This window comes from Mustelus asterias, chromosome 15 (genome assembly GCF_964213995.1).
Source record: "Mustelus asterias chromosome 15, sMusAst1.hap1.1, whole genome shotgun sequence".
In the NCBI taxonomy this organism is placed as follows: domain Eukaryota; kingdom Metazoa; phylum Chordata; class Chondrichthyes; order Carcharhiniformes; family Triakidae; genus Mustelus; species Mustelus asterias.
Genome location: NC_135815.1, coordinates 33944386 through 34493037, shown reverse-complemented (window position 1 = coordinate 34493037; position 548652 = coordinate 33944386). Strand labels below are relative to the sequence as shown.

Below are 548652 nucleotides of genomic sequence, written 5' to 3'. Positions count from 1 at the left end.
GATATACACAATGAACAGTATGTCCCTAGGGAGTATTGAGGAACAAAGGGACCTTTGTTCAAAACAAGTCCATAGATCCCTGAAGGTGGCGACACAGGTAGATAGGGTGGTGGAGAAGGCACACGGAGTTGCATTAATTAGCAGGGGCACAGAGCATAGGAGCAGGGAGGTCTTGGTACTATTTTATGAAACTTTGATTAGGCTACAGATGGAATGTTGCGTGCAGTTCTTGTCACCACACTATCGGAGGGACGTGAGTGCACTGGAGAGGGTGCAGAGGAGAATCACCAGGATGTTGCCTGGGATGGAAAGTTTCAGTTGTGAGGAGAGATTGGACAGGCTGGGTTTGTTTTGGATTAAGGATTTAGAAGGGATCCGAGGAAAAACATTTTCACCCAGAGTGTGGTGGAAATATAGAACGTGCTGACTGAGAGGGTGGTGGAGGCAGGTATTCTCACAACATTTAAGAAGCATCTGAATGAGCACTTAAATCACCAAGGCATAGTAGGCAATAGTCCAAGTGCTGATAAATGGGATTAATATAAATTGGTATGTGATGGTTGGCATAGACATAGTGGGCTGAAGGGTCTGTTACTGTGCTTTATGACTATGACCTCGGCATTATAGTGAAATGTAGCTATTTAATACCGATACTGCTAAAAGCTTCTCAGTTCAACAATTTATGGCATCATTGCAGGGGCCAGACTGACTCCAATACACAATACAACAGGGAGAATTGACAACATTCTTACAGCTGATTGTGCCTGAATAGATGAGAAAATTGCATTAACCATTAAGAATTACATGCAATAAATTGAAAAATAAGTTGTGATGGAAGGGGGAAACTTACCAATCTGTGACAAAGCAAACTGGCTGATTGGATTCTTTGATTTATATGTGTAATATGCTGTCACAGAACGACAAAAGGTCCTCCGTCTTGGATAATATGCTTTCTTTAATCATTAACTAAAGAAGAGTTTTTACCGATGGCATATAAGCATGCTTCCTCAATGGCAGGGAAGACATCAATGTACACCAGCATTGCAGAACTAGGCAAATAAATATGAACATCAGAACCACTGCACCTCTGAATTCAGTGATCACAAATGTTTCCGCTTTTTGGAGGTAAAGCAGATGTGTATGGCCCTTATTACATTTGGTAATTTCATGAAATCATACCAACATAGGTCCCTAATGTAATCTGTCTTTCATTCCTGTAGCATTGTTCACCCATAATAAATAGGCGTTTCAGACTTCCACATTGTTTGCTCTGGAACTTAGATGTTCTGTCAACCAATAATTGTCGGAAAGTGAAAGGATAATGACAGTTGCCAGGACATCTCAGACTCATCTGGTTCATTGTTGAACTTTTACTGCAATTCTTGCCTTAGTTTTGTTGCATTAACCTTCTTCTGCTTTTGCTCCGACATTTTTGCATGACATGATTATTTTTTCTACAGACTTGTGACCGCAACATTGTTACTGCCAACCCTTAGCTATAACCACATTGCTTAAGTGGGCATCCCATTGAGCTTTCAGATGGCTGTTATGGATTTGGAAGAAGAAAATGAGTGCCTGCAAAAGGTAAAGCATATCAGAGGCACCTCACACATCTGGTGACCACTGCCTAGATCCACATTCAAATCTAAGCACATCTACTTGGCTATGCCTAAGGGAGCCTGATATAACTGGATATGCTTCACAAGGATAGCAGTCACATGCTGTCTATTGGAGCTTGATCTACAGTCAAGATCTAGCTCAGAGAAAGCCTGAAAGTTATTACAACATTGAATATTCAGACCAGATCCTTTTAAGCCCACATTGTAGACATTTATCACAATTGTCATATTTTGTTCCACTGATACATCGAGCAGTGGAAACGTTTTTGCCTATTTCCCATGGAACATAATCAATGCCATAAAAGGATGCAGTAGGTTTAATAACTGGCTTTCCTAAACGCAGGGTCTCATTGATGTCACAAATATAGCCATCAATGCCCCTAACAATAACCTTATGACAGCAGGAAACACTTTAATTCCATCAACAGACATGGACTAGAATCTTCTGCTTTCCTGGAAGTAGGCTAGGAAGGGGAGTAAAATTGAGTGGGATGACGGGGTACTGTGCCCATCACTTTCCTGTCTCCACTGGTATTTTCAGTAGACTGCTTCCTGGCATGAAGGGATTGCCCTAAAAGGAAAGATTGAGTAAACAGGAACTGTATTCCCTTGAAGAATGAGAGTGACCTCATTGAAACATTTAAATTTCTTAAAGGGCTTAATAGAGCAGATGCTGGAAGGATATTTCTCCTGGCTGGAACGTGTTGAACTAGGGGTCTGATGCGCGTTATCACACACGAGGTTTGAGATGCTCAGGAAATAAAGGCTTTTATTTACTGTTACAACGAAGCTACTAAGTATATACACGATCCCAGACTGAGGGGTCCCAGACAGAGCAGTGACCTTTATACCCCTCCCAGGAGGTGGAGCCCGACTGGGATGTACCATAATAACTATAATACAAGGTGTAACAGCCCAACCCTAACCCCAACAGCAACAAGTAGAACAACCCATCCCTAACCCCAACAGCAACATATATACATACTTGTAGTACTGGCCAGACCCTGGCTCAGTACTATCTAGTGGGAACCAACGATGGTTCACCACATTCACCCCTCCTTTGAGTCCATAAGTTCAGACGGTCAGGGGGACCGCACCGTCGTTGTGACCTCCTCAACACCGGCGATGACACCGGAGTAGGCACTCCCGGTGGCGTTCTCCCCAAGGCGATGTCCAACGGTTCCTCCACAGTCTCACGGGCCGGTTGACCCCGAGGTGATGATAATCCGTTGAGTTCCGAAAAGCCCTGAAGTGGCGACCATCCTCTGGACTCAGGCAAGCTGTACACGGGAGTAAAAGGGTTAAGTAATGGTCCCGATGCTGCCCGCGCCGTGTCCGGAGGGGAAACAATAGTTGAGGGGTTTCTAACAGGGGGTATGGGAGCGACAGGGGTTTCTACGTCCCCTGCTGGAGCCAGGTCTCGGATCGAGACCGTGTCCTCTCGCCCGTCAGGGTATGCCACATAGGCATACTGAGCGTTGGCGTGGAGGAGATGGACCTGTTCGACCAACGGGTCGGACTTGCGGGCCCTTACATGTCGCCGCAGGAGGACAGGTCCTGAGTACATCAACCAAGACGCTAATGAGGTCCCAGAGGAAGACTTCTGAGGGAATGAAAACAGCCTCTCATGGGGAGTAGCGTTGGTTGCCGTACACAGGAGTGAGCGTATGGAATGGAGCGCATCAGGGAGCACCTCTTGCCAACGGGAGACTGGAAGGCTTTTTGACTTCAACGCCAGTAAGACAGCCTTCCAGACTGTAGCATTCTCACGTTCCACCTGTCCGTTACCCCTAGGGTATGCCACATAGGCATACTGAGCGTTGGCGTGGAGGAGATGGACCTGTTCGACCAACGGGTCGGACTTGCGGGCCCTTACATGTCGCCGCAGTTATTGAACCCGTGGTTCTACTAGAGGCAATCCCGTATGAGAGCAGGTATTGCCTCAAGTCATCGCTCATGAACGACGAGCCCCTGTCGCTGTGAATGTAGCTGGGGTACCCGAACAGGGTGAAAAGATCACGGAATGCCTTGATAACTGTGGCAGCGGATGTATCAGAGCAGGGGATAACAAAAGGGAATCTCGAGTACTCATCAATGATGTTGAGGAAGTACACATTCCGATCTGTTGAGGGAAGGGGGCCCTTAAAGTCGACACTCAGTCTTTCGAAGGGACGAGTGGCCTTGACTAATTGTGCCCGGTCAGGTCGGTAAAAGTGCGGTTTGCATTCCGCGCATACCCGACAGCTTCTCGTTATGGACCTGACATCCTCCACCGAGTAGGGCAGATTGCGGGCTTTTACAAAGTGGTAGAGCCGAGTGACCCCAGGATGGCATAGGTCATTATGGAGAGCCTGCAAACGGTCTTCCTGCATACTGGCGCATGTTCCACGCGACAGGGCATCCGAGGGCTCATTGAGTTTCCCTGGACGATACATGATGTCGTAATTATAGGTGGAGACTTCAATTCTCCACCTCAAGATCTTGTCGTTCTTGATCTTGCCCCGCAGCGTGTTATTGAACATGAACACCACGGACCGCTGGTCCGTGATCAGGGTGACCCATTTCCCCGCCAAGTAATGGCGCCAATGCCTGACGGCCTCCACAATGGCCTGGGCCTCCTTTTCCACCGCTGAATGCCGAATTTTGGGGCCTTGGAGGGTGCGGGAAAAAAAGGCGACGGGCCTGCCCGCCTGGTTAAGTGTGGCGGCCAGGGCGAAATCAGATGCATCGCTCTCCACCTGAAAGTGGATGGACTCATCCACAGCGTGCATCGTGGCTTTCGCGATGTCGGCTTTTAGTTTATCAAAGGCCAATCGAGCCTCTGGTGTTAGGGGAAAACAAGTGGACTTGATGAGCGGATGGGCTTTGTCCGCGTAATTGGGAACCCACTGTGCATAATAAGAGAAGAAGCCTAAGCATCTTCTCAGTGCTTTTGCGCTAGTGGGCAAGGGAAGTTCAAAGAAGGGACGCATGCGGTCTGGATCAGGGCCAATGACCCCGTTTTCCACCACGTATCCGAGGATGGCTAAACGGCGCGTACGAAATACACACTTCTCCCTGTTGTAGGTCAGATTCAGGAGAGATGCAGTGCGTATGAACTTCAGGAGATTTGTGTCGTGGTCCTGCTGGTCATGGCCGCAGATGGTGACGTTATCCAGGTACGGGAAGGTAGCCCGCAGCCCGTTCTGGTCCACCGTTCGGTCTATAGCACGCTGGAAGACCGAGACCCCATTGGTGACACCAAAGGGAACCCTGAGAAAGTGATACAAGCGACCATCCACCTCAAAAGCCGTGTATTGTCGGTCCTCTGGGCGAATGGGGAGCTGGTGGTAGGCAGACTTGAGGTCTATGGTGGAGAACACCCGGTACTGCGCAATCTGATTGACCATGTCAGATATGCGCGGGAGGGGATATGCATCCAGCTGCGTGTATCTATTAATGGTCTGACTATAGTCAATGACCATCCGGTGTTTGTTCCCACTCTTGACCACCACGACCTGCGCTCTCCATGGACTAGCGCTAGGTTGTATGATCCCTTCCTTGAGGAGCCGCTGAACTTCAGATCGAATGAAGATCCGATCCTCAGCGCTGTAACACCTACTCTTAGTCGCAATGGGCTTGCAGCCTGGCACAAGATTCTGGAACAGGGAGGGTGTGGTAATCTTCAGCATCGTGAGGCTACAGGCGGGGCGCGTTGGGCAATTTGGAAGCTGCTGTTCTCCCACTGAAAGCGGAGGGAGTGGCCCGCCGTACTGTAGGGTTACACTCTTCAAGTGGACCATGAAATTTAGTCCGAGGAGTATTGGCGCGCAAAGGTGCGGCAACACCAGGAGCTTGAAGCGCTCGTAAACCGTGCCTTGCACCGTTAAAGTTACCACGCAATTCCCTAGCACGGTGACAGACTGGGACCTTGATGCCATAGAAATTGTCTGTTTGACAGGTTGGATCTGGAGACCACACCGCTTCACAGCGTCTGGGTGAATAAAACTCTCAGTGCTCCCGCTGTCAAACAGACAATAAATCAAGTGTTTGTTTACCTGAATGTCCATCATAGACTTGTCGAGTCTATGAGGCTTGGCCTGGTCCAGGATGATCAACGCCACCGTAGGTTCGTGAGCGCCACTGCAGGCAGCTGAGATTGACGAAGATGACCCCTGCTGGTCGTTCGCGGTCGGTGCTGACCAACATGGCCGCTCCCATAGGTCGCACGTGGGTGATGGCGCCAAAATCAGTGACCCCTGGTGGTCACGCATCTCCGACTCCGTCAACTGTAATGGCGTCGTCCTGGCCTCGCACGTGGACGAAACCCTCGACGATGCCGACGACGAAGAACCGGGCTCCGGGGAGTCGCAGGCCGCACTGCTGTTCCTAGAAGTAGGTTTAGATCGGCATACTTTCGAATAGTGCCCCTTCTTACCGCAGGCGGAGCACAACACAGCTTTAGCGGGACACCGTTGCCGAGTATGCTTCGCTCCCCCACAGAAGTAACACCGCGGGCCGCCCAGAGCTGCTGCCGACGTCAGGCCCGAGTGTGGGCACGCCATCACGCAGCTTTTCGAACCCGAGGGACGAGGAGGGATCAGCGACTGCTCCTGCCACGTTGTCTCCACGTGGTCTTCGGGATACAATACTAGGCTTTTGGAGGCCGTCTCCAACGTATCCGCTAGTTCTATTGCCTGGGTGAGGTCAAGATTACCTTGCTCCAGTAGTCTGAGTCGGATATAAGATGATCCGATTCCCGCCACAAACGCATCTCGAGCGAGGTCGTTCATATTCTGGTCTGCCGACACTGCTTTGCAGTTACAGCCCCTGGCTAGCTGTAGGAGCTCGTTCGCATATTCTTCCGTCGTTTCGCCGGGCTGCCGTCGTCGAGTGGCTAAGAGGTATCGAGCATGCATTTCATTTGGCGGTTTAATGTAACACTTCTTAAGAAGCTCGAGGGCCTTTGTGTAGTCGGTGGTCACACGGATCGCGAGGGATACGGTGTCGCTTACCCTCGCATGGAGGACCCGGAGTCTGTCATCGTCTGTGGTGACCGCTGCGGAGGCTGCCAGGTAGTCCTGAAAACATTTCAACCAGTGGTCGAAGGTGTTAGAGGCGCCCGCCGCACGTGGATCCAGTGTAAGACGTTCAGGTTTCAACATCTGCTCCATACTCTTTGTATCGTTTTTTTTTTACGACGAGAGTTTACTTAATAGCAAATAAAATTGATGCGCGTTACCACACACGAGGCTTGAGATGCTCAGGAAATAAAGGCTTTTATTTGCTGTTACAACGAAGCTACTAAGTATATACACGATCCCAGACTGAGGGGTCCCAGACAGAGCAGTGACCTTTATACCTCTCCGAGGAGGCGGAGCCCGACTGGGATGTACCATAATAACTATAATACAAGGTGTAACAGCCCAACCCTAACCCCAACAGCAACAAGTAGAACAACCCATCCCTAACCCCAACAGCAACATATATACATACTTGTAGTACTGGCCAGACCCTGGCTCAGTACTATCTAGTGGGAACCAACGATGGTTCACCACAGAGTCATAGTCTCAAAATAAGTGATTGGTCATTTAGGACTGAGATGAGGAGGAACTTCTTCACTCAAAGCTTTGTGAATCTCTGTAATTCTACATCCCAAAGATTTTGTGTGAATGCTCGGTGGTAGGGTATGTTTAAATCCGAGATTGGTGGATTTCCGGAAAGATTTTTGTAATTAATGAATATGGGGATAGCCTGAGAAGGTGTAGCTGAGGTGGCATGGTGGCACAGTGGTTAGCACTGCTACCTCACAGCTCCAGGGACTCAGTTCAATTCTTGCCTTGGGTGACTGGAGTTTTCACTTTCTCTGCGTGGGTTTCCTCCAGATGCTCCGGTTTCCTCCCACAGTCCAAGAATGTGCAGGTTAGGTGGATTGGCCATGGCAAATTGCCCCTTAGTGTCAGGGAGATTAGCAGGGTAAATACTTGGGGTCACAAGGATAGGGCCTGGGTGGGATTGTTGTCGATGAAGGCTTGATGGGCCAAATGGTCTCCTTCTGCACTGTAGGGATTCTATGGATTCTAGAAGACCAGTCATGATCCTATTGACTGGTAGAAAAGGCTCAACGGACCAAATGGCTCACTCCTATTTCTTACGTTCAGCTTACACTTGTCTGAAGTGATAGGGGGACTATTATTTTGGATGTAAAGTTACACTGATTGCAGAAACAGTATAATTCCAAGAACTTTTCATAGCCTTGTAGCAATGCAAAAGATTCTACAGGGGCTTTGATTTGCACCATTAAAATGATTGAGAAAAGCTTGTGCTTATGACAATAACAGTGTAAATCTGTTAAAATGTAAGTCGTCTCAATATCTTCAGCCCAATTTGTGCATAACTATGGCTAAAGACAGTGATGAAATTCAGGATCCACCTTTTCTACCTTTGATTCTCACATATGCTATTTCAACCATCTATTGATCAATCAGAATAATACACCTTGTGGCAAGTATTCCTTGACTTAGTAACAGGAACTTTAACCCGCTTGTGGTAATTATTTGCTGGATTTAGCAAATAACATAGAGTTACTTAATATTGGATGTTATTTGGGAAAAGGGTGTCTCAAGAGTTCAAATAAACATTGATAGTATTGGGGACCAAGGGGTAGTTTCACGAAAAATTATCGTGTGTATAGCCTTCAATATCATTAAGTATCGTACAGTATTATAGTCTTTCTTGTCATGTATGTTTTTGGTTTTGTTTTAAGTTGATAAATATTCTTTATTAATTGTTCACACAACGGCTGGACTGTTTCCTCACTGAGTTGAACATCATTCCTCACATGACACCAAAAAAAACACATACACCACTACAAAGTAGTGTTCCAAGTTACCCTTTACCCTTCTGGGTTTTGGAATACCTTTGTATTTGACATCAGTGTGGTTCGTAACAGTATCACTGATGATTAAGAAGTTCTGCTATGCATGCCAAGTAGGGTATATTGGTCCTGCGATTGATACACATCTGTCGCTAGTTTTCCTTTTGTTGCAGCTTCTCTACTACCATCTCTTCCTCAGTTGCACCGAGTTTTCATCAGCCAATAGGTTCTGATCTTCTCCTTCAGACACTTTTAAGGTAAATATGTGGGAGCTTGTGTTTGTGAGGTCAGGAGAGCTTGACAGGTTCTTGTGTGATGTGGCAGCTCCTGCGTATTCTGTTGGCAAGGACCTGTTAGGACACGTAAGGAAAAAAGGAATATGTGTTCGCATGAGGTATGCAAAAAATGGTTCTGTGCATAGTGAAACTAATTCCATGCCAACTATGGATCAGTTGGTTGCACTCTTGCCTCTGGATAGTTATGGGTTCAAATCCCACTGCAAGACTTGAGGACAAAAATCAAAGCAGACTTTATTGGGGGGTGGAGGAGGGGGGGGGGGAGGGTTGGGTGGTGGTTGCTTAAGATAGTTGATCTTTGCTGGGAGTTTGATTTTCTTGCTCTTTTTACTCTTACCCCTAAGTAGTTTCCTGAAAACAACCTTTATTGGGGTTTTCACATTTCCCTGTATTTTAATTTAGATTTAGTACTGAGGGAGCGCTGTATTGTCAAATACGCCATATTTCAGATGAGACATCAATCTGATTGCTCTCCCAGATGAATGTAAATGACCCAAGACCCAATTTTGAAGAGCAGTAGGATTATCCCCAGTGTCATGGCCAATATTCATCCTTCAATGAACATCAAATAATGTAGATTATCTGGTCATTTTCACCTTGCTGTTTATAGAAGTTTGTTGTACACAAATTGACTGCACCAGCTACATTGTACTTTGTGAATTGGGATGACTACACAGATAGCTTGAGGTGCCATTGGGAATTTGCAGTGAAAGATGTATTTAGTTATTTGAGATCTGTTTTCAGCTGTAGTTATGCAACTTTGGGTAAACTTGAGGGATGGGGATAGAACCAATGCTTTCAGGGTTGTAATGATGATGGCGCACCATGATGTTAGCTCAGTGCTTGGTGTATCTATATATGGTACAGCTATTAATGTCAACTAAGATGGAAAACTATCAACAATATTAACTTGACACATTTCCTCAGTTGAGAACTTCTTCATATACTCCGATGATATATAGGCATGGAGACTGAATTCACTGTGAACTTTCTGCATGCTTGCCATGTATTGACTTAGAATGCAGAGGTCCCCTCTGTCCCAAAAATGGAGTCCTTTTCCCTAACTGCACCTCCTCCACTAACACATCCAACTTCTGCTCATAAATGGGGGCAAATTCATGCTTTGATTACACTCCATTTTATCTGCAGCACTCAAGCAGAACCATGAGCTAAATTAGCAAGGAGCAATTCCCTGCAAATGTGAACAATATGTATAAATAAATCAGCTGACCTCATTGAATCAAGCAAGGCTAGTTCTCTACTTCACCATCACAAGAAATTGTGGGATCATTTGTTCACAGGATTGCAGAATTAACAATTCACACAGCTAATGGATGAATGCATCCTTAACTGAATACCGTTCTTAAATTTTAGAATTGTTATCTAATACTATTCACTCATTCTGGAATATCATGTGGTAGCGCAGAAAGGGTAACAACAAACTGGTAGCCCAATCTAAATTTCACCCAATTTCCTTTCCTATTGTCCTCTTTGGAAAAGAAAATTAGACAATGAAAATTGGCCAATTAATTAACACCCATTTTGTGCTCCTGTTCCAAGCAAATTTATTCCCTCATGCTCTCTGCTGTAACATTGTTTACCAATAAAAATATATGACATTGAAAACTTAAATGCTAAACATTTGTTTGCTATTATAATTATCCTTGATGTCCTGTCAATTTAATCTATTTTGACTTCCTGTTTTGCCTCTTTAAGATCCAGACCCTACCCTGACTTTTTCCATTGATTTATAGTGAATCATACTATTTATTGGGTGATGACAACTGAAGTTATTTGTGGCTTGTTCCAATAATGCCTTATGTTTCTATTGTTGATAAAAAATTGTGATTCTGCTTAAAATACTTGTTTGGTGACTGATAATTTGAACATTAGAAAAACCATACTCAGAAATCCAAAAATTTAATCTCACTGGGTCTCTGTAGATCATTTCGGAATAAATAGACGCCTCTCCACCTTTGTATATATAGAGGAAACACATAGAGATTTAGTTTTATATCACCAGAGACCTGTTGCAGATATTGTAGTTTTATTTGCCTTTAGGCACCCACCAAGGCTATGAGTTGTGTAAACGCCTATTAAATTATCAGAGATTGGGTTCTTTTCCCTATTCAATCTATGAGCTCACCAGAGGAAATAGACACATCAGACAAGTAAGTATCAGATATACATTTTCCAAAGTATTACTGTAGAAAACTGACAAATGCTTATCAATAAGCTGCAAACTGATGTGAATCAGACTCTAGAAATCTAAGTTAAGTTTAAGTTTATTTATTAGCATCACAAATAGGCTTACACTGCAATGAAGCCACTGTGAAAATCCCCTCGTCGCCACACTCCAGCGCCTGTTCGGGTACACGGAGGGAGAATTTAGCATAGCCAATGCACATTTTTTGGACTATGGGAGGAAACCGGAGCACCTGGAGGAAACCCACACAGATACGGGAAGAACGTGCAAACTCCACACAGATAAATCTGACGCCTCCTTTAGACTGCCAGCTGCTATATAAAATATTTTTAGTATTTAAGTTTTCCTCCAATACCCCCCTCCTATCCTTCCTCCCATGAAAGCAATGATTTATGTTGCAATACCAATCCCACAGGTAAGCAATCCTGTAATACCTTTCCTAACAAGCCATTCTTCACCAGGAAAGCTGAATAGTAAACAGTAAGGAGTAGAAATTAGTTTGGGTTTATTTTGGGACCTAGATGTGGGCCGCAATTCTCCCAAAAAAATTCTAAGTATCGAATTTGCATGAAAATTAGAGTAATTCATGCTGGTTTTTTCAGTGGGAGTTCAGAGAAGAATCTCCCACACTCTGTGCACTGCAGAGGCCACCAGCGTGAATATTATTAATAACTAGGAGGCGGGCATATCCCCGCTGAAGAGGCTGAAATCAGCGGGCTGAGCAGGCCACTGCACTGCACAGCTCGATCACTGGCCAGCCCCGAGACCCCCGCAATGTCTGCTCTCCGCACCCCCCCCGGCCCGATCACAGGCCCCCCAACCATTCCTGGGCTCAGCCCTGATAACTACCCCCAGCCTGCCCCAATCACCAGCCCCCCTCAACCCCTGACAATTATCCTCCCAACAGTTACCCCCCCGCACAGTCCCGACCCCCCTCCCCACCCCACAGTGCCAGCTCCCCCAGCAAGCTAACCCGCCCCCCGCAACCGGCTAACCCCCCCACCCCACCCCCAGTCCCCAACCACCCCAATCACTGGATTCCCTCCCTTCCACACCGATTCCGGCTGCAGAGTGGCAGCGGGATCCCCCACCCCCACCGATTGCTGCTAGGCACTGCCCCTATCAGGCCCCGCCCCAAGCCCCACCCCCACATGCCCCACCCCCTTGGCACTGCCCCATGCCTGATGAGCAGTGCCAAGGTGCCCCTGGGCATTGGCACTTTGCCCCTTGGGCAGTGACTGGGAACACAGGCTGGCACTGTCAGGGGCACCCTCCCCAGTGCCCAGCCCTCTGGGGGCCCCCGATTGCCCCCCCTTCACTCCAGTGGAGTTGGGCTGTTAGTTCCCCGAAAGTGGGGAGATACTGTAATCCCCATAAGAGTGAAATACTCCTGGGGGGGAGGGGGGCGGTGTGTGTGTGGGTGGGGGGGGGGGGGGGGGGGGAGAGGGTGGTGGTGGGGGGGGGGAGAGGGTGGTGGTGGGGGAGATGCTAGCGGGCCTGGAGACTTCAGTCCCAGGCCCATTAATTGCATTTAAATCAGAAGCAAAATAATGTTAAAATTACTTCCACGCCTCCCTGCCAATTTCCGGTACAGAGCAGTCGCCGCCTGAAATCCGGCGCTGGGAGACATTATTGCGGTGGGAACCCAAAGATTAGCGCTGCGGGATGTGAGAATCGCAGCTGTGATGCTGCATGAGTAACATCCACATGGATAGAGAGGCCCGCAACCATCCTGAAATTGGACTTTGCCCCTATCTAGTTCTTCCAGGCAAGCGGCCGATGTCAGTCATGCCTCCAGTGACAGTTCACGCAATGTGAAAGGTAAGTTTAGGGCTTCTCCAAGTAGCCCTCAGGTAACAGTTCAATCAGACACCAGGTCAGGATTTGGTGGGTGCGGTGGGGGTGGATCTTAGCTAGTGACATTGTAGGGCGCACTATCCTTGGAGGGGCAGTGATTAGTGGGGTATCGCAGGGATCTGTGCTAGAACCTCAACTGTTCACATTATATGTTAATCATTTAGATGACGAAACTAAATGCATTATTACCAAATTTACAGATGATACAAAGTTGGATGGGAAATTGAGCTGTGAGGAGGATGCAGAGATGCTTCAGCATGATTTGGACAGGCTATGTGATGCGCGATATAACTCACGAGGCTAGAGATGCTCGAGGAAATAAAGGCTTTTATTAACTATTACAATAGAGCTACCATATATAATACACGATCCCAGACTGAGGGGTCCCAGACAGAGCAGTGACCTTTATACCTCTCCCAGGAGGCGGAGCCCGACTGGGATGTACCATAATAACTATAATACAGGTAGAACAGCCCAACCCTAACCCCAACAGTAACAAGTAGAACAACCCAACCCTAACCCCAACAGCAACATATATACAGACTCATAGTACTGGCCAGACCCTGGCTCAGTACTATCTAGTGGGAACCAACGATGGTTCACCACATTCACCCCTCCTTTGAAGACAAAGGCCGGCGGGGTACAAAACAAAACACAGAATAATTGGTCATCAGTCTATAAGTTCAGATGGTCAGGGGGACCGCACCGTCGTTGTGACCTCCTCAACACCGGCGATGACACAGGAGTAGGCACTCACGGTGGCGTTCTCCCCAAGGCGGTGTCCAACGGCTCCTCCAATGTCTCACGGGCCGGTTGACCCCGAGGTGATGACAATCCGTTGAGTTCGGACACGCCTTGAAGTGGCGACCATCTCCTGGACTCAGGCAAGCTGTACACGGGAGTAAAAGGGTTAAGTGATGGTCCCGATGCTGCCCGCGCCGTGTCAGGAGGGGAAACAATAGTTGGAGGGTCTCTAACAGGAGGTATGGGAGCGACAGGGGTTTCTACGTCCCCTGCTGGAGCCAGGTCTCGAATCGAGACCGTGTCCTCTCGCCCGTCAGGGTATGCCACATAGGCTAACTGAGGGTTGGCGTGGAGGAGATGGACCTGTTCAACCAAAGGGTCGGACTTGCGGGCCCTAACATGTCGCCGCAGGAGGACAGGTCCTGAGTACGTCAACCAAGACGGTAATGAGGTCCCAGAGGAAGACTTCCGAGGGAATGAAAACAGCCTCTCATGGGGAGTAGCATTGGTTGCCGTACACAGGAGTGAGCGTATGGAGTGGAGCGCATCAGGGAGCACCTCTTGCCAACGGGAGACTGGAAGGCTTTTTGACTTCAACGCCAGTAAGACAGCCTTCCAGACTGTAGCATTCTCACATTCCACCTGTCCATTACCCCTAGGGTTGTAGCTCGTGGTTCTACTAGAGGCAATCCCGTATGAGAGCAGGTATTGCCTCAAGTCATCGCTCATGAACGACGAGCCCCTATCGCTGTGGATGTAGCAGGGGTACCCGAACAGGGTGAAAAGATCACAAAATGCCTTGATAACCGTGGCAGCGGTTGTATCAGAGCAGGGAATGACAAAAGGGAATCTAGAGTACTCATCAATGATGTTGAGGAAGTACACATTCCGATCTGTTGAGGGAAGGGGGCCCTTAAAGTCGACACTCAGTCTTTCGAAGGGACGAGTGGCCTTAACGAGTTGTGCCCTGTCAGGTCGGTAAAAGTGCGGTTTGCATTCCGCGCATACCCGGCAGCTTCTAGTTATGGACCTGACATCCTCCACCGAGTAGGGTAGATTCCGGGCTTTTACGAAGTGGTAGAGCCGAGTGACCCCTGGATGGCAGAGGTCATTGTGGAGAGCCTGCAAATGGTCCTCCTGCATACTGGCGCATGTTCCACGCGACAGGGCATCCGATGGCTCGTTGAGTTTCCCTGGACGATACATGATGTCGTAATTATAGGTGGAGAGTTCGATTCTCCACCTCAAGGTCTTATCGTTCTTGATCTTGCCCCGTAACGTGTTATTGAACATGAACGCCACGGACCGCTGGTCCGTGATCAGGGTGAACCGTTTTCCCGCCAAGTAATGGCGCCAATGCTGGACGGCCTCCACAATGGCCTGGGCCTCCTTTTCCACAGCTGAATGTCGAATTTCGGGGCCTTGGAGGGTGCGAGAAAAAAAGGCGATGGGCCTGCCCGCCTGGTTAAGTGTGGCGGCCAGGGCAAAATCAGATGCATCGCTCTCCACCTGAAAGGGGATGGACTCATCCACAGCGTGCATCGTGACTTTCGCGATGTCGGCTTTTAGTTTTTCAAAGGCCAAACGAGCCTCTGGTGCTAGGGGAAAAGAGGTAGACTTGATGAGCGGACGGCCTTTGTCCGCGTAATTGGGAACCCACTGTGCATAGTAAGAGAAGAAGCCTAAGCATCTTCTCATTGCTTTTGCGCTAGTGGGCAGGGGAAGTTCGAGGAGGGGACGCATACGGTCTGGATCAGGGCCAATGACCCCGTTTTCCACCACGTATCCGAGGATAGCTAGGCGGCGCGTGCGAAATACACACTTCTCCCTGTTGTAGGTCAGATTCAGGCGAGATGCAGTGCGTAGGAATCTAAGGAGGTTGGTATCGTGGTCCTGCTGGTCATGGCCGCAGATGGTGACGTTATCCAGGTATGGGAAGGTAGCCCGCAGTCCGTTATGGTCCACCATTCGGTCCATAGCACGCTGGAAGACCGAGACCCCATTGGTGACACCAAAAGGAACCCTTAGAAAATGGTACAAGCGACCATCCGCCTCAAAAGCCGTGTATTGTCGGTCCTCTGGGCAAATGGGGAGCTGGTGGTAGGCAGACTTTAGGTCGATGGTGGAGAACACCCGGTACTGCGCAATCTGATTGACCATGTCAGATATGCGCGGGAGGGGATACGCATCCAGCTGCGTGTATCTATTAATGGTCTGACTATAGTCAATGACCATCCGGGGTTTGTTCCCACTCTTGACCACCACGACCTGCGCTCTCCAAGGACTAGCGCTAGATTGTATGATCCCTTCCTTGAGGAGCCGCTGAACCTCAGATCGAATGAAGAACCGATCCTCAGCGCTGTAACGTCTACTCTTAGTCGCGATGGGCTTGCAGCCTGGCACAAGATTCTGGAATAGGGAGGGTGTGGTAATCTTAAGCGTCGAGAGGCTACAGGTGGAGCGCGTTGGGCAATTTGGAGGCTGCAGTTCTCCCACTGAAAGCGGAGGGAGTGGCCCACCGTACTGTAGGGTTACACTCTTCAAGTGGACCATGAAATTTAGTCCGAGGAGTATTGGCGCGCAAAGGTGCGGTAACACCAGGAGCTTGAAGCTCTCGTAAACCGTGCCCTGCACCGTTAAATTTACCACGCAACTCCCTAGCACGGTGACAGACCGGGACCTTGATGCCATCGAAATTGTCTGCTTGACAGGTTGGATCTGGAGGCCACACCGCTTCACGGCGTCTGGGTGAATAAAGCTCTCCGTGCTCCCACTGTCAAACAGACAATAAATCAAGTGTTTCTTTACCTCTATGTCCATCATGGACTTGTCGAGTCTGTGAGGCTTTGCCTGGTCCAGGATGATCGACGCCACCGTTGGTTCGTGAGCGCCACTGCAGGCAGCTGAGATGGATGATGACGACCCCTGCTGGTCATTCGCGGTCGGTGCCGACCAAAATGGCTGCTCCCATAGGTCGCACATGGGCGATGGCGCCAAAATCAGCGACCCCTGGTGGTCGCGCGTCTCTTGCGACTCCGTCATTTGTAATGGCGACGTCCTGGCCTCGCACGTGGAAGAAACCCTTGACGATGCCGACGATGAGGAACCCGGCTCCGGGGAGTCGCAGGCCGCACTGCTGTTCCTGGAAGTAAGTTTGGATCGACATACCTTCGAATAATGCCCCTTCTTGCCGCAGGCGGAGCACAACACCGCTTTAGCGGGACATCACTGCCGAGCGTGCTTCACTCCCCCACAGAAGTAACACCGAGGGCCGCCTGGAGCTGCTGCCGTCGTCAAGCCCGAGTGTGGGCACGCCATCACGCAGCTTTTCGGACCCGCGGGACGAGGTGGGATCTGCGACTGCTCCTGCCACGCTGTCTCCACGTGGTCTTCGGGATACATCACTGGGCTTTTGGAGGCCGTTTCTAGCGTATCCGCTAGCTCTATAGACTTAGTGAGATTGAGATTACCTTGCTCCAACAGTCGGAGTCGGATATAAGACGATCCGATTCCTGCCACAAACGCATCTCGAGCGAGGTCATTCATGTTCTGGTCTGCCGACACTGCTTTGCAGTTACAGCCCCTGGCTAGCTGTAGGAGCTCGCACGCATACTGTTCCGTCGTTTCGCCGGGCTGCCGTCGTCGAGTGGCTAAAAGATATCGAGCATGCATCTCGTTTGGCGGTTTAATGTAACGCTTCTTAAGAAGCTCGAGGGCCCCTTTGTAGTCGGTGGCCGCACGGATCGCTAAATATACAGCATCGCTTACCCTCGCGTGGAGGACCCGGAGTCTGTCGTCGTCCGTGGTGACCGCTGCGGAGGCTGCGAGGTAGTCCTGAAAACATTTCAACCAGTGGTTGAAGGTGTTGGAGGTGCCCGCCGCACGTGGGTCCAGCGTAAGACGTTCGGGTTTTAACATTTGCTCCATACTCTCTGTATCGTTTTCCTTTTTTTTTAACAATGAGAGTTCAATTAGTAGTTAATAAAATTGATGCGCGATATAACTCACGAGGCTAGAGATGCTCGAGGAAATAAAGGCTTTTATTAACTACTACAATAGAGCTACCATATATAATACACGATCCCAGACTGAGGGGTCCCAGACAGAGCAGTGACCTTTATACCTCTCCCAGGAGGCGGAGCCCGACTGGAATGTACCATAATAACTATAATACAGGTAGAACAGCCCAACCCTAACCCCAACAGTAACAAGTAGAACAACCCAACCCTAACCCCAACAGCAACATATATACAGACTCATAGTACTGGCCAGACCCTGGCTCAGTACTACCTGGTGGGAACCAATGATGGTTCACCACACTATGTGAGTGGGCATATGCAGTGTTTGGCAATATAATGTGGATAAATGCAAGGTTATTCACTTCAGTAGCAAAATAAGAAGGCAGATTATTATTTGAATGGGTGTAAATTGAGAGAGGTGGATACTCAGCGAGACTTTGATGTCCTTGTGCATCAGTCACTAAAAGTAAACATGCAGGTACAGCAGATAGTAAAGAAGGCCAATAATTTGTTGTCTTCATAACGAGAGGTTTTGAATATAGGAATATGAATGTTTTACTGCAATTGTATTACAACATTGGTGAAGCCACTCCTGGAGTATTGTGTACAGTTTTGGTGTCCTTATCTGAGGAATGATGTCCTTGCTATAGAAGGAATACAGCAAAGGTTTACCAGGCTGATTCCTGGGATGGCAGGTCTGTCATATGAAGAGAGACTAAGTCAATTAGGATTATATTGATTGGAGTTTAGAAGAGTGAGAGGGGATCTCAGAGAAATGTATATATTTTAACAGTACTAGACAGGGTAGATTCAGAAACAATGTTCCTGATGGTGGGGGATTCCAGAACTAGGAGTCATAGTTTGAGGATAAGGGGTAAATCTTTTAGGATTGAAGCGAGGAGAAATTTCTTCACCCAGAGAATGGTGAGTCTGTGGAATTCACTACCACAGAAAGTAGTTGAAGCCAAAACGTTGTGTGATTTCAAGAAGAAATTAGATATAGTTCTTGGGGCTAAATGGATCAAAGGATGTGGGGGTGGGGCGGGCAGAGGCAGGATCAGGGTATTGAATTTGATGATCAACCATGATCATAATGAATGACGGAGCAGGCTCGAAGGGCAGGATGTCCTATTCCTGCTTCTATTTTCTATGCATGTTTCTATGTATCTCCATGGAGATGAATAACATTTTAAAAGAAATTTGAACTTCCAGTTGATAGCTGAAAGAGTCACATGTCAAAATTTCAGTTTTTAATACTTTCACTGTCGCCAATTACTAAAAGCACTATTGAGTAAATACTATTTAACTGATCCCAGCTTCAATGGTTTCCCGTATCCCTGTTTCACTGAATAGAGACTTTGAGTGACCGCCTCCAAAAGCTTTCCTCAGTTTTCAGAGAGTTCCTTAAATCCACCACCAGCAGAACCAAGACCACCCCAACTTTTGTCATTGAGCTGCAGTGTGCAGATGATGGCTGTGTGTGCACACATTCAGAGGCCGAGCTACAAACCATAGTCAATACATTCACTGAGTCATATGAGAGAACAGACTAAACATCCGGAAATCAAAGGTTCTCTATCAGCCCGCTCCTGCCACACAAAATTGCTTCCCAACCATCAAGATTCACAGAGAGCCCCTGGACAATGTGGATCATTTCCCATATTTCGGGAGCCTCCTTTCGGCACGAGCAAACATTGATGATTAAATCTAGCATCAACTCCAATACGCCAGTGCAGTCTTTGGATGCCTGAGGAACAGTGTGTTTGAAGCCTGAGACCTCAAATCCAGCACCAAGCTTATGTTCTATAGAGCAGCCGCAGTTCCTGCCCTTCTGTATCCATCAGAAACATAGGCAATGTACAGTAGACACCTCATATCCCAGGAGAGATAACAACAACATTACCTCCGCAAAATACTGCAAATCCACTGGCAGGGTGAGTGTACCAATGTGAGCGTCCTCTCTTAGACCAATATCCCCAGTATCGAGGCCCTGGTCACACTCGACCACCTGCGATGGGTGGGCCACATTGTCCACATGCCCGACACAAGACTCCCAAAACAAGTGCTCTACTCCGAGCTCCGCAATGGCAAGTGATCACTAGGAGGGCAGAAGAAATGCTACAAGGACACTCTGAAAGCCTCCCTAAATAAATGCAACATCCCCATCAACATGTGGGAATTGCTTGCCTTAGAATGCACAAACTGGAGAAGAAACATCCGTGAAGGCACCAATCATCTCAAGCATCACCAGCTGGAGCATGCAGAGGCCTGTGGAAACAGTGGAAAGAGAGCACAGAATCCAGAGCGTCCCACCCACCTCATCAAACACCACTTGCCAAACCTGTGACAGAGTCTGCGGCTCCAGGATTGGGCTACTCAGCCACTGCTGAACCCACCTCCGTGGAGGCAAGTCACCCTTGACCATGACAGACTGCCAAAGAAGAAGAATATGATATTTCCAAATTTGGTGGGGAGGGTGGAGGTTAGGCAAGCCTCTCAGAAAGAAGATCGCAACTTAAGGAAGAACAACAGAGTCTTCCAAGACAAGGATTTAGTCATGGTCAGAAATTTTGCAGCTGGACCAGCATGGATGGCTGGTAAGATTGTGGAAAGGACAGGGCTGGTCTCTTGTGTTGTAGAGATGCAAGAATGTTGCATCAAGGAGCATGTGGATCACCTGAGGAGGAAAGTAATACCTGATACAAGGGATCAACAGGTGACTTCAGCAGTACATGTAGATCCGCCTGGATTGGGAGTGGGGATCCCAGTCATAGATGTGGAACTAGAACACCCAGTTGTTGCAGTAACCGAGAATACAGCAACTACCGAGGATGATCTAGACCCTGGGTTGCTGAGTCTGCCATTCACCTCGGTCCAACCTGAATTTTCATCTCCAGATAAACCAAGTTCAGAGTTGAGACGTTATACAAGAAATAAAAATCATAGAAACCCTACAGTGCAGAAGGAGGCCATTCGGCCCATCGAGTCTGCACCGACCACAATCCCACCCAGGCCCTACCTGTAAGAGTTTATTTCTAACTAAGAGTTTGGAAGTCGCCAGATTGACTAAACGTATGACAAGTTGTCATGGGGATTTTCCCTGATTTTTTTTTGTAATTTCTTTGTATGTGTTAATTGCGCCTTTTTTATTAGATTACTTGAGGAGTGGGGCGGGGGTGTGGGTGGGGAAAGGACTGTGTTAGCATGGCCCCTTTAAGGGCTACATGTTTGGGCCAGACCCTATGGAGTGTTGAGGCAGGAAGCTCAACCAATCAAGTGCTAAGCTCATACCCCATGGTCAGGAAGGATCAGCATTTGGAGCCAAGGAGGAGTCGTGTACAGTTGCGTAGTTATTCTGTCAGACCCTACCCTATTTGTATATATAGTTAATGGTTGCTTTAGCAATACAACCTTTTGTTCTGGAGCCTCATTGAGTTGCCCTTCATTTATTACAATACCCTCACTAGAGCCTCAATATTCTTTTTATTGTGCAGAGCCCAATATTGCACACACAACTCTAACTGGTGTCATATTCAGGGTTTAAATAATCATATTTAGCCACACCCTGGGAGATGTGCAGGCATTGAGGCACTCTGGGTTGGAGCAGCTTTGAGGGAATTCAGAGTCTTGATCCTTCAAGTGACAAGTTCGGAGTCCCTCGTGTGGGAGACAGAGTTTCAACAAGATTGGTTAATTCACAGTGATGACTGGGTGGGTTGTAGAGAAATCCATGGAACCTGTTTTGGTTGCATCTCCCACATATTGTGATGTATCAACCACAGTTTGTCTGTTAATTTACATGTATCCCATATTAATCCTGAATGTTAGAATATAAAATAGATGTTGTAAATTGTTTTATCTTTCTGACATTGTATAACAAAGTTTATTTTTATTTGCTCAAGTGCTGTGGAATCTTTATTTTCTTATGGCAAGTATCTTGAATCTCAAACCCTGTGCACTTTAAGCAAAACAATATTGGTCCATAACTGAATTGTACCAAAGCCTTTGGGGTCTGTCCAAGGATCATAACAATTCCATCTGCCAGTTTGTAGCCCAGTCCCCCAATTTGTCAATATTCTTTAATAATTTTCATTGGTCTGCTAAAACTATGTTCTACATTAATCACTTGCTACATGTCACTAATTGGAAATCTGGATATGTCTGATTTAACTTCTGATTTGTAACTAAGAAGTGGTTAATAGATACCATTGCTAGGTCTATGATCTCAATATTCATATTTGCATGGCGCATATTTGTATACTTTAATGTTTTTTGTGGGTTTGTTGCTAAAATGATAGGATGAAAAGGCAAGTGTGTGAATCTTTTGTAATTGTGTGTGCTTTATTTTCTTTGTTATTCCTATTAGTTATCTGCTAAAATGGTTTATGCTATGCCTGAAAGCACCAAACATCAGCACTATGGAAACACCAGCAACATTGTGTAGAGAGCAGAGCTTTGAATAAGGCCAGTTCAAACAATTGGACCAATTGCTCCAGGCCAGCAGAAAAAAAGGGAACCCACACAACACATAGAAGCACCAACTGGGCATATCATGGCAAGGGGCAAGCACCAACCCCCACATAATAAACAGAACAGGGGCTGGTGCATCTCATTGTGTGAGCCATTCTCAACTACCACTTTGATAAGTCAAGGCAAAAACATAGAAGCTGCGTTAAGATACACTGGGGCCTATTTTTCCTGGATATTTTAGGCACGAAAGAGTCCCTGAGGTAATCAAGTTGGAATCTCAATCAATTGCAGCACAATATGGCATCTTAGTAAAGGAGTTGGAAGGAGTTCGGAACAAAGACCCCAATGATCATTAAGGCTCTCATTTCCAATTAAATTGGCTCATAATGTTCATGACATTTTTTTTGGCTAGCACTGCAGTTAGTGACTTCTAATACTGACCAAGTGAAGAAGTCCTTGATGAGAATGGTGAGTACTAATTGAAGCCATGCTCAGATTTCACTGGACATTGCTTGCTGAGTTTTGTTACTCATTAGACAACTTTCAAGGACATCTTATCAGGCTACATCGAAACTTTATCAACATTTATTCTGGAAATTGTCTGAGGACCTTATCTAAGGAGAATGATTGCTGCGTTATTATACCTTACTGGAGACTTCATTGGAGTCATCAGGGAGTGGTTGGTCAAGGGTTGCTAGATTTTTCCTTGGTCTGGAAGAGGAGATTAGGTCAGGCAGAGTGCCACCAGTTACATAAGTATAGAGGGACAGAAGGGCTCAAGATTCATAGTGATTTGCCTCAAGCTTTCCAATCAGAAGAGTTCATCCGTTACCATCTGCAATTGTGCCAGAGGGTAAATTCAAGAGCTACAAGAGGAGGAGGTTGAGGAGGAGGATGAAGACCAGGGAAATGGGGGGACAACAGAGAGCTCATGCCTAGGAAGGACACACCACCATCTAATTGATGTTCTTCTCCATCAGACTTTAGAGCACTGTTACCACTTGCCTTTCCTTCTATGATGGAGGATTCATCATGATGTTCACCGTCTGCACTTAATCCTTTGAACCAATTTCCCATGAAGAACACCATAGAAAAAAACACCAAAGGCTATTCTATATATGTTCGTGTCTACTCTGGTGCTTCTACAAAATGAACCCCAATTGGCAGTGACATGCGATCTATCCTTACGGTGCTCATGAGAGGCTGTAGGTCATGATGACTCAGCCTCAGATACATCATTTTAGCATAGGCTTGAACAGTCTTCCTGGCTTGGCTGAAAAGCATGTGCAAGGAGAAGGCAATGGAGGCAGGAATGCTGCAATCTGGAGAGAGGTCACTAGGTTCCTGCTCCACGATTTCTACGCCACAACCTCAGGGTATATCTTTAGCCAGTCGAGTGGCCCACCAAAGGACTCTGCAAGCCTCTTTCCTCTGAAGGGCCCAAAGCCACCACGGCAGCCAGCTGAGCTTCCATTGCAACACTTTGCTATTCCAAGGAAAAGCCAACTAGTGCATTGGAAGCAATTTTGGATTCCACTGCAGCACTTTGTTGTTCTATTCAAGATGTTTGTCATGCCATAGAACTTGTTTGATGTTCCATGGAAGCTATTATGACTGCAGTGGAAGATATGACCAGACTTTCAAATGATGTTAGACTCTACTGGTCACTGGATGAAATTGGTTAACCTCTCCATGCTGAAGATGATGGGGTGGCACGGTGGCACAGTGGTTAGCACTGCGGCCTTACAGCACCAGGGACCTGGGTTCGATTCCTGGCTTGGGTCACTGTCTGCGTGGAGTTTGCACATTCTCCCCCGTGTCTGCGTGGGTTTCCTTCGGGTGCTCTGGTTTCCTCCCACAGTCCAAAGATGTGTGGGTTAGTTGGATTGGCCATGTTAAATTGTCCCTTAGTGTCAGGGGGACTAGCTAAGGTAAATGCATGGGATCATGGGGATAGAGTCTGGGTGGGATTGTGATCGGTATATATTCGATGGGCCGAATGGCCTCCTTCTGCACTGTAGGATTCTATGACCCAGGCATGGTGCCACTCCCTTAGCCACACTCTCTGAGCTTTCACGTGAAACAATTATAAGCAAATAAGATTTTCCTATTTGAACCAAGCTAGAAAAGAAAACATTTTATCCTGTATGTTGAAATACTTTATGTTGCTAAATTTCTATATTGAGTAAGTGCAATAATTTAAAGTAAAGTACATTTAAAAAATCAAAGAAATTTGCTAACACTTGCTACTCACCGCCTGCTTACCACTTATTCTTAAAATTCTTTCATGGATGTGGGCGTCGCTGGCGTGGGCAGCATTTATTGCCCATCTCTAATTGTCTGAGATGGAGCTGGTGAGCTGCCTTATTGGACTGCTGCAGTCCATGTGCTGTAGGTGCAGTTAGGAAGGGAGTTCCAGGAGTTTGACCAAGTGACAGTGAAGGAACATCAATATAGTTTCAAGTCAGATGAGATGTGACTTGGAGGGGAACTTTTAGTTGGTGGTGTTCCCAGGTATCTGCTGCCATTGTCTTTCTAGGAGGCAGAGGTCATAGGTTTGGAAGGTGCTATAGAAGGAGCCTTGGTGTGTTGCTGCAATGCATCTTGTAGATGGTACACACTGCTGCCAGTGTCTGTCAGTGGTGGAGGGAGTGAACGTTTCAGGTGGCGGATGGGGTGCCAATCAAGTGGTTGCTTTGTCCTGGATGGTGCTGAACTTCCTGAGTGTTATTGGAGCTGCACTCATCCAGGCAAATGGGGCTTATTCCAACACACTCTTTACTTGATTCCTGTAGTTGATTTTCAGGCTTTGTGGTATCAGGAGGTAAGTTACTCACCGCAGAATTCCTCGCCTCTGACCTGCTCTTGTATCATTAATATGGCTGGTCTAGTTAAGTTTCTTGTCAATGGTAATCCCCAAAATGTTGATAGTAGGGAATTCAGTGATGGCAATGCCATCGAATGTCAAGGCAAGATGGTTGGATCCTTTCTTGTTGGATATGGTCATTGTCTGGCACTTGTGTGGTACGAATGTTACTCGCCACATATCAGCCAAAGCCTAAATGTTATCACAGTCTTGTTGCATATAGGCATGGACTTCTTCAGTGTCTGAGGATTTGTGAATGGTGCTGAACATTGTGGAACATCCCCACTTCTGACCTTATGATGGAGGGAAAGTCATTAATGAGACAGCTGAAGATGGTTGGGCCTAGACACTACCCTAAGGAATTCCTGCAATTATGTCCCGGAACTGAGATGTGTTAAGATCCTAGTTGATGTTATAACTGGACAGGAAGATCCCAGAATGGGATCCTGGCACAAAAGACAGTAACATTTCTTCATAGAAAATGTGGAGAAACGGAGTAACAGGGCCGATAATAGTTTTAACAACAAGAAAATAAACACAAAAGGTTAGATTATGCTATAATACTCCTTTACACCCCTCTTATCTTAATAAATACACAGATTTTAAGATTAACACGGATTACAAAGTGCGATGCTATCCTGGCGACCCAACAGCGGTTTAACATCTTGGTCGACCATATGAAACTGGAAGTTACCCTGCATGCAATAGAATGTGACCACACCCTCTATACATATGGTTGGTTCACTTTGGTGATGGAATCTGGTGCAACACACGAGTAAATTTCCCACAGCAAGTGCTTGGGTAAGACTTTGCATTTCCCTCCAGTGTTAATCTTGACATTAAGTTTCGCGTTGCTGCAAGTAATGTTTAACATACTGAAGGTTTCACCTTTCCCCTTGATGGAGTTGACACTCTTGCAATAGAGTGTTTTGAGAGGCTCAGTGCTTTGGTTGCACTAATTGAGCACCAGCTCATTCACCTAGTTCATGTTCTGAACTCTGGGGGAGTAACCAGCTGCACTATAGCTAGTAGCAGAAACAGGTTGCTGTGACTTGGTCCTGCAGTATTATAGCAAAGTGGTTCCACTGCCCACAGTTGTTACATTTACTAGTTGCAAAGCATGCATTTCTGTTCTGTGAATTATAGCTGCTACAATTGGAGCGGGGCACGTTTTGCACTGTGAAAACTGCTTTTGCGCATCTTTCTGATTGCTCATGTAACATGCAGATGCTGATGGCAGATTCTAGTGTCAGATTTTTCTGTTGAAGCAACTGTTCATGCATGACATCGCTATGGATTTCACAGACAATGCAGTCTCTCATGTTCGTCAGTGAGGGTGCTGAACATGCACTTTTTGGCAAGGATTTTTAATGTTGTGGTATGAGACTGTATAGACTCAGAGGGCCCGATTTTACCATCAAGTTGCGCCTGTTTTTGGGTGCGAAAACTTGGTAAAGTCGGGCATGAGGCGAGTAGCGTGATCCACGTCCACCTCCGCGCTGGTTCCCCCTTTACCAAGAGCCAAAAATGGCCACCGTCGGGATCGCGCCCAAAATGGGCATGACGTCAATTTAAATGCATTTGCATGCATTTAAATTGACTTAATGGGCTGCACGCCCAAACCTACCAGCACTTCCCCCTTTACCACCACGTTCACCCATCTGGAATCACCACAAAACAGACATGGTCCGTAAAGGTCCGATACAGGTGCTCCAGCTTCTGAGGTGGTAAGTTCCGAGCATCCGGTGTCTCTCTGACTCAGATCGGTGGGGGAAGTGGGGAGGGAGGTGGGTCAGATGGCTCCATAGATCGGTGGGGGGGAGGGGGGTCTGCTGCCACTCTGCCTCTGCTCAGTGAGGGGGAGGGGTGTTCCACTGCTACTCTGCGTGTGATTGGTGGGGAGGGGAAGGGGGGCAGGGGGCAGCGATCGGTCTAGGTAGCGGAGGCGTGGTGGGATAAGGGGGTCATTAATGTTGTGGGGTTGTGGGGCAATGTCTGCGGGGGCCAGGGGGAGGCATTATCCGGCCCAGGAGCGATGTGGTAGGGGGGCGTTCTATCTTTTTCTTTTACTGTGCATGCACAGTTGGAGGTGCCAATTAAAGCTGCAGCGTTTCGGGTGCATTAAGCCCCACCCACAGACTTCTGCAGCGCAATTCAGGATCGCTGATATTTCTTCAGGCAGAGCGCGTATGAATGAGAATGGGTTTGAAAGTCGGATCTGAAATATTCCCAGTTTCAAATCCGCCCAGCACTTAGAATGAAAATGGTAAAATAGGGCCCAGAGTTTTTGTTTCCTAGTGTTAAAATCATGTCTGTCCAATATATTTTTCACTGGCATGCCATATCTGTTTGAATTTCTTTAACAATATCTCCAGGTCCTCTTTCTCTTCCTCCCCTTGGAAGGCAAAGGACTTAAATTTTTTGACGGCCTCAGGATCCACTAAATTTAACAGTGTTTATGCTTGTACCTTTTAAAGTTTATCAGAGAGGCCGTCACCAAGATAGATGCACCAGCCTTTTTCAAACTTAATCTAGCTGTCCATGATGTTTTCATTGAAGGCGAGTGTTTCGACGCAGCAAAGTCCCTGTGCCGACTCGGCCAGCTCCTGACACCATGTAGAAGTTGCTGGGTTTTTTAGACTGAGAATAAGGGACTAACAAGCCGAACTGATTGAGCATTAGCTCATTCACCCTGTTCGTGTTCTGAATCCTGGAGGAGTAACCAGCTGCACTATAGCTAGTGGCAGAAACAGGTTGCTGTGACTTGGTCCTGCTGTATTATAGCAAAGTGGCTCCACTTGCCATAGTTGTTACAACGTTTATTAGTTGCAAAGCATGCATTTCTGTTCTGTGAATTTTCGCTGCCACAGTTAGAGCAGGGTTATTCAACAATCTTAGCAGCTCTTACATGCTGTGTGTCTGCCCATGCTGGGGGAGTACACCCGCGCTACCTACATGTCACTTCCTGTGTCCATGTCATCCTGTTGTACACGTGACCACCCAGTCTGCAATACTTTCAAGTGCAAGAGGCCGGGCTCTATCTTGTTTGGATTTAGCATGTTTGAGATTCGATTGAGAAAGCTACAAATAGTGTTTCATCAATCTCATGCTGCCTAATGATCTGCTCCCACTTATAACTTTACCCATGCTGAAGAAGTACTTAGCTGGCCTGCATTGTGTAAGGGAGACATGAGGATAAAATGGGGAGCAAATAGCTAACCAGAAAAACATTTTTGTAACCAAACTTTTTCTTCAGCACCTGTTACTAATGAACACCATTAGGTTTTGATTTTAACCCTTTGGGAACCATCATTAACAGTGCTCCTTATTGTCGAGTAACTTCCGCTTGTTGTGTTTCCAGTTTCAGAATTAATTATTGACTTCCATGACTATTCCCACAGGTTGCTATTAATTTTCAGTTTTTCGCATCGATGTTTGTGTAATAAATTGAGGGCGACTCGATGAGGCTAAAGCACAAAAGGCTTTCTTGCCAACAAACAAATAATTATATTTACAATAGGGTCTGACAGAATAACTATGCGACGATCCACTGCTCCTTCCTGGCCCCAATTGCAGATCCTCCCCTGGCCCCGGGGTACACACTTGCGTTCAATTGGCTCAGCTTCCTGCCTTGACTCTATAGGGTCCAGTCCGACCACATGGCCCTTAGGGAATGCCTTCTTAAAGAGGTCACACTACCACACTCTGGAAACCTAGCATTGGCTTCTCCAGGTAACAGGGAAAGGTAACAAACCACTTCCAAGATTTTAGCATTGCCAAATACTAGCTTGATGCAGAATGGAGAATCATGGCTACAAACACACATCTGCTGCTCTATGGGATGATGCAGTGAAGTTCAATTTTTATTCTAAGTTTAAAAATATTGTAAAATTGCGTGAGTTTATACAATCGATTTTCAGCTGTTTTATATTGAACTGCTTGGAAGTCATAGAATCCTTACAGTACAGAAGGAGACCATTCAGTCCATCGAGTCTGCACCAACCACAATCCCACCCAGACCCTATTCCTGTAACCCCACACATTTACCCTGCTAATCCCCCTGACACTAGGATCAATCTAGCATGGCCAATCCACCTAACCCACACATCTTTGGACTGTTCGAGGAAACCAGAGCACCCAGAGGAAACCCACGCAGACAGGGGGAGAAAGTGCAAACTCCACACAGATGGTGACCCAAGCTGGGAATTGAACCCAGGTCCCTGGTGATGTGAGGCAGCAGTGCTAACCACTGTGCCACCTTGCCGTATTGTGACATCAACATGAGAGTCAGTTTTCATAAGGCCAGATTCCACAAATGCATCTTAAACGGCAGAATTTTACGATCCTGTTGTGGTGAGGGCAGGGCTGGAAAATGCAGCGAGGCTTTTCAAAAGTCCATTGGCTTTAGTAGGACTGGAAAATCCCACCAGCAGGAGGGGCTGTAAAATTCCACCAGAAGATGTTGCTGTTTTGGCCAGCTACAACTTGTTGAGACATCACATAAAGACAACTTGAGACAAGGATTTCTAAGCCTCATAGACATCCAAAGTTTTGTTCTGAAACATACCAATCACCACATTGAGACAATACCCAAAAGATATGACATGCTTGTGCGGCCTGCTGCCAGTCCGGCATGTCCACTAGGTGAATCAGGCAGTTTGGGAGTGGCAAACAACTGCTGGCTTTTATGAAAGAAAGGGAACTGAAAGCCAACTGGATTTGTATTGATGAGCAAATGGCAAACTTGTTTCCACATTCCAGCAGATTAGGTTATTCATGCTGAAAGGAATAGACGGTGTTCATTATTTCCAGCTGTGTTTTCCTTTTAGAAATGCAGTAATGCTTTATCTTGATTATTGTTTTAATAGCTTTTTTAAAAACTTCATCCTTAAAGTTGCAAAGCCAATGCACAGAGTGGATCGGGCAAACCCAAATCCATTCCTTGCTTGCTCCAAAAACCAAAGGAAAAATCCAATTGAATCCAATTCCTGGTCCCACAAGAGAGACAAACAAGATCCAAGCTGACATGTTAAGGCATTGCACCCCACCCTGGCCTTGATCTTAGTCAAAAGGCCAAGAAGCCTTTTAAAATTAGTTAGCCAGTTAGACCACCTAGCGTGGTCATTGTGAGAATGTATTAATGCACCTGCCATCCTTTAATTAGGTGCGAATCGTGGCATCTTTTAGTAATAGCTGATGCACTATTGAAAAACAGTTATTGTATTGCAGATTGCATATAATACACTGATATATAAAGATTTACATGAATAGGCTTTATAAGTGTCTGTTGTTGGAAAATCAGACGACTCATCACTGATTGCTCTCAAACACCATCTAGTGATTTCTCATAGACATCATGGGCAGATGTCTGAAGGGAGGTCATCTGCTTGCTCTGTCAGGTATTGTGTGCAGGATGGGGAACCTTGAAAAAACAGAGGAAGGTAGAATTTAATGTGGTAGAATTTAATGGTCATGCCCTGACAGGGAGGAAGCCCCTAAAAAAAAATACCCAGGTAGTCTTCCCACCAGCCTGCCACCTGCCCCCAACCTATCCACAATTTTATGTGGAGCAGGCAAGGGCCAGTGGGGCCCAGCCACCCAACCAGAACTGAAGTCCTTAATGGCCACCTAAAAGCTATTTTCCATCAGGCTTCAATTTTGAGGCTCATGGAAGGAGTGAGGGCCAGTGGGGGGGGGGGGGGGGGGGAGGGGGGCGTGCGGCAGGCCACTCTGCATGGGTAGGCAGGGTGCTGGGCAATGTGGGAGGGGGCCACCTCAGTTGAAGGCTCCCTTTTCACATCAGGCACCTCCAGTGAGGAAGAGGAGGAGCAGGGAAGGAGGGAACTACAGCCACAGTCTATGGGAGGTCAGCAACCTGCAGGACTAGCCGCAGGGTGAGGAGGCAGGCAAGTGGCACAGAAAGGCACATGTGCAGCCTTCTGTGCATAGAAGAAACTACCAAGTCAAGAAAGTATATCATCAGAGGCTCAGCTACCTTCAAATGGCTGAACAGCAGTGTCGTAGAAGACTGAAACTCTCTAGGGAGACCATCCGAGAGCTGTGTGCCATGATGGAGGACAAGCTAGGCCCAATGGGATGTGATAGCCACCCAATGCCAGTGGGGCTGAAGGTCACTGCGGTGGCTAAGATCAAGCATCAGATCAAGCCCAGGGTGGGGTGCAATGCCTTATCATGTCAGCTTGGATCTTGTTTGTCTCTCTTGTGCGACCAGGAATTGGATTCAATTGGATTTTTAATTTGGTTTTTGGAGCAAGCAAGGAATGGATTTGGGTTTGCCCGATCCATTCTGAGCATTGGCTTTGCAACTTTAAGGATGGAGTAAAAAAAAATTAAAAGCTATTAAAACAATAATCAAGATATAGCATTACTGTTATTTCTAAAAAGAAAACACAGCTGGAATAATGGGCACAATCTCTTTCTTTCAGTATGAATAACCTAACCTGCTGGAATGTGGAAACAATAATCATAGAATCATAGAATCCTACAGTGCAGAAGGTGGCCATTCGGCCTATCAAGTCTGCACTGAACTCAATCCCACTCAGGCCCTAACCCCATAACCTCATGCATTTACCCTAGCTAATCTCCCTGACACTAAGGGGCAATTTAGCATGGCCAATCCACCTAATCCACACATCTGTGGACTGTCGGAGGGAACCGGAGCACCTGGAGGAAACCCACACAGACACGGGGAGAATGTGCAAACTCCTGGTCCCTGGTGCTGTGAGGCAGCAGTGCTAACCACTGTGCCACTGTGCCAAATTTGCTATTTGCTCATCAATACAAATCCAGCTGGCTTTCAGTTTTTGGTTCTTTCCAGGAACCCACTGGAGATATATATGGGATCTCACAATCTGTGGCTTATCAGTGCATCAGGTGGTAAACAATGAGTGACCTGTTGAAGAGAGCCAGTGAGTAAGTGCACTTCCACACCAATCCAGATGGTCAAGCTGAGACAGGCATTGGATTCAGGACCATCTCTGGATTTCCCAGGTACAGGGTGTAATCAACTGAATGGAACTTTTAGGCTTCGACATACCAGTCAACGACCTTCATCACAGGAAGAAGTTCCATACTATCAATGTTCAACTGGTTGGCAAGCACCACAGACAGATCCTTCAGGTTTGCGCACAGTGCTAGGATGCAGTCCCAGGTGTCAAGGCTTTTCTAGCCCCTCCTGCACATCCTTAGGGATGGATACTGGCGACAAAGGCTATCCACTGAGGGCATGCCTATCCACATCTGTGACAAACCAAAAAAGGGATACAGAGAGACACCTGCCACAGGCAACCTGAATAACAATGAAGCAGACCAAAGGTCTCCTGAAGATGCAATTCAAGTGCTTTGATTGGTTCAGTGGAGCACTTCAATTTGCCCCAGTGAGAGTCTTGCATCTCATGGGTGGCCTGCTGTGGATATTGAATTAAAGAGATTAGAAGAACTGGATATTATCCAGTCAGTTCAGTTCGCAGAATGGACAATACCTCCAGTCCCCGTGTTGAAGCCAGACAGACCATCTGCATTTGTGGAGACTACAAGTTCAATAAATATCCAATACCAAAGATTGAAGACCTGGCCAGAGATCAATCTTATACAAAGCTGGATATGAGTCACACATCTCAGCAACTTGAACCAGACAATGCTTCCCGAAGTTATGTCCCAATAAACACAAACAAAGGTTTGTTCCAGTATACATGCCTGCCGTTTGGTGTGTCTTCAACATGTGCTATTTCCAGAGAACAATGGAAAGTATGTCGCAAGGGCTGCTTATAGTATACCTTGATGATGTTCTTATAACTGGATTGATAGAAATTGAACACCTAGCTAACTTAAAGGAGGTGCTAAAGACATTTCAAGAGGCTGGAGTTTGCTAATGAAGGAAAAATGTACTTTTCAAGCCACCGAGGTAGCCCACGTATGGTAGATGCACAAGGATTTATACCCTATGGTAGATAAGGCCAGAGCCATAAAGGAGGCAGTGGCTCCCAAAAACACATTTGAGCTTGTCATTTTTAGGAATGGTGAATTACTATGGATGTTTTTTTACTGCATTTGTCAAAGTTATTGGCCCTCCTTGCATATGCTGCCAAAGAAGCACCAGTGTTAGTCTGGAAAACAACGCTAAAAAAATCTTTTAACTGAGTAAAACAATTGTTGCATTCTTTGAACTTAATAGCATATTTAAATTCATCTAAGAAATTGGTGTTAACCTGTAATACGTCTCCATACGGCATTGGTGTGATTTTGTCCCCTGAGATGGATGACAGATTTGAAAGGCCAATAGGGAATGTCTCAGGAACCCTCTCAGAAGCTGAAAAAGGCTACCCTTAAATTGAAAAAGAAGGATTATCAACAGTTTTTGGTGTCAAGAAATCAGTATTTGTGTGGTAGGGACTTTACCATTGTTTCTGATCACAAACTGCTTTTGAGTCTGCTTAAAGACAAGGCTATTCTGCCAATCGCATTGGCAAGAATTCAGTTTTGGGCATTAATCCTCGTCGTTAATGAACATGCCTTCAAGCACCGACCTGGAACACACACAGCAAATACGGATGCATTTAGTCACGTATCATTGCAAGACAGTGTTGCACCTCCCCTAGTACTGCAGGGAATTGTCATGGCATTGAATTTCTTGGACACTTTGCCAGTCTCAGTGAAACAGATCAAATACTGGATCAGTCAGGATCCACTGCTGTCCAAACTGAAGCATAGGATACTGATAGATTGGGCTAATGAGCAAGTTTCTGAGATGAAAGCATATTTTATGTAAAAAGATGAGTTGATTTGCCAAGATGGCATCATGATTTGGGGAGCAAGAGTAATTGTCCCTGTACCAGGAATCCATGATGATTATGTTGGTCCATTCATGGGCACAATGTTTTTTGCTCCTTGGCAATGCACATTCAAAGTGGATGACAGTGTTTGAGGTGATGTCTCCAACATCACACACTACAGTTGATAAATTACGCCAATGTTTTTCCATCCACGGAATATTTGACTTCATAGTGTCTGATAATGGAACAACCTTCACGAATGCTGAGTTTCAAAACTTTACTCCCCTCAATGGTATTAAGCACATTAGGACTGCGCCTAACAACCCAGCATCCAACGGACTAACTGAATGAGCCATCTAAACCTTTAAGATTGACCTAAAAAAAACTGTCAGGAGGCCAGAATCTCGAGGCCTTCGTGGCTACCGGACCACTCCATATGCAACTCGCCAGCAGAGTTGTCAATGAACCATCATCTCAGAACCAAATTAAGCATCTGTTTCCAAATTTGCCAGGGAGGATAGAGGCCAGCCAAAGCAGTCAGAAGACAAATGATGATTCATGTAAGTCAACATAGACATTTTCAGTGGATGAAGCCGTTATGTGAGGAATTTTGATAGTGGGTTGAGTTGGATCCCTAAAGTCATCGTATCTAAAACTAGACCCCTGTTTTATCAGGTGAATGTAGAAGGAAGGAAACACACAGATCATTTGAGAGAACAAGAGTTGCCCCAGCAGCCAGTACTGCCATCAGGAGCTATATTGCAATCTGGGAATGCTGCCGACTATCTGGTCAGCTATCTGGCACTGAAGTACCTGGTTGTCCTGTGGCAGGCACAACCTGCGTCGCCATGGAAACAGAACTGTCTATGCTTGAAGAGGCATCTGTCATTGTGGTTTCAGCTAACAGCAATCCTGTGAAAGTGTCCCAGACAGAGTATTTACGCTGCTCCACAAGGATTCAGAAATCCCCTGAAAGACTTAATTTATAATGGACTAAATTCTTGTACTAAATGTTTGATTATTTTGAACTGTGCAAATTGAGTATTGACATTTGTATAAAAGGACTGAGAGGAGGAGGGGTGTGGTGATGGTCCCTTTGAGGATCCATTTGCAGAATAAGGGTCACATGACCCAGGGAACCAACTGGGGAGCAGGATGGGGAATCACGCTGCTGAGCTCGAGTTTCTGTTCCAGAACTTCCTCGGAAGCTGACTGGTAGCCATGAGACTACAAGCCTCTATTATAGTTACTGTAGACTATAGTTATGTAAATAAGCATTGCAGTTATTATTTACCCAACTGGTGAACAGGAATTACTACACCCACATAAAATTGTGGACAGGGTTGGGGGCAGGTGGCAGGATGGGAGGGAAGATCACCTGGGGTATTTTATGGGCCTCCCTCCCTGCCAGGGGATGGCCATAATGTCTAGAAGTCTGAAATAAAGAGCAGATGACCTCCTTTCAGATAATTGCCCACGATGTCTTCAAGAAACCACTAGATGGTGTCTGAGAGCAATTGATGATGATTCAACCTCTGATTTTCCCCCCATCTTATTCAAAGGATTGTACATCCTATTGATGGCACGGGACATTTAGAATTCAAATTCAGGATTCAATAAGTAGAATCAAGATTTATATTAGTACTCTGGACTATTCACCTCACTTTCTAAATACCAACTAAAGCAGCAGAATATGGACATGAGGTACGGTTTAATGAGCAGAACGATTTTTATTGCCAATTTCCAGCAGCTAATCAGTAACTATTGCTAGAATAGGATCATCATATGAATGATCTAATGCACAACAAGATGCTTATGGTACATGTAAGAGAAGCCTGTTTACTGTTATGCTGCTTGTTTTTTTATGACAAATTGTGACTTGAAGCTAGTGCGTGATGATTCAAACTGTGGAGTTGGGGTAGTCATGTTAGGGGTGGTGGTCAAGAGAAACCCACAGCATTCACATTGTGTACTGTTATTAAAAATGAACACAACCATGTGCAGATAGAAAAGGACTTGCTTAGAATTATTATCAGAATATTAAAATTTCACCAGTTTTTGTTGGACAGAAACTTCATGTTAGTAACGATCATAAACTTCTTTGAGCTATTTCAGGACCAGTACTGATGCTGGCTGTGTCAAGGATGCAAAGATGGGTTATACTTCTCTCACAGTAAGACTACAGCATGAGCAAGAGAATAACTAGAGAAAGAGTAGTGCTGGTTAGGGACCATATAGGTGTGGACCCAGAAGACACGGGTACGGTCCTCAATTAGTACTTTGCGTTGGTCTTCACAATGAAAGGGATGACACAGGTGTAGGCATCAGGGTGAAGGACTGTGAAATATGAGAGGAAATCAATGAAGAGAGAGAGGAGGTACCAGCAGGTTTAGCTTTAAATGTGGATAAATCCATAGACCCAGATGAGATGTTGCTCAGGCTTTTGAGGGAGAGAAAGGAGAAGATATCAAAAGGACTGGCAGTAATTTTCAAATCCTCTCTTGCCACTGGTGAGGTACCAGAGGACTGGAGGACTGATGACATTGTCCCATTATTAAAAAAGGGAGTTAGGGATAAACTAGGAAATTATCGACCACTCTGTCTAACTTCGGTGGTAGGTAAGTCACTGGAAGGAATTTTGAGGGACAGAATATATCTGCACTTGGATAGACACAGATTAATCAGGGATAGTCAGCATGGATTTGTTAAGAGAAGGTTCTGTTTGACTAATTTAATCAAATTATTTGAGGAGGTAATCAGGAGTGTTGATGAGGGTAATGCATTTGATGTGGTCTATCTGAACTTTGGCAAGCATTTGATAAGGTTCTTCTTGGCAGACTGGTCAAGGAAGTAAGGGCCCATGGAATCCAAGGCAAAATGGCACATTGGATCCTAAATTGGCTGAGAGGTAGGAAGCAGAGGTATGGTAGAGGGATGTTTCTGTGACTGGAAGTCTGTTTTCAGTGGGGTTCTGCAGGTCTTGGTTCTGGGGTCCTTGCTATTTGTGTTGTACATTAATGATTTGGACTTAAATGTAGGAGGTATGATCAAGAAGTTCGGGGATGACACAAAAATTGGTAGGGTGGTAAAGAGTGAGGAGGATAGCCATAGACTGGTCAGGTGGGCAGAGCAGAGGCAAATGGAATTCAACCCGGAAAAGTGTGTGGTAATGCACTTGGGGAGGCCTAACAAGGCAAAGGATTATACTATGAATGGTAGGACCCTGGAAAGTACTGAAGATCAGAAAGACCTTGGAGCGCATATCCACAAATCCCTGAAGGTGGTAGGGCAGGAGGTAAGGTGGTTAAGAAGGCATATGTTTAGCTGTTTTCCTTGGAGCATTGAAGGTTGAGAGGTGACCTAATAGAGGTGTATAAGATTATGAAGGGCACAAATATGGTGGATAGGAAGGCACTTTTTCCATTAGTAAAGAAGTCAATAACCAGGAGCGTAGTTTTAAGGAAAGAGGTAGAAGGCTAAGAGGGGAGTTGAGAAGAAACATTTTCATCAAGAGAGTGGTGGGAGTCTGGAACTCATTGCCTAAAAGAATGGTTGAGTCAGAAAGTCTTGTAACATTTAAGAAGTATTTATATATTCACTTGTGCTGCCATAACCTCCAGTGCTATGGGCCAAGCGCTGGAAAATGGGATTAGTGCAGTGGTACAATTAACCCTCCCCTTTATCTTATGTCCGTGACAAATTTGTCATATCTCTTTTGCCCCAACCTATCCCTGATCTTCTATTCTGTCTCACCTCCTCTACCATATAATTCTTTACATTTCTACATTTCTTCAGGTCTGTAGAAGGTTAATTTAGATTTCTCCACAGATGTTGCCTGACCTGCTGAGTTAATCCAGCATTTTCTGTTTTTATTTCTTATTTTATTTCTAGCATTTGCGGTATTTTGCTTTTATTTTAGTGTAGTCAGATCTTTGTTGACCAGCATGGACATGATGGGCCGAATGGCCTCCTTCTGTGCTGTAAACGTCAATGAATCTATGAATCTACAATACTGAATATCATAGTTCAAATGAGTTTGAAAGAGAATGTTGTCATTGAAGTACTGTTGTAGTTGCCACATGAGGACTTGGATGTATAGGCTGTGAAGATGTAATCTTCACAATATGGGTAGTGGGTGATGTCTTCCCAATCACAGCATCTCAACTTACAGCTGGAACACAGAAAGATTCAGTATAAAGAAAAGTCCACAAACAGACATTGAATTGTTGGACTGAGTTTGACCAATGTACAGAAGAGGAACTGAAATTTTCCCACATTGTCATATTGAGTTGTTATATGAGCAGCGCTGCATCAAGTGGGGTCATAGAGTAGCGAGATAAAGTTCTTTGAAAGGTACGATTCTGACAGAAATCCATAAGAACACACGGGAATAGCCTGTATAAAATCCATAGCAAAATCATATGTTTATTGGCCTGGCCTAGACAGGAATCTAGAATCAATGGTAAGTAAATGTACTATCTGCAAAACTGTAGAAATAAGCTGCCAAAAACTGCATTATAACCATGGTCGACTCGTCCATTTCAAAGAGTTCATGTATTATTTTGCGAAAAAGAAAATGACAATTTCGTTGGCACTCACTGATAGCCACTCAAAGTGGATCGAAGTAAAGCACATAGGTCAGAACACCAATTCTGATTGGACAGTAGACGAGTTATGGTCTATTTTTACTAGTCATGGATTACCTGAGGAGATTGTCTCAGATAACACCCCATAAGTTAGTTCCAAAATTTGTATGAAGCAAAACAATATCAAACATACTCTCACTCCTCATTATTGTCCAGTCTTATGACTCTCCTGTCTTTGGGGGCCCCCAGCCTCAATACAATCCTTGGAAATAGCCTCTAGAATGCCAATTTTCTTACTTGCAAACTAACAAGACATAGGGTGGGATTTTCCGGCCCTTTCTGCCAAAGGTGACCCCTGTGGTGGGTTCCCCGGCAGTGAGGCAGGCAAATGATGCAAAACGCCATAGACTTCAGCAGAACTGGAAAATCCCACTGGCGGCCAAAATTCCAAGACACATTGATTGGGTTTGATAGATCACCAAGTGTATGGCATTGAGTGGCACAGCTGTTTAGATCATAGGGTGGGATTTTCTGGACTTGCTTGCCCTGAAACTGGAAAATCCCGTCTGTGGTCAATGGTCCTTTCCATAGTCTGTACTTCGCCCGCTCCGATTCCCGTGGTGGGCTGAATGGGAAAATCTGCCCCATGGTATGTGCTTCCTCCTCGCCAATAGAAATTGCACTTTGAACATTGAACCTGAGTGTTGCTTTAATATTGACTCTCGGTTATATTAAAAGGAAAATATATTTTTTTAAAAAGAAGTTCGACATGTTCTGGGTAAGTGAGCAGTGGGAATGGTGTCTCTTTCAAACAAGCTGCACTTTGAATTCTCCTGGCCACCCAATCAGTAGCGTGAAGTAACAAATGACGTATTTCTTAATTGCAAAATATCATTTTTTGACTTGTGTCTCCGTGATGTGCTATTTGTTCTGGATTCATAATATTTACTGTCTTGCATTCAAAGAGGAAAGCCTTTCAACAAGGCAATCATTCAAAGTGGCATGTTTTTATAAGTGAAGAAGCACTAATCAATTTTCTTGGCTTTCCCCTGAGAGGCCCCAAAAATGAAGCTGAGTACAGGGCCCCACTAACTGTAAATCCACTACTGGCTAAAAAATCTGTTAGAACAGTTAACGTAACCTCAAGCAACAAGTGCTGCATGGGTGTTCAAATTTCAATATGAAACAAGTAGCGTGTTGGCTAATTTCTTGCTCAAGTATAGAACAATGCCACATTCCACTATAGGGTATGAACCAGTTTTTGATGAGGATACGGTTAAGGACACATTGGAGTCTAGTTCTATCAAACTTGACTGTTAAAGTTGCATGTAAACAGTTCAATCAAAAACGTCAGTATGACATAAACAGGAGAGAATGTTGTTTCATGTGAAATAAACATTTATGTGTTCTGAGCTTCCCTCACAAGTTGCACATGTGGGAATGTGGGAAACATTTATGGAAGTAAAAGATACTTGGTTAAGATTGACAGAAAGGTGAAAAATATCCATGCAGATTACAGAATCCCAGCAAAGGATGAACATAAGCATGAACCAGTTCAAACTCTAATATCTGAAGTACCAATTTCTGAGAAAGAAACAGGATCTTCTGTGAGTACTGAACCATGGCCAAATAGTCCAAAACCTGCCACTACAGCAAAACCTGTAAGAAAATCAGGAAGGCTTCATAAACAGGTACTAAACTTGGTTTGTAGATTGTTACAATTTAGTTAGGGACCAGTGACTTTATGGTTTTAAACAAACACAAATAAACTTTACTGTTCAAAGTCATAAAAGTAAAACAATCTACAATGTCTGTCTTATACTCTTACCATTCAGAATTTAAAAAGGTGAATATGAATTAACCAGCAAACTGTGGTCAAACAAACCACCAGCACATTAATTGGTAGATGCAACAAAGACTGACCCCATGGATTTTTCAGCAACTCACCCAGATGTCAGTGCAAATCACAAAATCACATTAAAACTCAATCTCCCTCATGAGGGATTTCAACTTTTCACTTTTGAAGATCTAGCCTCTGAATTCCCTCAGACACCACTCTGATTCACACTCCCTCAATCCTGCTAACCTCCTGATGGTTCAGTCTCTCCTCCTGAGACTATGTTCCACAGGATTCACAAGGCTGCGCTCCCATCTCTAATTACCGGAAAATTGCCGACTCTTTTGTAGACTGCTGGCTTTACTAAGCTTGCACTGCCCTTGGGTTTCTCCAAACTTCAGACTCCGGCTGCACTGAGCTTCTTTGTCAGCTGCAAACCACAGGACCCCCCAAACTACAACCCTCAGTTGCACCTAATAGCTCCCATGGCTTCTCTGAGCCTTAACGGAACCTGCTTATAGCAGCACCTCTTTGGTATGGAGCCTCTTTCCAAGTAAGAAGTTTAACAACACCAGGTTAAAGTCCAACAGGTTTATTTGGTAGCAAAAGCCACACAAGCTTTCGAGGCTCTAAGCCCCTTCTTCAGGTGAGTGGGAATTCTGTTCACAAACAGAACTTATAAAGACACAGACTCAATTTACATGAATAATGGTTGGAATGCGAATACTTACAACTAATCCAGTCTTTAAGAAACAAAACAATGGGAGTGGAGAGAGCATCAAGACAGGCTAAAAAGATGTGTATTGTCTCCAGACAAGACAGCCAGTGAAACTCTGCAGGTCCACGCAACTGTGGGGGTTACAGATAGTGTGACATGAACCCAATATCCCGGTTGAGGCCGTCCTTGTGTGTGCGGAACTTGGCTATCAGTTTCTGCTCAGCGACTCTGCGCTGTCGTGTGTCGCGAAGGCCGCCTTGGAGAACGCTTACCCGAATATCAGAGGCCGAATGCCCGTGACCGCTGAAGTGTTCCCCAACAGGAAGAGAACAGTCTTGCCTGGTGATTGTCGAGCGGTGTTCATTCATCCGTTGTCGCAGCGTCTGCATAGTTTCCCCAATGTACCATGCCTCGGGACATCCTTTCTTGCAGCGTATCAGGTAGACAACATTGGCCGAGTTGCAAGAGTATGTACCGTGTACCTGGTGGATGGTGTTCTCACGTGAGATGATGGCATCTGTGTCGATGATCCGGCACGTCTTGCAGAGGTTGCTGTGGCAGGGTTGTGTGGTGTCTTGGTCACTGTTCTCCTGAAGGCTGGGTAGTTTGCTGCGGACAATGGTCTGTTTGAGGTTGTGCGGTTGTTTGAAGGCAAGAAGTGGGGGTGTGGGGATGGCCTTGGCGAGATGTTCGTCTTCATCAATGACATGTTGAAGGCTCCGGAGGAGATGCCGTAGCTTCTCCGCTCCGGGGAAGTACTGGACAACGAAGGGTACTCTGTCCACTGTGTCCCGTGTTTGTCTTCTGAGGAGGTCGGTGCGGTTTATCGCTGTGGCGCATTGGAACTGTTGATCAATGAGTCTAGCGCCATATCCTGTTCTTATGAGGGCATCTTTCAGCGTCTGGAGGTGTCTGTTGCGATCCTCCTCATCTGAGCAGATCCTGTGTATACGGAGGGCTTGTCCGTAGGGGATGGCTTCTTTAACGTGTTTAGGGTGGAAGCTGGAGAAGTGGAGCATCGTGAGGTTATCCGTGGGCTTGCGGTACAGTGAGGTGCTGAGGTGACCGTCCTTAATGGAGATGCGCGTGTCCAAGAATGCAACCGATTCCGGAGAGTAGTCTATGGTGAGCCTGATGGTGGGATGGAACTTGTTGATGTCATCATGGAGTTGTTTCAGTGATTGTTCACCATGAGTCCAAAGGAAGAAAATGTAATCGATGTATCTAGTGTATAGCATCGGTTGAAGGTCCCGTGCGGTGAAGAAGTCTTCTTCGAACCTGTGCATGAAGATGTTGGCATATTGAGGTGCGAATTTGGTTCCCATGGCTGTTCCGTGTGTCTGGATGAAGAACTGGTTGTTGAAGGTGAAGATATTGTGGTCCAGGATGAAGCGGATGAGTTGTAAAATTGCATCTGGAAACTGGCAGTTGTTGGCGCTGAGCACTGAGGCCGTTGCAGCAATGCCATCATCGTGGGGGATGCTGGTGTAGAGTGCCGAGACATCCATTGTGACGAGGAGCGCTCCTGGTTCAACTGCTCCATGTGTGCCGAGTTTCTGTAGGAAGTCCGTCGTGTCGCGACAAAAGCTGGGGGTTCTTTGTACAATGGGTTTCAGGATGCCCTCGACATAGCCGGAGAGGTTCTCGCACAGGGTCCCATTGCCCGATACGATGGGACGGCCGGGTGTGTTTGCCTTGTGTATCTTCGGGAGGCAGTAGAGATCTCCAACGCGGGGAGTACGTGGGATGAGAGCACGGAGGGTGTTCTGAAGGTCCGGATCAAAGGTCTTGATCAGAGTGTTGAGTTGACGGGTGTGTTCTTTGGTCGGATCTGCAGGTAACTGTCTGTAGTGTTCCTCGTTGTTGAGTTGTCGGTACACTTCTTTGCAGTAATCCGTTCTGTTCAGTATGACGATGGCCCCTCCTTTGTCTGCTGGTTTGATGACAATGTTGCGGTTGGTCTTGAGAGCGTGGATGGCGTTGCGTTGTGCTTGGGTGATGTTCGGGGCTGTCTTGTGAGTGCGGCTGATGAATTTGGTGTTGACGCACCTCCTGACGGCTTGGGCATACATGTCAAGTCGAGGGCAGCGGCCTTCCGGAGGAGTCCAATTCGACTCTTTCCTCTTCGGATGCACTGCGGATCTCTCTGTCGGCTGTTCCGGTTCATTGGCTGTCTCATTGTGTTCGTTGTTGGCCTCTTGGGGTTTGTGGAAGAACTCCCGCAGCCTCATTCGCCTGATGAATTCCTCTGTGTCTGCTGCGAGACTGATGGGGTCTATTTTGGTGGTGGGGCAAAAATTAAGCCCTCGGCTGAGAACTTCGATTTCAGCTGGTTGAAGTGTGTAGTCGGACAAGTTGACAATGGACTTCCCTGCAGTGGTACTGTTTTCTACTGTGGTACCGGGGGAGGCTTGGTTGCTGCTGGTGGTGATGCCGAGTTTCTCAAGTTTCCTGTTCTTGGTGTGCATGTAGATGGTGAAGTTCCTTTGTCTCGTCTGCTTGGCAGAGTTTCGCAGCTGGTCTGCGTCCTGAGCGCAAGTTGAGAATATGGATTCGATCTTGGTTTCCAGGCTGCTTGGTTTCCAGGCTGCTTGGTTTCCAGGCTGTGTCGATGATCCGGCACGTCTGCAAGACGTGCCGGATCATCGACACAGATGCCATCATCTCACGTGAGAACACCATCCACCAGGTACACGGTACATACTCTTGCAACTCGGCCAACGTTGTCTACCTGATACGCTGCAAGAAAGGATGTCCCGAGGCATGGTACATTGGGGAAACTATGCAGACGCTGCGACAACGGATGAATGAACACCGCTCGACAATCACCAGGCAAGACTGTTCTCTTCCTGTTGGGGAACACTTCAGCGGTCACGGGCATTCGGCCTCTGATATTCGGGTAAGCGTTCTCCAAGGCGGCCTTCGCGACACACGACAGCGCAGAGTCGCTGAGCAGAAACTGATAGCCAAGTTCCGCACACACAAGGACGGCCTCAACCGGGATATTGGGTTCATGTCACACTATCTGTAACCCCCACAGTTGCGTGGACCTGCAGAGTTTCACTGGCTGTCTTGTCTGGAGACAATACACATCTTTTTAGCCTGTCTTGATGCTCTCTCCACTCCCATTGTTTTGTTTCTTAAAGACTGGATTAGTTGTAAGTATTCGCATTCCAACCATTATTCATGTAAATTGAGTCTGTGTCTTTATAAGTTCTGTTTGTGAACAGAATTCCCACTCACCTGAAGAAGGGGCTTAGAGCCTCGAAAGCTTGTGTGGCTTTTGCTACCAAATAAACCTGTTGGACTTTAACCTGGTGTTGTTAAACTTCTTACTGTGTTTACCCCAGTCCAACGCCGGCATCTCCACATCATGCCTCTTTCCAATGCAGAACACTCAGATAAATTGAAAGCAGAGCACCTTCTTAAGCTCCACCTGTCTCCATGATGACATACTTTTCAAGGTTCACTGAATGCTTTTAAACTAATTTGGCTCTAACTTCCAAAACAAAACATCTCTCTGAACTGCACTCCTTTACAAGCAGTGTACTCAGTGTCTCCAGCTAAGTAGGTTCACCTGCTGTTTTATGGCTCCATCCTGTCTATTCTGACTCTATTAAACAAACATGGGTAACCTTCTGAACTGCCATTTTCTTTTAGTGTTCTGGCAATCCTTAATGTTCAGCATTTTAGTCATCTTACCTTAGCAACAACAATCTTCCCAGAACTAATCATTTTTATCTTTTTTAAATAATAAAATGCACCATGAACAAGATATTTGTAACAAAATGTAGTTCAAAAATGACAGTCGTAATCCTGGCAAGTGTGCATATTCACAAACATTTGTTTATTTGCTTTTCGTTGTTGAAGATGTATAGTTAATGAGAAATAGCAGTGTATTGCATTCATATGTTATGGTGTTATGATCCCAGTTGACGTTACTACTGGACAGGAAGGTCTCAGAATGGAACCCTGGCTCAAAAGGCCATAACTGATGCACTTTCACAGACTTCATTAAAGAACACAAAATATATTTATGAATAAAAATTGTAGAGCAGCCTCATGGCTGTACACAGCTCCCAAAATATCTCTTTGCTTAAGAAACCTTTCTCATCATGGGGTGATTCCAAACTCTCAGTCCCAATTGGTTGCACAGGCCATGTGATCTTTACTCTGCTGTGTTGCCTTTAAAGGGACAATCACCACAGTAACTTTTACCTTTTTTTAGAAAATGTGAATGAACAGAGTCACAGGACTGCCAATTGGCTTTTACCAACAGAAAGAAACATTTCGTAAACATGAAAGATTTGACTATATTTCAGTACTCATTCATCCCATCTATATCTTCACAATGTACACAGATTTTAAGGATAACACATGTTACAAAGTATATCTTGTGTCATACTGTTCTCAGTAAATACCCAGTCCCTGTAGATCAATAGGCCAGCTGTGGCCAGACAACACCCCACTCTGAAACTAAGTGGCAGAGGCCACCCAGTCGAACTTCTGTGGATTTCTCCTCAAATCCTTCCAGATGATTATTACATGAATACATGAAACTCCACTTTTAAAAAAACCTGCCTTAGAATCGTATTCAAAATGATGCTTTCCAAAAGTAAAGTTTATTTATTAGTCACAAGTAGGCTTACATTCACACTGCAATGAAGTTACTTTGAAAATCCCCGAGTCACCAGTCTCCTGTGCCTGTTCAGGTACAGTGAGGGAGAATTTAACATGGCCAATGCACCTAGCCCGCACATCTTTGGACTGTGGGAGGAAACTGGAGCACCCGGAGGAAACCCATGCAGACACAGGGAGAATGTGCAAACTCCACACACACAGTGACCCAAGCTGGAAATCGAACCCAGATCCCTGGCGCTGTGAGGCAGCAGTGCTAACCACTGTACCACTGTGCTGCCCCAGCTGTTTTCGGCAAGGATCCACTTACAAGATTTCCAACTCTCCTTTCAGTATTCCTCTGCCTTGAATTGCCACACACATTCAAACTTCCACGCAATTTCTCAGATATTAAGCCATGCCAATAGAAGTACAGCTTCACAGGCTGTATTAAGATGTCACCAAACTTTTGATTTATCTTTAATGTCTGTATCCTCACTTTAAATCTGGTTACTGCAGCTGTCTCTTTAACGTAGAGCATTTTACCTGCTTTTTACTTGAACTCAGTACCTTGAACAGTACCTTGTTCGAATCCCAGTTCCTTTTGTACCTTTGACTTCAATCTTCCTGGAACTTCTCTTTTCATTCCCTGTTTTCTAGAACTATCTGTTCTTAAGTTTCTGGTTCTTACTTTCTTCACAATACTCCATTGTAATGCATGTAACTGATTTTGTGCCTTACTGGCAAGTATGTCTTGGTTGGTTAGGTGTCTTCTTTCATTCTGCATTTAGATTTATGACTGGTGTCCCTTTTCAAACTCATCTGTACTCCCTGATTAACTGGCCCTCATTGCACATAAGGTGCCAAGGGATGTGGTGGTGCAGTGATATTGTCACTGGATTTGTAATCAGGATAATGCTCTGGGGATCCAGGTTTGATACCACCGCAGCAGATTGAATTCAATAAAAATCTGATATTAATTCAATGATGACCTTCGGGGTGATTTTGTACCCGTGTTTGCCACAAGTACAAATGGTGACGTGGGCGCAAATTCCCACAAGAGTTATGAAACAGGATTCTCACCGGCGAGATCTCAGTTCCCGATTTTCTTTCCAATTATGTAATAAGGTTCCCATTCACAAAGGGCATGGACCAAATTTACACACATTTTAATGTATTAGAATATTATTAACTGGCCTCCCTGCCACACGATCTCATGTCAACGAGGTTTACAATAGCTTCAGGGCAATGGGAATTGATCAAAGGGATCCTGCCGGGGTGCCAAAGGAAGTATAGTCTCCGGTGGGGGAGAGGGACACGCCTTGTCACTACCCCTGGTATGGGTTTACTGTGCCAACCTGGGGAATCCCATTGGGGGGAATTCCTGTTTTGTGCAGTGGTGCACCGTGATCTCTATGGAGCCGGCCTTGCCATCTATCAGGCCCCGGCTCGCCAGAGTGATGCCATAAACATGTCCCCAGTTTTTTTTGTCAAAGTGACTGAATATCTGGCCTGAAAACTCAGCAGTTCACCTGGAGAGATACACGCTGGTTTTCAGTCAGAGCCTGACTCTGACCAATTATGGGAAAATTCCACCCCTTGAAACCATTGTCAATTGTTGCAAAAATTCATCTGGATCACTCATGTCCTTTAGGGAAGGAAATCTGCTATCCTTACCCAGTCTGGCCTATGGGTGATTCCAGACCCGCTGCAACGTGGTTGACTCTTAACTGCCCTCTGAAATGGCCGCGCAAGCTGCTCAGTTCAGTTCAAGGGCAATTAGAGATGGACAACAAATGCCAGCCCTTTCAATGGTGCCCACATCCCATGAATGAGTTAAAAAAAAAGCACCACTGGCTTCTGTTAATTTATTGAACCTTTCTAGGGAAAACACCTGCCTATTTGTAAAGCTTATTATATTTTACTGTCTATTATAATCTGTGCTCACATGACTTGATCAAATTGGCCACTCCTAGAATGAGCACAGTTTGTGGCTGCCAGTGACTGGAGCGCGGTACAACTAAAGCTGAAAGTAACTAATTTTATTACTGTGGTGAACCAGCGTTGGTTCCCACTAGATAGTACTGAGCCAGGGTCTGGCCAGTACTACGAGTATGTATATATGTTGCTGTTGGGGTTAGGGATGGGCTGTTCTACTTGTTGCTGTTGGGGTTAGGGTTGGGCTGTTACACCTGTATTATAGTTATTATGGTACATCCCAGTCGGGCTCCGCCTCCTGGGAGAGGTATAAAGGTCACTGCTCTGTCTGGGACCCCTCAGTCTGGGATCGTGTACTATACATGGTAGCTTCGTTGTAACAGTAAATAAAAGCCTTTATTTCCTGAGCATCTCAAGCCTCGTGTGTGATAACGCGCATCAATTTTATTTACTGTTAATTAAACTCTCGTCGTTAAAAAAAAAGAAAACAATAGAGAGTATGGAGCAAATGTTAAAACCCGAACATCTTACACTGGATCCACGTGCGGCGGGCGCCTCTAACACCTTCGACCACTGGTTGAAATGTTTTGAGGACTACCTTGCAGCCTCCGCAGCGGTCACCACAGACGACGACAGACTCCGGGTCCTCCACGCGAGGGTAAGCGACGCCGTATATCTCGCGATCCGTGCGGCCACCGACTACACAAGGGCCCCCGAGCTTCTTAAGAAGTGTTACATTAAACCGCCAAACGAGATGCATGCTCGATACCTCTTAGCCACTCGACGACGGCAGCCCGGCGAAACGACGGAAGAATACGCGAACGAGCTCCTACAGCTAGCCAGGGGCTGTAACTGCAAAGCAGTGTCGGCAGACCAGAATATGAACGACCTCACTCGAGATGCGTTTGTGGCGGGAATCGGATCATCTTATATCCGACTCAGACTACTGGAGCAAGGTAATCTTGATCTCACTAAGTCGATAGAACTAGTGGATACGTTGGAGACGGCCTCCAAAAGCCTAGTATTGTATCCCGAAGATCACGTGGAGACAACGTGGCAGGAGCAGTCGCTGATCCCTCCTCGTCCCTCGGGTTCGAAAAGCTGCATGATGGCGTGCCCACACTCGGGCCTGACGACGGCAGCAGCTCCGGGCGGCCCGCGGTGTTACTTCTGTGGGGGAGTGAAGCACACTCAGCAGCGATGTCCCGCTAAAGCTGTGTTGTGCTCCGCCTGCGGTAAGAAGGGGCACTATTCGAAGGTATGTCGATCCAAACTTACTTCCAGGAACAGCAGTGCGGCCTGCGACTCCCCGGAGCCCGGGGTTCTTCATCGTCGGCATCGTCGAGGATTTTGTCCACGTGCGAGGCCAGGACGCCGCCATTACAGTCGACGGAGTCGCGAGAGATGCGCGACCACCAGGGGTCGCTGATCTTGGCGCCATCACCCACGTGCGACCTATGGGAGCAGCCATGTTGGTCGGCACCGACCGCGAACGACCAGCAGGGGTCATCTTCATCTATCTCAGCTGCCTGCAGTGGCGCTCACGAACCAACGGTGGCGTCGATCATCCTGGACCAGGCCAAGCCTCACAGACTCGGCAAGTCTATGATGGACATTCAGGTAAACAAACACTTGATTTATTGTCTGTTTGACAGCGGGAGCACTGAGAGTTTTATTCACCCAGACACTGTGAAGCGGTGTGGCCTCCAGATCCAACCTGTCAAACAGACGATTTCGATGGCATCAAGGTCCCGGTCTGTCACCGTGCTAGGGAGTTGCGTGGTAAATTTAACGGTGCAGGACACGGTTTACGAGCACTTCAAGCTCCTGGTGTTACCGCACCTTTGCGTGCCAATACTCCTCGGACTAAATTTCATGGTCCACTTGAAGAGTGTAACCCTACAGTACGGTGGGCCACTCCCTCCGCTTTCAGTGGGAGAACAGCAGCTTCCAAAGTGCCCAACGCGCCCCGCCTGTTGCCTCTCGACACTGAAGATTACCACACCCTCCCTGTTCCAGAATCTTGTGCCAGGCTGCAAGCCCATTGCGACTAAGAGTAGGCGTTACAGCGCTGAGGATCGGATCTTCATTCGATCTGAAGTTCAGCGGCTCCTCAAGGAAAGGATCATACAACCTAGCGCTAGTCCATGGAGAGCCCAGGTCGTGGTGGTCAAGAGTGGGAACAAACCCCGGATGGTCATTGACTATAGTCAGACCATTAATAGATATACGCAGCTGGACGTGTATCCCCTCCCGCGCATATCTGATATGGTCAATCAGATTGCGCAGTACCGGGTGTTCTCCACCATAGACCTCAAGTCTGCCTACCACCAACTCCCCATTCGCCCAGAGGACCGACAATACACGGCTTTTGAGGCGGATGGTCGCTTGTATCACTTTCTCAGGGTTCCCTTTGGTGTCACCAATGGGGTCTCGGTTTTCCAGCGTGCTATGAACCGAATGGTGGACCAGAACGGGCTGCGGGCTACCTTCCCGTACCTGGATAATGTCACCATCTGCGGCCATGACCAGCAGGACCACGACACAAATCTCCTGAAGTTCCTACGCACTGCATCTCGCCTGAATCTGACCTACAACAGGGAGAAGTGTGTATTTCGTACGCGCCGTTTAGCCATCCTCGGATACATGGTGAAAAACGGGGTCATTGGCCCTGATCCAGACCGTATGCGTCCCCTCTTTGAACTTCCCCTGCCCACTAGTGCAAAAGCACTGAGAAGATGCTTAGGCTTCTTCCCTTACTATGCACAGTGGGTTCCCAATTACGCGGACAAAGCCCGTCTGCTCATCAAGTCCACCTCTTTTCCCCTAACACCAGAGGCTCGATTGGCCTTTGATAAACTAAAAGCCGACATCGCGAAAGCCACGATGCACGCTGTTGATGAGTCCATCCCCTTTCAGGTGGAGAGCGATGCATCTGATTTCGCCCTGGCCGCCACACTTAACCAGGCGGGCAGGCCCGTCGCCTTTTATTCCCGCACCCTCCAAGGCCCCGAAATCCGACATTCAGCGGTGGAAAAGGAGGCCCAGGCCATTGTGGAGGCCGTCAGGCATTGGCGCCATTACTTGGCGGGAAAACGGTTCACCCTGATCACGGACCAGCGGTCCGTGGTGTTCATGTTCAATAACACGCTGCGGGGCAAGATCAAGAACGACAAGACCTTGAGGTGGAGAATCGAACTCTCCACCTATAATTACGACATCATGTATCGTCCAGGGAAACTCAACGAGCCCTCGGATGCCCTGTCGCGTGGAACATGCGCCAGTATACAGGAGGACCGTTTGCAGGCTCTCCATAATGACCTCTGCCATCCTGGGGTCACTCGGCTCTACCACTTTGTAAAAGCCCGCAATCTGCCCTACTCGGTGGAGGATGTCAGGTCCATAACGAGAAGCTGTCGGGTATGCGCGGAATGCAAACTGCACTTTTACCGACCTGACCGGGCACAATTAGTCAAGGCCACTCGTCCCTTCAAAAGACTGAGTGTCGACTTTAAGGGCCCCCTTCCCTCGACAGATCGGAATGTGTACTTCCTCAACATCATTGACGAGTACTCGAGATTCCCTTTTGTTATTCCCTGCTCTGATACATCCGCTGCCACGGTTATCAAGGCATTCCGTGATCTTTTCACCCTGTTCGGGTACCCCTGCTACATTCACAGCGATAGGAGCTCATCGTTCATGAGCGATGACTTGAGGCAATACCTGCTCTCATACGGGATTGCCTCTAGTAGAACCACGAGCTACAACCCTAGGGGTAACGGACAGGTGGAACGTGAGAATGTTACAGTCTGGAAGGCTGTCTTACTGGCGTTGAAGTCAAAAAGCCTTCCAGTCTCCTGTTGGTAAGAGGTGCTCCCTGATGCGCTCCATTCCATACGCTCACTCCTGTGTACGGCAACCAACGCTACTCCCCATGAGAGGCTGTTTTCATTCCCTCGGAAGTCTTCCTCAGGGACCTCATTACCGTCTTGGTTGACGTACTCAGGACCTGTCCTCCTGCGGCGACATGTAAGGGCCCGCAAGTCCGACCCCTTGGTCGAACAGGTCCATCTTCTCCACGCCAACCCTCAGTATGCCTATGTGGCATACCCTGACGGGCGAGAGGACACGGTCTCGATTCGAGACCTGGCGCCAGCAGGGGACGTAGAAACCCCTGTCGCTCCCATACCTCCTGTTAGAGACCCCCCAACTATTTTTTCCCTCCTGACACGGTGCGGGCAGCATCGGGATCATTACTTAACCCTTTTACTCCCGTGTACAGCTTGCCTGAGTCCAGGAGATGGTCACCACTTCAGGGCGTGTCGGAACTCAACGGATTATCATCACCTCGGGGTCAACCGGCCCATGAGACTGTGGAGGAACCGTTGGACATCGCCTTGGGGAGAACGCCACCGCGAGTGCCTACTCCGGTGTCATCACCGGTGTTGAGGAGGTCACAACGACGGTGCGGTCCCCCTGACCGTCTGAACTTATAGACTGATGACAAATTATTCTGTTTTTGTACCCCGCCGGCCTTTGTCTTCAAAGGAGGGGTGAATGTGGTGAACCATCGTTGGTTCCCACTAGGTAGTACTGAGCCAGGGTCTGGCCAGTACTACGAGTATGTATATATGTTGCTGTTGGGGTTAGGGATGGGCTGTTCTACTTGTTGCTGTTGGGGTTAGGATTGGGCTGTTACACCTGTATTATAGTTATTATGGTACATCCCAGTCGGGCTCCGCCTCCTGGGAGAGGTATAAAGGTCACTGCTCTGTCTGGGACCCCTCAGTCTGGGATCGTGTACTATACATGGTAGCTTCGTTGTAACAGTAAATAAAAGCCTTTATTTCCTTGAGCATCTCAAGCCTCGTGTGTGATAAACGCGCATCAATTACCATGGATGCCTTTTGCCCAAGGGCTAGTGAACTGTTGACTTATACTTGCTAAACTGTCAATTCTCTCTCATTGCTAATTTGTATTTCGTTGATTTTAGTATTTAACTGAATTGTATTGTTTCGCAATTTTTGTTGCTGCAGCATTAGCCTCTTGGCCAGATCGATATTGTAATTGAGAATTGGTTCTCAATTGGTTCACCTGGCTAAATAAAGGTTAAATATGATAAATAATCAGATGCACATTGAGTGCAATCTTACTTACAATCAGCTAGATGGCAATATTTTTAATGTTCCTGACATCTTTGCCCTCTTGCTATCATTTTAAGCAACCAGCAGATGGCGTACCAGCACTAAGAATCTTGATGAAATATGGCAAAAATGACTAAGGTTAGAATTGTAGCTTCCAATAATGGGCATCAATTACGATTTTGCATAAAGTAACAAACAAGTAAGTTCAGAAACAAAAGTGGTAAAAAACATGGTCTCGGTGTGTGCAAACTGGCTGCCCCCGGTAGACTGGCTATGGAGCACTTTAAGATTTCGTAAGGTCTTGAAAAATGTAGGTTCTATCTTTTTCTGTCATTCTATAATGATTTCTAATAAATAATGTGAAAGTTACCACCTAGCTGCTGAACCATATAACTTGATAAACTTAAAGTGGCTTTTATGATTCATAGATGAAGCTGAATGGCCAATTGGCCATAATATAGGACATCAGAAAATTCCAACAAGATCGGTCAAGTAGGAGTTATTTGCTGCCGTGATTGGACTTTAACCTGGTGTTGTTAAAACTCTTACTGTGTTCACCCCAGTCCAACGCCGGCATCTCCACATCGTGATTGGGTTTCACAGCCTTTAGTTCCATCGCAAAAATAGAAAATTAACCAAGTCATGTGGTTTGAGGTGCCATGGGAAAACATGTTGGAGTAGAAACAATCAATATGATGTAACCATGATATAGGAGGGTGAGCATGTGAGTTTAAAATTTGAAGCTTAGAAGAAGGCCATCAGGGCTTCAAATTGGGTTGAATGATGGGTGGAATTATCTCATGGTCCTGTCGATCGGTTCAGTGGCAGTGATATTCGACAGGAGTCCAAGAATCATTTCTACACTGATGTAAATTTCCTGCAGGATCTTTCACTGGTAGCCATCATGGGGGATCAGGAAATCCGTTGAAGGCTGGTGTGAAACTGATTTGCATACCACTAATAAGATGTAGATGAAAGTCCAACCAGAATCTTCCACCATATCTTCCAACTCTGGGTGGAATTTTCCCATCCCGTCCGCCACAGGAATCGTAGTGGACCACGCCGTTGGCCTTGCGTACGATTTTCCTGTCTTGGGGCAAGTGTGGCTGGAAAATCCCACTCTCTGTATCTCGAGCAGGAAAGCACTCTAATCCAGAACATGTCTGGAACAATGGGACAGACAGAAGTCGGGACTTACCTGGGACTGCCTTTGGAAGTCAGGATGGAGGCCCTCCAGTAACCGTGGTGAAGGAAGGATCTTCAGCTGGATCTTCCAGATTCAGTGTCATTGAGGAGGTCCATCTCTCTGCCGCAGAGTATTCCTGGAGATCCATCTTTATCTTCAGCAAGTCCATCTTTCAGCTTCAGATTGTCCCTGGAGATCCATCTTCATTTTCAAGAGGTCCATCTTCTTTCTCCAGTGGTGGGTCAGTGACGTGGGCGGGGGGGGGGGGGTGCTTTTCAATATGGCACCCAGTTATGATGGTGATGTGTGTGCCATCATATCCACCCTACATGGAATATGGCACTAAACCCCTGGGTATATAATTAATGCGGTCGGGGCAAGAAAATATGGCATGGTTTCCTGCTGGCATCGGCAGCAGGAAATATTCCATGTTCCCACCCACCCAAAGGATTTAGTTCAAGTGGGAGAATTGCACACATAGAATGAGAAAGAAACTGGGAGCCAATTACAAGAAATGAAAATAAAAATTGGATAGGGTGTATGACAGATGGCTGATGTGATCACACCCATCATATACCCCCAACCAAAGTTGAAAACACCTCCCATTGTTTCTTTGAAATTGTTACCGCAAACAATATCCTCAGAGAGCAATTAGTATATTGTTTAAGCTATCAGACACTCGTGAAAAAGCTACAGTTGCATTTATCAACCACTTGAATGTCACACCATTGATTTCTGGATTATAGCTGAATTTGTAATGGCAGCTTTTAATTTGCTTCAAACTGTCAAATCTCTGTGACCTACTGTAATGACTTCAATCAGGCCATTGAGGTTGACCAATTGGAGTATGAACTCTCTGATTAAGGATCCACTTGATGGGCCAATCAGGAAATTTTTGCCTTGTACTTAACAGTTCCTCTGACACTCCTGGAGGTAGACTGCTAACTGCTAGCACTCTGTGTACTGCTGTTAGGGTTGTAAATAAAGGGATTTTGGTAAAGGGATTTCTGCCTCCGCAGACTTATTACACCTACTTCATAAAAAATTGAAGATGAACCAAATATTTTGTAAATTTAAAATGGTCTTTAGTTGATTGCCTTTTTAAAAATCCTTTTTTATTTGTGTGATTCAAGTTATTTTCCAAAATGTGTTTTAGTATGCCCATTCAAATATTTATATAATTCCATTTTAAAAGCTTCAACCACTGTTTCTGGTAGGCAATCCAACTCGCAACTAATTCAGCATGAAAGGAATTTCTCTCAACCTCTCTGTTTTTTGGAGAGTTTAACTTTTTCCTCTCTATTTTCTGACTCGCCAACCAGTGGAAATAGTTTTTTTCCCCTATTAACCTTATCAAGCCCATCATAACTTTGAACTTGCTTATTAGATCTGCTCCTCTAGGCTCAGTGAATGCAATTTTAAATGTAAATATATCATCTTTCTTATTACTAAGAGTTTAAGCTCCAGATTGCATTTCACAAATCAATAGAAATTAATAATCAATCAAGCAGAATTTAAACCAAAAATTTGGGTGCATTAAATCCCCCAAAACCTTTGCTCTTTATCTCATTTCTTCACACTTTCATCTCTCTCACGTGCTCTCTCTCTCACAACTCTAAGTAAAATAAGTGAAAGAATATGATAATTGGTAGACTGAACCATGTTACATTCTGTAAATAGTATGTTTAGTTCTCCACTCAAATAGATATAAACCTGCTGTGTCAGACAACAAATTGTTACTTCCAAACAAAACCGAAAACCCAACCCAGTCACGTTCAATATTTTCTATAAAGAGCACAAGCTGCAGGCATCAATATTTGGAAAGTACATTGACTGTCATTTACTTCAGGTTGTGAATGCCTTACTGCTATGTTGGGAGGTTCTTCAAATTTCCCCAAATCACATCCTTGGCATGGTTCTGCAAGAAAAAAGGTATGCCAGAGGGGTGACAAAGATCGCGCCAACCAAATTTTTCAGGCCTTCTAACATCTACCTGGGAATAATGTATCTGAATTTGTGAAATAAGAGCTATCGTTTTACAAGAAATTTCTTATATCTGTTCCTGCTGCTCAAATTCAATATGCATTTGCAATATGAACACATGAAAATGTCAGAGGGGAAACACCAGCTAGTCCATCTAGTTTGCCCCATTCGGTTGTCATGCCTTAAGCGTCAGATCAAGAGAATCCTCAACAGGTAGTGCATTAGGACAGGTGAAATGTCTGGTCAAAGGGCAAAAAATGGAGCAAAAACAGCAAATGGAACACCCTGGCAGCTCTTTACTAACTCTGCCATTGCATCTCACCCTTGCAGACAACACAGTGATACTCATTTCAGTCCAACAAAAATATAAACAAGCTATTGAACAATTCCAAAATATGCTGAATACAGTGGTTTAGTTGGAGAAGTATACTACCTGCCGCAATGGCACCATATATATATATCTATATAAAATAACTGCCATTTATAAAGCAACTTTAACATAGTAAAACGTCTCATAGTGTTCCACAGCAGTGTTATCAAACAAAATTTCACACTGAGCCGCATAAGGAAACACTGAAAAGAAGACCTTATGCTTGGTCACAGAGATTGGGTTTAAGGAGAAAGGAAGAAAGAGATGTAGAGAGATGGAGAACTTTACAGAGGGACTTCCACCGCTTAGATCCTTGGCAGGTGAAGGCCTGGCCACCAATGATGGAGCAGGGAAAATTGGCTAGAGGCTAAAAATGGAAGAGCACAGATATCTCAGAGGATATGGAGGAGGTTCAGAGATAGTAGACGGAATCTTCCTGTCACACCGACAGTGGGAGGCTTGGTGAACAGGGGGACTTGATTTGACGGGAGGTCAGTGGGATGAACCCTTCCCAATGTTGGGTCCCTTGATCAGGCATTGAGTGCTTTTGAATGAGAGACACCCCCTGGGAGCTCAAAAGCAAACATGCCAGGCTTTGCTTGTTGTGCATGCCACATAATGAGCCCCTCCTTTGCCATTGGGCTAATATTAGCAGCGGTGGCATGAGGCTCTTAATTGAGCCCCCACCATCCTGAAAATCCTGGCCATGGAGTTGTGATTTGGAAGATGATAGCACGTTCAAAAACTTTGGAAAAAGAAGGGAAGCTGGACGATGATCGGCAGCTTGTAAAGACAGAGGGCAAGGGTTGGTTGTTTTGAGAGAAGTGATGCCAGCAGATTTGAAGGGGAGGGAAACAGTACATGAGGAGAGAGAGCCATTAACAGTATCAGCTGACTTTGGGGCCTGGAAGAAATGTTGGGTGGTCAGCAATTTGGTGGGAATATATTTGAGGGAGCAGAAAGTGTGTCCCATGGACATGATACACTTGAAGAGATTATGAGGGGAAATAGGAGAGAGGGAGAGGGAGAGAGAGAGAGAAAGAGAGAGATGTAAGTTCAAGGCTCAGGCAGCAGGGAAACTTAGAGGACGTTTGTTCCAGTGGGCTTGGGACAAGGAGAAAAATGGAAGAGGCAGCTGATCAAATGGTCTTAATTTTGGTGGCATAGAAATCCATGAACTCCTCTCACTTGTTGGCTGTGAAGTAGCACAATCATGAAATCAATCTTGGAGCATATGGAAACAGAATGATCTGATGCACTTTTCCAATGGTGTAATCAGGAGAGTGCAACAACACCCACACATCTTTCCAGTGTTAATTTGAGAAATTCATAATTTCCTCCATTGTGCATCTCGGCCTTCAGTCAACTGAGAAAAAGAGCATTTGAGGACCAAGATCTCACATCTGAAACTAAGGTCACAGTTTACCAGGCAGCAGTGATCACTAGCTACTATATACTTTGGAGATTTGGGTGACCTACAGCAGACACTTCAAAGCATTCAAAAAGCAGCTCAAATTTTATGCCTCAGGATCATTTTGGGGTTCTTTGGAGATACTGTGGATTTTCCCACTCAGTGGCCCTTCAGTAGAACACTTCATAGAACACCTACAGTGCAGAAGGAGGCCATTCAGCCCATCAAGTCTGCACTGACAACGATCCCACCTAGGCCCTATCCCCATAACCTCACATATTTACCCCACTAATCCCTCTAATTTACACATCCCAGGACACTAAGGGGCAATTTAGCCTGGCCAATGCACCTAATCTGCACATCCTTGTACTGTGGGAGGAAACCAGAGCAAGCGAAGGAAACCCACGCAGAGACGGGGAGAACTCACACAGACAGTGACCCAAGCCGGGAATTGAACCCAGGTCCCTGGAGTTGTGAGGCAGCAGTGCTAACCACTGTGCCACCATGCCGCCACCTGGTTGCAGATGTTTTGTATCAGTACATATGCTTTACCACAGATGAAACCAGTCAGATCGAGAAGGTTGTTGGATTCGGAGCCATTGCTAGATTACTCCAGTTTGCATGGAATAATCAACTGCCTGAATGTGGCCATCAAGGATCCCGCAGAGCAGCCAGGAGCCTTTATCAACATGAAGGGTTTACACTTGAATTTAGAACTAATATGCGACCACTGCAAAAGGATCCTGCCAGTATGAGCAAGGTTCCTGAGAAGTTGTCACAACTCATTCGTCCAGAGACAGTCTCACTTTTCAGGCCACTCATGTGCCTTTATAGATCATAGAATCCCTACATTGAAGGAGGCCATTCAGGCCATCGAGTCTGCACTGACTCCCCGACAGAGTATCTTCCCCAGGCCCTCTCCTCCACTTTATCCCTATAACCCCACACATTTACCATGGCTAATCCAACTAACCTACACATCTTGGGACAATAATGGGCAATTTAGCATGGTCAGTTCACCTAACCTGCATACCTTTGGACTGTGGGAGGAAACTGGAGCACCCGGAGGAAACCCACGCAGACATGGGGAGAACGTGCAAGCTCTACACAGACAGTCACTTAAGGCCGGAATTCAACCCAGGTCCCTGGTTAGATTGATACTGGGTGAAAAGGACTACACCAGAGGCAAAGCGTGGCCCATGGGCCAGATTTGGCCTATATATATTACTTCTGTCTGGCTTGCCATGACTCCCTGACCAGACAAAAACCAGAAGAAACAGATTGTTACATTTTGATCAAAATTGACTTTATCAGTGAACATTGTATAGCAGCAATGCAATGTCCGTTTCCAGGGTATGGGCCTATGGTTGGTTGCTATGATCACACTACTAATCATACAGCCAACGGGAGCCAAGTGGAAATTAGTTATATGGTTTTCAGTTTTGCAGGAATTTGCATTTGCCGAGCTTCAGTGGAGGGATACAATACAAACATGAGGTTGTTGAAGAAGGGAAAAGTAGCTGAATGCCGAGTGTTTAGTAAACTGTACACTTACAAATACTTCTTTACGGATGTAAATCCGAGGTTTAACGCATCTCTCCATGAACAGCACTTTCCAAAAATCAGGCTCATGCCCAAAAAAATACTTGCACTGTTTGGGTCAACTTACATCTGTGAACAAATATTTTCTGTAATGAAAATTCAACAAATCAAAGAACAGATCCACCATCAGTGATGATCACATTGCAGCAGGAAAACTATTGCCCATCCCTGGGTTACACACTGAAGAAATTGTTCCTTATGTCTGTTCAGAATCCGAAAACAGAGGCAGAAGACACCTATAACTACTGCCATGCAACTATCAGGATAACCATTTACAGATACACAATTACTGAAAATGAGGTTCAGATGTCTGGATAGATCTGGTGGAGCCCTGCCAATCAAGGATTTCACACATGATTGTGATACCTATGCTCTCCATGAACTGCTGCTCCTGAGGAAAGTAGCATTGCAGAAGAAGACCTCCTCGAGCATTATGCCTCCTCCTCCAAGACAAAAGATTTGGAGGGGGCTTGCAAACCAGGCAAACATTGGCAATGACAATGAGGGCATTGTCAATGGGCAATGATGTGTGCAAGGGAGACATGCAAATCACTCTTAATGATGTGTTCCTCCTTTAATCCCCATGTAACTGATCCAATCTTCTCCCTCATTTAGCTTTGATGGCCTTTTCTTGAATGTTCTACAATCTCGGTGGCCTGTCATGACATTAAGCCAATAACCATAGTCCTCATGCAGTGCAAACCTTTCAACCACCTCCTTCTCAAGAACTCACTAGGTGGTGCTAGTCCTATATTGCAGAAGTGAACATTCGAAACATTATCTGAAGATTGACATTTTGTTTCACACATTCAACAATAAATTATCACCCATGGAGACCCAAGTGCAATCAGATGCATGTACACAAATGCTTGTGAGTGTTGTGTTTTCCTGTTGCATGCAGCTGATGTGGGGGCAAGCTGCTTGCCTTTCTACTCCTGCATCTAAGATGACCACAGTACATGTTCACTGGAAATCTCTGCACATCCACACGGATGTCTACTGTGAGCCTGAAACCTAAAGGGTCTCAGTGCAGGAGACGGGGTGTGTGTGTGTGTGTGTATGTGTACAGGGGTGGGAGGGGGGACTTGGTGACAGAGTAGCCACCTGCATCGGTGCAGGAGCTGCCTTTCATTGCAGCTTCATGAAGCATTAATGTCAAAGGGACAAAGGAACAGTTGTCTAGGCAGGAGGGTTTTGTGGCGGCACGGTAGCACAGTGGTTAGCACTGCTGCTTCACAGCTCCAGGGTCCCGGGTTCGATTCACGGCTCGGGTCACTGTCTGTGTGGAGTTTGCACATTCTCCTCGTGTCTGCGTGGGTTTCCTCCGGGTGCTCCGGTTTCCTCCCACAGTCCAAAGATGTGCGGGTTAGGTTGATTGGCCAGGTTAAAAAAAAATTGCCCCTTAGAGTCCTGGGATGTGTAGGTTAGAGGGATTAGCGGGTAAAATATGTGGGGGTAGGGCCTGGGTGGGATTGTGGTCGGTGCAGACTCGATGGGCCGAATGGCCTCCTTCTGCACTGTAGGGTTTCTATGGTTAGAAGAACCCACAGGGCACTCCTCTAAGATCTACTTGTCCTTCCTGTCTCATCTGAACTTCTTGAGCACCTGACAAGGAGGGGTTCAGGCATCTCAGGGCTAATTTGCCCATCCATCACTCCACAGAGCTCATGGGTTAAGACAATGACCTGCAGGCCAGTGCAGACCTGCTGCATCATAGAATAGAATAGAATAGAAACCCTACAGTGCAGAAGGAGGCCATTCGGCCCATCGAGTCTGCACCGACCACAATCCCACCCAGGCCCGACCCCCACATATTTTACCCGCTAATCCCAGGACTCTAAGGGGCAATTTTTTTTTAACCTGGCCAATCAACCTAACCCGCACATCTTTGGACTGTGGGAGGAAACCGGAGCACCCGGAGGAAACCCACGCAGACACGAGGAGAATGTGCAAACTCCACACAGACAGTGACCCGAGCCGGGAATCGAACCCGGGATCCTGGAGCTGTGAAGCAGCAGTGCTAACCACTGAGCTACCGTGCCGCCATCCATTGGTGGTTTGCTGCATGTGAGTGCCACTCTCTCAATGGATAACACCACTCACGGCAAGGATCGACTCTTCTCTCATCTGTCCATGGATGTGAACAGCCTCTGGAAATCTGACAAGTATCCACACATTTCGCTTTGCTGCTCCAGCACTTGCCAATTTGCTGATGACACTCATCTGTGTGAAACTGAGCATTGCTGGGTCCTTCCTCAGTCCTCCAATGGGGAATGGTTGCCGCTGTCACAGCCTCTGTTAACTGCTCATTTGTGTCCGTGCCATGCTCAACAACTTGTGCTGCCCTTCCTTACTGCAAACCAATACCCACCAACATGGAATATCTGCACTGGTGGAAGATGCGCGAGAATGATATGATGCTGCCTCCTCAGAAGGCCTCATGTGGCAAGCCGACGTCATTAGTACTTCATTGTGACCTGTGGGAGAGCTGTTCTTTCCACCACATCCTTCTGCTTGTCCTTCAATGATAGTTACCAGTGTTCATCAATGGCTACAGGTGCCCCATAGTTATTGCTTGTCAAAAGGTTTCTTGGCTGCTTCCATGAAGTTACTCACTCTCCATGGGCTCCACACCTACTTCACCATCAGTAACAAGCCACCCTGCTACAATCCCTAGCTGCGTTGCTTCATCCTCCATCACTGCCAATACAGAAGCAATGGCAATCTGCCTCCATTTTGCCTCCACTCGCTGGTATTATCTGCTTGTTTCTTCTACAATCACAGACACACACAGTCTTTCATAGCCCAGCTACACTCATCATTTTGTAACAGTTTCACTGTCAATATTATGCCACTTGGGGACCTAATGCTAGTGGTCAGTCAGGATTGGTGACACCGCAGTCAAATCTGACTGACCAAGGCCTCTGCTGTGAGGACACTGTGTTTCACTGTGAACACTGGTACCGGATAATGCCTGATCCTGGTGGTGACCTATTTTTACATTTAGTGCCTTTCACTACAAACAGGGCTGTGAGCTTGGCATTTTGATTGCCACTCAACTTTCCAGACTGCATCAGATGATTGAATCACTTGAGGGGCTGCATTCATTTTCATACAATCCCCCCCCCCCCCCAACCCCCCTCCTCCTACAGCTGCTATTTTCCCCTGTGACCTCCAGCCATGCCTTTTTGACTTCCTGTTCTCTTCAGCTGGCAAGAGCATTTCTCAACATGCACTTGTTGCCTGGAGAGCATCTCCAGGGAGGCCTCATTGAACCTGGGAATGATCCTTCCTCTAAATGCAACCATTCCTTGAATGTCTCTCTTGTTTAGCCTTCCTTCTAGTTGCCTCAATCTGTGACGCTTTTGACCTGACTGCTATCTTCCCTTTAAATATGGTTCCTTCATTTTGTGAATGAAGCCCAGTCCATCATGCAAACCAGCCTCTCATCCATTGACTCTGTCTAGACTTCCCGCTGCCTTGGAAAAACAGCCAGCATAATTAAAGACCTCACAAACCCCGGACATAAGACCATAGACCATAAGACCATAAGACACAGGGGCAGAATTAGGCCACTCGGCCCATTGAGTCAGCTCCGCCATTCAATCATGGCTGATATTTTTCTCATCCCCATTCTCCTGCCTTTTCCCCATAACCCCTGATCCCCTTATTAAAATCAAGAACTTATCTATCACTGTCTTAAAGACACTCAATGACCTGGCCTCCACAGCCTTCTGTGGCAAAGAGTTCCACAGATTCACCACTCTCTGGCTGAAGAAATTCCTCCTCATCTCTGTTTTAAAGGATCGTCCTTTTAGCCTGAGATTGTGCCCTCTGGTTCTAGTTTTTCCTACTAGTGGAAATATCCTCTCCACATCCACTCTATCCAGGCCTCGCAGTATCCTGTAAGTTTCAATAAGATCCCCCCTCATCCTTCTAAACTCCAATGAGTACAGGCCCAGAGTCCTCAACCGTTCCTCATACGACAAGCTCTTCATTCCAGTGACCATTCTCATGAACCTCAACTGGACCCTTTCCAAGCCAGCACATCCTTCCTTAGATACTGGGCCCAAAACTGCTCACAATTCTCCAAATGGAGTCTGACCAGAGCCTCCATTCCTCCTTACAACATGCATAACCTCACACTTTTCCACATTGTGTTCCATCTGCCACTTCTTTGCCCACTCTCCTAACCTGTCCAAGTCCTTCGTCAGCTCCCCTGCTTCCTCCATACTATCTGTCCCTCTACATATCTTTGTATCATCTGCAAACTTAGCAACAGTGACTTCAGTTCCTTCTTCCAAATCGTTAATGTATATTGTGAAAAGTTGTGGTCTCAGCACCGACCCCTGAGGCACACCACTAGTCACCAGCTGCCATCCTGAAAAAGACCCCTTTATCCCCACTCTCTCCTACTGCCAGTCAGCCAATCCTCTCTCCATGCCAGAACCTTACCCTTAACACCATGGGCTCTTAACTTATTTAACAGTCTCCTATGCAGCACCTTGTCAAAGGCCCTTTGGAAATCTAAATAAATCACGTCCACTGGCTCTCCTTTACCTAACTTCCTTGTTACCTTCTCAGAAAATCTCTTAGATTTGTCAGACATGACCTCCCCTTGACGAAGCCATGCTGACTCAATCTTATTTTATCATGCACTTCCAAGTACTCCGCGATTTCATCTTTAATAATGGACTCTAAAACCTTGCCAATGACCGGAGTCAGGCTAACCAGCCTATAAGTTCCTGTCTGCTGTCTCCCTCCCTTCTTAAATAGCGGTGTTACATTAGCATACTCTCTTCCACCTTCTTCCGTCGGGAAAAAGATACAAAAGTCTGATGTCACATACCAACTGACTCAAGAGCAGCTTCTTCCCTGTTCCATCAGACTTTTGAATGGACTTACCTCGCACTAAGTTGATCTTTCTCTACACCCTAGCTATGACTGTAACACTACATTCTGCACGCTCTCCTTTCCTTCTCTATGAAGGAAAGGAGAGCGTGTATGGGCTGCAGAGGAATTTGGAGTGGGAGGTTGAAAATCCAGTTTTCGTGGTCCATGTAGGTGCCAATGACATAGACAAAACAGGAACTAAGGATCTGCAGAGGGAGTACGAAGAGCTAGGGAACAAATTAAAAAGCAGAACCAACAAGGCGGTAATCTCTGGATTACTACCTGAGTCATGCGCGAATTGGCGCAGGGTTAATAGGATTAAGGAGATGAATGCGTGGCTCAAGGATTGGTGTGGGAGGAATGGGTTCGAATTCATGGGGCATTGGCACCAGTATTTGGGCAGATGGGACCTGTATAGATGGGATGGTCTCTGTTTGAACTGTGCTGGGACCAGAGTCCTAGCGAATCGTATCACTCGGGCAGTAGATAGGGCTTTAAACTAATTTATGGGGGGGAGGGTGCAGAGGTAAGAGGAATTACGAAATCAATGGTAGAGGAGAGGGAGCGAGTGCAAGTGAATGAGGGTATTCAAGTAGTTAAAGGAGTAGAGGGCGAGGGAGAGGTTGATAGCGTTTCATCAAATCGGGTCCAGATAAAAGCTGGAATAAAGACACTTTGCCTGAATGCACGAAGCATTCGGAACAAAGTTAATGAGTTGATGGTGCAAATCAGCACAAATGGGTATGATCTAGTGGCCATTACAGAAACATGGCTGCAGGGAGACCAGGACTGGGAGATGAATATCCAGGGGTATCAGGCATTTAGGAAGAATAGACAGGAAGGAAAAGGTGGTGGGATGGCTCTGTTAATAAAAGATAATATCAGGGTAGTAGTGAGAGATGACATAGGCTCTAAGGAACAAAACGTGGAATCGTTATGGGTAGAGATAAGGAATAGTAGGGGGAGAAAGACACTAGTAGGCGTGGTCTACAGGCCCCCAAATAATAATGTTGAGGTGGGGAGGGCTATAAACAAGCAAATAATGGATGCATGCAAAAACGGAACGGCAATAATCATGGGGGACTTCAATCTGCATGTTGATTGGCTGACTCAAGTTGGAAGGGGTGGGATGGAGGAAGAGTTCTTAGAATGCTGTCGGGATAGTTACCTTGAACAGTATGTTACAGAACCAACGAGGGAACGAGTTATCTTAGATCTGGTAATGTGTAACGAGGTAGGTAGAATTAAGGATGTTCTTGTGAAGGACCCTCTTGGGTCAAGTGATCACAATATGGTCGAATTTCTGATACAAATGGAAGAGGAGAAAGTAGGGTCCCATACCGGTGTCCTCTGTTTGAACAGAGGGAAGTACGATAGGATGAGGGCTGAATTGGCTAAGGTGGACTGGGAGAGCAGACTGGTAGGTAGGATAGCTGAGGAACAGTGGAGGATTTTTAAGGAGATCCTTTTCAGTACTCAGCAACAATATATTCCGGTGATAAAGAAGGACTGTAAGAAAAGGGATAACCAGCTGTGGATAACGAAGGAAATTAAGGAGAGTATTAAATTAAAGACCGATGCGTACAGAGTGGCCAAAAATAGTGGAGAATCGGAAGATTGGGAAAACTTTAAGAAACAACAAAGAACGACTAAGAAAGCGATAAAGAAAGGAAAGATAGGTTATGAAGCTAGGCTAGCTCTAAATATAAAAAATGATAGTAAAAGCTTTTACAAATATATAAAAAGGAATAGAGTGGCAAGAGTGAATGTTGGAACTTGGAGGACGAGAAGGGGGATTTAATAGTGGGAAATGAGGAAATGGCTGAAACTTTAAGTAAGTTTTTTGTGTCGGTCTTCACGGTGGAAGACACAAATAGTTTACCGAATATTAACGATAGAGGGTTGGTAGGAGGAGAGGTACTCAATACAATTAATGTTACCAGGGAGGCAGTGCTTGGTAGACTAACGGGACTGAAGGTGGACAAGTCCCCGGGCCCGGATGGAATGCATCCCAGGGTACTGAAAGAAATGTCAGAGGTAAAGCAGATGCGTTAGTGGTTATTTATCAAAATTCGTTGGATTCTGGGGTAGTGCTGGCGGATTGGAAAACGGCTAATGTTACGCCGCTGTTTAAAAAAGGAAATAGACAAAAGGCGGGTAACTACAGGCCGGTTAGCTTAACGTGTGAGTTGGGAAAATGCTGGAATCCATAAGAAGAAATAGCAGACCATCTAGATAAGAATGGTTCGATTAAGCAGACGCAGCATGGATTCATGAGGGGAAAGTCGTGCTTGACGAACTTGTTGGATTTTTATGAAGATGTGACTAATGCGGTTGACGGAGGGGAACCGGTGGATGCGGTGTTTTTGGATTTCCAAAAGGCGTTTGATAAGGTGCCTCACAAAAGGTTGCTGAAGAAGATTGGGTCACACAGAGTTGGGGGTAGAGTGTTAGCGTGGATTGGGGATTGGCTATTTGACAGGAAGCAGAGAGTCGGAATAAATGGGTGCTTTTCTGGTTGGCGGTTGGTAACTAGTGGCGTGCCGCAGGGATCAGTACTGGGGCCTCAACTATTTACCATTTATATAGACGATCTGGAGGAGGGGACTGAGTGTAGGGTAACAAAGTTTGCAGACGACACAAAGATAAGTGGAAAAGTGAATCGTGTGGAGGGCGTAGAAGGTCAGCAGAGAGATTTGGACAGGCTGAGTGAGTGGACGAGGATCTGGCAGATGGAGTATAATGTTGACAAATGTGAGGTTATTCACTTTGGAGGAAATAATAGCAAATTGGATTATTATCTAAATGGAAATAAATTACAACATGCTACTGTGCAAAGGGACCTGGGGGCAAAAACCCAGTCTGCAGGTGCAACAGGTGATCAAGAAGGCAAATGGGATGTTGGCCTGTATCGCAAGGGGGATAGAATATAAAAGCAGAGATGTCTTGCTGCATCTGTACAGGGCATTGGTGAGGCCGCAGCTGGAATACTGTGTGCAGTATTGGTCCCCTTATTTGAGGAAGGATATATTGGCCTTGGAGGGAGTGCAGAGAAGGTTCACCAGGTTGATACCAGAGATGAGGGGTGTTGATTATGAGGAGAGACTGAGCAGATTGGCTTTGTACTCGTTGGAATTTAGAAGGCTATAAGATAATGAAGGGGCTGGATAGGGTAGAGGTGGAGAGATTCTTTCCTCTTAGAAAGGAAGCTAGAACTAGAGGGCACAGCCTCAAAATAAAGGGGGGTCAGTTTAGGACAGAGTTGAAGAGGAACTTCTTCTCTCAGAGGGTGGTGAATCTCTGGAATTCTCTGCCCACTGAAGTGGTGGAGGCTACCTCGTTGAATATGTTTAAATCACGGATAGATGGATTCCTAATCAGTAAGGGAATTAGGGGTTATGGGGATCAGGCGGGTAAGTGGAACTGATCCATTTCAGATCAGCCATGATCTTATTGAATGGCGGGGCAGGCTCGAGGGGCTAGATGGCCTACTCCTGCTCCTATTTCTTATGTTCTTATGTTCTTATGAATGGTATGCTTTGTCTGTATAGTGTGCAAGATACAATGCTTTTCACTGTATACTAATTCATGTGACAATAATAAGTCAAATTAAATCAAATGCTTCTGCTCCCATGCCTCCTGGCTGTTAATTGAACGCTGATGGTAAAATTAGATTTATTTTCCTGCTGCCCACCCATGCGGCCTCACAACCCCATTTGGACTGCAATATCAGCCTTCTATTAAAATTTAGCCCATTAACTCAGTTCCTCTCTCCACAGATGCTGCTTGACCTATAGCGGATTTCCAGTATTTTCTGTTCTTATGCCAGATTTCTCACCCTGCCCCAATTAACTAGTTGTCTGTTAACATTCATTTGAGTACTAGCTAGGGACCAATCATGAAAATGGTTCCAACTTCTCACTGCTGCCTTCAGGCAAGTGGTGCGATAACTTGGTTCCATCATCTACTCAATATTCAGCCAAGCCAAAAATTGGCTCAGTTGTATCAGTTATTAAATACTAGGGTAGGTTACTGAGCTTGCACTTGAAGTTGAAAACTAAACTCTAAGAGCACAAGCTGGAAAATCTGGGCCCAGAGTTGTATCTCTGGTATCTCTACCTATGTTTCATAATAAGCACATCACTAGGAACATGGGATTAATGAATTTACTGAACTCAGGTTCATTCAGTTATGCACTGGTTGACAATAATAAGAAATATTAGCATTGTACAGTGATAATCAATTTGGATTAGGTGGGGAAGATGGAATCTGTGGGTGTTTTCAATTAGGTAATTTTGTAGGTCACCATTGTTCAAATTCATGTGCAAGATACATTAATTAGTTACTTCAGCCTAGCTCTCGTAATATGCATTGCTATTATTAACTGTTTTCTAAGACTAGCAAATCTCCTGTGGCATTGCACACAATGCAAGTTCATGTGGTTGGTGATGCTGGGCTGTGGAATTGAAGGAAAGGGTGAAAGAATTTAGAATCATAAAAGATTTGTCTAGAATGGATTAAGATTCTCTTCATACTTCCTAGGAAAAACAATTGGCCCTGAATTTACTTGAGAGTTCAGCTGGATTCCCATGGTGACTCTGTGCGTAACCCAGCACTTAACAGAGAGGTTATTTGAAATTTTGGGCACTATATAGCCAACAGGGGATTGTCACAGTAATTTCATTGTGTCACAGCCTACTTGTGACACAAATAAATACATAAATAGTCAGAAGGAAATCCAGGAATCAGGAAATTCTGTGTGTAAAATCCATTCCTGACCTCATCTTCTCCAACACAAGCGCCATGTTTGAGATCTGAAATAGACCCTTTCAGAAATTCATAGTGGAAGTTGGGACCTGGCATGCCTGGGTTTCAGCTGTACTCCAGCCACCTGTGCTGGACTCCCTGCAGATTTACACCTAATTGTTACTGGAGCTTTAATTATGATACTTGCAACTGCACTGCAAACATATAATTATCACTCACAATTGTAATCTTGGTCCACTTTCAATTTAAAAAATGCATGCAAAGCTAGTTTAAGGGGTCAGAGATGAAGAGTTTGTCAGAAAAGTTATGAGTGGCACCCCTGAATACATTCTACTTAACCAATCCTCAACCATGTCATTTTTTGGATCCACTCACAGCAACATATTGGTTGGTATACTGCACTGCTTACAGCATCACCAGGGATATTTCGCCCCATGCTTTATTTAAGAAGTAGTGCTTGGGCTTGAGTCAAATAACATGTGGCATTGAGAATATACTTAGAGATTCACATACCCGTGGAAGCAGTGAAAAACCCACCAGCGATAAACTGTCTGATTCGGTTTGAAGGAAAACAGAAAGAAAAGATGCAACACACCTCTCCATATAAAACAACTCAGGTGTTTATTTTGCTCACATTTACATCTAAAGAAGGCTACTCAAGTGAAAACAGCAGGGGGTGCTTAAGTACAGTGTCGCTGGAGCTCTACAGTATTAGCATTGACACCTGAACCAGCAGTTCAGGAGTAGCATCCACTGACTGCTCATGGCTAACACAGACAGTGAATGCTACCCTTTATAGGGTTGCATCTGAGGTACATGCTTAAAATTTAGAGAGAAGAGGTTGACAACCCAAGCCATTTGAGATAACATGTTTATCTTACACTTCTACAAAATAGAAGTGGTGAGATTCCAGCTAGTAAGTTAGCATTCACTTCATTGTTTGCTTAACGGCGGAATAACCTTCTTAAATGCACTGCTAACTTAATTTGTCCATTATGACTGATATCCATTCTAACTGGAAGGGACCTTCAGTGAATATAAAATAAATCAAACAATGCAGCTTTTGTGCATAGCATGTAACAGATGTTATGGTCCTCTAAAGCAGCATGGGTTGGCAACTTTCCCTACAACAAGCTTTTCTTTCTTGTTTAATGTCATATTGCAGCAGCAAAATACAGACAGCATTATTTTGTATTTTCTGACCCTGTGGAAGGTATGATTTTAAATTCAGAATTCCACATCTAATGCAGCTATAAAACAGTCCTATTCAGTTTAAAAATGCTACTGGATCAGAGCTGTCTGGAATTTGTGATTTCCAGAGTCTGCATCTATTTGTCTAGACAAGATGATATTTCTTCCCATTAGAACCCAGAAAACATGCCTAATTTCATTGCATAGTTTGAAAAATAAAGTTTTCTCTAGTTTGCCCAACTATATGTATAAGCTGCAACAACTTTAAGTGAATTGCATCATTACTACTATTTCTGAAATGTTTTTTCAATTTTATTCATTTTAGTAGGTTAATACATATCAGAATCTTTATTGCACTTAAATTGAAATATTATTGTGTTGTTCTATTGTAGATAGTCTAAATGAAAGTTCAGATTGAAAGAAGAAGAGATTAAAACCTCAATGATGGAAGTCCATGATCTAAACTAATAATAGGAATACACAGCAAAATAGAATTTGTTTTAGAAATAAGTTCCTACTCTAATCATAATCAGGAGCTCAGTCATAATCTAAACATCCAGTAAGCATGTAATCGAGCCAAGGAAAAATGAAAGCTTTACCAACATTAAAACGCTTGTCGAGAGGTGAAACAAAATTCTCAACATTAAATGGTGGCACTTATGAGGTGTGGGTTTTAGAATTAGTGCAATAAGAGAATATATGGTTTATATTACACCAAATGTGCGTCTGGAAAACTAAATGTCACCAAAGCACATAGGGCAAGTGCTATTAGTAGAATATGCACACACCATGTTTCAGGAAGCAGTTGGTTGGGTTACAGCCAGTACTTAGTGTACTGTACTTTGATGACATGTTAGTGGAAGTCACTGTGACTCATTACCATTTTATTAACCACTATTATAATATTTAATTTAAACTTATTTTGTGCAGGAGCACTGTAGGGTGACCTAAAAGTTTTCTGGCAGATTATGACCCCTTACAGACTTTGCTAGAAATTACCCCTGCCATTTGTTGGCTTCTAATTGCTGTTCAGTGCCAATGGGACTAATATCATTCACTGTAAAATAGAGACTAGATTCTCTTCAACTGCTGCATCAGATCTGTCCCAATGCTGCCCCATTTACCTTAGTTGTGGGTCATTTTTAGTACACTGCAGCTTCAAATGGGAATCCTGTCACTAGAAGTGAACTCGCCAGTGTCCAGCTACAAAACTACAGCGGTGTTGCAGCAACTAGGTATTTAAAGGTGCAAAGCTCTCTAAGGATTGATAATTGGCAGTGTTGGAAGATGGAAGGCAAGTGCGTGCTGGATCTCTCCTTCAATTGGACTGTTACCGCTGCTTTGCCATGGTCATCCCAGGAAGCAGTATTAACTGTGCAGGGTTTCAGAAAAATCAATTGCAAACCAGGGCTTTACAGCTTTGCCACAATTTGCATACAGTGAGGATGGGAGGAGCAGTCAGTGATGGTCTAGATTTGGGACGAGTGAAAGAGATCAAGGTGAGGGCAGTGAGTTGATGATAAGTCTTATTGCTGGAATATTCCACAATTCTCTGTACGTTCCTACCTCTTTTCAGTGGAATGTGGTGCAAAATTCAGGCCCCATGTCTCTTCATCCATAATTCCTGAGGATTATGGGTGGAAATCTTTATGTGCTTTGTTATAAAAGCCTATATGCATAAAACACGATGAGGGCAAATCTAACTATGTCTTAGCTGTGAAGACTGCTTACAATTTTTGCTAAAGCAGAAAGCTGATGTTCAATAGAAGATTTGAAATTGGAGTTTGATGACATATATCTGTGTGGGAGAACAAAATGCCAAGGCAGGAATTATTCAAAGGGATTCAGAGCGGTTTGACATATCAGCTAACGATTGAAAAATTACACTTACTGTAGATAAATTCAAGGGGAGGATGTGGATAAAGTGTAAGCACATATTAAATAATATTCTGCAGTAGGTAAGAGATACTTGTTTGAAGGTAAGACTTGGGAAAAGCTTCTTAATTGTTATGACATTTATAAAGTTAGCTATCAATTGACTTGGTTTTCAAAGTTATGGTTTGGAATTGCATCATTTATTTGAATGTTAATCAATGCTAGTAAGTATGATATGAAATATGATGATATAACATGATATAAATTAGGATTTCCATAAATTGTAGCGAACAGTAGCTATTTGGGAAAATGCTCAAAATGCATTATTATGCAACCTAAAGTCAGCCTGAAAATGTGTACACAATTATATCAACTATCTAAAATACCTTTAAATTTTAGATGAAATGAATACACGTCCTTTAACAACAAAACATGTTCCACTTTTTAAAGTGTTATATTCATACTTTATATAATCAGAATGAACAGGATGTGGTTTGACATATAGGAATTCAATGTCTGTACCAGAAATAAACTTAAGCTTCATAGATGCCTTCAAAGAAGGTAAGCAAAAAGTAAAATGAGCTTGTCATTCATGCATAGAACTAAAGCAAATATCTTTGCTGTGACCAGCAGGACAGCAGCGGCATGCAGTGCCACTTCCCTTTCAAAGAAGATAATGTAAGTGCTGGTGGTTTGAATGCTGTCAGTAAAGTATTGCTGCTGTACAGTTACGCATTGATCATTCTCATCACTGAGACAAGCAGTTCTAGCCGAGTGATTCAAATTGAAGACTGGAATGGAGAGCTATTTCACACGTTGCAAACAATGGCGAGGAACTCAGAGATTTATCAAAGTACATTGGCAATAGTATATATAAACTACTTCACCTAGCTTGGCTGATGGTTTGCTGAGTTTATTGAATAGGTAGTTCATCATACATATAAGAAAAATGTTAGATTTGGCTTCAGTTCTGTTCTAGGGTAGACACTCTGATGCACCTTTTAACTTGTATCCCAAAAGTTAAAAGAGTGACACTAAAAACAGGTTCTGTGCACTGCTGTCCTGTATTTATATTGTCATTAGATGCCCCTTCTGCTTCAGACTGAGTTTGAAAAGAGAGCCTGTTTTTGTGCATTTGTGTATCAAGATGCTACAATGCACTAAAGTTACAATTTGTTTCTTTGCAAATATGAGGTAAATACATTGCGCGGAGGGGTGAGCTTGGAAAATTGCACCAAAGTAGGGGCAGGTCTGGGATTTGACACAGAGCTAATTGGTATACGTTAATGTACTTGTATCATGATGTTATCTAGTATCACAACACAAAATATGTCCACTACGTTTAGCAGGCCAAAGAGTAGGTGGTAATCCATCAAAAGTTTCTAACATTCCACAGTCCAAAGATGTGCAGGTTAGGTGGATTGGCCATGCAAATTTCCCCAAGATATGTAGGTTAGGGGGATCAGCGGGGTAAATACGTGGGGTTATTGGATAGGGACTGGATGAGATTCTCTGTCAGAGAGTCGGTGCACACTTGATGGGCTGAATGGCCTCCTTTTGCACTGTAGGGATTCTATGTTTCTATGTTTTCATTCACAAATACTCTGTTGTTTTTGTGACTGTAGACTGTGTATGTTCAGGAATTTATCTTATTGTGGCTGGAAAGCACATCAACAGTCAATGGCACTCCATCAAGCAAAAGAGGAATAGGCAGAGTGGAAGTAGGGTGTTTCAATTGGTGTCAGCACCTCAGGGTAGGTAAGGTAGGTTTAATATATTATGATTACCACTTTTGAATGCTATTCAGTAATTCTCACTGGACGTGTACCTCTATGGACATCAGATGATGATAATGTTGATCTCCATTGGCCTTGATATCCTCATCAGCCGAACTGTCAACCAACCATGGCCACTTGCTTATGGTACTTGGGGGCGCCCAATGTCTAGGAATTATAAATCACCATGGAATCAATAACATTGGGAGAGGAATGGAGGGAAGAACTTTGGCAAAAAAAGTATTTATTCTTTTCTTGTGGGTCATTAAATTTCAAAAATCTAATTAAATCTAATTTGAACAATTTATTTGGTCTTTGTGCTCCTATGAGCTTCTATGTATTGAATGCATCATATGTTAAGTGTGGTTATACAAATTTATATAGGGTCAGTGCTGGGAAGCAGCACCCCCCCCCCCCCACCGCCCCGACACATGTGCAAAAATGCTCCTCAATTTTTCCTTTTAGAAATATTTTTTGTTCAAAGTGTTAAGTCTGAAAGGAAAAAAATAAGGGTTTGGCAAATTGTTAGTGGCAAAATCATAGTGAGGATTCCATCATTTATAATCTGCTAATAACATTTTGTTCCTTTAAAAGATCCCTTGAAAAATTCACATGAATAAAACAAACAGCCTAATAATGCAGTATGAAGGCAGGTATTACCATAAAATGTATTAAGAGGAAATGGCTGCACTCATTGTCCATTAGAATAGGCTGCTAATACACATGTTATTGGACTCTTTTCCAGAGTTAATGTCCATGTTGAGTTAAATAAGACCAACATGATGCTGATGCAGATGTTGGTAGTTGGTGTTGGGATATACATTCAGACTCTGCTTGTTTCTCAAGGAGGACAGTGCTGCTGTTTGAGTGTGTTAGTCATTGGTTAGTCTCTGTCACCTCCAGAGTTTAGTGTCTGTAAATTGCACTGCAGCTGGTCGTCCATTCTCGCATTAAAAGCAGTGTCCGCAGATTTGGATTTTAATAAATGTGTTCCAATTGCAAGCGTCGCAGACACCCCAAGGTTGGTGACTCTTTGGCTGGGCATACACTGATAATGTTGACTCATAAGGCGCTGTGCACATTAAATGTAAGTTACAGAAGAATATGGAATCGGAAAGGTGCATTTGCCCATAAAAGTCTTCTTTCCAATGGACTGTATACAGTTGCCCAAATATGAATTTTACCGAAGCCCCCTTCCCTCAGGACCCCCGGAGATAATGGAACAAAACTCCAGAAGATCACTCTGGAACCTATCTTCTCAACCCTGGCCCATTTTGTTGTCCATAAGGAACATTCTCAGGGTCCAGTCCGCATGCTTTGGACAACCTGATTCAGAGTTGCAGTAGGTCACCACGGTACACGTTTTGCACTTGTTTGGACGTATTTGTGAGGGAGAAAATTGACAGCACCAAGGAAATGCAGGAGCTAAGTTTTCAATCATCTGAGCAACTGGTGCAACTAGTGGAATGATGTGGAGATGCCAGTGTTGGACTGGAGGTGGGCACAGTAAGAAGTCTCACAACATCAGGTTAAGGTCCAACAGGTTTATTTGGAATCACAAGCTTTCCGAGCGCTGCCCTTTCACGATTCGATGTGGAGATGCCAGCGTTGGATTGGGGTGAACACAGTAAGAAGTCTCACAACACCAGGTTAAAGTCCAACAGGTTTATTTGGTAGCAAATACCATAAGCTTTCGGAGCACTGCACGATTCACCTGAGGAAGGAGTAGCACTTTGAAAGCTCGTGATTCCAAATAAACCTGTTTGACTTTAACCTGGTGATGTGAGACTTCTATCCAGTGGGATATAATGAAAGGTGGTTAGATTTGGGACCAAGTGAGAAGAGACTCGACACATTTGTAGGAGATGCTGATGCCTGAAGTGCTTTTGTGGTGGGCGCGGAGCACACACTGGAAGGGATAGGTGGGGGGAAATGAAATCCGGACCAATCCACTCCGTGCTGCATTTATTGGGATCTGGGGCGGGGAGAGACGGCGGGGACGCGCATCCCTCCCCGTGCTCGCCCCCCCCCCCCCCGTGCGGAGCGGCGCGCGTGTCCGCGCGGCGTGTGAGAGGTGGGCGGTCAGAGCGGCGGAATGAGGAGGAGAGGAGAGCTTTGGCTGAGCTGGGAGCTGCACGCACTGCCTGCGCCGTTACCATGAGCAGGGAAGCTCGAGAGCTGCAGCCTGCGTCCCGCTCTCCCCAGCACTGCAGCACTGCCACCAAAGCCACCGAGCAGACAGGATGGCGGGGGGAAGGAAAGGACTTGTTGCCCCTCAGAACACTTTTTTGGAAAATATTGTCAGGCGCTCCAACGGTAAGTGGGAAGAGGCTCCCAATCGGTGCTCTTAAAAGTTAGTCATTATTTTTTTTTAAAAAAAGAAGCAGGGTTGGAAAGTGCAATTTTGTTTTTTTATTCTCAGTAATGACAATGCTGCTAACTGTGGGTCTCTCACCCTATGTGAACTGATGAACAAGTGCCCCAGAGAAGTCTCATCACTGCTGCTCCTAGTTACTGGAAAAATGAAATGTTGATAATGATGATTTCTATTCCAGTGTGAGTACACCCTCGGTTGTACAGGAGGGTTGCTGCCCATCTTATGCTGGGATGGCAGACAGTGCAAGTGCAGCAACTGGATTGAAATGCCTTGACCTGAATTGTTTATCTCTCTCTCTTCCCCCACCCCGCAAACATCTCCAATCTTTGTCACTCCCACCCTGCCTCCTCCATCTGAAGATCGACAGCCCTGTAGCAGAAACGCTTTTAAAAAACCTCGAATGGATTGCATGTGCATCCCGCAGTGTTGATGATCGGTGAACATTCAATGCAGCAGCCAGTCTCTGCAAACGCTGCAAGTTTTTTTTTGCAGCCGAAAGATGTAAACTCTCTCCGGGATGGAGGAAGGAATGCTGTGAATGTTGGATGTTCGAAATATTAAAAGAAAAAAATAGATTGAAACATCTCTCTGTTTTCTATATGCGACAAAATAACATGGGTCTGATTTGGTCACCTCCCGAAAAGCGGGATAAATATTTTTTGTATCATCTCCACATCATAAATATTTTTTGGCAGATCCCATGCTCCAAGTCGCTGTAATTTGGACATCATAAGGTTGATTTTCCCTCTTATTTAATCCGCTCTAAAGCCCACTTGGAGAAAAAGCCCCCCTTATATCATCAAAGTCAGCACATTTGATAATTGAGGAAATCGAGCGGAGACAGGGACATCTTTGAGCCGATCTTTTATAATGTTTGTGTAGTGAGAGTATGTGCCGTAGGAAAGCGAATACTATAGAAACACGTTCAGTAGACAGCGACACTACACCATCAAACGGAAGCACTGTTATTAGGTGCGAGTCATTTCGGTTTCAGTGCGTTGATTTTTCGTTCGAGGTTTTCTGTGTGCCATGGAAGGAATTATCAGATAGTTTTGAAAGAGAAAAAAGAAACATTGCTGCGAGATCGGATAATTCTAGAAATATTCATGCGATATAGTTTCAACTTCGAGTTGTTTGCAAATGAAAATAGTTGTTTAAGGTGAGCTAATTCAAGGGATCATAATACTATTTAGAGTCTGCAGTTCTACAATCCTTTTGTATTTTGTTATGCTGACTCTTGATGAAACTTCACAGCCACATCTCAATAGTACGTTTTTAAAGGCTTTTTTAAAACACAAACTATCTCTCAAAGGCACGAGCTTTCTGTACAGTTTGGGGCTATATTTTACAAACTTCATCTCACAAGGATATCACGCAAATTATGTAGTCTTAAAAGCATATAGATTATCTCTGACCCACGTTCAAAAATTTAAGAATATTTACAGATGATTGGGAAACCCTTTTGATGATGCTCATGAGGACTCATCAGCTTTGATTCTGTTTTCTTTGCCTCATTGTTAGTCAGCACTGAGATTCTGTGATCCAGACGAAATCTAAGATCAATGGGGCACTTGAGTCCATTGAAAGATCAGATACAAATTTACCGTAGCTAATAATTCTGGAAGAGTTTGCCGAGGAAATATAAGTGATGCTTTTGTCCCATGTTTTTACGCACTGCTCCTCAGTGATATTGAGTTTGTTTGCAATGTGGCTACAGGTATACGTATTGAAGTTTGTTGTGAAGGGTTTTATGAGTAGATGTTTTGTATTATTGTGCAAATTGTTTGATATGTTACTGAATCATTATTGCTGGCTTCATCCTGAGAATGGAAGCAAGAGCTGAGAACTGGACTGAACTTTTTGTTGGCGTACCAATTCAGGCATAGAATTTGCTGGGCAATTCTCTGTAGCTATAAGTCAACTAATTCAGATTTCACCACTTCCATATTATTTTAGGCAAACAAATTTGTCCCACTATTTGTGTGATGGTAATTAATGTTGAACGTTTGAAGTTTTAGGGATGACTCTTAAGTTCTGGTTTTGTTTCTAAATTGGGAAGCAAAATCATTACTTTTTCGCCCCATTAACCTGCGTCAGGAATTAGTAGGCTGATTATTATATAGAAGTGATCTAATTGACAGAAGAGAATCAATCAATGATAAGGTCACATTCCTGGCAAACCAGAAACAATACAATGTAAGTTCTTAAACAAGATCCCGGAGGTTCTGTTTGCTTTTGTCTTGCTGACTAATAGCTGTAGTGTGAATGCCAGCATGTTTGATACTAGACTGGAGCATTGAGCTGATTGAAGGATTTGGTTGAACCCCATGCTTTATTCAGCTCTTCTTCTCCTAATCCACAGTATAGTGGAATGTCTGTCACATCCTAAACTGCTAACATGCCAATCTAAATTATGGTTTACTCAGTCAGGCTTTGTTTAGGTTTGCACAAGCATTTTTAAATTCAAAAACTAAAATTAGCATTTTGCTACCTCGTCTTTTTATAGAAAGAAGTGATAAACCAATGGCAATTTGTATAACTGGTCTATGTTTGAAAAAGACAAATTCTCTAAAGGTTTTTCCTTCGTGGAACACAGTCAAAGTTATTGACTTTTTAAAGTAAATAAATCTACAAAACTCATATTAATATCATTTCAGGTAATTGCGTATTGATTTACTGTTTGTTAATGGGCTGTCTTTATAAGTTATGATTGCCTCATTCTGGTAGAAAAAAGTAATGTGTTCAAGAGTAGACAGAAATAAGTTGGTGATTTTCAAACATTCAGCATGTTATCATTCATTGAATCATTCATTGATCCTCTTTTGTCAGTTGGATCACTTCTATATAATAATCAGACGATATTGAAAGAGCGAGGCGTGGTGACAGAAGGTGGAACAATAAACAGGAATTAAACCATGGCATACATTCTGTGAAGACTAAAGTAGCAATTTTCTGTTGAACACTGATAAAGACCAATTGTACAGACTGTCTGGATGTGATGAGTTCTCGCATTTTCTTGTTTCTCTGGACTAATAATTTATGCCGTTGTATTGTTTAGCTCAGTGATTCTAAGGGTTTATCAGTTAGGTAAAGAACTGCTGACACAATTAGTTAAAGCAACTGTTTTTATAACCTTTCTGTGGGCATCTGCAAATATCAATCCAGTATAATATTTGAATGCAAGTATCTACGTTTTGCTGTGATACTTCCTGATACTCCATATTCAATCAGGGAAGACCAAAATGCCAGAGCCTATGTCCTAATCTGCAAAAGGTTTCACATTATTGTCAATCTCTGTTTCACTAGCTCCATACCTGGGCAAATTGGCCTTGCCTCATCTTATTTCCATCAGTCTCCTCTAGTATACACTGCTATACCTATTCTTTATTCAGCACTCTATGTAGTAGCCTACTCCTTCAGGTAATACGAAGGTGAACTTTGACCTAGTTGTATCTTTTACATGGGCAGAAAATTGGGCAAAGAGGTCCAACCTTTCGAAGAGCATCAGAAACATATTCCCCTTGATATATTGTTTCTGCTGATCTAACGATGCTTTTAGGTTCAGTCCAGAAGCAGCTATTAGGCTCCTTGAATGAGTGCATATGCTTCCTAACACCCACTTCAGAACCCCTTTCCAAAATTGGTCAAAAACCAGCAGATCTTGCACTGTGGAAGTATGGTTCCATAGAGGTCTAGTCAGTGAATCTTTAAGAGAACTTTGGAGATTGTTGAAGACCAGGTAAGTTTGTTTCTAGTAAATTTTTAAAACCAAACCTTAATGTGGATTCAGGAAGAGCCCCTTTCCAAGTGTCCCTCTCACTCCCTTAGAACCCATCAGAGGCTATTTTCAACATCACAATGGCCTGACATTTACCTTTGCTTTACTGAAGTGCTGCCCAGGAGTGTGCAGTTGGTGTCCACAGCTCTTTGGACTTAGTAAGATGAGGCCAAAGGCCCCGTTTGATCTGGTCTTGGACCATTCTCTTGCAGGAATCATTCCCCGCACCAAGTTCACAGTAACTTAGCGAGCATGAATTATTTTCTACTATTATGTTTCTGCCCAGTGATTACACCTGAATATTTCCCTCACTGCCATTAAAATACTCTTTAAAGTTCATCTCTTTAATGGTGTCTTTGTCCTTACCAGTTTTTTTTTCACCCTTTTTTTCCTCCCCGATTGGGATCTTCTTTGATCCACCACCCTCTCTATGTATGGGGAATATAGTAGAAGTTGTTTTTCCCTCTGATGTTTGTTTTGTCAAGAGTTATATTTACATAGGGCAATCCTGTGTACTTTTGTTTTAGTAAGATAAATGAAGTAGGACGACATATTCCCTATCAGGTCAGTCACTCAACAATGGGCATGAGAGGATTGGATTGAAAACAAAGTGTTAACCTTCCAATCTCAAACTGTAATGTTTGTATTTCTTGTTCTGTAGTTGATCACATAGAGCAATTGTTTCCACAAACTGGATAGCTTAGAAGTTTCACTTTGGTCATGATTTCAAATGAAATCTGGAACATCAGTCACTTATCAGGCCTTCATAGGGGTGGAGGAGGTGAAATTACTATTCCCAGCCTTGGAATGAAACACTTTGACTATCGGAGGGAATATGCTACCCTGCAGCAGTGTCTTTGCTGTTGAAATTATGTCAGGCACAATGGAACTCTGAGTTCATGCACTTGGATGTATTTACAGATCGCTACTGCCCTTCTGACAATTTTTTGATGTTTGTAGGGAGTGGTTGAGAGTGTCTGCTTTCTCCAACATTAAAAACATGAAAATAAAGCTTCTCTGATGCTCAACAGATTGCCAAACAGTTCCATGAAGTCACGGAAATACAAATCAGAGAGGTATTAAAATCAGAGAGCGTTGCTGACATACTATCACACAAAATCAAAATTACCCACTTTCCCCAACTCCTATTCACCGTTCAACACAACACCAATCCTCCTGCCATTGTTCACAATATAAAAATTTAACAAGGTTCAACTGAAGGTAAAGCAATGTTTTCTTACGAAATCAGTAGTCTAGATTTTGCTGTTAAAATACGTCGCCGTACTTGTCATGCCATTACACGATTAGTTTTGCAAATTCAGCATTTTCTGACTGCTTCACCAATGAAATATATTACATATTGTTAAGTTGCTGTTTTTACATGATAGATACAAACTAAACCCACTACAAATTTTTAAGGCTAGTAATTAATTACAAGTATAATTACCCCTTTAACAATGTGGTAAGTGTTAATGATGGCCAAACAACCTTTCTGGAACTGGAAATGAACCATAATAAGTCTGGTATTTCATTCTTTCAGATTGTAAATTATTTTATAAATAAATTCTTTAAAAATGTCTATTTCTCCCTGTCTAATCTATCTTTCCCTTATTTCTCCTCTTGCAACTGACTTTACATTGAATTAACTCTCTTTAATTCACCTCCTTCTCACTCTTTCTGTTGACATCCTAGGTCAAAGAAAGATTTGTATTTCTATAATGCTTTTCATAGGCACATGATGCCCCGAAGTGCTCTACAGTCAATGAAGCACTTGTGAAGTGTAATCACGATTTAGTGTAGGAATCCTTAAGACTCATTGGTTGAGGAGATGTCCTGTTTACTGAAATCCCATATCCCCTATTTCTCTTGCTGCCCTGTTATCAGCTCGCACCTTGGGGGGCAATATAGTGGGTAAAAATGTTTTCAGCTGAAGTGTGCCAGGGCAAATCTAACTTACAGTTTATGCTGCTAGATGACTGCTACAGTGAAAGCTGGTTCCATATAATTCAGCCATCTTACTAGACAACACTAAGGATGGTCCCAAGTTCTGATTTATGAGAGTCAGATAAATATTACTTTCTGTCTGTAACCAATATCATAATTGTCATGTTGCTTGTGTATGTTTATGAGGCTATTTAACAATATCTCCTGCAGGCTTCAGATAGTCATGTACTGCTTTGGAACAGCATTCATAACACAAGAATAGCTCAATGTCAATACCTGTGGTTCATGATCTCATTTATTGATTTTAACTGTGATTAGTTTCAGGTTTGCTGGGCTTGGGCGGAAGATGCCTCTGTTGCGTGCTTTTAATAAATAGGCCAATTTATCAAAAAGATTTGCCAGTCAATGAATTTTGTTTAGTCTCTCAATTCTGTCACAGTGTTTTTCAATGTCTTCGCGACTCACCATATGTGACTAATTTGGAATTTAGATGTAGCTAATTGCAGTTCTGTTAGTAAATAGAAAGTGAGTAATGGACACTATTAGGTATGTGATATCAATACTTCTTCATGTACTTTAACATTATTAATTTAGTAAAATAGTAAACAAAGAAAAAAGTATGTGAGCATGTTTTCATTGTCGTCTGGATGTGCTTTACGTTTCTTGGTTGCTACTTTCGTTATCTGCCGAAAGTGGAGTGCAACATGGATGGAACTGTTCCACTTCAGGATCATGGTAACACCAGCAATACAGTATGGAGAGGGGGGGAATGGAACTGTTGGATTTCAGGACCATGTAAACATCAGTAATACAGTATAGAGAGGGGAGCTATGAGTATCAATCAACCAGAGCAACTGCTTGAGACCAGTGGAAGAGAGCAAGCCCAATAATAATTACTCCAACAGGGCACATCATAGCAAAGGGCAAATGCCAACCAACTACATTATGCATTGAGAACAGAGGTGGTTGTGGCACATCTTGTGCATGTCAACAGTTTCAGCAATATCTTGATCAAAGTCAAAATACTGCTTGCAACTGTTGGACAAAACCTTGAAGTTGAACAGACATGTAGAATGATTGATAAATCCATGCCAGAATTATAAACTTTGTTCAAAGAGGGTGCAAAGTTTTGTACTGAATGGTGGTAGATATTTAAGTAAATACATAAATGGAGTACATCTACTTGTATTGTGGTTGAAGAGTTCTTGAAATTTAGTGCACGTGGCTAATGATGTTACAGTAGTTGTACCTGTGGCTAGTTATTGATTTATATTGTACAACAACATTCTATGGGATGTAAAAGGAGTCTTTAGACTAACTTTTGAATAAGAGAATTCCCATGTGAAGTGCTATGAAATTCTAAAAACTTTAAATATTTCTTACAGCTGTCACATTTGATGTTTAGTATATAGAATTATATGGAATACACAGCACAGAAGCAGATCATTTGGCATAAATAGTCTGTGCTGTTGTTCATATTCCACATGTGCCTGCTCCCATTCTATTTACATATTTTCAGAATATCTTTCTATTTCTTCTTCTCTTGTACTTCGCTAGTTTCCTTTTGAAAGCATCTAAGTAATTTGCCACAAACACTTCTTATGGTAGCAAGATGCAGTGGCATAATGGTATTTTTGCTGGACTAGTAATCCAGGGACCTGGGGTTCAAATCCCACTGTGGCAGATAGTAAAATTTGAATTTAATAAAAATCTGGAATTAAATGTCTAAAGATGACCGTAAAACTATTGTTGTAAAAACCCATTTGGTTCACTAATGTCCTTTAGGGAAGGAAACCTGTCATCCTTACCTGATCTGTGACTCCAGACCCACGTTCTTAATTGCCCATAGGAATGGGCAGTAAATGCTGGCCCAAGCAACAATGCCTACAGCCCACGAACAAATAAAAAAAGCACAGGGCAATTCTCCCATCCCGCTACGCTGATTTTTTTATTAGTGCAGCAGGCTGGGAGATTTAAGTAGTGCTCGATTAACGTGATCCACACTGGGCGCCCTGGCCTGAGCGTGTATCCCCAGCATCGGATTTCCAGTGACATCAGCTCTGCACCCGAAATAGCCACAGAGCTGTATTATATATGCAGGACCAATTTTAAATATAATTAGCGGGCCTGGAACTGAAATCTCCAGTATTCAGGCCCTGGATGGGGAGGGTGGGTGGGGTGTAGGGTTGGTGAGAGGTGCGGCATTGCGTTGTGATCGAGCTGGTCAGTGATCGGGAGGCCGGCGGACAGGGCCACTGTACATGTGCCAATCTCCGCTCTGACAGATCGGTGCATGCACAGTGGCCCGCTCAGCGCTATATTGTCAGCCTCCTGAGTGGGAATAGGCTCTGCCCACACATGTTGAGAGTGATTTATGATTGTGACTGCTGAATGCACTGAGTGTGGGAGATTCATTTTTAAACTCCCACTGAAAAGAAGTGTGATTTACTCCAGTTTGCACGTGAATTTGACACTTAGAATATTTTTGGGAGAAATGCCTCCCACGTTCTAACAACTTTGACTAAATAAATTTTTCCTTAAGTTCTATTGGATTTATTAGTAGCCTATGTTATATGTATGACAAAATTCTGGATTTTCCAGCAAGTGGAAACGTTCTCTCCACTTCTACCCTAACTCATTCATACTTTTATAGATCTCATCTCATATTGTTTCGTTAAAAACACAGAGATAGAAATATTTTTCTGTGAGCCACATTTGAGCCGTGGTTTGGCTACTCCTGATATATGCCATGCTGCTTCCGCTGTTTAGTAGACAATGTATAATAAAGATCACAAATTACAAACTTACTTGAATATGACTACAACATCCTGTCTTCTCTAAAGAAAAATAGCTCACCATCCGAATATCCTGGACTTTGGCTGTCTCTGTCCCTATACTTTGTATTCTTCAGTCAGCAAGCTGACTTCACAAGTTTAGACATTGGTTGCAGTGACGCTGATTTAAAATTTAAAAAAATGCTCCTCCACAGAAAGCTGTCTCTGGTGTAAAGGACTACAATTCTTTATGTCTTTCTAATGTTCAAGATTACAGCACCCAGGAACCATATTAAAACCAGGCTCCAGTTCATTTTCAAAAGGAAGCTAAATTTGCTAGTCACCGCTTTAACTCTGCAATTGATTCCAGCACCTGCCACCGGCTCCTTCAGTTGTATCTCTGTCTTCTTTATGGTGGATGTCAACAGCCAGAACGAGAGAGCTATGGATTTTGCGGCAGTGGCCAGCTTTTCTCCTCTCCAGAGCATAATATACTGCACTCATGAGACCAAAAAGACATTAGAAGATGAGCTAGCAGTTTATATGACCAGTAAGGGTTTCCACTCCATTAATGTGATCACCGCTGAAGGATAATGCAAGTTTGTAGCAATTTTGTTGGCATCTGCCACAACATTTGTGACTTACATTGACCCTTCATTGAACATCAGAGAGTGGCTGACGTAAGTTAAAGGGATATTTCCTTGATACTTTGCTGACATCTCTTGCTCTCGTCACCATGCATGCACCGCAGAACTACAATCAAAGCCACTGAACCATCAGGAACATGTACATTTAGTGAGTTGTTCCAGCCTGTTTCTGAAAAGTGTTAAAACTCTTAGCATTAACAGTCCTTGCTGTTCCCTTGGGCTTTCAATAGAACTGTTGTTGGTCATGTGAAGACTCGTGCCTGCTGCCATCTGGAAGCTTGAGCCAGCTTTATGGCATCACAGATGGTATTGGTTAAGGGACCAAACCCGCTGACATTTTGAGGGAGGATAACTTGTGTTGCTTCCATTGTTGCTCTGGCACCCCCTTCAGTTTTGGGGCTGATCACTTTCACTGATCTCCGAAAGAGCAATTTGCAGAAGATGAATGATACCTTGGAAGCACCTCTCGATTTGTTCCACCAATTTCTCTGAGGTAGATGCCTTCAACTCCAATACGGAATACAGAGTCCAAAGCCTGCATGACAGCCATTTAATCTTCCATCAAAGCTGCAAAATAATGGGACCATTGAATGGTGCTGTGAGGGCTCAGCTGCACCATCCTTGAGATGGTTAGAATCTAAGATACTGATGCCACGAATGATGACATGACAGGCTCTAAGTAGACTGCTCTATACTTTCAGCTGTAGTGGTGAAAATTCTTTGTAGATGTTACAATATCTGATAACTAGCAGTTTTATTCCCGTTGCTTGGTCTTTGAAGTCCACATCTCAGTTTTCCTCAGTAATGCTCACCGGAAACATATCTCGCTGCAGGATTTCCCACTCGACCAGCTGACACTATGGGAAATGGAATTTCAGGCAGCTCAATCAGATTGCGCGTCTTAAAGTAAGATTGTATTCCCTTCAACCAGATATTGCTTTGGTATGATGGAGGAAGTAATTACTTCAAAATATCTCGCTTGCAAATCCAATGCCCTATTGGATCTCCCTGGAGCTCGTAAATAATGGCAATTCCAGTAACATCACTCCCAGGTCTTAGACCCTAAGTAGGTAGCACCAATTAAATCAGAAGTGCAGCCAGGCTAAGTACAGGTCTTCATTTATCCATCTCTCTCAAGACATACCAGTCCATTCTCCACTCCCCATGACTCATGACTATCCTCTCATCTCCGCCACATCACTCTCCATCAAGTAAAGAGCACTGTAAATCACCTCACATTTCTAACACACTCATCTCTCCTTTGCTCATTTCATGGTTGAAACTACGAGCAGTATTTTGTTTTTGCTGCATCACTAACTTCTCGAACTGCACTTTCTCACTTCAAATTCCACATTAATTTTCTTTTTTGCCAATGTCCTTCTGAACAGCTGTTGCTCAACTGTGTGCATGTGTTGTGTGCATCATCACCAGCTGATCCCTCTATCTTATTTTATAACCCAGCTGAGGTGCCAGTCACTGTGTTGTTGCTTGGGAGTGATGAAACCTGTGACGATGCCCCCTCTGAATGCCGCTTTGAGGTATTTCATCCTCTGTGTGCTGTGGCTGTTCAGAAGGACATCGGCGAAAAAGAAAATTAATCTGGAATTTGAAGTGAGAAAGTGCAGTTGGAGGAGTTAGTGATACAGCACAAAAAATACTGCTCGTGGTTTCAATGAAATGAGTAAGGGAGAGGTGAGTGTGTTAGAAATGCGAAAGAGAGGTGATTTACAGTGCTCTTTACTTGATGGTGAATGATGGGACGGAGATGAGAGGATAGTCAAGAGTCATGGGGTGTGGAGAATGGACTGGTATGTGTTGAGAGAGATGGAGAAATGAAGACCTGTACTCAGCCTTGCTGCTCTTCTGACTTAATAGGTGCTACTTACTTAGGCTCTAAGACCTGGGAGTGATGTTACTGGAATTGCCATTATTTAAGAGCTCCAGGGAGACCCATTGGGGGGGGAGGGGGGAGGGCAGTGGATTTGCAAGCGAGATATTTTGAAGTAATTACTTCCTCCATAATTTCAAAGCAATATCTGGCTAAAGGGAATACAACCTCACTTTAAGAGGCGCAATCTGATTGACCTGCCTGAAATTGCATTTCCCATAGTGTCAGCTGGTCGAGTGGGAAATCCTGCTGCAAGATATGTTTCTGGTGAGCTAAAAAACCCTTTCCCTGTTTTGTAGTGTCGTGGGTGAGTTTCTAATTCACCCTGCTGCCCATCCACCAACAATTTTAAAATTAAAAGTGTGATCTGGATGTTGGTTATGTTTCTGTGATCTTGTTACATGAGAAATAATCAGAACCTTCTATTATGCTCTGGGCATTTTTTCCTTGGTTACAGTTGAAGTAACACATTTTTCTATAAATCATATTAACCTTTTTATGGTTTTTATGCTTGAAAATATTTTTTGCCTGACTCAGAATTTTTTGAGAAATTCTTTTCCTTTCATCATTTCAATTATTCACCTTTTCAGATAGCACTTTGCGGTATATAATGTACTTAAGTTTTAAATTTTAGTTGTTACTACTGATTCACCTCATAAACTATATAGAGGTCAAGTAATAGAAGATTAAAGTACAATGGCCACAAAACTGAGCTCCATAGTGCCCGTAGTTTTAGTACAATGCGTGCTTCTTTTGTACCAAAGTGGCATTTGTGCCCCATGTTCACTTATTGCATGGCTGACTCCAAGCACCATCTTGGTGCGGACATTAGAATATGCTAGAATTGTGTTGAGTAGGCAAATCATGATGTTGACCAGCATGTAGCAGTGATTTGACACCAACACTGCTATTTTGTACCTGGCTGATCTAACTAAGGTCCTCTCAATCTTGCAGTTAACACGTTCAGCAGCAAGAGGATCAGTCACCAGTGCGACTTAAATGGATCATAAATAACTAGTTCTTGTTAGTCGTTGATTAGATTCTGCTGACTGCGTTTGTGAAGGTGCTGGGTGTTTTAAGCAGTTGGTTGTAGTTGATATATTCTGTAGGGGGTGGTGCTGCCCATGGGAAAGCTGTTGTTGTGACTGCAAGGGATCCCAGTCATGGGTCTATATTTACAATCTCCTTTGGGCTGCTGCATGAGAGGGAGATAAAGCAGAGGCAGCAAATAAAGAAGCCAAGCTGCTCACATGGTGAGGAGGAGGTCAGGCAGAAGAGCTCGACATGAAGCCATGCCCGCCTTGGAGCTTCCAGGAACACTTCTCTCTACCTAAGGCAGGTGCATCGTCTGTGTTTTCTGAAGGAGGTGCTCACTGAACTCTACCACTTCTTCAGACGTGACCTCCAGAGTACCATCTAAAACCCTTGGTGTCCAATCTCTCCCGTCCCTGAGTCCTTTAGCATTTACCTTTGGGAACCAGCAGCTCAGGCCTTCCCCTGGTTTCCTGTTAAATTTAAAGCTCATGCTGATGCTATCATAAATTGGAATGCTGATTTGGCCCCCTGCATGGACTGATTTCAGTCTTGAAATTCAGAAGGGCAGCAATGGGGCCAGGTTGCTCCATCATTAGATTTTAACCATTCACCTCCCAAGCTCTTTCCTGCTCTTAGGAAAGTAGTACAATTGAGACTGATGATTTAAAAATTTCATTTTACCATGACTATCAACTTTATCCAATTGCAATTATACTGACATAGTAGGTAATATTCTATGGAACTATATAGTGCTGTTAATTGTTTGCTATACTCAGACATAGTTTTGTAACGAATCATTGTAATAGACTAATGTCAGAGATTTTAAAATGTAGCTTTGGCTCTAATATACTATTAGAATCATTAGGTGGAAATTTTAGAAGCAACAACCATCTACTGAAATACAGTCACATAACTTTCCAAGGAATAAATTTTATCGTTAGTGTACATAGCCTGAGATTAGTCTTTAAAAATGATTCCAAAGTGTATCAGGTTCAGTTCTGTTCACACTTAGTGCAAATAAATTGGCACAACACTGTAAGGTTTTGTATGGTTCTTCTTGATGTGGCTTTCCTCTTCCAAATATTTATAATTTTGGGGGGGATATTTATATGAAGGCAGTGTACATCCTTTGAAGCTTTTGTCAAAGTATGAGCCAAATGTGTTAAGGAAACATAGATACATGGTACGACAGAAATGGGCTGTAGATAATTCATCATACAACTTCAGAGAAAAGAAAGGTTCATGTAAGCCAAATCAACATATATTGGCCCAGAAGTTCCTGTCAAAATAGAGGTGAAACATTGTTATTTATATGAAGATTGCACTGTAACTTCAGGCAAGGAGCAGATGCACAGTTAAACAAGAAAGTCCAGGTACTGATGTCCAAAATGCCTTGGGTTGCAGTTTGCTTTGCGAAAATGATACTTTGCCAACTGGCTAATCATGTATTGAACATAGTGAAGTTCTTGAACTTGCATGGTAGTTATGAACTTTACTCAGCACAGAAAGTTAGGAGTTGTTCATTTCGGTCTAAGTACACTTTTGTTGTCTCATGAGGAAATGTTGGACAGACAGGGCTTTTTTCCACTGGAGTTTCGAAGAATGAGGGGTGACTTGAGTGACGTATATAAGATCCTGAATGGTCTTGACAAGGTGAATGTGGAAAGGATGTTTTCTCTTGTGAATGAGCCCGAACCAGGCTCCAGTTTTTAAAAAAATTTAGGAGTTGCCCTTTTAGGAGAGAACTGAGAAGAAATCTTCTCCCTCAGAAAGTTGTGCGACTTTGGAATTCTGTGCCTCAGAAGGTGGCGGAGGCGGGGGCCATTGAATATTTTTAAGTGGAGATAGATTCTTGTTAAGCAGGGGAATCAGTGATTATCGGGGGATAGAGGAGTGATTATCGGGGGGTAGATTGGAATGTAGAATTCGAAACACATACAGATCAGCTATGATCTAATTGAATGGCGGAGTAGGCTCTAGGGGCCTACTTCTGCTCCTCTTTTGTATGTTCATATGTAATAGACTGATAAGTGTTAATTTCTGCCAATTTCTATTCCTTTTCATTGTTTTAGGGATTTAAAAGAACGGTTAGCACAGTGGTTAGCACTGCTGCTTCACAGCTCCAGGGACCTGGGTTCGATTCCCAGCTTGGGTCACTGACTGTGTGGAGTTTGCACATTCTCCTCGTGTCTGCGTGGGTTTTCTCCGGATGCTCCGGTTTCCTCCCACAGTCCAAAGATGTGTGGGTTAGGTCGATTGGCCATGCTAAAATTGCCCTTAGCGTCCTGAGATGTGTAGGTTAGAAGGATTAGTGGGTAAATATGTAGGAATATGGGGGTAGGGCCTGGGTCGGTGCAGACTCGATGGGCCGAATGGCCTCTTTCTGTACTGTAGGGATTCTATGATTCTATGATTTTTTTCTATCTCCTAATCCAGTCTTTCATTTCTCCTCATTATTTCATTTTCTCTATCTGATGTGACAGTGAATTCTAATTTACACTCTCTGGTTTACACACTGTACCAGGCATTTCACAATACTTCAATCTGATTGGTTCAGGAGATAGATAGTTGTTTTTTCCTGTTTACACTGATCCCAAATGACCTGAAGAGGGTGCCGTATTATTTACTTCTTCCACTTAACAGCAACTTCCAGTTCAAAGCTTATTGAAACTAAACAGGCAGAGGCAAGTCTTATTAATTGGGTGGGGGACAGGTGTCATATAGTGATAAGCTGGGCAAGACCTTGCAAATAACCAGGCTAGCCAGGGTCAGCTGCATTCATGTACAAATTAAATAGATTTGAAATAACAAAGAAGCTGAAGTATGTATTTATAAAGAGGAATTTGATTTTGCAGTATTCATTTAAAATGGATAAAGCACATGCACCAATACATTGCAAGTGTCTTGTTAAGGGCTTGATCGTTTTCTGTTTATCAGGATTGTCAATGATTGCCACTTTGGAAAGTAAGCCAGAACTCCTTCACTGTTACCATGATACAGTATCTATTAGTGCATAGTGGATTCCTTCCATCTCTGACCACGCAACACAAAAAAAAACATTCAACCTTAAGTAACAATAAAACCAGTTCCCTCCCATAAAATATAGATTTGCTGCTTCATGGAAAGAAACAAAATCAGATATTTAAAATGGTTTGAGAGTAACTTGTACTATAGTTTTGTGGAAATTTTGATTGTGTTGCCAGCATAAGAATTGTGGAAGTAAATTGCTAATGACTAACCATTGTGACAAGATAATTTCTGCAGGTAAACCGCAATGACTAGGGTACTCTTAATGATGTTTTGAAAACATTCATTTTTTTAAATTCTTTCATGGGATGTGGGGGTCATTGACTGTGCCAGCCTTTTTATCATCCATCCCCAATTTCCCTCCAGAAAGTGGTGGTGAGCTGTCTTCTTGAACTGCTGCTGTCCATGTGGTGTAGGTACACCCACGGTGCTGATAGGGAGATAGTTCCAGGGTTTTGATCCAGCAGCAGTGAAGGAATATAAGCGATATAGTTCCAAGTTAGGATGATGTGTGGCTTAGAAGGGAACTTGCAGGTGGTTAGTGTTCCCAACCATCGTCTGCTTTTGTCCTTCTAGATGAGAGATTGTGCGTTTAGAATGTGTCGTCGAAGGAGCCTTGGTGAGTTGCTGCAGCGCATCTTGCAGATGGTAGACACCACTGCTACTGTGTGCCAGTGCTGGAACAAGTGACTGTTAAAGGTGATACATGGGGCGTTAATCAAGGGGGCTGCTTTGTCCTGGATGGTGTTAAGCTTCCTGAGTGTTGTGGAGCTGTGCTCATCTAGGCAAGGGGAGAGTATTGCATCATACCTCTTGGATAGCCTTTGGGGAGCTAGACGGTGAGTTATTCTCTGCAGAATACCTAGCCACTGACCTATTCTTGTAGCCACAGTATTTATATCTTGTTCAGTTTCTGCTCAATGGTAACACTCAGGATATTGAGTGTGGGGGATTCAGCATGGTAACGCCAATGAATGTCAAGGGGAGATGGTTGGATTTTCTCGTGTTAGAGATAGTCATTGCCCCACATTGATGTGGCATGAATATTACTTCATGGGATATTTATCTGAATACATGTTTAGAATACTATTATTTGGAATCTCTGACTTTGGATTCACTTATTGTCTTTGGATCAGAAGGCTCTGGCTTCAAGCCCTCTCTAGAACTTCAATATATCATCAGGGCTTCAGCAGAGTATTGCGAGTAAATACCACATAGCTGGTGGTGGCATCTTTTAGCTGATATATTAAACCACAGTCTGAATGTCTGGCTAGCTGAGTGTACAAGATTTGAAGCAAAGTAGAGAGTTCTCCAGTTGCCCTGATAAGTATTCCTTCCTCAACCAACATCATCAAAAACAGATTTATTGGTAATCTTACTCTGTGTAAATTGTTTCCCTGTACGATAGTAACTACACTTCAAAAGTAATACATCAAGCAGGAAGTGCTTTGAGACACCCTGAGAAAGTGCTAAGACATGTGAATGTAGATTCCTTTGTACACACCTTATATAATTCACATTTTTAATACATCTGCAATTTTTTCTTCAATATTTTTTGTCTTTATTTTCTATTGATCAATGAGCCCAAAAATGGGTAAAACATGGAAAGTTGCATCACCTCGATCCATCTCCACCTTCTTGACAAACCTAGAGCAGAATCTTTTCCATTTAGTCCTTGCTAGAATGGTGAGACCGTTTATGGATCAGGATCCCAGCCAATTAAATTGCACACTTTTCCATTGTAATTAGTTCCCTGACCAATCGGGGAGAATGAGTGAGGTGGTATGCCGAAGCAAGCAATGAAGGATCTCTATTTAAATAGTCCCAGGCAGATTGTAAATGGCAGCAGTGGTTGAAACGTGCCACCCAGGTGAAGGAACAAGGAACTACAGTATAGATGGAAAATGTGGAAAGGCTGCTCCCTGGTTCACAGACTCAGGAGGTGATGATTGATACAGTGAGGGTACTGAGAGAACATATGAACATAGGAATTAGGAGCGGGAGATACAGTGAGGGCATTGAGAGAATGTACGAACATAGGAATTAGGAGCAGGAGTAGGCAATTCAGCTCTTCGAGCCTGCTCTGCAATTTAACATGATTATGGCTGATCTTATCCCAGTCTCAGCAACACTTTCCTGCCTGTTCTCCATAGCCCTTTATCCTATTTTTCATCAGAAACATATCTATTTCTTTCTTGAATCTGTTCATTGATTCTGCCTCCACTGCACTCTGAAGCAGTGAGTTCCACAGATTCACAAGCTTCTGAGAGAGATAGTTTCCCCTCATCTCAGTTTTGAAGTTCTCTTTGTGGATGGCAGGAGGAGGTCAACCAGCTTCACCAAGCGGGCATGATTGCAAGTTGTGGAATCTGTTAGCAGGTCGAATGTGGTGCCGAAGACCTGGGTCCAGTGCAGGAAAACGTTTAATGACTTCACCAGGTCTGTTAGTGGGTGTACTGCAACTCTCAGCTGGCAGCCATCACTCTGCCACTTTCCTAGCATTCTCCTGAGTAGCACTCTTCTGACCGAAACACCGTGCAGTTACATACATTCCTTTCTCCCTAGCCTCCTCAAATCTCCATCAGTCATGCTTACCCTGAACCTATTATTCTTCTACTCCAATTCCCCTTAAATATTTACCCTCCATCCTTTGTAACCAGTTCACTTCTCACTCGCAGAATTCGCTGGCTTTTCTCATTGCTGGGGAAAAGAGCCCATACCTTCAAGGAGATGCAGAGAAACAGGATGGAGCTGCAGCCATGGCCACCCTGACCATTATGGAGGAGGAAGCCCTGGAAATTGGTAGACGGGCAGCAGTACAGGCTATTGATGATGGAGGGAGAGGGATTGTCCGGAGACCTGGGGTTGGTTTTTTATTATGGAGATGGTAGTTGGGAATTTTCCCAGTGTCATGATCCCACCTCTCTCCTGGTAGTGCCTGCTGCCGGAATTTTCATCTGATGGAGGTGGGAACAGTCTGGAGTTAGGCCTATTGAAGTGGAAATAGAGGTGGGCCAATGTTGAGGTGGCCAGGTTAAAAGGTCTGCCTTTGTTCACTGAGCTCAGTTATGTTCATTATGAATCCCCCTTTCCACATCAACCTCTTTCCACCTCCTTTTCACCTCAAACTACCTTGGACAGCTGTGTAAAGAAACTGTAGTTCAAAATCCCTTAGTGCCTTTGAAGACAGCCAAATAGATGGCTGAGCTGTTCTTTAAAGAATGGGTGAAACCTCAGACGTCTATTAGAGCTTTGAAACAGTCAGATAGACAGCAGAGATGGTCTTTAAAAATGAATGCAAGCTGTGGGAAAAGTTTAACCAATTAGCTATTGATCTCACACATGGTTATGCTTTCAATGCAGAATAGTACTTTATCTAGTGGACGATCTATTCTAATGCATCTGAAAATTTTCTCCCTTTCCAATGGTGTTCATTATCTTGATCGTTTGTCAGAAGTAACAACCTGGCAACCAACTTATTTAATGGTCACTATTCTTCTCCAATCACAACACTGTCATAACTCACTTTAGTAAACGCAGATATAACTCAGGCTACTGCATTGCATAATGAATTGTTACTCATTTTTAGATAGTTCCCATCTCTAATCCGTGGTTCATATGAATATATGAAGCAGGAACAAAGGCAGGCCATTCAGTCCCTCAAGCTTACTCTCCCATTCAATAAGGTCATGGTTGATCTGTCTGTATTTCGAATTCCACATTCCCATCTACCCCCGAAAAGCTGTGATTCCATTGCCTAGCAAGAATCTACCTACCTCCACCTTAAAAACTTTCAGTGACCGCAGCTGCCTTGTTGGAAATTGCAGAAGTTCGGAAATACCCACTTTCAGCATGGTACCGGCAATTTCTAAACAGCAGTGTGCTGTTTTCCAAACCTGTTCCTTTTCCACACTGCTGAATATAGCTGGAGGTGGAACTGGGACGGATTTCTGGATCCACACTCTGATTTCCATTTTTCTCTCACCCAACTTCATATGCTTTCGAATTGGGACCTTGTTCGGCCTCCGGTGACAGCATTAGATATCATGCTGCCACATTATTTAACTGTTACTCATGTTAAATTGATGTTACCAATAAATGTAATATCATGATCTGTACTATGCTAAATAGGAACTCATTTTCAGCGGTCATGATGTGAAGCCTTCAATGCTGAAAGCGTGCTTCTAAAGCGAAGGGCGTTGTCTTCTATAAAAGAGAAGACTTCCTCCTGGACTTCTCTGGCAGGCTGGTCTGTGCCTGCTGGTGCCAGTGGCACACCAGGATGCTCCTGTTCCTCCTCCTCTTTCAAGGATGCCAGATGCTCCCCACCTTCCTCTGGTGTCACCTGTAATCATCTCTGCAGCACCATGTTGTACAGGGCACAGCAGACTACTATAACTTTGAAGAACCTTGCTGAGTGCATTGAAGGGTGCTCCAGGTTAGTCAAGGTAGCAGAATTCAATTTTGAGAAAGCCAATGAGTTTCTCTGCAGTTGCTCTGATGGTGCCATAGCTCCTGTTGTCTTTCACCTTGCCTCTATTAGGGAATCCTCAGTGGAGTCATCAGTCAAATCTTGAGTTGGTGTTCCTTCTCCTCAGGAGCCAACTGCTGAGGATACTTCACGGAGAAAAGACCTACAGAACTTAAAGCTGCTGAAATATGAAAGTCACAGCAGCTACCCCAATACTCACTTTACCCTCTTGTGGTGGTCATATGCAAGCTGCAAATTCTGATTGTTCTGATTATTTGTAATTTGGAAAGGCTTCCACCCCCTTAATTTGCAGATTGGCGGATCCTACAGAAGATCTCTAGGGGACCACTGTAGCGAAGGCAATTAAGAACTTTGGTTACCTTGACAGCCAAGGGCAATGGGTGGTCATCTACTCCTCTTGGGTAGAGGTCTTCTTGCAAGAGTCTGCATGTGTCTATGACTCCCTGCTGCAAAAGTCTAAACTTTCTGAGGCACCGTTATTGAGAGGGATTGAGGAAGCTTACTGTTAGTCAATAGACCCGGTGTTGAAGATATCACCTCCTTTGAAGTACAGCACTGTGTCCATTCCATCAATTCTGTGCAGTTGCACACGGCTGTGGAGAAGGCAGCTACTGCTGCTGCTGCCCCTGTTGCTGCCATTAATGAGCTGGAGCATGTACTATCCTTTCTTTAGAAGTTTAAGCAATTGCAGAATACGTAGATCCCATGTTACAGGGAAGTCTCACGATCAATAAGGTAATATTCCTCTCAGTGGAATCCATGATGTGGAGATATTGGGGGGGGCATAGTAAGAAGTCTCACAACACCAGGTTAAAGTTCAACGGGTTTATTTGGAATCACAAGCTTTCGGAGCGCTGCTCCTTCACTCACCTGATGAAGGAGCAGTGCTCCTCAGTGGAATCCAGCACTAGATTGAAGTTGCCCCAACAGACTGAAAGAACTTTCCCGGTCAGCGTAAGCCTTTCACCTGAGGCTAACCGCAGGCCTGTTTCACTCTTAAGGCCAGGATTTTCTGGCACTGTCGGGGGGCGGGGGTCCAGAAAATCTGGTGGTCCAGCCAGAAGTCTATTGACTTTCCTCAGGACTGGACAATGCTGGCTGTGGGCGGGGCCCCAAAATCCCACCCTAAGTGTAAGCATCATTTCCAGAAGTAAGAGTCAATCAACCTATCTGGCACTGAACACTGTCCTAACTGTGGAGTTTCATTCATTCAGGTTGTGAATTATTTTAGCAAATTAAATATGTTATTTTAATTGTAATGTTTCTTAAATAAAGTTTCTTTTTCTTTCTCTTTCACATTCCTTTCCTCTTTATTTCTCTTTCTATACTTGATTTTATATTGAATTCACCCCCTTCAATTCACGCTGCTTTTCAGTACTTCCACTGGTTACTTCCAATCCTTAAATTTCATTGGTTAAGAAGATGTCCTGTTTCCCTCATTGCACTTATTAGCTCACACTTTCAGGAACTTTGTGGAATTTTTTTTTGGAAGGTTTATTTATTACTTATTAATGTCTCAAATAGGCTTACATTTACACTGCAATGAAATTACTGTGAAAATCTCCTAGTTGTCACACTCCAGTGTCTGTTTGGGTACACTGAGGGAGAATTTAGCATGGCCAATGCACCTAACTAAGCGTCTTTCGGACTGTGGGAAGAAATCGGAACACCCGGAGGAAACCCATGCAGACACACGGAGAACTGTGCAGAATCCACACAGACAGTGACCCAAGCCAGGAATTCAACCCAGATCCCTGGCGCTGTGAGGAGGCAGTGCTAACCACTGTGTTAAGAATGAGTCTAAATGATGGCCACTAACTGTCCTGCCGCAATAAAATCTGGCTCCTTACCTTTTGTTTTCGTATTTGCACATCGCTAGGATTTAATTTTTTGACAGCTTATATTGATTCTATTCTTGCTCTCTAGATCTCTCTGCTCCTCTACCTTTTATTAAAAAAAATACATTTTGTATATGTTTCCTCTCCTTATTCCTTTTCTGAAAATCCATTTCCTTAAACTTCATCAACTACCTATCTGTTCAATCTCCTGTCTATATTTTTCTGAAGTCATTTAGTTATTTTCAAAGTTACCCAGGCTTCATATTTTATACTGCCTGTGTATTTTGATATTGTACACTGTAAACTCATTCAGATTATTTATATTTATTGAAGAATAGCACAACCGCCTCTTGAATGTGACTGTTTACATTAACCCAGTCTGATAAACATTGCCCAGGAAATTTCTCAGAATTTATCCCTCTCTGCTGCCATTACTTCACCGGAAGTGAAGCAGCAAACTCCATTAATTCACCGTACATTCAGCGAAGCGAAATGGGAGAATTTCCAAGAAATGTCCTGTCATGAACTGTCCAAAACTTGTTTTTCTAACTAATGTAACTTTACTGTTGCCACATTTTCTTTAATACCATAGATCTTTTGAAAATAAGTATACAACATTTACTGTATTTACTTTATTAATGCACCCCTGTTTCCTCCAAGTATTCTTAAAGTTAAAGGTTATTTATTAGTCACAAGTAGGCTTACATTCACACTGTAATGAAGTTACTGTGAAAATCCCCGAGTTGCCACACTCTGGCGCCTGTTCGGGTAACACTGAGGGAGAATTTAGCACGGCCAAATTACCTTTGGACTGTGGGAAGAAACCGGAACACCTGGAGGAAACCCACGCAGACACAGGAAGCTCATGCAAACTCCACACAGACAGTGACCCAAGTTGGGAATCGAACCTGGGTCCCAGGCGCTGTGAGGCAGCAGTGCTAACCACTGTGCACCGTGCCGCCTGCACCGTACTTGCTTTTACCAATACATGCTGGCTGTCTTTACTAAAAATTTCTAAGTAATAATCATTTCTTTGAGGTGTTATAAGATGCAACCCCGATTTGTATTTTAAAAGATGTGAGGCTTACACTGCACAGTAAAGGTTACCTGCCAAGCATGTACAGAAATTTTCATTTTGACAATTTGGCTAGATTGAAATGTCAGACCCAGAGCTAAAAGAAAAGGGGTTAATTTTGACTTTGGATGACTGCATGAAACAGATGATATTGATTCAGCTTCCCATTATACATTTCTCTTGATTTTCATTTCCATTTGCATTAATTGAAGTCAAAATTACCCCTTAGCATTCTAAACCTAATCCATTTGCTCAGTCCTTCTAGTTACTGATTAAAGAATAATCTATTTTAAAGCGAATTGTACTGGAAAATTAAAGGTGAACTTGTTGATTGAAGTGCTTGACTGCTAAAGACAAACAAATACGTAGATTGTTGTGTCATTTTCACAGAAACTCCGAGACCACAGATCATGTCGCTTGTGACCATAACAATCTGAATGGCTCTGTTGTTTGTTGTTTGTTTCTGTGACCATGAAGAGCCAAATGAAAAATCCATCCTGTCGTTTATTGAAGAACCAAAACCTTGGGGAAACACAATGGTTTGTCAAAATGAGATGTTTTAAAATCCATTTTCTTTTTCTACAGACACAAATTTTGTGCTTGGGAATGCTCAGATAGTGGACTGGCCTATTGTATACAGCAACGATGGATTCTGCAAACTGTCCGGATATCATCGAGCAGAAGTTATGCAAAAGAGCAGCGCTTGCAGGTATTAAAAGATGCAACAGCATTTTATTTTCACCTGGATAAGAAAATGTGTTCTAGGACATCATATCATTCTGCATGTTTTTAAAGGTTACAAATGTAAAGATTAATCTGATGAACTCGAACACATTTTGCATCAGTATTCAGTGGCAATTCATGGGTAACCAATGGCTTGTTTGAATATTAGCAAGACGTTCTCCACTTGTCAGGTTCTAGAAAGTTTATTTATTAGTCACAAGTAAGGCTTACATTAACACTGCAATGAAGTTATTGTGAAATTCCCCTAGTCGCCACACTCCGGCGCCTGTTCGGGTCAATGGACCTAACCAGCACGTCTTTCAGACTGTGGGAGGAAACTGGAGCACCCAGAGGAAACCCATGCAGACGCAGGGAGAACATGCAAACTCCACACAGACAGTGACCCAAGCTGGGAATCGAACCCAGGTCCCTGGCACTGTGAGGCAGCAGTGCTAACCACTGTGCCACCATGATGCCCTAGTAGCAATTATCAGTGACTTTTAAAGTTCGAAATTATCACCTCACAAGATATCTTTAAAATAATTTTGTGTGTGGTTGGGTAAGTAAATTTTAAAATAATTTTATCTTGTTGTATTTAGCAGTGAATGATTCATGTTACATTTTCAGGTAAACTGCATAAAAGATATCCAAGTCTAATTAACTTAAACATTGTGTTAACTGCATGGCTTTCAAAAGCTTTAAATGATTCAAGCATAGCTATTTGATTATTATGACATAATTACATTTATAGATAACTCATTTCTTTGTGCCGAGCACTGAGTTCAGTCATCACCTGAAGTTATTTTTGAAAATTTATGAATACATTTGTTATTTCTGTTAAGTATCTTTTTATGATTTTATAAAAAGCATTTTAAATAGTGAGTGCTGTAACATCGGTAGCAGAATGGATGTATACATGCTTCAAAGGTGCAAGCCTATATTTTTCATTGAGGAAATGCTTGAATGAGAGATGTGCTGATCCTGCCACAGTTCCCAGCGCGACTAAATATACACAATGTGAATGAGCACCTGACATCCGAACGAGCACTCACTGGGGTTTGCCATGGAGGGAGCAGAAAATTGCAAATTGCTGCAGGATTTAAAGTTCAGAGGTATCGCAAGCTGATGTACTTTGTCCAGAACAGTCACACCAGAGGACATGGCCAGCACTTTAAGGGGGTAAATTCAAAATTAATCTGTGGAAACATTGACCAGAATTTTACGCTCCTCCCCCACTTTAACAGGTTCTGCAGTGTGGTTGGGGGAGGGAGTAGCGTTAAATAAGATGAAAGGGCTTCCTTCCAGTCGGAGTGTCTTGGACTGGAAGGCCGTCCATGCTCCAATTAAAGCCTTTATATGGCCACTTAAGGGCCTTTTGCTGCCCAGCCTCAATTTGTAGGCTGGTGGACGGCCAATGAATGGAGGTTGGGAGAAAGAAAATGTTCTCACCCTCGATCTTGGGCATGAAGGCTGAGTCAGCGGTGGGGAGGGGTTGTACGTTAAGAGTACCCTCACCTCATGGATCAGAGACCTTTGGCCCGCTACACTTCCCTCGATCTCCCCACCCTCCCCCAACAGCGAGAAGGACTTAGTCTCAGGCAAGGCATTGCAGTGCCTCCTCTGGCCACTGCAGTGCTGTGCCTGGTTGGGCTGGGGAGTTTTCAACATAACTGATTGGCTGAGAGATCTCCAAGGTGAGACTTTTGTTAAGGCGGAACTTCCTTCCAAGTGTGGATGGAAATCTTGCCTGCTGCCAATCAACGTTCATTAGAGTCTGAAAAGGCAATGGGCCTCAGTTGACCATCGAGCTTGGCACTTCAGTGCAATTCTGAGGAAGTGCTGCACTTTCGGAGGTGCTGACTTTTGTCGCAGTCACTGGGGACTGCGACAAAAGTCGCAGTTCCCCACTGACTGTCTGGATGATGGGTGCTGTGCGCTCAGTATCCTGAAAATTCAGGCCATATTTCAATGAGCGAGTGAAATAGGTTCTTTAGAGAAGATGGATAGGATTAATTTATTGAAATACAGTTTAGATACCTTTGTTTCAAAAATTAATATGGCTGATATATGAGTAACTTGAGGCACAACACATGTTAATTGTAGCATGCGTGAATAAAACAGGTATAAATGATTTATATTAGATTTGGTCTGTAACATTCAAAAGGAAGCCTTGTTTTAACATGTATATGTTTGTTACCTCTGCAGCATGTACCCATGCAGCATGTTTCGTGGCAGCAGAGGCAGCCCACCATTGGCCAGAGGCGGGATCTCCCAGTCCCACCACTGTCAACAGGGTATCCTGTTGTTTGCTTGCATCTCCGCTGCTGGAGAACGCTTGCCAGGTGTTTACCTTCATCTGGCGTGAATGACTGGAAAATTCCGATCAGTGGTTATTCCAATAGCATAGCCAGTTGAAGACAAATACAATCCATTAACAAGGTTTTGAAGTGATAGATCTAGAATGGTCTTCCTACCACTTGAGGTTGTCTAGGTTAGCACCAAGTTCTAATAACTGTGTTCCAAGTCTAGACTTACATGAAAATGCACCCTTTTTCCTTATCTGAGAACACGCACACTTTCTGAGCACCCAATCATCCCTACACTATCCCTTACAGCTGAAAATAAAAAAATTGCCTCCTTTACTTGCAGTATTCTAAGAACATGCTTGACTAGGCAACATTTCAATCTCTAGGTGCCTAACTAAACCACATTGTTTATACAGAAAGCCTTATTCTAAAATAGAAGGCTGAAAAAAATACTTAGCTTACATGTCACTCATTCTGAAAATGGAGAATTTTCCATCTACTCACATGTTAGTCCTGAACTTATCCATGGCTACTGACCTATATTGTAAACTATATCCCGCCATGCATGATTCCCAAAGATAGATGTCTCCTTTATAATGTCAGAATTATGCTGTTTCACATGCAGGTCAATCTTTCAATATAACAGTTTTCAAACTACAGAAATAAACCAAGAAAATGGTTTCCTTTACTTTGTCTCAGTCCCTATCTCAAATAGCCCCTGATAGATAGTTCTCCCAGATAGCCTAACCTTAGGTTCTCATCTTTTTACTATCATATACCTTTCTCAAACCACTTGCTTTGGTGTATCAGCTGTGGCTCAGTTGACCATACTCTTTTTTGCCTCTTGGGTTAGAAGATTGTGGGTTCAAGTCCCACTCCAGAACCTGAGCACAAAAATCGAGCTTGGCACTTCAGTGCAATTCTGAGGAAGTGCTGCACTTTCAGAGGTGCTGACTTTTGGATGAAACCATAATGTGAAGCCTCATCTGTTCTCTCTGGTGAACTATTCTGCAGAAGAGCAGGTGAATTACCCATGATGTACTGGCCAATATTAATCCCTCAATCAATATCAGAAAAACAGATTATCTGGTCAGTATCACATTGCTGTTTGTGGGAGCTTGATGTGCGTAAATTTGCTGCTGTGTTTCCTACATTACAACAGTGACGACACCTCAAAAAAATCTTCACTGGTTTGCAAAGTTCAGTGGTATTGAAAGGCACTATAGACTTTCTCTTTTTATTCTAAGTTTCATTTGGCTAAATCTGTACATTGTAATGCAGACAAAGAAAGCTACAGTGTACCAATTTGTTCAACCTTTTTTTATGTTTAACCATCTAGTGGGTAACACCATAAGACATAGGAGCAGAAGTAGGCTATTCAGCCCATCGTGTCTGCTCTGCCTTTCAATGAGACCATGGACTTATCTGATGTGATAATCCTCAACTGCACTTTCCCGTCTTATCCCCACACCCTTGATTCCATTACTGATTAGAAATCTGTCTATCTCAGGCTTGAACATACTTCATGACTCAGTCTCTACAAGCTTCTGCTGTAAATAATTCCACAGATTCACTACCCTCTGAGAGAAGAATTTTTTCATCTCTGTTTTAAATGGGCAACCCTGAGATTATGTCCTCTGGTCCTATACACTTCCACAAGGGGAAACAATCTCTCAGCATGTACCCTGTCAAACCCCCCCCCCGAGAATCCTAAATGTCTCAATAAGGTTTGTTAAGGCCAAGGTCAGAAATTTCAAGAAGTTTTGTGAAGTTAGCCTAGACTTTAGATTTTACATTTGATTTTGGCATTGGTGAGCATAAGGTGTTTCACCCCAGCTATGATTCAATTCAGGTGACCCACTAGGAATCTTTTATCAAACAAAGTTTATTTAAGAACACAGTTAGAATATAACAAGAAGAATTAGCAAACTATTACCAATTACAAGACTTAAGCATGACACAATACAATTCTTAACAGCCAGCTATCTCTGTTGTTCCAATTTAAAAACAATATCCCATAGACATACACCCTTCTTCAGAATTAGTTAGCACTAAGACGCGTATGCTCATGTGATACTAGATTTGCAGCTTTTTAACACTCTGGACAAAAATCCAAGACCAGGTTCCAGAGAAGAATATATCCTTAAGGCAGCAAAACGGAGAAATAATCCTCATCTCTAGCAGTTTCTAGTCTTCAGACCTCAGAGATAGGAAAGGATACCCCTCTCTCTGCAGCTTCCAAAACAGCAACACTCAGATAGCAGAATCTTCAACTCCAGAGAGGGGAAAAAAGAGACATTTTCTCTCTCTCTCGCTCTCTCAATTCCAAGCAGTATCTGAAAGCAACTACACTGGAAGTCTTTGTGAAAACCTAGCTGCTTCCAGTCATATGACCTGGCCTGTCTGTCATCTCAATCAAGCTCTACTTTGCAATCCCAGGGGAGCACTGAAACAACAGAACACTACATTAGTTCAGATTAAAACAGGCATGATGTCAATTATACAGCTTCAGTAACAATAGAGAATACTGGCTGCACACCAAATGGGTCTGACAAAACGCCAGGGACTGCTCAAAACATCCTATAGAGAAACCTGATTAAAATACATTTCTTAAAGACACAGTATCGTCACAGGTCACCCCTCATTCTTCTAAATTCCAATGAGTACAGGCCCAACCTCTCCTCAGAAGAAAATCCCTCTATACCTGGGATCAATTTAGTGAATCTTCTCTGGACTGCCTCCAATGCGAAAATATCTTTCCTTAGATAAGAGATCAAAACTGTTCACAGTATTCCAGGTTGATTATGGCTGATCTTCAGCCTCAACTCCATTTTCCTTTGTAATTACCCTTATTTAAGTTTAGCGCAATTGTTTCTGGCTCATGTTTCTCACTCTCAAACTAAATGCTAAATTCTACCATGTTATGGTCGTTGTTTCCTGAGGATCTTTCTTGCTAAGTATTATTTTTTCCTTAGCTCTAAATTCCCACAACTGGATTTTTTACTCAAAGGAAGCCAGCACTTAATTTTAGAAATCCAGATTCTGCCTCTTTACAAGTGAATCCCTTTGATAGATACCACTGGGATGATCCTGAACCCATGCTCGCTGTCTGCGGGAAAGGCGGTGGGTCTCAAGATTTGGTGAAACCCCAGAACTTGTGAATCTCGCTGGCGACGTAATCAGGTTCATGCCAACATCAAGTGTGAACTTGATTTAAATATGTTTTAATAGCTTTAAATATAATTAACACGCCTCCCTAGCTGTATATTCAAACCGCACCAACGTGATGTCACATTGGTGCCATTTACAACAGGTTCACCCAGGCGTGAACTGGTGGGGATCCCCCCAGGGTAGTAAAGGTAATTATAGCCCCTGGAGGAGAGGGTCATGGCCAGGCAGCGACCTGGCAATGCCCCCTGGTATCCCCCAACACAGATTGGTACCATGCCAATTGGCAGTGTCAACCTGGGGCAGTGGCAGGGCGGACCCCAGTGAGAGCGTCATGGAGGAGGGTTTCACTTGTATGTGGTGGTGGCTGGGAGTGACGTGGGAGCTGCAGATGCTGGAAATGGCTGAATGGGTGTAAGAGAAGAGGGTAAGTGGTTGGATGTTTCGTGGAGGGAGGGGACTGACTGTTGGCGTGGGGTAAAGGGGCTCGATGGGAGAAAAAGTTCCAGCTCCGATTGTGGGGGGGAGAGAGGGGGTGGTGGGAGGATGGTGATGAATGCTGACTTTGAATTGGGGGGGAACACCCGAGACCTCCATGATGGACTAGGGAGGAGGTTTATTGATCTTCTGATGGGGGCACCCTTTAAACATGGCACTCCGATCTCAGTGCAGCTAGCTTTGCCAGTGTGTTGAGTCGCTGCCCCCCTACATGACAGCATGAAACATGCGCAGCTATATTTTTGAGACAAAGTGTGTGGTAAGATCTGGAGAGAAAACCAACACTCTGCCATTTCTTGGTAAGATTTTGCCCATTGTGTTTAACTAATCTGAACATTCCATTAATTAGTCGGTTTTTCAGTATGGAACATGTGGCAGTGCCTAGATTTAAATGTTCTCTCACATTCCTCTGTCACATGTTCTGCTACTATCAAATAGGTGGGCATATCAGTTACGAATGTTCCCTTAAGATTTGGCTGCTGTGTTTGTCTCATTTTCTTTCATGTGTAGTTCCTTTAATTTTTTTAATGTTGCTGTGTATGAGTACACATGTTATTTATCCCAGAACAAGGCCTGAGTGGTACCTTTAAGGCTGCTGTGTGGCTGAAACATCATCAGTGACCCTTTCATCCATGCCACCATGCCCCATTGGAGCATTGCTGGTTCAGTGTTAGAGCTTCTGCCTGCTGCACGGGAGACCTGGGGACAATCCTCATTTGATGCATTAAATCATTTCAAATAACTTTTTGCAAAAGATATTGGCCACAATGAATTCTAAGTGCTATCGCCAGGGTAAAATTTCCCACTGGCACTGGCAACACTGCTGAGATGAGATTCACTCACTTAACAATTTTTTTAAAAATGCCCCCATGTGAAATGTGCTGGGCGAAACGTGCCAGGTATGAGAGGTTCCCAAATTGGCACTCAGCTGTTCAGTTGACATTCAAGAATACGTCCCGCTTTTCCTCCTTTCAGAGTAAGTGAAGGAAGAATGATCCAGTCTCACATTAATGCAGGAAACATTTCATGTTAAATCTGTTATGAGGCAAATCTTTTTTATTTATAACCGTGGCTTTGCCTCTGGCAGTCTCTGCTGAAGCAAGAACCCAGAAAAAAAATCACTGAGGTATGTAACTGAACTGCTCCCCAAAAATGTAGTTCTTTACAAGACTAATTCAATCTTCCACGCAATGTCCATTTAAAATATGTAATATAATTGAATCAAACCTGTAGTTTTCCCCATGACAGATGCATCTCATTGGTTCTATCTTTTACATACACCCATGATAATAGAATGACATGTAGTTCTGAAATTGCACCTAGTGCAGGAGCATCAGAGTGGCACAGAACACTAGGGTTCTGAGCTTGTTTACAATAAAGCAGAGAGATCTAGATTAGCAGATATAAAGCCTCAGGAGTCTCCAGTCTCATCTAATCATTGGAAGGAAACACTCCCCACACAGGCAGGGAGAGCTACCCCAATACCTTGCATATGTCCCAATAACCAGCTGTCCACCATCTCACTTGTAGATGATGAAAACGATTTAAAAAATCATAAAAAGACTTGCAACCTTGCATAGCACCTTATGATGTCCCAGGGTGACAATGAATTACAATGAAATATTGGGCTGGATCTTGAGTCCGCACTCTCCGACCTCGAGATTGCCAGCAGGGGCTCAAGATCTGGCACAAGCGGAAATCATGAATCTTGCCGGTGAGATTGCGACCTCCGATTTTTGCCGCTCTTCGCTGGCGACGTAATGAGGTTCATGCCCATAATGGACGAGAACCTGATTACAACACCTTCAAATAAAATTACAACAGGTTCACTCAGACATGAACCTCTCAAGGAGATCCCCCAGGGACACAAAGATCAGTATAACCCCAGGGGAGAGGAACATGGCCAGACAGTGCCCTGGCAGTGCCTCCTGGCACTCACTGCAGCAAACATTGCGGGGGAGGGTGGGTTTTATTGGGGGTGGGGAGGGGGGGCAGTGCTGGGTATAATTGGCCAGGGGGGAGAGGGGATGCTGAGGATGATCGGCAGGGGGTGGGAGGTGATTGAAGTGGGGTGGAGGGCACTTAGTTCCTCAAAAAAATTCAATTAGATTAATTGGACACGACCTATTCTTTACAAATCTATCTTGGCTCTCAAAAATACTCGTATTTCTCTAAATGTGCTCAGTTACTGTGGCCTTAATGATAGATTTCAATAAATTCCCCCAAACACACGTAAAGCTAACAGATCCATGTTTTCCTGGTTTCCTTTTCTGCATCTTCTGGCAGAAGTGAAGTGGGAAAATTGGGTAGCACACATTAGAAATTGCTGCATACAAGGTAGCTACAGAGTGCAGATTATTCTACGTGGAAGATTGGTTTTTTGGACGATTGGTACTCTTAGTTATCCATAGGTGTTAAATGAATAATCAGTAACTCAGCCAATAACTAAGCTTCAAAGCCAAGTTACTAGTTCACATGAATTGTTTGGAACGTTTGCTCTTTGCAGCAGAACTGCTGAGACACAAACCTGACATACTTTTTGATATATTTGCAAGTGTGGTCATTTTAGAAGTTAATAGACTATATTAATAATCGCTATGTTGTGATCACAGAGAAAATAATTTCTTGCTGCCTTTATGCAATAGAGGGAATGGAGGCACGGGCTTTGATCATGCTGTGAATGCTTATTGGAAGTTTTTGAGTGCCAGCATTGACAAAAAGAACAAGAGCAAGAGTAAGCTAGTCCCATTGGTCAAAAATGGAGAGTGCAGTATTCATTGCCAGAACACCACTGGAAATGGTACTGTGGAGGCCTGGCGCTGTTTGGCCTGGGTAGGAGGAGACACTTCCAATTGCTTTCTGCGTGGCTCATGACATTCTATCAGGAAAAGGCTACATATGTGGGCATGTCCAACATGTAGCAAAAGGATTGTGAATGCAAGCTAACCTGATGTCAAATAGCTCCACTGGCCAGTGGGGCTATTAATACTTAATTTGATCCAGGCAGAGAATTAAGAACAAAGAACAGCACAGGAACAGGACCTTCGGCACATCAAATCTGTGCTGACACAGATGCCTTTCGAATCTAATATTTTCTTGCCTCTACGTGGTACCTTTCCCTCTATTCCCTGCCTATTCATGTATCTATCCAGATGCCTCTTGAACATTGTTATAAAATCTGCTTCCACCATCACCTCCAGCAGCGCATTCCAGACATTCACCTCCCTTTGTGTGAAAAACTTGCCCCTTACATCTCGTTTAAACTTTCCCCCTCTCATTTTCAACCTTTGCCCTCGAGTAATTGATCCTTCGACCCTGAGAAAAAGACTCTGACTATCCACTCAATCCAACTCTGTCATAATCTTGTAAACCTCTATCAGGCCCCCCTCATCCTCTGACGCTGCAATGAAAACAGTCCTCTGATCCTTTGATCAACCTCTCTTTATAGTCTATATCTTCCAAACCAGGCAACATCCTGGTAAACCTCTTCTGCACCCTTTCCAATGTATCAACATCCTTCTGGTAGTGTGGCGACCAGAATTATACACAGAACCCCAAATGCGGCCTAACCAAAGTCTTATACAGCTGCAACATGATTTTCCAATTCCTATAATCAACGCCCCAACCGATGAAGGCCAGTATGCCATTCGCCTACTTGTCTACCTTGCCCACTTGAGTTGCCACCTTCGGGGAACTGTGGATCTGCACGCCTAGATCCCTCTGTATGTTAGTATTTCTAAGGGCTCTACCATTTACTTATACTTTGCTTCTGCAGTAGACCTTTCAAATCGCATCACTTCACATTTGTCCGGGTTAAATTCCATCTGCCATCTTTCGGCCCAGGTCTCCAGCCAATTTATATCCTGCTGTATCCTCAGATAATCCTCCTCACTATCTGCTACTCCCCCAATTTTTGCATCATTTTCAAATTTACTAATCAGACCACCTACATTTTCCTCCCAATCATTTATATATATATTACAAACAACAGAGGCCGCAGCGTTGATCCTAGTGGAACACCACTTGTCACAGACCTCCAGTTGGAAAAGTACCCTTCCACTGCTACTCTCTGCTTTCTATGCCCAAGCCAGTTTTGTATCAATCTTACCAGCTCACCTCGGATCCCATATGACTTCACCTTCTGTATCAGCCTGCCATGAGGAACCTTATCAAAGGCTTTACTAAAGTCCGTGTATACAACATCCACTGCCCTGCCCTGGTCAAATTTCTTTGTCACTTCCTCACAAAACTCAATCAAGTTTGTGAGACATGACCTCCCTTTCACAAAACCATGCTGCCTGGGCAGTCACCCCAAAAACATCATGTGTGAAGCTGCTAGATGGACCCTGCATGTGATCCTTTTAGATCCAGGAACCAAATTGCAGCTACGGTAATTTGTAAGAACTTCTGCAATGGCAAAGTGTCTGGAAATACTCTGGAGTGTTTTTGGTGATGTTGTGGTGAGTTCCTGCATTTGATGCCACATCCTCATAGGGATAGAACAATACGTGATCTATCAACACAAAGGTTACAACAAGTACATGAGCTGCACAAACAATGCTGTTGGGTCTACAGAATGACAGGAAGAGGTTCAGAGACTGTGGAGAATACATAATACCCTCTGCTATGTTGAGGCTGGACTCCTCCATGTTCCTTGACAGTGACAGGAGGCTCTCTGACAGGCCAGCTAATGACTCCAGCATCTCAGTGTGTAAGCTCATCCACACTTTACTGTACACAACCTCATCAATATCTTAGCCGAGTCCTCTGTAGCAAAATTCTGTCTCTGGTGACCTAGCAAGCCATCCCTTCCACCCCCTGGCCTGGCCTCAGGCCAGTTGTTCCCTGATGATTCGTCACATTCTAATAACTCCATTCTTCCCTCCAGACCATGGCAGTGACTATTCCTGAGCTGGTAGCTGTAAGTTTCAGATCAAATGACAGAGTCTCTTCATTAGCGCTGTACTCTCTCTCCCACTCTTTGGCTACTGTTATTGGGCAGGTGACAGTTTTTAGTTGTCTGAAAGCAGAAAATCAGAAGAGGAGGGTTGGGGTGAGGGAAGAGAGGTGAGTGAAGGGGGAAGCATGCAGCTTGTACCATGCCAGATAGCATGATGAGGGTGAGCTAGGAATTGAGAAAGGGCACAAGACAGCATTATAGTATCATCCTCAATGTTAATGATGCCGGATGGCACGGGCTCTATTGCAGCCAGTCTCATGATGCTGAGAGCCATCTCCTCACCAAGATTCAGAAGATGCAAGCATCCTTGCCCCCCATCGGTTCAGTTCTGCTTCCTTCTGTTATGTGCCATTTTGTCCTGCAAGAGAGGAACCAGAATGTGTTTGTGATGTTCCTGCCATAGCCAAACAGCTGGAGATATGTGGAGGCTGCATGTTGACCACCTGTGTGAGGGTATTAGATATCCTATGACACTGCTGCCATGTCCTTGAACCCAGACACTGGGAATTAATTCCCTAACCATCTGCGCCCACTCTCTTTCCAGGGTGATCCTTCAGGATTTCCCGATCCCCTGTGGAATAATTGTCTCTTTTGCCTACCTACATCATTAATACCTCCAACACCACATCAATCACCTTGGAACCCTTTTTGTTTCTTGGTGTTGAATTTTCTATTCTTTAAATTATTTTTCAGAACTCTTGCAAATGAACTATTAAAATTAGGATAACCTTTTTCTTTGTTCCTTCCCTTCTGATTGATTTTTTTGATCAGTATTGATGAATTCCTCAGAGCATTGACATTGCACAGCTGATGGCATGAGTGAACTGAATTAATATTATTAGTACTATGCTGCCATCAAAATTACAATTTTCGTGTATTGGCTTGAAAGGCTGAGCAACTGAAAATGTGATTACTGCTGAAGCATTACAAATGGGAGGCGATCCTGAACCCACACTCAACGTCCATGTAAATGCTGGAGGGGGCTCAAGATCCGGAAGTCACAGTTCTCGCTGGCAAGATCGCGATCTCACATCTTCCCTGCCCCTCGCTAATGATGCCATCAGGCTCCCGCCCATAAAAGGCATGAACCCGCTTTACATGCATTTCAATAAATTTTAATATCATTAACCCATCCCCTCACCAGATATTGACCCTCCGCCATATTGACACTGCGCTGACGGGATGTCATGTGGGCGCAGTTTACAACAGGTTCAATTAGATGTGAACCTGTCATGGAGGTCCCCTAAGGATGTAAATGTAGGCATAGCTCCCAGGGAGATGGACATGGCCAGGCATGGGCCCCAGGCACTGTCCGTTGGCACAGTTGGCACTGCCGGGGGGCAGATGGAGATGCCGGTGATGACTGCTGAGGGGATGGAGATGGGGACGATGATTGGTGGGAAAGAGCTGATGATCGGGAAGAAGGGGGGAAGGGCTGATGATTGGGTGTGGGATAAGGGAGACCCCCCCCCCTGTTATTGTTTCCTACATGCGATGTTCTGTCTTTAAAGGAATGGTTTCTGTGAATTTTGGAGCAAATTGCTTGTAGTTTGGAATTTTCATTTGGAGGCTGGAGCAACTATTTCATTAAATAGAAGAATGATAGAATAGGGATCACTATTTTTTATTCTGCTCATCTTTCTGGAAGGAGGTAAGTTCAGTTGGGTATCACTAGTCCAGCAATAATCATTCTTTATATATGAGGTTAGACAGCAAATGTCTGTAGGTTCTTAACCCTGCAGACATCAGGTGTTGAGCCTGACTCTGTCCTCACCCAACATGTGCAGGAGTACTTTCCAGTGACCTTTATTCAGCAGCCATTAGGAGAGGAAATCCTGCAGATCTTTTCTTCCTGGATTAGCCACTGCTCAGTGCTGAGTTCCCATAGCATCTACCAAGAGATAGCAGAATCAGCGCAGAACAGTAGTTCAACTTAGATTTTCCTGTTCTGTGCAGCTCATTGTTACACTGTACAGTGTGCTTAGCATTGGCATTGGAGAAGGTTAACTAGAAGTTTTAAATTAAGCTGCAAAATTACAATGTTGAATATAAAATCCAGTTTACAGCGATTTGAAACAAAAAAGAAAATTTTATACCAATAAATGTAATTTTTAATTTGATTTATATTCACAGTTTCATGTTTGGGGAGTTAACAGACAAAGAAACAATTGAAAAAGTACAACAGACATTTGAAAACTACGAAATAAACTCATTTGAAATCCTAATGTACAAAAAGAACAGTAAGTAAAAACCTTTTGTTCAGAATTTATTTTTGTGACACCAAAAGATTGTTATGTAGATTTAGCTGCAGTGGAGCTGTAGACAATGAGTGAGGGTATGATTTTAAAAATGGCTATTTTGTTTGGTTTTATGTTGAATATTCATTTCTTTTATTTACATGTACTTTGCAAGATGCCTTGCATTATATTTAGTTACCAAAGTGTAACAGGGCAGCATTTACTGATATTTCAGTAGCATAGTTTTAGTAAATGAGTAACCAAGTAGTAACCAAACAGTTTTGCATCAATGCAAAGCAATTCCAGATATGCATTAGTGTAAAAGTGAGAATAACTTGGTAACGGTTGCCCATCTGATTCTTGAACAAACTGAAGCCAAGCTGGATATTTTGGGATGAGATCCAAATTAAATGGGAAGAAAACTTGGATGGGATATGTATAGGTGGCTACTCCAGCTCTGTCTTGTGCTCTTACCGAAGTTGAATTTTACCCTCTTTATTAGCTTGGGTTTAAGCCTTTTGAGATATTGGGAGGAATTATCCCATCCAGCCTGCCACGGGAAGCATAGCGGGCGGGACCTGGACCGTGCAAAGCTGACCTCAGGCAGGATTTTCTGGCTTTGGGGCGAGTGCGGCCAGAAAATCCCGCTTGTTGACTCTGCCAACCAAGTTCTCCTAACATTCGAAAATAGCTGCCAGAGGAGCTCATGTTTGTGTGTGAGTCACAGCGTGAAGTAAATTCAGTCTTCAGTTTGAACTCTGGATAGCTGCTGTTTTCAGATCAATTGTGTTAATATTAATGTAGCATTCTGTTGCTCTTATTGCTAGTTGATGTGTGACCTTTCAACATACCTTAGAAAGGATGGGGTTTGTCACAAGAAGACACATGGAGGAATACCAGAATTTTAGGTGGAATATGCAGTATGAGAATGCCAACAGCACAAGGTTCAAACCCCATCTGGCTGAAGCAGATTTTGGCTTGCCTCTATGTCCTATCCATAATAAAAATCATGGCACTTTGCCATGGTTTGACGAATAATCACCAAGGACCTCCCTACAGGCAGAGAACTCAAGACATAGTGGGAGGTTACTAAACTTTGTTTATTGTATTAGAATCCTCAATTTTAAGGTTACTTTTGTACAGCATTGTCAATTGTCTCACTTGTGATCCCTTTTCTCTCAGTCATGCAGACACCACAAACGTTACAAACACCAATGTAATAGCAATTGTGGTCCTGTTCATGTATGGGAGATCAACTATGAACATTAAACAATAAATAAAATGTTTATATTGCAAAAAGTTAAATGAGGATTATTTCAGCAAGGATTTAAAATTAAATGATATATGTGGTATAGGGCAATCTTAATTCAATTCATACTGTTGGCCAGAATGATTAATAACAGGTTAGTACCAAGATAATTACATTCATAAAAATGATTCAATTTTGTTGGTTTTCCACTTAACTATGATGGAAAACTTAAAGAAAATGTTTCAGTGACCTACCTTTATTTCGCAGTAAGTGATTTTAGATTTTCTGACCAAGAAGCAAATGGGTGAATCTTGATACTGAGAATGTCCAACTTGTACCTATAAACGGATAAATTTCAAAGAACAAAGGAAAGTACAGCACAGGAACAGGTCCTTCGGCCCTCCAAGCCTGCACCGACCATGATGCCTTAAATTAAAAAAAACCTCTGCCCTTACTTGGTCCGTATCCCTCTCTTTCATCCCTATTCATGTACCCATCCAGATGCCTCTTAAATGTTGCTAATGTCTCTGCTTCCACCATCTCCTCTGGTAGCACGTTCCAGGCACCCACCACTCTCTGTATGAAAAACATCCCCTGCACATCTCCCTTAAGCTTTCCCCCTCTCACCTTGAACCTGTGCGCCTTTGTACCTGACACTTCCACCCTTGGAAAAAGTCTCTGACTATCCACCCTGTCTTTGCCTCTCATTATTTTGCAGGCCTCTTCCCTGATGGCTACCAAGATCCTGATTTAATAAAAGCTATTTGGTAGGGTGGAGGAATAATTTTCATTTTATGGGGTGGCACGGTAGCACAGTGGTTAGCACTGCTGCTTCACAGCTCCAGGGACCTGGGTTCGATTCCCGGCTTGGGTCACTGTCTGTGTGGAGTTTGCACATTCTCCTCGTGTCTGCGTGGGTTTCCTCCGGGTGCTCCGGTTTCCTCCCACAGTCCAAAGATGTGCGGGTTAGGTTGATTGGCTATGGTAAAATTGCCCCTTAGTGTCCTGGGATGCGTAGATTAGCGGGATTAGCGGGTAAAATATGTAGGGATATGGGGGTAGGGCCTGGGTGGGATTGTGGTCGGTGCAGACTCGATGGGCCGAATGGCCTCTTTCTGTACTGTAGGATTTCTATGATTTTCCATCCCACTTGTGCTCAAAAATGTCTTCCTCCAGTTCACTTGTAGCTGGCCAGATGTTCAATAGGACATTAATCTGGGTGAGAAAAGCCCCTATTTAAAATAGACAGGAGCCTCATGAATAAATTCTATTCAGGATTAAATAACATCATTACTAGACTGCCACTGTTTTGTAACCTAAAAGCAAATTACTGCGGATGCTGGAATCTGAAACAAAAACAGAAAATGCTGGAAAATCTCAGCAGGTCTGACAGCATCTGTGAAGAGAGATTAGAGCCAATGTTTTGAGTCTGGATGGCCGTTCGTCAGAGCCCATGGTCCCTGTGGAATGCTGACAGGGGGAGTGAGGGGAAGATGTATTCAGTGGTGGAATCATGCTAGATTTGGAAGAAATGGCAGAGGGTGATCCTTTGAATGCGAAGGCTGGTGGGGTGAAGAGTGAGGACAAGGGGGACCCTATGCTGGTTCTGTGAGGGAGGGGAGGGGGTGAGAGCAGTGGCGTGGGAGATGGGTCAGACACAGTTGAGAGCCCTGTCAACCACAGTGGGTGGGAAATCATGATTAAGAAAGAGCGAAGATATATCGACAGCGCTATTTTGCAAAGTGGCATCATCAGAACAGATGCGACAGAGGTTAAGGAACTGAAAGAATGTATGATGTCCTTACAGGATGTAGGATGTGAAGAGCTGCAGTTATTTGAAGTAGCTATGGGAGTCAGTGGGCTTGTAATGGATACTAGTGGACAGTCTATCGCCAGAAATGGAGACAGGGAGGTCAAGGAAGGGAAGTGTCAGAGATGGACTATGTTAAGGTGATAGAGGGGTGGAAATTTGAAGTGCAAATTGATTAATTTTTCTAGATCCAGACAAGAGCATGAAGCAGGATCGAAATAGTCATCAATTCACCGGTAAAAGAGTTGTGACAGGGGGCCAGAGCGGGACTAGAACAAGGAATGTTCCACATATCCCATAAAGAAACGGGCATAACTAGGACCCATGCGGGTACCCACAGCCACACCTTTTATTTGGAGGAAGTGAGACAAGTTAAAGGAGAAATATTTCAGTGAGAGAACAAGTTCAGTCAGACGGAAGTGAATGGTGATTGGTCAGGCCTCTGTTCGAGGAAGAAGCAGAGAGCTCTCATCCTGGTGGAGAATGGAGGTGTAGAGGGATTGGACGTCCATGGTAAAGAGGAGGCAGTTTGGACCAGGGAACTGGAAGTTGCTGATATGACGTAGAGCATCAGAAGAATTGTGGATGTAGGTGGGAAGCGTCTGGACAAGAGGAGAGAGGATGGAGTCAAGATAGGAAGGCTCTGATGAAGGGTCATCCAGAGTGGAAGTGTTAGTTCTGTGTTCTCTCCACAGATGCTGTCAGACCTGTTGAGATTTTCCAGCAATTTATGTTTTTGTTTCTATTTTCTAACCTCATTGTTTGACTAACACTACTTCTTGCTCCTGCCTACTAAACACAAGCAATGCCAGAACTTGCATTTGTATGGTATCATGAACATAGAAAAATGACCCAAGATGTTTCACAGCCTGTAATCAGGCAAAATTAACACCAAGAAAATGGAGGTAATAGAGTAAGTGATCAAAACATTGTTCAAAGTGGGTGGTTTTAGAGAAGGTGTTAAAGGAGAAAGAGGAAGGAAGATTCAGGAATTTGGGGTGGAGATTCCAGAGAATGGTCTTAAATGGCTGATGGCAAGGTCACCGATTGTTGGGGTCCAAGAGCCAAAGTAGGTCTGTGAACAAAGTATGATAAAGGCCACACCATTAGTGTGACAGTTTTGGCAGGGCAGTTGCTGGAAAGTATACCATGGCGAGGAGGCATCGGGAGTGGGCTAAGTATTGGAATCTGTGAGCCAAGGTTCAGTCAAAACAGGATGTAAATGTAGTCAACTTTAATAAGGCCATGGATGCTAAGGCACTTCTTCTGCAGGGAATGCAGACAGCGTTGATTTGTTGGGTTAGTCCAAGGGTGCAGTGGCGTGAAGTGAGTGAATATTCTCTTTCTGCACTGGCTTAGAGGTGTTGACATTCTCAACAGTTGAAATGAAAGAGAGGGATAAGGGAAAGCTTGTAGTGTGAGGGACAGCATAGAGGAACCATTAAATGTTGAAAACATCTGCAGCTTAACATGCAGATTTGGTGGGGTGCAGAAGAAGCTGAAAGAGATCTAGAAAATCAGATGAATAAATCCTGTGCTTCATCTCCATTAGCATTGCCACTTACCACAGCCTTCACTCAGCCCCTTATCGCGATGGCAAGTGTGTTCCCTCCAGCGGGGGGGAGAGGGTCTGTAGGTGGGGGATACTTCCTCATCCAGGGACAGTATTGTTAGGTGTTCTGTGTGACATCTCCTTGTAAGAAATAGGGTGTCTGTTGATGACAGTGCTGTGAGGCATTTGGAAAGTGTGGCTGCCATCTGTGTGAGAGATGTGCATTGTGGCTAAGTGAAGATTATAATAACAGTGAGTCTGACAGCATGAATAGAAAGAGGTTTAGTGAAGTATGGTGCAGTGATTGTAAGGTATTGGGGAAAATGAAGTCTTGTACATACTATCAATGTTGGTAATTAATGAGGCTTTAAGTGGTGCACTTCTCTGTGAAGAGGAAAGCTCTATAATCAGATTATTACAGTGTTTCAGGTATTGTTGCACACAACAATGTCTTCCTACTGCCTACCTAGAAGATACCTGGAAAGAGGATGTCTCTCTCTTCTCCACTGCCTGCACCAGGACCTTCACTGTAGCATCAGAGAAATGTGTGCTTTCTCACTTCCACCTTGAATTGATTGTTCATCAGCTTCTTCCTGAGTTTTTGCTCAGATTGCCCTTTTAAGAGCTGCTTGCTGCCTTTAAGTAGAGTAATCATTGCTAATAGCTGCCCTCAATTGATGTACAGCCAGTGGGTAGCACAATAAAGCTGGCTGCATCTCTGGACCATTATAATCAGCAGGCACCATGGACTTTGTATACTGCTTGCCTGCATGTTAACTGGTTCGGGCAGGGCACACTTTGGCACACTATTTTTGTACTGACTTCTTCTCATTATAGATTAATGGCCAAAAGATTTGTTTTGCACCAAAGATAACACAAACAGAGCAAAGTATAGGCTTTATATGCTGGCCTATACCAATTTGAAGTCCAAATCAAAATTGTCATCAGGCTTGATTTGATCTGCTATTAGCAAGCTGTGGTTGAATCTGTTCAATGTATTCCTGCTGCCTGCATGATTCTCTTTACCAACATAGTGGTTGGCATACATCTGGCTGAAAATATGCCTATGCTTCCTGCCTGCCACCTTCGGGGCCTAGCACTGAGACCAGTTAGTGTCCTGGAAATAGCCTGTGTGTCTAAAATTGTGCATCAGTAACTTCCAAATTATGGTTCCGTCACTACAACTTTTTCTTTTAGTAACTTTATCATGACAGGTTTGCACCTTTAAAGTCCTCTCCAGTGTCCACAACACCTAGAATTAACTCTGTACCGGTGGCGTTGATTCTTTAATAGCTGTTGCGATAGCAGGTTTTCAAAATATTTTAATACCATTTAAAGCATGAATTGATGTTTGATTTCAACAGGTTATTTTATTACTGAATATCACTCTCCTGCTTCTTAAAAATATAAGACTAGATTTTAGATATAGTGCTAATTGGTTGTATGAACAAAGCACGTGAATAACCTATTTTATGAGAGACAGTAATTCCATAGTAATCTTAGTTCAATGCAATTTTGTAGTAACTATTTTGTAGCATTATTTTTCCTCAACAGATTAATATTGTGTTCCCAGGAAGTTTGTTTGGTTTAAAATAAAATGCTGCAAAATTGAATAAAAACAGAAAATGCAAAAAAAAACTCATCCAAAGCAGACAGGTTATCATTTCACCGGAATCGTTCATCAAAACTTGTTTCCTTTTAGTTACTTGACTTGTGTTTCCTATTAGAACATAGAAAAACTACAGCACAATACAGGCCCTTCAGCCCACAAAGTTGTGCCGAATATGTCCCTACCTTAGCAATTACTAGGCTTACCTATAACCCTCTATCTTACTAAGTTCCATGTACTTATCTAAAAGTCTCTTAAAAGACCTTATCGAATCCGCCTCCACCACCGTTGCTGGCAGCCCATTCCATGCACCCACCACCCTCTGAGTGAAAAACTTACCCCTGACATCTCCTCTGTACCTATTCCCTATTAATAACTTTACTTTCCTCAAACCTACTTTTGTTTTCTTTGCGCTCAAAATAAATAAGCCTTATTATACTTTATCAAGCTGGTTTTCTTTTGTTCAAAATGAAACCTGTTAATATAGATTAGAACTCTAAGGTTGTGCTTGGGTCTACATGCCATCTGTGGTAATTAATTTCCTTTGACACCGTTGTTAGCACAATTAAAATAAATTAGTTAATGACTACATCAAGTAGCACAGAGAGGAATTTAACAGGAAAATCAGTCTGCTAAAAAAAATGTACATGGAAGAAATTAAATTTTATGTCCAGGAGTATATGTATCCTTGTTTGTACCAATCTACTTCCATTAAGATACCTTAATTTAAGAGTTTTTTTTAAAACTTTAATCTGTTTACGTTTTGGATATGGTCTAACTGATGTTATTAGAATTAATTCTTACTAAAGATTGCAGCCATTTCAAATTGTGTAATACCATTTAGCACAAATGAAGCATATACTTGACATCTTAAAATAAATACTTTTTTCTTGTGAAAGGGACGCCAGTGTGGTTCTTTGTGAAAATTGCTCCAATTCGAAATGAACAAGATAAGGTGGTATTATTTCTTTGCACCTTCAGCGATATCACAGCTTTCAAGCAACCCATTGAAGATGAGTCATCCAAAGGTACTGTTCTGGCCCTTTTCACTTTTGTAATAATCTTAATTCAGTTTAACATCACATCAGAGTGTACTCTGAAAATAAATAAATAAATGAATAACTGCATGTTCCAGCATTTATATTGTTAGGCAAAACAAATGGAGATTGTAGCAATCTATTCGAGTAAGTAAATTTCTTTTAATGTACTTGATGAAAAGCTTTATTTTAATATACTAGCCTAACATAGCTATAATGGCAGAAAAAAGGAAAATGCTTTCAATTGATAGAAAGTTTAGACATGGTTAAATTGATAAGACATGAGGACATTTGCATCTCCCATGCAACTAGCTGAAAATTGAGTTTACTGTGTAGTAGCCCTGATTTGTGTTTCTTTTGGCCAATTATCATTAAAATGGATGAAATCTAATGAAATTTGTTGGTGTGGAATCACATTTTGGGTGGTGATGCAAAACAGGCATTAGCAAATCAGCAGCTTGTTTTACAGTAAGCCAGGTAAAACTAACAACAGTGAATCTGCAGCCTGATCTACAACATGCTGGGTTACACGGGTTGCTGCTTCATTATCCCTCAATTTTACACTTCTGTCCAAAAGAAACTTTTATCACTATACTTCTGAACTATAGAAAGAAAGTCTTGCATTTTCTATATAGTGCCTCTCACTACCACCGAACATTTCAAAGCACTTTACAGCCAGTGATGTACTTTAGTAACCTAACTACTGTATTATAAAATAGGAAAGGAGACAGCCATTGGTGAATGGCAAGTTCCCACAAACAGAAATGTAACAATGCTCAGATAATCTGTTTTTGTAATGTTGATTGAAGGATTAAATATTGGTCAGGACAGTGGAATAACTGTTCTTCTATTCTTCAAAATTGTGTCATAGGATCAACTGACATTAACATGTCATCCGATAGATGGCACTTCTGCCAGTGCAGCACTCCTTCAGTACTGCATTGGCGTGTTACCCTTCATTTTTGTGCTAAATTCCTGGGCCTGGACTATACACTGAGAGTGGATTTCTGCACCCCAGTGTAAATTCTGAGGGGGAGCCTGCCGCCACTTGACCAGGAAGAGTGGACATGGGGAGGCAATACTGTGGGGAGGGCCTCCAATTGGCACAGGGGCTCGGGAAGGAATCACCCCCTCTTACCCCAATGTCTTCACTGACCAGCAGCCTACATGCACACAAGTACATGTTTGACATAGGCCTCTCCCACAGCCTGGTGGTGGAATGGGGCCCTCAATTGGGCATTAAATGCCCAGTTGAGGACCTCAGTTGGGCCATGGGCAGACATGAGACATGCCCGCCACCTGTAAAATGTGGTGGGTGGAGTGAGAGTCCGGTGGGTCAGTAGCAGGAGTGCTGCTGATGCCGTGACTCCCTAATTCAGACCTTGGAATGGGATTTGAATCTGCAACCTTCTGAATCAGTAATAAGAGTGCTACCAAATGAGCCACAGCTGACACCAAGTTCCAGCTACCTGAAAGTAATTTTAATATAAATATAAATCTTTGTTTATTAAAATAATAATATCCCCCCCCCCCCCCCGGGGGGAGGTGGCAGGATGCTCTGCCTCCAAGAACTGCCGGCGAATCAGAGGGCTGGCAGTCCTCAGTCCCAGCAGCACCACTGGAAGGCAGTCAGTCGTGGACCAGGAGTAGCGATGGAGATCGGGGAAGCAGGTAAGTAGAGTGGCGATCAGAAGGCCTGAGTGAATAAACAAGCAGAGATGGCGCTTTCTGTTGGGGTTGGTCTTGGTGGGGCACAGGGTACTTGAAACAGGAAGACCCTCCCCTGAGCCTGCTGTCAGCTTGCCAGGGTACACCTATTGGCCTTACTAGATACTCAGTGTGGTGGCAGGAAGGAGCCATTAATTGGCCACTTAAGGGCCTCAATTGGCCCCAGAAGAGTTGGGCAACAGCAGAGGTGTGTAGGTGAAGGATACGGAACCACATTGCCATCACACCTGGTTTTACACACCCCAGCAAATCCTGTGCCACACACCTGCCAGCCCATTCCTGTAGGGTTGAAACATTCCAGCTTTTGGCAAAATTCAATATCTTTCTCCCATGGCAGGTTTGCTGTCGGGGGCATTTAATCAAGTGGGAGGGTGGGTCCCCGCCTTACTGTCTCCACTCTGATTAAGTCCATGGCAAGAAGGTCAGTGGAAAACCTTCCTGCCTCGTTGCCTGTTAAGGCCATTAAGTGGGCATTTTATGGCCACACCAGGCATTCATCCCACTGCTGCTGCTATGAATCCAATGGCAGGCGGGGGCTTGCCATGCGGGGAGCATCACAGGTGAACCCATGTGAGGTTGCTTGTGGATTTCTGGGGGTGAGGGAGGAATCATGGGACTCAGCATTGGGAAAGGGGATTCCTGCTGAGTGCCACTCACTGCCATTGCTGCCGATTCCTCCTCAACACTCCCTCCCCTGTAACTTGCCCTCCAGCCATCACTCACCTGTAGCCTCCCCGGTGGCCCTGCTATTCAGTAGAGCTGCTAATCTCAGATTGGGTGTCAGCTCTTGGTGGACAGGCTTCCACCCTCCTTGATCCACTGCTGTTCAGTTAAGACAGTAAGGAGTCTAACAACACCAGGTTAAAGTCCAACAGGTTTATTTGGTAGCAAACGCCACTAGCTTTCGGAGCGCTGCTCCTTCGTCAGATGGAGTGGAAATCTGTTCAGTTAAGAGCCTGTGATGAACTTAAGTGGGAGAGACTTTCCTAAAAGAGGTGATGTTGTCTTCTTGCTGCAGCTTCAACCAGCAAACAAGATCTCTAATGCTTTTATTATTGACTCTAAAATAGTGGGCCAGGTTACATAAACTTGCCCTCTAGTTCCTTGAGATATTTAAAATGACAAGTAATAGGGGGGATATAGAGAGACTTTCTTCTAGTGGTGGTGTCTAGAGCAAGATGGCATTGTCTTAAAGGTAAAGTGATGTCACTTAGAATCATAGATCATAGAATCATAGAAACCCTACAGTGCAGAAAGAGGCCATTCGGCCCATCGAGTCTGTACCGACCACAATCCCACCCAGGCCCTACCCCCATATCCCTACATATTTTACTCACTAATCCCTCAAACCTACACATCTCAGGACACTAAGGGACAATTTTAGCATGGCCAATCAACCTAACCCGCACATCTTTGGACATCTTAGCAATAAAATTACAAAACATTTCTTGACACAAAAGATATTAGAAGATTAGAACTCTCTCCATCCAAATACTGTGAATGCTGGGTTAGTTACAATATTCAAGACAAAGACTGTGAGCAAGAGTCTTGAAGGATATGGGTCAAAAGTAGGTAACCTCCACAATTAGCCATGATCTAATTGAATACTGAAACAAGCTCAACAGCCGACTCCTGCACCTATGTTCTTCATTGCTGGGAGATGCATTTAAAAAATTGTAAAATGCTGCACGTACAATTAAAAACGAACTACCAGTGACCATTAACACCTAGGCACATTTGTAAAGAATGATTTGCTTTATATGGTGCTTTTGACTGCCACAGAATGTCCCAAACTACTTTAATATCTGTACACAGCAATCAAAATCTCCAACTATTGCGGAGCATCAGTCAACACAGCAAAATAAATCAAAAGCTATATGCCAATACAATTGAGCATAAGTTAAAGTCAGGTCAGTGCATTCAGCAGAATTTGCAACCATTAATTTAAAAAATCTTGGGTGGCGCTGTCCTTTGTGGCAGAATTCCCACTGAAACTCCAGCATATGAAATCCACATGGAATAAAACTATTCTCACTAAAGCCAGGTTTTAACTCTCTGATCTCAGTAGTTCCTTTTTTTTGGAAATCCAGAATCCCAGGTATTTATTAAAAGAATTAATAATAAAAGAATTAAGCCGCAGGGTTCATGGTTTAAAACAATAGAATTTTAGTACACAAACATTAAATAGCTTGAATACTGATAATGACACAGTGTTACCTAGTCAGTTATGTTAAAGATATTAAAAGTATAATGAACACAGTTACTTGCACTCTAAACTGAATTTTTTAACTTAGATTTTCTTCTAAATCCATTTGATTTACACCCACCGAAACCTAAGCCAGAACTTCTCAGAAATTGGAAGATTAACCACTTGGTATCTGAAGACTGTTTCAAAGATTCATAAGAAGTCTCATAACACCAGGTTAAAATCCAACAGGTTTATTTGGAATCACGAACTCATGAATCCAAATAAACCTATTGGACTTTAACCTGGTGTTGTGAGACTTCTTACTGTGCCCATCCCAGTCCAACGCTGGCATCTCCACATCAAATATTCGTATAAGCGATGCCTTCAACTTACTTTCAGCAAAGTTGCCCCTTCAAATCTCGTCCAGCCATCTCATTGTTGTAGTGTCCCATTGCAACACAAGCATCGTTATCATCTTAAGCATGGCTACCTCTGGTCAGAACTTTCCTGGTTCTAATATCCTTCAACTCAGAAGTCTTACATCTATAAACTCTTTATTTCTCTCTTCCAGATTGGGCTATCCCAGGAATCCAACTCACTGTTAGTAGAGTCCGTCAGTTAACAAAGTTTTTAATCCCTTTTAACTAGCACACAGCATTTCAACTGAATCTAGCCTGAAACAGTTGCTCCCTGCATCTAATTCTAAATTAAAAACCAAAATCAAACTAATTGAAAAAAGAGAGTCACATACAATCTACACCCCTTATAATTAACTTCCTGTTGACACTTGTTTTCTTACTGTTTATCTCCCAGGCAGCCTGGTCGCATCATCAGTTATTGGAGCAAACCTTTTTTTTACAAGAAATCAACTTCCAAAAACAACCTAGTTCCTAAAGGGACCATCACCCTCACATAAAATATACGTTTTTCTTTTCCAAAAGCACATGGGCCATCACAAGCTCATCATAAAAACAGATTATCTGGTCGATATCGCATTATTGTTTGTGGGAATTTGCTGTTCGCAAATTGGCTGCCACGTTTCCTCCCAACGATGACCGCACTTCAAAACTACTTCTTTAGATGTAAACTGCTTTGGGATGCCGTGAGGTCATGAAAGGCATTCTAGAAATGCAAATCAATATTTCACTATGCAATCCAGTTTCATGTCGTCTTGTTGAAAAAATAGTGGAACAACGCCAGGACACAAATAGTAATTTCCCAATCATTTTTGTCTAATTCCATCATTTATTGTTCTCTATACAACCATTCAAGTAGAACAAAAAAGATGCTTTCTATTTCTGATTTCCAGGGATAATAGAAATAGTTGACTTATTTGTGATAAATGCCACAGATTTGCTCTGATTTGAACCTGGTTGGCAAATACAACTGAATGTACTGATACTTGAATTGTAAAGGAGTGTAACAGTTTGCTTGTGTTTTGTTGTGGATGGTACACTTTTTAAACTGCTTGATGTATTTGTAGGCTGGGGTAAATTTGCCCGTCTGACAAGAGCACTCACAAGCAGCAGAGGTGTTCTACAGCAACTTGCTCCAACTGTGCATAAAGGAGAAAGTGTCCATAAACACTCACGGCTGGCTGAGGTGAGAATACAACATTAAAATGCTTGTAAAATTAGGTCAAACAAGTCAGGGATTTCACAAATGCATACATGCATGTATCCATCTCACAATTACAATAAAAAGACAAAGTATTTATGCAATGTGTTTCATGATGTCCCAGAGCACTGTACATCCAATCTTGAAGCAAGCCACTCTTGTAATAGAGAAAACAGGGCATCCAATTTCTACAGTCCAAAGATGTGCAGGTTAACTTGATTGGCCATGTTAAATTGTGCCTTAGTATCCCAAGATGTGTAGGTCAGGAGGATAGAGCCTGGGTAAGACACCCTGTCGGAGGATCTGTGCAGACCTGATGGGCTGAATGGCCTCCCTCTGCACTACAGGGTTTCTATGATTCTATACACATCAAGGTCCCACAAATAGCAATGTGGTGTGACCAGATAATTGTTCTTAGTAATGTTGGTTGAGGGATTAATATTGACTAGGAAACTGGATAGAAGGGAAAAACAGTTTAACTAGAATGGCTGAAATAGTTGCCAACCACAAATTGGAGCCAGTTGGAAACAGTTGAACCTGATTGCCGGGGAGCTGTATCAGCATCCTCCAGTTCCCTCTTTGCTTTCATCAGATCCACCATCAGGAGAAATAGTCACCGCTGCTTTGTGCCAGGACAATGGCGTTGATAAACCTCGCCACCCTCGATTCTGATGCTGCTACCCAACCTTTGATCTACTGACAGGTCCCTAGAGGGCAAAACATTGGGAAATTAAATTCAGGGCATCCCATTTCCAGGTAAATGCTTTCAGTATAAGAACAAATGCTGAGATTTTAAAAAATTGCAGGGAAGAATCTCATCTTTAAGATTGTGTAAAATAGAGGACAGTTGGACTGCCTGGCTGGAGGCATGGGAAAGAGTTTGTACAATGTCATAACACAGAATTATCTGGCAAAATACATGGGAAAGGGTATACAAACTCAGGGTGGAATTTTTTTGTTTTTTGTCTGAGCATGAACTCAGGCCAGAATAGCAGTGTGTAGCCCACCGGCACTGCCAGCTTTTCCTGCCATATTTTTAAATATTTACACAAAATACAGTGAGGGGGCAGGTCCCATGACCTGCCCCGTCAGCAACCTCAGCTCCTGACAGATTGGAAGGGCGCTCCAATGTAAAGAAGATAAAAATAGCAAAAGCCCTCCCCCACCATGGAATTTCTCCGACAGATATGGAAATCCGACACCTCCTCCACAGATCTCCCCCCTGCCACTGTCTCCAGCACTGCCAGGGGGCACTACCAAGGGGACACCCCATGACCCTCTCCCACTGGATGCTAAACTTATCTGCGCGCTCCCAGTGGATTCTGGCCACCAGTTGCTGTTTTTAAAAACCCTTGTGTAAATACCGTTGACTTTGATGTCATGTTGCGGGGGGGTGGTGGTGGTTGGGGGGGGGGGTGGTGGTGGGGGGGGGGGGCAGAATCATAGACTCTGTAATCTAGTGAGATGTTACAGTGGGAGGCATGCTAATTATATGAAATATATAAAAAGTTGCATTGCAGGAACCCTGTTAGATCATGGTCGGGTGCAGGGAACCATCAAGTGGGGAAATCCCGCCGGCATAAAAGCCGTTTTGGAACTCCTCCTCAATTCTCTGCGCCCTCCACCATTCCTGTCCACCAAAAATAGGGTCAGAAAGTCCAATCCCTTCAGTCTAATTACATGCAAGAATGGGGAAGACTACTGTTATATTAAACGTATGTGACAAACAGCATGCAGGGAATCATATAAGAACATAAGAACTAGGAGCAGGAGTAGGCCATCTGGCTCCTCGAGCCTGCTCCACTATTCAATAAGATCATGGCTGATCTTTTCGTGGACTTGGCTCCACTTACCTGCCCGATCACCATAACCTTTACTGTTCAAAAATGTATCTATCCTTGCCTCAAAAACATTTAATGAGATAGCCTCAACTGCTTCACTGGGCAGGGAATTCCACAGATTCACAACCCTTTGTGTGAATCTGTGGAATTCTTCCTCAGCTCAGTCCTAAATCTGCTCCCCTTATTTTGAGGCCATGCCCCCTAGTTCTAGTTTCACCTGCCAGTGGAAACAACTTCCCTGCTTCTATTTTATCTTTTCCCTTCATAATCTTGTATGTTTCTGTAAGATCTCCCCTCATTCTTCTGAATTCCAATGAGTATAGCCCCAGTTTACTCAGTCTCTCCTCATAAGCCAACCCTCTCAACTCCGAAATCAACCTAGTGAATCTCCTCTGCACCCCCTCCAGTGCCAGTATATCCTTTCTCAAGTAAGAAGACCAAAACTGTACACAGTACTCCAGGCGTGGCCTCACCAGCACCTTATACAGCTGCAACATAACCTCACTGTTTTTAAACTCCATCCCTCTAGCAATGAAGGTCAAAATTCCATTTGCCTTCTTAATTACCTGTTGCACCTGCAAACCAACTCCTTGAGATTCCTGCACTAGGACACCCAGGTCCCTCTGCACAGCAGCGTGCTGCAATTTTTTACCATTTAAATAATAGTCCATTTTGCTGTTATTCCTACCAAAATGAATGACCTCACATTTACCAACATTGTACTCCATCTGCCAGACCTTTGCCCACTCACTTAGACTATCTTTATCCCTTTGCAGATTTTTAACGTCCTCTGCACACTTTGCTCTGCCACTCATCTTAGTGCCATCTGAGAATTTTGACACACGACACTTGGTCCCCAACTTCAAATCATCTATGTAAATCGTAAACAATTGCGGTCCCAACACTGATCCCTGAGGCACATCACTAGTCACTGATCGCCAACCAGAAAAACGCCCATTTACCCCCACTCTTTGCTTTCTGTTAGTTAACCAATCCTCTATCCATGCTAATACATTACATATGGAGAATAAGAGTGTCTAAACTCCAGCCGGTCATTTCCCTGTTAAGTCAACTGTTCACAATAAATCACAAATGTCCACAATCATTATTGACTGGCAAAAAATGAGCACCAACTGATATCCTATTGGATTTCCCAATTATTCTAGTTGTTTCCAGTGCATGCCGGTTATTCCAGTTAAAAGACTGTTAGATACAGGATGGAATTGTCTGGCTCGTCTGGCTGGTGATGCCAACGAGGATATAATTGGATTGCCTCATCCACCATGAAGAACCCCGCCACAGTGGGGCCAGGACATCTCAGACGCAGTTGCAGTTTCAACCAGTTTCAACTGACTTTTCCTACTGTTCAAATCAGTGCCATGAGATCTTTTATATAGACTAAAACAGCAGATGGAGCCTCGGTTTAATGTCTCTTTGAAATATGGCACTTCTATTAATGCTGCCCTCCCTCAGTGCTGTCCTGTGATGTCCATCTAAGAATTTGTGCACAATTTTCCCATGGGGCTCGACCCTACGACTCGGGGCATGTGCTGCAACTGAGTTAATACTAAAAGTAATAAGTGCAATCCGGTGAAATGGATATGTGGCAATCCTATAAACAGACCTGGAAAGCTAGCCAGCTGTTTATTTGCTCAATGCTTGAAGTATTCATCAAATTATTCAATTTGTTATTCAAATTGTTAAATCTGTGGCCTTGTCAATATTTTTTTCTCTGCTGGTGAAATCTGAGGGCCATTTTTCAGCAGTGAGCTATTGAAATACAATCAGGAGCAAATTGACTTCATTTATTGCATTGTTTGTTCTTGTATGCAAAAATGGCTGATATATTTGCTGACATAATGGTCACTGGTTTTCAGAAGCAAATCATTACACGTGAAGTTCTTTCTATTTTGTACTTAAGACACTCAGGAAATGTTAAATGTTAAAATTGTAAAGCAGATTATGTATTCCTCAATTTTGGTATGCTGCAAAATCCTTGTGATCGATATCAAATTCGCCTTTACTAAATAGCAAATGTCATACAAGATTGGTGCTATCCTAAATGAATTCTGCAATGAAGACTGGAAGAGAACTGCAATGACAGCCTTCCATCCACACACAGAGAAACAGAATAATACAAATTTTATCGGGCATTAATCACAGAACACTTAATACTGTACGTAATGCACATTTTTCTCAGCGTACTATTTAATTGAAAGGAAATAATGTCACAAGAAATAGAAAGAAGGAATGGGTATTTGACATTGGATGTTATTAAATGCTTATCAAGTGCTGTTTGGTCCTTTTGACTAACTGATATGATTCTTCGGTAATGCTTGTAATTGGTTTCCATGGTAAAAATCCTGCTAAGACTTGACAACTGCCATCCTCTTCAAAAGCTGAGTGCTTTGAAGTCTTGGTTGTGATGCTGGGGTTAGCAATTACCAGCTATCTGAACTGAATAAGCACGTACCTTTGTCATCAAGATGAGTTGTTACAATGCGGACTATGCTGCCACTGAAAGGAATTTTTCTCTTTTAAATTTCTAATTTGAAGTGCTCTACTGTCATGAATTATTAAAGACTTAATGCCCCCAGCATCCTTTATATGCCTGTATTGTATTAACTTAAAGCATTTGTATCTTCTCAATGAGAAAGGAGATGTCCTGGTAGCAGTAGCTACAAGCAGGGTAGGGCAGGGATGAGAAATATAGTTAATGTTTGTTTGTCACGTGTTTCTGATATGTGTGTCTTTTGATGCTGATAATTTCTCAAAAAGAGTTAAAAAAATTAAATGTTCCCTTGGAAATGTGGTCAGCACTACAGCTGTGGAATCTCAGATATACCCGCCACTGAAGTTTGCTGTCTTCAGTTTGATGAATTCTGGGCCAAACTGTTCAGCTGAGGTTTTTTTGTGTAGGGGAGAATGGGAGGAGTTGCCGTCAGTGCCAACAAAGCCATCTGAGGACATGATTGTGGAATGATTTTATTGATCGTTATGGAACAGTTTCTCACCTGAATGCCATCAGCATAGCAAATCATCTGTGGTGGATAAAGGTTTTGTTAGTAAACATTGACATCTTTATAACTCACAGAGTAGAGTCTATACAATAAAAATCCTGTGGAACTAGTTGTAGAGATCTCCAATTTCTGCACCAGTGAAATGCTTTACGTTAAGAGATAATAAAAGGAAATAAAGGGAATTTACAAAATCTTAATTTTTTTGTTAGCTGTGAAAGCTAAACATGGGAGCCAAATCTCACTTTTTAGCAAGGGAGAAAGAGGAGTAAATCTCTAATCGTGATCATGAATATGATATGAGATGGCTCTTGCTTAAAGTATATCCATTAGGCAGTTCAGTACAATATTGGGCCAGAATTTTCCAGATGTTCAAGTTGGCATCTGCCAGCCTGAACATCCCATTGACAACAGCAGGACCATTGGTGAACAGCACGCTGCCTCCCGCTGTGAGAAACATGCCGTGAAGAGGCCAGAAAATCCCCTCGCAAGGACTCTTTTTGATATGTTTTATTCAAGTACAACATAAAGTTGGCTTACATAGCTTAGTATGTATTTCCTTATGAACCTGAATGTTTACCTGAGCTTGCACAATGGCCAGATTGACAGTATGGACAACATGAAACTGTCAGTGTTTACTATCACTAGCCCTCTCAAACTGCCAGCAATTTCTGGAGACTGCACACACCTAGTCAAATGCGGAAACTCAGACGTTGCTGTCAGTGATTCTACAGTGCCCTGTAGGGTGCACTGTTGAATGCCCCCAGTCTGCAATCAAATAGAAATCACTAAAACTGATATCATTAGTTTCACTGTAAGAACCTTGAAAAAGTCACACCTTATTGAATGTTATGTAACTGGGGATTTTGATGATGCACTGTGTTCATAGTGACTGCTGAACAGCTTCGCTGTCCCTAGAAAGATTTTATATTTGTAAAATGTCAGGTTCTCCCTTATGATTAGAAGCATAGCATTTTTATCTTTTTAAAATCCTCTTAATGCTGTGTGTATGTCCCAACCATTTACTTCATGCTCTAAAGATTTAATCAAAAGGGTAAAGCTATGTGTATTTGACTTGTTGGTTTGCTGTCTGAGAATATTTTACTTCAGTGTGATTATCTGCTTATGGCATCACTGTTGCCGGATACCTTGAGATCCCTTGACTTGGCGCAGATTCAAATTAACATCAGGAAAGGGGAAATCAGTTAGTTTGTGACTGCTGGAAGGTGATCTATATCCTGGGAATTGCTAGGATTCAGTCATTCTGTGGCAGTTGCATCTTTCCATTTTCCATAACCTCAACAGCGGACTCCAGAGAGTTGAGGGCTACCCTCTGAAAATCTGGCTGCTGATTCCTAAATTGAATCCTACCAGTGGACCAGAGGAGAGCTACATGGGCAATAAAAGAGCAAGTCATTAGGATGCTTTCAAAAGTGTGTTAACCAGGGTTCAGGGTAAACACATTCCTCTTAGAGTGAAGGGCAAGGCTGGCAGAAGTCGGGAACCCTGGATGACTCGGGATATTGAGGCCCTGGTCAAGAAGAAGAAGGAGGCGCATGACGCGCATAGGCAGCTGGGATCAAGTGAATCCCTTGAAGAGTATAGGGGATGTAGAAGTAGAGTTAAGAGAGAAATCAGGAGGGCAAAAAGGGGACACAAAATTGTTTTGGCAGATAAGGCAATGGAGAATCCAAAGAGTTCTACAAATACATAAAGGGCAAAAGAGTAACAAGGGAGAGAGTAGGGCCTCTTAAGGATCAACAAGGTAATCTATATGCGGATCCACAAGAGATGGGTGAGATCCTAAATGAATATTTCTCATCAGTATTTACTGTTGAGAAAAGCATGGATGTTAGAGTACTTGGGAAATTAAATATTGATGTCTTGAGGAGTGTACATATTAAAGAGAAGGAGGTGCTGGAAGTCTTAAAGCGCATCAAGGTAGATAAATCTGCAGGACCTGATGAGGTATATCCCAGGACGTTGTGGGAGGCTAGGGAGGAAATTGCGGGTCCCCTAGCCGAGATATTTGAATCATCGATAGTCACGGGCGAGATGCCTGAAGATTGGAGAGTGGCAAATGTTGTGCCTTTGATTAAAAAGGACTGCAGGGAAAAGCCTGGGAACTACAGGCCAGTGAGCCTCACATCTGTGGTGGGTAAATTGTTGGAAGGTACTTTGAGAAACAGGATCTACAGGCATTTAGAAATGCAAGGACTGATTAGGGACAGTCAGCATGGCTTTGTGAGTGGAAAATCATGTCTCACAAATTTGATTGAGTTTTTTGAAGGGGTAACCAAGAAGGTAGATAAGGGCAGTGCAGTTGATATTGTCTACAAGGCCTGTGACAAGGTACCGCATGGTAGGTTGTTGCATAAAGTTAAATCTCATGGGTTCCAGGGTGAGGTATCTAAATGGATACAAAATTGGCTTCTTAACAGAAGCCAGAGGGTGGTTGTAAAGAGTTGTTTTTCAAACTGGATGCCTGTGACCAGCGGTGTGCCTCAGGGATCAGTGCTGGGCCCACTGTTATTTGTCATTTATATTAATGATTTGGAAGAGAATATAGGGAGCATGGTTAGTAAGTTTGCAGATGACACCAAGATTGGTGGCATGGTGGATAGTGAGGAAGGTTATCTCCAATTGCAGCGGGATCTTGATCAATTGGGCCAGTGGGCTGACGAATGGCAGATGGAGTTTAATTTAGACAAACGCGAGGTAATGCATTTTGATAGATTGAACCAGGGCAGGAGTTACTCAGTCAATGGTAGGGCGTTGGGGAGAGTTACAGAACAAAGCGATCTAGGGGTACATGTTCATAGCTCCTTGAAAGTGGAGTCATAGGTGGACAGAGTGGTGAAGAAGGCATTCGGCATGCTTGGTTTAATCGGTCAGAACATTGAATACAGGAGTTGGGACGTCTTGTTGAAGTTGTACAAGACATTGGTAAGGCCACACTTGGAATACAGTGTGCAATTCTGGTCACCCTATTATAGAAAGGATATTATTAAACTAGAAAGAGTGCAGAAAAGATTTACTAGGATGCTACCGGGACTTGTTGGATTGAGTTATAAGGAGAGGCTGAATATGACTGGGACTTTTTTCTCTGGCGCGTAGGGTGACCTTATAGAGGTCTATAAAATAATGAGGGGCATAGACAAGGTAGATAGTCAATATCTTTTCCCAAAGGTAGGGGAATCTAAAATGAGAGGGCATAGGTTTAAGGTGAGAGGGGAGAGATACAAAAGTGTCCAGAGGGGCAATGTTTTCACACAGAGGGTGGTGAGTGTCTGGAACAAGCTGCCAGAGGTAGTAGTAGAGGCAGGTACAATTTTATCTTTTAAAAAGCATTTAGATAGTTACATGGGTACGATGGGTATAGAGGGATATGGGCCAAACACGGGCAATTTGGATTAGCTTAGGGGTTTAAAAAAAAAAAGGGCGGCATGGACAAGTTGGGCCGAAGGGCCTGTTTCCATGCTGTAAACCTCTATGACTCTATGCTCAAGATTTGCTTCAGGTACCTGGACAGATCAAGGGTCTCCAGAATGGTTGTGGTCTGCTGTGTCCTTCACGACATTGCATTGCAGTGAGGAGTGGAGCTGCAGGAAGAGGCAGGTGCGGAAGCACCAACATCCAAGGAAGTAGAGGAGGCAGATTTGGCTATTACTCCTGCAGCTACATACCTGGATGCCAAAATTCCCCACAACTAACTCATGCAAGCCAACTTTACTTATCTGTGTGCATGAGGCCATCAAACAGTGCTATCAGAAACCCTGTGCTTTCCCTCACACTCCCTCAACATACGCATAGTTCATCATAGCAATCAACAAGGCAACCATCACATTCACACATTTTCCACCCCAGGAAAGCTGAACATAACTTTCACCTGAAGGTTACCATCCAAATGGGGGCTATAACAAAGAGGACAAGTAGCCAGGAGAAGAAAAACTTTTGTTCATTGAAATGAACATCAGCATAATACCATTAACATACCTATAAACACCCAAGTGAATCCTCTTGTGCAAATATTAAAGCTTTCTTACCCACTTTCTCTTACCCCTCTACATGGTACAACTCCTGTGGCTTTAGCAGCGTGGAGGCAGATTTCTCCTCCCCTGATGTCACATATGAGACACTTGTGATGGACATCCTATGAATTTTGAAGCATGTGAGGTCATGTCAAAGACTGAACATCTACACCAGTGTAGGATCAGAAAATGTCCCTATTGCCATATGCCCTTCCTCCTTCTTCCCCCTCATGGTCCACTTAGACAGTCCACAAGAGCTGGAGAGCACTTGACTGCAATGGAATGAGGCACTGAGCCACCAAAGTGAGGCTTTGCTCCATCCTGTGTAAAGTAGCAGTCAGAGTGCAGACTATTGGTCAGGGCCAACATATACTTGGTGACTTGCTGTGTTGGATTCTCCAAGCAAGTGGCCATTATTTCGGACAAGGTGGACCTTGATTCAAATGCCTGAGGCATTATGGCACTCAAGCTAGTGACAGACTGTTCTAATCTCTCAAAGCATGTACTGCTTCTGGAAACACAGTCAGAAGCATACCCATTTCCTTTTGGTGCCCCACAAGTTCCTCTTTTGTTAATGGCTCCTGTGTCAAGGTGGAGGTTTACAGAGGTGTTTGAAGAGAAAGGAATGGCTGGAATTGCAGGATGGCAGGTTGGAGGAACACTGTGCAGAAGAATGCTCGAGATCAGAGGATAATAAATGTCACGTGAATGTGGTATGACACTCATCTTTCCTGATGTAATGAGAGTATTAAACCTTTTCTGGTACTGAATCTGGACCTGGGCACCATCCCCCTCCTGCTCACAGCCTCTGCTATTTTCAGCTACACCTGCTTTCTTTAGATGGCTGACCTGTTCCTTCTGTCCACAGGGGAGAGGACTTCCCTTCTGGCTCTCTCCGTCTTCAGCATGACTTCCAGGGAAGAGCCAGAGAACCGAGGGGGAGTTTTCCTTTATCTTCCTTCCATCTTCTTACCTTCAGTTTCCATCAGAAACAAACTTAGCTGCATCCCATCTGAGCCCTACTGGTGTCCCTTTAAATAGAATACATTCATATAGCGCTTTCATCAACAGAGCACCCACAATCTGTGATTGTCTCGGAAACACAGAAGCTAAAGAGCAATGACAAAGCCAGCTTCAATTATAAATGTAGCCAGGCCACTGCTGGCCTTCTCGGTGCGTGTGGGTTCATTTGATGAAGATTCTGCCTATTAAGTTTATACGCTGAGCTCTGGGTGTGATTCTCATCAGCAAGAAGCAGCCCATCATGCAAAGAGAGAAACTGCAAAGTTCCAACAATAGCTAATGATCTAGTGAAGGGCCTCACAGGGGTATGCGGAGCCTGCAATCTCTGCTCCTGGGACCTTACACTCATTTGGGGGGAGTTTTAACCCCCTTTGCCCAACTGTAACCGGGGTTCAAACCACTTAGTGCTCTTTTACAACCCAGAGGCTCTTGTGACTCCACTTTTTTTCCCCCCAATGTCTTCCTTCTATCATGGTGGCACAGTGGTTAGCACTGCTGCTTCACAGCGTCAGAGACCCAGGTTCGATTCCCGGCTTGGGTCATTGTCTGTGTGGAGTGTACATGTTTTCCCTTTGTCCGTGTGGGTTTTCTCTGGGTGCACTGGTTTTCTCCCAGTCTGAAAGATGTGCTGGTTTGGTGCATTGGCCATGCTAAATTCTCCCTCCGTGTACCCGAACAGGCACCAGTGTGGTGACAAATGGATTTTCACTGTAACTTCATTGCAGTGTTAATGTAAGCCTCCTTATGACATTAATGAATAAACTTAACTTTTTTCTTGGACAATGGAAGCCTCAAGAATACATGCAAATTGTGGTCTTATGGTATTTGCAGGGCCCCAACGATATTTTATGCCCTGACGGATGAAGTTTTCATCCTAAACATTACACTGTGCAAAGACTGATGGGCAATAAGTGGAGATCTTTACAGTCATGTGGAAGAGTTAGTTTTCTAGGGCCACATGAAGCAGGAGAGCTCTACTGGGCTACACATACAAAGTTTAGGCTGCTGTCACTCTGAGCTCTACATTTTCAAAACACTCTTGAACCCTCCATCTGATGACTTACCCGAGTGCTGGTCATGCAGTCTGCAGGCTAAAGTTAGGGAGCTGGCTCTAGGTGTCTGTTTTAGATGTGTAGCTGGCCACATCTAGGTTAATGGAATCCTGATATTTATCCCACCCTCAGCCCTTAATAATTGCAATGATCTGAAGTGGCACATTTCGCGCTGCTTAATGGAAAATACAGCTTTTATAGGCAAGCAAGTGCTTCCTACAAAACAGAAACTTGACCCTGACCATATAGAATAGCAGGCGTTGGGACAAACAGTAATATTGTTGGGGAATGCACTTGAATTGCGAAACATTGAATGGTGCCATGAGAAATCAAAAATCACATTAATGTCCCTGCCCCTCCACCTCCGCCACCTTGTATTGCTGAGCAGTAGGAAGTAACCAATCACAAGACGGGCTTCTGACATTGAACACTTTGGCTGCATCCACGTAAATAAGTCCGAGGTTTCCTGGAGTGGTGGCAATGGAGGCAGGTGTGGGTTTAGTGACTGGTGGCAACCTGGTCACCAAAGGCTCAGCATTTTCATCACAGATTTTCATATTTATATGTTGTATTATATGTAGATCTATAATAGCTGAATGTTTATACTTATATACTAAAAGTTGTGTTCTTTATTGCTATTTTGTTTTTGTTGACAATTTGGATTGTGTTATTATTCAAATGGTAAAATGGGGTTGTACTGAAAAATAGTTTGGAAAGTGCTTCACTAGAAATATTATAAGATGCCATTCCATACTCCTGATCTCACTGACTGATGCAATTCAAATATGCCAACAAAGGATCAATGCCAATAAAGCAAGAATTTCCTCGAGCTCTGTTGATCGACTGCTGTGCTTTGATGAAAGATTTGCAGAATCCCCAATTAGGTAATGTATCCGAAGTCTCTATGGATCTTCTCCCCTCAGATCTTCCCAGTACTAATTAGGGATAAAAATAACTAATTTGGCTGAATTAAGAACTTGCAAACATTATAATACCTGTAAAGTAACACAATACATATAATAATTCCGCCAGACCGTGAGTCATTTCAAAGGTACATGGATTGAATTGGGCATTTCATGACCCATGAAATGAAATGTAGTGTGAAACTTTTTGGGAGGAAGAATGAGAGGAAAGATGTAGCAAAACCTTTTTTTTAAAGCAAAGAAGCAGAGAAAGATAGGGAATTCAAATGCACAAGCTTTACTGTGAGAAAGCCAAGCTTATAAGAATTTTAATTTAAACCGGATTCCCGGTTTTTATGGACAGTGGTACAGGGTATGAAAATAAAGGAATAATGATAAGTCTGTAGAAAACCTAGATATGTTGCAGTTAGAATTCAATGAAGACTAAGGTGAGGGCAGAAGAGATTTGCTAAGATGATATCAACGATGAAAGCCTTCAGTTATGAGGCAAAGGTAGAGAAACTGGGGGTCTTTGCAATAGAACTAAGAAAATTAAGAGATCTAATCGAGGTATTGAAATTTATGAGGTGTTTGACAAAGGAAATTGCGGAGGAGAAATCTATTTCTATTAGTGAGCGGATAATTAGAGGGCACAAATTTAAGATTATCACCAAACAAATAAAGGAAGAAGTTAGGACGATATATTGGATTATTAGGACATAAGATGCTTCACTAGAAACAGTGTGGGAACAAAATCCACTACAGCATTTAAAAGGGAAGGGATCTTCATGGCAAATACAAGACTATTATGGACATTATCGAAACTATATCCCATATCATTGAAATATGCCCACTAACTGAGATAACTGGTGATCTGTGTGTTACATGCTGGTCGCCAAGTCTATACATGGTAAATAATGAATGGAAGTGGATAAATACTTGGCAAGGAAAATTTTCAAAGAATATGGAAAAAGATAAGTAAAAAGGATAAACTGAGCACGTCTTTGAAAGCGCTGGTATAAATTTGTATACTGAGATCAACTTACCGAATACTTTCTAGATTCTGCTTAGTCCTCTGTAGCATAAATCAAAGAGAGTTTTTTAAAGCAAAATCATAGCTTAGATGTCATAGAATTCCTTCTCGTTTCTATGCTTTGGGTCATGCTGTCAAGGCCCTTGACAGGCAGTTTGCTAACACCCCTAAAGTAAACTACTGAGATCTACTATTAATTTCAATGTTTTAATCATAATTTGTCTTTATTGTGCAGGTATTACAGCTTGGGTCGGAGATCCTTCCACAGTACAAGCAAGAGGCACCAAAGACTCCACCACATATCATCTTGCATTACTGTACATTCAAAACTTCCTGGGATTGGATAATCCTGATTCTGACTTTCTACACTGCAATCATGGTTCCATACAATGTCTCCTTCAAGACCAAACAAAACAATGTGACTTGGTTGGTGGTTGATAGTATAGTTGATGTAATCTTCTTAGTAGACATTGTCCTCAATTTTCATACCACTTTTGTCGGGCCAGCGGGAGAAGTAATTTCAGATCCAAAGCTCATCCGTATGAATTATTTGAAGACTTGGTTTGTTATAGACCTCCTTTCCTGTTTGCCGTATGATGTCATCAACGCATTTGAAAATGTGGATGAGGTTGGTATCTAATGAATTTGCCCTGTACTCTATGGATAGTATAATAACCTCTGTGAAGTAACTTCTCCCTGCTCCACACGAGTAAGGGGAAAAATAAATTTCTCATTGCATATTATCCTGCTAAAGCTGCTAGAAAGTGCTTCTATGTGGATGTCAGATGAGACTTGACTGTTATATCTGTTAGGTTAATGCTCTGGTAAATTCAGAACAATACCGCATGTCTTCAGGAGGGAAGTAAATTGAAGATTCACTGTAACCTTACAGTGTATGAATGAATTGGTGTGATAGATTTTCATTTTAATTGTGTGGTAATCTGGTGGAGTGGAGCAGCCTTATTTTCAAGAAATCAATGAAATGTAAATTAAGCAGATCTGGTAAAGGGTGGATGATTTACTCTGCCAGATTACTAACTGCTCATTGTGAAAGATAAAAATCTACTTCAGTATTCATTAAGTTTCTTAAATTAATTTGGAGGATTCTTTAACATGTTTAAATATGTGAAATTAACAGGATGGACCTTAAAATACATTTCTTTTCAATTAGAAAACAAACCAGTAAAAAATCAGGTTGTAATTTGCTAGCCAGTAGTCAATATTTCCCAGTGATGACATTTAAATAACATTTTGCCGAGCAAATTTCCCATTACCAGTATTGGAATCGTGAAGTGGGGAAAATGATGCAGTGATGCATTGATTTTCTTAACACTTGGGTGGTGTTTCAGTTGCCCACCCTTTGCCCCGTCACATTTAAATGATGTTGAGGGAATGGGGCTTGGGAAATTGGTCAATATGTCACCTTACTGCCCTACTGCAACCAGTACATCACGATCAGGTGGTGGATGACCGGGTGTTGAATTCAGTGGCATGGGGGCTAATCAAACAAACAGTTCTGTCCTGGATAATTTAGAGTTTCTTGTGTATTGCAGCTGTGCTCGTCCAGGTCAGTGGTGAATATTCCATTACATTCGTATCTTCGGCCTTGTAGAAGATGGAGAACTTTTGAGGGGTCAGGAAATGAACCACTCTTATAGAACCCAGCTTCTCATTTGATATGACTGGTCTAGTTAATCAATGGTGATTTCCACAAGGGATGGCATTGTGGCACAGTGGTTAGCACTGTTGCCTCACAGTGCCATGGACGCGGGTTCATTTCTGGCCTTGGGTGACTGTGTGGCGTTTGCACATTCTCCCCATGTCTGCGTGGGTTTCCTCCGGGTGCTCTGGTTTCCTCCCACAGTGCAAAGATGTGCAGGTTAGGTGGATTGGCCATGCTATATTGTCCCTTAGTGTTTAAAGATGTATAGGTTAGGAGAATTTAGCAGGGTAAATATGTGGGGTTATGGGGATAAGGCCTGGATACAGTGCTCTGTCTGGGGGGGCAGTGTAGACTCGATAGGCCGAATTGACTCCTTCTGCATTTTGGGATTCTATGATACTGATGTGGGACACAGTGATGATGGTGCCAATTGAAATTGAGAGGGAAATGGTTGGGCTTTCTCTTCTTTGAGACGGTCATTACTTAACATTTATGAAGGTCCGAAATGTTATTAGTAATCCATTAATACAATTATTAATTCTTACCCAACATAATAACACTATGGAGAAAAATATGATTTATACAGCAGCATAATTTGAAATTATGCACTGTTGGAACAGTATTCATTTGTTTACATTTCTGTGCCACTGCTGTCAAGATGATAACATGTTGAGGAGGATTCCTGAACAAGTTCTTCAATACTGTATTGTTCATCCACGGTGCAAGGGCAAAAATGGCATTTTGGCCCTTTACTCAGTTGTGCTCAATGATCCTGATGGTGTGGTTGCTTTATTTAAACTTCCCGTGGGAGTCACATCATTGCTATTCATTCACTAAATTGAACTTATCCATGTTGCTAAACATGTTCTCCTGTTAAAACATATATAATTGGCAATGGGTAGTTTGCTGAATTATGAAGAATTCCATGTTCATACTCTGTTTGCTTGCATGCAAAGTGCTTGATCACAGGGAATAGTGCTGATGGAAGGTTTGGAATGCTGTTTCAATTGGGTACATCAAATAGCATTTACATGCTACATTGTGGTAGAGTTTCTTGGATATATGCAGAATACAAAACAATGTTGCAACTAATTGTGTGTTTTTCTTTTTGTATTGATCTTTTAATGTGTAAAAGGTAATGCACTGTATTTTATTTACAATGGTTTGCGACATTTGCACCAGCATTAACTCATTTTTTATGCTTTATTTTCTTCTTGCTTTCTACTTTTTCCATTTGCATGCTTCTTTATTTCTGTGGCTTGATCCTCTTTTGGGGTTTGAAGAACTGGAATCATCGTGCTGTAACTAAAGTAGGCTTTCTATTTCATAAGCTATGTTTAATGTGCCTTCTCTAAAATGCTTGAAAGTAATAATGGGTCACAATTTTTAAAATAATGCTCGCCTTGTGTTGATTGACATTTGTATAATTGTTTTATTTGTGCTCCATTAACTTAGTGCAGCTAAATATTGCCAAGAAATTTGGAGAAAGAATGCCATTGAATCTATGTACAAAAGTGTGTCTAGCTAGCTTCACAGAATCACAGAAGGAGGCAATTAGGTCGGTCACGTCTATCATGCCTGTGCCAGTGTTTATACAAGTTTGGCATAACCTCCTTTTTCTTGTGCACTGTGCCCCGATTAATAAAGCCTAGGATACTGTATGTTTTATTAACCGTGCTCTCAACTTGCCCTGCCATCTTCAATGACTTATACACACATACACCTGGGTCCTGCTGCTCCTGCAACCCCTTTAGAATTGTACCCTTCATTTTATATTGTCTCTCCGTGTTCTTCCTACTGAAATGAAGCACCCACTTCACACTTGGCTGCATTGAACATCATCTGCCACTTGTCCGCCCATTCCACCAACTTGTCTATGTCCTATATCCACTATGTCCACTATCCTCCCACAGTTCACAATACTTCCAAATTTCGTATCATCCATAAATGTGAAAATTGTGCCCTGTATACCAATGTCTAGGTCATTAATATGCGCAGTTTAATTATTTGCAATTGGAATGAATCATTTAGTTACAACCAATATAAAAATGTATAAAGGTTGTTTCTAGTATATCCATTGTGTCATGTTATGATGCATTGTATAATTTTTATGGCTTTCTTCACCACTTTCTTTCCTATGCACACGTAGTGAGCAGCTGAAGACAACATTAAATGTTGCAATACATTTTTTAACTGAGTTGCATAAGGAACACCCATATAATCTTGATTAATTCTATTAATATGATTGGATAAATATCATTTGCTATATTAATGAAATATCAGATATCTATCTGATCTTCATGCATTGTATTAATGCAACTGGATAAATGCCATTTGCTATATTAATTAATATATAACAGGTGTGAAAATTGGAAATGCTAATTCACATGTGAAATGAAACAACATAAAATGTTTCTGAATCTCCTTAAATATGTGCTGAAGGATGCTTGAGTAAGATGAATTTCAATCAATGGGCAACATTGAGTTCTAGCTTTTATTTTCGTAAGTGGCATGGGCTATTCTGACTTATTCTTGGTTGCTGTTCCACATTAGTGACAGGACATTCATAATTCACTGTTAGTCAGATATTGCCTTTTTTCTTTGTTCTTTTTGTAATTTCTTGTTTTACATCCCTTAATAGCTGAATCTGTTAATAAAGAGTCAAATTAGCCTGTAACAGTATTCTAATTTGCATATCCAACCAGACAACTCGTTTTTCACACATCTGATAACCCATTAGGCTGTTGAATGGTAACTGATGGTTTTTCATACAAAGCATGCAAAGGCTGTGATTTCAATCTTAATACCCACCCCCATTGCCAGTAAAGCATGGGGACATTGGGAATGCATCCCCAATCTGCTATGTACATTGTTGTTTCTTGCAACGGCAAGTTTGGAAGCTTGCGGGACCCTTCATGACCATATTTATTTCAGACTTGCACAGAGTAATTGGGAGTTTGGTTTAAATTTAATAGTTGCCGGGTGGGTTTTCCAGGGTTCAGAAAACACACAACAAAAGAGAAACAGGAGCCAAGAAGGTTAATTTACAGTGCTCCTTTGGGGCCAAGAGGAACGGGATTGCTGAATCTGGGCTCCAACGCTGCTGATTGCAACCATCCTCTCCAACTAAATCTGATGTCTGTCCCTGTCCCTTCTGAATTGGCATCTCTTCCCTCCTGCTTTGTCTTGATTGTTCCCTTCCTCATTTCCTCAGTGGTCTCACCACACTCCCCCATTCTCTGCAAGCTCGATATATCTCTCTTACTCACTCTCATGATGACCTTACCCCCAGTCAACAATTTCTTGCTATTAAAAGAGTCTATTTAATGTAGAACATAGGACTAAAAAAAATCTGATGTATAGCTTTGGAAATGGTTGAAATGTTCTATTATTAATTTTATTTTTCATGTTCATGTATATTTACTGATATAATGTCATTTTTGCAGGGCATCAGCAGTCTCTTCAGCTCCCTGAAAGTTGTTAGGCTTCTTCGTTTAGGCCGAGTAGCACGGAAGTTGGATCATTACATTGAATACGGAGCAGCTGTCTTAGTACTACTGGTGTGTGTTTTTGGGCTTGCAGCTCACTGGCTGGCTTGCATCTGGTACAGCATTGGGGATTATGAAGTGATCGATGAAGAATTAAACAAAATCAGAACAGACAGCTGGCTCTATCAATTAGGAGAAACTGTTGGAATGCCGTATCATTTCAATACAAGTGGAACGGCAAAATGGGAAGGTGGACCGAGTAAAGACTCTGTGTACATTGCCTCACTCTACTTTACAATGACCAGCCTTACCAGCATTGGATTTGGTAACATTGCTCCAACAACAGATGGTGAGAAGATTTTTGCTGTGGCTATGATGATGATTGGCTGTAAGTACATCCAAAGACTTTATTTTCTATATATACAATAGCATTGTTTTTCCACTTTTATAATCAGCTTTTGGGTGTTAATTAGTTGATATGAATAAGAATCATTTAGATGTAGTGCATTCTGAATCCTCATAAATCACTGCATAGAAAAACAGAAATTTTCATCTTCTGTAGAATCGATGTGAAAAATTAGCACTAAGTTTCATGAGAATTCATTTACAAGTAGAAACAAAACAGAAAACAAATGAACAAAAATAATCAGATAATCAGACGGAATAATGATAATAACATAAAGTTATGCAACTGTGTCTTTTAATTTGCTGATAGCTGTTCCCAAAGAAATTTGGCCATCCATTTTAAACGGGCATCCTATAGAATGCCATCTTGCATGTTCAACTGGTATGAAATGGTGGAAATGATGCTGGTACCTCCCAAGTGCTTCTGTCATTTAACCACCCATTAAGGTAAGGTGGGCATCTCCAATATCATTGTCCACACCCATTCCAGAGGTTTTGCTGAGGCATAGAGTTGGCGGAGCTCAGTAGTTATTGAACTCCCAAATATTTTCCACACTCGATTACCTACTTAACACTGAACACCTGGCAGTGGATATCCAGGCTGTTTTGTATCAGGTGCCTCAGGTGGAGGCTTTGGATGAGGAAGCTTAATGCATTGCTCTCCTGACTGTTGTATCTGGTTTAAAGATATTATTTGCCATTTTTAATTTTCACTTTGGGTACGTAAAAGTTTCTAATTAATTCCTCACTCGGCTTTTCGCTCCACTTTTTCATTCAATTCAAGGATTAAAATAAAGGAATCATGACATCTGCCTGAGAGGCGACACTGCCTTGATTTGATGGCTGCTGATCACCTGTATATTGATGCAGTAGATGTATTTGTAATTCTTAAATCCATTACATTCTGTTAAGAGGCCCAGGTGGCTTCTTGGTACCATTAATGATGCCCTTCACCTTCGGGATCCTGTGAGGTGGAAAATGTGCAAGACAATCTTGCTTTGCTGTAGTATTTCTCTGGGTAAAGTGCTGAAGATGTTTGCTGAATTGCTGGATGCAATTCTGTCCCCTAAATTCATGAATGTTGTTACTGTTCCCTGTAGTTTGAAAGGATCTGGAGACGCAAAGCAAGGTTTTGCTGATGTCTGCAGGTCTGATTCCAGTGGACAATTCTCAGCCACTGAGAAACAGAGGCTGGGAATGGAGTTGTCCTATGTCGAGTAGGTGTGTGCATGAGTTTATACACATGGTTTCATGGCAGCAGAGGTTCCAGTACTCTCTGCATCCTTTCATTTACTTCTTTAACCTCCAAAATACTCAAACAACAGGAGTGTCTATAGTAATACCTGTATTCAAAATTTAGATTTTAACAACCAAAAAAAACCTTGAAACACTCACTTCCTGAAAGGCTTGTTGTTACTGGTCATTATTGCCCAGAAACACCCATTTTGAACAGTCTTTCTGAGCACAGGTTAATTTTCTACAGAAACTAGAATGATTTAGGCTGGAATCAACTATCAGCAGGAAACTACCACACTGCAGTTCAAGAGTGGCACGGTGACAGTGGTTAGCACCGCTGCCACAGAGGGACCCAGATTCAATTCTGGCCTTGGATGACTGTGTGGAGTTTGCACATTCTCCCCATGTCTGCGTGGGTTTCCTCCGGATGCTCTGGTTTCTTCCCACAGTCCAAAGATGTGCAGGTTAGGTGGATTGGACATGTTAAATTGCCCCTTAAGTGTCCCAAGATGTGTAGGTTAAGGGGATTAGCAGGGTAAATATGCAGGGTTACAGGATAGGGCTTGGGTCAAATACTTTGTTGGAAAGACACGATGGGTCGAATGGTCTCCTTCTGCACTGTAGGGATTCTAAGAAATTCAATGAAGTTGAGGCTCAGCAAAATGGCTCAATTGCCTGCCTCTTGTATGACTGATTCGTGCCACTGGAACAGATTCTGTTAGGCAGAAAGTCTGCCTTATGATTTAAACCCTATAATTTACTTACTTATGAAAGAGTGCATCCTGTAAATTGTGCACAATGGTTTGCCAACAATTAGGCAGCCTTCCACCTGATGAGAATTAATGACTCAATCAGTTCAGGTTCAGAAGCCAAACAGAACAATCTGTTTTCTTGCCATTTCAGGAAATGTAGTTTAATGGGGTGGCTTTAAGCATTCTAGGGCTGGAAAGATGGGAGAAATGATTCAGAAGAATGTATCCTGGTAAAAATGCTTACAGGTCACAGACAAATGATCTTGGTTATTCTAAAGTGGAGCATGTGAGGAGATTTGCATTAAACAGCCAGGTTACTGGAGAGACATATTGACTACTTAAACCGTGGGAAATATTTCACTTAAATTGTATTTTTGTAAATATTTCTATAAATTTTGATTTGATTTATTATTGTCCCATGTATTGGTATACAGTGAAAAGTACTGTTTCTTGCGGCTATAGAGACAAGGCATACCGTTCATAGGGAAGGAAAGGAGAGAGTGCAGAATGTAGTGTTACTGTCATAGCGAGGGTGTAGAGAAAGATCAACTTAATGTGAGGTCGGTCCATTCAAAAGTCTGATGGCAGCAGGGAAGAAGCTGGTGTTAAGTCGGTTGGTATGTATCCTCAGATTTTTGTATTTAATTGTAATTAATTAATTACAATAATTACAATTAATTAATTAAACCTGATATCGTTTTAAGAGTGTGAGTTTGGAGTGAGTAGAAGTTTCATGTACCCTGCGGAGTGCATCAGATCATTTATTCATTTCCTGCATCACGGGGCAGTTCTTTTTTGAGGCATAGGTGCTGACTTTCTTGGTGCCTTCTCCCAGGCTGGTGTGCTCAGGTGGGAGACCCCCTTAATAAATTAACTCATTAATTTTTCTCCCACTCTTGAGGAAATGAAACCATGCTAATCTGATTTTTATTTTGATGTTTTTGGATCGTGTTTTTTTTTTAACAGCTTAGGAATCTCACACTGCTAATGTGCAAAAACAGACAGAAGAGGCTGTCAAATTGTAATGGCACATTCTTTGACACTTCGTACATTCGTCAAGGCAATAGATCTTCTATGTACTAGATGCATTTCCAAAAGTTCAGGCTATAATCAACTGTTTACACATTGAGATACGGGTACTTATAATTCCATTACCATGCATACAGCATCAGTACTCTGTTTACAGCTGCGATCCTTGGGACTATGAATGTTTTTTTCCACAGTTATTCATCTGTGCCAGCATTATCTGAATGGAGAGGTCAACTACAAGTATGAGTTTGAAAGAGTGGAAGTAAAATTGTACTTTAAAACTGTGGTTACCATAACTAGATAACAGAGGGATTCCAACATGCGCCTAACTATCTGTGATTGAGTCATTCCTTTGGACAGTCGAAATAAAGATGAAGATGTACTAATGGTGACTATTTGCAATATAACTGAATAATACATTTGCAGTTTATTGCATTCTATATAGTTTAGCATTAGAGAGTGGTCAGTGGTTTTTAAACAGTTGATTATAGCCGGAAAAGAAAAAGAGAGAGGAAAAGGTAACTCTACCCTAACGAGGAAGTTGTTGAACTAACACTCTAAACACTGAGTTTGATGGAGTTTAATGAAGTTAACAAATTTAATGACTTGCAACCAACATCATAAGGAAGCACAAACTTGTTCAGTAATATAAATGGTCATCTCAATAAGACAATGAAATGATCCCAGTAAAGGGAAGGAACGTGTAGATAGCTAAATGCATGGCAAAGGCATTTGATCTGAATAGAAAATAAAGCAGGGATTCTCTTTTGCGTTCCCACCTGAAGTTGTAAGGGATTGGGGTGAAGAGTGAAATACAATTCAAGGGACATGGCTGTAAATATAAGGGCACATAATAAGCTTTTAAAATATGTATCCACAGACTAATACGCATTTTGCAATGGTTATACAAGACTGGGACTGGAACAGTAGAATTATTTCATTAACCATCCATTAGAGATCAAAAAATAAAGCAGCGATATAAGTCAATGGGTGGAATTTCCCATTCTGGAGATTTATGCTGGTTTTATGCAGGCGGGGGGTCGTGTGAAAGTCAGCATTCCTGCTGGGCATCAGTGTGGATTTTTACACCCAGATTGCCACTTTTCAGCTCATTAATTATTCATCAATGAAGAACTCAGTGAATCTTGTGACAGGGTTTGTAGTAATTTGCCTGCCCTGCCATTACCACACGGGGCCATAGGTCCAAACACCATATTTAAACAGCACCCGCATGGACATTTGCTCACTGCAGGCCAGGTGTAGGCTGAACATCTGCATTAACATGATGACCTAATGCAACAAACTCTTGGCTGCACAGTTCAGTGAGGGATTCTACTCCAGGGAAGGCAAAAGGTCCTCTTTCTGAAGGTTGGGAGCAGGAGGTCTCCCACCTGAGCACACCAGCCTGGGTGAAGGCACCAAGCAGGTCAGCACCTATGCCTCATAAAGAACTGCCCCATGGTGCAGGAAGTGAATGAATGGTCTGATACACTCTGCAGGGTACATGAAACTTCTACACATTCCAAACTCACACTCTTATAACGGTATCAGGCAGTTTGAAGCTTAGAGTCCACTGGGATGCCTCATATTTCCAGCAGTTGGGACATCGGCACTGCATGTCTGCCAGCCTCTTTAAGATCACCATGTCATGTAATATCCTACACAAATGGCATCTTAATTCCTTACTAAGTAGGACACGACATACATAATCGACAAGCAAGCTTCTGAAATGCTTATTCATCCATAGTGCTTGCATCCAGTAATGCAGGACAAGATCGTCCACAAAAGTGGGAGAGAGCCAAGACAGGATCTCCAGAACTCAGGAAACTCCCCTGCCACAAGGAACAAACAGCAGAGATGGCTTGGGAGGACAGAGATCGCTCCTGAGCAGAGGCGAGATCGGCGCCCCCCCAACTAATCAGTGAGGGTCCATCTGGTGTACCTTGGCCATATGTGGATAATGACTATGCACAACCTGTAATGCAGGAGCCTTCCTAGTCAGCCACTAACTATCTCTTCTTTATATTCCAGTCACCAGTCTGAAAAGGCAGAGGACGAGTTACAGCAAGTGCCAGCCCAAAGAGCTCTTCAGATGAGCAGGCAGAGGAAGCATATATTGGAAGACCCATTGCTGTGTTCACCTGCACCCTCTACAAGTGCAGATACATGGACCTTGGTGGATCCTAGTTATAGAGTAGGGTTGGCGATCACAATCTGGTGATCATCTCACAGGCATATGGTCACAGGAGGCAGTGACAACCAATGTCTGACTATCAGATGGGGACTGCTGGAGACCAGTCCCCTGCAGAGTCAGAGGCTGATGATGAACCCCTGCAGTTGGCCCTGAGAGAAATGTTGGAGATACAATGACAAGCAGGGGGAAACCAGACAGTCAGAGGTTGTTACCAGACAGGAACGAAGAATGGAGGACTCCATCCGCATTCTGTCTGATGTCATGACTGCAGCATCCAAGTGTATTAAAGTCTCTATTGGAAGGGTGACAGCTGACTAGATGTCCCAGGTCTAGAAGTTTCTGCTGCATTTGTGTTTAGGCCTGCTCACCATTGCCCTATCCATGGATGTGTTCCAGCAGTGGTTAGTCGAGAGAGAGAGAGAGAGACAGGGCATTTCTACCTCCCTCCAGGTGCTCCTTCTCCTCAAGGAGTCAGGGAGAGCCCTCAGGCACCCAAAGGGAGGAAGAGTGTCAGCCAGACACCCTGGGGACAGCCACCCAAGACATTCCAAATGCCCTCTGCTTGTGCCTCCACCAACCCCAGCAGGTCAGGCTGAAGAAGATGTACCTGCCCCAGAGCAACCAATTGCAGACCAGGTTCTCCGGGTTGCGGGTCTCCAGAGGACACTAAAGTCATCTCTGACAACAGAGTATATCTGTCTGCAGGTTGTCTCCACCCCTGTGGATATCAGGGATGCACCTAAACATAGTGGCAGAGTTAGGAAAATTAAGCAGTTTTGAATGCATGGTATTGGCATGGGTGTTGGCTCACTGTACATAATCTGCACCGTTGTAAAGATATTTCAGATTTATCCCTCTCCGAGTCTCAGGTATTGAATGGATAATCAATATGATGCAAGGTCATGCATTCATTTATGGGTGTGACATGAACCAATTATCTCCCATCTTGTCCCTCATTTTCATTGAGTATAACCTAATCTCATCAGTGAATTTATTTCCACATCAGTGACATGACAAAGACATTTCCTATACGGAAATGAAGGCTGGATAAGGCGCATGTAAGCCTTGCGTCTTAGGCAGACATTATGTGACCTCATGAGAATTGTTCATCAAGGTCAGTGATTATCCTGATAGTGTTGCACTGAAGTCTGCAGTATGTGGATGTTATAAATATTTGTCGCAATCAATGTTGCAGTCTTTTTACCCAAATTCACTTTGCTATTGAGTTTATTTTGTGACTGAGGTTTTGGTTAAAGTAGAATTCATCATCAAACACCAGTCTTTCATGCCTGCCTGCGGTGTAATTTTGCCTCCACATTTAAGGCCAAACAGAATTCCTTTCTTAATTCCTACAATTCCCATTCATAATGCTGAATGTTGGAAGTTGCTTCCACTTGGTGATATTTGAAATGTCTGCTAGAGGAGCCTGAGTTTGTGCTGTCAGAGGTGTGTGCTCATCCTGATGAACCCATCCACTTACCTGTTCGAATCACAGTTTGTAGCTGAACGGCTGCCTAGTGGTGCTTCACTCAATCCTTCTGAGGTCACAGACCACAAATCAATATGTGATTAATAGCGTGACTGTGCACATATTGACTTAGGGCTCCTGGAAGTGATTGGCCTTTGTGAGATGGATAATGTCGAGGGCTATAATGGTGTGAAAGCAATGCTCCGGCACATCTCCAGATCACTCAGCAGTATCGATGAAGGGAATAAGTTATCATTGACTGCTGTGTCAAAACTGACTGGGCCACATCGCTCCCAAATACCAAGGGAATGCAAGACACGAACTGGGCAGGCTTCCAATAAATGCAGAGTCACGAGTGTTTGTCAGTCATCACACGATAATCCTACTGATCCATTTCCTGTGAGGACAACGCTAACTTAACTCCCACCTTTGGCTGCATGCTGTGGTGTTACAGATCACTGTGTCCTGATGTCCAACGGCATCTTGGGACGCAGTATCAAGATACAGCCTCTGCATCAATTATGCATGAGAGCTTGTATTTGGAGAGATGATGCTGTCTGGATGCAGCTGCCTCTTGAGATTGTTAAATGACAACCATTGACAAATGTTTTTTGTCTTAGAGCCACCTTGCTAAGCTGCTGTCATACTGGCATGAGCATATCTATGTGTGCAATAGCGTTTCCGCCTCTTGTCGATGCCATGGCTTGTTGGTGCCATGATTGAAAGGACTGCATTCTGAGTAGTTGCTCTAGGATGTGCACTTGTGGTGTGCTAAGCACATTTCACATGGCCCCTAGGCTACTGCACCTTTCAAGGATTAGCCTGTCATTAGGGTTGAAAGTGGATTCCACTTTCTCAGTGATCATTGGGGGATTGTTGATCTTTTGTGACATGTTGAAGATTACATTAAAGGTGTTGTGATGTCCCTTGCATTAAACCGTGGAGAGACTTGTGCTCGTAACAACTTGTCTTCGCCTCACTCCTTCTGGAATCTTGTAAATATGAGGTTGTCACAGGTACATCTTCGCCGTACAATGGCCTCCTCATGTTGCTCGTTTGAATCCTTGCCCTGTTCAGTTTGGTCCCCTTCAGCGACCACCTTGTCCAAGATGCCTAGCTCCTCCATAAACAATCCTCCCTTTACAGTGTTAGATTCTGGAAGGCACAGTAAACAGTAATTATGTGGGTTAGCCCTGCCTGGGCAGTCCGAACATCTGAAATGCACCTATAAGAGGCCAGTAGTCTGCTCTATTAAGGATGTTGAGGCTGAATGTGCAGCATTGTATCTCTCCTCAGATGCACTCTGTGGATGGTGAATGGTTGTCATTAGCCATGTCTTCAGGGAGTAACCCATATCAAGGAGCCAGCCCTTTAGGACCAGAGCTCCCTCAAATATCTCTGGCACTTGGGAGTGACTCAAAATGTACAAGTCATGTGAGCTCCCTTCGTATCTCGCACAAACATACTGGATCTGTTTTCTGTGATCACAAATTAGCTGGACTTGCAAAGAGTGAAATGCTTTTCTATTAAGGAATCTCACAGGCTGCTGGCAGGGTGTTCCCAAAGTCACATGTGTGCAGTTGATATCGCACTTGTGGGAAGCCTGAGATCACAGCGATTTGCACCGCTCTGGCAGCCTGGCTTACTTCATCCATGCGGAATTGCACATAATGGTGAGCTGTATTCACAAGGGCATCTTTCACCTTCCTTATGCATTTATGTGTTGTCAATTGTGAGATTCCGCAAAGATCCGGTGGAGCCCTGTAAGGATCTGCAGGCAAAAAAACTATGGCAATAACCTTCAGAGTAACCTGCCTTGGATGCCCTCTAAGTTGGTTTCCCATGAAGAATGTGACAAATATGAGCTACCACATCCATAGACAAGCGAAGGCCTCATTTGCTTATCTCCATGTGTCTTCCGTTGACCCTTGATCGTGGCTCCTCCTCATTGGCATCTGGCTCTTCCTGGTGCCCTGCTGGCTCTTGTTTCTCAGGGCAACCATCTTCTCTGAGCTGTGCCAATCGGTGATGAATCCTTCTTCTCATCATTCTAATCAAAGCTATAAAAAAGCCAGCATTGCCTGCAGCCTGCATTCTCCAATTTTCCTTGTATCTGTGAATGGATTCAATAGAGCAATCAATAGTCCTGCTGAATGGTCTTCCTCCATATACAAGGCAGGCACACAGACTCCAGCCTTTGACTTTCCCTTAGTCTGCACATTGCATTCCAAGGCTACCCTCTGCAGGATGATATCACCCTGGATGATAGCACATGGCTGAACTTCTTCCTCAGATGTGACTGCATATTCACAACAAGGGATTTAATTCAGGTCAAAAGACCAAGTTACGGGAGCCACAGTCAGCTTTGTGTTGGTTGTCCTCCAGTGGCCTTGACAATAACTATGAATGCCCAACCCTTGCACTTATGACTGCAAGCATGGTGCCTTGAATGCCATGACCAGTGCACTGGGAACATGGAGGCTTGTAGGGTCTCTGATGCCTCTGTGCAGTGGATTGATGTTTGGACTCTACATTCATTCTGAAATGTCTCAGTAAGGATAAGAAGCAAATTAACACCATAGGCACCACGGCAATCAAACATAATGGATTGTTGTATGAATGTGCACCAAACTCATTCATTGTGCATTAGATGCTCAAGTCCTGCACGCAGCTGAGCCGTACTCTCCATGGTTTGAGCAGGATAGTTATAGGGAATCTTGCAATCAGCCCAGTTTGCTGTCTTGAACTCCTCCACGTGAGACCCCTTCCCGACTGATTTTCTTTTTAGCTTGTTTTCCAAATGGCATCATTGCAAGGTGTGATGGGAAATGGTGCTGCTGACCATCATCTTGGTGACTAGTTTCCAACCTCCCCTATTACCCACCAAGCACCTCTCATCCTCCTCCATCCACCTCCTAATTCCTTTTATCACTACCTAACCTTCTCCAGTTACCCTTAAACCCATCACTATCCATTTAGATATTCCTGTTCTCCTCCCTGAACCTTTAATGTTGATATTCCCAGGCCCTTTGTCAACCTGACCTTCTCCTTCTCGAGGTCTCATGCAACCTGACTTTCTGGGATTATACCCCCATGAGACCATCCTAAACCCCTCTCAGCTACTGACTTACACGATACAGATGACTACCCTAACCATGACTGTGCCATCTGCCTCACAGTACCATAACCCTAACTGCAGGACCAAAATTCTTAGGTGACTGACCACACCCTGTACATCAAACTATACATGACTGTCACTGCAGGGAGAGGCAATGCCCCCTACACAAGACCAGGACCAAAACATGCGTGCCATGCAGAGCCTTCTAACATGGCCCTCACAGCCCTAGGACAGTCTCTAAAATCTGCCTAACAGCATGGTCTCAGCCCCAGGGCAGGCTCTTCAATCTGACCCTGACAGTGTGGCCTCAGCCCCAGTACAGTCTCGGGCTGGGACTTGCCATTCCCATCTGCATCGGGTGGGTTTGGCAACAGGAGTGGAGAATATTGCAAGAAGTGCAAAGTCACCTCTTAGGCGTGGAAGCATGACAGTTGTTTACTCCTCCATCAGCGTTTCCTGACAATGTCAGGAACATCATTATAATAAATTAACATATTAAACCTATACCTTCCAGGGGAGCTCAATGATTGCAGCATTGGTGGGGAGAAGGTCATGCCCAGGTAGTGTCTGGGCCCCCCTGGCACTGCTAGGCTTCAAGCTGGCACTACCCAGGCACCACCCAGGTAGTGGCCTGAAAGTGCCAGATTGATGCCTGGGTAATGCGCAGACATGTCAAGAGGGTGCCCAGATAGTGCTGGTGATTAGCTGGGGGGGGGGGGGCGTATCTGGGTGTACTGGTTTGCTCACTGTGTGCTGGCGTGGCCTTTAATAATGGCAGCCCAGATCAGTGTCTATGTTGCTGGTGGGGCAGACAAATTAGAGGCCTCCCTGCCAGCCATACATCGTGGAATCCACGAATTGAACTTTCTTAAAGTGCTGCGCTCTATAGCGGAGAAAACCACTGTCAGCGGCTTACATTACACTTTTCCTGCCTGGCATCAGCCTTTGTCGATATTGGGGAAAATCCCAGCCTCAGACTCTTGCTCGGACAGTCTTTCAGTACACTGTTCTGTTCCTTGACCACACCCTAGACTTGGCTCCATCTCCCCCCTACTCTCCCATGTTCAACAACCCCTCTCCCAGTTCTGCTGCTGTTTCCCCCTCCCTGCCTGTATTCCACACCAAACCCCTGGTTCGACTCCTATCTTCTTCCTTCCCTCCTGTGTTCCACAAATGCCTCCCCCTCGTCCTGCACGTCACCCCCTCCCTACTTGCATTGTCACCCATGTCCAGCATCAATGCAGCTTGTAATCCAGGCAACCAGGATCTCACAGGAACACTCTTAAAGGTGACGAAAGTAAAGTCTACGTAACTCAAAGTCATTTGTTAAGCGAAGGTTGCCAGGTGTGTGCATGCCACTTTATATACAGTTAGGAAACAGACTGTTCTAATTATCTGCTGGCAGGGTATTTAATTTCAAAGGGGAATGCAATTCTGGTGAGTTGGCCTTTTAATGAGCATTCATGGATGCAAATGAATGCAAATGTGGTTCCCAACATTGCACAGCAGAAAATCCGACCTACCTTTAACCCACCATCAACATCTGGAGAACAAAACTGCCAACTAATTTCCTCTTGGTGGGAAACTGACTTTTTCCATCACGCCCAATTTAGTGCCCCACCACCATGATTCACGCCACTGGCATGAACGGAAAATTGTGTCCAATGGAAATGGATTGAAGGGAAATAATATAGTATGCGTAGGCTTGTTTTGTGAATGTATAAAGGAGAGATACAAGTTCGCCTATTTGACCTCGCAAAATACACCTCTGTAAACTTAATTTAATTCAACGTTCTGCTGTTCATAACTTACACCAAGTCCCATTTACCCATAGCCCAATGCTTGCTGACCTGCAGTGGCTCTTTGTCTGGCAATCTTCTCAACCTTATTTTCAAATTTCTCCATGGCTTCAGCGCTCCCTATCTCTGTACCCACCAGTCCTACAACTTATGAGACTTCTGTGCTGCTCCCATTCGGGCTTCTTGCACATCTCTGATTTTCGTTGCTCCAGCATTGATATCTGTGCCTGTAGCTGCCTAGGCCTTAAGCCCTCGAACTCCCTTCCCTTGCTGCCTCTTCATTTTACCTATTTTCAGGTGAGGAAGAGGTCAGGATGCCAGACATATTTATAGCAGAGGAATCAAGGACAGAAAATCACTAAAATTAACATAAGAAAAATAAGAGTAATGAAGAAAATGATGGCACTGAAGAGTGATCAAAGAGAGTCAGCATAGATTTGTAAGACGTAGGTCAAGCCTGAAAAACCTGATTAAAGAGGTGACTAATGTAATGTGAAGGGAAGATTCTATGGATGTTATTTATGTACTTCAGAGGCACTTGAATTTTTTTTTAATAGAAGACGGTTAGTTAAAGTTGAAGCTCATGAAACTGAAAGGAAATGATTGACCTGGTTAGGAAATTTGCAGAGCGACACTAGACAGAGAGTTGGGCTAATGGAGATGTACTCTAATTAGCAGGCTGTGACTAGTGGCATCCTGTGCTGGGGCTTCCAACTATTCACTATTTAGATATTGACTTTCAAGACTGCAGGATCTCCCAAAGTGTATTATCACCAATGGGGCACTTCTAAGTGTAGTCGTTGTTTTACTGTAGAAAATGCAGGAGCCAGTTTGCACTCAGCAAGCTCTCACAAACAGCAATGTGGTAATGATCAGATAATCTGTTTTTGTGATGTTGATTGTGGGATAAATATTGGACAAGGCACTGAGTATTCTCCCTTGCTCTACTTCAAAATAGTGCCATGGGATCTATTATTTTCACTTGAGAGGGCAGACAGAGCCAGATTGTTAATGGGTTTATGCTGGATATGAAACAAGATTAGGATAATCCTTTAACACGCCAGAGGGAAAATTGCTCTCTGCAGCATGTGTAATAAAATAATATGCCTCTTTAGGACGAATACCTTTATAATTTTGTTGCACATTGTACACAAATGTGATAGCACATTGAAGGTACTTACACAATAGGATTTGAATGGTATTAGTAGTAGAGACTCACTCAGATATTTTATTATACAGAGATACAGCAATTTATACGACACTAGAAAAATATTTTGAGTTGTCTTTTCTCAGTTCAAAATCTATTGCTATCCACTTGTGGCAATTAAGACTGGTCTGTAAATTATTCTAACTCCTGTTGTCGACAGAACAAGAATGTGAAGAAATTATTTTCTCTATTTGTACAAACTCTTAGACAAAATGTTCCCTTTTTTCTTCCAAGTGCAGGCTCTGGTGGGGCGGCACGGTAGCACAGTGGTTAGCACTGCTGCCTCACAGCGCCAAGGACCCTGGTTCGATTCCCGGCTTGGGTCACTGTCTGTGTGGAGTTTGCACATTCTCCCCGTGTCTGTATGGGTTTGATGCACTATCAATTACGACACGAAGACTTCTGAGAGTGAGAGAAAACTAATAGGCTTTTATTCACTGAGAACAGGAGCACACCCTTGTAGCTGAGCTGGTCTGAACTGAGGCAAGGAGGAGGGACCATCACCTTTATACCCCACTCTGGGTGGAAAGGGAGGGGTCCCAGGTGGAAAGGGAGGAGTCTCAGGCCAGGTGCAGCATGGGTGTGTCCAGGTACATACTTGTAGTAACAGTGATTCACCACAGGGTTTCCACTGGGTGCTCCGGTTTCCTCCCACAGTACAAAGATGTGCAGGTTAGGTGGATTGGCCATGTTAAATTGCCCCTTAGTGTCAGGGGGACTAGCTCGGGTAAATGCATGGGTTGTGGGGGTGGGGCCTGGGTGGGATTGTGGTCGGTGCAGAACCGATGGGCCGAATGGCCTCCTTCTGCACTGTAGGATTCTATGATTCTATGCTGAGGAAAGTGGTACACAGCTCGCTGGCTACACAGCCAGCTTTTCTCGCTGCATTGTGCACTTCAAAGAAAAGAAATCTGGAGGCAAGGCCCATGCCATCACGCTGGCGGGCAGGACCGGAAGAAGCCAGCAATGTCGGCATTCCTGAGATCGAGGTGCATTTTTAAAGGGTGCCCCAACCTCAGACTTTAAAAGAAGATGAAGCCACCCCCCACATGCACATGGAGATGTCCCCACATGTCCCCACATGCACACCGACAACCCCCTACCTCCCATGGGTCACCCTCCCCCATGGTCATGGGAACCTATATGGTTGCGGGAAACCCTCCCTCCATTGATTTCCCCAAAGGGAGCCTCCCAGCACTGTCCCTTGGCACTGCCCTCTGGCATCATGGCACGGCCCCATAGGGAAATTCCCTATGTAAGGGGATGATACAGTGACGAGGCCCACTAAGTGGATGCTAATGTATGGTAATAGGGCTCCCAACCTTTCATGGTGGGAAATCCATTATGTCATTGTCGGGAGGTTGGGGACAAGCTCAAAAGGAAATCCCACCCAAAGAGAGGTCACGAAAAATATTGGCACGTGAAATTGTGAAATCCCCACAGATATTTTAAATAAATAAAGAACAAGAGGACAACAAAGGAAAGTGTAGGGTCAATTATAAACCAGAAAGATAGATTGTTTGTGTAGGCAAAGATGCGTTTTTAATGGATACTTTTGCAGGAGAAGGAGAGGGATGAAGCAGATAGTTAAGGAGAAGGAGTTTGAAATGTTGGATGGGACAAACACAGTGAAGGAGAAAATATTAAGGTATTCAGCCTCCTTCAAAATGGATTAATCACCAAGCCTGGATAAAATAAGGCAAGCGAGGGAAGAAATAGCAGAAGCTCTGACCGTCATTTTCCAATCCTTTCTGGCTACAGGCATGTTATTGAAGAGCTGCTAATGTTGTACCGTTGTTTAAAGAGGGAGGAAAAGATAGTCAAGTAATTACCCGGCTGGTCAGCTTAATCTTGGTGATGGGTAAATTACTGGGAACGGTTTAAGTAATCAACTAAAGATGACTTATTAATGTTGGACAGCCAGCATGGATTTGCTAAGGGAAGGTCATGACTTGATTGAATTTATTGAGGAGGCAACAAGGATTGATGAGAGTCCTGCATTTGTTGTGGTCTAATTGGACTTTAGTAAAGCTTTTGACAAGATCCCAGATAACACTGCTCAGAAAATTAAAAGCTCATGGGACCCAAGGGAAAGTGATAAGTTAGATTCAAACTTGGCTCAGTGGCAGGAAACAAAGGGTTTCTAGCCAATGGGTTCTGACTGCTAGGCAGTTTCCAGTCAGAGTCTGCATTACTCATTGCTGGGTCCTTTGCTGTTTGCTGCATATTTCAATGAGTTGGATTTAAAGGGCATGATTAAGAAGTTTGCAAGTGAAATAATTGCTGTGTGGTTGATAGTGAGGAAGAAAGCTGTAGACTGCAGAAAAATATCAATGAACTAGTCAGCCGGGCAGAAAAGTACCAAATAGAAATCAATGCAGAAAAGTGTGAAGTAATAGATTTGAAGAGGGCAAGCAAGGCTAAGGAAATGGACAAAAAATTGTAAGATACTGAGATATGTAGGTGAACTGAGAGACCTTGGGATGTATAACCACAGATCCCTGAAGATAACAGGACTGGTAAAGAAGGTGGTGAAGAAGGCATAGAGGATACTTTCCTTTATTGGTCAAGGCCTGGGGTATAAGATCAATAAGGGAATGCTAGAACTGTGTAAAATACTAATCAGACTGCAGCTAGAGTACTCTGTTCAGTGCTGGCCACCACGTTACAGAAAAGGCATGATTGTACTCCAGGAGTGGAACATTTTAGCCATGTGGAAAGATTGGGTGAGTTATTGTTGTTTTCTTTGGAATGGAGGATGACAGGATATTTAATTGAAGTGTATAAAAATGAGGTACCTAGATAGTGTGGATAGGAATGAATTTGTTTCCACTTGATTGGATTTAAAAACTAGGGGACGTAGATTAAAGGGATTGGTAGAATGATTAGAGAGGAGCTGAAGAGTAATCTTTACACTGAAAACGCACTGCTGAAAGGCTGGTAGAGGATGAAAGAAACCCTAATCATTAAAAAGAACTCACCTGATGAAGGAGTAGCGCTCTGAAAGCTCATGATTTCAAATAAACCTGTTGGACTTTAACCTGGTGTTGTGAGACTTCTTACTGTGCCCATTAAAAAGAACATTCGAGATGTGCTTGCCTACAGGTCTACAAACCAAGGTGGTATAAGATGGAATAGCTCTTTTCTTCCCTTAAAATGGTCACCATGGCCTGCATTTGTGAGATGGCAAGGCACAAACCCAATAGGCCTGCTGCCATTTAATGCTGAAATGAGCATTGATTGGCAACAGGCGAGAGAGACTTCCATCCGCACTTGGAAGGAAATCCTGCCTTGGAGTGCTGTCAGCCAATCAGATTGGCCAACAGTTCTCCAGCCCATCCTAGCACATTGCTGTAGTGGCTGGAAGAGGCACTGCAGCACCATGCCTGGGATTAATTGCAGGGAGCCGTGGAGTGGAGGGGAGGGGATGTGCTGGGGGTGGGGGGAGAAATTGCAAGAAGGGGACAACAAAGAACAGTACAGCACAGGAAACAGGCCCTTCGGCCCTCCAAGCCTGTGCCGCTCCTTGGTCCAACTAGACCAATCGTTTGTATCCCTCCATTCCCAGGCTGCTCATGTGACTATCCAGGTAAGTCTTAAACGATGTCAGCGTGCCTGCCTCCACCACCCTACTTGGCAGCGCATTCCAGGCCCCCACCACCCTCTGTGTAAAAAACATCCCTCTAATATCTGAGTTATACTTCGTCCCTCTCACCTTGAGCCCGTGACCCCTCGATAAATGGATTATCGGGGGATGCTGGTGGGTTGGGGGATGAAGGGAGGTCGGGTGGTATCTGGTTCATGAGGCGAGGGTGTCCTCCCAGTCGTAAGGGGTTTCTGATGGAGATGCCTCCCCAACTTGCCGCCCCAAGATCGAGGTTCTTAACTTTTCCATTTTCCCAGCCTGCCTGAGATATCCAGCCTAAAAATTGTGCTGTGTGGGACAATGCCCTTAAGTGGTCATTAGGAATGAGGCTGGCTTCCCGCCCGAGGTCCTGCAAAATTGTGTCCGGATCAGGGAGGCCAGGTTGCTGTCTATGCAATTCCATGCTCCCCTCCCCATGGGTAGAATGGCCTCTTCTTGTACCATTTATCTTTCTATGTTTCTATGATTACTGATTACAGTTTTGTTTGACTGTTCGCACTGATGAAGGAGAGAAAATTGGCAATTTAACAGCGGCAGATTTTTTCTGTTTTTTATTTATCTGCTTCTGCATACATTATCACTAAAACTTGAGATGTATGCAGATGCACTCTTGAGTGTGAAAATTACTTTTTGTAAAGGATAGAGATGGCTTAATTCAATCCCAAAGCAAATGGTGAAATTCCTCCAAAAATGAATTATTGCCCCATGGTTGGGAAAATGTTCACTGGGATCTACTGCTAGATATTTGGCGGCACGGTAGCACAGTGGTTAGCATTGCTGCTTCACAGCTCCAGGGTCCCAGGTTCGATTCCCGACTCGGGTCACTGTCTGTGTGGAGTTTGCACATTCTCCTCGTGTCTGCGTGGGTTTCCTCCGGGTGCTCTGGTTTCCTCCCACAGTCCAAAGATGTGTGGGTTAGGTTGATTGGCCAGGTCAAAAATTGCCCCTTAGAGTCCTGGGATGCGTAGGTTAGAGGGATTAGTGGGTAAATATGTGGGGGTAGGGCCTGGGTGGGATTGTGGTCGGTGCAGACTCGATGGGCCGAATGGCCTCCTTCTGCACTGTAGGGTTTCTATGATTTCTATGAACCCCATTAGGAATCAGGGTCCTGTGATATCGGGACACCCCAATTGTAATTTTTGCATCTTATGATCTGCACCAACCATTGTTCTCAGTCCTCTACAAATTCCACTTCTGAGCTACTGAAGCTGAGTTTGCACTTTCTCTCCCTTTCTGCGTGGATTTCCTTCAGGTGCTCTGGTTTCCTCCCACAGTCTAAACATATGCAGGTTAGGTGGATTGACCCTGGTGTCAGGGGGATTAGCAGGGTAAATGTGTGGGGTTGCGGGAATAGGGCCTGGGTGCGATTGTGTTTGGTACAGACTCGCTGGGCTGAATGGCCTCTTTCTGTACTGTAGGGATTTTATGAATTCTCTCTCTCGCTGGCAAGTGTGTGAGGCTGAACCTGTCTGTTAGCGATCATGGTGTCATATTTGATCCTGACCATATCGCCACACCATCAGTAAGACTGTCTGTTTCCACCTCAGTAACCTCACCCGACTCCATGCTACCCTTGTTCCATTGGCTGCTGAACTCTCATCCATGCCTTTGACTATCCTAATGCACTCCTGACTGGACTCCCTCATTCTACCCCCTGTAAAGTTGACATCACGCAGAACTCGGCTGTTAGTGTCCCACTCTTTCCAAATCCTGTTTCCCCTGTACTGACCTACAGAGATTCCTGGCCAGTCTCGACCTTAAAAGTTCTCATCCTTGTTTTCACATTTCTCCGTGGTCCTACCCCATCTCCAGATCATTGTAATCTCCTCCAGTCTACAACCCTCCAAAATACCTCCACTCATCTGCCTCCTGAGAGACTTCAACTGCTTCATCATTGGTAACCATGTCTTCAGTTGCTTAGATCTTAAGCTCTGGCACCAGGAGTCTGCACACGCACAATAGCTCCCTCTGCAGCTAGAGTAAGCTGACTTGTGCTTTAAGCCCTGCCCACTGCCTCTAGTGGCTGGATCTGGTCAAACCCATATTTTCATTGTCTAAGTGCATAAAATTCGGAGTAAAGGCTCCCCAAAAAACGGATCTGAAACTCACGTGTTCACGCTAGCTGGACATTACGAATTTTTCTCGTAAAATTGCCCCCACTATATGTGTGTGTGTGTGTATATATTATATAAAAGTTGTTGCTGTTATGTACATGTGACAGAAATGGTATTGCTGAGAGTCAATACTTAAACAGAAGTATAAAATATGTATGTTGGACACAGTGATTTCTCTGGTAAATGTCACATTTCTGTGGTAAGTGGATTGGTTAACTCAGTTGGCTAGACAGTTGTGTGTGGTTCAGAATAATGCCAACAGCACGATGTTTTATACCTGTTGTGGCTGAAGTAGACCTGGGGCTTGCCTCCTTACCCTGCCCTGTCCCCTGGTAAAAATCACAACATTAGCCCAAGGTTTGGCAACCCTTGAATAATCCGGGGTGTTACGTGGAAAAGAAGATGATTTGTGGTGGATGCGGAGATGTGAAGCAACCAAATAGTTTGGACCATTGTAAATGACAACAGTTTTTATAGATGAGTTTCTTGTTTGGCTTACTGTGACTCCTCTGCCAAATACCTTAGGGAAAGTCCTTTTTTGGATGAAGGAATATCACACTTTACATTCACAGCAGAAAGCTGTCTCATATGACAGGCTTAAGGTTCAAAGAGATTTCCTAGTGACAGCCAGTTCAGTCAGAACCTTTTATATGGCAGATGTTATACAAAAATATACTGGAAATCTTACCAAAGGATGTTGCTTGAAGTACATAGAAATTTTGCAGTTGTGTTAATTAGCAGGACTATCACTAAATAATGATGAAAAACTAACAGTGGAAGTTCAAACAATATAAAATCTAAGCCGATCAAAGCATTTAATTTTAGATACGTTATTTCTCCATTGTTAATACAAACTTCCAAGAACCTACAGTGGTAGAACATCTATTATGTACACTCTAGCCAGAATCTTCTGTTCTGGAGTCTAAGTTCAATGAGAGTGATTTCTGCACTGGGCAGTATCATGACTGACCACGCACAACCTTGTGTTGTTTAGCTCATTAAATATACATCCATGAGGATCTTGCCAATTCACATTGCGGGCAGGCACGAAGTCACCGCCATTAGCTCATGTGGTTGAAGATCCAGGAGCAGTATTTAAAGAGCACATGGACAACCTGCACTTTCCATTCCGCCTTTTCCAGGCCACTGCTCCATCCTTTCCCACCAACACTTCCTCCCTTCCTTGGTCATCCTCCATGCAACTTGCACTGTCACCACCCAGTCTCAATCATAGGTTGGCATTTAGAGACATTCCCCAAAGAGGACATTGTAACCGGGAATCGAAGGGTTGGGGGGGAAGTTGAAGAGTGGGGGGATGTTGGAGGGTCAGGGCAGGAGCTGGACACTCAAGGAACTAAAGGGGGTCAGAGGGTCATGGAGAGAGTTGGCTGGGGGTTTAGTGGGGAGTCTGGGTGCGGGGGAGGTCAGTTGTGCAGTTAGCCAGGAGTTAGGCATGGTTATTCTCTATCTATTATTTCCTCGGTAACTATCTTGATAATGAGTTGGGACCCTTCGAAGCCTCCAACTCTAACTCAAAGTTGGAGACTTTTTTGGAGAGTTCTGGGTGCGGAGGAACTCTCCATCAGATGTTGAAATTTTCAAGGCAATCCCTGTGGATCCTTCACGTTGGGATGTTGGGAAGGGTCCCCCAGCACATCTTCCAGGTTACCTTCACAGTTCAACCATCTGGAGAGTGGAAGATCTGGGTCACTGGGGGGGATTCTCTGCCCTTGTTTGTGGCGAGCAGGAATGGAGGCAGGGATGGAGAATCCAATGGGAGTCCCCAGATGGCTTTTACACTTGGGATTTCCGATTGTCCCCACCATCCGCTAGTGTAATGGGGGTTTCCACTATGAAACTTCCCTGGCAAAGGGAGGGATATTGGTGGTGGTGGGTGTGTTCCCATGTCAGTGGAGGGGAACCTTTCTCTTATTTATTTTAAGATCGGAGCACCCTTTAAAAAGAGTGCTCCAATCACTTGAAGGCTGACTTTGCTGTTTATTCAGAGTCCACCCCACAAGTGTAACATCCTGGGACCCACCTCCATCCAGAGTTTGTTTTGACCAAGTGTCAAAAAATATGGCGGGAAAAACCGGCATTGGTGCCGGCAAGCTACACGCACTGCTTTTCCTGTCTGAGTTGATACTTAGTCATAAGAATAGAAACTTTCGCTCACTGTTTCATGCACGGTCTGAAAGTACCAACTCATTAGTCCTATCTCAAATAATTCAACTTCACAGGCCAAGGAAGAGTGAATTTGATATTCACAATTTATAGTATGCTCACCTTTATTCTCATGCTAGATTACTGCTGTAGCTTTTTAAATAATAAATGCATGCAATTCTGGACAATTTCCAGTATTCTTCAGGTGGATAATGAAAGTTCCACAGTATTTTGCGGGGTCCATCTATCTCTGGAAATCAGTTGTTTCAGAAGGAAAGTAATCTTAACTAATATGTTCTCCATTAGATTTCTAATACACTACTGTGGAGAAAATAATTTTAATAGACTAGTAGAAATCATATTATAGAGCACATAATGTTACTTATATAATTGAAAATCTTGTAAATTTTACAGTGGCAGCTAAAGCTGTATTCTAGAAATATATTTGATTTCTCTATTAGTAAAGAAACCACAAACAATTAATTTAAATTCAAACTATAAAGTTTGTTAGATGTGTTAAAAGGAGATGCAAATCTTTTAATACAGGCTATATTAGATCATAGAATGATGCAGTGTAGAATAGTGTGGCTACAAGAGCAGGTCAAAGGCTGAGAATTCTCACTTCCTGCCTCCCAAGTCTGTCCACCATCTACAAAGCACGAAGCAGGAGTGTAATGGAAAATGCTCCACTTGCCCAGACGAATGAAGCTCCAATAACATGAAGCTTGACATCATCCAGGACAAAGCAGCCTGTTCATTTGGTACCCTGTCCACTACCTGTAACATTCACCACCTCCACTACTGATGCACGGTGGCAGCAGTGTGTACCATCTACAAGCTGCACTGCACCAACTCACCAAGGTTCCTTCGACAACACCATTCAAATCCACAACTTCTACCACCTAGAAGGCCAAGACAGCAGCTACATGGGAAAATCACCACCTGCTAGTTCCCTCCAAGCCACACATCATCCTGACTTGGAACTATATTGCTGTTCCTTCACTGTCAGTGGGTCAAAATCCTGGAACTCCTTCTCGAATAGCACTGTGGGTGAACCTACACCAGATGGATTGCAGCGGTTCAAGAAGGTGGCTCACCACTTCCTTCTCAAAGGATTAAGGATGAGCAACAAATGTTGGCCCAGCCATTAATGCCCACATTCTGTTAAGGAGAAAGAAGAAAGCCATGAGGCTCATCAGTGTTCCATAAAGATTTGCGGGTTAGGTTGTGCGGGTTAGGTTGATTGGCCATGCTAAAATTGCCCTTAGTGTCCTGGGATGCGTAGGTTAGAGGGGTTAGTGGGGTAAATATGTAGGGATATGGGGATAGGGCCTGGGTGGGATTGTGGTCGGTGCAGACTCGATGGGCCGAATGGCCTCTCTCTGTGCTGTAGGGATTCTAACATTTGACTTAACTTTCTTGCACCATTTCTCTATGAATAATGCCAAGGTTCCTATGTGCTGTTTTTCTGACGTCACGCAAAATTCCAATGCGGTCTTAGAATGAAATAATATAATAATGCAGATCTTTAGATTGTTTTGATTGGCCATTAACTTAGATTACTAAAATTATCTAAAGGGCTTCTAGGACATCCCCCAGCTGGAAGAGTGCTGCGTACACTAGGACCCTGCAGCATCCCTAGGACCCGAGGTCACTGCTGAGACCCAAGTCCGTGCTGCAAATCAGACATCGGACACCGTGCTGAGCAACAGCCCCCCATACCACCCCCCCCCGCCCCCATACACTCGCAGAGCCCCTCCTCCCCGACCCAAAACATAACATGACCGCCATGAAAGGACCCCCTGTAAGCAGCACGGGTCCGACAGTAGGCACTTACCTCCTCGCTTACCCTCACTGATGGAGCACCAGAATCAGACTTTTACCAAGCATGTCTGTTCCAGACTGATTCCGGATTGGGCGAGCGCAGTGGTAAAGGCAGACATGCTGGTAAAGTGGGGCGTGCAGCATGTTAAGTGGATTAAAATACATGCAGAATTATTTAAATTGATGTCATGCCCGTTTTGGGTGGGTTCCCGATCGTGCTGATTTTTTGGCTTTGGTAAAGTGCGAACTGGCACGGAAATGGGCACAGATCCCGCTACTCACCTCACGCCCAACTTTACCAAATTTTTGCACCCAAAAACAGGCGCAATGCGATGGTAAAATACCGCCTACTAGTCTTCTCCCTCTTGGTTACTGACAGTTTGGTGAAGAAGGGTGGGCTGGAGAGAGTGATATGAACTGGTCTGGTATTTAAATATGGCGTCAGGACCTTTGAATCCGCCAGCTGATAACAGGCAGGTGTATCAAGTGCTGGCCCACCAGGTGACTCAGAGTGGAACATGCCTATACATAATTAATGAGGTTCCAAGTGCATAATCTGGCGTGGGAACCTGGCCAGTAGGAAAGATGTCGCTGGAACCACCTATCACTGCACTTATTTTCAAAATGGTTGAATTCCACCCATTGTTAGATTAAGCAAATGGGCAAAATTATGGCAGATAGAGTTTGATGCAGCGAAATGAAGGACCATTCATTTTGGACCTAAGAAAGAAAGATCAGAATATTTCTCAAACGATAGGAGATAGGAATAGTGGAGATATAAGGATCCATGCAGGGGAATCACTGAAACCTAGGGCATAGGAAATAATTAAAAAGCTGAATGGAATTTTAGCCTTTATCAAAGGGAAGGAAGTTACGCTACATTTGTATTGATATCTGGATAGACTGTATCTGGAACTGCGTTCAGTTCTGAGCCATGCAAGTCTGAAAGGATTTACTGGCCTCGGAGTGGTTGTAACTCAGATTGGCCAGAATGATACTGGATTTAAAGGTCTAAATTATGAGGACAGGTTTCATAAACTAACCTTTGAACATGGAAGATTAAGGGCTACCTAACTGATGTGTTCAGGTTGACTGAAAGATTTGATAGGATAGAAAGAGAGAAGATATTTCATCTGGCAGGGAAGTTTCAGGACAAGAGGATGTAACCGTAAAATTACAGCTCAGCTATTCAGGAGTGATGTCGGGAAGTGGAAATCTCTAACTGGCTCCCTCAAAAGGTTATTGAGGCGAGGTCAATTGAAAAACTTACAACAAAGATAGATTTTGATATCAAGCATTTAGTAGTTCTATACCAATGCTGCGCACAGCAATTTTTAGGTTATACTTTCAGAATAATATTCAAGTAGTAATATAATGACAAGCTAAAGCAATTTGCCAGGAGCATTAGTGTGTTTTTCTTTGCAGTATTTTGTTTGATTGTATTGATGTACAATAAATTAATCAGAAAATATTTTTGGATATAATGTACAACTAATTTAAGACACATGTGGATAGGTATAGCACACATGGGAGGAACAGGTAACTTTGGACTTGTGAGCTAGAATTTTACAGCCCCTCCCACTGACGGTATTTTCCAGTCCCGCTGAAGTCAATGGACCTTTAACAGCTTGGTGTATTTTATGGCTCCACCCCCGCTACAACAGGGCCATAAAATTCTGCTCATTGTTCCAATAACTTTTCGTCAGTGGGGTTTTCCTCACCTTATGTTTGGGTCTGTTGTAAACTATTTGATACAAATCGATTCCAACCATCTGTTACCAACACTGTTGTTATTGTTATATCACAAGGCTGCCAGATAAGTAGAGAGTAAACAAGATGGTTCTTGGTTTACTTATTGCCTGGTAATTCCTATTTTCCTGTACTTTTCTTTTGGCTTTCTTACTGGATTTTACTTATTTGTATCCGATCAAACTTTCCCCCACCCCTCCAAATGGCATCTTTTCTACATCTTTGGTGAGCTGTTCTGCATTGCCGGATTTATTCAGACCTGTTCGCCTTCTGATCTTAATATGCACTATGAAATGTTAATTTAGAGAGTAGCCATTAGAAATCTAAGTTCCCCATTCTGAATAGTTTGTTCTTTCTTCAACACTGCCTTTACGTTCACTTTGTAGCTGTTTACTTGCCGATAAACTCTGATCTGTTCTTTTGTTTGCAGCCCTCCTGTATGCAACCATCTTTGGTAACGTGACAACGATCTTCCAGCAAATGTATGCCAATAGCAACAGGTACCATGAGATGCTGAACTGCGTCCGAGACTTTTTGAAGCTTTATCAGGTGCCCAAGGGCCTGAGTGAGCGAGTCATGGACTACATTGTTTCCACTTGGTCAATGTCTAAAGGAATTGATACAGAAAAGGTATAGAAATAAAAAAGAAAATGTGCACATCTTTTCTAATCGGCAATATATTTTGGTATAATAGTGTCATCTTCACTTAGTAGTAATCTCACCTTTAGAACTTGGTCATCGGTTTAAACTCCATTCTAGGACTTGAGCACATAATTTATGTTGCCGTTGCACTGTTGTACAAACTGCATTGTTTAGAGTGCTGTATTTTATGTGAGAGGTTTAACAAAGGCTGCTCACCTGTTAATGTAGACGTAGGAGATCCTATAGACCTATTTGAAAGCAAGTGGGGAAGAATCTTGAGCATCATTTTTCACTCAAACACAAAGCGATTAATTTGTGATTTATTTCATTTGCTGTTTGGGATCTTCTTATGACTTACCATCAGGTAAAAAGTACAAATTATAAACATGAAATCTTAAATAATTAGCAAAAATTAAAATTGATCATAAAATTACACATCCTGTACCAATAGGCTTTGCACAAAGAGTCACCCTGCTTGAGGTCTGGGCTGAAGCTGACCTTTGTGATGTCCCACACCCTTTGTGTTTAGATGTACTTCATACTCTATCAGGTATCAAGTCTTGCCCAACATTCTCCCAAGCCTCAACCTCTTCCTTTCACCTTGTTTTTGCATCTTTATTACCTCCCAAACTGAACCCCCAGCCCATACTTCATGCCTCAATTTTGTGTGTTCCTCTTTTTCAGTCTGATCCTCGTACATAATTTGAATCTGTTAAATTTGGCCCAGCCTGTTGAGTTTTACAAAGAGATACAACTTTGGATACATTGATAAAGAAACATGTGAAAGCCTCACAGAGGAGTAGATTTTGACTTTGTACAGTAGTGTAAAGTTTTGGGGCACGATCTTACTGCCCGCTCATGCCATGTTCCGCTGCAGTAAAAACTGAGATTTTGGCGACAAGCTAAATCCCCGTTCGCTGCAGCAGGATGGGAAATTCCACAGGCGTGAACGGTTAGAAAATTCCAGCCCTGAAGCCCAATTCGCTATCACACATTATACATTTATTCCACACCGTCATAATCTACCCCACATTGTGCAACAAATAAATCATTGGTTGGTGCAAAAGAACAAGAGACAGCTGAAGGGAGGAATGTTTTTGTTTTAATTTTCTCCATGAGTAACATCTTCAGAGAACAAAAGGGAAATTCACTGATACCGAGGTCAATTGAAGTGGGCATGGGCCAGAAAATATGGAACCCCAATGTAAGCATGGGATTGATAGATATACTGAAAGGTGTGTCATATGATAACACTTTTTGCGTTACCAGAGAAACTGTACCTGTTGCAAGATAGCTTATTGCCTGCCATCCTGTGAGCAGTGCTGTTGTTGGGAGATCTGATTGTTGTTTCGATAATGTTTTATCTGTCTTGTCGAATTAAATAACTCAGAAATATCTGACACTGGCATGACGAATATTCCATTTAAAATTCCATTTTGAAAATTTATTCCAGAAGCACTAACTAAGCAATACAAATTTTACGCTGCTTACACAGATTACTCAAAATGGATTGCACAACATGCCATGAAAACTAATTGAATGATACATTTTAACGCTCTAGTTGGATGATGGCTAAACGTGAAAGAGAATAATATATCATGTTGGTTTCCTTTCCAATCTTGACTGGTTTGTAATAATTCATGGTGGATTCTTTGAGAGCTGATTTTGATTCACTTTGGCGGTTTTTGGCTTCCAGATTGCAGTGTAACTGCGTAACGGAACAGCTGTTTCTTTGTGGTTGCTTAATAAAGATTTGAATACTATGGAGATTCCCTTCCAAGTGCAAAGTTGAATTGTGAATATTGCCTCTTCAGATTCCTGCTGTATTCTCATTAACTGTCAGGATGTGGAAAATAAATGTCGCAGTTCAGTAATTAAAATTCTCATTGAGTCTGAGTCACCAGAATTACATTGCGCAGTAATTTTCTTCTTTTAATATCCTCCTTTTAATTTTCTTTACTTTTAAACGAATGTTTCAATTATGGCCGTGATTCCTCCGAAATGGGACTAAGTGCCCATGCAGCGTTGGCAGCGTCTATCAGGTGAGAATCCCACCTGATGGACGCTCATTTATTCATATCGGGTCACCACTGTTCTCAACCACATTGGCTCTATGTGGATAGGAAATTATCCATGCCAATGTGGGGTTGCTCACAGAAAAATCTTAATTTTAATCATTTTCCCCTGGAGGTGGACTTCGACCCAAAAGCAAAGGGAGTGGCACAGTGGTGAGCACTGCTGTCTCACGGCGCCAGGGACCAGCCTCGGGTCCCTGGCGCCGTGATTCCAGCCTCAAGTCACTGGCTGTGCAGAGTTTGCACATTCTCCCCGTGTCTGCGTGGGTTTCCTCCGGGCGTTCCGGTTTCCTCCCACAGTCCAAAGATGTGTGGGTTAGGTTGATTGGCCATGTTAAATTTACCTAGTGTCAGGGGGATTAGCAGGGTAAATGTGTGGGGTGACGGGAATAGGGCCTGAGTGGGATTGTGGTCGGTGCAGACTTGATGGGCTGAATGGTCTCCTTCTGCACTGTCGGGATTCTATGATTCTAACAGACCCAGCTTCTGTTTCCCACCTCTGTGGTGAAACTTCAGTCCCATGAAACAGTCTGATGAAGGTCTATCGAGTCAGCTATCACTGCCTACTAGTGCTCAGCAGTCCAAATGTCCTATCCTTCTTTTCTCCCAGCAGAGCTTTGAGAGATCTATGGCAGATCACATTAAGAAGTTTAACAACACCAGGTTAAAGTCCAACAGGTTTATTTGGTAGCAAAAGCCACACTATCACATTATCATATTAGTGCTGCTTCAAGTCTGCCCATGCTAAGCAGTAACCCCTCTGCCCGTCTACCTGTGTGGGAGGGAGGTCGCTCAGTCCAACTAACTATTGTGTATTGCAAAAAAGCATCCATGTCTTCTGGAGTCCAGGCCATTTGCCTTATGGAGGCGAGTATCCTCAAGAACTGGTGTATTTCTGCCCATTTATAACGCCTAAGGATCCATAATTACTGGATTAAAGAATCTCTGCTCCTGTCTCTGCCCTTTTGCAATTATTTATATCCAGATGTGCAGGTAGGGATTCATTTCCTTACAAGGCAAGGAGGAAACATATGGACATTAAGCACAAATTTTGACTTATAGCATTCTACAAGTAAATATAATTTAATATAAGAGCTACCATTTAATTGAAACTTACTTGAATCTCAAACTGAAGGTGCTATTGTATATACTGTTGCAAGCTATGCACTTGAAGTGTGGTTCCAGGATTGCACAGGTTTCACTTGTCTGCAACTATTGATTGTTTTAGTTGCAACTTGCTTCTAGAATATACATCATGAATAAATCATTATAGCATCTCCTTGTCTTGCACCTAAGTTGCAGGCTATCTCTAGGAATGCGTTAAGCAAAGATTAACAGAAAGCTGCACTTTATTTTTCATTTTAACATTAGTGTCCCATTCCATTTTGTGTTTGAAGTACTAAAGCAACATTGAGCTTTGTTTTTTTGCAGTGTTTTATCTTTTTGGCAAGCATGTTTTATTATTTTCATACACGAACAGAGATTGCTGAGGAAAAGAAAATCAACAGGTCTGGCAGCATCTGTAGGGAGGAAACAGAATGAATGTTTAGAGTCTGGATGTCTTCTTCAAAGCTGAAGAGAAGGAGAAATGTGTTGGATTATATATTGTAGAAGAGGGGGTGCAGCAGCTGGAACAGAGAAGAAGGCCAGTGATTAGTGGTAACCAGGAGAGATTGCAACAAAACTTAAGAACAAGTGACAGGTGGCCCGGAGGGAGAGAGAGGGTTTTTTGCACTGAGACAAAAAATGTTTGCGATATTAAGAAAAGGGGTTAAGATGGAGCAGAAAGGTCACAGTCTACAGTTGTTGAACTCAATAGGCGAGGGGAAGATGCATTACATGGCAGCATCATGCTAAAGTTGGTGGCAACCTCCTCCATGGTTGACAGGGCGCTCAACCAGGTTTGACCAAGTTCCTGCACCTCTGCTCTCACCCCTTCCCTTCACCCCCAGAGTCATGATAGGGTCCTCATTTTCCAATCTCTCTTATACAGTAAATAATCAGCTTTGAAGAAAAGTCATGCCGACTGTTTCTCTCCCTACAGATGCTGCCAGGCCTGCTGACTTTGTCCAGTACGCTCTGTTTTTATTTCAGATTCCAGCATCAGCAGTATTTTGCTTTTACTTTTTTTTTCATAGTCTTGCAGTCAGAATATGGTTTAATACTGTACTGCTCAAGGATGCTGTGACATAGTCAGAATGTATATCATTAAGACAACCTCATTTCTAAAACAGTCACCGGAGAGCTCAAATAAATGGCAAATAACTTAAGTTGCATGTTGAAGCTGATTTTCTCTACATGTCAAGGAAAATAAATATATATTAATCTTGAGTAACAGAGTGTTCAATTACATTTCTGTATCACTGAAACACCCTTAAAGAACAATAATTTATCGTAACTTGTATTTAATATATATAGCATCGCTCAACAATTGCATCATTGTCATGTGATTCTTACAACTTTCTTGATTCTTTGAATTGTGTGGTAATAACAAATGTCCTATTCTTTTCTATTATATAGTGAAAACATGAAAGAATTGTTGAGGTTTTGCTAATTTATTCAAAGATTAAGCGGGCTCGAATAAAACAAAAATACATGGATTGTTCTGTGCAGATATAATTACTGCAGAAGCATATGTTCCATCTAGCTCATATGCAAGATGCTTTCTGTATTGTGTCTGACAACTACAAAATGATATAAAATGCTTTTAATAAATTATGGAGCAAATATTGATTCTGTTTGTGTATTTCTCTATAGGTTCTAGAAATTTGTCCAAAGGATATGCGAGCAGACATTTGTGTCCACTTAAACCGCAAAGTCTTCAAAGAACACCCAGCATTTAGACTTGCAAGTGATGGCTGTCTCCGAGCTCTGGCAATAGAGTTTCAAACCATACACAGTGCTCCCGGAGATTTAATTTACCATGCAGGCGAAAGTGTGGACAACCTTTGCTTTGTGGTTTCTGGGTCCTTGGAAGTAATACAAGATGACGAAGTTGTTGCTATCCTAGGTAAAACTTGAAAACATGCTGTATTGATTCAGGTTACTTTTGTAGATGGTAGACTGACATTTAGGCTACTTAGAGGTCAGACAGCTGGTAACTCATATGCTTTCAAGCATTCATGATACTATGCATTATGGAAACTATAAGCGTCTAAAAATACCGAAAAGTATAATTGTTGGTTGGTTTGATTGTCAGTATGACAGCATACTATATAACGTACCAATTGAGTTTGCATTGAACTGAGCTATTTGCTAATGATATCAAAGCACATCATTGGCATTTTCAAAACAAAATGTTTAAGAATTTAAATGCTATTGATCTAAAAACATATTATGCAGGTCATACAATAGATGATTATAGGAAATAAGAGTGACCTTAATTGAATAAGTTTGAAAGGTAAGAACCATGTAATAGTAGGAAAAAACAGCTTTTATATGATGCTTTTCGCAAACTCAAGATGTCCTAACTTGTTTTACGGTCAATTAAGTACTTTTGAAGTGTAGACACTCGCAATTTAGGAAAAATGCCAGCCAATTTGTGCATTGTAAGCTTCCAGAAACAGAAATGAAATACTCATTAGTTATCTGTTTTAGCTATTGGTTGATCAATAAATATTGATCAGGAAAATGGGAGGACTCCACTGCTCTTCCTTGAAAAGTGTCATGGGCTCTTTTTAGTCCATCTAAAAGGGCCACAGTTTAACATCTTATTAGTTAGATTCTTAGATTCTGCTTTAAGACTTGAATATCAATATTGAAAGTCCCTTCTATGTGAGCTTGCAAGTTCTACGTAAAATGAAAAGTTGGATTTCCTCTAGTTTATAAAAATGTAGACATTTTTCAAGATTGTACCAATATTTCTAATCTTAGCAATCATGACAAACTAGACAAATGGTTAGTAATGTGTCCGTGTATGTATTTAATTTAATCATGACAAATAGTCGATTTTCAGATAGAAGTTATGCAGAATGATGTGAATGTGTGAAGCCCAGAATGGGTTATGTTTAACCTATACATGTGTAACAACTGAAAGCTACCTGAAAGTTGATGTGCTACAAAACGTAGAAAGATAATAGGAATGGTAACATTTCTTGGTACTTTAGGATATATGGCAAAATTCAAATGCTTCTTTCAGGCACAGGGTTTGATGATCCAACCATCTCATTTGAACTGAACCAACAGCCCACCAAATGTAACATACTGATACTCAAACTACAAGTGTCTGTCATGTGCAGATAGCTAAAGAGATATTCAGACAATTGGATGCTTTGAGGATTGTGGGAACATTCTGCTTCAGTTATTTTTGTTAACTGAAAACTTTGCAAAACAAATGAATTTAAGTAATTTACCATAAATTGGTGGTCCTTACAATATGTATGCTATATAGCAAAATACAGCTTATCATCTTTCTTATTATGAGAAATACAAGTATTATTCTATATTATTAGGATTTTATTCAGCTATATGATTTACGGCAATTTGTTAGCTTTAAAATTATGATCATTAAATCATAGCTGGCACTTTCCCATAGTTCCTGATTACACTTTATCCAAATTCTGAAAAGAAAAGTTTCAAGTAATACCTGCAATGATAAGATTCAAAGGCTAATTGACTCCAGAATGAATGAGGAATTTACTGTTTTTGCAATAAAGTACATTTGGGATGCTGCATCCTCTCATTCGAGAGCCCACCCACATAATTCTTGGGGGCAACATTTGAGAGGGAAGCTACAGCAATGTTATTTAAAGGAACCCTCAACTGCATTTGGATAAGATTCTGGTTATTTGTTTTTGACGTTGTGACCAATTTCTATTTGTTCTGGCAACAGGAAAGCTTTCCACTAACTTGACTATCAGTTGGTGTATGTCAATAGACAATGTATTGTGCAGATCTGTGGTGTGTTTCCTGACAATTGTCATGATGCCTTTATCTTTCTGCAGTCTTTAATACTCTGCTTTCTACTATCCTGATCATTGGATATCAGACTAGCTGTTTGGAGACCAGGGGCATCCACTGAGCATGTGGTTCATGACACTTATTGGCCGGAATTTTCTGGCCGTTCATGCCGGTGGGATTCTCTGGACCCGCAGTGAACGAAGATTTGGCTGAGTGCCAAATTCTCCATCCTTGCTTGCAGGAAGCCAAGTACAGACATAGATGATAGAATCATAGAATGGTTGCTGCACAATACTGCAATTATAGCCAAATATCTCCCAAAGAGCTGTTTAAGCAAATCATCAGCACCCTGAAACAGATGTTTCGCTATTTGGATAGGCATGGAGGTCTCCTGTATTATAGCCCTGAGAGAATCTCCAGATTCATTACATTTTGCTGCATGCTCTGTAAATTTGCTCTACAGAGATGGCAGCCCTTGTCGCCACCTAAGCAGAAAGAAATGGAGGTGCAGCAGCCGTAAGAACAGCTGGATAATGAGGATTCAAAGCAAGTACTGCCACCTGCTAGAGCTTTATGGCAATAAATCAGTGAATTATTCATTCTCCAGGCCCAATACCAGCAATCCCTCTTACAATCGGATAGTCATTACACCCTTCAGAATAATGTCTTCAACTTGAACACCATTTCATCAGGGCTGGACAAACTCCAATCCAAACAAATTCTGCACTCTAGTTCCAAATTCGTCATAATTGAAAAGTTAACTAACAAGTTAAAATTGCAAACCTTAATACCTGTCTTAAGTGTTTGTTTGCCTTAAGTGCTTGTTTGCCTAATCTGGTGCTCCTACTGAGTGCTACCACAGTGAGACTGATATACTGAAGACATTTGAGATGCTGTGGTGGGTGACTTCTAGGATTTATGTCCTCAGAAGGCCAAGCTGTCATGCAGTCTCTTGGCCAACAGAGCAGTCTAGCTCTATTGGTTGTCTGGCATCTGCATAACTTTGGTACAAGTACTTGCAGGCAGCAGACATAATGTTATCCTGTGGGAGGACTGCAGGAGCTTTGAACTCAACGGGGGTGATCTTACCAAAAACATTCTAAGTTCGGAATGGGCGGGAAAACAGGAGAGTTTCAATTCCGTTTTTTTGGCGAGGCCACCAACTCTTATGCACTCTGTGCAAAATAATTCCCTAAATCTGATTTCTGCCTGAAAGGGGAGTGGGCAGGGCCTAGTTCACCTGAAAACCAGCTGATAGCAGAAGAGTGCGCCATTGCACATATGCAGGTCTCTGCTGTGAGAGCAGCAGAGATCTATCACTGCCTCTGCAGCTTTCAGGCTGGCCTCCTTGGCCTAAACTCAGCACATCCCTGTCCCAGCTGATTCCACAACCCTTCTCTGACCGGAACGATTGCCACCTGCTGTGCAGAGTGGCAGTGATCCCCCCTCTCCCCCAGTCTGGCCCCATTCCAGTAGGCCCTGCCCTTCAGGCCCTGCCCCTTGGCACTGCCTGATGCCTGGTGGGCAGTGCCAAGGTTCCAGACTGACAGTTTCAGGGTGCCAGGCTGGCATTGCCCAAGGGACACCCACCCTTGCCCCCGACCTCCTGGGGTGCCTCAATGCCCTCTGGTTCTATTGGTGAGGCCATCACATCTGGGTTGCTGTTGTTGGAGGACCACATGTGATCCTTGCCGGAGCGAACCTACCCCTGCAAGGCCACATAGGCAAGTGAGCCCGGACAGTTCTGTCCCAGGCTCGCTACTTCCATGTAAGTTAGATTTAAATTCAATTTAAATAACTTATTCAGCCTCACGCCGGAAATGGACGTGAGGCTGAATGCGTCGGATATCCAGTGCCAGTAAGATTGCGTGAGGCGAGAAATCGGGTGCAAACCTGATTTCTTGGCTCTCTCGTGATCTTCCCGGCTCATCCCGCCCATCGTCCCTCATGGCGCAATGGTAAGATCGCCCCCAATACATGTATCCTGTGCAGTGGGGCTAAGATGTGGGTTCCCCTGGAAAGTTGATTCCTGGGCCAAAGCCCCCTGTCCTTGATCCTGCAAACTTGTACTCAATGCATCTCCCAGTGAAAAACCCTCTAACTCACTTTCTAAACTATCTGGAGTGCCAGTTTCTGAGTTGGTGTCTGCAATGGTAAAGGGGAATGGCATCTCTTCAGCCAGCCTCTCCTCCTCTATCCTCTGCTGCAAATGGAGCCGTTGCTTGTGGTGGACCTGGAGAGGGAATTGAGGGCAAGAATGGGCAGTTAGTTACAAGGGTTAGCAGAGAGAGGTGAGTAAAGCAGCATCACTCAGCAGCGAGATCAATGGAAAGAGAAAAAGAGGGCAGGATGGTTAAAATGACTGTGGAGTATATCGTTCAGCTTGGCAGTTGAGATACTCCTGATTCATCTTCTGCCCTTGAGTTCTAGTGCAGCCTCTTCTCATGAGTACAGGACTTGTAGGGTAGGTGGCTCTCTTCCTGTCATTGTGTGCTCTCGAGTATTGCTTGTCCTACAAGGAGAAAGGGAATGTTTTACTTTGTGGCCTGTTAAAAGGCTCTGAAGATTTGCATCTTGATAGAATAGTGCAGCGGGTGCAGGAAAGATGCGAGAGGAATGGGGACATAGGGAGAGTAATTTTGAGAACAGTTGTATATCATAGAATCCCACAGTACAAAAGGAGGCCATTCAGCCATCGAGTCTGTATTGACCACAATTCCATGCAGACCCTATCCCCATAACCCCATGCATTTACACTGCTAGTTCCCCCTGACACTAAGGGGCAATTTGGCATGGCCAATCCACCTAACCCGCACATCTTTGGACTGTGAGAGGAAACCGGAGCACCCAGAGGAAACCCACGCAGACATGGGGAGAAGGTGCAAACTCCGCACCGACAGTGACCCAAGCCGGGAATTGAACCTGGGTCCCTGGCGCTGTGAGGCAGCAGTGCTAACCATTGTGCCACCGTGTCGCCCTAAGTAGCTGTAGAAGGGGGTTCAACAAAGTATACTTTTGTGATTGGAAAAGAAGGCTTTTGTCTCATGGGGCTACAGATGGAGTACTATTAAGCATTTTAACAAGGATGTAAGGAGTCTTAGCTTAGCAATCATGGTGAGACCATTGTATTTCTTTAGGCTTTGCAGCCAGCCCCTAAGCTCACTCCTCCTTAAAATGAGATTTTAAGCTGCTGTGTCACCTTTGACCACTGCTGCTAAGTTGTTTATCTTTGCACAATTCTGTTGTAATGGAAAATAACAATTCCAGAAAGAGCAATGTCTGAGAGTTGGGCATCTTTGTAAAAATTCTAATTGCTATCATCACTTTTCAGCAATGATTCAAAGCAGCTGAAGAGCACCTCACCTTTAAGAGCTGCCAATTACCTTAAAATGGCACCAACAGCACCCAGTTTCCCACTACGCCATTCAGTGAGCTGCCAATAAGTTCGCTGATCACAATCAAATGGAGCACAAAGAACTATTTGGCCTCTGTCTCCCCCTGACACAACTGGGGAGTCAGTTGGCTCCTACACCCATCTTAAACCTGTATTTAGAACTACTTGAATATTTTCATTTTTAAAAAATCTTAGTGTGAAATTTTTCTAACTTATATTTTCTAACAGACGAGATTGAAATGTTGCAACCTGTAATAGGAGAGTTTAAAAATTAATTTAAAGGTCATGTTTTTGGCATACTTGTATTCATAAGGTTGCTCATAACATTAACTCCGTGTCATTTTAACACATAAGTTGATTTAATTGTGAGAATCTGATGCTTTCAAAAATATATTGTTAAATAGATTATAATACAAAGGAAAATGATATAGATTGCCCATTAATTGATATACTTTGTGTGTAAAAATGAGCAGATTATTATGGCAGTTAAACAGCCAGCCTCCAGTAGTTATGTGGATTCCTCCCAATTTAAAAGCTGTTAGTTTTTTGCTTGAGTAATATTTTGCAAAATCTATTTTTTTATTGAGTCTCATAATCTAGTTTAGAACCATTCAAGGAAGTATCCAGGAATCTTTATAAATAGTTTGTTGATTCAAAAGAAAGGGATCCAGCTTGGGCGGCACTGCTGCCTCATAGCACCAGGGACCCGGGTTCAATTCCAGCCTCGGATCACTACCTGTGTGGAGTTTGCACGTTTTCCCCGTGTCTGTGTAGGTTTCCTCCGGATGCTCTGGTTTCCTCCCACATGCCAAAGATGTGCAGGTTAAGTTGATTGGCCATGCTAAATTGCCCCTTAGTGTCAGGGGAACTAGGAGGGTAAATAGTGGGGTTATGGGGATAGGGCCTGGGTGGGATTGTTGTTGGTGCAGACTCAATGGGCCAATTGGCCACCTTCTGCACTGTAGGATTCTTTATGAAATCTAGCCTTTATTCTCCAAAACCTTCAATATTTGGAGAATTGGAAGTTTATAGTACAGAAGGAGGCCATTGGTCATACATATGTCAGCCTGTTCTTTGATATCTCCAGTTCGAATTGCTCCATCATTAGTGACTGGGCCTTCAGCTGCCTAGGCCCTGAACACTGAAATTCCCTCCCTAAACTTCTCCCATTTATCAATTTCTCTCTCTCCTCTTTTAAGATGTGCCTTAAAATGACAAGCAATCCCAAGCTGATTGCAGTATCCGCCCCTCACTACACATTTTCATATTTTCACATCTCATGCCACACACCTCCCCACACACATCCTCACAGCAGGTGAGTACCTTCAACAAAATTGTTCTTCTACGAATTTGTGTCCATTTCTAGTGCTTGTAGACATCCTTCTGGAGATACGAGGCAGATTTTGGATATTAAAAATTGCCTTACTGTCTAGACAGCTACTCATATTCAAGTTCAGTATCGTAAGATTGCATGATGGTTCTGGTGGTAATGCAATTAGGCAAGGAAAGTTATTGTTGTGCCCAAATAAAAATGTTTCATGCAGTTTTTCCACACTGGAGGTGTGACTACAAAAGGAGAATGTCGGTCTGCCCCATCATCTGGATTAAATTCTACCCCGACCTCAAAAAAAATCACCTTGCCCATCTCTCCCCATTGTCAATGCAGAGACATCAGTGTCATGGATAGGCTTTGTTCTGATTTTGCAGTCCTTGCAATATCAGATCTTACTACGAGTATTAGAAAAAAAACCCAATCAATTTCTCTCAAGAGTGTAAATGTCTACCAGACATTGCATTGATATTATTGACACAGCTGCTGCCGCAATAATTACAGAGCATCCCTCTGGGGTTTTGCTGCCATTATCTATTGATTACAGTCAAGGAGCTGATAACTAATGTGGCCAGACCAGGATATTTTAAGTCCTATACACTTGATCTGCCAGTTGCAACTAACCAACCAATCAATTCAAAATATGGAAAGAGGATTGATGATCAAGCAAAGCTTATGTGAGAATTTTGGTGAAAGGTAGACTACCCAGATGTAAACAGTGTTTAAAGATGTGATTAGAAGGACAAATTTTAATCAAGAACGCTTTTATTTCTTAGTACTTAATATATCATGCATTAGTTTCTATTCCGATGAGTAAATAGATACAGGACTGGACAAATGATGATTTGATTAGTGCTTGGGCAGTTAATATAGACTTATAGAATTGTAGTATCATCAAAATAAACAGCATGATTAGAAAATTTGAGTTGCTTGTATGCAGGAGACAAATAATTCTACTACATGCCAAATGTTTCTTCCGGCTTTGAAAACACAATTTTTATTATAAAACCTTAAAGCTATTTTCACTTTCTGTAGGTGCACAAATACCATTGCAGTTCTTGTAGAGTTAAAGGATGATCAGCAAAGCATAAATGTAGTTTTCAGGCTGCAAAATGTATTTATACGCAATGTACATTCAATGAAAAGACATTATTTGTGCTTGAATGGAACTATAATCATTATTGATTTTTGAGATGTAATTAAACTAATGAAATATGATGGTTTTGTCAGTGTCATCAGTAGGAAATTACTTGTTGGAATTATATTGTTGTATATTGATGTACCCATGTGGATAGTAGAAAGAAACACTGATAATCAGAGGGGTGTTCTGTATCTGGTGTAAATAGGATACACATTGGTTATTGTTAGTGAACTATCAGAGTGGTTCTGTGTTCAATAGGAGGCAAGAGAAGAGATTTATAAAGAAAGTATGTCTCAGCACAGGTCTTAGAGCTAACCTGATTCAAGGATTTTAATATTGTTTTGTTACAGATGGCAAACAAATGTTTAGGATTGTGGTAATATTTTTGCCACCCTGCAGAAGTTGGGAGTTAAAAAACTGTGGCTTCTTTGGGTGGTAAATATTTTATGTGAGCCACAAATTGAGTCACTTATTGCGGGCTGCTTGGGTAGATCCAATTAAGTCTAACTGCATATTCTGAACATAGTATACTTGTACTGTCAGTGAGATCCAGATTAGACCAAAGTACTGGTGCAGCAAGATTGACATGATTCAAGTCACATTTTTAACATTTGATGGAATTTGGTAAATAAATTCCAATGCATATCGCATTGATGTTTAGTAGCATCATGCATTATGACAACTATTTTTCTCTGTACTTTTATGTGATTGTAACAAAATCAATGTTCAAAATTAATGCGTGATGTAAAAGGTCTTGTGGAACATATTGAAAATGGATGCAAGAACGTTATTTGCATGAAGAAAATAATTTCTCTTACATTAGAGTAAGTCACCTTGTCCTCTGTATGAATGTGTTGATGACGGCAGCGCTGACATGAATAAAGGAACGTCACATGTGGCTGATGTTCCAGAGATAGTATCAGATGCACTTAAGGGTACAGGGGAAAGTGAAAACTTTGATAGAATGGGACAAGGAAAAGTAGATGCTGATTTCAAGGGACCAATAAATAATGCAGGTACAGAAATATTTCACATGTACTTTAAAACCATACACATGTCAATACAGTTACTTTCACTGTAATCTTGTGAATTGTATTTATCCACAAATACACTTCATTGTTTCTGTGCAGTGACATAGCCTCTCAGTACTGCACTGGAATGTCCAAGTCTCTGGAATGGGACTTGAACCCACAGTCTTTATGGCACAGAGGCAAGTACCAACTGAGTGAAAGCTAACATCATTATTATAGCCTGTAATTTTGAAATCTTGGTCAAAAGAGGGTTGATTTTTTATATTTGTTGTAGCTGTGCTGCACATATTAGGGCTAAGATTTCCTGGGTTCTCCACCAGTCATTTTTGCCTTCCCCATGGGATTTTACTGGTCTTCTGTTGGCCAAAGTTATGTGGAGACTGACAAAAGCCCAACACATTTTAGGTGCATTGCACAAAGGGGTACAATGCACCAACATTTTTTCTGCATTTGCGGCATCAGTGAAAATGTACGGTCCCAGTTGAATAAGCTTAAATGCTTAAGTTACCTTTTATTGGTTTTGCCTACTGAGTTTTTGTTTTGCATTCCCTAGCTCAGCATGAATTTGACTAGATCATTTTCTGGAAACAGATTATTTCTTGTTGTTTCTGGCATTGCTAATTAGCTTCTCAAAGGGTGAAAGCAAGGATACAACAGGCTGTTTTCTCAGTGGTGAAACAGTGGAGGTCCAAAGATACTTGGGGATCAAGGTACATACATTAAAATATCATGAACAGGTACAGAAAATAATCAAAATGTCTAATGGAATTCTGACCTTTATATCCAGAGGACGAGGATACAAGGGGGTAAAAGTCACGTGCCAGCCAAACAAAGCTTTGATTAGACCATGCCTGGAGCACGGTGAGCAGGTCTGGACACCCCACCTTAGGAAGGTTATATTAGCCTCAGAGAGGGTATGGTATGGATTTACCAGGATGACTCATGGGCCCTAATGGTTAAATTATGAGGAGAGATTACACAAATCAGGGTTACATTCCCTGGCATATAGATGGTTAAGAGATGGTCTGACTGAATTTTTCAAAATACCAAGGGGGAAAGATAGAGCAGATAGAAATTATTTTTGTTAACTGGGGAGTCTAGAACTGGAAGGTATAGTCTAAAGATTAGAGCCAGACCTTTAAGGAGTGAAATGAGGAAAAGCTCTGTGCACAAAGGTTCAGGACTCCCTTCTGCAGATGGTAACTGATCTAGGTCTTTAGTTAAATTTAAATCTGATGTTGATAGATATTTGTTAACCAAAAGTATTAAGGAATATGGAGAAAAGATGGGTTAAATGGAGTTACGTTGCAAATCTGCCATGAGCTCATAAAATGATGGAGCAGACGTGAGGGTCTAAATGGCCTATTCCTGTTCTTATGTTTCAATGATTGGCACGATCATGAACTGGTGTAATTGGGTTAGTCAATGCTTTTACCACACAATCTAGTGCTGGATATGTCAACATGGATATCTAAACTCTCTAATATATTCAAATCAGTGCAGAAATGCTTGAAGTAACATCCCTGGTCAATTTTAGTTCTCAGCGATATTGTGATACTTAATGCAGAACAGCAGAATTTGGCTTTAAAACATTTTTCTCCATTTTAATTCTGTAGAAAAATGGATCTTGCTGATCCCCACTGCTCTTGGAAAGGAAAATAAATTCCTTCAAATCTTTTAATTCTTCAACCAATTTCTTTAAATTTATGCCCCCCTAGTTATTGACATCGCTGCTAACTGATATAGGTCCTTCCTGTCCACTCTATCTCGGCCTCACATAATTTTATACACTCCAATGAAATCTCCCCTCAGTCTCTGTTATAAAGAAAACAACCCCAGTCTAACAATCTTCTTGTAGATAAAATTTTCCAGTCCTGGCAGCATCCTCTTGAATCTCCTTTGTACCGTTTCTACATAATCTCCTTCCTGTAATGCAGTGACTAGAATTGTACACAGTACTCCAGCTGTGTGTTAACTGGTGTTTTATATAGTTCCAGCTAATTAAGGAAAGTGTCCATATGCCACCTTACCCATTTTACCAACCTGTCCTGCTACCTTCAAGGGATGTGGACGTAAACTCCAAGATCACTTTGCTCCTCTATGCGTTTCTAACCATTTATTGTGTCTTTTCTTGCCATGTTTGCTCTCCCCCATTGCATTACCCCACATTTCTCTGGATTGAAGTCCATTGTCTCTCTTCTCAGCCACATGATAAGTCCATTGATATCTTCCCACAGTCTAATTCTTTCTTCCTCACTATCAACAATATGACCATTTTTTGTATCAATTTACAAACATCCTAATTATGCTCCCTTCATTTAAGTCTAAATCAATGATATATAGCTCAAAAAGCAAGGAACCTGGTATTGAACCTTGTTCCCTATTTGGGAGGAGTTTTGTCATCCTGCATTATTTTTTTGTAAGCCAAAGATTTGATTAAACTAATTATTAATGCAAGAGACCACGGACTAATTTATTATCGTCACTGCATGTGCAGTAATCTGGTGGAGCCAATTACTTTTCCATTACAGACCATGCCCAAGTTTCGTTCCAGTGATTTCAATGGGATGAATTTTTTATAAGAATTTACAGATGTAATTCCTGTAATTTGTTTATTTTTAACAAAGGCATTTATCAGCACGTGTACTTTGATTTTCTATCCAATTGTATTTCAAAGTCACTTTCGCTACTGAACGAGAAGTGAAGGCTTGCTCCCAGGCCAGTGACCTGCTACTCTGCAAGTCCTGAGGACAGTACTACCATCTGATTATCGCTGCCTCTGCAGGGCAATGCAGTGACTTCTGTCTGATATCCCCTTTGCAGTGCCACACATTAATAGCTTTACGGACTGCAAAATTATGGCTCTGCCCTCCCACTGTTTTCTGCTTTGTACTGATCATCTGAAATGAAACACTGCCCTTTGCAAATATGAATAATACATTGACCAGGTTTGCATTTTGATTAACCATATTGCTGTGTTTTAATGTTAATCCTTATCTAAAATGAATGGACGAATTATCAAAGAGCTCAGGGTGCTATGGGGTAGATTACATTAGATTCATACAGTTGTACAAAAAGTGATTATTAGATCGGTTTACATGAATTGACACATATCAGTATTATATCTGACATTCTGACTTATGGGACTGAATTTTAGCACGGGTTTCAGGATCCTGCCATCAGGACCAAATGGGAGTCCTGAGCTTGCAGTTACTGGAAGCCAGACCAAGGGAGCTCTTTTCCCAGAGACCACCTCCAAATTGTTTGCCTCCAAGTTCACCATCCAATTTAAAATGGTAGGTGGCTGCCGATGTTGTCAGCCGAAACAAAAGGCTAGCAGTTCAGAAGATTTGGCAGCCCCACTGGGAGAGGCTGAGACAGGTCAAGAGTCAACAGGGCGTCTGAACACTGAGGAGCCCTGTGAGAGTTGTTAAAAATAAACAATCAGAGGGACCAAACAGACTGTTGATTGGGGGGAAACTCCACTGGTGGCCCACTAGGGCTGAAGGGACACTCTTCCTTGTCCACAGAGCCCTCACTGGGGGATAGAGTTTCTGGCTCTGATAGTTTCACAGAGGCAGCCCAGTGGGTTATCAGCCTCCAAATGAGATGGGGGGGGGGCTGCTCTGCGATTGGCAAAATACCAATGAGCACAAAACAATTGCCCCTAATTGGGGCCTTAACTACTTAAATCAGTTGCCCACTTCTGTTGAGTGGACAACCGATACACATGCCACCCAATCCACGGGGACTTCCCCGACAGCAGGAATTCTGAAGAAAAGGGTACATGATTAATTATGATGAGCAACATAAATATGATACAGATCGATGTCTGAGATATATGATTAATGATATAAGTGTAACCAACTTAGATGTGTACAAATAAATTATACATAATGTACAGAAACAATTGCACAAACCATTAATGAGTAGCTGAAGTTACCCTTCTGCCAAGAGGGTCTGCTGTCATATTAAAAAGTACCTGTTGCAAACTGTGCCACTTATATTCTGTCACTTGATTCCATTCTCAATGCATTTCCAGTATGCCCATTATTCAGTTACAGCTTTTTACTGTTACGTGTTCATCACTCTTTCCGACCCAAGCATTTAGTTCTAATGTTCCAGCTGTATGAAGCATTCATTTTCCTTCATTCAGTGGTGCCATTTAGTTTGTTTTTCTAACTGAGCTTCTCCGAACAATTACAGTCTGCATGTCCCTTCAGTTGTTTGTATTAGGCAGAGTACTGGCTGCACTCAACCAGCCCATGCTTGCAAAACCCAAAACTTAACATCTGCTGTTAGACATGATTCTGTGATTGGGCAGCACCTGCTGAAGAATTCTGAGTGTGCTGATTCCTACACTAAAAAACAATTTAAGATAATCAGTCAAGCTGATAGCCTGGATCATTTACACTTGCGAGAAGTGACATATGTTCATATACAAGGACCCCCTCTCTACAAATAAAAGGGGTATGTTCAATCCTGTGCCTTTTTTGAGTTACCTGGGATCTTGGGGAGATGGAGGAGGGGCTATATTTCCCTGCTGCTTTCTCCATGGCAACACCTCTGCCAATCAGAGTTGACTTGCTATCCAATTGGCACCTTTTTCTCTTGTAGTATAAACTATTATGATCATTTGAAATTTGGCTTTCTTGCATTTGTCCTGATGAATGCAAAATGGAAAGCTTCAGCAACATGTCTCTCTTTTAATCAATATTCAAGTTCTGATTCACCAAGTGACGGTCTATTAATAAGCATTTGTGAATAACTTTTGTCCCAGGATTGATAATTGCGCTGTCGTTTTCCTAGTGAAAAACAGAAGCTGGTTTACAAAGAAATCACTGAGAAAGTTCAGTAGTTACTTAAAGAAAATTGTAATGTGGTGAACTGGGATCACTTTTTTATTTGTTTGTCTGAATATGGGTGTTACAGCTTAGGCCAGCATTTATTCCCCATCCCTAATTGCCCTTGAGAAGGTGGTCGTGAGCCACTTACTTGAACGGCTGCAGTCCACATGGTGTATGTACAAGGGAATCATGCGTTATGGGAGCCAGACAGGAAAGTGCAGTTGAGATGATGATCAGTTCAACCATGATCTTATTAAATGGCAGAGGCCTACTCCTGATCCTGAGTCCTATGTTTCACCCACTGCGCTGTTAGGAAGGGAATTTCAGGATTTTGACTCAGTAAAAATGAAGGAATGGCGATATAGTTCCAAGTCAGGATGGTGTGTAGCTTGGAGGGAAATTTACTGATGGTGCCATTCCCATCTGCTTCCCTTGTCCTTCCAGGTGGTAGAAGTCATGCGTTCGAAAGGTGCTGCTGAAGGAGCCTTGCTCATTTGCTCCAGTGCATCTTTTAGATGGTACAAACTGCTGCCGTTCTGCATTGGTGTTGGAGTGAGTGAATGTTTAAGCTGATGGATGGGGTGCCAATCAAGTAGGTTGCTTTGCCCTGGATGATGTTGAGCTTCTAAAGTGTTGTTGAAGTTGCACTGATCCAGGCAAGTGGAGGCTATTCCTTCAGATTTCTGAATTATGCCTTGAAGATGGTGGACAGGCTTTGGGGAGTCAAGAGATGAATTATTCACCACAGAATTTCCAGTTTCTCGCCTGCTCACGTAGTTACTGTGTTTATATGTTGGTCCAGGTCAGTTTCTGGTCAGTAGTAACCCTTCAGAGTGTTGATAGTGAGGGATTCAGTGATGGTAAGCCATTGAATGTCATGGGGAGATGATTAAATTTTCTCTTGTTGGTCGTTGCCACTTATCAACCCAAGCCTGAATATTGTCCATGTCTTGCTGCACATGGGCACGGGCTGCTTCACTATCTGAGGAGTCACAACTGATGCTGAACATTGTGCAATCATTACCACTTTTAATCTTATGATGGAGAGAAGGTCATTGATGAAGCAGCTGAGGTTGCGATGTAGGATAATCTAGGTCATGTTCAATGTATTCAATATTCATACATGTTGATTATGAAATGGAACTGCCCTAATTCTCAGTGAAAAAGCTGCACATAGAGCAGTTTAACCATTACATCCATTGATTTTACATGTCAACACGGAAAACAATTTTAAATCAGTATTGTGAATGCAATTGGACAACTTCTGACAATTGACAGCACTTGTGATGTACCAGAGGAGAGGATAGGGAGTAGAAAAGAAATGCGGGTGTTTTTCACAGTTTCCTCAGTCAGATTGTACTGGTTATTGAATTGGTGCTGGCATGTACTTAACTCCTGAGGTTGGTTGACTAAACATCATTTTCAAATTGGAACCATGTGGAATTAATGAAAAGTGAACAGTGGGAAATCAGAAAAGCCCCATGGCGAAATGTTGTTCATGACTGTTTAAGTTGTTTCTCTAGGGGAGTTACTAATCTCCTGCTGAGGTTATGGCAGAAGATGGAGACAGCCCCCTATCTGGACCATAGATTGTGTACTGGTGTTTTTTTATTAGTCTTTGCAATTGTCCAGAATGACATACAACTAACTCAGTCATTTTCGCACTATGAGAATTGCTGGGCTGATGTATTTACGATGTTGGAGGGGTATAACAAAACTGTAAGCATGCTCCTCATTAGAACACATTCACTATAGACAGTGACCAAAGTAATTCTTCAATGGATTAAGAAATCGGGAGAGATGTAAAGCAGACCGGTGGTTTGCCATCACACATTGCATTGTCATAATTACTCCCAACATTTCTTACATATTAATGCAAACAACACAAAATCTTTCCTCCTTTCTCTTCCTTTGCTAGTCTCCCGGGTACCTCCTACTTCCTCCAAACCACTTGCTTATGAGATTCAATCAGGTGTACATTTTCCAAGTTATTGTTTGCTGCAGTTGAATGATTCTAAATGTCTTTTATCATGTTTTTTTCTAGGTATGTTTTTTCTCTTTATTATTTATTTTTGATGTATTTTTATTTGTCTTTGTCCACTTGTCATGACACCTGGCAAAGGGCAGAAATATTGCCTCATTCCAGACCACTGGCTAATTTTCCCCACATAACCAGCCTCTCTGGGAGACGTGGAGAACTGCTCACCGGTGACTCTCACCCTTCAATTATTTCTCTTTGCTGCAAGGTACTGCCTGCTCAACATGACTCAATTTGAAATCAGCTAATTAAATTGCAGACTTCAGTTTATCTGTATTTGCTGGCCACCTTACAACCCATTTTGCCATTACTTTTAATCCATATTTGTTTTTGTATTGCTGCATTCAAAGCACAATCTAAGCCATGTAATCCTCCTGAATCTAATAAATCGTTTAATAGGTCCAGTTAGATTGATCTAACAGATAAAAACATGCATTATTATTTAAAATCAACACTGGTGATGTGTGTTTGTGCAATTCTGGCTGCCCCTTTCCTTTAATTACCACAGGGTCATATTATTTCCTAAACAAGAGAGCACTTTACTGAAACTTGTAAGATCCCTTTTTAATTTCGGCTTACCCTTCCATCTTGGCTTTGCTTTATAAATCAGAAATTATTTTGTTTTATTGCTAGACATTTTTATCGACAACACCAAAAATGGGGGCTGATTTTTGTCAGTTATTTGGGGATGGACTGGGAGGTGGGAAGGCTGGCCATTCGCACAGGAAGGTGGTGGGTGGTTTGTCCATCGTCCTCTTGTTGCCTTACCATTTTTCCAACAGTGCCGTAGCAGATGGCCCACCCTCATGGAGCCCAATTGTGTCACTTAGTGACCAATTAAGGGTTGCTTCCCACAATCCACTGGCATTTTACCAGCGGCTTGGAGGCCCTGTGCCATGTGGGGGTGCCACCGAGTGAACCCCAATCATTCTGGGGTTGGGGTGATGGCTGTAATATTAAAAGCATATCATTTATATGTGGGCAGCACGGTGGCACAGTGGTTGGCACTGCTGCCTCAGGAACTGGGTTCGATTCCGGCCTTGGATGACTGCGGAGTTTGCACATTCTCCCCGTGTTTGTGTGGATTTCCTCCACGTGCTCTGATTTCCTCCCACAGTCCAAAGATGTGCAGGTTAGGTGGATTGGCCATGGTAAATCGCTCCTTAGTGTCCCAAGATGTATACGTTAGGAGGTAAATTTGTGGGGGGTGGGCCTGGGCAAGATGCTCAGTCGGAGAGTTGGTGCAGACTTGATGGGCTGAATGCCCTCCTTCTGCACTGTAGGGATTCTATGATCTTTATTGTGAGGTTAAAAATATAATAGTTTCTTTCTTAAAATACATTTTCAGCAATTATGTGCAAACATACTTTATGAAACAGCTGTTAGCAAATCCCCCTTTTATTGAACCAAATATAATTTATGTATATTTGATTGGAATTTGGCGAAGGATGTTGCATAATATGTTGACTAGAATGTTGTATACTATTTCTAATGATCAGACCACTTGGTCACTGTACAAAGTATTTTTTCTGTGAGAAGATCATTTGAAAACATTATTTTAGTAATTACTTTTTGCCCCCTATGATGGTACTTTGTCTTCTTCATAATATCATGTAATAGGTATGTTCTGAGGAGGTGTTGTAATAATTAGCTAACAAAATGTTTTAAAACTTCAAATATCTTGAGCTGGTAATTTAGGTACATGTAAAATTGAAACATATGTTGATTAATTTATATGTGAGGGATTAAAACATTTTGGCATCCACAATAGCTCCAAGCACTAAAATCTTATATAGAATACATCAAAGCTAATATGAAGCTGTCTTTATTCTGTTCCAACAATGTGCCTTAATTTTTAATCATACAAGAGCACCTCCCTCCTGCTTCAGTGTGACATTATTTCCTTACTGTGATCTCTGAATTGTGATCACGATTTGTATGGAGCTTGTATGTTCTCCCTGTGCCTGTGTGGGTATCCTCTGGGTGCCCCGCTTTCCTCCCACAGTCCAAAGATGTGCAGGTTAGGTGGATTGGCCATGGTAAGTGCACGGGGTTCCAGGGATAGGGCGGAGGAGAGGGACTGGCTGGGATGCTCTTTCGGAGAGTCGGTGCAGATTTGATGGGCCAGACGGCCTCTTTCTGCACTGTCGGAATTCTATGGTTCTATGGTGAATGTTAATTTTGTACCAATTAGCACTAAATGATAGAAAGTTTACTTTTACTGTAAATGTGTAGCTATTGACTGCAGTGTGGGACGATCCAATCTAATCTCACTTAGCTGGTGTAAGCTAACAGTTGTAAATGGAGAGCAAACCTTTACCCTACCAGTCTGGTTAGATTCAAACCTCAATATATGATGATGTGCAAATCCAATAACCCATCCCAGCCTCACATTTCAGAAAATGGTATATTTCTTTAAAAGGACCTTTGAATGTAGTGCTTGGAATGAAATTAGCAGCACCCTGCATAATAATGATGCAATATTTTCACTGAACATAAGAACGTAAGAACTAGGAGCAGGAGTAGGCCAGCTGGCCCCTCGAGCCTGCTCCCCCATTCAATAAGATCATGGCTGATCTTTTTGTGGACTCAGCTCCACTTACCCGCCTGCTCCCCGTAACCCTATAAGAACATACCAAAATGAATATAAAGATCTGATCACAAAATAAGTGAATATAATAGAGGCCATTTGGTTCAGACTGATGCAGGCAGTATGCAATTCATGCATGATTGCAGACTGTAGCCCAGAGTGAAATGCGTTGGTGATTTGTTGTATGCTGAACTGGGTAGTACAAGTTGCAGTTCGCCTGCTCTTCTTAAAGGCAGTAAGGAGTCTACCAACAATTTGGTAGCAAACCAAATAAACCTGTTGGACTTTAACCTGGTGTTGTAAGACTCCTTACTGTGTTTACCCAAGTCCAACGCCAGCATTTCCACATCATTCTTAAAGGCAACCAGCACCTTCAGAAAGGGGAAGTGCATTCTGGCTGTAGCCACTGGTAGAACTGTTCAGAGTAGGAATGAGAGTTCCACAGAAGCAGTAGGTCAGAGAGAGGGCTCTCACATTCTCTGTAGCATTGCAGGCCTTAATCAAGGAGGTGGATTTGGTGGCAGGGTAGGGTGGGTGGTGTTATTAGCAATGGCGCTGTGGATAGGAACCTACTGTCATTTCTTATGAAGACAGTATTCATGCTTCTACCACAGCTACTACACCAGTGTTGATGCTCATGTCAGCCAGCCCGTACTTCTGCCAGCCATCCCCATGTGGTGCACTCTGAAGCTGGACGCTCAAGGCCCAGGGTGCTCAGAGCGGGTCTGGAAGACTATTTGCAATCTTCTTCCAAAGAAAATCACCAATCTTCCACCTGCTATGTTGCAGAAACAAGATAGGAGCACTTGGATAGGTAAAGGCATCGGTGATATGGGTACTATTGCAATGCCCAAAAGTGAATATTTCAATTTTGTATGTATTATTTGGAGCTTCATTGGATAAAGTTGCTACAGAACGGTGATTTTGGGCTGTCTTTTATTTCAGGATTTTGGCCAATGAACCACAGTAGAGAGAGTACCCCCTGTCACCATGCACTCACCCTCTGGCTTTTTGCTTGAATATTGTGGGAAAGGCTGACTGGCACTGGGTAAAGGTGAAAGTTGGCATTCACTGACATGATGCTCCGTGCATTGACGTACGTAACGCAGGGGAGTGCTTCAGTACATCTCCCCATTGAGATGCAGTCTCCCGTGCCAAATCTGTATGTTTAATGGCACACTGCAGCACTGGGAATCCCTCTAACTTGGCAAAGTTGTGTGCTCATTTCCCCTGCTTCTCAGTGGTTGGAGAGAAGACAGTAACACCCCCCCCTGCCACCCTATCCCTTCACCTTTGTGCAACTCTGTTACCTCTTGATGCAATGTTGTGTGGAGAATGATAAAATGTTGGCAGGGTTGTAGGTTCCATCCTGGAATGATCCTGAGGGGTAAAAATTGAGGCACTGTGATCTTGATGGCCACACAGTGCTGAGCTCAGTCTGCTCTGTGGCTGCAGGTCCAACTGGAGAAGGTGACAGTTTAGTAACCACCTTGGTGAATTGCAGCAGCCTCAGGCGTTATTGGCTGAGTGGAGGAAGGAGAAGTGCTATCTGGATAGTTTAGATGGTTATGTACTTTTGTTGGTAGCCATCTTCCTTTCCCACACTGTGTACAGGTTCCCCTCTTTGCTGTCTTAGCTCCATCTCCCTGTCATGCTCTGCCCAACAGGGACAGGAACCACAATCCCCATGACTGATCACAGGCTTTCTACTACCTGTCCACTGAAGTCCTTGGAAAAGTCCTTAGAGAAGCCCAATCCCACTCCCCTCTGACTCACTTTTCAGAGCTCTTGCAACAACATAACACACAGAACTTCCACTAACTCCAGCAGGAAAAGGAAGTTAAAAGTACTTCACTTGAAAGTCCTATACGGATACCTTTGAATAACACTAGTGGGGGATTTCTCCTGATAATGAATGCATGGTCAGCTGAGCATGCTAAAGAGAGAGCATCGACAAGACCTGCAAGGCCCAAAATGTCATTTTGGGTACCAAATCAGCGTTAAATGTTGAGAGATGTCACAGTGTGCTCACTCTGCATCCATCTGCGCATACATGGTGCACCCATTCCAGTGCCCTTCCGACACAACACACCTTGTAGGCTGTACTGGAAATGGGTGGAAGTGGATCAGTTGCCGTTTTTGAGATTCCAGGCTCCTGTAGCACTGACACCAATGGAGCTATGGAGTCTAAATTTGCAGCCTCGATGTCATGAAGCTCTTACTGACATCCACCCTGGATGAGCTCTATGTCACTTCTAATCTGTGCTCCATGTTCTAGTGTTTTGGTTCACATTGAAGGCACGTTCCAGGGCTACACTGTACCTTTTATATGGTCATCTTATAGCTGCCTCCTTTAAAACAATCCACTATTATCCAATCTTTATTCAGAACTCCGTCCTTTGACACCAAGATTTGGGTCTTGACATCTCTGCATCAACTCTATGGTCTAGATTAGGTTAGATGCATTGGTTAGGGGCATTGACCTGAACAGGCGCCGGAATGTGGCGACTCGGAGAATTTCACAGTAACTTAATTGCAGTGTTAATGTAAGCCTTACTTGTGACTAATAAATAAACTTTACTTTAACTTTACTTTAGATATTGTCCTTGAATCTTATTGACTAAACTGCTCACAGTCCTTAAACCGTGCAATTACTTGTGCAGTGCAGTTTGACCCTAGTACTATTCAATTCATATTTTACTGATTTGGTCATCTGTTTGTTTGATTATGTTGTTTTACAGCAATCTGACATGCTAAGTATTGAATCTAATATTAATCCCAAATCCTTTTCATTCATAATATATAGGTGAAATCCATTCTGTTGATTTATATAGATTTCACGTAATTTCTTTGGTAGGTCCCTGGCTATTTTCTCAGACTCAGTTGCCCACTCCAGTTCAATACAATTTGTTAATTTAATTGATTTGCATTGATCTTCTGAGTCCTTGGGAGAAATTTTTATGTTAATTATTTATAACAAAATCAAAAATACATGTTATTAAGAATACGCTTGCAGTTTTTCTTTAAATAATAAATAACAGTAATGTCCCTTCCCTCCCACCCCTTTACATGGTTGGTGTCGATTAGAGGCTACAGCACTGATCCCTGTTGTGCTTCCCTTGGTACTTAACCACCTTGACATCGCTCCCTGACTACTAATGCTTCCTTTCTTTTCATCAGTTTCTGATCCACTTTGAGGGTTATGGCTTGAACTCCCAATGCTCGCAGCTTCTGAATCAGTCTTCAGTGAGAAATCTTATCAAAAGCTTTCCTGAAATTAAGTGGCAGTAGCTTAAAGAAAAACATATTTAAACATTAAACCTTTTAAAAATTAACTCCACAATAGATAGATTTTCTATTTCATAATATTCTTAATTAAGAAGTCAATCATCTTCCCCTGATTTCCCAAGTCATCCTGGTTTTCACAGAATATGCAAGTTATACAGCCGAGACAGTCGGAGCCTAAAAATTTGCAATGTGGCAAATCCCAGTTTATCTCCTGCGGTGTATTTTTTTGGGAATTTCTGTCCTGATCCCTGTGGGCTTTAGGGCCATTGAGAAGTTTCCTCCTTAAGCCTATCCAGGCATCTGCATCAAAAGGGACATGACTAGCGGCCAAATCTTGTTTGGCTAGGTGGTGGGTCCCCATTATAATTGCTTGGCTTTATAATATATATTTATAAGTTGTTAGTAAGTATGCAGATTGTTGGTACCCGCAAAACCCCTACTCAGAGTGTCCCCACTCAATTTGGAACAATGGTTTGAGACATTGATCAGATCTAAATGCTCACATGGAGTTCAAGGCAGGGAACTTATATATTTCGTCCTGATCTAGATTCTGGACCTTTTGATGGCTTTATGCTGAAGTTGCAGCTGCTATTCACTCATAGAGCAGACAGGCCCTAACTAATTAATTTTCAACTGGTCCCCAAACAGAATTGGCAATTGTTCCAACCAGGCTAGTCAAGCTGTTTTTCCCTTCTGGTCTTTTCCTTCATGTGACCAAAAGCTTGACCAAAGAGGTAGGTCTTAAGGGGCATTTAAAGCTGGAGAAAAAAAGATGGAGAAGGCGAGAAGCTTGGAGAAGAAATTTTGGAGTTTAGGGCCCAGGCAGCTGAAGGCATGGTCTCCAGTGGTAAATTGAGATTTCCTGAGAGGCCAGAATTGAAGGACCACCAAAACCTTGGAGGGTTGTAAGCCTGGAGGAAGTTACAGATCTAGGGCAGGATTTTCCAAGCCCCTCCCACCACAGCATGTATTTTGTGGTGGCGGAGGTGGCCCGCCATTGGTTAGCGGCGGAATCTTCTGGTCCTGCCATTGTTAACGATTTTTCCCATTGAATGCATCCTTGCTGCTGGGAAACCCACGGTGGGGGTTGAGCTTTTGGCAGGACCAGAAGATCCCGCCGTTGTGAACGGCCGGAAAATTCCATTTTGAAGGCCATACATACCTTTCAGTATTCCAAAGGGACGGTTTCCTCTGAAACACCATGATGCACTTTATAATAACCCCCACACCTCCTCTCCTTCCCACGGCATCTTCCTGTGCAAGCACAGGAAACCAATTGCCTAATCTGTTACCTCCTCCCTTATCATCATCCCTAACTACAAACACTCCTTCCAGGTGAACCAGCAAATTACTTGCATTTCTTTTAATTTTCCATTCTGGATTCGCTGAATATAATGCACTGATGGGTGATCACTTTACGGAATGCCTTTATTCAGTGCATGAGTGTGGTTCCAAGCTTCTGGCTGCCTATCATTTTAATCCTCAACCCCACTCCCACTCTGACCTCCCTGTTCACGTACAATTGAGGATCAGTATCTTCTTTCAGTTAGGCACACAATTGAGTTCAGCAATTTCAGATCATAGCTGACTTGCCCCCATTTTTCAGACATAATGATTCTGCTATTCCCATTCTATCTCCTCTGGACCTATCTCTCCTTTCTTTACCCATTTCATTATTGAACCCTTTTGCCTTGCTCCATCATTCCTTTTTCAGCTTGGTTTCTCCAACCTTCCAATTTATCGCAGGCTTTCCTTTAAGTTTTGTTTCCTTCAACAAATGGAGTTATTTTAAAATGTGCATTTAAGAAAATGTAGCATTGAAATTGGAAGTGTCATCTGCAATTTCCATTTTCATTGACCTTGAAAACAGGTTGTTAAAACTTGTAAATTGTTAAAATTTGTACATTGTTAAAACTTGTAAATTGAGCATTCTTGAAAAGCAATTATGGAAGATTCACAATTCTAAAAGGGTTTTTGATCTGATTTTTACAAATGCTGGCAATAATAGGCTTCTCATTTTGAGTCATTGTGCACCTTTTTATTGTGTTGAATGTCCTGCAGCATGGAGGATCTCAATGACATTAGCTTTCTTGTTTGAAGTGTTACATAAAAGCCCAAAGAAAATGCTGACAAACAGATCAGTGCGCTAGCTGAGAGGTACTGTTGTTACGCTGAATCCTACACATAGCTTCAAGCTGCCTGAATATGATGTTGTAATGTTACTCAGATGTCACAGTCACTGGCAATGGCACTGGTTGTTGTAAATTAATCTAGACATCACTTAGGTCATCGAAAGTGGCAAGCCAGATTAAGCGCTGTCACCTTTATGTTCATGGCTTCATTTGCAAAACCATTTTACTTGTAAAGTTTTATTTTATGGGTACCATTCAGAGGAAAACCTCCTCCTCAAGACAATCCATTTATTTATTGTTTTTCACTTGTCAAAATTATTCAGTTTAGTTTCCTCGTCCCATCATTTCTCACCAATTTTCTTGATCTTGTCTCCTTATCTTCTGCTGGAGATGTTGTCCCTCTGCAGGAATCCATTGGAAAGACATTGGATTAACTCTGGAGTGCTAACTAAATTGTCATCCTTTGTGTGGTCATGGACAAGAAGGGCTGTGAAACTGTGGGGGCATCACCTGATCTTGCGGTCATCCCAATATCCACATGCCTCGCATTCATAAATAGCAACTGTATAATATTTATTCCTTTTATTAAAAAAATGTTTAGCTCCATTTACAAATTAAATATTTTATCATATTCAGCTTCTTGCTGTGTGCCAGTCCCTTGTCTCATTATGAAGGTAGAATGTTGACCCTCACAGTGGATTTTCTATGCAACAGCTCATTCCGATGAGGACTGACAACAAATGAAATGTTGACATCCTGGATAACCTCATCATAATCCTTCAATAATGGACAAAAATGATATTCAAAGCAAAATGACTTTAAGAAAAGATTAAACCCGATTTCTCCTAGATTTGTGATAATCCGTCACATAATGCTATGATCCTGGCACGATATGTACTTTATCCAGCAATGTAAACGGAATTACATAAAAAATGACTGATGACACCATTGCATTAGTGATTGTATGCCCCACTTAAAGTGCTTTGACTGATTGAAGGCTTGCCTATTGTTTGGGGAAGTAAACAGGTATAATGATGTGATTGCAAAACAGAAGTTAGTATGTACAGATATTTTTAAAAAGGCCATGGTATTATCTGAGAAGGGAATCCATAGATTAAAATAGATGGCCATTGTAGCTACCTATATCATCAGCAGTGGTATCAGTAATTAGTGATGTCAGTTTATCTCAATGCCTTTGAGTTAGAAGGTCATGATTTGAAGCTCACACCAGAGTATATATTATAGATAATTTAGTGCAGTGCTGGGGGCGTACTTCATTGTTTGAGATGAAGTTCTTTCATTAGCACATAGATTTTCCTGAAATTAGGACTTTGCGATTAATTTTGGTATCTTTAATGCTTATTGTCGCATTACTGACTGTCCCTTGTAACACAATGTATTTTGTAGCCAATAGTAACGATAAGGACTTAACAAACATCCTGTTAGAAGCCTTTGAAACAATCAGGACAAGAAACCTGATGGTGCAACATCATTTAAAGCATAAAATGGGTTCCTAAGCCTTTACTAAAGCAGGCAGGTGTTAGGCTGCCTAATTGCATTTGCCCTAATACATGTTTCCCGCATGTGCCCTGGATTCCCATACAAGGGTATTTTCCATCATGATGGATGGTGCATTTCTTCTGCCACTTTGAAAGCCTAGGCATCTACTTAATACCTGTGAATTGTTGGGACACAATATTAGAGGATCAGATAATTCTGGAGTACCAGGGTTAGATTTTGGGGCTGCTTGGAATAGGATGGGAGAAATAAAAATGATGTTTGGAGCACAGATCTGGAAGTTTAGCCCCATTTGCATCTCTGGCTATTTTCAGCAGTGCAGGAAAGAGGGAGGGTCGAGGATCCTGTACAATGCTGTCTAGAAGTTACTGGCCCCATTCGAGAAGTGGGCATTTCTGAACTTCTGCAATTTTCAGCAAGACAGCCATGTTTTGAAAGTCTTTCTGGTGTATGGAGATGCGTACCATGGATTGGAGGTGGAAAGAATCTAAATTGTAAGTAAAAATGGTGTTGGACCCTTTACAGTTCGTATATCTATGTTTACTAAAGTGAGTTATGACAGTGCTGTGACAGGAAAAGGTAAATGACCATTAAATAATGTGTTTGCCAGGTTGTTATTTCTGACAAGTGACAAGCTGTTAAGTGAAAATACAGCGTTGTAAAAATGGAAAAGTCTTCACATGCATTAAAATAGATTATCCACTGGATAATGTGCTATTTTGCATTTTAAGTTATTGAAAGTGTAGTCCAGTATGAGATACAGAACTAATTGTTTAAACTTTTCCCACGGCTTTCCTTTATTTTTCACAGAGCAACTCAGCCTTTTTTTGATTGTTTGAAGCTTTGACAGATGTATGTGCTTTAATTTGGTCTTTGCAGAGTAGCTGAGCCTTTTTTGGCTGTTTGAAAGCTTTGACAGTGCAAAATCCATTGTACAGATTTGTTGACACAGGTATTTGAGGTGAATGTGATCTTGTTTATTTTGAAACACTTCTGAACCTTTTGAAGAGGACAATAGTTTTTAAGTTGTTTGCAAGTAATGTTTGTTTATTTTGACAGATTTATGAACTTATCGAAAACTTCCAAATGTTATTGCATAGCTTGTGAATTCTGTTTATAATGAATACTTGGCAAGTTGTTTTATGATGGGGGAAGGGGTGTGGGGGGGTTGTCGTGTTTGTGTGGATTGCTGAGGAAGTAATAGAGGATGGAGGATAGGTAAGGGGAACTAAGGTGGCGGAGTCAAGATGTAAGCTGGATAGGGGTTGAGGGCATTTCATTCTGATCTGCAGAGCTAGGCTGATGTCTCTGAGAATGGAGACAGATCTTTGACCCAGGCTGCCTTGGCATTGGCTACTCTGATAGCAGGCCTGTCTTCAGGCTGTGCCCGCTTTCCTGGATGAAAGTCTGCTAACTGCCACTGCTGGGAAATTTCTCAGCTCCCAAATCCTACCCCATGTCTTCTACACTATAGCTGTGATATTTACGGGGCCTGTAGCTTTTGCTGTACCCAGTGCTCTGAACTGTTTCTTGATATCAAGTGGAGTGAATCAAATTGCTGGAAGACTTGTTTTGGTTATGCTAGGGACATGCATAATCCAGTTGACACCTCTGATTGAAGATGGTTGCAAATGCTCCAGCCCTGTCTTCTTTTAAATTCTTTCATGGGTCGTGGGCATTGCTGCCTTGGCCAGCATTTTATTGCCCATCCCATTTGCCCTTGAGAAGGTGGTGATGAACCGCCTTCCGAAACTGCTGAAATTCATGTGATATAGGTACACCCACAGTGCTGTTAGGAAAGGAGTTCCAGGATTTTGCCCCAGCCACAGTAAAGGAACAGCAATACAGTTCCAAGTCAGGATGGTGTGTGGCTTGGAGAGAACTTGCAGGTGGTGGTGTTACCATGCATCTGCTGCCTTTGTCCTTCTAGGTCCAGTTTGGAAGGCGCTGTGAAAGGAGCCTTGATGAGTTGCTGCAATGCATCATGTAGATGGTACACACTGCTGCTCCGTGGTGGAGGGAGTGGATATTGAAGGTGGTGGATGGGGTGCCAATCAAGTGGGCTGTTTTGTCCTGGATGATGTCAAGCTTGTTGGAGCTGCACTCATTCAAGCAAATGGACCCTTCACATTCTTGACTTGTGCCTTGCAGATTGTGGATTGGGGAGTCAGGAGGTGAATTACTCTCCACAGAGTTCCCAGCCGTTAGCCCACTCATGTATCCACAGTATTTATATGGCTAGTTCAGCTCAGTTTCTCAGTTGTTGATAGTGGTATATTCAGTGAGGGTCATATTATTGAATGTCAAGGGGAAAAAGTTAAATTCTGCCTCATTATCGGTTGGGGTTGGCAGGTGGAAGAGGGTGGTGGGGTTGCAGTACCTGGTAATCAGCAGGAGGTTTCCTTGCCCCTGTTTGACCTGGTGCCATGAAACTTCATGGGGTGCAGTGTCGATGTTGAGAACTCCCAGGGCAACTCTGTACACCACTGTGCTGCCACTTCTGGTGGAGGGGATGATGATGGTAGCATCTGGGACATTGTAAGTTATGACTCTGTGAGCATGACTGAGTCAGGCTGTTGTTTGACTACTGTGTGTGACAGTTCTCCCAACTTTGGCAGAATCCCCGAGATGTTCGTATGGATGTATTTGCAGGCTCGAAAGGGCTTAATTTGCCATTGTCATTTTCTGGTGCCTTGGTCAATACCAGGTAATAAATCCAGTTTCATTCCTTTTTGTAGTGGTTTTTGTAGTGGTTTGTTGCGGCTGATTTCTTACGAGCCATTTCAGAGGCCATTTAAGAGTCAGCCACATTTTACTGTGGACGGCGAATTTTGCCGTTCTGCTCGCCAAGGGAATCGAAGCGGACGAGGGGTAGACCATGGAAAGATCCGTTGATCTCTGGTGGGATTTTCTGGTTTCGGGGCGAGCACGGCCGGAAAATCCCACCCTGGGTCCGGAGATATGTATGCCAGGATTACTATTACTGAATCTAGTTTTTTTAAAGATTTATTAATTGAACTTAAATTCACCAGCTGCTGGAACATTTACTTGGGCCTCTGGAATACTAGTCTGGTGACAGTACCATTATATCATTGCTGACCCCTTTTGCACTCATATGCTGGGCTTCACCATCATTGAGCTTGGGGATGTTGTTATGATCCTGGACTAAACCGCTAGGATTTTGATACAATCCAGATCGGGACTAGTAATGTTTTGTTAAAAGTAGACAGTGTTTGAGATTCAAGAAACTTGCTTAGAGAATAAAGCCACAAGATTCCACAGGTTTTGGAAAAACAAAAATGAACTGTACAATACAAGGTCGGAAAGGTAAAACAATTTACAGTATCTATCTTAAAATCTAACATTCAGGATTAATATGAGGTACATATGAATTAACATAGAACATAGAACATTACAGCGCAGTACAGGCCCTTCGGCCCTCGATGTTGCGCCGACCAGTGGTACCAACCTAAAGCCCCTCTAATCTACACTATTCCAATATCATCCATATGTTTATCCAATAACCATTTGAATGCTCTTAATGTTGACGAGTCCACTACTGCTGCAGGCAGGGCGTTCCACGCCCTTACTACTCTCTGAGTAAAGAACCTACCTCTAACATCTGTCCTATATCCCTCACCCCTCAATTTAAAGCTATGTCCCCTCGTGCTAGCCAACACCATCAGAGGAAAAAGGCTCTCACTATCCACCCTATCTAATCCTCTGATCATCTTGTATGCCTAACAGGCAAACTGTGGTTGAACACAGAACACTGCACAATAAATGGCAGATACAACCAAGACAGATTGTGTGGATTTCTCACACAACCTACCTAGATGTCAGCAAACCCTGTGAGTCAACCAATCATGAGGGATTCTGGTCTTCATCTTTGATCTTGTTTTGGAATTCTCTCCAAAAGTCGCTGAATCTCTGATGGCCTCAATGAACAGCTCACCTCCAGAGTTACAATTTTGTTTTCCAAGACTCCATTCCCCTTGGATTCCTGAATCTGCACTCCATCACCAATTTACAAGCATAATTTCAACTCTTCAGCTGACCGGATTCATTACCTTCACCCCAAGACCAAACCTTCCACTGCCTTCTTAGATATTCAGGGCCTTTCCTGGGCTCCCATTACTTAAAGTCCGCCAACCACAGCCCTTTTTCTGCTTCATGCCTCTTTCTCCGCTCTTCTCTCTTTCTTCCTACCTGGGACCTCTCTCTATCCCCTTCTCCCTGTCCCCTGTCTGGGACTCTTCTTTGTGTACCACTCCCTATTTCTTGTCTAAGACTCTTTGGTAACCTCTCCATAGTCTCACTCCCCAACCCCTGTTCGGGACTCTTCTCGATTATGGCGCTCTGCTCCTGGTTACATGATCGGGGTCATGGTGCTGTTTCATTTTTTCTCGGGGCACACTGGGGCTTGTCCTTGTCCCGAAGAAGTACAAAACATCAAATTTCCCACACACCGCCTGCTCCCGGATCTGCACATGTGCAAAGCTCCCGAGGCCTGTGGGGTCTTGGAGTTCACGACCTCCCGCTAGATTTTAAAGTAAATTTGGATCTCATAATAATGCTTACAGCACTTTTCCCTGCTGTTAGTTGTTTAATTGTCCACCATCATGCAAAACTGGATATGGCAGGAATTCAGAACTTTATCTGATCCATTGGCTGTGGGATCAGTTAGCTCTATCTATAGCCTGCTGCTTCTGCTGTTTAGTATATATGCAGTCCTGTGTTGTAACTTCAATTGGCACCTCATTTTTAGCTACGCCTGGTGCAAACCCTGAGACACTTTTACACTTATTTGGACCTGTGCTGTCTAATTACTAACTGTCCTGCCAGTAGAAACATTTTCCCTTAATTGCTCTATCAAAACTTATAATAAAAAACTCATCATAAAAAACTCATCATAATTCTGAAATAGTGTTGCCCCTAAACTGTTTGTTTTCATTCTGATGCTGCGATGACAAAGACAAAATTATTTTGGGAAATAGCCATGTTTTGCGTCAGTTGCTAAATATCTGTTTACTGCAAAGGATGGTTAAATTGGAACCAAAGGATGATAACTTCTTGTGTTTGCCTTGGAACAAAGCCTTCAAGCATAATCACATAAAAGGCATTGTCCCAGGAGCCAATGAAAATGCAGGGCAACCAATGTCAACCTGTCCTTTGATGAAAAATAATAACTCATGACCAGTCAGATAAATGGCTGGAACACTTTGACCATTCGTTTAATGTGGAATCCACAGAGCTTCTGCTGTGCTGTGTGATCACACTAGCTGTTTTGCAATTGATCAGTCAAGCACCTAGACAAAACTGGACCAATGTTACGTAAATTATTCATTGGCTGAACGGAAGAAAAGTCCCAGCTGTTGCAGTATTACCCAGAAATTTACAATGTTCAAACTTCAGTTGGGAGTGAAGGTGAATCCAGTATATTAATTCAGTGCATCGCAGAGGGCTGAACAAATTCGGTCTGATTGACAATAAGCAATTACCTTTTCAATGTAGAAGCCCACTTCAGTTGTCTTTATATTAGGTAGGAGAGGTACTGGTGTATTGGTACTGATACTGAACCAGAGATCCAGTATCATGCTCTTGGTGGGGGGTGGTAGGGGGAGGCAAGGGTTCAAATCCCACCATGGCAACTAGTGGAATTTAAAGTCATTTGTATAAATCTAATCTCAATCATGGAGACCATGACAGCTATCATTGATCATTGTCAGCACCCAGCTGGTTCACTAATGTCCTTTAGGGACAGAGATCTGTCATCCTTAACCAGTTTGGCCTACATGTGACTCCAGAATCCATAGCTATGTGATTGACTCTTAACAGTCCTCTGGCCACTCATTTCAAGCAATAAATGCTAATCTTGCCAAAAATGCCCAGATCCCATGATAGAATAAAGAGTAAAAGGTCATGGCCAGCAGTAATATCCTATACTTCTGGTCCTTGCAGGGTCAATACAGTATTAGATTTAAAGAAAGTGTTGCTAAAGAGTAGCAAATCTGATTGGGAGGATTTTAAAATTTAACAAGACATGACCACAAAATTGATAAACTGGTCTGTAGTTCCCTGTTCTCTCTCCCACCTTTCTTGAATAGCAATGTTATATTTGCTGTCTTTCAATACACGGGAACCATTATGGAAATTTAGGGAATCTTGGAAAACAAATGCTGCTTCTGCTGGCTTATAGCTACCCAGGAAATCTGCTGTCATGGTATGTCATGTCGACCCTGTGTCATCTTCACACATCCACTACAGCTCCTCTGCAAACATTCTGTAATGTCCATCATCAAACCATACCCAGATTGAGTCTTTGTTCTGCTGCTCTCCATTTTGCCCTTTAGAAGAGATCTCTGTAGCTTTTCAAGTCTGATAAAATGGCTGAAATACTGACATTTTCTTCTCCAGATGTCCCTTTTTAGAATTCTCTGTTCTTGCAATTCCAAGCGCCATTTCATTGGTCTTATTGTCTATATATGGAACTTTAAGCACATGTCTTGGCATCCCCATTTCAAAGACGTCTATTTTCTTCCATAGATCTTTATTTATTGTCCAGGTTTCTGAGGCATATGGGAAAGTAAATAAATTATAGCATCTTATGTGTTTTTTTAACTTTATTACAAGCTTAAGTGTTCTTGTTGTTAACACATCCTTCATCTTCACAAAGTTACTTTTGGCTATCGCCATCCTTCTAATTTTGGTATCACATCTACCATCTGCTCTTGTCATTTGTCCTAACTAGACAAATGTATCTACATGTACCAGTGTGAAATTATCCACTTCAATTTTCACTCTGGTGTTTTCCGATGTATTCCTTCTAATGGCCATATTCTCAATTTCTAGACTTGATCTACAATATTTTGTAGGGCTTCTTTTGATTCTTCAAGTAGCACTGTGTGTCATCAACAAGTTTGTTATGTTCTTGCCCTCAATTTGACCCCTGGAAGAACATCTAATTCTCTGTCTATGTACAGGTTGAATCATTTTGCTGACAATACACAGCTTTGTTGCACTTGAAACATTTATGATTTTCGATCTTCTAGCTTGAGTGTTGCTATTCGGTCCCAATTTAAGCTCTGGATAAATTTCACATCTTTACTGTCAATGTCACCAATAGAAAACCACAATACATTCACTTAATCTGAACCCAGCTCTTCCTTGGATGTAAGTCACTCGTTCCACAAAATTTTGCCACTTAGTTGCATTGATTTCTCCAGTACTATTTCTTTTAATATATGGCTTATGGAGAAAATGGAATAGGAGAGACACATAAGCGCAGTTTGTAAAAGCTCCGATAAGTATGCAAAAGGAAGAGATTATCAAAATTGCTATTGAAAGTCAGGGAAGTAAGGATGCCAGCCCTCAAGGAGTGGCCTGGAGTCTCCAGGAATTGAAGATCAGGACAACCTTGGAGAAAAGTCATTGGATCATCAAAAAACGATTTTTTGTTTTCATTCTCTTTTCCAAGTATTGGTATATGGGGGATATTGAATGGGGGAAGGGACAGGTGATTTGGCTGACAGTTAAGTATCATCAAATTGGTTATTGAGTCTTTTGCTTTCCAATTGGCATATGAAGGTGGTACTTCACAAGGATGGATATTTTGGCTGAATAATGTTTGGGGTGTTGGTGGGGGACAAGTGAAGAAACCCCCAACAATACTTTTAATAGTGGACAATGCTACAGGGAAGTATGTACATGTTAACAGCCTTGGTTTTGACTTCAAGGGTCCTGGTCAGACCATTGCTCCCAGTCATGGATGCTGCAGTTATCATCCCCTTGCCCTACTGGCCTAAAAAGGGAGAATGAGCAGAGGCAATACTAAAGAGGAGGAGCTGATTGTAAAAGAAGGAGGAAAGGAAGAAGGGTTCTTAGCAAAGACCTGAAGGAAAGGGGAGTTTTATCTTCAGGGGCTATCCTTTGTGGATCAGGGGTCGTCCCCCTGGAGAGAACACCCCCCTCCCCCCCCTACCATCCTACCCGTGTGGTGCCTTAAAACTACACCCTGCTCCTCCCTAACCTGTTCAAACCCTCCCTACCCAAGAATCCAGACTTACCTGTTTCTGGAGATCCATGGGCCATCTTCTTGTTCCTGGTTGCAGTCTCAGCAGTGCCCACTAATGCGCTGTTGGAGCTGCTGGGATTGATGGAGCTGCTGACCAATCTGATGATGTGGAGATGCCGGCGTTGGACTGGGGTGAACACAGTAAGAGTTTTAACAATACCAGGTTAAAGTCCAACAGGTTTATTTGGTAGCAAATACCATAAGCTTTCGGAGCGCTGCTCCTTCGTCAGATGGAGTGGAAATGTGCTCTCAAACAGTGCACAGAGACACAAAATCAAGTTACAGAATACTGATTAGAATGCGAATCCCTACAGCCAGCCAGGTCTTAAAGATACAGACAATATGGGTGGAGGGAGCATTAAGCACAGGTTAAAGAGATGTGTATTGTCTCCAGACAGGACAGCCTGCAAGTCCAGGAGGCAAGCTGTGGGGGTTACTGATAATGTGACATAAATCCAACATCCCGGTTTAGGCCATCCTCATGTGTGCGAAACTTGGCTATCAGTTTCTGCTCAGTGACTCTGCGCTGTCGTGTGTCGTGAAGGCCGCCTTGGAGAACGCTTACCTGAAGATCCGAGGCTGAATGCCTATGACTGCTGAAGTGCTCCCCAACAGGAAGAGAACAGTCTTGCCTGGTGATTGTCGAGCGGTGTTCATTCATCCGTTGTCGTAGCCTCTGCATGGTTTCCCCCATGTACCATGCCTCGGGACATCCTTTCCTGCAGCGTATCAGGTAGACAACGTTGGCCGAGTTGCAAGAGTAGGTACCGTGTACCTGGTAGATGGTGTTCTCACGTGAGATGATGGCATCTGTGTCGATGATCCGGCACGTCTTGCAGAGGTTGCTGTGGCAGGGTTGTGTGATGTCGTGGTCACTGTTCTCCTGAAGACTGGGTAGTTTGCTGCGGACAATGGTCTGTTTGAGGTTGTGCGGTTGTTTGAAGGCAAGAAGTTGGGGTGTGGGGATGGCCTTGGCGAGATGTTCGTCTTCATCAATGACATATTGAAGGCTCCGGAAGAGATGCCGTAGCTTCTCCGCTCCAGGGAAGTACTGGACGACGAAGGGTACTCTGTCCACCGTGTCCCGTGTTTGTCTTCTGAGGAGGTCAGTGCGGTTTTTCACTGTGGCCCGTCGGAACTGTTGATCGATGAGTCGAGCGCCATATCCTGTTCTTATGAGGGCATCTTTCAGCGTCTGGAGGTGTCTGTTGCGATCCTCCTCATCCGAGCAGATCCTGTGTATTCGGAGGGCTTGTCCGTAGGGGATGGCTTCTTTAACGTGTTTAGGATGGAAGCTGGAGAAGTGGAGCATCATGAGGTTATCCGTGGGCTTGCGGTACAGAGGTGCTGAGGTGACCGTCCTTAATTGAGATGCGTGTGTCCAAGAATGCAACCGATTCCAGAGAGTAATCCATGGTGAGTCTGATGGTGGGATGGAACTTGTTGATGTCATCATATAGTTGTTTCAGTGATTGATCACCATGACTCCAAAGGAAGAAAATATCATCGATGTATCTAGTGTATAGCATCGGTTGAAGGTCCTGTGCAGTGAAGAAGTCTTGTTCGAACCTGTGCATGAAGATGTTGGCATATTGAGGTGCGAATTTGGTCCCCATGGCTGTTCCATGTATCTGGATGAAGAACTGGTTGTTGAAGGTGAAGACATTGTGGTCCAGGATGAAGCGGATGAGTTGTAAAATTGCATCTGGAAACTGGCAGTTAATGGCATTGAGTACTGAGGCCGTTGCAGCAATGCCATCATCGTGGGGGATGCTGGTGTAGAGTGCCGAGACATCCATTGTGACGAGGAGTGCTCCTGGTTCAACTGCTCCATGTGCGTTGAGTTTCTGTAGGAAGTCCGTAGTGTCGCGACAAAAGCTGGGGGTTCTTTGTACAATCCATCCATCTGACGAAGGAGCAGCGCTCCGAAAGCTTATGGTATTTGCTACCAAATAAACCTGTTGGACTTTAACCTGGTGTTGTTAAAACTCTTACTGTGACCAATCTGATTGGCAGATAGCTACCAAGGGCAGGACTTGCTCCCGGTGAGGGGCGGAAGTCCCACATTGGCCCTGTTTAGCCCATCCACAGCGTTGCAGGATGGGCTGACATAAGCGATATGACTCCATTCTAACTTTGCTTCACCCGTAATATTCATTCCTTTAACTTTCCTCTGTTACTGAGCATCATAGTGTCAGCTTGGCCACAATACTGAAATAAAAGCGTCACAAAACGATATTCAAAACTAACTTTTACCAAACCATTTGCATACCAAAGTTAACTAATAATCCTTGTGCAATCCCTTAGTGCCTATCTTATGGAGGATTTGCCTGGAGTAATGGTCAAATACAGTATTACGCTAGCTGTGGCCAGGGCCCAGCAGAGGGGATACACAAAGTGCACGGTCTCTGCTACAGGCATGAGCATGGGCTCAGTCTTATTTGGCTCTTTGTTGTAATGGAGATCTTGTAGTTCTTCAGACCAAGCAGCGAGATCAGGGTGATTGGGTCACCCAGCATCTCTCCTCCTTCTGTCACTGAGTAATGTGACCCTGCAACAACCAATCACAGCGGATTCAGCCGGCGGAGGTTAAAAGATGAGCCATCTCATTGGCCTTTCCTATTCGGGGAGGGAGGAGGGAACTTCAGGCAGCGGCAAGTGAATGGGGCCATCCCTTCTCCTCCCATTCTTCACCCCTCGCTGCCTCCCTTCTATAGATTTCCAACAGTGAATTGGTGCTGGCTGCTGACTGCAGATAGTCTTTCTTTTCTATACAGAACCGGCAGCAAAATATATAAAACAAAACCTGAAAGGTTTTCTTGAAATCTGGGTTGCAAGTGTGGAATCTCTTCCCCCAAATATGAATTTAGTGTCACCGTGTACGTATGGTTCAATGGAAAGAACACATGAATGAGGCAGTGACGGAAATCAATGTTACAATCTGCATAATGTTATAAATCGCTCATGGGATATTTTTCTGTCACATTAACAATATTGCACAATACCGTCGAGATAAAATTTGTACACTCTGATTTGTTTAACAGCCATGGTGGGATTACAGAGTGCACAAGCTCACACCGCATTATATTGTTGCTGCTCTTCATATTAATGGCCCATGCCCAGGGGATACCAACAATGGGCATTATCATTTTATGAGGACCTTTCTGTGATTGTTCGATGAATTGATTGGTGAATCTTGAAAGGGGGGAACATAACATGCTTGATTGAGGCGAAGATTAAAGAGGTGGGGGGAAGGAGTGGGGAGTAAGGGATTCAGAAACAGGAGAAGCACCAAGGGTCCTGATTTCCCTCCCAAGCTCTTGCTGCAGCATGGCTGGTGCAAGACAATTGACCTTCAGTAGGGGAGACAGCAGCTAGCTTTGCAGGACAGCTGCAAACAGCTCTAGGCCTAGAGGCCCAGTTGTGGATCCTCAACCAATGAGTTTATTCAAGACAAATCGACATATTTTTGGCTGCAAGGGGATGGGGATAATGCAGGAAGGCACAGTTAAGGTAGAAGATCAGTTATGATCTTTTTGAATGGTAGTGCAAACTTGAGGGGCCGAATGGCCTATTTCTGCTTCTATTTCTAACGTTCTGACAACGTTACTTTGTATTGTGCTGTTCAACAATTGGCCAGATTGTTTAGTCAAATTCTGAACAGAAAAATGACTCCAGTGGATAATTTTAAGTATCCTTGCTGATCCAAAAAAAACTTTGATCCTGTCACCTGTGAGGCTTTATGACAATGTTACTGACTTCATTTTGCCAACAAAGAATCATAAAGACTGCAGTAGTGGTCAAGATATTTTGCTTGTTTCAACTCACCCAATCATTATTACTGGAACTAAATTTCAATTCTAGATTTTATTAAGCAAATTTAAATTATACCAGTTACCACGATGGGATTTGAACCCAGACCTCAGATCATTTTCCTGGGCTTCTCAATTACTAATCAAATTGCCGTCTCTCTCAATATGCAGTACCTAACATTCAATTCCATTAATTGGAATATAACTGAATATCAAGTACTGTGTAGAATTGTAGCCAATTCAATACTATTCAAGACAAGTTTTTTAATCCTACAGTTCCTTTATCGGCCTGAAAAGTCTGGTCAACACCAAACCTCTTGCTTTTGATTACTTTACCCTTATCAAATTTTGTGCAAGTAATCTGTTCTATAATGTATTGGACATTATAGAACTGTGTATGGTAGCTTTTCTGGCTGAATACATTCTATGCAGCACAAAAACTATGTAGCTAAGTCCCAGATTGAGTTTAGTATGATAAATTGGGGTTTTGCATTTGGTGTTGACAGAGCTCTGACATATCACTAGGCTATAGGTTTGCAAGTAGGTAGAAGGTTATGCAAATGTACAGTTCATCAGGTCCTTTTGCTCTGAATAGATTATATATGAATTCTATACAAGAATAGTTATGTTTTGTACATTTTCTCAGAATGTGAATAAAAGTGAACAACTTGCATCAATATAGCCTCATTTGCATCTTGTAAAGTCACAAAGTGCTAAGCAGATTGTGGGAGAGTGCTTAGAGAATGGACTCTCAGCATAATAAGGTTATGTTTCAATAGACTATCGAAATAGAAGTGACATGATAACAAGAATTGTGTTGGGGGGGGGGGGGGGGCGGGGGGAGGGAATGTTCCAGATTTCTGAAGTGTGTAGCTAAAAGGGCAGGGCTGCTATTAATGGTGGACTTCAGAAAGCGGTGGGAATGGGGGAGGTAACATATGATAGATGAGTGGCGTTGAAATATATGACTGAATGTGGAAATGGGTTGAGCATTTGTCTTCTGGATATTTGCCAAATTGGTGTATGATGACAGAAATGTATGCCGCAGATATTCTGTCTCAAGTATTGAATATGTCCTATATGAATAAATTGGTTAAACTCTCTAATGTTTACAAAACTGTAAGCAACTGGTTTGGAATGGGATAGTATGTTCAAAATAATGGCCGTATGCCAAAAATGCAGTAAATGTCATTCATTCAGGTGCTTTCTTTACAATTGTAGATTAGCTTTAAAATTCTTGTAACATCATAGTGTGTCTGCCTAACTCCTTAGGCTTCAGAAGCCAGCAATTGCAAGCATTTTATTGTAGCAGTTGGCTCTGGTTCCTTACCATGGGAAGAAAGACCTCTACTTTGCATTCTCTAATATCAGTAGCAGTAATAATTTTATAGATGGCTTTCAGCTTTTTGGAAGATAGAATCAGAAGAGAGTATCTGGGAAGTCCTAAAGTTCAAAGCTGCCATATGCTAATAACATTCACAGATCCTTCAGTCTTTCTCTCTGTCAAATAAGTTTCCAATTCCCTATTGGATTTCCCAATATAGTCTCTCCATAACCTTGCCAGACACCGTCACAATTAATCACCCTTTCAAATGCACAATTATAATTACTAGATGATCTCCCATGGTATTGCACACGGGAGGCGACACAACTTCCAATATTTCGGAAAAGGAACATGCATGGGAATTAGGAGCACAAGTAGGTCTTTCGACCTCTCAAGCCCGCTCTCCATTTGATAAGATCATGACTGATCTGATTATGACTTCAACTCTACTTTTCTGTCTACTCCCTATAATGTTTGACTCCCTTGTCAATGAAGAATCTATTTAACTTGGCCTTATAAATATTCTATGACCCAGCTTCCACTGCATTCTCACAAAGCGAATTCCACAGACTAACCACCCTCTAAGAGAAAACATTTCTCCTCGTCTTTATCTTAAATGGGAGACCCATTATTTTTAAATGGTGTCCATATTTTCAGACTCCCCCACGAGGGGCAACATCCTCTCAGTATCCACTCTGTGAAGTCCCCTCAATCTTATATGTTTCAATAATAATACCTCTCATTCTTCTTAACTCCAATGGCCATAGGTCCAACCTTTCCCCCGTAGGACAACCCCTTAATTGCAGGAATCAGTCGAGTGAATCTTCTCTTAACTATTTCTAAAACAAGTAGGGGAAAGGCAGATGAAATTGGGAGAGGTGAGAGAAAGGTGGTGAAGAGGGAAGTGATGAGAAGAGAAAGCACGCCAGAGGATAACAAAAGGGGTGAATGACACTGGCCTGTGTTCTATCTTATCGGTAGGCAGAATGGGGAGAAGGGAAGTGGATGATGATAGGGGAGAGGAGGAGGAGTGGGGAAGGATTGGGTGCCACTAGAACAGGGTCATTTTCCTTTCATTGAGGCAACAGAATCAGACCCTAATTCCATTTCGCTGGCACATTCGGTGCAGAGAGAGTTGCTGGAAGGGAGAGAGATTTATTGGCTTCCCATATTTAGGGAAATTTTGCAGAGGGTAGATTTTCAGCTGCATCAGGATAATGAGTTGGAAGAGACTCAAGTTATTTTTCAGTGACTGGGAAGGAAATTTATTTTTCATTGGGGAATGGTGGTGAGTTGCTGTTTTTATGAGCCTGAATCTGGTCTACGTGGAATGAGAGGGATAAACAGTGTCTCAGAGTGCAATAAAGGAATTTGTTTTTGGTGAGGACCAAGCCTGCTGTTATTATCTGACATCTCTGTTTGGTTCAGTTAATGGGTTCATGCCAGATGGTTTTGACACGTGAAGCCCAAGTGTAGATCGGCTCTGACCTGAGGTTCCCAGCTCAGATTTATGTTTTGTACAGAATCTTGAGTCCAAATCAGAGTCCGATGAGATACGACGAAAGATGGGGCCTACTAAAAACAGCTTTGGAAATTGAATAGACTCTGTTCACAATTGTCCACAATCTTTCATTCCACCTTAGTTATGGGAGTGGTGCCAGAAGACTGGAGGGTCACATATGTCCAAAGATGCGTTGGTTAGGTTGTTTGGCCATGCTAAATTACCCCTTAGTGTCAGGGGGATAAGCAGGGTAAATACATGGGGTTATGGGGTTAGGGCCTGGGTGGGATTGTTGCTGGTGTAGGCTCGATGGGCCAAATGGCCTCCTTCTGCACTGTAGGAATTATATTCTATTATATTTCCTAAGTTTGAATTTTTTCAAAAAGACATGGTGGTCATAGAACTGTTCAAAGAAATCATGCACTGAAATATGATAAAGATGATCACTAGTTGGACATCTTTATGTCAGGTCTCTGCTATACTGTTATTTGATCACAGCCATCTAGCCAAAGGAACTGTCAAATTTAGAATGAGAGTGAGGATCAGTTGGTATAAGATGCAACGCATGTGTTCAATTGACAGCTTCCATCATTTGTTTCTCTAAAGGTCAGAAACAACATTAATCATGTTGACCGTTTCATCTATCTTAGTAGAAACATCCACTCTATAATCAACATTACATGACAAATTAATCAAAGAATTGGACTTGCCACATCCATCATGCCCAACCTTTAATAGTGATGGTGGTACAATTTAGCCTGTAGCTGAAATTTCAAACATTTCATTCTACTTTATTACCACATTGCTGTTCAGTCCCAAAACTTGGACTGTGATTGGAGCCTAATTCCTCGTGGAAATCTAGAAATATTAATTCTGAAACAGGTATGAGGAGAGCGATGATCATCTGCTCTTGAATATTATGGTATCAACACCACCTATTCAGCCTCAGCAAATAGCCATTTATCGCAAATGTCTCTTTACTCACTGGATAATGCAAATTGATTTTGGCTTTTTCCACCCAGTGGAAACTGGGCTGGGGGGTTATTAAACTGAGCAGATGTCCCAGTCAGATTTCAGTCCTCTCCGATGTTACTCTGTAGGTCTTTGCAGTAAGCCTCATGAAGTTATGCAAATTGAGGTCCTATTATTTTGATAGGATCCCAGAGCCATCTGCGGCTTTTCCACCAGGCAGAACCAAGTGTGCAGGTACCTCAAGGCAGAAGGTGTCATTTGGTAGATCTCAAATCTTTCTTGGTGGAGAACCACTAGCCAAATGTTCCCAAAACTTCTACTCTGCATCTTATCTAGAAGCTAACGAGTGACTAAGGGCAGTCCAATCTTCCCCTGTTGGCATACGCTAACCAAGTGTACTTCTCATAGAATCCCTACAGTGCAGAAGGAGGCCATTTGGCCCATCACGCCTGCACCAACAACAATCCCACTCTATCCCTATAACCCTATGTATTTACCCTGGTAGTCCCTTTGAGACTAAGGCAAAATTTAGCATGGCCATGCAACCTAACCCACACATCTTTGGAGTGTGGGAGGAAACTGATGCACCCGGAGGAAACCCACACTGTTTTGGGCAGAACGTGCAAACTCCAGACAGACAGTAACCCGAGGCCTGAATTGAACCCGGGTCCCTGCCGCTGTGAGGCAGCAGTGCTAACCACCGTGCCGCCATGTCGCCCATAAAGGTACAGAAATTAAATGCACCTCAGGAATTAAAATTGTCTTGATTTCCTGCTGCCTCCATCAAGCAGAAAAATCAACTTGCTGGAGCAATTTCCAGCTGGGTTCCCACTCTTGAGTTGAAATCTGCCTCATTGCCCACAACACTGGCCAACAAATCATTCTATTAATTTACCATCCATGTAATCACAGATAAACTGGATATTCTGTGTTAACCTTTTGATCACTGGAACAGAAGCACCAAGAAGGATGACCACATGAATGTTGCCCTGGTCGCCGGTTAGACTGACAAAAGTATCTTTTGCAAACCACCTGGCATCAGAGAGTGCCAGAGGATTTTGTTTCCTCATCCTTTCAGGCCATATGAATATTGATTCTTAAAATAATAAATAGTGATTCATTTAATCTTATGATTATGAATAGTGCATCCTAATTACAAATATCTTGCTCTATTCGTTGATAAATTGATTATTCTAGGTGAAATTAAATTTTAAATCTATGCAATTTTGCATTCCATTCAAAATGTACCCATTCACCATTCATAAGAAGGTGGAAGGTAATTGAATAAAAGTAAATCTGGTTTATATAGATCATTTAGATCTGCATGTTAATTCAAGAATCATTCATCATGTTGCAGTACAACAGCAAACACTTCAGCAATTTTTTTTACTTTGGCTATTAATTCTTTATCCAAAGGATCCTGCTTACTAGAATTACTTTGAAAATATTAAAAAGAAACCAGTGATAACACTTCAAAAGCACTTAATTGGCGGCAGAAGGCTTTGGAAAGTCCTGAAATTATGAAAAGTGCTTTATAAATACAAGACTGTCTTTCAATTGTGTGGAATGCTACATTGAAATGGAATTCAGATTTTTATCTGTAATTGAACATCTCAAATGGATTAAAATGTTGTATAGAGAGCATGTTAATTTTGGTTTAATATGATAAATTAAGGCAGAATAATAAGTAATTATTCTGACTACTGTTTAGAGAGAACACAATGATCTCTGAGAGTAATTCCATCACCTGCAGAGCTGATTGAATTTTTAATTAGATATTAAAATAGCACAAAATCTCCCAGTTATGTGATAGAAGTGATCAAAGCATTTTATGGATCATAGTATTGTTCTTTCTGAATGCATTGCATTAACCTCAGAAACTGATCTAGGGTTGCTGCACAAGATGACGGAATATTTAGCGCAGATGAACCTTGTATTCAAAGCAATAGAAAGAGATTAAGACTATTTTTAACTGGAGTAGGCTATGTTCTCTCTTATATGTTGATGATGCACTTGCTGGTAAGGACTTTCAGTGACTGCATTTCAAGTTTCCGAACATTTAATAAAATTGCACAGAGGAAACAGTCAGCATAGCCTGGCCAAGTGGTTGACGTTTCAGTAGGGGAGAAGTTTGGGAACAGTGATCACAATTCAGTAAGCTTTAAGGTACTGATGGATAAAGATAAGTGTAGTCCTCAGGTGAAGGTGCTAAATTGGGGGAAGGCTAATTACAGCAATATTAGGCAGGAACTAAAGAATGTAGATTGGGGGCAGATGTTTGAGGGCAAATCAACATCTGGCATGTGGGAGGCTTTCAAGTGTAAGTTGATAGGAATTCAGGACCGCATGTTCCGGTAAGGATGGAGGATATGTATGGCAAGTTTCAGGAACCTTGGATAACGAGAGATATTGCGAGCCTAGTCAAAAAGAAAAAGGAAGCATATGTCAAGGCTAGGAGGCTGGCAAGATACGAAGCAAGTGAGGAATACAAGGAAAGTAGAAAGAAACTTAAGGAGTAAGGAGGGCTAAAAGGGGTCACAAAAAATCATTGGCCAGCAGAATTAAGGAAAATCCCAAGGCTTTTTATACGTATATAAAGAGTAAGAGAGTAGCCAGGGAGAGGGTTAGCCCACTCAAGGACAGGGGAGGGAATCTATGCGTGGAGCCAGAGGAAATGGGCGAGGTATTAAATGAGTACTTTGCGTCAATATTCACCAAAGAGAAGGACTTGGTGGATGATCAGTCAAGTCCCCAGGGCCTGATGGGATATACCCCAGAATACTGAGAGAGGCAAAGGGAGGACATTACTGGGGCCTTGAGAGAAATCTTTGTATCCTCAGTGGCTACAGGGAGGTCCCAGAGGATTGGAGAATAACCAATGTTGTTTCTTTGTTTAGGGCAGCACGGTAGCACAATGGTTAGCACTGCTGCTTCACAGCTCCAGTGACCTGGGTTCGAATCCCGACTCGGGTCACTGTCTGTGTGGAGTTTGCACATTCTTTCTGTGTCTGCGTGGGTTTCCTCCGGGTGCTCCGGTTTCCTCCCACAGTCCAAAGATGTGCGGGCTAGGTTGATTGGCCATTCTAAATTGCCCCTTAGCGTCCCGGGGTGCATAGGTTAGAGGGATTAGTGGGTAAATATATGAGAATAGGGCCTGGGTGGGATTGTGGTTGGTGCAGACTCGATGGGCAGAATGGCCTCTTTCTGCACTGTAGGATTCTAAGAAGGGTAACAAGGATAATCTAGGTAATTATAGGCCAGTGAGCCTTACGTCAGTGGTAGGGAAATTATTGGAGAGGATTCTTCGAGACAGGATTTACTCCCACTTGGAAATAAGTGGACGTGTTAGCGAGAGGCATCATGGTTTTGTGAAGGCGAGGTCGTGTCTCACTAACTTGATTGAGTTTTTCGAGGAAGGAACGAAGATGGTTGATGATGGTAGGGCAGTTGATGTTGTCTACATGGGCTTCAGTAAGGCCTTTGACAAGATCCCTCATGGCAGACTGGTACAGAAAGTGAAGTTGCACAGGAATATAGTGTTTAATTCTGGTCGCCACACTACCAGTAGAATGTGGAAAGGGTACAGAAAAGATTTACCAGGATGTTGCCTGGTATGGAGGGCATTAGCTATGAGGAGAGGTTGGAGAAACTTGGTTTGTTCTCACTGGAACGACGGAGATTGAGGGGCGATCTGATAGAAGTCTACAAGATTATGAGTGGCATGGGCAGAGTGGATAGTCAGAAGCTTTTTCCTGGGGTGGAAGAGTCAATTACCAGGGGGCATAGGTTTAACATGTGAGGGGCAAGGTTTAAAGGAGATGTACGAGGCAACTTTTTTTACACAGAGGGTGGTGGGTGCCTGGAACTCGCTGCCGGGGGAGGTAGTGGAAATAAATACGATAGTGACTTTTAAGGGCACGTGAGCCTTGACAAATACATGAATAGGATGGGAATAGAGGGATACGGTCCCCGGAAGGGTAAGGGGTTTTGGTTCAGTTGGGCAGCATGGTCAGTGCTGGCTTGGAGGGCCGAAGGGCCTGTTCCTGTGCTGTAATTTTCTTTGTTCTTATATATTGCAAAGTCTCGGTTCTGATGTTTTGCTGTACGGGACGTGCCAGTTGTTCTCATGTAATCAGTTTGACAGATAAAATTAAAATATACTGAAAATGCACAGAAGGTCGGTTAACATTTAAAAGATAAACAGATTAATGCTCTGGTCACGATTCTTCATAAAATGTTAAATAGCACAAATGTATGCATTGTTTACTCCAGTGTGATGCATTATATTTGGGTACAATTATTATCCTATTATATAAATAAAATCACCTGTGAAATAAAGTGTTGTGGGACTATCCTGGGAAGAACACATATTGCCGCCTGCTGCTGCTGCATTTTAAACTTCAGCAGATAGTGTGGGCTTCCACTCATGACTGGTTTTGTGGCATAACCTCAATGCTCATCGCCCTTTTAGATCCAATGATAATGAAGTTTAAGCAATTGAAGTTCCTACACTGCATATTTTTAGTGTGGCATAGCTTGGCAAGGTATTGAGCAGTACAAGTTTTAGGATTTCACAATTATAGCATTATGGAAGTTTTTAATGAACTATTAAACAAATGCCCTGTCTATGCTCTCAGGCGGATGTAAAAGATTCCATGTTACTTTTTCGAAGAAGAGCAAGTGAGTTATGCACAGTGTTCTGGCCAGTACTTAGCCCTAAATCAGTTCCACTAAAATAGATTATCTAATCATTGCCACATTACTGTCAGTGGGGGCTTGCTTTGTGCAAATTGGCTGCAGGTTTACATTACAATAGCGACCACATTTCAAAAAGTACTTAATTGGCCGTAAAATGCTTTTGTGACATCCTGAGGTCATAAATGGCTCTTAAAAAAGGAGCAGTAAATATTTCTTTCTACGTTAATTACTTTTTCTAGACTTTTTTTTACATTCCAGCTGCATTTGGCATCAGTTTTGTTTTTCTAAATTTGCTAAGTGATTTTTTTCTTGGCTGAAGAAGTTTTGGTTACCTTTGATATAATATCAATTGAGCTTCCATGTCATTGCCGAGTGTAATTTTTAGGCAAAGTCAAATTAGACGTGATACTTTGATGGAGATTCACCACATCTGGGGTATAGAATTTCAAAGACTCACATACCTCTGATTGAAGGAATTTCTCCTCATTTCAGTCCCAAATGTATGACCCCTTGACTGGAGTAAGAAGTCTCACAACACCAGGTTAAAGTCCAACAGGTTTATTTGGCAGCACAAGCTTTCGGAGCACTGCCCCTTTATCAGGTCCTGATGAACCTGATGAAGGAGCAGTGAAAGCTTGTACTGCCAAATAAACCTGTTGGACTTTAACCTGGTATTGTGAGACTTCTTACTGTGCTTACCCCAGTCCAACGCTGGCATCTCCACCCCTTGACTGGAGACAGGCCCTCTAGTTCTAAACCCTCCAGACAGGAGAAAATGCCTCTCAGTTTTTACCCCGTCAAAAATTCTCTGAACCTTTGATGTTTCAATGAGATCACTTTTCATTCGTCTAAACTCCAAAGAATATAAGCCAGTTCTACTCAATTTCTTCCCTCAGGATAATCCTCTTATCCCAGGAAAGGAGAATCCTCTCACTCCAGGAATCAATCTAGTGAACCATTGTTGCACTACATCTGAGGCACATGTATCCTTCTTTAGGTACAGAGAGCAAAACTATACATACCATTTGCCTTCCTAATTCCTTGCTGGACCTGGAAGTTGCCTTTGGCCTGAATTTTTGATCCTTAACTGGGAGCACAGAGTTGGCCAATTCCTAGCTCCACAAACCAGACTGGGAAAAAGTGCACTGAAATTTCAGATTTCATTCCATGGCGGGGTATTGGATCGGGAGGCAGAGTGGTGTGAAATGGGAGCAGTGGCAGTGGAAACAGTGCCCAGAAACAGTGTGGAGGCAGCACAGGTTCTGCCAGGTGCCAGGCGCAGAGGCAGGCGGTGTAGAAAGGCCCATCTCAGTGCTCCACACTTTATTCCAGCTGTGGAACAAAGAATGAGACCAAAAAGAGCCTCCCCAGCACTCAACCCCTCATACTCCCTCTCCCCCACACACTCCCCAAGCATCATCCATGCCAATCTGTGTCACATCAAGCCCTCCACTCACCTCCATGACACTTCACATCCTCTATGCCAGTGTATGCATCTCCACCCACCATCCCCATGGCTCTTCACAGCCCCAATGCCAAGTTCGTATCAACTCATGCCAACACATTCCTCCCATCCACCACCCTTTGCCCTTACAACCGCCATGCCAACTGACCCAGTTTCCACCATGGGCAGATATCAAAACCCATGATGAAATTAAATAAAGTTCTTAAATGCTTATTAAATAATTCACTTTTTAAAAAAAAATTGATAAAAACCTATTCACTACATTTAACTTCCTTCAAATAGTTTAATCTATTATAACAACAAACATTTCTATTCATAGACCCATTTCAAGAACATTACAAGCACTTGGAGCTGTCAATCAAACTGTAAACTGACAGGCACCCACTGTGATAATGGTAGGTTGTGAAATCAGTCATGGAGCACTATTCCTTTTATGCTAACCCTCAGTATCAACAGAGGGCAGAATCTTACCAAAAAATGGCAAAAATGTCAGGATCTAACTGAAAACTGGCATGTTCCTCTCCAAAGAAACAGGCAGGTTTTCTCTCCAGATTTCATGGCACATTGTCAAAACAGAAGTGTTTCACGCTGTCATTTTGCGGGGTGGGGTGTAAACACACCGGTAAAGATGGCTGCACTGAGATTGAGATCAGACTGAGAAATGACTTCCCTCCCACCCAACCACAGAGATCTCAGGGGCTCTCCTCCCCCCGCCACCCCCGCCCTCCACCTCGATCATCACTGGCATCTCTCTTACCATCTCCCCCACCTCCCCCCCCCTTCCCCGCTGCCACCACCCCCACCCCCCCGCAATCAAAGCCAGTATCTCCCACTTCTTCCCCCCCCACTGGAAGCCGGCATCAACCTCTCTCCCCACCAGTACACACACATGCCGGCGAGCGGTGGGGAAAACTGCGGAATGTGACTGCGCCAGAGTGAATCTTGTTTGCTGATTCCCTCCAGAATTTCAGCCTGCTTCGCTGTTTTCTCTGATGGTGATGGTGGAGGAGGGTTGAAAATTGCCCCCAGGATATAATAAAAGCACTGATTTTTTTTTTAAACTGCAGTTTTTTTCCCCAAACATTTAAAGGGCAGGAAATCCCTTGACAGCTTGACAGATCTCTTTGACAGTTCCATCTGACAGTTCCAAAGATTTTATCCATTTTTTACACTTATTCACATCTACTTTTAACAATCCAAAAGGGCATCTTACTTCTCCCAAAGGGCAACTGATCTCTCCCAAAGGTGTCCCAAAGCTATATCCAAAAATGTACCCTACCTCTCCAGTGAATTCAGTCAGCTATAGCTATATTCCTAACAAGTCTAAAATGCACACATCATGTTTTGGAGATTCCCCTGGCCAAAATCAGATCTGACTAATGCAACTGCACTTTAACATGCGCAGTTGCCTCTGTGAGCCACGGATGTGCAACTTAGAGCCCACCCCCATTCCTCGGCCTTGCTGGGTAGAGGGATATGACTTCTGGATTCATGCCTCTGTTATCATTTTCACTAAGACGGAGGCCGGAATTCACCCAAAAAAATTCTAAGACGAATTCACGTGAAAACTGGAATAATTCATGCTGGTTTTTCAGTGGAAGTTCAGAGAAGAATCTCCCACGCTCTGTGCATTGCTGAGTGAATATCATTATAATTCAGGGGGCGGGGCCTATTTCCTCTGGCGAGGCCAGCAACAGGGCCACTGCTGAGATTGGTGCATGTGCACTGGCCCCGCACTGCCAGCCTCCTCAATCGCTGGCCAGCTCCACGATCCCCGCAATACTGGCCCTGCACCATCCCACGGCCTGATCGCTGGTCTCCCAATCACTCCTGCCCCCACCCCCCAGTTTGCCTCAATCTCCAGCCACCCCCCCCCCCCCCAGACAGTTACCCTGCCCCCCGAACCCCCAGCAGGCTGACCATCCCCAACCTGCCCCGATCACTGGCCTCCCTCCTTCCCCCACCGATCCTGTCAGCAGAGTGCCCTGGAGAGAAACTTAAATGTTGGCATTCATTTGAAAAATCCTTTTTTCTATTTTTCTTACCAAAGTGAATAATCTCACTCTTTGCCACTTATAATGCACCTGCCTTTTTATTGTCTACTTAGTCAACTTGTCTATCTTCTCTTGCAGACCATTCAGGGAAATTTTAACATGGGGAGCAGATGGGGATGGGTTTGGAAGCTGGCTTTCACCCACCAACTTCCAGCTTTTGCTCAGGTGGGACGGGGCACACAGCCAATTTGCTCTGAAAAGTGTCCAATTTAGCCTGCTTTTCAGCTTTAACTGTGGTTTCCCAGGCCTGGCCTACATGTGACTCCACATCCATAGCAAAGTGGTTGATTATTAAATCCCTTCTGAAGTGGCCTAACAAACCCACTCAGGGCAATTATGTATGTGCAACAAATGCTGCATTCCAAGAAAGAATAAAGAAGACATTGAGAGATCCCTCCCCAGTGCTCCAAAATCCCAGGATATCTTCCCCAGTGATCTCAAATCCTAAGACTTGCTCTGGTGTTCCTAAAGCTTTTCTCTCCAGTGTCCCCTGATCCTCGGATCAACTCCCAACTCTGACATGACCCTACACCTTGGCATTGGCTCTTGATCTCAGTGTCCCACTCATATAACCCGTGACTCCAGGAGATTGATTATGACACAGAGAAGTTGTGCATCTGTCAGGTGACATCTGCAGTGCAGAATGCAATCCTTTGTTTTCATATTATGCTTTTATGCTCCTGTGTTTATGGTACGAGTTCTTTTAGGTTTGTTGAGTCATTAGATCAGAGAAGGCAGCTGCTGCCTAGACTTAATGTTGCAGTGGAAAATATTGAGGAGAATTTTCCTAGTCTTTTGGAAGCAGGTTTGGAGGGAAAGGGCCCAGAAAATCTCAGAAGAAATACGTTGGGCTGGTTTGCCAATGTGTTGCTGCCTATGGCTGCTTTCCTCATGGGTGGCTGGGACCAGTCATTGATTCCGTGGTGGGAGGCCATTTAATGTTGTTGAAGGTGAAATTATCAGCAATTTTCACACCAGAAGTCAATTTGTAAGGTTGACTTAAGGCCCCCCACTATGTTAGCACCCTGCCAACTCAGAGAAGGAATCTGCACAGCGGGAGTTTGGCATTGCTAAAGACCTCCAGGATATTTAATGTTTACAGGCAGAAAATAGCAAGGCTAATGTGTTGCCGTGTCAGGCTTGCCATTCAGTGAGGATTTCCCAGAGACTGATTCCTCGATAGTGCTGGGATTGATGTGGTGACAGTTTCTCCTCTGTTAATGATAGCAGTTACACGGCATCCCTGCCGTTCCCACTGCTAGCCCCTCTCAGCAGTGCTCTCACTTGTGACCCAGTCAGGGCTGCCAGCCGCTTTTCCATTGGGCCACGTTTCACCTCCAGAACCCACTTGCCGTCCTTAATTGGATGGTGAATGGGGAGGCAGCTAATTGACAGGTCGACTCCGATAAAATTAACCCAGGAGGTGCACTGCAGCAGCGAGCAGAAAATGCTCTCTAGATTTCTAGTCCAGTAACATAATGACCACCCGATGATAATTTATAAATGCTAGCGATGCATAGCTGTTTTCACGTTGAATAGAAAAAGATAACTGTGAGACTGTAGCAGAAAATAATTGCTTGATACCTTATCACATCTTTCAGAAGTGCTTCCAAGTGCTTTACGTGAAGAACACAGTCAGTTATATTGAGGGTAGAACAAGATTCTGATTGGTTTCAAGGTGTTGTGAAGTTGTCAACATAATTAAATGAGTAAAGATTCCCCAGCACATTGCTACTTTGACTATTATCAAGCTGCTGGGACCAGTGTTTAACTAATTCTTGGCCTTTGGCCAAGAGTTCTACATGGAATTTTTCAATAGTGTTATGATCTGTTCTACATACAGAACATGTGTTTTTTCATACATTAGTACAATGCATAGCTTATGTCATTTATTGCAGGTTTGATTCCAGTTTCAAACTTCGCTACACAAAGCCATTCACCGAGTTTGAGTACGAGTTAACAAATTATTATAATGTTAGTGAGAATATGATGAGTAACATATTTCCATTGTTCAGCTGTCCCTGTTAAGGAAATACTGTACAGTGTACTGTATGGGAAAAGATGCTTCTTTCTTACAATGAATTTGATTGACATATAGCATGCACAAGATCAAAGTTTTACTCATAGCATCATGAAATCTGATTGTTTATCTCCTACTCAAATGTAAACTTATTTAACACATTATGGTCATCTGTTCAGTTTTTAAATGTTTGAGTATGTCTGCTTAACGTATTTGTGTGAAGTTCATTGTGTGGTCTTTTAATTGGAGTATTCACATGTATAAAGTAAACAGGTTAATGATAAAATGTAGAAGACACTGTTTCATTTGATCATTTTAACACTTGACACAATCTTAGGCAAAATATCTGTTGCAGAATGTCAATCTAGCAAGTAAATGAACTTAAAATTTCTCATAAAGCAAAAATGTCACAGCTCTGTAGCTCATTTGTTTTTGTTTTATTTGCCCAGGGAAAGGAGATGTCTTTGGAGATGTTTTCTGGAAGGAAAATACCCTCGCTCAATCATGCGTTAATGTCAGAGCTCTGACATATTGTGACCTTCATGTTATCAAAAGAGATGCCTTGCAGAAAGTACTCGAATTCTATACAGCCTTTGCAAACTCATTTTCAAGAAACCTTATTCTAACGTATAATCTTAGAAAAAGGGTAAGTCTTCCTTTTTTTATGAACAAACTTTTTTTTCTCAATAAAGATTTGATTGTGTTCTCTTAAATAACAGTTACAGTACGTATACCTAGAAATTATGGCATCTTTCTTTCCCATCTTCATAAACACCTTTGAGTGGGTTGATATGTCCTTCATCTTTATGGTTCAACAGCTTTTGATGCACACATTATTGGGGTCCAATTGTATTTCATCCATGATTTCAGATTTCCTGTGATATTAATATATGCTGCAAAGTATATAGGGATATAATTCAATTGTGAATCCTGTGATAAGTGTTTAGTTTTATCGTTTTGCTCTGGATAAGATGAATTGAAAAAAAACAAATGTATTTCAGTGGTGCAGTGCATCGTTATACAGTGAATTACATTGTAAATTGATAATTTAATTTTGATCTGGTATCCAGTTTGTTCATCAAGAAAGGATTAAGAGGGCACATAACTCGCTGGTTTTAAGCATGTTTGCATAATGCAATATAATTACAGATGCAACTTACATTTGCTTTTATTGAATTTACCTGTTTTGTGATGAAACTTGTAAATGTTCAAAATCTGAAAGAACAACAGAAATGCTGGATATGTGTAGGTGAACATTAATACCTGACAAAAGACAGGCTTTAATATTTCAAAGAGCAAGTCTTCCTCAGACCTGTAGACATAGCACTGATCATGTACAACTGATTAAGGGTCTCTACCTGAAACATTAAATAATCTGTTCAGAATTTGATATGATATAAGAAGTGAGCAGGAGGATGGATTAGATTAGGTGGCTCATATGAAGAAACATACAGAAAGAGTTGATCTATTTCTGTTCCTTAAATAACAGAATATCAATTATTCTTTCAGTAGCCCTGTTGTTAATTGCCACTCTTTTAACATAGAACAGTACAGCACAGAACAGGCCCTTCGGCCCACGATGTGGTGCCGAGCTTTCTCTGAAACCAAGGTCAAGCTATCCCATTCCCTATCATCCTGGTGTGCTCCATGTGCCTATCCAATAACCGCTTAAATGTTCCTAAAGTGTCTGACTCCACTATCACTGCAGGCAGTCCATTCCACACCCCAACCACTCTCTGAGTAAAGAACCTCCCTCCGACATCCTTCCTATATCTCCCACCATGAACCCTATAGTTATGCCCCCTTGTAATAGCTCCATCCACCCGAGGAAATAGTCTTTGAATGTTCACTCTATCTATCCCCTTCATCATTTTATAAACCTCTATTAAGTCTCCCCTCAACCTCCTCCGCTCCAGGGAGAACAGCCCTAGCTCCCTCAGGTTTTGTTTTGTTCTGGTTTTGTTACCCGTTTGGAAGATTATTTACATACATTGGGGTAGAAAATCCAGTTAAGACACTATGTACAAACCCTTACTCCAGCCATACTACTTTCCTGTAAGTGCTATGTTTGCACAGGCAGCAGCTCATTTCAAATAAATAATATAGGGAATACCGGAATTTCATTTGAGCACATTAAGCCAATTGGATTTTGTACCTTACAGGATAAACAGCTACAAATTGCATAGAAAAATACATCGTTAATTTACTGTTTCATAAGTTCAGTGTAAAAGCAGAAGAGCCTAAAAATATTCTGAAGTGTCGTATAGCAATACTGATTGTAAATCCTTCCAAGGTCGGCCATCCCTATTGTAGGACCCTCTACATCACTGAAACCCAAGCATGAAATTGTGAATGTTGTAAATTTTCAGCTATTGTCATAAACATTATTTAATAACAGCCATGAAATCTCAAGCTGATGTCTGATATTTTCTCAACTAAAATATTCTTATTTTGCATGGAGATTTTTAGTTAGTGTTCGATCTGTTTCATCTTGACAATACCGAGATCAGGTGTTGGCTTATTTCATGCATTTGGTTGCAAGAGCAGAATAATCATTATACCATCAATACTGCATATTATTAGACAAAGACCTTCAGTTCACTATCTTAAAAATGCTAGAACTGACATATATGTTAATACAAAATTAAAATTGATTGAAGTAAATCACATTATTATTGGTTGTGACATTGGATGTGTTATACAAAGGTAGATCCAGCTTTCCAGAAGGTGATCAACATTTGAAGTACAAACATATGAATTTACATTTAGCCTTTTGCTTTTGAGGATGACCACAGAAAATGATGTTGATTGAGAATGTTTATTCAGCATTTACTAGAATCAGTGACAATTTCTAAGAATGAATGCACAGGACATGTTTCTGAAAACTGAACCAATTGGGAATCTTGGGACCTCAGGCCAGCACAAACTGCACTAAAGAAAGAATCAAGTGACAATGGATGTTTAAGCTAAACTTCCATTCCTATCAACAATTCAGTTCACACTAAGATGGCTGGCAGGTCAAAGAAATTTCTCTCTACCCAGATGACTGCCTTTCCTTCCCCTTATTGTTGCTTAGAAACATTAGATTTAACATCATTTTTTCTCTTCTGCTGATTCCTACCTTTTAATTTCAAGGTGGGATCAAATGAGAATAAAATGGGCTTTTATTGACCAAATCAAATTAGAATCAAAGCACGTCCTTTACAGATTGGAATGGTAAATCAGGGGTGCATCAAAATCTAAAGAGAGCTGTTTAATCACTAAATTGAGCAGACCATGCACGATAACAGAAGACCAGCTCATTTAAATATCAATGTGGTCGGAGAGATCTTGACAGATCAAGTAAACGGAAAAGAAACTGTGGCAAATGAATTTCATTTCATGAATTCAGACAAGTGTGAGATTTGGACCTCTTTGGCCTTAAAAGGGATAGAACGTGCTACTTCATGGCAGCTGGCCTTTGAGCCCCAAACTGGCCACCCCCAAAATGGTTCAGGGGCAAGATGGTGCCAGCAAACCAACAGACTGGTCAAAGAAATTACAAAATTTAGGGCCCTATTTTACCATTTTAATTCTCAGTGCTGGGCGGACTTGAAACTGGGAGTGTTTCAGATCTGACTTTTAGACCCGTTCTGAAGCGTCCCCATATACACTCTGCCTGAAAAAATATCAGCGATTCCGAATCACGCTGCACAAGCCTGTGGGTGGGGCTTAATGCGCCCGAAACCTTGCAGCTCCGATTGGCGCCTCCAAATGCGCATGCGCAGAAAAACAAACTGATAGAATGCAGCTCCTGTCACATCCCTACCGAGCTGGATAATGCCTCCCCTAGGTCCCCAGAGACACTACCCCACCCCACAACATTACTGACCCCTTATCCCCCCCCCATCCCCCGCCACCCAGACTGATTGTGGGCTCCTCCCCTCCCACCGATCTCAGGCAGAGTGGCAGCGGACCCCCTCCCCTTCCCCTCCACAGGTCTCAGGCAGAGTGGCAGGGGACCCACCTTCCACCCACACCCGTCCCGCTCCCTCCACTCCCCCTATGATCTCAAGCAGAGAGCAGTCGGACGCTAGGCACCTACCTCCTCACTAACTGGAGCACCCGAATCGGACTTATATGGAGCATATCTGTTTTGCGTCGATTCTGGATCGGCAAACGTGGTGGCAAAGGGGGAAATGCTGGTAAAGTTGGGCATGTAGCCCATTAAGTCAATTTAAATGCATGCCTGTTTCAGGCGCGGTCCCGATCGCAGTCATTTTCGGGCCTTGATAAAGGGGGAATGGGCGTGGATCGCGCTACTCGCCTCATGCACAACTTTACTAAGTTTTTGCGCCCGAAAATGGGCACAACATAATGGTAAAATCGGGCCCCTAGAGTTGTATTCCCTGGAATTTAGAAGGTCATGAACGAATCTTTCAACATCTTTAGGGGAACCGATAGGGTCGATGAAAACTATTATTGCGAGTTGGGGAGAAAATAGACCCAGTCTTTTAGAAATGAAATTAAAGAAACACTTTTACACATTAGAGTCATAGAGGTTTACAGCATGGAAACAGGCCCTTCGGGCCAGCTTGTCCATGCCGCCCTTTTTTTTTAAACCCCAAAGCTAGTCCCAATTGCCCGCATTTGGCTCATATCCCTCTATACCCATCTTACACATAGAACCATAGAAACTTACAGCTCAGAAACAGGCCTTTTGGCCCTTCTTGTCTGTGCCGAACCATTTTATGCCTAGTCCCACTGACCTGCACTTGGACCATATCCCTCCACACCCCTCTCATCCATGAACCCGTCCAAGTTTTTCTTAAATGTTAAAAGTGACCCCGCATTTACCACTTTATCCGGCAGCTCATTCCACACTCCCACCACTCTCTGCGTGAATATAATTGTAATTGTCTTAATGCTTTTTAAAAGACAAAATTGTACCCACCTCTACTACTACCTCTGGCAGTTTGTTCCAGACACTCACTACCCTCTGTGAAAAAATTGCCCCTCTGGATCCTTTTGTATCTCTCCCCTCTCACCTTAAGCCTATTTTGGCAGGTCGAATAGGATGAAAGAATATAATATTAAGGGTAAGACGCTTGGCAGTGTGGAAGATCAGAAGGATCTTGGGGTCCGGGTTCATAGGACGCTCAAAGCAGCGTCGCAGGTAGAGGCTGTGGTTAAGAAGGCGTATGGAATACTGGCCTTCATCAATAGAGGAATTGAGTTTGGAAATCGGGAGATAATGCTGCAGCTGTATAGGACCCTGGTCAGACCCCACCTGGAGTACTGTGCCCAGTTCTGGCCGCCTCATTACAGAAAGGATGTGGAAGCCATAGAAAGGGTGCAGAGGAGATTTACAAGGATGTTGCTTGGATTAGGTGGCATGCCTTATGAGGATAGGTTGAGAGAGCTAGGTCTTTTCTCCTTGGAGAGGCGAAGGATGAGAGGTGACCTGATAGAGGTGTATAAGATATTGAGGGGTATTGATAGAGTGGATTCTCAGAGGCTTTTACCCAGGGCTGAAATGGTTGCCACAAGAGGTCACAGGTTTAGCGTGCTGGGGAGTAGGTACAGAGGAGATGTTAGGGGTAAGTTTTTCACTCAGAGGGTGGTGGGTGCGTGGAATCAGCTGCCGGTAGTGGTGATGGAGGCGGATTCTTTTTAAGAGACTTTTGGATAAGTTCATGGAAGTTAGTAAGATAGAGGGTTATAGGTAAGCCTAGTAGGTAGGGACATGTTCGGCGCAACTTGTGGGCCAAAGGGCCTGTTTGTGCTGTAGATGTTCTATGTTCTATGCCCTCTAGTTTTAGACTCCCCTACCTTTGGGAAAAGATATTGACTATCTAGCTCAGTGGTTCCCAAAGGGTGCGGCGCGCCACACTGGTGCGGCGAGAGAGGATGGCAAGTGTGGCGGAAGATTCAAGGACAATCAAAGAAACATTTAAACGTGGTTTAAACAAGCATTGTTTTATACTTTCTGGATGTCCCATGATATTATAAAGTAGTTGTGTTCTATGTTATGGATCAAGCACTGCTAGGAGTTGTTTTTTTTTTGTTTTTGAATGTATTTCTTATCAATAAAAAATTCGGTGTGGCGCGAGCAAATTTTTATTCCGAAAGTGCGTCCCAGAGAAAAAAGGTTTGGGAACCACTGATCTAGCTGATCTATGCCCCTCATTATTTTATAGACCTCTATAATATCACCCCTCAGCCTTCTATGCTCCAGAGAAAACAGTCCTAGTTTATCCAGCCTCTCCTTATAACTCAAACCATCAAGTCCCGGTGGCATCCTAGTAAATCTTTTCTGCACTCTTTCTAGTTTAATAATATTCTTTCCATAATAGGGTGACCAGCACTGTACACAGTATTCCAAGTGTGGCCTTACCAATGTCTTGTAGAAACTTCAACAAGACGTCCCAACAATGTTCTGACCAATGAAACTAAGCATGCTGAATGCCTTCTTCATCACTCTGTCCACCTGTGACTCCACTTTCAATGAGCTATGAACATGTACCCCTAGATCTCTTTGTTCTGTAACTCTCCCCAACGCCCGACCATTAACTGAGTAAGTTCTGTCCTGGTTCAATCTACCAAAATGCATCACCTCGCATTTATCTAAATTAAACTCCATCTGTCATTCGTCAGCCCACTGGCCCAATTGATCAAAATCCCATTGCAATCCGAGATAACCTTCTTCACTGTCCACTATGCCACCAATCTTGGTGTCATCTGCAAACTTACTAACCATGCCTCCTAAATTCTCATCCAAATCATTAACATAAATGACAAATAACAGTGGACCCAGCACTGATCCCTGAGGTACACCGCTGGTCACAGGCTCCAGTTTGAAAAACAACCCTCTACAACCAACTTCTGGCTTCTGTCATCAAGTCAATTTTGCATCCATTTAGCTACCTCACCCTGGATCCCGTGAGATTTAACCTTATGCAATAACCTACCATGCGGTACCTTGTCAAAGGCCTTGCTAAAGTCCATGTAGACAACATCAACTGCACTGCCTTCATCTACCTTCTTGGTTATCCCTTCAAAAAACTCAATCAAATTCGTGAGACATGATTTTCCACTCACAAAGCCATGCTCACTGTCTCTAATCATCCTTGCATCTCTAAACCCCTGTAGATCCTGTCTCTCAAAATCCCTTCCAACAACTTACCCAACACAGATGTGAGGCTCATTGGCCTGTAGTTCCCAGGCTTTTCCCTGCAGCCTTTTTTAAATAAAGGCACATTTGCCACCCTCCAATTTTCAGGCACCTCACCCACGACTATTGATGATTCAGATATCTCGGCTAGGGGACCCGCAATTTCCTCCCTAGCCTCCCACAATGCCCTGGGCTACACTTCATCAGGTCCCGGGGATTTATCTATCTTGGCGCGCTTTAAGACTTCCAGCACTTCCTTCTCTGTAATATGTACACTCTTCAAGACATCACTATTTATTTCCCCAAGTTCCCTAACATCCATGTTTTTCTCAACAGTAAATATTGATGAGAAATATTCATTTAGGATCTCACCCATCTCTTGTGGATCCACACATAGATGACCTTGTTGATCCTTAACAGGCCCTATTCTCTCTCACGTTACTCTTTTGGCCTTTATGTATTTGTAGAAGCTCTTTGGATTCTCTTTTGCCTTATCTGCCAAAACAATCTCGTGTCCCCTTTTTGCCCTCCTGATTTCTCTCTTAACTTTACCCCTACACTCGCCCTGTCCTCTTCAAGGGATTCACTTGATCCCAGCTGCCTATGCATGTAATGTGCCTCCTCCTCCTTCTTGACCAGGCCTCAATATCCCGAGTCATCCAGGGTTCCCTACTTCTACCAGCCTTGCCCTTCACTCTAAGAGGAATGTACTTACCCTGAACCCTGGTTAACACACTTTTGAAAGTTTGATAAAGTTTGATAGCAGTTTGGAACTCTCTTATGCGAAAGGCAATTACTGCAAGATTGATTGTTAATTTTAAGTCTGAGATTGATAAGTTCTTGTTAGCCAAATATTGTCAAATATATGGTCCAGAAGTGGTTGTATGGCAGAGCAGGTATGACCTCTTTGAATATTGGAATTAAAGGATAAATAGCTTCCTCCTGTTCCTATCTTCCTATGTTGCTATAACATACTCATTATCATATGTAGGAACATGAGACATTGGGGTCAGTAGCTTTCAAATAGCTGCTGCTCTCCCTTATATTGGTGTTGCAATGGAGAAATGATACTATTATATTCCACCCAATGTAATGGAGGAAAAGAACCAAGGAATAGAAATCAAGCTTTCTCACACCACACAGTCAGTGTAAGTTAAATTTGGGGTCATTGATTCTAACCTTGTTCTGATAATTCTTATGGTGTGAGACAGATTAAGGTTTGGTGTAAAATACTGTTTTCCTAGGTTTTGATATAAGGCTTTGGTCAATAAGACAAAATCAAATTTTGTTCATGGGTGTAGCGGGAACTTTCTCTTTACTCCACTTACAGGCCGGTATTTGGGGGTCTGCCGATAGCTGCGAGTGTCTCTCTCTTACAGGCCTTGAAATTTCAAAGGCCGGGGAATGCTGCACTGGGGCAACTCCGCAGGAGAGAGCGCTGAACCAGTTTATACCTGACCGGTAACCTGATACTTATATCACACAGCCATCCCAAAACCGCCACCAAGGCCTGAGTGATTCTCTCCCTTGTCGGTGGGACAACGGCCACCCTGCACCCACTCCACTCGAGTAGGTCTCCAAGAGAGAGAACAGAGAGACTCTGTCCTTTTTATCTCCTGACCAGCAGTCTCCCTTGAGTGAGCGGGTTCGAATCGCTCAGATCACCCTCGGTTCTAGACTCCGGATTTATGGTAAGGGATATTGAAACTGTGACCTCGTCAGAGTGCGCTGATGAGAGAACAGGAGGCAAGACGGACTCCAAACGAGTTTCAGAACTTACAGTGATTTATTTAACAATAAAATCAACCTCTCCAATCCCCCACCACACATGAATAAAACTTATACTTTAAACTATCATTATGGGAGAAATGCTAATGGGTACAATGTAAAATCTTACTTTACACAGTTCAAAACAAGATTACTGAACTTTAAAATTACAATACACCACCCCTCCCCTTGCCTCAACCTCTATCCTATCCTCGGGAGCTTCACAAGGTTGGCTGGGATACTCACAATTCTAAAAGGGGTTCCTTTGTGGTGGGCTCAAATGCCTTAGTGCAGGGTCGAAACTGGGCTGCTGTTGGTCTTCATCTCTGGACATCAGCTTGCGATTCTGGAAGAGAGCTCGGTCTTGCTTATCTGCCTCTCAGCTTGCAATTCTGGAAGAAGAGCTCGGTCCTGCTTGTCTGTCTCTGATCTTAACTTTAGCCCAATTTAACAACCAACTTCCCTGCCCCCGTAGGTGATTTTCAAGGACAATGGGCTTCCGATCACCGACAGTCTCGGTTTTAATTGAGTCAAGTCCAAACACAAAAGGCTGGAACTGCCTTGACCCCCGTGGGTCGTGATTTTAATGTCTTCTCAATGCTCCTCCGGAGCTTCCTGAACGGTATCCCATTAGTGGGATGGGTCTTCTTGTCTTCTGTGGATGGGCTGATTTCTGTGGCCATTGACTCCCTGCTGGTCTGTTTACTGTCCGTCTGCTGGCCTCCATCTCCCTTTGTCCTTCTGATGATTAGATCACTGGTGTGTCTGCCTTTCTGACCACTTGCATATTCAGGGGGCTCACACCTTTTTCTTAGCACAGTCCACAGGCAGGTTATGTTTGTCCTGCCGAGCCTTCTGGGAGGTTTTTATCAGCCAGCAGCCAGAGTTGGCCACTTTTAAACTGTCAGGTTTCTCCTGAGTCCTTTTAAAATATGGAGGATTGCCCTGAAATTTACATGGGCAGATGCACAACTCTTTGTTATACTTTGCCTATTCCTGTTTCTGAATTGCAACTGGTTTAGTTTTAGAGTTTGCCATAATAATCCTGCTGATTAGACAATTGGTTAGTCAGGGTTGTCTTGTACCACTGTTTTTTAAGTTTATTTATTCGTGTCATAAGTAGGCATACATTAACACTGCAATGAAGTTACTGTGAAAGTCCCCTTGTCGCCACACTCCGGTGCCTGTTCAGGTACACTGAGGGACAATTTAGCATGGCCAATGCACCTAACCTGCACATCTTTCAGATGTTGCTTGTGTTTTTCCGGTCTCTTCATGGGAAGATAGTTTGCGGGTCAAAGTTATGTAAGATTTAGCAGACAACAATCATTGACAGATACTGTAATATTCTTTGATTGGCCTAATATTTGAACTTTTATTTAAGATGCTGCTGGTCTGCAGAAAGCTGATGGGATACAATTTTTTTAAAATTTCAGGAATTTAGGATGAGATTCTACATTTTTCTGTCTAAATGAGGTAGCACGTGGTTCTGGTGGCTGGCCAGAGAGACATGAACTTTTGCCCCAACGCCATGCTTGGAGGCTCATTAATTAAGCACAAGCCAGTATCTCTCCAAATCACCCTGCAGTCAGAAGTGGTTCCATTCACCACCCCCCGGTCAGCTAGTGGGTTTGAAGGTCAGGGCACCGTATGTAATCTTCAGTCCAGCACGCTCATATCTCTTTCTCCAGTCCACTTCTCTTCACGAGACCTTGCAGGATGTGCAGAATCGAGAGGCAAAAGGCGAGCAACTTAATGAATAAGTCTGCAACCTGATTTAACCACTATGCCCGAAAACAGAAATACAGTGAATGATTGCTTGCAGTAATTGATATTAACTGATAATATTTAAATCCCTATTTAAATATTATTAGTGAGTTGGACGTAATCATCTGGGCTTACTTGCCTTAACAGCCTCGCCAGTGGAGGTCATGACTAGCGAGGATTACATATAGTCCCCCACCAACGAGGAGCAGACGTGATGGCCTTGCCATTGGGACTGGAGGCCATGGAGGCCTCCGGGTGGTCATATTCAGAGAGGAAGTGTCCCTTAGGCAGTGCCAGCCTGGCACTCTGACAGTGCCCCACCGTGCACCGGGAAGTGCCATGGGGCAGGGTCTAAGGGGAGGTTCCAGTAGCTATGGTGAGGGGCAGGGCCTGAAGTGGGAGCTACAATTGCAATTGGGAGATTGCTGGGGTGGCGATCGGCCAGGGGGATGGTGGTGAACAACGGTGACAATTAGACAGTGGGGGATGAGCGGGGCCTGCAATTGGGGGATGGGGGGAGTGATATCCAGGGGAGTGGGATGGTGACAATATCCCAGTGCACTATGTACTCCGATACATAGTGCAGTGGGAGATCATGGCGCATGTGCAATAGTGCCCTCCAACAGTCAGCAGCCAGCTTCCCGGTGTGAATAGTTTCTATCCACTCCCTCTATTGGCGAGAATCTTTTTGCCTCTTTTTTTTCTAAGTGTGATAAGATTTGATTTTTTTCGTCACCAAGAAAATGGGCACGATTCTCTCCTGTTTCCACGCTTGTTCGGCACTGCTGTGTTTTTCCAGCATTTTCGGTTTTTCTATCAGATTCCAGCATCCGCAGTATTTTGGGTTTATCCCCAAAATTGTAACCTTTTAAGAACAAAGACCTGATATGAATCACAAAAACCCACATGCATTACTTGTTCTGTGTGGATGTCTGGAGCACTGTTCACATACTCTGAATGTCTTACGGGGATTAGCTGTCTGCATTTTTCTGCAGGCAGTTGATGTGCCAAGGGCATTGTAGATGCCACATAGGCTGGTTAGATTATTGCATACAGTACTCAAAGGAGCTGAACAGGCCTCCTGCTTCTGCACCCCATTATATTCGGAGACATTCCCTGATATGTGGCAGCGCTATGGGTGTCACCACCATATTATCAACTCCTTTATGAAATCTCTTATTGAATATTATCCAACAGTTTATCAAAAGCCATTATTGTATCTGTATGCAATTGTTGGAGAGAGAATCACTGGATCATTTGTGAAAATGATTAGCTATATTTGTTATTTACAGTGATTCGGTTATGCTGCTGTAATACATGTATTTAATTTTAATGTTTACAGTGTGTTAAAAATTCACACATTGCACAAAAGACAACTATACTTGTGGTGGTGAAGCCAATGTTGCATTCACCTGGAAATAATTGCCAATATGGAAGGTGTCCAGGAAAATAATTCCCGAATTGTACTACAATCTAATGTACATTGTCAATGGCTCTTAATACAGAAATTGTGAAAAGTGTTCTATGTTTAACATAGAAACATAGAAAATAGGAGCAGGAGGAGGTCATTCAGCCCTTCGAGCCTGCTTTGACATTCATTAGAATCATGGCTGATCATTTAACTCAGAAACCTGTTCCCACTTTCCCCCCTTCAGTCCCAAGACTGTATCTAACTCCTTCTTGAAAATATACAATATTTTGGCCTCAACTGGCTTCTGTGGTAGATAATTCTACAAGCTCACCACTCTCTGGGTGACAAGAATTATCCTCATCTTGATCCTAAAGTCCCCTGCCATTCTAGTTCTTCCTGCATCTACCCTGTCTAGTCCTGTTAGAATTTTATAGGTTTTATGAGGTCTCTCCCTCATTCTTCTAAACTCCAGCGAATATAATCCTAACTGACTAATCTCTCCTCATACGCCTATCCTTCCATCCCACGAATCAGTCTGGTAAACCTTTGCTGCATTCCCTCCATAGCATGAACATCCTTCTTCAGATAAGGAGACCAAAACTGCACACAATATTCCAGGTGTGGTCTCACAGCAAGGTTTAATTCCAGCAAGACATCCCTGCTCCTGTACTCGTCCTCTCGCTGTGCAGGCCTACATACCATTTGCCTTCTTCGCCGCTTGCTGCACCTGTGTGCTTACTTTCAGCGATTGGTGTACAAGGACACCCAGATCCCGTTGCACATTCCTGTCTCTCAATCTATATTCATTCAGATAATAATGTACCTTCCTGTTTTTGCTACAAAAGTGGATAACTTCACATATATCCACATTATGCTTCATCTGCCATGCATTTGTGCACTCATTCAACCTGTCCAAATCACACTGAAGCATCTCTGCATTGTCCTCGCAGCTCATCCTCCTAGCTAGGTTTGTGTCATCTGCAATTTAGTTCCCCCACCTAAACCATTAATATACATTGTGAATAGCTGGGCTCCTAGCACTGACCCTTAAATGTTAACTATAGAGAAGTGTTACAGTAAAATATATTTATATTTAAACCTTCTCTCCTTGTTACAAGTTCAGTTATTCCTTGCTCAGTTTAAAAAAAGAAATAACATCATCTCTGCAAGCAACAAATACCAAGGGATGCATTTAGTTGCCATCTAATAAAATGTGAACAGTGGATGCAATCCTAGAACTGTGAGACTGTGATTGCATTTACTACTGATGTGGTTCCTACTCAATAAATCTTTCTTCTCTCCTGCAGTGCAGTGGTGTGGATTATTGAATCTTTAACAATGGCAGTTTTCATTTGAACAAGAGCCTGTACTGACAAAAGAATTGCAGTTTTTTCCCCTCTCTGTTTTTCAGAGATACTCTCTACCCATTGACATCCTTAGCCCCAGTTTAAACATATTCACTTCAATATCCCCCCCACTCCCCCATCATCCAAATCACAAAGATAGTCTCCCTTCTTGGTGATACTTTCACTGCCAGTTCTGGCTGTAACTCTGAGCTGTTGATACTGCTTTGGTCTGGGGGCTGTGAGGAGATTTTTGGTCTCACAATAAATCAACACAATTGGCAGTGGGAATATCGTTAAGGGGCTAAGCAGCAACAGTTTTCTAACCATCTCTTCAGGCAACCAATCACCCATTGTTTTGGGAAACCAAAAAGACTGCCGAGATTTGAACAAAGCATATACTCTGTACCCTGTTTATGCTGCAGAGACTTACTGTATAATATCAGGAATTTCTCTTCACCCTACGTTCCAGTTTCTAATGGCTTGTCTCTGGTGAATCTTCATAGCAAAGCAATTGTTTCCCACCAGATTAAGTTTCTGTGATTTTTTTTTTTAAAGCCACAATTTCCAAATTTACTTTTTCTATTTCCATCAGTTGTGAAGCTTTGTTTATATATTACTGATGATATGTTACCAGCGAGGGATTGAGCAGGGCCCAAGTGAAAGCTCTGAGTCATTGTATAGACTCATCATGCTCGCCCACTGGTCTCAACATTGATCAGTCTTCTTGTTCCAAGTCTGATACCAACTGGCTTCTCTCCCCCACTCAGTTCTGCTGCGACAGTCATCGGAAAGGACAGAAACTGTATCTGTGTGTGCCTGCCCACAGCACTGCACCCATTCAGCATAGTAATAGAAGAGATCATGGTGACAATTTGAGCTAATTAGCCACCCTCCTAATGACTAAGTTGAGCTTTCTCCTGTGCCCAATTTACGCCTCATTGCATAACTCTATTTTATTTTAATCAGTATAAAGTGATAGTTCTTAAAGGGTAAGGGAAGTCCAGCGAGAATACTTTTTATTTAGACTACTCTTTTAATGGCTATGTTGAAAAATAATTTAAAAACATGATTCACAGCGACGATAATGTGGGTGTTATGCAGTCCAACCAATGAAAGTGCTATTGAGGTACTCCACACAACTGTGTACAAATGAAAGAGCTGGTCTTGTTGATGGCATGAGATCTACTCATTAAAGGACTGCTGGCTGCCTGCCGCACTCACCTGATGATATGTTACCAGCGAGGGATTGAGCAGGGCCCAAGTGAAAGCTCTGAGTCATTGTATAGACTCATCATGCTCGCCCACTGGTCTCAACATTGATCAGTCTTCTTGTTCCAAGTCTGATACCAACTGGCTTCTCTCCCCCACTCAGTTCTGCTGCACTCACCTGAAGAAGGGGCTTGGAGCTCCGAAAGCTTGTGTGGCTTTTGCTACCAAATAAACCTGTTGGACTTTAACCTGGTGTTGTTAAACTTCTTACTGTGTTTACCCCAGTCCAACGCCGGCATCTCCACATCATGCCTGCCGCATACCAGCTGCTCTTTTAGCATAGAGAAGGTGAACCCTGGGCATAGGGCAAGAGATTGCAGATAGTGCACAAGGCAACAGTGGTGCCAGGGCAAACAGCCTGAATCTTTTTAATTTAAAGGAACTACGCGGCTGAAGCGCCGCTCAGCCATTCCAGTGGCATGATGGAGTGGGCATTCATTTAAATGGAGATCTCTCATTCTGAGCATACATCTTATGTATTGGCTGCATGTTCCCTTTGATTTCACTGCCCACACTGGGACAATGCTGAGAGCAGAGGTACATTCTAGGCTTAGGCTGTCACACCTGATTTTCGGTGGAGTTGGATGTTTTTCAGTGCTCAGCCCGTAAGTTTCAAACTGCGACCTGTTGTTTTCCTTTCCTTTAAAACTGCTCTGGGCTCTCCAAACAAAATGTTATCATGTAGAACATAAACACTTTGCACCCGTAGAAAGCTCAGAGGAAAAAGGGTGACGACACATAATACTTGAGGGCTGGATTTTCACTACCGAGGTGGGTAGCTCTGTTCAGTTGGAGGGGCCAGGGATGGCGGGTTTGGGGGTGGATGTTGCGAGTGTGGGACAGAGTTGGGCCTAACGCCCTCGAAAGCAGATTGGAGACATCCACACGGATGACTGAGTGCTAAGACCAGCTGGCCAACCTCCGTTCTCTGGGATTTTGTCTCAGTTGTTTTGCTAAATTTTAGGCACTCAGGCTCTCATGCATAGCAGTCCATCACCACCCCACCCATGCCCCATGCCACACCCCAGTGGTTCCTCATACCCTCCATGCTAATCCATGCCCACATCCTTCCTAAAGTGTGGTGCCCAGAACTGGAAGGAATACCTCCGCGGAGGCTGAACTAATGTCCTATCTAATTTCAACATAACCTCCTTGCTCTTGTATTCTTTGCCCCTGTCATTAAAGCCTAGGATACTATGTGCTTAACCTATCCTGCCTGTCTTCAATGATCTATGCACATATACCCCAGGTCCCACTGCTCTTGCACCTCCTTTAGAATTGTGTCCTTTATTTTGTATTGGCTTTCCTTGTTCTTCCTACTCAAATGAATCACTTCATATTTTCTGAGTTGAACTTCATCTTTTAGCTGTCTGTCCGTTCCACCAACTTGTTTATGTCCCTTTGAAGTTCTACACTATCCTCCCCACAGTTCACAGTACTTCCAAGTTTTGTATCATCTGCAAATTTTGAAATTGTGCTCTATACACCAAAGTGTATAGATTATTAATATATCAGCAAAAGCAAGAGTCCCAACACTGACTCCTAGGGATCTCCATTACACACTTTCCTCCAGCCCAAACAACATTCATCAACCATTAGTCTTTGTTTCCTGTCACTTAGCCAATTCCATGTCCATGTTGCTATTGTCCCATTTATTCCGTGAGCTATCAGTTTGCTCACAGGCCTGTTGTGTGTATCAAACTTCTTTTGGATGTCCATGTACATCACATAAACTGCATTGCTCGCTCTTACTCTTCAAAACATCCAACAAGTTAGTTAAGCACAATTTTTCCTTAATAAATCCATACTGCCTTTATTTAATTATCCCATATATGTCCGCAAGACTATGAATTTTGTCCCAAATCATTGTTTCTCGAGGTTTTCTCACACCGAAGTTAAACTGACTAGTCTGTAATTGTTGGGTTTACCTTTACATCTTGTTTTTGAACAAGAATGTAACATTCTCTGGTCTTCTGGTACCACCACCTGAGTGAAAAATTATGGCCATTGCCTCCGCAATTTCCACTCTCATTTCCGTCAGTATCTTTGGATATATCTCATCAGTTCCTGGTGCCTTATCCTTGCCCAAGCGCAGACAGCCCAAGCAATTCCCCCTCCTTATCAAGTTTAAACTCTCCAAGTATCTGAATAACCCACTCTTACACCATGGTCTGTGTAGCATCAAATTCTTTGGTAAAGACAAGTGCAAAGTATTCATGGGATCCTCCAGCTACATCCTCTGCCTCCATGAGAAAATTCCCTTTTTGATCCCTAATCAGCCTACTCTTTCTTGTACCACCCTTTTACTAGTTAAATGCTTATAGAAAACTTTGGAATTCCATTTTATGTCAAATATGAATAGCATTACAGGATTCTTTACGTTTACTGAGAGAGCATGTGGAGCCTTGTTTGACTGAAAGACAGCACTGCTGACAGTATTGTACTGAAGCCACAGCCTGGATTATATGCTTACAACCTGACTAAGACGTGACAGTGCCACCATTGAGCTACTGCCTTTTTAGCATCACTTAGTTTGTTTTATATCTATGTCCCCATCAGAACAACTGTTTTCAAAAGAAACTGTACATCCTTTTCTACCTATTTTATTGTATTTGCTAAAATTGTTGCTAAAAATACAGTATTAGTGATGTCATGTAAAGGGTTGATGGATCACTAAGCCTTTTAGCAGGAGAGATGTTCATTAATATCCATGGCTGCTTGCTAACCTAGAGTGTGACAGTGATTGTGTTACCTCAGTTGTTTATGCTCAGTCTCCTGACACTTCCACCTTCAGGCATAGTAACTTCTCATTCAGTCATTGGCGTTTCTGCTTAAACATGATTCTTACCTCATAAATAAATAATCTGCAAAATAGATCTGAACAAAGCTGAACATTACAGCCTGTTACAAATAGATCTAGAAATCAACTTATCCGGCAGGTTTGGCAAAAATAATGAAGTTAGCAATTTGCAACATCTTACACAGCTAACTAATGATGCTGACTAAGCTTTCTATTAATTGTAAAGATATTAATGAATGGGTTACTTGATTATAGATCATTCAGTGAAACGTATAAAATAGATTTAATTAAGACTTATGTGGTGAAATGTATCTTATCTTGGATGTTTGACATAAAAATATACAGGTTCAGTAGACTTAGAGATCATCCTTTGTGAAAAAGGACAGTCACTGCAAATTGCAGTGAGCAGGGAACAACGAAAAAATATAAAAAAAGTATTATCTGAATGGTCACCAAAACCAACTATTATATGGGAAGATCCCTATATATATATATATATTTACAAATTCTTCTCATTCTTTATTTCTGTGTATGTTGCCGAGAGGGAGCTTTTGAGCAGTTAATCAGTTGGACTCCCTCATCAGAGACAAATTTCATAAATTAATCTCTTTCTTAAAAGTAACTTTAAAGCATAAAGCACAATAGCATGAGCTGAACATGTTAAAGGTGGGATTTTCCGGCCACTCCCACCGGCGGGATCGTCCGGTCCCGCTGACGGCGACCTCCCGTCACGGGTTCTCCGGCGGCAGAGAGTGAGAATAACAGAGAACTCTGTTGACAGCGGTGGGACTGGAAGACCCACTACTGGCCAGTAGTGGTCCGTCTCCACCGCCCAAAACACAACACATGGAGTGTGGAAAATTCCATTGTATGGTTTTATGGGCAAACAATTTGGCTCTTTGACATTGCTGGGGCCAATCAACTGAATTTGGACTCTGCAGGTCCACTGAACATACTCACTTGTCAATCAAAGACAAGCACGTATTCAGCTGCTGGAGGGAACCTTCATTGGTGCCTGAGAATAACACCCAGTTCAAGTGTTATGGGGGAAGCAATGACATAGGGCCTGATTTTACCATCGTGTTGCGCCTGTTTTCGGGCACGAAAACTTGGTAAAGTCAGGTGTGAGGTGGATAGCACAATCCGCCCTGGTTCCCCCATCACCAAAGCCCGAAAATGGCCGCAATTGCGACCGTGCCTGAGATGGGCGTGACGGCCATTTAAATGCATTTGCAAGGGAGCAGCATTCTATCATTTATCTTCTGCGCATGCGCAGTTGCAGGCATCGATTGGAGCTGCAAATTGCAGTGTTTTGGGCGCGTTAAGCCCCGCCCACAGGATTGTGCAGCGCGATTCGGACTCTGATATTTTTTCAGGCAGAGTATGTATGGGGGTGCCGGAGAACGGGTCGAAAAGTTGGATCTGAAACGCTCCCAGTTTCAAGTCTGCCCAGCACTTAGAATCAAAATGGTAAAATAGGGCCCATATAGTTGGACCTTAAACACCAGCAACAAAAAGCATGGGCCAACACCAAATTATACATTGCACAAATGGCACCCACACCTGCTCCACCACCCTTAACCCCATACCAGATAACTGCTGGAGGGCTGTCGCCTAAAGAGAACTTGCTACACATGTTCTGAACATGTTATTTGTTTCTATTTCCCATCATCAGTGGTTAGCACTGCTGCCTCATTGACCGGGTTCAATTCCGGCCTTGGGTGACTGTCTGTGTGGAGTTTGCACGTTCTCCCCATGTCTGCGTGGGTTTCCTCCAGGTGCTCCGGTTTCCTCCCACAATCCAAAGATGTGCGGGTTAGGTTGATTGGCCATGCTAAATTGTCCCTTAGTGTCGGGAGGTTGGCAAGGTAAATATGTGGAGTTACGGGGATAGGACCTAGGTGGGATCATTGTCGGTGCAGGCTTGATGGGCCAAATGTTCTCCTTCTGCACTGTAGGGATTCTGGGATCATTTGGAAATCTCTATTTAGGACATTCCTAGACTTGGTGATCGCTAGGAACAATCCTTTGTGTTTAATGTAATTTACATTGTATTAGAACAGGAGAAACCAGTTTACTATTCTAATGACATATATAATTTCTTTTGGCAGCAGCGCAAAATTGAAAAAAAAGGTTTCATTTTTCTACTATAATAGCAGTTATTCCTTTTGTTTTTTTCCTTCACTTCTGTCCCATCCTGTCACAAAAATAATGGTGTAGAAATTGGAGTAGTGCTGAAAATCAATACTGAAAATTGTGTCTCAGGCCTTATCTGCATAAAACCATAGGAACAGGAACAGGCTGTTTATCTATTCATGCTTATTCCTTCATTCAATGAGATCATGGCTGTTTTGTGACCTAACTCTATATAACCGCCTTTGCCCCATATAAGACGTTGAATGAACAAATATCTATCAATCATATTTAAAATTAATGATTGATTTAGCAATAATTGCCATTTGAGAAAATTAGTTCCAAGCTTCTACCATCCATTCTCTGCCGATGTGTTTTCTAATTACACTCCTGAAAGGTTGTGGCTCTAATTTCTAGATTATATTCCCTTTTCCGAGACTCCCCAACCATGGGAAGTAACCTACACTATCTCTGCACTTTAATATTTTGAAAATTTTAATCAAATCACCCCTTCAGGGTGATTTGATTCTAAATTCTAAATTCCAGGGATACCAATTGTAAATTTGTGTGATTTGTCATTCCACAGGGTTTTAGATACTCTGCCATTCAGGTATTATTCTAGTAAATCTAAGATGCATTTTCTCCAAGGCCAGTTTAACCTTCCTACAGTGTGGCACAGTGCCCCAAACTGCTCAGAATACTATATGTGTGGTCTAACCAGAGCTGTGTTTAGCTGAAGGATGACTACTACTGTCTTGTGTTCTGTCCTCGAGATACATGCCGTTATATCTTGAATTATTTTCTGTACCTGGTCATGATATATTTTTGATCTCTGACTCCCAAGTCCTATGGACCTCTGTTGTTTCTAGCTTTTCACCATTTAGATAGTACCCTATTCTATCCCTTTTAGGTCCAAAGTGGATGACCTCATTTTTGCCTATATTGAAATTAATTTGCCAAAGTTTTACCCGTTCACTTAATCAATCAATATCTCTTTGTAATGCTGTGCTACCATCTATGTTATTTAAAACACTGCTTGTCTTTGGATTTGTGGCTTTCTATTCTAGCGCTAACTCATCTTGTGGGAAACCACCAGTCTTATCCTGCCAATTAGAATACCAACCAATGATTCCCACTCTGTTTCTTGTCACTCCGCCAATTTTCCAACTAGGTCAGTAATTTTCCTTTTGATTTTATGGGTTTCACTTTGATTTGATAGTCACTTATGAGGAACTTTATCAAATGTTTCTAAGTCCATATAAAAAACATCAGTGGACGTTCCCCTGTTCACTACTTTGGTTACTTCATCAGGCGTGAACTACAGATCAATGCTAGTGTTCTCTATATCTCTGTGTCTCTCTTTCTCTCGTGGTGAGCTGTAGACCCTAAAGGGGCAGCCCTTCTCCTCTTGCCTCCTTGGAAACGAAACTATGAAAGTCTTCACTTTTTGAGTGCAGAGGTCTTATTCAGGACTGCTGGTTGTGCCCGCTGAAAGCCCAGATCATCTTGGTGGAGCATGCATGGACTCAGTTCCAGCACGTTGAAGAAAGATTTCAATTGGGAGTCATTAAATCTAGGATTAGGATCTCGGTTTGTGCACTCAAGGTGTCTCATGTTGGCCTTAGGCTGCCAGACAAGCTCAACAGTTGGACGAAAACAAAATACTGCAGATGCTGGAAAACTGAAATGAAAACAAAAGAAAACTGTTGGAAACACTCAGTAAATCAGGCAGCATCTGTGGAGAGAGATAGAGTTAGCATTTCATGTTGATGAGCTTTCAATGGAAATCAATACCTGGAAGTCATTGATTGCCAATTTGGTAGTTGGCACACTTATGGGATGATTGAGTACAAGAGGTCATGAACCAAAATTTATCCCTGCAATACACCTTATGCCTAAAATAATTACTGCACCATGGCATAACTTCTCTCCCATTAACTCTCAGGCACCTAGGACGCCACTGATGCTGGCAGTACCATAGTACTTCACCCAGGTGTCATTTTGCATGTTTGAGCTCACATCCATAGAATCCCTACAGTGCAGAATAGCCAATGTTGCCAGACTGGAGAATGGCCAGTGTTGTTCCTTTGTTTAAGAACGGTAGCAAGAATAATCCAAATAATTACAGGCCGGTGAGTCTTACGTCAATGTTAGGGAAATTATTGGAAAGGATTCTTCGAGACAGGATTTACTCCCTCTTGGAAATAAGTGGACGTATTAGCGAGAGGCAATATAATTTTGTGAGGAAGTGATGAGGAAGATTGATGAGGGTAGGGGCAGTGGATGTTATTTACATGGACTTCAGTAAGGCCTTTGACAAGATGGTAGACTGGTGCAGAAAGTGAAGTCGCATGGGATCAGAGGTGAGCTGGCAAGGTGGATACAGAATTGGCTCGGTCATAGAAGACAGAGGGTAGCAGTGGAAGGGTGCATTTCTGAATGGAAGGCTGTGACAAGTGGTGTTCCTCAGGAATCAGTGCTGGGATCTTTGCTGTTTGTAATACATATAAGTGATTTGGAGGAAAATGTAACTGGTTTGATTAATAAGTTTGCGGATGACACAAAGGTTGGTGGATTTGCGGATAGCGATGAGGACCATCAGAGGATACAGCAGGATATTGATTGGTTGGCGACTTGGGCGGAGAGATGGCAGAAGGAGTTTAATCCGGACAAATGTGAGGTAATGCATTTTGGAAGGTTTAATACAGATCGCAAATATACAGTAAATGGAGAACACTTAAGAGTATTGATAGGCAAAGGGATCTGGGTGTACAGGTACACAGGTCACTGAAAGTGGCAACGCAGGTGGAGAAGGCAGTCAAGAAGGCATATAGCATGCTTGCCTTCATCAGCCGGGGCATTGAGTTAAAAAATTGGCAAGTCATATTGCAGCTTTATTGAACCTTAGTTAGGCTGCAATTGGAATATAGTGTTCAATTCTGGTCGTCACACTACCAGAAGGATGTGGAGGAGGCTTTGGAGAGGGTCCAGAAAAGATTTACCAGGACGTTGCCTGGTATGTGTGGCATTAGATATGAGGAGAGGTTGGAGAAACTTGGTTTGTTCTCATTGGAACAACGGAGATTGAGGGGCGACCTGATAGAAGTCTACAAGATTATGAGTGGCATGACAGAGTGGATAGTCAGAAGCTTTTTCCTGGAGTGGAAGACCCAATTACTAGGGAGCATAGGTTTAAGGTGTGAGGGGCAAGGTTTAAAGGAGATGTATAAGACAAGTTTTTTACACAGTGGGTGGTGGGTGCCTGGAATTCGCCGCCGGGGGAGTTAGTGGAAGCAGATATGATAGTGACTTTTAAGGGGCGTCTTGACAAATACATGAATAGGATGGGAATGGAGAGATACGGTCCCCGTAGGGGTAGGGGGTTTTAGTTCAGTCGGGCAGCATGGTCGGTGCAGGCTTGGAGGGTCGAAGGGCCTGTTCCTGTGCTGTAATTTTCTTTGTTCAGAAGGAGCCTATTCGGCCCATCAAGTCTGCACCAACTCTCCAAAAGAGCAGCACCGCCCCCCCCCCCCCCCCCCCCCCCCCCCCAATCCCTGTAACCACACGCATTTACTATGGCTAATCCACATTACCTATACATCTTTGGACACATGGCCAATCTACCTAACGTGGCAGGCAGGTTGATGTCAGGGTCTCATATCTGAGCACCCATAACAGCAGGAATGACTGAATTGAAACCTTTTTTTTTAGCTTCTCTAATATACAAAACATTGAAGCTAATTGAAGCTAATCCACTACCAAAGGCCAGCTAGCTCAGCATAAAAACCCCCTTCATTTCATCTGTTACTCTTCACTGCCCTTGTACAGACTCTGCAGATTGGAAAGATATCCGGCTGTTCTCAATTTGCAGAGTATGACTCTCACTTCACTTATTATTGCATTTACCGAGATGAAATTTTTCTTGAAGCTTTTACCTTTCTTGCTGGATTATACAATGAAATCAGGTGTGAATCATTGCAGTGACAATACACCTTGACTGCTGTTTGTGCAGTTGCATCGCCTGGTTTTTGTAGATAATGTGTGACTGTTGTTTGCTTGATTTATTTTCACTCGCTGCTTTGTGGTTTACATGAACAATGTGGTTCCAAGCAATAGCCAGCACCTATTTAATGATGTTGGAACCTTTTTGATTTTGAAATTGTGTAAAATATTGTTGAAGCAGCTGAAGAAAAAAATCTAACAGATCAGATCTTTTATAGAGGGCTGTGTGATGTAATGCGATTCCACAAGAAAAATGATTGAGTGTCCCATGAGTAAAAATAAGTATAAATCCTATGATTTGACTGTCATTCTATGTTTCTAAAGTGTGTTATTTTCGTCCCAATTATACTGTAAATGCTTTTGATGGAAAAAACTGGAGTTTAGCCAATAACAAACATGACATTGACTTATCATAACTTTATTAATATGGAAATAGTTTTATAGGAATGAGTTTGATATTATGCAAGTGTCTAATACTTTCACACTACATATTTAATGCATTTATGTACTTTTGTGTTTAATGAGTTTCAAAGATAAGAAAGAACTTGCATTAATATAATGCCTTTCATGACTTCAGAACATTTTAAAGTGCTTTACAACCACTGAAGGTGTAGTCAGGGTCTGCAGCAGCCAAATTTACACAAAGCAAACTCAACATAAACAGCAATGAGGCAAATGACCAGATAACCTTTTTGATATTGGTTGAAATAAATATTACCTAGAATTCCAGGAGAACTTCCCTCCTTTGAATGGTGCCATGGGATATTTTACACTCACCTGAGAAGGTAAACAGCGCCTTGGGTTGATATCTGATCAGAAAGGTGGCATCCCCGAAAACTCTGAATTGAAGTGTCAATCTAAAGGATGTACTTAAGATTTTAGAATCTGGGTCAGAGTTTGACGCTCCTCCCAAGGTAGGTTCTGAGACAGGGGAGGACCGTAAAATTCAATGGATGGGATTCCACCCATGATCCCGTCCACCCAAACCCAAATGCAGTTTCATGGTTGGGTGGGTAGAGTCTTGCTGGGAAAATCACCCTCTCACCTGTTAAGTCCCTTAAGTGGCCACCCAACAGCTACTTAAGGGCTTTTGCCACACAACCTCAATATTTAGGCTGGCAAGAATGAACGCAGATATGGTGGGAAACAGAGAAATAAACTTTTCTCGATCTCAGGCGGGAAGGAGAGGGCAGTCCCCTCTGGAACCTTGGAGTTCTGGCCCTCCCTCCTCTCCTGGCCTACACCACAATCACACCCCCTCCCACAACCCCCCAGGGCATCCCTTACCCACCGGCGCCAGCAACCGACAGGATTTACCTTGAGGATTGTTCCATGACTTATTTCCAACCAGAGTGCTGCAGTACCTCATCTGGCCACTGCAGCGCGCGTGCCTTGGATGGGTTGGAGAGGTGTCGGCCAATCTGATTGGCTGATAGTTCTCACGGGTGGCCTTACACCCAATGCCAATCAACGCTCAAGTGAGCGTTAAATGGCAGTGGGCTTCTGCGTGTTGGCGGCAGCGTGTTATGCGTTGAACCTCAGGATTGTGAGAGCCAATTACTCATCATCCTTATAATCCAAGCCATGACTCCAAGCCATGACCTTCTCTCACTGGCAGGAGAATGCCACCCCCAAGCTGATGCATTCTGATGGAAAACAAGATAAGTTCCCCAGTAAATATGACCCCTTCATAGTATTTGGCAAGTCACCTTATATATAACAGAAATATATAACAAAGCTCCATGAATGCATATTATTTCACAAATACAGATTTAAATGTTCATGTTGGGCTACTGCAATAATTTCCCCTTTGGGGAGTTTGTGGTAGGCTGGATTCCTGTACCTACTGAAATATATTTCAGCGCTGATAAAATACTGGAGATATTCAACAGAACAGTCGGCATCTGTGGAAAAAAAACAGGTGAATTGAATATTTGTCAGAATGCATTGGATCTGCTTTACTGGTTCCTGAATAACATCTGCTGCTGTATTGCAATTTAGTTTGCAAGGCTGGTGTTGTACAAAATAAAATTGACATTAGCTGGAAAACTTAGTTGTGATACTAAATGATGCTGAATGAATCTCCTATAGTAAAATAGCATAACCTTTGAGTCACCTTGACCAATATCATGCATAATGATAAAATGAATGACACAGGACGTTGTTCACAGTGAGTCAGAGAGTCTGCTGCTTTACAGTAGTAGAGTTAGATGACAAAACATGCAATTGATATTACTCTAAGGTTCTAAATATTCATTCCGTCTATAAAAGCTTATTGCCGGATGTCATGTTTCTGTCCCATTTTTGTGTAAACTTATTCTAATTTGAATTCCTCTGTCCATATTTTTTAATATAAGCTGCCAATGTTCCTCTTACTGTAATTATACTTTTCTGATAACGGCTTTGTAGCAACACCTCAGTTTAACATATCCCAGTTCCTGAGGCTGTGCTTCGGATAAGCTTCTATGCTCCAAACAACTGTCTTCCAAATTGCTCCAATTATACCCCAGTCTCTAGCTCACTCCACCTAAAGGTAATATTTTGTTTTTGTTTCTGGTGCACAATGTTACAGGACGTAATACAGTGCATGATCACAGGAAGCAGCTAACAACAATCAACCATACTCATACTTGTTATTGTACAAGGAAATTTTCTGCTAAATGTAGTTAATAATCAACAGCCTAGTTCTGCGTGGTTCCTTAAATCATCAATTGTACAAGGGACTTTCAACAAATGGGAAATTTATTATCTAAATATACAAACTCTCACTAACACACCTACTCTGCCCGAGGTTCCGGGTGATTTTGCCAAGCTCCACCCCCGTGACAGTCCACATGACTACGTCATCACATAGTGACGTGACGACCTGGTCGACATCCTCCCAATTTAGTTTGGGCCCCCGGTGTTGTGAGATGTAACAGTGGACACATATAACTATGTACAACTAAGTATGTGCAAACAGAATATCACATTTACAGAAGTGTACGCCAGTCTGGACAAACAACAAAACACCAGTTTGTCTCTTACAGTTGGTGCATAGTTTGTTGTGTGTCCACTGTGTGTATCTGAACAAAAGAACTCCAACTTGGATCTTGCAACTAGTGCAAAGGCCATTGTGTGTCCATTGTGTGCATTCCTCCCCCTTCTTTCAGGATAAGTAGCGGAATGGCAAACGTAAAATGGGTAGAATGACTTTGATCAGCCCAGACAACTTAAGACATGACAAAGTCCCAATAACGTGTGACGGGCCTGCTCAAGCAGCCGGAATGTGTATAGACACCAACAAAGACTGTCCTATTGGCAGTGTGCGTTGTGGTGGACATGCAAGGCACATCTTTTGTGTGGTGTGAAGGTCTTGAGCAAGATGGATGGCAGGTAAAAAGTCATCCCAGTTGGAATTTGTAACTGAAGTGGAATGGAAGTTTAGTGGATCCATGCTTTGGCCTAAAGTCTGATCTTTCTGCCTCCCCAGCCCCACTCACATCCCCACCTCAGAAGTAAGAACTTTAAAACATACAAGTTGTAAGATTAGGCTCCTTAGCATCTGGTTTCTCACTGCAGTGAGTAATGTTTTGGCTTCAAAATGGTATCTACAGTGAGCATTCATACTTCAGGTGCAAACTGTGGTGGATGCCATTTTGTTGAGTCATTAGATCTTTTGTGGGGAAAGTTTGTTGAAAAAATGCAAAACAGACAGATTGTGATATCAGTCAATGACTAATGCTGATTTGAAATCCATTTTAGAGCTCAACACTGCAGCTAATGCTGACGCACACAGCTGAACACACATCCCAGTAGTACTATTTAAAGGGATCAGCAATTACTTTACACACTAGTTACTGATTGATTTCTAGTGGCTCTTGCTGCAATTATAGAGGTGTTTGGTGGTTTCTAGAGTTCTTTAAAGTCTGCAAGGAGTGCTATGGCTCATCATGAAGGACTTTGACTTGGCTTCAAGGGTTTTACATACTTTGCTCACACGCATGGGGCAGCAGTAGGTGTTCTCCTCGTATTATACCCTGACAGTGAGAATGAGCAGAGGCATTACAGAGCAGGGCAAGCTGCTGGAAGAGGGAGGTGGAGGCTGGGAAGAAGGCTTTTCAGGAGGAGGCCATAACTGTCCAGGCTGATCAGGGAACAATTTATCCTACCTGAACCTGCATGGAACAGTGTGTCAGATATCTCCACTTCAGGAAGGACGTTCTGTCTGAAATGTACCACTTATTGCAGGTACAAATGCAGCCTAGAGTAAAGACTACATTACCAGTGACTGTGAAGGTGACCATGCCCAAGAACTTTTATGCATTTCATTCCTTCCAGGTTCGGGCAGATGATAATTGCCACATCGTCCCAGTTTGCCATTCACTGTTACATAAGGGATGTCACTGAGGCAGTGTATGCAAAGAGAACTGAAGACATTTCATTGTCTCTCTCCAGATACTAGTAGGTAGAGTGAGCATACAACTTTGTGAGGCTTACAGGCGTTCCATTACTGTATGTACATTGCTTTGCAGGCACTGAAATGATCAGCATTCATGACTTCCGATCAATGCAAATAGTGTTTGCGCCACTGTCAGTGGGAAGAGCAACCTGTCATTGGGAGAATTACAACAGGTTTTTATGTCATTAGGTTTCCAACCTTTTGGCTCCCATCAGCTTCACCATGCCTGCCCGCCACTCACCAAACCTACCGCGGGCTGTTCGGGAAAACTCCGCCCATTATGACTGTCTCCATGCTTTTGTCTAAAGTTCAATGAATGTAATTTAAGTTCCAAAAATGATTTTTGACAAGCATCGATCAAAATTAAATTACTTATTTGGCAGACATGTAGAAATCTGAACAATTTAGATTTAATGGTTCGATAAACCAAATGGAATTAACAACAGTCTTAAAAAGTGACTCAAATAATGAAATCGATTGTTAGGAATAAGTCTGAAAACAGTTAATTTGTGTACACAATAACATTGTAAACAGTATACAACAAGAGTCAAAAGTAAAAGATAGTGGGGCAATTTTCCCACCTTGCCGCGCCTGGTACAGATCGTGCCGATCTGGGAAAATCGCATGCGGGCCACAAATCAGTTTTGTGCCTGGTGCAAAAAGGTTTGCAGTCATCCTGGTCCCTTTCTAAAGGCACGAATCATATCTCGCCCAGAAAGGGCATTAGGCCGATTAACATGAGATTGACCTGATTTCAATCTCATTAGCGAGTCCAGCACACAATCGTCCCCCTCCCAGAATGTTCCCACCTCTCTGGCAGGAGGTCACACTGGCGAGGATCACTACCGGTCTCTACTAGCAGAGACCTGGTGCGATGGTCACACCAGGAGGCTCCGAGCTAATGAAGCCCCTGGATGGCCGGGGGCATGGCTGAGCAGTGCCCATCAGGCAGGGCCCACCTGGCAGTGCCCCTGGCACATTGACAGTGCCCACTAGACACCCCAACTGTGGCCACAAGGCACCACAGTGCCAGTTGGGCAGTGTCGAGGGGGATGAGGCCTGAGTGGGGGCCATGACGGGGTGGCTATGCGGGGAGGCGTTCTGACAGAGAGGCTATGCTGGGCGGAATCGTGCAGGGGTAAATCATGAAGTGGCATGTAGTGGCTCATGATGGGGAGGCATATCAGGGGTCAGGCATGGGGACCCATTGGGAGGGCCCCGATGCCAGTGACCTGTGTCGGGGGTGGGGGAACATGCCATCACTGAGCGGGGCACTCTCGTGAAATGGCGCCCAAGTGCTCTGAAGCTAGACAGACTGGTCTGCCCTCCTCCACCAGTACCGGCACAGAACTCTCCAAAAAAGTGACTGAGTGTGAGACGATTGTGATATGGAGCGCGCCTGAGAGACTGGCACAGATCACTCCATTATTCTCACTGTTCTAATATTTGGGAAAATTCTGCCCCATGTTTCACCAAATTCTTGATGGGGAAATGACATTCCAACTTCAAAGCAAGAAGAAATAATGGGCAGAATTTAATGCTTGTGGCAATGGACCCCACCACAGCGTTCCACAAACCCCTCCCCCACCTCGATTTAGTACTACTCAGGAGGAATTTCTTACCTCCAAGAACTGCCAGCCAACCTAAGGCAGCAGGTCTCCAGTGTGAGAGTGGTAGTTACTGCCTGAAATGCAGAGGAATCTGGGTATCCTAGTGCATGAATCACAATAGGTTAACATGCAGGTGCAGCAAGTAACTCGCAAAGCTAATAGAATGTTACCGTTTTTTGTGAGGGAAATTGAATACAAGAGTAGGAAGATTACGCTTCAGTCATACAGGACATTGGTGTAACAATACCTGGAATACTGTGTACAGTATTCGTCAAGATGTAAATGCATTGGAAGCCGTTCAGGGAAGGTTTACTAGATTAATACCTGGGAAAAGCAGGTTGTCTTATACGGAAAGGATGGGCAGGCTAGGCTTGTATCCACTGGCATTTAGAACACTAAGGCACAACTTGATTGAAACATATAAGACCCTGACGGGATTTGACAGGATGGATGTGGAAAGGATGTTTCTTCTTGTGGGAGAATCTGGAAAAAGGGGCCACTGTTTAGCAGCACGGTAGCGGCACGGTAGCACAGTGGTTAGCACTGCTGCCTCACAGCGCCAGGGGCATGGGTTTGATTCCTTGGCTCACTGTCTGTGTGGAGTTTGCACATTCTCCCTGTGCCTGCATGGGTTTCCTCCGGGTGTTCCAGTTTCCTCCCACTTTCTGAAAGACAAGCTAGCTGCATTGACCTGAACAGGTGCCGGACTGTGGTGACTAGGGGAATTTCACAGTATCTTCATTGCAGTGTTAATGTAAGCCTTACTTGTGACTAATAAATAAACTTTTTACTTTTAAATAAAGGGTCAGCCATTTAAGACGGAGATGATGAGATGTTTTTCTCTTCGAGGATTGTGAGACTTTGGATTTCACTTATAGAACATAGAACATAGAAAGCCACAGCACAAACAGGCCCTTCGGCCCACAAGTTGCGCCGATCACATCCCCACCTCTAGGCCTATCTATAGCCCTCAATCCCATTAAATCCCATGTACTCATCCAGAAGTCTCTTAAAAGACCCCAACGAGTTTGCCTCCACCACCACCGACGTCAGCCGATTCCACTCACCCACCACCCTCTGAGTGAAAAACTTACCCCTGACATCTCCTCTGTACCTACCCCCCAGCACCTTAAACCTGTGTCCTCTCGTAGCAACCATTTCAGCCCTTGGAAATAGCCTCTGGGAGTCTACCCTATCCAGACCTCTCAACATCTTGTAAACCTCTATCAGGTCACCTCTCATCCTTCGTCTCTCCAGGGAGAAGAGACCAAGCTCCCTCAACCTATCCTCATAAGGCATGCCCCCCAATCCAGGCAACATCCTTGTAAATCTCCTCTGCACCCTTTCAATGGCTTCAACATCTTTCCTGTAATGAGGTGACCAGAACTGCGCGCAGTACTCCAAGTGGGGTCTAACCAGGGTCCTATAAAGCTGCAGCATTATCTCCCGACTCCTAAACTCAATCCCTCGATTAATGAAGGCCAGTACACCGTACGCCTTCTTGACCGCATCCTCCACTTGCGAGGCCGATTTAAGAGTCCTATGGACCCGGACCCCAAGGTCCTTCTGATCCTCTACACTGCTAAGAATGGTACCCTTCATATTATACTGCTGCTTCATCCCATTGGATCTGCCAAAATGGATCACCACACACTTATCCGGGTTGAAGTCCATCTGCCACTTCTCCGCCCAGTCTTGCATTCTATCTATGTCTCGCTGCAACTTCTGACATCCCTCCAAACTATCCACAACACCACCTACCTTGGTGTCGTCAGCAAACTTACCAACCCATCCCTCCACTTCCTCATCCAGGTCATTTATGAAAATGACAAACAGCAAGGGTCCCAGAACAGATCCCTGGGGCACTCCACTGGTCACTGACCTCCATGCAGAGAAAGACCCCTCCACAGCCACTCTCTGCCTTCTGCAGGCAAGCCAGTTCTGGATCCACAAGGCAACAGCCCCTTGGATCCCATGCCCTCTTACTTTCTCAAGAAGTCTTGCATGGGGGACCTTATCGAACGCCTTGCTGAAGTCCATATAGACCACATCCACCGCTCTTCCTTCGTCAATGTGTTTGGTCACATTTTCAAAGAACTCAACCAGGCTCGTAAGGCACGACCTGCCCTTGACAAAGCCGTGCTGACTACTTTTGATCATACTAAACTTCTCTAGATGATCATAAATCCTGTCTCTCAGGATCCTCTCCATCAACTTACCAACCACTGAGGTTAGACTCACCGGTCGGTAATTTCCCGGGCTGTCCCTGTTCCCTTTCTTGAATATAGGGACCACATCTGCAATCCTCCAATCCTCCGGAACCTCTCCCGTCTCCATCGACGATGCAAAGATCATCGCCAAAGGCTCCGCAATCTCCTCCCTCGCCTCCCACAGTAACCTGGGGTACATCCCATCCGGTCCCGGCGACTTACCAACCTTGATGCCATTCAATAGTTCCAACACATCCTCTTTCTTTATGTCCACATGCTCGATCCTTTCTGTCCACCGCAAACCAGCAGTACAACCACCCAGATCCCTTTCCACCGTGAATACCGAGGTAAAGTATTCATTAAGCAGCTCCGCCATTTCTAACGGTTCCGCACAAACTTTTCCCCCTTCACCTTTTAAGGGTCCTATGCCTTCACATCTCATCCTTTTACTCTTGACATATTTGTAGAAAGCCTTGGGATTCTCCTTAATCTTACCCGCCAAGGTCTTCTCATGACCCCTTCTCGCTCTCCTAATTTCCTTCTTAAGCTCCTTCCTACATCCCGTATACTCCTCTAAATCCTTAACACCTCCTAGCTCTCTGAACCTTCTGTACGCCTCTCTTTTCTTATTCACCAGGTTCATCACAACCTTCGTGCACCACGGTTCCCGTACCCTACCAACACCCCCCTGTCTCATCGGAACGTTGTCATGCAGAGCTCCAGACAAACATTCCTTGAAAATCCTCCACTTTCCTTCGGTACTTTTCCCCAAGAATGCCTCCTTCCAATTTACTTCTTCAAAGAATGGTTGAGGCAGAATCCTTGAATATCTTTAAGGCTGAAGTAGATAGGTCTTGGTGAGCAAGGGGGTGAAAGGTTATCTGGGGTAGGGAGAAATGAGAAGTTGAGACTAAAATTAGATCAGCCATGATCTTACTGAATGGTGAAGCAGGTTTGAGGAGCACAGTGGCTTACCCCTGCTCCAAATCCGTATGCTCATATGTTTGTTTGTATGCTGATATAGTGCAGGAGGCCCAGGCTACAGGATTGCCGCGGGGATCTGCTGTAACAGTAAATGAGGCGAGTATGCCAGTGTCACTTAGGGTGGTCCCAGCGAGTGCTGTTGTGCTCCCAGGAAGATCAAACTTTTGAATTCTGTGTGGAGTTCTGCACAGTGAGATGCAACAGCATTCAAGCCCTGAAGCCAGTTCAAAGAAGAACCACAATGTCAGAATCAAAGTACTAAATTACAAGTGAAAAATGGATAAACTTGAACTTCATAACATTGAGCCAAGATGGTTCTGGCTTTGGAGAACTACATTAAACGCTACATGTATAGCAAGGGTAAATTTAGAAACCCACTTCAAATTAAACCATTCAAGTAGGACAAGGGGAAGCGAGTAAAAGGAAAATTGGATTGTTGTCAGGAAAACTAATGATAAAATACAGCAACCATCTGTGTAGTGCAGTAAAAATGCAGAAGTAATCTTTTTCAGTTGGGAATGTAAATGACCAGGTAGAATACTCACTGCCTGACTAATGAATTCTGAAACCATGATAGGGAGAAATTAGCCGAATAAATGACCGTGAGAAAAAACATCACTCAGTTTTTGACATCTCACCCCATTTTTTCAAATTCTATCCTGACTTCAGTATCCCTCTATTGCAAAAATGTCAAAAACCCTGATGGGTTAGAACTAATTTCATGGAAACTTACATTCAGTGTCATTACTCTATTTTTTTGCACCCTGTTTGTGGTTGTACCAACATATATTTGCCATGAAGTCATTGCTCTGGAACAATTCAATCTCACTCTATTTAATTGCATTACATTTACCAAAACCCACTCAAGTTTTGGGAAAAGAGTAGCTTTCCGGAACCAAGATATAACCTTATTTATGCGCACAATACTTTGTATCTCCTGTTTGCAACCGTACTACATCTTTATCATGTTGAAATTTGAAGAGATCTGGGCATCTAATGTATCTGGCAGAGCTAAATAAGCTGTGACAAACCTTAATGATCTGTTGTTTAAACTCTTGAACAATTTTGAAGCAGATTAATTTTGTTTGACAGCCTAAGAACATAGACACAAAGGCCAGCTTCTCTTTCTCATTTCCTGCCTCCCCTTCACTCAAGTAGAATGAGAGGTCAACATTTCACACTTGCCTAATTTGGCCTTGCTCTACTTGACTATTTTGTCTGGACTCGTGGAAGAATTGAGATGACTATGTTGTAGTCCTACCTCCAGGCTGCACTCCCTTCAAAGTTGGATCTCTGTTGGAAGCAACCAGCTCACTGATTTTATCCTGCAGAGCAAGGATAATAAGTTCATCTTTTCTGTTGTATTCATGCACTAAAAATAGCCACTAGGCGAGGTGAGACTAGGTTGCTGACAAGTGTGTGAATACATCTTAAGAGGAGGCATTGCCTTCCTGAGAGGAGAAAACAGGGGTGAAAAGAATGTTAACTGTTTACTCTGGAGTGGCATAGTGTTACTACTGCTGCCTCACAGCGCCAGGGACCCAGTTTCGAAACCGGCTTTGGGTCACTGTCTGTGTGGAGTTTGCACATTCTCCCCGTGTCTGTGTGGGTTTCCTCCGGGTGCTCCATTTTCCTCCCAGAGCCCAAAGATGCACATGTTGGGTGAATTGGACATGATCGATGTGCAGAGTTGCGGGGGTGTGGGCCTAGTAGAGTGCTCTTTCAGAGGATCAGTGCAGACATGATGAGGAAAATGGCCTCCTTCTGCACTGTAGAGATTCTATGAGCAGGTTTCCCAATCATTGGAAGGTGATGATCCGACTAGGGTAAAAGCAGGAGATTGGCCACCATGGTTGGTGACAGCCTTGTTTGTTTTAGAAGCCACTACCTTTATTTTTGGTATCACTTTCCCACAATATTATCACACAAAAGTGAAGGTGGTGATTCGGTTCTATATTTCTATTGTTTTAAATTGACCATAGAAGTGACATTTTGAATACAACAAAGTCACCACATTTCTACAACAACTGAACATTGGGAATGTGCTATACTTGCCTCAGTTGTGTTATTATTGGGAAATGCACCTCCATTGTACTTTTACTTCAAAGCTGAGGCTAATCGTTAAAGCCCAACGTGGAGGATACTGAAAAGCTTAAATAGTTAAGGTAGTGAAGCAAAAAGTAATGATTGGGTGACACCTAGCTTGGCTTTCAAAAGCCTGAAGGTTGTAAAAAGGTACTGATTTTTACAATTCCAAGAGTCTAGGAAAGAACAGGAATTGAAAATTAAAGAGCTATATTAGAATCTCAAAACAGTAGCCTGACAATGCAGTAAGAACACTTTCTCAAGGTTGGAATTAGGTTAATTGTCAGAATCTGTGGAAACAGTCTGCGTGTGGTTTATCTTTAGTCAGACTAATGGCATTTGTAATGACTTGGTAAGATTATTTTTTTCTTTTTGATTTTGAATTGGAACAACGCAATTTTTATATTACATTTCTTAGATCGTAACTCAAGAATAAGCCTGGTTTTAGAGTTGGATTACTTTTTGATATAATATCTGTACAGCCTTAATGAAAACAGCTACTGTAATCCTTATCCTCCACAAAAATTTACATATAGCAGTGCCTCAAATACCCATGTTGTCTGCATTTAATTATGCGCTTACATTATTGAAATTCATTTTTGCTCATGCACCAGTGTTGTATTAATTTGTTGATAATGTCTGGCAAGCAAATTCCACAAGGATTGTTTCACGGAAATAAATTTACTATAAATGAAGAAATGAGATTTTGCTTATGACCCTGTATTGCAATATTAAGTTACAGTTAATATTTTGCAAACATGCCACGATTTGAAACCATGGATATTTCCATGCTTTTTTGTTTCTCCCATTATGTCCCTTCCCTTTTTATGTTTATTTTTTCAGCCATGTTTTCAGATTCCAGTCTAAACCAATTGAGGTACCCAGACGACCTCCCATCCTGGCTCTGTTTATGGTACTGTGTGACAGGCCACTGGGAGTAATGTGAGAGCAATTAGGCTCACTCATCATTTATTTTTCCCTCCTCTTTATCTGGAAGCTGTCGGTTCGTCGCCCTGATGGCCAAACTAAAATGTCACATTTGCTTTGTTCATGATGTAGAATGTTGGTACACTAATGCGCTGGATTATTGGGATTAAGTTTCTGGTCATGGTAAACACCCCAGGATACTGAGACGAAATCCTTCAGCTGTTCCCGCTGTTGGGATCTTCCAACCCTGTCAAAGTTGACCCCCGCCATGGGTTCGCCACAGAACATGTAAGGAATGTAATCACCATCGACTACGGGAAGGACTGGAAGATCCCGCCGGTAGTTGACAGGAAGCCACTTCTGCCGCGGTAAAATCCTCCACTGGGAACATAAGAACTTAAGAACTAGGAGCAGGAGTAGGCCATCTGGCCCCTCAAGCCTGCTCCGCCATTCAATAAGATCATGGCTGATCTTTTCGTGGACTCAGCTCCACTTACCTGCCCGCTCACCATAACCCTTAATTCCTTTACTGTTCAAAAATTTATCAATCCTTGCCTTAAAAACATTCAATGTGATAGCCTCAACTGCTTCACTGGGCAGGGAATTCCTCAGATTCACAACCCTTTGTGTGAAGAAGTTCCTCCTCAGCTCAGTCCTAAATCTGCTCCCCTTATTTTGAGGCTATGCCCCCTAGTTCTAGTTTCACCCGCCAGTGGAAACAACTTCCCTGCTTCTATCTTATCTATTCCCTTCATAATCTTATATGTTTCTATAAGATCTCCCCTCATTCTTCTGAATTCCAATGAGTATAGCCCCAGTCTACTCGGTCTCTCCTCATAAGCCAAACCTCTCAACTCTGGAATCAACCTAGTGAATCTCCTCTGCACCCTCTCCAGTGCCAGTATATCGTTTCTCAAGTAGGGAGACCAAAACTGTACACAGTACTCTGGGTGTGGCCTCACCAGCACCTTATACAGCTGCAACATAATCTTGCTGTTTTTAAACTCCATCCCTCTAGCAATGAAGGTCAAAATTTCATTTGCCTTCTTAATTACCTGCTGCACTTGCAAACCAACTCCTAGAGATTCCTGCACAAGGACACCCAAGTCCCTCTGCACAGCAGCATGCTGCAATTTTTTACCATTTAAATAATAGTCCATTTTGCTGTTATTCCTACCAAAATGGATGACCTCACATTTACCAACATTGTACTCCATCTGCCAGACCCTTGCCCTCTCACCTAGATTATCTATATCCCTTTGCAGACTTTCAGCGTCCTCTGCACATTTTGCTCTGCCACTCATCTTAGTGTCATCTGCGAATTTTGACACACTACATTTGGTCCCCAACTCCAAATCATCTATGTAAATCGTAAACAATTGCGGTCCTAGCACTGATCCCTGAGGAAGTGGGGGAGGTACTGGAGGATGCCGCCCGTGATGTTGGGGGATTCAGCAATAGTAATACCATTGAATGTCGTAAGAAAGTAGTTAGATTCTCTGCTGTTAGAGATAGTCATTGTCTGGCACTTGTGTAGTGTTAAAGTAACTTGCAGTTTATCAGCCCAAGCTTGTATGCTGTCAAGATCTTGCTGCATATGGACAAAGATGGCTTCAATATCTGAGGAATCATGAATGATACTGAACATTATGCAATTATCAGAAACTTTCCCATTTCTGAACTTATGTTAGAGGGGAGGTCATTGATGAAGCAACTGATAGTGGTTAGGTCTGGGATACTACCTTGAGAAACTCATAGAGCAATATTCCAGGATTTAGATAATTGACCTCTAGTAACCACACCATCATGCTTTGTGCTAGGTATGAGTCCAACTAGATTCACATTTCACCGGGGGTCCTTGATGCCACACACGGTCAGATGTTGCTGAGGGCAGTCAAACCCTCCTCACTTCTCGATTCAGCTCTTTTGTCCATGTTTGGACCAATGAAGGCAAAGGTTGAGTGACCATAGTGAAATGCAAACTAAGCATCAGTAAGCAGGTTATTGTGTGTAGGTACTGCTTGATAGCACTGTTGATGTCAACTTCCATCACTTTGCTGATGATTGAGAGTAGGCTGATGGAGTGGATTGAACATACCTGGGCAATTTTCTACATTGCCAGATGGCTGCCCATGTTGTAGCTGAACTGGAACAGCTTGGCTAGAGGGCAGCTAGTTCTGGAGCACAAGTCTTCAGCACTGCAGCTGGGATGTTGTCAAGACCCAGAGCCGTATATTCTTTTAGCTGATTTATATTTAATCTGTGAAAAAGAATGTATTTCATTGTGCTCATTCTTTTTTTCGAACCATACAGGATGGATAAGATTATGTTGGGGCTTTCGTTTCAAATGCTACTTAATAAGCATCAGAGGTGCTAAAGTTAAAACCTGTACTGAATTAACATTTCTTTGACAACCTCACAGCTCCCCAGAAATGTTAAACACTGGGAGCTAAAATAACTGATATTAATCCAAAGCAGTCACTACAGTTTACATTTCACTTGCTTCTTAATGTCACAACATCACCTCACGTTGATTATATAAATCTTACCAGTGAGCCTGCCATATTTACTTTCATGCTTATTGACTGATTCGAAGATATAAAGAAAGCACTCCTTGTTTATAATCATTATAATAATTTGTAAGCACACAGTATATATGATATTTGTTTAACAATACAACACAACGGAATGATGTACAAGTGTGGTCCTTATTCAGCTGAGTCAACCAGTTAAGCGCCAAATCCAGTAAATATGCAACATTTATGGTACTTTTCAGAAGTGTACATGGAGAAAGATGGATGCTGAGAACAAGGGGCGGAATTTTCTTTTTTTTTCAGTGTCAAGTTGGGCGGGGAAAGCGGTGTGTAGCCCGCTGGCTGCACTGTCGACTTTTGCTGCTGAATTGTTAAACACTGAAAAAATAAAGCCTGGCGGCAGGTCCCATGACATCATGTCGGCACCAACCTCGGCTCCTGAAACCCTCGGAGACAGAAACACCTCCTCACCTTGAACTTCCCCAACAGAAGCCCCCCCACCCCCCCTTACACTACCCCTGCCTCTGCTCCTTGGCACTGCCCCGAGAAGTGCCAGGGTACTGCCCAGGCATAATCCTCTCCCCCCAGGGGGGCTCTACTTGTGCATCCCAGTGGGTTCTGTTCTCCAATTCACCATTTGTACAAACCTGTGGGGGATTTCTCAATGGGGAGGCTCGCTAATCACATTTAAATGTATTATGATGGGGTTCCCATCATTGCACGGTGGGAACCCCATTTTGGAACTCCACTCGATTCTCCGCCCCTCTGTCTTTCGTACCCGTGGAAAATTCTCCTTGAACTTGTAGGAGCAATTGGGACCATACCAGGGGGATCAACAAAGATGATTGTGAGTAACAGATTTCTGTGGACAAGGGCACTGAAGGTGAAAGAATGCTTTAGCAGCTTGTAGAAGGATTATGGAAAACAGAGGGCTAGATGGTAGATCAGGGTTCAGCAACTTTTCCTCTACCTTTTTTTAAATTGTCTAAATTAAAAAAGACAAAAAAATCAGCATTTCTAAAGAAAATATTTTGCAAATTACTTGGTGTCTCTCATGGAATGTGTAGCTTGCACATATCATAAATAACAGATACTGAACTTAAGTACCAGTAGAAAAGAATTGAAATTAAAATAGACTTAACTCTGAATGATCATGTTTTCCATTTATTTAACCATTAGTTTTGTCAATAATCATCTTTAAAACAAACTTTAACTTAAGGTGCATAGAATTAAGACAGTTTTTCCAACCAATGATTCTTACATTAAAACACTTCTAATAGCACATTCTGAATAATTTATCATCTCAGCTATATTAAAAACAATAATGGTCACAACCATAAAATCTGTTCCTTGAATCAAAGGCATTATCAAAGGCATTATGGGGCAGCACGGTGGCACAGTGGTTAGCACTGGTGCCTCACAGTGCAGAGACCCGGGTTCGATTCCCGGCTTGGGTCACTGTCTGTGTGGAGTCTGCACGTTCTCCCTGTATCTGCGTGGGTTTCCTCCGGGTGCTCCGTTTTCCTCCCACAGTCCAAAAGATGTGCTGGTTAGGTGCATTGGCCATGCTAAATTCTCCCTCAGTGTACCCAAACAAGCGCCGGAGTTTGGCGACTAGGGGATTTTCACAGTAACTTCATTGCAGTGTTAATGTAAGCCTACTTGTGACTAATGAATGAACTTTATTATCTATAACCATATTGTAGTTATATCACTCAAACCCGTTTAGAGCATGCTTTTCATTAAATTAGTAATTTGAAACAGTTAAATGCAGCAAAGTGATCAGCTGTCCTACAGTAAAATATGGCTCTTACTTTTCTCGACTTAATTCACTTAGGCTTTGTTCATCCAGCTGGTAAAGATTGGGAACCGCAAGTGAGATGTTAAAGAGTAACACATAGAAACATAGAAAATAGGAGAAGGAGGAGGCTATTCGGCTCTGCTCCACCATTCATTATGATCATGGCCTATCGTCCAACTCAATAGCCTTATCCTGCCTTCACTCCATATCCTTTGACCTCCTTCACCTCAAGTGCTATATCTAACTGCTTCTTGAAAACATTCAATGTTTTGGCTTCAACCACTTTCTGAGGTAGCAAATTCCAGAGGCTAACCACTTTGGGTGAAGAAATTTCTCCTCATCTCTGTCCTAAATGGTCTACCCTGTATCCTTAGATTATGATCCCTGGTTCTATATACCCCCACCATCAGGAATGTCCTCCTTTCTTATAGGTTTCTATGAGATTCCCACCCATTCTTCTGAACTCCAGTGAATACAATCCTAACCGACTCAATCTCTCTCTCATGTCAGCCCTGCCATTCCAGGAATCAGTCTGGTAAACCTTGCATCAGGTTGCAGATGCCTGGACTAGGCAGTTGAGATTTGGGTTAGGGACACCTCCCTGGGCCTTGCATTCATAGGCATAAAAGTCAAAATGTTCATCCTGGAAATTATTTCTTGGTGAGGAACTGAAATTTTGGGTGCTGTGGAAAAAAATTGCGAAACTGGCCTTTGCAATTACTTGCTTAAGGTTTTTGCAGGTGGAGGACCCTCTCTCTAGTGGTGATAATCTGGACCTTTGAGTTTGGGTGCACTTCAGGTAGGCAGTGCAGGAAGAGTGGCCTGGTGGCCTCCTTGCCATGAAGTGTGAACCATTTTGATGGCCCAGAACCTTGGCAGCTTGCTGGCTGGGAGGAGCAGGAATTCTCGTGCCTCCAACATATAAAGCAGAGCCAGAAGGATTATTTGCAATTTACAGCTTTCTAACAGCCCTACAGTAGTTGTTATAAGGATCACAGGTTAGTCCACCTAACGCCCGGCACCAATGAGCAGAACATGCAGAGTGTACGCTGCATGTATTGTGATCTCAAAATTACATTGTGGGGGACATGTGCTTCATTGAACCCCAATTAGTGTATTATTGGTAGGCTCCCATCTCAAATAGGCTGCCTGGGCTGCAAAGGGAAAGCTACAAACATAAGTAAGAGTGCGCAGAAATGAATGGGAATTGGGCAATAAGTATATCACTCTGATTTTCAGGGCATGAACACCCCATATCCTCCCAGGAACAGCCCTGCAAAAATAGGTTCCCATGCCCTTCCACATTCCTTGCAGGAAGTATGGTTGGTACATTGGGACAGATTTAGCTGTGAAATTTGCACAGTTCGCCATCAAGGAATATGTGAATAATTCCCACTGAACTCTCACCAAGAAGGGGTAACTATCTTCAGGACAGTAGGGAATAGGGGAGACGAACCTGCTTCTCAAACTTTCTTCCTCAGTGCCTCAAAAGTATATTTAATCCTCTGGCACTGGTGCTCACGACACATTATGAATATTTAGGGTTCTTTATACTATACTTTTAAATTGTATACACAATTTATTCTATTTCTGTTACCCGCTCAGATAAATGTCAGTGAGCACATGAGGTATATGGTGCTTGCATTAAAAGTAAACGCTGCTTGGCTTTCTGGCACATTTGAAGTGCTTTCAGGAAACTGAATGTGTTGTGGAACCTGATCATATGAGTAGTGGGAAAGATACCAGTGCCAAGATCATCCATTGCTCAAGTTAATGTGGATGTACACAATGTTCGGATGTAAGCACAGACCATCTTGGGAGTTGTGAGATCTTCTAATTTTCTCCAGATATTTTGCTAACGTTTTGTTCCTGCAATGTATAGTGGTGGTGGGGTGTTGGTGGTGGAGGGGGGAGATTCTAAATACAAAAGTCAAAGGTTTAAAATGCAGTCAGCTTACTGTTAAGTGGATCAAAAGGCTGACGACTGATGCTATGTTGTAGAGATTCTGCTGTCCCCTTCCTGCAGCCTTGAACAAATACAGATACGGGATCAAATGGGTGAATGCTTGAATGCGAATATTGTAATTTATTCCTGTTTTCATACATGGGTCATGACCTTCACGCCAAGTTGGATGTTTTTGCACTAAACTTTATGATAAATATGTTACATTTACTACTGTTTTTATCTGTACTCTTGTACAATTTTTGTTATGACTGCTAAAAACTGGGATCCATTTTGTATATAGTGGTTATCAGTGTTTAGTGTTGAAAAGAATGATATGGACTTAATTACTTGGTTTGCGTGCTAATGACACTAGTGTTTAATGTTCTTTTGATGTCTGACCATGGTTCTAATCAGGTTTAATAATTGCTGAACGTAGTTCTTTTGTTGCCTGAAATTCTTCCAGTGTCCCTTTCAGTTTCCCCCCATGCTCCAAGTGCCCTTTTCAATAAAACTGGTCTGTTTTGTTCCAAATTAAATTTTAAAAGCAATATATCTGCTTATTGCTTTCTAACCTATTATAAACCAGTGCTTCCATAGAACTCTGTATCACCAGTTAAACAATGCTGTTGGCTTTGAAGGAGAGAATAGCCATTCTTATCAATCTTCCTATCCATCAGTATATTTCTTTGCAGCACAGCAGGGGCACTCTATCTGACTGTCTGACAGACCCATTAACATTTTCCCTTAAAGGTTAAACAAGTTAAAATATACAATCATGACTTTACTCAGGCAAGTTGATCAGGAATCCATCATTTTATCACTGAAGTTATTGCACCACAAGATTATGAGATTTCTAAAGAGAAGGAACGTCACTATTTGGCACATCTTAATTCACCCATCCGGAAGAACGCTCACCTCCCCACCCCTATTCGTGCATGATAAATGATAATTTCTTAAATGATATCAGGGGACTTTGTCTCCCATCATATTGGGTGAGATTCCATTCCGATTATTGGTTGCTGTCTATGTGAAGAAGCACCTCCAGATATCAGCCCTAAAATCATCTTGAGCTATTTTGAAACAGTGCCCCCCTTATCATAGCCACACTGCTTAATTTAAAGTAATATTCTGGATCAACTTTTTTTAATGCTATTTACTATCTTATATACTTCTCTAAGGTCACCTCCTAGATGGTTCCTTTCCAAATCTCTGCAAATCTTTCTCATTAATTAGACTCCTCCTGACAATAGAAATCAGCCTCTCGGCTGTTCTGTGCTCTGCCTTCAACGATTGAATGACTCCTTTTTTTCTTGGCAACCAGGAACAGACAGAGTACTTAAAATGCAGTTTGTCTAGAGTATTGTACAGATTGATCACAATTTCCTCTGATTTATATTCTACTGTATTGGTTGTGTAGTTCAACATTGTGTTATCTTTGTTAATTGCAGCTTTGTATTAGACGTGTTGAGCGTTAAGTCTGCTGAGTACCTAGGTCTCGTTAGATCTAATCTTCTCTGTAGGCTAGTGACACATGAACACATGCTTATGTCTGTTTTCTTAACTCGTTTTTCCTGGAACAGGTTGCTAGCCTGATGCGACAGGTTATAGCTTGAGGGGTATCACTCCATATGAAGCATGTCTGTCTAGAAGACTCTCCCACTCTTAACCACCTGCCATAACTGGAAGGATTAACTTGTTGATATTCAATCTGTTTGGCTATATTATGAATGAATATTCAGTGACCATCGAGTCCTGGAATAGGACTCGAACCCGGAGCTTTGGGCTTAGAGGAAGGGATGCTATCCATTGCCCCACAACACCTACTCTTAGACCTAATCTGTAGATACTCCACTTAATTCATGGAGTATGTTTCCATTTTTCTTCTCATGTATTATTTTACTCTTTTTCACATTAATTTCAGTCCTGTGCAGATCTTACACCTCCATAAAGTCTCATCACAAAACCTGCCTGCTTCCATCTTTATAACATTATCCACCAAACTGCTGTTGAATCCATTGTCACCTTCAGACTTGACCACCCATCCACCACAAGCCCTAAATTTCAGTTCATTCAAAACTCTGCTGTCCATTTCTTATCCTTTACCAGGCCCTGCTTGTTAGCATTCAGCTACCTTCCTTCTCCACAACTACATGTCACAAGTAAGCATGATACTTGACGATGGAGTAATTGGAACAGAATTTATTGATGTGCAGTTTGAGTAATCAGCTCAACTAAACACAGAGAGCAGCTTTTCAATTTCTATATCATTCAAGCTCTCTGAAACCTACTGAAAACCATGCTGCTTTTGCCTACGTCAAAGCTACAAGTCATAGATAAGAAATCATGCTGTATGTGTTGTAAAATCCTTTTGAAGACAAACCCATTTGTGTAAAAGTTGTAGTTGTTTACTTCAAAACTACTTCGCTCAAACAAGTCTTCCTGACCAAATTGCTTTTAACTGCTTTGAAGAACAGGCCGTTATCTTTGTAAACCAAGATTAATGGATCCCACTATCTGTGCTTACCGTTTCTGTGAAAGTTACAACTTAATAAGTCATGGCTGACATCATTGCTCTCACTTATCCCTTTGCACAAGCTTTTCTTATACATAATACCTGGACATCAAAAGCGTGAGACAAGCCAGGTTTCCCTCTTATAAAACTTCAAAACCATTCTGTTTATCCTGGAGAGTCAGTTGCTCCATGATAAAAAGTTTGACTGTTAACTCTTCCCTCCCTAAGATGCCCATCATACAATTCTCCAGGATTTCCAATACAGCTCACCAGCCGTCATTGTCTATTTTGTTTGAACGTAAAATGTGGCCTCGGGTTTCCTCCAAAGCTACAAAATAACTGTAAATTTCTGACAAGTACTCTCACTACAAGGAGGGCTATCACTGTTATAGCTACAAACCCTACACTGCCCTCCTTCCCCATTCCCCAACATAATTTAAAATTCTCATCCTAATGTTTAAATTGCTTCCTGCATTACCCTGACCATTGATGCATCACCCTCTTCCCTCAATCAACCACTGGCTTTTACATATATCTTGGCTGCATGGTCTGTGGTCCCTTCTCCAAACCGATCTGCCACTCCATCCCCCTGTTTTATATATAACAGCAGGCTCCTTTCCGTGTCTGTTTCTGTGACAGGCTTTTTTGAACTGCCTCCAGATGTCATTTCATGGCACAGTCACTGGCTTGTATGTTAAATCCAGATTATATTATAAACAAAGTAACATTCTTTGTTTCCATTAATAGGAAAGATTAGGATCCGAGAGCACAGCCTCAGAGTAAAGGGATGACCGTTTAGAACCGAGATGAGGAGGAATTTCTCAGCCAGAAGGTGGTAAATCCATGGAACTCACTGCCACAGAAGACTGTGGAGACCACGTCATTGAATGTATTTAAGACAGAAACAGATAGGTTCTTGATTGGTAAGGGGGTCAAAGGTTATGGGGAAAAGGCAAGAGAATGGGGTTGAGAAACTTAGCCATGAATGAATGGAGGAGCAGAGTCAATGGGCCGAATGGCCTAATTCTGCTCCTATACGTTATGGTCTTATGGCCTTATGGACTAGGGAAAGCCAGAGATATCAAACAGACTGGTTACATTTCAAAACTCAACATCCCCTTTTCATCTCAAACAAAAGATACAAAAATCCCTTTTCCTAGCAAACAAAAGACACGCTTGTGTACATGATCCTGTGTGACTGTGAGTTACCCAAGGTTTCCACTATATCCCCACAGTCCTCATGCATTAGCACTGTTTTTTCTCCTAGTCAGTCACTACACGTGCATTGCACACATAATCACACAGGTCTCTGAATGGAACGTGTGAGAGTTGACATTGGTTGTTCGCCTGGGTGATGTTCCTTGTCTGTAGAATGTTGTTCCAGTGGCCCTTGTGGCCTTGGTGACTTGTTGTTACATTGAAGTTGTTGGGGGCTCGTGAATCTCTGGGACTGATGGTAGTTCTGTACTCAGTAAAGCTGGTGAGATACCTTCCCCCTGACTGCCCGATTGCTTTGAAGAAACGGTTTCACTAGAGGTTCGGATATGCCTGCGTTTGCATCCGTACATTTGGTCATTCACTTCCACTGTGAGATTGAGATGACAATTTCTCTATACATGTGCCACGTTTCCACATGGGCAGACTCCTGTTGAGAGCAGTCAACGTTTGCAGCGTGACTGACTCTCCAATGCTCTGCTCTAGTAATGATTTGGCAGTCTTATCAAACTGAAATTTGGCTTTCTGTCATTTCACCTTGATCTTTTCACTCATATCTGTTAATGCATCTGGTGTCAGTAGCTTTTTGCTATTGGAAGAGTAGCTTTCATATGGCGTGACGTTAATCTTTGGACAGGACTACTTTCCATGCCTTCAGTCAGTGCGTTAATCCACTCGGGGATTGCCTTGAATACATCTATGATAGATTGCTCGATTTCTTCATGAGTCCTTTGGGATTTCTACTGCCACCTCAGCCTTTCCATCCAGATGGTGTGAAGATAATATTAGGGTGGAATTTCCCAATTCTTTGTGAATTGACTGAATTTTTCACTTGTGAACTGAGGGCCATTGTTACTCATCACAACATCTGCAATGCCATTCCAACTGAAGTGTGCTTTCAGGCATTCTACTATTTCTCCTATCTTTGTTGCAGTCAGCTGGTCTAACTCTCAGTAGTCAGAATACTAAGCTCCAGTGACCAGATAATCAGCTCCTGCCAAAGTGAAAAGTTCTATTCCCAGCTTCATCCATGGTCTGTTTGGGGTGTGATGTGTCATCAATGGCTATTTAGTTTGTTTAGCTTTGTACTCGTTACATGCTCTACACTGAACAATGTGGTCTTTAATTTGATTGTTCATGTTTGACCACTAAAGCACATGACTTAACTTTCTCAGAACTGATTCAATTCCTTGATAACTTTTTACAAGTTGCCATCTTGGGCAGTCAATTCATCTCAGTATGCCCAATATGCTCTAGTGACCACACAGGTATGTCCTTGATGCTCTCAGGCCATCCTTCCTTTACTACGTGTAGCACTTATAAAGTTGCATTTTGTTAGCTTGATTTGAGCAAAGTGCTTGTCTGTCTGATTCAATGTTTCTGCTGGTTTGATGGCTTCCACATCACGTCTCACTGTTGCTTCACATTGTATCTGGAAGATTTCACATTCTGGTGCAGAATCCTCAACTTTCTTCATGGGGACCACTGCTCTCGACAGCATGTCTGTGATGCACAACTGTTTTTCTTGCTTGTATGCTACAACTGTGCATTCCACCTCTGTACTCGAGGATCCCCCTAAGAACAGATGCCATTGATGCTGCCAGCTGCTCGATGACCGTGTACAGAGTTGAAAGCCTTTGCTGTAAAACAACAACAAACTGTGTACCGATTGTTTGCATTATTCTCCATGAGGAGCCAAGTGATTTTGTTACCCTCGTCTGCTCTTGAAGTATCGTGTTTCGTGGTTGCCCCGTGAGGTTGCATGATGGAACGACTCAGCAGGATTTAAACCTTTCTCAGCAGAAGTCAGAGCAATGTGGGTTTGTAAAGGGCATACTGTGCCTTTTTTGTGCCTAATTCAATCACACTCTTGGAGGAACTTAATGAGCATTTAGACCAAAGAAATGCATGGGTGTGATATATTTAAACTATAAAAATGCTTCTAGACAGTGCACCTTAGAGACCAGTTATGAAGATAATGCCAATGGCCATTATCAGCAGTATTATCAGCATGAATGAGGAGGATGGCTGACATGTAGAAAACAGATACGAGTTTCTCAAATTGGCAACACATAGCTAGTGATGCAACCAGGGATTTGTGTATTGCACTTTTATTTTCAATTCATAGAAGCAACTTGGATACAGAAGGCCAAGTATCAAATTTTACTGATGTTGCAAAATTAGAGGACATGGCAGGTTGTAGGAATGAATGCAGAAGACTGAATGAGGAAATAGATTAAAAGAGGAAACCGATATACAGCAAATGTAATTCAAAACTAAGGGCGATGTCATACATTTGGGAAAAAGAATGGAAAAAGAACCTAAATGGGAAAACTCAGTTAACCAAGATTTTACAATCATGGAAGCAATAGCAATCTCTGTTGTGCAGACTTCTCTTTTTCTGGTGGCAGTTTGAACCTGATGCCAAGTCCAGGGCCAGGTTTACAGCAGCCAATGATGTCAGCAAGAAGAGTAAGCAGCCAATCCCATTGAAGTACTGTCCCAGACAGCAAATCAAGAAGTTTGAGATAGCAAAATAAATGATTATGATTGGAAGAGGCTGAAATGCCCATCTAAATAATCTTAAAATCTATTTTAGCATAGGTGTAATTTTCTTTATCATAACAGCAAAATTATAAAATATAAATATAACATTTTTTCAGGGCCAGTAATTATGAAGTTGGTGTGCCATTAAAAACTATGATGTACCTCAATCAACAAAGTGTAACTAGCATTTCACAGCAAAAATAAGAGTGTAAAGATTTCCCATTGATTGCAGTCTGGACAGGATCTCAATGGCACACCCTCTCAAGGAGCATAGAAGCAACTTATGGATTTCTGCATTATTCACATGTACAGACGTATAAAGTTGCTGTCACTTTCAACTGCATAACGATGGGCAAATGCTGACACTGTCACCATTACTACCACTGCAAAATCCAGGCCAATGATTGGAGGAACAAAACAATAGAGGGCTGCTTTTGCAGTTCTTTAAACTCAGGATTGTAGGTTTTATATAAAGTGGGGCCTTGAATACAAGATCTAAGAGATAGTGATCACTGTGGCAAATAGCTTATTACAATGGATTACCGCTAAACAGCTGATCACCCAGCTCCCATTCCTGGCCCCCCACATGATAATCGTTTCAAACGTCCCTTCTTTGGGTCTGTTCCTGCTGGTAGGGCACACTCAAATGAGCTACTAAATTAAATCAGTATTCTATGAGTATCAGTGTCTTGATTTATTGCTAACAAAGACTGATTCACTGGAAGAACAATGTAATTTACAATGTTTTTAAAATTTATATTTTGAAGATTTAATAAAAAGGCTCAACTCAATTTTCATTGTCGAAGAAGAGAATCATCGTAATTGAAGAGCCAGATGCTGCTTGCTGAGGGATTGCAGTGTACCTTTTTGACAACTACATTTGTCAAATCGGAAAGATTGTCCTAATTGCTTGGCATCAGATATTATGCACAATACCAACTGAGGACCAACTCCATACGATAATTTAGTCTACTCAAATGTATGTTAATCTTGATTTTGTCATTGTGTTTGTTGCAATGAAAGAAAATGATGCAATGGCATAGCAATTTGTCTTATCAGATAGAATTGAAAGGTGTTCAGTTCTCCACGACAAACATCCGTACCAAATGAACACAACAAACAAGAATTTGTTAATTAAGTAGCACAGTCCTGCTAAGTTATCATCAATTAAATTCCCCAAATTCATTAACATGACCTATTACAGTGCAGTTGGATCTAAACATCCCCCGGGCAAGATTTCCTGCCCATTTACTGAAAGTAGTGGCAGAGGTGGAATGAGGCACTTAACAGGCCAGCTAATGGCCACTTATGGGCCTCAATAGGCCTAAAGGTGAGTGGGCTACCTGTTGCTTTCCCCATTCATTGTAATATGGAAGACAGGTCGGGGGTGAGTGGGAATGCCACCTGCTTTATTTTATGAACCCTCATCTTCAAATTCACTGGCAGAGGACCCTAAAATCAAGTCTATTGTATGATATAGCACAGTAGGAGACCATTCAGCCCGTCCCCAGACTGTTACAGCTATTGGGAAAAGCAACTCAGCTAGCCTCATTGCTCTGACCTTCCCCCAAAGCTCTGCAAATAGTTTCTCTTCAGCTGCCTTTTAAATTCTCTTTTGAAAACCGTGATTGAATCTATTATTATCTCAGTGGCCAATGGAAACAAGCGTCACTATTTACCTTATAATGATGTTTCATAATTACCAGATCACTCCCTAACCCATCTTAGCTCTAGTGAGAAAAGCTTTTGTTTCTCAAGTCTGACGTCATAACTGTAACCCTCCATGCCTGGCAACATCCTGCAGCATTTGTATTACAGCTTTACACCTTTTGTCATTGCTTTTCCTAAAATTATGTGTCCCAAATCATACACAATACTTGTAGCTGGATCTTGAAACAATACAATAACATATCTTATGACAACAACCAGTGCAGGCAAACCGTGGACTAATGATGTCAGGTCCACAGGCCCTTAGCCAAGGTGTCACCATGGACCTATAGCTGGAGTATTAGGTCCAATTATGAGCACCACACTTCAGGAAATATATCAAGGTCTTAATGAAGAGATTTATTAGAAAGGTACTGAGGATGAGGGACTTAGTCATGCGCAGGGAATGGTTTGGTTTGTTCTCCTTTGAGCAGGGAAGGGGAAGAGAAGATCTGATTGAGATGTTCAAATTCATGAAAGGTTATAATAGAGTAATTAAAGAGTAACTGTTTGCAGTGGCAGAAGGGTTAGTAACCAGAGGACACAGGCGAAAGGTAATTGGAAAAAGAACCAGAGGGAACATGAGGACTTTTTTTTTTACATGTGGCGAGTTATGATGATCTGGAATGCATTGCCTGAAAGGGTGGCGAAGGCAGATTCAATTGTAACGATGTAATTGGAAAAATATCTGAAGGGAAAGAATTCTACGGGACTTTGGGAGGAAAGACAGGGGAGTGGGACAAAATTAGATTGCTCTTTCAAAGAACCAGCACAGGCGTGATGGCCTGAAAGGCCTTTTCTTTGCTAAAGCGGAACTGTAATGAACTACATGTACGCAGTAAGATACAGACCAGAAATTCTGTTTGAAATTCATACTCGGCTGAATCACAGCGAAGGAGAAGAGCAGCTGGTTTACTAACGTATTGTTCCATGGGTCATTGTACACAATCACAGTCGGGTTTCCACTGGGGAAGCTGCAATTTGATGGCTGTCTTACTGTGCATCTGCAGGGTGCTCATGCTTAATCCCTCATCCTGTAAAGCCTCAGTAATTCCTGAAATTATTTCATAAGAAGAAAATATGGAAAATCTACAGGGATGTTATCTTTTTTAGCTCCGAGTATTCCCCAAAAGGATCTGCATTAACACTTGAATTCTATTTCTAAAACCCATATGCATTTGAATGATAAAGGATTTTGAGGGGAAAATTATCCCAAGACTGAAGGATATAAATGATATTTATTCAGGAAAATAAACTGTTATTGCCAGGGCTAAATACAAAAATTGTCTTGGATTCATTTTTTTTTACCAACAAGACCACAAGGAAAGGATAGAACCATTCCAATCTGTCAAGCTCAGCCATTGCAAAATTTCAAAAAGACACGCACCATGTTATTGAAAATACGTTTTAGTTGTGTACTAAGATGAGTTAAATCATTAGATTTGTTAAAATAGTGATTTTTTTTAAATGTCCTGGAATTCTGGCCCCATCAGGATCTATTCATTCATCAAAAGTTTGTTTGTAACCACTGTAAATTATTCTTAATCAACTGCAAATGCTACAAGTTTAAGGAAGGTGTAACAAGAGTGAGACTTGGGGTTCACATGCATAATTTCCTGGTGGTGGCAGGACAAACTAATAAAGCTGTTCGGTGAGATTTATTAATAGAGGCACAGAGTACAAAATCAAGGAAATTATGCTGCACCATCAGGAATCATTGGAGAGGTTTCAACTGTGGTATTGTGCTTAGGTCTAGTCACCACATTTTAGAAAAGGTAACAAGTTTTTGGAGAGACTCCAGAGGAGATTTAATAAATTTCAACCAGGATGAGGAAGTTCGGTTAAACGTGGAAATGTTAAAGAAGCTGGGAGTGTACTCCTTAGAGCGGAGGAGATTAAAAGTAAATTTAACAGATGTCTTTGAAATCATAGAAATCATAGAAACCCTACAGTGCAGAAAGAGGCCATTGGGCCCATCGAGTCTGCGCCGACCATAATCCCACCCAGGCCCTACCCCCATATCCCTACATATTTACGGACTAATCCCTCTAATCTACGCATCCCAGGACATTAAGGGGCAATTTTTGCATAGCCAATTGACCTAACCCGCACATCCTTTGGACTGTGGGAGGAAACCGGAGCACCCGGAGGAAACCCATGCAGACACGAGGAGAATGTGCAAACTCCACACAGACAGTGACCCAAGCCGGGAATCGAACCCAGGTCCCTGGAGCTGTGAAGCAGCAGTGCTAACCACTGTGCTACCGTGCCGCCCGATATTAGGGGCTTTGAGAGTGAATAGGAAGGAACTGTTTCCAGAAGGTGCTGGAGGGACGGTTGGTACCCAGATGACAGTGCCCAGTACTTCCTTATTACACAAATTAATTAAAGGAAAGTCACTCTCAGAATTTAACCCTTCCTCTTTTCCCTCCTTCATTGTAACCAAGACTTATCCTCATTTCTTCTATCCTAATATCTCTTAAGCATGTTGATGTGACATACTCTGTGAGATTTACATCAATCTGGTGTGCCTACCAGACAATTTACTTCACTCAGTTTTCTTTCAATTTGTTATGGTCCACTAAATTTAGCTTTCAATGATTCACCCGACACAGGGAATAACACTAGTAGTTTCTCCCCTGCTACAAAACGATGAGTTTGTGCTCTCCTTTCAACCATTGCTTTCATTCACTGCTGCGCTATCTTTAAATGCTCATTGCCACCTCGCAAGCCCCATTCAGTCATTCTGTGAAATTTGATATGTAATCCATTTCTTTCTTACTTACTGATTTCTTACTTAATTACTTTTCTTGGATTAATTTTAGTGGTTCTCTAACTTCATGCCTGTTAACCAATTCAAAAGGGCTGAATCTTGTTGAATCATAAGTGCATCCATAATGGAAAATAATAAAAATGGAATCCCTTTGGTCCAAGCATGAGGGTAACCTTGACTATAAGTTCTCATCATTGTTTTCAAAGTTTGATGCCGCCCCTCTAATGCTCCCTTTGATTCTGAATGATATACTGATGATTTATATTGTTTTATTTTCAAGCTATTCATGACTTCTTTAAATAATCTGACATGAAATTTGTCTCTTGGTCCGTTTGTATCTCTTTCTGTAAGCCATAGCCAGTAACGAACTTGGTTAATTCCTTTACACTGCCTTAGCTGCAATGTTTCTTAATGGTATGGCTTCAGGAGATCTAGTGGATATCTCCATAATAATTAATAAGTATTGATTTCCAATTTGTTTTAATTTTTTTAAAGTTTATTTATTAGTGTCACAAGTAGGCTTACATTAACACTGCAATGAAGTTACAGGCAGTCCCCAGGTTACGAACACCCGACTTACGAACGCCCGTACTTAGGTACCGACCTCCGTAAAGCCTATTATTTAAAAAAATCGAGTTACATACAATGGTTCGTACTAACGAACGGACGGACTACATTGTGCGACGCTCAAAACACTGCGCGTTTTCAGCGGTTCGTCGGCCCGAGGGAGAACAACGCCACGCCGTCGTCACCATTTTAAGTCGGATCGCATACACACTGTTGTGTGCATTGTGTTTTGACTTAAATTTTTCGTGTGTTTACCCTCGTAATCATGGCTCCAAATCGTAAATCTGATGCAAGTGATGGTGATGCATTGAAGAAAAGGAAAACGATCACGATTGAAACGAAAGTGGAAATAATAAAGTGATCGGAGAGGTGAAACGCCAACAAACATTGGAAAAGCGTTAGGCTACAGTCGGTCAACGACCGGGACAATTATAAAGGACAAGGGGAGAGTAATGGAGCATGTAAAAGGCTCTGTCCCAATGAAAGCGACAATTATCACTAAGCAACGCAGTGGTTTAATTATCGAAATGGAAAGGCTATTGGTAATTTGGTTAGAGGATAAAAATCAGCGTAACATCCCTATTAGCCTTGGCTTAGTGCAAGAAAAGGCTCGAAGCCTTTTCAGTGATTTAAAAGCTGCACGTGCAGCAAGTGAAGATGCTTGTGATGAAGAATTTGTTGCGAGTAGGGGTTGGTTCAAGCGTTTCAGAGGGAGGGTAAATTTACACAATGTTAAAGCGCAAGGTGAAGCAGCGAGTGCCGATGTCAGTGCTGTGAGAGAGTTTCCTGAAATGTTGGAAAAAATTATTGAGGAGGGAGGTTATGTGCCTGAGCAAGTATTTAATGTAAACGAGACTGGCTTATTTTTGGAAAACAATGCCTGAAAGGACATACATTTCAAAAGAGGAAAAAACTGCTCCAGGGCATAAGGCATCTAAGGATAGGCTAACGTTATTACTTGGTGGTAACGCATCCGGGGATTGCAAGCTTAAGCCTATGCTTGTGTATCATTCCCTAAATCTGAGGGCACTTAGCCGATTCATCAAGGCATCTCTTCCCGTTATTTGGAAGTCAAACACAAAGGCTTGGGTAACAAAAGCTCTCTTCGAAGATTGGTTCCAGAACTATTTTATTCCTGCTGCTGAATGTTATTGCTTGGCCAAGAAGATTCCTTTCAAAATTCTCCTTGTGCTTGACAATGCCCCCGGACATCCAAGCACTTTAGATGACCCTCACCTCAATGTAAAGGTCGTCTTTTTACCACCCAACACCACATCACTACTTCAGCCAATGGATCAGGGGGTCATAGCCTCCTTTAAGGCTTACTATTTACGCCAGACCTTCTCACAAGCAGTCAGGGCTACCCAAGATCATGCAATGACCTTAAAGGAGTTCTGGAGGAATTACAACATCTATGATGGCATCAAAAACATTGCAGATTCTTGGGAGGAAGTGAAGACAACCAACATGAAAGGAGTGTGGAACAAATTGTGCCCCCAATTCGCACATGGTTTTAAGGGGTTTACAGCTGAGGACATCGCCGAAGCCAGGCAAGCTGTGGTTGATATTGGTAACAATCAACTACAGTTAGACATCAATGAAGACAATGTCTTAGACTTGCTTGAATCCCATGCCGAAGAACTGACCAATGAGGACCTTATGGAGCTGGAGCAGCAGATGATAGCATTTGAGGAAGAAGGCCGGGACCTAGAAACCCCAGAACCCAAGAAGTTTTTGACAAAGGAGTTAGCTGAAGCCTTTCGTCTCATTGAAGCAGGGATGGCAAAGTTAGAGGAGCAAGATCCTAATGCAGAGAGGTTCACCAAAGTTTACCGGATAGTTACCGACGGCCTCAGCTGCTACAAGGGCATTTATAATGAGAAAAAGAAAAGCTCTGTTCAAGCCTCCCTTGATGTTTACTTTAAGAAATTACTTTAATGTTTTTTATACCTACACACACACATATATATAAATATAAAAATAATCCAAGTTTTGTGTCATTTCCATTTATTATTACTATATTATTATATTTAAGATGTTTTAGGTAAAATATATACTATATACTAAGACAAACATTTGACTAATTGACGCTAGATGTGAACCGTACGTAACTGTTCCGACTTGCATACAAATTCGACTTACAGACAGACTTAAAAACGGAACTCGTCGTAACCCGGGGACTGCCTGTGCTGTGAAAATCCCCCTTGTCGCCACACTCCGGTGCCTGTTCGGGTACACTGAGGGAGAATTTAGCGTGGCCAATGCACCTAACCAACATGTCTTTTGGACTGCGGGAGGAAACTGGAGCACCAGAGGAAACCCACGCGGACACGAGGGGAGAACGTGCAGACTCAGCACAGACTGTGACCCAAGCCTGGAATTGAACCCAGGCCTCTGGCATTGTGAGGCAGCAGTGCTAACCACTGTGCCACCATGCTACCCTGTGTTTGCCAAATTCCTAGAAATGATAAAGGTGGCAGATGGGCTGTCCACCACAAGCCACACTGAGCTAATTAAGTGCTCCCCACACTCCCTGCCCTTAATGGCAGTAATGATGTGGAGATGCTGGCGTTGGACTGAGATAAGCACAGTAAGAAGGCTCACGACACCAGGTTAAAGTCCAACAGGTTTATTTGGTAGCACAGGCTTTCGGAGTATCGCTCCTTCTTCAGGTGAGTGAAGAAGGAACAACACTCTGAAAGCTTGTGCTACCAAATAAACCTGTTGGACTTTAACCTGGTGTTGTGAGCCTTCTTACTGTGCTTAATAGCAGTAGCCACCTCCACTGCAATAGCATCACCTGCCCTCAGTGACTCCATGAAAGGAGTATATATCAGAACAGTACATTAACAAATAGTCATTTCAATGATGCATTCTCTAATGTTAGTTATATACCCCCATGAACTCACAGTTAAAATAAGGCCAGTTAATTATTTCTTTCCATTTTCTTATTTGTTAAGTATGTGGCCATGATAATTAGGTGTGCTATATTTGGGTTGTGCTGTGAGTGATTAGGCCTGAGGCATACCTGATAAAATTCCAATTTGCATGTTTCTGTTCATCATGTGATACTTGACTTGCAAATGTTTGGTGTGTAAAACAAATCCTCTTTTGGGTGTTTCAAGTGAATGTGCTAATCCATTAAAAATTAATGCATTATCACTTCTGCTAATATAGCAGAACATGGATTTTTGGACGAACGTATTAAGTTTTCATACAAATCTAGTACCATGCAACATTACTTAGAACAATGCTGTAGGTTAGGATCTTATTAAATCCTGTGGAAACAGATTTTACTGGGAATTTTTTAATTGCTGCAGGTAAATTCCCAACGTAATTGCTCCTTCAAATTGTCTGGTGTTAGATTTCACAACAAAATTGCCTAGATTCAGTTTCCTCTGGGAATCAATTCCCTAATTATAATATTATCCAACCATTAGTGCCACATCGAAAAGAAATGCTCATTAGTCAGCTATATATATAATAAGGTAAATGCAAATGAGGTAGGCCATTTGGTACATCATAGTTCACCCATCCAGAATTGCCCTATGCTTCTCCTACTGCAGCATCCAGCTGGCTCTTAATTGATTCTAGGTACCTTGTCTCCACCATGCAACCTAGATGTTCATTCCTCATGGGAGAAATTAGTCCATGCAGAACCCCTTGAGGTGATTCTCTGGGGACAGGCAGTGCCAAGAGCCGCCGCCTGCTCAGCCCATACAGCATTTCTCATTGACATCAATGGGCGGCACGGTAGCACAGTGGTTAGCACTGCTGCTTCACAGCTCTAGGGTCCCGGGTTCGATTCCCGGCTCGGGTCACTGTCTGTGTTGAGTTTGCACATTCTCCTCGTGTCTGCGTGGGTTTCCTCTGGGTGCTCCGGTTTCCTCCCACAGTCCAAAGATGTGCAGTTTAGGTTGATTGGCCAGGTTAAAAAAAATTGCCCCTTAGAGTCCTGGGATGCGTAGGTTAGCGGGATTAGCGGGTAAATATGTGGGGGTAGGGCCTGGGTGGGATTGTGGTCGGTGCAGACTCGATGGGCCGAATGGCCTCCTTCTGCACTGTAGGGTTTCTATGATTCTATGATCAATGGAAAGTTACATGCGGTTAGTGGGCCACAGCGCTCTCTGCATCTGAGGAATCAACTGAGTCTGCAAAATGGTGGCAAGTTAACAACTTCCCCTTCCCTCACCAACCTCCCCAGCTGTTGACCATTCTTTATGTCAATAAGAACTTCCTGACATGGGTCCTAAGTTTGCCTTTTACTATTTCTAACCTGCGGTTCCTTCTCCTGATCTTGTGATTTACTTTAAAATAATTGTCCAAATTTACTTTTTCCGCATCATTTGCCATGTTATATTATTCCATAAAATCACTGTTCAGCTCCCACTATACAAGGTTGCAAAACCCAACATTAGAATATTCCTGACCCTGGCCTCGAGGCAGGAGGAGTCTAGTAAAATAATGGGGAGGCATGTCTGGATGGCTCCCTGAATAGACTGTTTAATATCACTTAGTAGATTGCCACACCACCAGGAGTTTTCAAACAACTACTAAGATGTAACTTGGCTCATAGTGAGAAGGCCCTCACCATCAGATCTTTTTTGCAAGCCTGGAGCTTGTCAGCCTTGACAGGCTGCACTGGAAGCAGCTGTGTTGTCCAGTCAATCATTGGCCACCTCCTTCTGGAACGTACCTTCTTTTGCAAAACAAATGGTTTTTATCTAGGTTCATAGCAAGCAGTTTGGCTATGCTGGACTGGATCTGTGCTCTATGGGAAGCACACTAAGATAAACATCAACTATTGCTGAATGACCATCAAATCTCCGAAGGACGCTTTTTGATTTGCCTGAAACTTGGGGCCGCATGGTAGCACAGTGGTTATCACTATCCCTCACAGCGCCAGGGACCCAGGTTCAATTCCTGGCTTAGGTCACTGTCTGTATGGAGCTTGCACGTTCTTCCTGTATCTATGTGGGTTTCCTCCAGATGCTCCAGTTTCCTCCCACAGTCCGAAAGATGTGCTAATTAAGTGCTTCGGCCATGCTAAATTCTCCCTCAGTGTACCTGAACAGGCACCGGAGTGTGGTGACTAGGGGATTTTCACAGTAACTTCATTACGGTGTTAATGTAAGCCTACTTGTGACATGAATAAATAAACTTTAAACTTTTAAAACTTGCTGGTCTTCCAGTGCACAGAATTGTCCCCAGCACATTCCAAGGTCCAGGACTACATGCTGAGGATGCACTGCAGCTCAGAGTAGCTGCCATAAACGTGCAGTGGGGAAAGGCCACTGGACCTTCCCACTGTAGTACACTGAGGAATTGGAAATTGTGTAAAATTCCTTGAGTTGTCTGTTGGAAAAAGAATGAATATTGTAAAAATAAGCTATAATTGTAGCGAGGCAGCTCAGAATCCCACACTACTGACTGCATTGAAAAACACTGATCTCGTTTGCACTCCGTATAAGGTCAACTTTGAACTGTTATATAATGTAACATCATAAATTTTATGACTAAAGTACATTTTTGGGAAGAAAAGATTGGGCTCCTCTGTAATTTTAGTTCAAACATACCCCTGGAGGTCCCTTCCCACTTTCTGACTGGCCTTAGCAGTACTCACCTGCTGAAGCGCTCTAACTGCTGGCACTCTGATTGGACCAGCAGCATCAGGAGCTCACCTGTCATCTTGAATTGGATGGCGATCTCGGAGGTGGCCAATTAGGTGGCTGCCTGCAGGAACTGGTCTCATTGCTAGCAGACATGTTCTGGCGTTGGGGTTCCAGAGCCTGTGGGAAACTCTGCCCCAATTCTCGCTAGTCTTTCCATTTTACAGAGATAGTTAATGCTGAAAATCAATCAAAAATGAGTATCTCCAGAATGAATTGCATTACCACATCAGGTTTAGTGAGTTCATTATTTAAGTTCTGTGCTACTGATCGTGTGCAAGGTACAATGTACCTGTGAAATAAAGGTCACATTCTTAAGACTAAGATAATACGCTTCAGTACTTTGTAATTGCAATGTTCTAGTAAACTCAGACTTAAGTGATACACTAATTATTGTAGGTGCTCCTTCTTCTCCCACTTACATTTGATTTGCACTACAGAAATTCCATTACCTAAAGCAGCAGAATAGGGTTGTAAATAAAGATTGGCGTATTTAATGATGAGTGAAGACGCCTGACCGAAATCTGTATTAGCCTATGAGCCATGACATTGATTCCCAAGTGCTGGGGAAGGTGACAGTTTAATCCATTAGCCTCTGGCAAGCAGCCATTTCCAACGTTAATTTTTGGGTACGCGGTGTGATCATCTGATTCTACTCTGATGAACTGAATCAAGGTTCTTTTATGATAGGGTTACTCATTGTACAAGCCATGCAATAACTGTGGCCTTTTGAGCTTGTTGCTGCCTTCTGCATTTCCAACTCTTTCCATTACCAGCTTCACCTGATAGTGACCAACTATCCAAGCTAGATAGTTGAGTTTTATAGATGCCACCTTAATGATTTTTAGATGCCCAGTTTCTGAATATCTGCTTAATAAAATATCAGATCTGTTTGTGAGTGAGTATTCAGTCCTCCATCCATTGCTCGGTAGGAACACAACAGAGGCCACCTGTAACATTTAGGTAACATTAAAACTGACAAATCCCCAGGGCCTGATGGCATCTATCCTAGACTGCTCAGGTAGACAAGAGATGTAATTGCTGGGCCTCTGACGGAAATCTTTGTCTCTTCATTGGACACAGGTGAGGTCCCTGAGGATTGGAGGATAGCGAATGTGGTACCGTTATTTAAGAAGGGTAGCAGGGATAACCCGGGTAATTATAGGCCAGTGAGCTTGACGTCCGTGGTAGGGAAGTTGTTGGAGAGGATTCTTAGAGACAGGATGTATGTGCATTTAGAACGGAACAATCTCATTAGTGACAGACAGCATGGTTTTGTAAGAGGGAGGTCGTGCCTGACAAATTTGGTGGAGTTTTTTGAGGAAGTGACAAAAACGGTTGACGAAGGAAGGGCCGTGGATGTCGTCTATATGGATTTCAGTAAGGCATTTGACAAAGTCCCTCATGGCAGGTTGGTTAAGAAGGTTAAGGCTCATGGGATACAAGGAGAGGTGGCTCGATGGGTTGAAAACTGGCTTGGCCACAGGAGACAGAGGGTAGCAGTTGAAGGGTCTTTTTCCGGCTGGAGTCTGTGACCAGTGGTGTTCCACAGGGCTCTGCACAGGGACCTCGGCTATTTGTGATATATATAAATGATTTGGAAGAAGGTGTAACTGGTGTTATCAGCAAGTTTGTGGATGACACGAAGATGGCTGGACTTGCAGATAGCGATGAACATTGTCGGACAATACAGCAGGATATAGATAGGCTGGAAAATTGGGCAGAGAAATGGCAGATGGAATTTAATCCAGATAAATGCGAAGTGATGCATTTTGGAAGAATTAATGTAGGGGGGAGTTATACAATAAATGGCAGAGCCATCAAGAGTATAGAAACACAGAGGGACCTAGGTGTGCAAGTCCACAAATCCTTGAAGGTGGCAGCACAGGTGGAGAAGGTGGTGAAGAAGGCATATGGTATGCTTGCCTTTATAGAATGGGGTATAGAGTATAAAAGCTGGAGTCTGATGTTGCAGCTGTCTAGAACGCTGGTTAGGCCACATTTGGAGTACTGCGTCCAGTTCTGGTCGCCGCACTACCAGAAGGACGTGGAGGCTTTAGAGAGAGTGCAGAGAAGGTTTACCAGGATGTTGCCTGGTATGGAGGGTCTTAGCTATGAGGAGAGATTGGGTAAACTGGGCTTGTTCTCCCTGGAAAGACGGAGAATGAGGGGAGATCTAATGGAGGTGTACAAAAATATGAAGGGTATAGATAGTGTGAACAGTGGGAAGCTTTTTCCCAGGTCGGAGGTGACGATCACAAGGGGTCACGGGCTCAAGGTGAGAGGGGTGAGATATAACTCAGATATCAGAGGGACGTTTTTTACACAGAGAGTGGTGGGGGCCTGGAATGCGCTGCCAAGTAGGGTGGTGGAGGCAGACACGCTGGCATCGTTTAAGACTTACCTGGATAGTCACATGAGCAGTCTGGGAATGGAGGGATACAAACGAATGGTCTAGTTGGACCAATGAGTGGCACAGGCTTGGAGGGCCGAAGGGCCTGTTTCCTGTGCTGTACTGTTCTTTGTTCTTTGAACAATCCCAAGCTGAAAATGAGAGTTGCTGAATGGGTTACCCCATGTGGACAGGCATGTTTAATGCATGAGAGGTACATTTGTGAGCAAATATTACCAAAAAAGAAAGGAAGTCAGGAAGGAAAGTAACTACCCGTAAGAAATAAGTACAGGTATTAATATAAACACTTAGGAATGACAAGTGTTCTTTGGTTCACCAGATTGACTGCAGAGATGAAGGGGTTGACATATGAGGAGAGACTAAACAGTTTGGGCTTATACTCACTGGAGCTTAGAAGGATGAGAGGGGATCTGATCGAGGTATATAAAGTTTTAAAAGGGATTGATAAAGTAAATGTCGACCAAATGTTTCCTCCAATGAGGAAATCTAGAACAAGAAATCACAGGTATAGGTTGCGAGGTGGTAGATTTAAAAATGAATTGAGGAGGAACTACTTCTCGCAGAGGGTGGTGAATTTGTGGAACTTGCTGCCCCATAGTGCGGTGGAGTTTGAATTGTTGAATGGTTTCAAGAGAGAGATAGGTATATTTCTAATTTTTTAAAAAAGGAAAAGAGGTATATGGGGATTTGAGACCAGGGAGAGATCAGCCATGATCTGATTGAATGGTGGAGCAGGTTCGTAGGGCTGAAGTCGCCTACTTCTGCTCCTAATTTCTATGCTTGTCTCAGAAAAGAATACAACTTTGTCGATCTAATTGATGCTAAAATAGGTGATGCAGATAAATTTGCATTTATATAAATGGCTATTTATATGAGACTTACTGTTTAACCTGGAACTATTCCTTGATGTGGATGCATTTTTGCCATTGTGAAATTAGCAAAAGCACTTTTCCTGAGCTACACAACTCCAGGTCCTGATTTTGATCCACTTACAAATGATCTGCTTTCACTTTATTATTCGCAAGTTGTTCATAAATAATACTCAGCTGGAAGTGATCTTTGCACCACTTTGTCTTGACATTTCTGCAGTGGAAATTCCACAGTGTGGCTTTTTGCTAACAAGGTTTTGATAATGAAATCACTTTTCCAAACACACTCAGTGGAGAACCTTTTCCACATTATTTGCAAGTGTGCACTTACAATTTTCTGTCTGTCTTTCTAATGACACAAAATTATAGAAGCTCGCACGCAATTTTTTTATATACGCACGTGAAAGGCAGACAGGTGTTCAAAAAAATCAGCCCTGATACATCAACTCTAAACCTTAGCTCTAAAGCTCTGAAATACATTGAGTTAAAATTATGTTTGTAATCTTCTCTTATTCAGTGAAAGCCTTCAAACATTCCAATTCCATCAAGCCAGGCTGGCACATAATCTACTAATTTCAAGTGAAAATTATATTTTTTGGCGCTGCGCTGTAAGAACAAAAATAGCTATGCTATAATTGGAATTTAGAGTTATTTTGTTGCTTTATCAACTGAGAATTGATGAGCTGTCTAAAATCAAGGACAACAATTGGAAATTGAGTATTCTTCATCTACTGAAAATAATTTTGATATTCAAAGAAGACAGAGGGATAATTTTGATCCAGTCCACCAGCCATGGGAAACGGGCAGGATCATCTGGCTGCCTAGTTTACTCATGATCCCATTTTGCTCTTTGATGTCAATAGTGAGTAAGGTCCGACAGCCATTCTGATCGCATTGGGATTGATTTTATACTTTGTATGACCAACTAGTAGAATGCACTGGATGGCCACCTTTTGTAGCAGATCACTCAATTTTGAGGTGCCGGTTTCACGTAATTTATCAAGTTTCAAGATTGGGCCAGGATGGCTAGCAGCAAGTTATGTTTGTGGGAGGTGGGTGGCAGTGATCGGTTGTTATCATTGAGGATGGTGGTGGGGAGGGGAGGTGATGGTGTCTCAGGACGACCATAAGTTAGATCCAGTGAAGCCCACAAAAGTAATTTGACACATCCTTTCATAGACTTTTTTGCCTTTGGAACTGATTGGAGCTTCAACAGCCTTCAACCTGTCGTGACCACAAATGAGAAGCTATTAACATCATAGTACCTCTGTTCCCATATTAAATTGGAGCTATCACCTGAAACAGGCAGGTTTTGAACACCGTGCATCAAAATGGGGCAAGCGTTTCACTGTTATGGACCCATTGATATCAGATAAAGACAATGAAAGCCAACCGCCAACAAGTTTTTCACCTTGTGGGTTAGGTTAACATTATCCCCGAAATCCCCTTTTTAATACCTAACTTGAATACTTAAATATTTGGTTCAAATTTTTTATTCAAGGCGGTTAAATGATGACCTTATTACATCTTTCTGTTGAATTAGGTCTTCAGAAATACAGCTGTTCTCCCCATTGAACTGATGCAAATGTCCTACAGTTTCTAAGATTTTATTTCAAGTACTTTCCTTGCATCTCTGTTGGGGTGTTGATTTATTTGAGCAAATTGCTTGGTTGATTGACATGGGCAGAATGCAGGAATGCTTGAGAGATTATTTGCTATTTGTCAAAGGAAAACAAATTTCTATTTCATGTGGCTTGATCTTAATAGATCTCAGTATGTTTCTTACCAGCAAAGCCAGAAGAGAATACACAGTGGAATGTAAAACTTTCCTACCCCTGTTGAGTGATAATCATTTTCATTCTGTTTTTGACATCCACCAATGGAAGCAAATAAAATCCTCTGGCGTCTGTGCTTTTCTTATCCTCCTTCATCTCACATACATTCAGAAGAGTTCACACAAAAACAATTTTCATGTAGAGGATAGTAGCGTCCAGGTTACAAACACTGGAGAGCATGGGGAAAGAAACAAACAAAAATACAGCTTCTACAGGCCATGATCAAATTTCAGAATTAATGACAGCTTGCGTGACTGGATTGTATATTAATTTTCATGAATAGAATATTGTGCAGGAGCATGCTAGCCTTATCACCCAAGTTCCCAATTATGCTTTAACGGTCCAGTTCTCCAGGAGAATAGGGTTGGACTTAATGTCCAAAAAGCCAGTGGCAACCCTGCCCCAGCTATTTTCGGAAGCCCTGACAGAATTAAATGTCAATTAGGCAGTTAACATCCTGTGAAGAGGCCGCCTCTAAGAGCTCCCAGCGAATCAGAGAGCTGGCAGCTCTTGAGTGCCAGGTGTGCCTCTAGGAGAGTGGCCATTGCTGGTACTGCAGCAGCCTTGCAACAGCAGCCATGGCGAAGGCACCAGAGTACAGGTGAATGGAGTGGGTTTGGTGGGGCCAGTCAGACAGGCCCTGGCAGCCCGCCATCGTGGGGGACTTTTTCCATTGGGGTAGTCCTTGCCCGAGAGGGCCTCCATGGCCCATCGGGTATCTGATCAGTAGGGCCTGTCTCCACTCCCCTAGCCCAGAGGGAGCCTACCAACTTTACTGGTGGTTGTCAACATGGCAAACAGTCCCCTATTGCTGCCCTCCACAGGTGGGATGAGGCTCTTTAGTCATCCTTAATTGGCCACTTAAAGGTTCAATTGACTTTAGTGTCAGAAGGTGGTCCTCACCTTCCCCCTCCGTGACTCTTCCTCCCCTTCCCCCTCAAGGGGGGAGTTGGAAAGGCAATGGGCACTCTGCCAGCTGTAGCCCTTCCTGATTCTATGGCCCACACTAGCAGTCTCTCCACCCGCTCCTGTCAATGGGGCGGAGGGAGTTAAATTCCTCTCCAAGGGCGGCACGGTAGCACAGTGGTTAGCACTGCTGCTTCACAGCTCCAGGGTCCCGGGTTCGATTCCCGGCTCGGGTCACTGTCTGTGTGGAGTTTGCACATTCTCCTCGTGTCTGCGTGGGTTTCCTCCGGGTACTCCGGTTTCCTCCCACAGTCCAAAGATGTGCGGGTTAGGTTGATTGGCCAGGTTAAAAATTGCCCCTTAGAGTCCTGGGATGTGTAGGTTAGAGGGATTAGCGGGTAAATATGTGGGGGTAGGGCCTGGGTGGGATTGTGGTCGGTGCAGACTCGATGGGCCGAATGGCCTCCTTCTGCACTGTAGGGTGTCTATGTGTCTAATTAACACAAAGAGAGATGAGTGAATGAGGAGATCCTGTGATTCACAGCTCTTCTATTACCACTGAGCTGAAGTGATTGCTTCCATTTTGCATCAGCTCCATTAAGATCTCAGATTTGATCTAGAAAGAATTATAGAATTTTCAGTGGTATTTCTCTAGATGTGGTTTTTAATTTTCTTGTGCTTTTATCTGAAATTGGCGTAAGGGAAGAACCATGTACTACATGCTTGGGCCAGTTTGTTTTACTTAAGTTAAGCTTGTTTCTAAAACTTCACCTTATACAGTACTTTGTGGCTGAGGTGATGCAAGTTGGAAAAATAGGCCTGATACAAAATGAGTGCGAGAGCTGGCCCATTTAATGCATTCTGATGCCAGCTATGTTGAGAGTCTGTGTCTAAGCTGCTTTTAACAGCTGTTGGCTTAAGTTGTGTAAAATGTTATCCTTTTTAAGTTTCTATTATGTTAGTGGATCAGTGAATTCTCGCAGTTGCTGCTATCAGTGGATCTGCAAGATTAATTTGATGTCTTGGATTTGTTATGTCAGCCTGCCTGACTGACGCCTCACAGATTCTTCGGTCCCTTACAGGAGACTGAGGTCAACTGGATGTCACAACTCAGACATTTTCAGCACAAATGGATGTCCAAATACTCAATCATATAGCAAAAAGCCAGCAATCGAACCAACCAGTTCCCACATCTCAAACTCACTCCAGCCGCCTTTGGATTTAAAGTGGCAAATAATGAGTTCATTAGAGAAGCTGCCTGTGGGAATAAGCTGAACTTCTGGATGTGAAGCATCTACCTTGTTAGATTGGCTTCCTCTGAGGGCTGCTTTTTCTGAAACCCCCGATACAAGTCATGAATAAATGTATGCCTCCCGTGGCATGACTCACTCTGCTAAATAGCTAGAATGACGGCTATCCATGCTGGTTCGTTATCTTGATTCTGTAAGTTTTCTGAACTAAATCCCTCATGACGAGCATTCATTGCTCCAAGAATATCCTGTCTTAAAAATAGTAGTGCAACACTCAGCTATACAGCCCAAAAAATGTGTGCTGAGTTAGCTGGTCTGAGCGGAGACAGCTGTGATGGCGCTACGTGTGAGACGGAAACCAAAACTTAACCGGGTTCTGATCTACCTTGGAACATGGCAACTAATATCGCACTCATCAATAACCAAGGATGGAATCTGAAGCTGGCTTCTGGTGCTCCAACTTACCAGAACAACTTCTCACCATGAAGGAAAAGTGTTTGATATTTAAGTGCCTCGTGTCCTGCATAGAACCATAGAATCCCTACAGCGCAAAAAGAGGCCATTCAGCTCTTTTATTCTGCACCGACCCTGTGAAAGAGCATCCCACCCAGCAGCCTCTCCTATCTTTGTAACCCTGCACATTTACCGTGGCTTCCAATCCACCTAACCTACATATCTTTGGACTGGTGGGAGAAATCCGGAGCACCCAGAGGAAACCCACGCAAACATGGGGAGAAGGTGCAAACTCCACACAGTCAGACGCAGGCCCCTGGTGCTGTGAGGCGGCAGTGCTAACCATTGTGTCACCGTGCATATTAAGGAGATGAATTATTTTTGTCCCGTGTCACAACTTAGTGGCCCTTGCTGTACGCGTGCATATATACACATGGCCTGGGTCACGACAAGCCCAAACTCAGTTGTAGAAAATACTGTTGACTCTCGCTATTTGGACTCGTACATAAACAAAGCTTAATTAGGTCGGGTACCATTAATGCCCGAGGAGGGTAAAATGAAATAGAAATCAAAAGCAAATTATAAATTGGGTCAATTAAATATTAATCTTTTGTAGCTTTGGTTTTAAAGGAATACTGATGGAAACCCTCATTTGTATTAATACTGCATCTGAGATATCAGAAATTAATTTAAAGTCAAAATATCACTCACATGAATATAGGAGCAGTAGGAGGCCATTCAGCCCATCGAGCCTGCTCCGCCCTTCACTATGATCATGGCTGATTATCCACTTCAATAGCTTTTGCCCACATTATCCTTAAATCCTTTTACACCATTGGCATTTAGAAATCTGTCAATTTCTACTTTAAATATACTTAATGATTGAGCTTCCATAGCCTTTGGAGTTAGAAAATTCCAAAGATTCACAAACCTCTGAGGAATTTTTTTTTTCCCTATCTTTGTCCTAAGTGGCTTGAAATTGTATTCCCTGGTTCTCTCTAACAGGGCAAACATCTTACCTGCATCTGCATTGTCTAGCCCTTTTAAGTATTTTGTAGGTTTTGATGAGATCACCGCTCATTCTTTGGAACTCTAGAGAATACAGGCTCTAAAAATCACAAAATAAAATTATTTTTATATTATCTTTCATTATCCAATGTTGATCAATTATTCAGTCCTTTTAAGTATATTTTATATCTTCCTAAAATTTACTCTGTCTCTTTTAACTAACTTACCTCATTAAAAACCCTTTATTTAATTGGTTGAAACACTTGTTTTTCTGAACTCTGTTCCTATTTCCAACTAACTGGAGGGCAGATTGCTAAAATTTGGTCAACTCTTGACTTGGTTTTAATTGATTCTGTCAATTTCAAGAAATGTAAAGAACCCAATAAGATCACTTGGTTCCAAGTCAGATGGAGGCAGTAAAATGTGCTATCTCAATAGTGACACCCTGAAAGGGTGAGGGTGCTCATAGCTTGGGGGTGGGGGGGGGGGGCTCGTTATTTCATTCCTACCGCTTTTTCCACTTAGGGTTCAGCTGATGTGACCAATTTCCCAGGTGAAGAGAGTTCTGCTGTCAGAGTTCTCTCTCTGCCCCTATATATTGATATCCCCACCAGCTGATGCATGAGAGAAGCCCCTGGGTGCTCACCTACATGTTATTAAAGATTTCCATGGCCCACGGTCAGCACTTAGTCAAATGGAAGAAAGCTTTTCAGTCCACCGACCTATACGCAGCCATTATATATAGAAGCAGAATGGAAAGTTTGGAACAATTCCAAATATTTCAGACATGCATTAAGTTTTTGTAACCTGTTTTAACTGAGCTATATTCTACTGAAGGCAATTTGAAGATTACATCTGTATTTCTAATACAGTCAATTCAACTAACTTTAAGTCAGTTTTCAATCCCGCAATTGCCTCAAGGGAGTTCAGAGTTATCTAATGGTTAATTGACAATTGAAATACACTTGTATCTTTGTTGCAAAATGTCCAGTTTTTATTCTTAGGATTCACATTTCACATTGGGTTGTAACAAAAATTGAAATTTTGTGCTGAAATAATAAAAAAATTCTTCTATTTTCTAATCCTGAAAAGCGATGACATAAGGGATTCATAACGATTGTTATCAGGTGTAGTTTTGACCATCAGAGTGATTGTAAAACGTGATAAAAATTGTTTTCATACAGTGTTGTATGGAACTGACCACGTGACCAGAATCTGATTTGTTTACTGCATAGTAATTGGGGGATTGTGTTGACTTTTTAAAAATTATCCATGGTTTGTAAGTCTATTCCATGTGACCCATTCTGCTCAAACCCAATCTCTGACCTTGGCGATGCATTCTATCATAGCCCAGCATTTCTTTTCTGCTAGTTGGTGACTTAATTTTTGTTTCCATTCCTCTATTTATTGGAAAGTTTGATCTGATTTATTATTGTGAACAGTATTGTTTCTTCCACGCTATACAGAAAAAGCATACCATTCATAGAGTACATAGGGGAGAAAGAAAGGAGAGGACGCAGAAGATAGTGTTACAGTCATAGCGAGAGTGTAAAGAAAGATCAACTTAATGTATGGCAGGTCCATTCAGAAATCTGATGGCAGCGGGGACGAAGTTGTTCTTGAGTCAGTTGGTACGTGATCTCAGACTTCTGTATCTTTTGTCCGATGAAAGAAGGTGGAAGAGAGTATGTCCAGGGTTCGTGGTGTCCTTGATTATGCTGGCTGCTTTTCCGAGGCTGCGGGAAGTGTAGATGGAGTCAATGGATGAGAGGCTGGTTTGTGTGATGAACTACGTTCACAACCCTTTGTAGTTTTTTGTGGTCTTGGTCAGAGCAGGCTGTGATACATTCGGAAAGGATGCTTTCAATGGTGCATCTGTAAAAATTGGGGAGAGTCATAGTGGACATGTTGAATTTCCTCAGCCTCCTGAGAAATTAGAAGCATTGGTGGGCTTTCTTAACTATAGCGTCAGCATGGGGGTACCAGGACAGGTTGTTGGTGGTCTGGACACCTAGAAACTTAAGCTGTTGACCATTTCAACGTCATCACCGTTGATGTAGACAGGATGGTGGACAGGCTGGAGACTTTTGGGAATCTGCTCATGCAAAGCAGTTCCATTCACAGAGCAGCTTATCTGATTCATGGGGCTGAATTTTACACCTACAGGCTGGAAAAGGATGGGTGGACCCGTAAGTTTGGCCACATGCCATCAGTGGGGCCAATCCACCCCGTCTCGATTTTGTGGAGATGGGGAGGCGTGAATGGGTTCTCCTCCCAATGCCAAATTTAAGTCCTTAAGTGAGCAACCAACAGACAATTTAGTGGCCAGTGGAAGAAGCCTGGGAACAGGCAACTGTATAGCCTGGCAGGTTTAATGGGCATCTAACCTCATGATAATTAGAGAGCTGTCTCCCAGAAAAATTAAAGCAGGACAAGCCAGCCATGCAAAGGGAGTTCACTCAAAAAAAATTTACACTGGGGTGCAAGGAGCCTGTCCTCAACATATAATCCAGCCCATTTGTTGTCAACTGTTGGATGTTAATAATTTGTTTCTTGTGGATAAGTTGTCCTAGCCTGTGAATGTTGTATTAGGCACAGGATCTGTCTGTGGTCAATGTACTTGGAAGTTTCCTATTGTGTCAGATTGGAGAGAGTACTTACTATCCCTATGGTAATTTCTGGGAAACTAGTAGGTTGTTGTTTCGCTGGAGATTGTTCTTGCGAACAAATTCCAAATATGAGCCTGTATGCAGAAAAGTTTGAACTTACCAAACAGAAAAACCCATTTATAGACTTCATTAGTAAGTGTGTAGAAGACTGTGTGCCAAAGAAGCAAATCCACGTGTTTCCCAACCGGAAACCATGGATGAACAAGGATATTCACTGCTTGCTGAAGTCTAGGTCTGAGGTGTTCAAGTCAGACGACACTGACCTATACAAGAAAGCCAGATGTGATCTAAGGAGATCCATCAAGGATGCCAAAAGACAGTACCAGACCAAGCTAGAGTCCCAGGCTAGCCACACGGACCCCGCTGACTATAGCACGGTCTGCAAGACATAATAGGCTACAAGATGAAGGCATGTAAAATCGCCTGCTCCAATGCACCCCTCCCTGATGAGCTCAATGCATTCTACGCCCATTTTGAGCAAGAGGTCAGCGAGATCACCCCCTCCACCCTGGAAGCCTCAAATGAACCTATATCTGAGGTCAGCATTGTAGATGTCAGAGCAGCTTTCTCGAAGGTCAACCCATGGAAAGCAACTGGCATGGATGGGGTACTCGGACGAGCACTCAGATCCTGTGCGGATCAGCTGGCAGGGGTATTTGCAAGCATCTTCAACCTCCCTTTACAACAATCTGAGGTCCCTATCTGCTTCAAGAAGATGACCATCATCCCAGTACCAAAGAAAAGCCAAGCAGTGTGCCTTAATGACTATCGTCCGGTGGCTCTGACATCTATCATTATGAAGTTCTTCGAAAGGTTATTCATGGCACGAATCAATTCCCGCATCCCGGGATGCCTGGATCCACTACAGTTCGCCTACTGCCGCAACAAGTCCACAGCAGACATCATCTCCCTGGCCCTGCACTCAACCCTGGAACACCTAGATAACAAAGACTCCTATTTATTGACTACAGCTCAGCCTTCAACACTATTATTCCTACGAAACACATCTCCAAACTCCATGGCCTGGGCCTGGGCTCCTCCCTCTGCGACTAAATCCTGAACTTCCGAACCCACAGGCCGCAATCAGTAAGGATAGGCAACAACACCTCATCCACGATCATCCTCAACACTGGTGCCCCACAAGGCTGTGTTCTCAGCCCCCTACTATACTCCTTATACACCTATGACCGTGTGGCCAAATTCCCCATCAATTCGATTTTCAAGTTTGCTGACGACATCACCGTTGTGGGTCGGACCTCAAACAATGAGGAGACAGAGTACAGGAATGAGATAGAGAATCTGGTGAACTGCTGCGGCAACAATAATCTCTCCATCAGTGTCAACAAAATGAAGGAGATTGTCATCGACTTCAGGAAGCGTAGAGGAGAACATGCCCCTGTCTACATCAACAGGGACGAAGTAGAAAGGATCGAGGCTTCACGTTTTTAGGTGTCCAGATCACCAACAACCTGTCCTGGTCCCCCCATGCCGACACTATAGTTAAGAAAGCCCACCAACACCTTTAGTTTCTCAGAAGACTAAGGAAATTTGGCATGTCAGCTATAACTCTCACCAGCTTTTACAGATGAACCATAGAAAGCATTCTTTCTGGCTGTATCACAGCTTGGTATGGCTCCTGCTCTGCCCAAGAGCGCAAGAAGCTACAAAAGGTCGTGAATGTAGCCCAATCCATCATGCAAACCAGCCTCCCGTCCATTGACTGTCTACACTTCCTGCTGCCTCAGCAAAACAGCCAGCATAATTAAGGAACCCATGCACCCCAGACATTCTCTCTTCCACCTTCTTACGTCGGGAAAAAGATTCAAAAGTCTGAGGTCACATATCAACCGACTCAAGACAGCTTCTGGATGGGCCTACCATGCATTAAGTTGAACTTTGTCTACACCCTAGCTATGACTGTAACACTACATTCTGCACTCTCTCCTTTCCCTCTCTATGTATGGTATGCTTTGTCTGTATAGCGCACAAGAAACAATACTTTTCATTGTATACTAATACATGTGACAATAATAAATCAAATCAAAGTGAATCTTATCTGTTGATAGCAGAAGGTTTAATAACAAGGTAAACCAAGCTGACCTACCATAAGATATCATTGACACAATAAAATATCCAGAGGCGATTTTATAGAATTGTTACAATGTGTGGATCTTCGTCATATCTTATGTCATGAGTAATTGAACTAAGGTGTAAAACTAGTATACTTGTTGTACAGTGATGCACGCCCCAAACCTATGGACGTACTAAGCCAAGTATAATCTTAGAAAGAAATCTTAGAAACCCTACAGCACAGAAAGAGGCCATTCGGCCCATCGAGTCTGCACCGACCACAATCCCACCCAGGCCCTACCCCCATATCCCTACATATTTACCCATTAATCCCTCTAACGTACGCATTCCAGGACACTAAGGGCAATTTTAGCATGGCCAATCAACCTAACCCGCACATCTTTGGACTGTGGGAGGAAACCGGAGCACCCGGAGGAAACCCATGCAGACACAAGGAGAATGTGCAAACTCCACACAGACAGTGACCCAAGCCGGGAATCGAATCCAGGTCCCTGGAGCTGTGACGCAGCAGTGCTAACCACTGTGCTACTATGCCGCCCTGTAATGTAGTTGTAGTTCATGACTTTTCAATGAACAACAAGCAAAAATGTGCTATAATCATCATGTGATAACTAAAGGGCTTGTCAGATTTTAAAAACATAATCAATTAGTTGAGTCACTGTGCGAATTGTTGTTCTTTTTCTGTTTGCAGTTTTTATTTACCAGCTAAATAATTGTAGTGCATGCAAATGGAATACTGGGTAGAATTTTATCTTCCTTTTTCAAAATGTCAAGGGGTGATCTTACCAAAAAAATTCTCAGTGCTGAAAGAGTGTGAAAACGGGGAGAGAATCACACCCAGTCATAATCGTATGGCATTTAGTTGAAAAAAAGAGCCCAGATATGATTCTTGCCAGCAGGGGGAGGGATGGATCCTATTCTCGCCGGAACGCCGGCTGCTGAGCTTTAGGGACGCCATTGTGCAGGTGTCCCAATCTCCCAATCTGTGTACAACCAGGGTTGTTTATTTTGCTAATAAAACCAGTTTGCTAGTGTTCAATGCTTCACTTCCCACTTTAAAAACATCAAATAGCAATTTTGCTGCCATGTTATTATAGTGTCATGCCCGGTACAGGAGGTATGTCACATAATGAACTTTCAGTCAATACCTTTAAAAAGTGGATACAGACAAGCTCAAGTCATATGACTTCTGGCATTTGGATTACAGACTGTATCAAGTCTTTGTCTAATATCTAATTAAAAATGGACATATGTGAGGGTACCTCACAGGCGTTTGTGAAATTTACAAACCACATTATTTATTGATGGGCCAATACCTAGAGACAATAGCCAGGATTTTGTGCCCGCAATAGCTGCGGGTGCAAATCGCAACATGGGCACAGAATCTCGCAAGAGGCCAAAAATGAGAGTCTTGCCAGTGGGAACTTGAGACATGTTCATCCAGCGTCAGTGATGTAATGAGGTTCACACAAAGGAACATGCCTCCTGCATTTTTTTAATAAAAGTGCTCGAAGACATGGCGAGAAAAAAATGGAAAATTCCACTCTATGGGTTTTCTAGATTGGACAAAAGATAAGATTGAAACTCATTGATGAAGGAAGGGCCGTGGATGTAGTCTATATGGATTTTAGTAAAGCGTTTGACAAGGTCCCTCATGGCAGGCTGGTGCAAAAGGTTAAATCTCATGGGATAAAAGGTGAGCTAGCTAGATGGGTGGAGAACTGGCTTAGCCATAGAAGACAGAGGGTAGGAGTGGAGGGGTCTTTTTCCGGTTGGAGGTCTGTGACTAGTGTGTTCCGCAGGGCTCTGTACTGGGACCTCTGCTGTTTGTGATATATATAAATGATTTGGAGGAAGATGTAGCTGGTGTGATCAGTAAGTTTGCAGACGACACGAAGATTGCTGGAGTTGCGGATAGTGATGAACATTGTCAGAGAATACAGCAGGATATTGATAGGCTGGAACATTGGGCGGAGAAATGGCAGATGGAATTTAATCCAGATAAATGCGAAGTGATGCATTTCGGTAGATCTAATGTAAGGGGGAGCTATACAATAAATGGCAGAACCCATCAGGAGTATAGACACACAGAGGGACCTGGGTGTACAAGTCCACAGATCCTTAAAGATGGCAGCACAGGTGGAGAGGGTGGTGAAGAAGGCATATGGCATGCTTGCCTTTACTGGACGGGGCATAGAATATAAAAATTGGCATATGATGTTGCAGCTGTATAGAATGTTGGTTAGGCCACATTTGGAATACTGCATCCAGTTCTGGTTGCCACACTACCAGAAGGACGTGGAGGCTTTGGAGAGAGTACAGAGAAGGTTTACCAGGATGCTGCCTGGTATGGAGGGTCTTAGCTATGAGGAGAGATTAGGTAAATTGGGGTTGTTCTCCCTGGAAAGACGGAGGATGAGGGGCAACCTAATAGAGGTGTATAAAATTATGAAGGGCATAGATAGAGTGAACAGTGGGAAGCTCTTTCCCAGGTCAGAGATGACGAACACAAGGGGTCACGGGTTCAAGGTGAGGGGGGCAAGGTTCAACACAGATGTCAGGGGGACGTATTTTACTCAGAGGGTGGTGGGGACCTGGAATGCACTGCCTAGCAAGGTGATTGAGGCGGACATGCTGGGATCATTTAAGACTTATCTAGATAACCACATGAACAGACTGGGAATAGAGGGATACAAAAGAATGGTCTAGTGGGCACATGAGCGGCGCAGGCTTGGAGGGCCGAAGGGCCTGTTCCTGTGCTGTATTGTTCTTTGTTCATTGGCCAATATCAATTTTCTATTGTATCACTGTGGTGAACTACTGTTACTACATGTATGTACCTGGACACACCCATGCTGCACCTGGCCCGAGACTCCTCCCTTTCCACCTGGGACCCCTCCCTTTCCACCCAGAGTGGGGTATAAAGGTGATGGTCCCTCCTCCTTGCCTCAGTTCAGACCAGGTCAGCTACAAGGGTGTGCTCCTGTGTTCTCAGTGAATAAAAGCCTATTAGTTTTCCCTCACTCTCAGAAGTCTCCGGGTTGTAATTGATAGTGCATCAATCACAATGGTCGCCCCCATCCAAATTAGACTGGATGGGCCTCAAAAGTGTTAACCCAGCAGTCATGTGACTGAAACTGGCTTTAGAAACTGCATCCTTATTACCCCAGGCCCCAGCAGAACCAGACACTGATATTAGCTGCAAGTCATCAAGTTGCAAATTACTTAACCTGCTCCAGTTTCAATGTTCACCTGAGAACCAACCTCCTGGACATCCGACTTCAAGAAGCCTCACAATCTGCTGTACACACTTCGCTCTACAAGACCCTTATTTAAACTTTAAAACATGGAATCCATTCAAGAAATCAAAGGCGTGCCAGGTGGGAGACTGGAAATCATAAATCAGAAACAAAATTAACTGTAATCTGTAAAAGGGTTTTAAAAAATCTTTATCTTTATTCAATATTTGTCTGTCTGTGCGTGTATGAGATTGAATGTGTGATGTTGCATTAATTTGGGATAAGAGTGTGAGAATAAGTAACCTTCTTTAAACACATGAAAATGTGCTGCTGAATTATTTAATTAGGATACACACTTCAAGGGTAAGAAAAGGCATACCTCATTCCATATAAAACATAATGATTATGGACAGTAAGACAGCAAATACATTCTGTCTGTGACCATAGCATGGAAAGAAGATATTTAGTTAATGCCTTTGAATGTAAAACAATAATCTAGATTGACTCTTCAGTGCAGTACTGAGGAAATGCTGTACTGTTAGAGGTGTGTCCATTGAATGAGGTGTTATACCAAAGCCATATTTATCTAATGAGGTATGTTGCTGCGCCTACCACTCAGTCTGTTTTAACCCTTATACGGTGGACAAAGAATTGCGAATAGACTTCTTGTTAGTGTAATAATATTTATTTACACACCATTATTAATCACCCACCCAATCAGCAATAAGTTATCTTACAGGATACTAAAGTTCAAGTCCAATACTAGACCTTGACTTAATGTTTGCGTGACTGGCAAGTACCCAGACAGATATTAGCCTTTATCCGTAGTCCTCTGCGTCGTCGGGTTCTTCAGTCTGCTCTGATACTGTGGCCCTGGTCTTCCTTCTTTCTTGGGTGTGGTGATTCTCCTCGTGCTGGTCATTGCTGGTGATGGTCACCGTTGTTCCATTCGTTTGTTGGGAGAGAGAGAGATTCTCCTGTTGCGCAGCACCCTTTATGCCTCGTTGGTTTTTGGTCAATACCAATCAATTGATCAAGGACTTGATCACCCTGATCGATAAGGTCCAATCAGGTGCTGCCACACCAATCTCTGGGTGCGTACCCAACGGCCATGCCTTTAGGTGCTGGAGGCACGTAGTTCACATACCTCCCTCCCAAATAAGGGGTTAAGGCTATGTCTGGTAAACAATCCAGTTTGACCAGAAAGTGTCCTTTGTCCTGGAGATGGCCTATATCCTGTGTATTCCAGCTCTTGCAACTGCAGCCTGTTTAACTCTGTCCAGTTTCTTTTGAGGCTGCAGCCTGTCTGTTTTTGTGCTTGTCCAATTATCCCATCATGCTCTTGCAAACCACTATCTTAGGTGGCCCGTTTGGCCACAGGTGTAAATGTACAAAGACTTCATGGCACTACATTTATTTGCTAGCCAGCATCGCTGAAAACAGATTACTTGATAATCATTGCATTGTTGTTGTGGGGTCTTTCTGTGTCTTTATGTTATGGACAGCTGCAAAATGGCTGACCTTTCACTTTGGCCAACCACCTCACTTCAACACCCCCAGCTTTCACTGGTCAGGGATCTGACAGCCTCGATCCCTGCTCACCACTTCCTAAATCCCAAAAGGTGCATTTAATTGTGTTCAGTAGCATACAAATGTGTCTTTTTAACAATCCTAATTGGATTCCCACAGGGTTCATGCAGGTTCACCTCCCTGCTGCCTTCCCACTTGCTGTTTATTTCTGTCATCAGTTACTGTCATTGGGATTCTAACTTATCTGCTCCTACACAATTCTATGGCCCCTCCAGCCCACTTCAATGGGCACCATAATATTCCACTCAATTTTTTAATGCACGTATTGGCAATTATATTGCTCTCAGTTACCCCTTAGCAGGGTAAAATGTTATATTTTGTGTTTAGTGTCACTCACACAATGCTCCACGTGCCAGGAATTTTAAGTTCTGTGTCAGGATGCCAAGGATGAATATGTACCCAGGTTTCTCCAGTCTTTCCACTTCTCTGAACTCCATTCAGCACTTGAATGAGTGGACTTTAACCATGAGGGATCCAAACACCAAGATGAAATCTAGTGGCAATTCCAATGACCTGATCTCCAGGAGACCCAACGGAATAAAGTGCCTAATTGGCAGACGGAACCCTGCCAGGGTGCCAGGCTCTAAAAGGGACATCAATTCGCAGAACCATCTAGTGTGGGATGGATATCCTACCTCCTAGTGTTGCTTGCCAGACAGAGGCTGACAGATGTCCAATACTGACAGTGCCACTTCAAGCAGTGGCCACAGCAGTGTTGCATTGTGGGCCAATTCAGAGGACCACTGACGGATGCTCTGGGGCCTGGCAATTGGGGTGGGACAGGAGCCCCAAGGAGGCAAGTTACCGGCAAGCATGGGAAAGATAGGGAGCAGCTGACAGCAAAGTGGAGATGGTGTGTGGCTTCTTGTGGGTTTCCCATTTGTGATTCAGGATCCCTAGATTTAATTTGAATATCTCTCCTTTTCTTTGATGCCTGGAACAAAGAAGACAGTACAAATGACCAAAACTGGATACAGTCTTCAAGAAGATCTAACCAAAATACTACATGACAGTCTAGTTTACCAAATACTTTAGAACTTTTTTGTTCTTCTTGAATGTTGTTTGTAATTATAAAAATGTGAGAAATAACCATCCTTTAGAATGTAACAATTTCTTATTTATTCTATCTGTTAAAATCTCATAATACAGTGTGTTTGCAGTGCACCCTTCCCTTGCCTCGACGTAGGCAATGTTTGCTTTCTCCATTGGTCATCCTCACAATTCAGAAACCTTTGTCTGATAAATTCATTCCTGTTGTGACCTTTGAAAATAGTTTTGATTACATAAGATTAGAATCATGACTGAAACTACGGTGAGTTTGTTTTCTTGTATTATAGCTTATTAGGAAATGGTGTAAAACATCAGCCACACACACTGCCACATCAATTGTCTGATTTAAAACCAAATGAGGATAGCATTATTTGGAAAGCGTTTTGTAAGTGCATAACACAGTGCTGTCTGTTACTTAGCACAGTCATATTGTCTTAAATAAACAAATGCTTTGGACCCCTGTGTTTTGTTCATGTAATAGGAAGAGGCCAGGGACTAGTAAAGTTTGTTGTAAAGGAGACAAAATTTCAAACCCCTGTTACTTACTAAAAGAATAAAGCCACAAGATTCCATTGTTTTAAGCAACCAGATCTTTAAAAATTATACAAGAGTCAATCTTGTCTATCTTATTCTGATACATCCAGAATTAACATGAGGTAATCATGAGGCAAATAAGAGGCAAACTGTGATCGAACAGAAACCACAAACTACACAACAATGGCCGACATAACCAAGACAGAACCCACAAATTTCTCAGAAACCCACCCAGATGTCAGTGAGCAAGCGAGCAAGATGCCCCACCTCCTCTTGCTGAGATGGAACTGAGTATAGACACCATAGTGCAACCTGGCAAATAATGTGAGTCACACGAAAATAAACTTAGAACTCTGTCTTTCTCATGAGGAATTTCAGCTCCTCTCCTTCGAGTATTTGGCCTCTGATTTCCCTCAACAACAGTGCTTACACAGCTTGGATGCCCTGTTGCCTGCAATGAGTTGTCAGGCAACCTGACTCCAGCTAAAGCTACCCCAACAGTTGCTCACCCACAAGCCGCTCAATCGCTTCATCCACGAATGCGTCTCACAGTATTTGCCAGGTTGCACTATGGAGTCTATACTCAGTTCCATCTCAGCAAGAGGAGGTGGGGCATCTTGCTCTCTTGCTAACTGTCCCTTCTCCTTACGGAATTAGCCCTATGGGCACCCATAGGGAGATGGGCCAAAATCTGAGCAAATCCCAGCGCTCTTGCTTTCTGGCTCATTTGATCTTAGAATCATAGGCTCTACTGTGCAGAAGGAGGCCATTCAACCCATCGAGTCTGCACCGACTCACCGACAGAATATCCCACCCAGGCCCTATCCCTGTAATCCCACGTAATTACCCCGCTAATCCCGTGAACCTACACATCTTGAGACACTAAGGGACAATTTAGCATGGCCAATCCACGTAACCTGCACAGTTTGGACTATGTTGAGGAAACCGGAGCACCCAGAGGAAATCCACACAGTCATCCAAGGCTGGTATTGAACCCGGGTCCCTGGCATTGTGAAGCAGCAGTGCTAACCACTGTGCCACCATGCCACCCGTGGTCTCGGTCAAAATTGACAAAGTTGTGTGCCTAGGCAAAAATGGCATCCATGACGTCCTGGATGCATTCCTGGGTGGAGGCTTTGTGAGATCTCACAAAGGTTCCCAATGGAGCCCTTCTGTAGAAGGCAGCACTGCCGTAGAATTATTTTCACTGCCACTGGCAAAGAATACCCTCCAAGTCCGTATAGCACTAAATCCTGTAGAAGGTGGGATATGAGATTGGCCAGTTCCTTTGAAATGTGCAGGCGGCAGTGACACTTGGTTCTTGCTGATCTGCAGGTAGCACATGGGCTGTCTGTAGATTCAGTCAACGCAAATGGAGAATGGCGTCATTTGCATCTGCTTTTAAAAGACATGCAGCTGGTGACCTGAGCTTCGAGAGGAGCTTGGAATTGCGTTCACACTCAGCATAGCACTCACGAGGTTCCCCGATAGGAATGCAAAGAAGCAACATGGTGGATTCAGCAGGGGAGCAGTTGGCAAGAGAGCAAGATGTCCCACCTCCTCTTGCTGAGATGGAACTGAGGCTTCTGCTCCTCCGTTTGCTGAGCCAGGCACCACTGCTGCATTCTTCTCTTTCTTCCCATCTGCCTATAAGCAATAAGATTATCAGGTTCTATCTTCCTGATGGCTCCTCATTACCATATCAAAGGCAGAGACATGAGGGTCAGCATTTGTCTCCTAAGAACCACTTTTCGCCAAGTCATCATCTGCAGCTGCATCTCTAGGCCTCTTTACACATGCTGGAGAGTCCTAAATGGTTGCCCAGTGTTTAGTGCACAAGAAGGTCCAACTCTATCCACCTACGCCGCCACATAGCTGAGTGACAACAGCTCCGGCCACATGACTGCGTCCTGAGCTCTCCTCAGATGCCACGCAGTTTTGTTGGACTATGAGTGAATATTCAGTGCCTACACAACAATAACGCTCGGGGTTCGGAATGCGACCCTCTATGAGTGTTCCATGCCTGTGTCTCCCAAGGGGCTCCACAGGCTTGCCCAGTCACCCAATGGTTCTGCTGCTCCATAACAGGCAGTTGATTTTGAAGTCTGTGCCTGGAGGGTTAAAACTAGAGGAGCAATCATTGGCACACTCAGGAATATGTGTTGATTTGAATAGGCATAATTGCTTCACTGGCCTGACTCCAAGAATGTCCATTGAGCTGGTGCTAAGCAGTCTCAGCTGTGGCAAAATCTGCACTTTTGAACTGTTTCTCCATTTAAGTGGTCACTTTGCCCCCCACCCCCTGCGCCACAAACTGGCTCTATTGCTCCGAAGTTCCCTTCCTTCAGTGTGTGCTGCCTCCTCCTCCCCCGTCGCACTGGAGGCCTCGCTCTGGCACCACACTAAAATCCAGCCACTAAGAAGCCGCTGTGGAAACTTGCCTATGGCCCCCCTGCTGAATCCACCATGTTGCTTCCTTGCAAACTATTGGAGAACCTCGTGAGTGCTATGCTGAGTGTGAACGCAATTCCGAGCTCCTCTCGAAGCTCAGGTCACCAGTTGCATGCCTTTTAAAATGACGCCATTCTCCATTTGCATTTAAATTGGACATGGGGGATGGGGGCTGATTCCAGCATGAAGAGATGACTTTCCTGACACTCGTGGAAGGAAATACAACTTGCCATTGATGGGGGGTAGGGTGCAATAACATCTTGGTTTTACGTCATCGGGATAGGCGCCAAAGGCCTTCTCACAAGAGCCTTCTCGTGGAGAATAGTGGCCTTTGTCTCCATTTTCTTTCACATTTGTAAAAAGGACAGTTCTGTCAGAATTTTGGAACAACTTGCACTAGAAATTACTCCATGGTCACATTTTTGTGCTATAGCAACTTGGGGGTTCAGATGAAGAAAATTGTCACAAGAGTGCAAGGCCGGAATTTGCCAGCCATTCTCCAGTCCAGTACGACAGCGTACCTCCGAAAGCGGGTTTCACGCCGGCATGGGGTGACGTCAATGGGAATTCCCATTAACAGCGGCGGGACCAGAGAATCCCGCCATTAGCAAACAACATGCCATCTTCCGCTGATGGGAAATATGCGGCTGGGAGGCCAGAGAATCTCGCTCTAAATGTCCATTAAGTGGTTGAATTTGGTAAATTCGCCAAAGTTCCTCCTTGTTATCTGGAATAATAATGATGTAGGTGACTGCAACACAATCGGTTAAATCCCTGAAAAGGGATGGAATATACCTTATGTAAAATTCTCATCCCCAAGTTGTATTGTTTTGTACAGTCCTTGCACATTACTGAAACTGGATAATATCTGTCGTACAGAATTGACATTGCTGAACTAATTTTCCAACTTGTACATTTTTCGGATACAAGGCCGGCACGGTAGCACAGTTGTTAGCACTGCTGCTTCACAGCTCCAGGGTCCCGGGTTCGATTCCCGGCTCGGGTCACTGTCTGTGTGGAGTTTGCACATTCTCCTCGTGTCTGCGTGGGTTTCCTCCGGGTGCTCCGGTTTCCTCCCACAGTCCAAAGATGTGCGGGTTAGGTTGATTGGCCAGGTTAAAAATTGCCCCTGAGATGCGTAGGTTAGAGGGATTAACGGGTAAATATGTGGGGGTAGGGCCTGGGTGGGATTGTGGTCGGTGCAGACTCGATGGGCCGAATGGCCTCCTTCTGCACTGTAGGGTTTCTATGATGATTCCTATGAAGGTTCAAGGAAAAGAAATGTTGACCTGGGTCCTGGGTCTCTGCCTTTTGAATCCTGTCCTTGGTTTAGAGGGCTTTTCTGGACTCCTGTCCTGCTGAAATAGATACAGATCAAACAAAATTACTGTAATCATACAAAGTGGAAGGGGAGACTGTTGGCTTCCTACCTGTTCTGATGATGCAACATTAGTCCAGGGCTCTCGGTCACCCAGGATGGATAACATTGTTGATGTGCACCTGGACCCCAATGGCTAGAGTGTTTGCAGTGATCCTAAAGACAGGCTGCCAAATTCAGAAAAAGCATCACTTATATTTTCAGCTTCCACTCCTCCAGGAGTTTCAATTTCATTGATTTCCATCACAAGGTGTCATCTTGAAATCTTGATCATCAAGATACTATTCCATTTCCAGGCCCTACCATCTGTGCTTTGCCGCTTTAGGGAGGTAGGTCTATGCCTTGACTGCCTCTGATTCATTTAATGGCCCAAAACAGCTCACTAGTCCTTGCACTTGATCTGCACCCCTTAGGCTAGCTGCTGCATTTCCCAGAATGTTCTGGGAACCTGCTTTGTGGTGTTGAGAAAACAGAATAACCTACTAAACATTTTGAAACATTGAAACCAAGTTCCTGGATCATACCTAGTAATAGCTAGCAGTAAGGTTATAACAGGAGCGGAAGCCTGACTGGCATTTCTGGGACTGAACCGGCACAGCGTATAACATGTTTAAACAGACACAACTGAAGAACTTGCATTTGACTAATTTTTTATCACACCCTAAAGCACTTTACAAAGAGTAGCCACAGCTGTTTTGTGAGAAAATGAGGCAGTCAATTTAGGTATAGCAAGATCCCACAAACAGCAAATAAATGACTGATCAGGTACTACTAGTGTTCATTGAAAGAAGAGCATTGAAGGGCACTGGGAGAATTCCCTACTTGTTTCCAAATTACAGTAGCGCAATTCCACCTGAACTTGCGCACAGTTTAATGTCTCTTCCGGTAGATGATATCTGTCAGTACAGCATGTGGTCAGCTCTGCACTAGAGTGGCAGTCCAGACCAAATACTCAGCATTACAGTGGGCATTGAACATGTAGCCTTTTGGCACAAAGACAAAGGTATTACCAGAAACAAGGAGGGGTGAAATTTGTCTGCAGCAGTGGCGTAAAGCAGGCAATAATAAATTGGCATTTCCTTTTATTCCTTTTCCATTGATCAGTTTTACTGTGATTCAAGGCTCCTAGCTCAATATTGTGACCGATGGCCTGATATATTATATGTTATATAGTATAAAATAGCGTGTCCTTTTATCTCTGTGAGCAACACTAAAGGAGGTATGGATTGTGAAAGTTAATAGAATTTATTTTTGGCATCCTCTCAGTTGCTGAATGCCTTTGATATAAGTCACAGATTTCAGTGGCAGCATGGAGATTAATAATTAATTGAGTCAGGACATGCAACATCCTTTTAAGCTAAGTGTGTGATATTTTTAATGTTCAGTGTCCTATGATTAAAAATACATTGGATGCACACTACTGTTCTTCAAGGGGAAAAAAATGTATATTTAATGTAATCCACTAAAGAAGGTGCTCTTCAAAAAGTGTGATTCAGGCTACTTGCACATAGCACATAAGACAGATAATTGAGGAAATGCTGACGGCACAACAGAATACAATTCTTTTGTCATTATCATAGGGTGTAGGCAACCCAGACACATCTTCAATAAGATGTGCCTAGAGCAAAACACTACAGCTGTAGAGTTCATGTAGTTAGTGACCTAAGATTGTCATTCGTAGAAAAACAGATGTAACACATTTCATATTTCATACCCATGTCTTTTAAAGAATTATTTTCTATTAGATAATAGAAATGAATATCAGTCACCACACGGGAAAGGGTTTAGATATATATACATATTTATACACCCACGTCAAATCACATCTTGAAAATTGCTTTCCAATGGAACGATCAATTACCTGATTTTTGAACAACAGTAATTTGAAAGGAGGAGACACAACATCTGTTTGTAAATGTAATCTAATAAGAGAGGTTTCCATCCACAATCTGAAGTAGCCTAGCACGGTTAAAATGTTGTCTGGTGAGCATTTGATTTTATTGTGAACCCTGTATTTCTTATTTCATGATAGTCGTGCAACTAATCATCGCAGCTTTTGTTTTCTAATTGATAAAATTAGATTCCAAGATGATTTAATTGATCTAAGGCAAATTTACTTGTATTTACTACCGATAGCAAAATAGTTGGAATGTGTTCAAAAGTTGTATTATAGAACATAGAACATAGAAAGCCACAGCACAAACAGGCCCTTCGGCCCACAAGTTGCGCCGATCACATCCCCACCTCTAGGCCTATCTATAGCCCTCAATCCCATTAAATCCCATGTACTCATCCAGAAGTCTCTTAAAAGACCCCAACGAGTTTGCCTCCACCACCACCGACGTCAGCCGATTCCACTCACCCACCACCCTCTGAGTGAAAAACTTACCCCTGACATCCCCCCTGTACCTACCCCCCAGCACCTTAAACCTGTGTCCTCTCGTAGCAACCATTTCAGCCCTTGGAAATAGCCTCTGAGAGTCCACCCTATCCAGACCCCTCAACATCTTGTAAACCTCTATCAGGTCACCTCTCATCCTTCGTCTCTCCAGGGAGAAGAGACCAAGCTCCCTCAACCTATCCTCATAAGGCATGCCCCCCAATCCAGGCAACATCCTTGTAAATCTCCTCTGCACCCTTTCAATGGCTTCAACATCTTTCCTGTAATGAGGTGACCAGAACTGCGCGCAGTACTCCAAGTGGGGTCTAACCAGGGTCCTATAAAGCTGCAGCATTATCTCCCGACTCCTAAACTCAATCCCTCGATTAATGAAGGCCAGTACGCCATACGCCTTCTTGACCGCATCCTCCACCTGCGAGGCCGATTTAAGAGTCCTATGGACCCGGACCCCAAGGTCCTTCTGATCCTCTACACTGCTAAGAATGGTACCCTTCATTTTATACTGCTGCTTCATCCCATTGGATCTGCCAAAATGGATCACTACACACTTATCCGGGTTGAAGTCCATCTGCCACTTCTCCGCCCAGTCTTGCATTCTATCTATGTCTCGCTGCAACTTCTGACATCCCTCCAAACTATCCACAACACCACCTACCTTGGTGTCGTCAGCAAACTTACCAACCCATCCCTCCACTTCCTCATCCAGGTCATTTATGAAAATGACAAACAGCAAGGGTCCCAGAACAGATCCCTGGGGCACTCCACTGGTCACTGACCTCCATGCAGAGAAAGACCCCTCCACAGCCACTCTCTGCCTTCTGCAGGCAAGCCAGTTCTGGATCCACAAGGCAACAGCCCCTTGGATCCCATGCCCTCTCACTTTCTCAAGAAGTCTTGCATGGGGGACCTTATCGAACGCTTTGCTGAAGTCCATATAGACCACATCCACCGCTCTTCCTTCGTCAATGTGCTTGGTCACATTTTCAAAGAACTCAACCAGGCTCGTAAGGCACGACCTGCCCCTGACAAAGCCGTGCTGACTACTTTTGATCATACTAAACTTCCCTAGATGATCATAAATCCTGTCTCTCAGGATCCTCTCCATCAACTTACCAACCACTGAGGTTAGACTCACCGGTCGGTAATTTCCCGGGCTGTCCCTGTTCCCTTTCTTGAATATAGGGACCACATCCGCAATCCTCCAATCCTCCGGAACCTCTCCCGTCTCCATCGACGATGCAAAGATCATCGCCAAAGGCTCCGCAATCTCCTCCCTCGCCTCCCACAGTAACCTGGGGTACATCCCATCCGGTCCCGGCGACTTACCAACCTTGATGCCATTCAATAGTTCCAACACATCCTCTTTCTTTATGTCCACATGCTCGATCCTTTCTGTCCTCCGCAATCCAGCAGTACAACCACCCAGATCCCTTTCCACCGTGAATACCGAGGTAAAGTATTCATTAAGCAGCTCCGCCATTTCTAACGGTTCCGCACAAACTTTTCCCCCTTCACCTTTTAAGGGTCCTATGCCTTCACATCTCATCCTTTTACTCTTGACATATTTGTAGAAAGCCTTGGGATTCTCCTTAATCTTACCCGCCAAGGTCTTCTCATGACCCCTTCTCGCTCTCCTAATTTCCTTCTTAAGCTCCTTCCTACATCGCGTATACTCCTCTAAATCCTTAACACCTCCTAGCTCTCTGAACCTTCTGTACGCCTCTCTTTTCTTATTCACCAGGTTCATCACAACCTTCGTGCACCACGGTTCCCGTACCCTACCAACACCCCCCTGTCTCATCGGAACGTTGTCATGCAGAGCTCCAGACAAACATTCCTTGAAAATCCTCCACTTTCCTTCGGTACTTTTCCCCAAGAATGCCTCCTTCCAATTTACCCGTCTAATTTCCTCCCTGATGACACTGTATTTCCCTTTACTCCAGAGAAACACTTTCCTAGCCTGCCTGACCCTATCTCTTTCCAATGCTATCGTGAAGGAGATAGAATTATGATCGCTATCCCCAAGATGCTCACCCACCGAGAGATCCTCCACCTGTCCAGGTTCATTAGCCAGCACCAGATCAAGAACAGCCTCTCCTCTAGTAGGCTTATCCACATACTGTGTCAGGAAACTCTCCTGGACACACCTAACAAACTCCTCTCCATCCAAACCCCTAGCCCTAGGGATATTCCAATCTATGTTTGGGAAATTAAAATCTCCCATCACGACAACTCTGTTATTCCTACATCTCTCCAGGATCTGTTTCCCCATCTGCTCCTCAACATCTCTGTTACTATTGGGCGGCCTATAGAAAACACCCAGCAAAGTTACCGACCCCTTCCTGTTCCTAACCTCCACCCACAGAGATTCCGTAGTCAGTCCCTCCACGGCGTCCACCTTCTCTACAGCCGTGACACTATCCCTGATCAACAGTGCCACTCCCCCCCCTCTCTTGCCTCCCTCCCTGTCCTTCCTGAAACATCTAAAACCCGGCACCTGAAGCACCCAGTCCTGTCCCTGAGACATCCAAGTCTCCGTAATGGCCACCACATCACAATTCGAAGCAGCAATCCACGCTCCAAGCTCATCCACTTTATTCACTACACTCCTGGCATTAAAATAGACACATCTCAGACCTTCAGCCTGAGCACTTCCCTTCTCCCTCACTCGTCTAACCTCCCTCTTACCCTGTCTACATTCCTTATCTATTTGCGAGCTAACCTCCTCGCTCTCAGTCCCCTCATTTCGATTCCCTCCCCCCAACCTTTCTAGTTTAAAGTCTCACCAGTAGCCTTAGCCAACCTTCCCGCCAGGATATTGGTCCCCCTGGGATTCAAGTGCCACCCGTCTTTTTTAAACAGGTCACACCTGCCCCTAAAGAGGTCCCAATGATCCAAGTACCCAAATCCTTGTCCCTTGCTCCAGTCCCTCAGCCACGCATTAATTCTCCACCGATTCCTGTTCTCACTCTCCCGCGGCACAGGCAGCAATCCCGAGATTACTACCTTTGCATTCCTCTTTCTCAGCTGTCTACCCAACTCCCTATATTCTCTTTTCATGACCCCTTCCCTCTTCCTACCTATGTCAGCAGTACCTATATGCATCACGACCTTGGGCTCCTCTCCCTCCCCCTTCAGGATTTCTGGGACTCGACCAGAGACATCCCGGACCCCTGCACCAGGGAGGCAAACCACCATCCGAGAGTCCCGTCTGTGTCCGCAAAAACGCCTATCTGACCCTCTCACCGTAGAGTCCCCAATTAGCACTACCCTCCTTTCCTTACCCCTTTGCACTACTGGGCCAGGCTCAGCTCCAGAGACACTGCCACCGCTGCTTCCCCCAGGTGGGCTGTCCACCCCAGTAGTACTCAGACAGGAGTACTTATTATTAAGGGGCACATCCACCGGGGTGCTCACCATCACCCGAGCTTTCTCCTTCCTCACTGTTACCCAGTTACCCTCCTCCCGTGGTCCCGGTGTGACCACCTGCCGATAGCTCCTGTCAATGACCTCCTCACTATCCCTAACCCGGCGAAGGTCCTCGAGCTGCAATTCCAGTTCCCTAACATGGTCCCTTAGGAACCGCAGCTCAACACACCCAGCACAGATATGGTCGTCTGGGAGGCTAGGAGCCTCCAGGACCTCCCACATCCTACATTGGGAACAACATACTGGCCTGACAGTCATACTTGCCCTTTTAAACACAGGGAAAAAAGTGAATGAAGATTATTCCTCTCTGTTCCAAATTATTTCTACCAAGGTACCCGGAGAAAAGTAACTTATAAATAAAATTTTTTAAAAATAAGAACCCCTGCTCGCCCTTTCTGCCTAAGCCCGATGAGCCAAAGCCCCTCAGTTCTCACTCAGCTCCGTCTCACTCCGCTGCCCGCTCCCAACGCTGCCCGCTAGATAGTGGGACCTGCCTTTTAAACCTCCTGTGCACTAAAAAAAAAACTCAAGAGACCCTTTCCAGTAAACCCCGCGGCCACTGCCGGTTGCGCGCCAAAATTTAACACTAAATTAAATAAATAAATAACACCCGCGGAAAAGTACTTAAAACTAATTCTTACCCCAAAAATCCTGTCACCAGTCACAGCTCTGCCTTTCTCCACAGCAACAAGAGCTATTATGCCAATAGAAAGAACTTGGGCGGAATTTTCCAGCCGCACTCGCCCCAAGATCGGAAAACCCGCCCAAGGTCAACACACACGGTCCGTGTCCCACCTGCTACGATTCCTGTGATGGGCGGGACGGGAAAATTCCGATGTTTGTACCTGTTTAGCACTGTGTTGAGGATTCTTCTCCATTCAGAAGAGCAACTGCAAATCTTTCTGAAAAGCTCAAGTAAAAAGGAGAGGAATTTTTAAAGTTCATAATGAGGAATTTGTTTAGCATATCTCATTTACAGACTCCAATGAAAAAAAGGTACATTGCACTCTGGGTCAGACTGCAAGTAGATTATTGAGTGAGAAGGTTTTAAATTATCACCACAGAAATGACAAAATATTTGCATCATGTTATTATACGAACATAGGAGCCAGAGTAGGCCATTTGGCCCCTTGATCCTACTCCGCCATTTAACTAGATCATAGCTGATCTTCTACCACAATGCTATTTTTCCACATTATCCTTATATCCCTTTGTGTCAGAAATCTATTGACCTCTGCTTTGAATATACTCAATAACTGAGCCTCTATAGCCCTCTGGGGTAGGGAATTGAAAAGATTCAGCACATTCTGACTGAGAAACTCCATCTCGGTCCTAAATGGCCTGCCCCTTATACTGAGACTGAGCCTCCTATTCTAAATCTCACCCTCTCCCTGCCAATACCTGAGAACATCTTTCCTGCACCTACCCTGTCAAGTCTGTAAAAATTTTATACACTTCAATGGGATCACCTCTTCAAAACTCCAGAGAATACAGGCCCCGTCTCTGCAATCTTTCCTCATAGGAACAATAGGACAATTCCACCCTTTCCCTGATTAGTCTGGTGAACCTTATTTGATGGGTGTGGGGAGAGGAGTGAAGCATTTATTAAATTACGAACAGTTTCAATTAGAAAGACAAACTGCTAAGTTTTACTGATTATATTGACAGTGAGCTGCAAGTCTCACTAATTTAATTGAGTTTTTTGAGGAGGTGGCAAAAATGATTGACGAGGGAAGGGCTGTGGATGTTGTCTACGTGTACTTTAGTAAAGCATTTGACAAGGTCCCTCATGGCAGGCTGGTGCAAAAGATTAAATCTCACGGGATCAGGGGTGAATTAGCTAGATGGATTCAGAACTGGCTTGGCTATAGACGACAGAGGGTAGTGGTGGAAGGGTGTTTTTCTGAATGGAGATCAGTATAGAGTGGTGTTCCGCAGGGAACAGTGCTGGGACCCCTGCTGTTTGTAATATATATAAATGACTCGGAAGAAAACATAGCTGGTCTGATTAGCAAGTTTGCGGATGATACTAAGATTGGCGGAGTTGCGGATAGTGATGAAGATTGTCAGAGAATACAGCAGGATATAGATAGGCGGGTAAATTAGGTGGAGAAATGGCAGATGGAATTTAATCCGGACAAATGCGAGGTGATGCATTTTGGTAGATCCAAATCAGGTAGGAGCTATAAAATAAATGGCAGAACCAACAGGAGCATAGACGCACAGAAAGATCTGGGAGCACAGGTCCACAGATCCTTAAATGTGGCAGCACAGGTGGAAAAGGTGATGAAGAAAGCATATGGCATGTTTGCCTTCATCAGACAGGGCATCGAATATAAAAGTTAGCAAATTATGTTACAGTTGTATAAAACATTGGTTAGGCCACATTTGGAATACTGTGTCCAATTCTGGTCACCACACTACCAGAAGGACATGGAGGTTTTGGACCTTGTACAGAAAAGGTTTACCAGGTGTTGCCTGGTATTAGCTATGAGGAGAGATTGAATAAACTGGAATTGTTCTCCCTGAAAGACAGAGGCTGAGGGGTGACCTGATAAAAGTTTATAAAATTATGAGAGGTATAGATAGGGTGAACAGTTGGAAGCTTTTTCCCAGAGCAGAAATGACAATTACAAGGAGGCACAAGTTCAGGATAAGGGGGGAAAGGTTCAAGTGAAGATGTGCGGGGGAAGTTTTTTACACAGAGGATGGTGGGGGCCTGGAATGCACTGCCAAGTGAGATGGTTAAGGCAGTTGCGTTAGCCACATTTAAGACTTATCTTGATAGACTTATGAACAAACGGGGAATAGAGGGATATAAGCAGTTGGTCCAGATTGGTAAACGTGATCGGCACAGGTTTGGAGGGCCGAAGGGCCTGTTCCTGTGCTGTACTGTTCTTTGTATTCCAGTGTAACATCATTATTAGCTTCTTCAGTACTTGCTACTGTTGCAAAATTCATTTTAGAAATCTGAAAAGAATTCTGTGAAACATACTCTTCTATGAAAAGGTTCCAAACTTCAATGAATTTGTCATCAGTTGCGAAATACATTTAATTATGACAATATAAATAGCGCACACTGAATTCAAATGTGTTTGATTATTAGTTACTTTCAAGATACCTTTGAGATATTTTACCTGCAATGCATGAGCAAAGAATAAATCCAACACTTGGAGTTTTCAGAGCTTTGAAATCTTCTAGTCTTCCTTTTAATTAGATCTAAAGAATAATAAGTGAATTTTATTATTAATGTACCCTGATTATGTGCCAGAAATGCTCTACACCAAAGCACTTTCTGTGAGCAAATGTTGGGAAATATGTCATATAATTAATTCCTCTCATTCCACATCATTTAATATGCTCATCATTATTTATGCCTCTGATGCATCCATTGGTCTGCTTTTCCCCGTTACATCTTTCACCTTTAAATGAGCGGTCTGGGAATAGATGGTAAAATAGTTTGGTATCATCCGCGCTAAAAATGTCTCTTGGCGCGCTCTCATGCATTTTGGAGCTAGTCATCTGTCATTGCTAAAATGACTGCTGCATCCTCACTGTTTACTATGTAGAGATGATGGCATACCTTGTCTTGAATTGGTCCTGCCATCTATCACTGCCAGGGCGACTTTCCTTCCCTGCAGATTGATCTGAATATGAGAACATTCCCTGCTCAGGGTGCCTTGAACCATGTTAGCAAAGCTGCTTCAGCATTGGGATATGCAGCCAATCTCATCCTATTCCTTGCTGGAGAGAATCCTGTTTGTCGAACAGGATTGTGTTTTGTCATGGTGGGACAAACTGGATGGTGGAATCTCTCATTCCTTTGCAGTGTTCACTTTACGCCACTGTTTTTCACTTGCTGTATCAGCTTCGCCTTCTCTCTGATCAACAGCACATTTAACTTTCTCATAGGTTTAGCCATATTCGCAGGCTTTGCATGTTCTTTCAGAGGGAGACCTTGATGTCAAATGATGGCTTTACCAGAGCTCCATGATTATGTGCACTTGTGTGGTCTATCGCCACTCTGATAGGTAAGCACGGTCATATAACAAGCTTAGACAGGTTTGGCTAATCCGAGCACTGTTCTATGGGATTTACTATTCTGCCACAGGAATGATTGACAACTACAACAGAATTTGTAACCAGATTTCATGTCATCTGAGTTTGACTCATCACTATTTCACGGTAGTAAATTTGCAATGCAATTTTGTTTGTTTGACAAGCACTTGTTCATTGTTCACTGCATATGTAGCAAAGGTGCCCCCTTGCCTTCCTGTAAAACATAATGAGAATAAAATATAGAGGTGATCCTCTGGTAATTCAAAAATATCTGTAAATACATGAGGTACAGTGCACGAAATCTGTACAGATTGGATAAACTGAAATGTTTCACATTTATGTGGCACAGGTTCTCATACTTAGGGGAGCTAGATATGGCGTTCTGCTTGTCAATGTATCATAAGGTTTGTTGAGTCTCAGCACAGCACTGGTTGGGAGGAAAAGAAAATCCACAACCATGGAAATGCACATCCGTGTCCACTTGAACATGTCGTAAGTGTTATATGATTAGGGAGTAGCATCTGGAGTGTCATCCTGTTCACGCTTCCAGTTCAACACTTTTGGAAATAAAAGTAACAGATTACATAACAGAATGGGAGATATAAAAGGAGATGAACTGGGATAAATGTATTTAAAATACAATGTTAAATAATCCAAGGGAGGAAATTTCATTCTGCCAGAATTTTGAATGTAGCAAGTCTACAGCCCATTAAATTCATATTGGAACAGAGCAACTCTTCTGCCTGATTCCTCCCTGATACTGAATTGAGGGTGTGCTTAGGTGGGCTTTCCCAGATTACTTTTGGGAATTCACCAGATACACCTCTTATAAATTCAGTGGTCTTTTCATCTGTTGAGAGCATATACATCGTAGCCCTTAATCTTTGGTTCGACCAACCTGCTGCTGTCTCTCTCAGAGTGACAGTACTATTCTGCAAGCATATTAGGCACGCTAGGTAAGCAACTCTGTTGCATCACTATAGATGTTAATGCTTCTCCTCATTCAAATGACTATGGGCAGGATTTTTCCTACCATTGTGGTAGCTTGACTGAGGAAGTTTCCCATCTTGGCTGATCTGCCTCAGTTTAAAGGGCCCCATTAAACTCAACTTTCCGTGCGTGAAGGCAGGAGGGGGATAGGGTTGAACCCACTGACCCAGAGCACATTTTAGGCAGCCATGGGGGCAGGCAAGTGCTGAGGTGGGCTGGTTATAAGGCCCGTCTTAATTCTCTGGGACTTTGCTCCATTTCTTTAAAAGCCGGCTCTCCAGCACTCACCTCTCACACCTTCTCACCTCCTACCCACATCTCATGGTCCCTCAATGCCAACTCATGTCCCCCATAAAGTCCCAAAGCCACCATATGCCCCCATATAGCCTTATGCCACCTCCATAGTCACTCATCCAGTATCCACCATGGACACACCTCAAGAGCCATGTGGGAGATGAAAAACAAACTTCTAACAGTCTAATACAGATCTCAATCTTACACACTTGATACTGAAAAAAATTTCCATTCACGAAACCATTCAAACATTTTCATGCCCATAAAAACAAACTTATATACACTAACAACTTCAAAGATAGCTAATCCTTCAATAGCTTCTTTAAAATGTAAATCAAAATGTGAACTCTGAGACCCCCGCTGAGATAGGTGCTTTTGTAACTTTTGAAATTCAGCCATAAACAATAGACTATTTCAGTAGAAATATACAATAGACTCTTTGTGTTCTTCTGGAAAACCCCGAATCCGCCAACAATGAATTCCACATGAGTGGTGCTAATAAACTGAAAGCAAATACCTGTAAATAGGTTAATGTTTTAGCTGACACTGAAAACATTGGTATGCATCCAAAATATTAATCTATCCATCTCTTTCAAATATCAATTTATCCGTTACAGAGTTCTAGAAATGTCTGTTCTTATTGCAGATTTCAAATATTTATTTTTCCGTAACCAATGTTAAGGATTTAAAAAAGAACAAATGTTATCTGATGTTTTTCACCAGTGACAGTATTTAAGCAAGATAATTTGTCTGTCCCAATTGGAAAAGAACATTGAAAGCGTTGCATTTATCCAAGAGCTTGGTATTCATAAAGCACATGGGACCTTACAAAATGCAGCATTTTCTACATTGTTTTGTTTTCGTTCTATTCAGTTACAAAATGCCACGAGCTCCCTTGACACTTGATATCTGCAGCCACAGTTTCCGTTACATATTGTTTCCCTAAAGGTGAGGAGTGTCCTGCCTCTTGTTGATTGATAGGATTAAGAATATCAGAGAAATACTGTGGCAGTAGATCTCGTAACATTAGCATTGAAGCCTTGTAGGCGTTTGGACAGATTTGATAACAAGCAACATTAGGACAATCACTCTATGATGCCTCAGCAAGAATTGATCCAGGCAAAAAGGTTTTGCACAGCAAGGTTGTTGCCCAGTTTGTGTTGCCTTTGCAGTAACATTATTTGTACAAGTGGAAGGATTTCATTGATGATTTTAAAACTTACAACCTTCAATGGTGTATGTTAATTATAAAGAAAATGGATTATCTCTTCCAGCTGAAACTAAGATTTATTATAATGAAATTTGTAGAGTATAATTATGATGCTAAAAGGTAAAGTGTAAATTAATTACAAATTTGCACATTATGTTAATTAGCAGTAATGTTTTCGTTATTTGAGAAGCATGAGATCTACCTGGGTGACAGATAGAAAGCATCATTATTGTGTTATTAGGAGTTCCATTAATAATGCCTTTGAACATAGTTTAAATAATGAAAATTAGGCTGCTTCAACAATACAGACAATACAGGGAAAATAGGATACTACTGCTGTGCTTTATTTGGGCTGGTATAAAAGAATCGCTACAATGATTCAGCTGATATGCTAAATCTTTCTCATTTTTTGCTAATTATCTGCCCTTTCCCTCTCTCTTAAAGTAATTGACTCCTTAGATAAATGTGTACGGTCTGCAAGACAATTTACTTGATGGTTCGGTAAGTGCCAGTGGTCCTCCAGTACTTTGACATTATTTCACCATCAGCCATGCAGGCCACTAAATGGCAGGAGGCTGTTCACCTTGGGAGGCATCACATCTCAGTCAATCCTGTCTTCAGCCAAAGTCTACACTTGTCCGCATCCAGAAGGGTTAATGGAAAACAATCAACGTAGGAACGCAGGCCATTTAATTCCTTTAAACCCAGAGCTGTTGTGATCAGTGCAGACCAGGACAAATTGTGACTTTCTGATCTCAGTGGATCAACTCTTCTTAGCAAATCATCGAGGATTAAATGTGTATCTTTCTGAATCAGTATGCTATCCCTACCACTGAAGAGTATTTATTTGGATTATAAAGTCTTCCTTTTAACAGACAAGTATGTCAGAGATCTAACATTGTTCACAATATTGGGTTAATATCAACTGCAGATTCATAAACAGCAATGTAATGTTTTCAATTATTTACTCCAACTAAAACACAAAGGGTTACGGCCTTTTTTAAAATTACATTTACGGGATGTGGGTGTCACTGGCTAGACCAGCATGTATTGCCCATCCCTAGTTCCTTGAGAAGCTGGTGGTGAGCTGCCTTCTTGAACTCCTGCTATCCCTGAGGTGTAGGTACATTCACAATGGTGTTAGGGAGGGATTTCCAGGATTTTGACCCATCAACAAAGAAGGAACAACAATATTTTTCCAAGTCAGGATGGTGAGTGACTTGGAGGTAATATTGTTCCCAGGTATCTGCTGTCCTTGTCCTTTTGCATGAGTCATGGGTTTAGAAAGTGCTGCCTATGGAGCCTTGGTAAGTTCCTACAGTGTATCTTGTAGATTGAATAGATTGCTGCTACTGTTAGTTGGTGGTGGAGGAGATGAATGTTTGTGGAAGGGGTAGCAATCAAGCGGGCTGCTTTGTCCTGGATGATGTCTCTGGAGTGTAGGAGGCTTAGGGATGATCTTATAGAAGTCTATAAAGTAATGAGGGGCATAGATCAGCTAGATGGTCAATATCTTTCCCCAAAGATAGGGGAGTCTAAAACTAGAGGGCATAGGTTTAAGGTGAGAGGGGAGAGATACAAAAGGGTCCAGAGGGGCAATCTTTTCACACAGAGGGTGGTGAGTGTCTGGAACAAGCTGCAGTAGTAGAGGCAGGTACAATTTTGTCTTTTAAAAAGCATTTAGACAGTTACATGGGTAAAATGGGTATGGAGGAATATAGGCCAAATGCGGGCAATTGGGATTAGCTTAGGGATTAAAAAAAGGGGCGGCATGGACAAGTTGGGCTGAAGGGCCTATTTCCATGCTGTAAACCTCTATGACTCTATGTCAAGCTTGTTGTTGGAGCTGCACTCATCCAGGCAAGTGGAGAGTATTCCATCACAGTCCTAATTTGTACCTTGTAGATGCTGGACAGGCTTTGGGGAGTCAGGAGGTCAGTTATTAGCCATGAACTCCCAGTCCCTGACCTGTTTGGGCACACTGAGGGAAAATTTAGCATGGCCAATGCACCTAACTTGCATGTCTTTTGGACTGCAGGAGGAAACCGGAGTGCCTGGAGGAAACCCACGCAGACACAGGGAGAATGTGCGTTCTCCGCACAGTGACCCAAGCCGGGAATCGAACCCGGGTCCCTGGTGCTGTGAGGCAGCAGTGGTAGCAACTGTGCTACTGTGCCACTGACATCTTGTGAGACAAGGCATACCAGGTTGCTGAATAGTGAAAGTAAGCCCACCTGGGAGACGAGGTCAGGATGGTCACTTGATTCCCAAAGAGGATTGTGAATTAAAACAAACATTTATACAGACAGATGGGCCCACCATTGCAATGTCCAACATCACTCTGTGAACCCTGGCACAGTTACTTACAAGGACTGAGGTAGCCACATTCTCCAAGCAGCACTTACAACTCGATTTTTGGACCAAGAAAATTACCGTTGTCTGAAAATTGATTGCTCTTTCATCTCCGCCTTCTAACTTCCTTTCATGGCTTCTCCATTTTTTGAGATAATCACCTCTCAGAACTTTCTCATGATATTCCTGCCATGCTCCACATGGACCATCTTACTTACTCTTCTACCTCCGCACATGCCATTGAGTCTCCTGCTTGAATTCTTTCCTGCAACCACACTGTGGTACTCAGTACTGCACAATTTTGTCTTCTGTAATCACCATATTTTAAAAACATAAACTTGGCATCATCTAATCACTACTTCCTGATTTCATTGTTTATTTCTCATTCACTAAGAGCCAACCATCAGTTTGGTTTTCAATAATGCTGTTAAATAAATCCCATAATAAACAAATAGTAATCCACGAATAATCAAAATGAAGCTGCATTGTTTCTATTGTAAGCTTGTTACAGGATCACAGGTCACATCGACTGTGTCGTAATCTCAATATTTTCTGAACGAACTTGTAAGCTTATAACTAGTATTGAAAACTAAACTGACAGCTGATCAATTCAGCACTTTGAGACACCCTGAGGTCATGAAACACAATATTATAAATGCAAGTTTTATCTTAGATATTAAATTATTCAGACCACCTCACCTTAAAGAAAAACGGTGAAACATCCCCTTCTGGAATAGTTACGGACATTTTGAAAAGCACCGTAATGTAACTAATTGTTCATATATTGAAATCTTGACATTATTTGTGTGTTTTCTGCAGTTACATGCATACTGGTATTGCCAGAAACCCCTCTTGGCAACTTGATGAATAAGCATATTCTTGTCCAGAATCTGACCACCAACTTATAAGAAAGATTGGAAATAAGTAACTAAATACTGATAGAGAGGGGACCCTGGGGCATCTCTGTGATATCAGAGATAACAATAAATGCAGACATTAAAATTAATTAGATAAAAACCTCATTTGCAGTAGCAAATACAGTAGGAGCCAAATTAATACATAATTCAGAACCCATTTGTTTTCGGAAGCAGCACAGTTTTAAAAAACTCTTATTTAAATTATACTTTGTCTTGTAATTTTCCTAAAATTGATCTATCTATTCTAAACATCAATCTACTATATAAGATAACTAAAATATAGCTGGAAAATTGTTAAAATTACTCATACTCTTTTGTGAGAGGTGAGGGATAATCACAAGCATTCATTCCTTTGAGAAGAATCTACCCGTTTTCTATTTGTGCACATATTGTTTGTGAATTACAGAACTCTGACAATAATGTTAGAGCTATTTCTTGGAAGGAATTGACATTAATTTCCGACTGGATGCAGCCCCGGAGGGTATAATAACACTCTCCTCCCTTCACCTCCTGGAGACCATATCTTTATGGACTGAAACGAAACACCTCTGTAAAACTGATAAAATATTTACAAGTAGTCATTATAAATGAGTTCACTCCTGTTCATTCAGTATCAGACAAGTGTTATTTGGTGTGAATTGAGCACACTTAGTGAAACCATTTGATTCATTCTAATCTTTAATCTTCAGAAACGAAACTGCCCTGGCTCCCTATGAAATCACAGTTTGCACCTGCTTAGGAACAGTTGCAAGCACAACGAACTGTTTTGGATTTTTGCTTATACATACTGTGCAGCTGGCAAACAAGCAAACAACATTGAGGCCGATAGTAGATAAGTTTGTTTAACATACATTTTAGGAATGGGGATAAATGACAATCAAGTTGTTTATAATTTAAATAAACTGGAGCCTGTTGTAAACTTGGTATGTCTCTCTAATTCGGACAGTATTTTAACTGCATGTTGGTAAAGCGATTTATGTTCTGCTATCTAAACATATTTGTATATTTTTATATCAATATTCGCTCTTATTCTGGCAGATATTTGGTAGTTTGCTAGTTCATACTAATCCTTTAACAGACTTGGAAATGACAAAGGTCAGCAGTGCCAATGAAGAGGCACACATATAATAGCAGAAATAGTACAAGGGTCTCCTGCTTTTAACAAGCAGAACACCTCACTATAATATTGAAATCAGGCTCCCACAATGTAGCTACAATACTGACTTTATCACCGGCTGGCTGTCTATTCCAAGACTTGGGGAACCTGGCAACTAAGTGCTGATAGGAGCAGACAGAGCAAAGCTTTTTATATCGCTCCTTGTAGACCAGAATCCAGCCTCTCAAGCAAATCATCTGCCAAAACCGGTCAACTGCCACTCCACATGTTGCCATTAAGGACTGTTTCTGGTTCCCTTGTTTTGTCCCAACACAACCCCATCCCTCTCTCCATGGCCACCTGTCCCTTGTTGTTCAGTTTTACTCCCACTGAGCACTGACCTTTGTTCTGTTACTAACACATTTTGCTATTTTACATTTTGCCGCTATTAGCACTCTTCAGTCCTTAATGGCACCATTAACAACCCCCTTATGTCCATGATACATTTGTCAATCTCTCCTTTGCTCCAACCCTACCCTGTGCTTCTATTCTGCCCCACCTCCCTCTCGAACTATATAATTCATTATACTTCTATCTCACTTCAGTTCTGTGGAAGGGTCATATGGACTCAAAATGTTAACTCTGTTTCTCTCTCAACAGATGCTGAGTTTATCCAGCATTTTTTGTTTTATTACAGGGCTTTGAAAAGTGGTCACCTGATTTACATTTGGTTTTGTCAGTGTTGAGGACATCAGTATTATAAGCAGTTGGAAACTGTTTACTGGGTTAGAGGTAGTACACCTGAATGGCTGTTTCACATGGAATGAATCTTTGGGGCCCTAAGTAATGGTGGGGGAGAAAACCATTGGAACAGATGTTGCATTTGCTGAAGCTGCAGCCTAACAGCTGGGGAAAAGGGAAGTGTAAAACTGGTGGAAGAATGAAAAGATGTATCCTGGAAGGAAAGCAGAGAAGGAATGGGAGGAGAAGATGAATATATTACAATGCATCATTGTAAGTGGCAGCAGATCAAGCGAATGCAATGGCTAGTGAGGTAGAAAATGAAGAAAAGAGTAACCCTGTCATCACGATAGGGAATGATGGCAGAGGCACGGGTAATGGTGCGGTCACAGTTAGGTGGCTATCCCAGCAGTGTGACGTGAAAACATTCTGACAAAAGAAATTGAAGACTTTTCGGATGTTCTGATTGGAGAATTGAGTTATTAAAATAGATGCAATGGAGGCAGAGAAACTAACTATGCGTAAGCATGGGGCTTTAACAGGAAATAAAGAAGGATCAGAATCTGGATATGCTGTAGTATGTGGGGCTATGATTTAGGGATTTTGTCTGCGAACTGGATTTTTAAATTTAGAACATGCCTATAATGTTAAGTTACATATTTTGTTTGTAGTGAGTTAGCAGGCAGATCAATTCTTGTGTCAATTAGCAAAGAAAGCTAGTGTCATTGTCTATAAATTTAGGCCATTGTGAGTGCAATGCTGTGAAGCCAAAGGTACTAGGTCCAATTTTGCTCCATTTTACCATATAGATCTTTCGCCTACCTTTTTCTCTTCCTTCCTCCCTGACTCTGTCCTTCCCTCTCCCCACCCCTCTTCCCCCTCCCCATCTATCCACCAGCAAGGACTGGCCTGTATTTTAGAAAAAGTCTCTGCCAGAATGGTTGCAACACCTTCATTAGAAAATTAAGTTAATGCTTCGAGAGTTAGTAAGTTGTATTATTATTATTTTGCCATCGTTGTGGGGTATATCAGATTGATTGTTCTCAAGCTACGTGCTGTTCATTAGTACATTGCATGTAAAATGTGCTAGTGATTGACTTGTAGCTGTTCCTGTCTTGATAGAGAGCATTTCAGTTCAACTTTCAGTAAGGAAAAGAGAATTCATCTGATGGCACAACTGACTAGCAAAATACCAACAAGGCTGCAAAATCCTGCAGCCTACCCTGAGCAAGTTTCCCAATGGCAGGAATGCATCAGAAAGCCACCAGCCCTCCCTTGCTTCCCAAGTCCATCATCACGGGGCCAGGAAAATTCAGCCCAATGTTTCAGCTCAAAGACATTTTGTCAGAACTTGAATGAAAAAAAGTGATTTTTCAACAATAATCTCAAGGCTACTTTTTCTAATCAGCACACAGAATTGAAGAGACCTTGAAAATGTTGCAAAGAGTGCCTTTGGTACATTGATTGGCCTTTATAAATCGAAGTATCGAGTATAAAAGTTGGAGTGTTATGGTAAGGTTATATAAGGCATTGGTGAGGCCGAATTTAGAGTATTGTGTACAGTTTTGGTCAACTAGTTACAGGAAGGATGTAAATAAGGTTGAAAGAGTGCAGAGAAGGTTCACAAGGATGTTGCCGGGACTTGAGAAGCTGAGTTACAGAGAGAGATTGAATAGGTTGGGACTTTATTCCCTGGAGCGTTGAAGAATGAGGTGTATAAGATTTTGATGGGTATAGATAGAGTGAATGCAAGCAGGCTTTTTCCACTGAGGCTAGGGGAGAAAAAAACCAGAGGACATGGGTTAAGGGTGAAGGGAGAAAGGTTTAATGGGAATATTAGGGGGGGCTTCTTCACGCAGAGAGTGGTGGGAGTGTGGAACGAGCTGCCGGATAAAGTGGTAAATGCGGGGTCACTTTTAACATTTAAGAAAAACTTGGACGGGTTCATGGATGAGAGGGGTGTGGAGGGATATGGTCCAAGTGCAGGTCAGTGCGACTGGGCAAAAAATGGTTCGGCACAGACAAGAAGGGCCTAAAGGCCTGTTTCTGAGCTGTAATTTTCTATGGTTCTATGGTTCTATTTGATGCTGTTTACGTGGCGGGGTTCTGGACTGCTTTGTTCCACTCTGTTTATTTGTGCAGAAATAGATTTAAGAATAGTTTGAGTGTTTATCAGATTGGTGGATCCGCCAGGAACATATTTTCTTCCAACACCTTGAAAAATATTATGCTTTATGGCTACACATGCACGGATTCTGTTACTGACACTGTGAAAGTTAATGGATCTAGTAATTATGTTCTGCTGACATTTACAAATATCAGATGTAACAGCTAGTGCTCTTTATGTGAGTTTTATTTATTTTTGATTAATCGTGTTTATATTTATGTGGCAAGTATGTATGAAAAAAGTTTAGGAAAAAGCAATTTTTGTTTTGCATAGATGCTTATTTTGCAACGCAAACTTTTATTGACTGTTGAGAATGAACTTTATATTATTTTGCAATGAAATAATTAGTTAAGAACTATTCCATTTGGAATAAAATTGGATGCATTTTGATTGGGACGTAGTGAGAGAAATTAATTTTGTATTTATGATGCCCTTCAAATGATTAATGCTTAAATCCAAATGGCAAAATTTCAAGTAATCAAGCTCATACAGCCAAGCCCCCATCATTAACTTCAACTTGATAATACCTACACTATCATTCATCATATACAGACAGCATTGCTATTTCTAATGTTGCATTCGGAAGGCTGATTGATGTGCCAGTGGCTTGAATCTGCTTCCTCCATCTAATCCAACAGTGCAACATATTTGTTCCTGTATTCCATTATAGTTCTAAATACTTCTGCAGTGCAAATGGTTGATAACGAGAATCAAGGTTTATATTTTAAACAGTTGTCGGGGTGTCATGTGATGTGAGCCTGGGAACAGCTGTGTTTCCGTGAGCTCGACCGCTAGTGGTACGGTGGTTAGCACTGCTGCCTCACAGCACCAGGGACCCGGGTTCAATTCCGGCCTCGGGTCACTGTCTGTGTGGAGCTTGCACATTCTCCCCATGTCTGCGTGGGTTTCCTCCCACAGTCCAAAGATGTGTGGGTTAGGTTATTGGCCATGCTAAATTGACCCTAGTGTTAGGGGATTAGCAGGGTAAATATGTGGGGTTATGGGGATAGGGCCTGGATGGGATTGTGGTTGGTGCAATCTCAATGGGCCGAATGGCCTCCTTCTGCACTGAGGGATTCTATGATTCTACCATTACTCATCTTTTAATCCTTTCATTTATCCTGATGCACAACCCATAAGTACCTAATCCTGAAGCAAAAACTCCCTCTTATACCCCTGGAAGATTTCTGGTTAGGTTTTGAGACAAAATGCTGAGTACCGTCATGAAAATTCTCGATGGAATGAAGCAGTTGGAGGAAGCCGGGGTGAAGTTGAGCCCTCGATATGGTGATTCAGTCAGTGAGCGAGCTCTTGACCCGGCAATGTTGAAGATGTTGTAGGTGATGACTGCCAATATGATTAAGGTGATAGATGACAGACTTGGCTTTTTGGCACAGAATTTCAGTGCTCATATTGCTGAGCTGCAGAGTCCCGATAAGAGGCTTGATGAAGCAGAGGAAAGAATCCTTGTTGTCGCTTCCTCAGTTGAGGCCCCCTTTCAATCCTTGGAATATCGGCTAAATGGAATGTGAGATATTCTGATTGATCTGGGGAGCCGGGCTGGAGGAGGAATGTCCATGTGACTGGCTTTCCAGAAGGAGCTGAGGATATATTAATCCAATGGTTGGGCCGGTAATCATGCATTTTCATAGCTTTGGTCGCAGATGTTTGAATGAAGCTGGAAAGTGTCTGAAAGCTATCTGTGCAGGTTATCCTGCTACCCTGAGGGTGACATCCGACGGATCCTTAAGGCTGTTCGACAATCCTACTAAGGCTTTGGCCTTTCTAAACTTCATGGATGACAATAATTTAGAATCATAATCTGCAGTTCATCGCTAATCCTGGATTTTTTCCTTTGTCCTTACATTCCTTATTTGATTTTTAATGTTATTTATTATGTTGATAGGGGTGATCGACTATATGAGAACTGAGGTGAATCTCGCCTGTTATCCTTTGAAAACTAGGGATATCCATTTGTTGAAATGCATCCCTCAATGTGTTCTTTTAATTACCCCAAGCTTAAGAGCCAGATTTGCTCTGCATATATATGCTCATTATGCCCAGGGGTGCAAGATGGCAAGGGGGACTGCCTGAATTGTTCTGGTCCTGTGTCAAAATTGAATCCAAGTGGTTTCATATCCTAAAGAGCTTGAGAGCGTTGGGGAGCATGCTGGGTAGGTTGTATGGCACTAAGGTTGTGAGATACTTTTCTGTTTTTCTTATAATCCTTGCACTTATAATGGTGGTATATCCATATGGCATCCTTTACTCTTGTCATGGCTAATATGAGTAACACTACTGTGGGGAGGTGGGGGGGTGGTTTAGTGTAGGAGTTGCGGGTATAGCTCAATGAGTCCTCACAGCTGGTGAGGAAATCCTCCTTACAACTATTGGTGTCACATGTTTGTTTCTGTATTGTTATTTTGGCGTTAAAGAATTTCTGACAGACTCCTATAAAGATGCAGACTGAGCACATATCCTGTTTTATGTCAATGGAGCCCCTAGTATAGCTGGAGATGGGGGAAGTGTGCTTTGGTGCTGCGCTATGTGTGGCGTGAAAATCTTTGGCCGTCCAGCCTTTTCTATAGCTATGTCAGTATCCTACATTCTCCTTGGCTGAATATGTAATGGCAGTAGCTACTTTGAAAATCCTGGAGGTTACGTGGCTCTATCTCTGGTATCCTGTGAGTGAGGGCATGCACCGTTATGCCATGTACTCGTGGCTTTATTTTATTATCCTGTTTTCCCCGAATCTCTGAAATGTCAGGCGGGATTTTACGGCCGTGCTCATCCCAAAACCGTAAAATGCCACCCGAGGTCAAGAGACCTTCCCATTGTCCGCCCTTCGCCCGCTCTGATTCCCGTGGCGGGCGCGGTGGTAAAATTTCAGCTATCATTTTAATGTTTGTATCTTTGGAGGGGCCTTTTGTAATGAATAATCCAAACAAACTACATTGGTGCTGTCTTATTTCTTTCTGTGTGTACATGCAGAAAAATAATTATGTTGTATTGTACCGATCCTTGAGGCTTTGTTGCGTTGTTTATAAAATGGGGAAAAATCTTCAATAAAAATATATATATTAAAAATGTTTCACTTTTACATGGTACTTTAATTATCAGAGTACCACAGGAAGAGAAGTAGGGTTGCATGGGTCAAACTCTCTCATTCCCTATTAGTCATAGAAAGCTTGTAGGAGTGGGATATGTTTAGATATATACCTTGCCAATGTCTGCTGTCAGATCTAGGCATTGGAAAAGTTTAATTGCAGCTCAAACTACAGTTTAGTCATACAAAATTATGCCTGATGCTTATCAAAATGAATGGTTCCTGCCAGATGTTCTAAGGAAGTAGATAACTGATTTGAAGGTGTTGGTTCTTTATTAACTGGGCATTTTGCGTATGATCATGTGAATGAAAGAGAGCAGATGATGATCTAATAACAGAAGCCAATAGAAGTTTTCCGTTAACTGAACACTGCAATTTCAATTCTTTGAAATGTGTATCTTAGAATCATAGAATGATACAACAGATAAGGAAGTCATTTGGTCCATCATGCCTATTCTAACTCTTTGAAAGAACTATCCAATTAGTTTCACTCCCCTGCAATTTTATCCTTCTTTAAATTTTTATTTAATTCCCTTTTGAAAGTTACTCATAACTGCTTTCACTAACCTTTCAGGTAATACCACTCATAACTCACTACGTGAAACAAATTTCCCACTTCTGGTTTAATTGCCAATTACATTCAATGGATATCCTCTGGTTACCGACCCTCCTGTAACTGAAAACAGTGTCTCCTTATCTATTCTTGTCAGAATCCTGAATAATTTTGAATACCTCTTTTAACTGTTCCTCTAATCTTCTCTGATATTAGGAGAATAATGTGGAGATGCCGGCGTTGGACTGGGGTAAACACAGTAAGAGTTTCAACAACACCAGGTTAAAGTCCAACAGGTTTATTTGGTAGCAAATGCCATTAGCTTTCGGAGCGCTGCTCCTTCGTCAGATGGAGTGGATATCTGCAGATATGTCTTCCGGCAGTAGACAGGGGGAGTGGGGTTGGGTTGGAGACAGTGTTTGATCCAGTGGAGTAGCTGCGGCCTTTTACATTAAAAATCTTCTACCCACTGTCCAGAGTTCTTCTCCAGTTTGAGGTGGTCTCTCGCTCTCTCACATACATTGGCAGCTTCCACCTCAAACAGTGGGGTTGCCGATGTATCACTGCTGGAAGACATTGGGGGGTGGGGGGTGGTGATTTTCAGGATCCGCTCTCTTTCACTCTCCCGAGATGGCCATGATGAGCACGGCCCCCCCAGCAATGTATCAGGTTCATGCACCCATGTAAATGACTACATTTTAATATAATTAAACAGCTTAACGGCGTTGCGTCCGTGAGTGTTGAATGCATCCACCATGTCATGCCGGCAGGAATCACTACTGCTCTCCAGCACTCAATGACCACCCCGGGGGGCATGGAAGCCAGTGTAGCCTCTCCGCCCCCCCCCCCTCCCCCCTCAGGTGTTCAGGGACATGGCTGGGTAGTGCCCTGGTACTGTCCCCTGGCACCCTGGCAATGCTAGGTTGGCAATGTCAAGGGGCAGGTCCTAGGGGTGAGCCTCCCATTTTCTGTTCCTGCATCCTATTTAGGCTTGTACCATTAAGTTTATAAGTTACTAAGAAAATATATGCAGTGATTAGAAACTAACTTTTGATAGATCAGTAGATTCATGTGAGGACAGAATTCCAGAGCCTTAAATAAAATTACTGCTAAATTATTTAACTGGTCTTAGTGTACAATTAAAATCTCTCAATATCATGATTTTTTTTTAGTGTGTGTGTGAAATCAAAGGCGCTATTTATTCTTCAATGAACTATCATAGCATGCTCTGGAGCAATTCTAAAGAATTATTATCCAGACTGTGATGTAATCATTTGAAAATAGATTTTGACGTTTTAACACTTCAGTCAATAGCTTTGTGTAGCACTGAATCGTAGTTCAACACATTTGATTGCATGTGTATTACAATGTAACCTTTTAACATTTTCTCCTTTAAAGCAGCATTTAATTTGCAAACAGTTGAGAGTCCCATTAGTTTTAGATCAACACTCACGCAAGAAATCAATAATACTCTAAACCAAGGTGATGACTAACTTTTTAAAAATTCAATGCTGTTTTGTAGCTGCAGCAGCAAGAGTTATGGGTCACAATCGCATCACACTATAGTGCCATTATATTGCTATGACATTATATCAATGTGTTTTATGTAAGCCAACAGAAGTAAAATAACTTTTTTTATAATTGTTTGGCTGCAGTGATGCACCTTTAACCATTGACAATGTGATGGAAGAGATGTGCGCATGTAACACATTAGAACTGGTCTATTAATCTCTGATTTTTCACCCTTTCATTCATGTAGATTGTGTTCAGGAAGATCAGTGATGTGAAGCGTGAAGAAGAGGAAAGAATGAGGAGAAAGAATGAGGCGCCATTAAACCTGCCCGCTGACCATCCTGTACGCAGACTTTTTCAAAGGTTTAGGCAGCAGAAGGAGGCTCGTATAGCGGCAGAAAGACTGAAGGATGCTGATGATATGGAGAAAGGCACTGCACAGCTAGATGGCCATGTAATAGATGCTGCAGCAACAACCAGTGTAGTTACAGTAACTGAAAGTCCTGCAACTCCAGTCCCTTCACAAGTGATTAGAGCCTCAACATCAGAGACATCTGACCAGGCTAAACTGCAGGCTCCAACATCTGAGCAATTTGCAGCTGCAAGACAATCTGGAGAGTCCAGCAAGCGAAAGGGCTGGTCAAAATTTAAAGATTCTGCTTCTAAAGCAGAAGACTGGAATAAAGTGTCCAAGGCAGAATCCATGGAAACTTTACCAGAAAGAACTAAAACACATGAGGAGATGTCTTTGAGAAAAACAGATTCATGTGACAGTGGTATCACAAAGAGTGATCTGCGATTAGATAACGCAGGAGAAGCACGGAGCCCTCAGGACCGAAGCCCCGTGCAGACAGAGGCGAAGCACACTTTTTATCCAATTCCTGAACAAACCCTTCAAGCAACCATACTGGAAGTAAAAAATGAGCTGAAACAAGACATAAAATCCCTGAATAACAAGATCACCAATATTGAAAACCAACTTTCAGAAATATTGAGAATATTAAATGCAAGATCCACAAATTCGCCACAGGAAATATTTGAAATATCAAGGCCAACAACCCCAGAATCTGATAAGGAAGACCAGCAGTTCTAGCTGTGAACCAGCCCTTAAGGTGACAAAAATCTATAATGGTAAAATTCAGGTGTCTTTTATTAAACATCATCTAATTTGAAGATGAGCTGTCCAGAGTGCTGAAATGATGGGGATTAATCATGCTTATTTTAACATTCTAGAAGGCATGCCCAGATGTATATATATATGCCTCACTCATGGAATGAAGACTAAAAAACACTATTTGTTTCTACTGATTTACTGTGTTACGTATTTTGATCAAACGGTTTAAAGGAAATGGAATTAACACCCAGTCAATCTACAAATAACTGCACGCTGTCTTATGTCATTTCATGGAGACAAATGCCTCACTTCTGCTGGAAACTAATTTGAAAAATGCAGAATTCCTTATTTTGAACATAATGTCTGCATAGCTTCTCTATTTCTCTGATGTAACCAAAGGAAATCTTAGGAATTTTTACAGATCTGTACTGTACTTCTTTAAATTCACCATTTACTAGTTATGTTTATTTTGCTTTATTTTTTAGATTATATACAGAACATAATGCCTCTTCATGCTCCTTGTAACTCATGTTTTGTTTACAGAGGAGATGTAAGTTTGATTTTTTTTCTAATTTCAGGAAAATATCAGTTGAAGACAAACATTAATAGTTCTCCTTTGCAACTTTTAACAGAATGTGGATCTTCCTATTGCTTCTTGCATCTGCCAGACTTTGCTCTGTCCAAGCATCACAAATCAAGCAGTTGTTTTTAAAGCTTTTTGAACTGAAATTTCAAAGGTGAAAATTTATTGCAGTTTTAGAACATAAAATGACCGTAAGTTATGTTCACTGTCCTGATGTTTCTGCCTGCAGTCTTCTCGTACCTCAGCTGATTTAAAAAAAAAATTGCTCCATCCCTTCCTGAAACCACTAAATTATGCTGTGCCATGGTTCCATACGTGCTGGATATTCTCCAGATCATGTCCCAGGTGATTGTTCTTCATGTATGATTCCAGTCAGTATCAACAATCTTTTAAACATGGGAGCATCAAAACTCAGTCCAGTTTGTCTTCACTTGAGTGCCACACACACATTCTGTGCAGCAGTCACTGAATAATGGTCAGGAGTGGAACTCATGGATGATTTCTTCCTCCCTAATAGATGTTCTACAATTACTTGGAACACAAACTATTTTCATACTGAACTCTGGAAGTCTAGCATTTGTAGGCCAACCTTTTAGGTTAATGTTGGTAAATCAGACTCCCTTCTTCTATTGACAAGACTCTTACATCCAGTTTTTTTCTGTTGGTCTACAAACCTATTGTTGAGCTAAAAGAGACAGATTTCAATTTTCAGTTTATTCTTGGGAATTGGATATCACTGACAAGACTGGCATTTATTCAATAGTGCAAATGCCAGTAGCCAAGTCATGGATGCAGTTCTCCCAGAATCAAAGCTCAAACAGTATACAGTAATAAAAGTGGCTTAAAAATGGCTGCAGATATATCCTTAAAAAAAAGTCATAGGATTTAAGTATTCTCTTTACAGCATCCTGTACGATTTCACTGGTCATATAAGACAAGAATGAAATTGGATAACATTGGTTAAGTATCTTCTTCCACCATAAATGTGAATGTAAACAGCAGCTGCTTCAAGAGCTAAAGTGTTAAAAGACCAGCTTTGGAGAAACCATTCAGTGGCAGCATAAGACAGACTTTTCTAATCCAAAGGATCTAGTGCAACATACTAAGTGCCGATTTGATATGTACAGGCAGAAGAGACTCTTTAACAGTTCAAGACGAACAGAGCATCTACTGATTTAAGAGAGTTGGTGCAGGCTCAATGGGCCAAATGGCCTCCTTCTGCAAAGGGAAAATTTTAATAAGTCCGTTGTAACCTACTTCCATTCAAAGCAAATTTGCTTTAAAGAGAATGGGATGAAGAGAATTTGTAACTGTCAGCTTTTCTGATTTTCTTATTGTTATAAGTAACACTATAAATTCCAGTTTCAGTTGGGGCTTTCACTATATTTTGAATGGTTTGATGATGTAAAAGTTTCTACCATTGTCCAAAGCTGTTTGCCCAAAATGTAATTCTTTCCAGGGCATCCACAGTTGACAATTATTGTGAATGAGTCAAATACTGAAAGTCTATACCAGACAGGATCCAAGAATTCAGTCTTTAACAGGGAATGATGTTTACATTGCTCAGTTAAAATGAGTGGTTTAATCCATTGACATTAGCTAGTAAACTAAATAATTCTAAAGACTTTGTTAAACATTTACAATTATTTCCATGTAATTTTTCTACAGTAGCCTTTGTTCATCAATTTGGATGAATTGGCCGATGGTACCACGCAATGAATGTGGTCTGTGTAAGAGGTACATAGAAAAGATGCTTTAATTTTTTTAATAAGTTTTAAATAATTACTAATGTGTATTTTTTACAGTTCGGTTCAAATTACTTCAGAAAGCTGAAATCACACATCATAACTGATTTCTAGAGAAACATAAATAGACACATTTTCTTAAAACTAGTCAGTGAAATGAATTGACAAGACTTTTCTAACTGTGTATTGATCTTACTACTGCACTCCATTAGGAATGATGATACAGTAGCTGAGCAGTATGCTGTACAAGTTTGAATTAGCAACACAGGATGGCTGCTACACTTAAAGGAATTTGATCTAAAAGGTGTTTGGATTAAAGTCACAGAGGCAGGTTAATATTGTGTACAGTCTTTTATCTTAAAGAGCCAAACCTTCCGAACTTTGGAGAAAATATCAATTTAAAGACCAAACCAGGTTCTTACCATTGTTAAAAGTGACTGGAGAAAATTCTGATATAAAAGAAATACCTGTTCTGAATGAGTTAATTTTAGAGGCTTTTTGCATGAACCTGCAAACTGCATTAAGATTAGGGCACAGTAGGTATGTGCTTCATTTATTTTCTTCTCAAATCAAAGAAGCACCAGATAACCTACACTATTGGTTCCAGTCTACCACTTTACTTTTATCACTAATGTAATTATGCACATACTCTTGTGAGCATGGCAAAAGTAATGAACAATTTAGGAACTATTTTTATGGTCAGCAGAAAAAGCTGCCAGTAGTGGCATATGTACCAGTTTTGCAACATTTACTGAAAATCAATTAAATATAATTTATGCACATCATATATATTAATATATTCCTGTAACAAAAAGAAACATGAAGCACAAATTATTTGATTTGTAAAGATATGTAAACTTTATTTATAACAATAAAGAATATTTTATACATATTTAAGCTTATAGTGTTCGTGTATAAATCAATGAAGTATTGATTGTCTGCTTATTAAATGCTCCACTTGTCACATTCTTCCCTCCAGATTTGAAACAATGTGCTATATGATATCACCCTCATGTTATTTATTACATCAGAGCAAAATATAAAGAATATATCTTGGGAACGTTTCTTGGATTCAGCCAAAACGAATTACGATAAAAACATATCGTTCTGAAGCAGTTAAAAGCCTTATAACAGCAAGCTTTGTTTGACAGTCAGTTTTTGGGTAGTTGCAAGGACACAGCACGAAACTACTGAACATTCAGCACTAATGCGCTTGTCTAACTGAGAAAGATCATAATAAAATCCTGTGTGGGAAATTAAAAAGTTGCATTATAATTATAATGAGTGAGATTGCATTTTCTCAGGGTTGAGGTAAGATACCGTATAGGTAATATGCAAATTAAAACTAATAGTGCAGAATGATTGCACAAATTTAATGAGACTAAAAACATTCTATTCTTTAACAAAAAAGGCACCAATGATACAAAAAGTTACACAAATAGAAAGTAAGAGAAATTAGTAAGAGTAATCAGAAAAATAATCTTCAGAGAACAATTTAAAGCTATAATTATCCATTGGTTAAAGTAAACTAGCAATCATTTCTCTTCGAATGACATTTACTCAGTGCAAACAGAGAGGATTATCACTTTCTCAAGTGTCCCATATAGGAGAAATTGTTCAAACTGTCTATAAATAGGTTCCAATCTAATGCTGGATGTGCAAACATTTCTGAACAGCCAACAAAGGGGCAGATTCACCGTGGTCTGTTTGGCGAAATTAGAAACACAATGTGCATTCACAATTTTGATTCTCGGAGGAAATCAATTTCAAAAGTAAGTAGGAAGTGGAGAGGACGAGATGAAATATACATGCAGACGGAACCTGATTTGGAGAAATAAGGTTTGTCAGTCATTTTTTAATGTTTCTTTTATAACAAGATGTTTATCAATGACCTTTCCTGTTCTACTGTCTTTTCGCTATGGTCCCACAGCCATTCCCCTTTTGTCACTTCTCCCTCCCTTCTGGCGAACTGCCCTCATGATTATCATTTTGCGAATTTCTTCACTCCATTCCCAGCTTGCCTCTCTTCCTTAATTCCTCTCAGTATCTGCTTGCAAATTCAACAACAGCAGTTTGTTTACATTTCATATTGTACTTTTATTGAAGGACGCTCCCATGTAAAGATTTGGACTTGATAAGAATTTTACATTTGAGGTACCGTGGGCAATGGATGAGTGAGATTTGATGTGGAATATATCACAAACAGAAGGATATTGGATGTGCTCAGGTTTACAGAGTGTGGAAGTAGAACATTGGCCAGCATGGCATTGAGGATCAAGTTGTGAGGTGAAAAGGCAGAGATAAAGGTTTCCGTAACAAATGGGTTGAGGCAGGTGCAGAATTCCCCAGGTGGCCTTCCTGCTATCCTCCCGCCCACCTCCAATCTATCCACAATGTAAGAAAATGCTGGAATATCTCAGCAGGTCTGACAGCATTTATGGAGAGAAAATAGAGCCAATGTTTCAAGTCTGGATGATCCTTTGTATTCGAAACGTTAGATCTATTCTCTCTCCACAGATGCTGTCAGGCCTGCTGAGATTTTCCAGCATTTTCTGTTTTTGTTCCAGATTCCAGCATCTACAGTATTTTGCTTTTGTCTACAATTTAATGTGGGGTGATCGAGGCTTAGGGTAGAGGCCCTAAGGTACTCCCCACCGAGCCTTGAAATTGAGGCTGTCAGTTGGTGTTCAGAGGTGGGGTGGGGGGGGTGAAGCCTAGAAAATCACCCTACTTAGGCGGGAAGGAAGTGCAGGGGTGACACCTCCAAATGGGCCCTCTCCACATTGCAATCCTCACAGGCCTACCACCACACAGGTTCTCCCTTCACCCGGCCTTTCCATGAAGACCCTTATACCGCTCTCCTCACTAGGCCTCACTTCCCTTCCTTGACATTAGACCACCCACATTGACCTGGTTCTGGACTCTGGGACCTTGAATTTGGGGACTGCTTGTCGTCCCTGTTTTAGCCACTGCAGTTACTGATGCTACTAGAATTACAGAGCTGTACACCAATCAGATTTATTAACAGTTCCCAACCCAATAGCAGAATTTTACAGTCCCTCCTGCCAGTCGGATCATCTGTTCCCACCACAGTCAATGGAGTTTTAAATGGCTCCCTGCATTTTATGGCCCTGTCCCTCACCCACCACGATAGGGCTGTAAAATTACACCCAATGTCTTCAACCTTTGCAATATTTGGTTGGAGGACATTGTACTTTATCCAACACTGACAGCCGAACAAGCAGTCTGACAATCTAGGAACTGTGGAAGGGTTGCAGAGGTCGGACTGGGTGTTACCACTAAACATACGGAAGATGACTCCTGGGATAAATCCTTGAGGACATGAAACGTAATGGTGTGAGGACAGAAAAATATTTAATTGCTGACAAGTCTTTGGCTAAGTTCAAACATGGTAAACCCCCTCTAATGGACAATGGAAGAAAAAGTGAAGGGTGATGGGGTGGTCAACCAAGATAAGGATTGCAGAAGGTCAAGGAGGGGGAATGTGTGCTTACTATTTGATCATGGAGGGATTACATATAGATATCTTCAGTGAATGTGGAGAAATGGGCAGAGAATATAAAGGGAAACGTTTACTGAGATGAGGAAGATGAAATAACTATTGGGATCAACTGTTCTTGTTGATGTTAATTTATCATGTTAACTGGAATTAATCTTGAGGAATCAATTGTTGTAGAACAACTTGCCCTGAATGAGTTAAATTTGGTTCAAAAACGTGATTTTTCCATTCCATTGTAAGCACAGTTGTAAAGATAAACTGTTGGTGAATATCTAGCTATTGTACTCCCTGACCTATTATCATTGATGATGTAATGTTTCAGCTTCGCATCACATTCTGGTTCAGGTTAATTACAATAGACGGTATTGTTTCCTTTAATTTGACCTCTGGAATCTTCTCTGGGATTAAGTAACCAGATACTGCTTCTCTGATTTAATTGATCAATTAACCTGCATTAATCTCCAGTTCTGTAAAACAGACACCTAATCCCAATTGAGTTTTGTAAAGTAGCCTATTGCATGTAGCAAATAGAAAAATTTGCTCAGTCATTTTTTTGAAAGATATATTTATAATAATATGAACAGTTTGCATTGTAGTCTTTGAGCCGATGAATCTAACGGTTTTACAATCCTTTTATGTTGAAATATTAGAATCATAGAATCCCAACAGTGCAGAAGGAGGCCATTCAGCCCGCTGAGTCTGCACCGAATCTCCACCGTATCTCCGAAAAAGCATCTTACCCTAGCCCACCCTCCTGCCCTATCCCTGTAACCCCACGTATTAACTATGATTAATCCACCTAACCTACGCGTCTTTGGACATGAAGGGGCAATTTAGTGTGGGAGAAAACCGGAACACCCGGAGGAAACCCACACAGACATGGGAAGAATATGCAAACTCCATACAGACAGTCATCCAAAACTGGAATTGTACCTGGGTCCCTGTAAAAGTTTATTCAGACGGTATAGAAAATTGAGAGGTGAGAATACAGTCAAATCATATCCAAATTAACATTGATCCAAAGAGAGTATTTTAACACAGGCTAGTATTAGGACTAATATTTTATAAGGAAACATAGCACAATTAACAAAAGATTTAATTTTTGATTCGGTCATATTCAATTCCTACTTGGGCGTAACAATAGAAATATGCCAGAACTGCTATGGGTATCCATGGCCAACCTGCAAAACAAAAATAGCAGTCATTTAGACAGTCATTTGGTAGTACTGAACTTGATTACTTCTGGAAAAAGACATTTTGTCAAAGCTTTTCACCCTGCAATCAATTGGACAATCACGAGGATACCAAAGTCAGGGGAAACAACAACTTTATACTGCTTCAAAAAAACTTCAACAAAATGTATTTTTTCAGCAATAGCAATCAGCAAGCATCACGCACAGGAATCCTCTACTTAGGTATTGCTCATATTGGTATCAATATACATTTTATTTTACATTATTATATTCTGTACTGAATTCTGTCACCAATAGTATTATGACTCTGATACCAGTCTTGTTTCTGAGTCAGCAGGTTACGGCTTCATGTTCTACTCTAGACACTTAAGCACATAAATGCAGATACTCAATATTGTGCCGTGCTGTTGGAGAGGCTGATTTTCAGATGAGACAGTCTCCACGCGGCTGGATGTAAAGCTGCCATGCACTGTTTTGAATAAGAGCATTAGAACATTAGGAAAGACATTTTTATTTTGGTGAAGATAGCTCTAAGCATGAACATGACATTTTCAAATTGTTGAACATACAGGGACGGAGGGTTGAATGTTGCCACGTGGTGGTGGGCCTGCAAGCCAGGGGCAACACAGCCTCAGTCAGTTCAGGGAGCCCCGACCAGATTCTGTGAGAATCAGGCAGCTAATGAGCTGCCTTTGGGGCAGAAATATCTGACCTCCAAGAAATGCTGGCCAATCAAAGAGCCAGCAGCTCATCAGTCTCAGCAGCTCCACCAGGATTGCTGGCCACTGTTAGAACTGAACCCTGCCCAGAGAAGCAGTGCTGGACGCCACACTGGACCAAGGTAAGTGGGCTTAGGTTTGCCAGGGTTTACCAGGTGCTCTCCGCACTTGACAGAGGGCCCCCCGCCACTGGTAAAATGTTAGTGACAGCAAAAAGAGGTCCTTAAGTTGCCTTTAAATGGCCACTTAAGAGCTTCAATTGGCCCTTCGAAAGGAGGCAATTCTTCACCTTCTCTGTCACTGATTAAATTCCATGACGTTGGGAAGGTGACAGGTACTCCTTCCTTAGCCTTCCCTCCCAATTCTCCAGCCCTTACCCACTGCCTCCAAACCTGTTCTCGAGGGCACGATTAAATTCTGCCCAGAATGTTCAACAACATTTTCTATAACCCAACACAGGCTTCATTGTGAGGACTGATAGTTGGTGCTTCTGTAGAAACAACAACTAAGACATTAGTTAGGCATTAGATTTCTGCAAGGAGGCAGGGTTAGCCTCTAGAGATTTTCAGGCTGGGGCGAGAATAGTGAAGTTTGCAGTGGGCATCTGGTAAAACATAAAAATTATTGGAAATACACCAGAAAGTTGTCACTACTTTTTACTCTTTACCTTTGCTGCATCAAATCAATCACAAGACCGATGAGAGGGTGGGAGAAGATCACAGAACTGATTGGAGACAGCAGCAGAGGATTAGAGAGAGGGAGAGTGAGGACCTGGTTGGAGGCAGCAAAAGAGGATTAGAGAGAGATAGTGAGGACCTGTTTGGGAGACAGCAGCAGAGGATTAGAGAGAGTGAGGATCTGTTTGGGAGACAGCAGCAGAGGATTAGACGGAGGGAGAATGTGGACCTGGTTGGAAAGAGCAGCAGAGGATTAGAGAGGGAGAGTGTGGACCTGGTTGGAGGCAGCATCAGAGGATTAGACAGAGGGAGAGTGTGAGGACCTGGTTTAACACAGCAGCAGAGGATTAGAGAGGGAGTGTGAGGACCTGGTTTAACACAGCAGCAGAGGATTAGAGAGGGAGAGTGTGGACCTGGTTGGAGGCAGCATCAGAGGATTAGACAGAGGGAGAGTGTGGACCTGGTTTAACACAGCAGCAGAGGATTAGAGAGGGAGAGTGAGGACCTGGTTGGAGGCAGCAGCTGCCTGGGCGGGGGGTTGGGATTTGTAGAAGTGTGGGGAGAAAAAAATCCAATTGTGACACCGTAGGTAGGCCATGAGTTGATTGGCTGGTGAGTAATGTAGCTTTGATCCTTTTTTGTGTTACATTAAATTTACACAAAACTAGTTAAACTCCACAACATAACCATGGATAATACTGGAATAGATTTGAAGGATTACTGTACTGAATAAAAATACAATTGTTATTTGATATGATTTTTTAAATTCTTAGCAATACCCAGAATTTGAGAAGCAGTGTTCTTAAATTTACTTTATAAAATTAAACAAATAGCAAAAAGCATCATCATTTATGCCTGACAGGGTTTATTTACTGCTAGCTAGAAATAATAAATCTACATTACATTATTTCCCAATATTAAGTGTATATTTGCACCATACATCTACTATTATCCATACAGCTAAAATGTGGAATGCTGAAAAACAGGGAAGAAAAATGCCTGGTCCAGCAGCAAAGGCCAAACAAAAGCAGAAATGAGACTGAATCTCTCACTTCCAAATTTCTAGTTTGTAAGACTGAAGATCCAGTGCACTAAAAACATGATTTCTGTCACTTCCAGGTGAATATTGTTCATCTTAAATTTCAATGCATTAATGAAGGTCTGAATAAAACACACTTTTAACAATTTGAAAGAAATGATTTTAAAATTTTAATTACAAATTTTTGAAATTTAGAAATTTCAGTTGCTGATCAGATAAACCCTGTGGACTTTTTTTCAAAAAGCTTTTTTAAATGGCCGATTGGATCATTAACCTTGAAGTGGGAAAGTGAAAACTTGACTCCAGGCTTTGGGCTTCTTTTTACAAATTTTTATATTGGGTTTTTTCCACTTTCCAATGGTGACATCTTGACACAGGGGTTTTCCACAATGTCATGTTAACTTATGGGCTTTCACACTGTAAAACTGTGACAAGTTAAGTAAAGTTAATGTGTTGATAAAGGGTGCATCATACACAGAATTTGTAATAATTGGACCTTATTTTGGCTTTGTGAACTGTTCAACTAATCCATGCAATATTGTTGAAATAGCCAAGGGGATTCTAATTCTCCAACCTGGCTAGCTACAAATTATAATGTAACTGTAACAGCCAAAACGTCAATAAATTGTGCATCAGAAAGCTGAAAACTTTCTAGAAAGGGCAAAAATCTAGCAATAAAAACATGCAAGATGTTCAACACACAAGTGAAGAAAGCATCATGACAGAAAAGCACTAGTCTTCAATGAAACAACAGCAATCTTGCTTTAAAAGACACTGCAAAGCCGGTCAGACCTGTTTCTCCAGAATATTAATATTTTACATTAGTACAAGTGTCTCTCAAGATTGGACTTTGAAGATTTATATAAAACATGCTGTGCATTGCCTCAGATGATTTTCTACTCCGATTGTCCACTAGAAAGTGCATAAGTGCAGTTCTGAATTCCCTTCTAAGTTTATCTTTCTTCCTGTGGAGAACATCCAAATCATCTGTGCAACCCTGGGCATTACTGAAATCAATAACTCACTGTGTGTGAAATCAATAACTCTGTGTGAATTCTGGGCATGAGCTTATGCCCCACCATTGCGTGGCACACACACACATGCACATATATGGAACACCGTACTTCTAACTGTACTCAAGGACTTAAGCGTTCAGTCGCTAATGTAAAATTCCAAAATTCAATTAAAATACAAATCTTCCCGTGAGGCCATCTTGGTGATCCCAGGCTGTGACTGTTAGCTTGTCTGCCACTTGAATAAAGATATTATCCATATGACTGCTGATGCTGATTTGAAAAATGTACATATTGAAAATTTATCAAATTGCTTAAATGTGAAAAACATACGCTATTAATGGGAATCAGAGAAAAATCTCTCCACTGGTTGGGATCATACCTAGCACAAAGAAAGATGGTTGTGTGTGCTGGAGGCCAGTTATCTCATCCCCGAGACATCACTGCAGGAGTTGCTCAGGGTAGTGCCCTAGGCACAAACATCTTCAGCTGCTTCTTCAATGACATTCCCTCGATCATAAGGTCAGAAGTGGGGATGATCACTGGTGTTTGCACAATGTTCAGCAACATTCATGACTTGTCAGATACTGAAGTTGTATCCAAATGCAGCAAGACCTGGACAATATCCAGTTTTGGGGTGGCAAGTAACATTCACGCCACACAAGAGCCAGGCAATGACCATGTCCAACAAGAGAGATTTGAACCATCTCCCGTGACATTCAACGGCATTACCATCGCATATCACCATCAACATATTGGTGGTCACCATTGACCGGAAACTGAACAGGACCAGCCTTATAAATACCGTGGTTACAGGCAGTAGAAGATTCTGCAGCGAGTAACTCACCATCTGACTCCCCAAAACCTGTTTTACAAGGCACAAGTCAGAAGTGTCATGGAATTCTCTCCACTTGCCTAGATGAGTGCAACTCCAACAACACGCAAGAAGCTTGACACAATCCAGGAAAAAGTAGCCCACTTGATTCGCATCCAATTACCACTTTAAATATTCACTCTACACCATTTGAGGCACTGTTGCAGCAGCATTTAAAAGCTATACTGCAGCAATTCACCAAGCCTCCTCCCAAATACACAATCTCTACCACCTAGAAGAACATGGGGAGCAGATGCATGGAAATGCACGTTCCCCTCCAGCCCACACACCATCTTGACTTGGAACTACATCATCATTCCTTTACTGTTGCTGGGTCAAGATCCACAAACTCCCTTCCAAACAACACTATGGGGTGTACATCTATACTAGATGACTGCTAACCACCCCCTCTCACAGGCAATAAAGGCTGAGTAACAAATCCTGGTCTTGCCAGTGGCACTCACATCCCATGATAGAGTAATAAAAAAATAAACATACAAGCTTATGAAAACACTTCTATAAATAGAGATATGTATGGTTCTTTGGGGAAGAAATAATTTTCTAAAATGCAAACTGTTAAGACCAGAGAGAAACTTTAGGCTGAATTATACATTTTTCATGTATGTAGGAAGCCAAATCCGTCGACTCCCAACCCACTTTTTATATATGCCGAATGAAACATGTTACAGCCAATTAACAGCTGCCCAGTGGCAATCCAGCCAATTATAACTGCATATTAAACTTGCTTCGAAACCACAAATCTTTCTCCTTGCTCACAGTTAATATCGGAGCCAATTCCTCGTGCCTGCTTTCAAATGCCACAACGTAGTAAGCTCTTGAGACTTGACTTAACATGATAAATAACAGAGAATTGAATTTATTTTGCAGTTACATTGACACTGTAATATGAGTCACATATTGATGTGTAGGCTTTGAGCAATAAGTGCTGGCCCAGCCAGCGACGCCCACATTCCATAACAGAATTCTTAACAGACTGCTAGCCAATACATCTTGCAGTAGAGGCACTTGCTGTTACTGTACCGAGGATCTACACACAGCTTGATGCAGCCGCACACAAAGGTGGCCATCAGGATGAGGGTGGCGTTGGGAACGTTTTTCCCTCTGTTCTCTGGAGATTTGTGCATCGCCTCCCTCCGGACACGATCCATCTTTGATCTCCAGATAAATTTGAAGATGGTCTGGGTCACTGCTGCTGCGCAGGATTTGGGGATAGGCCAGACCTGCGCCGCGTACAACAACACGGACAGTACCGGATGACCAGGTTTTTTCCGGTGATAGAGAGGGAGCATTGCTCCCACAAGCCCAATTTTTGCCTGGTGTTGGCGATGCGCTCTTCCCAGTTTTTGGCGCATGCCCCTGCCGCTCCAAACCATATCTCCAGCACCTTAAAGGTAGTCTTCCCTGACGGTGAAGGGGACAAAGGATGTGTCAGCCCAATTCCCAAAGAACATGGCCTCGCTCTTACCCCAGTTGACTTTGGCTCCCGAGGCCAGCTCGAACTGCTCACAGACTTGGAGGAGCCTGCGAACAGACGAGGGGTCTGAGCAGAAGACAGCCACGTCATCCATGTACAGGGAGGCTTTGTAACCCCTTTGATGCCTGGGTCGCTTCTGAGGGCCTCGGCAAAGGGTTCAATGCAACACACAAAAAGGACGGAGGAGAGACGGCAGCCCTGCCTGACTCCAGACCTGATCTGAAACCTATCTGATTCCCACCCGTTGATTGAAACTGCGCTACTGATGTCTGTGTAGAGCAGTTGGATCCAATTGCGGATTCCCTCCCCAAAGCCCATTTTGGAGAGCACATCCATCATGTAGCTGTGCGATATTCTGTCAAACGCCTTCTCCTGGTCTAGGCTGTTGGAGAACAGAGACCACTCCATCTGACGAAGGAGCAGCAAGCTCCGAAAGCTTATGGTATTTGCTACCAAATAAACCTGTTGGACTTTAACCTGGTGTTGTGAGACTTCTTACTGTGCTTACCCCAGTCCAACGCCGGCATCTCCACATCTAGGCTGATGAGGCAGGTATCCACCTGCCTGTCCTGCACGTAGGCGATCGTATCCCTGAGTAGCGCGAAGCTATCAGAGACCTTCCTGCCGGGTACAGCACAGGTTTGATCAGGATGGATCACTGACCCCAAAGCCGACTTGATCCGGTTGGCGATGACCTTGGCCAGAATTTTATAATCCACGTTCAATAGTGAAATGGGTCGCCAATTTCTAATTTCCTCCCTTTCTCCCTTCTGCTTGTAGATGAGGGTGATGATGCCTTTCCTCATGGATTCTGACATGCTGCCTTCCAGAAGCATACTCTCGTATACTTCCAGGAGGTCCAGGCCCGTCAAGTCCCACAACGCCGAGTAAAACTCAGCCGGTAAGCCGTCGCTTCCGGGAGTTTTACCCTTCTGAAAGGACTCGACGGCCTTTGTCAGCTCATCCAGAGATACCGGTCTGTCCAGGCTCTCCCGCTCGCTGTCGTCTAAGACCTGCGTGATAGATGACAGGGAAGACTGGGAGGCCGTAGACGTTTTGAGGTTCCACCTGTCCCAAGTGTTGTGGAGGATGGGTCTGGCCACACTGCCGCGGAACGCTCCAAGTAGTTGGACCGTACTGCAGCACCTGTCCTTCGTGGAGAAATCTTTCCGGAAACACACCTTTGACCACATGGCGATCAAGCAGTGGTCAGCACGTAATGTCCTCAAGGCCCTGAGAGAAAAGGAGATGGCGGATCCTGTCGGATGGTTCCCTGAGTGGACTGTCAGTGTCATCTGGCAGAATGCCTCATCACCAGAACTCACAAACAAGCACCAAGACCTGGCTTGGCTGGTGGTGAGAAGGGCACTCCCCGTCAGATCCTTTATGCACGCTCGAGGTCTCAACATCACTGCACGCTGCCCTCAAAGCGGCTGCGGGGGTGATGAGACGGTCGCACACCTCCTTGTGGAATGTGCCTTTGCAAAGAAGGTCTGGAACAAGATGCAGTGGTATTTGTCACGGTTCATCCCGAGCAGCTCGGTGACGCAGGACTCTGTGCTCTACGGGCTGTTTCCAGGGACGCACACAGAGACAAATATCAACTGCTGCTGGAGGGTCATCAACTCGGTGAAGGGCGCACTTTGGTCCACCCGAAGCTTGCTGATCTTCCAGCTGAAAGAATTGTCCTCGACCGAGTGTTGCAGACTGGCACATTCCAAGGTCCAGGACTACGTGCTCAGGGACGCGCTCAAGCTTGGGGCAGCCGCCGCAAAGGCACAATGGGGAAAGGCCACCGTGTAAAGCCTTTCAACCGAGGCAGACCGAGGGCCGGGTAACTGCAGAATAACCTCGGCCTGCGTAACTGTGTGCCAATCTGAAAAATAACAGCACACAGTAAACTCTGATGTATGTATATAGTTTCAAGTAATGAAATGTAATGAATGTAATGTCATGTATATAAGCATAGTATTGTAGTGTAAAAATGATTCTTCTTTTTGCACTGTTTGTAATTTTTGGATCTATCGTTTTGCAATTGTTTATTTGAGGGTTTTTTTAATGAATAAAGTATATTTTTGAAATAAAAAAAAATACATCTTGCAGTAGAGGGATGAACTGGGGAATTGTAGAGGCCCCCTGTTCTCAGAATCAGTCTTTGTTAATCATTTTGGAGGGCGCTAACAAGATTTTAAAAAGTAATTAAACAGGTTATTGCCACCTTCCCCAGCAAAATCTGCTGGCACATTCGGTCATGGTCCCAGCGGCAAGTCTCGTCTGCCTCATTTTAACTGGCATAAAAGACCCCCAATCATTTTTAGAACCAATGCCTGAAACATCCAGTAGGTAACGTAAAACATTCACAGAAAAGCATTTTACTCATTTCTGTATACACCAGGTTGGGAGCATTTACTTAACTTCATACCTGGATCTGAAAGGCATATAGAAACATAAAAACTAGAAGCAGCAGTAGGTCATTCAGCTCTTCGAGTCTGCTCTCCCATTCATTATGATCATGGCTGATCATTAAATTCAATATCCTGATCCCCCCCTTCCCTCCATATCCCTTGATCCCTTTTAGCCCCATGAGCTATATCTAATTTCTTCTGGAAGAAATCTTATTATGATATATTATAGAGCTGCTACTAAAGTGAAAAAAATCATACTGCTTGATGGGTTGTATTCAGAAAATAAATTAATCAATTCTAATTTAAACCCTTCACACTTATTAAGTTGTGTTAATGGAGGTGATCAACCATAAGTGACAAAAATTCACAATTTTTTCTTCAATTACGAGATTATTCCGTTTAAATTACTCTTTTACATGACGGAGCAAGACTGCATTTAACATAGCCATTAATCTGGAATTATCAAACCATTTAAAATCTGCTCTAACCAATCTGTTTTCTCAGAAGTTCACTAACTGTTTCTTTAAGGCAGAAAATAAAAGATGCAGATATGGAAACTGTAGTCATATTGTTTGAACACATGAGATTTTGAAGGACCTTAATTATTAAGAACAATGATTTGCAAGCCCAAACCTTACATGCTATATGAACTGAAGGAACAGGCCCAAGATTAGGCCATCTATTCTACCTCCATAACCTTGAATTAGAAATCTCACAGCATAACTCACTGTGAAATGCTAATCTGAGGTTTAGCCCTGTTGGATGTTATTTAAGTGCTAGTTCCATCACAGTTCCCAGCAGCTTACTAGTGTGGATGCCGCTTATGGGGAATTGGGTGTTTCAAGCCTGTTCCACAATTCAATAAGATCAGGGCTGCTCTATCTCGACCTCACGATTCCCAAATCCCTTAATATTCAAAAATATATTGACCTTTGTTTTGAATATATTCAATGATTGAGCATCTACAGCTCTGACATAGAGAATTTCAAAGATTCACAACCCTTTCAGTGAAGAAATTCCTCATCATCTCAGTCCTATATGGCAGACCTGTTTTGAAACTGTGGCTCTTAGATTGCCAGCCAGGCGTATCATCCCTCCAGCATCCACCCTGTCAATCTACTTAAGAATTCTATACATTTCAATGAGATCAGATTATCACTCAGTTTTCTAAATTCTAGGAAGTAGACCTACTTTACTTGACTTTTTTTCATTGGGCAATCCTCTCATTCCAGGAGTCAGTTTAACTAAAATCCCTTTGTTAATTTATGATCTCTCTCCCCCCCCCCCCCCCCCCCCCCCACCTCAGCCCACTTATTGCCTTGCAACACACCACAGAACAACAGTAATGCAGTAATTCTACATTTTGACCAGTTGTTGTTAGTTTGTATTCACCAGTTTGATCAGCAGAAACAAATTCTCTCGTATTTCGTAATGATAAATAATACCCTGCTCGAACAACTAATTATGTTGCAGTGAAAAAGTCAGTTTTTCCATTCCAGTTATTTCAATCAGAATAATACAGCAGTCATGTCACCTGTAAATTATTATTAGCAAGAATTTATACAGCAGAGTTAATTTGATGAAAAGAAGGCTATATTAATCACCAGAAAATTTTCATCTGCTGTACCATGATCACCCTTAATGTCAGCTTTCAGGTCAACTTCAGAAAGTTAAAATACCCAATGAGTGAAGCGTCTATAATTGGACTGATAGTAGGAGTAGGATCGCAGCAGTAATCGCAGTGATATACAGTATGGCAGATACGTGGTTATCTAAGAGCAAAATGGAATTGAGGAGCTCAGCTGACATTATAAACTGTGAGAGAGGAGACCAATCGCTCCCAACCATCATCAGGGCTCAGAACTAAACTATTGCTTTGAAATCATTCCCTGCTATCTGCTATTGTTTATAATAAACAAGGCTTCACTTTTTTTCCACTCTTTAATCAGGCTTTGTAATGGCAGCACCTGCCAGTGTGGCTGACGACTGTCACCGTTTGTTCCCTGTACTTGATATATGACAAAATTCCACTCTTCAATTGAGTTTTGCTTTCAATTCTCTGGCAGATATATGGCTAATGAACAGTCCATCTGATCCTCAATGGTGCATATAACACTTATATTTTTCATTCCACCAATTACACCAGTTGTGGAGAGCTCTTTGGATTGCATTCACTTTCTTAGCCTCACATGCACGAGTTCTTTTATATCCAAACACATTTATTTTACTGCAGAACTGACTTAGGTCAGGTTACTCAGAGGTGAATGAATGGACACCCTTGTTAAAAATGCTGATTGTTACTGATAAACCCATTTTAAGCTGTGCTAATAAAAATGCAGCAAGTACTTTTGTCCTCTCAAATGAACACCTTTAATGGGGGAAAAAAGGAACAATTATGTTCTAATGCACTGCCTTGTGTGCTGGTTCATGGAAGATTTTACGTTTATGCTGATGCAATTTTTTTTAGACAAAAACGCAAAGCTCAGCATAACCAGCGCAATTTTAAGCACATTTTCGGCACAATTTTCAACTAGCACAGATATTCACTGAACCTTCCGGAGTAAATTCCCCTGAATCCAGAGAGGGCTATTGACTTTCTTTTGTACATATTCTGATCTTGATCATTCTATGGCTGATACAATGGTTGATTTTGGTACAGGTGCTACAGACATTAGACATATCAAAGATGAAAGTGGGATCTTCTGACTGGAATCCAGAGAAGCTCTTGAAGCCTCATGGGCATATTTTCCTCTGATACCTAAAGTGACCAAGGAAGTCAATCCAATACAACACGATAGAAGCACCATTTTTCTCCCCAACACCTAGAGCATCATAATCTGGGATCTTCCTCTTATGTTTGCGTTGGCAGGGTTCGTAGACAGGAGCATAAAGTATCACTGGAACCCATTACATTTCACAATGAAATAAAAGGAGGAAGCCACTGTGGCCTCCTCCCATCAGTGATGGATCATGTTTCCTGACATTCAATATCACGAACTTCATTGTGGGTGGCACAGTGGCACAGTCGTTAGCACTGCTGCCTCACAGCACCTGGGACCCGGGTTCGATTCCTGGCCTGGGTCACTGTCTGTGTAGAGTTTGCACTTTCTCCCCGTGTCTGCGTGGGTTTCCTCTGGATGCTCTGCTTTCCTCCCACAGCCCAAAGATGCGCAAGTTAGGTTGATTGGCCATGCTAAATTGCCACTTAATGTCAGGGGAACTAACAAGGTAAATACGTGGGCTATGGGGATAGGGGCTGGATTGGATGTGGTCGGTGCAGACTCGATGGGCCAAATGGCTCCCTTCTGCACTGTAGGGATTCTATGATTGTATGAATAAATCAACATATAATTATCAGACCCACTTGCCGGAATCACACACCTCCCCCACCGACCCCGGCTCCAACCACATCATAAAATCCATCCACAGCAGCATAACGTCAGATTGGCATGAAACATGACTGTTCTCAGAAGCTGTGCACCTGCTCAGCAGCATTCCCAGGGGAGCTCGGAGGTAAATGCAGTGCTTGGGGGAAGAAGATAATGTCAGTGTGATGTTAGGGATCCCAGGGGGTGCAACTGGGTGAAGATTGTTTCCTGGTTTGCTAGCTATGCACTGGGGCGGTCTTTAAAATAGCGTCCAGATCATCAAGTGTCTGATCTGATGGGGAGGCTGGGCAGGCGAATCGGGGCCTCCACCAGTGAAACATCACTGCCACTGTCACTGCAATTTTTCAAGTCCCAGACTATATGATGGAAAAAAACGCCATTCCTGCCCACCATCGGCCTTTGCTGATATTGGAGAAAATCTCAACCAAAAAAGCACATTATTCGGATGCTTTGGACCTTTGCACATGTGCCAAATGTTTGCTAGAGCAATCCAATATTAATCACTCTGCCCTGCTCTCTGTTCATAGCCCTGGACGCTTCAAATATTCATTACATTTACATTTAAAATATGCAATGTTCTCTGCCTGAACCTGTGGCAACGCATTCCATGCTTCAACAACCCCACCTGCAAAGAAATTTCTCCTAACCTCTTTCTTCACTCAAATGTGATCATCTTAAATAAACGACCCTTCACTACTGACACTAACCTTGGGCAACAGTAGGTGGATTTTAATGCACCCACCCCCAGATGTGAGTTCCAGGCTGGGTGCTGGGGGAGGAGTTTGATCAGGGGAGGGTGCAGGATGGGGACCTCTCTGTCTCCCCCAGATTAAGTCCAAGGTGGAAGGGCTTGCTGTCAGAATGGCAATTGAAGAATTTTAGAATGAAATTAATGCTCATTTAATGGCCTCATCCCACCATTGCTGATATCCAACCAACAGCCAGGCAGGGGGCTCTCCATGATCATCTACCTCAACTCCTCTAACCCATACTATCCCCATATCCCTTAAGTTCCCTTAATATCGAAAAGTCTTTTGAGATTTGTCTTGAATATACTCAGTGAATGAATATCTACAACACTGTGTCAGGTTTGCTTGTGGTGGAGGGATCCCTTGTTCAAAAGACTCTGAGTGCCTGATCAAGGGACCCAGGCATCAGAAAGGAGAGCACCGCGCCCCCCCCCCTCAACCTCCGCTTACCCCATCCCACTCTTTCCTCTGACCATCCTTCCCGGCCCTTGCTGGTACGATCCTCACCCTCCTCTTTCTCCAGGGATTCCTGGATGGATCCTGGTGATGGTCTAAGTCCATCACCGGGAGCAACTACTGCTCCAGGTGGCAGTGCCTGTAATGGAGAGATGCCTGCCTCTGACTGATCGGCAGGTCTGAGAGACGGGATTTCCACCCTACTGGGGGAAGTCTTGAAATTAAATGTCTCCCTTGGAGCTGATGGCAGGGTTTCTGCTGCCAATAAGGAACTTAGTTCCCTCAGGGCTCCTGTAAATTGGGTTGGTTTTGGTGGCGGATCATAGACTGCTCTCATTAAATTTTGCTCTGTATTCACACATAAAGACCTTCTAACTTTAAAATCCTTTATTAAATTTCCTCTTAAGCTAGTCTTCTCCAGTAGAAATAGTCCCCATGTCTCAAACAGCTTCTCATGTTAGTGTTTTGATCCCTGACATCACCCTGAAGAATTAACAGTTTTTGTCTGTAGCTTCACAGCCTTTTCTGTAATGGAGCAGCTGGAATCTTCTTCTCTCAGAAAATTCTTCGGCATTGAGACTAGGAAAGTCTCCAACCCCAATGGGGTCTGAGTCTCGCTCACATATGCAATCTTCCCCGAAGCAGCCAATAAACTACACCTGCTCATCTACACACCTAGTCACCTCCTCAAAAAGTTTAATCAAATTTGTTAGACATGACCTACCCCTGACAAAGCCATGTTTATGCCATGGGCCCTTAACTCATAATAATTAGTTACTCCCCTTACTAGGCAGGTAACCTGTGCTGGGTAGACCCTGTCTCCAGCAAGATCATTGGGAGGCAGGATCTTGTCAGGATGTCACCTCAACGTGTGAGTTCATTACTTTCCTGCCAGTCCTGCCTCTAAGACCATCTCTGTGGGACTGGGAAGATTCCGCATGGTAGTTTCATTGGTAAACCTAATTTTTCAATATTCAATATTCCATTACTCTTGTACTCTATGTCCTAGTTCATTAAATCCAAAATACTTTTGGCCTTTTTTCTACTTTTCTACTTAAATTTTCAAAGAATTATGATCACAAAACAAAGTGAAACGATCAAAGGAAACTTTTGTATTACAACATTAACAAGTCAGGCAATCTATGGGGGTACCCCGGTCTCCTGCTGTACTCCACTGGCAGTCTGGAAGAAATCTCTGGAAAATGACTAACAACCAAGATGCCTCATATCGAGTGGAACTTCTGTACACCAATTACAAGGAAAGTATTATCAGAAAGCGGAATTAGGATAAGGAGGGAAAGTTCCTACACCAGGACTTCCTGCTATGTTGGCTCAGTCAGGAGCCAGGCAGATAAGAAAATTGCTTTGAGGTGCACTCTTTTCCAGATGGGCAGACAAAACATGCCTCACTGGTGGGGTCAAGTGATAGGATCTTTGAATAAAGGACAATGTTCTTTTTTCTAAATCTTTGTGAATGGAATCGAGGATTAGCGAGCCCTGGGTATGTTCCCACGTCCCGCAGTGGTGGACGGTTGACATGCTGATCACATGGGACAGGTGAAATGCATTACCTGCCACTTGTAGATGCCTTCAAATGACCCAGTAAACCCTGGTGGAATCAAAAGGAAGGATCCTGTTGTAACTAATGGCAAGTTTGCCTCAATTACGATTTCAGAACAAAAATTAAACTTGTCCCAAAACCATTTCCCTAAATGACAGTATTGACCTTTAATTAATAAAACCCAAGACAAGAGCACATACATTTGATGAGAATTTTAACAATGGATTAGACCTATAAGAGTTCTCATGAAATTCAGCTGTATTTAGGGACAAACACAAACTCTGAGAAACAGAGCTGCAACAGGACAATTCCCATCACACTGTTAGTTTTGGAATTTGACAGCTTTATTTCAATCATTGCAAGACAAAGGATGATCTACAACAGTTCCTGTGCGAGTGATGTTTGCAATTGAGCTAATCTGGCTGCAGCAAACTGTTTGCAAAACATAACTCAGAACTGAGTTTACGATGAGGAGATGAATGCAGTCTATGCATCAAAGGGCTTCCTCCAGTTGTGAGGGAGATATTGTGAGTGCATTTATTTTCCATTTTAGGCATTGCCTTTTTTTTGCTGAAAAATGTGAAGGCGCGGGATTGATTTTCCATTTAGGCATGAGGCTGTGCTGAAATGGGGCAGAATCCAAATTATACCTAATTGACCCACAGTCATAACGTCTTAATATTATGTTCCAACCTGTGCAAATTTCCAGGGCAGCCTAATTTCCATAATACAAATGAGCTCCAAACACGTGGGCAGGAAATCAAGTACTGCTGCAGGATTTAAAGTCCTGAGGCAATTGAAGAGGACTCGTCTCTCTTCATATCAGATCCCAAGCTTTAAGCTTTGGTGAAGAGCATCACAAACCCTCAAGCTCAGTTCAGGAGAATGGGAGGACGTCACCACAAGCGAAACATGCCTCCTCCATAATTGCATACAGCAGGAAGCATTGCAAGAACAATTTCAATGATCCAACCAGGTTAACCAAAGTGGGAGAACTGAACATAACCTTCCATTAATACAGTGTCCTATCCATGTATGACATTTGCAATTTCCTCTCCTCGTCCAATCTTAAAGCACTTTCAAATCTTATCCTGTGAATTACACTTTACAGCATCATTACTGACCTGGAATTGTTTTTTTTCTTACATTTTTCAATGCATTCAGCCAAAATGAATCCTGACATGAATGTAATACAAATGTTTCTCATCATCACACCTACTGTGGGCTCTTTGCTACTACTGACTGTGTCAACATTTTATTTACCTTTTAACCACCTAACTGTTTCTTTATTTCTTTTATATTAATAAGTGTAGACCAGTTGTGGTGCAACCCTGTTTGCAGAGTCTGTCTCATGGTGGTAACATGGAATACCAAGGCAAAAGGAGAACTCAAATCGACGATATCTAAAGAACAATACTTGTGCTTGAAGACACAACGTAGGATGGTTAAATTAGTTATGACAAAACCTTGCTAGAATTAGCAAATTCTGCAAAATGAATTAAACTGAAGGCGTGCTTGTACCAGCGAACAGAGAAACACTGTCCCTCATTAAGGGACTTGTTTTTAAATGGACGATGCTTTCTGAGCATCAATGTTGGTGCAGTCATTGAGCTCCATGCTGTGAGACGTAATGTTGACAACAGTTCAGTTAAAGAAGTTCTGTTAACCATAAGATTCAGATTCTTAAGGCAATTTGCAACAATGGACTCCATGATGGCACATGCAACTCCAGAGACATCTGCAGAGATATCCCCGCTGCCATAATTGGGTGTGAGTTTCTCCCATAGGTGCTCAGTTTATTTCATTCAGACACCTATGTTAGAGTGGAATTGGCTTTCCCCCACCTTCAAGATGTTTAGGGATTGGTTAATCAAAATCATAGGGAGGGGCTTCATTACAATATGCTGCATTTATATAGCATCTTTAACATAGCAAAACATCCCAAGGCACTTCATCAGATTTTACCCTTGTCCCCTTGTATGCCAACATTTCCCAATCCATCACCATTTAAATAATACTCTGCCATTCTTTTTCTCTGTCCGAAGTGGATAACTTCACATGTATCCATGCTATACTGATTCTGCCATGTATTTGCCCACTCACTTTACTTGTCTAAATCACCTAGATGCCTCTTAATATTCTCCTCATTACTCAGATTTCCAACAAATTTCATGTCATCTGCCATATTTCATTTGGTTCCCTTCTCCAAATCATTGAGGTATATTGTGAATAGCTGGGGCCCAAGCATCGATCCCTGCAGTACCTCATTAGTCACTGCCTGCCACTCCAAAATGGCACATTTTCTCTTGCTCTCTACTTCCTGTCCACTAACCAATTCTCAATCCATGCCAAGGTATTTCCCCTAATCCCATGTAATTTAATTTTGCACACCAGCTTCTTATGTGGGACTTTATTAGAAGCTTTCTGAAAACCCAAATACACCACATCCAATGGTTCTCCCTTATTTATTCTACTAGCTACATCCTCAAAAACCTCCAGTAGGTTTCTCAAACATGATTTCCCTTTCATAAACTATTGAAGTAGTTGTTTAATAGCTCTGTTTTGGACCTTAAGGGACGTACATTTGTTTTCACTAATTCTTTTCTTTACATACTTATATAAGCATTTACAGTGCGCTTTTATGTTCCTTGCAGGTTTACTCTGTTTTTCTCCTCTTAATAAGTCTCATGGTCCTCCTTTGCCAAATTCTAAACTGCTCCCAATCCTCAGGCTTGTTAATTTTTCTAGCAACTTTATAGGATTCCTTTTTGGATGTAATACTATCGCTAATTTATATTGCTAGCCATGGTGGACCACTTTTCCTGTTGTGTTTTTGTCTCAGAAAGGAATGTATAACTGTTGCAATGTATATGTTCATTCCTTCAATATTAGCCATTACCTACCCACTGTCATACCTTTTAATTAAGTCCCTTGAACTATCTTAGCCAATTTACATTTCTTACCTTTGTAGTATCCCATGTTTAGATCAGATTACTTAACTTCCCATCCTAATGAAGAATACTATCATGTTATGGTCACTATTCCCTAAAGGACTCTGCACAACAAGATTACTTGATTTGATTTATTATTGTCACATGTATTGGTACATAGTGAAAAGTTTTGTTTCTTGCATGCTATACAGACAAAGCATACCGTTCATAGAATACATACGGGAGAAGGAAAGGAGAGGGTGCAGAATATGGTGTTACAGTCATAGCTGGGGTGTAGGGAAAGATCAACTTAATATAAGGTAGGTCCATTCAAAAGTCTGATGGCAGCAGGGAAGAAGCTGTTTTTGAGTTGGTTGGTACCTGATCTCAGACTTTTGTATCTTTTCACTGATGGAAGAAGGTGGAAGAGTGTATGTCTGGGGTGCGTGTGGTCCTTGATTATGCTGGCTGCTTTTCCGAGGCAGCGGGAAGTGTAGATGGAGTCAATGGATGGGAGGCTAATTTGTTTGATGGATTGGGCTACATTCACAACCTTCTATAGTTTCTTGCAATCTCAGTCAGAGCAGGAGCCCTACCAAGCTGTGATAGATCCAGAAAGGATGCTTTCTATGGTGCATCTGTAAAAATTGGTGAGAGTCGCAGCAGACATGCCAAATTTCCTTAGCCTCCTGAGAAAATAGAGGTGTTAGTGGGCTTTCTTAACTGTAGCGTCAGTGTGGAGGGACCAGGACAGGTTGTTTGTGATCTGGTCACCTAGAAACTTGAAGCTCTCAACCATTTCGACTTCATCCCTTTTGATGTAGACTGGGGCATGTCCTCCACGCTTCCTTAAATCGATGACTATCTCCTTTGTTTTACTGACATTGAGGGAGAAATTATTGTCAGTGCACCAGTTCACTAGATTCTCTATCTTTTTACTGCACTACATCTCATCATTGTTTGAGATCCGACCCACTACAGTGGTGTCATCAGCAAACTTGAAAATCGAGTTGGAGAGGAGTGGAGTTTGGCCACACAATCATAAGTGTATAAGGATTATAGTAAGGGGCTGAGGACACAGCCTTAAGTATTAATTAACCCCTTCTTATTGCACCATTCCAAATCTAGGATAGTATGGGATTGGTCTAAAAGAAAATCTTGTACGGACTCTAGGAATTCATCTACCACAGTATTATTGCTAATTTGGTTTGCCCAAACTATATGCAGATTAAGGTCACCCATGATTACTGTAGCACCCTTGTTACATGTATCTTCAATTTCCTGTTTAATGCCAACTTCTATCTTACCACTACTGTAAGGCTAGTAAGGAGAAAAAATAGCATGATTGGCATTCCACTTCCCACACATATCCTGAAATGGCTTACCAATAAATTGTAGACTGTTATTCGTAATGATCTCTCTAGACACAACAAATAAACTGAAAATAGCATTTAGAATATATGTGACAGTTGTGCTTAACATATTGTGCAATTGTCAGATAATAAGGTACCTGGTAAAGCGGTTGATGATGACAATGAAGTTAATGCCATGAACAAGGATGGGTAGGAATTTAATGATTTTTTGTGCTGACTTAGCATATCCTCTTGACATGCCTCTCAATTCTTGATGACAGCTTCAATGCCATTTCTCATATCCAGCCATGAGACTGTTTTTCTTGTGAGTCTTCTCATCTGATCTATGCCCATGTGTGAGTGATGAAATTGTTGAATATCAGGTCACAAAGATTTCCATATGATGACCTGTCTGCCTTTAAAAATAGTTCCTGGGAGATGCCTATCACATCCCTGAAGGCCAAAATTGTCTCTCATGTTCGTAGTCATGCTGCACTGAATCAGGTCATCAAGATTGGCTTTCCACAGTTTCTGTAGTGTAGAATCTTTCACCATTTCTTCTTTTAGCTGCTGGCATTTGCATTGCGCTAAATGTACCATATCCATTGACAGACTTGCATTCTCCTGCAAGTGTACTGTTGCAACTCCCTTTAAACCGTCAATTTTGTCAAAACATTCTGGACCTTTTGATGTTATGTTGTGAATTGAGGTCATAGGTGTAGCTACTGAGGTTAAACCGCCATGTGATGTCTGACTAATTCCATGGATCATTACTACTGTGAGATTACAGCTTGCCGGTAGACCCATGATCGCCGAGCCTTTAATCTCCATGATGTAAAATGTCTGTAACATCCAGGAGGATTGATTGTACTTGCATTCCAGGACAATGGATCCTGCACATGCGACTGGTTGCCTGTAAAAGTTGCACAGTAGCATGACCTTCCACATATGTGGATACATGTCTTTTAGAATTCACAGGCACTTCTCCTTGTGTTAATCTTGGCCAACAATGAATAAATACCAACTTTCTTAGAGCACATAACTTGAATTTTGGTAAACAACTTGGATGACGTGACAGCATGCATGTTTTCCATAAGACTGATGGTATGAAACATGTTCTTCGTCTCATTGTGCACATCATTGTCATTTTCTGGTTTGTCAAACCACATATGTATGTCTCTGATGGTATACCATGTAGGGTCATTCTTATTGCTTGAAGGTACCTGTTGTACCTGTTACGATCATTCACGGTTTTTTGTAGCTGCAGCAGCCTTTGCTGCAGTGCATTCTAGCTGCCAATGGCTCACATGACACCATGACACACTTCCCTTCTAGTGACGTTATGCTGCTATCACTTAAAGGCATAGGAAGGTGGTTGTGTTGTCAGTTTGTAGAGTGTGGAATGTGTTCAAATAAGGACAACGGGATTTGAAATAGGTGAGTGAATATTTTTGAGTCATATATCAATGAGGACACTTTGTTAGCTGTTAGCTAGCACTGTGTTTTTCAACCAGTCCATCTTGTATTAATATTTACACTATCAAATGTCTATGAGGATATGTATATGATCCTGAATGAATGTTACCCGTTACATGATCAAAGAAAACAATTAGACCATGAAATTTGAGCTGCAAGAACATCACAGAGTGAACTACAAACAGGTTTAAACCAGGCACTTGCACAATGGGATTTTCACTAGATTGGAAATTCAGTGACAAAGTCTTCACTGGCACTTTCTCCTGAGGCAAGTGGGCCAAACCAGAAAATTTGCCGACTCAAAGATGGAAATCCAGCCCATTAACTCTCTCCACCAGTGCTGCCAGACCCAGGAGCAGGGATGTGTTATACAAGATCTTGCTGAGGCCCCATGTAGAATATGTGCACTTTTGGTCTCTCTATCTGAGGAAGGATGTTCTTGCTATAGAGGGAGTGCAACAAAGGTTTTCACAGACTGATTCCTGAGATGGCGGAACTGACATATGAGGAAAGATTGAGTCGGTTAGGATTATATTCATTGGAGTTTAGAAGAATGGGAGGTGGGTGGGGGATCTCATAGAAACCTATAAAATCTAACACGACTGGACAAGATAGATGCAGGAAGGTTGTTCCCGATGGGGGAGTCCAGAATCACGGGTCATGGTCTAAGGATAGGGGTAAACCTTTTAGGACTGAGATGAGAAATTTCTTCACCCAGAGAGTGGTAAACCTGTGGAATTCACTACCGCAGAAAATTGTTGAGGCCAAAACATTGCGGCCGGAATTTTACCAGCTCGTCCGCCACGGGAATCGGAACGGGCGAGGAGCGGATCATGGAAAGGTCTGTTCACCTTGGGTGGGATTTTACGGTTTCGGGAAGAGCGTGGCTGTTAAGTCCCGCCCTGCATGGATTCAAGAGGTGAGATATAGCTCTTGGGCCAAAGGGGATCAAAGAGGACATGGGCAGAAGGTGGGATCAAGCTATTGAGTTGGATGATCAGCCATGATCATAATGAATGGAGGAGCAGGATTGAAGGGCCAAATGGCCTATTCCTGCTCCTATTTTCTACATTTAATTAATTTGCTGTTTGTTGGACTGTGTTCTCAGCAAACTGCCTGGCAAGTTTGTTGACATAAAAGTAACAGCACTTCAAAATTACCTTACTGATTGTGAAGTGCTGTGGAATATAAAATGCTTTTTAATTCAGATTCTTTCTTTGTCATCTTCTATTCGGCTAACTGCTTCTCTCACCAGGAAAGCACAATCATCAAAAGGCACCAATAGAGAACAATGCCAGCACTTTTTTATTCATTGTTACTCTAACATGTGCAAAGATGAATAATTTTGTAGCTATTGGCTTAATGTAGTGTACAAAAGTGCTGTCTAAATCTGAAGAAATTAATTTAATACAATAAAAATAGGTGTCTCACCCTCTCTCTTTAGGTTCTCTTGATATTTTCATCAAGCTGTTATCCAGTCGAGGACATGATTCAGGAACATATGCTTCTGCAGGTATTCCTAATAAGGAGTCATGTGCAGTATCTACAACAAGCGGTCTGGATGGAGGTAAGAAGATGTTCATACAAGAGATAGGCAAGGGGATGGGGGTTGGAATGGAAGAGGCTCAGTGCATACCTCGTACCTTGGTAATTGAATGGGAATATGTAATTGAACAAGTGATTGGCATAAAGTATCCACCAACCAATCAACTGAGGAGGAAAAGATCATGTTGGATAGGTGAAAAACTCCCTTGGGAAGGAACAATGCTTAACATCTTGGTCAGTTTTAATGATCAAGGCGAGTGGCTGCTAGCTTTGGGTTAACACCTCCATCCAGCTCAGGAGGGAACCAAAGGAGAAAAGGTAGTTACTGCAAGCTACAGAGATGAAATCATGATTGCCCTATGATGAGAGGTTAAGTAAATTGGGCCCATTTTCTTTGAGGTTTAGAAGAATGATAGATGATCTCATTCAAAGATTCTGAAGAGGCTTGACAGGGTAATCACAGAGAAACTGTTTCTCTAGCTGGAGAATCTAGATTACTGGACACAGTCTCAAGATAAGGGACTGATATCATTTAGGACTGAGGTGAGGAGAAATTTCTTCACTCTAAGCGATGCGAATCTTTGCAATTCCCTAACCCTGAGAGTTTGGTTGTTCCATCATTGAATATATGTAAGGATGAGATAGACATGTTTTGGTACCTCAGGGAATTAAAGGATAGGGAGAGCAGGAGGGAATATAGATGTTGAGTTCAGGCATGATCATATTAAATGGTGAAGCAGGATTGAGCTGCCATATGATCTAGTCCTATTCTTATTTTTTATGTTCTTATCTGAGCCTCATCTGTTAGTCCAATCTGGGACTGGTAAATCGTCCTCACCTGTTACAGCTTGTATATGTCTACTTGTTCTGATTATATGTTGTATTTGAACGATAGCTTCATTTCTCAATAAGCCACTTTTAACTCCTCGACTAATCTATAAATCAAATCTTACAGAAGGTACTGGAACTGAACCAATAAACAATAACATCAACTATGAATGTAAAAGCTTGCACACACATTCTCAATTTGAATCTATGCAACAGTGGGCCTGTGAATCATCATTCAAGAAATAAAGATGTCACTTGAAGACCAGCAAATAAATATTAAGAAGCTATTAATGTGAGCTCTATGATGAAGCTCCTTCATTATTCTGAAATAGGTTATCTATCAGCTGGAAATCATACATGAACCACTGCGTTCAAAGAAAGAATTTGCTTTTGAAGTAGGTTCCATGGCTGTATTCAATTTACTGCTCAGTTTAATTTAACCGTAAGGGCAGGATTTTTGGGCCATGCCAAGATTGGGAATGGAGGCAGAGTGGTCTCGAAAGTACCATAACTGACTGGAATGCTATTTTCCCAATTCCATCCCCAATGTTGGCTACTTTGACTATAGTGGTTTTGGAGTTCCCCTGATCCCCCAGAATGAATGACTGGATCCCCCACAATGAATGACTGAATCCCACACAATGAGCGATTGGATCCCCCACAATGAGCGACTGGATCCCCCACAATGAGCAACTTGATCCCCCACAATGAGCAACTTGATCCCCAACAATGAGCAACTGGATCCCCCACAATGAGCGACTGGATCCCCCACAATGAGCGACTGGATCCCACACAATGAGCGACTGGATCCCCCACAATGAGCGACTGGATCCCCCACAATGAGCGACTGGATCCCCCACAATGAGCAACTGCTTCCCCCACAATGAGCCCCTGGTTGGATCCCCCACAATGAGCGCCTGGCTCCCCCCTCCTCCCCTCCCCCCGGAAATATAAATAAGTAAAACATACAATTTTGTTACAGAATATGTTACCAGATGGAATTCAAAACTTCAAACAGCTTGGGAACTGAATCTATAATCGATGGACGCACTCATCCAGAACACGTGACTTGCTAATGAGCTGCCAATTTTACAACAAGTAAATTCCTAAATAGTTTCAAAAATTTAATCTAGACTTTTCCCTCCAAAATTTATTCAGAAACATTATTTTTACAATGATAGTCGCAGCAGATGGTCATTTACTTAGGATAATATTTAAACTGGCGCATTTTTCAAGAATTAATTCAATTTATGGAACTAGAAGCCAGATTTCCATCAACAACGATCCTTTAAAGAATAGAAGTACTCTTATGAATTTACAAGAGAAATTACCAGAAAGATGGATCGGTTCTAAATTAAATAGTCCAAATGAGAATAAGTGTATTGTGCTTCACAACTGTGAACCACATGCTTCATATACTTGGTGCACTTATAACATCGAGTCGCTCATTAACTATTAATTAAATCACAGGCTAGAATAATATAACAAAGTGGAAAATTACCTTCAAACCCTTATCATCAAAGGATTTTGTTCACAGCGTAAAAACCGTAAGCTGATTGAACCTAGTTTTACCAATGTAAGTGCAAGCCACACTTCAGCTTTGCATGTTCGTCCACTGGGCTATTTTAAGTTTCGCAAATGAATCCAAGGACAAGTCTATATTATCTCAGTAATTTCCATTACACAATAGCTGCATTTGAAATTTACAATTTAAACGACTACCAATGTATTTCTCCACATAGCTGACACCTTTGCTACAGCAGTGTTCATGTCATTCTCTGAGAATTTGCCACTATTGAACAGTTAAAATAATTCCTTAGTCATATTCTGGTTCATCACTTCTTTATCACTCATAGGCACTACTGTATGATGGTTTTATGACATTTCTATGTACTTGAATACTGCTTAGATTAGCTTGTTAGTGTTACCTTAACACTTTAGTCTTCTATATATTCGTTGAAAGAAATAGCAGATATGCATGATAGCAAATTTAGTTAATTGTACTTTAGTTGTATCACAACAAGAGATGTAATGTTGAAAAATATTTATGAACTTGGAATTAATTTTAGGCAACAGGGATTGCAATTGTTGCTGACTAAATAGAAGATTTCTCTTTGAGCTTCATGATCTCGGTAGTTACCAGTAACATTTTTAAAAATAAGTAGATAAAGTAGATAAAATTTACTAAAGTTATTTACTAAAAGAATAAAGGCACTAGGTTCCATGATTTAAAACAGAAGATTTTTTTTTACTCCACAAGTATCAGCAAAGCCAGCAGTAAATACTACCTATCTTATACTCTAGATAACACACAGTGCTGCCACTGTGTGTTGACAGTGGAGAGAGTGAATGCCCAAGGTGGTGGATGGAGTGCCAATCAAGTGGGCTACTTTGACCAGGATGGTGTCGAGCCTCTTGAGTGTTGCTGGAGCTGCAGCCATCCAGGCAAGTGGAGAGCACTTCATCACACTCTCGACGCATATCAACCACATGCAGACGGAGTACAGGCCCTGGGGAGCCAGGAGGCGAGCCACTCTCCGCAGGACATCAGGCCCCCTAACCCGCTCCCTCAGCCACAGTATCGAAGATCACTAGTGCCTGGATACGGCCCATGTTTACCTATGGATTTTAGGGAGCACTTTCATAATGCCAAGTAAACGGGTTTATTTAAAAGAAAATAGACACCTGTACAGATCCATGCTTTTTTAATCACTGTAAGTGCTCCATCACCGCAAACCTTTATCGCTATAAATCTCCCCATGCTGTTTTTTAAAACCTTAAGCTGATTCAACTAAGCTTTATCCATAAATTCAGGTGTAATCTCAATTGATATTAAACATAATTTCACAATTTCAACTTGAAAATAATCACCTCACACTTTACTTTGATGATAAAATGGTGCAGCAGTGCCAACAGGCCAGAATATGTGAATCGTTACTGAGGAAAGAAGTCTGCATTGTCTGTACACTTCAGAACAATCCTGGACTAATAGGGGGATTTGGATGTGGAGGAGGATCCAGACATTGCTTAAGTTGAGCCAGTCAGATCTTCTGACAGCTCTCAGGCAAGTCATGCGTTTAAGTGTACAGTACTCAGATCTAAATTACAGAGTTGGAAATTGTACTGGAGAAGTGGTGGGATGGGATGATAAGGCATTGAAAGTAGAGACAAGTAAGCACCTCAATGGCATCTGTGTATTCTGGCATATGTGAGGTGAAGAAATTGAGAGTTTGAAATGGTGTTGAGAGGCAACAGTGATGAATGTTTGGGAGATGGCAGGATGGGGAGGGGGGTGGTTTGGAGATCAAGGGTTGATTCTGAAGGGAGATGTGAATATTGAAGGACACGAGGAAATGATTTGTGATGGCCTTTCATGGACAGAAACTTTTAGGAGGCAAGGTCTAACAAGATGGTGAATGGGTGGCCATGAGTGGTGGGGGTGTTGACGTGCAGGGTAAGATTGAGATGAGGAAAAGAAGAGGGAAATTTAGGTGAAGATTAAATTAAGAAAGCATCAAGATTTGCTTGGAGCAGAGGCTAAGCAAGGTGAGATGGGAAGATATTTTGGCGAGAAACAGGCCAAGAGACTTGTGTGCAACAGCAGATGATAAAGGATTGGAAGAAAATAAGGGAGGCGTGATGGAGGCTGAGGTGTTCAAAACTGGGGTTTAAATGTAACCCATCCATCTTCACCATGTTCCTTGCAGTCCTGGTAGTGCCCATTACCGAGCTCTAATGCTGTCTGGACTGACTGGCCAACAACTTCCGAAAATAGAGCTTCTTCCCATTGACGGGTAGAAGTTCCACTCTCAACCACATTAGCCTGTCTTCTGCGTGCTATGGCGTTATAGCTGATGGTGGACAGGGGCGGAGGAGGGGGTGTTGGGAGTGTGCTTTTCCCCTGCGCTTCAGCTTCCAGTTGACTTTCCTTCCTTAGGCCGGGCAGTCCACTCCGCCATTAAATGCAGCCCATTGTTTCTTCCGCAATAAAGGAAATGTCCTTAACTCCTCTGTAACCATTAATGTGTGCCAACTATGAGGTGTGTCAGTCCATTTAGCTCTCTGACTCAGCTGGTCTCAACAAATAACCACGATGTACACATGAATAAAGTGAAACTGATGTAATATGAAATATGTGCAACTGAAATTTAATTTTGCAAAACACCTCACTGCTCTCAATAAGTCTCATCTTGATGGCAACGTGTTGGGAAGGAAAGTTGTAGCTTTCGATGCAGGGTCTGTCTGTATGACCAGGAGGGTCTTTAACAGCCAACTGTAGATGCAGCGTAATAAGCTGATGGTGGGTTTCATCAATGAAAAGCTTCCCCCGCTTCTAAATTGAATGTGTTTTGCAAGCATAACGCTGGCATTTAGAGTTTAAATCATAATTGTGTGAAAGAACGCAAAAAGAGAAAAAGTGGAAGTGGTGCACAGTTCCAGTTCCAACAGGGTCGGGAATGGCATAGAACATAGAACAGTACAGCACAGAACAGGCCCTTCGGCCCACGATGTTGTGCCGAGCTTTATCTGAAACCAAGATCAAGCTATCCCACTCCCTCTCATCCTGGTGTGCTCCATGTGCCTATCCAATAACCGCTTAAATGTTCCTAAAGTGTCTGACTCCACTATCACTGCAGGCAGTCCATTCCACACCCCAACCACTCTCTGCGTAAAGAACCTACCTCTCATATCCTTCCTATATCTCCTACCATGAACCCTAAATGCTGTTAACAAAACGTTTACAATAGTTGGCTATCAACCCATCATCTCATTACTGAAGTTACTGAAGATAAATAATTTAAAATTTTAAGCAATACCTGAAAGTGATATTGGCCAACAATAATGCAGTGTGTTCTGCTGTTAATTTATTAGGAAGGTGAAGATAGCGAAATTGGTTATGCCTCATTTGAAGTGTGCATATGAACCGAGAAACGTGACGCTTATCGGAAATCTGGATAAATGAGGCTTCTGTCCTGTCACCAACAGGAGATTGGGCTATCCTTATTACGCATCCCACCAAAATGGTGTTGATCTGAATATCAGCGGAAATGGGGCTATAAGCTTTTTAACGAGATATGAGAGATAGAAATTGGCCCTGAAAACTCTTCAGCGAGAGAAAGGCAGCTTGGTTTTTACTTGGAGTCCTAGAGGTATAGCACAGAAAAAGGTCCTTTAGTCTATCGCTTCTCCGCCGGTCAAAGACAAACCACCTAACTATTCTAATCCCATTTTCCAGCACTTGGCCCATAGCCTTGTATACCTGAGCATCGCAAGTGCACATCTAAGTACTTCTCAAATGTTATGAAGGTCTCTGCCTCCACCACCCTTTCAGGCAGTGAGTTCCAGACTACCACCACCCTTTGGGTGAAAAAGTTTTTCCTCACATTCCCTCCAAACCTCCTGTCCCTTACCTTAAAACTATGCTCCCTAATCATTCATCCCTCCACCAAGGGGAAACGTTTCTTCCTGTCTACTTGTTGGCCCTCTTCTCTGAAGTCCAGAACATTAGCACCTGTTCATAATTCTACATAGAAAACATCGAAAGATAGAAAATAGGTGCAGGAGTAGGCCATTTGGCCCTTCGAGACTGCACCATCATTCAATATGATAATGGCTGATCATGCACTCTCAGTATCGCACTCCCGCTTTCTCTCCATACCCCTTGATCCCTTTAGCCACAAGGGCCACGTCCAGCTCCCACTTGAACATATCTAACGAACTGGCCCCAACAGCTTTCTGTGGTCGAGAATTCCACAGGTTCACAACTCTGAGTGAAGAAGTCCTTCCTCATCTCAGTCCTAATGGCTTGTCCCTTATTCTTAGACTGTGACCTCTAGTTCTGGGCTTCCCCAACATCAGGAACATTCTTCCCGCATCTAGCCTACCTAGTCCCATCAGGATTCTATTTGCTTCTATGAGATCCCCTTTCATTCTTCCTAATTCCAGTGAGTACAAGCCCAGTCAATCCAGTCTCTCTTCATGTGTCAGTCCTGCCATTCTGGGAATCAGTCTGGCGAACCTTTGTTGGACTCCCTCAATAACAAGGATGTCCTTCGTCAAACTAGGAGACCAAAACTGCACACAATACTCAAGGTGTGGCCTCACCAAGTCCCTGTATAACTGCAGCAAGACATCCATACTCCTATAGTCAAATCCTCCTGCTTTGAAGGCCAGCATGCCATTAGCTTTCCTCACCGCCTGCTGTACCTGCATGCCAACCTTCAGCGACTGTTCCACCATGACACCTAGGTCTTGTTGCACTTCCCCTTTTCCTAAACTGCCACCATTAAGATAATAATCTTCCCTCCTGTTTTTGCCACCAAAGTGGATAACCTCACACTTATCCACATTATATTGCATTTGCCAAGTATTTGCCCACTCATCCAGCCTGTCCAAGTCACTCTGCAGCCTCTTATCATCCTCCTCACACACACACTGCCACCCAGCTTAGTGTTGTCTGCAAATTTGGAGATATTGCATTCAATTCCTTCATCCAAATCATTAATGTATATTGTGAATAGCTAAGGTCCCAGTACTGAACCCTGCAGTACCATACTAGTCACTGCCTGACACTCTGAAAAGGACTCGTTTATTCCCACTCTCTGCTTCCTGTTTGCCAACCAATTCTCTATCCACATCAATACATTACCCCCAAACCATGAGCTTTAATTTTGCTCACTTATCTCTTGTGTGGGACCTTATCAAAAGCCCTTTGAAAGTCCAGATATACAACATCCACTGATTCCACCCTTGCCCACTCTGTTGGTCACATCCTCAAAAAATGCCAGAAGATTTGTCAAGCACAATTTCCCTTTAGTGAATCCACGCTGAATTGGACCAATCCTGTCACCGCTTTCCAAATGCTCAGTTATTACATCCTTAATAATTGACTCCAGCATTTTCCCCACCACTGATGTCAAGCTAACTGGTCTATAATTCCCTGTTTTCTCTCTCCCTCCTTTTTTAAAAAGTGGGGCTACATTAGCTACCCTCCAATCCATTGGAACTCTTCCAGAGTGTACAGAATGCTGGCAAATGATCAACCGTGCATCCACTAGTTCTAGGGCTACTTCCTTAAGTACTCTGGGATGCACAGCATCAGGCCCTGGGGACTTGTCGGGTTTTAATCCCAGCAATTTCCCCAATACAATTTCCTGACTAATAAGAATTTCCTTCAGTTCCTCCTTCATGCTATACCCTCTGTTCCCTAGTACTTCTGGAAGGTTATTTGTGTCCTCCTTAGTGAAGACAGATCCAAAGTATTTGTTCACCTGGTCTGCTATCACTTTGTTGCCCATTATGAATTCACTTGATTCTAACTGATCTAAATGTAACATTTGTCTTCACCAGTCTTTTTCTCTTCACATATCTATAGAAACTTTTGCAGTCAGTTTTTATGTTTTCTGCAAGCTTACTCTCGTATTCTATTTTCCCCTTCCAAATTAAACCCTTTGTCCTCCTCTGTTGGATTTTAAATTTCTCCCAGTCCTCAGATTTGCTGCTTTTTCTGTCCAATTTATATGCCTCCTCTTTGGCTTTAACACTATTCCTGAGTTCCCTTGTTAGCCATGATTGAGCCACCTTCTACATTCTACTCTTACACCATTCAGGGATGTACAGTTGTTGAAATTCATCCATGTGTTCTTTCAATGTCTACCATTGCCTATCCACTGTCAATCCCTTAAGTATGCTTTGCCAGCTTATTCTAGCTAATGTACATCTCAGACCATCAAACTTAGCTTTCCTTAAGTTCAGGAAATTCTAGTTCATACATAAATAGGGTAGGCTCTTAGTTAATATGCTTTAGTTCAAAACTGTACATGCCCATGCACATTACGATTGAGCAAACAAATCATTCGTATTGAAGGAAGTTTAATTTGGTTGAATTGTTTGAAGAGGAAGAGCAGACAGATGGCTGGCTCCTTGGGAGGTTAAATGCACACATTTCATCCATGGCAGTTGACAGCTCTGGTTCAACTTTTCAATCCAATCCAGAAGAGCAATAGTGATACTGATACCTAAATAAAGGTATCAGAATGAACTTAAAATAATGCTTTCCATTGATGGAAGCATCCAAATGCATCTTCTCTTGGCATTTATCTTAGAATCCTTTAAGTACTGTTTTTCAATACGTTTACCTATTGTGTTTAAGATGTATCAGTGAACAAAAAAATTCTAATTATACAGTGCCTTTCATGTCATCCAGATGTCCCATAGAATATCTGAGCCAATTAATTAATTTTGAAGAGTATTCACTACTATGTAGAGGAACATGGCAGCCAGTCTGCGCACAGCACAGTTCCATAAACAGCAATGTGATAAATTACTTTAGTTAGTGCTCGGCAAAGGATAAATGGATATAGTGGTAGTGATGGCCATGGTCCATGCATTTGCTTAGGAGAGGCAGAAATGTCTTGTTCGAAATTCATGATTCCTTCCAACCACAGAGTAGACTACCCTGATGCTTCTTTATTAGCGCTTACAACTCCTGAATTTAAATGGTCATCCTTTCAAAGCCAATTCTGGACTTTACTTGCACAGATACTGGCATAGATTTCAACACTGACAGCTGTCAAATGACTGCTGCTGAGCTTTTATCTCCTCAGCAAGCCCATCTTGGATACCCAAAACAAACCAACTTCAATGGATGGATGAAACTTGCTTCATGAGCACCATGCTGCGGTGATCATGGAAGTTGTGAACAGTTTTGGTGGCTCCAGCAGAATCTATACCAGCAAACCATCCCTCCATCCAAATAGTTCAACTTCTTCATTATTTTGGTGGATACTCTGAAGTTGTGCAACTTCAGGTTTTCCCTAAAATCTCCAGAACTTTAAGGTTTCTCAACATTGTTATATTCACCAATCAGTCAATATTGAACTTTGTCCGTGAACAGGTGGTGGCTATCTTTTGGAAAAGAGACCGGACTCTTCGCCACATCCCATGAGGTGGACGTAAAAGATGCCATGATACTATTCAAAGAATTACAGGGGAGTTCTCCCACTGCCTGGCACCTGACCATAACCATTCAGACAGACTGTCTGGTCATTTGGTTCATTGATATTTGTGAGGCTTTGCTGCACATTATTGACTACTGCTGTCATTGTGAAGTGCTTAGGGGAAGTCCTGAAGTTGTAAACAATTGCATGTCAATACATTTTTCTTCTTTCTTAAAAAGAATCTTGGAAAATTGTAGTGTCACAGATTCAGAGCTGTTACCACATAGAAGGAAGCCATTTAGCTGATCAGGTTCATTCTGGCCCTCTGTAGAACAATCCAGTCAGCCCCATTACCCTGTAGGCCTGCTAGCTATTTCCCTCAAATGCACATCCAATTTCTATCAGAAATCATTAGTCTCCACTTCCACCATCTTCATGGGCGGGGAGTTTCATGTCATTACCACTCGCCAAATAAAATAAATTCTTCCTCACGTCCTGCATCTCTTGTCCAAAATCTTAAAGCTGTGTTTCCTGCCTTGTACTATCAGCTAATGGGAACAGATTTTCTTTGCCAATCTAATATAAACCTGTTATAATCTTGTACAGCTCTAACAAGTCTCCCATCAATGTCCTTTGGTGAGGTCTCCCCAATTTGATTTGATTCTGGACAAGATACCCCCAATTTGCTATGACTCTTGTGAGGTACTAGCTCCCCTTCTTTATTTAACTCCATTGGTTGGTCACAACAAGTTTATCTCTCATGGATAACTTTTCCCAATCCAAATATATTTCTGTTTTTAAAATAAGTCAATTTACCGAGGCGGACACACTGGGAACGTTTAAGACTTATCTAGACAGCTATATGAACGGAGTGGGAATGGAGGGATACAAAAGAGTGATCTAGTTTGGACCAGGGAGCGGCGCGGGCTAATTGTTCCTGGTTTCTCGTTTCAAGGCTTCATTCTACGATCATCTTGCTGGTGCCAGTACAGAGTGAGACTGCGGATAGTTGGGAACCTGTCTCGGGGGCAGGGGATTCATATGGTGTTCGTGGAAGTGGAAATGACTAGGGTTGGGAAGCATTTTCCGATCGGGGCCATTGTGATCTCCTGGACTCGTTTCGATCGCCTCAGGGGGTCGGAGAGGAATTTCCCAGATTTTTTTTTCCCCATATTGGCCCTGGGGTTTTTCACTCTGGGTTTTCGCCTCTCCCTGGAGATCACATGGTCTGGAATGGGGGGGTGGGGGTAAGTTAATAGGTTGTAATGAACAAAGCATCGTAGCTGTGAGGGACAGCTCGGTGGATAGGATATTGGTATGTAGATAGGCTGGAAAATTGGGCGGGGATCCTGGATTCAGGATTCAATCCTGGACCGGGGAGCGGCGCGGGCTTGGAGGGCCGAAGGGCCTGTTCCTGTGCTGTATTGTTCTTTGTTCTTTCTTGAGTTAAAGGAAGAATAAGTTTATTTGTTACTAAAATGCAATAAGAAAATAATAAAAGGCAACACACATAAACACATTACAAATGAGATGCAAGTCCAAAAACAAGTTAAAAAAAAATACGAATCAGTCTTTGGCTTGTCCACGTGGTGTAGAGGGTGAAAAGTTGCAGCGATGAAGTTAGGTGATTCTGGTAGCACCGACTGTGGCAGTTGATTTGGAGATTCTTGATTCTGCAGGTTATCTGAAACAGGAGTTGTCCTGTTTCCTTTTTGGCTGAAGCTTTGCTGACTTGCAACTTGCTTGCGGCAATCAGAGAGAAAGAGGCATTTTTTACCTGCAAGTGCAGGGATGTCAGGTGGATGCTCAGCTGTGACAGACCATAAGACATGGGAGCAGAATTAGGCCACTCGGCCCATCGAGTATGTTCCGCCATTCAATCATGGCTGATATTTTTCTCGTCCCCATTCTCCTGCCTTTTCCCCATAACCCCTGATCCCCTTATTAATCAAGAACCTATCTATCTCTAGTCTTAAAGACACTCAATGACATGGCCTCCACCGCCTTCCGCGGCAAAGAGTTCCACAGATTCACCACTCTCTGGCCGAAGAAATTCTTCCTCACCTCTGTTTTGAAGGATCGTCTCTTCAGTTTGAGGTTGTGCCCTCTGGTTCTAGTGCTGTTCACAGCACACACTAGCACAGTCGAACTAGAACATCAGACTAAGCACACCGAGATCAGGGTTGCAATGGTTTTTAATCCTTTTCTCGTGTATTCGTGGGAGATGGAAAACACAAATATGTCTTTTGCCCAGAACTACTTTCTTTCAACTTACATCATGTCCACAGTCCAGGATATAACTTACAGGAGATGGCTTCTTCTGAAATGGTAATTAGCCTCCATTATCTCTACAGGAGATTATAGTTCAATTTTTGCATTGCATCTTTCCCTTTGAAGTATCTTTATTTGAAAAAGGTGTGATATTCTGTTCTCTCTGGACAAGTTGGTCAAGTGTAATCCATGCAGGTATTCCAGCAAGTGGTTACATTCTGCTAGCCCATTTATATTTTGGTATTATCCTCACTGTCTGCCACACCTCGGAGTTTGCTGTCATTGGAAAATTTTGAAATTTTGCTCTGCAGTCCAAAATCTAATAATTTATATGTATCAAAAAAGCAGTGGTCCCCAATCTGAACCTTGGGGAACATTGCTACCTATCATCCTCCAGTCTGAAAAACAACCATTTACCATCACTGTTACATGTCCTTCAGCCATTTGTTTTAATCTAAGCTGACAGTGACCCTCGTATTTGATGAGCCTCAATTATTTTAACCAGTATTTTATGTGGTAATCTGTTAACAGGTTTTTTTGAATCTGTATAGAAAACATCCATTGCATATTGTTCATCAACCTTCTCTGTTGTCATTAAAAAATTTAATTAGTCAAAACTGCGAGCAGAGATTTCAATGACTCACTGGCAAAATTATTATGCCATTTTAGAGTATGGCCTTACTTTAGCATCTCTGCCAAAAGAGGGCACTTCTTACAGTGCAGCCCCCACCTCGACCTGCATTGAACCATCAGCCTAGATTAATCACTCAGGTCTCTGGAGTGGGGCTAAATCCACAATCCTTGATTCCGAGCTGATAGTGCTAACGTGAGTTAAGGCTGACACTTCCAAGGTATTGGAGATGTTCTATTGTAAGTTAGTATCTGCTCAGGCACAAATTGGAGTAGCTGTCTGATCTTTAGGGAGTGATTGGCTATGGTCACCTGGAACTCAACTGGATGGAATCACTTTGGGAATTAACTATAAACACAATCAGATAACCTTATAAAGAGAACTAATTTCACAAAGAAATGCACGGATGCTCACAGCATAGGGATGTCATAATATTTCAGGCATAGAACAAGGGAGCAAGGTAAATATCATAGTGTTCCTTGTTAGAGAAACTTAAAGTGCACGTGAACATAAAGTGCAAGGCTTCCAAAGATCAAGAAAATTGTTCTTTATTTGTTTCTCTTGATATTCAATAATGGCTTATTTGCCAAGGTGCTTAACCCAGAAATTATGTATGCTGTAGAAGTTAAAAGACAATTTTCAATTTTCTTTTTAAATTAATAAGCAAAAAATATAAAATTCTTTAAAATAAAGCCACGTTCAATCTGGTACTGAGTTGGCTGCATTGAGTAGGAATAAATAGCAACCATGTAACATGAAGGGCACCTAGCTGACTTTGATTTACTTTGCAAATCCCAAATAAAGTATTATTTTGAGAAAATGTATAGACAAAATAGCAAGAAATGTTCAAACACTAATTTGCAACATTCCTACAATCCCGCAGCGTTGGGCAACAAAAAAACAAATTGCAACCAAACAAAAGCCATAAGAATTACATTGAACACTCTGATGTTTTTATTGCAATTCCAACTGGAACAAATCATGAACTGGACAGCGACAAGTTTCGTGACACAATCTATGATGGATTTTGCTGGCCCTGTTTAAACAAGGTTGGAGGTGGGCTCTGGTAAAATGGGGAGAGCTGCGTCATGATGACTCCCCAATATATTCCTGCCTCCAGGACACTGTCCCAAAGCCAGGCTGAGAACCAGATTGGCTAACTGTTCCATAGAGACCGGCAGCCTATTAGTACGATTAAAGCCCTACTTAGGATCATTCTGAGCTGGTGCCAATATTTTACTGACATTCGAGTGGTCTCCTGCTGTACCCTGATGTGACGGTGATGGGTCAAGGGACCAATGGCTCCATGCCCCAACGACAAGGCCAAAGGGATGAAAAACTGCTGCCTTGTCAGTGAATAGGCCGGTGGAGTTCTTTCCCCTCCATCCCAAAGTTCCGACTGCTTATCAGATTCTTCAGTGCAGCCTGCGGTGTCTCCAGGTTAACACATCCTTGTGGCCCGTAACCTGCCTCAGCAGCGCTCACCTTTCCAGGACAAAGATTGAGGAGATGGCCAATTAAGAGGCCGTCTGCAGTAAGATTGTGCTGCTGGTCTCTGCCTGCAAACGTGGGCTTCAAAACCCATTGAGAACTAAAGTCCACTATAGGATCCAGCTGTTTGTTACTGACTATTATCTGTTTGTACACTTTTTCCCCAGTCAACATCTATCTCTCAACCAACATCACACAATAGTTATTATCTGCTCATTGTCTGATTGCAGTTTATAGGACTGTGGTGAACCATCGTTGGTTACCACTGTGGGGTTATTCCAATGTTACTGTTGGGTTAGGGTGTTGCCACTGTGGGGGTTGTTATAATGTTGTTGTTGGGTTAGGGTGTTTACACTGTGGGATTAATATACCTGTGGTGGATGCTGTTATGGCACATCCCGGTCGGGCCCCGCCTCCTGGGGAGAGGTATAAGACCCTCTGCTCAGGCGGGACCCCTCCAGTCTGGATTGGTGTACTCGTGTTAGATAGTTCCATTGTTTGTCAATAAAAGCCTTCAATCGCTGAAGCCTTGTACCTCGTGCTTGATTGTCGCGCATCAATTTTATTGACAAACACAAAACTCTCGACAGTAAAAAGAGAGTATGGAGCAAATGCTGAAACCAGAGCGTCTGACGCTGGACCCACGTGCGGTCGGTGCCTCTAACACCTTTGACCACTGGCTGAAGTGTTTCGAGGACTACCTGGCGGCCTCTGCAGCAGTTACTACGGACGACGACAAACTCCAGGTCCTCCACGCGAGGGTAAGCGACACGGTCTATCTTGCGATTCGTGCGGCCACCACTTACCCGAGGGCCATCGAGCTCTTGAAGAAACGATACACGAGACCACCCAACGAGATTCACGCTCGTTACCTCCTCGCTACACGACGTCGGCAGTCGGGCGAAACCATGGAGGACTACGCCAATGAGCTCTTGCAGCTTGCCAGGGGCTGCGACTGCAAAGCTGTGTCGGCTGAGCAGTACATGTACGACCTCGCCCGAGATGCGTTTGTAGCAGGGGTAGGGTCCTCGTACATCCGGCTTAAGCTACTGGAGAAAGGGAACCTCAACCTGACCCAAGCGATGGAGATGGCTGAGATGCTGGAGGCAGCGTCGAAAAGCTTGGCTCTGTACCCCGAAGACCACGTGGAGACAACGTGGCAGGAGCAAGCACAAATCCCTCCTCGCCCCACGGGTTCGCGCTCCCATATCGACCCGACAACGGCGGCAGCTCCAGGCGGCCAGCGGTGCTATTTTTGCGGAGGGGCCAAGCATCCACGGCAACAGTGTCCAGCTAAAACAGTGATCTGCAGTCAGTGCGGCAAAAAGGGGCACTACGCGAAAGTCTGCAGATCGAAGCCCAAGAACGGCAGTGCAGCCTGTGACCCTCCAGAGCGGAGACAATCTCCTTCGGCGTCGCAGTATCCACGAGGTCCGACCACGTGCGAATCCAGGACGACGCCATCGTGGCTGGCGGAGGAGGAAGATGACCACCAGGAGTCGCTACGCTTGGCGCCCTCACCCACGTGCGATTCATGGGGGCGGCCATCGTGGTCGACGACGACCAGGAGCGACCAGCAGGGGTCCTCAGTATCAACCTCGGCTGCCTGCAGTGACATCCAAGGGCCAACGGTGGCGTCGATCTCTCTGGACCAGACAAAGCATCACAGGCTTGACTGTTCGATGATGAACATCAAGGTAAATGGTCGTACTGTGTATTGTCTGTTTGACAGTGGGAGCACCGAGAGTTTTATTCACCCTGACACTGCAAAGAGGTGTGGACTCCGGGTTCTACCTGCCAAACAGACAATTTCTATGGCATCACGGTCCCGGTCTGTACCGATCCAAGGACGTTGTATGGTAACCCTGGAGGTGCAGGGCACAATTTCCGAGCGATACAGGCACCTTGTGTTACCGCACCTTTGCGCGCCAATTCTCCTCGGACTAAACTTTATGGTCCACATGAAGAGTGTGATCCTACAGTACGGTGGGCCACTCCCTTCGCTGGCAGTAGGGAATCAGCCGCAGCCTCCAAATTGTCCAAAGCGCCCCGCATGCAATCTTTCCACACTAAAGATCACCACACCCTCCTTATTTAAGAATCTGGTACCAGGCTGCAAGCCCATCGCTACTAAAAGTAGGCGTTACAGCGCTGAAGACCGGATCTTCATTAGATCTGAGGTTCAGCGGCTCCTCAAAGAAGGGATCATACAGCCCAGTGCTAGTCCGTGGAGAGCGCAGGTCGTGGTGGTTAAAAGCGGGAACAAACCCCGGATGGTCATCGACTACAGTCAGACCATTAATCGTTATACGCAGCTGGATGCGTATCCTCTCCCGCGCATATCTGATATGGTCAATCAGATTGCGCAGTACCGGGTGTTCTCCACCATAGACCTTAAGTCCGCCTACCACCAACTCCCCATCCGCCCAGAGGACCGACAATATACGGCTTTTGAGGCGGATGGTCGTCTGTATCAGTTTCTTAGGGTTCCATTTGGTGTCACCAATGGGGTCTCGGTCTTCCAGCGTGCTATGGACCGAATGGTGGACCAGAACGGGTTGCGGGCTACCTTCCCGTACCTGGATAACGTCACCATCTGCGGCCATGACCAGCAGGACCATGACACAAACCTCCAGAACTTTCTGCGCACTGCGTCTCGCCTGAATCTGACCTATAACAGGGAGAAGTGTGTATTCCGTACACGCAGGTTAGCTATCCTGGGATACGTGGTGGAAAACGAGGTCATCGGCCCTGATCCAGACCGTATGCGCCCCCTTACCGAACTTCCCTTGCCCGCTAGCGCAAAAGCACTGAGGAGATGCCTCGGCTTTTTTTCTTATTATGCGCAGTGGGTCCCCAACTACGCGGACAAAGCCCGTCCGCTCATCAAGTCCACGACTTTCCCACTCACGCCGGAGGCCCAATTGGCCTTCAAGGCTTTGAAAAGTGACATTGCGAAAGCCACGATGCACGCAGTGGATGAATCCATCCCTTTTCAGGTGGAAAGTGATGCATTGGATTTCGCCCTGGCCGCCACACTGAACCAGGCCCGTCGCGTTTTTTTCCCGCACCCTTCAAGGTCCCGAAATTCGGCATTCAGCGGTGGAGAAGGAGGCTCAGGCTATTGTGGAGGCCATCAGACACTGGCGCCATTACCTGGCGGGGAAGCGGTTCACCCTGATCACGGATCAACGATCCGTGGCGTTTATGTTCAGTAATACGCAGAGGGGCAAGATCAAGAATGATAAGATCTTGCGGTGGAGAATTGAGCTCTCCACCTATAATTACGATATTATGTATCGTCCAGGGAAACTCAATCAGCCCTCGGATGCCCTCTCGCGCGGAACATGCGCTATCATGCAGGAGGACCGCTTGAACGCCCTCCATAATGACCTGTGCCATCCTGGGGTCACTCGGCTCTACCACTTCATAAAAGCCCGTAACCTGCCCTACTCGGTGGAGGATGTCAGGTCTGTAACGAGAAGCTGTCGGATTTGCGCGGAATGCAAACCGCACTTTTATCGACATGACCGGGCACAATTGGTCAAGGCCACTCGCCCCTTCGAGAGGCTGAGTGTGGATTTTAAGGGCCCCCTTCCCTCAACGGACCGGAATGTGTATTTTCTCAATATCATAGATGAATGCTCCCGGTTCCCGTTTGTTGTCCCCTGTGCGGACACGTCGACTGTCACAGTGATTAAGGCATTCAGTGATCTTTTTACCCTGTTCGGGTACCCCTGCTACATACATAGCGACAGGGGCTCGTCGTTCATGAGTAACGACTTGAGGCAATTCCTGCTCTCATACGGGATTGCCTCTAGTAGAACCACGAGCTACAACCCTAGGGGTAACGGACAGGTGGAGAGAGAGAATGCTACAGTCTGGAAGGCTGTCCTATTGGCGCTGAAGTCCAGGGGCCTTCCAGTCTCCCGGTGGCAGGAGGTCCTTCCAAATGCGCTTCATTCCATTCGCTCCCTCCTGTGTACGGCAACCAATGCTACTCCCCACGAGAGGATGTTCTCATTCCCTCGGAAGTCGTCCTCGGGGATCTCCTTACCAGCCTGGTTGACGTACCCAGGACCCGTCCTTCTGCGGCGACATGTGAGGGCCCGCAAGTCCGACCCCTTGGTCGAACCGGTCCAACTCCTCCACGCCAACCCTCAGTATGCCTATGTGGCATATCCTGACGGGCGAGAGGACACAGTCTCGATTCGAGACCTGGCGCCCGCAGGGGACGTAGCAACTCCTGTCGCTCCTATACCCCCTGTCACGAACCCCCTTTCACTTCTTTCTTCCCCAGACGTGGCGCGGTCAGCACCGGGACCAGTGCATAACAGTTATACTCCCATGTACAGCTTGCCTGAGACTCGGAGATCGGCGCCACCACAGAAGGTACCAGGATCCCCTGCACCACCGCTTCACCAGGGTCAACCGGCCCGTGAGTCCTCGAGGGGACAGCCGGACGCTGTTTTGGAGAGAACGCCACCGCAAGCACCTGCTCCGGTGTCGCAATCGGTGTTGAGGAGATCACAGCGACGGTGCGGTCCTCCAGACCGTCTGGACTTGTAAATTTTGTATATATGTAATCTGTTTTCGCACCCCGCCGGCCTTTGTTTTTAAAGGAGGGGTGAATGTGGTGAACCATCGTTGGTTACCACTGTGGGGTTATTCCAATGTTACTGTTGGGTTAGGGTGTTGCCACTGTGGGGGTTGTTATAATGTTGTTGTTGGGTTAGGGTGTTTACACTGTGGGATTAATATACCTGTGGTGGATGCTGTTATGGCACATCCCGGTCGGGCCCCGCCTCCTGGGGAGAGGTATAAGACCCTCTGCTCAGGCGGGACCCCTCCAGTCTGGATTGGTGTACTCGTGTTAGATAGTTCCATTGTTTGTCAATAAAAGCCTTCAATCGCTGAAGCCTTGTACCTCGTGCTTGATTGTCGCGCATCAAGGACCTTGTGTGTAAAATGGCTGTCACATTACCCTATAATACAACAGTGGCACACTTCGAAACTACATAATTGGCTGTGAAGCGTTTTGGGACACAGAGGTCATAAAAGGTGCTATATAATGTAAATTCTTTCTTTTTTCCATTCCACCCTGGCCACTTGATCCTTATTCCTGATGTCGCAGTTCTCCTTTTCACCACGTTTCTCATTTGTTTTTCAACAACTTGCATTTGTATAGAACCCTTAATATAGAAAACACATCTCAAGCTGTTATATATTTGTATTTGATTACTGTACAAATTATGTAACGGAAGTATTAGGACAGGTGACCTGGTCAAACAGGTAGTTTTGAGGATCTTGAAAGACAAGGCTGTTGAGAGCAAAGAGGGAACTCTGAAGTGTAGGGTTTAGTTGACTGAAGGTACAGTCAATAGTAGATGAAAGGAAATGGCCTAAAGCACAAGAGACCATATTTGGAGGAATGCGGAGTTTGTTCTGGAGAGGCAAGGTGATTGAAAGGCTGAAGGAGATTACAAAAACATAGGGTGGGATTCTCCTGCGCTCGTCCCAAAACTGGAGAATCACGCCTGAGGTCATCGGAAATTTGCATGGTCCGCCCCCTGCCGGCTACGATTCCCATGGTGGGCAGGATGGGAGAATTCTCCGCATGGGGCAAGGCCACGAAGGATCTTATGAGAATTTTATACAGGAGACATTAGGGATTTTGGGCCCACTCTAGTGGTGATAGCTCAGCAGATGTAGAATTGAATGTCAGCAGAATTTTGGATGAGCACAATTTTACAAAGAGTGGAGGATGGGCAGCCAGCCACAAAAACATTGGAATCGTGTATAACCAGCAACCAAATTATATTGCCCATTTTAGATTACCAAAAGTTAAAATTGTCCTCCCCCCTCCCCTTTGAGTCTGGAAATTACAAAAATATAAATGGAGTAAAGGGGATACTTCATACAGTGTCATGAAGTTGGAAGTAGTCAGTCTTTATGACAGACAGTATGTAAGGTTGGAAGGTCAGTATTGAAGAGGTTAAATTTGTGAAAGACTGAACTAACCTAAGGACTGTGTCCTCCTCACTTAGCCTGTGTCCTTGTCCTATTCTAATTTCCATTTCCTCATTCTCCTTACTATCTTACAGTTCCTCTTTGTTTATTGTCCCCACTCTCTTCCTTCTGCTACAACACCAAATGCACAATATGCATTTTAGCTGCACGATAAAACAGAGAAAGTGGATGTAAGCTGAAAGGGTTAATTACATCTCCAAAAATGCACAATTTGATGCCATCCATATTGGCAGCAACAAGCATTTATTAATCTGGTTTCCAGTCTGGTCACGCTGCTTGCATACTTGGATCTTCAATACTTTTGACAGCATTTCATATTAAAACTGGCTGATTTAATTTGTAGACCTGTCAGAACAAGTTACTGGATGCAACATTAACTGATACAGAATCACAGCTTTATTACAGTGCAGAAGGAGACCATTTGGCCCATTGTGTCTGCACTGGCTCTCAAATGAGCATTAATGACTGAGTGTCATTCCCCTGCCTTTTCCCCGTATTGTTTCTATTCAAGTAATCATCTAATGCCCTCTTGAATGCCTCGATTGAACCCGACTCCACCACACTTCCAAGCAGTGCATTCCAGACCCTAAACACTTATGTGAAGAAGTTTTTTCTCACATCACATTTGCTTCTTTTGCAAATCCCTTTATGAGTGGGAACAGTTTCTCCTTATTTACTGTGTCCAGCCCCATCATGATTTTGAACATCTCGATCAAATCTCCTCCTCGCCTTCTTCTCTCCTCGGAGAGCAATCACAACCTCTCCAATCTATCCTCATAACTGAAGTTTCTCATTCCTGGAACCATTCGTGTAAACCTCTTCTGCACTTTCTCCAATGTGTTCAGATCCTTCCAAAAGTGTACACCCAGAACTGTACACAATACTCCAGCTGAGGTCAAAATAGTGTCTTGTATAAGTTTAGCATAACCTCCTTGCGCTTGTACTCTGTGCCCCGATTAATAAAGCCCAGAACACTATATACTTTATCAATTGCTCTCTCCACCTTCAATCATCACTTTCAAGCACATATGCATCCAGGTCCCTCTGCTCCTGCACCCATTAAGAATTTTTCCCCTTATTTTATTCCATGTTCTTCCTACCAAAATGAATTGCCTCACACTTCTCCACATTGAACTTCACCTGCCATCTATCTGCCCACTCCACCAACTTGTCTATCTGTCCTTTTTAAGTTCAATATTGTCTTCTTCACAGTTTACAATACTTCCAAGTTTTGTGTCATCCACAAACTTTGAAATTGTACATCTGCACACCAAGATCTAGGTCATTTATATCAGGAGAAGCAAGGATCCCAGTACAGACCCCTGGGGAACACCATTACAAACTTTCCTCCAGCCTGAATAATATCCAGGAACCATTTCTTTCTGTTTCCTATTATTCAGCCACTTTTGTATCCACGTTGCTGCTGTCCCTTTTATTCCAAAGTTATTTACGACCTTTTCACAGATCTGTTGTGTGGCACTTACAGAATGCCTTCTGAAAGTCCACGTACACATCAGCAGCAGTACCTTCATCAACCCTTTCTGTTAGCACCTCAAAAACCTCCAGCAAGTTAGTTAAATATGATTTTCCCTTTCAAAATCCATGCTGGCTCTTTGTAATCAACCCACGTTTTTGCATGTGACTGCTAATTCTATTCCGAATAACTGTTTCTAGAAGCTTGCCCACCACTGATGTGAAACTACTATAATTGCTGGGGCTATCCTTACAGCCTTTCTTGAACAAGGATGTAACATTTGCAATTCTCCAGTCTTCTGGCACCTCCCCTAAGTCCAGAGAAGACTGGAAGATTATGACTACTGACCCTACAATTTCCATTCTCACTTCTTTCAATATCCTTAGATGTATCTCATCTGATCCTTGCCTTGTCAACTTTCATTACAGTCTATTCAACATATCCTCCTTATCAATTTTGAACCCTTCTAGGGACAGAGTTTCCTCTGTCACCATGTCCTGGGTAGCATCTACCTCCTTGGTAAAGACAGATTGTTTAAGAAGGGGAACAGAGACTTCCCCGGGAATTATAGACCGGTGAGTCTCACTTCTGTTGTCGGCAAGATGTTGGAAAAAATTATAAGGGATAGGATTTATAGTTATTTGGAGAGTAATGAATTGATAGGTGATAGTCAGCATGGTTTTGTGGCAGGTAGGTCGTGCCTTACTAACCTTATTGAGTTTTTTGAGAAAGTGACCAAGGAGGTGGATGGGGGCAAGGCAGTGGACGTGGTATATATGGATTTTAGTAAGGCGTTTGATAAGGTTCACCATGGTAGGCTTCTGCAGAAAATGCAGATGTGTGGGATTGGGGGTGATCTAGGAAATTGGATCAGGAATTGGCTAGCGGATAGGAAACAGAGGGTGGTGGTTGATAGTAAATATTCATCATGGAGTGCGGTTACAAGTGGTGTACCTCAGGGATCTGTTTTGGGGCCACTGCTGTTTGTAATATTTATTAATGATCTGGATGAGGGTATAGTTGGGTGGATTAGCAAATTTGCTGATGACACCAAAGTCGGTGGTGTGGTAGACAGTGAGGAAGGGTGTCGTAGTCTGCAGGAAGACTTAGACAGGTTGCAAAGTTGGGCCGAGAGGTGGCGGATGGAGTTTAATGCGGAGAAGTGTGAGGTAATTCACTTTGGTAGGAATAACAGATGTGTTGAGTATAGGGCTAACGGGAGGACTTTGAATAGTGTGGAGGAGCAGAGGGATCTAGGTGTATGTGTGCATAGATCCCTGAAAGTTGGGAATCAAGTAGATAAGGTTGTTAAGAAGGCATATGGTGTCTTGGCGTTTATTGGTAGGGGGATTGAATTTAGGAGTCGTAGCGTTATGTTGCAACTGTACACAACTCTGGTGCGGCCGCACTTGGAGTACTGTGTGCAGTTCTGGTCCCCACATTACAGGAAGGATGTGGAGGCTTTGGAGAGGGTGCAGAGGAGGTTTACCAGGATGTTGCCTGGTATGGAGGGGAGATCCTATGAGGAGAGGCTGAGGGATTTGGGATTGTTTTCGCTGGAAAGGCGGCGGCTAAGAGGGGATCTTATTGAAACATATAAGATGATTAGAGGTTTAGATAGGGTGGATAGTGATAGCCTTTTTCCTCTGATGGAGAAATCCAGCACGAGGGGGCATGGCTTTAAATTGAGGGGGGGTAGTTATAGAACCGATGTCAGGGGTAGGTTCTTTACCCAGAGGGTGGTGAGGGATTGGAATGCCCTGCCAGCATCAGTAGTAAATGCGCCTAGTTTGGGGGCGTTTAAGAGATCCGTAGATAGGTTCATGGACGAAAAGAAATTGGTTTAGGTTGGAGGGTCACAGTTTTTTTTTAACTGGTCGGTGCAACATCGTGGGCCGAAGGGCCTGTTCTGCGCTGTAATGTTCTATGTTCTATGATACAAAGTACTCATTTAATACCTCAGCTATGTTCCTAGCCTCCATGTGCAAATTTCCCTTTAGCTCCTTAATCAGTCCTATTCCTCCCTTTACCACATTCTATTTCACATTCCCCTCTGAGCCAGCCTTTTCTCATAATCCCTCTTCACCTCCTCTCTGAACCTTCTGTATTTCTCTTGGTTTCCAACTGTTTTTTCCACCTCACACCTGTCAGAAACATAGGCCGCGATTCTCCCATCGCGACCCGCAACTTTTGTGTCAGGTCGCGGTGAGAGATGCGCATTGTCGGCCTTGAACCTGGATTTGCGCGTGCACCGGGAACGCATGCACATCTCCCAGAGCCAGCGAACAGTCGCCAGTCAGACCGCACTGGAAATCGGCGGGAAGGCAGGTAAATAATTTAAATCTTTTTTTTAATATGTTTTAAATATGTTTAAATATGTTTATTATTCATTATCGGGACCTTTTTGAATCTCCCATCCCACTAGGAGTACTTCATTCCAGTGGGGTTCAGACTAGCTCCCCATGTTCGGGGAACTAGGAGGAGACCCCGCCGGAATGAAGGGGGGCTGGTGCCCCCTGAGCATGGGCACCCTGGCAGTACCAGCCTGTGTCTCTGGCACTGCTCAAGGGGCAAAGTGCGCATGCCCATCGGCAGTGCCAAGGGGGCAGGGCCTATTGTGGGTGAGGCCTGGCAGCGATCGGTGGGGGTGGGGGGGTCCCACTGCCACTCTGCAGACAGGATTGGTCTGGGATGGAGGGAGGGCAGTGATTGGGGCGGGCTGGGGGGATCTCCAATGCTGTGGGGGGTGGGCTGTGCATCGGGGAGCTCCGGGGCAGCGGGGGGTCAGGGCTGGCCCGGGAGTTGCTGTGGGGGCCACGATTGGGCTGTGGGGGGGGGCTGGAGGGGCAACACTGTGGGGGTCCCGGGCTGGCCAGCGACCGGGCTGGCCAGCAAACGGGGAGTCTGACAGATCGGGACCACTGCTCATGCACAGAGTTCCAGAACTGTCAGACTCTGGTGGGAATAGGCCCCGCCCCCTGGGTTTTTAATGAGATTCACGACTGGAATTCTGCAGTGCACAGAGTGCGGAGATTCAGGTGAGAAGCTGAACTGACAAAACAGTTGGGACTTAGAGCAGTTTTCCTGCCATTTCAGCACTTTTGGGAGAATCGCCCCCATACTTTTTCTTCCTTTTCTTAATTTCTATCTCCTTTTCCATCCAGGGACCTTTCCTTTTTAAGGGACTCGATCTTGATTATGTCCAGACCATTTCCATTTTGAAGGTTACCCATTGTTCAGCTACAGTTTTCCCACCAACCTTTCATTCCAGTCTAACCAGCCCAGCTCTGTTCTTGCCCCGTTGAAGTCGGCTATCCCCCAATTAATTATTTGTACTCTGGATTGCCCATTTCCCTTTTCTATCATCACCCTAAACCTTACAATACAATGATCACTGTCTCCTTAGGTGTTCCTCCACTGACACTTGATCTACTTGGCCACCTTATTTCCAAGAACTTTAACATATCTTCTATGGATGCGGCAAACATCAATAGCATGAATGAACTATAGGCAGTTATGATAAAATCCATTTTACTCAGTAGCTTTTTTTTGCCCAATGACATCCTCTACCACATAGTTACATCCCTCCATTATTCTTTGCCTCATACAGGAACCCCAAGTATTGAGCAGCAAAAATCTCAGTAATTTCTGATTCCAGACTGTTCTGTGGTTCAGATTAGAGAAGACAGATTTACAATAGAGGTAAGGCAGATGGTGTATCTCCATTTTGCCAGATACAAATCTCACCTCATCATACAGCTAGGAATGGGAAAACTAATTTTTCATGCTCGTACTTACAAAACTCAAAACATAATATCGAACATTAGATGTGATTCCACAATTGGATAACATTTGCCAACACACAATCCCGATTGCGCTAAGAATTACACTGAAAAACAATTTAAGGTTATCAGTCAGACTTGCAGTGTGGCTCACTCCCGCATGCTAGAAGCTACATATATTTACACACAGGGCCTTGTCTTTTGCAGACAGAAGGAGTATGTCCACGCATTGCACATTTTTCACGTAAACAAATGCTTGGGGGACAGCCATTCCTTGGTTCATTCTCCATGATAATGCGGCACGGTGGCGCAGTGGTTAGCACTGCTGCCTCACAGCTCCAGGGACCTGGGTTCGATTCCCGGCTTGGGTCACTGTCTGTGTGGAGTTTGCACGTTCTCCCTGTGCCTGCGTGGGTTTCCTCCGGGTGCTCTGGCTTCCTCCCACAGTCTGAAAGATATGCAGATTAGGTGAATTGGCCATGCTAAATTCTCCCTCAATGTACCCGAACAAGCGCCGTAGTGTGGCAACTAGGGGATTTTCACAGTAACTTCATTTCAGTGTGAACGTAAGCCTACTTGTGACTAATAAATAAACTTTAAACTTTAATGCCTTGACCACTCAGAGTCGACCTGCCTAGTTTGTATTTGAACAAAAGCTTGGCAGTTAACTGTTCCCTGGTGAATTCTCCTTGACAATGCCTCTACCAGAGTCCACTTGCCAACCAATCAGCACTCACTTCTCATGCAGTACAAATTATTGTTCCCTTTACTACTGCATTCTTGCAATCTATCACAATGAGTGCAAGATGAAAAGCTTTGGCAGTGTGGTTTTTTTTCAGCAATATTCATACAGTTAGTCATCAGTTACAACACAATCTAATAAAAATAGCTAAATCATCAAACATTTAAAATCGACTACTAATCTCAGTAGGCAGGGAAATGGTTGGCTTGCATATACAAACTCACTTTGTTTTGTTGGCTTTAGGGTGGCTTTAATAAAGTTAATTGTGCAGTGAGATCATTATAGTCAACAAGATGTGAAATTTCTACTTGTTGCCCCAGGAAACATTCAGGTCCCTGATGCAATGAGGGAGAATTGAAAGTGCTGACCTATAACATCAGGTCTCTGCCCATTCAATGTTAGTAAGAAGTCTCACAACATCAGGTTAAAGTCCAACAGGTTTATTTGGTAGCACAAGCCACTAGCTGCTCCTTCATCGGGTGAGTGGGATTTCAGTTCACAAACAGGGCATATAAAGACACAAACTCAATTTACAAAATAATGGATGGAATGCGAGTCTTTACAGGTAATCAAGTCTTAAAAGTACAGTCAATGTGAGTGGAGAGAGGGTTAAGCACAGGTTAAAGAGTTGTGACAATCACCAGGCAGGAGTATTCTCTTCCTGTTGGGGAGCACTTCAGTGGTCACGGGCATTCGGCCTCTGATCTTCGGGTAAGCGTTCTCCAAGGCAGCCTTCATGACACATGACAACGCAGAGTCGCTGAGCAGAGACTGATAGCCAAGTTCCACACACATGAGGACGACCTTAACTGGGATCTTGGGTTCATGTCACACTATCTGTAACCCCCACGACTTGTCTGGGCTTGCAAAATCTCACTAACTGTCCTGGCTGGAGACAATACACATCTCTTTAACCTGTGCTTAACCCTCTCTCCACTCACATTGTCTGTACCTTTAAGACTTGATTACCTGTAAAGACTCACATTCCATCCATTATTTTGTAAATTGAGTTTGTGTCTTTATATGCCCTGTTTGTAAACTGAAATCCCACTCACCTGATGAAGGAGCAGCGCTCCGAAAGCTAGTGGCTTTTGCTACCAAATAAACCTGTTGGACTTTAACCTGATGTTGTGAGACTTCGTACTGTGTTTACCCCAGTCCAATGCCGACATCTCCACATCATTCAATGTTACCCTAGGATATTTGAACTTTCCTAAAGAAGAGGAGGAATTGGATCAAAATCTTACAATGATATGGAAAAGATTGTTCCCACTTTCCCCACATTTTGCCTATGATGTTGCATCCCTAAAAACTTGCAGCAGAAGAGCAAATAGATCTGGTGCATTTGGGGGAAGCATGATCATGGGATGGGAGGTTGCAAAAAATGTAATCATGGGGGTGGGGAAGGGTATGTAAGGGGATGAGGGGGTGAAGGTGATAGCTGGGAAGGAGAGATCAGGGGAATACACTGTGATTGCAGCGGGGTGATTGCAGAGAATGGGGGAAATTTGAGGGGACAGAAATCATGGATGCAGCAAATGGGTTAACAGATGGTGGGGGTTTATAGGATAGCTTCTAGGGTGATAGCGAGGGAAAGGCACTCCTGGCCATTCGAGCTGGGTGCAGATCAGTCTTAGTGGTCACTTAAGTACCCCTCCAGAATCCTAGTAAACCCCCCAGATGAGGAACCCGGCTATCTTTACCTTAAGGACGAACAAGGCTGAGCCACAACTAGTGCTGTAAGGTTACCTGCCTTGTTGTCACAAATGCAAGGTTTTGGAAGATGATTATGTTTTGAACTGCACTTTAATTGAAGGTAAAGTGGAGTAATAAAGAGGGAGTTGTATGATCTGCTATGAGTTTGGCCCAAAAACAAGCCTGTGTGGCTTGTTTACAATGGAGGCAGGAGGCCAAGGTTGTATGCTATTGCAATGCACATGCCTATTTTAACACCTGAAAACAAAGGCCAAAGCAGATGTTCTTGTTGTTACCGATTTTCTGATTGACTTTGAACAGTAACAGAGAGAGAGAGAAAGAAAGCATCAGAAAGAGAGAGACAGATCAGCAATTACTGCAGAGGGAAAAGGTTGTTTTCACCATATTGAGGAAAGCAAGCATCTGCAGAGATATAAGAATAATAGGAGATTTGCTCTCATGAATCCAGAGGAAGAAATCAGCAGAATGGGCTTTACTGCTGCAAGTTGTGTTCTGGGAATTCTCAGTGAACTCTGCAGAATGAGAAGTGAATCAGACTTTTGTGGACCTTGCTTGAGAAGAAGGAAATTATATTTTGTAGATAGTATAGGGCTATGAAGATTGAGCGAGACTTTGAAAGCCTTCGAGAAGTAATGCTAATGGAAGAATGTAAAAATAGAGTCCCTTTAGGATTAAGGTCCAACCTGGAAGACCATAATGTTTCACGGATGAGAGCATCTTCAATAACGGCTGGTGCCTACAAATTGTTTTATAGCACATGACTAGTAGCAGGCTATTGTTTGCAAATCCACAGATAAACTGGAGAGATAAGAGATCTGATAATCAACATAATACCAGTTACAGTAACGAAGATAGCAGAAATAAAAAGACAGAAACTCTTTAGTAAAAAAGACAGAATGGGAGATAAATATGATTCAAGGGGACCGATGTGTTATTTTTGTTATAAGAGAGGACATCTGAAAGCGAATAGTTGGAGATTAAAAGTCAAAACTGTGGTATTTGTGGCCTTCCATCGTTCATTAAATATTAGCCATTGCCTATCCAGCATCATGCCTTTTAATGAAGATTCCCAATCGATCTTACCCAACTCATGCTCATACCTTCTTAATTTCCTTTGTTTAGAATTGGGACCCAAGTTTCAGATTGGACTTCTTCACTTTCCATCCTAATGAAAAATTCTATCATATATAGTCACTGATCCCTAAAGGACCCCGTACAACAAGATTATTAATTAACCCCTTCTCATTGCATAATACCAAATCAAGGGTAGCAAGTTTACTCATTTGTTCCTCAACATACTGGTCTGTACACACTCCAGGGTTTCATCTGTCACCAGTATTGTTACTAATTTGTTTTGCCCAATCTTTATGTCGATTAAGGCTACCCATGATTATTGTAGCACCCTTGGTACATGCATCTCGAATTTCCTGTCTAATGCCATCCCCTTACCACTACTGTTTGGGGGCCTGTAGACATCTTCAACTAATGTTGCTTCTTAGCTCCTCCCAGTCTGATTCTACATCTAGATCTTCTGACCCAGTATTCCCTCTCATTATTGCACTGATTTCACTCTTAACTAACAATATCACCCCCACCTCCTTTTGCTTTTTGCTTAACCTTTTAAACAAATCTAGGGCAACGATTGACATTCAATTTTTGTGCAGTTTTTTCTAAAATAAGCGTCAACAAGCTGAGAGACAGAAAAGAAATGCTATTGAGGAAAACAATAGAGATTATAGAGGACCAGTGAGAAGCACTATGGGGGCGATCTTCCCGGCTCATCCCACCAATTAACCGGCTGGTATCTTGCCTCTCGCGATATTACCGGCTCCATTCTGCCGGCACAATTGTTTAAATATTTATTAGATCATTTCAATATTATCAGTGAGCCCAGGACGCAATCGTCCAGGCTCACTTGCCTTAACGATCTCGCCAGTGGAGGTCCTCACTGGCGAGGATCACGTATGGTCCCCACCAATGGGGACCTGATATGATGGCCTCACCGGTAAGACCGGAGGTCAATGTGGCCTCCCAGGTGGTCAGGGCAGAGGTGGGCAGTGCCCCTTGGACAGTGTCAGCCTGGCACTGCCCACCAGGCATTGGGCAGTGCCAAGGGGGCAGGGTGTAAGAGGACAGGTGGGATGAGAACGGAGCAGGCCCATGACAGGAGGGGAGGAGGCATGACAGGGGAAGTGTGAGCGGGGGGAGGGGGCACTCTGCATCGCGGATTGGCCAGGGCAGCAATCGGCTGGGGGCTTTAGGTGGTTGCATAACCACAGTTAATAGCGTACTTGAGCTAGATATTGGTGATGTGTTTACCTCCTGAAATTGTTAGATTATTTTCGTTTCTTTCAACCTGTTAAATCTGTAATTATTTTCAGTAACCAATTTAATTTTGCTGCAACCATTGCAAATCTGTGCTCACGTTACATTTGTAGTCATGGGTACAAATAAACTAACCCAATTAAGCACAACAGCCTTTTGAATGAGTAAGTCTGTCCTCTTGTAATTCATGGGTCAAAATAACTATAAGTAAGATATTCATAACAAATAGGAACCCGTACAGGTACAGAGGAAAAGACAGGTAAAAAATATTGGATTGAGAGAAAAAAAGGAGCTGGGGAGGAAAATGAAATAAAATGATTTTTAAAAATATCCTGAAGACATGTAGCTCCACACTTAAATTTGTTATTTTCCAAGCAGTTCAGGTTGATTGCCAGTAATTTACAACTACCACACTGTTAAAATCTTGTAATGACAAGATTTAACTTTTGATGGCGAGTTTAATTTGTATCTACTGTGCACATACAACTTCACTGCATTCAATGCTTTTCAAGGGTGAGACAAACAACAAAGGCCATTTTTGTGAAGCTAACGGGGCAACTCGGACAGCAACATTTTAATAATTAACCACACATCTGCTCTGCTCCTGAATTTGCTGTACCATTTGTGCACAAATAGCAGTGAGTGCCATTAGCATTGTTACATTGACAATAAAAGCCAGCTAAAATTGACCACGGTTCCAGATGAAAAGAAATGTACTTAAAAGCAGCCAGCACAGGTTTCAAAAGGGAACATCTTACTTGAAAAGGAACAAGCATGTTAAATGGGTGAATGCTATGGATGTAGTGATTTTAAGAAAACCTTTAACATCGTAGCTCATGGGAGATTATTAGAGAAGAAGTCTGGATTTAGAAGGAGAGGAGCAATTGAGATAGAAATAACTGAGAAAATTGCAGAAGGAGTTAAGGGCAGCTTTTCAAGTGTTTGGGTGCTGCCCCACAAGGTTCAGCTCTGGTACTACTTCTGTTTGGCATCCATATCAATAATTTGGACACAGTCTTGGACACGATGACATCAAAATTTGTAGATAATATCAAAATAAGAGGTGCATTTAATTGTTTAGAAAACCAAAGGAAACTACAGAGATATTTATTCGACTGGAGCAGGACAGAGGGAGAGAAACTCAGCAGCAGTGCTGAGGGTGAGTAAAGTGCTGTGATTTATTTATTTAATCCGGTTTTTTTCGCGGGCTTTTTTTCAAGGGTTTAAACTAAGGGAAGTGGGAGTAGGCCGCAGGGGATTCTGGGAGATTGTGTGTTTTTTTTAGTATAAAAGTCACTCTATACAGCGGGCAGCGTCGAGAGCGGGCAGCGTCGAGAGTGGGGAGTAGAGTGTGAACCGTAAGGGCTTTGGCTCACAGGGCTTCGGAGAGGCAGGGTAGGGTTTCACTTTTAAATTACACCGACTTATACAAGGTAAATTGGTATGGAGGGATATGTAATGTGCTGTTTCTGCATGATGTGGGAGCAAGTGGACCCCAAGGTGGACCCCAGGGACCATGTCTGCAGTAAGTGCTGGTTGCTGGAGGATCTCCAGCTCAAGGTAGATGAACTGGACTCTGAGCTACAGACACTGAGGCTTATCAGGGAAGGGGAGAGCTATCTGGATAATGTGTATAAAGAGAAAGTCACGCCCCTTAGACTGACTAACTTAGTTGGGGGTCAGGGACAACAGGGAGTGGCTGCGGGTGAGGCGGCAGTGGGGGGAAGAAGGCGGGCAGTGGGGGGGAGAAGGCGGGCAGTGGGGGGAAGAAAGGAAGTAGTTTGCGGGAGGTAAAGTCCCAAGAACCTCAGCCCTTAAATCTGTGCAACAGATTTGAGGTTCTTGCCACCAGTGTAGATGGGATAAATGACTGCGAGAAGGACGAGCAAACTGTCGGCAGTACCAGGGTGCAGGGTGCTGCTGCAATGGAGAACTCAAAGAGAAATGTAGTAGTAATTGGGGATAGTGTAGTTAAGAGCATAGACACTGCTCTCTGTGACCAGGAGAAGGAATACCGTAGGTTGTATTGCCTACCTGGTGCTCGGGTCCAGGATGTATCATCTGGGCTGCAGAGGAATTTGGAGTGGGAGAGTGAAAATCCAGTTGTCGTGGTCCATGTAGGTGCCAATGACATAGACAAAACAGGAACTAAGGATCTGCAGAGGGAGTACGAAGAGCTAGGGAACAAATTAAAAAGCAGAACCAACAAGGTGGTAATCTCTGGATTACTACCTGAGCCACGTGCGAATTGACGCAGAGTTAATAGGATTAAGGAGACGAATGCGTGGCTCAAGGATTGGTGTGGGAGGAATGGGTTCGAATTCATGGGGCATTGGCACCAGTATTTGGGCAGATGGGACCTGTATAGATGGGATGGTCTCTGTTTGAACTGTGCTGGGACCAGAGTCCTAGTGAATTGTATCACTAGGGCTGTAGATAGGGCTTTAAACTAATTTATGGGAGGGAGGGTGCAGAGGTAAGAGGAATTACGAAATCAATGGTAGAGGAGAGGGAGCGAGTACAAGTGAATGAGGGTATTCAAGTAGTTAAAGGAGTAGAGGACGAGGGAGAGGTTGATAGCGTTTCATCAAATCGGGTCCAGATAAAAGCTGGAATAAAGACACTTTGCCTGAATGCACGAAGCATTCGGAACAAAGTTAATGAGTTGATGGTGCAAATCAGCACAAATGGGTATGATCTAGTGGCCATTACAGAAACGTGGCTGCAGGGAGACCAGGACTGAGAGATGAATATCCAGGGGTATCAGGCATTTAGGAAGAATAGGCAGGAAAGAAAAGGTGGTGGGGTAGCTCTGTTAATAAAAGATAATATCAGGGTAGTAGTGAGGGATGACATAGGCTCTAAGGAACAAAACGTGGAATCGTTATGGGTAGAGATAAGGAATAGTAGGGGGAGAAAGACACTAGTAGGCGTGGTCTACAGGCCCCCAAATAATAATGTTGAGGTGGGGAGGGCTATAAACAAGCAAATAATGGATGCGTGCAAAAACGGAACGGCAATAATCATGGGGGACTTCAACCTGCATATTGATTGGCTGACTCAACTTGGAAGGGGTGGGATGGAGGAAGAGTTCTTAGAATGCTGTCGGGATAGTTACCTTGAACAGTATGTTACAGAACCGACGAGGGAACGAGTTATCTTAGATCTGGTAATGTGTAACGAGGTAGGTAGAATTAAGGATGTTCTTGTGAAGGACCCTCTTGGGTCAAGTGATCACAATATGGTCGAATTTCTGATACAAATGGAAGAGGAGAAAGTAGGGTCCCATACCAGTGTCCTCTGTTTGAACAGAGGGAAGTACGATAGGATGAGGGCTGAATTGGCTAAGGTGGACTGGGAGAGCAAACTGGTAGGTAGGACAGCTGAGGAACAGTGGAGGATTTTTAAGGAGATCCTTTTCAGTACTCAGCAACAATATATTCCGGTGACAAAGAAGGACTGTAAGAAAAGGGATAACCAGCCGTGGATAACGAAGGAAATTAAGGAGAGTATTAAATTAAAGACCGATGCGTACAGAGTGGCCAAAAATAGTGGAGAATCAGAAGATTGGGAAAACTTTAAGAAACAACAAAGAATGACTAAGAAAGCGATAAAGAAAGGAAAGATAGGTTATGAAGCTAGGCTAGCTCTAAATATAAAAAATGATAGTAAAAGCTTTTACAAATATATAAAAAGGAATAGAGTGGCAAGAGTGAATGTTGGACCCTTGAGGACGAGAGGGGGGATTTAATAGTGGGAAATGAGGAAATGGCTGAAACTTTAAACAAGTTTTTTGTGTCGGTCTTCACGGTGGAAGACACAAATAGTTTACCGAATATTAACGATAGAGGGTTGGTAGGAGGAGAGGTACTCAATACAATTAATGTTACCAGGGAGGCAGTGCTTGGTAGACTAACGGGACTGAAGGTGGACAAGTCCCCGGGCCCGGATGGAATGCATCCCAGGGTACTGAAAGAAATGTCAGAGGTAATAGCGGATGCGTTAGTGGTTATTTATCAAAATCCGTTGGATTCTGGGGTAGTGCCGGTGGATTGGAAAACGGCTAATGTTACGCCGCTGTTTAAAAAAGGAAATAGACAAAAGGCGGGTAACTATAGGCCGGTTAGCTTAACGTCTGTAGTTGGGAAAATGCTGGAATCCATCATTAAAGAAGAAATAGCAGACCATCTGGATAAGAATGGTTCGATTAAGCAGACGCAGCATGGATTCATGAGGGGAAAGTCGTGCTTGACGAACTTGTTGGATATTTATGAAGATGTGACTAGTGCGGTTGACGGAGGGGAACCGGTGGATGCGGTGTTTGTGGATTTCCAAAAGGCGTTTGATAAGGTGCCTCACAAAAGGTTGCTGAAGAAGATTGGGTCACATGGAGTTGAGGGTAGGGTGTTAGCGTGGATTGGGGATTGGCTATCCGACAGGAAGCAGAGAGTTGGAATAAATGGGTGCTTTTCTGGTTGGCAGATGGTAACTAGTGGCGTGCCGCAGGGATCGGTACTGGGGCCTCAACTATTTACCATTTATATAGACGATCTGGAGGAGGGGACTGAGTGTAGGGTAACAAAGTTTGCAGATGACACAAAGATAAGTGGAAAAATGAATCGTGTGGGGGGCGTAGAAGGTCTGCAGAGAGATTTGGACAGGCTGAGTGAGTGGGCGAGGATCTGGCAGATGGAGTATAACGTTGACAAATGCGAGGTTATTCACTTTGGAGGAAATAATAGCAAATTGGATTATTATCTAAGTGGAAAAAAATTACAACATGCTACTGTGCAAAGGGACCTGGGGGTCCTTGTGCATGAGACGCAAAAACCCAGTCTGCAGGTGCAACAGGTGATCAAGAAGGCAAATGGGATGTTGGCCTATATCGCAAGGGGGATAGAATATAAAAGCTGAGATGTCTTGCTGCATCTGTACAGGGCATTGGTGAGACCGCAGCTGGAATACTGTGTGCAGTATTGGTCCCCTTATTTGCGGAAGGATATATTGGCCTTGGAGGGAGTGCAGAGAAGGTTCACCAGGTTGATACCAGAGATGAGGGGTGTTGATTATGAGGAGAGACTGAGCAGATTGGGTTTGTACTCGTTGGAATTTAGAAGGCTGAGGGGGGATCTTATAGAGACCTATAAGATAATGAAGGGGCTGAATAGCGTAGAGGTGGAAAGATTCTTTCCACTTAGAAAGGAAGCTAGAGGGCACAGCCTCAAAATAAAGGGGGGTCAGTTTAGGACAGAGTTGAGGAGGAACTTCTTCTCTCAGAGGGTGGTGAATCTCTGGAATTCTCTGCCCACTGAAGTGGTGGAGGCTACCTCGTTGAATATGTTTAAATCACGGATAGATGGATTCCTGATCGGTAAGGGAATTAGGGGCTATAGGGATCAGGCGGGTAAGTGGAACTGATCCACTTCAAATCAGCCATGATCTTATTGAATGGCGGGGCAGGCTCGAGGGGCTAGATGGCCTACTCCTGCTCCTATTTCTTATGTTATGTTCATATATCGATAAGATGTGACAATTGCCTTCTGAAAGGAAGTGCAACAATTTATTTTACGAGGCAATATGATGGAAATGTTCTAAATCATGAATGGATGGATTGAGAAGATAGAAGTGACTCGTTCCAGTTCTTCAACAGTCAGGAATAAAGGTCGATGATGGAAAATTAAAATGAAGAGACTTAAAATCAAAGGTAATAGATACTTCTTAACATTGTTTTACGATACTATTGAGGCATTAACTAAGTCAACATCCAAGATTAAATTAGATAGATGGATGAGTAAACATGATTAAGAAATAAATAAAGGAACAGGGTAGGTGAATGAGAAAAATAATTACTTACATAGAGAGGATTTGAATGAAAACTAATGTGTTTCTCACCAGAGACACAGCTGAGTGTTATGACCAGATTTTCTGGCACTTAGTGCACAGAAGATCTGGAGGGCATAGTTAATGCCGTCACTCTGGCATGGCAGGGCCTGTGGAGCAGGCAAGGCCGGCTTCACAGAGACCAGTGCCAGAATTTTACTGCCACGCCCGTCCCAGAATCGGGGCAGGTGCGGCTCACAGAACAAATTCTCCGTTGGCCTCGGGCAGGATTTTATGAGACTCGCCCGAGCGAGGTCATAAAATACCAACTCAGGGCTCCATCTTCAAAGGGTGCCCCAATCTACGTTTAAAGTAAGTTCCCCTAACCCCCCATGAGCAAGGAGGACCACACCACACAAGCAACAGGGCAACCCCCACCATGGACATGTTGGGGGGAGGGGACTCTCCCCCTTCACAGCCATTGCTTCCCCCACTGCTGTCATCGCTACTCTTCCCTCCCCCCAAACACACATAATTGACCCGGCATTTGAGGAGGGTTCCCCTTCGCTGCCAGAACACTCCTGGCACTCCAAGGGGTATTGCCAGGGTGTCGAGGCAATGCCCAACTTCGGCCCTCAAACCCCAAGGTCTCCAGACACATTGGCGCCCAGCATGGTCATCACGACTGGTTTTCAATTTCAAATAGTGATTCGCACCAGTGTGACGTCACGCTGCTGTGAGGGGTGGAGTATTTAACGCAGTTGAACGCAACACTACGCCTGGGCGCAAACCTGATCATGTCACTGGCAGAGGGGATCTCGTCGGGGCAAATCCCATTTTGGCTTTTGCATGAGATTTAGTGTCCATAACGAGATTTGCACTGCAGCAAACGGGGCCACTAGATCTCGCACAGTAAATACCATCACGGACTGGTTGGGCCAATTGGCCTGTTTGTGTTGTAATTTTCATCCATAAAAGATCGAACTATAAGCTATTCTATGAAAAAATACAGACTTTATTTTCTTACTCTTCACTTGTTAAGATCACTCTGCAATCGCACACCATTCCTAGCAAGAGGGCAGACCAAAGACCAGCATGTATGTTTCACCAATTCTGCTTTATAGCACCCAATGGAAGGCAAAAACAAAACAAAAACAGAGCATTTAACATGGCCACACAAGAAAGTGGTCCTAATTTTCAATACAGAATCCTATAGCACCTCCTCACAACGGTCAGAACAAGATATGGATCTCAGCAGATGTGGATTCGCAGCTGTGAAATTGTCTTTTGAAATCTGCTGGGCTACTATCTGTGCACCCTTAGAACATGGTCTTAAAGAGAGTGGAAAGGAAGTAGAATAATGGTAGCAACTTTGAAAAGTTGCAGTTGTTACCGTGGTAACAACATTTCAGTGCTATGCAAAATGACAGTGGAACGGAAGTCTGTCAGAATCTTTACAGAATCAGTCTTTGAAGAGTTGCAGAAGAGTGATCTTTACATAGAACCTTCTGCAGGAAGACTTAAAATCCACAAAAGGATCCTCTGATCCACTCATATTCTGACACTAATTTCAATACAATAGATTTTATATAAGACAAAAATTTTGACTAACAGAGCAGAAATTACAGGCATTGATGTTGCTCTAAAATAGGAAGCTGTAGCAGAGGTCCATTAGTGCAGTGGCAGATGTGGTCCCACGAGAACTCAGACAGGATGAGTGTCAATGCCAGGACCGTCACACACTACAATTTGTTGGCTCCACATGCAAGAACTACAACCCAGTCAGCTGGGTTACCAGATAGAATATTCCGAGAAAATTCTTCCTAACAATGCGATGAAATATTGATGTGCTTCTTTTAGAAATACTGCTCGCAGTTATAGCCTTAAACTTTAAGGCTTAAAGGAATAGCTGATCCTCTGAGCTGAAGGAAGCATGTGAAGTGAACCAGAGTTTAAGATACAGTTGGGTGAATAATGCAAACTAACACAGTAACGCTATCAGACTATGAGCTCAACCACTGACTCTGATTCTATCTTATTCCACAGGACAATTGCTATGAAGTGTTTCTGTGGTGAGCAAGTGTTCTTGTGCCATGCAAGAATGCCGCAGCTCGTAAGTAAAAAGGTCATTCATTAGGGAATTCCTAATTAATCACTAAAGTCTATCAAAATTTAAATCAATTTCCTGTTAAGAAAGTGAGTCTATAAAAAAAATGAAACAATTGGCAACCTTCCAGCGATTAATCACTGTAAAATAAAAGTTGCAGAATAAATCATTTAAAATATAATAGTGAAATGCTTTTGTGATTTATTTAGTAGCTGCAGGACAGTGCAGGCTGAATTTAAACCACACTCAACCAATGGACTTTCACATGAAAAAAAAATCAAATACAGATGGATGCAAGAGAAATGCATATTTAGTGTTATGCATATTCTGTACTTCATTGTGCAGAAAGGTTTCTCTAATGACTTAGCTGGTTACAGCAGTGGGTAACTGATCCATACAAATTAGATATGTCTCACATTTAACCTTTTCTTTGTGTTGTTATTTGATCTCAGCCAGGGTGCCAGAAATGGTGCCACAATTGGTCTTTGCCTCTTGGGTTAGTGAAGAGAAAGACAGCTAAGGGTCATCCACCTCCACTGCAATAAATAATAATGAAGGGAAGGCTTCTATGAAGGAGTGGTTAGTTTCTTTATCCTTGGCTGTAATCCTGCTGGCGGCCTCAGTAAGCTGGCACAGTAATAAAAGACATTTCTGGATTTTTTTTGTGATTTCATGCTACTTAAATGTACATCAGAAGCAACAGTGACATTCATCAGTGTGTTAATATTGGGCCATGGTTTGCTGTGGGATTGAATTTAACAGCATCTGCTGTTTGTCACACTTGTCCTTGCATATTTAGATTTTTAAAGTTTTTGCATGGCAGGTTGCAGAAAGTGCAAGCTGATAATGTTGCAGCGAGGGAAACAGGGCAAACAACAGGTCTCACCTTAACTAGTCAGGTTGAAAGATTGTGAAATTAACAATGCAAGGATTTGGAAGGAACTGTCAATTAGAGTGGACAAATTCAATGTCAAATCAGGTACAGATAAATAACAAGGGGAAAAGATTGGATTAAGAAAGAGAAAACTGAGACAAAGCAAAGGAAGAAAATGTTTTAATTTTGCATTTTAAAAAATCTCCACCAACAATTAAAACCTAAAAGCATGAAACTCCGCACTTGTAATCATTAATTTTCAGAAGTTGACTGGCAATAATCAACACTTATAAAGCTAATAAAGGGATACTTTTACTGAAATGGACAGTGTTTAACTTTCCATGATTACCATGCAAATGCAGCAACTTCATGCTAATCCAAGTCTTTCAGCGGTGACCCTTCATATCAGTTTTGTCACTATGTTACCTGTGAAAAATACTGACAGGAAAAGGATTTGGTTTGTCCATCCCGCCCCATGTGGAGTTGGTACAGCATCATGCACCAATGAGTCATGGCTATCCCTCCGCAACCCACCTTAATCACACAAACTCTGGAACAGACATACGATCAAGAGGAAAAGTACAAATTGCATGGAAATGATAATATAGCAATGGGTAATCATCCAACAGTCCACGGTAGTGTTTATTCTGTACATGAAAAATATTATCTGCTCACTCTGATGCTATAAGCCTTTAACCCTATTTTCTTTAGAAGAAGAAGAAACATAGAAGATGATAGGAGGAGGAGGAGGCCATTTGGTTCTTCGAGCCTGCTCCACCATTCATTACGATCATGGCTGATCGTCCAACTCAGTAGCCTAATCCTGCTTTCTCCCTATAACCTTTGATTCCATTCGCCCCAAGTGCTATATCCAGCTGCCTCTTGAACACATTCAATGTTTTGGCATCAACTACTTCCTGTGGTAATAAATTCCACAGGCTTACCGCTCTTTGGGTGAAGCAATGTCTCCTCACCACTGTCCTAAATGGTCTACCCCAAATCTTCAGACTGTGACCCCTGGTTCTGGACTCCCCCACCATCGGGAACACTTTCCCTGCATCTACCCTGTCTAGTCCTGTTTAACATCTATCAGACCTAAAGCTTGTATAATTTTTACTTCAATCACTAACCCCTCAGCCTCACAATGCTGCTAGAACAACAATGTATAGTTACTTGGTGCTTTTAATTTAATAAAACATCCCACGGCTCTGATAGTAATATGAACAGTTTGTATGTCTATCAAAAATTGCTCAAGAAAACTGTCCTGCTCACATTTTTAAAATTCCATTTCTTTGCTCCACTGACTTCCTTCCTCCCAATAAATGAATAATTAAAATATCTGAGAAGAATAATTTTCTTATTCCTACTTGTTTTCCTCCTCCACAGACATACCTCCTGTTCTGTTTCTCTCACATTTCGAACAAACTCATCAATGTGAGAATTTCTTTTTGATTTTTCACAATTCCTTGGTCAGAGCCTCTCTTTTCAGTTCTCTCTACAACACGCATTCTCCAATTCATCAATTTCCTTCATCAGTTCTTATCTACTTTGTCGCTCCAAAAATTATTACAACCCAATGGGCTGGATTTTCATTCTGTAAAGACATCAGGATCAGGAGCAGGCATGCCAGTAATTTCATGTCATCAGCCAGTGCGCCTGTCTGCTGGCAAGTTCCTGTTTCTGCCCTTTTCTCAGTGAGGTTGCTTCTGGTGGTGATGGCTACTTCCTGCCAGAGGTGGGTAGCTATTAAGGCCAGTTAAAGTGTCTATTAAGAGCACTCATTGCATGCCATCTGGAGACAGGCACCCCATTGAGACTGACGCCCAGCAGATAGATGGAGGCGGTCTCCTTGCGACATGTTTAAAGTTTATTTATTAGTGTCACAAGTAGGCCTACATTAGCACTGAATGAAGTTACTGTGAGAATCCCCTAGTTGCCACGCTCCAGCACCTGTTCAGGTGCATTGAGGGAGAATTTAGTATGGCCAATGCACCTAACCAGCACGTCTTTTGGACTGTGGGAGGAAACCGGAGGACCCGGAGGAAACCCACACAGACACAGGGAGAGCGTGCAAACTCCACACAGACAGTGACCCAAGCCAGGAATCGAATCCGGGTCCCTGGCGCTGTGAGGCAGTAGTGCTAACCACTGTGCCACGGATGTCAGGGAGCCGGTGATGTCTTCTGTAATTTCCCATCCCCAAATATCAGAGGGGCACAGCTGTGCCCATTGGCCATCATGTGGAGGGCCTCGCCCTTCACAATGATGACTGAGCAGTTGTGGCACATTATTTTTAAACTTTCTAAAATTATTGGGGGACAACTCCATCTTGAGGTGCCTTTCATCCACCCGCCTACAATGGCAGTGCTCACATCTCCCAGGCGGCAGGGAATGAGCTGCCCAGAGCATCAGGAGTCCTAATGCCCCTCTTGGCCGTGGAGTCCATCTGTCATCCTTAATTGGATAGAGCTCCCAGAAGTAGCCGTGGTCAGGCTGATACCATCAAAGATGGCGGTATCATCATACCTAACGCTCCTTCTCACATCCCATATCCCCCTTATCCCACAATCTCTCTGATTTATAAGCTGCAGATGGTATATGCATGCACCTCTTCTTTCCTCTCCTTCCTCTCATCAGCCCTACACTGATACCTTTCTCCTTTCAGATACCCTTGCCATTGGCAAGGCAATGGTGGAAGAGCAACAGGCGAAAGAGCAAGCATACAGTGATGAAAAAGGAATACCACCATTCAATTTCACACTCAGTCACCAGCTTAGATATTGACACTACGTGTAATTTACAGGATAGCATGGAAGCAAGATCTGCATGTGAGACACTGGGGAAAAGTAGTCTGCAGTCAGGACAGGAGGCAAGGTCACACTCAGTTCTGTTGTAGAGGCAGCAGGTGTGCACTTCAATGGGGCCACCTACAGAAGAAGGCGGATGGATTTGCACAATGAAATGCTTGGTACACTCCCCTGCCAAAGATTCATCACGCAACATCAAAGGCCATGGAGGAATCTGGCACCAACTTTCCAGAGTGTTTTTTGCAGAGCTTGCAGCCCATCCTTCCAGTTATGAATTAGTTGCTAATTCGATTAGCGCAATTGTGGATCCAACTATGATGGAACATATAATGGTTGATGTCTTGGTTTCTATTGCAGCACAACAGAACCATTCAATGTTGGGGCGCTGTAGTGGAAGCTCAGACTCCTGTCATGCAAGGTCAGATTGCTGCCTCATGTCTGTATGCGAAGGGTCTTGCAGGGTGCCACAGCAGCCCAGAAATCTGCTCTCCAACAGGATTACCAGGAGTGCTGAGGGGGTGCCCTGGAGGAGTGACAGCGGCTCCTCTTTCAGGATGGCAGCATTCATCCTCCCATCAGTACCATTTCACCATGCGGTACTCTTGATGTTGCCTGTCAACCAATGCTGAAATGGTGTGGAGTCTGAAGCTTGGCCTTCCAGGGCCAGAGCTGCTCAAGAGCTGCAAGGTTATCTGCAATCTCCCACAGCTCAGATGGTGAGTGACGCAAATGTTTTGATGAAAGTGTTTCCCACTGCACATGAAAAGCTTGGCAAAGTAAGATAGGGGGGTATGTTAATCTCCACCTATCTGACAGAAATCAGACTGTTAAAAGCTACCAACTTACTAACCTGCTATCAAGCTTGAGTCAGTGTCGACTGAGTCAGGATTTCTAATTATAGGAAAAACCTAATTTGAAGTGCATACATTCATAAGCTACAAGTTCTTACTATCTTGTAAAAATGTAAGTAGAGACTAACTGTTGCAGTAAGATAATCACAGCACTTTTTCTTCTTGCTGTATGTCAGTGCGATCAGTTAACTAAATCATGTGGGAATAAAGAAAGCACCTTCAATTCTGAACAAATACTGGGCTTAATATTGACTTAAGGGAAGATGAGCACAGATGTCCATCGCTGTTTTGCTTTCAAGCATCTGCTCGAAATAGTGGCACAGTGCATCAGATACCCAGACATCCATACACACAGAGCAATACCCAGGGAGTTTTTTTTAAGATTCTGTCAAGTGTTCTCAAAGTGATACCAGTCCTCCAAGGGCCAGGGATCCAAATGACAGAAGAAAAACATCAAGAACATATTGCACCGCAACGGTAACTATAATCACTAAAATTAAACAAACTGCATGGGCCATTGAACAACAAAAAAATTACAGAATTAATTTTTGTTACTGCTAGGAGTTTTGACTTCAACATGAAATGGTTCAGGCATAATTGATGTTTCTTTCTCCATTATAATAATGAATATCAGAAAACTGTATAGCAATTGTGAGATTAAATTGTACTGCTTAGCCTGTAAGTATGCTGTGAAAATGAAGAAGTATTTTTTGGTGCTAAATTTCCTCAGACTTTTAATATTCCCTTAGTTATCTGCCTTTTTGTCATCTAATGGAAATCCTGAAAATTCGTAGTAGCATTTACCTGCAGTAATACCAAACAGGAGGCAGCTGTCCACCAGTGAAGTGTGTCACTGACTTTGCTAGAAATTGCGAGGTTAGCATATTGGATGGGGGCAGCAGCAAAACTCCCGTGTGACATTGGAATAAACCACCGGGAGGGGTTTGAAGAAGGCAACTTGTCATGGGGGTTAAACGGCTGCAATAACTGAATGGTGGTAGCAACTTATTGGAGATGCAGCAGGTGAGAGATGGTTACCCCTTCAGCTGTTGTCATAGTGTACTATGTGGTGATGTTTTACCAGGCCATATGTTCATGAGATATGGGCATTTATTACCCATCGCTAATTGCTCTCATACTGCACCCACAGGCCTGGATTTTACATTCCCACCGGGCTAGTTTCCAATGGGGGATTATGTAAAATAGGTTGGGTGGCTAGTTTACCACCTTCCCACCAACCCGCAGCTGAACCCTAATAATACACAGGTGGGTGGGTGCCAAAATCAGCAGCCTATCCACCATATGTAAATAAATAATTAAAGGTCTATTAACCTGGACAATACACTGCACACACCATAATACAGTTGGCGTGGACAGGCAGCAACAGGTGGACTGGAGTGGGTGAGCTGTTTCTATGGTCTACAAAGGAAGTAAGGCAGCCACCCATCTTCTTCCTGATCTGTCTTTTAGTCCCAGCAGTGACCAAAACGGAGCGTGGGCGCCATCAGGACTGGTGGAGATGCCAGCAGCTCTCAAGGGCGGTTCCTCGGTTCCTCCCACCGAGGGCTGGAAGTCCCACTCTCAACCACTCTAGCCCACCCACAGCATGTTATGGCTGTGGAACAGATCTCTCCTGGGCATGGCAGCCTCCAGCTGACTTTCCTTCCCGAGTGTGGAGGTTGGGGCGGGGGAGGAGAGCTGTCTGCTTCCCCAGTAAAACATACTACCATGATGTCCTTGGTGGTGGAAGAATTGAAAATTGATTATTATAACATAATCCTGACTTGTGACTTGCACACGGTGAAAAAGGTTAGAGATGTCAGGATGTGAGCCACCTCAGCAGAGAACACCCAAACTATGACTGGCTCTTATGATTGCAATCTTTATATGGGACATCCAGTTCAGTTCCTGGTCAATAGTGGCCCAAACAATGTTGGTGATGGGGGATTCAGCAATGCTAATGCTGTTGCATGTGAAAGACAGGTGTCAGACTCTCTTGTTGGGGATGATGGTTACCTGGCACTTGTATGGTGTGAATGTTATTTGCCACATGTCGGCCCAAGCCTGAATGTTCTCGCTTGGTGTAGTAATGCACTGCAACATTATGGCCGGAATTTTACCGCCTCGCCCGCCCCAGAATCGGGGTGGGCGAGGGTCGCAGAACGGCATTTTCCCTTAGCCACAAGCAGGATCTTACGAGCCTCGGACGGACAAGGCAGTAAAATTCTGGTATATATGCCCAGTTGTGAATGATATTGAACATTGTGCAATCATCAGCAAAAATCCCACTTCGACCTTATGATGGAGAGAAGGTCATTGATGAAGCAGTTAAAGATAATTGGCATAGGGCACAAACCTGAGGAACGTCTGCAGTGATGTCCAGGGGCTGAGTTGATTGGCCTCCAACAAACACAACAACTTCTTTTATGCTAGGTATGATTCCAGGATGTGATAGTTTCTCCCTCATTCCCAATGGCTTCAATTTTACAAGGGCTCCTTGATGCCACATTGCTCAAATGCTACCTTGATGTTAAGTATGGTGACTCTCACCTCACCTGAGAGGCAAACCATTAGAGTGGGCCCAAAATTTTTATGATGCTGGCTTATGGGTGATTTTAACTCCTGGGCAAGAATGTAGCCATCCAAGAGCAGGGGGAGCAAGCTGTTTTTTTTATGGCAAAGCCTTATTAATCATTCTACAGGAGGAACTGCAGTCTAAAACTGGTGGGTGTGAGCGGGATTTTAGGCAGCGGTCACTAAAGCTGGCAAAACGAGCAAACTGTTCCCAGTACAATGGGTGGTGAGAGGAGTGGGTTTGAAATGATAGTGGTCATTGGGAAGGAAGCCTGGGCAAAGTGGAGAGGATGTGGGGGCGGGGTAACTAAAGTTATATGGTGGGTTCAGAAGGTGTGCTTTCTTGGTCACATGGAAGCTACAGAAAAACTTTGGGTCTCTTTTGGCCCTGGCATTGTTTCCAGCACAAGGACTTCACTGGGCAAACACAAGGTTAAAATTGCAATTGATTCTGATAACATAAGATCATAAGAAATAAGAGCCAGGAGTAGGCCATTCTGTCCATCGAGCCATTCAGTAAAAATCATGGTTGATCGGATTGTAGCCTTAACTCCACTTTCCAACCTGCCTCCATAATCCTGGACATCCTTGTTGATCAAAAATCTGTCCAACTCAACCTTAAATATATTCAATGACCCAGCCTCCGATACTCTCCAGGGAGGAGAATTCCAAAGAATCCACAGAAAAGAAATTCCTCCTCATCTCCATCTTAAATGGGAAACCCTTTCTTTTCAAACTTTTCTTCTTAGTTTTAGATTCCCCTAGGATGGGGAACATCCTCTCAGCATCTACTCCGTCAAGCCCCCTCAGAATCCTTATATGTTCCAAGAACATCACCTCTCATTCTTCTAAATTCCAATGAGCATAGGCCCAACCTGTTCAACTTTTCCTTATACGATAACTACTTCATCCCATGAATCAACCGAGCAAACAGGTCATAAGCGACCATAGTCAGGGGGATTAAAGGCAGACCCTACCTGTTTTGGGTCGGCATCTCTGACACAATTTCAGCTGCAAGTTGCCTATTCACTGCCAATTGCCCTCATCGCTTTTGATCATATCCCTCCCTTCCAAATACCTCCCCCATCCTACCCCTAAATGAGGGCCACAACCAGGTAGGCAGCCAGCCTCAAATCAACGCTAGAGAACCAGTGAGCTGCCTGATTGGTATCACAAGTTGGCGCCCACGTGTTGATAACGGCTAAAGCCCTTTGCTGGTGAGTCTTGCGCTTCCACCTTCCCAAAAAGTGTCCAAAGGATTTCCACCCTCATATTTCCAAAATTTATAAAGTTGAAAAAACTACACAAAGAGTGGTAAAATGCCGCAGAGGAAACAAAACATAACAAAAAGCAAAATTCCATTATATGCGGGATGTTGCAATCCATTTCGACAAATAAACCTAATAAAAAGTACTGAACGTTTTATTTTCATCCATGTGAAAATGTTGAATTAAATTACCACCTGATTAGCATAAGATTAACTGAAACATTTTAATTTTAAAAGTCGGATTAAATAATAAATGTTCATTTGAAATCATCAAAGATTGTAAAACAAAGCAGGACTTTCTTGATGCATATTTCTTTACAAATAAAAATGAAGAAATATGCAAAACTTTAGGAAATGTGGCTTCTGATTGATAACTCTTTTTACAAAGGACAGATAAAACTGTTGTATATGCTTAGAATCGGTAATGCTTTGATAGAAAAATGACATGTATAAATTATCTACTCACTGCTACCAAAATAATTGTAGCTACTGTTGTTTAACAGATTTGCAAGAATTTCATTTTTTTTCCCATAAAATCATAGAATACAGTGTAGAAGGAGGCCATTCGGCCCATCGAGTCTGCACCGACCACAATCCTACCCAGGCCCTATCCCTGTAACCCCATGTATTTACCCTTCTAATCCCCCAGACACTAAGGGGCAATTTAACAAGGCCAATAAACCTAACCCGCATATTTTTGGAGTGTGGGAAGAAACCGGAGCACCCGGAAGAAACCCATGCAGACAGTGACCCGAGGCCAGATTTGCACTCAGGTCCCTGGCGCTGTGAGGCAGCAGTGCTCACTACTGTACCACCATGCCACCCCTGTGCCATCGTGCCACCCCGGTGTTTACTGCTCTATCGTGAAGTAATTTAATACACAATATGGATTGTGAAAACAAATTCAACTAATTATTCAACTAATAATTTATTCAGTCAAATGCTCAAGATAAAAATCTGTCTGCTTGAATATGAAAGGAGAGTGGTCTTGTTGCCAGTTAATCTGTTGCCAGGTGTGGGTTGCAGTTCAAAAACATTCACATTTTCAGCGTGACAATTCATGAAAATGCTCAAGTTTACTGTAAAATTGGCATGCGTAAAAGAACACATCTCTAGATTTCTGCATTGTCGCCCAGATGGCTTACTGAGGAGCGGAGACAAAGTACAGCATTTGGAATACTGCGTCCAGTTCTGGTCGCCACACTACCAGAAGGATGTGGAGGCTTTGGAGAGAGTACAGAGGAGGTTTACCAGGATGTTGCCTGGTATGGAGGGGCTTGGTTATGAGGAGAGATTGGGGAAACTGGGGTTGTTCTCCTTGGAAAGACGGAGGATGAGGGGAGACTTAATAGAGGTGTATAAAATTATGAAAGGCATAGATAGGGTGAACGGTGGGAAGCTTTTCCCCGGGTCGGTGGTGACGTTCACGAGGGGTCATAGGTTCAAGGTGAAGGGGGGGAGGTTTAACACAGATATCAGAAGGACATATTTTACACAGAGGGTCGTGGGGGCCTGGAATGTGTTGCCGGGCAAGGTGGTGGAGGCGGACACACTGGGAACGTTTAAGACTTATCTAGACAGCTATATGAACGGAGGGGGAATGGAGGGATACAAAAGAGTGGTCTAGTTTGGACCAGGGAGTGGCGCGGGCTAATTGTTCCTTGTTTCTCGTTTCAAGGCTTCATTCTATGATCATCTTGCTGGTGCCAGTACAGAGCGAGACTGCGGATAGTTGGGAACCTGTCTCGGGGGCAGGGAATTCATATGGTGTTCGTGGAAGTGGAAATGACTAGGGTTGGGAAGCATTTTCCGATCAGGGCCAGTGTGATCTCCTGGACTCGTTTCGATCGCCTCAGGGGGTCGGAGAGGAATTTCCCAGATTCTTTTTCCCCATATTGGCCCTGGGGTTTTCACTCTGGGTTTTCGCCTCTCCCTGGAGATCACATGGTCTGGAATGGGGGGGTGGGGGTGAGTTAATAGGTTGTGATGAACAAAGCATCGTAGCTGTGAGGGACAGCTCGGTGGATAGGATATTGGTATGTAGATAGGCTGGAAAATTGGGCGGGGATCCTGGATTCAGGATTCAATCCTGGACCGGGGAGCGGCGCGGGCTTGGAGGGCCGAAGGGCCTGTTCCTGTGCTGTATTGTTCTTTGTTCTTTGTACAATGGAGAGGATGACAAAGCAGTACAAGGTAGTTGCTTTGGCAGCCTGTATATAATGTACAAGGGCCCTATTTGTTTCTCCTAAAAATGCAGATGATTGACCTCAATTTAGAAAAGTTAGCCAGCAAAGTAATCTGTTGTTGAAATGACACCTCAAAGTGCTGATGTATCGTCCTCAGGACGGAATGTTTTCAATGGGGACAAATTTCAGCCCTATTCATTGTTAATGAACATCATTAAATCTGTACACAGGAAAATAACTGCAATCAAAATTTAATTTCTACGTACCAGAATAATTAAAGCCCAGAGGCAATACTAATTTTCGATGTGCACAAACACAATATAGCAGCAGGCACATTTCCAACATTAGAACAGTGATGTTACAAACACCCCATTGCCACACATCAAACCAAAGCAACAATGCAATTGAGGATGTACAGTCCTCTAGAGTTTAGGAGTACAGTTCTGATGAAACGTTACAGACCTGAAACATTAACTGGGTTTTTCTTTCCACAGAGGCTTCCCGATCTGCAGAGCATTTCCAGCATTTTCTGTTGTTTTTGCTTCTCCACTGGATGTTGACTTCTACAAAGTTGTACACTTCAATTCCTCCATTCAATAATATCACATACCCATGTGTCCATCATCATTTACAGTACATTTTATAAAATCAACAACTCCAGACGATACTTGGGGCTGAATAACACGGCATGTTCTGGTGGGCAGCACTTGCACAAGAAGTGAGTGGATTGCCGGCTTCCACCCCTGCCATAGAAAATGGCAATAACTCAATTAATGGCAGCAAGGCGGGTTTTAAGCCTGCAACGTCGCAGGATTGTCATTCGCCTGCCCAATCGGAGCTGTAGGGCAGGATGACCATTGGTCGTAATCACTGGCCATGACCCAGAAGGAGGTCAAGACCACTCATTTAAAGGGGCACATGGCATGGGACAGTGTAAGGTGACCCAGCGATTTTCAACGGGGTGAAGCCAGAATGAAGTGTTTGTTTTCTGCAAGATGGTACGGCATTATTTGAGGCAAGTATTATTAGTACGAAAGATGTGCCAAATTATGCAGAAGCTTCGAGTTGAGTGTTTTGCCCGGATACACAGATGGCATGAAATCTGATCATCCACACAATGTTAAGATCTGAAAATTGAGCAGCTGTTTTAAATGTTGTTTTGCTCCATGGATGGTCAAGACAGGGAGTGAGGCAGGCAGGCAAGTCCAGAATGGCCCCATGTTTTGATGTTGACTCCCTCTCTCCAGTGTAGCAGCAAGCAATGGGAGAGCATTGTACCAGATAACATGGAAAAGAATTAAGAAAACTCCACACTGGTTACTAAATGGTTGCATGGTCATATTTGTAGATGTTGTCATCAGATGGACCATTGTCAATGTGTTAATAAACCTTCAATTTTCTCTCCTTTGTGCAGTTTATCTGTCAGCACTTTAGAAAATATATGGAAAGAGGATTCATGAATTGTCAGTCGTGAACATTGGTCAAGATGCAATATTGCCTCAGGAATCCAGACAATGACTGTGCTGACAGGACTTTCTCAATGTGGCACAGGCAGTACTCGCATTACTGAGGCCCAATAATGCCTAACCTCTGCCTTAACATAGCCTGCTGTGTGTCACGGCCATCTACCACTCCCGTGCAGGCTCTTGTACCTCTCTGTCAGGCTGTTCCCTCAGTTCCTTTTTGTCACAGGAATGCCTGCTCTCTTGCGTTTTCTCTTCCTCCAGGGCATCCCCTCTCTGAATGCGAGGTTGTGCAGTGCGCAGAACACAAAGACCAATGAACCTCTGGATGGCATGTACTGCAATGCTCCTCCTGATCTATTCACACATCCGAACCTCATCGTTAGCAGTCTAACTGTCAGTTCAACAATGGCTCTGGTGGTTCAATTGTTGTTGTTCTGTCTCCTCTATATCTGTTCTATCAGCCTTCACAGGGATCATGAACCATCACAGTGTACTCCTCGTCACCCAGAAGCCATCTATCCAGATTGATTGAACATATCAGGCACCTGGGAGTCCCAGAGAACGTAGGAGCTGTGGCTGCTGCCCAGATACCTTGTACATACCTGTATGATTCTTCGATTGCAGTCACAGGCCAACTGGACATTTAAGGAATAATAGCTGGCCTACTGAAGCCATTTTGGCAACGTGAGTGCAATCTATTTCCTCCTGAACCCTGGGGAAATCTGCAATCGCTGCAAAGCCTCTGGCTTGTTCAAGTTGACTGTGGCAGTCCACTGAAAATGCAACATACTTACCTGCCCTTCCGAACATTAAGTCCTTAATGCAGTGGTGTGCAGCAGGCTGCATTGTGCCACTGAGGATACCACAGGCAACTTGAAAGGATCCAGTAGGAAAGAAATTCAGTGTAACAGTCACCTTTTCGGCCACTGGCATTGGATAACCATCTGTGCGGTTGGAAGCTATCTCCCCTGACAGCAACTCACAGAGAGAGGTTACTGTGACTCTGGAGAGCCAAGTCTCCTCCAGCAATGTGTCATTGACATTTGAAGGCAGCTCATCCTTTCTCTATATACTTGATTGACAGCATAAGTCGTAGTTCTGCCCCTCCATTGTTGCAGCATTATGCCTGCATCAGCTACTTGTTCCAGCACTAGTCTGCCACCCACATGCACCACCAAAGCATCCTGCCCCTGGCCATTTGGCCTTCTTCCTCTGTCTCTCAATCTCCTCCTCCTCCCCACTGGAGGACATGTCTTCCGCGGAGACCACGATCCTATGTTTGTACAATCAAACAGGCTGCGGTACAGTTGAAGGTCTAAATGCACCTTTCTGCGGACTAAATGATGCCTCAAAACAGCAAAGGTATTCTCTGGAAACTCAGCTTCCAGTTACAAATGTCAGCAGCATTCTCAGCCACCTGAGCTGCTGAGGTCAAACTAAGGACACAGCTGGTGACTTTTAACCCACCCTTACAATCTTTCAGTCAAAAAAAAAATCAAAATTCTAACCTGGCGTGATTCATAATTTCTAAGCTTTTTATTAATTCCAGCACATATTATTCCAGTCAATTGCCACATTAACAAGCTTGACTGAGCAATTAAATTGAATTTTAATATGGTGGGCGGATGGCCGATACCTAAGCCCACCCACCTACCGTGTTATCGTGGTCGAATGTAATGACGTCGAGAACACAACCTGAAGTAATTGCACCCAATATGTCAGTGCAGTACAGGCCCGTTTTCACCGCCTACTGTTCAGTCTTTGGCCAGTAGAATGGCACTGCATTCTCATTCTAATTATCTTTTCATTTCCATGAATACGTTTCCTTTCTTGAAGTAAGTACATGACTAGAAATCAGTTTTTAATATATCTGCTTGACTCAAACATGTTCAGACTGCAATTATTTGAATTACGTTTCTAAATTTATTTGACATCTTTGAAGAAAAAAATTATGATGTAATGTGAGGAATTTAAGTATATCAATGTATAGATATACTGCTGTTCCTGCCTTGTATGGTATGGTCACATTGAAAATTAAAATCAAATGCAACTTGAGTCCTTACAATTGATGCACCTTATCCCGGACACAAACATAGCATCTTTTTCGTAATATGTAACTGCGATTTTGCCTAAAGTAATACAAGGAACAAGCCAACTGTCTTTGCCAGGTGAACAAAGATCGGTGCATGAAAACACATAAGTATTTGAGAAAGAATGGTTAAATTACCGCTATTATGTGTAATTACTGTAGACTGCAATTACTGGAATGCAAAAAGTAATTCTCAGACATGAGTGTGCTATGTTAAACTAAAGTTTGTTAATTATTGTAAGTGTCAGTATTTCATACAACTTATAGCCTACAAAGAAGCCATTCAGTCCATCACTGCTGTACTGGAGCCGTCTACTCTCATGTCCCCTATATTTCTATGTATCAATATTTTTCAAGCATTTATCCAATTCCCTTGTATTTCCTTTTATTATTCTCATAAAGACAAGAAATGTTAGTGCTAGGAATGCAATTGTCTCCATTTAAGTCACGGTGAGAGCAGCTGCTCGAAATGGGTGTGTTGTTACTAGACTGGTCACACTGTTTGTCCATATGTGCCGCTTAGAAGCCATTTTAAGAAGCCTCAAACATTCTACCACAGCCAGTAGCTGCCCTGTTGCAACATTTGCCAATAGGCCTGCTCCCATCTAAGGGCTATCGATTGGGAAGAGGGGTGGAGTGTGGGAGTGCGTGAACATGCTGGCAGATTTCAAAGTTATTAGACTGACATTATCAAATAATATTGCCATTTCATGTTACAGGAACTGGACTGAAACGACCAAAACTAATTTTTTGTAGGATGTTTATGGTCAGGGGACCCCTATGTCATCAGTCTGAGCTATATTTGAACCTAGAGGCTAATGGTCAGTATCGAACAGTCGTCTGTTCCTCCTTCCACCAAATGTCCTTTTATTATAACATTACAATCTGTATTTCAACAGCCATATTCCAAGAATCTCTGTACAGAAAAAAAAACATCTTCCAGTGTTAATTCAGAGTTAACAATTCATCAATCTGTAGAAACAACCTTTCACTGATTATCCTCTCAAATTTGTGGCCTAACCAATGTCTGATAACATTCAATGTTACTCTTTTGCTTTTTAACTCAATGAATGAAGCCCAGAATTCCTGCTTCCAGCCCCAATCTTTAAAGATCTGTCAGCCTCCACTCCTAGGTCTTTTCCTCCACTCTGTTAAGAACTCAGAACATACTTCCATTCACTGTTCTTCTTCCCAAATTGTACTAGGAGCATACAATATAGTCCTGCCCATCCAGAAATAGTATAGCCTCATACAGTAGTGGCCATCAATATAAGATAGTTACCCAAGACATCAAATATGGAATTCAGAAACTATTTTACTCAGAGAATGGTGGAAGTGTGAAACCCACTATCACGGGGAGTATTTGAGGTGAACAGTGTAGATGCTCAAGGTAAGCATACTCGGGAGATGAAAATACAGGGTTATGATAATTGAGTTAGATGAAGCAGGATGGATGAAGACTTCAGTGGAGCATTAACACCAGAATGCATTAGCTAGGCTGAACGGTCTGTTTCTCTTGTTGTATGCTGGTTGTTTGGCCGATCTTATCCATAGTAACTGTAGTCTGACTCAGATAGTTACTTTCAACTGGTTTATTAATACTATATACATAAGCTACAAAGTAAGTATATTTCTCAAGAGTACAAACTGTTCCATCCTCATTCCCAAGTGTACGGCACATGACTACTAATATCACTGTTACATCATGATCTATATCACTCATTACCAAACTATTCTGTTAACCCATTATATTACACCTCCCCACACCCCCAGGTATAATATCAACATATTTGATAATGATGTTAAACTATTCACACTGCTTTTCTGTAACGCCTTTTTATTGTTACAGATTCTGTCCAGACCACAGAATCATAGACTCATAGACTCCATACAGTACAGGAGGCCATTCGACCCATCGAGTCTATACTGACCACAATCCCACCCAGACTCTATTCCCCTAACCCTCATTTACCTTGCTAATCCCCCTACTTACACCTACTCTCCTCCCAGCCCCATTCCTCAAGTCACTGTTACAAGGGATTCTTGACTCTCTAGGAAGATGTCTTGGAGACATGTGGGTGTTCCTTTTTTTCCTTGGTGGACATCATCGACGAAAAGGACAGCAGCTTTCCATGGCTATGGGCATTAGGGTGTCAACTTCAGGATCCCTGAACTATAAAGATTGCGACAAGATTGTGACACCTTTTCAAAGAAAGATTGATTCAAGAAAGAAGAATGAAGGAGATCAACGCGTGAACTCTCTTGAACTGCAGTAGTTTTAAGTAGCATACCAACCACCAGGACCTCATCTTCCAATGGATCACGCGGTGCTACAACAGCTTCTTTCTCATTACCTTCTTCAGGAAAGAGCCCAACCAAGTCCACTGTCTGCTGCAGTGTCTTTTGTGTCCGTATCCTCTGGCTTAGCTTCAAAAAGAATTGAGAGATCCACAATCTCAATTTCTGTTTGGTGGTCTGGTGGATGGTGTCTCTGTGATGGAGAGTGAACGGCTGCTCAGTGAATAAACCTCACCAGTTCTACATCTTATTTTAGAAATTTCTCTGTGAAAGACATCCAACTGTCAATTGTAGTTTGTCACTTGTGGTTTCCAGAATGCTCAGTTGTACACAAACATTTCCACTCATTAAGGATCTGTTTCCCCTTGTAGCGAAGAGTGGTAATTGGGAAAACTTTGATTGGCAGCTTTGTGTCACATGAACCAGATAATTTAATGTCTGATGGATAGCTGGATATTGATTGGAGCCAGTCCAGATGATCAAGAGCCAGCTTCAATGTCAATTTTAAGATCAGTGTCAAGGCCTTTAATTTTCACTGTGACTGACCAACAGTCTTGATCAAGACCATTTACCTCCCTAGAAATTCTGTCTCTGTTATTATTTCTAATTGCTCGAATAGTGTGATACCATAAATATTTTAGTCTTCTTCCACTATTAAAGTTGTTGGACATCCAGAACCATTTAAACTGGTTTCTGTCTTCCCAAACTAGAAACACTGAGCAACTGCTGGGCAATCTTGGCATTTGTGCTACTTCTTTGTGCCGCAATGTAAGTAACTCAATGTGGCTGCTATAGATTTTCCCACTCTTTTGCCTGTTTTAGCAGGCTTTTGTGTGGGTGGGGCCTTAGGCCGACCAGCTAATAGTCATCAAGAGACGGAGTGTCGTGATGAACATATAGATTAGCATGAAATAATTCAACGGATTCCCCTGGCTTTTGGGATATTTTGGACACTTAAGGGTTTAATTCCACCACTGTCAATATTTTATTCTCATTTCCCCCAGTGGATAGGGGCATGCCTTGTGGGAAGCTAGGTATCTTTAGCTGCATGGGCTGGTATCAAGCAAGAAGTGGGGGAGATCTCTTTTGGGCTCATAGGAGGCACTCCCTCCCATCAAGTTCATCCCCCCCTTTAACCCTCTCCCTGGCCACTGGAACCCAACATCCCAACCCTGGAATTACCTGGGCTCCTTGGTGTGGTGGGACTGCCTATAGTCCCAATAGTGGCCACTTCTCTCAGCTGGCACTGCTGAGACTACAGAGCCGTCTAATTAGTTGGCAACTCTCTCAGAAGGGACTTCCTCATGAAATAGTAGAAGTCTCACCTTATAGCATTTCACACTGCACCCTGTGTTAAATTGCTGCAGGGCAACCATGAAGATCATTGGTGGATTCCCCTGACATTTCAGCCAAAGGGACAGAGACCATGATTCCCCATAAAATGCAGCTCAATAATTCAGGATAAAATTAATGTCATACGACAAATGTGAATTAATTAAGGAAAGCGAACAGGATTTCTTTTAGAGGAAATTGTGTATTACTAACTTGCTGGAATTTTTGATGAATTAATAGAGAGTGTTGATGAAAGCAATGCAGTTGGTATGGTGTTTATGGGGGCGAGTTAAAGGATGTCCAAGCATCGGGGCAAGGGGAGGGAGTAGGGAAGCAGGTAAACTGTATCCAGCAGTCCTCTATTTCTTTTATCTGTTCAGTTTCCTGAGGTCCGAAAAATTCGATGGGCCAAAGCTAAAATTTAAAATGATGGTTAAATATGAGGCACATCCAGCCTCATTGTAATATTTATAATGCCAACACACTTCCTGAGTGCAGATGGGTTGCCCGGTCCTCACCCCACCTCTACTGAAATGAAGAGTAGGTGGATCGTGGTGGGGATTCAGATGATTATTTTAACATTCCACCTGACCCAAATATCCTCGTTTCTGGGGGTTAAAATTCCCCCCAAAGAAACACAACTTGAAGAGGATGCCCACCTTCTGAAGTTAAAGTGCTTGTGAAGAGGGAGTTTTGCTGTTTATTGGAAGCACACAAGAGTATAGAGAAGCCTAGAAAATAAAGCATAGAAAGTATTGGGTTTCCTCAGAGCTATGCAATTATTCACAAAGCTGAAGCAGCTTTTGTGTTGACAACCGCGGGAATGCCTTAGGAAAGAGGAAAGTTTTTATCACAGGATAATTGAGCACTTCAAGCTTCGCCTTCACCAACTGTGTGATAGCATCTTGCATGCTCCTGCATCAAGCCCAGAGACAAGCACTCTGAGAAGCTGCTACCTAGTCAATTTTCACAGGATAATGCATTGAGTGAAGGTAAGTACTTGAGAGTGGAAGAGGAGGATTGAACTGTTTTGTCATAATGGGTAGAAAAACACTTAACATTGGCTGAGGAGCCTAGAAATACACAACTAAGGGGCTCGGTCTTCAAAAGAGTAATAATCAGGGAGCATTAACTTATGTGCAGCTGAGATAAAAGAATGTGGGAACGGTTTGCTACATGCAGGAGTAACAAAGCCAGAACATTTGCACTGCTATGCAGAACACCCTGGAGAGGTTAGCAGTCCAAGAGCTATTTGCAGTAACAGACCACCAGGATTGGCAGTTCCCACAGATGGTTTCAAGGTCAGCTTTAACATGGCACCATCACAGTGCCTCCAGGACTCAGTCAGAAGTACTGTGGCCTTTCTCACAATGACCAATACTAGACGTCGACAAGTAGAGGTAACTGATTTCGGTCTTGAAAGTGAGAATCAGCATAATTCCTTGAAGCCTTTCCTAATGACAGCAGTAGGGATCTTCAGACCTGGGCACTGTACCCTGCGACAAGAAAAGTATAGTAAGAAGTCTCACAACACCAGGTTAAAGTCCAACAGGTTTATTTGTAGCAAACGCCACTAGCTTTCGGAACTGGCTGTTCCTTCGTCAGGTGGGTGGGGGTTCTGATCACAAACAGGGCAAACAAAGACACAAACTCAATTTACATGAATAATGATTGGAATGTGAATCTTTACAGCTAATCAAGTCTTAAAGGTACAGACAATGTGAGTGGAGAGAGCATTAAGCACAGGTTAAAGAGATGTGTATTGTTTCCAGACAGGAAAGTTAGTGAGATTTTGCAAGTCCAGGCAAGTCGTGGGGGTTACAGATAGTGTGACATGAACTGTCGTGTGTCGTGAAGGCCGCCTTGGAGAATGCTTACCCGAAGATCAGAGGCCAAATGCCCATGACCGCTAAAGTGTTCCCCAACAGGAAGAGAACAGTCTTGCCTGGTGATTGTCGAGCGGTGTTCATTCATCCATTGTCGTAATGTCTGCATGGTCTCCCCAATGTACCATGCCTCGGAACATCCTTTCCTGCAGCGTATCAGGTAGACAATGTTGGCCGAGTTGCAAGAGTATGTACCGTGTACCTGGTGGATGGTGTTCTCACGTGAGGTGATGGCATCCGTTTAGAAGATCCGGCACGTCTTGCAGAGGTTGCTGTGGCAGGATTGTGTGGTGCCATGGTCACTGTTCTCCTGAAGGCTGGGTAGTTTGTTGCGGACAATGGTCTGTTTGAGGTTTTGTGGTTGTTTGAAAGCAAGAAGTGGGGGTGTGGGGATGGCCTTGGCGAGATGTTCATCTTCATCAATGACATGTTGAAGGCTCCGGAGAAGATGTCATAGCCTCTCCGCTCCGGGGAAGTACTGGACGACGAAGGGTACTCTGTCCACCGTGTCCCGTGTTTGTCTTCTGAGGAGGTCGGTGCGGTTTTTGGCTGTGGCGCGTCGGACCTGAAGATCAGAGGCCAAATGCCCATGACCGCTAAAGTGTTCCCCAACAGGAAGAGAACAGTCTTGCCTGGTGATTGTCGAGCGGTGTTCATTCATCCGTTGTCGTAGTGTCTGCATGGTCTCCTCAATGTACCATGCCTCGGGACATCCTTTCCTGCAGCGTATCAGGTAGACAATGATCGACAGTCAGTGGCGTTTGCCATAAATAAACCTGTTGGACTTTAACCTGGTGTTGCGAGACTTCTTACTGTGTTTACCCCAGTCCAACGCCGGCATCTCCACAACAAGAAAAGTAAACCAGATGCAGTGCCCTCAGCAACAGAAGTTTAAATGAAACACAAATCATTTAAATTCTCAAAACAGAAATATCTCAGCCATTTGTCACAAAATAGCATAAAACAGAGGCAGTTAGAAATGGAACAGATATTAAGCACAATGAGTAGCCATGGCAGTAAAATATAGGATAGTTGAACCTTGAAATTATTTACTTAGTTTGGCAAACATTAAATTAAAAAGTTTAAAAAAAATACTTGACTACCCTTTCTCTTTGTGCTCAAAACTAAATGAAGTGAGTATCTGAAATACAAGAAGTGTGATTTCTACTACCGAGATAAAGTACAGAGCCTTATCAAATATAAGTATCAAAGAGGAAGTTGAGAGTATGGGACTGTAAGAATCATGAGGGCAGGATTTCTATTTTCAATACAGCTTTTTTAAATTAAAAAGAATTTTCAATTACATACTGATACACCGGTATACTGATGGATATCTTGCTCTACCTGCTCTCCCTATTTTGCAGCCTATTGCGTGGGGGTAGAGCGCCATTCTTTGGCTTCAGAAAGTAGTTAACCTTTGTGCATGACAACACTACCCATCACGCAGCCAGCTACTATAAGTTTGGATGTTCTTCCTGAACTGTACAGCAGAGTTCAACAGAATTTTTCAGACACCTAAAGCAAAACCTCAGGAAGCCAAGAGTTGCACTTTCGCACTCTGTCCTGTGGGCCTTGATTGTTCTTGAGCTGTCTGGGAATGCCAGACTGGAGACATTAGCCCCAACATATCCCTCAATACCAATTAAACTGGCCTAAAACACTGAGAATTATTTTAAAGTAACCTGCCTGTGAAGACACAGAGGATTGGGTTGGACATTTTACACCCCATCTGAATCCATTGATATAATTTATGCAGAGAATTAGTGGAGCATTAAATGCCTTAACAAAAGCTGTGCATGAGGCAGAGTTCATTGAAAGTAAGAGTAGGCTACAGGGCTGTGGGGGAGTGGGAAGGCTCAGTAGAAATAATTTTTCATTCGCCAAATTACCTCATTATGTGCTGTAAAATTCTATGGATGTAAATGAATCATTTCAAACAGCATACTTATCTTGAACACTTTAGGGTAAAAACATTTTATGGTGTTTGCGAGCAGGAAATTTTTTTAATTGTTAGGAGTTTTAACATGAAATATGCAACTGATGCAAAAAATGTTCTGAGAATTTCATAAAATATCAATATACTGTTTAGTAGTAAAATCTTCTTGCAAAGGGCTGAGACAATGTTATCCCATTCAAATTAAGGACAATAAGATCTGTTAACATCACTGAATATGATGAAAATCCTTTGAATATTTCCCAAATTTCCCATAGGTGTCAGCTTTGGTTCAATGGCAGCATTCCCATCTCTGAGGAAGGTTGTGGATTCAAATCCCAAAGCTTGAGTAAATAATTCAGGCAGACAACTGAGGACCAGAGAGATTATAGGTCTCAGGTCTAAATTCCGTAGGGTTGACTGAACTCTTGCCTAAAGCAGCTGGGAATCATTGTCTTTCCATAACGCAGGTAGGAAGCCATTGCGAGATACTCAAGATGATGGATGCCAATCACAGTTGTTCGGGAAACTTGAAGCAGAGGAGGCCTGTGGTTTCTCTGTGAAGCCTGATGGAGAACTCCAGGTGCTCAAGAAAACCTTTGCTTCAGAGCTTTTTCAGAGGGTCATTTGATGCGCTATCAATAAGGCGAAAGACTACCGATATGCCAATATAAGTGTAGGCTTTTATTCACAACAGAATCAGGAGCAGATCCCAACAAATAACCGACCTAGACTGAACAAGGGGGAGGAGACAGCCACCTTTATACTAGGTGCTGAGGGGAGGACCCAAACTGGAAGGGGATGTGTCCAGGTATGACAAGCACACACAACGGTGGTCCATATAGGACAAAGGCACAACTGAGGTCCACCACATCATTAGTCTGCTCTGATGAAGAGTCATGTTTCTCTCTCCACAGATGCTGCCAGACCTGCTGAATTTTTCCAGCATTTTCTGTTTTTGCCTCAACTATTTACAATCTACATAAATAACTTGGATGAAAGGACTAGAATGCATGGTTGCTAAATTTGCTGATGACATAAAGATAGATAGGAGAATAAGTTGTGAAGAGTCGGCAAAGGATAGAGATAGGTTAAGTGAATGGCACATGGTGTATAATGTGAGAAAATGTGAACTTCTCCACTTTGTTAGGAAGAATAGAAAAGCAGCATATTATTTAAATAGTGACAGATTGCAGAACTCTGTCATAGAGAGAGATCGGGGTGTCCTAATGCATGAATCACAAAAGTTACTATTCAGATACAGCAAGTGATTAGGAAGGCAAATGGGATTTTATGATTTATTGCAAGGGAAATGGGATATAAATAAATCTGGAACACAGTGTACAGTTTTGGTCTCTATGTTTAAGAAGAGATATAATTACATTGGAAGTGATTCAGAGAAGGTTCACTCGACTGATTCCTGGGATGAAGCAGTTATCTTATGGGGAAAGGTTGGACAAGTTGGGCCTGTATTCATTGGAGTTTAGAGAAATGAGAATAATCTTGTTGAAACCTATAAGACCCTGAGAGGACTGGGCAGGGAGAATGCTGAAATGATGTTTTCCTTGAAGGTACAGACCAGACCTACGGGACACAGTTTAAAAATAAGGGATCTCCCATTTAAGATGCAGATGTAGAGAAGTTTTCTTTTCTCTCAGAGAGTTGTTAATCTGTAGATTAACAGAGAGCAATGTAGACTGGGTCATTGCATACTTTTAGGGCTGAGTTAGATAGTTTCTTGCCAGACAAGAGAGTCATAGGATATAGTAGGTAGGCAGGAAAGTAGGGACTGTAATCAGATCAACCATGATCTTATTAAATAGTGAAGCAGGCTTGAGGGGCCAAATGGCCTACTGCTCCTAATTCGTATATTTGTATGTTCATAGCTATAGTTGGGGACCTATAAACATTTCTGACCCATGTTTTCTGACCCGCCTTATTCCTAATCTCCATCCATATTAATTCCACTTCCTGATCTTCTGAGCAAAGGTCCTTTTTTACCACTGCCCTAATGTTGTTCGTTGGTATCAAAACTACTCTTCTTTCTTTTCCATACTGCCTATCTTTTCAAATGTTGTGTGTACCTGGGGATATTTATTTCGCAACCTCGGTCACTTTGTAACCTTGGGCGGGATTTTATGGCCTCACTCGAGCGAGACTGGAAATTCCCACCTGAAGTCAACGGACATTTCCATCGTCAGCCCCTCACCCGCTCCGATTCTGTGGTGGGCGAGGCGGTAGAGTTCCGGAGTATGTCTCTGTAATGGTGATTATATCTAAAATATTTATCTTGTGTGTGCCACTAGTTCATCCAACTCACTACAAATTCTGTATGCATTCAGATAAGGAGCCTTTCATTTTAGTTGTTTACTCCTATTCTTTGTGTGGACCTTATTTGTTGACACACTATTTCCATTAAACACTCTGTCACTCAGTGTGTCTTACCCAGATCACTGTACTGCTCTAGGTGGACAACATGCAGCAGTATGGGGAAAGTCATGAAGCTCATTTGGAGAGCCAGTGCAGACACGATGGATCAAATGGCCACCTTCTGCGACATAACAATTCTGTGATTCTATTGCCTCAACTTTTCTCTTTGAATTTATTAATCTCCCTTTACCTGACCCTCCTCTTTTTCATTTGTTTTACAAATCACCATGACACTGACTCCAGTCTGGTTTCAGTGTAGTCCATCCCAATGGAACAACTCCCTCTTTCCTCTGTATCCCTGGTGCCACATGAATCTTTCCTGGGGCTCTTCTCAACAGTATTGTCTGTATATATGTCCATGAGCTGGAAGATCCAATGTTACAAAATCTTGTGAATCCTTACCTCACAGGTAATTTACAGCACAGAGACCCAACATTTATACTCCACACATGCCTCATCCCATCCTCCTTCATCTAACCCTTTTGAGTTGCACATGAAGTGAGGGTTTAACTTAGAAATTCCTGAGTTTCTGTAATCTTTCATTTTCCAAAGAATAAATGCAGGCACCGTGAATGCAATCTGCCAGTAATAAACTAAAAGTATTTGGTTCAGTGCTACAGCTCCTTAAACAGCTGCAACAGTGCTCTACAATCCTTCTCCATGCATGCAAGCTTCAGCAGACAGCCAACAGGCAATCCACTGCGGAGCTTACTAAAGTTTTGATGAGAAGCGAAGTCATCAGGAGTCTCAGTACTCCCTGTTCCTGATGCTGACTTGCCAAAACCAAGACCTTTACCCTAGGCGGAGGCTCAAACAATGCTACTCAATGAAGTAAACAATTAAGAGTTTCATTTTGAAACTTGCTGATAAAATCCATCGAGGGTTAACAGAATATGAGATGGATCACAGAATTGAAATTTCATTCTGAACCTTAGGAAGAGAGAATTATAGAATAGAATCACTACAGTACAGAAGGAGGCCATTCGGCCCATCAAGTCTGTACTGACCACAATCCCACCCAGGCCCTATTCCCAGGCCCTCATACTGGTAAACACATACTTGAATGACATCCATTTTGATTAGCAGGAATTTCAACCCTAAAATTATTTGGACATGAGACTTGTTTCATGAGAGCACAATTTTCGATTCTTTTTTGCAGACATTGTGCACTGGCTTTGCACGTTTCACAGCTAGATTGCGGATCCCTTTTGGCAGTAGTGGCAATTTACTTTTTCACTATAAAGAAAGTTATTACAAGTGCATTCTGACTGCCCACTTTATTTCCATGATATATATGTGTCACATGAAGTGAGGCCACATTTGGAGTACTGCTTGTAGTTTTGGCCTCCAAATTTAAGAAAGGATATACTTGCATTGGAAATAGTACAACGAAGGTTCACTAAATTTGTCCTTGGAATGCGGGGGTTTCCCCATCATGAAAGTTGAGTAAATTAGGTCTATATTCTCTCGCATTTAGAAGAATGAGAGGTGGTCTCATTGAAATATTCAAGATTCTGAATGGCCTTGATAGGGTGGGCACTGAGAGATTGTTTCTACTGGGGAATCTAAAACACTGAGGCAGTCTCAGGATAAGGGGCCAACCATTTAGGGCCGAGATGCAGAGAAATTGCTTCACTCAAAGAACTGCAAATCTTCGAAATTTCATACCTGATTCTCGACCATTGAATATATTTAATACTTATTCAGGGAATCAAGGTATATGGAGAGTGGGCAGGAAAGTGGAGTTAAACCCAAGATCAGCCATGACTATATTGAATGGCAAAGCAGGCTCGATGGGCCATTTGGCCTACTCCTGCTGCCATTTGTTGTGTTCTTATGTAGAGAGCTTTAGGAGCATGAAATATCATGTTACAGAGAATAGTTGAGATACAGGTCATTGTATAGTTTAAGGGAAAATTAGGCAAACATTTGAAGCAGAGGAAGTTACAAGGCTCTAAGTAGAATGTTGATCAGAGAGATTAGCTTGTGATTACTCAAACAAGGAGCTGGCAGATATGATGGGCCAAATGGCTTCCTTCTGGATTGTATGCTTATATGGCTCCATGAAACTGCAGATCAAGTGTCAGAAGACATGAACCTAAAGTTAAACTGGCTATGAAAACTACAATACTCTTAATTAAATTTTGCTATTTTTCCAAGGTTTTCACACCGCTTCCAAGTTAGAGCAAACAAGCCATCACAAACTATATCAGCAACCCTCGAGGGTTTATTAGTCAATCTTAAAGGAAAAATGACCAGACTTTTAAAATAAATCTGATAACAAGTGCAGAGGCAGAGCAATACCAGCTCAAAATGTTGCTTTGTGGGTGCATCTTCAAGAGGTGACAGCCATTCTAAGTGTAGGTTGCTGACATTCACATAGGATGTACAAATATTTATTTTGATTACCTCTAACATTTTCACATCTGGAAATTTATTTCTATAATATTTACAAGCCAACTTACTATCTCCACCTCTCAGGGAAATATACTGGTAAATACTGTAAATCAAAAGTTCCATAAATTAACAAATGTTAAATTCTCTTTAGAAATTGACACATCAGTTATTGATTCTCAAAACACCAGATGAAAAACTTAAAATACTTTAAAATTGATTTCATGGGAAGTGAGCATCGCCGGTTGGCCTGCATTTGTTACCCATCCCTAACTGCCCTCCATTTCAGAGGGCATTTGAGAGTCAACCACATTGCTGTGGATCTGGAGTCACATGTAGGCCAAACCAGGTAAGGATGGTAGATTTCAAAGAACAAAAAGAACAAAGAACAATACAGCACAGGAACAGGCCCTTCGGCCCTCCAAGCCCGCGCCGCTCCCTGGTCCAAACTAGACCATTCTTTTGTATCCCTCCATTCCCACTCCGTTCATGTGGCTATCTAGATAAGTCTTAAACGTTCCCAGTGTGTCTGCCTCCACCACCTTGCCCGGCAGCGCATTCCAGGCCCCCACCACCCTCTGTGTAAAATACGTCCTTCTGATATCCGTGTTAAACCTCCCCCCACCCCCCCCTCACCTTTCCTTCCCTAAAGGACATTAGTGAACCAGATGGGTTTTTATGACAATTGACAATGATTTCATCATTAAATCTTTAATTCCAGATTTTTATCGAATTCAAATTTCACCATCTGCTGTGGCAGGATTTGAATCCAGGTTTCCAGATCTTGCTCTGGGTTTCTGGATTAATAGTCCAATGACAATACCACTGCACCATTGCCTGCCCCTATCTAATGTCCACATTAGAAATGCAATCTTGTATCAGCAACATTTGGGTCTCCCTTTCTGGTTTGCACGTATTTATAGATGGCATCCCTTCAATAGAAGTGAAAGAATGAAACAAAAGAAATCCTGGAAAGTCAGCATTTATGGATATAATAGATGAGTTAATGTTGTCAAGTCTGGTTCTATCAACAGGACTATAGCAAGACTATAGATGGTGCCTGACCTGCTATATGTATCTAACATTTTCATATTTGTTTCAGATTTCCAGCATCTGCAGTTTTTATTTTGCATTGTATTGACTCGTGAAAGAATGTTGTTTCTTCGTATCCGTTAAGATATTAAACCCATGTTACAATTTATATTCATACTGGCTAGTTCCTGAGTTTTCAGTTTGTTGAGCATTGTGACAGCTTTATTGAAGCCCTTTAATATTGGTTATTCATTTTTTTATGTCAGCATTTATCGCACTGACTTTTGATAGATGGTTATATTTAAACAAAACATTTCTGGTGAATTGCATAATTGGGTGGTCCACATGGACTTTTCACTTTTGAGGCCAGAGTCCATAGTGTTCATACAGTGGCCTCTGTCTAAATGTTATTCAGCTTGTGAATCGTTCTACTACTTCATATTATTTGAATTACTGAAGACACTTAAGCAATCTCAAGACCAAGAAAGACTCCAATGTCGGAAGCATGGATCTTTTTTAGTGCCAAATGATTTCTGCCAATGTCGAGAGACAACTACAAAGTACTTGTAATGAGGAATACACAAAGGGCAACCAAAGATACTGGGAATGCTTCCAGCAAAACAGAAACCTTGTGATCAGTACTATAGTGCTATTCTTGTGAGGAATTATTATTGAGCAAGTATTAGTGTCTGGAAAAAATAAAATATTCTCTCTGTGCAATTCAATAGAATATCAAACTAGCCAACACCAAATTTGCTTATACATCCATAAATGTCCTTCCAACATCTCCACACAATCCATTTTTCATCTTGTAATTCTCTGCTTTCTTGCCTTGCAGAAGTTAGTGCACATCTCCAGGGAGAGGCAGAGAACTGGGTTTCGTCCTCCAGTGATAGCCACTCTAATGATGACAGGTAATGTATGATCATCGGGTATACAGTGAAGGAGATCTAGCTCCAGGAAGTTGCAAATATCAGCAACTCCCTGAGCGAAATCTAGAGTCTTAGCAGACACTGGTGTTCAGAGATGTCGGGAAAGTTAATCTGGTGCGTGTAGACCCCATGTTGGGGTTATCCTTTCCTTCGAGTTTGATCTGTGTGTCCATCTCCTCTACTCTGGAGCAGTATTTGGCTGTGCAGAAGGCAACTGGTGCTATTACAGATGCTGTTCCTCTGAGGCACAAGATAGAGCTACATAAGCTGCTCACGTTCAGAGAATACCGGCAGCAGGGAAGATCACATCAAGGTGAGTATAATGACCCCATTCAGTGAAGTGATTTCCAAAAAGTAGGAAATCACTGGTGAAGCAATCAAATTTGGCTGTCTGAACAAAGGCCTTTCACATCTGGCAACCTGATGATGAGGCAATTTCACTTTCTGAAGGCTTGAAAGTGACAGCTTCGTTGCACAATTGTTCTCCATCGTATTCTTACCTTAATCCTGGTGAGTTCCAAACAGCCCAGCTGTTCGCTGGCTGTCAAAGACAGAATCCGAGGTTGAATCTACAATAACTGACTGGTTACATTTTCAATTAATTTATGCTTCATAGAAAAGTCTAAAGTTTATATATTAATGTCACACGTAGGCTAAAGTTAATATTGCAATGAAGTGACTGTGAAAATCCTCCAGTCGCCATACTCCAGCGCCTGCTCGGATACACAGAGGGAGAATTTAACATGGCCAGTCCACCTAACCAGCACGTCTTTCAGACTGTGGGAGGAAACCAGGGCATCCGGAGGAAACCCACGCAGACACGGGGAGAACATGCAGACTCTGCACAGACAGTGACCCAATGCGGGAATCGAACCCGGGTCCCTGGTGCTGGAATGCAGCAGTGCTAATCACTGTGCCACCCACGAGGTTTCCCCTCACCTGCAAATCCACCCCAGCGCTTGCAAGTGGGCGGGAACCTTTTGGGTTTCCAACCTGCTGGCGCATGTTGGGAATTAAAGCCCCCATTATTCCTTATGTCAGTTTTCTGTCTTTTGACTAATCATTTATTCATGTTAATGTATTACTCCCAGGTTCATCAGCCCTTATCTTGTGTATCAACCTTTTGTGTTGCATCTCACTGAATGCCTTTTGAAAAGCCAAAAATACCATTAAACACTTATTTCTCTTTATCTATCCTATTCGTTACATTCTCAAAAATCTCTGACATATCTCTCAAACACAGTTCCCCTTTTATAAAACCATGTTGACTTTGCACAATATATTATGATTTTAAGGTGCTCAATGTATTATGATTTTCTAAACACTCGGTTATCAACTCCTTAATAATTAATTCCTTCAAGATGAGATCTAAAATAGCCTGTTTCTGGTTGATTCCATGACATATTGTTCTAAGAAACTGTATCGAATGTATTCCATTAGTTTATCCTCCAAACTGCTTTTGCCGATTTGATTTGGCCAATCTATATAAAGATTAAATTTCCCGAGACAAATTAAATTGTCGAACTGAATGAAGCCGGGACAGAAGTATGTCAATCCTTTACACATGGCCTCAAGTTTTCAATGCACTCATTGTGTGGTCACTGGAGATGTGGGTTCAACCTCAAATTGCTATTGTTGGCAACACTATTGCAGGAATGCAAGAAACTGTTTACTTGGCACAACACTGACATACTGGAGTTAAAATCGAAGCGGTGAACGTCCTAAAGATCATCTTGTATTGACAGCTTAATTTTAGGAAGGAAGACTTCTCAGTAGGTCAGCCCCTCAGTAGGGGCTGAACTTTTAGGTCCCAATGGGAAGATACATGGAGATGGGAGAGCACATAGTGCGGCGCCACTGGTCAGTTTCCTGGCAGCATCCCGGCCTCAGGCCAATTTTCCAGAAACAGGGCTGTTGTGGGGGGGTGGTCTATCTTAGAGGACCTCTCGCCTGACTTCAGTTGTAGGCTGCCTCATGGAAAGAAACCTTTACAATGATGATCGGACTCATAGAATCCCTACAGTACAGAAGGGGGCCATTTGACCCATCGAGCCTGCACCCTATCCCCATAACCCCACTTATTTACCCTGCTAATTCCTCCGAAACTAGGATCAATTTAGCATGACCAATCAACCTAACCAGCACATCTTTGAACTGTGGGAGGAAACTGTTGAGGTGTTTTCTGTTTATAAAAGTTGGAGAGAGGTTGCTTCCATCTTGGGAGAGCAAGTACCTACAAACTGAAGCATTCTGCTATTTTTTCAGTGCTACAGGGCCTCCTATTGACCCTCTAATTTCAAGAGTCTCCCTGCGCCCATAACTAAACAGCAAGGATGCCTTTAACCATTAACTGACCAATTTGTGTAAAATCACAGCAGATGACTGTTCCCACATGTACGGGTTTCTGTTCCCCGTTTGAGCCTAATGGCAGGATCCTGAAGCCGACAGGAGAAATCCTGCCCGAGAAAGCAATCATCAAAGACATACCTGCAACACCCCTGAGAACTATAATGATTTTGTGGGATTGATAAGAAGTTGCTAAAGGAATTTATCTTGTGCTGCATCTGAGGACTGCCTCCTGAAATGGTGACACGAGGATTACATAAACATTTCCCAGGCAAACCCTTTTGCAGTTGAAATATAAACAGCAGGCAAAAAACTGCTTACTGCAATCAGGGATGAAAAACGCCGAACTTGGCAGCAGCTAATTCTATCAACTGAAATGACTCACAGCAGCAGAAAAGCTTGGAAGGCCACATGCATACTCAGCAATGACTCTACAAAATTTAACACAGAAGCAGGTTAAGTTGCCCACCAGCTTCCTCTAGATAGTAAAGAAAATACCACAGTGATACTGCAATATCTTGGAGAAAGGTGACCACCAATAGAGTAACTGAAGCCGATTTAGGAACAGGAATAACTACAGACAGAGAATGAGAAAGATGCAACTGATGACCTTGTCCCCAACTTCTAGGCTGCCTGGGAGAGCCCAGGATTCACACGCTGCGGCCTGATTGGCCGAACAGGTTGCATGGCCCTCTGTAACCTTGCCCCTTAAAGGGGCTTGCTACTACGTCCCACCACCTTTAAGTTCCTTTTTAACACATACCAACAAAAACTAAACTTTTTACGGTATAATAGCATAAATGAAATCTGTAGCACAGTCCATTATAAAGTCAGTCGGTCAGACGATTTCCTCCCCTTTTGGAGCAACGCAACTCAAGAGGAGACGCCTTAGGGGTAGATTCGTTTCGACTTTCAGAATTCGGACTTTCAACATGGGGAGGCGATGGTCTAGCAGTATTATCACTAGACTATTAAGCCAGAAACTCAGCAAATGTTCTGGGGACCCGGGTTCGAATCCAGCCACGGCAGATGGTGGAATTTGAATTCAATTAAAAAAAAAATCTGGAATTAAGAATCCACTGATGACCATGAAACCATTGTCGATTGTAAAAATCCATCTGGTTCACTAATGTCCTTTAGGGAAGGAAATTTGTTGTCCTTATCTGGTCTGGCCTACATGTAACTCCAGAGCCACAGCAACGTGGTTGACTCTCAACTGCCCACGGGCAACTAGGGATGGACAAAAAATGCTGGCCAGCCAGCGACGTCCATGTCCCACAAATGAATTTAAAAAAATTTGTGCAGATCACTTCTTTCGTTCCCACTGGAACACTACTTGACCCTTCCTCAGGCTGACTTGTTTCCATACTGCATTCAACCACAACAACATCACTGGCAGGCATACTCGGAATGGGCTGCCCCACTGGTTCTCTATGTGACTCCCTTTTCTCATGTAATCCAGATACTTTTTCAGTATTTTACCTTGAACTTCCACTTGTGATGATACTGTGCCTTTAAGAAATGTATTTATATCATGTTTCTTGTGAGGGGTATGTTTAACATTCAACTGTTTTACACGGTGCCAATTTGTCTGGGCATCAGGCAACTCACATGCTGAGAATGCAGGCAAATGATTGTCTTTAGTTAGGGATGTGTTTGTTTTAATATAAGTTAATGCAATTTTGCTTTTTCTAGCCCCAGGATACGTGTGCTTCAGCCCGACTGGCCAAGCAAGTCAAACCTCGTCCCTTAACAGTGTTCACTACTATAGATACGAAGACCAAGTATTGCACCCACTTGATTTTTGAGCATATGACGAGGGTTTATTAGACTGTTTAACATGTCCAAACTTGTAAATGGCATCAGGATTTTAAAAAAACAATAAAGCAGCTGACTTCAGTAGCATCCTACATGAGCAGAACATTTTTGATTTTAGGGTCTTAACATGGTTAACACTCTAAAATGCCAACAAATTCAGATCAATTTGTCAATTGTGTCATAAGTTACTGAATGGCCAGAGAACCAGCTCAGTGAGACATGTCAAACAGCAGATTATTCTAGAATAGACAGGTTTCTTTCCTGGAAAACCCTGTCTGAGCCAACTAATTAACCTTTCTCAGTAAACTGAACAAGGCCTAATAGCTGGTACTGTCTTTGATGATGTGTGAGGTGCTTGTGATACTTCATCACTGCATTCTTGTGGAATAGGTTTTCAACATGATGAAGGATGCTCATCTCTCAAAGCTCAGATAAACTTTATTAGTGAATTGATGTTTATTTGTGAAACTACACAGTAGAAGGCCGATGAAATAGATAAGGCCCCGGCAAGAATGCTCCTCAAATGCCAAACCACAACAAATGAATCGTAAAAGGAAAGAATTTAAAATATTAACTGGGATAATTATCAGTGAAAATGATGCAGAGAACACAAAACATTTCAAATAAATTCAGGAGAACTGTTTTAGCCAGTAATATAAAGTTTATTTCTTGGTGTTACAAGGTTCCTAACATTAATACTGCAATGAAGTTACTGTGAAAATCCCCTAATCGCCACACTCCAGTGCCTGTTCGGGTGCACTGGGGGAGAATTTAGCATGGCCAATGCACCTTACCAGCACATCTTTCGGACTGTTGGAGGAAACCGGAGCACCCGGAGGAAATCCACACAGCTATGGGGAGAACATGCAGACTCCTCACAGACAGTGACCCAAGCCAGTAATCAGACCCTGGTCCCTGGCGCTGGAAGGCAGCAGTGCTAACCACTGTGCCTCCGTGCCGCCCTCAAAAGATGCGACAGTTCAGGACTTATATTTAGAAAAGGTATCATTGGGGGAGCATTTTAATAGTGACCATATTTCAGTTAGATTTAGAGCAGTTATGGAAAAGGATAAAGGTAGACCAACAGTAAAATTTAAAATTGGGAAAGGCCAATTTTACTAAGCGGAGACATGGCAAAAGTAGACTGGAAACAGCTATTGAAGGTAAATCAACTTCAGAGCAGTGGAAAGCATTCAAGGAGGAGCCAAAGTGGGTTTAGAACAAACAACCTCCTGGATTTCAAAGAGCGCACAGTGTAGGATAATGCAAAACGAGAAAGTTTATATCAGATGCCAAAAGCTCCATTATGCAGAAAGCCTTGAGGAATATATAAAAAATACACATCGATGAAGTTAAAAAGGAAATTAGGAAAGAAATCCAGCAATAATTCAAATTAGATAACACTCACCAGTTTCTCTCTATCTTTTTGGACAGTCATGATGTGGACTGTTTTTGGACAGTCCTTCAGGTTCAGGAATGACTTGCTTCCACTTTGGCTCGATGGGCTAGGGAAATGTTTTACCTCCTCAGTGACTCTTGGAGGACACCCCGAATGCATTTCAGTGGAGGTAACTTTGTGATTTGCAGCCTTGATGTTGGGCATGTTGGCCAGGAGGAAGTCATGGCTGTTGCACCATGGAGGTTAGCCCAATACTCTTGCAATATTGACTGCTTATTCCGCAGCCTCAGGACATTTTAAAACATCCAATTTCACTGCTAGGCTGATGGCTTTTCTTCTTTCTTTGCAGTACCATCACTAACTGGATGTTTCTCACATATTCAAAAGTGATTTAAAAGTCTCACCCCAGTACAAAACACCAAAATTGAATAACCCTGGCCTTGGATGTCTCGTTTTTTGTTTAAAAAGATCAATGTTGCCTCAAAAACCACAGTACTAACAATGGCGCTGACCTGACAGGACCCAATGCTGAATGAAGAGAGCTGCGTGACGACATGTGAACCGCAATGATACAAAAAAATTATACCCAAAATTGGCATTTATAACAGGGAAGCAGGACCTAAATCAAATACCACTTCACAGCGAATCAACTTAAATCAATGCAAGTTAAAACGAAGACTCAACGTACTCGGACCCCTTTGCAATAAAGGCTAACATAACATTCACCTTCCTAACTGCTTGCTGCACCTGCCTGTTAACCTTTGTGTGATTCATATACAAGGAGCCCCCAAATCTCCGAATGCCAACATTTATTGATCCCTCATCTTTTTATAAATTTTGCTTTACATTCTTCCTAAGTGGATAATTTCACATTTTGCCACATTATACTCAATCTACCATGCTCTTTCCCAGTACTTAACTGGTTTGTATCGCTTTCCACTCTCTTTGTGTTCTCCTCTAAGCTGATCTTCCCACCTAGCTTTGGAAAGTGTAATTATAAAAAAAACACAAAATTCCACAATCAATCAGTTACTACCAGACCACCTGCTGATAATGCAAAGTTCATTGGGGAAAATGGTTTCATACATTTTATGTTGGATTATGATGGAAAACTCAGCAAAACAAGCCAAGTGATTCAGAAAATATTAGTAGCAGTAAATTAAATTTCATTTCTCCTCAGCTGTAATCTAACTGCTTTTAAGGGTATTTCAGTGAACTTTACATGCTTGTGTGACTGTCATATCTCCCTCATTTATGTTGCTCAATGACCAACTACTATTTTTAGGCTCTCTCCCCCATAAAAAGATGCAGATACAAAGACAATTAGAGCTGTCATGACTGAGATGGATAAGTTTTGTTAGGTGAGGGCATCCAGGAATATGGAGTTAAAGCAAGTAAGTGGAATTGTACAGGTCGGCAATAATCAAATTGAATGATGGAGTAGGCTTGATGCACTGAATGATCTATTCCTGTACCTAACATTGCGAATACACCCTTCTTTGGTCAGGATTTTGGCACACATTAAACGTGCAATATTTTGAGGAGTAATAGTTATCTAAAATGCACCAAGTTCAAAAGCATTCACGTCAACACAAAATGCTTTCAACTGTCTTCCTTCACACGAGGAGCCCTACAAAAACGCAAGCTGCTGTACAGCAAATCATCAAGTTCTATAGAGTATTTATTTGTATTTACTAATTTTGCATTCAGGCTAATGATGCATCCAAGTAATTTATTAATTATCTTAATAGTAGGCACAACGGATAAGCCTATTAGCATCAAATGCAGGGAGGGATCAGCCTACAATTGGATCGGAGTAACTTTATAACATTTTTCAAATATTAGCACTTGAGTCCGGGTTTGGTGCACTGCTTTGAGTTTACAAGTCTGTTTGAAAGCAAAGGTGCCAGAGCGGCACTCGAGTGCATTTTGGCAGCTCTACCACATGCCTATTCTCAATCATCAACAAAGTGGTACAAAGTGTCATTGGCAGTGCTATCAAGCGGCATTTACTCAGCAATAACTTGCTCACTGATGCTCAGTTTAGGTTCCGTCAGGGTCACTTAGCTCCTTACCTCATCACAGCCTTAGTTCAAACATAGACAAAGAGCTGAACTCAAGAGGTAAGGTATGAGTGACTGCCCATGACATCAAGGCAGCATTTGATCGAGAATGGCAAAAAGGAGCCCTAGCAAAACTGGAGTCAATAGTGATCAGGGGAAAAACTCTTCATGGCTTGGAGTCATGCCTAGCACAACAGAAGATGGTTGCAGTTCAATCAGATTAGTCCCAGACATCACTGCAGGAGTTCCTCAGGGTGGTGTACGAGGCCCAACCACCTTCAGCTATATCATCAATGGCCTTCCCTCCGTCATAAGGTCAGAAGTGGGGATGTTCACTGATGATTGCACAGTGTTCAGCACCATTTGCAACTCCTCAGATACTGAAGCAGTCTGTGTCCATATGCATCAAGATCTGAACAACATTCAGGCTTGGGCTGATAAGTGACAAGTAACATTCACACCACATAGGTGTCAGGCAACAACCATCCCAAACAAAAGGGAATACAATCATCGCCCCTTGACATTCAATAAACGTTAAAGTTAAAAGTTAAAGTTTATTTTATTCGCCACAAGTAGGCTTACATTAACACTGCAAAGAAGTTACAGTGAAAATCCGCTAGTCGCCACACTCTGGCGCCTTTTGAGTACATTGAGAGAGAATTTAGCATGGCCAATGCACCTAACCAGCACGTCTTTCAGACAGTGGGAGGAAACCGGAGCACCTGGAGGAAACACACGCAGACACAGGGAGAACGTGCAGACTCCACACAGACAGTGACTCAAGCCGGGAATCGAAGCCAGGCCCCTGGCACCGTGAGGCAGCAGTGCTAACCACTGTGCCATCATGCCGCCCCAATAGCATTACTATTGGTGAATCTCCCGCTATCAATATCCTTGGGGTTATCATTGGCCAGAGACTGAATTGGACAATGGGCGGCACAGTGGTTAGCACTGCTGCCTCACAGAGCCAGTCCCGGGTTCAATTCCAGTCTCGGGAACCATCTGTGTGGGGTTGCACATTCTCCCCATGACTGCGTGGGTTTCCTCTATGTGCTCCAGTTTCCTCCCACATGCCAAAGATGTGCAGGTTAGGTCGACTGGTCATGCTAAATTGCCTCTTAGTATCAGGGGATTAGCAGGGTAAATACATGGTGTTACAGGGATGGGGCCTGGGTGGGATTGTTGTCAGTGCAGGCTCGATGGGCCAAATGGCCTCTTTCTGCACTGTAGGCATTCTATTATAAATGGCTATAAAAGCAGGTCGGAGGCTGGGAAATCTGCAGAGACTAACTTGTCCCCTGACTCCCCAAAGCTTGTCCATCACCTATAAGGCTCAAGTCAAGAATGCAATGGAACACTCTCTACTTGCCTGGATGAGTGCAGCTCCAACAACATTCAAGAAGCTCAACACAATCCAGACTAAATCAGCCCAGTTGATTGGCACCCCATTTACTATCTTCAACATCCACTCCCTCCACCATCAGCAAATACTGGGGGCAATGTGCACCATCGACAAGATGCACTACATCAACTCAACCAAGGCTCCTTCAAAAGCACATTCCAAACCCACAACCTTTACCACCTAGAAGAACAAGGGCAGCAGATGCATGGGAACACCACCACCCACAAGTTGTTCCCCAAGCCACACACCATCCTGACTTGGAAGTTTATCACCATTTCTTCACTATTGCAAGGTCAAAATCCTGGGACTCCCTTCGTAACAGCACAATGGGTGTATCTAGACCATACAGACTGCAATAGTTCAAGAAGGCTGCTCACCATCACCTTCTCAAGGGTGATTAGGGATGGGCAATAAATGCTGGTCCAATCAGTGAGGCCCACATTCCATGAAAATCATTTTTAAAAAGCTTGCGGGGGTTGTGAGAGGGAACTCCCCCTTCAAATCCTTCATGCACATCAGAAGTCTCTACACCACCGCACTCTGCCCTCGAAGTGGTTGCATTAGGGAAGATACCATCGCACACCTCCTTCTGGAATGTGCTTTTGCAAAGAAAGCAATACAATGGTCTTTGTGAAGATTGATTCAGAGTAACTCAATGATGCAGGACTTTGTGCTCTATTTGCTGTGCCCAGGAACACACACCCAAGACAAATATAAGCTGGTGCTGGAGGATCATCAGCTCAGCAATAGACGTTCTTTGGTCTGCCCAAGACTTGTTGGTCTACCAGTGAAAAGAGATGTCCACGACCCAGTGTTTCGGATTGCTACATTCCCAGGTCCAGGACAATGTGCTGAAGGTTAGGGCAGCCACCACAACGGTCAAAATGGAGAAAGGTCACCATCCAAGGCCTTTAAGCCATAGTGCACGGAGGGACTAGAAACTGTTTAAAAGCCCTCGGGCTGTATTTATTTTTATTCATTCGTGGGATACGGGCATCACTGTCTGGCCAGCATTTATTGCCCATCCCTAGTTGCCCATGAGAAGGTGCTGGTGAGTTGCCTTCTTGAATCGCTGCAGTCCATGTTCTGTGGGTTGACCCACAATGCCAATAGGGAGGGTATTCCAGGATTTTGACCCAGTGACTGAGAAGAAACGGCAATATATTTCCAAGTCAGGATGGTGAGTGGCTTGGAGGGGAACTTACAGGTGATGGTGTTCCCATTTTTCTGCTGTCCTTGTCCTTCTAGACGGAAGTGGTCGTGGGTTTGGAAGGTGCTGTCTAAGGATCTTTGGTGAATTGCTGCAGTGCACCATGAAGATAGTACACACTGCTGCTACTGAGCATCGGTGGTGGAGGGATTGAATGTTTGTAGATGTGGTGCCAATCAAGCGGGCTGCTTTGTCCTGGATGGTGTCAAGCTTATGCCAGACATTGAATGTATATATTAAATATCACACATCGCAACTACATTGAGATACTTCAGAATGCAATATGCTCTATGAAGAAATGGTGAATCATCATTGCACATTCCGTCGTGACCATTTTGAAATGTTCTTTTAGATATTTTATGAATAATGTACATTTTAAAAAAGATCCTAGCAAACTCATGGATTGAACCGTACTTAATTACCTTGTACAAATGTTCTGTTCCAATAGATCTTTCCTACTTGATTCCCACAGAGAAATACCAAGTTGGATAAAATGAGCAGAGTTGTGGCAACACTTGCTAAGGCAGCATGAGCCCGACGCTGCATTCTGGCTGACAAGCATTTTTCCTGGAAGAGAGCAAAAGTAGACACTATTTGTTAGGTTAAAAATCAGGGTTTATATTTAAATCTATTTAATCCTTATGTTCCCTCTTCATTTTCCCTAAGCCTCTTATCATGAACTTGGGTTATCACATAACTGCACACTTCCGACTGTCTTGGCTAACACTGTATCATAACCAGCTTAAGGAATATAGAATGCATGGTGGTTCCGCTAAAACGTTCCATCCCTGCTGTCAGCTTGGCCTCTTAAATCAAGGTCAATAATTTATTATGACGAGGCTGAAATACAAAGCTCCAGCACCCTACATCACACACTAGTAAGATATTTATATTCAACCAATATTCGACAGGAATTTGTTTTAATTTGGTCAGAAACCAAATGAATACTTAATTATCTGAAGTATTTAATTATGAAAACCAGTCATAATAAAGGAATTTTTCAGATATTAGTCAAATTAAAATTTCCAACCATTGTTTGCAATTAATAATATAATTGTTTATGATATATAATATATATATATATGCTATATATATGTGTGTTTTTTATATATATATATGTATGTGTGTGTTTTTATATATATATATTTATATACATGTTATATGTATTGTATATAAATGTTGTACATGTAAGTATCAACAGGCGATATGTCTGTACCTGGTGGGAGCTACACATATTGCAGCCACATCTCAAATCAGCACAATGAATAAAACGAGCAGAGTCAAAGCAAAATAAAATGGATGCTAGAAATCTGAAATAAAAACAGAAAATTCTGGAAAACTCAGCAGGTCTGGCAGCATCTGTGGAGAGAGAAACTGAGCTAACGTTTTGAGTCTGTATGACTCATTTTGCAGAGACGAGGCTCGGAAGAAGAGTCATATGGACGCGAAACATTGGACAGAATTTTCCCAGAAAAATGGCAAAGTATCATTTTCAGCATGATTCCCACCAGCCCTGACAGCACAATCTATCCCGCAATTTTCAGCAACTTAAAAGAAAAAATTGTTCTCCACGTGAAAAAATGCTGTGCCTGAGGCACAAAGCGTCTGATTCACCCGCCCTGGTGGTCATCTGAGCACTTAAATCAAGGGGGCGCTGCATTTAAACTGCTTCACAGCACTTGCTCTCATTTAAGCCAGGAGGATGGCAGTGAGGAAGCCTGTTCCTCGATTCACGGAGGGGGCCCTCACCCATATGCTGGATGCCATGGAGGAAAGATGGATAACAATATACCCTTGTGATGGCAGGTGCCAGCAAGATAACGAATTCTGCCTGGGAGATGGTCTCAGCACTGGTCAGTGCCAGCAGCCTGCACAAGAGGAAGGGGGTGTAATGCCACAAGAAGATAAATGACCTACTCCGTTCTGCCAGTGTAAGTGCCTCTCCTCTCTGCACCCTACCTTGCTGTCACCCCTCAAAATGTCACCTTGATCCCACATGCTGCCACTTCGCAGGCCACACCACCCAACCTCCCACAAGCTTCCTCACACCCCCGGCACTCATCCAGAATCCCCCCCTGCTTACGCGCAGTGCCCACACGCACGCCAGGTATCATCAATATCTGACCGCCAGGTGTCCAGCCCACATCACCCGCATTTGTGTTCCTGCAGAAGAAGCTTGCCCACAACCGCCGCAAGTGAGAGAAGATGGGCGGTGGAATGACTGAGCTGAAGAGTCTGATTCTTTTCAAGGAAAGAGTGCTGGAGCTTGCAGGGAAGAAGCAGGAGCGGGTCTGTGCTGAGAGCGAGGTGGGCCTGAGAGAGAAAGGCAAAGCGACACTGCACATTCATCCAGATGACCAGATGATCTCAAGTGAGTTCTGTGTATTCCAAACCCATGACCTGGCCACGTACTAATGACAAGTCCCTTGCCTTGCAGCAGCATCACTTGAACAGCCTGGCCCGTCCACCTGCGGGATCCCACTGCCCACCCTCGACATGACCTCGGAGCAAATGTTGGAGGAGGACACCAAAGAAGCATCATGGCTATCCCCAAAAACTTCCAGCAGCGCAGAGCCAAACACCTGAGTGAGCTTAGCAGGTAGGCTTCTGGGTCACTGTATAGTGAGCACCACACAACTTCTGATGCACATCAGGTGGAGACAGGAATGTCCCAGGGATTGGATAATAGAAGGTCTGCTGTGCCCTCAGGATTCAGCTGTGCCCCAGCCAGGTGCCGTGCCCCTGGACATATTCGTTCCTCAGCTGCTTGAAATACAAAGGCAGAACCGTGAATACCAAGAGAGGGTGTCAGCAACACCCCTGCGACTACAAGTCCGAATGGAGGATTCCCACAGCCTTCTGTCACAGGAAATGGTGCCAGCAATGCATGGCACCCAGGCCGACACCGCAAGGGTGGTGTCCGCACTGGAAAGCCTGGGGCAAGGGGCCAGATCTATGATGGGAGAACTCCGAAGTGTGCCTCAGTTCCCAAGGACCATAACTGAGGGCTTTAACCAAATGGTTCAGACAATGGTTGGCCTCCAGGACAGGCAGTGCCAGATGACATTGAGGCTTCTGGAGCTCACTCCAGCTGCCTCCTCATCCCATGGAGTAACCAGGAGCACGCAGAGGGAGGAGCACAGCCCAGAGCCTTCCACGCAGGAGATCCTAGGAGTGAGAGCTAATCTGAATCTCCAGTTCTGGAGACTGGCGCAACTCAGGTACAAAGGGCAGAACAGGATGACACTACAACACCAGTGCCACCCAATAGTAGGCCAGGGCCCTCTAGGTCTCAGCCTTCCAGAGGACATCTCGGACAACAGGGAATGGTAGGGAACAGGCCATCTCCACCTCTGATGTGTGTCTTGGGAACACACTTGGATGTAGTAGGTGGGTATGCAAGTCTATGGAATTGTAGGGGCACTACTTGGGCATGGGTGAAGTTAGGCACTAGTTGTTGGAGAACATTGTTACTTATCACAGTTGAATATGTCACTGCATTAAATATTATTATTGCTCACCACGTTAATGCCTCAGAATCTTTAACCCTCCTCCCAATGGCCTGGTGCTTCTCCCCATCAGGACACAGCTGTTCTCACTGGGCCTCTTAGTACAAATGTTTAATTGCAGTGTTGGACTCAGGCATGATTCAGTGAACCTCAGACCCTCGCCCCTAATTCCTCTCTAGAGCAAAGGGACAAAGGAATGAAGTGCGGAACTTTACTCAGACATGAACCAGGGTGTCAAAGTGCTGGCAGCGGACAGACAGGTGTCAGACATAAACAGTAGCTGAGAAGCATCACAGACCATTCCACAGTACAAGTCACCATCACCCTCCTGCATTGACTGGGCAGCAACCCCTGGGGGTAGGTGCTCACACTGCTGGACAACAAGCTAGTCATTCTCCATAAAGCAGGTGGTGATGTGAGTGTCTCTAGCCCTTCTGACCAAGTGCACCCTCGCCCTGCCTGTCCACGATCCTCTGGATCCTCAGCAGGCTCTTCCTCAACTTCTTCCTGCAACTTCTGCAAGGTTGTGGAGGGCACAGCAGACCATAACAATGCAGGAGACCCTCTAGGGGCTACATCGTAAGGCCCACCAGACCTGGCAAGGTAGCAGAACCACATCTTCAACAGGCCAATGGCATCACTCAATGACAGCTCATACTGTGTGGCTCATTGTACCTAGCCTCTGCTGTGGTCTGTGGCTTCTATACTGGTGTCATTAGCCACAACCTGAGGGGATAGCTCTTTTCTTCAAGGAGCCATCCGGGTGGCACGGTAGCACAGTGATTAGCACTGCTGCTTCACAGCGCAGGGACCGGGGTTCAATTCCTGGCTTGGGTCACTGTCTCTGTGGAGTTTGTACATTCTCCCCGTGTCTGTGTGCGTTTCCTCCGGGTGCTCCAGTTTCCCCCCACATTCTGAAAGATGTGCTGGTTAGGTGCATTGATCTGAACAGGCGCCGGACTGTGGCGACTAGGGGAATTTCACAATAACTTCATTGCAGTGTTAATGTAAGCCTTACTTGTGACTAATAAATAAACTTTAGCCATCCCTGTAGTCTGGGTGCTCCTCAAAGATTCCAGGGATCTACAACTGGCTGAGGAAGTAGCTGTCATTTACACTCTCTGGAAACGGACACGCATTTGCACGAAACGCATCTGGTGGTCACACATCAGCTGTACATTGAGGGAATGGAACCCCTCCCGGTTGGTGAAGGGGACTGCCTGGTGCCACGGGGCATGGAGAGCAACGCGAACGCAGTTTATCGCTTCTTGCACCTGTGGCAGACCAGCTATGGGCCCTCTTGTCCTGCCGGGCCTGGTCCAGGTCAAAATAAGTTTCTGGTCAATGTTAACCCCCAGGATGTTGATAACGGGGGATTCAGTAATGGTAATGCTGTTGAATGTCATGGGGAAATGGTTAGATTTTCCCTTGTTGTAGGTAGTCATTACCTGGCACTTATGCAGTGCGAATGTTACCTGTCACTATTAGAGCTAACATAAATGGGGTACTGCCCTCAAAACGGCTCAGGCCTCTCATCAGGGACTTTGGGTGGGTGGCGCAATTGCGTCGTCCATCCACAGTATTCCCAAACTTAAAATTCACCACGTGATCAATGTGCCATAAACTAATCAAAGGATACTTGAGGTTTAAAGTGTTCACCTGTGTGCATGTGTCCTTTTAGTTTCTATTTTAGATAATCATTCAGCCCATTCTTTATTGATTTATCTGATTCCTTCATCTTTGAATTCTCCTACTCTCCTCAACGTATTTATTTCCATGTTTGACAGATCCATTTCTCCTCTTTAATTATTTGCTGACAGCCATTCCTTGTAATTTCCTCATATATTCTCAACCAAAGCCTTTCCTATTCAATTATTATTTAGTTCTTTGCAACCAAACCCTTTCCTATCCAGCCCAGCCCTCACATTTTGTTCTTTGCTTTGATTTTCCAGCTGCAGTCCTTTATATTTATTATTTTTTATATTTCCTTCAGACCTTAGTCACTGGTGTATAGTTAAGAAAACGGTCTGTACAAGTCTGTGAGCAGTACCACAACAAGCTGCCTCATCCAAAACGCACCTTACTTATTATTTAATGCTCTTGCCATTAAACAACAGCTTATTCTCCAACTCATCCTGAGCACTGTCCCAGGAAAATCGCTAATATTTATAAAACAGACATATATAGATGAAACTTGGGCCTGGAATTTTTGGTTCCACCATTGCGGGTGGAACGGAATATTTGGCGACACAGCCACATGTCCACTGACTTATGGTGGGAATGTCTGGTCCCTCCAGACAAGAAAAACCGGCCACGGGCATAGGGCAGTAATACCAGTCAATCTTATTCTTCATTTGTTATCCTGGCATTATTTACAGAACAGTACTTGACACCACATTAGTGAATAATTTCCATAATTGAGCAGAATTGATCCAAATCTAGAAGGTGTTATTGTGAGGTACACTATAAATGTTTATCAAAAGTATTAATTTCACCAATCATATTTTTAATATTACATATGAATAAGGAGCAGTAGTAGGCCATTCTGTGCCTTGAGCCCACTCCGCCATTTAATAAGATCATGGCATTATCATTACTCCCAATGACCTATCACCCCTTACTTATCAATAATCTATCCAACTCTGCCTTAAAAATATTCAAAGGCTCTGCTTCCACTGCGTTTTCATAAAGAGAGTTCCAAAGATTAACAACCCTCAGGAGAATTTCTTTTTGCCTCATCTCTGTTTAAATGGGCAACAGTGACCTCCCCTAGTTCCAGATTCTCCCACAAGAGGAAACATCCTCTCCCCATCCACCCTGTCAAGACCCGTCAGGATCTTTTATGTTTCAATCAAGTTGCCTCCTACTCTTCTAAACTCCACTGGATACAAGCCTAGCCTGTCCAACCTTTCCTCATAAGACCCTTGCCCGGTATTACAAAAACAGAAAATGCTGGAAAATCTCAGCAGGTCTGACAGCATCAGTAGAAAGACAATAGAGCCAACGTTTCGAGTCAGGATGACCTGAAATCTCCTGCTGAGATTTTCCAGCATTTTCTGTTTTTGTGTCAGATTCCAGCATCCACAGTATTTTGCCTTTATCTTTCCAGGCATTAGTCTGGTAAATCTTCTCTGAACTGCTTCCAAAGTATTTTCATCCTTCCTTAAATAATGTGACCAATACTGTACAGTACTCCAGACGTGGTCTCACTTGTGCTCTGTATAACTGAAGCATGACTTCCCTATTTTGTAATCAATTCCCCTCGCAACAAGTGTTGACATTCTATCAGCTTTCTTAATTACTTGCTGTACCTTTTTCAATTCATTCACAGATCCTTCTGCATCTCAGAGCTCTGCCATCTCTCAGCATTTAGATAATATGCTTATTTTTTTATTCTTCCTGCCAAAATGGACAATTTCACATTTTCCCACATTATATTCCATTTGTCAGATCTTTGCCCACCCTCTTAACCCAGCTATTTATTTTTGCAGCCTCCAAATATCTTCTTCGCAACTTAGTTTCCTATCTATCTTCGTGACATCAGCAAATTTGGAACCATACCCTCAATCCCTTTGTCCACGTCACTTATATAAATTGTAAACAGTTCAGGTCCCAGCACTGATCCTTGTGACACACCACTTGCTACATTCCACCAACCTGAAAATGATCCATTTATGCCAATTCTCTGCTTCCTGCTAGCCATATTTTGCAAAATGGTTTTGCCTTTTTAAACTTATTTCTGTGGCACAAATAGGATGATAATTTGCAATTAATACAATCAATTTCCATAAACTTCCATGTTGCAACAATGCACTGCCAATGGCCATGTTGTATACACAGCCAGTGGTACATTTTTACTGAGTGCTGATCTGGAACCTTTAGATCCACATTTGTTCTGGCATTTTATATCGATTTATGGGTGCCTAAATATTCATATCTGTTTCAGCCACTAAATACTAACATGATTCATGACAGAATGTATAAAGTTAAATCATAATGTACTTGAAAATTCTACTTGCCAAGCACAAACAGTTGAGTTGCTTTTTCAGCTTTTAGGAGCTGTAAACCAATCCTTTTATTTATTGCCCCTCAGCACCCCCCCTGGTCTGCCCTCCCCCACTGTCTGTAGTTCTCCAGGCAAATATTAAGAAGTAACATTTATAAAGCTTCATTTAGTGCTCATATCATTATATAACAGTCTATTCTCTGACTCATCATGAACGTTGTCACAGGAAAACCAGCAAGACCTATAAAATAGTGTAAACATGAGCTCAGGGCAGATATATCCTCCAATCTTCATTTTTCTTTATCGTAGAAATCATAGAAACCCTGCAGTGCAGAAGCTGGCCATTCGGCCCATCAGGTCTGCACAACGGTGCATCCCACCTAGACCCAATCCCTGTAACACCACGTATTTATCCCGTCAATCCCCCTAATCTACACATCTTGGGACATTAAGGGGCAACTTTAGCCTGGCCATTCAAGCTAACCCGTATGTCTTTGGACTGTGGGAGGAAACTGGAGCACCCGGAGGAAACCCACGCAAACAAGGGGAGAATGTGCAAACACGTTCATTGGATATTCATTGGCATTATCATTGGCTTATTTATAGAGCAGTAATGTATAGTTAAAGCTAGTTTTGTGAATTGGCCATTACAGACATTATATATTTTTTTAAATCACCAAAACTTCCAAGCTCCCCAACCTCAAATGCGGGGTGTACCCCAAAGATGCGCTGTGGAATCCCTCTCGGAGGTTCCCAGGTAAACATTTGCATGGCCATTGCCCAGAAGTGCGGACTTCCTCTGGACAATTGCTCTGCACTGGGAACCATCCAAAAATGTGATTTGAATCGCAAACTTAGTATGGTTCTGTCAGGGTTACACCAATAGTTACCCAAAAAAAGTTAGAAGAATTAAAATCTCTTCTAACTTTTGGGTAACTATTATAAACGCCCAGACTGACACCCATGGAACTCCCTCATATCCCTGACTCTCCCCACATCCTTGATTACTCCCTCCCCAACATGGTATCCCCCACCACCCCGATCCTCCAAAGATTCTCCCAAGTCCTGCAGACCTCCCCGACTTTAGATCTCAAACAATCTTACCAAAAGCTTGGGGGTCTGGTCAAGGATCATAACACATCAAAAACTCAGCACAAGTATAATGGGGGACAAACCTGTTCATGGGGTGCTGCTGCAGACATGCAGACTTAACTCAATTCCCCAGGATTGTCTACATGCAGCCCACTACCAGTATGGTGCTCATTATTGATATCAATGAAAAAAATCAATTGGAAAAAAATTAAAAATCAATAGAAATTCAATGAACAAATTTCTTCTCCAATCAGTTTTTAAAAAATTGTCCTATGTTAACTAATGCAATTAGTTGCTTTAGTGACAGCATATATTAAATTTTATCTCAAAAGCAAAATAGCCCAGCATACAGGATCACTCATTTGTGAGACAGTTTTGATAATTTTCTCTTGGGATTACCAACTAGTGTTCAGAAAGTGTGTTGAAAAATGCATTTGTTTAGCATGCCCAACCACTCTCCAAAGTGGCAAGTAAAAATAAACAGATGTAACATGGAGGGAGCCCAACACAGGTTGTCCATATTTCAGTTGTTACTTAACTAGTGCCTGGCAATGTTCCTATTAATTTAGCATTTTTCATCAGAATCACTGAAATTCCAGGAAATACAATATAGGTACAACTGCTTGAGTTAATAATGCTGTCACTGCTCTCTAATGTATGATTTCTCTTAACATAATAAGTGAATGCTTTTGTAAGGCTGTTTGAGGGAGAATTATTTAACACCTTATTGCATGCAGTATTAGTTACGTCAATATTACCAAAGCTGCTTTCAAAAATCTGACAATTTTATCACTCCCTCATGATATATATTAAGACAAAAACTGGATGATATGAAACATGGTCAGTTGTTTTTTTAATTGTCATGGAATATTCTGATTGCCATGTTATAAAATAAGAATAATGAATAGTTACGGTGGACAATCTGAAAACTGATTGATGAAAACTTGTACTTTAGAATGTAAATGGCCTAAAAGTATAGTGGATAAATAAATCATGACAGGCCAACTAAATTTATTTCATTTACTGCTCTAGGAAGCAAAGAAATCTCAGAAGGAATAACTTTGGTGTCCAGCACTATTGGCTTGGCTCCATTTGAATTTGATGGCATGCCTCTTGCCTTTTCCCACAGCAAGTTGATTTAACATTAGGCAACTACACATTAATAACGTACTGTCATAACTACATTTTCCCTGCTATAGGAAGCAGCTGGGTAGCTGAACCTCTATCAGTGAATAAAATAGACATATAGCACATATATATTGTTTTAATTTTATTGGTGAAATGAGTGAAATCAATAAATTACACACAGGTGACAAAATCATAAATATGTCATGTGCAATTGGGTTCCCAACTGTATAATTTACAGACTGGTATGGCGTTCCAATTGTTAAAATTGATAAGCAATTTCAATGTGTAAACAACTAAAATTAAATAATCTGAATACTTTAAATGCCTGCAAGTCACTGAGAAGGAATACGGCAAGTGCCTGCTGATAAGTGTATAATTTATGTAAATTTAGGGAAGTGATAAATGATAGTTAGAAGCTAAACATCGAGTCTGCTACACCAATTACGCAATTAAAAAGGCAAATCATGCAATTAAGAAGGACTTTAACAGTAGGCACACAGGTAGGTACCATGGGTCGCAGATTTTAGCATTAAATATGAAATATAATATGCACAAAATCGAGACAGGATACTTGAGTTTTCCCAAGTTGAAGCCAAAGGATGGGGAAAAACACGTAGCCTGTGACAGCCAAAACAGTAATGAGAATTTTAAAAAGGACAAGTGGTTAATCGTTTGCACTTTTATTAAAGGAAGGAAATTTCAATGAACAAGACTCAATATATGAGGTTATTTGTGAGCCTTCCTATTTAACTTCTGAATAGTGTAGCTTGTCATCCTACTATGAATTTGAAGAATTCATTAATATTGTGAGTTCCTGAACAAATGCATGTATTTTTCATGTTTGAACTCAACTTACAGTGATGTAAAATAATAAATCAAAATCATGTTTTATTTGTAGACAGATTGGTATACTTGTCCTGGCTGAACACAAGAATTCACAACTTTACTTCAGAACACTAACTTCCCAGTTAAAGAGAAAATGTTAATGAGATGAGGAGACATTAAGCTTTTGGAAAGATTATCTAAATGCAATACACAGGAATTGCTAAACAAACAATGCTGTTTGAATTATTTTCAGTTAGAATATGGGAGAAACCGGTAGTTTCCAGTTCAATTATTGAGCAAAAACAAAAGTGCATGCAAATATAAAATCATTCTTGTTCCCATCTTGCCCTCATTTCTATTCACTAGTTACACTAATTAACCTACTGGGTATACACTTCAGCAAAATTAAATTTTCATTGCATAAAGAAGTTTGAAATTAAAATTTCAAGTGCTACAGCTGGCAATGACTACTAAGAAAATCTTCCATTTTCACTTAATGAGTACCAAGTTTGAACAGCAAGAAGCAATAATCATCACTTTACAATTATCTTCCCATAAATTATATCTAATAATGCATTAGCATGGAGGAAAACTGATTAATTGAGACACAAGTGTATTCACCAATTAGCTATCTTTTTTCAAATCGGTGCTTCAAGTCCACACCAATGTGGGATTTTCAAAACATTTTACAACTCAATTTGGAATTAATAGAGAATAAGCATCCATTGATAACTGTAACGGTTTCTTAGTGAATAGATAGATTTGCCACTTACGATGATCTCCTGAGCAGGTGAAATGGAACACACCATCTTCAATATATTTTCTACCATTACTCCAGCCCAGTTCAAAGCTGCCCAGTTTAGCATGAAGTTATGACCACCATGCCAGTAGCAGACGAAGCTAAAGGCCATTGCAGAAGAGAACATGATCCTTAGCAAACCATGCCGTGACCCTCCCAATGGAATATAAATGTACCTGCAGGGACAAGAAATCCAATGGTAATTAACACAACACAAAGAGGTTGGATCGAAACATACCTTTTCCATAAAATGTTTTTTTTAAACTCAATCACAGGGCGTGGACCTCGCTGGCCAGGCCAGCATTTATAACCCATCCCTAATTACACATGAGGAAGTTGAGGGGATACATCCAAAGGAACAGATTAATGAAACTCCTGCCTTGCAGATATTTGAAATACAGTCCCAATTTTAAACCCTCCATAGTCAGGCTTGGTGATTAATCAGCAGTCAAGAGCTATGTGCTGCATTCCTGACACCTTTGTGTCCATTGCCATTTTAACTCTGCCAATTTGTGTTGCTGGGCAATCATCCACCACAGGGTGGTAGATGATTCATCAATTGTTAAAAGGCAATAACACAATTCAAGGCATAATTTCCCCCTGACATAAACTAAACAGAGGATTGGTGTGAATTGTACACAGTCCAAGTGGTTCAGCTAAAACTAGCAGCAAGCAATGTGAAATTTAGAGGCATGGTTTTCATTGCAAATGCAAGCACTCAAAACTTTGTAAGTAAATAAATGTTCCACAGTGTAGTCAACTAGAAGATGTTTAGCTTCTAACTATCATTGAAGAAGTACTTAGGTGACTGGAGACAATTAAGAAATTTTCTTGCATGAATCCCAATTACCTCTTAAAATAGATAATTTAGCATCACAACAAACTTCTAATTTGGAATTGTTGCCATTATATTTTACAGGGAAGATAGCTTCCACTGGTCGAGGTTATATAATTGGCTAAGAGCATTGCTTATACGTCTGTGGAATTTAACCATTTTTGAGCACATATCAAAAGATACCAAATAAGACTTCATCAAGTCAGTGTCTAGAAGAGTTTACACCTATAAGAAATTGTACTTTTCAGAATATTATAGACTACTTTTGGAGTAAGTAGGCATAGCATAAAGTCAACTAGCAGAAAACGTGTTTCTCATTCCTCTCTCTCAAAAAACAAATAAAAAGTCCCGAGAAACCTTAAGGTCTCCTGGTTTAGACTTCCATGCTGACATTTCTAATTAAGCACAAAGGCACTTCTGTAATTTTTTTAAGTGGTTGCATGAATGCTTAAAGAGCCGGTCACATGATTTAATGGTGGTATCATTGGGGTGTTTCACAGGCCCCTGCCAAGTTTCATTTTCTACTCTATACAGGCAACAATAAATCTGTTGTTAGTTTGAACCTACATATGCAAATCACATCTTTTTCTTTTTGTTTAAAGTCCACAACATCTAACATAGTTAGGACATTACAACTTTGTACCATCTCACCCATACAAACGCCCAGTAAAGACTAACAAGTAGCTCCTAGCATGGGATAAACTAAAACATGACCCTGAGCTAAAACGATGGCCAGTATACCCACAGTGTAGCTAATGTGTTGACGCCTTGGGTACCTGTCCTGGCCAGAGTTATTCTAACAAGTGATTGACATAGGGTAAACAAACAGCCCCAAGAAATAAAGCATCTTAACGGGTGCTCGGAGGCAGGGGGAAGTCCCTGTCAGCCGCCTTCTGGTGGACAAAAACCAGGGAAGATGGAAGAAGACTGGAGAGGGAGAGCTTCTTAATACTTTGGCTACTGAAAAGAACGCTGCCACAAGCTACAGAGATCAGCACAATCTGTGCTATCCATCTGTGTGTTCACCAGGATCAGTAAACCTGTCACGAGTTGTAATGTCCTAATCATGTTAGGGTAACTATGTTACCACCTCCCCACCCTCTAGCCATCACACCCGCCCCCCACATCGATCGCCCCCTTTGCAGAATTCCCCTTACCCCCCCAATCACTAATCAACACCCCTCCTGAAGAGTTCCTCCACCCCCCCACCCCCCCCCCCCCCCCCCCCCCTCACCTCGCACTGAAAGATTTCATTACCCCCTTGGTACACAGCACCTTTCATGATGTCTCTAATTGCTTTATAGTCGATTGAGTACTTTTAAGTGTAGTCAATGGTACAATGTAGACAAGGTTATCAAATGACAAAAGGTTCAAGGGGCTGAATGGTCTACTCCTGCTCCAAATACTTACATCCATTTGTCATTCTGGGATGGAAGAGATGAGCTGAGTTAGATGGACTCTGTCATCCATAATTATCTTGCAAACAGAGAGTGGATTTATGGCTAGAGTTCTGTTTATTTTGTTGCTATTGAAAGTTTACTATGAATGTGCTTTGTGGGGTGGGATTGCCAGGACAGGAGTGCACAATGGGCTCATACTGAATGTATAACCTGTTTTACACTGCACATGATAGTCTCTTCCATTGACTTCAACGTTATCCTTTTACCACCTGACTTATTATCCCACTCTATCTTGCTCCCTTTCATGAGTTTTGGAGGTATTGAAATATTGTGATAAAGTTGTGCTACATATCTAAAAGCAGCAATCAGTAGCGTCTTCAGACTTGCTGATCACGAAACAGGTACAATTGTGAACTATTCAGTCTTTGCTCTCTGGCCTCTTAAAAGTCCAGTTGCACAGATGCACCTGAGGACATAGAAACAGGAGAAGCATCGGTGCCCATGATTTCTCTCCCAGGCCCTGAAGCTGTGTCGGCCAAAAGGGCTGTTAACGGTAACAGTGCCAGGAAACAGGCACATTGTCTGGCTTTATATTCAAGTCATGTCTGCCTCTATTCAGTCCTCGAAGGATCCAAAAACTCAACTCTTATTCTCTACTCCCAGTTGGATCTAGAGGAGTGTTGGTAAAATCGAGCTTGCAATCCACATCTGATAGGTAAAATGTTTTTTTGTCAAGGCTTCAGATGAAATGAAAAACGGGCCAGAACAGCTTTGATAGAATGAGTCAGTGCTGCTGAAGAGAGAGGTCAAAAATGTGAATGTAGTTGTGCATGGCATTGATTGTGGATCTTAGGATGCAGTGCGAATAGTCTTTTGGAGAACACTCAGTGTCTCAGAGATAGATGTAACTGTGGGTGGATACAAAACACGGCGGGTAGAATTTTTGTTGGAATCCATGTGAAATAAGTCAGAGACAGTTGCTGAGGGAGGAGATTTGGCTGTCAAAACAAGCTTTAGTGGATACCTGATCAAACAGGATGGGAAATTGAAAGCAATGAAGGTGAACAAGTTTAAAAAGGCAAACTGAAATCCTGGCAGGGAGAAAAGGAGAACTTTTTCAAGGTAGGCATTTATAGATGAGAAGTGGTATCAGTGAATTAAATTCCAATACAAAAATAACGTACTGCAGATGCTGCAAATCTGAAATAAAAACAGGAAATGTCGGTAACAAGCGTGCTCCAGTTTCCTCCCACAGTCCAAAGATGTGCGGGCTAGGTACAGGGCAGCACAGTGACACAGTGGTTAGCACTGCTGCCTCACAGCACCAGGGATCCAGGTTCGATTCCCGGCTCGGGTCACTGTCTGTGCAGAGTTTGCACATTCTCTGCTTGGGTTTCCTCCAGGTGCTCCGGTTTCCTTCCACAGTCCAAAGATATGCGGGTTAGGTTCATTGGCTATGCTAAATTGCCCTTAGTGTCAGGGGGATTAGCAGGGTAAATATGTTGGGCTACAGGGATGGGGCTGGGTGGGATTATGGTTGGTGCAGACTTGATGGGCTGAATGGCCTCCTTCTGCACTGTAGGGATTCTATGAATCAGCAAAGGTTATCAGCCTGAAACATTAACTCTTTCTCTCTCCACAGATGCTACCAGACTTACTGGGCAGAATTTTAAGGCCCCTCCCACCGGCAGGATCCTCCATTCCTGCCGAGGTTAATGGAGTTTTGAACGGCTCACTGTATTTTACTGCCCCTGCCCCACAACAATTGTAACCCATTTATATTATGGAACCACTTCCAGTGAATGCAGTTGAAAAATATATGCCTATTCCCTTAGTGCCAAAACATTCCATTTATACTGCAATGCATATTCGGTATGAGCAAAAAATTCTTTGTAGCAGCAGAATTAGATCAATTTTAAGGCAAAGTCCACACATTCTGTAAAGCAAGTATCAGTCCTCATACACTGAATTCACACCGGTAGCCCAAATCTCTTCGAAAGATGGCACCGGAGCGAGGCGACTTCTTGCAAGCTGTGCCCAGCGTACCTTCTATGCTTCTAAAACTTCATTCTAACTCTTTTAAACTCTCTAACAATGCTTTGATTTCTCTACACTGTGGCTATGACTGTAACACTACATTCTGCTCTCTCTCCTTCCCTTCTCTATGAACGGTATGCTTTGACTGTATAGCGCGCAACAAACAATACTTTTCACTGTATACTAATACATGTGACAATAATAAATCAAATCAAAAGTACTTTTCCTCCAGAGACAGTAAGCAGAATTCCATCCCAAAAGGGATTTTGGTACCTACAACAACATCAGTCCACTTCACCAACCTAATCAAATAACCGACAATGATATACTCGATATCAGTTACAATTTTATACAGTGAAAGAACTATTAGGGAAGCCATGCAAAAGACTGGCATGGGGGATGGGAAAATTCACACTGGTGCAGAAACAAAAATTCATCAATACTGGAAAAGGATCAAAACCACATCATCAGGCAAAATAGAGGGAACTTGATTTTATGTCTGGCACACTGTGTATGATTTAGAAATACTTAAAAGGAAATCAACCCCCCCCAATTAAAACAATAGAATTTTGGGAGATAAGATACAAGGATATTATTTTTCAGATCAAGGGCTCCTGTAAATGATTTATTGTCACAGCCAAGTCGTTACCATTACAATGAGCTATGAAGACCTTTAGAGAGGGTTATCACCATGGAAAAGCTCGCAGTGGAGCAGAGGACTCTCCAGCAACTGACAATAGAGCTAATTTTCTGAATGTGCAATCTTTCTGTGTGGGAACAAATTGTGTCAGATCATGAGGAGTGCACCTGCGATTTTACCATATGTGCCCCTGACGTGCAGGTTTCGTGATGGAAATTTGCAAAGACTCCCCCAACCTTCCTTCTCTCGGAAGCCAGCAAAAGATGATGAAAAGTTTCAGTGAAGAAGTCACAAACCCAAACACAGCTAACATTTTAAATACACTATTCAATTATTGGCCATGGCCATTTAAAAACAGATCATTCCACTGAAATAGAGAGACCAAGGCTTCTTGTAGCCTGTGCTGCAGGATTGTCCCTCATAGAAGTAAAAATAGATATTTCAGAAGGTGCAATGGTTAACAGCTAAAAGCGGAATAAGTATTTTCAAAGCAAATCTTAGATATGCATGTAGAAATGTGCTTTTGGTGCATTTTGTGCTTTTTAACCTAAAAGCAGATAGATTACAAGATGGGGGGAGTTTCTGCATTATCTTAAAGGACCCGGAGGAAGCACCTTCGCTCCTCCTAGTGCACAAGCAGTGGCATAAAGACACTTCCCCAAAGGATTTAGCCTTTCTCCCTTCTTAAACAGCTGTGTTTCCAGATGTGAGCAACATTCTGTGTCCTTGCTCCACTCAGTGCTCCTTCAAAGTGGTTTTCAACATGGAGAAGTACAGATTCATCAGCTGCGAGAGTGCAGTTGCTGGCAATCAGCAGACAGTTTCCTTGCCCGTGTTTGACCTGGTACATTCCTTACCCTGGGTGGCACGGTGGCACAGTGGCTAGCACTGCTGCCTCATAGCGCCAAAGTTCAGTTCCTGGTTTGGGTCACTCTCTGTGCGGAGTCTGCACGTTCTCCCAGTGTCTTCATGGGTTTCCTCTGGGTGCCCCGGTTTCCTCCCACAATCCGAAAGACGTGTTGGTTAAGTGGATTGGCCATGCTAAATTCTTCCTCAGTGTACCCGAACAGGCACCGGAGTGTGGCAACGGGGGGATTTTCACAGTAACTTCATTGCAGAGTTAATGTAAGCTCTCTTGTGACACCACTAAATAAACTTCAACTTAAAAGGCAGTAACTTTTTTACCTTTAGTCCATCATTTGGATTTTAATAACAACAGGCAAGAAAAATATTAAATTTATTAAACTAATTAATATCTTTACCAAATATCTTTGCAACAGCATCATCAAAAGGTACTGCTTAAATATACCTGATAAATTCAGGACATTCATTCAAATGTTCACTCCAAATGTAAGTCTTCAAACTAGAATGAACTCCTGCCAGAATTTGACTTCTTAAATTTTAATTGTTGTTGATCATCTCAAAATGAAAACAATTTTTTTTTTTAATCTGCTGGTGTAAACACTTGGAATACAAACTATAAAAATCCACTCTGGGTCAGTATTACCAGAACCCATCAACACCACTTACTTTTCGTCAATAGTTTTTTTTTAAACCGTCTGGCCAATTCTAGATCATCTAATACACATGTATACATATCTATATCTTTGCTTTAAACATTACCTCAGAAAACATTGAAGAGCTCATGTTTTATTTTCTCATGTTCAAGATTCTGCAAACCTTCACTGTCTCTAAAAATGGTTTTACAGGAGATTTTGCATCCATTGCAATATTTGGCCAAAATGATTTACCTATTTGCATAACATCATGTTTTCAGTACCTCATCAAAAAAAAAGTGCAAATCTGCCCACAGGAAAAGGAGCTACCTGACAAATGTAGGGTTAGGCTGTCAGTGAAAGCCAGCCAATTTGTAAACAATGGATGATTTTCACATTAACGTCTAGTCTTCGAACCCCAGTTACTGTAGGTCAGCTGGGCTTCACTTGTGTGTGGCAAAAGAGTAGTATGGGTAGTGGTGCTAGGCTTTACCCAAATGCTTCTCATCCATACAGCCCTCCAACATAGAGCTAGTACTTACAAAGAGGGGAGAAAAATGACACTCACAATGTCACAATTTGGTCATCCATTCCCATTTACTTCCACCTGTGGTCTATACTGGCACAAACCCATGTCCCCTATTTGCAAGAATGTTATATATATCTGATCAAGACTAAACATTATTATCGAACTCACTGGCCAACTGTTTGAGGGCTTAAAAATAAACCATTTTGAATTTCCTTCAAGCTTCTCTTGCACTGTTACTCTGACTTTGGCTCCTGGAATGTGGCCCCCAAAGTTACTCTCTGTGGCCCCTGGGGCCACTGTTCAAAATGCCAGCAAGTGAAGTCAGCCTGTTTCTCTCCCGCATTTGTTGTTGATAGGCTCAACCTATCAACAGTAAATACGGGAGGGAAACATTCTCTGATTCATAGGTTCATATAATCCTTACAGTGCAGAAGGAGGCCATTCAGCTCATCGAGTCTGCACCAACCACAATCCCACCCAGGCCCTATCCCCATAACCCCATGCATTTATATCAGCTAGTCCCCCTGGCACTAAGGGGCAATTTAGCATGGCCAATCCACCTAACCCACACAGGTTTGGACTGTGGGAGGAAACTGGAACACCCAGAGGAAACCCATGTAGACACAAGGAGAATGTGCAAACTCCACACAGACAGTGACCCAAGTCGGGAATCAAACCCGGGTCCCTGGTGCTGTGAGACAGCAGTGCTAACCACTGTGCCACCGTTCCGCCCTACGTAACTATAAAATGAGCTTCTCATATGCTGTGAATAAGGAACTTGTCATAGAGTCATAGAGGTTTACAGCATGGAAAGAGGCCCTTCGGCCCAACTTGTCCATGCCGCCCTTTTTTATATCACTAAGCTAGTCCCAATTGCCCGCGTTTGACCCATATCCCTCTATATCCATCTTACCCATGTAACTGTCTAATGCTTTTTAAAAGACATCATTGTACCCACCTCTACTACTACCTCTGCCAGCTTGTTCCAGACACTCATCACCCTCTGTGAAAAAATTGCCCATCTGGACCCTTTTGTATCTCTCCCCTCTCACCTTAAATGATTGAATGAATAATAAACATTGGTGGTGGGTAACTGCGCTGGGGAGAGAGGGTTTCAGCGGGGGAAGGGAGAGAGAGAGAGGAGCTGCAAGCCCCATGGACAGAATGTGCTGCAGGGCCTGAGAGAGAGGTTGCAGGGCCAGGGAAGAGAGAAAGAGAAAGTGGGGTGTGTAAGTGAGAGAGAGTGTGTGTGTGTGTGAGTGAAAGAGAAAGAGTGAGAGACAGTGTGTGTTTGTGTGACAGAAAGAGAGAGAGAGTCGGTGTGTGCAAGAGTGTGTGTGTAAGTGAGAGAGAGTGTTTGGGTGTGTATGAGAGAGAGTGGGTGTGTGAGCGTGTGTGTGAGAGAGAGAAAAAGAGGCTGTGTGTGTGAGTGAGTGTGAGGGGGTGGGTGTGCACTTGAATGAGTGAATGGGTATGCGTGTGAGTGAGTGAGTGAGCGAGTGTGCGTCTCACTCCCAGTCTCAGGATTCTCAGTCACCCTCACCCCCACATACTCTCACCCACTCGAGTAAACACCCTGGCTGGAATTTTTCGGCTGTTGACAACAGCGGGATTTTCTGCTCCCACTGTTGGCGCACCTCTGCCATGGGTTTCCTGGTGGAAAGGGGCGCATTCAATGGGAAACCCTGTTCACAATGACAGGACAAGATGATCCCGTCACCTGCCAATGGTGGGCTGCCTCCTGCCATTGCACAGTAAATCCCACCCCCGAGTCTGGGAGTGAGCTCGACATTCGCTTGCTTTTTCCCTATCCCACTTTAATGATCATTTTTGCTAATCACTGTTGCAAAAAATTATCAATGTATTGCTTTGACATAGCTTGCTGAGCAAAAATAAAGCAGTTTCTTTTCTTCATACTCAATTTATTTTTTGAAATTCAAACATCTTTCCAATATCTGCTCATCAACCCCTTGTTTAAGAAAAAATGGAAATGTGGTTCCTGATGCAGAAAGGTTGGGCAAGCCTAGTCTCGCTAGTAGTTCTTTTATTGGTTTGATACTGCTAAATAATTTTGCCTATGAATAATAGTAATTAATAATCTTAAAAGACATCTGTAATTTAAATTATTGCGTCAGTTCTTTGGCATAAAATATATTTTAATTTGTACGGAACCATTTCATGCACTATAAATAGCTGTTGTTGCAGATCAGAATAACTGAATTATGACATTTTTCTGTATCCTTTTATACATTTTTTTGCATACTTGAATACTGTGAAATTTCCAAGTATAAAATTATGACACTAGAACTGTTCTGGATTGAGGGGAGAACGCTCGTGCCAGTAAATCCCTGCGTGCATCAGAAGCATCTCACCTGGTGTTGTCAAGATGTCCACTCAGCCCATTGGCTGTTGTGACTCTCAACTTCCAAATTTGGGCCACACCAATCCATTGTGCATATTTGTTTGTTACTTATCAAAGGACAAGCATTCAGCTGCAAGGAGGACTCAATATTAAAACTGCTTAAAAGGTCAAGCATCCAACCTGCAGGTAAGGTCATTAAGAATAATGTCTGTTGTTGCAAAGTTTCTGGAAGTCCTCTACAATTTGCTGACCTGTTCACACAAAGGTTGGAACAGGTACCGAGGTTGCAGTTGCAGTGTCCCTGGATCTGCACCACAACAGGATAAATGGAGCAGAAACTGCAGAGAGGGAAAGCTCTGCACACGCTGAAGTTGGGTTCCTTCTGCTCTTTTACAATAACAGAAGGCTGTTTAGCAAGCTAGCCAATGTACCCAAGCACCTTAGTCTGCAAACCCATCAGTATTCTCCCATATGCAAAACCATCAAGGTCCTCATCCAAGTCTTCTGAAGCAGAAATCGTCTCTCGTGCTGGCACACAGACTATCATTTCCCCTCCACTGGTCTGGCTGCAGCCCATTCATGCCTGGTGGCTCAACATGCTGATCACAATTCTATACTGTTCTCTATGGTTTGTACTGTGCAGTGTTTGAGCTGGTAGCAGTTGTGACTGCGCCAGCGGCAGTTTTCAGGTGACTCAAAGCAAAAAGGCACAAGGGAAAGGTTGGAGTGAAATGAAAATCAAGGGGTCCATGATCATACTATCTGTGGCTCTCTAATTATAGTAAGAAGTTTAACAACACCAGGTTAAAGTCCAACAGGTTTATTTGGTAGCAAAAGCCACACAAGCTTTCGGAGCTCCAAACCCCTTCTTCAGGTGAGTGGGAATTCTGTTCACAAACAGGGCATATAAAGACACAGACTCAATTTACATGAATAATGGTTGGAATGCGAATACTTACAGCTAATCAAGTCTTTAAGATATAAACAATGTGAGTGGAGAGAGCATCAAGACAGGCTAAAGAGATGTGTATTGTCTCCAGACAGTGAGACTCTGCAGGTCCAGGCAAGCTGTGGGGATTACAAATAGTGTGACATGAACCCAATATCCCGGTTGAGGCCGTCCTCATGTGTGCGGAACTTGGCTATCAGTTTCTGCTCAGCGACTCTGCGCCGTCGTGTGTCGTGAAAGCCGCCTTGGAGGGCGCTTACCCGAATATCAGAGGCGGAATGCCCGTGATCGCTGAAGTGCTCCCCAACAGGAAGAGAACAGTCTTGCCTGGTGATTGTCGAGCGGTGTTCATTCACCCGTTGTCGCAGCGTCTGCATGGTTTCCCCAATGTACCATGCCTCGGGACATCCTTTCCTGCAGCGTATCAGGTAGACAACGTTGGCCGAGTTGCAAGAGTATGTACCGTGTACCTGGTGGATGGTGTTCTCACGTGAGATGATGGCATCTGTGTCGATGATCCGGCATGTCTTGCAGAGGTTGCTGTGGCAGGATTGTGTGGTGTCGTGGTCACTGTTCTCCTGAAAGCTGGGTAGTTTGCTGCGGACAATGGTCTGTTTGAGGTTGTGCGGTTGTTTGAAGGCAAGAAGTGGGGGTGTGGGGATGGCCTTGGCGAGATGTTCGTCTTCATCAATGACATGTTGAAGGCTCCGGAGGAGATGCCGTAGCTTCTCTGCTCTGGGGAAGTACTGGACGACGATTATTCATGTAAATTGAGTTTGTGCCTTTATATGCCCTGTTTGTGAACAGAATTCCCACTCACCTGAAGAAGGGGCTTGGAGCTCCGAAAGCTTGTGTGGCTTTTGCTACCAAATAAACCTGTTGGACTTTAACCTGGTGTTGTTAAACTTCTTACTGTGTTTACCCCAGTCCAACGCCGGCATCTCCACATCATCGTTCTCTAATTATGTCAGATAGCAAAATGAGGGTGAGCCAGTACAAGGTAGGGACATACCACCATATTCACTGTTCTAAAGTATACCAGATGTGATGGACTCTGTCACAGCTAGCTTCATGATGCAGAGAGCCAACTCCTTGTAGAGGTAAGGAGTTTGCTCTCTCCTATTGTGGCCACCTTGAGCTGCAAGAGAGAGAGGAGGATGTCAGTGACCATGTCACATGTACTGCGTTTGAGTGAAGCATCTGCCACAGCTGCAGAGCTGGAGGTTAGTGGAAGCAGCAGAAACTGGGAGGGAGGCTGGCAGCACTAATGTATGCAATAGTGAGGTGGAGTATTTGGAGGCTGGACACGAGCCTTCAGTGCTTAAGAGTGCTGAGGGGTGAGTGAGGGGGTGAGGTGCGTTAAGCAATGTGAGAGGATGGTGGTGCGCAGGATAAGAGATGTCATATGAAGATGTATTCACTGACTTTGAACACCTGTGTGAGGTTGTTCGACTTCTTGCAGCACTCCTTGCAGGTCCATGGGGGTAGACACCAAGAACTGGCTTCCCCAGCCACCTGTTCCCAATCCCTACTGAGTGGGCTTTGAGCTCCCACTCAACCATGGCTTTTCTCCTCTAGTTCACCTCCACTGTGAATCTGAAGCCCTCTCTCTTAGCCCTGTGTTCCATTTCCCTCTTTTACAATTGCAGCAATAGTATTCAGCAGCAGCCAACTGTAATTCAATACAGCTTTTCTTTAAGAAGGACAGACTGCCTTTACGAAAAGGCTAATTTTAAGAACAATTTACCAACTGAAGAAACGAGGCTCCAACAGCTTAAATTTCTCACTTTCTGGGGTACAGATGCTGATTTGCACTATGCTAACAATTATCACATCATTAAAAAGATACTTAATGTCAATTACCAGCCTTAAATTTCTATGGCAAGTTTAATGTCCAATTAAAGGGCAAATCCAGTAACTTCTCAAAAATAATGGGGAGGCTAATGGTGAGATGATGCCTGCGGGGAACAAACAGCAAAGTGGCTTAAATCAATTGCAGAGCCTGTTAAATTGCAGTCTCAAGGTTATAAGTTGTTCTTAGCAATTCTTAAAATACTGAACGTTAAATATTCCAAGTATTGAAAAAACCTTTTGGAAAACAATGATAAAAACTGTCGGAGCTGGCAATTAGGATTTTGTAACAAGATGAAATTAATGAAAAAAAGGGAAAATGGGAAAGGAAAGATGGGAAAAGAAAACAAGGCACAATTATTTATTTAGTGCCATTCACGACCTTGGGACATCCAATTTGCAGCCAATTAAGTACTTCTTAAATGTTGTCACTGCGGTAATACAAGAAACATGGCAGATAATGTGCACACAAGCAAGTCCTACAATCAGCAAATAATAACCAAATAGTGTATTTTTCTTACTTTTCCTTTCTATTTCTTTATTCTGTCTCAATTTGATTGTCATTTTATCTTTCTATGCCTGATAAGGCCTTAATTCATCCATGCGTCATCTTCCTTCTTTATTGCTGGTTTGATTCTTTCTCAATCTTTTAACTTCACTGGTTACAGGCACAGACTGTTGGTCCCATTGTTTGCCAAGGCCGCAAATGCTCCATTGTCCTCACCTCACACTTCAGCACTTTGTTTCCTTTTTTTCTTTCTGTACCTGGTTTGACTTTAATTCACCAACCTCTCTGTAGTTTCCCTGATTCTTACTCAATTCTGGTTAAGGAGGAGAGAGAGAGAGGGAGAGAGACTGTTGGGACCATTGTTCACCAATATCCCAGATGCTCCATTGTTCTGGCCATGCCGTTGTCAGCTCGCAATTCCAGGCCTAAAGTGTTTAGGATGCAGGAAAAAGTTTACTGCTGTGAGATGCCCCTCCAGGAAGATTTATACTCCTGGGACCTACTATCATGTATGCAGATTTAGGGAAGTGGGAGTCAACCAAATTTATAAGTTCACATTATAACAATTAGTTCAATACGTTAACATATTGTATAGAAGAATGTTATAAAATTTGGAAGTATATTCAATGCGACTTGTTTTCTCAGGCACAAAGAAATTCTGTTGGATAGTTAATTTAATTCGTACATATAGGTCATGTGCAATTAGCATTTACATTGGCATGCTCACCCTAGCAGCTCAAATAAAGTTACAATTTCATAACATATTTTCCATGTGAATTATCAATCAATTGATGCTGTCCTTATATTTTACTATGTTCGTAATCTATGTAAGGCAGAAGAAAATAAAAAGTTTACTTCCGTAAAAATTCAAGTCAAGCCAAACTATCATCTGTATACAAAAACCTGGGATGAAATTAAAACAAAGAACAATAAAGCACAAGAACAGGCCCTTCAGCCCAACAAACCTGTGCCAATTCGTGGTTTCTATCCCTCTGTTCTCCTCCTGTTCACGAGTCTATCAATAATCACCTTGAATGTTGCTAATATGCCTACTTGCACCACCTCCATTGGCAGTGTGTTCCAGGCACCCACCACTCTTTGTGTGAAAAACTTTCCCTGCTCATCTCCCCTAAAACTAATCACCTCTCACCTTGAATCTGTACCCTCTTATAGTCGACTCTTCCGCCCTGGGAAAAAGCCTCTGACTATCTACTCTATGTAAGTAACCAAAGGCTCGAATTCTTAAATAACATTGATAAGTTATTCAAAGTTCAGGAGAAAGAAAAATTCACAACATGGGTGTAGCATCGAGATCTGATGAATAGTAATCTCTCTCTCTCTCTCCTATCAAGATGTTTATGTAACTGCTGGGAATTTTCCATCATTTTCTGTTTAATTTAGGTAATATGCATAATTGAAAGCAATGAATCGCAATGCTTTGCAGACATTCTAAAAGAACCAGTTTCAATGGATGACAATTTAAGACTAAATTGAGCTCCAACCTCCTTCAGATTACTGGCTTCAGTCTGACACATTGTCTTGTCACCTGCTGGGATATAGATAATAAGAATAACCTTGGTTATAACCTCAAAAACTGATACCCTATAATTCAGAAATGCTCGTTAGATAGGCAAAATACCATTAGCTGTTCTCGTTTAAAAATATCTCAAGTCCCTTTTTGATTTTCATATAGGATTTTTATTGCTATCCTGAAGATGCAAGAACTTGTTCTGAAACTTTGGGGTGTAATTTCTCCCCTTGTACCTTCAGCAGAACATTAATGAAAACCCTGGGGGAATGTGTCAATAGCATTTATTCTGTGGGTTTTTGGAGAGCATCACAGAAGTTACACCAGAGAATAGGAGAACACTTGTAGAAATGCAAATGCAATTATGTTGTATTGCTTTTCCAATTGCAAATTTTCAATATTCTAGGCATTGAAAAAACTATTTAGAATAGTGGGTAAAACTGTAAAAGGTGTCACTGAGGGATTTTATAATTAGATCATCAGCTGAAAGAAAGAATTTGCATTTCTGTACAGCTTTACACAACTATGGAATATCCCAAAGCATTTAATGCCAAGTAAGTGCTTCTGAAGAGTAATTACAGCGGCAAAGTGAAAAAGTGGCAGTCTATTAGCAAGCCCCACCAACAGCAATCAGAAAATGACTAGATAATCTGTTTCAGTGATGTTCTCTGGGGCATTGGTTTCCAAACTGGGTTCCACGGGTCAGCTTTGGGTCCCAAGAAGAGCTGGAGGGGGCGGGAACCAAGAAAAGCCAGGGCTGGTGGGGGCTTCCTAAGAAGAAAAAGAGCCACACCTGGGTGGGCAGGGAGGGTAGTGACCAAGGTTCCGGGGTGGGGGTCTGAGAAGGACAGTGGGGCTCTGAGAAAAGGGTAAGTGTTTGCGAGCGAGGGTGAGAGTGGGCAAAGGAGTGTGTGTGAGTGGGTGCTCCCTTTAAAGATAACAAAAAGGTAAGACACTTAAATGCTTGCTCTAATTCAGGGTTATGGTAATTCAGAGGCTCCCCCGACAGATACTGGGCGTTAGGCAGGGTACACCAAAGGGTGGTTTGCCAGTCCATCACAGGGCATGCACTCACATACAGACAAACTGAGGGGCAATTTACCATGGTCAATCCACCTAACCTGCATGTCTTTGGACTGTGGGAGGAACCGGAGCACCTGGTGAAAACCCATGTACATGGAGTAGACATGCAAACTCCATACAGACAGACACCCAAAGCTGGAACTGAAAGCATATCCCTGGAGTTGTGAGGCAGCAGTGCTAACCACTGCACCACCCTATTGTCTTAAAAAGGTAAGACTTGAAAGTATTTGTTGTATAGCAGAACTTTTTTATTATAATCTATGTATATATATATATATAAGACATAGAAACATCTTCTAAGTTTGTTTTGTATGTTAGTACCTATTGCACAAAAACACTAATATTGATTAATTCTTCAGCACATTTGGAAGGTCAAAAGTGTTCTACAGCTGGAAAGGTTTGGGAAACTCTGGGACCCTGGGCTAAGGAATAGTTATTGGACAGGAATGAGGGAAAACCTGCTGCCAATTTCTGAATACTACAGTTGGATCTTCTGCATCTATCTTCAATGAGATGGGGTCTTGGTTTATTTTCTCATTTGAAAGACTGCACGTCTGACAATACAGCACTCTGTCACTGAATTTTTAGCCAAGGTTATGTGCTCAAGTCTCTGCAATAAGATTTGAACCCAGACCTTTTGACCGAGAGGCAAAAGAGTCAGCACTGGGGCCAAGGCTGACAGTTACTGAGGTTAATGTACTATTAAAAAAAAGTCATCATATTAAAATGGGACTTCCACTCTCCAAGCAAGGTCATAACTAAACACAAGAAAATAATGTTCCATAAATTTACATATTATGTTGAGCATTATTTGATAGTGTTACGACCACATGAAACAGGGCAAAAATTGACTCCCATGATTTACTACTCCAGGTCCAGCTATAACAGGAGATGGTTGTGATTTTAGCGAGGATGTGCTTTGCCATACTACAGGAGTATCACTATGTATGCTTCTAGATTGTAACAAATGAATCAGACTGGTGTTCTGAGTTTAAAAAACAAAGAACAAGATAATCACAACTCTCATTCATTAATCACACACTCCCTGGGCCCCATGCAAACACAAGAGCAGATGGTAGAATAACAGGATGGACTTCAAAGAATGGAATTTTCCAGCCATTCCCACCAGTGGGATCTTCTAGTCCCACTGAAGTCAAACACTGCAGGGCAAGGGTCTGGAAAATTCTGGCCAAAGGTTTTTTTATAGTTTGCGATGAAGCTTGGATCTTGTATGTCCTTGTGGGGACCATGAATTGATTCAATTTGAATTTGGTTTTTGGAGCAAGCAAGGAGAGGGATTTGGGTCTGCCTGATCCACTCTGCACATTAGCTTTGTAACTTTAAGAATGGAGTAACTTTTTTAAAATCTGTCTGTCTCAGCCTTACATGCACTCAACAATGGAGCATTTAGAAATCTCTGGGAAACAGAGTTCAAAAGATTCCCAAAACTTTGAATGCACAAATTTCTCTTCATTTCAGTCTTAGATAATCAACCCTTTATCCTGAGACTGTTTCTAAAGTTCCTAGCCAGGAGAAACAACCTCTCAGTTTCCACTCGATTAAAAATTCATTCATGGGATGTTGGCTTCGCTGGCTAGGCTAGCATTTATTGCTCACCCATAATTGCTCTTGAGAAGGTGGGTTTTTTAAAAATTCACTTTCGGGATGTGGGTGGCACGGTAGCACAGTGGTTAGCACTGCTGCTTCACAGTTCCAGGAACCTGGGTTCGATTCCCGGCTTAGGTCACTGACTGTGTGGAGTTTGTACATTTTCCTCGTGTCTGCATGGGTTTCCTCCGGGTGCTCCGGTTTCCTCCCACAGTCCAAAGATGTGCGGGTTAGGTTGATTGGCCATGCTAAAATTGCCCCTTAGTGTCCTGAGATGCGTAGGTTAGAGGGATTAGCGGGTAAATATGTAGGGATATGGGGGTAGGGCCTGGGTGGGATTGTGGCCGGTGCAGACTCAATGGGCCAAATGGCCTCTTTCTGCACTGTAGGGCTTCTATGATTCTTCTATGTGGGCATTGCTGACTAGGCAATCTTTTATAATCCATCCCTAACTGCCCTTGAGAATGTTATGGTTCAGTTCAGAAATTCCAAAGTGTTTTATGGAGCCTGCCTAGATCATAAGTTTTGCCTCTTGAATTTGGCTAGGATAAGCATGATATGTTTCACTTCAGGTATGATTCAAATGACCCACTAGGGAGCTTTTATCACACAAAGTTTATCTAAGAATATAGGTAATATGTAGAGTAAGAAAATTAGCAAGAACCTTTATCAATTAAAAATAAGAAACAAATCAACCACTATAATGTATAACCCTTAACAAATATATCGAATGTGTTCCAATCAAACCAATCCCATAGACAAAAGACCCTTTCCATAGGTTTCACACAGCAAAGACTAATGCTCATGTAATATTGGACTTGTGTCCTTTGAATGAAGTCAGCAGTTCTCTGGATAGGCTCAGAACAGTTTGAATTCAGAACAGCTTCCCAAAACACCAGGGACTCTAAGCAAGCCACCAACAGCAGATTCCCCCTCCAGAAAGGCAAGACCTTGCTTTCAGATGACCAGCAGAATTTCCAAAACCAGGGAGAGAGAAACTTCTTTTAAGCTTAATGTCCCTTCTAAAACTAAAACCTACAGCTCCAAACTGAAAATTAAAAAACATTTATTTCACCTGACCTGCCAACCAGTTTTTCTCCTAACAATGCAGAGTCATAAACATCCCAGTAAAAATAAACAAAGCCCTGTTTAAGCAGCAATAAAAAGACTCTCGTAGACAGCTCGGCATCAATGAGAAAAGCAAACAGAAAATGTTTGCTTACAACTGCAAAGTACATTATTTTTTTAAAATCACTTCTTAAAGGTACACTAATGCCACAAGAAGCTGGTGCTGAGCTGCCTTCTTGAAACATTGCAGTGCATGTAGTGTAGATACACCTACATTGTTATTGGGGAGGAAGTTCCAGGATTGTGATCCAGTGACAGTGAAGGAACAGCGATATACTTCCAAGTCAGGATGCTGAATGTTTTACAGGTGAACTTCCACATGGTGGTGTTTCCCTGTGTCTGCTCCCCATCCATTTAGATGGTAGCAGTTGCAGGTTTGGAAGATGCTGTCCAAGGAATGTTGGTGAGTTCTTGCAGTGCATCTTGTAGATGGTATACACTGCTGTTATGGTTTGTCATTGGTGGAGGCAGTGAATGTTTGTACATGGGGTATCAATCAAACAGGCTACTTGTCCTGGATAGTGTGTAGCTTCTTGAGTGTTGTTGGAGTTGCACTCATCTAGGAAAGTGGAGAGTATTCCATCACACTCCTGACTTGTAGATGGGGGATAGGCTTCAGGGAGTAGGTGAGCTACTCACCACAGGATTCCTATCTTCTGACCTGCTCTTGTAGCCACAGTGGGTATATGGCTAGGTCATTTTGACACATTAGGTAATTGTAGGAAAGTCACAAGCATTCTTCTCATTGGTCAAGAATTGCAAATCTTTGGGTAGGAGCAATTAGTTTTGTGGACACAAATGCATAACTTGGGCTGAATGTTGCAAAAACGACCTGCAAAAAGGGTATAAAAATAAATTGCTTGCCATGGGTCTTCACACTTGCCAGGGGGATAGCTTTTATCTCAGCACACTTGCTAAGTGGGCTTTTGCTGGGAGAGAAGGTTAGGAGTTATTAGTCGGGCACTTACTAGGATGTTAGCATTTGCAAAGCGCAATTGTAGCACCGCTATTCAAGAAAGGAAAGAGAAGGTGCAGAACTACAGGTCAATTAGCCTGACATCAGTCATCAGGAAAATGCTGGAAACTGTTATTAAGAAATCATTGCTGAAAAAGAGACATGTCGAATCTTTTTGTTTTGCACTCATCAGGATACTTCACAAGTGATGAGTGCAAGACAAAAAACTGCAACACGTTCCTTTTCTCAACAACACTCAAGTTCTGTACTACCAAATGACTATTTATATTAAGGAAGTCTTAAACAATGGACTTAGAGAATCAATGTGGTTTTATGAAAGGGAAAACCTGTTTCACAAATTTATTAGTGTTTCTTGAGGATGTAATATGTAGGATAGATATAGGGGAATCAGAAGATGCAGTATACTTGGATTTCCAAAAAGCATTCAATAAGATGAAACACTAAAGGTTAATATGCTAAGTGAAGCCTCATGGAGTTGATGGTAATTTAAGCTTGGATGGAAGATTGGTTAAGGGGCAGGAACTAGAGAACAGGGGTTAACAGGGCATTTTCAAGTTGACAGGCCATGACTGGTGGAGTGCCAAACAAAATCGGTGCCGGAGCCCAAGTTATATACAATCTATATTCATGACTTAGATTAAAAGACTGACAATAATGTATCTAAGTTTGCTTACAATGCAAAGCTAGGTAAGAATGTAAGCTCTGAGGGAGACACAAAGGGTGGGATTTTCCGGCCGCGCTCGCCCCAAAACCGGAGAATCTTGCCCGAGGTCAATGGACCTTTGCTTGGTCCCCCCCCCGGCCACGATTCCCGTGGTGGGCGGGACTGGAGAATTTCCCCCCAAAGGGCTGCAAATAGATGTAGACAGGTTATGTGAATGAGCAATAAAGTAGCAGTTGGAGTATATTGAGCAACATAGAAACATAGAAACCCTACAGTGCAGAAGGAGGCCATTCGGCCCATCGAGTCTGCACCGACCACAATGTCTGCACCGACCACAAAACAGGGCATGCTTTGGGGTGATTCAACCAGAAACAGAGTCAAATTATGTTCCCTTCAACATAACTCTTTGATTCGGTAACCCATACAAAAAATTGCAATTTCCCCTGGAGTTTTACGACTCTCATTCCCAGAATTGTTGCTTCTGGATTCTTTTAGTGAGATAATGATAGACACCCACAGGTCCACAAATGGGTCAAAATAGATCTGGATACAAAAAATACACCTGAACCATGTTAGAAAGGTGCTTACAGAAATTTTGCTTTCTCAGGAAGGTACAGAATTTACATTAGCCCGAAATTAAAAAAATAATTTCAGAAGGATTCAAATAATTTTTCTCAGTAAGCCTCTTTTTCAAGCATTCACATCAGCAACTGTTGAAGCTCTGCAGTCTCTGTCAAATTTTATACAGTGCTTTCAAAATCCAGCAGACAATGGGTAGACAATTTAAACAACAGGCCCAGGTGAAAGAAAGTTGGCAATGTTGTTTTATTCACTGAAGATAAAGCACCTGGTGCTCACTAATTATGCATCTTTTACATTCACGAAAGATAACTGCAATGCAACTTCATCGCCATCTGCAGTTCTTTTATCATTCATAGAATCATAGAAACCCTACAGTGCAGAAGGAGGCCATTCGGCCCATCGAGTCTGCACTGACCACAATCCCACCCAGGCCCTACCCCCACATATTTTACCCGCTAATCCCTCTAACCTATGCATCTCAGGACTCTAAGGGGCAATTTTTAACCTGGCCAATCAACCCAACCCGCACATCTTTGGACTGCATTCTATAATCATACTGTTCCCATCTCTTAAGTAAGAGAAGTTTTGTGTTTAATAAACGACATGTTACTTTTATCTTGCAGGGTTGTTTGGAAGCTATATTTACATATCTTTTGGTTATGGAGTTGAGATTCTGCAAGGTTTCAATTGTGAGAAAGAAGCTCCCCTCTCTCCTTTAAAGTGTTTAGTACCTGCTAACAAATTATGATTTTGCATCCTTCCACTTTTGCAGAGGACCTAGGATGGCGAATTTTCATCTGGTGAGCAGTCTTAGCATTCAACTGCACCCTCCATCAGCCCAAGGACATGCACCCGATGGTGGGTCATAGATTTAGTTTTGACAGGGCATCACACTCTGGTGGTCACCTCACAGACACATGTCCTCAGCAGGTGGCGGCAGAGACAGCCAAGGTCTCTGGCAATCAGAGACTGTTGGAAAACAGGCCTCTGCTACATTCAACTCCGATGACATACCTCTGGGAGCGGTCGTGGACAAGATGCTGCAGATGCAACAAGAGGCAGGGCAACATCAGGCAGCGGCCTTGATGTAATCCCTGAATCACTCCTGGTACCAAGTGTAAGTATAGAAATACCAACGCTCTGAGAAAGGCCAAAGGAAAAGGTTTTAGGATATGCTCAAGGCCACCCTAAAGCATGGAGACACTAATGCCACTAACTGGGAGGAGAAGGCTGCGGACCACTCGGCACGGCTCCACTTGGACCATCAAGATGCAAGTCACTTCAAGCATCAACAACCTGACAGCAAAACAGAAAGGCAGCAGCAGAGAAAGGAGAGGGAAGACAACTCGGTACTACAAATTCTACTATCCCACAAAACACCATGCCCCTACTGTGGAAGAACTTGTGGATCCTGAATGGGCTCCTCAGTCATCTCAAGATTCACCAAGCCTAACGGACATCATCCTTGATTTTGAGGGACCGCTTATGACAATAGAAGTAGGAAGATAATGTAGGTGAATGTGTGGCTCAAAAGATGGTGCAGGAGAAAGTGTTTTAGATTCCTGGGATTCAGATCAGTTCTGGATGAAATGGGACTCGTACAGGGTGGACAGGTTGTATCTAAACAGAGTCAGGACCCATTTCCTTGCTTGGCAATTTGCCAGTGTTATTGGGATGGGTTTAAATGGACTCTGCCGGGAAGTAAAAATCAGGAAGAAATAGTAAAGAATATCAAGGTACAACGCATAGCAAGCGAGATAGGACTGCTGTAAGATATAGTAACTTATTATGTGGGTTCTGAGTAAGGGAAAAAGTAATAAATCGGATGTTCGTGCTAGTATATGAATGTGTAGAATGTGGTAAATAAGTTTGGTGAATTACAGGTGCAGATTGCCATGCGATATATGATGTGGCGATAACAGAAACCTGGCTCAAAGTGTTCAAGAAAAATAGGAAAGGAAGGAAAGGGGGAGGATAGCAGGGTGATTAAGAAGATCATAGCTGTGGCGCTGCAGAGAGAGATGAGAGGGGTCAGGGACAGAATCCATTTGGCTAGAAATAAGGAATAAGTTAGTTAAATACGATTTGTCCTTAACAAATTCATGTTGTCTTTCTTTAATTAACCTTAATTTGCCCAAATGACTATTAATTTGTCCCAAACTCACCATAGCTCCTTTTGACAACATCTTCTAAATTTGCAATCTTTACCGTCAAGGAGAATAAAGGAAGCAGGAACAGGGGAACACCGTCGCCTGTAAGTTTTCCTAATTCATACACCATCCCGAATTAAAATATATTGGTGTTACCAGTGCTTCCCTTTGAGACAAAATCCTAGAACTCCCTACCTAACAGCACTGTGGAGGTTCCTAAACCATACAGACTGCAGCGGTTCAAGGCGGCAGCCCACCATCACCTAATGGGCAATTATGGCTGGTCTTGGCAGCAACACTGATATCCATTGGACAAATAAAAAATACACGTTATCCTCATGAACTCTGTTAGTTTAAAGAACTCAATCAGATTAGTCAAATACAATTTGCTTTAATAATTCCATGATGATTTCATTTATTAGTCCATATTTTCCAAACATCAATTAACATGTTTCTAAAAGCTTTCCCACCACTGGGATTAGGCTGTCTGGCCTACAGTTACTAGATTTATCCCTCTCCCCTTTTTTTAGCAGGGGCATAACATTCACAACACTCTTAGCCTCTGGTGTCCCCCATATCCAAGTGTGATTGGAAGCCCTTAGCCAGAGGCCCTATTTTCATTCTTACTCCCCTCACTAACCTAGGATGAATCCCATTCTGCTTGGGTAACTTTTCTACCTTAAGGAATGGCAACCTTTAAAGAACCTCCTCTTTATCTATCTTATCTAATATTGCCATTGCCTCCTTCTTTACTGCTAGTGACACTAGATGCCAAGTGCTCATTTAGTTCCTCAGGGATGCCGTCTGCCTCCGCAAGAATACTTCCTTTGGTTCCCTGATTTGGCCCAAATCTTAATTTGACTTCCTTTTTACTATTGTGTTTATAAAAGACTTCTAGGTTCCCTTTTATGTTAGCTGCTAGTTTACCCTTAGTCCTTCTTATTCATTATATCATTAATACGACAAGAAATCATTCAGCTTGGAACATCTCCCATTCACAGGGATGAGAGTAGTCGAAGACAAAAAGGGCTGAAAATCTTTTGTGATAAGGAATCAAGTAATTACAGTACTTTTTATGATCTATATTAAATGCAAATGCTTCTAGGCCACTTCAAATGGGTGGAATTATTCGACTTCAAGTGGGTAGAAACATTAGTTTTCCCTTTGTTTACCTCCAATTAGCATCAAGACTGTGAACCAATGCAATTGTATCAAATCACCAAAGTGACCTCAGAGTTTCAATGTTTCATGTAGTTGTTGCAAAAGGATGAAGTAAATGCTAACACCAGAATATGATTTATTTCTATTAATCCGTCTTGTACATGAATGATGGTTCAAAGGAGTTGATATTTAAATTTTCATAAGGTGGTGTAGGCTTGTGGTCTCTTTGGGCTCTGATTATTTAATCTAATTTATGGTTATTTAAAATGTTGTTATAATCTAATCCAATTGCAAGGTAAAATACTTGGGAGAAACTTATCAGCCCAATGGCAGAAATTTCTCATTCTAAATTAGAACAAGCTTTGATATCAGATGTACACAGTACACAGAATAATTAAAAAGGACAAATCATAGAATTCCTACCGTGCAGAAGGAGGCCATTCGGCCCATCAAGGCTACACCAACAACAACCCCACCCAGGCCCTATCCCCATAACCCCACGCATTTACCCTTCTAGTCCACCTGACACTAAGGGGCAATTTAGCACGGCCAATCAACCTAACCCGCACATCTCTGGATTGTGGGAGGAAACTGGAGCATCCGGAGGAAACCCACGCAGACAGTGCGCAAACTCTACACAGACAGTGACCCGAGGTCGGAATTGAACTCAGATCCCTGGCGCTGTGAGACAGCGGCGCTAACCACTGTGCCATGTGCTGTCCTTAAATCTGAAATAAAAACAGGAAGTGCTGGAAATATTCAGGTCTGGCAACATTGGTGGAGAGAGAAAAAGAGAGTTAACATTTTTACTCAAATAGGACTTCTTCAGAATTGAAGAACACAGAATAACTTAATATTTTGTGATACAGTAGATGGACCTTAAAGTTACGGACGAAATATTGGAAACTGGAGTGTTCATTCAGTGAAAATTGTTCATGCCCACATTAAATTTGTATAGTCAGCAGTAGATTAACTAGTTAGAAGAACTGCCATTGACATCACTAGATTTTTTGATTCGAACAGGATGTCGGTGTACATTGGCATTCAAATATATAATACACAAAGTGTGACTGTAGTTAGATAACGTTTCAACAAAGGACAACAATATTTTGGTTTTCATTATACAGACACAGAATACAGAACCAAAATGGTTAATGATATATCAGTGATTTAGATTAATGCAGATGAAAATTAAAGCATAAAGTGTGAACTCACCAGGATGATAAACTACAGTTATAAAGGATTCAAGATGCTGGCATTTTTACCACTGGAATAGAGAAGACTGAGATATTAAATAGAGGTTTTCAAAAATTGTGAAGAAATTGAGGAGGATGAATAGGGCAAGATTATATCCTCTGGTTGGAGAGTCAGTGATTAGAAGTTATCACTTTAAAACTGTCACAAAGGAGTGAGCAAAAATGTTCCATATTGGATTGTTAGAGCATGAAGTGCTTTGTCACAGTGTTGATTGAGGCAGAGACCATTACATATTTTACGAGAAAAATGAGTAGATACTTGAAGCAAAGGAATATACAGAGCTACAGGAGAAAGAGTGCAGCGTAGTGGAATTAATTTTGAATTTCTCAAGTGAACAGATAAAATGTGCCAAATTGCCTTCTTCTATGGTATAAATATTAGAAGCTCCTACTTAGGTTTCTAAAGATGCATAAAATTGCACCAGCATTTTTAACATAATAAATCAGTTCCAGATATGAGAGGAAAACGCATAAAGAATGTCATGTTTCTATTACATTTTAATTTTAATTAAAACAATGAGAATTTTAAGACATTCATATTGAGAAAATTCAGGAAATAAATGACCATCAGCATAACTTGAAGCACTTAATCTACAAAATCTGTGATAACATTAATGGCAGTTAATTTCAACTGAATAAATTTGTATGATCATCAGCAGTAGATTAATATCGGTTGAGCAAACAGCAAAAAGAAACTATTTCAGGACATGAGGTATTTTAATGACCAACCGCAACATTCATTGCAATTTCTCAAAACTAATATACTGCAAACTGAAAATAGCTGAGTAAATGCCAACATGGAAAATCAAATCTGCCATTTTTGCCACCTCCATCCTGATGCCACCTACAAACACATCTTCCCCTCCCCTGTCAGCAGCCTGAAGGGACCGTTCCCTCTGCAATGCCTTGGTCCACTCATCTGTCATCCCCCACACCTCATCCCCTTCCCACGGCACCTTCCCATACAAACGCAGGAAGTGTAACACTTTCCCCTTTTCTCTCTTCACTGTCCAAGGCCCCAAACACTACTTCCCGGTGTAGCAGTGATTTTCCTGTACTTATTACAATTTAGTATACTGTACTTGCTGCTCAGCATGTGGTCTGCTCTACACTGGAGAGACCAAAACCAGACTGCATGAGCACTTTGCAGAACATCTCTGTTTAGTCCACAAGCATGACCCCAACCTTCTAGTCTCTTGCCATTTCATTTCACCATCTTGCTCTCATGCTCACATTTCTGTAATTGGCCTGATGCAATGTTCCAGTGAAGCAAACCTTATCTTCAGATTAGGCACTTTACAGCCTTCTGGACTCAACAATTGAGTTCAACAACGTGCCAGTTTGTACCTTGTTCTCATGATTTTGTTTCCATATGTAGCTGATCATTATTCTGCTATTAACACCTACTTTGGACCAATGCTTTGTTTCTTTACTCCCTTTGCCTTTTGGTCGATGACATCTTTGGTATTTAATCCCCTCCACCCCCTGATCTCTGACATTCCCTTTTGTTCTGACTGACCCCTCCTCCCTTTTACGACAGCATAAATCACATTGCATTTCTACCTCTGTTCAGCCCCGAAGAAGAGTAATATTGGACTTGAAGTGGTAACTCTGTTTCCCTCTCCAGAGATGTTACCACCCCTACTGAGTTTTTCACACACTATGTTTTTATTTCAATGGATAGACAGGTCTGCATATTTTTGTGCTCTGCCAGTTTTCTCCTCTATCTAAAGCATCTCTTCCTTTTACAGCATAATTTTGTGCTGTACAAATAGCCCCAGGGCGTATTTGCATATGCTTATACGTGACCAGTTTTAAAGACATCCGGCGAAACTAATCATTTGTTTCTGAGCATTGAGTCCTTTGTACCCGAGTAATGTTATGCTGATTCAGGACAATTTTCAATTTACACCCATTTCAAAATTAATTACAGCTCAGCTTATGCAATTTGTTGAGTGTCTGAGGGGTCTCTCTCTCAATTCCATAACCCTAGAGCAGTAAATAATTTACCAGCCTTTTAGGTTTCGTACAAATTTTAGAGAATGTAGATTACAGGGACCGATATTAAACTCCTCCTCCATCATCAACACCATCCACCCGCCCACCCTACCAACCCCTGAGTGGGAACGGTGCTTGGCAGGGGTTAAAATTGCCCAGTTCAACTCAATAGTTGGAGATCATTCAGTTTCTTTCCAGTGTCATTTTGTCTTCACCAACTTTCAAGGCAGGCTGGGGCCTAATTAAAACACAAGATTTGTGCCCATTGTCATCATAGCAGTGTAACACTCGAGGGTTGGCCATTAGTGGCAAAGGGGAAATATGGCGGTAGAGCAGAGGGGCCCAGAGATATAGCTTTTATTTGGAGGATTGTTTGGGGGACAGGAGTAGAAGTTTTCCTCGAGGCCCCGGAAATAATTTTTGGGCTACCTTGCCCCTGCTTCCCTCGGACCAGCAATTCTGTCGGAGCATTTGGTTATGCTGAATTTGCCACAACATCAGTTCCCATCCCATTTCCCAATCTCACCCATTGGCCATGACATTATTCACCCCCAAAAGTTCAAATGGAATGTACCCAAAATTAAAGTCAATCACCATATCTCAAAATGGTCTAGAAATATACAAATTTAACAATTGAAGGATTCATAAAATATTAATAATAATCATAAGCAACTAATCTGCGTTTTTGTACATTGTTGATACTTGACACTGCATATATTAAATTTAACGGACACATGCCTGAAAAGTTCCATTGCATAGTTACACTCAAATAGTGTACAAATACATATAATTGGGATGAATACTGGAATTTATCTTAATGATTCACATGGCAGAAGGAAGTCATTTTCACTTTCACTGCCTGGGCAGTAAACTGACAAAGCAGATCAACCACCCATTATATGAACCATCTGATCTTCATTTTCACTGAGTCAACCATTATAAGCTTGACTGATAGGAATGAGGCTAAATGGGAAAATAGGTCTATCTGAAGCATTCTAATGTACCTTCGCATCATCTGCTCAAGAACACAATAAAAATTAAGATGAGAGGTCACACAACATCAGGTTCGAATCCAACTAGTTTATTTGAAATCACACGGTTATAGTCAAGTTTCTTCACCTGACGAAGGAACAGCACTCCGAACGCTTGCGATTTCAAATAAACCTGTTGGACTGTAACCGTGTGACCTCTCATCTTGTCCACCCCAGTCCAACACCAGCATCTCCGCATCATGGCCAACATCGACAACTAAACATTAAGAGTAGGCTCTTTGCCTGCCTTCTCAGCATTAAAACAGTAAAATGAGAAACCCAAGAATGACAAGGAAAAAATGTGGCAGGGAGACAATGAAAATATTTTTCTAAATCGTAGACTTTAAAAATCGTCTCAGGATAATGAGATTATTCCTTTTCTGAAGGCACTGAATTCTTCCTCAGTTACGGTTCCGTGGATGGCAGATATACTGAAATATCTCATCCAAACAGATATTTTTCAACATGTATGGGCACAATAGTGATGCTCGGACATTATAGACAACCTGAATAGATAAAGTTTAAAAAGTTTCAAGTTTATTTATTAGTCACAAGTAAAGCTTATATTAACACTGCATGAAGTTACTGTGAAATTCTCCTAGTCGCCACCCTCCGGCGCCTGTTTGGGTCAATGCAACTAACCAGCACGTCTTTCAGACTGTGGGAGGAAACTGGAGCACCCAGAGAAAACCCACGCAGACACGGGGAGAACATGCAAACTCCACACAGGCAGTGACCCAAGCCGGGAATCGAACCCGGGTCCCTGGCGCTGTGAGGCAGCAGTGCTAACCACTGTGCCACCATGCCGCCTTCCTTACATGACATCCACACATACAACTCCAGTAACATGCACAAGATGTCAGTTAGGAACGAGAGCTGCATGAACGGACAGGCCAAATTTGGCGCCCCAAACATCACCATAGCAAGAATCAGCTAACTCAGCAAAAATGCAGGATTGTATGAGCGTCTCTGAGTAAGTTACTTACTAAATAATCTCATTTAACCAGAGGAGCTATCAGCATTAATTAAAATAAATGTACAAAAAAAAAGACTTTCTGACATACTGACCTCCACGTCATAGGCTGAGCGCCAACTCTCAGATGCTTCCTCCTACCTCCCCCTGGACCATGACCCTACCACCAAGCATCAAGCCATTGTTTCCAGAACTGTCACTGACCTCAGCTCCTCTGGAGTTCTTCACTCCACAGCTTCCAACCTCAGTCTCCCACACCCAGACAGCCTGCTTCTACCTCTTTCCCAAAATCCACAAATCTAGTCCCATCATATCAGCCTGTTCCTACCCTATTGAACTCATTTCCTCTTACCTTGATTCCATTCTCTCTCCTCTTGTCCAGTCCCTTCCCACCTACATTCGCAATTCTTCTGATGTCCTCCACCATATCAACAACTTCTTGTTCCCTGGCCCAAACCACCTTGTTCAATCCCTCTACACCTCCATCCCCCACCACCATTGAGGGCTCTCCGCTTCTTCTGCAAATAGCGATCTGAACAATCCACCCAGGCTTATAGTCAGGCAGACTTCAGAACAGGTCAGATGACTCCTTCATTTTACCCTTAAAGTCACAGCAATCCTGCAAAAAGTTACAAAGTTGAAGAGATAAAAATGGAGTGGCATTGCTTTGAATTCAAAAACGGCAACAGTGCAGTGTTTTTAAGGTTGAATGCCTACCACCACCACTTTCCTCCATCTGGCTGAACTCATTCTCTCACTGAATAATTTCTCCAATAACTTGTCTCACTTGGCCAGCACAATGGCACAATGATTAGCACTGCTATCTCACAGCTCCAGGGACCTGGGTTCAATTCCATCTTTGGGTGTCTATCTGCATGGAGTTTGTGCATTCTCCCCATGTCTGTGTGGGTTTCCTCCGAGTGCTTTGGTTTACTCCCACCATCCAAAGATGTGCAGGCAAGGCGGATTGGCCATGCTAAATTGTTCCTTAGTGTAATTTAGATGGATTAGCCATGGGAAATACGTGGGTTAAAGGGATAGGGATGGGCAGAGGGGCTGGGTAAGATGCTCTGTCAAAGAGTCGGTGCAGACCCAATGGGCCAAATGGCCTCTTCTGCACTGTAGGGATTCTATGATTCTGTGACTTCCTCCAAATAAAAGATGTGGCTATGGGTACCTGCATGATTCCTAGTTATGCCCGTCTGTTTACGGGTATGTGGAACATTCCTTGTATCAGTCTTACTCCAACCCCCTCCCACAACTCTTTTACTGGTACAATGACGACTTCGGAGCTGCTTCATTCTCTCATCTGGACCATGCCAAGTATAGAGAGCTCATAATCATCCCTTTCAAGAGGCACGAGAGGTACCAGTGCAGTTCAGTCACTTACCCGTTTCTAAATTCCCTCCCATGACTCCTCCTCACTACAAAGTTCATCACTTTTCTAAATCTGGGTCTTCTTTGCATCTGCCGTTCCTGCAATTTGACTCATTTGTAGTCTGGAACACTCTCCCTAAACTACTGCTCCTTGTTACCGAATCTGTACACTAGTAATGGAGCGGTGCAGCACTCAAACCACTTCTTTAGCAGGAGATGAAGTTGAGGTGTTGATGTACGAAATGGATGAATGGATGATTGCCCTGTTTGACAGGGCATCCTCCCCAGAGGACAGCATGGCTGGCAGGAACTGGTGACTAGACCTCTTGCTATATGCTCTACCTACAAGATCGGATATATGCACAGAAAAATATGGCACACCTAAAGGGAGGGCACCAAGGTTTGGCTGTCATATATAACATGGTAGATGTATAGTACGTTATAGTGTTTCCAAAGTTTCATGCACATTTACTGCTGGCATGTGGGAAAGTCCCATACCTCTTTAATTGCTCATTATAAGTAAGGTAGAGTTGTCAATCCTCCCAATTTTCCCATGGAATGGGGCATTAAACAATCACACAGGCATTGCTACATGGCAGTCGAAAGATCATACTTCAAACTTCACACCGCAGCAAATGTCCGTTAAAAGAGAATAGGATAAAAAAGTAAAAATATTTTTAAAATCTAGGAAAAATGGAGCCATGAGAGAGAAATCACCAGCTTTGTTGTAGGCATCGAGGCTGAATGGCCTCTCCCAGTAATGTAGGGTGGAAAGTTCCCATCCTGCCCACAGCCAGTTTCGTGGCGGGCAGGAAACAAAAGTCAGAATCCCGCCGGCATGAAAACAGTTGCAATTCTCCCAATGGCAGGCTTGTCTGACTCTGTACTAGTCTATGGATAGGATGGTAATAATTATGGGAGGCATCTGCAGCCTGTACTTGGGAAAACATAATCAGGGTGTGGGGGACATGTGAAGCCTTCTTTGGGGTTGGGGGCTGGTCTGTAGGTGACCTTGCGCACAGCCTCTAGATTGTGAGTAGGGGGGGAACCGCAACAGTAGTGGTATCCAGTATTGCTGGGTGAGGCTGGAGAATAACACGAGGGAACTCTACCTTCACATCATGAGGTTTCAGATAACTTTGAGAGAGGAACAATTGGAGCTGGTCTCAAAGTAAAAGTGGAGAACCACATCTTGCACTTTCAAGTAATGATGCAGTCATAAATCAGAAGTAAAAAAAATCTGCACTGGTGGGGTCTGAGGCAGTTAGAGAAGAGTGCACTGCTGGACTGAGCAGCTCTTTCTTAGGGCTCCCTCTAACTTGTTGATATCACATGATTAAAATGGAGTCAGAGCTGAGAGAAAGGAGGAAGACCTCCTTGAGAAACTAGCCATTGGAACCCATGCCTTTTGTCACGCCGTTGAAGGGGAAATATAGGAGTTACTGGTTTAACTGGTTTTTAGGTGTCCGGATCACCAACAACCTGTCCTAGTCCCCCCATGTGAACACTATAGTTAAGAACGCCCACTAATGCCTCTACTTTCTCAGGAGACTAAGGAAATTTGGCATGTCAGCTACAACTCTCCCCAACTTCTACAGACGCACCATAGAAAGCATTCTTTCTGGTAGTATCACAGCTTGGTATGTCTCCTGCTCTGCCCAAGACCGCAAGAAACTACAAACGGTCGTGAACGAAGCCCAGTCCATCACTCAACCCAGCCTCCCATCCATTGACTCTGTCTACACTTTCCGCTACCTCAGGAAAGCAGCCAGCATAATCAAGGACCACATGTACCCCAGATATACTCTCTTCCACCTCCTCCCGTCGGGAAAAAGATACAATAGTCTGAGATCACGGACCAACTGACCCAAAAACAGTTTCTTCCCTGCTGCCATCAAACTTTTGAACGGATCTACCTCACATTAAGTTGATCTTTCTCTACATCCTAGCTAGGACCGTAACACTACATTCTCCACTCTCTCCTTTCCTTCTCGATATACGGTATGCTTTGTCTGTATAGTGCGCAACAAACAATACTTTTCACTGTATAATAATGTGACAATAGTAAATCAAATCAAATCAAACCATCACAATTGCTGCGTTTCAACATGAACACCCAGAAATATGAATACAGGCAACAATTACACAGACAGATGCTGCATGTATGGCATCCCATCGATGAAAGACTTTCATGTCTAGTATTGGCATTCATAACAGGCCAATGGGCACCCAAAGTTACAATCACAGACCTGCCAACGGTCAGCAAGGAGTCCCTGGAAAATCCATCGGTGATATTGGCTAGCCACGTGATAATCCTGTTGCTAAGTCAGTAGAAATAGAGATGGGCTGCTGGCTACAAAACATTACTTGGAAAATGAAAACATAAATCCAAAAAAGGATTTACCCCCACTCCACCCCGTCTTTTGTCCCTTTAAATTCAGACTTTAAGAATTTTCCCCAACATGATGATGATGAGCAGAGTACTGCCAATTAAAATCTCTGCCCAGACACTGGAAAGAGCTGCACACAGCCTTCATTAGCTTGCTCCATGCATACTTAATGATATTTCTGCTTAAAAAGAGTGATTGTCATCCATGTGCAGCCCCAAGAGAAACATGCAAGAGGTGCAATTCTATCCGTACCATCCACAACCTCTGGTCACACAATTTCCAGATTCTTTCCTTGCCAGGACAGCATCCGAGGGGAAAAAAAAACACGTTTAAACTATCAACCTTTATCACAATGGAGAGCAGTTTTTTAAAGCTTTGTTTTCTATATTTTATGAGGAGGTTTAAAAAATCTGTATTAGCGGATGTTAAAAAAAAAGTAAAATAACTCAATGCAGCAACAAAGAAAAAGATAACAAAAACATCCTTTAATATGCCGGATAAACCATCAGTAAATTTTGCTCGAGCATAGATATTTAGCACCATTGAAACAAGCATCCTGAGGAACAGATAAACCAAGCAAACTAGCACACTCCCCAAGAGGAAAACACGCTAAAGCATAAGGGATTACTCCATATTATCTATCCAGGAGACAAGACAAAAAGAGAGGTTGACAAGGATTCCTGCAACACATTTTCTTTGGTTCAGTGGGTGTTTCTGTACCATGCACTTTGTCTTCAGCAGTCTCCCATTAGTGCAATTACAGAAAGCAGGGAAATTTTATGAGCTTGGCTGCAAACAAAAGTGTCAGCATGTGCATTATTTAACACAGCAACTTTGAAAACACCATACAATAGAACCCATGTAAATGATGCACGTTAAGCAGGTTTGGGATTAATTAGAATCGATTCTGAAAGCGCATTTTTAGGTACATTAGGATTTAAATCAGTCTTTACAAAGAATAATCCATCAATGCATTGCAAACCTCTATTGCACAGACAATACGAAAACAGCAGTAACACGCTATAGTTTACAAATGTCTGTGCTGTCACATTCTGATGGATTACAAATTAGCTGAAAAACTACTAATTCAAATTTCTAGATCACGCTGATTATTACTAGAGATCACAGAATTGTTATGGAACAGAGAGAGACTATTTGGTCCATTGTGTCTGCACTGGCTCTCCAAATGAGCATAATCACTTAGTGCCATTCCCCTGACTTTTCTCTGTACCTCGGCACATTATTTCTATACAACTAATTGTCTAATGCCGTCTTGAATGCCTCAATTGAACCTGGCTCCAGCAATCTTCCAGGTAGTGCATTCCAGACCTGAACCACACGTTTTGTGAAAAAAAAGTTTTTTCTCAGATTGCATTTGTTTCTTTTACAAATCACTTTAAATCTGTGACCTCTTGTTCGTAATCCTTTTACAAGTGGGAACAGGTTCTCACTATCCAACCAGCCTCCACATGATTTTGAACATTTCTATCAAATCTCCTCTTAGCCTTCTTCTCTCCATGGAGAATAGTCCCAACCTCTCCAATTTATCCTCATAACTGAAGTTTCTCATCCCTGGAACCAATGCCGTAAACCTCTTTTGCACTTTCACCAACACATTCACATCCTTCCTATCGTGTGGTGCCCAGGACTGTACACAATATTCCAGCTGAGATCTAACTAGTGTTTTGTATAAGTTCAGCATAACCTCCTTGCTCTTGTACCCTATTCCCCTATTAATGAAGCCCAGGATATTATATACTTTATTAATTGCTCTACCTGTCCTGTCAGTTTTACTGATCTAGGCACACATACACCCAAGTCTCTCTGCTCCTGTACCCCTTCAAGAATTTTACCTCTTATTGTATATTGGTTCTCCCTGTTCTTTTCATCAAAATGCATCACCTCATACCACCAGATGACAATGGGTTGTATTAGTTTGAGTTTATTCTGCTGTCTGCGACTTCTCTACATTTAAATATTGAAATTTTTATCTTCACTTGTGTGTAAGGGTGAACTTCTTCAAGATCTGGGCTTGGCCTTTTCAAAACTAAGGATGTAACTTAATATGTGCGATGGGAGTTTTGGCCATTGGTTGCAAAACCAGTGGGAACTTTGTGGTGCTTCTCTCCAATGCAATTAGCAGGTAATCCGGTATTTACCAGGGTAGTGTTAGGCCTCCCACTCAATTAGGCTCCAGTAGGCAGAAATCCCACCCCAATGTGCTGCCAGCCAATCAGAGACTGGCTACTCTACAATAGGACAAGAAGTAGTGACCACTGACAGTATTACACACAGGTTTGTGGAAAGGATCGGCCATATGGAGCCCTAGATGGAGGTGAATATGGGTAGGATGGGGATTGTAGGAAGAGGGTTGCCAGCGGGAGCCCAGGAGGGGGTTTTGACAGCAAGGGCAGGTGGTAGCTCCCTGTAGCAGCACCCTCACCCTATCCCCTTCCTGATGTCAGGACTCTTGATCAGGCAGAGGCTCTAAGTAGCTACTTAAGGGTGTTAATTGGCCTCCGGGCAGGGAGGCCACCCTTCCAGCCATAAGCTTTAAACGGGGGGAGGCGGGAAGTCAGCAGGGTCCTGACCCTGTATACTCCATCTGATCAAACAGCCCTGAGCTACCCTTGAGCAGTCATGCAATTCCACCCAATGTATTTGTCCTTGTGAGCTGTATATGCAGAGGTTACTTCTGAGTTCAACAACTGAACAGTCTGCCCCATTCTGTGGGGGCTGGGTAAATTAAAACTTTCAATACTCAAGTTGATAGATTTTGTTGGGCAAGGATAGAGAAAAGCACTTGTATTTGTTTCAAATAATAAATGGAGCAAAAGACAGGTACATAGATGAGTAACAGATCAGCCACAATCAAACAGAATGGCAAAAACAGACTTGAGAGGCTGATCAACCCACTCCTGTACCTCTATGGAACCCATTATGTAGTCACATATTCTAAGTAACTTTATAGGAAGTCTGAGAGCAAGTCTTAGAGGAGCTTTAAAGAGGCAATGTTTAAACTCCTGGTTCTATTTTTCCATGTTTCTGTTCTCTGGAGCTTAGAAGGATGAGAGATGATCTCATCAAAACAATCCAGATTATGATGGGGTTTGACAGGGTAAATACTAAGCTGTTGTTTCCCCTGGCTGGGGAATCTGGAACAAGAAGCCATAAGAGGCCGATCATTTCGCACTGAGAAGAGATAGAAAGATTTTTTGCGTTGTGGGAATCAAGGGATAGGAGGAGCATGTGGAAAAGTAGTGTTGGAGCCGAAGATCAACCACGATCATACTGAATTATGTAACAGGCTCGACTGGCTGTTTGGTCTTCTCCTGTTCCTATGTCTTATGGCCTCATGTTCAAAGCAGATGAAAAAATGAGATATATCAAAATTTAGTACATGTATTTTGGAAAATTTAAATTTTAAAAGATGCAGGAGGGACTGTCACCCTTTCATATGGCCTCTGATTGCAGACACTGTTTCTGAAGGTTATACAGCACAAGGCAAAAACTACAAACATTTTATATTCACTACTTTGCCATTATACCCCAACCTTTTTCAAAATACACACGTGAAGGTACCATCCCTGACTTTTCTTCAGAAGCTACGTACATTTCATCTGAAGAAAGTTTTTAAAAATTTGTCTTCATTGCCTTTTCAAAATTCACCACCAGGAAATAAAGAAAATATTCCATCAGTTCAATGGACCGAATGGTGCTAATGTATCCGAGGAATTGACAATCCACAGTTTATAAAAATCACACTTCTGGGTAAAATCATCAAGTACAAGTCTTGGCTTTGCGAAGCCTTTAGTTAAAATATTAATGAAGACATTAATGGATACAACAAATAATTAATGAAGACATTTAGCATATTATTGTGAAATACATTTTTAAAATTTCATTTAATTTCTTGTTTAGAAATTGGAAGTCGTAACTGGAAGAAAAAATATCAGGTAAAAAGAAACCTTTTGCGGGAGTGCGGCAATCAGATTGCATGATTAGAGAAACAAAAGGTTGACTTCATGTTGTTAGAATTTTATTTGAAGTTGCACTGGTAGAAAAGGCCCAGAGACACAAGATGTTGTTAAAATGAAGACTTATTTTTTTCTCTATCATATTAATTTTAATATCTTGACATTAGGGCTCCAATGCAGATTTGTTTTGAGTCTATCCTGTCACAATACTTTTGCAGATAAGAATATGTGTTCTGAAGAAATAGGACAAATGAACTGATACACCGTACTGATCATCAAAATAGATGAACTCGGAAAATCTTTATGCTTAAATCAGCAATATACATTGATATTCTGCCAAGACCAACATTTTTATATTTTTAGCTGAATCAAAGATGACTCGCTATACTGGAATGACGTGCCCTAATTTGCCACAGGCATATGCTTATGCTTAAAGTACCCGTTACATTTCTTGAAGTAACAGTAGGTAACTAAAGGAACAGTGAAAGTAATATGTTTATTTTGTTATGGTTCAGGTTAGAAACTCCAAAGTGTTTTATGAAGCCCGCCAGAATCATAAGTTGTGCATCTTGAATTTGGCTAGGATAAGCATGATATGTTCCACTTAAGGAGTGATTCAAAAGACCCACTAGGGAGCTTTTATCAAACAAAGTTTATTTAAGAATATAATTGACATGTATGGAAAAAAATTAGCAATAAATTCTAATGATTACAAACAAAGATAAAACACCCACAATAATGTATAACCCTTAATGAATATATATAAGCTGTCCCAATCAAACCAACCCCCATAAACAACCCTTTAAACAGGTTCAACACAGCATGGACTAAGGCTCACGTGATACTGGAAATTGAGTCCTTTGAATGAAGTCTGCATTCACTCCAAACAGTTTGAAGACAAGGCAGCTTCCCAAAACACCAGAGAGTCTCTGGTTCAGCCCCCAACAGCAGCAGATTTTCACCCTTCAGGAAAACAAGTTCTTGTTTTCAGCTAACCAACAGAATTTTCAAAACAACAGGTAGAGGGGGGAAAACACTTCTTTTTAGCTTGCTGCCCCTTCAAAAACTAAAAACTCAAACCTGCAGCTCCAAACTGAAAATGAAACCTTAAACTCACTGGGAAAAAAACCTGTCCAAAAACACATGACTGTCCTCCTAACAATGCAGGATCATAAAACTAATCCCACAGTAAACACAAACAACCCCATTTAAACCACTTAAGTAGTCAGCCCAGCAACATAATGACATCAACTATGGCTGTGAGCTGAGAAACACTGACTGTGACAGCTGCAGAGATGATTTTTTAAAAAATCTCTTAAAGGTACACTAACTTCACAATTTATTTAAGTTACATTAGCATTTGTAAATTAAATCAACCAAAAGTTTAATCGCATAGAAAATTCCTGCAAAGATATAGGATGATATTCAAATGGACATAATTATTGCTCTCAAACTCTCAGATAAAGTTTTCACATTATAGTGATTTTAATCAACATTTTACACAATTGGGGTAGTGATTAAATTAACTGTTATCTTGGCCATGGTAGCATGATTCTCAACTCAAATAACTAATTACAGAAGAGGTAGAACATCAGAAGGTTTATTTTCTAGTTTCACATCAAAATTGAGTGATAATCTATCCTGATCAGGCTAATCACAACCTTGGTGCCAGATTTGATTTCACGAAGACTTCCTGACCACATGTTCATGCCATTGGTCAGACTACCACTGCCGCCTCGGCAACATCACACCAGGTTCTGTTCACACATCATTCCTCTGCTTGCTACCCTACCACAAGGTAAAGCAGAGTCTCAATTTTAAAATTCACATCCTTGTTTTCAAATCAGTATTAGGTCTCACATCACACCCCCGTAACTCCCTCGCATCTTTCTCACTTCCACCAGCTCTACAACCCTCAAAGATGCCTATGTTCTCCCATTCTGGCCTCTTCTGCATCCCTGATTATAATTGTTCCGCCACAGGCAACCATGCCTTTGGCTGTCGAGGCCCTAAGTTCTGAAATGTATCCCTAGACACCCCTGCATTGAATTCTTCCTTTATTATGCTCCTTAACACCAACCTCTTTGACCAAGGATGTTCTCACTGCCATAGTACCTCTGTTTGTAGCCTGGTGTCAAATTTTGTTTGATAATAGTCCTATGAAGTGACTTGAGTTCTTTAACTTTGTTAAATGAGTCACATAAATTCAAGTTGTTGCTGACTGACGTAGTACTGAGGGAGTGCTACACCATACCATCAGTGGTGTTATCCTTCAGATGAAACACTGAGCCTACCAAATATTTGATTGTAATATTTGAAAAGGGGTAGAAAATTCTTCTAATATGTTGATCAACTTTGCCCCTTACCACTCAACCAAAAGGAGTAACTGTTTGTGGAATGTTGCTGATGAAGAATGGTCTTTACCTTATGTGATAAAACACTATATAACAAATAATAATTGATTTTTATAAGTCAATTAGTCTGGGAGTGATATTAATCATAACTGAATCAGTAGGTTACGTTTTAAGCTGACTAGAAAATTTGTTACCAGAAGGTAGTGTCACAAATAGCATTTCCAAGAATGTGAAACTTCATATAATTTCTCTCCGATAAATCAAAGAAATAAATTCAAGATAGCTAACATTCTAGTACGTATTGTTCAATTTTGACCACTTATATTGCACAAATAATATTTCCATAGGGTTTTTTTAACTCATTCGTGAGATATGGGCGTCGCTGGCTGGCCAGCATTTATTGCCCATCCCTGGTTGCCTGAAGGCAGTTGTGAGTCAACCACATTGCTGTGGCTCTGGAGTCACATGTAGGCCAGGCCGGGTAAGAATGGCAGATTTCCTTCCCTAAAGGACATTAGTGAACCAGATGAGTTTTTCCGACAATTGACAATGATTTCATGGTGATCAGTTAATTCTTAATACCAGATATATTTTTATTGAATTCAAATTCCACTATCTGCCGTGGCGGGATTCGAAGACAGGTCCCCAAAACATTAGCTGAGTTACTGGATTAATAGTCTAGTGATAATACCACTAGAATATCGCCTCCCCAGTCATTATAGCACATCCATGGCTACGTGATATTTCTATCAAATAAAATCACTACAAATGGGTATAACTCGGTATACACAGTAAGAAGTTTAACAACACCGAGTTAAAGTCCAACAGGTTTATTTGGTAGCAAAAGCCACACAAGCTTTCGGAGCTCCAAGCCACCTGAAGAAGGGGCTTGGAGCTCCGAAAGCTTGTGCGGCTTTTGCTACCAAATAAACCTGTTGGACTTTAACCTGGTGTTGTTAAACTTCTCACTGTGTTTACCCCAGTCCAACGCCGGCATCTCCACATTATAACTCGGTATGCCAGTGTGTCACAGCTGTAAATGAAGGAAACTTGCATGGGTATGGGGCTAGGCAAATAAGCAGCAGAGGATTTGGGGTTTTATATTTCAGCAGAAATGATCCAGGAAATTAAACATAAAACTGTTCTTAACAGTAGAAGTAACTTTGTTTTAATAACTTTAGTATTAATACTGTGCTACAAAGAATTAAAACAAAAAAATGTCTTTTAGAGTGGAACTGACCTGGGCATATAGCAGCAATATTTGGAATGTTTTACAAACTGAACATTTAAGGAAATTGCTAAGGAGTAACTTTACCTCCTAAATCTCTTTGATTGCAATTTAATTTAATTATGTTCAGTTTTTCATTACAGGGAATCAACATATATATTAACAATTGATGCTAGATACTACAAACATTCACAAAAATAAAGCAGCTTAAAACTAACATTTCATTTTAAACAATTAATGCACTCACCATTAAATAATATTTGCTACTGCCTACAAATAAAACATGGCCTCGGAATTTCTCAACATAACTACAATAGTGAGTGGACCAATGCTATTTTGTAAGAAATTTGGCTCATATCTAACTTATTCCAGTTTTACGCTACACATAACCATAGTGCTGTCAGTCTCCAAAGAATCCGAAGTGTTCCAGAGCTCTCCTCATCATTCTCCCAATATATGCAGTAGGACTAAACACCTGGAATTATCTTGCTATTGTGCATACCCAAGTTCTGCATTATGATGGAAGAGAAAGAGGCACGTCATAGGCAGAAGACTCAGAATGAATCTCAATCAAAGGAGACAGCAGCTTACTCACTATTACCCCTAGTGATGGCGCAACAAATATGAAGCTGTTCACTTTGGCAGGAAGAATAAAAAGGCAGAGTGTTACTTAAATGGAAACATAGAACATAGAACATAGAAAGCCACAGCACAAACAGGCCCTTCGGCCCACAAGTTGCGCCGATCACATCCCCACCTCTAGGCCTATCTATAGCCCTCAATCCCATTAAATCCCATGTACTCATCCAGAAGTCTCTTAAAAGACCCCAACGAGTTTGCCTCCACCACCACCGACGTCAGCCGATTCCACTCACCCACCACCCTCTGAGTGAAAAACTTACCCCTGACATCCCCCCTGTACCTACCCCCCAGCACCTTAAACCTGTGTCCTCTCGTAGCAACCATTTCAGCCCTTGGAAATAGCCTCTGAGAGTCCACCCTATCCAGACCCCTCAACATCTTGTAAACCTCTATCAGGTCACCTCTCATCCTTCGTCTCTCCAGGGAGAAGAGACCAAGCTCCCTCAACCTATCCTCATAAGGCATGCCCCCCAATCCAGGCAACATCCTTGTAAATCTCCTCTGCACCCTTTCAATGGCTTCAACATCTTTCCTGTAATGAGGTGACCAGAACTGCGCGCAGTACTCCAAGTGGGGTCTAACCAGGGTCCTATAAAGCTGCAGCATTATCTCCCGACTCCTAAACTCAATCCCTCGATTAATGAAGGCTAGTACGCCATACGCCTTCTTGACCGCATCCTCCACCTGCGAGGCCGATTTAAGAGTCCTATGGACCCGGACCCCAAGGTCCTTCTGATCCTCTACACTGCTAAGAATGGTACCCTTCATTTTATACTGCTGCTCCATCCCATTGGATCTGCCAAAATGGATCACTACACACTTATCCGGGTTGAAGTCCATCTGCCACTTCTCCGCCCAGTCTTGCATTCTATCTATGTCTCGCTGCAACTTCTGACATCCCTCCAAACTATCCACAACACCACCTACCTTGGTGTCGTCAGCAAACTTACCAACCCATCCCTCCACTTCCTCATCCAGGTCATTTATGAAAATGACAAACAGCAAGGGTCCCAGAACAGATCCCTGGGGCACTCCACTGGTCACTGACCTCCATGCAGAGAAAGACCCCTCCACAGCCACTCTCTGCCTTCTGCAGGCAAGCCAGTTCTGGATCCACAAGGCAACAGCCCCTTGGATCCCATGCCCTCTCACTTTCTCAAGAAGTCTTGCATGGGGGACCTTATCGAACGCTTTGCTGAAGTCCATATAGACCACATCCACCGCTCTTCCTTCGTCAATGTGCTTGGTCACATTTTCAAAGAACTCAACCAGGCTCGTAAGGCACGACCTGCCCCTGACAAAGCCGTGCTGACTACTTTTGATCATACTAAACTTCTCTAGATGATCATAAATCCTGTCTCTCAGGATCCTCTCCATCAACTTACCAACCACTGAGGTTAGACTCACCGGTCGGTAATTTCCCGGGCTGTCCCTGTTCCCTTTCTTGAATATAGGGACCACATCCGCAATCCTCCAATCCTCCGGAACCTCTCCCGTCTCCATCGACGATGCAAAGATCATCGCCAAAGGCTCCGCAATCTCCTCCCTCGCCTCCCACAGTAACCTGGGGTACATCCCATCCGGTCCCGGCGACTTACCAACCTTGATGCCATTCAATAGTTCCAACACATCCTCTTTCTTTATGTCCACATGCTCGATCCTTTCTGTCCTCCGCAATCCAGCAGTACAACCACCCAGATCCCTTTCCACCGTGAATACCGAGGTAAAGTATTCATTAAGCAGCTCCGCCATTTCTAACGGTTCCGCACAAACTTTTCCCCCTTCACCTTTTAAGGGTCCTATGCCTTCACATCTCATCCTTTTACTCTTGACATATTTGTAGAAAGCCTTGGGATTCTCCTTAATCTTACCCGCCAAGGTCTTCTCATGACCCCTTCTCGCTCTCCTAATTTCCTTCTTAAGCTCCTTCCTACATCGCGTATACTCCTCTAAGTCCTTAACACCTCCTAGCTCTCTGAACCTTCTGTACGCCTCTCTTTTCTTATTCACCAGGTTCATCACAACCTTCGTGCACCACGGTTCCCGTACCCTACCAACACCCCCCGTCTGCAGAATTCTGAGGGTGCAGAGGGACTTGTGCATGAGTCACAAAAAATTAGTATGCAGGTCCAGCAAGTAATTAAGAAAGCTAATGGAATGTTATCTTTTATTGTGAGAGGAATGGAACATAAAAGTAAGGATGTTATGCTTAAGCTAAACAGGGCACTGGTGAAACCACATTTTGAATGCTTGTGCAGTTCTGGCCTCCCTATTTAAGGGAGAGTGTAAATGCATTGGAGGCGGTTCAGAGGGGGTGTATAAGATTGACACCTGGAATGAGCAGTTTGTCTTATGAGAAAAGATTGGACAGACTGGGCTTATTTCCACTGGAGCTTAGAATAGTGAGGGATGACATGATTGAAATACATACAAGATCCTGAATGATCTTGTCAAGGAGGACATGGAAAAGATGTGGCACAGTGATTAGCACTGCTGCCTCACAGCACCAGGGACCCGGTTTAGTTCCAGCCTTGGGATATTGTCTGTGCAGAGTTTGCATGTTCTCTCTGTGTCTGCGTGGGTTTCCTCCGGGTGCTCCGGTTTCCTCCCACAGTCCAAAGATGTGCAGATTAGGTGATTGGCCCTTAGTGTCCCAAATGTCTAGGTTAGACAGATGAACCATGGTAAACGTGTAGGGTTATGGGATAGGGTAAGATACTCTGTCAGAGAGTTGGTGCAGTCTCAATGGGCCAAATTGTCTCCTTCTGCACTGTAGGGATTCTATAATTCTTGTGGATGAGCCCAGAACTAGGGTGCACTGTTCTAAAATTAGGGGTCACCCTTTTAGGGTAGAGATGAGGAGAATTTTTCTCCTCTCAGACGGTTGTGTGACTTTGGAACTCACTGCCTCAGAAGGCTGTGAAGGCGGGTTCATTGAATAGTTATAAGTTGGAGGTAGATAAATTCCCAATAGGTAAGGGAATCAAAGATTTCCAGGGGTAGCTAGGAATGCGGAATTCAAAATACAAACAAACCAGCTATGATCTTCTTGAATGGCGGAGCAGGCTCAAGATGCTAAATGCCCTACTCCTATTTCTTATGTTAATAACATTTTGCTTGTTTTATAATCGCTTTTATGTTCCACTGTCGACACATAATGCAGGGAAGGTGGATGCTGACTTTATCCTCAGCAAGGTCAGTATAGAAACAAGTGTAAATTGAATAGACGAAACTTGAGGTCAGTTGCCCAGATCTTCATGGAGGTGTGCATAAAATCATTAAACAGCACTAAAGAAATCGGAAATTATGGAGTAAGGATTTTACATCACAAATGTTATTCCATATTCTTCCACAACTTTTGCACAACACTACCATTGTCCAGCAGCAGCAACAGTCAAAAGCTAACTATCATAGCTCTGTCCCCCAACTATGTGACTGAAACTTTGTTGGATTTCATAAATTTGAATGACTTAAAAGTAATTTTACTGGTAGCTTGGAAGTAGATTTTGGTTAAATTACTAAAATGATTGATAATGCCAGTTGGTTACATTATAAAATCCATCACATTCTTCAATTTACAATCACTAGGACACATTAATAGCACGCTTTTTGCTCATTGAACATTTTGTTTTCTTTCCTCTCACACAAAGAGGGAATTTGCATTTATTAAGCACCTTTTATGGCTTCAACACATTTCAAAGTGCTTCACAGTCAGCAAAAGTACTTTTTAAATGGAGGAGCTATTGAATGTAGGAAAACATGGCAGTCAATTTGCACACAGCAAGGTCTCACAGACAGCAATGGGATGGATAGCTAGATGGCATGTTTTAGTGGTAGTGATTGAGATAAATTTTTGCCAGGACACTATGAAATGTTCCCTGCTCTTCCTCAAAATATTCCCCTACAATCCACTTGAGAGGAAAAGTGATCAGTTTAACATCTCATCCAAATGATGGGACTTCTGACAATGCAACACATCCTCAGTATCAACCTAGATTATGTGCTCATGTCTCTGGAGCAGGGATTGAACCCACGATTTTCTACAATCTTCTCTTTCCAGAGAGCAGTGTTGGGCTCTCTCGAGAAATCAGCACTTCTGCATATTGCTGCCACTCCTCCATGTCCACAGCTCCTACCATGGTTGCAGCAAGTCAGCTAGACCAGTCTGGTCTGGCCAGGCCAGCAGTAGCCAAGGTGGAGCAGCCTGCAACCAGGTCTTTACAGGCAAAAGCGCCCAGAGGTCATGGTCACAAGCAGCTGAGGACCCACAGGGAACAGCAGGTTTCCACCAGTTCAGCCTAGTCAGGGAGCAAATTATTGGAGTTAGGAACCCTTCTTTAATGAAAAACACCATAGGTTTAGCAGCTGGGTGAAAACTGAAAATACACACAAGAGCTTTTGGGACTTTGGTTTGAAGTGTGGTTTATTAGGTTAGAATATCATTGATATAGAAGTTGCCGAAATGTTTCTCTCTCTCAATCTTTCTGCACCCTGACGGTGCATAGGTCAGACTTTTGTCTGTTTTGTGGCTAATTATTCCTGGAATAGGTCACTAGTCTGCTGCCTGGAGCTTGTGGCTTGAGGGGCATTTCACCACATCAAGCATAGCCACACTTACACTCGCATACAAACTAAGGAGCAATTTAATATAGCCAATCCACACAACCTGCATGTCTTTGGACTGTGGGAGAAAACCAAAGCACCTGGCACATATCTATGCAACACAGGGAGAAAGTGCAAACTCCACAAAGGCAGACCAAGGCCAGAATCAAACCTGAGTCCCTGGCACTGTGAGTTAACCACTGTGCCACCGTGCTGTCCCTGAATGTTTTTAATGTTCATTAACATATAATCAAGTGACTAGTGAAAAATGTGTCCAGGACAGTTACACAGAGAGCCTCCTCGTAAAGTCTTCAGGGGATGGTGGAGTATATCAGTGGAAACATTGAGCTGCGAGCAGATCCCAGACATCTCCCTGCTGCCAGGTTCAATTAGGACTCTCCTTTCTCTGCTGTTTCATCATCTTCCCCCTGACAAGGATAACTGATGAAGACTGCTGCTTTTCTTCCTCTGCATGCAGGTTGTCTGTAATGGAATGCTGTGTGATATGCAGCAGACGAGAACAGTTTACTTGACACTGAGGGCCACTGAGACCCCACCAATGGGGCTGAAAACAGAGGTGACCATATTTCAATGGGTGTCAGAACCCACAGGCACATTCCCAGTGGTAACCAATTAAGTCTCTATGAAGGATGGTCCCCTGCCCAATCAGAGGGCTGGTAGATTGTGCTGGCCAGTTTTGAAACTGCATTTTATTAGAATTTATTAGAACGCTTTAAGAAAGAAACATGCAACATGGGTAAAGGGCAACCTATAGATGTCACGCACTCGGATTTCCAAAAGGCATCTGACAAGATGCCACATCAAAGATTACTTCACAAAGTAAGAACTCATGGTGTAAAGGTAAGACATTAACACAGATAGAGGATTGATTAGCTAATAGGAAGCAAAGAGTCGGGATAAATGGGTCATTTTTAGGTTGACAAGCTGTTACTAGTGGAGGGCTCAGTGCTAGGACATCAACTACTTACAATCTATATGTATGTTTTGGGTGAAGGGGCTGAAGGTACAGTGGCTAAATTTGTTAATGACACAAAGATAGGCAGGGAATTAAGTAGTCTAGAGGACATAAAGATCTGCAGAGGGATTAGATCCATTAAGTGAGTGGGCAAATATTTGGCAAATGGCGTATGGAAAATGGGAGTAATATGGGAAAATATGAACTTGTGACAGGAAGAATTGAAAAGTAACATGCCAGAGGCCAAGTACCCTTTATCCAAAACCCTCAGCACCAATTGCATTTCGAATTTCAGATACCGCATATAAACTTACATTACAAAGGCTAAAGTAGAGAAAATGGCTGGAAAAGTAAGATGTATCACTGAATAATAAATACAGGGTACCTGTAACAAGTTTCTTTTTGACATTTTCACCATATAAATTGCAAGTGTGGACAAACAACTAGATTCCTGCATTAAGGATGGATGAGATTTTTTAAAAAGTGTGGTTTTTGGATGCGTTGGTTTTTAGATTTACGGATAAAGGATACTTGACCTGCATTTAAATGGAGAGACTGCAGAGCTCTGCAGTTCTGAGGTATCTGGGTGTCCTGGGACACAAAACATTGATATGCCGGTGCAGCAAGTGACTCAGAAAGCAAACAGAATGTTGGTGCTAATTGCACAGGGAAATTGAGTATAAAGTAGGAAAGTTTTGTTCAGTTGTACAGGACATAGCTGAGACTACATCTGGAGTACTGTGTATAGTTTTGATCCCCTTACTTAAGAAAGGCTTTAATTGCATTAGAATTAGTTCAGAGAAGGTTCATTCAACTGATTCTTGGGACGAAGGCTGCTGGAAAGATGACAGGTTTCATTAGATTATCTCTCCACATGGCAGCGACACTCCCAACCCATCCCACCTGACAGGAAACCCCTGACACCTCCCTGCACAATTGTGCCAGCATTCTTGTCTCCAAAACCAAAGGCATGGTAGAATTACGGATCCATATCTGGAGAATATTGCAAGCAGCCCCTCCACCTCCCATCCCACACCCAAAGTGGTTCAGACAAATGAACCTCCACGAGCAGTTGAATCAAGTGCTCCTCCTAAGGTTGAAGGTCATGGGATGGCTGAGTTTCTGATAATAAAAGCATAATGGTAGCTTTATGGGTACTGTGTGTAGACCTGGTGATGTATTGTGGTGTTTCTGTAATTGATGGGACATTGATATGGTAACATTTTCTGTTAACGAATGTTGTTGGTTCATGCTCTGATGCCTTAGTGGCCACATGTTCAGTCAATCAAGTCCTGCATACCCTTAACAGACTGAAAGCACTATAAAAAGAAATTCAGGGCAGTGGTAGCTTTGAGGATAAGTGGCCAGGAATGCCCCTCCTTGCTCCAGCAGATCAGGCTGCAGGTACATCTTTTTGCACTTTTTCCGTGTTTTGTTCAGCAAAATAGAACTTTGTCTTAGCCTGTAGACCCTGTGTGAGCTAAGATAAAGTGGGGCAGAAATTTTAATTAGAAATCAGCTTGCCTGGGGCAGGTTTCTGGCATGTAGCATCAAGCAGGTTGGTTCAAACGGTGAAGTACATGAAAAGTACAAAGGAAGCCTGGCTGGTGGTGGGAGTGGGAGGTGGGAGGTAATAAAATTGCAAGGTATTGGCGTTGTTACTTTAACAAAATTGATTGTAGTATCAATACATGGTATTACTGATAAATGCAAGGAAGGCTTGGTTTCCTCAGTTCATGTGTTAAAGTTATCAGCAATGCTGCTGTTTGGGGGATGCTAAATGGAAGCTAAGTGGTCCTCTGCAGAAAGGAGAGCAAATTGAATAAAGAGCCTTCAAGAAGGCACTCTTGAATTCCTCCTATTCGTTATTCAAGAGTACTATTGGTCATAATTTGAGAGCAGCTTACCCACTTTACCTTCTTGGGCACAGAGCAAATGAAATCCACGAGAGAAATAGGGATAAAAGGGCAGAAAGAATCTTAACATGAGAAGCTAAATACTCAACAATGTAAGCAAATTGTCTGTTAGCACTCAATCTTGATGTTGAAAATGTAATTTTCATGAGTGTGAGAACTTGCATACAATATAGATAAGTTAAACAATCTAGCTTTTCATCAAGAATTCTCAGATTAAGGTCAGAAATTCAATTGCAGCAAACCTTGTATTCCTTTTGCAAGGACAAATTTAGGACTTCAAATAAAACCCATCTTTCTGGATTACAGAAAATCAGCTGACAAATATCTCAACAGGAAAAGACAACATCAGTACTGAAACACAGGCCAAAGTATCAACATGCAACCCTGCAGGAATGTGCTGTCACAACAGGTCAGTGTAAACCAATGGACTCAAGTCAATTTAATCCCAGTGAAGTGCAGTGTGAACTATGGTCACTGGCCTGCCCTAAGAGCATACATCAGGGAAAACTTCTTGTCAAGAAAGTTTGCAATTTAAAGAAATAAATGCTCATATCAAAACTTATTCATAGAAATACTGAAAATATATTTACATAGTCTACAAAATTGCATTTAATTAAATTAATCACCTTATTTAATGAAGAATTGCTTCCAACACTCTGCCCTAAGGGTTCGATGCATTGTTTACCAAGCAACTGACTGAGAAGTACACTTTTGAGTTAATTACTGTCATATATTAGGAATTGTTTCAGCATCACATTGTATCAGATGAAATTGTAATAAAATGGCTGACGCAGGGAATCTTGAATTCTCTGGTCCCACCAAAGGACAAGTGCAGCCACACAAACATGGGGCCGGAGAATCTGGCCTCGCTCGCAGCTGTGATTCTCCAGTCCCGCTGCAGTGAACAGAGATTTGGGTGAGCGCCAATTTCTCCGTTCCTGCTGGCAGTGGCGGCGGGGTGTGAACGGCCGCAGAATTCCAGCCATGGTTTATCAACTTGAAAAAAGTAAATTAAAAAATGTTGTACTTTACCTTACCAGCCAACGGTGTAGTCCAACATCAAACTCCCTAAAGGGAATTATAAGAGTTTTAATTAAAGTAAATAAGCAAGAACATGAACTTCAACTGTAAATCTTTTACTGTTCTATTCACATAAATTTGGGAATTCATTTTCCTGAATAGAAATGCTGTTTAATCTGCCATTTTTATTGCAATATTTCTACACTGCAATAATTAATTGGTGGTGAAACTAAATATGCTTTCTTTTAAAAGGAGTCAATTAAATGTTAACTGGGATTGTTTGTTGGAATTAAGTGATATTAGACCTACCTGATTTAATCAATCAGATTAAAATGCTCATTAATATCATTCTTGATGGGGACACCTATGTTTAATTTTTGCATTAAGTGCCCCTGCAATCTGTGACTAGATCAACTTAGAATCATTTTTGTTAATGATGGAATTGACAATTTCAATTTATTTTTCTGTTCAAATTGCATAATTCTGTCCTTTTGCTCCCTGAAAACAGTAAAATCAATAGCATTGGTAATAAGTGAAACCTTTTGTACAATCCCATATTCCTCGATCCATGAATTATTATTACATATTAAATAAATCCCAGACCTTACTATCAGGATAAAAGTGTCAGACTAGTACTTGGGATTATGTTCAATTTATGTAATTATTTGCTGTATGCAAAACTTCCAGGCTGTGGTTCTTCATCACCTTCCAGTTGTGTTGAAATTCACTTAAATTACAGTGTTTCAGGGAAATTACTTGGGGAAACTACGTAAAAGTAGATGCAGCAATTTGTAAAACATTCTTGACACTCTGCTAAATATAGGGCTCAATTTATCAGAGTTGATTATAACCTTGTCTATTGTGACAATTAAATGTCAGGTTTGATATCAAGCCAAATGGAGTAATAAAATTAAATCAAAAGGTTTATAGATTGAACAGTATTTTTAAATTTCTACCTAGGTCCTCGACAACATCCTAACAACACCACAGATGGAATTTAATCCAGGCGATGGGCATCTCTGCCATCGGATGGAGAACTAGTGAGAGCCCTGCATCACCTTTAGTTGAGGAAGGCCAGACATAAAGAGTTTAAGAGGCATTTATGTGGCTATAATCCCTGTAATTCCCTGGGATTAAGGGCCCCAGGGGCAAAATCCCTCCTCTCCCTCACCATCCACCCTCACCCCAGGAAAAACTGTCTGCAGCTTCCAGCAAGCACCTTCCGTCCCAATGCCTGGTCAGACATTTTTATTCATTTACGAGATGTGGGTATCACTGGCTGGGCAAGCATTTATTGCCAGTTCGTAATTCCCTCCATTTCAGGGGGCAATTAAGAGTCAACCCCTTTGCTGTGGATTTGAAATCGCACGTAGGTCAGACTAGGTAAGGACAACAGATTTCCTTCCCTAAAGAACATTAGTGAACCAGATGGGTTTTTACAACAATAGTTTCATGATCATCATTAAATTTTTAATTCCAGATTTTTTAATTGGGAACCCTCTGCCCAAACTGGCTGCTGTGGGGCAGTAAATTCTATCCCATTCATCAAAAGAAACCAGAAACTGGTGAGAGGTCAGTTATCATGTTTTAATTGAAAAAGTAATTCAGTTATATCAATCATAAATTCATGTTCATGAGTGATGGGAAGGATAATTAACAGTTCAATTCATACAATGAATCTGCAGATAAATTATGTATGAAATTTGGCAAATCATTTTAACAAGCACTCAAGTTATTGATGTCAGAATACTGCGTCAGAATATGACTATGCTTCTTGTTACACAGGAAAAACAATGCAACACAGCAATAAACCGAATTAAATGCACATTTAATCCAAGCACAGATATATATGTACCAAATTATTTCCTATTTACGCAGAATTCCCATGCCATGCAATACACCTAAAAGAGAAATACAAGTTAGATGTTCTTTACATAAATAGCAAATTACTATTTTATTGTTTTGAAATGGTTGTGTTGGGCGGGATGGGCAGGAATAAATGGCATTTCTGCAATATTATGTGTAATTCAATACAGCATAACAAGATACTCAAAATTTAAGAGCATAAGAAATAGGAGCAGCAAGTAGGACGTTCGGCCTCTTGAGCCTGCTCTGCCATTCAGTAAGATCATGGCTGATCTGTTTGCATTGAGTTCCACATTCCCATCTACCCAGATAAACTTTGATTCCCTTACCCAACAAGAATATATTCTACCTCTGCCTTAAAAACTATCAATAATCCTGCTTCAACCACCTTCTGAGGCAGAGTTTCAAAGCCATCCAACCCTCTTGGGAGAAAAAGATTCTCCTCATCTCAGTCCGATAAGGGCAACCCCTAATTTTAAGACAATGCCCCCTAGTTCTGAACTTAGCCACAAGAGGGAACATAATTTCCATGTCTACCCTGTCAATACCTTGTCAGGATCTTATATACTTCAGTCAAGTCATTCCTCACTCTTCTAAAGTCGAGTGGAAATAAGATTAGCCCTTCTGACCTATCCTCATAAGACAACCCACTCATTTCATGTATCAATCTAGTAAACCTCCTCTGAACTGCCTCCAATGCATTCACATCATTCCTTAAATAAGGAGACCAAAACTGCACACAATATTTTAGATCTGGTCTCACTAAAGCGCTGTATAAAAAGCATGACATTCTTACTTTTATAAGCAAAATACTGCAGATGCTGGAATCTGAAACAAACAGAGAATGCTGGAAAAACTTGTTTTTCTGCTGCCGTAAAGCACGCCATGTGTTTGTGGGGGGGCGGGGGGGGGGGGGGGGGGGGGGGGGGGGGAGGGGGGGGGGGGGGGGGAATCCCGCCTGATGAACGCAAGACAAAAAACTTCAGCATGTTTCTTATTTCAGCAACACATTCCTATTGTAAAAGATATGAGCCCATAAATAACTGAATCAAAAGAATAGATTCAGCAGACTTCTGCAACTAAATAGAAGTATGCATTTTCAAACTGAAATGTTACACTAAACATTTCATAGGACATAACTAATGGGCCATGTAATTCAGACTGCGGCAGTGGAGCCTATTTATATTACAATGCAGCAACACAATTCTGATAGTCAAATCATGAATAAGCCAGAAACAAAGTAATCACCGTTCCAGCTTCTTGCCATCCCCTGTCTATCCCATAATCACCACATCTCAATCCTCTATTGACCTTGTTCAAATAACTCCTCATACTAACATTTGTTTCCTTGCTAAAGTCCTAGAGCTTTTATTCCCTCAGAAATATGATGCTGACTCCCTCATCGTTCTCTGATCAAAACCTTCCAATGAGGTTTTCTTCCCAAAGTGCCAAAAGCACTTGCTCCTCCTGCAACATAAAACTTTGTTACAGTTCATTCCTTGGCTCCCACTTCCATCATTAACATGCTCCTTTTTTGCCAATGTTATCCACCAGCAAAGGGTTCAATACTTTTAAATGGTGCTCAGTTTTACCTTTCCATTTTCTTCCCTGGCTGATGCCACATTATCCAATTGCCTGCCTGACATTAAGAATTTAATGAGTTTAAAGTTGCCCACAGCCTAATATTCGCAAATCACATTGCGCAGAATTTTCCCACTCTTCCTGCCGGTGGGATCTTCCAGTCCCGCCAAATGTGACCCCCACCCCCTCCCCCGCTGGTGGGATGGGCAAGCCATGCACTTCGTCTTTGGCTCCTGCAAACAGCAAAGCATCCCCGCTCTTAACTATACCTCTTGCCAGCTGATATTTCAAGCCAAGTCCAGAGCAAGAAACCCTAGAATGTTGATCCTAGGCTGAAGTGTTCTTTCCTTATACCTGATCCATCATCAAGACGTTCTTTCATTCCCACATCACCTATCTATACCCTCACCTCTCCTTTTACTGCCTCATGACTGGACTTCTCCAAAACTCATTTCTATCTTTCCACTGAGGAACGGCAGAACAACCATAATGCTGCAACCTACATTCTCATGCACATCAAGGATGGAATTCTCCCAACCCTGCTGTGGTAGGTTTGGGGGGAGGATGGGATTCTGGTGGGAGTCAGAAGTTGAAAACCAGCCTGTGAACAATTAACAAGGTTCCATGTGCTGAATCTGGCACAGGAAGCCGTCATTCTGGCCAGCGGGACAAGCGCCACCAGAGCTGTCCGCCACTACACATGGTCTCAAAGTGGAGAATTCCATCCCAAGATCCACATTGGCCACCATCTCCGTAAATGATTTCCTATTTCAGAGAATTGACTAAGGTTTTTGTTTTACCCTTCAAATCAATTTACAGTCTTGCTCTCCCTATTTCAAGGACGTCCAATCACACCCCAGTCATTCGATACCAACCTACTTGTTCCCTGCTCCCTGTGCCACAACTTGAGCCACTCTTTTCAGTCACCCTGCACTGGGTGTGAGATTTGTTCCCTAACATCTATACTCTACTTCAAAACCTCTGATGCATTCGTTCCTCCACATATGTTTATTATGTGCAGACCCTCTTTTGTCCCTCTGAATCCCTGCAATATTTTTTCTTCCTATGGAATGTGGGTATTGCTAGCTGGTCAGCATTTATTGCCCATCCTCAATTGCCTTTGGGAAGGTGGTAGTGAGCCATCATTTTGAACCACTGCAGTCCATGTTGTTAGGAATGCGTTAACAGATCTTCCAAATAAGTCTTAATTTGATGTCAATTATTCAATAGAAATCACTGATATATAAAGAGGCCACAGGTGGCACTGGGTGGTGGAGGAGAATTATATTTGGAGTTGGATCAAAGAAATAAAGGTAGTTTATGAAGAAGCTGAACTCGTGTCTCCTTTATTGAACTACAACCGAGAGGCTTAAATACATGTGGTGTAGGTAAACCCACAATACTGTTTACAAGAAGGGAGTTACAAGATTTTGACCCAGCAACAGTGAAGGAAAAGCAACATTGTCCCAAGTAAGGATGGTGTGTAACTTGGAGGAGAACTTGAAGATAGTGGAAATCTGAAATAAAAACAGAAAATGCTATAAAAACTCAGCAGGTCTGGCAGCATCGGTGGAGAGAGAAACAGAGATAACATTTCAAGTCCATATCTCTCATCTTCAGAGCTATTGAAGATGTTACCATTTATCTACTGCTTTTGATCTTACAGGTGGTAGAGAGGTTGCAGGTTTGGTAAGTGCTGTCAAAGGAGCTTTGGTGAGTTGCTGTAGTGCATCTTGTAGATGGTACACATAGCTGCAGCTGTGCATTGGTGGTGGAGGTTAAGTATTTCAGGAGGCGGATGTGGTGCCAATCAAGTGGGCTGCTTTGCTGTGGATGGCGTAAGCTGATGGCGGCAATCACTAATTTTTCATAACTTTATTTTTACTTAGCTTTTACTTTTTCAGTCAACCTGTAATGAATCATACTTTGTAGACATTGATTTAAACCTAGATGCGATTGTGCTTTGATTAGTGATCAATTATATAATCTGTGACTTTATGATCTATAGACTTGGACATTTCCCCCCCAGGATTTTTCTTGTGCATCATATTCATAGCTGTTGTTTTGACTGAACATTGTTTTTTTATCTAGATGCACTGCTGAAAAAAATTCCATTGTGAACCGTTACTGTACTGGCCCCAATGAGCCAAGGACACTCTTGCAGCGATGTCTCGAGACTAAGATGACCAATCTCCCAACGACCACAACTATCTTTCTTTGTGCCAGGTATGACTCCAACCAAGCGAGAGCTTCCCCCAATTCCCATTGACTCCAGTTTTGCTGGGCTCCTTGATGCCACATTCGGTCAAATGCTGCCTTGATATCAGTCACTCTCATCTCACCTCTGGAGTTCAGATCTTTTGTCCATGTTTGCATCAAGGTTGTAATGAGGTCAGGAGCTGAATGGGTCTGGCAGAGCCCACAGTGAATGTCAGGTCATTAATGTGTAGGTGCCACTTGACAGCACTGTCAATGACAACTGCCATCAGTTTGATGTTGATTGAGAGTAAATTGATAGGGCAGTATTTAATCAGTTTAGATTTGTATTGCTTTTTGTAGACATGGCATACCTGCACAATATTCTACGTTGCCAGGTGGAGGTCGGTGTTGTAGCTCTACTGGAACAGCTTGGCCAGGGGCACAACTAGTTCTGGAGCACATCTCTTCAGTACCATTGCCAGAATGTTATCAAGGCCCATGCACCATGCGCAATCCCATGCCTTCAACCATTTCTTGATTTCACGTTGGATTGGATGAAGATTGGCATCTGTGATGCTGGGAACCTTAGGAGGAGGCCAAAAAGGACCTTCCACTCAGCACTTTGGGCTGAGGATGATGGAAAATCTTCAGCCATGTCTCTTGCACTGATACATTCATTGCCCCCATCACCAAGGTTGGGGATATTTGTGGAGCATCCTACTTCAGTTAATTTTTTTTGTCTACCGCCATTCATGACTGCGCACTATAGTGCTTAGATCAGATCAGTTGGTTGTGAGATCGCTTAGCTCTTGTCTATTACATGCTGCTGGTGCTGTTTGGCATGCAAGTAATCCTAGCTTCACCTGGTTGACACCTCGGCTGGAATTTTACGGCCCTGCCTGCCATGGCAATCAGAGCGGGCGAGGGGCAGACAATGGGACAATTGATCTCGAGTGGGATTTCACAGTTTTATGACGAGCGAGGCTGTAAAATCTTGCCCATCATTATTAGGCACGTTTGGTGCTGCTCTTAGCATGCCCTCCTGCATTCTTCATTGAACCAGAGACAATCCATGGACTTAATGGTAATGGGAAAGTGAGTGATATTCAAATAAAGAGGTTACAAATGGTAGTTGAGTATAATTCAGTTGTTGCTTATAGCCCATAGTACCTGGTGGATATCCAGTTCTGGCTATCTAGTTCAAAATCTATCCCATTTATCACAGTAGTAATACCAGACATTGCAATGGAGGGTATTCTTAATGTGCAGATAGGATTTTCTCTCACAAGGACTGTGCGGTGATCACTTATACCGATACTGCCATAGACAGATGCATCTACAACAAGTATGTTTGTGAGGATTGACGAGACAGATTGGTGATGCCTCAAACATTTCACTGTACGTAATGAGCATAATAGAAATATTTGTGGTTGTAGTCATCACATTCCTATTGACATCTAAAATCCCCACACTTGCTTCAAGCCATAATGTCGGTTTTAAAATAGCTTGCATAAGAAATTTCTGAAAGGTCAATATAATATGAGTATTTACCACACACTCTGCCATTTAAAAAAATATATAAGTATTTTGTTTTGAATTCCGAGGTGTGAATTGTCAGTCATTTTTGCATGGCCTACGAATGAAAATTGGCAACAGTTAAATGAATCTCATGAATTTATTGGCAGCAATGGCACCTTCAGGATTGGAGGGAAAAGCAGAGGAAAATTAATAATTTATAGAACAATATTTGATTTCCTCAATATTGCTTTGTTTATCTTGCCACACTGATGTAGTAAATGCTTAACTCAGTGTTCCACATCAATATCACATTGGGTAAGAATTAACGTGCAATTCAATATCGATTTGTTCCATGAACTTTATGCGCAAAATATTTCCATCATTTCAAAGATCTGGTGAGACAATTTTCGTGGTTTCTGCCCTTTCTCATTGACAAGCCCATTAAAAACAAACTTTTAACAAATAGGATCTTTTTAGTTAATAAGCAGCAGAATACACATTAGAGGAATATCTATTTGATATTTATAAATATGCAACACAAAAAATTCTGTTTGATCAATATGGAATGAAATACTAATATAATTTAATTTAATTAAACCTTTACTTTATTCAGGAATTTGAAGTGTGTGATACTGAGGTACATGGATCAAGAAGCTGCCAGTTTTGATCACTGGTATGGACAAGGTTAATCAATTTAAGTGGGGACAGTAACAGAAGCACTATCATAGGTATGAACACCCACCCCATAAGCCTGTCAACTTGGTCATCGTACTTCAGGAGTCAAGTGGCAGATAACAAACTAGTGGCACTACATAGATAGATGGTTGGCAACCTGCTTGAAAAATTTGTGATGTTAGTTACCTTTAAGAGATCTTTTTTTAAGATCATGTTCTCTGCAGCTCTGTGTTGCCGAGCTATCTGTAAAAGTCCTTTTATTGCTACTTAAATGGGGTTTCTTTATTTTTACTCTGGGATGTTTTATGACCCTGCATTGTTAGAAGGAAGGTCATGTGTTCTGGACAGTTTTTTTTCCTTCCTAGTGAATTTAAGATTTCATTTTCTGCTTGGGCTGGCTGCAATTAGTTTAGAAGGGACATCAGACTGAAAGCGGTGTGTCTCTCTCCCTAGCGTTTGGAAATTCTGCTGGTTAGCTGAAAGCAAGGCTTCTTGCCTTCCTAGAATAGAGAATTTGCTGTTGGTGGCTCGACCAGAGTCTCTCCCTGGTGTTCTGGGAAGCTGTTCTGACTCCAAACCTGTCTGTGTCCCTCGAGAGAACTGCAGCATTCATTCAAAGGACTCAGTTCCAGTATCACGTGAGCATTAGTCTTGGCTGTGTTAAACCTGTGTATTGGGGTTTTTTTTGTCTTAAGGAAGTTGATTGGAACATCTTAAATATATTTGTTACAGGTTATACATTATTGTGGTTATTTTGTTTTTGTCCGCAATTGATAACAGTTATTGCTAATTTTCTTACTATATGTGTTAACTATATTCTTAAATAAACTTCGTTTGATAAAAGCTCCCTAGTGGGTCATTACAATCATACCTGAAGCGAAACATATCATGCTTATCCTAACCAAATTCAAAGTGCAAAACTTATAATCCAGGCGAGTTTCATAAAACACTCGAGTTTCTAACAAATTTCACAACCAATTTACAAACTAAGATGTTCAAGTTTTCATAGTGGGGGGGGGGGGTGGCAAATTCTTCGGCCATTCACGCCGGTGGGATTCTCTGGTCCCGCTGGCAGCGCACACCCTCCCATGGATTTCACAGCTGCATGGGATGACATCAAGGGGAAATCCCATTGACAGAGGCAGGACCAGAGAATCCCGCCACCACCGAACAGCACACCACTTTCTGGCACCAAGCAACACACGGCTGGGAGGCTGGGGAACCCCCTCCCCCCCCACTCCCTCCCCAACCCCCCCAGTGTTCATTACATTTTCAGTGTCACAGGTTCTCAAGGTCTTCCTAACTCCTGCTACTGCCCAGTGCAAGGATGAGAGTTGGAGTAGGCTAAATAAATTAGTAGACAAGTTTCTGACTTTCCTGGCAGTTGTATTCCATTTCAGGTGGATCAAAGCAGGATAATTCAATTTTAATAATTTTAAAACGTTCCTGTGTAAGACTGAAAAATGTTTGGTTTCTTTTGACTATATTTGCACTTTTATACAGCACATTAATAATAACCCGAACTTGAACGAATGAATGAAATTGAATTTAAACCTTGTGAATTAACATTGTAAGATTATTCCTGAGCCAAAAATATACAAAGAAAATAATTTGAAAATCACAATAAATCAAATGACACAGAAGCCAGTACAATTGCACCTGCAAGATCCCATTCTGTTCTTGATATTTACTTTCAGAACTTAACTGTGCAACTTACCTCCATGTTCCTGTAAAACTATACAAACTGCTGGTACATCTTGGCAATTTTGGTGGTTCAATACCATCCAGACACATGATAATTGATGGAATCCCATAAAGCAGCAGGTATTTCATATAGAAAAACAGTGCATGAGCAAAGCCAAGGCCACCTAGGAGATAAAGATATACAATTTAAATGAGTATCTGCATGGGAACTGTTCACGTCCCAATATCTCACTGTATAATGGGTTAACCAAGGGTGTAACAATATTACCCCCTAGTGGCACGAATAAGATGTTCACATCATTTGCATGAGACAATCCAATCTTTTAACAATAGACTGAGAAAGCAACCACTGAGACATGGTCACTTATGAATAATTACACTCACTTTTTAGAACAAATTAGTTTAGAATACTGAGTAATAGTTATGATCATCACAACTTGTCTTCACATAACCCATAAAATGTGAAACTCATTTCCCAGTTCAGTGGATTTTTTGCTTGGCTTAAATACCTAACTATATTGTACAACAACCTCCTTTATTGTATCTTATCAAATTACCACAAAATTTTCAAAACCCCACTACAGAAGGTATCAAAACTATGTTACACACAAAGGGCCGAATGTTCCATCGTAGTGGGCAGGACAACAGACCATGCAAAGGTCCACTGACCTCGGGCGGGATTTTTCAGCTTTGGGCCGAGCGCAGCCGAAAAATCTCACCCAAAGTATTCAACCTCTGTCTTACTTTGTTATACACAGAATATTCAAAAAGTATCAAAGGCTTCATAAATTTATCCAAATTCATGACTTGGACTTGGATATCCGTGGCGAGGCATGGTGATCAGCCTCCCTCCCGTTGAGTTTTGTTCTGATGTCTCCAAGTCCCGGACTCAGGGTCTTGTTGCTTCTTCTGCAGTGGTTAGTCCTGCAGGTTACTGCTGCCGATGTTTTTTTGTTTCTCCTTCTTATAGATATCCTGGAGGATGGGATTTCTCCTCCACCTCCCTTCCACTATTAGGTGATATGTAGACCACATCTATTAGAATGATGGATCCTTTGTTATTTTTATCACTATCCAAAATAATTCAATTTCTGTCTTGCTGAAATTATGTTCTCCAGAATAAGTACAGATATTCCACCTCCCATTTTCCCCTCTCTATCTTTTCTCTGCAATGCTTAATTCCCAGTCCTGATTTTTTTGTTTGAACCATGTCTCAGTGTTCTCTGTCTAGTTGTTCCCATGATGTGGAGATGCCGGCGTTGGACTGGGGTAAACACAGTAAGAAGTCTAACAACACCAGGTTAAAGTCCAACAGGTTTATTTGGTAGCAAACGCCATGAGCTTTCAGAGCGTGCTGCTCCTTCGTCAGGTGGAGTGGGAGATCTGCTCACTGTTTGGACTTTAACCTGGTGTTGTTAGACTTCTTACTTAGTTGTGCCCAGTGCATGGCGACCTCCAGCTCCCCAATCTAGTACAGACACCAGCTGAAATCTTCCATCCTCGATCGCAGCTGGGATCTTTAAATACCACTGAAAGTTAACGGAATTTTGACGGGAATGCCAAATTTTCCATTCTTGCTCGCATCAGGCCCCGTCCACTGTGTCCATTACTACACTGACATTTTAGCGAGATTTCTTCTCATTTTATGCTGAACCCCCGAGTCTTTTTAGACTCCTGTTCTTTAAATCTATTTTTCCCTTGCCATCAACGTTCCTATGTTTTCCTGTCAAGGTCTGTTTACTTTAAGGCTGCTTGCCTTTCTTATGGATCTCTCCCCAACACAGAACACGCCCCCCTTAATAGTTTAAAATCTTTGCCACCTTCTTATTGATCCTTTCTGTGAGGACACAGTCCCATTCTGGTTCAGATGGAGCATGGCCCATCAATACAGCTCTTTCCTGTCCCAGAACTGGTGCAAGTGTCATATTAGAATAAGCCCCCTTTTCCACATCCAACCCTTCAGCCACATATTAATTCTCCTGATCTCTCCACTACCATGCCAATTTGCACATGGCTCAGAAATAATTTGGGGATTATCATCCTGTGGTCCTGCTTTTCAATTTGCAGTCTAAATCCTGTTAATCTTTAAGCAAGGCATCTTGCCTGTTCCTACCTAGGCCGTTTGGTTCAACTCGATTATCTCCCTCCCATTTGAAGTTCCTCTCCAGCCACCACAAGGTATCCCGTACCCTGACACTGGGTGGGCAACGCACCCTGTGGGATTCACCTTCTTAGTTGCAAAGGATCCGATCTATCCCCCTAATTATTAAAAGCCCCATTACTGATATATTTCCACCCTGCTTTTCCCCATGCTGGGGTCTTTTGAGCCCCAGTGCTTTAGTCTGCATTGTGGCTGTCCTCCCTACAGCTTTCTCATCACCTTCATTGGTAGCGAGTACATTGTACCTGTTGGACAGGCTATTACGCAGTTGAATTCATCAACAATTTTCAAACTTGTCGGAAGTCTTCCCCTTAGTTGTCACCATCCAACTCACCATCATTCAGCACAGCAGAGCACTATCTTTAGAAATGATAAAAGACTGCATAAAAATGAATCTCTTGCACCAAATTTTAGAATATTAGAAAGATACAGGTACTGTGCCTCCAATATAAATCTCTTCAAAATAAAATAGTGCTCCACTTAAATTAGATTAGTTTCCTCAGTAAGAATCTATTATTCACCAAACTTTTGATTTTTAAACTCATTACTAATCTTGCAATGGATTTTTCTTACGATATCTTTAGATGAAATGCTGCATTATCCAGCTTGACTCGTCAATATTTCATTACCATTTATATGGTCAGGTTCATTTTAGAAATAGCATGGTGGATATTCAAAACCTAGAATATTTTTGTTAATCCAATTCTCAATCCGTCTTCTCATCTCTCCAAACATAAACCCCACAACTCTGAAATGCATTGCTTTCGGTAATGTCATGTATCAGATCATTTTCAATTTCATGTAGGATGGAAAAGAAAAATTACTTTTGTTAATTCTTTGCTGGCAAGGACAATATTTGTTGTTCATTCCTAAGAGAAGGTGATGGTGAGCTGCCTTCTTGGGCCATTGTAGTGTACTGGTGTACATCGACAATAGGAAGACAATTTTAGGGTCTTGACTGAAGAACAGTGAAGAAACGGTGATATAGGGTATACGGAGTCAGGTATTTCCTGGACCGTCCAACTCAGGAGAAAGTGCCACCAAATGTGGAATTGCAATTCTTGGGGGGCTATTTGGAGGCAGCCACGGGGGTTACCAGATGCCAAGGCAGGCTGTTTAATAGGCTCATCCCGGTCTCTATGACTTTACCCCAGCTGTAACAATGACAGAAAAACAAAGAACTGTCCTTGAGCTCTCACAACTTGCCCCCACACACTCCCCAGGCCCAGCCATGCCAATCATGACCCCACCCAACCCCCATGGTCTCTCATAACCTCCATGTCAATCGGTGGCACTTCCTTTGCTGTTCACCCACTATACACCCTGTACAGAACGAATAAAGTCCATAGTAACAATGGGACGTGTGAAACAGCTATAAAAAAAACAGTTCATTCATAACTTTCTACTTACTGAAATCCATTTTTAACTATAAGGACTTAACAACATAAGAACTAGGAGCAGATGTAGGCCATTTGGCCCTTCGAACCTGCTCTGCCATTCATTAAGATCATGACTGATCTTTTTGTGGACTCAGTTACCCGCCTGTTCACCATAACCCTTAATTCCTTTACTGTACAAAAACCTATCTATCTTTGCCTTAAAGACATTCAACAAGGTAGCCTCAACTGCTTCACTGGGCAGGAAATTCCACAGATTCACAACCCTTTGGGTGAAGAAGTTCCTTCTCAACTCAGTCCTAAATCTGCTCTCCCTTATTTTGAGGCTATATCCCCTAGTTCTAGTTTCATACACCAGTGGAACTAGTGGAAACAACCTCCCTGCTTCTATCTTATCTATTCCCTTCATAATTGCATTTTTCTTGTAAGATCCCCCCTCATTCTTCTAAATTCCAATGAGCATAATCCCAGTCTGCTCAGTCTCTCCTCATAAGCCAACCCTCAACTCCGGAATCAACCTAGTGAATCTCCGCTGTACTCCCTCTAGTGCCAGTGTATCGTTTCTCAAGTAAGGAGACCAGAACTGTCACAGTAATCCAGGTTTGGCCTCACCAGAATCTTATACAGCTGCAACATAACCTCCCTGTTTTTAAACTCCATCCCTCTAGCAATGAGGGACAAAATTCCATTTGCCTTCTTAATTACCTGCAAACCAACTTTTTGTGATTGATGCTCAAGGACACACAAGTCCCTCTGCACAAAATAGCATGCTGCAATTTTTTACCCTTTAAATAATTGTCCATTTTATTATTATTCCTACCAAAATGGATGACCTCACATTCACCAACATGTATTCCATCTGCCAGACCGTTGCCCACTCACTTAAACTATCTATATCCCTTTGCAGACGTTCAATGTCCTCGGCGTACTTTGCTCTACCACTCATCTTAGTATCATCTGCGAACTTTGACACACTATACTTGGTCCCCAACTCCAAATCATCTATGTAAATTGTAAACAATTGTGGTCCCAACACTGAGCCCTGAGGCATACCACTAGTCACTGATCACCAACCAGAAAAGCATCCATTTATCCCCATTCTTTGCTTTCTGTTAGTTAACTAATCCACTATCCAAGCTAGTGCATAACCCGTAATGGCGTGCAGCTTTATCTTATGCGGCAGCCTTTTGTGCGGCACCTTGTTGAAAGCCTTCTGGAAATCCAGATACACCACATTCACCTGTTCCCCATTGTCCACCAAGCTTGTATTCCAATAAATTAGTTAAACATGACCTTAGGAGTCCGGGGATAATGATGCAGCTATATAAGACCCTCGTCAGACCCCACATGGAGTACTGTGCTCAGTTCTGGTCGCCTCACTATAGGAAGGATGTGGAAAAGATTGAAAGGGTGCAGAGGAGATTTACAAGGATATTGCCTGGATTGAGTGGCATGCCTTATGAGGATAGGCTGAGGGAGCTCGGTCTTTTCTCCTTGGAGAGACGAAGGATGAGAGGAGACCTAATAGAGGTGTATAAGACGTTGAGAGGCATAGATTGGGTGGACTCTCGGAGGCTTTTTCCCAGGGTGGAAATGTCTGCTACGAGAGGACACAGGTTTAAGGTGCTGGGGGGTAGGTATAGGGGAGATGTTAGGGGTAAGTTTTTCACACAGAGGGTGGTGGGCGAGTGGAATCGGCTGCCGTCAGGGGTGGTGGAGGCGAACTCAATAGGGTCTTTTAAGAGACTCCTGGATGAGTACATGGAGCTTAATAGGATGGAGCGTTATAGGTAGGTCTAGAAGGTAGGGATGTGTTCGGCACAACTTGTGGGCCGAAGGGCCTGTTTGTGTTGTAGTTTTTCTATGTTTCTATGACCTGCCTTTCATGAATCCATGCTGTGTCTTCCCAATGGGACAATTTCTATCTAGATGTCTCACTATTTCTTCCATAAAAGTGTCAGTCATCCAGACCATTTAAAGTATCAATAGCAGAAGCTACAAACACTTGAAACCTTTTATCTTACGTAAATAAAAATCTTGCAATTGAGAGAAAAGATCACAGGGCAAGAGCTGCTAATCAAGCAATATTTTTCCTGGGGCGCAGCTGTTTTAACAGATTAATGAATGTCTAGGTTCTCAGCCAAGACTCATTAGGCATTCTTGGCTGAATTTCACTGTGCACAGTGGGTAAATGGGAGTGGAAATGCCATAGCTTGGCATGGTGGGTATGTGGGGCTACGGGAGGGTGAGGGATGGGGAGTTTTACTGCAGCTGTACAAGGTCTTGGTGAGATCACATCTCGAATACTGTGTACAGCTTTGTTCTTCTTATTTTAAAAGTGATATGATGTCATTAGAAACAGTTCAAAGAAGATTCTCTCAACCCATCCCTGGAATGAACAAAGGTTAAACAGGTTAGGCATGTATCCATTGGAGTTCAGAAGCAGAGACAACCTTATAGAAACGTACAAAATTCTGAGGAAGAATATTTCCTCTAAGGGGGGGAGACTCGAGTAGGGGACTCAGTTTGAAAATAAGGCCTCTCTGTTTAAAAATGGAGATGAGGAGAATTTTTTTCTCCAAGATTCATTAGTCTGAGGAATTCTCCGCCCATAAAGCTGTGGAGGCCGGGTCATTGAATTTATTCAAGGCTAAATTGGATAGATTTTTGATTGACAGAATAGTCAAGGATTATGGGGGGGCACAGAGGGAAAAGTGGAGTTGGGAGCCCAACCAATTTAGCCATGATCTTATTGAATGGCAAAACAGGTTTGAAGGGCCAAGTGACCTGCTCCACATCCTACGCTGCTACGATAGAGCAGTCGATTTTACTCAGTCTATTGTCATTATATGAATCCCACATCAGTATGCCAGACTACAAATGTAGCAGGATGATTTACAGAATGTTTGAACTAGTGAAGAATAAAGTGGAAGACTTATTTTCTAACAGCAAATGCTTGCAAGAGGCTCATGTGAAAGCACAGATATGTTGTCCAAGCTTATAATCATAGAAAACACTTAATGGACAGAATCTGACGAGATTCTTTTCTAAATGTCCAGCTAGCGTGAAAACGGGAGAGTTCCTGATCTGTTTTTCGGGTGAGTTTTCACGCCGAATCTTATGCACTCAGTCTTTGAAAAAGTAAGCTAGACTGTTTCGAGCTACCAGAGGAAGTGGGCGGGACTTAATTCGCTAGACAGCCTGCAGCTCAGATTGGAGCCACAACCTGTGCATGCGCAGAAAAAGTGAAAAAAAAAAGGCAGCTCTCCTGGCAGAACCCCCCCCCCCCCGCCAGATACAGCCTTACCCTCCCCCCACTCCCCATGGACATCAGGGACTACCCTCCCCAACATTACTGACCCCATTACACCCCCTAACCACCCCCCCCATACAGCCTTGAACATGGCCCCCTTATCATCCCTCCCGGCCCTGGTGGCTGGCTGATATTATCGTCTCTCTCCCCTGCCCCCGATTATCACAGAGGAACAAAACCACCCCCTCTGTTAGCACACCTGCAAGTGCTGACTTGGTTTCCCCTCCATTTTTTCTGATGCATACCTGGTCAGGTTGCTGGAGGCAGTGGAGGCGAGGCAGGACACCCTCTTCTCCCCAGCAGGACACCACCTCAGAGGAAGGGATGGAAATGCAGCCTGGGAGGTGGTGGCAGCACATGTTAGTGCCAGGGCACTGGCCAGGAAAACCAGGAAGCAGTGCTGCAAAAAACTGAAGGACCTAATCCGGGTAGCAAGGGTGAGTGTTTAACCTCATCTAGCATTTTCCCCCTAAATGACTCCCAGATCTCCCCATCCCCAGCACCCTGCATGCTTTCAACCCCTGACCCCCAAACACCTCCCTCCACTCCCCAGGAGTATCACAGTTGCCCTCTGAGGGCCACTCCCGACACCCTGTAGGACTCGTGCTATCAGATTTTACATGGCTCCTTCCGTCCCCACAGGAGAAGGATATCATAATCACCTGGAGAGGATGAAGACAGGGGATGGTGTGCCTGAGATCCAGGTCCTTACCCTCTGAGGAGTGGGCACTGGAGCTTGCAGGAGAGGAGGACATGTGGACCATTAGTGACAGCATGGTCAGGCTGGAGCATAGAAGTAAGCACATGCCAATCCTCCACTTGTTGGAGAAATCTCAAGTAAGTTGCATGCCCAGATTCCTCTCCCTCCCTTGCATTTAACTTTGTGTCCTGTGCTACAGGAAGGGACCCCGATGCGCCTGGGTCATCTGGCATCGCGGCCCTCACAGCTGCTCCCATACATCCTGCCACTGACAGCTCAGAAGACTCCTCAAGAGAAAGCTCATGAAGTTTTGCGTCAGCTTTCACTTCGCAACTCACCATCCCAGAGACTCTCACATCGGTGGATCAAGTCAGTGGCGAGGCATCTGGGTTGCTCTCTGGTGCGCACGACGCATCTGCTGATGTGCATCGGGTGGAGGAGGGATCATCCTAGGCCTCTTGGCACCCTGGGGCTTGCCGGAGACAAGGACTCAGCTGGCCCCAGGCTACTTGCTGGGTTTCTGCGATCACTTCTCCTTCAGTTGCTGGAAATGCAGCAACAAAGCCACGGAATGCAGGAGGGACCGACAGCAACGCTGGCCCAACCGCGAGGCTGTTGGGTGGAGTTCCAAAGCTTTAAGCGGATCAAATATTGCCTGTTTTGTGTGGTTCCCAGGCCAACACTCTTCCTCTTCCTGCTGGGCAGCTTCCTCCTCAGCAATATCCGGCTGGTTGGCCTCCACGTCCTCCTCCTCCAAAAGGTCTCCTCGCTGCTGCGCCAGGTTGTGTAGGGCACAGCACACCATCACAATACGGGACAATATCAGGGGGCTCTATTGGAGGGCACTGACAGAGTGGTCCAGGCACCTGAACCACATCTTGAGGAGGTCTATGCACAGCTCCACTATTGGACGGGTGGCAACGTGGGCCTCATTATATTGGGTCTCCACCTCAGTCTCAGGCCTCTGCACAAGCACCATCAGCCAAGACCAAAGCAAGTACCCCATGTCCCCCATGAGCCATCCCTACACCCTGGGCTCCTCCTCAAAGACCTCCAGGACATCGGAACTCCTCAATATAAAACTACCAAGCACACTGCTGGGGTGGCATAGACGTGCATGATGTTCAACTGATGGTCACACACCAACTACACATTTATTGAACGGAAGCCCTTTCTGTTCATGAATTTTCCTGGATTCTTCACTGGAGCCTTGAGGGCAACGTGGGTGCAGCTGATGGTCCCCTGCACATTTGGCACCCCGCAATGGCCACAAATCTTACAGCCTGGGCTTCCTGCTGGGTCTGGTCCAGGTCAAATTTAATATACTGGCCAGCCCGGGCATACAGAGCATCCGTGACCTCCTTGACACACTTGTGGACGGATGAGTGGGAAATACCACAAAGGTCTCCATTGGCGGTCTGGAAGGAATCGGTGGCATAAAGGTTTAAGGTGGCCGTCACTTTCACAGCTACCAAGAGTGGGTGCCCCACCGTGGCCCGAGGTGTCAGGGCTTGCAACAAATGGCAGAGGGGTCGCCCTGTCTCCTTTTGGAGTCAGAGCCGTCGGTGGCACGTGTTGTCTGACAATTGCTTGAAGGACACTCGCATGCGTGTCTCCGCTCCCTCCTTTGCCTGCCCTCCCCCCCCATCCTTGGGGCGAATGGCGGCTGCGTCCTGCCTCCAAAGGACGCCTCCCTCTATTCCTGTGAGCGGTGAGGCCTAGAACTCCTCTGCCCACAATTCATCCTCCTGCTCCTCCTCCTCAGCTCCAGCAGCCAAAAGAACAGCAAGATCAATGGGTTGCATTGAAAAAGCCATCTCGTCAATCTGAAGAGCGAGGGGTGGGCGAACAGAATTTGGGGAAGGGGAGAGACAAATGGAGATGTTGAAGAACTCTGCTTGCCCACAGTCCAGCAACACACACTTCCTATACCCCTCCAACAGACCCCAGAATAGCAACATAGCACTCCCCATCTCACAAAACGCACACCCAGAACCCATGCAGTAGTGGCCATGGACAGTACTGCTTGACAAGTGCTGACACTGCAGCATTGCCACTTCAGAGAGTTTCCAGCCCATCCCCCACCAGCAACAGCGCTTGCTGCTGCCACCACTAGGACCCAGAGTCAGCGGTAAGACCCAAGGTCTGACCTGGTTCCGTCTTGAGAGGCTGAAGTTGGACCCCATGAACAACAGCAGCCCTCCACACACTCGCAGGCCCCCCCACCACCACCCCACCCCACACACTCGCAGGCACCCCCCCCACCCCACACACACTCGCAGGCACCCACCTCCCCCACCCCCACGACTTTATCTCCCCGCTCAATCGCCTGAATGCAACTTTTATACTTCAGGTGTTTTCCTGACTGATCTGGCTACAGTGAACAAGGTCGTTAAGGCAGGTCAGCTGAGATAATTGGGAGAGAAACTTGCTAATTAAAATGTGATGAATGCAAAAAAATGCAAATTGACATTTTGCCCGTTTTGGGTGGGGTCCCGATCGCGCTCATTTTTTTTCCTGGTTAAAATGGGCGCAAAAACGGGCGCCATTCCCGCTAGTCATGTCACGCCCGAGTTTACGACTTTTTCCCGCTGCAAAATGGGTCCGATGATGTTGTGAAATTCCGTCCAATGCCTTCTCTAACACAAGAGTACCTGCACATTCTATTAAAAAGAGAAAGTGATCTTGCACTAACCTAAAGTCCAGTAGGAGGCAGATTCTAATATTGTTTCTTGCTGCTGAATTGCATGAATATACATCAGTTGAAGCATGGTCTCTGTCAACCACCACCAGAATAGAATGCGCATTCCACTCCGCAACAAACACACGAGATCTGTTTTGGGGACAAATGTCTCTGCTTTTCGCATCTGTTTTATTTTGGAAGTAAAACAAAAACAGAACAAATGAATCCACCGAGAATTAGAGAAGTACATATTTATTTCATTTGTTTGTTTTTTAAGTGGTTACCAACTATGTCCCCAATTAACACAACTGCTTCTCAAGTGCTGATATACTTTACAGGGGACTTCTCATCAATCCTTTCAGATGCTTGGCAATTTCTCACATTTTTTTATTCTGACAACATTCATTGTAAAACTGTGACAACTAAAAATTCTATTCCAGCTTCAAATAATATTTAATAAATTCCCAATTGTTTTCCCTTATTCCAAAGTCGACATGTAGCATGCCTTTTAGTCTAACTAATCAGTGCTGTTCCACTGATTTGATGCCTTCCATGTATTATTGAAGAGTCTACTTTCACATTTAGAGATGTTAGGTAACCTGTGGATTTGCTTTGCAGGTTTCTTCACAACACCACTGTGCACAAGCTACTTGCTGTCACTTATTCATCTGTCAAATCAAAGCCCAGCACCACTAGCTCCCTCTGTAACTGGTTTTGGTTTATTTGCAAATAAACTAGTGAAAAATAGTGGATTAGCATTCTCCAAACTTTCAGTTCTTCTGAAGTCAAATGTCCATTTGAATAAGTGAAGCATTTTTACAAAAACAGGCCCCATCGAGTATTCATGATATTTCAATTTCAACTCCCTCATTTTTCCATCTTTCAAATGAAATATACAAAGTTATCTTCTCACTGCAGTTACAATTGAACACGAGGGTGGTGGGGGTGGGGGGGAATTCTCTGGCCCCCATGTTTCTCGTGGTGGGGAGGCGCCATGCCGTTCACCATTCAATGGATTTCCCATTGGCTGAACCTCAAGCTGCCAGGAACTCCGAGGCCACGATGCACTGTTGGCAGGATTCCGAGTATTTTATTTTAGGATGGTGTCTTTGACAAGCAAACAAAAAGTCTGTGTTTATAATGAGGTGGAAGTTCTAGGTGGCATGGAGCTAGCCTTTCTTCCATTCACTGAAAATAGGGCAGGGTCACTGTAAGAAGCCCTCTGCATTTTTCTAGATGGCATTTCATTTGATATGCAGGCCTGCTTGCAGCTGTATTTTTGTTCCCAAGTGGCATAGCACCTGTTTATTGTTTGTTTCTCTTCCTGCACAGGGCAGACTTTCATCTGTCTCCATGGCCTGTTTTTCCTGGAACAAGTCACCAGCTTGTCACCAGAGGCTTATAGCAACACCTATTGGGGAAGGAGGGGATGCAGTTTTGCTGCAGTGCTTAAAAGGCAGCAGCTGTTTAAAGGGCCAGAAGGGTTCAAAATCATAGATGATTGAAAGAGGAACAAATAAATGCCTGAAATGGGAGAAAGTGAATCAACATCTTCATGTGGCAAGAGTTCCCATTTCGCCATATTTTTCTTGGTTCCACTAATGTAGAATTACCTTTGCTCAAAGCATTTCAGTTCCAGTAGCTGCTATTGTTATGTGCGTAATGGACAGAGCAAAGTCCCAGCAACAACAAATCAGCTCAATGGCCACTTCAATTTAACATGAAAAAGATACAGAAATCAGATTCATGTGAATAATGTAGTGGGGAGAAGATCAACCATACAATAATGCATCAAAACTTCCACGTATATCATTTTAAAGTTCTCTCTGAATTCAAGAACTTGTCCAAGTAACTCTGTACAAGATAATTACTGAAACCTAGCCATTTTGGTTATTCAGGCAATATACACATGGCCTTTGTATAGTTTAATTGAAAACATTGCTGGACTTTTTTCCCTCATTTCACAATGTATAACAAAACATTATACATTGTGTGGAAACGCCGGTGTTGGACTGAGGCGGGCACAGTAAGAAGTCCCACAACACCAGGTTGAAGTCCAACAGGGTTTATTTGGAATCATGAGCTTTCAGAGAACTGCTCCTTCAACAGGGAGTGATTTATTAAATATTGTTGGACTTTAACCTGGTGTTGTGAGACTTATTATGCATTGTGTTATAAAAAATCAGCTTTAAGTTTTAAAGCAAAGGTTCTGTTTCCAAAGAGATGTGAATCTATTAATTCACCTGGTTATTGAAATCATCGTAGCAGATGATGGGTCCATTGTGAAATACAGGGTAGTAGAATACATAAGCTAGCAGCCAGCCGAAGGATACGTAGCGCCTTTGAGGACTACCACGTTGCCAGCAGTATTCGAGGCTGAAACTTGTGTAACGCAGATTGCAAAGGGCCAAGCAGAATAACAGCAGGAAGTACTCATTCTCTGTCTCATACCATCGTTTCTAAAACAAATAGAAAGTATTATCTTGACACAAGGAAAAATAAATACACAATTCTAATCACTGTCTGGAGGATTATACGAATATACAAAGAAGTGATTCAATTAAGCATTTCTGATATAGTGTTTAATGAATGTCAACAGAACTACTAAAGGTTTGGCTGCATAGTGGTAATACTACTGTGCTAATGCTCTGGATACACAATTTCAAAACCCCATCACGGTAGCCGGCGGATTTGAATTCAATTAATAAATCAGCACCAAAATGCTAGCTTCATTAATAATGATTATGAAATTAGCAGATCGTTGCAAAAACCAATTTGGCTCACTAATAATCCTTTAGGGGAGAAAGTCTGCCATCCTTATCCATGTCTGCCATGGCCTACCCATGACTCCAGATTCCCAGTTACGTGGTTGACTGGTAATTGCCCTGTGAAATGGCATAGCAAGCCATTAGGTTGTATTAAACTACCACGACAGAAAAAAAATTAATTTGACTCGTCACATTTTCCTGTCCCATCCACAATGATGTCCGCTGGTGTCGGGGGGTCGGAAAATGCCACCTGTGTGTACATCATGTGGACTGTGGCAGCTCATCACCACCTCCCTCAAAAGGCAATTAGGGACGAGGCAATAAATGCGGCCAGTGAGACTCACTTTCCAAGAACAGACAAGAAAAACATTAAATTAGCACCTGAAACTCACTATCAGTTATTATTATTTATAATGAATGCAGAGTTTCTTTAATTCTGATCAGGACTAAGTCCTGATATTTATCTCCATCGTCCACTGGCTGCCCTGCACATCAACTTCGTTCTTTCAGTCGAAACCTACAGAACTTATGTGGGCTTCCACCACTGCTGTCTGCCCCTTCTTAACAAAATAATGTTAGAAACAGATTCCAGTTGGAAATAAAACAAAAAATAAATTCCGAACTATTTCCAGGTTTAAAGTGTTAAACTATACAGTCAATTTCACTTAATTCAACATGATTCGTTACTTGCTCAATGCAGTTATATAATGCCATTTGTAAGATAGTCGGTTGGAAAGCAGAATGACAGAAACTGATAAATAGCATGTAATTCAGCAAAAATAAAAGCAAGCTAAAATAACCAATTATAAACGCAATGGTTCATTGCAAAAATCTACATATGTAAGGCAGGATGATCAAGAAGACAACATCATAATAATGTGGGATCTAAAGAAATAAATGTGGCATTAAAATTGGCATTAATGTACCGTCACTATAGAGAAGATTTGCTTTCTTTTGTTGAATTAGAAAGTTCTAGGTGCTAATTTAATAACATTCACTTAAAAGCAAATCAAATCTTAAAATCCCAGACAACCCATTCGAATACAAGCTGTATACACATTTCAAGCTTAACTCCACTGGTTTTGGCCTGGATTCACTGGATGATTAGGAAACACATACATTGCTAAATCCTGCACAGAAGTAGTGAAACTATGCTGCACAAGTCAAAATCACCCAGTATAAATTGTTTTTTTCAAAAAGCTGATCAATTATATCACAAGGTCTTCTTCATAGTTACAGTCACTGTCCCTCCCCACTTATTGCAGCATTGTTACCATATCTCTTTATCAGCTCTGCACATTTTCTTTTCACCAGAGGTCCAGCAAGTCCATTCATTGCTCCAGACTCACTCTTGAAAGAAATCTGCCTCCACCTAGTGATCTAAACAGGAATTTGCAAAACTTGTTCAATTAACCTCCCTCACCCAATCCAGAGAGTGAAGATAGCTTAGGCAAGAATTAGCATCTCAAACTCATAGGCACAATTGCTCCCATTTCCAAGGCGCTGTCAGCAGCTTAAACCCTCACAGGTAGCAACAGAAGGTGGTGGGGCTGCATGTGCCCAATTTCATTTTCAACCCAGATACAGTTTGCAAGGAGGCAATTCCATGTATTCAGCTAGCAGCTTCCCTCCAGTTATTATTCTGGTTAAAAAAAAATTTGAAGGCCAGCTCTCACTCCCTTTGTTTTTGATCAGTCAAGATTTGTGCTATTGTAAGTGCTTCCTATTTCCATCTACAGCTCTCAGAAGAACAGAATTAAACTGAATCAAATCAGCACACTGAAGGTTGTTTTTAAACTATAAGTTGCATAACTCTGATCAATAAATACTGTCCCACAAGAGATGCAACGCAACATCCTATATATACAATGAATTAATTTCACTATATTTTCCCACCGCATCGTTCGATGTCACTTTACTGTTGTTCTACTCCAGAAAATTAGTTAGTGAAGGACAGTACCGGAGCCAATCTCTGTTTAGATTTATATTGATTTAGAGTGAAATATTAAAGCCTACACATCCTAACTCAACTCCAACACAGTTTCAGTAAGTTTATGTGCTGAGGTGAATTCTTGTCTGCACATAATTAAACACAATTATACAATTTAACTATGTGGCACACAATTAATGAGAAAGGAAAGTCAATTGCTAGCTCCTTCACTGTGTAACGATTTGTGGTCAACACCAACGAGTACCAGAAAGCTCTGCAATAGTTCCAAGGAAAACCAATCTCTTCGGTATCCATTCCTGAACAGGAAGAATGATCTCTGGAATGAAAAGCTTGTCGTATGAGGAATAGTTGAGGACTCTGTATCTGTACTCGTTGGAGTTCAGAAGGATGAGGGGGATCGTATTGAAACTTACAGGATACTGTGAGGCCGGGATAGAGTGGACCTGGAGAGGATGTTTCCACTAGTAGGAAAAACTAGAACCAGAGGGCACAACCTCAGACTAAAGGGACAATCTTTTAAAACAGAGATGAGAGAAATGAGAGTGGTGAATCTGTGGAACTCTTTGCTGCAGAAGGCTGCGGAGGCCAGGTCATTGAGTGTCTTTAAGACAGAGATAGATAGGTTCTTGATTAGTAAGGGGATCAGAGGTTATGGGGAAAATGCAGGAGAATGGGGATGAGAAAACTATCAGCCATGATTGAGTGGCAGAGCAGACTCGATGGGCCGAGTGACCTAATTCTGCTCCTATGTCTTATGGTGGAGATTACTGGGATGGGGAAGGACAAGGCCAGGGAGGAATTTGAAAACAAGAATCAGAGTTTTAAAATCAAGATATTGCTCGACTGGGAGCCAATGTACATTAGTGAACACAGGGGTGATAGAGGAATGGGGCTTGTTGCGCGTTAAGACACAGGCTGAAGAGCTTTGGATGACCTCAAGTTTACAGAAGATAAAATGTGGGAGACCGGCCAGCACTGAATTGGAATAGTTGAGTTCAGAGCTATCAAATGCACGGATGAGGCTTTCAGTTGCAGATGTGCTGAGACGGGGGCGGTCTTAGAGGTGATAGATAGCATGAATATGATGTTGAAAGCTCATCTCAAGTTCAAACGTGACATTGAGATTGTGAACTTGACTGACTTAATCTCAGACTGCTGCCAGGGAGAGGGATAAAGTTAGTGGCTAAGGAACTGAGTTTGGACTGGGGACCAAAAACAATTGCTTCACCTAGTAACTAGTAGGCAAATGAATGACAACTAGCCTTCTAATCAAGGGAATCCACTACACCATTTATTTTCCAGACTATCAATGGGAGTAAGGTTGTCATGTCAATTACATTGTTAAAATTGAGAGAAACAGGTGATGGGTGTTAATGTCTTTGATCACACAAAAACAGGAGATCCATGGCTACATACATGGCTAAATGTTTCTTGGAGAGAGGGCATGCAGTGTCCACTGGCGCACTTCATGCCTTCTGCGACCCACATCGGTGACTGGAGTGTATCATTACCCTGGGGAATGATACTTTGATTTAAGTTAGCTTTGGACATTTTATTTTGGTTACAGTTCTTGCAATTAGTTCTTGAATAATTATTTCCCAATATTATCCTTGAGTTCTAATTTACAGCACATTCCTGAAATCAGTATGAAGACTTAAGTTCTCCTGTACCCATAACATTACATTCTTACCTGAATTTTTCCAAGAGAATCCATTTGTAAGCTATACAGTAATAGCACCGAACACAGCCAGGACAATACAGGCACTTGCAGCTGGGCCACAGCATAGGAGATGAGCAGATGCAATAATATAACTACCAGGCCTTTGTAGCCTACTGTAAAGAAGCAGGCCAACATCCCATATATCATCAGCAGCCACATCCTAAACTAAAGATAAAGAATCCTTCTGTTACCATGTGAAACAGGAACAAAACAATTAAATGTAAACTTTCTGCATTACAGAGCTTCTGTTGGTTTCTTGGTACCACAAAGTTTCAGTTTAGTATTGCTGAAAGACAACTAACATTACTACAGTACTGCACAGATTTATTCGGATAGCACAGCATGAGCTGAAAATGTAAAACATTGGCTTGTTGTCAATTTATGATGCAATTCAGGATAAATTATAGAAGAAATATAAAAAACAGAAAATGATGAAAGTACTCCACAGGGCAGACAGCATCTATGGAGAGAGAAACAACTTAACATTTCAAGTCAATTAACTTTTGACAAAATTGTTCTAATGAAAGGTCAACTGACCTTAAACAGTATCTCCTTTCCTGCACTTTCTGCTTCAGATTTCCATCAGAACTACTGTATTTTATTTCTGAATTATACAAGAAGGTTGGTTGAAATTTTAGGATAATAAGCAAATTAGAATACAAAAAAGGTTAGACTACATGAAGGTTTCACTCCAGTCCATTTTTATAAGTATTTCACTAAATGATTATTGAACGTAATGCAATCTATTTTGGAATTCATAACTGTATAATAATCCTAAAACTTAAGATGCAACTTCCTCCCTCATTTGCTCCTTTCTGAACGAAATGAATGCAATACAACTCCCTCATTAGCAGGACAGTCTATACTGTAGAAAATAATTAATGCCAGCCCTTCAATATAGATCTCTTCTCTTCAGTTCCCTTTAGAATTAATATAACCTACAGAATTGAAACAGACCATTCGGCTGAACAGCTCTATCCTGTATTAATGCTCTACACGTGCCTGCTCCCACGCTAATTATCTCTTTCCTTGCATTATATAAAAAGGTGATTATAGTATAATTTAACCCAAAAGCATGGCACAACTACAATACTTGGGCTATGCAAATATTTGACATTCACCTTCCATCTCTACCAATTAATGTTTCTCATAATGACCCTATTTTCTTTTAGGTTGGACATTTCAAGGTTTTCCAGTTTCCTATTTATCCAGAGAATATTGCAGATTGAAAAATACAGTTGTAATTAACCAAAAAGATCTGGCAGTAGAAACAGAAGGTTGCATACATATTTACATCATATAAATCAGTTTTATTTTAGAAAGCTGAAAAACGTCTGTTGTTGGAAAGATGTCACCCCGTCACACCAATATATTCTGTACAGTACTGGGCATATTTCTGATACTTTGATTCCAGCTTTAATGGCTAACCTTTAGAAGAAAGGCGCTGGTCACTTGTGATACGATTACGTGACCAAGCAGAGTCCACATCAACAACTTCTTTACCCACTCTGTCCAAAAGCTCCATTCAAAGTCCGTTGGGTCCTGAAAAGTGTTGCAAGGATTAGTCCTCAAAATATCTCTCAAATTATAAATTTCACAGTAACTTCATTGCAGTGTCAATGCAAGCCTTACTTGTGACTAATAAATAAACTTTTTAATAAAACCACAATCAAATGCTACGATGGAATTGCAAAACAGAAAATCAGAATTAATATCACAAGCAAGCCAGATCTTGCCCTCAACCAACTTCCCTGTTTAAATACATACCTTTTGATTTGATTTATTATTGTCACATGTATTGGGATATAGTGAAAGGTATTGTTTCTTGCGCACTATACAGACAAATCATATCATAGAGTACATAGGGGAGAGAGAAAGGAGAGGGTGCAGAATATAGTGTTACAATCATAGCTAGGGTGGAAAGAAAGATCAACTTAATATAAGGCATGTCCATTCAAAAGTCTGATGGTAGTAGGGAAGAAGCTGTTCTTCCTTGATTATGCTGGATGCTTTTCCAAGGCAGCAGGAAGTGTACACAGAGTCAAAGGTGGGAGGTTGGTTTGTGTGATGGATTGGGCTACATTCACAACCCTTTGTAGTTTCTTGCAGTCTTGGTCAGAGCAGGAGCCATACCACACTGCGATACATCCAGAAAGGATGCTTTCTATGGTGCATCTGTAAAAATTGGTGAGAGTTGTAGCGAACATGCCAAACTTCTTTAGCCTCCTGAAACAATAAAGGCATTGGTGGGCTTTCTTAACTATAGCATCAGCGTAGAGGGACTAGGACACCTAGAAATTTGAAGCTCCCAACAATTTCCACTTCATCACCATTGACGTAAGTAAGATGTGGAGATGCCGGTGTTGGACTGGGGTGGGCACAATAAGAACTCTCACAACACCAGGTTAAAGTCCAACAGGTTTATTTGGAATCACGAGCTTTCGGAGAGCTGCTCCTTCATCAGGTGAGTGGAGAGGTAGGTTTCACAAACACAGCATGTATAGACAAAGACACAATTGCAAGATAATGGTTGGAATGCGAGTCTTGTCTGATATCCCCGTGCACTTGCACACTTATATTGCCTGATGCCCAAAGGAGTGTCACTTTGCAGTGAGTAGACCTGATGGACCACAGATCATTCATCCTTTGCCTCTGGTACTGGGCAGTTCTCATGTGGGCCCCACAGGTGCTAATCTCTATTGCAACTTTTGCCCAGGCCACCATGGTCAGTTGGGTGGGCCTCCTGGTGCCATCCCTGGGAAACATCACCTCCTGCTTTTCCTGGACAACCCGAAGGAGAACCTGCAAGGAGGCTTCGCTGATCTGTGGGGCCACGTGTTCCTTGATCGAAGACATAATGCCTGTGATGTGGAGAATTCGGAGCTCCTGGCCTGTGGTGAGTGAATGGCTATTCAGGTATCCTTTAAATATGGCACCCAGACATGGGAATGACAACTTCCTGCCTGCCTACATCATGACAATTGGTGAGCTCCTCTCGGATGCACATGTCCGAACCAAGACGCCAGAATGGACGATCCCAACCATCACGTCTAGGCGTCCACTGACTCTGTTTCAGTAAGTTTAGAACAATGGCAGGTATGAATTCCACTGGTAACATTCGTTTTGATATGTCCATTCTAGGGGGAGGCCCTACCCATTGGTTATCCAATATGGAATTTTCCAGAAATTCGGCAGTCTGTGTTGAAAAAGCAAAGGTCACTTGGCCCCCTTGGTGCCATCTTAACTGATCATCACTGTCCATTTTAAATAAATGATAAGTTCCAGAAGCTGCCATTATGAGCCCACTCCATGTGTAAATATATGAATATGGCATGTTTTACTGGGCATGACATGAGTGTATATCTGACATTGTGATTTTTTAAAAATGGCTTTTCTATTCTGTTATCTGTGTCTGCGTATGTGTGGGTTTTGACCATATAATACAAAGCATTTTGCAATATTCTAATTCACAATAGAAGACCCACCTCTAGTACAGTCCATTCTATTCAGTACCATTTCACTCTGTGCACTTGCAAGTTAGCATGTTAACAGGATAAACTTCGGCAAGTCCGATTGGTAGTAAGGTCAGAGAGGGTAAAAGAAGGTAAAATCTACATGAAAAAATGAACTTACATTTATAAAGCATTATTTGTAATCTCTGGATGTTCAGAATGCTCTATGTCAATGAGGTGCTTTTGAAGTGTGGTCACTGTTACAGCAACTGGGATCTCACAAACAGCAGCGGTGCGATATGGTGGCACAGTGGTTATCACTACTGCCTCACAGCACCAAGGACCCAAGTTCAATTTTCAGCTTGGGTCACTGTCTGTGCGGAGTCAGCATGTTCTCCCCGTGTCTGCGTGGGTTTCCTCCAGGTGCTCCAGTTTCCTCCCACAGTCCAAAGATGTGCAGGTTAGGTGCATTGGCCATGCTAAATTCTCCCTCCGTGTACCCAAACAGGTGCTAGAGTGTGACGACTAGATTTTCACAGTAACTTCATTGAAGTGTTAATGTCAGTCTACTTGTGACAATAATAAATAAATAAAAATAAATAAATTAGATAAATTTAAAGTGATTTGGGTTGAAAGATAAATGTTGGAGAGGACACTGGGGTGAACTCCCCATTACATTTGCCCTAACAGTGCAACGGTTCTCAGTTTTGCACTGAAGTGCCAGCCTAATTTTCAATCTGAAGTGTGTCATAGAAACAGGAATAGGCCATTCAGCCCTTTGAGCCTGCTCCACCATTCATTTTGATCATGGCTGATCATCAAATTCAATATTCTGATCCCCCCCTTATATCCCTTGATTCCCTTTAATCCCTAGAGCTATATCTAATTTCTTCTCGAAATCAAGCAACGTTTTGGCCTCAACTATGTTCTGTTGTAGCGAATTCCAAACATTCACCATCGTCTGGATGAAGAAATTTCTCCTCACCTCAGTTCTAAAAGGTTTACCCCTTATCCTCAAACTATAACCCCTAGTTCTGGACTCCCCCACCACTGGGAACATTCTTTCTGAGTCTACCCTGTATAACCCTGTTAGAATTCTATAAGTTTCTATGAGATCCCCTCTCACTCTTCCAAACTCCAGTGAATATAATCCTAACCAACTTAGTCTCTCCTCAGGGTCTTTGAACCCACGACCTTTTGACTCAGAAACAAAAGTGCTAACACCACATGTTAATTTTATGAGTATTATGGCATGGTTGGGCAATGTTTGGATTGTCACAACTTCAACAGAAGCCAATTATTTCTACAGCACCACAGAACAAATCTGTGAATTTGAGTATTACCCCATTTTGTAAATATAGCTTATGCAAATCCTATAAATTGCTTAAAATAATACCAAGATTATGTGATCCATTTTACTTACCACAATAAACCACATAATTATTCACCGGGAATTCAATTACCTTCTTAAAACCCCAAATAAAAAATCCTTTTTCAAATCCAAATACAGCATCAAGGTCTTCTTCATGATCTGTCAGAAATATATAAAAAACAAAGTGCAAGTGTACAGCAAATGAGAATATTCCAGGTTAACCATCAAATTTTAATTCGGATTTCAACTAATAATCTGAAATCAAAAGCAATTAGGGATTTGAATATGTTGTGTTCAGTTATTACATCATTGTCAGTATTGCTGAAATACAAGGAGACAGAAACGGAATAACATTTTCATCCAAAGAGTGTTAGATGACGAAGGAAAAGGGTTTGACCTACTTCTGGATAACAGGCAGATCAATTAAGTGACTTTAAAGTAGAAAACTTGGAAGGTGCAGGACCACTCAGAGATGACATCAGGTATCCCGCATTTGAGAAGGCAAGAATGGAAGGGATGTTTGAGTGAAAGATTGGGGGGGGTGCGATTCTCCCAAGAAAGAATGAAGTGTCCAACAGGCATGAGCCTCCAGCACTTGTGCGTCACAGAGTGCTGCAGGAGGATTCACGCTGATAAATGGGGCAGGCAGGGCCCAATCTTGCCCAAGAGGCTTGCATCAGTGCGCTGAGTGGATCACTGCGCATGTGACGATCTGTCAGTGGGGAGGTCGACACATGCGTACTGGCACCGTCATTGCCAGCCTCCTGATTGTTTCCCAGCCACCCCCCCACTCACCCACTTTTTGATCACCGGTTTCCCAAACCACTTCCAACCCCAATCGCTGGCCAGCTTTGATCGCTGGCACTGCCCAAGGGGCACACTCCTGCTGCCCCCAACCTTCAGCGGGGGGGGGCCTCAATGGCCTCTGTCCCCACCAGTGGGGTGATCACACCTGGTCCCGTTGATGGGGACCATCTTTAATCCCCACTGGTGGGAACCTCTCTCGGCAGGGGTGGGAGACATTAGCAAGCTTGGAGGATACCATCCCAGGCTCGCTAATGATATGGAAATGTGCATTTCCAAATCGTAATCAGCCTCATGCTGATTTCCAGCACGAGGCTGATTATGTCAAGAAACACAGCCTGGGAAACTCGCAATCGGCGGGATGCCGGTCGTGAGTCCCGCTATAAGCTCCCAGCTGACGCCTACCAGCCTGCTGCACTGCTCGAGTAGCACAGCAGGCCAGGAGAATCACCCCTAGGTTTGCAAGTTGCCAAATTTGTAAGTGAGCATAGACTCTGAACTAGTAAGAACATGTAATACTTTACTATAAATAGCTAATGGGAGAGACGATTGCCTCATTTAAAATCAAATTTGGTACATATTTCAAATAATATAAAGATATGAGAAAATGGCAAGGAAATGCAATTAGACAGATCCAACACTAACAGGGTTAATTGACCTCCTAATGTGCTGTAAATTCTCAGATTGAATGTTTTCATAACTGGAACACATATTTTACTTAACTTCACAATTTGTGATCTCAAAATCAACTGGACTTTCAGAGTTCGGTGTGAAGCACAAGGACTAATAGATATTTTCACTTTTGGTCAGTTTAGTCAAATCATAGACGTAGCCATGTTTTTGCAGTCAGCAATGAATGGACAGCGCTCACTGTTCACTTTGTTAAGAAACCAAAGTTTTTGCAGGCTTTTGAGTGAAGACTTTTTCTAATCCAGCAATCAATTCAGTGCAGCAGACAAATAAATGGAGTGTGAGAACAGGGCAAGAAACTGCTATTAGATTAAAGAATCCTCACTGAGATGGAGATTAAAATCAGGCCCACAGAGTCCAAACCAGGAAATATTTATTGCATTTACATCATGTGCAGAAAGTAAAATAAGGGTTGGGAAGGAGGATGAGATTGCGAGAACAAGATAGTTAGATTGGGAAAGCTAGACAGAGAGCGAGAGAGAGAGGTGGGTGAGAAAGAGAAAGAAAAAGCAAGAGATACACACAGATAAATCTTCAACATTAACTAATATCTTCCATACTTGTAAACGTCAATTTTCAGAGCCGAGAGGTTGCTCGTTAACAACTATCACTTATCATACCATTAAAAATTCATTTACTTCTGAATGTACCAGTCCTAGGCTTTTCTGGCATCTTGAATGGGGCACTTGTGGCCAATTATCCCAAGTTCTCGCCATTGCATTGATTTAAGTGCCGAGTCAAGTCAGCAAGGGCTATTAGAGCACACCTTATGTATGGTGTAGTTGGCTCTCCAATGGCAACTTCCAGATTTTCACATGCGTGGAAGCCATTTTCCCATGTGCTCAATTCAAACAATGAGCATTACCCCGTCGCAAAATTCAGACATAGCTGACACAGGATATCTTTCAAGGGCAATTAGGGATAAGTAACTTTTTTAAAAATTCATTAATGAGGTGTGGTCATTGTTGACTGGACCAGCATTCATTGCTCAACCTAATTGTCCTCGAGAAGGTGGTGGATGTGCTACCCCTTCTTGAACCGCTGCAGTCCATATGTTGTAGGAACACCCACAGTGCTATTTAGAACAGTTCTGGGATTTTGACCCAGCAGAAGTTAAGGAACAGCGATGAACCTCCAAGTCAGGATGGTGTGTGATTTGCAGGGGAACTTGTATTAGTGGTGCTCCCAAGCATTTGCTGCCTTTATCCTTCTAGGTGATGGAGGCTGCTGGTTTGGAGGGTGCTGTTGCCAGTGGTGCTCACATTTCATGATAAAATTTTTAAAAGATAGTCATACTGAAAAACTAATCATTGTAACCTATAAGTAGAAATTATAATTGGTGATGCAACAGTACTGTTTAACATACTGTTGTATTTGCTTGCACAATAAAACTAACATAAGACTATAGGTAGGGCATAAATTTGGTTAACTTAAATACCTCTGTAGTCTTCCACTTGTGAATTAACTTCATAAGTATATAATCAGTATATAAGGAAGATAGATGTTTGATATTGTAAATTGACATATGTAAAATGCAATTCTCAAGAATAAATTGTTAAAAAATCCTTTATTCTCCTCCTGAAAAAAAGGCAATGGTTTCCACAAAGTGCCAAAAGAATTTTATCGCTGCTGCTCTAAAATGTACAATTTAATAAAAATATGGGGAATTTACTGCAAGTATCTGTCCAATGTTCTACTCTCAAATTTCACAGAAATTGTGACTCCTACCCAATGTAAAAACTTACATTTAAATAACACCTTTATGATAGATAGTGGGAACTTTGTGGAACACCCGTAGGAAATCAGATGCAGGGAGAATGTGCAAACTCCATACAGACAGTGACCAAAGCAGGGAATCGAACCCGGGTCAGGCAGCAGTGCTAACCACTGTGCCACCGTGCCACTTTGTAGATTCATTATTCAGAAAAATAATTTAAGGACTGCATTTTTAAAAATATGCCATGCAAGGCAAGTGGAACTTTAATTTCTGAATATAATAAATGGTAGTGACTGCAGTGTATAACAAAATAACAATATTTGTTGGCATGTTTGATGGTGACTTTAATTTCTCCAGCTAAAAACTTGAAAAGAAAGAATTACAATGTGTATAAGTTAAAATCATTTTTTTGTTATAAAAGGAACATTCAATGTCCAATTTTCTTTCCATGTGGTGGGGGTGGGGAAATGCTTTACCTCCACTCAGTAAAAGTCAGGTATTGTGTATAATCAAGGATATAGATTTTGTTCTGCGGCTCAGAACATTGGTGCTCCATGTAAATTATTTTCCAGTTAGTCTGGATATTAAGAGTTACAATAAATTGAAGATAAAAAAAAAACATGCATTTTATTTAACACCATTCATGACCCCAGGATGCCGGAAAGTGCATTCAGCCAATTATTTGTTTCTGAAGCGTTACTGACGGTGGGAAAGTATGATGTGAAGGGGTCATAAAGAGGTTGCAGATGAATGTAGAGAGGTTGAAGGATTAGACAAAAATCTGGCAGATGGAGTATAGTGTGGGAAAATGTGAAGTTGTGCACTTTAGCAGGAAGAATAAAAGGGCAAAGCATTACTTAAAGAGAAAAGGCTGCAGGATTGCGAGGTGCAGAGGGATCCAGATGTTCTATTGGATGAGTCACAAAAAATTAGTATGCAGTTACAGCAAGTAGTTAAGGCTAATGGAATGCTATCCTTTGTTGCGAGAGGAACTGAACATAAAAAGATGTTATGCTTCAGTTATATAATGATGTGGAGATGCCGACATTGGACTGGGGTGGGCACAGTAAGAAGTCTCACCAGGTTAAAGTCTAACAGATTTACTTAGTATCACAAGCTTTCAGTGACTCACCTGATGAAGGAGCAGCGCTCTGCAAGCTCGTGATACCAAATAAACCTGTTGGACTTTTAACCTGGTGTTGTCAGTTATATAAAGCATTGGTGACTCAGATCTTGAATAGTGTGTGCAGTTTTGGTCTCCTTATTTAAGGAAGGAATCCGGGGGGTGATTCAGGGGTTTACTACATTGATACCTGGAGGGAGCAGGTTGTTTTATGAAGAAAGGTTGATCACACTGGGCTTGTTTCGACTGGAGTTTAGAAGAGTGAGGGGGGACTTGATTCAAGTATACAAGATCCTGAACAGTCTTTACAAGGTGAACAGGGAAAGGATGTTTCCTCTGATGGGCGAGTCCAGAACCAGGGGACACTCTTTTAAAATTAGGGGTCTCACCCTTTTAGGAAGAGAGATGAGGACTCTGAGGGTTGTGCCACTTTGAAACACTCTGCCTCAGAAGGCAGTGGAGGCAGGGTCATTGAATATGTTTAAGGCAGAGGTAGGTACACTCGTTAGGTAAGGAAATCAAAGGTTATTGGGAATAGATGGGAAAGTGGATTTCAAAACACAAACAGATCAGCCATGATCTATTGAATGGTGGAGCATGCCCTTGGGGGTGAATAGCTGCCTCACAGTGCCAGGGCCCAGGGTTCGATTCTCGACTTGGATCACTGTCTGTGCGGAGTCTGCACGTTCTCCCTGTATCTGCGTGGGTTTCCTCTGGGTGCTCCAGTTTCCTCCCACAGTCCGAAAGACATGCTGGTTAGGTGCATTGGTCATGCTAAATTCTTCCTCAGTCTACCCGAACAGGTGCCGGAGTGTGGCAACTAAGAGATTTTCACAGTAACTCCATTGCAGTGTTAATGTAAGCCCACTTATAACGCTAATAAATAAATAAATTTAACAAGGAGGCGTGCCAGTACAGATAGCTCTCCGACCAAATTAGTCTCAACAAATAACAATGATGCACACATTAATAAAGTGCAACTAAAGTAACATGAAATATTTACTTCCTCTTCTGCTGTGGTGATTGGTGAGCCATGGTTAAAATTCTGCCCATAGTGTCAAATCATCAGTGCACTAAAATTCCACAGCTGATCTGTATGTAGGTGGCTAAAACAGAGTCAACAGATGTTGTCAGAATAGAAAAATACAGGGCCTTGTTCTTCTTCCAGAGAAAATACAGGTGTTTCCATTAATTTATTTTGGAGTGATTCAAACTAAGGTTTTTACAACTTTATAGAATAACAAATACTCTGCAATAAGTTTACAATACACACAGGTGTTTAGTCACCTGCTTAGGTGTGCATATTTAGACAAGATCCTGACAGGTGATAGACTGGCGATTACATTAAAATGTGACCTTCAGCTAATTACTACATTTTGCGAATACATTTAATAGTTCAGGAAAACAAACAACGTTCAACTGAATTTTTAGAAACATGCCACAAATCTCCAAAAGCTTTGGTTCTTGCCTACCCCTATGGCAAGGTTACACAAATCAAGGCTAATAAGTCTCTGTGCAATGAGCGACAAAGCAAAGATGCTTGTTGCAGACACTGAAGAAAGCATACAGAGATCTAGTAATCTCCATGGTGAGACTTTACCTCCACTTGCCATGCAGCGCTTTCTAATGGGGATTTGCATTGCCGAACTGTAGTGATATGACCAAGCTGTCCAAGCAGCCAATCATATTAAAGAATTCTGTTGTTAGCAGTATTGCAAATTGCAGTTGAAAACCCTGTTACAGCTGATTGCAATGCCATTAAGAAGTTACACCTTCAACTAATTACTAGATTTTGCGAACACATTTAATTGTTCAGGGAAAAAAAATTCTGAATCTCATGTTCAACTGAACTTTTAGAAATATAGTACGATTTTAAGCAAAACTTGCTTGGCACAAATCTTTAAAACTTCCCTACCCCTATAATACGATTGCACAAATCAAGTCTAATATGTCTGAGTACAATCAGCTCCAAAGTAAAGACGCTTGTCGCCGATACTGAAGAAACCAGGCCAGTAAATATTCCCCTAAATCTTGCAATTATTGGGAACCTGGAGCTTCCAAAAAACACAATTTTCATGATACTTTATTAATATACTGATTTGCAAAGGTCTTGAAATGTTATCATGGCTCTAATACTGAATCCTGGTATTAAAATATTGATATCTAATCTGAACGAATTCCAAATAAAATGAAAATGTAACAAGTGAGAATAGGACAAGTATAATGTCCTACAGATAAATTTAACTTTTAACATCAGGAAAATTAATAGGGATGCTGTTGTGAATTTGCCAGCATTTTTTTTCTTCGGCATAATTTTTTTTTAAATTTCAATATTTCATCATTTTCTTGAGGGTAAATATGCTTTGTCCCTGTGGCCATGTAATCAGAATGTGTTTGCCTAAATGAAAAATGTAATCTATGTTAAAGAAAAAATACTACAATCAGTAGTTAGAACTCCACATCCGCCAGGGTCAGACTGTTACTGACACAAAGCACTCTGTGCCCAGACCATCATTGGTTAGCCCAGGAGTAAGAGAAGGCTGTCCAATGGAAGGGGAGTTCCACTGGAAATTACAGGAAATAGAGGAGATGGAGTTAGCTACTAAGCACATTGAGAAAAGCAGCGTTCCCTAAAACAGAAAACAAAAGATGTAAACAGATCAGTACAATCTAATCTGTGTGAATTGGCAAGAAAAGATTTACCCCAGATTTTAAAACTGCATGCAGCATGTTCAATTCTTCCGGTTTAAGTGCGCCCAAAAGCTTCTCACTCTGGTGAATTTCAGCAAGTATTCAGAAACTATTTTACGCCAAAATATTTGCCAAAAACATATAAATATTTTCAACCAATAAAACCTTTCCATAAACTACATATTTTGCAGTCATTCATTCAAACTGGTCCACAGACCTGCTTTGAGCTTTTAGGTCGGAAGTTCATCTTAGTTTAACAAACTTCAACTGTCAGTTAGAATCATTACTTCAATGCCAAATCATGTGCAGAAAGCAAAATAAACAAGGAAGGAAGACTGAATTAAGGAGGAGAAATAAAAGGTTTTTAAAAAATTTCCAATAATAATTAAAATCTGAAGGAATGAAACTCCACAATTGTTAACTTTCAATGCCAGATAGATTGTTTGGCAATAATCAAGATTTATTACATCATTGAGAATTGACAGACACTGGAATAGTCAGGCTCGAAAATTTTCTTGCGAGTTCAGAGGGCAAAGATCACGTAAGCAGGAACTTCACATTTTTTCATGTATTTCAATGCCAGGTATTTCTACGAGAAACCAGTATCGCTTGGTTCCCGGAGGACCAGGCTAACTCGGACTGAACTTCTGAATCCACATTTAACTGCACATGTGCAACCACGGGAAGTAGCTGTCCCCTTTACTCTCTAATAATGGTGTTAGCCTCACTGCTCCAGCAAAATCTAGTCCAATAGGTTTTTAAAGCACTGTTTAGTGCATGCAATATATTTTTTAAAAAGTCACATACAATTGAAATGAGTCATCATCGTGTTTCTTCAGTTTTCTATTCTGCAGGATTATTGTACAACTATGGTCAAATTTAATTAATTTTTAAAAAATTAATCATTTTTAAAAAATCCTTGTTCAATTTGTTTACTACTTTCAGTGAATGTCTGTCAAGTGCCCATATACGAAACCACTGCTAATTAGTGAGGGTGCAGTATAATGGAACACGTGGGCACATTGTACCACAAAATGGACCTCTCCTCACCTACCCATTACTACGTTCTCCATCTCAGCAGGGAATTGCCAAAGCCCGGTAAGGTGGTGCTTTTACACCAGATGTTACTCCTTGAGTTTACTGACTGCACCCAAAAACAGATGCCCAGTCTCTTACAATCAGACAGTACAATTACCTGCCTAAAAGCTAGGTAACAGTGCCAAATGCCTGAGGCTTGCCATTGTATTTCAGCCTTTCAACTTTGGAAGGAGCTAGACTGTGCACTGTACCCTCACTCAGGGCCCTATTTTACCATTTTAATTCTAAGTGCTGGGTGGACTTGAAACTGGGAGTGTTTCAGATCCGACTTTTAAACCCATTCTCAGGCCCCCATATGCACTCTGCCTGAAAAAATAGCAGCGATTCTGAACCGCACTGCAGAAGGTCTGTAGGCGGGGCTTAACACGCTCGACACACTGCAGCTCCGATCAGAGCCTTCAACTGTGCAAGCGCAGTAAAAATAGAAAAACTCTCCCCTGCCACATCGCTCCCGGGCCACATAATGCCTTCACCTGTCCCCCACAGACATTGCCCCACCCCTACAACATAACTGACCCCCTTATCCCCCCCACCACCCCGCTACCCAGACCGATCGCAGTCCCCTGCCCCCCTTCCCCCTCCACTGATCACACTCAGAATGGCAGCGGACTCCCCCTTTCCTCCCCGCCCCCTATCGATCACACGCAGAGTGGTAGCGGACCCCCCTGCCCCTGTCCCTGCCCCCACCAGAGAGCCATCTGACCCACTCCCTCCCTCCCCCCCCCACCAGAGAGCCATCTGACCTGCCTCTCTCCCCTTCCCCCACCAGAGAGCCATCTGACCTGCCTCTCTTCCGCCCCCCTCCCTCACCAGAGAGCTATCTGACCCACCTCGCCCCCTCCCCCACCACCGATCTGAGTCAGAGAGCTGCCGGAAGCTCTGAACTTACCTCTTTAGAAGCTGGAGCGCCCGAGTGGTCCCTTTGCAGACCATGTCCATTTTGTGCCGAATCTGGATAGGCGAACACGGAGGTAAAGGGGGAAGTGCCAGTAAATTTGGGCGCGCAGCCCATTAAGTCAATTTAAATGCATCCCGTCTCGGGCACAGTCCTGACGGCAGCCATTTTCGGCCCTTGGTAAAAGGGGGAATGGGCACGTAGGCGGGCACGGATTGCACTACTTACCTCACATCTGATTTTACCAAGTTTACGTGCCCGAAAACGGGCGCAACTTAATGGTAAAATCAGGCCCTCAGTCTATCAATTTAAAAATGTTTTGAATTAAATATAGATAAATAAACATTTATCCAAATGAACGTCACACTTGATAACTTACACCAACTTTACTAATAAAGGTAAAAAATATATATTTCCTGAGTAAAATTGGCAGTTAAATCAATCATGTTACTACAGAACCCCCCCCAATTATTGTTTTTAACTCATTATGCCCCAAGCAGACTGATTTCTTGTTGCAATACAAATCAAATATTGCTTTACATTTTCTTAAACATGCCCAACAACAAAAACATTCAAAACAGGTATTTCTTACAGCTACTGGTCTGTCATTCATGATTTAAATGGCATTTGACCAACAAATAAAGCTGACAAACAAAGTGGAACCAACTCAATCGCATATATATGTTAACGAAGGAAAGAACTTGCTACCTTCCCAAGAATCCCACTCATCTGTCTGAACCACCTGTGTGAAAGAGATTAAAATGATCTCTCCACTTGCCTGCTTGAGTACAGCTCCAACAACATAGAACATAGAACAGTACAGCACAGAACAGGCCTTTCGGCCCACGATGTTGTGCCGAGCTTTATCTGAAACCAAGATCAAGCTATCCCACTCCCTATCATCCTGGTGTGCTCCATGTGCCTATCCAATAACCGCAACAACACTCAGGAAACTCAACACCACCCAGACAAAGCAGTCCACTTGATCGTCATCCCATCCACCACCTGAGAAAATAACTCCTTCCACCAAATACACACGTAGCAGCAGTATGTACGATCTATAAGATGCACTGCAGCAACTCACCAAGGCTCCTTAGGCAGCACCTTCCAACCCATAACTGCTTCCAACTAGAAGGAAAAGGGCAGCAGACACATGGAACACCATCACCTGCAAGTTCCGCTCCAACATGCACACCATTATGACTTGGAACCAAATCATCGCTCCTTCACTGTCACTGGGTCAAAATCCTGGCACTCCCTCCCTAACAGCATTGTGGATGTATCTACACCACATGGACTTCAACAGTTCAGGAAGGCAGCTCACTACCTTCGCAAGGGCAATGAGGAAAGGGCAATAAAAACTGGTTTGGCCAATGATGCTCACATCCCAAGAACAAATACAAAAAGGAATCTATATCTGGGAGGGCTTACTTTGTTTTTTTTAAACATAAAGCCCTTTTAGTCACATGATGAAAGCTAAATTAAGAAACTCACCAGCCATGATAGCAGAGGAAAAAAATAGGTGCAATTCCAACAAACAAAATAAGAACATTCACAAAATGTTGGAAACAGTCAATGATGAGAGAAAACAAAAATCTCTCAAGTGCGTTCAAGATCAAGAATTGAAAAAAGAATCCAAGTTCTGCCCCCTGGTGTTAAAAGTTATAAATTAAGTGTGTGGTTCACAAAACTGGTCACTTGGATGAAATGAAACTTTTCAAATTAATTGCTGCACCTGAATATATTCAATATAAAAATTTTATACATTTTCTTCAAAATCAAAGTACAACTGACTAAACACAAACATATTCTTGGATATGTAATATTGCAGAACACTGAAACAACTTGATAAACCCTTAAATCCCAATTGTTTGAGAAAGTTAGGGGGTAATCTAATTGTGCTGCTGTTTAAGATGATTAATGAATAAGAGAGAGGTGATTCAATCTGGTGGAGAGTACAGAACAAGGGGTCATAAACATATAGTTAGAATGGACAATTCAGGGTGATGCCAAAGCAAGCAGGGTGAATTGAAATTTCTATAGTGCTAGATATTCCATATGTTTCTGTTTAAACTGAACTTACGAAAGTCATAACAGCACACGATTGTAAATTCATTCATATTTATCGTGCTTGCCATTTTGTTTCTCAGAATAATTTACCCCAGTGAAGATTGTTCATTTTATTTTAGCACCAAAATGTTAACATTCCTAAAAAGAGTTAAATCACTAAAAGTGAAAACATATAGCAATACAACTGCTAAAATTGCAAGCTATGATAGTTTTAAAATGACATAATTGTCACTTGGAACTTGCAAGTAAACATAAGATAAATGCTAGTCTACAACATTATTACAGTACATAATGGATAAAGAACATTAAAATAATTTTCTACTTATAAACGTTCAAATAAGAGAGGATTTAGTGTTCAAAAATGGAATCCATTCCACTTGCAGCCATTTGTATTAAATATTTGCAGGTCAAGTATGGCTATATATAGAGTAACGCATTTTAAAATCTTATAGGTCTTGAGAGTCGGTTAGCTTCCTTCTACAATTACTTCATTACAAGCCTATTTGTGACACTAAAAGATTTATAGGATCAAGAGAAACCAGAGTATACTGACCACTTCAAACACAACTGGATCATTCACAAATGTCGTGTGCCTTGGTCGAGTAAATGACTAATTGGTTTTGCAGTGATAGCAGGTAAGCCTCTCTCATTTGCAAAGTCACTGTAGGTTTTGACACAGCTTTCAACATCTAGATGTGCATCCTTGTTGTCTGCCTGCAGAGTTATCACATCTTCATTTATTGGCTCTCTCAATTTAAATGTACGGACACAAATTAGGAGCAGAAGTAGGCCACTCGGTCCCTCGAGCCTGCTGCATGATTCAATAAGAGCATTGCTGATCTGATTGTAACTTCAACCCCTCATCTGCCTACCCCCGATAATCTTTCATTCCCTTGTTAATTAAGAATCTATCAAGCTCTGCCTTAAAAATATTCAAAGACTTTGCTTCCACTGCCTTTTTTTGGAAGAGAGTTCCAGAGACTCACCCTCCTCAGGAAAAGCAAATTCTCCTCATGTCTTCAATAAGTGACCCCTTATTTTTGAGCAGAGACCACTAATTCTAGGTTATCTAACAAACGGAAAAATCCTCTCCACATTCACCTTGTCAATACCCTTCAGTATCATAAAGATTTCAATCAAATCATCTCTTACTCTTCCAAATTCCAGTGGATACAAACCTAACCTCTTCAACCGTTCCTCATCAGACAACCCACACATTCCTGCTGTCTAATAAACATCCTCTGAACTGCTTCTAACGCGTTTACATCTTTCCTTAAATAAGCAGATCAATACAATACACTAGTGGTCTCCGACCTTTTTAAACACAAGATCACTTTTAGCATCAAAATGCAGTACAAGATCTACCTAAAGTGTACTTATGTGTAACACTTACCTATTCTTAGTGCGACACCTGTGCTTGCATACTAACTGTGAGTGCTGAGAAGTCTGGGTCGTAGTTTGAAATGGCCAGTCTCATACAGTCCATCAGATAGGCATCTGCAAGATGAATGCAATACTTGGACTTGATGATTTTCGTCTGGGAAATAGCTACCTCACAGAGGTATGTAGAACCAAAGTAGGCCTTCACCTTAAGTGCACAGAATGTCAGAAGAGGGTACTTCTGTCTGTTTATAAGTCCCCAAAAGTCTTTGTCCCTTGACCTAGCTTTTAGCTCTATGTCATTTTGCATGGTGATTATTTCCATGTCAAGTCCACTGCTTTGTTCAAACACCTGCTGAAACTTTGCTGTCGGTTCTCCAATGTCCACTTGAAGAAAAGGATTTGAGACAAACATAATGATTTGTTTCATCTTGTCTACCTTCTGAAATCATCTGTTAAATTCTTTTTCCAATTTTTTCAGGCGGTCATCGAATTTGTTTGGATGGAATCCTCTGTGTTTGACCTGTTGTTGGATTTTCTCCAGATTTGGGAAGTGCTCAGCATTTTTGTTCTTTAGCTGGGAGGGCCACAGGCCCAGTTTCAATTTGAACACATTCACTGCACTGATCAGGTGTGTCGATGATGTGACAATGTAGTTCATGGTTCAGCTCATTCAATTTTGCACTTATGTCTGTAAGATACACCAAGTTTAACAACTACGCATTACCTGACAGCTCGCTATACACCTCATTTCTTGATTTAACATTTCAAGGACTAGATCTAAAAATCTCTGGAGGACTTTTCCTCAACTTAATCACCTGACATTTACATAAATGATTAGCACACCATAGATGGCATCAAACTCATCGAATAATGATTTGAAGAAGCGATGTTGCAGAGCTCTGGCATGAATTGAGTTGACGATCTTGACAACAACTGTCATGCTTGCTCACTAGCACTTGTTGGTGGATAACACATTGGTAATTGACAAAGGAAGGGGCATTCAGCTTCATTTCTGCAAAGTGAAACAAAGCCAGCATGGTGCACCAGCAATGCTGGGTGTCAATCAGGTGTGATTGTAATCAGTTTCTTGATCGGAATGTACCTTTTAAATTCACTGCAGACATCCTCACCTCTTGTCCTCTCTTTCAGTGGCAAAAGAGTGAGGAAGTCCTCCTTTGTTGCTGCATCGTCAAATGCCATGAGGAATAAAAAACAATCAGCTGGGGCATATCCGTCATGTCTACTGACTCCAACTGCAGTGAAAAACATTCACAGCCTTATAAGTCTTGGCGTATTTGCTGAGATACATCCTCAGACAACAATTCCACCCTCTGGCTACTGTTAAAGCACCAAGCAGCATGCTCACGATGACTGGCATAATTTCATCTTTGTTTATAAAGTCTTTGAACAAGGTGCCAGCAGCAACCATCATAGCCTCCTTGATAACTTTGCCATCAGTTTCTTACGTTTTGCAAGCAGATGGCTAATGCCTATTTGCTAGCCTTGCTTTTAGCCACAGGTTTTGAAAAGGATGACTGTTGAGCTTGCAATATTCCCTTTAACCCTCTAACTTTCTTTGTCCAAAAGGCATTGTTTAAAGGGAAACTTGTTTGAAACTTTGCATGCACTGTCTTGTGATCCCATTCCAAATTACCTCTTGTACTCAAGACAACACCGTTGACAAATGGTCTTGCCTTTGACATTTGTAAAAAGAAATTTACTTCACCACTCTTGGTGTAAATTGTAGGTTTTTGTCCTTTTGGATGTCCCTGGCTCATCACTTTGTCTTCAACCAGCTTAGTCCACATTTTGGCGCCTGCGTTTCGGCAGTCAATAAGCTGATTCATTCATCATCGCGTGAAGCTGGAGTCCTGCACATTTTTGGCAGCAGTTCAGCAGTCAGTGACAATCAACTTTTCGAGATGCCAGGATTGGCCTGTTGATCACGATCTACTACTTGGAGACCACTGCTGTACTCAAAACTCCAGATGTGGTCTCACCAATGCCCCCTGCAACTGAAAGATAATCTCCCTACTTCTGTAATTAATTCCTCTCACAATAGATCACAACATTCTAGTAATTTTCCTAATTACTTGCTGTACCTATCTACTAGCCTTTTGTTATTCATGCAATAGGCTCCTCTGCGTCTCAGAGCTTTGCAATTTCTTACCATTTGGATAAGAAGCTTCTTTTTTATTCTTCCTGCCAAAATGGGCAATTTCCCATTTGTCCACATTACACTCTTTTTGCCCACTCACTTACCCTATGTCCCTCTGTAGCCTCCTTACATTATCTTCATAATTTACTTTCCTACCCATCTTAGTGTCATCAGCAAATGATTCATCCAAGTCATTTACATAAATTGTATAAAGTTGAGGCCCCAGCACTGATTCTTGAGGCACATCACATGCTACATCCTGCCAATTAGAAAAAGACCCATTTATGCCAACTGTTTCCTATTAGCTAGCCAATCTTCAATCCATGTATGATGATACTGTGCTTGTAAGAGATGTACTTTAGTCATGTTTCTTGTGTAGGATCAGTTCTATGCACTCAGAGCTATTTTGTCTGGATCTAGCAGCACTGTATTGTTACTGCAGCAGCATAATTGATCTTAATTGCTACAATATTTGTTTGATCTGAACTAATGCAGGGGTCTGTTGTTGTGTTTTCCCCTGGGATATTGCAGAATAGGGCTTGATCAGGTTGATTGACAGGCAGGGTCATATGACTGGGTTCATCTAGGCTTTCACAGAGAACTCAAGGCAGTCTGCTATTTGGGATCTTTAAAGGGAGGTTGTTTTCTCTATATCTCTTGCTCTCTCTGAGGTCTAGAAACTGTAATCTACTGGGAAATAAATCTCTTTCTCTGAGATTCTGCTGTTGGGGTTGGAGCTTTCTCTGGAGGTTGCTGCATGAGAATTAGAAGACAAGTGTCTTCTTGGATCACTCTCTGGAGTTAAAAGACAAGACATTTAGTACCCATATAAGCATCTTTGGTTTGTGTGCTAACTGGTTCTAAAGAAGGGATTTATGTCTATGTGGGATACTGCTAAACTGGAACAATAGAGATAGCTAGCTGTTAACAATTATACTTTGTCATGTTTAAAAGTTATGCAAATTATTTTTGTTATATTCTAACGGTGTTCTTAAATAAGTTTGTTTTGATAAAAACTTTCTGGAGTGAAACACCTTACGCTCACCCTAATTTCAAAATCAAATGTAAAAGTTAGGGTCTAGGCTAACTTCATAAAATACCTTGGGGTTCCTGATCTGGTCCTTAACACATGCCAATATGTTACCCCCTACGCCACGAGCTTTTATTTTACGCAATAACCTTTGATGTGAAGTCCTCCTCTAGGGGAGGAAACTCTCCTGCTGTTGCTTCATTTGTGAAACTGCAGTGGGACAATGTTGGAACAATCACCTTATTCCACATTCGAATTATAATGCGACAGGAAACAAGAAGTGTTTCCACTACCAGTGCCTTTGGCCTTGCACCATGAAACCTTTTGCTACTTGATTGCTTCTGCCTGCATCCTATCACAGATCTTCCTTGTTGTTCTTTTTCCCACCCTCCCACCTTTCACTTATGCAAAACCTATTACATTCCCAAGTTTTTTTTCTATTCTGATGTAATATCACAGATCTGAAGCATTGGCCTGGATGTTACATTTCCCTAGTTCTGAGTTTGAAGGTGGGTAGGCTCATAAACTCCAACGAGTAATCTTCCCACTGGCCACTTCACTGCCCCTGACCTGTCTCCCATTTTACAGGGCGGGGGGAGCATGCAATGGAGGCACCAGAAATTAATAGCCATTGAAGTGTCTCATCCTGCATCCACTGCTGTTTTACTCATAACTGAGGGAAATGCACACCAAGCAGATAGCCCAGCAGTTTTACAGGGCTAATAACCATCTTTGGGGTCCCGAGCATGTCCATTGGAGCACCCTTTCTCCCTGCTCCCAAGTTCATAGCACCCCCACACCACGCTTCCGTCCTCTCAAACCCAGCCCTTCACCCCATTTGGTGGGGCCTGCTGGCCAGGTCCCACCAATACCTTCTGTCCAGCCCCGATAATCTCATTTTTAGGGACTGGCTGTCATCTCAGACCTGGCACTGGTGAAACTATAGTGCTGCCAACCAACCAGATTGTCTGGCAGCTCTCCAAGACAGGACTTCCTCCCCAGACTGGGGCCAGAAGTCTGGTCAGGGGGGGTGTGGCACCAGTTTTTCTGTGGGCGGGCGCCTGACTTCATTTAGTTGTGGAGGCGGGGACATGTAAAATCCAGCCTATTAACTCTGTCTCTCTCTCTCTGTCCACAGATGATGCCAGATGTCAGATTTCTAGCATCTGCAGTGAATTAGAAGATTTTTCTGCTCTTTAATTCAAGATTCGGTTTTCCTCTTCCCTCTAGATTATTTGGACTGCTTGTTTTGAATGCTCACTATTAACAATTATTTTGGAAAGTTCACCAGAGAGACAAACAGAAACTGGGGTGCACAAATTGTCCGAAACTTTTTTCTACAAAAATTTTAAAAATATACATTTTGTTTTTAAGTTACTTCTATGCAGTGCAGAGAGTGCAATAAGGAGCTGATGCCTGGCAGCTTTGCGCCGGGCTCTTACTTCTGGAGACTTGGTAGACTTGCTGGAAAGAGTAAAGGTGGAATCCCAGGGTGATGGCGAGGTAGAAAGTCAGCTCCCAGGAGGGCAGAGCTGCGCTGGGCAAATTCCCCCTGCTGCATGGCATCGCTCTCAGCTGCAAAAGAAAAGAAAACACACACGGCGATTATATAACAGGGCTCGTTTAAAACCTTCAACCCGCGAGCCGCACTCACCCTGACCTCACCTGGAGCCAGCCTCTGGCAGCCGCTCAACTAGTTGTCTTCAGCCGGCGGGATGATGTTTCCCCTCCGACGCCTGATTACGGCTGCACCATTACAAGCCCCCGGTTGCAGCCTGTAATAAGGTCGGGTGGAAAACTGGCTGAGTCGGTGGAAGGTTCTCGGTTTCTCACCCAGTTCTTTGTTCTTTCCAGTTTACTCCACTTCTGAATATTTGACAATATTAGTTTAATGTTTCAGTCCGCCCCCCTGGTATTTCTAAATCTATCCTTCATACCCCCACCCAGAAAAACATCAAACTTTTTGACGCATCAGTTAGAATCCCCACAGTGCAAAAGGAGGCCATTTGGCCCATCGAGCTTGCACTGACAATCCCCTTAACCCCACATATTTACCCTGTAATCTTCCTGACACTAAGAGACAATTTAGCATAGCCAATCCACTTATTCTGCACATCTTTCAGACTGGGAGGAAACCTATGGGGAGAGTATGCAGACTCCGCACAGACAGTCACCCGAGGCCGGAATTGAATCCGAATCCCAGGCGCAAGAGACATCCGTGCTAATCACTGTGCTGCACCATTGGTGCATTTTGC

The 548652-nt window shown here is 42.8% G+C and overlaps 2 protein-coding genes across 2 annotated transcripts; one reads left to right on the top strand and one right to left on the bottom strand.

Moving 5' to 3' along the window:
- The first annotated feature begins 75861 nt into the window (after positions 1-75861).
- kcnh1a (potassium voltage-gated channel, subfamily H (eag-related), member 1a) lies at positions 75862-333605 on the top strand. The gene is made up of 11 exons (XM_078230547.1): positions 75862-75934; positions 99079-99202; positions 112282-112388; positions 119505-119633; positions 125042-125160; positions 138310-138702; positions 143184-143613; positions 168360-168559; positions 173404-173656; positions 225224-225420; positions 332760-333605. Exons 1-11 carry the CDS (start codon positions 75862-75864, stop codon positions 333603-333605), a joined length of 2871 nt encoding a protein of 956 aa, XP_078086673.1.
- A 3192-nt stretch (positions 333606-336797) lies between these two features.
- hhat (hedgehog acyltransferase) lies at positions 336798-548117 on the bottom strand. The gene is made up of 12 exons (XM_078229731.1): positions 548063-548117; positions 547840-547972; positions 530830-530897; positions 527343-527456; positions 525885-526079; positions 521719-521934; positions 519488-519659; positions 509235-509385; positions 499691-499726; positions 450426-450627; positions 439515-439659; positions 336798-340655 (listed from the first exon to the last, which is right to left on the bottom strand). Exons 2-12 carry the CDS (start codon positions 547961-547963, stop codon positions 340570-340572), a joined length of 1509 nt encoding a protein of 502 aa, XP_078085857.1. The 5' UTR covers positions 547964-547972; positions 548063-548117; the 3' UTR covers positions 336798-340569.
- Between the last annotated feature and the right edge of the window lie 535 nt (positions 548118-548652).

Coding starts and splice junctions, on each gene's coding strand:
- kcnh1a (XM_078230547.1), top strand. CDS start 75,862: ATGGCGGGGGGAAGGAAAGGACTTGTTGCCCCTCAGAACACTTTTTTG. Junction 125,161..138,309: donor AACACTCACGGCTGGCTGAG/GTGAGAATACAA, acceptor TTTATTGTGCAG/GTATTACAGCTTGGGTCGGA. Junction 143,614..168,359: donor GGCTATGATGATGATTGGCT/GTAAGTACATCC, acceptor TTTTGTTTGCAG/CCCTCCTGTATGCAACCATC.
- hhat (XM_078229731.1), bottom strand. CDS start 547,963: ATGCCATGCAGCAGGGGGAATTTGCCCAGCGCAGCTCTGCCCTCCTGG. Junction 519,660..521,718: donor ACGATGATTTCAATAACCAG/GTGAATTAATAG, acceptor AAAATAAAACAG/ATGCGAAAAGCAGAGACATT. Junction 450,628..499,690: donor CTACACCGTTGGCTGGTAAG/GTAAAGTACAAC, acceptor TTGTCCCTGCAG/GTACATTTATATTCCATTGG.